Raw genomic sequence first — 501,035 nt, 5'->3', positions numbered from 1 at the left:
ATTTCCTTCCGCAGGGGGTCTTCCCAGCCCAGGGATCGAACCTGGGTCTTACACGTTGGCAGACAAATTCTTTCCCACTGAGCCTCCTGGGCAGCTCCGTGCAACAACCTTAGGGGCTCCCCGTTATCAGCCAGCGGTGTCTAGGTCTATCAGTGTAGTCTGAGTCCCAGCTCATCTCTTCGAACAATTCTTGCTCTTTCTTCTCCTGTCTTTGCCCCTTGGGTCTCCCCATGTCCTCCTGGGAAAGCCCTCTGAATCCTTTCCACCTGTGCTCAGGCCAGCCTGTGGGATCCCACTGACCCCCCACTACGGTTAGAGTCTGCTGACCTCCCCACTGGGCCTGACTCAGTGTTTGTTCCTGAGTTCTTAGTTGTGCAATTCATTTGGCAACTCCTCACGTAGTACCATTTGCAGTTGGCAAACCATTAGCTTTTACCCTTGATCTGCACATTTTCCAAAATTGAGGTGAATGCTTTGGCTCTCCAGCAACAACTTAAGATTGCTGATCTTACGTGATGCTCGATACAGTCTTAGTGTTTTAGCAAATTTCATGGATTGTCTTAGGGGCTATGTGTTATGAAGGAAAAGTAACTTGAAAATGTCAGAGCACTGAAGCAAAGAGAAAGACCAATTTACACACAGCCTTCCCCTTTTAGACTTCCCTGTTCTGCCATGTTCTTTTTTATTTATTATTAAAGTATAGTTGATTTACAATGTATTAATTTCTGCTGTACAGAAAAGTGATTCAGTTGTATGTTTTTTCATATTCTCCTCCATTACAGTTTATCACAGCATGTTGAATATAGTTTTCTGTGCTATACACAGTAAGACCTTGTGTATCTCCTCTGTGTATAACAGTTTGCATCCACTCATCCCAAACCCCCAATGCGTCCTCCCATCCCACTTCCCCTGGCAGCCACGAGTCTGTTGTCTTTGAGTCTGCTTCTGTCTCATACATAAGTTCTTTGGTGTTGTATTTAGATTCCACATATAAGTGATATCATAGGTACTTGTCTTTCTCTCTCTGACTTCTTCACTTCGTATGATAATCTCTAGGCCCATCCATGTTGCTGCAAATGGCTAAAATAATTCCTGCATTCTTTTATATGGCTGTATAGTATTCCATTGTAGATATCTACCACACCTTTATCCTTTCATCCATCAGTGGACATTTGGGCTGTTTCCATGTCTTGGCTGTTGTGAAAAGTACTGCTGTGAACGTAGGGTGCGTTGTTCTGCCATATCCTATAAACATCTAAAGTATTCTGAGTACATCAGAGCAGGATGTTTAATGATCATCCTTTGGTTACACAAGGGGGGTCCTTGCCAGTGCGATATTCCTCTCCTTTGCATTTTAACCACATGTTCTTTTCTCTGTGGCAAAGTTCGTCCAACAACAGAAACTTTTGGAGAAAATTACTCAGACTCATTTATCATAATGATCTTTAATATTCTCTTCTAATCCTTATGCGTGTATGTGTAGATTTGAGTAATTACAAGTCATTCTTTCGTATTGTGCTGTCAGAATTGCGCTCTGAGTCTTTGCAGTTACCATAATACTTTGTAATATTCCTTTGTTACATATAATTTGCTAAACCATTCCTGTTTGGGTGGATAATTAGGTAGTTTGCAGTTTTGCTTTTTAGATAATTCTACAGAGAATTTCTTTGTGCATGATTTCCTTAGAACAAGTTCCTAATAGATGACTTGGTTGGTAAAGATGACTTATTAAAGCAAAGGAAACTTTTTTTCTTCACTTTTTTTGTTTGTTGTTGTTATAGACATGGAAGAGAGCATAAAACACAAGATTTATCGAGTCATTATAGAGTGAGCAGCCGTGTAACCACTGTCCAAGTCAAGAGGGAGTGCTTCTGGCTCCCCAGAAACCTCTGCTGTCTCCCGGAAGTAGCACGTCTTTGCCTTTTGCTTCCCGTCTGTCACATGCTTTCCAAAGGGGTCAGAGGGTGTCGTCACCTCGCCGGCTCGAGTGGCCGTTTCAGCACGGCACCGTCGGTGTGGAGTAGTGAGTTTAAACTTGGGCCAATTCAGTAGGTACAGAGAAGGTATCTCAGGGTCGCTTTAATTTTGTCATTTCTTTAACACGTGGAGATATATATATATATTAAGTCTTTATTGAATTTTTTACAATACTGCTTCTGTTGTTTATGTTCTGTGTTTTTGACCGTGAGGCATGTGGGGTCTTAGCTCATCGACCAGGGATCGAACCCACACCTGCTGCATTGAGAGGCAAAGTTTTAACCACTGGACCGCCAGGAAGGTCCCTAGATGTTTTCACGTGTGCTTATTTGTATTTCTTCTGAATTCTGTTTTCCTGTTTTACCCATCTATTTCTTTTTACATTTTAAAAAACTTGGGAAACATTGAAATGAGTTACCGTCACAAATAAAATTTCACTGATCGAGGCATCACTAATTTAGAAGTAAGAATTCAACCCAAGGCATGCATTGAAATTTTCTTTCCATAAAAAGGATTGATGTCAAGTGAACCTTTCAACAATCACTGTTTATATCCCAGTAATTAACATTCAGTGAACCAGTGAAGTTGCTCAGTCGTGTCTGACTGTTTGCGATCCCATGGACTGTAGCCTACCAGGCTCCTCCATCCATGGAATTTTCCAGGCAAGAGTACTGGAGTGGGTCTTTTTTTTTTACATGCTTGGTCACAAACTCCGCACTGCCTGTCAATGTAGGTCTAGTCCCAGTACTTCAGAAGAGGGCCATCCATCAACCTGTCGTCAGTACAGGATACATAGAAATGTCTTTTTTTTCTGGACACGCCATATGGCATGTGGGAACTTAATTCCCCGACTAGGGATTGAACCTGGGCCCCCTGCACTGCAAGTGTGTGTCTTAACTTCTGGACCACCAGGGGCATCCTGGAGCTGTCTTTTCAATTTAAACTTTTCCCATTGAAGATCTATAACAGGTGACTAATAGTATTTATAGGAAAATGTGGGCAATCATGAATCAAAAAAATGTTTCCCAAAATTCACATGTTGAAATTTAAAATAAGGAGCTAATTCAGCAGGAAACTGACTGCAGATTCTAGGAACGTAGTTGTCCTGGTGTTTTACTCATTAATGCAGAGTCAGGGACAACTTTGTCGGCGCTTTTTTATTTCAGGCCTCTGTGAGTTCAGAGAGGAAATTTTCTGTCTGTGCGGTTTTGCAGGAGAGCAAACATTCCTGAGTTTTGCTAGTTCAGCAGATTTAGCCATGTGAGGTGACTCTTGAGCTGGTTGATCATTCAAGCTTTAAGGGCACAAAGCTTGAGCTCTCTCTTTTTTTCTGACTGTGCTGCTTAGCTTGTGGGATCTTAGTTCCCCAACCAGGGATTGAACATGGGCCACTGCAGTGACAGCTCCAAGTCCTAACCACTGGACTGCCAGGGAATTCCTGCTTGAACGCTGAGAGGGAATTAGAAAAACAAAGAACACTTATGAAGAATATTGGGCCAGCCTAAGCTGAAAAAACAAGGTGTTGTTTCCTCAGATTCTCTTTTTCTCTGCCATAAGACCGTGTCTGGCCAACAGGAATGGTGTCTTACTCTTCTCTGCGCCCATATGGCCTGGAACTGGCATAAACTCTGAAGGAGGGGCTGGATGGACGTGTGGGTGAGTGGGCCTGGGATTGGTCTACATTGATTCCTATAATCCCGTGTTCCCAACATGTGTGATATCCTTCCAGCACATTTGTATTACCTGGGAACTTGGTAAAAATGCAAACTATTGGGCCACACCGCAGACCTAATGAATCAGAAACTCTGAGGCCAGAGTTGGGCAGGTGGTCCCCATGCCTACAAAGATTGAGAACCATGGCTGTTATCTATTATCTGGCCTGTCCTACCACCTAGTGGGATTCTTGGGAATAGCATCTGGCGATGAGTAGAACAGAATTCTGCTGCTGTTGAATAAAATTGAAGTAGACTTAAGGGCTTCCTGGTGGCTCAGACGGTAAAGAATCCTCGTGCAATGCAGGAGACCGGGGTTCAGTCCCTGGGTTGGGAGGATCCCCTGCAGAAGGGAATGGCTACCCCCTCCAGTATTCTTGCCTGGAGAATTCCGTGGATAGAGGAGCCTGGTGGGTTATAGTCCATGGGGTTGCAGAGTTGGACACATCTGAGTGACTGACACAGGAAGGACTTTCTTGCAGTTAAAGTCATGGCCACTCTGGATGTGTTCTAAACCTGGAATTGCCTTCTACTTTACATTCAGTTATTATAAGGCATTTCATGTCAAGACATCAGCAGGCAGACTACGTAAGCTCTTCCCTATTGTTTTATAAATAAATACCTTTAATTTTGTACAAAATATTTCTTATCATACACTAGAATAATACACAGCTATCAAATAGTGCTATGAAGAGAAACTTGTGGGGAAATGAAAGAGCAAGGTAAAAAGAAATTTAAAAAGGTGCACACCATGATTCAATATCTTGTAAAAACCTATAAGGGAGGAGAATCTGAAAAAACACATTGTGTGTGTGTGTGTGTGTGTGTGTGTGTGTGTGTGTGTGTGTGTGTGAGCCACTCTGCTGTAGACCTGAAGAGCTAACACAACATTGTAAATTAACTACACTTCAATTAAAAGGAATGAAAATGTAATCCAAAAATAAAAAATACACATGGACCTTTCTCAGATCTGTTCCACATCATTGCAATAAACAAACCATGTCGGGTTTGCAAAGTTTCTGTGAGATATTTTAACCCCCAAATTGTGGCTGCCTACTGTTTAAAGTTGCTACTAAACAGCAGAGAACAACTTGCCCATTTAACCTGCCAGAAATGAAATAAAGGAATCTCGATTGAACAAGATTCTGTTTCTGCGTCCGATGTTATAAATAGGGTCAGGACCCTTCCCCCCAATTCTGAAGCTGTTTGACAAAACTGCTTTTCTCCTCCAAATTGATCAAAGGTCTGCCATGATATGGAGGGGAAAAAAACCTCTCCCAAGGGAAGTGAATCCAATGAGATAATATCTGACTCTTGCAAAACACTTTTTTTAGGAAGAGAATAAAAAGTAATAGAAAACTCTTGCGGCTTACCGGGCAGTCCAGCGGTTAAGACCCTCTGCTTCTGCTGTGAGGGTCATGGGTTCTGTCTCTGGTGGGGGAACTAGGATCCCACATGCCTCACTGTGAGGTGTAAAAAAAAAAAAACAAAAAAGCAATAGAAAACTCTTGAACTCTCTAAATGTCTTGGGGTCCTGGTATTTCCACCCCATTCCTTATTTTAAAAGAATTTTAAAAGTCTAGCCTGGAGGAAGTTAAATGATCTCCGATTTTGGCAAATGCCAAAGTTAGAAGCTTCTAAAAAGAAATAAGCATGTACACTCAGTCGCGTCTGACTCTTTGCAACCCCATGGACCGTAGCCACCAGGCTCCCCTGTCCGTGGAATTTTCCAGGCAATAGTACTGGAGTGGGTTGTCATTTCCTCCTCCAGGGGATCTTCCCCAACTAGGAATCAAACCCCAGGCTCCTGCATCTCCTGCACTGGCAGGCAGATTCTTGACTACTGTGCCACCTGAAAAGCCCAAAAAGAACTGCAGTAGGACTCAAATAGGGTTATTCATTTCTTAAAACTACAGATTTTAAATTCCAGTGGAATGCAAGTGATAATAAATCACTTACCAAAAATGCATATCTGAAAATCAGTTCCTTAAGAGAAGAAATTGTTTAGATCAGATAATACTAAAGGAATGTTCAGTTCCATTTTCGTTGTTCTTTTTTTTAAGATGAAGATAAACTTTTCATCTGTAAGTCAATTCAAAATTTTAGTTTTAACATTAACAAGATTAGAGAATAATTCACATGTACATATTCAGCAAAGGCAAAAGATATTTAACCACAGTTTCAGACGTAATAACCAAGAATCAACTACTGACCAAAAATGATGTAAATGGCTAATTTTTTTTCAGTAAGGTTTTGTTCCAAGAAACTCTCATGGGAGTTCTGCTTAAAATGATGGCAAGTTCATCTTGCTTTTATCTTCTCCCTTTCTATATACCCAGCAGATAGTAAAGGAATTAAAATTAAAAAAAAAAAAACAAGAAACAGTATAGAAACACAGAAGGGCAAAGGGAGCTGAGGGGGAGGCATTCATAAATGTGAGACTGGTGGGAATACTTTTGAAACTGAAAGCAGAAGTGAATGAAGGAATGATGACTAATTTAGCAGATGAGGATGCTCAAAGGACAATTCATTCAACTGTGCTAATTCCTCATGCAGGAGATAAACTCCTAAGAAAGAAATAGCAGTAGCAACACAGTATTTTTAAATATAGAGTTAAACGTGGAGGAGAGGGACCAACCAGCTCTGTGACTCTGTAGAGCAGGCCTCAGGGATGGAAAAGAATAGGGCAGAAACTACTGGTTTTATTCCAAATGTATTGTTTAATTCTAAGTGCATTTATTGTGAGTGTAGAACTATTTTTCCTCTTCAAGCTCTCTATAATTTTATTTTGACATTATTTAAATTTTTTAACATTAGGGAAGGTAGGTTTGGATTTAGCATAGGAAAAACTGCTTAGAGCTGTCCCACAGGGGAGCAAGAAAAAGGAGCCTGTGTCCCCAGACATTCCGCACTAGCGTGTCAAAAATGCGGTCAGCAGAATTAGTATTGAGTCCCACACCTCTATAGATGCCATGTAATGTTTTGTCCCGTTAATACCGAAAAACTGAGTCTCAGAGAGCTCGGTTTGCCTGAGACCAAGGGGATGCTGCTGCTGCTGCTGCTGCTAAGTCAATTCAGTCGTGTCCGATTCTGTGCGACCCCATGGACAGCAGCCCACTAGGCTCCTCTGTCCACGGGATTCTCAAGGCAAGAATACCGGAGTGGGTTGCCATGTCCTCCAAGGGGATGCTAGCGAGCACAAATCTGTTGATCTCCAAACCAGAGGTTTTTCGATCCATATCGTGGCTTCCAAATCACAGAAGTGATTTGTTATGCCTTCCTGGGCACTTGTGCACCACGACATTTCCCTCCAGCGCCTGGATGAGATCACGGGATGGTGTGGTCCAGGTAGGAGGTGAAGGTGCCCCTTGGGGAAGCAGGACTGTCCAAGGCAGGATGCTCCGGGGTGGAATGCTGTTGCAGGTCATGAGAACGGGTCTGGCCCAAGTTTCTGCCCCGGATGCTGAATCTCTGGCCAGGCTCCCTTCCCAGGGCTCAAATCAGCTTCTCTGCGGTGGCTGGGACAAGGGGGAGGTGTGAATGTCTCGTATGACTAAATACTGTCAGATTACACCGGAATGGCGCCCCCGTCTCCTCTCCCACCAGCAATGAGTGAGGCCTTCCATGTTCCCACAGTCTTCTCAACATCTGTCATTACCAACTTTTCTAATGTTTTTTGTTGTTGTTGTTGCCTGCTTAAGAGGTATAAAGGGCTTCCCTCCTGGCTCAGTGGTAAACAACCTGCCAAGCAGGAGACATGCGTTCAATCTCTCGATCAGGAAGATCCCCGGGAGAAGGAAATGGTAATCCACTCCAGTATTCTTGCCTGGGAAATCCCATGGACAGAGGAGCCTGGTGGGTTACAGTCCATGCGATCTCAAAAGAGTCAGACACGACTTACTATCTAAACGACTAAGACAACCACAACAGGTATAAAGTGACATCATTATTGCTTTATTTATTTTTCTGATGATCAGTGACATTAACATCTTTATAAACTACCTTCCATTGGGCTTTGAGGTTTCCTCTTCTGTAAATTGCCTGTTTCTATCCAGTTATATGTGATGGTTTTAAAATATGTCAATGAATTCTTTGATACTCCCCCTTTAAGAAGTGGGGTTTACCTCCCTAGGCCGTATGTGTGCACTGGACGTACTCAGTTACGTCGTTTGCCCCTATTCCTGGTTTGCAGAGAGCTTTTAGCATCATCAGTGTGGGCAGTTCTTTATCAGATCGTTGTTCTGATCAATTTTTACTTTTTGTACTGTTCTATCCATTTCATCTGTGTTTTCAAATTTAACAATGTGTACCTATTAGAACCTGGAGGAGGGCATGGCAACCCACTCCAGTATTCTTGTCTGGAGAATCCCCATGGACAGAGGAGCCTGGCGGGCTACAGTCCACGGGGTCACAAAGAGTCAGACACGGCTGAGCGACTCAGCACAGCACCTCTTCTAATCCTTTTATGATCTTTTAAATCTGTTGTGTCTACAATAATTTATCCATTTTGCTTCTTTTTTAGCTTTTGGGTGACTTCTCTCTCTCTCTCTTTTGGTCAGTGAGATAATGGTCTATCTATCTCAAGAAACTTTTCAATAAACCAGCTTTGGATTTTGTTAATATTCTCTAAGTTGTTCTCTATTGCATCTTAGTATTTCATTCTTTCTTGTTTGTGTTTGTTCTGTTGGTCTAAGTATTGCTTTAGCTGTGTCCAATTTCAACTTATTGTGTTTTACTCTATTTATATTTTTAAAACATTAATTTAATTAATTTTGGTCACCCTGGGTCCTGTTGCTGTGAGCGGGCTTTCTCTGGCTGCAGCGAAGTGGGGCTACCCTTCCTTGCGGTGTGTGGCTTCTCCTTGCAGTGACTCCTCTTGCTGCAGAGCCTGGGATCGAGGCCCGAGGGCATCAGCAGCTGTGGAGCCTGGGCCACGTGGGATCTTCCGGGGCCGGGGATCGAACCCTAGTCCCCGAGACTGGCAGGTGGACCCACCCACTGGACGGTCATGGAAACCCTGTTGTGTTTTAATTATCAGTCAGTTTTTAGTACCTCCTAATTTCCTTTTAAACTCAAGCATTACTTAATAATTTTTTAGTTTCCAAAAATATAGATTTTAATCTATATAGATTTTTTGTGTGTGGTCCAACATACCTAATTCAATAAATGCAATATATATAATGTTAATGGAATGAAGCGGGAAAAATCACATGATCATCTCAGTTGATACAGAAAAAAGCATTTGGTAAAATCAAACAACCTTTCATGATTAAAAATACAACAACCAAACACTCAATAAACTGGGAATAGAAAGGAACGTCTGCAACATGATAAAAGGCATTTATGAAAAACTCACAGCTAGGACATCCCTGGTGGTCCAGTGGATAAGAATCCGCCTGCCAATGCAGGGGACACGGGTTCAGTCCCTGGTCCGGGAAGATCCCACGTGCTGCAGGGCAGCTAAGCCCGAGAGCCGCATCTACGGGAAGCCCCCACACCCGAGGCCCATCCTTCGCAAGAGAAGCCTCCACAAGGAGAAGTCCAGGCAAAGCAACCAGAAAGTAGCACCCACTCGCTGCAACTAGAGAAAGCCGCAACAAACATCCAGCACAATCAAAGATATTAATTAATTAATTTAAAAAAACCTCAAGGCTAACCTCATACTCGATGGAGAAAGACTGGAAGCTTTTCCCATGAGATCAGGAGTAAGACAACGGCGTCATGACACTCAATGTAGTACTGGAAGTTCCAGCCAGAACAATCAGGGAAAAAATGAAATAAAAGCCATCTCAACTAAATATGAAGACTATATCTAGAAAACCCTAAGGAATTCACTCACCAAAAAAAAAACCTGTTAATGCTAATAAATGAGTTTAAAGTTTCAGGATACAAAATTCACACACGAAAATCAGTTGTATTTCTACACACTAGCAACGAGCAATCTTAAAAGGGAATGAAGACAACTCCATTTACAATAGAAACTCAACATTTACAACTCAACAACAAAAATTCAAACAACCAATTTAAAAATGGACAAAGCACTTGAATAGATACTCCCCCAAAAAACTGTTCAAATAGTCAATAGGCACACGAACAGAAGCTCAACATCACTAATCATTAGGGAAATATCAGTTAAAAGCAAAGGGAGACACTACCATATACTCATTAGGATGGCTACTATCGAGAAGATAAGAAATAACAAGTGTTGAGAAGTTGCTGGAGAAACTGGAACCTTCAGACATCGCTGGTAGGAATGTAAAATGGTGTAGCACCTATGAAAAACACTTTGGTGAGTCCTCAAAAATTTAAACATAGAACCACCATGTGACCCAGCAGTTCCACTCTTGTTCCTGAAAGGTGTGGGGTCCAGATGCTCGCTACCCAAAAGCCAATAATCAGGCCAGGGTGGGAGAGAGGACAGTTTGCTTTGTTTCCGATGCCGGCAACTGGGGAGGAAGGCGGAATCTGTCCAAAGGCCTACTCCCCGTCCCCTCGACAAGCAGCGGGTGAGAGCTTTTATACATGGAGTTGGCGGTGGAGGGGGTACTACATGCAGAAACCGCAGTCAGCTCTGACAGCCATCTTCAGATTGGCCAGCGGTGGTCTGACTGGCGTCATCTTGATTCTTCAGGTGCAGTTAATCGTCAGTTCCAGGGTCCATGTGTTCGCATTTTTTTGAGACCAAATCTTGGAATTGTGGCAGCTCATGTCTAGCGTATAAGACAGCTCACAGGACATGGCTCAGAATGTTATGTATAGCCCTTGAGGAGGAACTAAAGGTCCTTGACTATGCTTAATGAGTACTTGACGGTTTTCCTTTATTTCCACATGTTCTCATTTCTCTGATTAAACTTGGTCTTTGACTGAAGTTTCCCACAGACAAAAGGCAGGCAGAGGGCGTGGGGGAAGGACCACATGGTCCTGTCCTGTTTCACTCTTCTGTAAATACCAAAGAGACCTGAAAACAGACTCGCACGGATACTGTATGCCAGTAGTCATCGAAGTATTATTCACAGTGTGAGGCGAGCAGAAGTAACACAGCTTAGATTAGGAGTAGGCCTTCCTACTATCAGGTAGCTTTCGCTTAACAATGACCACTGTTTGCCAATTAGGACCAATTAGCTTTCACTGATGTTTGCCAACTAGGAAATTAGGAACGGGGCAGAAACCCCCAGGAAAGTCCCACGCGCGTGAAAGTATTGACCAATGAAATTGTTTTGCAAACGTGTAACCAATCCGCTTCTCACCCTATAAATTTGTGTAACAGCTTGGGCTCGGGGCTCTCTGACCCGCACCACTGTGTTGGTTGCGGCAGGGAGTCCTGACTCGAGTCAGTAATAAACTTCCCTTCCTGCGAGTTGCATTGTCTTGGAAGCCTTCTCTCTTCCCACTCGGGGATTCGGACATTGGGCATAACAACAGTTGCCAAAAGGCAGAAACAGCCTGAAAGGCCATCAACAGAGGAATATATGACAAAACATGGCATATACACACAGTGGAATAATATTCAACAATAAAAATGAAATTCTGATACCTACTACAGCATGCATGAACCTTAAACATAAGCTAGGTAAGATAACCCAGACCCCAAATGGCATATATTATTACACTGATATGGAATATCTAGAAGAAGCAAATTCATAGAGACAGAAAGTAGATAAGAGTTTACTGGAGGCTTGAGGGGTGGAGAAAATGAGAAGTTGTTACTTAATGGATACAGAGTTTCTGTTGGGGGTGATGAAAAATTTTGGAACTGGATATACTATTATCCAGTGGTTTCACAACACTGAAAATGTGATTAATGCCACCAAACTATACAATGTAAGATAGTTAAAATGGCAATTTATCTTATGTACATTTCACCATCATAAGAAAAAGGACCAAAAGAGTAAGTTAACATCACATATAATTGCAAATCTGATTTTAGAGCTCAGCAGTAAAGGCATTTAATTCTTTTATTAATTTTTTAAAAAAGAAATGCCGCATAAACAGTGCTCTCAATAACACAGAGAAAGATATTCTGTGAGAAGTCACAGACAGGGACAATCTTGATTTGATCTAGTGATTTAGAAGAAGTGGACTCAGTGCGCCAAAGCTTTAGGGTTATCTTCACCAACGTATTTAAATGGGCAAACAAACTGAGGTATATCCACATGGTGGGAAACTGCTCAGTCATAAAAAGGAGAAACTATCAACACATACAGTAACGTGGATGAGCTTCAAAATTATAATGCTGAGTGAAGTAAGCAAAACACAAGAAGAATGTAAACTATATGATTCTATTCACACAAAATTCTAAAACTAACCTGGAGAGACAGAAGGCTGATCAGCAGTTGTCTGGGGATGCAAGTAGAGGGAAGGATGGAGTAGAAAGGGCAGGAGGAAACTTGAGGGGAGGTAATGGAGATCTTTATGATCTTAAGTTTACAGTGATGGTTTCACAGATGTATATTTATGTCAGGCCTCATCAAATGGAACACTTTCAACATGTATATATGTTAATTATACATCATTAAAGTTGTAAAAAATCGTTTCCTATTCTTGCTTTATCCTTTCAAATGCCTTATTTTCCTAAGTATATTTACCAGGCTTATTCTTGGCCATTCTCTCCCAGCCACCTTGCTTCAGATGGTAGATGTTTGTCCTCCTTTTACCGAGGCTGCATTTCTCAGGTGGCTCATTAGTTTGCTCTGGAAGCTCCCGATCCCCTGGGGCAGCAGCTCCTTTGTGCATCTGTGGTTTTAGGGGGAAAGGCTGAAGAGCAGGCTCTAGCCTATGTCTGTCCCTTGGGTTTAAGGAGAGAGGAGGGACAAGCCTCAGGTCACAGCACCCCAGGACTGCCGAATCAGTCCCGCTCCCTCTGATTTAATCCCAGCTCTTAGGCGGGATTAATCCTCGGGTACGGGATTTGCCCTTAAATAGTCAGACTGGGAGGAGGCAGTCTCTCTGGGATATGTAATCTCTGGTTCCCGTTTTTTTCCTCACTGAGGCTTTTTGCTGTCCTGATAAGCTTGTGCTATAGGTTTCTAATGGGAAGGGGCAGGCAGTGTTTATCCCAAGACGACCCCCAAGGGAGGCAATATTCGACCTTAAAGGCTCTCCTCTGTCTTATCCTTTCTCTGCTCCCCCCATCAGCCTTTCCTCCAGGCTAGAGGTACCCACTCCGCATGCCCAGCTCCTCACACCAGGTCCAGACAGACTTCTGTCTCCCCACAGTCTTCTTATGAGTTCCTCAACTCCGTCTTTCTATTTTGTTTAAATAATTTCTCCAGAATGGATTTTGAGAGAGATGCAGAGAAAACCTAGTGTTAGTTTACGACCTTAATAGGGACCCCATCTTTATTTGATCTGATTTAAAACCAGAGGAGGAGAGAGGAGCCTGGCAAGCCATCGACCATGGGGTCGCAAAGAGTGGGACATGACTTACTGACAACATAAACAACAACAAATACCACTTAATATTCTTTGAACAGGTAGTCTAGATTTGAAAATCACGTTCTGAACATCATAAGAGAACTCTACAGGTAATAGGAACTACAGAAAAGTGGAAAGGAGTTTGCTGATGCGGAAGTCAGGAAAACAAATAACTTTTAGACATCTTTTGACAAATTCTTGGGAACTATATCCATTGGAGTTAATATTTTGTGAACTCGAGTGACTGACATCACCCTGTTCTGAGTGATGGGAAAACTTGAATACAAAGCATTCCACACAAGCTAACACCAACCAATCCCACAGGCCTCCAGGCTGTATTCTGAGGGTACCGGGGTTTTTTGTCCTTTGGAGTCTTTGTTTGATGGTCCCATGTACCTAAAACACACTTTCCAGATCTGTATTGTTTCTGCTTCTTCTCAGTACTTAGGACTATTCTCAAATTTCACTCTTCTAAACAGTTTTATGACCACTCTGTCCCCTAAACCCCCATGCATGCGTGCTAAGTCACTTCAGTCGTGTCCGACTCTTTTTGTGACCCCATGGACTATAGTCCGCCAGCTCGTGGGATTCTCCAGGCAAGAATACTGGAGTAGGTTGTCATTCCCTTCTCCAGGAAATCTTCCCAACCCAGGGATCAAACCCGAGCCTCTTCCATCTCCTGCATTGGCAGGTGCGTTCTTTACCACTAGTGCCTGGGAAGCCCCGGAGTCCCATGTCCAGTCCCAGTCACATTTGAACGCCTCATATACAATTTTTTTTCTTTTTGGCACTTGAAAGTGAAAGTGTTAGTGGTTCAGTTGTGTCCGACTGTTTTCGATCCCATGGACTGTATAACCTGCCAGGCTCCTCTGTCTGTGGAATTCTCCAGGCAAGAATACTGGAGTGGTTTACCATTCCCTTCTTTAGGGGATCTTCCTTACCCAGGGATTGAACCCAGGTCTTCTGTCTTACAGGCAGGCTCTTTACCATCTGAGCCACTAGGGCTTGGGGATAATTCCTTTCCTTGGAAGGTTGAAACATAGGTTTCCAGGCAGTGGTCCTAAACTTTGGCATAGATATGAAGTATATACAGACTTGCCAGGTGGTGCAGTGATAAAGAATCTGCCTGCAAATGCAGGAGGAGACGTGGGTTCGATTCCTGGATTGGAAAGATCCCCTGGAGGAGGAAATGGCAACCCACTCCAGTATTCTTGCCTGGAAAATTCCACAGATAGAGGAGGCTGGCGGGCTGTAGTAGTCCATGGGGTTGCAATGAGTTGGACATGACTGAGCACACATTCAGTTACGAGGCATATAAAGATCTTATTAAGAGCAGAGGATTCTGACAACTAATTTCAAGATAAACCAGACAACTGATTTAAAAAAAAAAAAAAGCAACAGAAGACCCCTGGGCCACATCCCAGTAAATTCAGTAAGTCTGGTTAGGTACAAACTTCTCGAGTCCTGGGCTTTTATTTAGGCTTTGGAGTGAGTGGGTGTTGGAGGGGGAAGCTCTGTGCAGGATACAGGACTCCAGGCTTCAGGGCAGAGAGACATGCATCAGAAAGCAGCTCTGCCACTTTGTGTATCTCGGGGCATTCACTGAATCTCTCTGAGGCTCCGTGTCCCGTCTATAACCTGGGGTCAGCCATAGCTGTCTCACAGTATTGCAGTGAGATTAGAAATAGTGCCTAGTTACCATGCAGAGCTGTTGGGACCTAACTCCATAAGTGGGGGTTAACCCTGTTGCTATAACATGGCAGACCTCTGGCTATGGAAACGTATCGTGTGTAACAGACTCTCGGCAATAATTACTGGTCTTTAAATGCTGTAAGACCAGAAGAGGAAGCACCCTATCTGTTCCCTACTGATTACTAGAAATCCCTACTGATTACTGTAGCCTGCCAGGCTCCAGTGATTGGTGTGTTGGAAATGTCATATAGCAGCTACTCACAAATAGCTCTTTGTTTTACTTTTAAATACTTATTGATTGATTTGGCTGTGCTGGGACTCCGATGGGGCACATGAGATCTCGAACCTTCGTTGTGGTGCCTTTCAGTTGCAGCATGTGGGATCCCATTCCCTGACCAGGAATCAAACCCAGGCCTCCTGCTCGGGGAGCGTGGATCTTAGCCCCTGGGCCACCTGGAAAGTCTTGACCAACAGTCTTTAACTGGACGAACGAAGCTCCCATCTCGCATCTCTGCCAATGTCAGTGTTTGTCTTCCCAGTGCATATTTCCCTGTCGGCGCTGGTTGTGTTGGAAGTTTGGGGTGAGTGTGCGTGTGTGTTTCATGTTATTTTGACTCCTCCAGACACATTTTGTTTTGTAGTCACCTAACATGGAATAACTTGTTAGAGATCAAATTGTTTTCAGAAAAGTGAGGGAGTTGTTGCTGAGGATCCCTCCTGCTCTAATGTGTTAGGATTCTCTATGTCTAAGAATTGATGCTTTCAAATTGTGGTGCTGGAGAAGATTCTTGAGAGTCCCTTGGACTGCAAGGGATCAAACCTGTCAATCCTAAAGGAAATTAATCCTGGATATTCATTGGAAGGACTGATTGCTGAAGTCAAAGCTCCTATACTTTCGCCACCTGATGCGAAGAGGCAACTCATTGGAAAAGACCCTGATGCTGGGAAAGATTGATGGCAAAAGGAGAAGAGAGTGGCAGAGGATGAGATGGTTAGATAGCATCATGGACTCCATGAACATGAATTTGAGCAAACTCCAGGAGATAGTAAAGGACAGGGAAGCCTGGAGTGTTGCAGTCCATGGCGTTGCAAAGAGTCAGGTATGGCTTAATGACTGAACAACAACATCTGATTCAATGTTTTAAGTAACACCTTACTTAGACATAGCATATGTGCATGTGTACTGAGTCACTTCAGTGGTGTCTGACTCTTTGCAACCCTATGGACCATAGCCCACCAGGCTCCTCTGTCCATGGGATTTTCCAGGCAAGAGTACTGGGGTGGATTGCCATTTCCTCTTCCAGGGGATTTTCCCCACCCAGGGATCGAACCCACATCTTTTATGTCTCTTACATTGGCAGTCAGGTACTTTACCACTAGCAACACCTGGGAAGCCCAACATAACATACATTCATTGCAAAATTTTGAAAAATACTAAAGAGAAGAAATAAGGATGTGTAAATCACAGCTTACACCACTCACCCACAAGAACCACTGTTAACATTTTGGTGAATATTCTTCAAGCCCTTTTTTATATCTCTAGATAATTTTAAGTGAAAAAAAAATTGGAATTAGATACTAAAAGAAATTTTCACATATTGCACTGTGGGGAAATAATTCTGGTTTACACATGAGTTAACTTGAATTTTATGCGAACTGAAAGAGCCTATAGGTGGCCTATCAAACATATATTATACATCTGCTTTACTTAATAAAGAAAAGGGCACACTGACCAGAGGAAAGAGTGTCGCTTTCAAAATAAAAGACTAAATGCCTCTTCCTGGGACACCGGTGCTGGCCCTTCTTTGACGATAAGACTTCCTTCCCAGGTGCCAAGACCGTGCGGAATCACTGTGTGTGTGTTGATCTGCTTTTTCTGAAACCTTGAGAGAAATACTTCCCTGATGTGTTTGATATTCTTTGGTTTTTTTTTTTTTTTTTTTTTTTTTTTAATTTATTTTTTTTTTTTTATTTTTTTTTTATATTTTTTTTTTTTATTTTTTTATTATTTTTTTTTTTATTCTTTGGTTTTGACAAGACATACAACTCTGCTGACACCCATGTTTCTCCAGCGCAGTTCCTCAGAGTAATCTGAAAGATGGTCTTCCAGGCTGTTATAGATTATTTATTCATTACTTTCATCAGCACAGACTGTATACACTCTTTTGCAATGTGTTTCTCTCAGTGTTGCTATATTATCCGAATTTTCATATTATTAATGTTCTACAAAAGCATGATTTTTTTTAGATATCTCAAAACTTTCTTAATTTTTTATCAAAGCATAGGTGATTTACAATGCAGTTAATTGCTGCTGTCCAGCATAGTGATTCAGTTATACACACATGTATTTTCTTTTTCATATTCTTTTCCCTTATAGGTTATCCCAAGATATTTGAGTATAGCTCCCTGTGCTATTCAGTAGGACTTTGTTGTTTACCCACATAAATCTATATCCACATCTCTGAATTTTCCTCCTTAAATGTGAATAGCCTTTGAGATGGATCACCAAACTGCCCTCCAGAAAAATTGCACACGTTTACGTTCCTACCAGTAACATTTGAGAGTGTGACTCTCCACTGTTTCCCTACTGTTGGCTACTGTGGTTTAAAAAAAAATCTTTGCCAATGTTTCAGATGAAAAATAGTATATCATTTATTTTAATTGTGTTGTTTTATTCCGATAGAGTGTAAAATTGTATAGACACTATTTTCACAACTTTGCAAAAAGATGTGTACATATCAAATGTGAAAGAAACCATGTTGAAATGCCAGCAGCTGTGTTATGGGATTATGATATAATTCCATTGTTATACATTTTTTTTTTTAATTTAAAAAAGCTCTCTAGCTGATCACTATTTCTTTCCCCAAATCCCTCCTCTCTCTCTCCCTGGGCAGAGCAGAGACTCCGTTTCTGAGCCTTGCGCCTGGATGTGGCCGTGATTCAGTTCAGACTAGCAGGATATAAAAGGAAGTGATGTGCAAGTTTTCTGAGTCAGCTCCGTCTTGAGCTCCTTGTTTTAGATGCTGGCTGCTTCCTCTTTCCCCAGAGTAGCAACCCAGTTTTGATTCGGCAAATGGTGACCCCCCAGGGGCCGGCGGAGGAACCGGGAGCCCTGTGCTACTCACGGCAGAGCCACCCCGTCAACCCAGCCTGCCTCCCCGTTTGTTTGGGTTTTTACAGTTTTGTTTACGTCTTTATATTCAGTTGTGCTGGGCCTCCGTTACTGTGCGGGCTTTTCTGTAGCTGAGGTGCGCGGCGGCCGCTCTCGCGGAGCCGGGGCTCGGGGCGCGCGGGCTGGCGTCGCTGCGGTCCGTGGGCTGGCGTCGCTGCGGTCCGCGGGCTGGCGTCTCTGCGGTCCGTGGGCGCGGCGCGTGCAGCGCCCGGGCTCCGCTGCGCAGGCGCGGTAGCGGCGGCGCGCAGGTTAGTTGCTCCGGGGCACGTGGGATCCTCCCAGACCAGGGGCTGAGCACGTGTCCCCTGCCTTGGCCGGTGGATTCCTTGCCGCAGAGCCACCAAGGAAGCCCTGTCTGATCTGTGTTTAAGAGAAATGAGTTTCATCATGTTTAGGCCCCTCTAGAGTCTCTGCTGTAGCAGCTTAGCTGTGACCCTAACAAATACAACTTCAATCCCCCCTCCCCCTACAAAAAGATTGGGGACAGTTTGAAGGTCGGTTCACAGTTCATGGAGCTGATTGGAAGCTACCGTGCATTTTACAGAATACCATAAAGTATTGGTCTTTTCTATTCCTTCATATAAACTTTGACTTCCCCCAAATTATATATTTAGTGTATTTTAAGCTTAGGATGTTTAGAAATAATACCTGTAATCTGTTGTTATTTATTATTACTGATAACCTAAGATATCATAGATAATCAATATAATCTAAGTGTGTTGATAGAACCCAAAACAAAAATAACAATTACAGGGAAGAAATGGAGATTTAGAAGTAGAGAACAGTCTTGTGAACACAGTGGGGGAAGGAGAGAGTGGAATGCATGGAGAAATTCGCAAAGACACATAGACACTACCATGTGTAAACTGGTGAGAAGTTGCTATGTAACACAGGGAGCCCAGCCAGGCACTCTGATGATCTAGAGGGGTGGGATGGAGGCTCAGAAGGGATGCTGTGTATGTACAATTCCGGCTGATTTCTGCTGGCGTACAGCAGAAACTATCACAACATTGTAAAGCAGTTTTCCTCCAATTAAAAAATAAATTTAAAAAGGTCACAACTACACACACGCAGCCAACATCCTCTATAGGGGCTAAATTTTTCCCACGAGTATTTTGAAGGCTGCAGAGTCATCACTGGTTTTGCAGCATTGTGTATTCTTTTTAAAAAGCTTCTATTTCACTGAAGTATAGTTGACTTACACTGTTGTGTTAATTTCTATGATTCAGTTATATTGGGCTGTATTGAGGTGTATTGGTTAGACGGGGTTTTTCCATAACATGTTGTGGAAAAACCCAGATGAACCTTTTGACCAATCCAATACACATGTATATATTCTTTTTCATATTCTTTTCCTTTATGGTTTATCACTGGGTATTGAATAGCGTTCCCTGTGCCATACAGTAGGACCTTGTTGCTTATCCATTCTATATATAGTAGTTTGTATCTGCTGATCCCAAGCTCCCAATCCATCCCTCCCCCACTGCTTCTCCCCCTTGGAGTCTGTTCTGTACCTCCATTGTGTATTCTTAATGGCGATGATTGTAGGATCCGTGATTATGACAGTGGAAAGCATACATTGAAAGAGTCACATGGTCGGCTGGGTTGAACGCACACACAGTCGCTGCAGTTGAATGTATGTGCAGCCACCACTCTGAACAGCGCGGCATCGGGCAGCACAAAGCCGGCTTTGTCCCGGATGCTGAAGGCAAGCAAGAGCCCCCAGCCTGGCACAGGAGGAGCTGGGGGTCACATGTCGCCATCACAGCACGTCGCCCACTACCTTCATGAATGACTGGTTCCAGAGCCTCGAGAAGGCCTGGATCCGTGATTCTCATCACAGGTTTATAGCCAGCTATGACCCACCCTCTGACATCCTGAGGAGTAGGGACCTCGTATCCAGGGAAGGCAGTGTGACTGCTGCCCCCTGGTCGCTTGGGAGGAAAGCCCTCCCTCCTCCCGTGAGTGGTCCTCTCGCGGCAGCTGCAGTGGTGTGAGATAGCAGTGTCCACAGCCTGCTTCTGACAAGCAGCCCAGGTCCTGTTTATCTCGGTGATGTGGCAGAAATGGGACACTTGAGGCCAGAGGGCTTGGGTGTGCTTCTCAGTCCCATGTCTCGCTGTTTTGAGAACCAGTGTGGGCAAGTGATGCCATTCTGCATTTGTTGTACTTGTTTTAACTGAAGGTCATCATTAGCAATTCACTTGGGGCCCCATTGCCTTCATAATTATCATTTTTGCTGACTGTATACTATTTCATCAGATAAAAGAATTTGTCAAAATAGCTCCTTATTATGGACTCTAAGAAGTTCCATTTTGTGTTACTGTAAAAGTTGCTTCAATCAATATCTTTGTCAATGTAACTTTTTGCTTCAGTTGAATAATTTCCTTAGGAAATGGGGTAAGTTTTGACTACCTCTTATGGAAGACCAGAAGGATGTTGTGATGACATTTTTTTGCATTACCATTTTGTACTAGCCAAAAATGGGAACGACCAGACCTATTATTTTTTTTTAATTTCTTTCTTATTTATTGCCATGCTGTGTAACATGCAGAATCTTAGTTCCCCAACCAGAGACTGAACCCATGCCCCCTGCATTGGAAGAGGGGAGTCTTAGCCTCTAGGCCACCAGAGAAGTTCCTAGACCAGAACTATTCTTAAGTAATGAGTGCTTAAATAAACTCTGTTACATCCAAACAGTAGAATACTATGCATTAAAAAGAATGGGGCTTATTCATAATAGCCAAAAAGTAGAAGCAATCCAAATGTCCATCAAATAATGAATAGATAAACAAAATGTAGTCTATGGGATTGCAAAGAGTTGGACACGACTCGGTGACTGAACAACAACAACAATTAAACAAAATGTGATATAACATCCATACCAGGGGATCTCATTCAACCACAAAAGGGAGTGACGCTCTGATTCATGCTACAACATAGATGAATCTTGAAAATAGTATGCTAATTTCTATACACTAACAATGAGAAAACAGAAAGAGAAATTAAGGAAACAATACCATTCACCATTGCAACAAAAAGAATAAAATACTTAGGAGTATATCTACCTAAAGAAACAAAAGACCTGTACATAGAAAACTATAAAACACTGATGAAAGAAATCAAAGAGGACACAAACAGATGGAGAAACATACCGTGTTCATGGATTGGAAGAATCAATATTGTCAAAATGGCTATTCTACCCAAAGCAATCTATAGATTCAATGCAATCCCTATCAAGCTACCAACTTTATTTTTCACAGAACTAGAACAAATAATTTCACAATTTGTATGGAAATACAGAAAACCACGAATAGCCAAAGTAATCTTGAGAAAGAAGAATGGAACCAGAGGAATCAACCTGCCTGACTTCAGACTCTACTACAAAGCCACAGTCATCAAGACAGTATGGTACTGGCACAAAGACAGAAATATAGATCAATGGAACAGAATAGAAAGCCCAGAGATAAACCCACGCACCTATGGACACCTTATCTTTGACAAAGGAGGCAAGGATATACAATGGAAAAAAGACAACCTCTTTAACAAGTGGTGCTGGGAAAACTGGTCAACCACTTGTAAAAGAATGAAACTAGAACACTTTCTAACACCATACACAAAAATAAACTCAAAATGGATTAAAGATCTAAATGTAAGACCAGAAACTATAAAACTCCTAGAGGAGAACATAGGCAAAACACTCTCCGACATAAATCTCAGCAAGATCTTCTATGACCCACCTCCCAGAATATTGGAAATAAAAGCAAAAATAAACAAATGGGACCTAATGAAACTTGAAAGCTTCTGCACTACAAAGGAAACTATAAGTAAGGTGAAAAGACAGCCCTCAGATTGGGAGAAAATAATAGCAAATGAAGAAACAGACAAAGGATTAATCTCAAAAATATACAAGCAACTCCTGAAGCTCAATTCCAGAAAAATAAATGACCCAACCAAAAAATGGGCCAAAGAACTGAACAGACATTTCTCCAAAGAAGACATACAGATGGCTAACAAACACATGAAAAGATGCTCAACATCATTCATTATCAGAGAAATGCAAATCAAAACCACAATGAGGTGCCATTACACGCCAGTCAGGATGGCTGCTATCCAAAAGTCTACAAGCAATAAATGCTGGAGAGGGTGTGGAGAAAAGGGAACCCTCTTACACTGTTGGTGGGAATGCAAACTAGTACAGCCACTATGGAAAACAGTGTGGAGATTTCTTAAAAAACTGGAAATAGAACTGCCATATGACCCAGCAATACCACTTCTGGGCATACACACCGAGGAAATCAGATCTGAAAGAGACACGTGCACCCCAATGTTCATCGCAGCACTGTTTATAATAGCCAGGACATGGAAGCAACCTAGATGCCCATCAGCAGATGAATGGATAAGGAAGCTGTGGTACATATACACCATGGAATATTACTCAGCCGTTAAAAAGAATTCATTTGAATCAGTTCTAATGAGATGGACGAAACTGGAGCCCATTATACAGAGTGAAGTAAGCCAGAAAGATAAAGAACATTACAGCATACTGACACATATATATGGAATTTAGAAAGATGGTAACGATAACCCTAATATGCAAAACAGAAAAAGAGACACAGAAGTACAGAACAGACTTTTGAACTCTGTGGGAGAAGGTGAGGGTGGGATGTTTCAGAAGAACAGCATGTATATTATCTATGGTGAAACAGATCACTAGCCCAGGTGAGATGCATGAGACGAGTGCTTGGGCCTGCTGCACTGGGAGGACCCAGAGGAGTCGGGTGGAGAGGGAGGTGGGAGGGGGGATCGGGATGGGGAATACGTGTAACTCTATGGCTGATTCGTGTCAATGTATGACAAAACCCACTGAAATGTTGTGAAGTAATTGGCCTCCAACTAATAAAATAAAATTAAAAAAAAAAAAAACTAAATTTGTAAAAAAACATACCTGTAAAAAAAAAAAAAAGAAAGAAAATAGTATGCTAAGTGAAAGAAGTCAGGCACAGAAGGCCTCAGATGATTCCATTTATATGAAATATCTAGAATAGGCAAATCCTTAGAGACAGAAAAAGGCCAAGTAGTTACTGGGGGTGGTAAGAGGGGAGAATGGGAATGATTGCAAATGAGCACGGGTTTCTTTGGGGGATGATAAAATTGTCTTGGAATTATATAGTAATAATGGTTGTACAATCTTGTGAATATACTAAAACCCATTGAATTGTACACTTTAAAAGAGTGAACTTGGGAATTCCCTGGCAGGCCAATGGTTAGGACTCTGGGCTTCCACGGCACAGAGTTCTATCTGTGCAGATCGAACCTGTGGTGCAGGTTCGATCCCTGGCCAGGGAACTCAGATCTCACATGTCATGTGGCAGGACCAAAAATAAAGCAACTTGCAGGGGAGGTTGGAGGGAAGCTTAAAAAGGAGGTGATATATGTAAACTTATGGCTGATTCATGTTGTTTTATGGCAGAAACCAACACAACATTGAATAGGAATTATCCTCCAATTAAAAAAAAAACAAATTTAAAAAAAGAGTGAACTTTATGGGATGTGAATTGTATTTGAACTAAAAAAAGAAGAGGACAATCTCTATTGACATGATGTATTATTCTTTGAAGAAAGTTGCAGAACAATATCTAAAATATACCATTTGGGGGCTTCCCGGTCAGTCCAGTGGTTAAGACTTCACCTTCCAATGCAGAAGGTGCAGATTCAATCCCTGGTCAGGAAGCTAAGATTTTACATGCCTCTTGGCCAAAAAACCAAAACATAAAACAGAAGCAATATTGTAACGAATTTAATAAAGACTTTTCTGATGGTCCATGTCAAAAAAAAAAAATCTTAAAAAAAATAAAATATACCATTTTGGTGAAAGTCTTTTTCTCTGTCTGTAATGGTGGAGATAGCAAGAATTCCCCAGGAGTATGTCCATCCTGCGTGATCCTGTAATAAGTTCTTGTCTTAGCGCAGCCCCTTTCTCTTGAAAGCAGGGTACCTGCTGTGTGTCCGGAGCTGAGATGGTGTGTAAGGGCTTCTACGTAGTGTATCATTATTCCCACTGAATAATAGGAAAAATAATATTTTTTTCAGATAACAAAACCGAGAGGGTAGAGAGACAAGTGGATTGCCAAGGTTATACAGTGAGGAAATTGGCTCCCAAGCCAGTGTAACTCCAGAAAAGGTGAACCAGAGGCTTGGATACCTGGAGGCAGTTCTCAGCTTCATTTATTCTCTGTATACTGGCCAGCTGGAGGCATGGAGGTTGCTTCACTTCAGATTGCACGCACTATTAGAATGCTGGTCTGTGAATTTACACAATGTCAATTGGGGTCCTTTATTTGAGGACAGTAGAAAGGGGATTTCAGAGTGTCATCTTGCCCCGGCCAGTTGGCTTGTCTCTGAATGGGAATGTTTCAGTGGCTCCTAACTGGTCGTCTCCTGCTGCCTGAACTTCCTATGCTCCTTCACAAAGCGGCCCTGACTGTTGTTTCTAACTAGAAAACCCTTCCTGCCCACCAGTCATTCAACAAACTCCTACTTACCTGTCAAAACCCAGCTTAAAAGTCCCTTCTGTTGTTTTCTGCTTTGCTTAAAAACACCACTCATAGTTGCCACTCTTAGAGTCTTTACAATAATATTCATAATATTAATGTTAGTCATTATCATGCAGTGAGCCCCCACGAAGTGCTAGGCAGTTTTAAGTATTGATGTACTCTGTCCTTTTCATCCTCCCAGGAATTACACAACACAAATACCATTGTTCACATTTCTTTCAGATGAAGAAACAACCTAGCAAGGTTAGGAAATTTGCCTGAAGTCACACAACCAGGATGTGAGGAAACAGTTCTTTCCAACTTCAGAGTTCACACTTTTCTCCTTTCTGCACACCTCCTCTCTTGACCAGTCACCTAAAATTGCAAACGCTGCTTGTCGCTGTCCCCATCATTGCATGTGAGCTCTAGAAGGAAGGTGGTGGCTTTGATTTCAGGACTGTGACCCCACTGCCAAGTATGGGGTCTGCTCCCATGTGCCCTATCCTAAAAATGTAGTTAGAAGTGAATTGTTCCATTTGGAGAAACCCAGACTGGAAAGTAAAAGCAGCGTGTTTGTCCAATCGCTGCAGATGGGCCCGGCCCACTATCTCCCCTGGAAAGGTGATAAAGTCACGGGTCTTGCCTCCTTGAGGATTTGCAGATGTTTCCTGAGGCCATGAGAGCAGTTTTGCTTCTTGCCAGCTCTTGTGGCTGCTGGGAATCTAGCTCCACGGTTCTGCTCTTGGGAATGTCAGCAGCCACCTCAGGCCCAATTTCTGGAAATTGCTTTGAAGTGGGAAGGCTGGTAGAGTCCATGGGGTCGCAAAGAGTTGGACAGGACTGAGCATCTTTCACTTTTCACTTCCCCTGGTGGCTCAGTGGTAGAGAATCCACCTGCCAATGCAGGAAGCACGGGTTTGATCCTGGTTCCTGGAAGATCCCATTTGGCACAGAGCAGCTAAGGCTGTGAGCCAGAGCTGGTGAGCCTGAGCTCTGGAGCCTGTATTCTGCAGCAAGAGAAGTCACTGTGATGAGAAGCCCCCATGCTGCAGCTAGAGAGAAGCCTGAACAGCCTCAAAGATCCAGCACAGCCAAAAGTAAATAAAATAGAGGAAAATTTTAAACCACAAAAAATAATACATGGGAAACCCTCACCACCAGACCTAGCACAGTGTCCTCAAGTAACAACTGTGACACCAGTGATGAAAATAACAATAGTTGTTATTATTAAATCATCTGCAGTAGAATTTTGTTGTTTGTGGCTAACTCTAACTGATACAGTTAAGGCTCTTACTTGGGGGTGCAGGGCGGTTTTCAGGAGGACAGGTCACTTGAGCCAGAGGGGCAGTTTTCACCAGTCCAGGACAAGCTTGCCTGAGAAAGTGCTCTCCCATCCTTTGCATGTGAGCACGTGCTCTTCCTTCTTTGCATCCCAACTCCCAGAGTAATCTGAGAAGGGAAAGACCAGGTCAAGATTCCATCCCCACTCTTCTGACTCCCAGGTAGCAAACACTCACTTTTCTGTCCCAACCACCTAATGCAGGATTGAGCAATTAGCAGTTATTAAAATGATGTTTTACTTTTTCAAGAAAGGGAATAAAAATTTTATATCAAAACATACTTAAAAGTTAGAAAACATTTTCACAGGGATATTGTTATCAATCCATTATCTAAGGACACAGTTCAGTTCAGTCTCTCAGTCATGTCCAGTTCTTTGCAACCCCATGGACTGCAGTACGCCAGGTTTCCCTGTCCGTCACCAACTCCTGGAGCTTGCTCAAACTCATGTCCATTGAGTCGGTGATGCCATCCAACCATCTCATCCTCTGTCATCCCCCTTTCCTCCTGTCTTCAATCTTTCCCAGCATCAGGGTCTTTTCTAAGGACATAAATACCCACAAAAAGAGGACAGGCTTTATTTCAATTTTTCAAAAATCTTTCTTCAGCTCCTGCAGTTTTCATCTACAGGCCTCCAGTCACCTTCATATCTGAGGATGGGGAACTTGGAGATTCAGAGAGTCAAGTGTACATTGAGATTGGAAGTGGCTGTTTTTTACTCATCCTGGAAGAAAACCCTTGCTGTGAGGCCCAGTTCATATGGGGAAACGTCTCTCTGAATCCAGTCATTAGCAGGAAGAAACTAGGGACTTCCCCAGTGGTCCAATGGCTGTGGCTCCAAGCTCCCAATGAAGGGGACCCGGGTTCGATCCCTGGTCAGGGAAGTAGATTCCCCCATGCCACAGCTAAGACTTTGCATGCTACAGTTAAAAGAGAAGAGTATTGCAGTGAAGACCTGGTGCAGCCAAATAAATTTTTTAAATAGATATTAAAAAAAAGAAGAAACTAGCGCATTGAGCAGTGTCAAATCCAGAGCCCAGGAGGGGGCCTTTCTAGAGCACAGTGAGGAGGTTTTTTAAAAAAAGAAAAAAACTTGATAGACTTATATAATTTGAATTTCAAGCATTTTCACTTGATGTTCCCCATGTATACTTTTCTATGTTTGGACAAGAGTTATACTTGTCATTTTTCAGTTTCTCATAGTACTCCTTCCAGGGGATGGGCCAGAGTTTCTTCATCTAGTTGTCATGTGATGCCTGTGTAGTTCTACCTGCTATTATATATACGATCAACCTTTATTAAAACAAGATTTTTAAACAATCTTTAGAAGTACTTCTTTGGGATAAATTCCTGGAAGCAGATTGAGAGCGCAAAGGCAGGAATAGAGTTTCTTGGTCTTTCTTGAAGGTTAGATTATTCTGATAAAGCCAGTGCGTGGAGATTGCTCGTGTGTCCTTCCTGGTCTGAAATGGAAAAGAAATACAGAAGCAGTGCCAATGAGGTAACAGGACAGTTTGCTGAGCCAGGCAGGATTTTCTGGAAGGGGCTGGACTTTTCCATGAGAATATCTTCCACTGATATCCCAGTCCTCAGTTTTTTGTTGTCGTTGTTTAGTCACTAAGTTGTATCCGACTCTCTGTGACCCCGTGGACTGCAGCACGCCAGGCTTCCTTGTCCTTCACTGTCTCCCGGAGCTTGTCCAAATTCATGTCCATAGGGTCGGTGATGGTCCTCAGACCATCAGCCTGTTCAGGATCGCCCCCCTTCACAACTACCTCTGCTAGAATCGTACCTCAGCAGTTAGCACTGAAACTGGGCGCTCTCTAGACTCTCCCGTGAATTTCCAAGAGTCAAAGGCCTGTGTTGAGCGGGAATCAGTATCTTCCCAGAACAAGGCAACATGGTGGAGGGGGCAAGACGCGCGCCCTGGAGTGAGGAGCCCACGCTCCAGGCAGGGCCTGCCATTCGCCTGCTGACTCAACAGGCACCCCACCGCCACGTGGAGAACCGCGGACTGCAATTACACAACTGCAAATGCATTCCTTTAGCTTGGGACTTTGACTCTTGATAAAACATAGGAGAGGGCAGAGTTCCATTTACACCCCAGGGTGGATGATTTCATCATCTGTGGATCTGAGAGCCGATCTGATGGAGAGAGGAGGTGAAGAGTCCCGGTAAAGACGCTGAAGCGAGGGAAGGCGCCCCAGGAAAAGGTGAAGCTCCGAGTCCAGCGTTTCACAAAAGCTCTTAAAACGAAGCTTCCTTGTCTGCTGCCTCTGACTTGCGGGGCTCCCGCAGGAACGAAGTGCTCCCAGGACAGCTGCAGACCAGGCCCCCTCTGGGTTGTTGGGCTCAGACCGAAATCGGGAAGTTTCCTGTTGGACTTGAAAACACAGTCGCAGGTCCGGGTGGAGTTGCCTGGGGACCCCATCCCAGCCGCATTGCACAGTTCTTCCCGCAACGGTGCTGTGATCCCTACTGTGTCGGGGCTCTGGTACTCTGTCAGTGGACTCAGCACCCTGATTTAATCTTCTTTGGAAACATTTTCTCTAGTTTTGTGGCTATGCTGGGTCTTCATTGCTGCTCGTGGGCTTGTCTAGCTGCAGAGCGGGGGCTGCTCTCTAGCTGCGGTGCCCAGGCTTCTCGTTGCCGTGGCTTTCCTTGTTACCAGCTGCAGGGTGCGGAGGCTTCAGTAGTTGAGGTGCACGGTCTTAATTGCCCTGCAGCATGTAGGATCTTCCCGACCCAGGGATCGAACCCGTGTCCTCTACATTGGCAGGCAGATTCTTAACCACTGGACCACTCGGGAAGTCCTCCATGATTTAATCTTTACTCCTGTGCAGTATGCTGTGGCTCAGATCACAGTCACCTCTCTGGTTTTATCTCCGCCCACTTCCCCCCTCATTCGTGACGTCCTGCCCATCCTGGCTTTTCTCTTCCTCAACCGCACTGAGCTTGTTCCTGCCCCAGAGACCTTGCGTGCACTGTTCCCTGTCCTCAGATCTCCCCACGGTGCCCCCGTGTCCTCATTCAGCCTTCAGTCCAATGGGCATCTTTTCCAAGTGGTCATGCTGCCCGGGGCCTTGCCTATCCCAACATCAGCCTCTATTTTCTTCTTAGCACTGTCATTTTGGAGAAGGGGATGGCAACCCACTCCAGTTATTCTTTTTCTTTTTTTTTTTTTCACTCCAGTTATTCTTGCCTGGGAAATCCCATGGACAGAGGAGCCTGGCAGGCTACGGTCCATGAGGTCACAGAATCAGACGTGACTGAGCGACTATCACTTTCTCAAACTATCTTCTTTGCTTATTTAGCCACAGACTGTCTTAACTCCCTAATCAGAACATCAGCTCCACAAGGGCAGGGTCAAAGGCCGTCCTGTTCTCCGCTCAGACCTAACAGCGACAGGGGGATCCGCCCAAGAGCCCTGGACGGAGCCGCCCTTGCTCTTCCTTACCCGGCTTTCTCCTTCTTCTCCTAAGTGGGGTAAGCCAGGGGAGAGGGCCCTTGGTGGGCAGCATGCAGGGCAGGCTTCCTGTCTCACTCAGCAGTTTCATTTACCGGGTGAGTTGGGCTTCCTCCTCTACCCAAGTCTGCAGAAGGAACAGACTGGACCCATTCAGCAGAAACTCACAGAGACAGACTTGAGATGGCTGTAAATAATACTTTTGAGCCCTTTTGAATATTCATTGGAAGGACTGATGCTGAAGCGGAAGCTCCCATACTTTGCCCACCTGATGCAAAGAGCCGACTCATTGGAAAAGACCCTGATGCTGGGGAAGATTGAAGGCAGAAGGAGAAGTGGGTAGCAGAGGATGAGATGGTTGGATGGCATCACCGACTCAATGGACATGAATCTGAGCAAACTCCGGGAGACGGTGAAGGACAGGGAAGCCTGGCGTGCTGCAGTCCGGGGTCGAGAGGGTCAGACACGGCCTAGTGACTGGACAGCAGCGCAGCATCAGTGCTTCTGAGCAGAGCGGTCAGCGGCCGAAAGCTGACGCTCTGCTTCCCTGGGCCAGCCTTACACTCGGGCCATCCTTTCTCAGCCCACTCAGCTCCCTCTGCCTCCGTGGGGCCTGACTGCCAACCTGCAAGCTCCCTGGGCTCACAGGTTCTTGGAACTGGCCCCAGGACAGATGCTGGGGAGTCTGCACGGCTGAGGGAACTAGATCAGACCATCTCTGTGAGCCATTTCATCTCCCGTTTCAGGGCCTTGGCGGATAGGAGTTTATTTCTAATCCTCAGCTGGTGGCCTGCAGGCCTTCAGGGAGTGACAGACTGGATTAAGACGCTAATTGTGTGCCAGGGTTAAAGCTCGGTGACCCACAGTGCCAGCGCACCGGTGACTAACCGCGTCCCTCCCACCTGCCGTCTGCTTTGGTCTGAAACCTGATCATCTGAGTCAGGAATGCAGAACCTGGGGAAACGTGAGTTCCAGGCCTGGTCCTGTTGCCAGCTTACTGTGTGAGCTTGACTAAGTTCTTTCCTCCTCTGAGCCTTGGTGTGTATTTCCGGAAAAACGAGACTATTTGGATTCGACTTAGATGCTTGTAAGGGCCTCTCTTGGCACCCTGACATTGCAGGAGTGAACCTCAGGCCTGTGGTCAGGGCTTGTGCCAGCCTCCAGTTCTTCGGCAGGACATCTTTCTTAGTGGACAGCCTGGAGGGAAATCAAGACCCCTGACCTTCATCGTCGGAAGCTCAAGTCTTCTTGGTGTATCTGGGTTTAGCCACAGCTCTGGCTGGGCAGAGGACATCGGTATGGGAGCTGTCACTGGGCAGAGCCCAGGATGTCCATCAGGAGAGAGACGACGAGGAGAATCTGGTCCAGAATCACCCTGGAGATTGTCCCACCATCCCCCCTGACCGGGCTGCTCATGCAGAGGGCAGGCAAGGGACTTTTTCTTTTTACTGAAGTATAATTGATTTGGGCTTCCCTGGTAGCTCAGCAGTAAAGAATCTGCCTACAATGCAGAAGACCCCAGCTTGATTCCTGGATCCAGCAGATCCCCTGGAGAAGGGATAGGCTACCCATCCCAGGATTATTAGGCTTCCCTGGTGGCTCGGACGATAAAGAATCTGCCTGCAATGCGAGAGACCTGGGTTCAATCCCTTGGTAGGGAAGATCCCCTGGAAGAGGGCATGGCAACCCACTCCAGTATTCTTGCCTGGAGAATCCCGTGGACAGAGGAGCCTGGTGGGCTGCAATCCATGGGGTCACAGAGAGTCAGACACAACCGAACAATTAAGCACAGCGGCATACTTGATTTACAATGTTGTGGTGATTTCTGCTCTACAGCCAAGTGACTCAGTTACACACACACATATATATACACTTTCTTTTAGATGTTCTTTCTATTACGGTTTATCCCAGGAGATTGGATGTAGTTCGCCGTGCTATACAATAGGACCCTGTCGTTTGTCCATTCTATGTGTAATGGTTTGCGTCTACTAACCCCAAACTCCCAACTCATCGCTCTTTCCACTCCCTCCACCTGGCACTCACCAGTGTGTTCTCTAGGTCTCTGAGTGTTTCTGTTTTTTAGGTAAGTTCATTTTTTCAGAGTCCCCGTTTAAGTGATGACATATGGTGTTTGTCTTTTTCTGACTCACTTCACTTAGTGTGATCATCTCTAGTTGCATCTGTGTTGCTGCAAATGGCGTTATTTTGTTCTTTTTTATGGCCGAGTAGTATTCCATTGTGTATATGTACCACATCTTCTTTATCCATTCATCTCTCCATGGACATTTATGCTGTCTTCCTGTCTTGGCTATTGTGGATACTACTGCTATGAACATAAGGGTGCAGTACGCATACCTCTACAATTGCAGAGCACAGATTCTCAGAGGAATAGACTTCTCATGATACAAAAATCTTTCAGATCACCACTGAAGGAACTGATACACTAGCTTTAAGAGAATACACCTCTCCTGTTTACAAAGTAAACAAATACTAAAATTTAACAAATGAAGAAGACATAGTTGGTGCTCTGAGAGTTTGGATCAATTCTTTCACGTCCTATAAGTCCCAGTCCTGCATAAAGGGGTTAATATTCCCTCTCCACCTTTTTTTGGTAAGCAGCCGAAGGTAGCCTCTAAAAAATGGTATGCTGTTCACTTGACCCAGAAAACCCACAAAATCATGCAAATCAGGAGGTTTCAAACTTAATGTCCACTTTAAGAACACTCATGAAATTGCCCAGGCCATTAAGGATATGCATACCTGAAAAGCCCCCAAGTACCTGAAGGAAGTCGTGATAAAGAAGCAAAGGTATACAGAGACCAAACAGTAGGGACTGGACGCCGGGTTGGCGGCCCAAAAAGAGTGCTGAAAGTTTACTGCCCGTGCTCCCAGATGCAGGGAGTAATGCTGAACTTAAGGGCTTAGACGTAGGCTCTCTGATCACTGAGCACATCCAGGTGAACAAAGCTCCCAAGATGCAGCCGCAGGACTTAGAACTCGCAGTTGGATCAACCTGTACCTGAACTCTCCTTGGCACACTGAGATGATCTTGTCTGAAAAAGAACAGATTATTCCTAAACCAGAAGAAGAGGTTGCATAAAAGCAAAAGATACCCCAGAAGAAACTGAAGAAGCCAAAACTTATGGCCCAGGAAGAAATGCCTCAAAAAAAAAAAAAAAAAAAAAAAGCAAATATAAGTAAAAAAAAAAAAAAATCCCTCTCCAGCATTGTTAGACTTAGCAACAATCTCAATTCAGATAAACAATTAATAATATTTTAGCATAGATATGTCCTATACAATATGTGTATAGGACATACTATAGGACTTACTATATATGTGTATATATGTGTATATGTGTATAGGATTTACTATAAAAAACTATTTATTATTCATTCTTTATCTGAAATTCAAAATTGACTAGCATCTTGTATTTTATCTTGCAATCTTACCCCTGTCCAAACTAGTTAAGAAATTTTATGAGGTGCAAAAAATAGTATGTGAATTAACAATGTATAAAAGTACTTTACAGTTTACAAAATTCTATGTCAGCAGGATGGCTTGGGGTTGTACTGCTTTGATGGAAAATCTTCTCTGGCAGGCCCGTGAATCTGTTCTCAGAAGACATGGGGAGAAAGATTCTGTCCGCATCCAGATGAACACTTTTTATTCCAGGGCGTGTGTGCATGCTAAGTCAGTTCAGCCGTGTCTGACTCTCTGCGACCCTCTGGACTGCAGCCTGCCAGGCTCCTCTGTCTGTGGGATTCTCCGGGCAAGAATCCTGGAGTAGGTTGTCGTTCCCTTCTCTGGGAGATCTTCCCAACCCAGGGATCAAACCTGAGTCTCCTGCATTGGCAGGCAGGTTCTTTACCACTGAGCCACCAGGGAAGCCCTTTCGAGGGTGAGTGAGGGTGAGTATTAGTTGGTCAGTCGTGTCCAACCCTTTGCGAGCCTGTGGACGGAGCTCATCAGGCTCCTCTCTCCATGGGATTCTCCAGGATGGAGGATTCTCCAGGATACTAGAGTGGATGGCCATGCCCTCCTCCATGGGATCTTCCCGACCCAGGAATTGAACCTGCATCTCTTATGCCTCCTGCATTGGCAGGAGGGCTCTTTACCACTAGTGCCGCCTGGGGAGCCCTTATTCCAGGGCAGTGGACCCGAACCAGTAGCACAGATGGAGCCCGGAGCAGCATATGCAAAAAGGCCCCAAGAACTTGCTTCACAGAAAACTGAAAGCAAGACCGGCTAGGATATAAAAGCATCTTCTGGCTGCGTCCTCAGAAGCGCACTGTCTAAGAGGCTGTCACTGCTTCTCAGCCCCCCCACCGGCAGATAAAAAGGGGTAGGAGTGGCTGGATTGGAGGAGGGCGAGGGTAGAAACCACTGTCCTGGCTGGGACGGGAGTGATGAGAAGGGTTTAACTCAGAGATCTGTGGACTCAGGAGATATAAGCCATGGGCTTCTCATCTAGCGTGGGTCCTGCTTTCTGGAAGTGCCACTCCCATCCGAGGTGGCATTTTTGCTTCAGTCAAGGGCTCCAAGCAGACATTCCTTCTTTGTCAAGAAGCGGGGCACCAACAGTGACAGCAGTTTTTCAAAATGGGAGGAAGGCTGGGCAAGCCCTTGGAGCCCCCCGCCGTTCCCTCCTTCCATCTTCCAGAGGGGGACACGGAAGGCGGGCTGAGAAGTGACTCACCTGAAACCACGGAGTAAGTCGGGGGCAGACCTGGGACACCAACCTCCTGCTTCCCGACTCAGGGTCAGATGGAGTGTCTACCCTGGAGAGGTCCCCTCTGTTGGGGCAGCCCCCTGCCCACAAGCACTGTTCCCCAAGACCAGTAATCCAGAGACACTGCTGAGAAACCTTGTCTCCCAAACCGCTTCACCATGGTGGTGATCTTCCGCTGCAGGATGGTCCTTAACAGTCTGCAAAATACTTTCATGTCATTTATCTCCCCTTCCACAGGCTTCTACCTTCCTGCGCCCTAGAGTCAAACTGCGTGACCCCGGAGCTTGGTGAGAGATGGTGTGGCCTTGGGCAGGTGATGGAACAGGTGTTCACTGTGCCTCCGTCTCCTCATTCATGACATGGAGGTGATTATAACAGTACCTACCCCACAGAGTTCTCATGTGAGGACTAAATAAGTTAACTGGTACTTTTTATTATTATTTTTTCATTTCGGTCATGCCACTAGGCTTGTGGGATTTTAGTTCCCTAACCAGGGATTGAACCTGGGACCTCAGCAGTGAAAAGCTTGGAGTCTTAACCATTGGACCGCCAGAGAATTCCCTTAACTTGCACTTACAACAGTTCCTGGCACATTGTTAAGGGAAGATCTGGTGGCTCAGCGATTAAAAAATCTGCCTACCAGTGCAGGAAACCTGGCTTCATTTCCTGGGCTGGGAAGATCCTCTGGAGGAGGACATGGCAACCCACTGCAGTATTCTTGCCTGAAAAATTCCTTGGACAAAAGAACCTTGCAGGCTACAATCCATGGGGTCGCAAAGAGTCGGATACGACCAAGTGACTAAACGACAACAGATCTTGCTATTAAGGCTTCACAAATATCACTTATTGTTACTGTTATTGCTGCTGTTGTGTTAACTTCAGAACTCTCTTCCATGACCCGAGTCCTCTGCCTCAGTCCTGGTCCTTCTCCAAGACTCAGCTCACATTCCCCTCTTCAAGGAAGACCTCTTCGATCCTTTTCCTTTAGCAGCGTTAGATGTTACCTAACATCTTCCAAACTCATTTAAAAGCCTACAGTTGCCTATTTTCTGGTCTACCTGCCTGCCTAAGCATGCTCTGCATCCCTATCTTTATCAACAACAACAAGGCAGATCCCGTAAGGCAGATCTATGTGCTTCATGGATGTTTGTTCAATGACTGATTCCATTGATCTCCCATCTAGGAACCATCTTTTTTTTTTTAACCTCGCTTGCTCACTTCTGGCTTTATTCTTTTTTAAAACATTTATTTTTATTTGGAGGGTAATTGCTTTACAATGTTTTGCTGGTTTCTGCCACACGGCATCATGAATCAGCCACAGGTATACATAGATCTCTTCTCTCTCGAATCTCACTCCCGACTCCTGGAATCATTCTTGTTTTCTTTCTTTCCCCCACCCCACACCCAATCTAATAGCAAGTCTTGACATCCCATATCTAAAATCGGTCGTGAATCGCCTGTAGGCCGGTGCAGGCTGCCGCCTTCTCACCTCTGGACCACTCAGTCTCCTCACTGTGCTCTTGCCCTTGTTGCTTCTGATTTCACCTCCGTCCCCTCCTTAAAAGGCTCCCGGGACGTCAAATTTCTCTTAGAAGAAAATCCCATCTACTTACACGGCTACGTGTGTGCATGCTAAGTCTCTTCGGTCGTGTCTGACTCTCTGCGACCCCGTGGACTGTAGCCCGCCAGGCTCCTCTGTCCATGAGATTCTCCAGGCTAGGATACTGGAGGGGGTTGCCATGCTCTCCTCCCGGGGATCTTCCCGACCCAGGGGTCGAACCCGCATCTCCTTCGGCTCCTGCACTGCAGCTGGATTCTTCACTGCTGAGCCATGGGGGAGGCCTACCTGGCTACAGAGTTCCGTGCTTCCGTCTCCCGCCTGATTCTGGACTGCTTAATATGTTCTCCCTCACTTAATACCCTCTGCCTATTCTGCCTCCTTTCAGACCCTTTCCCACCTCATGACTTTGCACTTGCTGCTCCATGCCGTTTTTTGCAGAACGAGCTTCTTCTTTTGGTTTCAGACTGAATGCCACAGCCTCAGAGAGGCTTTCCTTGACGTAAGGAAATGTTTCCAGTTTCTCTTTGTCACAGAACTCTTTCTTCTCCTTTGTACTATTTATCATAGGCTGTAAATATCTTGCTTATTTACATGTTCATTAACAAGTGTTAATTGGCTATCTCACTTGATATATTGTAAGCACCACAAGGGCAAAGTACTTGCCCTTTTTTTCAAATCTTATTCACTAGGGTATCTCTTAATTAGCATTTAATATATTTCTGCTGAATGAATGAATGATTTAATCCTCCTAGAAGCAGAATGTATAAACCAGGCATTATATACTCACTTTATGGATGTCAAAACTGAAGCTTAGAGGGGTGGATTCTTGCCCTAATGACATAGGCTGGAAGTAATGTAGACAGGCCTTATATCATGGACTTTTCCTACTAGACCCTTTCACCCTGAAGGGAGATAGACTCTGGGTGGAGAACCCAGCTTGGCTGATTCATAATCTAATTCCCCAACATGAGACCAGAGAGCCAAGATTCCAAAGTTCCTGTCTCTAAAGAGGTGTCTGTATGTGGCTAAGGATTGCAATCAATTCCAAATTCCAGGCTTCATTGACACATACACCCAATAAACACCCAATGATCGCAAGAGAAGTGCAGTGACCGAGGAAGAAAATCAGACCCACAGGCCTGAGAGCTGGCCTAATCTCCCAGGATCCTCTTCAGAGCTGTTCTAATTTAGGCCTGATGGAATGGGGAAAATGTTGTTTCTAGTTCCTTTAGTTTAAGGTGGTCTAATTTGGAAGATTTTGCCATTTTGAGGTCTCAATTTGTGCCTGAGAGCAGACCTTGACTATTGTTATCATTTAAAAGACTGCCTTGGCCATCAATAGAGAGCTAGCAGCATTTCTTTGATTCCAGGAGGAAAGTTCCTGGTGAGGGAGCCTGGTGACATAAAAGGCCCTGGACCGGACGCCAGAAGGGTGGTGCTGTGGGTGGGAAGGTCCTGGGCTCCCACCATCAGACTGTCGGTCCCTCGCCGGCTCCCAGCTTTGTCCTCTGTAAAGAATGATGCGGGTCTGATGGGGGCCTGAGGGCCAGGGGGTTTGGATCTGACCCTGGCTCTGTCACCAACGTGGAGCCTGGGGTCTGGTTAAGGCCCTTTCCTTCTCTGGGTTATTGGTGGATCGTTGTTAGGAGTTCAAGTTTGGAGTGGCGGATTCTTAAGTCCTGTTCCAGCTCTGATATTTACTCATTCTGTGACTTTTTCAGGGAAACATTTGCTCCCCTGAGAACTGGGTTTCCTTATTTTCCGGCACTTAGAAATCAGCATGAAATCCACATGGCCGCCTCAAAATAGTTCAACAAAGAGCATCTTACTCCCAAAGGCCTGGGTTTCTTAAAAGTACCTGAGGAATCAAGTGCCCACTCCTGCCACTCTCCCAGCCCTAAACACCATTCCAGTGACAGGTACCCACTCCAAGGAAGGAAGCTCTTCAAGAAGGCCAAGGTCATGGGAACAGGTTGGGGATTATAAATCCACTGAGAGCCTAGAAGCTCTGGGCATTAACCCCCAAGGTCATTGTATTCACTTGGCCTTGACCCAGTATGGGAAAAGACAAGGTTTAGGAAAGTCAGATATGTGTCTTTTGAGTGTTTACTGTGGCGCAGACCTCGGCTCAACACTCGTATACACTGCTTTGTTCAACCTTGACTTGGGAGATAAATATTATGATCCTCATTCTACAAGAGATGGTGTTGAAACATGGAGCTAAAGTGGGTTGTCCAACGTTATACAGCTAGAAAGACCAGGACTGAGCCTGGCACTCTTTACTGATGCCCTTGTTTCTCTCCTAACAGAAATAAAAAGTAAAGTTGAGAAACCTCAGTAAACAATTGCAGAAATCGCTCTGGACTTGAGGACTGAAAAATTGGTTATGAACCCTAGTTCTTCCGTTTATTAGTTCAGCAATCTTGGGTAAGTCATTTGACTTTTTTAAACTGCAGCATACTGGCTTCTCTGCTGGCTCAGATGGTAAAGAGTCCGCCTGAGATGAGAGAGACCCAGGTTCGATCCGTGGGTCAGGAAGAGTCCTCAGAGAAGGGAATGGCAATTCCCTCCAGTATTCTAGTACTCTTGCCTGGAGAATCTCATGGACAGAGGAGCCTGGCGGGCCACAGTCCATGGGTCGCAAAGAGTCAGACACGACTGAGCGACTAACACTTTCAGGTAAACTATATTGACCTAGAAAGTGGGGATAATCACTTCTATCTCACAGTATAAAGCTAAAAGGGAAAATGTGCATGAAGGGTTTCAGCATGATGTCTGGCATGTAATAAGTGTTCAGTAAATTTAGTCACTACTACAGTTAGTATACTACTATTATAACTATTAGCAGTGTATCACTAATATCACCACCACCTTCTCTCCAGAGTGGCCCCAAAGCTCAAACAAGACAATGACTGGGCGAGCTGTGTGTGTTCTGCACCTGTCAGTAACCCCTGTCTTATAATTATAGCAAGCCAAGGGAAAGAGTTATTTGTGAAGCTCTGACCCCGTTCCTCCCCCAAATGGTTCGGATTCCTTGCTCTGCAGCCAGCGCTGATGACGAGCGAGGGCTTGACTTGTTGCCCACTGTGAATGACGTCCTCCAGTGGATCGCCGAGAAGGACAGCAAATGCTTTTCTGAGCTTATTTTAGCATCAGAAGGACTTTAAGGCGGGATTTCAGCATTTAGTTTCATTGGGGAAGGCACTTTGCCATTAATGTGAATTTACAACTTAAAATTTTCTCCTCCTCATCAACTTAAGAAGAGATAATGTGGAAGCACATCTAGGATATGGTTGGCAGACATACCCCCAGATCCAAATGAGTTCTATTGTGGGTTATTCTTGATTATTTAAGTAATGTGTGCTTATTGTAAAAAAAGAAAAAGGAAAAATGTGTAAAAGTATGAAGGAGAAACAATCTAAGTACCCATAATACAATCATTCAGAGACTAAACTTGTTAATATTTTGTTGTATTCCCTTTTAGACTTTTATTTTGTGTCTATACTAAATGTTATATTCATATAGATAGCGTATAGAATTAGTAATATATTCATATATTATTTATACTATGTAAAACAAAATATGAATGTAATCATATATGAATATATTCATATATTTACATAATTGAGATCATAGTCTAAATAACCATGGAAGCTTTTTAAATAAAGCTATTTATTATTGGAGTTTTTGGTTCACAGCAAAACTGAGCAAAAGGTGTAGCGATTTCCCATATATCCCTTGTCCCACACATGCAGTGGTAAAGAACCCGCCTGCCAGGGCAGGGGACATGGGAGATGTGGGTTCAATCCCCAGGTTGGGAAGATCCCCTGGAGGAGGGAATGGGAACCCACTCCAGTATTCTTGTCTGAAAAATTTCTTGGACAGAAGAAGCCGGCAGGGTGCAGTCCATGGAGTCGCAGAGAGTCGGACATGACTGAGCGCACACGTAAAGCCTCCCTTACTATTAACTTCCCCCACCAGAGTGGTACCCTTGTTACACTTAATGAATCTGCTTTGACACGTCTTGTTCATTCAGCCTGTTGTGGTTTACTCTTGGTGTTGCACGTTCTGAGGGTTTGGACAAACGGGTAATGCCATGTATCTATCCATCACTGCAGTATCATCCCAGGTGTTTCTGTTTGCCCTAAAAATGCTCCGTGCTCCACCTCCTCATCCCTCATCCCCCTCCCACACCCTGTCTACCACTATCTTTTAACTATCTCCATAGTTGTGCCTTTTCCAGAATATCACACAGTGTATGAGCTTTTCAGATTGGCTTCTTCCACTCTGTAATATGCATTTGTTTCCTCCACGTCTTTCCATGATGACTTGACAGCTCATTTCTTTTTAGTGCTGAATAATATTCCATTGTCCGGATATGGACCTGGTTTATTCATTCACCTACAGAAGGGCATTGTGGCTGCTTCCAAGTTTTGGCAGTTATGAATAAAGCTGCTGTAAACATCCTTGTGCCGGTTTTGGTATAAACATAAGTGTTCAACTCCTTTGAGTAAATACCAAAGGACATGTGTGCTGGATCATATGGTAAGAGTATGTTTAGTTTCGTAAGAAACCACCAAACTGTCTTCCAAAATGGCTGTTACATTTTGCCTTCCCACCAGCAGCGAATAAGAGTTCTCTTGCTGCAAATCCTCTCCCACATTTAATATTGTCAGCATTTTGGATTTTTGGCTACTCTAGATGGTATGTAACCTATTTTTCCATAATTTTATATTGCAAGAATTTCCTTCATGAATATTGTTATTTAAAGATGTATAGGGTTGCAACATAGGGATGGCATAGAGCACCAAGTATTTAATCCCTCCCTATTGTTATCTGTTTGCTTATTTTTTCGGCCGAGCAGCCTGGTTTGTGGGATCTTGGTTCCCTGACCAGGGATTAAGCCAGGGCCTTTAGCAGTGAGAACTTGGAGTCCTAACTACTGGACCACCAGGGGATTCCCTGTTATCTGTTTAGACTTTTCTAATTTTCAGGATTATCCATAGCACTCTGATGAACATTTTTGTATATAAGGCTTTATTTACATCACTTTATTCTCTCTAGGACTGATTCTTCAAAGTGAAGGTAACAAGTTAGAGAGAAAACACTTCACATTCTCATCAATTCTGTGAGGCACTCCCTCACCAGCAACAAGTATTACCATTTAAAAAAACTCTTGCCAAATCAATAGGCTAAAAAAAAGTAAATTACTGTCTCAGTTCTCAAATCTTTGATTACCTAAGTTGAATACACAATATTTCATGTATCTTAGCCATTTGTATTTTCCTTTCCGTGAGTTGCTAGTGTCCTTTGCTGAGCAGACTTTGTTCATAGTGGCCCCAATAACTAAACTTGTCCCCGGATGATGCCAAACTTTGCCTCTGGCCACATCTGATAGGAGCCTAGGCTTCGGAGGATTAGAAACAGTCCATGTCAGCATTGCTGCTTCAATGAAACCAGAAAGGGGAAAGTTTCTGTTTTATTGGAATCTGAGAGATGAAGTTATTTTTGCTGATTGTATTATTATGCCTTCTTTTCTTACTCCCAAAGCTTCTCTTTTTAAAAATGCTGCTCTAGCAGGAAGGTTAGATTCAGTGTATACCTATTCTTTCTTTCAGTATGTGTTCGCTGACCGCCTACCATGTGCAAGGGCCAGTGGCCACAAGGATGGCCGTGGAGTCTAGAGAACAGCCTGGTTTTTGGAGCCGGGCAGGTGCTGGGCAGGGGCCTCCCAGTGGTAATGGTAAGGAACCTGCCTGCCAGTGCAGGAGACATGAGGATGTGGGTTCGATCCCTGGGTTGGGGAGATCCCCTGGAGGAGGGCATGGCAATCCACTCCAGTATTCTTGCCTGGAGAATCCCATGGACAGAGGAGCCTGGCAGGCTACAGTCCATGGGGTCACATAGAGTCACGACTAAAAGCAACTTAGTGCGTGCATGTTCACACACACACACACACACACAGGTGTTGGGCAAATCCTTTAACCTCTCTGAGGCTCTCTTTAGCCTTCTTTCAAGCACAGGTGATAACCCTACCTTTGGGGTAGGTTACAAATGCAAAACTCCTGGAATGGTGTCTGCCACATCACAAGGCCGCATTTAGCTCAACAGAACATTCTTGAGCCATTTCTTTTTATTTGCCACTGTGCTAGGTGCTGAGGATCCAGAGGGGTCAGCTCTCTCTGCTCTGTGCATCCCTTCCCACTGCAGCTCCCCCCCGCCATTGCCCCCCGGATGCCACGGATGGGTTAACAGCTCTCTGTAGAGCCCTGGACCTTAACTGCAGTTCTGGAGCCACAGGAAAAGTACCAAACAACATTGTGTTACACAGAGAGTCATAGCCATGATTTTTATCTTCTCTTTTCTTAACATATCATCAGCATTTTCCATTTAGAGCAGAGTTGTTAAGGGTGCCAGCTAGCGTCAGCCAGCCTTAGTTTGATTTCTGGCTCTATCACTAAGTAACCTTGGGCAAGCTGTTTAACATTTCTATGGTCTAGTTTTCTTATTTGTAAAGTGGGGATATTAATAGATGGTTAGATAGTATCACTAACTCAATGGACATGAATCTGAGCAAACTTCAGGAGATAGTGAAGGACAGGGCAGCCTGGCGTGCTGCACTCCATGGCAAGGCAAAGAGTCAGAGATGACTTAGTGACTGAACAACCAAACAACAATAGTATTAATACCTACTTCCTGGGGTCTTTCTTAGGATTAAACAAAAGAAGTCATATGTAGATTTTAGGATAACATGTAGCACACAGTAAGAGCTCAATGGCCGGTTATTAATATTTCTGTAATGTCTTCATAGCCACCATTACAATGACTTTTTATGATTAAAAGAGATACAACACCTGTCTCTGACATTGGATATTTGGAGCGTTCCTAATTTTTAAACACAAAAGTAAAATATTATTCCTAAGAAACAAACAAAAAGTCATCTTGCAGTTTAGAGATAAAGGCAGAACAAGAAATTTAAGTATTAAATAGGGAGTGAATCCACATTAAGACACTTAAATCACCTTTCCAGAAAATGCAACATTTACTATACATGTCAACAGGGTAATTAACTCATTTTAGAACCTGCAGTGGGGGTGATCCCTGTCTGAGGCAGGGAGCTGGCCTGGATTACTTTGGCAAAGCCTTCTAGTCTTTTCTCTGTGATTCTCCAGGCAAAGAAGCTATGTCAGCTTTTCTCTTGTAGTGCCAGAGAATCTCTGATATAGCACAGCTCAGGGCCAACCCAGAATTTTTCAGCTATCACTTGGGATATCTGGTAGGGTGGCTGTCAGGCCATGTCACCCGATGGAGAAGTTGTTTCTGGTTGTGGTCCTTCAGCCAGCCAACAAGGCTCAACGTTAGCACTGGCATAAATGAGGTTGAGCACCTTCTGCATGCCAGGCTCTGTAAAAACATTCCCTTCAGGCCTCAGCTTAACTGAGGCAGAATTCACTGGTCCCATTTTATAGATGAGGAAACTGAGGCTCAGAGAGGTCAAAGGTTTTTTCTCCAAGGTCACACAGCTGGCAGAGTCATGACCTGGCTCTGTCTGACTTTAAAGATACAAACTCTTCTCAGGGCACCATAGGGTCTCCTTGTGATGTAATTCAAACTAACCAGCATGGATTCCTGCTCACATGTGTCCCCCCTGCTGAGCACTGAGAACAGACAGAGCAGCCTAATGGAGGAGAGACAGAAATCCCAAGTTCTAGTATGCCCACTGATGCATGCCTGTGAGGAGTAATGAAGCCACAAGGGTGGTCCAATATATCCTGTTATATACATTTCTGAAAGCCATCCTTAATCCTTTCAGGAAGAGGCAGGGGGTAGAGAGATTGATGGATCAGGGCTATAATCAATGAACAAACAAAGGGCAGTGAGAAAATAGGGCGAGATTCATTCCCAGTCAGAGATCCAGAAAATTCTCTTAGAGGATATGGTATTTGGGCTGGGGTTGGAAGGCTAGAAAGATTCAGCAAAAGACTATGGGAGGGGCTTGACCTATCCCCTCCCTTCCCCAAGAGAAGTAAAAACAGAATCTTGATTTGCACTTCCTAAATATTGGTCTGAAACCAGAACCCATGCACACCCCTCCCATTTTGCCCCTCCCCTTACATACATAGAGGGATCTATTAAGATACACTCATGTTGCTGTTGTTTAATTGCTAAGTCCAGTTCAACCCTTTGTCATCCCATGGATGGTAGCCCACCAGGCTCCCCTGTCCATGGAATTCTCCAGGGAAGAATACTGGAGTTGGTTGCCATTTCCTCCTCCAGGGGATATTCCCAACCCAGTGATGGAACCAGGTCTCCTGCACTGCAGGCAGATTCTTTACCATCTGAATCACACATAGGTACAAATGTAAAAACACACAGAAAATACACATAAAACACACACCAGTCCACGTGCAGATATTTAAAAACATACAATATGCAAAAATAGCTACCAGCTCCCATACTCATAAGATCATACAAATATACAGGCATATACACAGACTCACAAACATGTTTATGTTTCATTACACAAGCACATACACGCCCTGTCCCCACCCACTCCTCATTCAGGTAAACAAGTGCATTTTTAATTAACAGATACACAAGTTCGCACGCAAATATGATCTCCCAGTTCTGGTTGGAGGCCGGTGACTAATGGGAAGCCATGCACAAAGGAAGCATCATGCAGGGGAGGCCAGGAATGGGTTGGCGGTGGGGCTGGGATTAAGCCCTGTCAGATGACAAACGCGCCCTGCCCGGCTGCAGCGCCTGAGCGAGCTCTGAATCCTGGGCGATGGAGCGAGGCTGCGCATCGGAATTCCAGCTTTACACAGGGTTTGGTGTCCCCCAGGGTCAAGCTCTGTGGTCAGACCCACCCCTAGCCCTGCAACAGGCATGCGGCTCTGAGGACACGCAGGTCTGCGGCGTGGGGCTTGTCCTAACACAGCACGCAGAGTGTAGTCAGCATTAAAGAGGGTTTACTGTGGGCCGGGCACTGTGTTAAGCCCTTTCAGGGCATTACTTAATTCTCACATCAGCTCTGTGAGAGAGGGGTGGGCGGTGGGGATGTGAGCTGCCATCAACCCCATTTTAGAGGTGAGAAAACTGCACTCAGGCCACAAAACCACTCAGCAGGAAGCTTGGAGCTGAGGTTCGGCCCGTTCCGACCTCACTCTCCCGGGGGTGTAAGGTGACGTGTGCGTGTGAGCCTGTCACCCTCACGCAGGAAGCTTGCACCTCCCACTCCTGACGGGTCTCTAGAACCCCCGTCCCGCCAGGTACAGCGCCTGGCCCAAAGCAGGTGCCTGGTGAGGGCGTGGGTCTGGGTTCAGTAAGGTCCTCGACAAGGGCCTCAGTTTCCCCATCTCTGAAATGGGAATGCAGCGAAGACCTCGCAGGGCCGAGGCCGGGCGCTCTCGGGCAGCAGAGGAGGTGCTGTGATCTACATCCTCGCAGCAGCCACCCTCACCCATTGCGGGGGTGCCAGCTCCGTCCCCACCCGAGCCCGGGCGAGGCGCTGGCGCCCCATTGTTTAAGAGAGCGGGGAAGCTCCCAAGAGCCAAGTCCCCGTCCCGGGGTCGCGCTCGCCGCCCAGTGGAGCAGACGACTTGGCCCGGCGTCTGCCGCGCCGGGTGCGTCCTTTGTCTGCTCCCCGGCGCCCGGGGCCCGGGGCCCGCGCCCCGCTTCTAGGGCAGACAAAGCCGGGGCTGCCGCTAGTCGGACCGGCTGGAGCGGCGCTCGCTCCACCCACCTCCCGCCTTAGCACCGCCCCCTCTCCTCAGCGCCCTCTGATTGGCTCGTGGGGCCACAAAGAGGCCGGGAAGCGGGCAGATCACGTGAGACGGCGTGGCCTCCCATAGGCCCGGCCAGGCTGCTAATCAGGGAGGGCGGGCCGTCCGCGCTCGGCCCGGTCGCTCCCTCCGCGCCGGGGCCCGCCCGCGGGGCCGGCCGCCTGTCAGAGGGAGGTGGCGATGGTGCGCCCGGTGGCGGCGGCGGCTGCGGCGGCTTCCCTGGTCCGAGTGCCGCGAGGAGAAGATGACTGACCGACCGGCTGACTGACTGAATGAATGAATGGCGAAGCCGAGCGCGCCATGAGGAGCCTGCCGAGCCTGGGCGGCCTCGCCCTGTTGTGCGCCGCCGCCGCCGCCGCCGCCTCAGCCACCTCGGCGGGGAATGTCACCGGCGGCGGCGGGGCCGCGGGGCAGGTGGACGCGTCGCCGGGCCCGTGGCTGGGGGGCGAGTCCAGCCACCCTTTCTCTAAGGCCACGGCTCCCACAGCCCAGGCCCCGAGGACCGGACCCCCGCGCGCCACCCTCCACCGACCCCAGGCTGCGTCTTCCTCAGCCCAGCCCCCGGAGACCACCCCTCCTCCGACCACCGCCGGGCCCGCTCCGACCACCTCTCAAGCATCGCTCGTTCCCTCGCGGGTCACACCTCCTGCGGTGGAACGTACTCCGACTGCCCCTCGGGTGACAACCAGACCCGCGCCGACCACCCTCTCGACGACCACTGGCCCAGCGCCGACCACCCCTGTAGCGACCACGGTGCGGGCGCCCACCGCTCCCCCGATCCCGACCTCGGCTCTCCCCGGCGGCGGCGGCGGCAGCAGCAGCAGCGTCCCGCCCACCCCACCTGCCACCGAAGCCCCCTCTCCGCCTCCCCCAGGTGAGTCCCAGCGCCTCCTCGGCCGCCGGACCCTCCCCGCGGCTGCCCGTCCTTCTAGCGTTGGGCTTCTTGGCTGGAATGGATCATTTCTTGCCCCCAAAGGTTCCCCAGATTTCGACTTCCAAGGGGAGGTCCAAGCTCTAGATAGTCTGCCCCACCTCCCTCCCCAGCCCCCAATCTGGAAAGTCTTTTGTCCCCCACTTGGGCTGTGCTTCCTTGGGAGGGGAGCGACTGCTGCGTGGAAGGCATCGCACCTCCTTCCAAACAGCGCTCTCTGGCCTTTGTCAGCCGCACTGGATGGGCGCAAACTTTTGGGTTCGGTTCGCTCACCCTGCCTCTCCGCCTGGGTGATCTGGGGAAGTTTGAAAACCAGCACAGGACCTCCTGCGACCAATAGGTCAGAAACTGAAGGGATTCCTCCTAAGGCTCCACTTTCCTTGTTCATGTAAATATCAGATGTGCATGTGACAGGTGGAAAAGATATTGAGAGGATTTTGTTTACAAACAGTAGTACAGACCACTTGAGGCCAAAAGAAAAAAGAAATTGTAATCCATGTTTTCCCTGCAAAAGAATGGATTCAGTAGTCATTTGGGACAGGTGTGTATCTAGGCTGAGCACATTTATAAATTAGGTTAAATCCCTTCCTTGCACCATTTTTTTTTTCCTTCCTCAATTACAAGGTCAATATGTTTGGGCAAATACACAATTTAAGCAGGGAGGCCCATTTTTCCTCCTTAAGGGGAATGTTCAGTTTTGCTGATGTTGATAAAAGCCAATTTCTGTCTGAGTCCTGGTAAAAAATAAAGCTCTTCTTCCTGCTGATTGAAAGTCTTCAAGCAGTTAGAGACAACTTCTGTTCTTTTCCTCTTGAGATCTAAAGTAGGCCTGGAACTAACCAAATAAAACCTGCCTTGTCAAGGTGTTAGACAAGGGTTTCTGAATTCCTTTGCTTTGAGTTGGGGTTTGATTTGTCCAAACCATTTTGCCTTTAGCTGGATTTATATTAATGGATCTCTGACCTAATTCTTAGGCTCAGTGATTTACTGTGGGGTCAGGTATGGACTTTGGACTATAATTGAATTTGTAGAGAGTTTTCCCACATGATTATGAGTCTTAATACAGTCCAATCTTGGATTGGAGCTTGGCATTGACATAAGTAGGAATGCAGATTATTCACCCATAAGAAGCCAAGTTGGTATTTCTTCCAGCTTCAAGGAGTGTGCTAACTAGCTGGATTTTGACTGTAACCTTTTTTGGCCTCCCTATAGAGAGACTGACGTGATACTGAGAGGCAGGAATCATAGTGGTTGAGAGTATGGACTCAAGTCCATTCTTAGTTTGAACCCTAGCTCTGCTGCCTTTTATTAACTGTGTAATTTGGGAAGGTCAGTTAACCTCTCTTCGTCTGAGAAATGAAGATAATAATAGTATTTAGCTCATAGGATTGCTGTGAATTCTTTGAAAATTTCTGTGAAGTCCTGGGAAAATTAACTAAGTTAGTGCATTTATAGTGCTTAGAACAATAGTTCTGGGTACAGAGTAAATTAGCTCTGTATGTATGTTAACTATCATTATGATAATTTTTTTTAATGGGGTAGAAAGCATTTGAGGAACCTAATAGGGACTTGTGGTGATTTTTATTTGTTTCAGTAAAATGTAATGGTAGTATGTGTGCTCAGTCATATCTGACTCCTTGCGATCTTATGGGCTATAGCTTGTCAGGCTCCTCTGTCCATGGGATTTTTCAGGCAAGAATACTGGAGTGAATCGCCATTTCCTCCTCCAGGTAAAATGTAATAGAAAAGGATAAATTAGATTTTCCAAAGTTTGAAGCACACAGTAGTGTTTATGTAGAAAGATTCCTTCTTTTGGAAGGTTAGTATGTCATAAGTCTGTGTAATTAATGTTATTTTACCTTAATTTTTGCATTGTTATTTTTAAATCACAAAGGTAACCTTTTTTCCTTTTATGTTGGTTTTTCTTTGTGATAAAATATACATAACATAAAATTTACCATTTTAACCATTTTTAAGTGTACAGTTTAGTGGCATTAAGCACATTCAAATTGTTTAACCATTACTACCATCCATCTTCAGGACTCTTTTTTTACCTTCCCCACCTGAAGCTCTGTATCCATTAAACAGTAACTCCTCAATGGCCAGCCATCCTCCTTATTCCTAGCAACCACCATTCTACTTCCTGTCTCTGTGAATTTGCCTATTCCAGGTTCCTCACATGGGGAACTCATAGCATTTGTCTACAAAGATAACCTTTACCTGCAAAAATTACAAAGCACCAGAAGTCCTCAAGTAAAGAGTGGAAGTTCCCCCCACCCACTTTACTTCTTCCCAGTTCCTGTCAGTCCTTAAATGTTACTGCTATTAGCAGTTTGATCTTTTCTCAGAAGCAAGTTGTGGCATGCAGGATTTCGTCCCCTCACCAGGGTTCGAACCTGTGGCCCCTGCATTGGGAGTGCAGAGTCTTAGCCACTGGACCACTAGAGAAGTCCATAAACACAGGATTATTTAAAAAATAGTTTTTAAAAGCTCAAGATGAAATAATATATAAATTATACACATTAAATATATTAATTATGTATACATACTGCAAGCCATAGAGTTTTGCAACTTGCTATATCCACTTAACTGTGTATCATGGCCTTTTTTTTCATGTCAGTACCTAAAGTGTACCTTATTCTTTTTCAGCAGTTGTATTTTTCATCGTAAGTATATATCGTATCTATTTAACTGATCTATTGTTTATGGATACTTGGATTGCTTCTTGGCTTCACTTTAAAAAGCTCAGAGAAGAATGTGTTCTTGTTTAGTCCATCATATTATATTATTAGTCCATCATATTATATTCTCTAATACCTTGTCTGGAGTTTTGTAGACTCCAAATCAATTGTAAGTAAAGCAAAGCTGGATTGAGTAATATTTGCCATCAGAACTGTTCAAGGCCTTTAGTAACTTCCACGGACTACCATATACCTATGTCTGTGATGGTCTTTGGGCAACAGAAATTTTAAGGTGCTCAATTTTGGTAGCTCTGCTGTGTTTTACATTTTCTGTAGCTTGTAGTTTTCTGTGAATTCATTATGGACTGCCTCTGTCTAGTTCTCAACAGCTGAACTGCCTTTGTGGGCTAACTGCTTTACTGGGCAGTATTAACTTTACAGTAATATAATTGAGTCTGGTCTTTCTATCTGAACATGGGTTCTAGTCTACTTCAAACAGTAAATGCATCTCCTTGACAGAGGAAAGAGATTTGAAAGACCTAGTTAGGTTGGCAAAATTGGATTCTCTGGTTTGGGAAGATGAGTACAGGGTGTTTTATTTTAATGTTTGTATAAAACTGAACAGCACCGGTAATACATTATGTGTCTAGATGGGTCTTCTGGCTGCTCTTTGAGTTAAGAATTTCTTCCATGAAGATCTAGTTGAGAGCTCTTGTCTACCCCTCAGTAAGGGCCCTCTTTTGTTTACAGGGACACTGATCTGCAAACTGAAACTAATTGCCCAGCAAGCAAGCATTTTCCTCCCACAGCCCTGGCAAAACATTTGACTGATTGGTTGGCTGGGTAGGACATTTTACGAAGGGTGAAAGGAGAGGCTGTGATACTAGAGTATAATAGTTATCGATAGTAAGAGACTGAAGTGATGATAAATGTTTGATTTTTAAAATTATGGACCTTCAGGGCTAGATAGGACTTTAGAAGCCACTGCCTCTTAACGTGGCTCTACATTGCAAGAAATTCTTCCATGGACTTAGCTGAAATATTTCTCCCTGTGGTTAACACCAGCCGGTTCTGACTCTGCCCTTTGGGGCCATGCAGAACAAGTCAGCTGTCTCTGTGCCCTGAGAGTTCGGGGATCTGCGGGCAGTCATCGTGTTCCCTCAGAGTCTGGACTAAATAACTTCAGCTCCCTCAACTGTTCTTTATGTGAAATGGTTTCAGATTCCCTTACACTCTGCTGGTTGCCCGTCTTAGGGAGTTTTTCAGTTTTTCTGTGTCTCTTCCGGAGTGTGGAGCGCAGAGCTGAGCGTGTCACCCCAGATGTGCTCTGACCAGCTCGTGGTGGAGAGGGCAGCTGCCTCCTTCTCTCTGGATGCTGTACTACTGGTGATGCAGTTAGCTCCTCACCACGGTAGCTTTTCTGGCAGCCGCGTTACGTTGTTGACTCATTGAGTCCATTAAGATACTTAAGTCTTTTTTTTTTTTAAAACACGTTCTAGACAAGTCTGTCTTCATTCTGGACTTAGAAACTCTTTGTTATCCTCTAAAGTATAAACTGAGATAGTTGCCAAGCATGTAAGATTTACTGTGTTATATTCAAGCCATCATTTTGGATTTGCAGTCTGTCAGCGTACCCCACCTAGTTTCTTCATGTTCACCTGCAGGGTGTTCCTACTGAGAGTCCAAGGACACGTTAGGGCAGGTTGTTCTTACCTCACAGGAGGGAGTACATTTAGGGATGATAAAAAAGTTTGGAAGGGAAGAGATTGTGGTTTAGATTAGTTCTCGAGGGTCTCTTCCAGCTCTGCAGTTCTGTGATGATATGGTACCCATGATTCAGGGCACATGACTGCCCTCCAAGGAGCCTTAATCATTTATTTGTGATCTAAGTTAAGAGACGAGACTTTTTTTTTTTTTCCCCAAGCAAATCCTAGAGTTTGAAAGCTCTGACTACTGTGGAGTGTAAATAAAATATTATGAATGGATTTTATTTGAAAGGAACATTCTGGAAATCAGGGCCCTCCTATCTGTACTGGGAAATGTTTTCTTCATCCTAAAATTCTGTACAGCTAAGTTCGGGGTGTTAATTTGCTTATGGTTATTCACGAAGATACCGTTCATTTTAAGGACACAGAAGTTGTTCAGACTTCAAAGATAATGTATGTTCATAACATTTTATTGAAAACCTGTGGAGCTGGGTGTGTTTCAGAATTTAGAATTTTTCCTATTTTAGGAAGTTAATAAGTATACCCAGTGGAGTCTAGGACAGCATCCTGTGTAATCAAACACGTGAAGGTATTTGCAGCAAAACATGTGCATATTCACACTGAATGGGTTTTTAAAAAGGCTATAAATAACCTTGCGGTTTGTTCAGGTCAGGTTTTGCTGCCAAATGAACAACAGAAAAACTTTCTGTTTTTTTGGATCTTCTGGTATTTACATCAGCTCTGAGTGACTGTGGACCACTGAAATAGTACTTACACACACATAGTACTTCCTATGCTGCAGATAACTGTTTTAAGTGCCTTGCATATATTACTTTCCTCAATCCTCACAACAGTTACGTATAATTGAGTTAGGTGTAATTATTATCTTCATTTTATAAATCAGGAAACTGAGGCTCAGAGAAGCCCAACTGTGAGGGAGCCTACATTCAAACCCAGCCTTTCTGGTTCCAGAATCCATACTATTGGCATTTAAAGAAATAGTTCCATAGAAGATGAGAGAAGGAAACTATTTTGCTAAAAACATTTGTCCTTGAATACTAGTCTGAGAAATTTTCAAGTGTTCCTTAGCATTTACTGTCTTCCTTCTCTTATGTGCTGTTTGTTCATCTCCTCAAATCTTCTGTTTTACCATGTTTACAATTAGAGCTCCAGTTCTTTGGTTAGGTTCTAATACAGTCTGAGATAGAAAGGATTGTCTGTAGTCTTTAGGGCTAGGCCCAGGAACTTCTCAAGTTTACTGTATCTTGTTCCTGACCTAAGTGCCTAGATTTCTCCAGAAACTCCTTAGTGTGATTAGTTGCTGGAACAGCGTAGTTAAGCTCCAGAGCATTCTTTTCAAATCTACTGAATTCTGTCGCCAGGAAGCCTTCTGGCTAGTTGAAAATTTACACACTGAAATAATCTAATTGTGTCTTTTATCTTGATTTTTTTAAGACCCATAAAATTAAAATGAGCATTACTTTTCATCTCAGAATTTCTAAACATGTATATATTAACTTCTAGACATCTTGGCACCCTTATAAACAGAATGGAAGAAAAGTATCATGGTACTGTTTTTACTGATGGGTAGATTATGGGTAGAGAAATGACTGCTCTAGGGCACTTAATAGATCAGAGGAGAATAGAAGGGTAAGATCTTGTTTGGGAGAAAGACAGATGATAGTTTTAGTTAAAAATAGCTTCAATTCATGCTTTTTGCCTTGATCTTTATTTTTGTTTATTTTCTTTAGATACAATATAAACATCATAATAATAATAATGTTGAGATTATGTTTCAGGTATCTCTGCTATGGTCACTTAGCTTTTTTCTCAATTATGTGTTTTGGTTTATCTGCTTTTCACTAGAAACAACTACCCTAACTGCATTGGTAACTTTGAGGGGAGATTTTTTTTAAATTGTCATGAAAAAGATAAAATTATGTCTGTATACATATGTGTTTGAATCACAGTAAAGATTTACTCACATCTTTTTAACTGTATCTATTTAAGTACATGTGATAAATGTGTGTCAAAATAATCCCTCTAGTAATGCCACTGTTCCACAATAAATATTATTGTCAGAAAAATCTTTTCCTGTTACTTTTTCTTCACTAAGATAAAATCTTCTATTCTCCTTGCTCATTTTTTTTTCACTTGAAACTCCTCTGTACGTCCCACTTTCTCTTGTCTCTTCTTCTTAGACCTATCCATTCTTTCATGTTCTTTAAGGAACCAAATTATCCTCTCTACTTAACAGATTCCCACTTTGTCCTCCTTCAGTGCCTCCCCAAAGCCTAATTCTTCTAAGAAGTCTTTGCCGAGAACAAAAGGTCCTTGAGGATGTCCTGGTAACAGGGCGCACAAGGGTGAGCACTTTGCACTCAGAACAAACCTGTCTTTCTCTGTGACTTTGACTTTTTTCCTGTGGATCTGCTTTTAAAGTCCGTTTAACTTAGATTATTAAGCCCACTTGTAAGAAAATGTCATAGTTTGTACAATATTCAGGATATGGTATTCTTCCTTTTTTAAAAAAATGAAGGAAGAGATTTTCTTTTTGTTCTGTATCTTCTTTATTGCCCAGCTTTCCCCCTGCTTCTCCTGCGGAACCATACAGAAAAAACAATTATCATAGCAGAAGTTATCTGCCTCCAAAAAAAAAACCCCAAAACTCCAGTACTTTAAATAAGTAGCAGATTTCTTTTTTGTTTATGAGTAATATGAGTTGTTTGTGTTAGGTAGATGGATTTGGGCTAAATAGCAATGTAAAAGGTTTAGTTCGGTTGAGAAACAAATGTTTGATTTTTTTGAATGACAGAATTAATCAGCTCCTCTCTCATCTGATTTATATATTGGATTTGTTTTTTCAGTAGAGATTTTTGAAATAGGAATTTTCCTACTCTAAAATTCTGTAATAAAAAAGTTATGGTACTCTCCAAACCATTATGCATCTATTAAAATGCTTCCATTATGTTAAAAGCAGTATACACACAAGGAGAGAAATATACCAAAATAATTAGGTGGCTGAAGCTAAGTAATGGGACTATGGGTCATTTTCATTTCTTTGTATTCTTCTGGATTTTCCAAGTTTTTTTTTTTTTTTTTTTTTTTTAAATCAGTGTACCCAATTTTATAGTAATAAAAATAAATGAATAAAATATAAAAAATGATAAAAAAAGTTATGATAAGCTTGATGAGCCTTCAGTTATATGTGATCAAGTCAAGCGATGTTACCCTGGGCCACTTAACTGTAATTTCTGTGATGGGTTCATCAGCTTTGATCTACCCCAGAGACGTTTACTTGGTCTCAGGGAGTTGTGGTTCTGAAGAAAGGAGGTTGCTGAAGACAGTACCCAAGAAAGGAAACTGTTCCTGACACCTGACAAATCAGGGTAGTGATGACACAGCTAAGATTTGGTACCTTCACGGAAAGTTTAGCTGAAATCTTAACAAAGTCTGAAAACAGCTGATTCTTTATCCATTTCACTCTGTCTAGGGAATTCAAAGCACAAACTTAAAATTAATTAAAGCAGCTTATGGAGATAGCTCTTGTGTAAATTGTGCAGAATTTGAATTCATGACATTGTCCGCAGCCTTTACCAATGGAAGATCTTCGGTTCTCTCTTCCTCTAGAGATACAAAGCTCCCAGAAGTTTGGTTTGAGTCTGTGCATATGTTTTTCAGTCAGATCAGATGGGATTGCTTTTATACTGGTATACAGCAGCTGTCCTATATGGTGTCCTTGCCAGGGAGACAGCACTGAGGAAAGGGGAAATTTATTCAGTTGGAAAAAGGAATGTATCCTGCCCAGTCACAGGGCAAATGATCAGGGGTAGCCATGTTTTCAGCCTGGCTGGAGAATGTTCAATAACCTTTCTTTAGTAAATTTTAGACTCTTTAGGTAACTGATTTTGGAAACTTTTGTTTCAGTCTTGGATGCTTAGAAACTGACTATTACCAGGGATCTTATTAGATTTTTATTTTTCAAAATCTATAGTTTTTATTTGATGTATGTGAGCAAAAAGAAGAGGTTAGGAGTTAATCATAAGGAGAACAGCATGTTCTCTAGTTCCTTTTTGGAAATAATCTTTTAAAGTGAAATTCCTTTAGAAATTCCTTTAAACATTGTAGGGAAAGTTGTCTTCTCTGAAGGAAATTGCATGAACTGAGTAGCTTTTCCATTCTCTCCAGTCCTCTCCATTGTGTATAGAGATAAAATGGCAGTTTGGGAAGGGTTATTAATGGTAACAGTGAGGGGAAAGATGGAATGCTTCATATTCCAACATACTTACTCAGTTTTGTATCTGTATTGAGGATTGATTAGAGGAAGGCATTGGGCACTTTTTTTTTTTTTTTGCTGTAGATTTCTCGTGTGACTTCATATCCCTTTTAAGTCTACCATGTATTTTGAGTTATCTGTTCTATATGAACTGCTTTAACAACATAGGCCCACCATCCCTGGATGTTGTGTGGGTTAATGAGTAGTTATAAAGTGTACCAAAACCACAAAGTGAAGTAGCTGTTGGGTATTATTATGCTGAATTGTTGGTGTATTGCCTGCAAACCCATCCTGTTCCACTGGTTTTAGTTTTTAAGTTAGTTTGTTGCTTCAACTTGTCGGCAAAGGCAGGGCTGAAAGGTCCAGCTAATCAGGGGAGCGGCAGTCAGGAGAGATCATTCCAGTCTTCCTTTCCATTCACTGTGTAAGTTCCCGAGCACGTTTTTGCTTTTGGTTTTTGTAAATGGGTCTGTGCCTTAGTTTCTCTAACTGTAAAATGAAGCCTGTTACATGCACAGATACAGTGCAAATCACATATCTATACCATTGGCTTCTAGACCATTGTCTGTAACATGAGTATGATAGTACCAACCTAATAGAGTTCTTGAGTATTAATCTAGAATTCAAACCCAGCTTTGTCTAACTTAAAAGTCTGTTTTTCTTTTTCTTTTTTTTTTTCCTTTCGACTAAACTGTGCTGCACTGCCAAAGCAGATGGGAGAAGCAGAAAATGAAATAAAGCGTTCCGTGGTTACAGAGCACATTTTGGGTTCCATTTTTGTCACCTCCCCTAGCCTCCCCCATTGTCCTCCTCAGTACTTGTTCTGAATTACACAGTTTGATTCAGGTTTGATTGCAGTAACTGCTGTGAAAATCAAAATTAGATCAAAGAGTGTTTCTCAGATGTAGATATGGGTGTGGAGTGGAGGCGGCAGAAGGGATGATGGTAGAAATCAGATGAAAGGAAGCGGGCAGACTCCGTGTAGATGTAGAGCAGAACTGAGCAGCAGCTATGAGACGGTCCCCTCAGTGCCAGAAGGATTGGGACAGAGACGATGTAATGCTTATTAGCATTTGGCAGGACATACCACACACTGCAAGATGATAGTATTGATTATTGTCAACTTGACAGTGAAACCTTTCATGTTCAACTTCATATGGACTCTACATCAAGATGCTGATGCCAGACAATGTGTTGTAGAAAGCAGCAGGTGATAATTTGATGATATGAAAGTCATGGAAGCATCTCAGACTCGGAACTGTGACTTCCGCAGTCACCCAAGGATGCATTTCCCCTCCCCATTTTATAAACTTCCCTCCTCACTGGAGGGCAGGTTGTCTCTCAGATGAGACAAGGAGTAGCTATTATTTCAAATTAGAACCAGCCTTTTCCGAACCACTTGCAAATATATTGATGGATGATATACAGAGTGTTGGAGGATTTGATTTAGAATCAAATAGCTTCTTAAGTCGGAAAGAGAAAAACCAATATGGCATACTAATGCATATATGTATATATACATGGAATTGAGAAAAATGGTACAGATGCACCCATTTGCAGAGCAGAATGAAGACACAGATGTAGAGAACGGACACATGGACACAGCGGGGGAAGGAAAGGGTGGGATGAACTGAGAGAGTAGCACTGACATATATACAGTACCGTGTATAAAATAGACAGCTAGTGGGAAGCTGCTCTGTGGCACACGGAACTCAATCTGGTGTTCTGTGATCACCCTGAGCGGTGGGATGGGGCGGTGGGAGGGAGGCTCAGGAGAGTGGAGATATATGTGTACTTAAAGCTGATTCATGTTGTTGTATGCCAGAAACCAACACAACACTGTAAAGTGGTTATCTTCCAATTAAAAAAATATGCATCTACCAAAAAAAAAGAAATAGCTCCAGTGTGTATGGCATCGGGACTCAACAGTACTTATGTATATTGCTGCATCCTGCGAGTGCTCAGGCGTTCCGCTGTGGTCAAGCCGAACTATGTGACTGTAGCTGTGGAGAATACATGGACAGTGCAAAACCTGGTCATGTCAGTCTTCTGGTTAGTAACTTAACATGATGTTTATACTTCAATATAATTCTGCTCTGTATTCACCATGAGTGACCCCAGCCCATTACTGCTTAGGTTTCCTAATATGTCTTAAAACCCCTCTGTAGTCAGTCTCTGTCCTCATTTCCTACCACCCTTCACCTTGTGCTTTAAGCTCCAACAGGTTCGAGTTGCTTCTCTTTCTCCCCGAATAGCATGCTTATTGTCGTCATCATTGTTACTAACAAGACAGTCATCTTTGGAGGTTTTCCTCTGTCAGATACTAAAGAGCTTTAAATGAATTATGATGACCTTGTCTAATTATCTCCATTTTACTAAGCAAGAGTGGTGGCTTTGAGAGTTGAAATACATTGAACAAGGCCTCACAGCTAGTAAATGTAGAACCTTGATTTAAATTTAGATCTGTGTAGCCTCAAAGCCTCCTCTCTTAATCGCTAAGCTAACTGGCCTCTTGTTACTTTGCTTCTGCTGTTCCCTCAGCCTGGAATGGCCCATCTCTTCAGTTTTAATACAGGCCTTAAAACAGAAGCGAATGCTTGTTGATTTAATCAGAAATGGACTTTACTCAAAGATTATTAAAGAGTTCACAGAATCTCCAGGGGAACCAAATTCAGGACATGGAGCTAGAGATAATGCCCCGGGAAAACAATTATCTGGCATTGAGAACCTTTGTGGTGGAATATCAAGCCTTAAAAATTGGAAATTGGAGAATTTCTCCCAAATAGGAAGGAATTAGTAGCAATTATACTATGATACTAGGCTGCCAAAAAGCAAGACAGAGGTCCACCATATCTCTTCTTTCACCTAATAAGCTTACTTGTCCTTGAGAAACATGCAACCTCCTATACTGTTTTACCTTATATATTCTAATATTACTGTACATTTTTTTTGATTACTTGCTTTTTAAGGATTCTTATTTTAAGTGTTACTTGTTCATGTAATTGACTCCTCTATACCTTATTCTTTAGTGCCTATGTCTTAGTGATGTTTGTACTCTCTAAGATATCCCTAAGATAGTGTTCAGCACTCAGTACACAGTAAGTACTCAATAAATAGTTGAGCGGAATTGAGGCATAAAGCCTCCTGTGCACCACCGCTAGAATGTAAGTTCCAGAAGGGCAGGGATTTTTGTGTTTGTCTCTCTCTCTCTTTTAAACCACTATCTCCCCAGCACTAGATTCATTCCTAACATATGTTGGGTCCTTAGAAAATACTTAAAGAATAAATGAATATTCCTAAATAAAGATTCTTTATTTCTGGAAATGACACTGTCATAAAACCCTTGAATGTGACCACTGGGAAGACCATAGCCTTGACTATATGCACCTTTATTGGCAGAATAATGTCTCTGCTCTGAAACAGACTATCTAGGTTTGTCACAGTTTTCCTGCCAAGAAGCAATCGTCTTCTGATTTCATGGCTGCAGTCACCATCCGCAGTGATCTTAGAGCCCAAGAAGAGGAAATCTGTCAGTACTGCCACCATTTTTTTTTTTTTTTGCCATGAAGTAATGGGGTCGACCTTCTAAATATTTGCTGTTCATTTCATTTTTGTATTTTGCATACCTATCTACTTATTGGAATACTACTTACAGTCATTTTAATTCTTCACTACTGCTAATCGTTTCAATTCCAATTTAGTAGTATTACCCAATTTTACAAAGAGCCTGAGTCTGAGATGAGGTTAAGTTGTTTGCTCAATAGTCACATAGCTTGGAAATACTAGTTAGCTGGAATTCAAACCCAGATCCCTCTTTTTTTGGAAGCACTTTCTGTTATGGCAAAACAGTATGCTAAAAGGTTGTGCTCTGTTTTATCCTCCCAACCCGTGTTAGTTTTAATGCATCTTTTTTCCCCTGCCACTTTCACTCTTTCCTGATTCATAGTCATTATTTTTCTGTGCATACCGTAGATCTGTTTACCATCCTCTTTGGTCTTCCTCTTGATTATTTTTTCTAGTAGGAAGTATGTATTTTATTTGAGAGATCAAAGCACATCCTCACATATTACCATGCCTGTTTATTTTAATTTCACTTTCATTTTTTTTGTTAGCTTTATTGATCTGTACAGTGGATCATTTCCAGACAAGAAGACACAGATACCTGTTATGAGTCAGATGAGTAATGTTATACATTAATCAGGATGGCATTTAAGGACAAACAGCATACAGCTAACCAAGGGCCATTTCAGCGGGTAGGACAGGTGAGACACAAGATTGTCAGAAGCAGAGACAGTAGCACATAATGATACTGAGTTACCACAAAAGCTTTGGAATCTGTGAAGTACTTTTCTGTGCCTTTATCATTGTTTCACTTGTGAATTAAACTTCTATTGAGAAATTAGAAATGGATGCCAGACATTTGTAGCCCCCCCCCAAAAAAAAGTTTTATTTAAAATTAGTTTCAGAAAATTATTTTTCATAGAATATGAAATTTCTTGTTAGCAATAGTCCTTTTTTAAACAATGGAAAAGAAAGTAAGCATTTCTCTTTGCTCTATTCCTTTTGGTTGGTAATAGAGCAGTCACTTAGAAATAAACAAAGTCAGGGATTGAGTGGTCTTCAGGAATGAAGTGCCACAGGCTGCTACTCTGTATTTCCTTGTTACTCAGTCAGCCTGACTGGTACCTTCCTCCCTCTTTTCTTTACTTCCTTTCGCTTTCCTCTCTCCCTTCTCTCTCTCTTTCTTTCTATTGTTAATCAGATAAGATTTCAGATCCTTTTCCACCTGTTTTGTTTTGTTTTTTTTCCTAGGTGGGGGATCTCATCATGCTAAAACTGGCCTTTCAACTATGTTTCATTAGATGGTTCAGCTTAAGACTTTACGTTCACTTTTATTTAAGTAATAGAGAAAAGGGTATGCTTTGTCAGTAAGTTTACACTGGGCTTTCTGTGTCAACAAAATAAAGTGCTTTTACTCATTCGTCAGATCATTGTTCGTCACCCGCCGGGCACCGAGCGCTGGGCTGGATGGGTGCTGGAGAGACAGCGAGGTGTGTTTGCTTCTGTCCTGGCCCAGATCGGACCACAGGCGGGGAAGTCCCGCCCCAGTGGTCTGCACGTGCATCAGGAGCGAAGGGGGACTCCTCACTCAACCTGAAGGGGGAGGCGTGAGAGAGTGTCCTTTCTGGAGGAGCTCTCCTCTGAGCTGAGTCTTGAGAACTCACAGGAGTTGGCCACGTGGAGGAGGGAAGAAGTCTGGTAGTGAGAGGACACGAGGCCTGCCGAGGGGCGTGAGGCGCTGGGTGGCTCGCGGGACCGCTGAGCTCTGAGGCTGGGCAGCTGGCACTTGCCAGATCACGCAGTGCTTTATCTGCCGTGCTCAGAAACTGATTCTGAGAGCAGCGAAGAGCGGTAAGCCCTGAAGTGACGTGGTGGGATTTGAGATTTCCGTCAGTCTGGAAACTGCAGGGTACTCCTCAAAGTGATCCCCGCGAAGATAATTAGAGGCCACTGACTGCCTCTCTAAATCTTTCCCAGCATTAATTTTGGATTAAAGGGTTTAAATGCTAAGATAATGTAATAATAGGAGGGGGACATGAATTGGCTTTCTATCCTGCCTTATGAAGCAAACATTTGAAACCTATTTTGCTTGTTGGTATAACACACAAACTTAGATGACTAAAATTAGAGACCTGACGAATGAAGCCTGCAATTGGTGCTCGACCTTTTAATGGACCTGGTGTTAGACTGAACAAACCCAAGTGTTTCCTGCGTGCCAGGCACTGTGGAGCTGAGAACAGAATGGTGAATGACTTAGGTGTTTACAATCTGCTGGAGGGATAGACTTGTACACACATGCTTTAGGAGGCTTAGGTATTAGGTTCCTTTACTTAAATTTTCATTTTCTATCCTTATCTCAAACCTTAAAAGTGTGCATGAGGAAATCAAGGATAAGAGAGAGATTTCCCCTCAGATTTATTAAGATATAATTAATGTATAACATCATATAAGTTTAAGGTACAGACTGTGATGGTTTGATGCACATTTATATTGTAAAACATTTATCACAATAAGGTGAGTTAACGTATTTCATACCATTTTGTTGTTGTTATAGTGAGAATATTAAAGTTCTACTAAGAGAGGTATTTGTGTAATAATGAATGATAAATAGCTACAATTCAGCATTCCGTTTACCTAGCTCCAGAGTTTTTCCTTTTTTCCCCATCATGATCAGTGAGTGACCTTGGTGTCACAAACACCTATGAAAATATGCCTGTGAAAGTAGCATAAAGACATTTTAAACTTTTTATTATGTAATATTTTGAAAATAAAAGATGACAGAACAGTGTAATGACCTCTTTCACTCTGTGTCACACACCTGGAGAACCATCCAGGCCAATCCTGCCTCATCCATACCCCCATCCATTTACCCCTCTCCTATTTTATTTTGAAACAAATCCTAAGCATCATATCATTTTGTCTATGAATATTTCAGATAGTATTTCTAAAATGTAAAACTTCTCCTATTTTTCTTAAGTATCTAAATGAAAATATGAATAATTTTTTAATATCATCAAAATGCTTTCTTTATGATTGGGGAGAGGAGTCTTTCCTTTTTTTTGGCCATACCATGTGGCTTGTGGGATCTTAGCTCCCTGTGCTGTGAAAGCATCCATCCTCACCAGCGGACTGCCAGGGAATTCCCCTTTAAACCTGAGACATGGTTGATCAGTTTGGGGGAGTAGTAATGAAAACTGGTTATTTTTTTGTTATGGTTTCTGACATTGCTAAATACCTCATATAGCCCAACTGTTAGTTGAAAACTAACAATATGAGGACTCCCTTAATTGGGTAGAATAAGGTACAGACATTTCATTTTGGGTTGTGCACACGGGCTTCCTCTAGCTGCGGTGGACGAGGATCCCTCCTCACTGCGGGGGCTTCTCGCCGCGGCCACAGGCTCCGGGCGCCCGGGCTCAGGGGCTGTGGTTTGCAGGCTCCAGAGCGCGGGCTCAGGAGTTGTGGCACGCAGGCTTAGTTGCTCCGAGGCCTGTGGTATCTTCCCAGACCAGGGCTGAACCCGTGTACCCTGCATTGGCCGGAGGGTTCTCATCCACTGTCCCACCAGGGAAGTTCATAGGTATTTGTTGGGTTCAAGGAGCTTTCCTATTTATATTCCTTTTTAAATGTCTATGGCCCACATTAGTTTTGTAACAAGGATATTCTTCCTTTCGATCACCTAATTTCTTTTATCTTTTGTTATCTTAGAATTTTAAAGTAACTTCCCCCTCCTCTCTCTCATCCTAACTTTTAGCTGGTGGAGTGACTTTAGGGCTAATACAGGGGGAAGTTTTGGTCTCCAGTAGAGGGTCAGTTGCAACTATGAAAACAACTCAAGCAAACGGTCTATTGATAGAAGAACATTTCATTATAAAAAGTTCTTTTCAAATTCCAGGATATGGGTTGCTTGGTCACTGCAGAGTTTGTGCTCCCATTCACTAGCACCCTGGGTGTCTCAGCAGACCTGGTTAGGAATGTACTGCTCATTTTGAATGAGAAAAAAGGATAGAGAAGCTGCCCAAACATTGCATCACTGGAGTCAAACATTTTACATCTGCTCATAGGTGATACAAAGCGTCAGTCTTTTAGAATTTACCCTAACATACAGATAACTTCCATTTTGAGTGGTGCCAATTTTGATTACAAAATGCCCCAATGTACCAACCTCTAAATTCCCATTCTTTAATTTTTAAGCCCTTGGACCTCATAATTTCCCCCAAATTTTATGTACTGCCAACTCAGCAATTGGCAGAAATGGTCGTGCTGATGAAACAGGTCTTTGATATTGGTTCAGTTATAGATCTGGAATGTTTATTCCCCTGGGCTTTCCAACTGAGGGATTCCCAGCATGAACTCCTACTTTGGAAAATATCTGAGTGGGCAGCCTTGTTTGCCACATTGCCCTCATTGTCTCTTTGTTTACTCAGCTGAAAAGCTGTGCTTGTCTCTTATACAGTCAGGCATGAATCTCTAGGTCTCAGAAGCTGTTAAAATGGGTGGAAAATGGGGGAGGGAAAGGATGCAAATTGTTATCAGATACTGAGAGGGTGTGCCGTGATCGTGCTCTCTTAGGGAAGAGCATTATGACTTTAAGGTTATTACCAAGCACAACTCTGACAACATTTTTATAGCCCTGTTCCATAGGGTCTAGGATTCAATGCAGTTTTCCTACCTTCTGGGTAAGGGACATCGATAATTCATTGGCACATGTGATTTGTTTCTGCCACAGTAGAGAAATAGGTTTTGAGAACATGAGCATACCATCTGGCCCAAGCAGTTATAAATTTTCTCTGATTATAATAGCGTGCACATGCTCTTGGCATTGACTTTTCTGGCTATCTGTCAACTGAATTATTTTATTTTAGCAGGTTACCAAAAGGTCTCTTTGCCTTCATTCTTCCCCAATCCATTCCCTACGTGCAGTCAGAGTTATATTTATAAAATGAAGGTATGATCATTACATGCATTTTTGTATAAAACTTTGCATGGCTACCCAGTTGCCCTTAAGAAAACCCTTAACCTATCACTATACCTGCTTCCTATTCTGTGTCAGAGCTGCAATGAGCTTTTATCGGTTCTCTGCCCTGTTTTACTCCCGGGTCACTACACATGCTACCCATTGTCATTTGGGATAGTCTTCCTCTCTTAGCCTGGCCATACCTTCTCATTCCTTGTGTCCCAGTCTAGATTTCTTCCTCTGGTAAGTCTTAAATGGGCGTATTTCCCTGTGAAAACACACACCATGTTTTCGCATTTCTGTTGTGGCGTAGTCCCACCTTAGTGCTTTTCATACTATATTGCTGCTTTGTTTTTCTCTCTGCTGTAAGACCTTAAGCTACATACGAGCAGGAACCATGTCTTTTTTCCACATCATTGTGTCTTTAGCATCTAGAAATTACACTACTCATTTCTGATTCAAAGCTACTTTGTTGATAATTGAATTAGTAAATTATGTGCTTTGCCAAGGATCTTTTCTCTAACGACATCAGAGCCTCTGTTTTCATGTTCTTGATATTTTTCTTTTCATCTTCTAATCATATACATTTACCCGCTTACTCACTCATTTAATTATTCAGCAGAATATTGCTTTGAACCTTTTCAACCTCCATGCCTTGCCCAGAGCGTGTGGAAAGAACAGACAAGAGGAAAGCTGCACACGCAGACCGCGTGCGCGTCTGTCGTCCAGCCTCTGGGACTTGGGTTCTTCAGGACTCACATGTACAGCCGTCCTCTCCTCCCGCACAGCCGCTGTGGTTTTCTTTCCTGCATTGCTTCTCCTTCTTACTGTTTAGCTACTTTCTAACGTACTAGGTATTTAAGTTGCTTACTCCCCATGCTAAGAGGCGAGGGCCACAAGGGCATGAATTTTGGTTTGTTTTGTTGACTGCTGCGTCCCCAGCGTTTAATACTATGTCTGGCACAGATTAAGTCAATATATATTATTATTTGCTGAATGAAATAATAAATTCTTACCCTTAGATGTGCTTCTCTTTCTTTTCTACTCTTTTAGTGCACCCGACTCAGTCCTGCTTCCAGCACCCTGCTGTTTGTTTTCTTTTCTTTTACTTTTAGGACTTTACATTTAGTCCTTATCTTGAGGCCATAGTCTTAGCCACCCCAGGCAAAGATTCTGTTTATCCATTTATTGCCTTGGGTGACCATGACTTAACTTAATCTGACGTCCGCATCTCCTAACCTGGTGTCTGAAACCCAGAGAGCCATGGATGTGTGTGCTGGGGAGGGTTGAGTATGCACTCAGAGATGGATCAGATGTGAAACCTGTTTTTCTAGAACCTAAATAGGACAGGTAGGCTAGTAACTATAGTACAAGGTCAAGTAAGACAGTGTTAATAATGAGGACTATTAATCATTGGGGAGTATGTCTTGTAAAAAATTATGAAACACATCAAGCTTCCCGAAAAGTATAGAAAGTAATGTAGTGAACATCCCCTCTGTACCTATCTTTTAGCTTTGTAATATCTGAACCGTCTCCCACATTTGCTTCAGGTTTTTTGTTTTGAAATGAAGTACTAGATATGACTAAAGTCTCCAGTGTTCCTCTTTTATCCAGTTTTCTTCTCTCCCTCAAGTGTAACCACTAATCTGAATTTGGTCCTGTGTGTGTGCATATGCATGCATGCACACGTGCACATACACACACACACACAGTATAGTGTGTGGTTTTGTTTTAAGCTTTGCGTAATGACGTCTTCCCATGCTTTTTTCACTCAGCATTTTTTTTCTGAGATTCATCTTGCTGGTTCATGTGACTCTAGGTCGTCTAAGTTGTTCTGTAGTTTCCTACTGTATGAATATACCACAGTGTATTGATTTTCTTATTGATAGCTGTTTCAAGTAATGTGTTTCTTTACTGTTTCAAATAAAGCTACAGTGAATTCTGCCCATGTCTCTTCACAAAGAGGAGACTTTCTCTGGGACAGTGCGTTGCAGTTAATGTGCATAGAAATCACCTGGGTATCTTGTTACAATGTAGGGTCTGGCTCAGTTGGTGTGAGGCGGGTCTGAGAACCTGCATTTCTCACAGGTTCCCTGGTGATGCAGATCCGTGGACCACACTTTGAATTGCAAGGCAGTAGTGGGTGGTTGTGCATCGTTATCTTTCTAGATATTGCCTTATGGTTCTCTGACGACATTGTACAAGTTTATGTTTCCATCAGGAGTGTATGAGAGGTTTGGTTGTTTCAGGAGTAGCCCCTTATTAATAGGTAACTATTGAAATGTAATCTGTAGCCATTCTCTCCCTAAAATTAGAAAGATTTTTGGGTGAGAAAACATAAATAAAACAATAATTTCAGTGAATAGTTAGCTTAACTACAATATTTCTTAGGAATTGACCTAAATTAGATATATAGATCCTAATTAAATAATTTTTAAAAATCCCCTTGTTTCTCTGCAAATTGTCACTCCATTTGCCATTGTCAACCCAGACAGGGCTCTGGCTGTTAGATGAACTATCCCGGATGCTCAGAGGGAAGGAGAACTGTGTGTCAGGCACTGTGCTACGCTGTTTCATTTAATCCCCACCTTTCTACAAGCTCCTAGCTACGTATTACAGCAAATGTTTCATCTAATCTGTTTGGTTCAAGGTTTATATGGGAATTTAGTTTACTCCTCTTAGCTTCAGTTATCTGTAGAAAGGGAAGTATACCAGATAATTAGATCCTTAAGTCCCAGCACTTAATGTTTCCTAGCTTCTCTGATAAATTAAGAAGTTCACACACATACTATATGATGATAGCTTCCACCCACCTATATTTTTAATTATTAAATAACACACTTAAAAGTCACCACTGTAGCCATTTTTAAGTGTACAGTTAAGCATTAAGTGTATTTACACTGTTGTGAAACACAGCTTCAGAACTTGTCATTTTGCAGATTTGAAACTCTCATTAAATAGAACTCTTCCTTTCCTCCTCCTTTCCCTAAACCCCTGGTAATTGTCATTTGACTGTTTCTCTGAGCTTGACTACTTTAGCTACTTCTTATAAATGGAATCATGTAGTATTCATCTTTTTGTGACTGATTTCATTTAATATAATGATTTCGTTCCATCCACTTACAGCATGTGACAGGATTTCCTTGCTTTTTAAGGCCAAATAATATTTTGTGGTATGTATATTCCACGTTTTGTTTATTCACACCTGTAGCTGGACATTTGGATTGCTTCCACATCTTAGCCATTATGAATAATGCTGATAATGAACAGGGGTGTGGCAATATCTTTTCAAGACCCTTCTTTCAATTTTTTTTGGATATATACTCAGAAATGGGATTACTGGATTATGTGATAATGCTACTTTTAATTTTTTGAGGAATGTCTATATTGTTTTCCATAGAGGTTGCACCAGTTTACAATTCTATCAACAGTTGCACCAGTTTACAATTCTATCAACAGTATGGTGACATCTAATGGCACAGAAAGTAGCGAATGGGATATGTGAAATCAGAAGTGAAGTAGGAAGAATAGGTCAAGTCCACTGGTGTGAAGGGAAATTTCACTTTGCTAGTATCTGCTTCCCTTAGATATTTTAGCTAATATCGTTTGCTTCTCTGAGACTATTACTTTAGGAGTGGAGGAGGAAGCCAAGTTATTTCTTTGTTGATTTATTATTGACCACTGGTCCCTGAGAGTTTCTGAGATGGTTAATTTCCAATAGTGCTCTAGCAGTGATTAGAGGAAGTTAGAAGGTTGTGTTTTGTATTGTTTGCAAAGTTGAGCAAGGTCCTTGACATCTTGGTGCTCCCAAATTCTCATTTAAGAAAAAAGAAAAATGAGCCTTCCAGTCCATGTTTTGCTGATAGAATTGTGACTGCTGACCATTTCAGTTTTCTTTTGAGGATTCTGTGAGTGTTTATGTGTGTGCTTTTGGGAGGAGAGAGAATTGGATTCACTTACCGTGTGCATAGGAAGAGCCGCAGGGAACAGTGGTGTTGCAGCAGGAATTTCTTCTCTCTTGTGCCCTTAGTTTTGAATCTGAAGTGTTACCCAAATGCTTAGTCATGATGATAAGGCAAAGAACTTCACAGCTTGCAGTGTGAAACAATGTTTATACTGTATAAGTGTTTGATAATAGTGAAGTGTGGCAGGAGAGTGGGAAGAATTTGTCAACATGTTTTGAAGAGTAAGAGGATTAGATAGGGAACACAAAGTAAGATAGCCCACATCCAGTTTCAGAAGAAAAAAGATTCTTTCAAATGTCTTTTGGAATAACTTGAGGCTCAGCTATTTTCACTTGACTCTTAACTCCAAACCATGTAAACTTTTAGCCCTGCAGACAGGTGTATTTTGCGCCCTGCCATGTTTGTTGATTCCAAAAGCAAGCAGACTTAATTTCACTGTATAACATACATACAGTTATCTGTATGTTTGCAGAAGCAATTTTTACTCGTGATACTGCCCGAATTCAGATTTTGCTGTTAGACTGTTACAGTATTTATCAGTAAATGTATCATCTCAACTCTCCAGTCTCAAACGCTTCCTTTACACTGCTGCTAAGGATAGTCTAGTCCCAGCTCGACTCCTTAAGGCCGTCTGACCTTGAGGACCTCCATTTCCTCATCTTATCCCTTGTATTACCTGTACTTACTTATTGATTCCTTGAAAGTTTTACATGCCAGTGTGTGTAAAGTACATAAAACAGGGTCTGGTATGTAACAAGGAAATAAATAAGAAAACAAATAATGAACAGTAGTAGAGATAGTTCCTGTTGTTCTTATTGTTGTTGCTATTTTGTTTTTGTTATTTTTACGTCTTTTATTTATTTACGTATTTTCGGTTGAGCTGACTTTGTCAGACTCCAGTTGTGGCGAGCAGGGGCTGCTCTTCCCTGCGGTGCTTGGGTTTCTCGCTGCAGCACCTTCTCTGTTGTGGAGCATGGGCTCGAGGTGCCTGGGCTTCAGTAGCTGTGACACAGGGGCTCAGCAGTTGTGGTTCGAGGGCTGCAGAGCGCAGGCTCAGCAGTTGTGGTCCACAACTTCAGATGCCCACAGCGTGTGGATCTTACCAGACCAGGGATGGAACCGTGTCCCCTGCACTGGCAGGCGGATTCCCATCCACTGTACCACCAGGCAGGCCTCTTGTTTCTACTTCTGAAGCCCGATTCTGGCCATGTCATACTCTGCTCAAGAATTTTCCATATTCTTTTTCGCCTGCAGCAAACTTTTTGAAGCCTGTAGACCATTTTTGAAGCCTGTAAAAAATGCATGTCTCTGAGTCCCTGCCTCCCCCAGATAGAAATAGAGATTTCTATTCAGGAGGCCTAGGGCTGGGACCCAGGGAATCAGAATATCAGTGTGCTCCCCAGGGGATTCTGAAGCAGGTGGTATGGGACCTTATTTGGAGAATCATACCATGTAGGATGAAGTGCAGACTCCTGAGTCTAGCGTTCAGAGCCTTTTGGTATGTATTTTCTCCTTCTATTGCTTCCTGTTAGTCTGTTGCAATTGTAGTTAGATTTTCTCTCTACTCTTGCTTCCCTCTGCACCCCAGGTGCTTTCCCAGGATGGTATGGCATAATATTGTGATCAGATATTTCTAATAATCCACAAACTGTCTATTTAATAATATGATTAAAACTTGGCTTGGAGTGAATATTAAACTGTAATATGTGAGACCAACCTTCCCTTTTTCAAAAATTAGGAAACAGTTCCTAAGTAACATCACTGGGTACCTTAGGATAATATTTTTAAATTGACCTTTCCTCTTGCTCTCTTTGCACTGCTCGTCTCTGAACTCATTTTACAGGTATTATACTGAGCAAATAGTTCTAGCCTTTAAGTTGCTCAGCTGTGCTCTGTAAATAGAGACACTAAGACAAATTTAGTCCCAACCTCAGAAGCCATCGGCAGTACTTGAATTTCTTTTATGTTTCTTACCTTTTGTGTTCTGTTGCTACAAAAGTAAGATATTAATGAAATTGTTTAGGGTAATCTGAGTGCTTTCTGAGATCACTGATGATCCCTTTTAGTTCTCAATACTTGTAATTTTTAGTAACATCTAAGAATGCTGCTTTGCTAAAAAGATTACTTATAATAAAATATTGTATGGAGAAGAGAAGGCCCTGTATAGGTATTTTCTTTGCCTTGTCTCCTCTTATTTTTATTTTTTAAAAATTAATTAATTAATTTTAATTGGAGGCTAATTACTTTACAATATTGTAGAGGTTTTTGCCATATAGTGACATGAATCAGCCATTGGTGTACATGTGTTCCCCATCCTGAACCCCCCTCCCACCTCCCTCCCATCCCATCCCTCAGGGTCTTCCCAGTGCACCAACCCCGAGCACCCTGTCTCATGCATCCAACCTGCACTGGCGATCTGTTTTAAAACACTCTTATAAGTTAGGTATCATTATCCCAGTTTTATGAAAAGTCTTTACAAAGAGGGTGTGAAATTTACTGTTGTATAGTTTATAAGCAATGGTTACAATATCTGAACCCAGATCCCCTTTATCTCATGGACTGATCTCTTCCTACTATAGTCTGGAGCAAGATTTCAAGTTGTTCAAGTTTGTTTACTGTATTTGCTCTCCTCCCCTCTCCTCATTTTCCCTTAAACTCAAGGAAGCTGTGAAAATGCTGTAAATAGTAAAGCTCACCAAAATTCAGAGTTTGATAGAATAGTCATTCTTTCAAGCCATATGGGCAGAATTTGATTAGTTCTTTCAATGCATTTTGAATTTGATGGTGGCCTGAGGAATAAAATGCACTTTTAAAAAGTAAAGAATTGACTCTTATTAAATGGCAAAATTAGGTGGGGGTTTTTTTGTTGTTTTTTTTTAAGCCTTGAAAAATGCAAACAATGGGAAAATAGTGGCACAAAGAGAAAATTTTTTGCCTAGGTCGCAATTTAGCATAGTCCATATCCATGACCTTTGACTTCTAAATCAGTACAATTCTTTTAGAGAGATACTGGAAATACTAATTAGGAGTATTCTCTTACCTATGAGAATGCACTTCAATAAACAGATCCCAAATACCAAATCATGAGCATGCATGTTTGACTTTGAGCAGTATATTGACTCACCAGCCCAAAGCAAATGCAGTGCTCTAAGTCACCAGTTGAGAATTATTTTTGTAGCTGGAGCAGTTGTTTCCCTGTACCCTATTGTTTGACAATCATTTGACTTGTTACTTTCTCACATGGAAAGCAGATTGAAAAAACCTCTAGACACACACCCAAAGCAAAAATCCATAAAAATTTATAAATTGGACTTAATAAGACTTTTGCTCTTTGGAATACTACTAAAGAGAATGAAAATTCAGCCATTAGCTGGAAGAATATCTGCCAAATCATGTTTCTGTCAAAGGATTTGTATCAAGAATATAAAAAAACTCTCAAAACTTGAAAAGCAAACAGTGTGATTTAAAAATAGACGAAAGGTTGGGGTAGACCCTTCACCAAAGAAGACGTTTGTGTGGCAAATGAGCACTTGAAAGGATGTTTGCTTTTGGTGTGTGTCTAAAAGTTTTTGCCTAACCCAAGGTGAATCAGATTTTCTCCTGTTTTCTTCTAGAGGTATTATAGTTTTACATTTTACTTGTAGAGCTATGCTGTATTTTGACTTTTTACAAGGTGTGAGGTTAACTCAAGGTTCAGTTTTTTGCATATGAATGTCCAACGGTTCCAACCCCATTTATTGAAAAAAACTATTTTTTTTCCTCTATTGAATTGACTTTGCACTTTGTCAAAAATTAGTTGATATTTGTGAAGGTCTGTTCTTGGACTCTGCTCTGTTCCATTGGTCCTTGTGTTTTTCTTTCACTGATAGCACATTGTCTTGATTACTGCAGCTTTAGATTGTCTTTAAGTCAGTTATTGAGACCCCTCAACTTTGTCTTTGGCTATTCATGTTTCTTTGCTTTATCATATTTAGAGTCAGCTTTTGAATATCAACCAAAAAATCCTGCTGAGATTTTGATCCGATTTCTTTGACTCTGTAGATCTAATTGTTACGGTATGTCTCTCCATTTATTTTGGTCTCTTTGGTTTCTTTCATCAGTGTCTTGTAGTACAAACACAAAGACCATACATTTATTATTTTACTTTGTACCTAAGTATTTCATATAGACAGATGGTGAGAATCATCCATACCTTACAGATTGAAGCACTGAAAAGCGGAGCAGTTAGACTTACTGAAGGTCACGGAGCTGGTTAAGTAGCAGCAAGTTCTGGTTTTCAGATGTCTTGCATCTGTCTAGTGCTTTTGCTACTCATTTTCATAGCAGAAGCTTTTCATAGTGCAAAGACGTGTACTTTGGAGTTATTTAGTTTGAGTGTTTTCTCCGGTACTGGTTAGTGGTAATGATTTGTTTCATCTGTCTCAGGCTCAATTTCCTCATTCAAAGCACCTTCCGCACCAGATTGTGAAGACTCAGGGAAGTCATGTGTATAAGTTCCTGATGTGATGTCTGATGTACATGCAGCACATGCTCAGTAACTGGCAGTATTAATATCACCTTTGTTACCATTCATAGTAGAAGGTATGAAGTACAGCCTTTCCCAGAACTTGCTGTCTTGTCTCATTAATTAGATGAATTGTCCCTGAATTGTGGAAAACTGGCAGTGAGCCATGGACAGGCACTAACAACATGGTCCTTAGAGCGTGAGACAGAAGGATTTCTACAAAACCTCCATCATGCTACCCTTTTATTTTTCGTATGTCTGCCATAAAGTGGAAGAAATGTTTTGCAATAGTGAATTGTGATTGGGAATTTTAATGGATATATTTTTAGTTTAGTTTAAAAGGTAAAGCTTTCTTTAAAAGTGGTGACTTTAAAACTTTCCACATTTCTACAAAGCCTGGTTTAACTCAAAAACTCATCAACTTTAATATTAAGTTTCCCAGCTTTGCAAAGATTTGTGACCCTACACTGGCATAACCTAAATGTGAAGTGTAATTTGAGTATCAGTGTTATGCTAGAGTAAGACCTTTTATAAAAATAAGAACTGTATGTTGATAATTCCTTTTCCTGAGAACGAGGCCTTTCTGAGATTTCTTTAAACCTACAAAGATGAAATATGGGCCTAATAAAAACTACATTTTGAAATAACATAATTATTGTATGCTTTCCTATACATTTAGGAAATCAGGTCTGTAGTCAATACACTATAGTTTGTTTTCATTATTGTTATTTTCTGTTCTTTCAGTGTGCAGGTGAGGTTTGAATTAAGTATTCTTATTCTTGTTTCTGATGATTATTTTTCGTTTTCTTTTGTTTAAAAATCAGAAAAGATGTTATTTTTGTAGATGCTTTCGTAGGTTTGTGAAAAAGGGTGAAGTTTTTTGTTGGATAGATTCAAAGTTGTTTTCCCAGTCTTTGTTTAGATAGAGTAGGGTTTAAAATGATGAATTTCAAAGCAGAATAAGCAATTGTGTATGAAAAGGGGATGGGAATCCTATATATCTTTATCTTTCCATTTTCTCTTCTTCTCCCTCATTCTACACAGAAGCAATTACAATCCAAGACTTAAGTTGAAGCCAAAAGAAAAAGAAAGAGGAAAAAGGAAAATCCTACCTTCTTTTAGTTAAACAGCATTTTAAATCAGAAAATGTTCCACAATCTGGTAATGTTCCTAATGTAGTAATCAGCTGAAGCTTTAATCAGTTCTTGCTGTTTTAATTACAACATTAGCTTTGAAAAAGACTGCATTATTAGTTGGGTCCCATGTTGACTTTAGTGCCACAGTTCAACTGAAATCGTTGCTTGTGGTACACCAAAGCTTCCCCCTAGCAACATGTAAGAATCTGGTCTAGAAAAGTCTCATTGCTCTTAAAAAAATTTTTTTTTTTTAAATTTACATCCAATAAAATTTACTCATTTGGTACTTAGTTCTATTAGTTTTGACAAATGCAAAACTCAAGATACAAAACAATTACACCCTCAAAATTCCCTTGAGCTGTTCCTTTGTAGTCAGTCCTTCCTCTTACCTCTAAATCCTGAAAAACCTCTGATCTTTTCTCTGCTGTTGCAGTTTTGCCTTTTCCAGAACATTCTTTAAATGGAATCATATAATAAGTAGCTTTTGAGTCTGACTTTCTTCATTTAGCATAATGCATTGAAGTCCATCATATCCTTGCATGTCAAGCCTTCCTTCTCTTAAATTGCCGAGTAGCATTCCTCACAAAGAAGTACCACAGTTTATCCAGTTCAGCAGTTGGACGTTGGGTTGTTTCCAGATCTGGGGGACTATGAGTATGTATGTGTGCTTAGTGTCTGTCCTGTCCGACTCTTTGTGACCCCGTGGACTGCAGCCCGCCAGGGTCCCCTGTCCCTGGGACTCTCCAGGCAAGAGCACTGGAGTGGGCTGCCAGTTCCTACTCCAGGGGATCTTCCTGACCCAGGGTCCAACCCTTGTCTCTTGCATCTCCTGCATTGGCAGGTGGATTCTTTACTACTGCACCACCTTAATCCATCATACAGATTTTAATACAAGTTTTTGTGTGAACATAGGTTTTCATTTTTGGGTAAATACCTAGGATTGGAATTGCTGAATCATATGATGAAGCTGTAATTAATTTGTAAGAAATCATCAAGCTGTTTTCCAAGGTCTCTGTACTATTTTTGTGTTCCCAGCAATAATTTTTGAATGTTTCAATTGGTCTGCATCCTTCACAGCAATTGATATTGTCACTTTAAAAATTTTTGTTTACTTGAGCCGTTCTGATAGGCTTGTTGCCTCTTATTGTGCAGTTTGCTCTTTGATTCCATTCAGTAAATGTTGTTATGATTGCATTGTGTGTGTAGAGAATAGAAATACTTCTAAACATTAGAATACACTTAATAGAAAAAAGAAGGAAAAGGAGAAGATGGAGGACTAGGAGATTATTCCCTGGGAAGTTGGGAAGATGTGTTTTTTCTTTGACTTTAGGTTACAAAGCAGGAAATGGTGACAATTGCTCCAGTATGATGAATGCTGACATGACTCTTGTCATATGACCTCAGTTCATAGAGCTCCCCAAGTAGTTTATATCCTGGAATCAGCTTACCCCCATCTAATAATAAGCCTGAGACAACTAAATTTCTTCATAATCATAAATGACCTACAGATAGTGCCTTACAAAATAATTATATTTTCCTGAAGGAGATACTAAAATGTATTTATTTTTTACTTAGGTGTAAATCTTCAGTTAATTTCAAACTTACTAAGCTTGAATTCTTAATGCTTTAAATTTTCATTGTAAGATTAAAGTGCTGAGTTTTAAATACTTTTTAAATAGTTTTAAATACTTCTAGTTTTTGCTGCTTTGAGATTGAGCTGAAGATGCTATCAATATTATAGTACATTTGGTATATCGTCTGAATTTGGGGAAGAATGAAAAGTTTTGAAATATCCCAAAGCAGTTTCCTTTCTTTCTCTCTTTGGTATTCTTAATAGATATATTTTTTATATTCTTTCAGTATCTGAAGATTTAAAAAGCAAGAGTGAAATCATTGTTGAAGGAATGGAGTTAGAGATTGAGTTTGGCAATATATCCACAGTTTTACAAGAGGCTATAGATAGAATTTCAGGTATATTCCTGAACTAGGTTCCTGTTGAGTGCGCCGTGTTAGTTGTATTTGCAAGTATTTTTTCAGTATCTATGCTTAAATGCAGTACTTGTTTTATAATCATTTTAGTTCAGCAACAGTGCTGCTATCAACATTTATTTATGAGATTTACACCATGAATTGACTGAGGACACAATATTTTCACTTTTTTGTTCAAATCTTTCACTTCTTTTACAGTTCTTTTTTAATTGCAAAAGGCTAACACACTATTATTAATGTATCAAACTGCCTTAATCTCCAGACATCTTAGTTAATAGCAGCACTCAAAAAAGGCTCCAAATACAGGCACAGAGAAGCAAAGGACACATTAATTAGGTCATATTATTACAATTAATATTTTTCTAAAACTCCCATTAAAGTAGTTGCAGATACCAAAGCATAATTAAAATTCTGTAGATGATATCATGGACTTTTTACTGAGCTGAGGACATGAGTTGGTTAAAAGTTGGATGCAAAGAGAAGCTTACCAGGTGTATGAAAAGCTTGGAAAGGTCTTTATTATGTTCAAGGAGGTAATCTTTTACCAGGACAGGTGTTTGTGCACAAAGAGGGGACTTCTAAACAAAATTACTCATTTTTAATTTTTTCTTTAGTGCTAACATTTTCATCTCTTGGTCTTGGTAAGGGAAGTTTGAAAAAGTGCACTGTTTAATTTAAATGTAATGACTGCTTTGGGTGCTTTTACATCAAAAGCATGCCATAAGTTTAAGATCTCAGAAAAGTACCCATTTATTGTCTCTTCTCTTCCTATTTCTGTTTTTAAACAGTTTGAAGTCCAGGTTTGAGTTTCTTATTCTTCTTTGGGGTTCAAGTCACCATATTACATTGTTCTTCCAAAACACAACAAAAAGAAACTGTGTCCCTGCTAATATATATGTACTCTTCTCTAATTATCTCTGTACAGTCTTCCTAAGAATTATAGGGCATTGAAAGGAAACCTGCTATTCAAATGATGTTGAGTTTATTCCTCCGTATATACTCTCAGGCAACCAAATGGGTCTTTTGGCATTTCACTCAGACTTGTCTGTGATTAGCTCTTAGAGTCCTCTTCATGTTTTTTCTTTCCCATTAACATACACACTAGTGACTTACCATCAGTCATGTCACAAACTCCTTTGTGCTGTTCTGGTGTCTAAGAGTCTACCTCATTAAAAAGTCAGCACTTCATCTCTTGTCTTTGACTATAGATCCTTCCCACTGCTTTTATCAATTGACATGTCTTTTTTTCTTTTTTCACAGTGCCAGTCCCCTGTAAATTGCATTGTTTCTGCATTAGCTCCTATCTGGTTCCACATGAATGTCTAGAACAGTTCAGGACTCTGAAAGTTTACGTACAAGCTGACAAGTTATCCTACACAATTTAGCGAATGGTTGTAGTCCTTTGTATTTGTTACTATTGCTCATACTGTTCATTTAATTTGGGTCATTTCATTTGAGGTTAAACATTGAGAAAGGGCCTCAGATTCTGAGCTCCAGACAGAAAAGGTGCATATGTTGTTCTGGCGCTTGGTATGCTTCACTTCGGCCTCCTTCCTGTTGGTAAATCTGGGGAGGAATGTTAATAGGATAGTGTATTTTTGTCTTGATGTGTTCTCTTCATGGCAACAGAACTTCATTCTGGCACTCGGATGATCTCTCTCGCTGACATATTTGCAGTTCACCCTACTGCTGCTGGGCTTCCCCGGTGGCTCAGCTGGTGGAGAATCCGCCTGCCGTGCGGGAGACCTGGGCTCAACCCTGGGCTGGGAGGATCGCCTGGAGGAGGGACAGGCTGCCCGCTCCAGTGTTCTGGCCTGGGGGATTCCGTGGACTGTATAGTCCATGGGCCGCAAAGAGTCGGAAATGACTGAACGACTTTTACTCACTCACTCACTTTACTACTGTTAGGATGATCAGTACCAAGGGCTTGTAATCAATAAATGCTGTCTTACTTCTTTCTGAGACCATGAGCTGTGCCCTTCTGTTTTCATCGTATTTGCAAATATCTTTACTGATACTGTGTGGAGCCCAGGATATGAAGGATACCATCTTCTTCCCCATCTTGGTGACTCACAGCTTGAACTCCTCAATGTCAGGACATTAATCCTGCTTCATGGACATTGTCCAAAACTGCCATGGTAATATACCCAAACCTGGCTTTCAGATCTCATCACAAAGTGTAGTCTGTGAATATGGACAGAGGGTGAGATGATTGGTTGACATCATCGACTCAATGGACATGAGTCTGAGCAAACTCCAGGAGGTAGTACAGGACAGGGAAGCCTGGCGTGGTACAGTTCATGAGGTCACAAAGAACTGGACACAACTGATCAAATGAACAGCAATAGTAATCCATTTCTTCCAGGTATTGTAGTTACTATTTCAGCACTCCAGACCACTTCCAGTTTATGTGTTGGGTATGAGTGTTATAAATACTTAATTATGCCTTGTTTACAGATGAGGAAAAAAAGGCACAAGGAGGTTAACTAAGTTCAGTTCAGTTGCTCAGTCGTGTCTGACTCTTTGTGACCCCATGGACTGCAGCATGCCAGGCTTCCCTGTCCATCACCAACTCCCGGAGCCTGCTCAAACTGATGGCCATCTAGTCAGTGATGCCATGCAACCATCTCATCCTCTGTCGTCCCCTTCTCCTCCCGCCTTCAATCTTTCCCAGCATCAGGGTCTTTTCCAATGAGTCAGCTCTTCATATCAGGTGGCTGAAGTATTGGAGCTTCAGCTTCAGCATCAGTTCTTCCAAAGAATATTCAGGACTGATTTCCTTTAGGACTGACTGGTTTAATCTCTTTGCAGTCCAAGGGACTCTCAAGAGTCTTCTCCAACACCACAGTTCAAAAGCATCAATTCTTTGGCTAATTTGCCTTGGTCATAACTAACTGGCTAACTAACTTGCTTAAGGTCATAAAGTTAGTAAGTGATAGAGCTGGATTTAAACCTCTAGCTGTCTGCTTCTATAGCCCATGCTCGTATCTGCTTCACTTACTTTCTCTTTAAATTACTGTCATATGAGAGTTATAGGTGGTAGATGTTATGGCTTCAAACTATGGGTGATAGAATTATAGTTTATGGAAGAGTAAGTTTCAGCTGGTTTTTAAAATAAAGGATAGATTTAAATGTGTGGACAGTAGAGGGAGTTCCATGGAGCACAGAATGAGTAAAGTTTTGAAGATGGGACTGAAAAGAGGTTTACAAAGAGATCAAATTCAGGGGATTACAAAGAGATCTAATCAGCTCTATAGAAATAATAAATAACCAGCGAACTGAAGGTTTCTCCATAAGACTTTATTGAAAAAATGCTTAGTTTTTATTTCAAAGTTCTTAGATTAATTGGGTTCTTCTAGAACACCTCTACTAAAAATTTTATCTCATTTGTTGGGAATACTGATTTAGGTTTCAGTTGGAAGTACGTTAGTAAGGAAATAATAGATAAAATTCTCAGTCTTTGTTATAGCGCTCTTTAGTCCATCATTTTTCTTGAGCTACTTCTGCCCATACCAGCATAATTTGGTTGGTTTAACTTGTGATGAAATTGGTCCAGCAGGAGGAATTAAATGTATGTTGGAAATCTGCCAGATTTTGGAAGAAACCGTTACTTTTAGCATTCTGGTCATTTTGGTAGAGTGAAGGTCTTGCCATGAAGTTACTATTGGAAGGTTTATAGAGCACTGAACATGGCTTCCTTATTTACAGAAACCACACACACACACACACACACACACACACACACACAGAAACTAGAAATAATGTGGAAACATGTAACTTTGTCAAAAAATGTCATAGGATTACATAGACTAGTGAGAATAAGAATCCCAATTGAGATGGAAAGCTTATTGCTGCCCTAAGTTTGGGGATGAAGAAATTTGAATTCTCCTCTGGGTTTTGTAACTAATTCCCCACTGATGCATAAAATATACATAAAATAAACCACTTTTATATTCATTCATTAGGTGTATTTACAAGTTAGAAGAGGTGTGAAGAGCAGGGAGATAAGCTGACACCAAAGGTTAGGAACTGAAGAAACATGGGCCAAGAGTTGACCAAATGAGAATATCTCTGTGGAATCCATTGTTTTGACTTAGGTGGATAAGCAGCTTGTGATGACATAAAGAATTTTGAAGGTTAATTTCCTTATATAGAACAGAGAAGTAACTTTTTTTATAACTTCTATATTTGCAATTTATCCAGTATCTTTTTAAAAATCATCAAACCTTACATTAAAGAGTTTTTTTCAAGATAAACTTTTGTCTATAATTATAATGTCATTTTATAATGACATGTTCCTTACCTATTCAGAAATACAATTTGTGCCATAGAGTTATCTGGCCTTTTTAAACCCAGGTCCAAAGCTACTTTGGAATGGGGGCTAGTCTTAAAATATGTACAAGGTTTTATTTTATCTGCAGTTGATTCTAACCACATGTTTTTGTACATGCTTAAAAAGTCCTATGTTGATATTTTGTCAAACTGTGTTGAAAATACTTTCTTTTTAATAAAATGAATATTTGTTGTTGCTCAGTCGCCAAGTTGTGTCCAGCTCTTTGCGACCCCATGGACTGTAGCACACCAGGCTTCCCTGTCCTTCTCCATCTCCTAGAGTTTGCTCAGACTCAGGTCAATTGAATTGATAGTGCCATCCATCCGTCTCATCCCCTGTTGTCCCCTTCTCCTCCTGCCCTCAATCTTTCCCAGCATCAGAGTCTTTTCCAGTGAGTCACCTCTTTGCATCAGGTGGCCAAAGTATTGGAGCTTCAGCTTCAGCATCAGTCCTTCCAATGAATATTCAGTGTTTATATCCTTTTGGATTGACTGGTTGGATCTCCTTGCAGCCCAAGGGACTCTCTAGAGTCTTCTCCAGTACCACAGTTTGAAAGCATCAGTTCTTCAGCACTCAACCTTCTTTATGGTCCAATTCTCCCATCCATACATGACTACTGGAAAAGCCATAGCTTTGACTATATGGACCTTTGTTGGCAAAGTGATGTCTCTGGTTTTTAATATGCTGTCTAGGTTTGTCATAGCTTTCCTTCCAAGGAGCAAGTGTCTTTAATTTCATGTCTGCAGTCACTGTCTGCAGTGATTTTTGAACCCAAGAAAATAGAATCTGTCACTGTTTCTGTGGATGGAGGTTCATAACATTGTGCAGGAAACAGTTACCAAAACCATCCCAACAACAATGGATATAAGTAAGAGCAGAAGTAAATCCTAACTGACCTTTAAATGAATCTGCATTAAAAAGCTAAAGCCAACTACTTCTAAATATTTTCATTCAAAAACTATTTGAAATATACCTAAAGACAATGTTTATTTTCTAAATCTTTTAATTTGGGAAAGATTTCAAATTGTGATTGATTTTTAACTCACTGATCAGGATACCCCTGTAGACATTCTCATCTGGGATTTATTGTTCATCATTTCCTCATATTAACGTTTAAATTCTCCATTAATTTCTTCCTGGGAAGAATATTTTGTTCATGGTTCCAGCTGTAGCATAATCTTGTCTGACCTGTTTAAGTTACTAGTCAACTGTCTGAGCCGTAGGCTTTTGTTGCTGTACAATGGAACTGTTTATTATTTAACATGTTGTCATTTCCAGTATGTGCTCTTAGTTCCATGTAGATAAGCATAGGCCCTGCCTTTGGAGAGGTCTAATCGAGTAAAACCAATAGTATATAGATTCATCCACATATTGGAGTATAGGGTAAGAGGGTTAGAAGATGAAGAGTATTGAAAAGGAAATTGAGAATGTTAGCTTTATAATTAGTTTATGTGCTTTACCGTGTATAATTCCCAATTTGTGCTGTGCTCAGTCGCAAGGTCTTGTCCATCTCTTTGCCGCCCCATGGACTGTACCCCATCAGGCTCTCTGTCCATGGGATTCTCCAGGCAAAAATACTGGAGTGGGCTGCCATTTCCTTCTCCAGGAGATCTTCCCGACCCAGGGATCAAACCTGTGTCTCCTGCATTGGCAGGCAGGTTCTTTACCACTGAGCCACCAAGGAAGCCCATAACTCCCGATTTAAACAAACTAAATAGGATAGAAAGTGAATTTGTACTAGAATTTATTCTACCCATCCTTACAAAGTTGTCATGAATGTTTACCAAGAAAAATAAAAGAGTCTATTTTATTAAGAACGCATTAACTCTTAATTGCTAATATCTTTATCTCTCTTCTGTTTGCAGAATATGTGTGTAACTGCTCTGCGGTCGGAAGCCTGGATGCAAATCGCTGCAACCAGACCACAGGGCAGTGTGAGTGTCAGCCAGGCTACCAAGGTCTTCACTGTGAAACCTGCACGGAGGGTTTTTACCTGAATGGTACTTCCGGACCCTGTCTGCCCTGTGACTGTAATCCAAGTGGAGCCCTCAGCATAGTCTGCAACAGGTAAGCAGCAGAGATTGAAGGTAAAATTAATTTTGTTTTATCACACACAGAAGACGGCCCCTGCTCTCAAGGACCAGACTGGTGTAAATAAAGGGGGAGAGGGGACATAGATTCATCAAACATTTCATATTCTTTTTATCATTTTGACTTGGAGTCCACGTTATATTTAATGTCTAGATTTAAAAGCTTCTACTAACACAACATTGTAAATTAACTATACTACAATAGAATTATTTTTTAAAAAGCTTCTAATTTACTGATTTAGTTCTTCAAAGTACTTGGGTAATCAATTTTGCTTTATAATGTGCAGTGCTTAACTAAGCTCAGCCGTGTCCGACTCTTTGCGGCCCCGTGGACTGCAGCCCACCAGGCTCCTCCGTCCATGGGGTTCTCCAGGCAAGAATACTGGAGTGGGTTGCCATGGCCTCCTCCAGGGGATCTTCCCAACCCAGGGATCCAACCCAGGTCTCCCGCATTGCAGGCAGATTCTTTGTCTGAGCCACAAATAGTTTCTCTAAATTTCATAGAGCAGAAGTATTGAGAATGTAGCCTGCTTTCTGGAAGCAATAACTTCTAGGCCCTTCCAGTGAAAATGAGTGTGGGTGCTGTCATGTCCAACTCTTTGTGACCCCATGGACTGTAGCTCGCCAGCTTCCTCTTGTCCATGGAATTCTCCAGGCAAGAATTCTGGATTGGGTTGCCATTTCCTTCTCCAGCCTGGGGCTTGAACCCATGTCTCTTGCACTGGCAGGCGAATTCTTTACCACTGAGCCACAGGGGAAGCCATATGGGTGCTTTTCTGTGTTTTAATTGCAATTTAGGAAGTTGGTTGGTAGTTTTGTGTTAACATGTAATGCATTGTAATTTTTTTCATTTAAAATACTGGAAAATCAGTTCCTTGTTAGCATTTATGCAGAATATCTGATTTTCAGTAATGGATGATGCTAGACAGGTAGAAGATATTATTCTTGTCTCTTCTACATGGACTGTTTTCTGTGTGTACTTGACAGGTTCTATCATCCTTACAGGTTTTTCAGAAATGACTAGCACGTGATTTTTTATTATCTGCATAATGGCAAAATATGTTGATTTTCCATACCCTTTACCTTAGTCTTTTCCTTAGTCTTCTCAGGAAAGACCTTGCTTCTCCTGCAGCCCTTACAAACAACGGCTGTTTTCACTGTCCTACTTCTCTTATCTCTAGACCTGGAGTTGGAGTGTCTTCCTTGTTTCTCACTGCTGCTCCTAGAATGCGTTCCCTTCTGGCTCACTGATACCTCCCTGACACTACACCAATCACAGTTCTGGATGATTTTTCAATAACTATAGATGATCCTAATGATGCATTGGTCAATTCATGACAATGTATGGCAAAAGCCATCACAATGTTGTAAAGTATTCATCCTCCAATTAAAATAAATTAATTTTAAAAATGCACTGGCCTCTCAGTTTCTTGACCTCTCTTCCTATAAGTTTTCTTCCATGCTCCTTCCAGTCTTTATTTCTTGTACTTGTCCTATTTCTTGATTGCTTTTGTTCCCAAGAATAAGCTTATTAAAGTTTTTAGATAAATCCATAATTCTTTTCTATGAGTTAGTACAGAATAACACTTAATTTAAAATTTTAAAACAGTATTATTTCAGAATGTCAGGTAATTTGTCAGAGCAAGCACTGCATCACAAAAGTCATTTAAAAATCTGTAAATCATTAGAAGGAAGGCATGGGAACTCTAAATTCAGCTCGAAGCGTCTCATGTCTTACCACCAGAAAGGAAGTTACATGGGCGTGAGACTAGAGGAACAGAAGTGGGAAGTTGCAGGACTGTGTGCTTCAGCAAGACCACGCGGGTGATCTCTGAGGGAGCATCTCTATGTTCTACTCTGCTGCTAGGTATATGTGGGTGACTTAAGGGGAAAAGGAATTGTAGGCAAGTAGTATAATATTTGGCAGAAAGGAGATGGAGTCTGAAATTAGTAGACTTTGATCCCATTCTTGATTTAGCCACTTAATAACTGTATAATCTTATATTTCACCTCACCTCAGTGTTTTCATCTGTAAAATAGGATTCATACATATAGCACGAAGAATTTTTGTGAGAATTAAGTTGTGTGTGTATACCCATTTACATTGTAACTGGCATGTAGATTCAGCTCAGTAACACTCCAGTAGTTGAATATGTTTTTTTTTTTTTTAAGTGAGGAATAGAATTATTGACTCACAAAAGAGGAGAATTAAATCACCAAGTTTGCATATGAGTAGGGATTGAAGTCATGAAATTAAAAGACGCTTACTCCTTGCAAGGAAGGTTATGACCAACCTAGATAGCATATTAAAAAGCAGAGACATTACTTTGCCAACAAAGGTCTGTCTGGTTAAGGCTATGGTTTTTCCAGTGGTCATGTATGGATGTGAGAGTTGGACTGTGAAGAAAGCTGAGCACCGAAAAATTGATGCTTGTGAACTGTGGTGTTGGAGAAGACTCTTGAGAGTCCCTTGGACTTCAAGGAGATCCAACCAGTCCATCCTAAAGGAGATCAGTCCTGGGTATTTATTGGAAACACTGATGCTGAAGCTGAAACTCCATTACTTTGGCCACCTCATGCGAAGAGTTGACTCACTGGAAAAGACCCTGATGCTGGGAGGGATTGAGTGCAAGAGGAGAAGGGGACGACAGAGGATGAGATGGCTGGATGGCGTCACCGACTCGATGGGCATGAGTTTGAGTAACCTCTGGGAGTTTGTGATGGACAGGGAGGCCTGGCATGCTGCGATTCATGGGGTCGCAAAGAGTTGGATACGACTGAGCGACTAAACTGAACTGAGCTGAACTGAGGGATTGAAGTATCTGTTTCTGTTGGTAGCCTAAAGAAGAAATTGTTCACTGTGAAAGAAAAAGAAGTTTAGCTTATTTTCTTCCATTTTCATGAAGAAACCTGTTATGCGTTTTAAAAATTTCAGTTTAGAATAATAATAGTGAAAATTAATTGCAGACACACTAGGCATGATCATGGGGCCTTTGCATGTAGTAATTCATGTAATCCTCACAGCAACCATATCAGTTAGGCACTATTATTATTATTCTCATTTGTACAGGAAAAGAGCTGCAATTTAGGTACTTTGCCTAACTTATGACATCAGTTCAGTTCAGTCGCTTAGTCATGTCAGACTCTTTGCGACCCCATGGACTGCAGCACGCCAGGTTTCCCTGTCCATCACCAACTCCCGGAGTTTGCTCAAACTCATGTCCATTGAGCCGGTGATGCTGTCTAACCATCTCATACTCTGTCATCCCCGTTTCCTCTTGCCTTCAATCTTTCCAAGCATCAGGGTCTTTTCCATAGTAGCCAGTAAATAAGAGTTGGAAATGAAATGTGTGCAATCTGAATCTAGAGTGTATATTCATAACTACTATGTTGGTACTGCCCTTTTCAAAATCTCAAATATTGAGCAAAGTGAGTGAGTATTATGAGAAACTTTGATGCAGTGGTGCCCACTACTTGATGCTTATAGGAATGTCTTTTTAAAACATATTTGTTCACTTGGCTGTGTTGGGTCTCAGCTGCAGTGTGCGGGCCCTTGTTGCATCGTGTGGGGCCTTTTGTTGTGGCACACAGACCCCCTAGGTTTCGCATGTGGGCTCTGGAGCGTGTGGGCTCAGTTGTGGCTCAGGCTTAGTTGCTCTGCGGTGTGTGGGATCTTAGTTCCCCAATCACAGATCAAACCCACATCCCCCACATTGCAGAGCGAATTCTTAACCCTTGGATGACCAGGGAAGTCCCTATAGAAATTTCTTCTGATTATATAATTCATGCTATATAAATAACTCTGTCGGGAAAGAGTAATCCCAGTTTTAGCTTAGGAGACGTTGAGAACATTAGGGGAAGTTTATAAATATATGCTAAATTTCTAAATAGAACAGGTTAGAGTAGGAAACAAGCAGAAACAATAAGGAGAAAGGATTCGCAGATGAGCTAGGAACTGAGTTGTGCCTTACACGTTATGGTTTGGGAAAGCGAGAGATAGGAGAATAACTTATCAGGAGAAAAGAAATATGTGAATTCAGGAGAATTTCCTAAGGTTATACAGGATGAGAAATCTGATCTCCTAGAAGTGAAGTGAAGTCGCTCAGTCGTGTCCTACTCTTTGTGACCCCGTGGACTGTAGCCTACCAGGATCCTCCATCCATGGGATTTTTCAGGGAAGAGTATTGGAGTGCGTTGCCATTTCCTCCTCTCCAGGGGATCTTCTCAACCTAGGGATCGAACTGGGGCTCCCGCATTATAGGCAGATGCTTTACTGTCTGAGCCACCAGGAAAAGTTTGCAATACCAATGCAAATACCAATGCAAATTCTGTCATGGCCTCCTTGTTCTCTTTTTAAAAAGAAATGAAAGTAGAAAAGCACACTCAATTCTATCCTGATTCCCTCATGTATCTAGTGTTCATGAATCAACAGCTGGCTTTTAAAAAATTCATTCGCCTGTTCTTTATGCCCATATATTTCAGTGGGAGTTGCCCCAGTGAGGGTAGAGTTTGGCTGCAGGAGCCAGATGTGGGTTGAGCAGTGTCTTTGTGTGCAAACACAAGGTCCTTTATGTACTGACAGATGGCCACCCCTCACATCACCACTGCTGTTCCAACCTGTTTAGTTGGGAAAGAGTTGGTCAACAATATCTTTTCACTTCTGCTTTTGGAATGCATTTCTAATATTTTCCTGACTTACATTTAGATATGTTGAACTTAAAATGCTATCTGATTTCTCCATTTATTATCTCAATAAAGGAGTGTGCCTAGTGAGAGCCTGACTGATAATTAGCCTTAGAACGTTGTCAGGGTGACTTACATGTAGGTGGTCATATACTGATTTGAGATTTTTTTAATGTATCCATAGTAGGTTAGTGTACAAGGTGCATCATTTTAAAACTGTCTCTGTGAGATAATGAAGTTCTGTTGTGGTGTAATATCTTTTCCCATAAAACCTGTGGTTGCTGCTGTATGGTGTATGTTGAAATATTTACTACTTTGCATTTTTAATTATGGGAATATGCCACAGGGCAGAAGATAAAATTTTACTCATGAAATATAAATGTCAAATAGAAAGATGACAAAATCTCCAAGACTCATATTCATATGGGGCTCTGAAGATCACCTGTTGTGTAAAAATCAGGAGTAACAGTTGAATGTGTAAACTCTTATTATTACTTTTCCTATAATTCTGGGACCTAGAAAAGTTATTTGATCACCAGAAATAATTTAAAATCGAGGAAACCTTTGTCATTTTATCCACACATTTTGTTCAACAGACATTGCATTTGCCAACTATATATCAAAAGATATTATTCCTATGCTCATGGAGCTTGAAATGGAAAGACAGAAACATAAACAAAATAGCATTTATAAAGTACACAGGAGATTCAGGAGGTCTTGAGAGAGGAGATTACATTTAAATTGAAATTTGAATGATGAGTAGAAGTTTATGTGAAAGAACAAGCCATCTTTAGTAGGCTGCAAGAGGTTCACTATTTCTTGAAGGCAGGAAATACTTGAGGCAGAGAGGAAAGTTTGAAAAGATGAGACTTTCGTCTATTTGTTTACTATTTCTATGTCTAATACCTAGAGTAGGGCCTGGTACAAAGTAGACGCAGTAAATACGTGATGAATGAACAGTTAAAGGAGAAACAGGGCCAGACCACGAAGGGCCTGGTACGCTGTGTAAATTAGTGTGTCCACTGAAGAAGACTGAGTGTGTAGTAACATTGCATTTGCTCTTTAGAATATTTACTCTTTCAGAAGTCTGCTGGATAGAGTGAGCTCAGGCAGAGAGATCTGGGAGAAGGCTATTGTGTAACTGTTCAGGCAAGAAAAGTAAAAGGCTGCCCTAAGCCACTGGCCTTGGCAGTGGTGCTGGAGAGGAAGGAGGCAGTGTAAGAGAGAAAAAGCTACAGAACTGGGTGGCGGGTTGTATTTACAGAGCAAGAAAGAGAGACGACCCCAACGTTTCTTTCTGGTCTTAGGCTTTAGCGTGTTCATCTTCTACGGGACGTTCAGATCGAGATGTCTGGTAGACAGTTGCGCACATATTGTGTGCCAAGCTCAAGAAACCTTATAAACTAGCATATTGTGAGGAAAACAAAGCTTCGTAGCTTTAATTTTATTTAAAAATAACTTTATTCTTTACCCCAATTATTTTTTCTTGAAATTATGCCAAGCTTTAGTTTACAGTCCCTTTTTTTGGTATAGCTCAGTGTGTTCTTCCTTGGAGGTGGGGTTTTAAAAGGGAGCCGTCCTGGTCGGAAGCAGGTAACTGTCAGCCTTCATCCTGCCATGCTTCACTTGCTTCAGTAAATGTTTCTACAGTGCCAAATGGTTTATGTCTTAGAAAATAAGTCATGTACAGTTCATGGGAAAACAGATTAGACTAAAATTTGAATGTTAATAAATGGCCAGACAGGGGCTTATTCAAAAAAGGCACTGAGTGCATTGGGGTTTTAGTGTAAATAATGCATGTCTGTTACAGTTTGCAAAGCTCTGTGTCATTCAGGGCGTTTTTGTCTTAAATCCTCCTTTCAATACAGAGCACGGTCTGCCCTCCTGGTCTTCTAATTATTAACTAGATATCATCTGTAGTCAAACAAATGGGGGGAAAAAAGTAAAAAAAGAAAAACCTTTTTCCTCCCAGCTATAGGTGACCCTGTGAACATTAACATAACATGTCACAGTGAATTGATGCAGTTGCGGTTGATCAAACGTGTAGTTTTCCCTAAACCGTATTGCAGACGCTACTACTTGTTTCATTTTATTAAGTCACTTTTAGGTCAGTTGGAAATTTTTTAAAGAAAAAAATATAAGTTTTATTATTTATAATACTCAAAGACTATTATTTTGCTTCTTCTGAGAAACTCCCCCAAATCTATAGTTATATATATATGCTAATAAAATTAATGCAAATAATCAAGTTCATATAAATGTATGAACCATTTGGTACCAAAGTATTTATTTGTTTAACAAATTTATTTGTATTTGGTACCAAAGTGTGTATTTGTTTAACAAATTATGTACAGGGTACTTTAATAGACCTCATGGGAAGTAAATAAGACAATGGGAAAACAAAAGGAGCTTCTGGCCTGGTAAGGTTATAAAGAAACACAGGCTTCCCTGGTGGCTCAGTGGTAAGACTCTGCCTGCCGAGGCAGGAGACTCAAGAGGCGCAGGTTCAATCCCTGGGTTGGGAAGATCCCCTGCAGAAGGAAATGGCAACCCATTCCAATACTCTTGCCTGGAGAATCCCATGGACAGAGGAACCTGGTAGGTTACAGTCCATGGGGTCTCAAAGAGTCGGTCATGACTTATCAACTAAACAACAACCACAAATATATAATTATAGTACAAAGTAAAAACTGGCCCACATCATAAAATAGAAAGATACAATGTTAAGGAGATTAAGAAACTGGGAGATGTCACTTATAGCTGGAAAAATCAGAGATGATTTCATTGAGGAGATAGTTTTTGACCTCAGTTTTGAAGGAAGGAAAGGATTTAGACACATGGAAGTGGAAAAGGTGCAAAAGAATGCTACAGAGCAGGAAGCAGCAAGATTAACATCTCAGAGATGTCCTTACACAGGATGTAAGGTGAGGGGGAGTGGGGGCAGAAGAGATGCATCTGGTAAGCCCTGCTGGGGTCAGGTCCCACATGGGACAGATGGGTTAAGGGCCAGACGCACGATTTGGAATTCATTCACAAAGCACTTTTTAAGCAAATGAAAGATCAGCCCTGCCTGCCAGCAGTGTAGAATGGGTGGATATAAGCAGGCGGAGAGCCAAGGCAGAGTGAAAGCTAGGGAGATTGGGGCGACTACCGAGAGGAAGGAGAGTAGTGAGAAGGGTGATCTGCCCAAGGAGAGCAATGTTTCTGTGCAGAGCTGTCTAGAAAGTTTATGGTTTTTTGCTCTAGTGCATGTACGCAAATCGAAAGGCAGTTTGTGTTTCTAGGTTGAATTTAGGGAATTGCTCAGTCGCAGGGTTCCTTCTTTGGCCCATACGCTCGCCGTGAGCTTGCCGGTCTTCCTTTGCTGCCAGCTGCAGGAGGTGAATCTGCTTTCCTCGGCTCCCGTAGCTGCCGCCACCCGCTGTATCCCAGGGGTTTTATTCCCCCAAGCCTCGCTGCTGAGTGCCAAGCAGTGTCCCCATACCCATGTTCTTTCTGTGTTGCTAAAAATAAATCCAAGGGCCCTTTACCTTTGAAGATTTTTAAAAACTATTCATCTTTATAGAGAGCCCTGTGGCAGTAGCAAATATAATAGATACGGGGAAGTTGGGCGCTTATGTAACTGACAAGCTTTCCACAAACAGGGTTCACATGTAGACATACCTCTTTTATTTTTCCAGTTAATTACTCTGACACTCATATGCCTCAGTAGCACAAACCCTCTTTTTGAGTCAGTCTGTTCCCCAGCAGTTAATGACTAACTTTCCAGTAACTCGAGGAGTTAGTCTTCCTCTAATGCTGAGTATCAGGGGGATGTGATTCTGATCAGTTCACTGACATTGTTTCTCACTCATATATTGAATTTTGGGGTTGAGGCCTAGCCCTGCACAACCTGACGTGATCAGTGATGCTTGGTCACTACTGGGGCTTGATTTTCCTGGTCCAGGAGAATTGGCAGCAACAGTTCTCTGAGGGAAGATGAACCCACTCCCTTGGTTCCAAGTTCCTTCAACGATGCTCTAAACTGGGGCTCTAAAGTTACAGAAATTTAACAGTTGACACCTTTAGTCAAAATGGGCCAAAGAACTAAACAGACATTTCTCCAAAGAAGACATACAGATGGCTAACAAACACATGAAAAGATGCTCAACATCACTCATTATCAGAGAAATGCAAATCAAAACCACAATGAGGTACCATTACACGCCAGTCAGGATGGCTGCTATCCAAAAGTCTATAAGCAATAAATGCTGGAGAGGGTGTGGAGAAAAGGGAACCCTCTTACACTGTTGGTGGGAATGCAAACTAGTACAGCCACTATGGAAAACAGTGTGGAGATTTCTTAAAAAACTGGAAATAGAACTGCCATATGACCCAGCAATACCACTTCTGGGCATACACACCGAGGAAACCAGATCTGAAAGAGATACGTGCACCCCAGTGTTCATCACAGCACTGTTTATAATAGCCAGGACATGGAAGCAACCTAGATGCCCATCAGCAGACGAATGGATAAGGAAGCTGTGGTACATATACACCATGGAATATTACTCAGCCGTTAGAAAGAATTCATTTGAATCAGTTCTAATGAGATGGATGAAACTGGAGCCCATTATATAGAGTGAAGTAAGCCAGAAAGATAAAGAACATTACAGCATACTGACACATATATATGGAATTTAGAAAGATGGTAACGATAACCCTATATGCAAAATAGAAAAAGAGACACAGAAGTACAGAACAGACTTTTGAACTCTGTGGGAGAAGGTGAGGGTGGGATGTTTCGAAAGAACAGCATGTATATTATCTATGGTGAAACAGATCACTAGCCCAGGTGAGATGCATGAGACGAGTGCTCGGGCCTGGTGCACTGGGAGGACCCAGAGGAGTCGGGTGGAGAGGGAGGTGGGAGGGGGGATCGGGATGGGGAATACGTGTAACTCTATGGCTGATTCGTGTCAATGTATGACAAAACCCACTGAAATGTTGTGAAGTAATTAGCCACCAACTAATAAAATAAAAATTTAAAAACAAAACAAAACAAAAAAAACACCACTTGTCTTAAAAAAATAAAAAATAAAGTTACAGAAATTTAACAGTTGACACCTTTAGTCTATATGTGCAGTTCCATCCAGTGTACAAGCCAGTTCTAAGAGTACTGGTTGAGGACATTTTGTAACATCTTTTCCCTGACAAATCCCAAACCTCCCTCCTTCCCCAGTACAAAAGGTCTTGTTAAACACCTCTCTCAGACAGTGGGACTTGTTCACTCTAAACTTACTAAGGGAACCGTACTTAAATGATTCTGCTCCCACCAGTAGGATCTGGTCAAAGGTTATTTTCAAGCAAATAACTTCTGCCCAAATGGCAAAGCAGTTGCAAACTTCTCTTGCAAAAAAGAAAAAAATCCACGTATTTAATCTCTAGTTCAACATCTCTGTGATAGGACATTTTACTACACTTAAAAAGTTTAAAAAATATTATAAACACGTCGCATTTTTCTGGGCCGTACTTTGACTTCTGAGATGAAACTAGCACACAACACAACTTGGAAAATACTACTGACATTATTGTTGCTCCGTTGGGTCTAACTCTTTGCGACCCCATGGACTGTATGTAGCCCACCAGGTTCCTCTGTCCATGGAATTTCCCAATTAAGAATATTGAAGTGGGTTGCCATTTCCTACTCCAGGGGATCTTCCCAACCCAGGGATCGAACCTGCATCTCCTACATTGGCAGGCAGATTCTTCTACCACCGAGTCACATTATTACTACCACCGTCAGCCCCAGAATGTACAGCATTAACATTTATTGACAGTTTACTCTGTGCCAAGCTAAGTGCTTTATATGTACTGTCTTGTAAGGATAAATAACAACTGACTGAAGTGGAGTTATTCTCGTTTTACAGATGAAGACACTGAGAGTTGAGTGATTTGCCCCCTAACAGGCGACCAGTGAGTGTCAGAAAAGGGCTCCAACCAGCACCTGTCTGCCTGTGCTGCCGTCAGTATGCCCGGGGCTGGCTAGCTGAATGGCTGAGCCTCTGCTTCTTTCCCAAATAAGCATGATAACTGTCCTGGGGTTAGCTACTGTAGACACAGACTCCTAGCATGAAAAGTTATCATTTGAATGGTAAAGATAACATTATTAGTAGTAAGTCATGTGAGTATCCTGTCCTTTCTGATATGATAAAATGAGGAGGACATGTTGCCTCTGTGATATCCTTACCCCAAATTCATAACCTCAGTCTAATGCTGACAAGACAACAGACAAATCCAAACTGAGGGACATTTTACAAAATACCTGACCAGTACTCTTCAAAAGCTTCAAGGTAGTAAAAGACAAGGAAAGACCAAGAAACTATCAGACTGGAAGAGGCCAGGGAGATGTGCAAATGTAAGGTGATATCCTGGATTGGACCCTGGAACAGAAAAAGAACCTTGGCATAAAAATTAGAAGAATCTGACAAAATCTATAGTTAGTAGTGATACAATGATGTTATTTTTCAGTTTTTATGAATATACCATATTCATAAACCATATAACCATATACTCATGGTTATATGAGAAATTCACATGAGGGTAAATACTACATGATAGCCCTCTGTACTACCTTTACAACTTTTCTTTACTATTATTTCAAAATAAAAAGTTAATAGAATAGTTATTTGGAACAGTCCCTCAAGGGAATATGGATAGTATTACTGTCTTATTATGAGGGAGGAATTGGTCCTGGTGACAATTCTTAACCTTTAGGTTCAAAAGAAGAATCAGGATAAGGAAATAAACTTATTGTGAAAATCTGCCATTTTAGATGTATGACCTTCTGGTTAGAATATACAATCAAATTCATAGCCTATTTTAATGTTTTAAATATCTTTTTTCTCTAAAGTTTTTAAAAGAAGAACTTCCTAGTAGACTTGGGCTGAAATAGAAGGACACTTTTTCCCAAAGAGGAGGCTTGTCTTCCTATGTCCCTTGAAGGAAAATTAAATCAGGGTGACTTTTTCCATCTCAGATCTTTTTTTTTTTTTTTTCCATAGCAGGAAATATGTTTCCTATAGGGTAGAGAGAAACATGGGACTACTCATCTTTTTTTCTCTTTGGATTTGATTTCCACTCAAAATATCTAAATTCCTCAATCTCAGACAGAGATGTGGACTTGAAGTCTCTGTAGATTTCCTTTAAAAAGGAGTGTGAGTGCTTCAGCCATGATTATTTTGACATTCAAAGTGTATGGGACTAGTTTAAAATTATTCCCATAAAAAAATTATTCCCATAAAAATTTCATTATTATTAAAGTCATTATCATGATTTTTTATTTATTAAGTTAATTCTCTGTTATGATATATTCCATGAATTTCAATAATTTGAGATTTTCGAGTTTCTTCCTGTGTTGTTAAACTTAGTAGGTTTCTGGGGAATAAAGTCATTTGCAAACAATAGTATTCTTTTCTCTTGTACATTTTCTCATTTCATTCTAACAACAACCCTGAGGGGTAGGTAACAATTATTATCCCCCAAATTATAGATGAAAAGTAGTATTTGAAAGTTCCAAGAGAAGCCCAAAGCTGGATATCTATTAATTGCCAGAGTGAGAAGGAGTCATTTCAGGGTCTTCCGACACCGTATCCCACGTTCTTTCTGTTGCATTAAACTTCCATGGTGTGCAGTTCTGGGTTTAGTCAGGAGTTCTTAACCTAAGAAGGGGAAGTACACAAAATACAGTGGTGATATGGGCGTTCTTCTGTGGAGAAGATCTGCAACGTTCAGTAGATTCTCAAAGAGACCTGAGATACCATCAAGTTTAAGACGTTTTCTGAACAGTCTACAGGAAGAACATAGGCGTTCTTCTCACACTGCCAAAAGCAGGGATGAAAATGTGGCTTATGTTATCCATAACAGAATCCCTTCATCTCTTCTGCCCATTCCTAACACATACACTACACTACAACGCTATCTCTTTAATTTTTATTTTTCTTGGTCTTGAGTTGATTTTTTTTTTAAGAGTTCTACAGTTAAATAGGATATCCAATAAAACAGATACTATAGATGTTTGAAAGGTTTTTGCAGGGAAATAGTTTTAGCTTTCTTGACTAAGCTCTTCACCTAAGGAAATTACATAATTCAGTAGGAGGATCAGAAGGAAATGAACACCTAATGAACACTGTTAAACCTCTATGCTTGATGTTTTACACATATAATGTCTCTGATTTCTCAGAACAGTTTAGCTATCTAGCTCTTAGAGGCTGTTTCTCAGCCATAGGGCATAACTAGTAAGTGGCAGAGCTTAGATTTGAGTCTAGGTCTATCTGTTTTCAAGGCTTTCCCCACTGTATAGAAATGTACCCTAAAGTAGAGTGAGCAGGATTAGACATGGCGGTGTCTCAGTAAGAGTGCAGATCTGGGCGGGGGTCAGCATGACTCGTCCACCTAGGAGCCGGCCCACAGAGACCTAAGTCTATTAATAGAAGTCACATCTGGGCACTCTGAAGATAAATATTTCATGTGTGCGTGTGTGCTCAGTCACGCCGCCCTGTCTGACTCTTTGAGACCCCATGGACTGTAGCCCACCAGGATCCTCTGTCCATGGAATTTCCCAGGCAAGAACACTAAAGCAGGCTGCCATTTCCTACTCCAGGGGATCTTTCTGACCCAGGGATCAAACTCACATCTCCTTTGTCTCCTGCATTGGCAGGCTGATTCTTTACCACTGAGCCGCCTGGGAAGCCCAGATATTGCAGAGAAGGAGACAATTTGAAATAATGAGAGTATCTGTAGAGAATCCATATCTATAGAGACTCATTTGAAAGGCAGAAATTAGCACATTAATGAGTATCAAAGCTTTGTCTACCTGACTTGCTGGCAGGCATTTGACATGTTGGAGATCTGAAAACAAGTGTCATGGACCTAGCTGTTGAGATGAAAAGTAGGCAGACAGAGCAACTAGGACCAGGAGCCAGGCTTTGAGAAATTAGTTGTAATTCATCTGTGATTCAGTAATTCATCTGTAATTCAGTCATTGAGAACATAGGGGACTGAGGTTCAGTGAACCAGTGAGCAAATGGAACTTAATGACAGACAAATCACGGAGATTGATTGCTTATGTCGGAAATGATACCAAATAAAGGGTTCAGCACTAAGCCTCGAAGTGGACATTAAGTAGCTTTACCAGTCAGGGCTAGGAGTATTAAAAGTATTAATAGGTAGTAAAATAAGAATAATCTTATTAATCTAGAACAGGGGTCCTCTAAGTCAGGTTTCCAGACCAGTATCTGCATAACCTAGGAATTAGAAATGAAAATTCCTGGGGCCAACCCTAGACCCATTGAATCCAAAATTCTGGGATAGGGCCGAGCAGTCTTCCAGATGCATGCTTCGATTTGAGCACTATTGATCTAGTGGACAATATTGCCCCCTAAAACCTAATACCAACTTATATGTGGGAGAAAACCAGAAGGCATTCTAGCCTCTGTTCTTTGTTTATATGAGAACTGTGTCCATTAAAGAGGCCCTTTTAGCAGAGTCAGAATATTGAGGTTAAGCAAAATAGCATTTTTGTTGAGAGCTAGTACTTACTTTTGGAAATCAGGTATTGCCTAGTAAAGATGATCATGCACAAACTCAATGACCTTGCAGTACCATTTCTTGTTAAGTACCCTAGAGAAATGCATGCTCATGTGTACCAGAAGGGGCATATAAGAAGTTGCACAGAAGCCTTTGGTATCCATAATAACATGAAAACAGCCCATGTGTTTAGAAGTATAAATAAATAAATAGGATTATATTTATGTGATGAAATACAGTACAGCAGAGAAAAATGAATGACTATAGCTATACCAATTTACTGTGATAAATTTCAAAACATAATATTCTATGGATCAAGAAAAAAGTGAATTGAAGAGTACTTAATTATTTTCATTAACAAAGTTTAAGAGCAGGCAAAACTATGTGATAAATGATTTATTAATACATACAGAGATGGCAGGGTTTCCCAGATGGCCCTAGTGGTGAAGAACCTGCCTGCCAATACAGGAGACATAAGAGATGTGGGTTCAGTCCCTGGGTCAGGAAGATCCCATGGAGGAGGACATGGCAGCCCACTCCAGTATTCTTGCCTGGAGAATCCCATGGACAAAGGAGCCTGGTGGGCTTCAGTCCAAAGGGTCACAAAGAGACAGACACAGTTGAAGTGACTTAGCACGCACACACTCACAGAGATGTTAAAACTCTTAAAAAGCTAAAGAATGATTAAAACTTCATTGCTTCTGGCGCAAGAGAAGGACATGCAGTTGAGGAGGGCTACATCAGGGGCTTCAGATGTCTCCCTAGTGGATATCAAAGTTTTGAATGTATTGTTCTTTAAGTTGTATTATCTTTAAATTTGTCTACTTTTGAATGAATAAAAAATTTAATAATTTTAAAATAAAAATTGAAGAGCTTCCCAAAGCTATATCAGTAAACTTGCTAGGGGGGTAAAAAGAAAGCTTTGCAAGGAAACTGGCTGAAATAAGGGCATTTTCAAATAGGGCTAGATACAAGTAGGAAACTAGAGCTCGCAAATCTTGGAATCATACTGAGACAGATTGGAAGCAATGTCTCATATCTTGGGCAATTATTTTAAAGTCTCATTCAATTTAGGAGATATTTAAATGACTGATAATTGAGCCAACAGAAGATCAACATAGAAAGCTTCTTCTAGGAGTTTTGCAAGTCTATGAAGATGAGCACATTAAATCTTTCTGAATTGCTTTCATATGTACATAGAAGTAACCTAGAATATAGGAGAAAAAGAGAAAAATATTGTATTTGTAGGCAGAAGACTTGGGCTCTAATTCTGATTACCTTCTGGCTGTGTGACCTTGAAAATTGAGTCATTCACATTACTATTTTCTAACAATTGGGAGTGTTGAGAATATTATTATTTTACTATATAAGGAGCTACTACAATTTGGAAGACACTTAAATATGTAAACTGAGACAATTTTTGAAACAAGGATTATTATTCTTATTTATCAGATGTGGAAATTTAACTTGCCCAATAATCAAACAGCAAGAAACTGACAAAACAGGCTAATGAGCGTCATATTGTGAGAACAAAATTAAGTGATGCATAGATAAATGTTGCTCTATGCACTTTATTAATAGCCCTACAGTAGGAATGAAGATTCATATTGTCCCCTGACCACTCCACTCCTTAGAGGGTTCAGAACTCAAAGGCTTAGTTATGTATAAAGGACTTGGTCCTCAGTACTGTTAATATCAACATTTTAAGTTAAACAGGTTTATGTTTGCTCATCTGGAAACTAAACCACCACTTCTGCTGTCATTTCTGTGAGAAAATGAGTTCTAAATTCTAAGAACTACAAGTTAATTTTTAGAACACAGCTGTACACAAACTAAGTATTAATAATTGTCATTTTACTAAGCAAACCTTTTACAATGGTTACAGAAGACTACAAATGTTAACATATGTGAGAAGCATAAGCTTTTCAAGAACATGACACTGGGACTTCATGCTTTTTCCCTTTTCAAAATGGCTTTTGAAATGCAGAAATCTCTATCAAATAATGGAGTGATTGTGTGGGTTTGAGAATTCCTATGGCTGTATTTCTTCCATTTTAAAAAAATGAAGGAAATAAGAAATAACTTTCTTAGATTAAGTTTGCTTTCCCAAGTTGTGGCTCTGGAAATATGATACTTTTATTTTTTTTGCCATTAAGTTTTACTTCTGACTTTTCAAATAAACTTTTAAATTTGATTTTGGTAAGATCAGCTATCAGAAATATTTTTACACTTAGGCAATGCCCTTTTTGAGTATTAAGAATTTCTGCCTGAATATGAATTTCCTCTAAACATATTTTAGACTATTTGCCCTCAAAAAAACAAGGAATGTTTAGCATAATAGCCCAATGTTTTCCACAATAAAGCTATCTTTTTTCTTTCTTCCAGAAAAGAAGCTTTGGTCATTGCATAATAGTCTTTTCCATGATTGTAGAAAGACAGAGGAACACTAAATGCAAATGCTCTTTTTCCAAATTATTGAATTTCTTTCATAAAAAGGAGAAACTGTTTTTGATTACCTTTACAAACCATGACTCGAACATGAAACTAAGGATTGTTAATAACTTTTTGTTTTATTTTCCCATGTGGAAGCTTCTTCTGGTTAGAAAAACTTTTACGAGCTGCCCTTTAATACTACTTTGAATATATTGGGAGAGCTTACAGTAAGAAATTTCCTCTTAATTTCAGATTCTATTTTGGCTAACAATTTAAGTCTCTTTCTAAACTAAGTGGCTTTTAGCTACTGAAAGAGGCAGAAGAAGAAAATTAATACATTTAATTATTTATCTGTCTCTGTTTCTTGTTCTTTCCGTGTCAGAGTGCCAACATGTAAGCTGTTTGAAAAAGGAGGAAGGAGAAAAAACAAGGCTTCTGAATAAATTAATTTCCCCTAATTAGAACTATATCTTTATAGTGACTCTATAACTGTTTATTGATAACGTGGTATCTAAAGGTATGCCATCATGTAAGTTATACCTTATAAATCTTAGGAAGAAAACAGATAATGTTTTTGATAATATAAAAAACATCAAGACATTTGGCAATTTAGAAAAAATTAGATCAATTTAGCTGGCTGGTAACAAAGCATATCAGGTCTCTCTGGCTTTGGTCCCACTTAATATAGGATTTTGCTGATTCTCAATTTTTAAATTTTCTTTCCAAAACCCGTTTCTACCATGTGTTCATAATGTTCTCTCTTTTCCGAGCCACATTTTGGCTCCAAACTAGTAGTTACCCCATAAAGTCTTGCCATTTTTCTAGGTTTGTTAACAGAATTTTAAAAGTAAATAAACTTGTCTGTCTTTGCCTACTTGAGATTCTCACTGATTCTCTTTACAATTCACAGAAAAAAGTTAAAGATTTAGGATCCATTATCTTCATCTTCGTCATTCTTTCAATTTTTTAAGTATTGATTATGTGCCAAACACTGGGCTAAGTACCCTGCACCTGTGATCTTTAACTCTCACAATGACTCTACAGAGGTTGGTCTAATTACCTTCATTTTACAAAAGAGAATACTGAATCCAAGACAGAAATAAGCACTCAGTCGTGGCTAGTTACTGGCAGAGCTGGAATTTGAACCAAGCTCTCTGTGTCTCCTCAGGCTATGAATTTTCCATAGACTCTGATACCTCCCTTCCTGTGTTCCACCCTTCCTACCCTAGTAAAATAATGGAAATTCTGAAGATTCTCCACCCACTCCTCTTAAACAAAACAGAACCCTTAAAATGATATTTTGGCTGGTACTTGTGTGACATAAATATGTACTATACCTTGAGATGATACATCTTTGAATTTTCTTTTGAAAAATGAATCACTTCATGTCAGAAAATGCATTCTTTGTTTACATTTTGAGAGAGATTTTTTTCAGTGTTTTTATAATAGTTGTTCACACCTGTGAATGTGAGAAAATCTATGCTAAGCACTGACACCATAAGAAAATCTGATCATCCTGACCAGGATAATTTAAGAATGCACAGTATATGCTTAATAATAGCTTAGTATAGCTTAGTTCCGCAGCATTTCTGCCTCCTTTGTAGATGATCCCATGTCCACCTTTCTGGTACAGCTGTCCATTCTTCATCAGTTCTTCGTGCTGTGGTGCTAACTTGCTTTAGTCGTGTCTGACTCTGTGTATCCCTGGGGACGGTAGCCTGCCAGGCGCCTCTGTCCATGGAATTCTCCAGACAGGAATACTGGATTGGGTTGCCATTTCCTCCTCCAGGGGATCTTCCTGACCCAAGATTCAAACCCATGTCTCTTACGTCTCCTACTTTGGTCCGCGGGTTCTTTACCACTAGCACCACTTGAGAAACCCCAATTAGTTCTTTACTAGCAAATAACTCATGTCTATAAAAGTGATGCCAGATGAGGAAATTCCATCTTAAATTCTTGGTTAGTTGATGTCAGTAGTGTAGATTTCTAACTTTTCAAAATCCAGTTCTGTGCCCTTATTCTCCAGATATGAAGATGTGAGTCTGTTTCCTTCATTTTAAATCTGTGGATAAGCATAAGTGATCTATTAACAGGCTTTTTTTTTTTTTTTGCTTTTGCTTTTTTCAAAATTTCATTGCATTTATATCATTGACCTTTGCTTCAAAAAGCATTCAACAGTCTCTAACAGAGGGAGACCATGAAAGGGGGTGTTGTAAAGACTTTATTCTATAAAAGAAGTCATACAGGGAAGCTTTATATTTGCTGAGTGATTCAATTCTTATACATGCAGAAGTTGGCCATGGGCCATGAGTAACATGATGGAAAGGCACTACTAGTTGCAGGCTTACAACCAAATTTCCCTACTTCATTTTTTAAAAAGAGAGAGAAAAAAGCACCTCCTCTCTTGTTTTAAAATCTACACAAGAAAAGTGAGGCATGATATCTAGACTAGTCAATTGCCTTATCAAGATTCATAAAGTCACTTTTTTAAAAAAAAGGTCAAGAACTGAGGAGCATATTCTCAAGGGAGAAAGATGCCTGCTTAAATCAGTCTTCTGAGTGCCTAGAGCAGAATTATGAAGGGAAAGTTCACTTATAGGAATAGCAACTACTTTGGGAACATTGGCTATATTATGCTTATGAGGTATTATTAGGTGATTGGGTATTCCAAGGTAATACCTTTTTCTTAGAGACAGTATATTGGGCAGACACTGTCATTAAGTAGCTGTTTATCCTTCTCTTTACCAAATAATCTAATATCTATAGAGAAATGGGGAGTAAACATATTTTGATTAACATTTTTAAAGGCTTGGAAACTGGCTAATGAAGTATTATTAGCCAGTCTCCAAAAGGTACATTATATCCTTTATAATTTTCTGACAGTATAGTGAGACTTAGCAGTTGACTGGTTCCTTCTTGTTGAGTCATAAGATAATCCTGAACTTCATATTTGATGAATACAGGTTTACTTTGCTAGATCTTTAAGTACCTCAGGGTATTCTTGTGTAAGACTGTATATATGTATGTAGGTAGGGTTTTTTCCCCAGTTGTTTTCTTTTTTGCAGAGTTACTTGAGAGACATTCTTGGAAATGTAAATTTCTGTGGCAGTTTTAAAAAGAATAATCATCTTCTCTAGTATGATTGATACAGACTTTAATTAAGATTAACTAAAATCACTGTGGACGCTGGTTGCAGCCATGAAATTAAAAGATACTTGCTCCTTGGAAGAAAAGCTATGACAAACCAAGATAGTGTGTTGCAAAGCAGAGACATTACTTTGCTGACAGAGGTCTGTGTAGTCAAAGCCATGGTTTTTCTGTTAGTCATGTATGGATGTCAGAGTTGGACCGTAAAGAAAGCTGAGCACCAAAGAATTGATGCTTTCGAACTGTGGTGCTGGAGAAGGCTCTTGAGAGTCCCTTGGACAGCAGGGAGATCCAGCCAGTCCATCCTAAAGGAAATCAACCATGAATATTCAATGGAAGGACTGATGCTGAAGCTGAAGTTCCAATACTTTGGCCACCTGATGGAAAGAGCTGACTCCTTAAAAAAGACCCTGATGCTGGGATAGATTGAGGGCAAGAGGAGAAGGGGGTGACAGGATGAGATGGTTGATGGCATCACTGACTCAATGGACATGGGTTTGAGCAAATTCCGGGAGATAGTGAAGAACGGGGAATGATGTGCCATAGTTCATGGGGTCACAAAGAGTTGGATGCGACTGAGCGACTGAATAACAACAAATACATCAAAATCTGGGCTGTGTGTCTGAGAACCTTGGTACTTTGCTAGGCAGAAAAAACTCTCAGATTTGTTAAGGGAGATCTGAAACTTACTGGCAATGAGAAGAGAGACTGGGTTTATTCTGGGCAAGGCAGAAACAGCTCACTGGGGTCAGAACCTAAATAAATGGTGAATTGTGATGCTTGGAATCTGCAGAATGAAGCTTGAAACCCAAGTGGGTATCAGAATATTTGGCAGGCAAATTTATTGTACAAATTTAGAGTTAAACTGAGGAGAGGGTAGGTAGCATAGTGGGAAAGTCTCAGTTTGTATAAATAAACCTGCCTTTATTAGGTGTGGACAGTAACTTTAACCCTTTGAATTCCCTCAGTAGTAAAATGAGAGTTATGACCACTACCTTGTAGAGTTACTTTGATGATTAGAAAGAATATGTATTTATTGACATAGGCCCTAAATAAATTATTAATTACTGTCTTTATCATCATCACCACTTCTTTCAGATGTTTCCATTTTACATTTTCTGTAAAATTGTTAGTCAAGAAATTGCATAACCCAATACATAGGCAGCTTTAAGATAGAAGCACAGAGTTTGATTGGTAGCCTCTCAGGCTGTAAGGCTTTAAGATATGCTAAGTATTTATTATTCACAGAAGCATGGCTTTCTCTCCTTTCTTGACTGGCTTTGAGTAGAGCCCTAAAAATGTACCGTGCAGAACTATTTTTCTACTCCTTTTTGGCGTACCCTGGGATATTGCAAAGAACCATGGGTTAAGTGGGAGAGAGAAGTGAATTTCAACTATAACTGCTCAAAATAGTTTTTTTAGGACAGAAAGCAAAAGCCTTGTTATTTAGCCCAGGGCATGCTGATAAACAGAGAGGCATGTCTCAATTAAAAAAAAAAATCTCAGGTTTGTATACTACAAGTAGAATCCACATAGCTGAAAGTTTAGTCCTATTCTGCAAATTTCGACCCAAAGTTCCAATAATGTTCAAATTTAGAACTTCTATTTTTATCACAGAAGCAGGAGTATGGGAAGCAGTAGGGGATTACTTTAACTGACATGTGTAAGAGCTGTGTAAGTGTTAGCAATTTTAGCTTGGGCTCCTGAAGTAGAATGAACCTCCCCATAGGGGCTCATTATTAGGAGCTGAGTCTCTAAAATAATTATATTGAGATGCAGTGCTACATTATATTGACTCCCATCCACTATGACTGATGCCAGAACTCTACTGATATGAATTCTAAAAATGTGATGTCCAGAATGAGCATGTAAAGAAGAGTCACACTGTTGGAAAAAAGGGAAAAGTACTTTAGCTGTTTTGAGAGTCCTAGTAATTAGTGCCAGCCTTTCATCTTTCTTTTTCCCTCCCAGTGCTTCACTCTAAAACTCAGTTTGTTTATTGAGCATTTATTTATCAAGCATATATTAATTGTCTACAACGAGCAAAGTACTATACTAGACTCTGAAGATAGCAAGATGGCTAGGATTGGGTTCCTGAACATTGCAAACTTACCGAGTAAGATGTGTGAAATGAAGACAGCTATAGCACACTATTCCTCTGCTTACGCTTGTCTTGACAGTGTTAGTTGCTCAGTTGGGTTCGACTCGACATCTTGAAGATAACTTAAAAAAAAGCTGCATGATACGGCCTTAGCTTTAGGCCTTTAACAATCTAACGAGAGTTACATATATGAAAGAATGTAGAAAAATCCATAATTAGGAATAAAATATACAGTATAGAGAATGTTCTGTCAGGAGGCCAAAAGATCTCTGTTGACCAGTCAGGGAAAAGTCACGGGAAAAGATGAACCTGAAAGTAGGAGAATTTTTAAGAGTTGAAGAAGAGGAAAGATATTCTAAGAGAGATGACTATACAATAAATAACAAGAGATAATTGGAAGAAAATCTGGCCAAAACTGGTGGGATGTTGAATTTGAATGAGTATTGGAAGAACATGGAGTTGAGAGAGAAGAGTTGAAAATTAAAACAAAAGTTTAAGTTTCACTGATTGGAGAGAGATGATATCATTGATGTAGTGGGCATCTAAGAAAAGAAAACAGGTTAATAAGAAGAAATGGGACACTAAATAAAATATTTTTCTTACTTTAGATTTTTAGTCATTTTTTTGGAGTTGACAATCAAGCATGTTTATTTGAGTTTAATTCAGAAACGAATAGAGGTCCTCATTACAGTCATATTCACTTAGTTGTGAATTCCGGTTAATTGCCAGAATTGTGTTAATACAGCATTGGCCTAAAGTAGAAAATCATATTGAGTTTCTAGCGCATTCATTAAAGTCCTTATTTTTATATTTTTCAGCCAAAAGCTAGACTGAGTGAGACCTGGGTGGTTTTTCTTCTCCAGACTGGGCAGTTTGGATGCTGGGGCAACTGTGGATGGCTTGGGAATGAGATGTAGCCACAGAGCCAGTCCTGTACCCCAGTGCTTTCAGTAACCAAAGATGTTGAAGGGCCAGGCACTTGAACTCTCCATGGTTCCTTTATCATTTATTCTAAACTACCCGAATGCAGAGGATTAAATTGTCAGAAATGATTAGTGTTATTACCATGCAATTGAATTAATATAGCCATGAAGCTGCTCAACTTATAATTCAAAATAAAAGTCACTCAGTATGTATAGTAACTAGAATCTAGCTGACACTATTTCTGCATTAAGATCATCTATGATGAGATGTTAGGCAACCTAACCTTCAAACTGATTTATTTTGCTCATTGTCTTTGCTTTTATTTGCAGCTCTGGGAAATGTCAGTGCAAAGTGGGTGTCACCGGTTCTTCATGTGATAGATGCCAAGATGGATATTACGACTTTAATGAGAATGGCTGCTTGCCCTGCCGGTGCAGCAATCGCTCTGCCACTTGCGACGCCCTCACAGGTACACGTTCCTTACTTCTTTATGTGCTTAGGCCATTGTTCTTTCCATTTTGAAGTCCTTCTCTGAGTTAATTCTTCCCAAAGAGTTTATAAGGATCTTTCTCTTCTAAGTAGGATGTAATAGGTCATAGCAAGCCAAACTCCTTCTACAACAACTATATATATATATATATATATATATATATATATATAAATTTCAAAAATCATATTGGTTGGTGATCCATAGATGCAATGAAAACTATACGAACTAAAATTCCAGAAAGGGTAGAACTCTTCCTAAGTAAGCTGATGTTCACCAGCCATTTTCCTTTCAAGGGACATTTGCTGATTCTGGGCATAGACTAAGGAGCGGGCTTGGTCCAAGTAAAAGGATTCTTCTTGAGGAAAGATACAAGAAGAACTTTTGGCAGTCATTTGGGGCTTCCATTATGAATTAGAACCTAGGGGAGCCCTAAATGCAAGGCCAGTTTTCCCACAGGACGTTAAATGACTGCAGGAGATGGAAGGCTGACTCAAGAGGTAGAAAGAAATTCCTCAGTCTTATGGTGCTTGGGAGACAAAATCTTTTTAGAAAGAAAGGGCCTGCTACAACATATGACCATCTCTCTGAAGACATTGCCAGATTCAAAAGGTGGATTGCATGGGATTTAGGTTCACATCCATTACTCACATTCTGGATCTATTGCAGTCTTTCAGGGCTGAGGAGACACATACCTGCTGGGTTCTCAATCCAAAGCCTTAGGAGGCTGTGACCAAGAAGCAGTGATGAGCCATAGGTGAACTGACTCATACTAAAATTGCCGTTCATCCTCAACCTGTCTCAATTTCTGATTGAATTAAGGTGGTCCTCTCATTACACCTGCCTAACAGAGGAAAAGAGGAGTCATCTGTGGTTCTTCTGTACACTGTGTCTGGCAACTAAAACAGGACAATTCTGAGGTAGGAAATTGTGGCCAATAATAAAGAGAAAAGCAATGGAAGCAGATCCACAGATGACCCAGGTATTAGAGTTATCCAGAAATGGATTTAGAATAACTTAAGTTAATATTTTAGGAAAATAGAGGAGAAAACAGACAAAATAGGTGAAGAGAGACAAAATTTCAAGAGATTTGGAGTAAAAAAAATAATCAAAAGAACAATCTAGAATTGAAAAATACAACATCTGAAATTAATACCTCATTGCATGGACCTAATAGCAGTCTACAGTATGTACTGTGAAGACAAGGTTATATACTATTATATACAGTGAAGACAAGGTTAGTAGGTTCAAATACAGTTCAGTTTGAAATATCCAAACTGCAGCATAGAGAGAAAAAATGCAAAGGAAAGAGCAGAGCGGAAAAGATGTGGGAGACTGCCACAAGGTCTCACTTAAGTGTACTTGAAGGCCCAGAAAGAAAGGAGAGAGATACTGGGACAGAAGCGAATGTCTGAAAAGATAATGGCCAAGAGTTTTCCAAATTAATGAAAGAGACCAACTCACAGATTCAAACAACTCAGCAAACCCTAGGCAGTATAGGAGCAAAGAAAACCGTGTCTAGGCAAACTTAAACTGTTAAAAGCTAGAGACAATTAACTTCTCTGGTCATCAGTTTTCCTAAATGTAAGGATTAGAGATGCTTCTTTGGAAATCTTTTTTCCCCCCAACAACAAAAATCAGAACATACTAGTCTGATGAGTAACAAATGTTTTTATGAGATTAAGGTAGCAGAATATTTGAACAGAAAGTACTCTGGGAAAAAAATCTGTGTTGAAATCTTATTCTTCATTCTAATCCTCTAGTCTATGGAGAAACAAATTGATTTAGAAGAAATGGTGTTATTTTTTTCGATTACACGATCTAGTCCCTGCCTACTTGCCAGTTCTAGCTTGTGCTATTCTTTTTCTTTCCTGTTCGTGATCCAGTCACACTGGCTTCTATTTCTAAAATATGTTATGTTCCCCTGTCCCAAGGTTCTTGCATATAATCTTTCCTCTGCCTGGAATGGTCTTTCTAATAAACCTGTACCCCCACTCCTGGCCTCTTTGCCTTATTAAACTGTATCCTTCCTTCAGGCCTTCAGTTAAATGTTACTTTCACTAGAAAGCAGTTTATGCTCCAAGCTTAATGACAATTTTCCCAGTTATACACTCTGATATACATTTGTGTTTTTTCACAGCACATATCACAGTTTGTGATAATGTATTTATTTGTGACTGAGTCGTATATGATTTGTTCACTACACTGTAAGTTTCATACCAGTTTTGTTCACCATTTTACACATTTAGCTTGGAAATTAGTCCATAGTAAGTATTTACTAACTTTTTGTTGGATGAATGAACAAATTAATGGGAAAACTTACAGAGGAAAGATGAGTCTCAGTCCTGGATGACAGAAGCGTCTTATCATGTTGAGTTGATTTAAATTGCTCCCTAGTTCATTTGTGGTACCAGGAAGCAGTCTACACTGCTGGTTCTCATTTCTGATTTTCCCTGTGGCAGTGAGGTAACTCTCTTAAATGTCACGTAAATCCCAACCTGGTTCTGCTCAGGAGATAATTTAAGGCAAAAGAAATCCTTTTCATGGTTATGATTTCTAAAGGCCAGTAATAAGAAATAAATGATTTCTCTGTTTGGAAGTATAATAAAAACTCGAACATGAAAGAGTATATAGATACTCCATACGACACTGCCAGTTTAATAGAAAATCAGTCTTTCCTTTTGTCTCAAATTTTGAAGACTTTTTCCCCCAGACAGTGTGGTGGTGCACATGATTGCCCTCTGGTGGCCACTTACTGCGTTTTCACAGTCCTTACTCCCACCACGCCCCTCGTCTCATCTATACATCTCTATAAGGTGTAGCCTTATATTTTAGATTGAATTAGATTTTTATTTTTTTTTTCAATTATTTTTATTAGTTGGAGGCTAATTACTTCGCGATATTGCAGTGGGTTTTGTCATACATTGACATGAATCAGCCATGGAGTTACATGTATTCCCCATCCTGATCCCCCCTCCCAATTCCCCCCTGAATTAGATTTTTAAAGTGACCTTTTTATGATAAAATATATTGAGAAAAATATTTTAGAAAGCAATATGTATCCGAAGTCTTAAAAATACTTCTGTGATCAAGTAGTTCTTTTTCCCAGAATCAATATTTAGGAAATAGTTAAAAATTCATAAAAAGCTTTATGTTCAAAGATGCTCACCACAGTGACAGTTATAATCCTAAGAAATTAGACAACTTTGCTTCTAATAACAGAAAGTGAAGCAAGTCAGGTTATCCAGGCAGTACGCTATGCGAGCACAGAAAGTGAAAGCTTGGCTTGCCTTGGGCTGATCGCTTAGTCCTTTCACTGAGGAGTTTGGAATATAGCAGCAACTGCCTAATGGTATGCTATGAAGATTCAGTGCAGTGTGTGTATACAGAGCCTGGCTCATTACAAGCAACGGTAAATGGGCTTCCCAGGTGGCTCAGTGGTAAAGAACCTGCTTGTCACGCAGGAGATCTGGGTTCAGTCCCTGGGTTGGAAAGATCCCCTGGAGAAGGAAATGGCAACACACTCAGTATTCTTGCCTGGAGAATGCCATGGACAGAGGAGCCTGGCGGGCCACAGTCCATGGGGCCCCAAAGAGTCAGACAGCAACGTGAGAGAGTGAAAGAAGCAGGATATACAGTTACATGTGCCATATATTTAGACTGTCTAAAAGCAAAACCCAACACTTCTCTATATGAAAGAGAGGTTCAAGGGAAAGTATTCAAAATCTTAATAACAGATTTCTTCGGGTGATATATTTTCTTGTTTATGTTCTCCTGTGTTTTTATAGATGTTCTTTCTTCAACACATACTTCCCTTAAAATGGAGGTGGGTAGACTGTTGTTTTTGAGCTAAAACTCTATGTTCACATGGGCTTCCCTTGTGGCTCAGCTGGTAGAGAATCCGCCTGCAATGCAGGAGACCTGGGTTTGATCCCTGGGTTGGGAAGATCCCCTGGAGAAGGGAAAGGTTCCCCACTCCAGTATTCTGGCCTGGAGAATTCAATGGACTGTGTAGTCCATGGGGTCGCAAAGAGTCAGACACAGCTGAGTGACGTTCACTTCCCTTACGCTAACATGGTATATGCTTCTTTTTGAGAACTAAAGGTGCCTTCATGTAACCACAGTGTCACATGGTGAAAACCTTGACCTCAGCAGCTTGACGGGCTTGACCACTCCTTCATTACTCAGCGACCTTCTTCACTTGAGGATATCACCCATTTTCCCCCCATTTTTTCATGATCAGTTCTGCTAGATCTTCTTTTCAGCTATAAGCACTGGAGTGCCTCAGAGGTTTGTCTTCTGCATTTATACTTTCCCTACATGATCTCATTCAGTCCTTTGAATTTAAATGCCATCTGCAAATGTTCTGGTTACCACATTTATATTTCTCCCTTGATCACTACTCTCAAAACTCTAACAGCGCACTTGACATCTTCACTTGAACGCTCTATGTGGCATCGTAGCCCTAACACATTCAAAACAACTCTTTATTTGACTCTGTAAGCTAAGCCTACTTTGCCTCTAGTGTTCTTCATTTGGTGACTGGCACCACACGAGTCACATTTGCTTTTTCTTTTTGTAAATATCCAGGGCTTCCCAGGTGGCACTAGTGGTAAAAAAAAAAACCTGTTTACCAGTGCTGGAGACAGAAGAGATGTGGGTTCAGTCTCTTGAGTCAGGAAGATCCTCTGGAGGAGGGCATGGCAACCCACTTCAGTATTCTTACCTGGAGAACGGACAGAGGCGCCTGGAGAGCTTCAGTCCATGGGGTCACAAAGCAGTGAACACCACTGAAGCGACTTAGCACGAACACAAACATTGTAAATATCCAGTCCATCAGCAAGGTCTGTTCAGCCTGCCATTCAGCGTGACCTTCATTGCTGTCCTCTTTGTCTAAGCAACTGTCATCTCTCTGAACTGTTTTCACTGTCTCTCATCATTCTGCCCCTTCTCTTGTCCTGATCCTCTGAGCGCCTCTCTACCAGTCCAGTCTCCACATAACAACCAGGATGATCTTTTAAAAATGTAAAACCGGATCACGTCGTTCCCATGCTCAAACCCTCCAAAGGCTTCCCATCCCTTTTCGAATAAAATTCAAACTGCCTTCCATAACTGGATTTTCTTGGCCTCTGGCTTTCTCTCGGACCTTATCGTGATCCTGTTACCCACTGCCTTGTTTGCCTAGGCTGTCTTTCTTTCTGTTTAACAGGTTAAAGTTTGCCTTCTGCTCAATAGAGAAGATTAGGCATTTTTTAAAAAAATAGCAAAGTAACTTGCTGCATTTCTGACAGGTTATGTGTGAACTAGAGATAGTGAAATAAAGAAAGAAAAGGCTTTTTACAGGTGGTGATTTATGTTTTCAAAGCTTTGTCACTGAATTTGGTTGGAAAGGAATCCTACATTCTTTTCTTTGACCAGTTATTTTCTTGGTTACCCCCACCAGACTTTTTTGATGCTTAGCCAAGGAGCATGAGATCATCTTCAGGAAACACTCATTCCTTTTATTTATTTATTTTTGCTCCTTTGGCCATCTTTCAGCAAAGAAAATGTGAATTTTAATATAGTATTGTTACATTTTGGAGGTTCCAGGCAAAGCATAATGAACAAAGTTACACTTCAGCTAATTCTCATAGTATATAATTTATCATAATTGAAAGATTCTCAAATTTCAGGTTTTAAAAGGAATTTAGATCTCATCCGGTTCAACTTTCCTAATTTATAGATGAAGAATTTGAAGCTTAAAGAGAAAACACTATATCCTATAGAGTAGTTTTTCATCCTCCAAAATATTTACATTATATTAAATCATTGGACAGGGAGTTATTATTCCATTTTACAGATTAAAAAAGTGAAACTCAGAGAAGCTGTTTGCTGAAGGTCACTCAGAGAAGCTTCCCTAGTAGCTGATCTGGTAAAGAATCCACCTGCAATGCAGGAGACCCTGGTTCAATACGTGGGTCGAGAAGATCCCCTGGAGAAGGGATAGGCTACCCATTCTAATATTCTTGGGTTTCCCTGGTTGCTCAGCTGGTAAAGAATCCGCCTGCAATGCAGGAGACCTGGGTTTGATCCCTGGTTGGGAAGATCCCCTGGAGAAGGAAACAGCTACCCGCTCCAGTGTTCTGGCCTGGGGAATTCCGTGGACTGTGTAGTCCATGGCGTCACAAAGAGTTGGACACAACTGAGAAACTTTCAGTTTCACTCAGAGAAGCTCTTCGTTGAAGAGGTTCAACTGAGAATAGAACTCATATCTGACATTAAATACATGATAATGATAAATACATATCATTTTTCTTATGCTATGTTATCTCCCAAAGAGGATTTGTAAGCTGGTAGAAAAGCAGATTCATATTATTAGTTCCTACTGTAAATGGATTTTAAAATTATCTTTATTTTTATTATAAAAATCAGTCTTTAATTTTGTACAAGAAATGTTTTTTAAGTTGCACGCTTAAGTCTTTGATTGTGTGGATCACAACAAACTTCTTCAAGAGATGGGAAAATTCTTCAAGAGATGGGAATACCAGACCACCTTACCTGTCTCCTGAGAAATCTGTATCCAGGTCAAGAAGCAAGTTAGAACTGGACATGGAACAATGGACTGGTTCCAAATTGGGAAAGGCTGTACGTCAAAGCTGTTTATTTATTTATTTATTTGTTTATTTATTTAAATTAATTAATTAATTTATTTTTATTAGTTGGAGGCTAATTACTTCACAACATTTCAGTGGGTTTTGTCATACATTGATATGCATCAGCTGAAGAGTACATCATGAAAAATGCCAGGCTGGATGAAGCACAAGCTGGAATCAAAATTGCCAGGAGAAATACCAGTAACCTCAGATATGCAGATGATACCACCCTTATGACAGAAAGCAAAGAGGAACTAAAGAGCCTCTTGATGAAAGTGAAAGAGGAGAGTAAAAAGGCTGGCATAAAACTCAGCATTCAAAAAACGAAGATCATGGCACCCAGTCCCATCACTTCATGACAAATAGATGGGGAAACAATGAAACAGTGACAGACTTTATTTTTCTCGGCTCCAAAATCACTGCAGATGGTGACTGCAGCCATGAAATTAAAAGACACTTGCTCCTTGGAAGAAAAGTTATGACCAACCTAGACAGTGTATTAAAAAGCAGAGACATTACTTTGCCAACAAAGGTCCGTCTAGCTATGGTTTTTCCAGTAGTCATGTATGGATGTGAGAGTTGGACCATAAAGAAAGTTGAGTGCTGAAGAATTGATGCTTTTGAACTGTGGTGTTGGAGAAGACTCTTGAGAGTCCCATGGACTGCAAGGAGATCCACCCAGTCCATCCTAAAGGTAGTCAGTCCTGAATATTCATTGGAAGGACTGATGGTGAATCTGAAGCTCCAGTACTTTGGGCACCTGATGTGAAGAACTGACTCACTGGAAAAGACCCTGATTTGGGGAAAGATTGAAGGCAGGAGGAGAAGGGGATGACAGAGGATGAGATGGTTGGATGGCATCACTGACTTGATGCACTTGAGTTTGAGCAAGCTCTGGGAGTTGGTGATGGACAGGGAGACCTAGTGTGCTGCAGTCCATGGGGGTCAAAGAGTTGGACATGACTGAGCCACTGAATTGAACTGAGTTCTTGAAATATTTTACAATATGCATGTGATATACTTTACAATGTATTAATTTTATTACCAGAAAAATTTAAGATAGTAAAAATAATAGTGATAAATGCATACTAGAAACCATTTGGAAGTTAAAGGAGAAAAAACACTTACATGACAATCGCCCCTCACATCTACAATGAGCATTCTGGTGTATTTATGTTTGATCTGTCCTTATTAATTTTGTTTTTCTATAGCTGTGTTCCAGGTGCTTGTTATTTTTAAACAATATAGAGTGATGAGTTTTCAAAAACCAATGAATTCTATTGTTATATTTGTTTTCATCCTTACTTTTGAGATAACATACTAACCATGTAGAGTTATTTTTTTCTTATTGACTTCTCATTGCAGCTTATGGTATAAAACAAATCAAAATAAAAATTTTCCTGGAGAAAATGTAAAATGCTCTAAAATAAATAGTTTAGGAGAGTGAAACTGTATTGTGATAAGCAGAAAGACAGATGCTTGGGGTCTTTTCTAGAATAGTAGAAAGTCCCAAAATAATAAGCATGTAGGTCCAATAACATAGGAGCAAAATATTATATATATATATTTTTTTTAAATTATTTCCACTGAACATTTTTAATATGGGGAGAGCAGGTAGACAGATTTTATATGTAAAGCAAGTTTTGTATTTTCCAACTGCAGAACAGTTTGAACTTTAATATTATTTTATTTTTGAAACAAGAATCTACAGTTTCCTAGTATGTATTTTTCAGCTATTTTTATTGTCACAAAGATACATAGCTAAAGAGGGATCAGGATATAATAGGATCTGGGAAGAAATCAGTACTTAAACTGTTCATCACTATATGCGGATATACTATTTTGTTGTATATATGAAATATATCATTAGCAGTATTAGACCTTAAAAATTATATGATTGGAAATGATATTTACATGCAAATGTGATTTAAGAGTTAAGTGTTCATATACAATTTTTTTTAAATGTCTTTCTAAATAAGTTCATGAAGTTTCAAAGAACTTTGCTGTAATCACTTAAGTATTGAGATTTGACATGTATGTTAATAATTGTATGTATATTAATTATTCTTGTAGTTTTTCAAATCTTATTCCAGTTGTCAGACCATTTTATTACACAATCTCATTCTGTTTCTTCTTTTTTGTAAATATTTCTCTACTAAGGAAGAGAAATCAAATAAAATTATTTATGATGGTTTTAACATTGAACTGTAGTTAGCTTAGCATGTAAACACTTTACTGCCTTCCTAGATTTCTATATAGAGTTTACTTATTTCTGTGATAGCAGTCTCTCTGAATGTAAATTATGCCACATGGCTTCGTTCCCTGTTTGCAGACATTATGCCCCTTCAATGCCCGTTGAATGTCCTTCCTAATAGGGGACCAAAGGGTATTTTAAGACACACAGAACTTTGCTTGCCTCCTTCCTTTTCATTTCATTATTGTTTGCATTTTTATTTTAAATTTTAAAATATAAAGCCTTATGGAGAATAATACAACAAATACTCGTGTACCCACACCTAGAGAATTATTAACATTTTGGTATTTTGCTGAATAGAAAATTTCAAATAGAGTTGGAGTCCTTCTCTTTGCTTTCTTCCCTACTCTTGTTTTCTTCCCTCCCTCCACAGAGATAAACAAAGCATAAAACTTGCCTATACCCTCTCAGTCTACAGTCAGTTTTTATTGCATTTGAATGTATCCCTCTGCCTAGGGTACTGTGTATCCATTTGTTTAGTACTGTTTAGTATGGCCTTTAAATTTTGATTCAGTCAGCCAGCCAAGGGTCTTCCCTGGCAGTGCAGTGGCTGAGTCTCCAGACTCGCTGCTTCCGGTTCAGGGAATGCAGGTCTGACCCCTGGTTGGGGAGCAAAGATCCCACATTCCTTTCAGTATGGCCAAAAAAATTTTTATTTTTGATTGTTTTTTTGCAGAGGAATAAAATGTTTATTGAGTTGAGAGGAAAAATCTCTGAACATAGAATTAATTACAAAGCATAAATCACTCTTTTAAATGAGGGTAATATGGATATTTTAGACAAACACAACTAAGAAAACTCGAGGCATAAGAAGGAATTATGAGGAATAAAGATAGAATTAATATATACTATTTTCGTATATTTAGGTCAAGGGAGGAATGATTATAGTTCATATGCTCTGAGGTTCTTCCTGTGAAGGGTAAAGTTATTGGTTTATTTTGGACTTAGGTTATTTTATACATTTTTATTTTATTATTTTTTTTAATTTATTTTAATTGGAGGCTAATTACTTTACAATATTGTGGTGGTTTTTGCCATACATTGACATGAATCGGCCACGGGCGCACATGTGGCCCCCATTCTGAGCCCCCCCTCCCACCTCCTTCCCCATCCCATCCCTCAGGGTCATCCCAGTGCACCAGCCCTGAGCACCCTGTCTCATGCATTGAACCTGGACTGATGATCTATTTCACATATGATAATTTTTTAAATCAATTAATTTGTACAAAATTTTCCCGCAAAATTTTTTAAATCAATTAATTTGTACAAAATAATTAAGCACTCTCCCTTTTTTATGTATTATTGCAGTTTGCTTTTTTTCAAGCAGTGTTTTTAGGATTTATGTGTATTCATACATACAGGCCTAGTTTACTTATTTAGCTACAGAATCCCAACCGAGAAAATAACAGTTTATCTGTTCTTCTTTTAATAGATCTTTAGGTTTTTTTTTTTCTTTGCACATTGTTGGCCTGCTTTCGATATGTAGTCAGTCAATCAACAAGGGCTTATTACAACTCTAGTCATGTACCCAGCCTTTCCCTGAAGAGTTTACAGTCTTTAGGGGACCAGAACTGTAGGCCTGTTCAGTGTGGAAGTAAGATGGGGTAGGAACTGAACTGTGCAACCTGTGTTGGGTGACTTTTCCTGGTTTCCTCTTAAGGTTTTTTGGTTGTAGGTACTTATAATTTATTTAAAGTTACCGTGCTTTTGGAGTAAATCTTTAACTTCTTAAAATGATTTGCTTCTTTTAGGTGCTTGTTTAAATTGCCAGGATAACAGCAAAGGGGATCACTGTGAAGAATGCATAGAAGGATTTTATCGGAGTCCTGATGCCTCTAAAGAATGTCTTCGCTGCCCTTGTTCAGCAGTGACATCTACAGGCAGTTGTATCATAAGTAAGGCCTTTCTCTAAATACTCATTTTTAGAGGAAAAATCAGCGAGTCAGTGATCAGTAGGTAGAAAGTTCTAGATGCTGTAGGTGAAATGGAGTTATAAAAACAGTAAAGGTTTGCAGTAAATGCATTTGTGGAATTAGACACAAAGGAGGGATGAGGAAGTTGTTGTTAAAACTGTGTTTTGTCCTGTCTTAACATGATTAAAGAGGAAGGAATAAAAGAATTATGAGTGCCTCTCCATCTCAATTACTCAGATTCTTTAGATAAGCATACTTCTTTTGTTATCTACCTAAATAGGTTTTCTGGACAATTAATAAATAAGGTGTAATTGTTAGTTTGAATTCCATGTGTTTCTTAAGTTTGAGAGGAGATAATAGTCAGGGGGTGTAAAATGTTTTGGGTTTTTTTTGTGGGGGGGATTAGTAGTAGTTTTGCATTTTGAATTGCAACTTGAAATTGTACTAAAGCATGTTGGTGTTCTCTCTCTTTTAGAGTTGGGTGAATCGGAACCCGAATGTGTCCAGTGTAAAGATGGCTACACAGGCCAGAACTGCAATGAATGTAACAGTGGTTACTACAATTCTGACAGCGTCTGTGTGGACTGCCAGTGCCATGGCCACGTGGACCCAGTTAAGACTCCAAAGATTTGTAAGCCCGAGAGCGGGGAGTGCATCGGCTGCCTCCACAACACCACTGGGTTTTGGTGTGAAAACTGCCTAGAGGGTTACGACCGCGACCTCGAGGGAAATTGCATCAAGAAAGGTAAAACTTCACCTAAGGGTGTAAATTTAATATCTTAACCTAGCAATGAAAATTTCAGGACAGCTACTTTTAGCTTTGTAAAGTCCCACCAGAGAAGTTTTTTTGGGAAATAGATTTTGATAGCGATTTGCCCAAAGAGATCCCATTCTATTCCTGCTGCTCTGCTGAGACTCCAGAATCAACTCCAGAAATTTGAGGACCGTGATGAAGTCATTGCAGTGTTCTCACATCTTCTCTTCATCTATTTTTATTTCAATAATTTAAAAGTCCTATCATTTCTTTTATCTTTTGCTTCCTCTATTCTCATCACTTCCAGTGATCATCAAAGATGTTTTTAAGTAGAAACCTATAACCTGGCTAGAAGTTAGCTGAGAAATAAGAATTTATTCCAGCTTCTGTCCTAACTTTGAGCCTAAGTTTTCCCATGTGATGGAGGAGATAGTAAAAATATTCCTTCATTTTTGAAAGAAAAAAGTTACTCATGTAGCAAAATGTTTCTTACAGGGAAGTTCAGTAAGGGTTCAGATAAAAATTAATGATTGGAAATTCAGGATGAGTTGGGGGTATTCAGACTTTCTTGGGTCATAGAGATCGGACCATGCTCTTCTATAAACTGTTCTTTGATATTCTGATAGATGCCGAATCCTGGGCTGATACAGTTGCCCTGTGGCAAGAGTTAGTCTTCTACCATTTTCTTGATATCTTTATTCTGCTGTGATCAAGGATCAAAAACTCAGATTGAACCCTATCCCTAGTCCAGAGAACCTGTCACTCAATTCTCTTTCCCACTGGAGGCATATACCTTGTCTGCATTTAGCTAACCGGGCTATGATGACTTTTCTTAGTAGCTATTAGGGAATGTAAAGCATGCTTCTTTTTAGGGTAGATTGATGTGCTTGACTGTGGTGATGAATTATAATGATAATAGGAATCTTTTATTGAGTGCCTAGTATGTGCCAAGCACTGTGAACATTAAATGTAATAATGTTATATACTTTAAGTTAATCTTAATTTAATCCTTCCCAAGGACTCCGTAAAATAGATATCATTATTCCCATTTTATAGGTGAGGAATCTCAGTTTTAAGAAGATTGACTTATTTATTGCTACACAGTTCTACTTGATCCCAAAGCCTTTGGTATCTCCACTGAGCTATGCTACATTAGTAAATACAAAGTATAGTACCTTAGCTGTAAAACAACTATAATCTATATAAAGGAAAAATCACTATGCTGGCAATGGCTGTTTTCTCTCTCAGCTGATGTGAACTATGGCCATTTAAATTGTGTTTTTCAGAAGCAACTAGAAATGCAATTTTTCCTATTTTGTTTTTGCCCCCATTAAAGAGAATTTTACCTTTATGAAGTGCCATCAGACATGCTGAACTTATTTTAATTCAAACGAGTATTAGCTATCCCTTTCATTTTTAACAAAGTGATTTAGAAGTCACTAGTGATATACTTACTACCTTTTCAGGGATTCGTATGGATCTATTCAAGAGTACAGGAGGATGGAAAACTCCAACGTTAGAATTTTCCCTAAGATTTTAGTATGGATATTTATATACATTTCGGATAACAGTCATGGATGTAATAATCTAGTTTTCTAGGCCCTGATTCTTTCCACTATATTTCTTTAAAAATTATTTTTTAACTTGCATTACTTTAAAGCAGAGTATCATGTCAACATCCCATGTCAATTTCCACTCCCATGTGTATTTCTTTTATTGTTTCTTAAAACAAGATATTTTGTCTTTTACATTTCATTCTCTGTTTTTATTTTCAGAAGTTATTGTTCCAACACCTGAAGGTCCTACCATTTTGGTTTCCAATGCCTCTTTGACCACATCAGTGCCCACCCCTGTTATAAATAGTACCATTACCCCTACAGCCCCGCAGACTGTCTTTTCAGTAAGCTCTGCTGAAAACAGCACTTCGGCCTTAGCTGACGTATCGTGGACCCAGTTTAACGTCATCATTCTGACAGCCATCATCGTCGTGGTGGTGCTGCTCATGGGGTTTGTGGGGGCTGTCTATATGTACCGGGAGTACCAAAACCGGAAGCTCAGCGCCCCCTTCTGGACCATTGAGCTGAAGGAAGACAACATCAGCTTCAGCAGCTACCACGACAGCATTCCCAACGCAGACGTGTCAGGGTTGCTGGAAGATGATGGCAACGAAGTGGCCCCCAACGGGCAGCTGACCCTGACGACACCCATGCATAACTATAAAGCCTGAGGGGCGCCGGAGCTGTCCTCTGGGTCTTAGGGCCACGGTGCTCCCTAAGGCAGCGGCGTTCCCTGGGCCACAGCCCGGGGAGAGCCGCTGAGACGAGAAAGCAAGGGCATGTATGCATCGCAAGTTTTCAGGTACAGATTTGTAATGTGCTCAGCCTGTTCCTCTTAGTTTTCCCATGAAGATCCGCAGCAGTCACTGACAATAAGGACTTGAAGTAAAGTATATTTTTGTACCAAATCACGTGGGAGGATAGAAGGCTGAGCCTCTCAGAGCAGCCCCAATCCACTTTCACCTCCGAATAGATTCCTGGGGGAATGTTCACCATCAGTGGAAACAGGATGATGGATGTGGAGGGGGAAAGGACTGCCGGAAGACTTTATCCCCATTCCTGATAAAGAAAGGCCAGGAAGGATATTCATTTTACTGGACTAAAAGACATCCTTGAGGAAAAGCTGATGTTTGGGCTGTGTCATAATACACGATCTTGATTGTTTCTGTAATAGGGGCAGTAAAGTCCCAAGATCTTTAGAAGGGTTTGATTTTTCTTTCAGAGTTTTGCTCAGTGATAAGATTAAAGCACAGGATAAGCTTCTAATGGGAGAGAGAGGAAGGCAGTGTCTGGGAAAGCAGAAAGCTAATGATTCTCCTTGGGGCCTCAGTGTAAATGATACATTGTTTAAAAATAAGGAATATTCCTGCCTCTAGAGAAATAAGGTGTATATAGTTAATCTAGAATATCTGGTCAGCATTGTATTTGTATCTATTTGTAAAAAAAAATCATGTCTTATTTTATCATCTAGAATTTATTTGTATAGCAGTTAATGGCATTGTAAAAAGAAAATATGGGGTTAAAATACTGTAAAATAGATGGCAATATTGCTAGAGCTGGGACTCTGGTGAGCATCAGTCATTTTTAGTCCCTCTTTGGACATTATTGAAATTTATAAGAGGTTGGATGTTTCTAATTTTTCCCTTTTTCAGTCTAAAAGTAGAGTTTTATGGTCTTTGACTTCCTATAGATTCAAGCAATAGATTTTGAAGACAATGATTGTTAAGCTGGGACACAAGGCTGGATTCTCCAAACTACTCACCTGTTTAGACATTAGCTTCTATATATTTGACATAGATTAAAGTAGAACACATGCTTGTTAAAATTTGTTTTTAAAGTAAAAATAGTCTTCCAAAGGAAGAAATATTTTAGCTCCAAAAGAAAAGCCATCACATCACTTGGGATCCCCTGTGAAATATTTATATTCTCTTCCCACCCCCAAATACTTCCTACATTTGAATGTAGCCTGTCACTCACATGCCATGGGGCATGTACCATCTCTCTGCAGTGCTGTAGTTCTTGTATCTTCTTGTCTGGTTAGAGGGTAGCTCTGTAGTTGAGTGGGTATAGTTAGTCATTGCATTTAGATGCAGTTTTTTCTTCGAGGCCATCTCTACCTTTGCTTTCCTCTAATTATGATATTGACAGATTGTAAATTAAACTAAGCCAGGAAAAACAGCCAGAAGTCAAATATAGATATTTATTAGGAGGAAGAACAAACTGTCAAGTGGTTAGGGAAAATAAAGCAAAAATTAGACCTAGGAAACTCTGCCAAGTTGATTACCCTGCCTAACTTCTCCAGAGAAAAACCTGGAATTTGGTCATCCCTCTGCAGTTGCAGATGATGCTCTGGAGGATGTATAGGCAGATAATCTACTTCTAGTAACTGGAGAGGCTCTGGATATCTGGCCATTGCTCATGAAAGTAGAGATTACATTAAAATCAGATAATGTTTCTGTAGCCCTTTACCGTTTGCAAGGCATCTTTTTATACGTGTGTCCTTGGTTCCTCACCACACGCCTCTGAGGAAGTCATTGTTGCTCCCAGTTTATGGGTGAGGTTAAATGTCTTGTTCAAGGCTACACCATACATCATTCAGTTTGGAATCAGGACTCCTAACTCAGAAGCACATGTTTTTTTCAGTTGTATGCTTGTGCAGAAATAACCCAGCCGCAGACATTGGAAGGCTGGGAGGAAGAATCCCATCTGTGAACGTTTCTGATTTTTGTGAATACAAGGTACGATCCAGGGCTATATAGCCACGAAGGACTTTGCACAAAGAGCACAGGAGGATTACTCTCTGAAGCCCGTGTTGGTGATGAGAAAATAAAAATACCAGTCTGTGCTTCCTAAAAGGAAACATCTTTCTAAGCAGGGAGAGAGAGCCCGACTCCCTGCAGCCGCCACGCGTGCGCAGAGACCGGTCCGCGGAGCTGTGTCACGTGACACACGCCTTTCCCCAGCTTGCCACGCCCTCAAAGCCAGGGGTTGGGGATAGTGGGAATTTTGTTCAACAGCCGTTAACACAATAAAGAAAGAAAGAGTTTGTTGGGGTCTTAGAGCCAAAGCTGAACAGTCCAGATTCTGGCTATGTAGACATTCCTTGAAACAGACGTTAAAAGGAACTGGAAAAATTGAATCACAAAGAACGTTTACCTTTAAATATTTATGAACAGGGCCTAGGTCATGTTCTCAATTTATCCTGGTGGAAAAAAATTAAGGTCTTAAAATCTATTTTAAATAATATTCTTTAGTGTTCTGTGCTTCTGCTGGTGGAGGTAATTTTGCTCTGAGGTAGAAGTCCATCATGAAGTGATCTACTACCAAAATCGGACTAGGAACCTGGCATGGAATGCGTTGCACATCAGTCATTCCTCTAAAAGCATGATCCCCACGTACTGTGGTGTTTAGCACCAGGATCCCATGCGTCCTTTAGAAAGACTAATAGGGTCTAAGAATTAGGAATGTGTTTATTTTCAAATGAGGTAAGACTAGTGTGAATCTAATTGATGAGTAACAGATACTGCTATTGGATGCTAGCTTAATCTTCACTAATTCATTGTAGTAAGCCCTCATGCATTTCTGACAGTCAGATGTCCTAGGTAGTGTTGTGAAGTGTGTCTGGCCTTCACCTTCCCCTCCCTACCTCTGTCCTCTAGCTCCCAGAGGTGTCTTAGTAATAGAATTTCTCTAGTTACAGAGAAAAATGATGATAAAAACTAAACCTCATTTATACTAAGGTCCTGTGGACTTAATGTGCTACTCTTAGGGATCCCTGGATTTTACGAGAGAACAGAGCCGACACGGAAGGGGAGGAGGGGCTTGGTGGGGAGAGGATTTGTGGCAGCATCACTGTGTCTGCGCTCTAGCCCCAGTATTCCCGGGAGACTGTGACCGTCAAAGCCACACCTGCTGACCCTCCAGCTCACTGTGGTCAGCTGAGTGCCTGGGGGACGTGCAGCCCTTCTTTTGCTCTTCTGGAGCCAGAGAGCGGAAGCGACAGTCCTTCCTGCTGACAGCCCTAGCTTGGACTGCGTTATTAAATCATTCACTTTGGTCCTGTATTTTTTTGTAGGACATATGGTCAACATAGCACCTCTGATTATGAACATTCCCTGGTTCTTATATTTTGAGGTATGTGGGAAGGGGCTGAATTTATAGATCACAAGGAAAGAAAGCTCCCACAAAAAGTTCCGAAAAGTAAAAAGCAACCCAAGGTAACCCGTTAGAGCAAGGGAAGCGTGTCTGGCCTCGTCGACGAAGAGCCTTTGGTCTGTTACGATCGTCTCGGTGGGAGTTTGGGCGCTGACATGGGTTTGGTGTGTGCAGGGCGGCGACAGGAGGTTAGCGTTAAGCTTTCCCTCCCACCTTGAGCCAGCGACGATGCCAGGGAAGCAGCAGGAGGAACACAGTGGTTCAGCTGAAGAGATCCAACGGTGCCACGGAGCTAAGGCTGTGGGTCACAGGGGGTCAGTGGTCAGAGGATGCTTTTTCAAAGGCCGTCGGGAACCTTTCTTATCCTGTATCTGCAGTAACTGCACCAGCAGCCCTACGACGTGAGGCCAGGCCTGAGGTCTGAGCCAGCCTGAGAGCCGACCGACGTAAAGCGGCGTCTTCATGCTAGGCACAAGCACTCTGCAATGCGTTAAATTCCCGCCCAAGCAACTGGGAGTGTTTCTGAAACGTTAAAATCATATTTATGTCACTAAAATTCTAACACACATCTTAAAAACATGTCTCATACATATACTGTACTAGGCTTCATGATGCATTTCTAAATTTGTGTATGATTTGAATATAAGAAAGAATTTATACAAGAGTGTTATTTAAAATTATTAAAAAATAAATGTATATAATTTGTACCTGTTGTAGATTTGCTGTTTTACTTTTTTATGTGGTTACAGTTGTTGGAAGTCTTTTAATATATGTCACAGATCACTTATTTTCAAACTGCTTCATGAAAATCTTTGTATCCTGCATTTATTGACTATGCTTTCTGTTTTAAGAAGTTCCTTTAAAGAATGTTTTCCACTTAGTGGAAAAAAATGCCACACGAAGAATATTCCCCCTCTCAAAACAAAACACCCTGAGTCAAAAAGTATATATTAACATATAATCTTGTTTAATAATTGTCGCCTTTGAGATCCATTGGGCATCCCTGATAACTCAGGTGGTAAAGAATCCGCCTGCAATGCAGGAGACCTCAGTTCATTTCTTGGGTCGGGAAGATCCACTGGAGAAGGGATAGGCTACCCACTCAACTACTCTTGGGTTGCCCTGTGGCTCAGCTGGTAAAGAATCTGCCTGCAATGCAGGAGACCTGGGTTCAATTCCTGGGTCGGGAAGATCCCCTGGAGAAGGGAAAGGCTATGCACTCTATTCTGACCTGGAGAATTTCCATGGACTGTATAGTCCATGGGATCACAAAGAGTCAGACACTACTGAGCGCCTTTCACTTCACTTCAGTCTCTGCTCCAGATAAGGAAGTCTTAACCCTTCTTTATGCTCACTACCAACCACATTAAAATGATGTATAATTTCCTGTATTTGCCAGGTTATATGATGTCTTTCTCCCTTTGCTGGTACTGTTTCTTCTATCTATAACATCCTGGAAAATGTTTGTTCATTCTTTGCAACTCCTTGACAAAAGAAGGTCGATAAGTCCTTAACATATACCCTCGTTTGCCTAATGAAGACATCTCCTATTGCACATGCTTTATTAAAAATACTTGTTATATTATGTCTTCCTTGGTAGCCTGCACCCTTGAAGCTAGGAGCATGTGCTCCTCCGTCTCTAGTATCTGGCACGGTGCTGGTATACTGTCGGTACTCAGCAAACGGTGGTTTAAAACAAAAAGTACTTGACAGGTGCAATAGTCGATCTGAACTTATTTGGTGAAGTATTGTAAGAAATTTTGTATTCAGTGGGTAAGACAGTATTTCTTATTTAATAGAGATGTCAGCATACACGATTCAGAGGGTCTGAGAAACTCTTGAAATTGTGAACACAACTGTGAAATGCTTATTTGTGAACATAAACAGTTTGTATGTGCTTTTTTTTTTTTTTCCTGGACAAAAGGTCCATACTCTTTTTTTTTTTTTCATACTCCTAATCATAGTCTCCAGAGTATCTATGATCCCAAAAGATTGATAGCTACTAATATGGGGATTCCTTTCTATATTTCAGCCATAATCCCCTCGCCCACTGAATGTAAATGAGTACAGCCTTGATTCAAGAAATCCACTTCCGGAAATCCCTTATAAGAAAATGACCTAAAAAGCAGAAGTTTTTGTGTGGGAAAAAAATCTTCCCTAGAGTTATATATAAAGTTAAAAAAGTGGAGACAAACTTTCGATGTTTAACTGCAGGCATGGCTTAGTGCATACACCGTTAAATTAACATTTGGTCATTAAGAATGAGGAAGAATGATTAAAAACAATTAAAACTGAAAAAAATAGAATATTTGAAAATGTGCATGCAGTTCTACTCCTGGTATATAGTTTAGAGAAACTTACTTATGTGTACCAGGACCCACGTTTCAAACTCTTAATTGCAGCATCATTTGTGATAGCAAAATAACTGGAAACATCCCAATTGCCTATCAGTAGAAGAATGGATTAATTGTGGCCTATCCATATACTTTGAATAGAATTTTATACAGTGATCAAAAATGAATGAATTACAGCTATCTACATCAATATGGATGAGTCTCAAGACATAATGTCAAGCAAAAAAAGCTAAGCATAGAATACATACAATATGATTTCTTGTATATAATGACCAAAAATGGAAAGTGTAATACGTTGTTTAAAAAGACATTATACAGGAAAACTATAAAGAAAAAGGAATGATGAATACATGATGATAATGATGATGGATATCATCAAATTACCTGTTCAGTTTGAGGGCTGGGACTGTCTTCATTTTTTAATGCCACTGCCAAGCACAGTCCTGGCACCAGAAAGTGCTCAAGAAATGTGAGTGAATGATGGACTCTGCTATACTGCAGTGTTTACACTGGTAAATATGGTAAAGGCACATAAGAACTGCAAGAAGTCTACGGCCATACCACCCTGAATGCGCCTGATCTTGTCTGATCTCAGAAGCTAAGCAGGGTCGGGCCTGGTTAGTACTTGGATGGGAGAACTGCAAAGAAGGCTTTAAAGTAAAGCAACTCTAAACCAGAAACCAGACAGACTGCAATCTGGGGCAGCGCCGAGTCACTTGTAAACAGGGGTGTTTCTGAGTGACGCTGGGAACAAACAGCACAGAATTCCCTCCAGTGGAACGGTGCCGATGAAGCTCACGGAGTGGTCTTGCGGTGCGGAGGTCTTGCCCACAGACAGGACTGTGTGCCCTCAAACACGTGCTGACGGGGCAGGAAGCAAACTTAGTCTGCTACATGGGTGCTTTTGGTGTCCTCCCCTTTCTGCCTTTATTTTCAGAAGCTTGCAGAACCGACAGGCTATATCTCAGCTTTTTAATTCCCCCCAAATATTTCCTAAATGAGCCATTGTTCTTTAATCACCATGGCCAGGGGATTATCCAGTTTCATCTGAAGAAGTTACTTCTGGCAAGAGACGAGAGTCTTCCAGACAAGGATAGGGACATTAATGACTGTCTGTTAAGATGATGTTTTAGTTGAGATAATAATTTGGGGGCAGTTAAGCAACTTGTGTAGACTCCAATGGGCCATGAATCCCTAAAGGAACTGTCTGAAATGGAGCGGCCTTTATATTCCAGAGCAAGGATCAGAGTTTGGTTAACAGTTATGTTTTGAATGTCCTCCAGTTAAAAATGGAAAGGAAGCAGTTATATTAACAGGTATTGGTCCTGGGTAAAGAATGAACTTCATTTACTTATAATTTGTACCTCATCTTTTGGTACTAGAAGACAGAGATCATTAAGCCACTGAATTAAGGATGAAAGGACCAGTTTACTATACCAAAGAGGAGGAGGAGGTACACTAGTGAAGTTAGGCTAAGACTGCACTAGCAACTGACCCCTAATTTAGCTTACTTTCCCAGCAACCAGCGACATAGGTTACTTGTGGTTCAGTGGCTCGGTCATGCCCTACTCTGCGACCCCTCGACTGCAGCACGCCGGGTTGCTAAGTCCTTCACTGTCTCCCAGTGCTTGCTCAAACTCAGGTCCATTGAGTCAGTGATGCTATCAACTGTCTCATTTTCTGCCACCCCTTCTCCTTTTGCCTTCAGTCTTTCCCAGCGTCAGGGTCCTTTCCAACGAGTTGGCTCTTCACATCAGGTGGCCAAAGTATTGGAGCTTCAGCTTCTGCAACAGTTGTTCCAGTGAATATTCAGGATTTCATTTCCTTCTCTATGTACCAACTCTCACATCTGTACATGACTACTGGGAAAACCATAGCTTTGACTACACAGACAGATTACTTAGCTATTACTAATGAATGGACACATCTTGGAACATCAACAGAAAAGTTCTTTAACAATACAAAGAGCATCAGCTTTGGAAGAAGAGAGGATTCCAGCTCAGGCTCCACACCGTGGTACCCTGGGCAAGTTAACCAAGGGCCGCTAGTCCTACTGTCCTTCCCTGTAGAAGAGCTAGTGATGCTGACCTCTTAGGGCCGCGCTGAGGACACATCCTATGGGGAGCACCCCAGCACACGCCACGTCTGTAACAAATGGGAGGTCCTGTCCTCTCTCCCTTTTATTTAGGAGGTCTTCAGTTAAGGCATTCCCCCCAGAAAAGGCAGTGTTCTTTCCCCGTTGAGGAGTACCAGGCGGCTTGTTCTCTGAACAGAAAACCAACCCATAGCCCGGTATTGGAAGAAGGCCACTCCTAGGTTTTAGGTATCTTTGGAATGAAAGGAGATGCTTCTCTGAGTTGGACTGCTGCTGTTTCTGTGCTGTGGTGGGTGACCTGGGACCAGGATGGCCTCCACAGGAGGCTGGAGCAGGCAGTGTGGCATCTTGCAGCATTCCTCTGCTTCTGTGGGGATTCACTGAGTCAGTATGTTTGCCTGTGGGAAAGGGATGGGAAGTGAGTGCTGGGGAGTGAGGAGAGTTCAGGCCTTGGAGTCTGCTCCGAACAGGCTATAATCCGTGCTCTGATTTTACGGAGTGAACCAGGGCAGGCCATGGAGCCCACCAGTTCTCAACATTTCCATTGATGCATCCAAGAGATTGAGTTAAATAAATGGTTTCTGTGAGAGCCTTTTTTCACTCCTGTATTCTGTTAGGCAGAGAAAAAAGTGTTTGGGACGAGGTCACTAATTCTGATTAAGATTTATAATTCATTCTTTCACCAACATTTATTAAACACCTATTATTTGCCATGCACTATAATAGAGCTTTATAATCCCCCTTCTCTGGGGGATCTTCCCAGCCCAGGGATTGAGCCCAGGTCTCCTGCATTGCAGAGTGGTTGGACAAAAAAAGAAGAATCTAAATTGGAAAGGAAGAAGTAAAATTGTCACCATCTGCAGATGACATGATGTTTTACATAGAAAATTCTAAAGACACCACCAAAAAACTACTGGGGCTCATCAATGAGTTCAGCAAAGTTGCAGGATACAAAATAAATATACAGAAACCCCTTGTACTTTCTATACAGTAACAGTGAACTGTCAGAGAAATTGAGAAAACAAGCCCATTTACAGTCACACCAAAAAGAGTAAAGTACCTTGGAATGAGTCTAAATATGGAGGAAAATACCTGTATTCAGAAAACTTTAAGACCTCCTGGAGTAGGAAATGACAACCCACCCCAGTATTCTTGCCTGGAGAATCCCAGGGACAGAGGAGCCTGGCGGGCTGCAGTCCACGGGGTCGCAAAGAGTCGGACACAACCGAGTGACTAAGGACACATAATAGACCTTAGGACAGAGAATTAAAAGTTCCCACTGTCAAAGGAAGCCAGGCACAAAAAGTGTACATCCTATAATTCCTGGTACATGAAACTCTAGAAAAGGCAAATCTTTAATGCTAGAAAGCAGACCATGGTTTCCTACATAAAAAAATAATCTGACGGTTTCCTTGGGTGGGGGGAGGGACAAATCAGGAGTATGGGATTAACACATTCAGACTAAAATGCAGAAAACAGCTAAGCCGCAAGGACCTACTGTATAGCACAGAGACTTCTGCCCGATATCTTGTAACAACCGATGAAGGGACATAATCGGAAAACGAAACAAAAAGGAATCACTACGTTGTGTACCTGAAACTAACCCAACACTGTAAATCGACTACACTTAAAAAAAAAAAAGATGAAAATTTTAAAGATTAAGTTCTTCATTTCCATAACCACATTTCCAGGGTTCAGTAGCCACACATGGCCAGCGGCTGCTCCATCGGACAGTGCTAATGCAGAATATTTCCGTCATCCTGGTTCTTTCGCAGAGCGCGGTTCTATACCTTGGTTGTGGTGGTGGTTACCTGGGTATGTTCATTTGCCAAAACATATCAGAATGTGTACTTAAATCAGGTGCATTGTACTGTATGTAAATTATATCTCAGTAAAATTGATTTAAAATAAAATCCTATTCTCAAGGAGTCGAATTGAGACAGGCAAGTTAGTGGATGATTATCGAGCTGTGTTAGTGCCATAAGTAAGACCAGCGTACTCTGGAAGTTCGAGATGGTGGCCCAGAACATTCTCTTAAACTCTGGGTGGGGAAACTCTGGGAATTAGGCCGAGAAGGGGAAGGAAAGGGATTCTAGATTCTTCAGAAGCACTGGCACATAGAGTTCCTTTGGGAGAGTGAGGAAAAGATACCCCTTCTTCGGAACGGACTCGGCGTGGGAAGAGGCGCCGACACCTCACAGAAGAGCACGGACTGCGCGTCCAGCCCCTGCCCGTCCTCGGCTGCCCGTCAATGGCTGGGCATCCTCGGCAGGGTGCCGCCTGCGCAGTGACCTGCAGACGGAGGGGAAGGCATGTGTGGAGACAGAGGTCCTTTCCGCTCACCCCTGTGAGGAGGCAGGTCCTACAGCCGCTTCCTTGGGGTCCGCCTTCATAGGCCCTGGCCCGTTCTCTTGCTAGGGATTCACCACATTTAAGGGAGAAGCAACATGTACCACCCCATCCTGCAAATCATGATCAAGACATCGAGATTCTTTTAATCTACAAAACGTCCAGAAGCCTGATTAGCTCAGTTATCCATCTTTGCCTACAGCTGTTGCTGTTTTACATATTCAAGTGTGCAGCTGGGAAGAATGCTTGGAAGCTCTCCCTGGTACCTTAGGACACTTTCCCCAGACTCTGGGTTTATACCCAGACTCTGGCTTCAGCTGCATGCGGATCTGGCCATGGTACTGAGCATGATCAATTTAGGCAGGGAGATCTTGATTTGAGATGCGTTCTGTAAGTTTCACACACACACACACACACACACACAATTCAGGAGCACCAGCTTCTGGCGACTAGAAAACTTCAGGTCCAAGTTTCTTCCTCTGTGACTAGCTTACCGTGTGACCTTGAAAAAATCAGTTCTTGTCTCTTGAGACTCAGTTTCCTTATTCATAGAGGACAGCAAGCTTGTTAGAAATGGGCATGAGCTTTGTAAATGGCGCTGCATCAAACCGCGGCCTTGCTTTATTCCTGGCGCGCACAGGTTTCTGCCTGCGCTGCAGGGCGTACATCTTGCTTATAAAACACCTCCACCCCTTCCTCTCAGTCGGAACGACTCGTCTATTCTCTCTGCGCCCCTAGAATCTTACTCTTATTATTCTTATACTAACGAAGTATTCAAGCTGTTTTACTCGGGTTTATAATACTTAGCTGCATTTTAACCAGCTTAGCGACTGCAGAGATCACAGCAATTCAGTGAGAGGCACAGTGGCATCGTTTTCAAAAGCCTGGGCTGTAGAATAAAACTTGGGTTCAGCTCCCAGCTCCACCACTCAGCTGCCGTGTGACCAGACAAATCCCTCTCCTTTCTAAGCCTCAGTTGTGTCAACTGTAAAACCGGACCATAATCGGTCCCTGTTTCACGGGTTACTGCGAGGACTGAATGTAAAGTTTTAATATAGCGCCTGGCACAGACAAAGAGCTCAGTGCATGGTCGTTAACACTCATCATTATGGAATGTTGGAGCTGAGGGGAGCCTCAACGTCTAAATCTAATGCGCTGAATTTACAGATAAGAAAAGAAGCCCAGAGAGGTGCACTGGCAGATCTGAGGCCATACAATGCTGACATGTGTTACCCTCTGGAGCCCAGTAATCTGCGTGCTATCCCCTTGGTACTGAGTGTTTCTCATTCCTCTTCCCATCTGGGGAAAAAAACCGACTTGCGTTAGTTTGACAGACTGGCCTCAGCACAGCGCACAGCGGGGCCAGGCGTCTGTCCCAGAGGACGGCAGTGGCGCAGGGAGCCAGCATCCTACGGGGACGATGCGGGGCGCCGATCGGGAACGGTGATTGGTGAGGACTGCCGCTGGTGAGGGCTGCTGGGAAGAGAGCCGTGGGCGAGGGGGCAGGTGACGGGCCAGGGATACTGCTGCGGGGACCAGAGAGACCTGGTTAGAATCTTGGCACACCTCTGTGTTCAGAGGGCGGCCTGGTCAAATCCAGGACAGTTTGTGTAACCAAAGAGATAGCGATGGTGATATATTCTAACCCACAAGGTAAAACAAATATCCGAGTCCATCCCGATTTAAATAAACAAACTGGATAAATGGGGGAGAAGAGAAAGCGCTTCCTCACAGTAGAACTCCAGTGAATAAAGAGAGAAGGGATGGTGAAAACAGGATAGCATCAATGGGCAAAGTATGCTGTGATATAATGGGTAAGAATTATCAATGGATACTAAAATAAGTTGGTAAACATTTGATGAAAAATGGGACAGTTACATAGCTTCAAAGATCACCATGATTTTTATTAATTATAAAAAATAGCAATTTTATCACGGAGAATCCTTGCAGATATCACCTTACCCGAGAAAACAGAGTTAACAGCAGCAACTGAAGAGACACATTAACATCGTCGACCTCCTGGGCTTCCCAGGTGGTATGGTAAAGAATCCGTCGTTACTGGTGCAGAAGATAAAGAATCCATCTGCCAATGCAGAAGACGCAGGAAATGCAAGCTCAACCCTGGGTCAGGAAGACCCCCTGGAGAAGGAAATGGCAGCCTGCTCCAGTATTTTTGCCGGGAAAATCCCATGGACAGAGGAGCCCGATGGGCTCCAGTCCACGGGGTCGTGAAGAGTCAGACACAAACGGAGCGACTGAGAATGCACACACGCCTCCTGGTACCTGAGGAAGGTCCAGCATCACCTCTTTTGCCAAAAGAGCACAACCTCAATTCTATCATGAGGAAGCACCACATGAACCCAGACCACTGGGAAGAACCTTCCTGAAGTGTCAGCATCATGAAAGACATGGACAGAGCAACACGGAATGCTGGATGGCTCCTGGGCCAAAAAACGGCATTAATGGGAAAATTGATAAAATTTAAATAAAGTCTGTAGTGAATCGTATCAATGTAATTTCTTATTTTTGACAATTGTATCATGCTTATGTAAAATATTAGTATTTTAGGAAGCTGGGTGAAGGTTATACAAGGAAATCTCTGTACTCTTTTTGCAACTTTTTCTAAGATTGAAATTATTTCTAAATGAAAATCGAAGAGAGAGAGAGAGAAAGGAAGAAAGTGTGGCTGTTGGCAAATCTCTTCCCTTCCCTGAGCCTTACTTTCCTAACCTGAAGAGCAAGACAGTCATCCTGATCTACTTACAGTGTTGTAAGGATAAAATGAAACAGTGCAAAGTAGCAGTGTGCATGTACTGATGCAATAAAAACTTAACTTTTGCTGTTAGTCATGGCAGCTCCTGGGTCTTGAGGGTTCTACCCTAATGAGAAACATCTGGCTGCAAGTGACTTCCTCCCAGCCATTCGATATGACCTTGCCCAAGGAAACAATAATGCCAGCTTTGTGGCTGGGTGGCTGTCGTCAAGGAGATGGCGCCAGATAGCCCAAACAGCTGGTGGTAGTGACGTCACCTCCAGGCTTGGCAGAAAGAAAGGCCATGGTGAGACAGAGACGGGGCAGAGGGCTTCGTCCCTGACCATGAAAACAGGAAAAACAACTTCCCAAATAGCCCATCTTTTGTGCAATTGATTCTATTTTCAGTTGCCAGGTTCACTAAAGGGTTTTTAGCACACAAGCCAGGAATATGGCCATTTGCTGAACAGGGAGTAGATTCATCGTAAGGAGAACCTCTCCCTGGCTCTTTCTTCTTTAGAGTTTCCAGAGTATCTAACGTAACCGTGTGAGCTCAGCATGGTCTTTCCCAATTTACACAAAGGAAAATCAAGGAGGAGCCAGGGAAAGAGACCCAGGTCCCAGGATGAGTTGGACGACCTCCCAGGGTCAGGATCCCGGCGCCTAGGCTTCTGGTCCCGAGTTGCTCACACCTAGATTCATCTTGGGGCCACGTGGAAGCAGATGTCTAAGCTGTAGAGTCTGGTGGACATACCCCTGAAATAGTACTGTCTAAATGTAGACCTCACCTCTTAATCCCAGATTCTAAAGTGGAGAGAAACAAATAGAGAGGACAGGCTTCCTGAAACAACTAGAGTTTTCAGGAAGGTTCAGAGGGACCTGGGCTCAAATCCCAGCTTTACCACTTACCAGCAGGGAGACCTCAAGAAAGTTATTTTTATCTCTTTCAGCCTCAATCTTCTCATCTGTAAGTGAAACGGGGATAACAGTAGCACCTATCCGGAGGGTGGTTGTGAGTGTTAGATGCAGTAGCGTTTGTGATGTACCGAGCACAAGTGTCGCATAAGAAATGTCAAAATGTACACAACCTCTTCCTTCTTTCCGTTCTCAAGAGCTTTCATCTGCTGGATGGAAAGTTAGTTCCTTCATTCGGGAAGTAATAATTTATAACTCAGCCCTCCACACTGGAACAGAGATGGTTGTGCATTAGAAGCTTTGAAATCGACACAAAGAAATCTTTAGATCTGTGAGGTCTTGAGACAGCCATCCAGTCCAATCCTCCCATTTTACAGCTGGAGGAACTGAGGCCCAGGAGAGGATCGTTCTGCCGAAGACCACAGGGAGTCAGTGGCGGAGTCACAGCAGGAATCCTGACACCCCAGTTTCTTGCTTTTGGAAACACTCATCTTACTGAACTGTTGGTTCCAGGGGATCGAGGACCACCCCTTCCCTGCGTGCCAGCTGGTTCCTGCCCACTCTCTTTCAGGCTGTTATTTTATTGCTGATTCTGGGGGTGGCTGAAGATCTGGGGATGGAAGAGGGATAGGGGCAGTGATTTGTCGCCTTCACTAAGGGGTGTGTGTGGAGAGAGAGAGAGAGAGAGAGAGCTGGGGTGGGGGGAGAGGGAGAGGGATGGGATTACCACTGACTAGGTAGTAAAGGAATCTGAGGTCACTTCCACATTGTCACAGAAACCTTGCAGGATAAGATGCAAACTATTATATATAGAATGGATAAAACAACAAGGTCCTACTGTATAGCACTGGGAGCTATTCAATATCCTGTGATAAACCATATGGAAAAGAATCTGAGAAAGAATATTACACACACACACACGCATGCTCAGTTGTGTCTGACTCTTCGTGACTCCATGGGCTGTACAGCCGGCTGGCTCCTCTGTACACAGATCTTCCCAGGCAAGAATACTGGAGTGGGCTGCCATGTCCTCCTCCAGGGGATCTTCCCGACCCAGGGATTGAGCTGTCTCTTGTGTCTCCTGCATTGCAGGTGGATTCTTGGCCACTGCACCACCAGGGACGCCCACATACATACATACATAGACACATATACATATATATGTAAATATATATCTGGGCTTCCCTGGTAGCTCAGATGCTAAAGAATCTGCCTGCAATGCAGGAGACCTGGGTTTGATCCCTGGGTTGGGGAGATCCCTTGTAGAAGGGGACATGTACACACGTACATACATATATTCAACTGAATCACTTTGCTGTACAACAGAAATTAACACAGCATTGTAAATAAATGATACTTCAATAAAATAACTTGAAGAAACCTTGCAGGATAATATTAGCCTCATTTTCCATATTGAGTGAACCATTTATCAACATATATATTTAAACCCCTGTTGGGTGGCAGGCACAGTGCTGGGTGTTGGAGATACAGCCTGAACAATTCCAAACAGTCTCTGCTTTTACAGAGCTTCCAGTCTAGTGCTGAAGACATTAAAAAAATTATACAGAAAAGTATGGAATTGCAAAATGTGGTAAGTGCCACAAAGGGGGAAAAATACAGATTGCTCAGAATACAAGAAAGGGTTTGATGTAGATCAGAGTATCAAAGAGGCCTCTTGGAAAGAATGAGGAAACTGAGGCTGAAGGAGGACGGTACATCTACCCAGTCACTCATCTTTTCAAGTTATTTTTACCCGGCTCTCTGAACTCTCCTGACAGTCTGCAGAGGAAGGTAGGAACACCGGGATGAGGAGAAGGTTGCTTTCACAGGTCCTTCTCCAGTGCATGAAAGTGAAAAGTGAAAGTGAAGTCGCTCAGTCGTGTCCGACTCTTCGCGACCCCGAGGACCGCAGCCCACCAGGCTCCGCCGTCCATGGGATTTCCCAGGCAGGAGTGCTGGAGTGGGGGGCCATTGCCTTCTCCGTTTCACAGGCCAAGCTCTGCCAAAATGACCTAGTGATTGCTGTGCGCTTTAAGAAAGGCGGCCAGGGTTAGCGGAGAGCGCGGATATACCGATAGCCCGCAGGAGCCGCGATCTGTCCAGGCCAGACTTCGGTGCATGGAGTTAGGCGAGTCTTTCCTCTGATTTGGCCTCAGTATACCGATCCCAGGTGCATTATTCGAGCCCTACAGGTAATAAGAGCTCACTAGCTGAGAGGCTGGAGAGGCAGCGTCCCTGACCACTAGGCTCATAGGGATGCGCTTATCTATTTCACACCAAGCGTGCAGATTACTCGAGTGGGGATTATCTAGGTAGGATTTTTCTAAAGCGAGTCCCGCAACCGATTAACGGAGTTTCAGCTCAAGGCAGAAGCCTTTGGGATGCCCAGACCCTAAGGTTCGGAGTACCCGTTTGGTTAGGAGTTATGAGGATCCCAAGCGGTAGGTGGTGAATTCCCATCTCCCGCTTAAATTAACGGCCCAAATCTGGTTCGGCCCTCAACAACGATGGCGTCTGCGCTAGCCTCGGCCCGCGTGCCCTCACGAAAAATGGCGGCCCACCTCTCTTTCTTTTGATCTTGCCGGTACAAGTGCAGACGCTCTGCCCTTAGTTAAGATGGCGTCCCGCCAGCGCTTCCCTGCCCGGTCTCCTGGCCAGGCCGGTCGGCTTCACCGCGCGCGCTTCGGTGACCCCGCCTCGTTTCCGTAGGAAGAAGCGCCGGGAAAGATGGCGGCCGCTGCGGTTTGAATTCCAGCGGCGCCGCCGGAGTCCGAACGAGAGCTGGGTTGGAGGGGGCGGGGACCTGGGGAGCCGGGCGGGTCGCGATCCCGTGGGGGAAGCAGTGGCGCCGTCGCTAGACACCAGCGCCAACTCCTCGGCGGCCACGATGGACTCGGTGTTGGAAGAAGACGTCCCCCTCCCCGGGACGCGTAGCGGCTGCAGGTGCGGCCCGGGCTCTGTGGGTTTGCGGTGACCGGGCCGGGCTTCCCACGGATGGGGATTCGCTCCACCCGAGACTCGAGGTTTGCTCCCGAGGGGGCTTGAGGGTTCCTGACGTGGGGAGTGCGTGAGATGGATTTCTTCGGGGGCGATCTCTGGGCACCCGCCCACTGATAGCTGAGTGTCGGTGGTTGAGGGTCCCGAGCTGCCTCGCCCCCACGTCCCCTATTTCGGGGCATACTTTGAAGAGGAGATGAGGGCCAGGTAAGGGGTTCTCTGAAAGAGAGGGAGATGGAACGTCTTGGGGTGTGCAGTTAGTGAGGGCTGGTTGAGGGGCGCGGACCTTGAGGGTACTTGATGGCTCATTGTAGTTTGGGGGTTTGCTTTCGTTGTTGGGAGTGTAGTTGGTCTGTCCAGACTTTGCTTATGGGTCCCTTAGTGGCCACCAAGACTCAGGCCATGGGGTGCAGTGGTTAAGAACCTTGGCTGGAGTTGAACGGAGCTGATTCAAGTCCAGTTCTTTAACTAACTAGCTGTGACTTTGATGAGATGACTTAATCTATTTCCCCATCTGTTAAATGGGGCTGGTGGTAATATCCACCCAGCAGAGCTGGGGTGAGGATTAGACGAGAAGATGCCCCTCCATCCACCCCCCAGCAATTTGCTTGGCAGGTGTAGAGCCTGGCGTGTCATCAGTGCTTTAAAAATGATTTGGTCCCGCCGTTACCACCACCACCATTGTCGTGGTCATCAACAACAGGAGTGCACATTGGGGGAGAATGGCTGAATGAACCTGTCCCAGGAGGCAGTTGGAGTCTACATTGCTGGTGGGTTGGGGGTCTCTCTTGGGAGGAAGGCCTGAAAAAGTCCTGCCTTGCTGTAGGCTTGGACCCCTTTGCTTGTCCCGGGCTCCTGGTTGGGGAGAGGGTAGAAGGACTCAGAGGCGATCCCAGAGAACCTGTGGCATTTATCCAGCTCTGCTAGGAACAGGCTGCCTCTCGTGGTCAACAGATCCTAACTGAAAGGGTGACATGTTATTTGCTGTGTGCATATCTGGATGCTTTTAAGAGTAAAATGGACACAATTAATATTTTTTCCTGAGCAGCAGACATAAATAGGTCCTATCTTGGGCAAACCTGGACAAATGGTTGCTCTGTTTATTGAGAGCCTAACAGAGAAACCATTTAAATGGATGACAGAGGATGAGATGGTTGGATGGCATCATCAACTCAATGAACATGCATTTGAGCAAACTCTTGAGAGATGGTGAAGGACAGGGAGGCCTGGTGTGCTGTAGTCCATGGGGTCGCAAAGAGTCGGACATGACTTAGCGACCGAACAGTTTTATCAGACACAGAGTAAGGCCCTTTGAACCTCCTGCTAGTTGGATCCTGAGGTAATTTGTCACGTTTCTTTCTCATCATCTTTCTGCCACTGCCTGGATATATTGTGGGCTTCCCTGATAGCTCAGTTGGTAAGTGGTATATAACCCCTCACCTGGATTGTCCTAGTTTCCTTCACACCTCTGATAGCCTTTTATACTACAGCTCAAAAGCTCGTTTTAAAAATACAGCTCTGGTCGTCACAGCCTGCTGCTTTATACGTCTAATGCTTTTCATTGCCATTGAGGCAAAGTCTGTTATTACTCAGGGCTTCCCAGGTGGCTCAGTGGCAAAGAATCTGCCAGCCAACACAGGAGACTCAAGAGAGATGGGTTTGATCCCTGGGTGGGGAAGATCTCCTGGAGCAGGAAATGGTTAACCCACTCCAGTATTCTTGCCTATGAAAATTCCGTGGACAGAGGAGCCTGGAGGCCTGCAGTCATTGGGGTTGCAAAGAGTCGGGCACACTACTCTCTCAGGCAGCTTTACACATCCCAGTACCAGTTTTGGAATCTTGTTCAGTCGCTCAGTTGTGTCCGACTCCTTGAGACCCCACGGAGGCAGCACACCAAGCTTCCTCACCACCTCCTGGAGCTTGCTCAAACCCATGTCCATTGAGTCAGTGATGCCATCTGGCCATCTCGTCCTCTGTCGTCCCCTTCTCCTGCCTTCAGCATCAGGGTCCTGTCTGATGAGTTGGCTCTTTGCATCAGGTGACCAGAGTACTGGCGCTGCAGCCTAGACCTAGCTGGGTTTCCGTCCCAGTTCTGACACTTAGCAACCGTGTGACCTTGGGCAAGTCACCCTCTGTGAGCCTCAGTTTTTGTCATCTGTAAAATGGATGAGTCTAAAAGAGTTTAGCCCAACGTCTGACCCAGAGTAGCAACTCAACAAAACATGAGATATTTTCCTTGCCCTCCGCTCCCCGCCTTTGCTGGTAACCCTGGTGCTGCATACATTCCTGAGCTAATCTCTTACCAATCAAGGCTCCCCCTGGCTCCTTTCTGGCCTCAGGATCAAGCTCTTTAATGCGGCTTCTGAGCTCCTTTGTCCTGTGGCCCCGTCTCCCTCACTGGGCTCCTGTCTCCCCTCTCCCTTCCCTGCCTCCTCTCCAAGCCTCTCACCCCGCTGGCTGCCGAACAGTCATGAATGATCTGCCTTGTTCCTTCTGCTGCTGGGCCTGGGTACTTGCTGTGCCTGCCGCCTGGATCGCCCTCCTCTGCTTTGCCTGAATATTTTTCAGGTCTCAATTTAGATGTCACTGCCAGGAATCCTTCGCTGACATCCCGTCTCCCCACCTGGGCCCTCTGTTCTCCTTTAGTCCTCCATCACTGAGGCATTCACAGCCCTTATTGACATCACTGAATTTTCTCTTATTTTTAACCACATCATGCGGGCCAAAGATACAAACCCAAATCCCCTGCAGTGGAAGCTTGGAGTCTTAACCACTGGAACTGCCAGGGAAGTCCCATGACTTCATTGAATTTTATCGACTAATGCAGTCCAATCAGTATATAATTTGAGCCACGTATGTAATTTAAAATTTTCTAATAGCCACATTAAAAATGTAAAAAGAAACTGCTGAAGTTAATGTTAATAATGTTTGATTTAACCTAGTATTTCCATCTATTATCATTCTAACTTGTAAACAAATAAGTATTAATGAGATATTTTGCTTTCTGTCTGATCTTACTAAGTCTTTGAGGTCCGGGATTTGCCTTACACTTAGCGCCCTCACTCTAGAGGAGCCATGTCTCAGATGCCCACCAGGTCCACACACTGGCCGCTGCAGGCGCAGCTGGTAACTGGTCTGGCTCCCAGGTTCGACGCTGACCTGCGTGAGAGCAGGGGCTGTGTTGTGACCATCTTTGTAATGCGACTTCCTAGCTGGTATCTGGCTCACGCTAGGGGCTCAGTGTCTGTCTGTGAATTCACCGAGTGACCAGTGGTCTGGTGAGGTGACGGTTTTATCCACGTTTTCCAGGTGAGGACCCTGAGGTTCAGAGAGGTGAAATGAACACTCCGAGGTCCCTCCAAAAAGCCCATGAGCAAGCCAGGATTTAAAGTCCAGGCCTACAGATTCCAGAGCCTGGCTCTCGGTGCCCCATCCTGCCTTCCAGCTAGTTCTCGGAACCATTTCTGAGAGGACTCTGGGAGGATTTTGCGGCACTGCTGTGGGCTGGAACTGGCTTTCAAGGAGTCAGTGTCTCCATCAGGCGGTCAGAGTGGAGGGGAAAAACCCCTGGAACACGAGGACTCTTTTTATGCTGATACGGATACTCTTCTGCTTGGTAATTTCCAGGCCCTGGTTTTGGAGACTGAACTGAAGTCCGACTTGCCCATGGCCTTCGGTTGAGTTAGGTCAGTGTGTTATTCTCTCCAAGCTTGTTCACCTGGGGGTACCCCGGGAGCTCCGACTCTGTGAGGTTTAGGCCCGGATCCCGGTTCCTGGGGCCCCGGCCCACCTGAGGCCCTCCATTAGCTCCCGCCCGATGGTGTCGAAAGGACCTGGGCTGTGTGCGCAGGACGCCTGCACCAGAATCCTGCTTCAGCGGGGTGCTAGCCGTGTTGCTGGAGGTTTTCACATAACTGTCCTAATCCTCAGTTTCTCTTCAGCGACAGTCTCTGGTTGGTGGGGTGACTTTGTGGACGAAGCAAAGTTGTATGTTTTAAGCACCTGGAGCTGATGGGGGTACATTCGGTGTTGGCTGGTTTTTGTTTAGCTGTTAACGTGCTGTCCCATTTTCTGGACGAAGTCCTCTGTGCCCGCTGCCCTGGGCTCACGCCTTTGTTTTCATGCCCAGGATTCTGCCTCTGCCTGTGAGTTTCCAGAGGCCTGGCCCAGGCCTGTTCATCTGTGGGTTCCTTAAGCACGTGGCCATTAAGTGCCTGCTGCCTGGCTGGGGGCAGACCAAAAAAAAGTCTCCTGTAAGTCTGTACAGTCTGTACTTTCTCAGGCAAAGAATGCCTTCATGGATTTTGTAGAAGGAGATTGAGAAAGAGGATGGCGGAATGCAATTTCTGGTGAAGGCTTGAAAGCCTGATCCACGGCCGACCTGGGGCTAGAGTTGCCGCCGGGCCGTGAGGATTGAGGAGACGCTCCCGGTCGCCCGGGTTAGCTCAGCAAGGGCAGGGAGCGTGCCTGGCTTCTTCCCGACTGGATCTCTAGAAAGAACGATGTCTGGTACATAGCAGAGGCTCAGCAGTTATTTGCTGAATGAATCAATTTTGTTCAATCTCTATTTGAAAAGATAAATACCGTGAGTATAGGCTCCGTATTTAGTAGTGAAATGCTGCTTTGTAATCACTGCGTGGAAAAGTGCACAGCAGTGTGAATGGTACAAGCTCGTTGGAACACAGTTTGGCTTTAAAAATGTGTCTTGTATTTTTTTAACAGCTTTACTGAAATCTGATTTATATGCCATAAACTTTACCCATTTGAAATCTACTATTCAGTGTTTTTTTTTTTTAGTATATCTACAGAGTTGTGCAGTCATCACCATAATCTTAATTGCAGAACATTTTCATCATCCAAAAAGCCCTGTGCCCATTAGCGTTTACTTCCAGTCTTAGCTGGGCTGCTGTAACAGAAAGGTAGACTGGGTAACTTACAACCTGCGAGCAGGCTCAGTGTCCGGCTCTGCACCCCGTGGCCTGTAGCCCGCCAGTCTCCTCTGTCCCTGGAGTTTTCCAGGCAGGAGTACTGGAGCAGCTTGCCACTTTCTCCGCCAGGGGATCTTCCTGGCCCAGGGGTTGAACCCACGTCTCTTGTGCCTCCTGCGTTGGCAGACGGACTCTTTACCCCTCGCACCACCTGGGAAGCCCGTGATTGACCACGGAACTTGGCTTCTCACAGTTCCCGCGTCTGGAAGTCTGAGATCAGGGTGCCAGTGTGGGCAGGTTCCGTGAGGACCTCCTTCTCACTGTATCCTCACGTGGTGGAGAGCAAAGAGAGGAGGTAGGAGCTCTGGAAACGCTTACAGGCCCCAGGCCCATTCCTGAGGGCTCCGCCGTCTCCACCTCATCTGCTCTTAATCACCTCCCCGAGGCTCACCTCCTAATACTATCTGTCAGATGCGGGCTGGGCTTTCTCACATGAATTCCAGGGGAATTCAGTCTACCACACCCCCGTTTCCACCCCCTGCCCCCTTGCTGCACCCTAGGCAACCACAGTCTGCTTTTTGTCTGTAGATTTGCGTGTTCTGGACATTTCATAAAAGTGAGATATTACAGTATGTGGACTTTCGTGAGGCCTCCGTGTTGTAGCCTGTATTAGCGCTTCATCCCTTTCTGTGACCGAGTGATCTGTGGTTAACACGCACCAGTTTTTGTTTATTCATTCATTGGTTGCTGATATTTAGGTTCTTTCTGCTTTTCTGGCTCTTTTGCTATAAATATATATTTGTGTACGAGTTTTTGTGTGGACATAAGTTTTCGTTTCTCTGGGAGTAGGGTTGCTGAGTCGTGTGGTAGCTCTGTATATTTAACGTGTTGAGGAACTGCTCAACTCTCTTCCAAAGTGGCTGCACCACCTCACGCTCCCAGCCTCCCACACTCTGGGAGGATCCTTATTTCTCCATTGCCTTGTCAGCGCTTACTGTTGTCTGTCTTTTATTGTGGCCATCGTGTGGGATGTGGCATGCTGTCTCACTGTGGTCCTGATTTTCATTTCCCCAACAGCTGACCGTGTGGGACATTTTTTTCATGTACTTATTAGCCACTTGTATATTTTCAAATCTTTCGCCCATTGAGAAAATGTAAATGTATTTAGATACAGCAGTTCCACTTCTGGTTATCTATCGAAAAATCATGCTGGTGTACAATGAGACCTGTGTAAGGAGATACAGCATTGTTTGTGAAAGGAACAACGTGGAAACAAGTTGAGTTTCCTACACGTTACCTGGTAAATAACACATCCTTTTCACAGGTCTCAACTATGACCCATTGTCAACTCCTGACATTCAGTTTAGTAGGTCAGAACCAGAATTAAGCAAAAAAGAATGGAACAGAGCAGAAGGCACTTGCAGAATGAAGGATAGCGTATTTCCTCCTGTTGGTTGGTGTCAGTGAAGCTTGAAAAGCATGGCTGTAGAATGCTTCACGGGAGTTAAAAACGCTGACGTAGATCTATCTGTACTGTCATGAAAACACCTTTAGGACACATTCAGTGAAGAAAAGACGCTGCAGACTAGTATGTACACTTGCACACATAGAGAAAGCTCGGGAATGTCTTACTGTCAAGCGTGGTTGCTTCTTCCAGGAGACCAAGAGCAGAGTGAGTAATAGTCAAGAAGAACTCGAGGCTCGTCCGGCTCTTTTGTGTTTATATGTAGTTTTCTCTCATTAAGAACAAACGGCCTAGAGTGAAAAGCAAGTTGTTGAAAGACAGTCCGGAGCCTGCTGGGTGTGTGTTTTCTGAACGGATGTGCAGTCTGACCCCCGGCGCTCACACCACTTCGTCGGTGAAGCCGTCGGGGCCCTCGCGCGGACGGCCAGCGTTGGGTGCGTGTGCAGACCCAGGGGAGTGCCCCTTTGGTGGTGGGTGGGCGAGGGGGTGCGGTGGTGAGGCGCAGGGGGTGTTGGTTCATTTGCCCGCGGGGCTGGCAGCCCTGCCTCGGGGCACTGGGCCCTCACCGCAGCCCTTGCGGAGGTGCGGGGGGCCTGGGGTGGCACAGAGGCGGAGTGCATGGGCTTTGCAGCCTGGCGGCCTGGGTCTTTCAGCGTATTCACTCTGCCAGGCCTCCCTTTTCCTCGTTGGAAAAAATGGCAGCGTTGGAAAAGGACCACGGAGCCCAGAAGGGCTGCGGAGCGGAGGAGGCGCCAGGCCGCCGTCCCTGAGCGCGGGGCCGGTGGGCGCGGGCCCCCTGCAGTGGCGGCTGTGGCCACGCTGTGTTCCGCAGGTGAGGACGCTCCCTGACCGGGTGCCCCTGAGTAGGAGCCAGGGGCGGCCCCGACACAGCTGCCTGCGTGGAATGGGCCCTGAGACGCCTGGGTTTTGGCCTCCACTTTGCTACCCAACCCCGTGTGATTTGGAGCAAATGAGTTCCTTCCCTTCTCGGAACTTCGTCTCCCCCCATCCACACCATGACAAAGTCCCATCCAAGCCTTCTTCCTTTGCCTGCTTTTGATATCGGTTGGGGACCCAGAAAGCCCCAACCTTAGGCCCAGAGTGAGTGACCAGCATGGGTACCTAAAGCTGAAGGCTTGAAGCTGGAGGTGTGGCTGGAACTGCCTGGGAGCGCTGATGCTCGGGGGTCACGACATTTCAGAGGGGGCAGGCAGAGCCCACGGGGAAGTTTGACGGGAACCAGGCTGGAATTTGTGCTTTAAAGAGCGGTTTCTTCTAAGAGCTGCAGTGTCAAACGTCATGTTTCATACTTTGCCTGTTGGAAACTAAATTCTTTGACTTTGCCTGCCACCTGGTTTTCTGCCGTGATTGATCTTGGCTTGAGTCACTGATGGGCCGTTTCCTCCAATGGTAGTGAATTAATGGCTGTGATGGAGAGAGGCCCAGACTTGGGGACGTAGAGACCAGAGTCGGCTGAGCTTCCCAGGAAGCTGTGTGTGTAGTTTTGGGGCCGCTGGACCACCAACTGCAAAGAGTGGTGTCTGACTTTAACAACTTGTTTAGAAAATGGAGTTTGTCCTAGTGTACTTATTGGAGGGAGTTGAGAATTATAAAAAATTAAAAAGGAGGAAAATGTTGAATATCTCTCCTTTTCCTACAAATTATGCTTTTTAATATTTCACTTGTTACATATATTTATAGCCCCCAAGTTTGCAGGAAGGATTTGAGGTGACTTTAGTGTACATGTATTTTTTTTGTCTTCCAATAATTGAAGGCATATCTTACTTATGTTTGCTTTTTTTCTTCTCCAGTTATCCTCACAGCATACACATTTTATGTAATCATTTTCCTGATGCTGGAATTTTATGATATCTAATTCTTTTGCTTGGTTCTGATGTTGAAGTTTCACTCCAACTCCAGAGTTTGATGATCAGACAGAATTGTCCTAGGAACAGGATGGATCTGTATTTAGAGGCCTGGAAAGAGCAAATGGCCAAGAAGTCAAGCTGAACTTCCCTCAGCTCCTAGCTTACAGCCTGGGACAGGCAGGCATTGTTGGGTTTTAGACATAAAAGATTTGGATTCTGGACTTGGTTCTCTGACTAACTGCCATGAGACTGGCTAGGCCACTGAAATTATCTGGGCCTTAGAGCCTTCCTTTGTAAAATGCACAGACCTTCAGGGAATCGGCCACTTCTCATGAAGGTAGATCATTTACAAGTTACAGAGCATTGTATGCTTCATGGTGACAAGGGTACTTTGCTCCCATTTATGGAATCCTCACGGTATGCTGGGCACTTGCCAGACACTAGGTGTCTTGTTCAATCACCAGTTACTTCACAAAGTAGCTGCTGTTGCTTACAGATGGAGAAGCGGGGCCGGGAGAGGTGTGTGGCAGAACAGAATTCAGGGACCTGCGTTTTGTGCTGAACCACACCTCCTGTCATGGTTTCATTTTCTGTCAGTGTCTCCACATCCTCACTGAACCTGCTTGTATAATTTAGCCAGTAAAACTTCTGGAATCAGTGAATTTTGCATTTTTGTCTGATATTCTTAAAGCATCCGAATGAGTACCTGATTCTTTTAAGCTTGATTTTTAGTTGTGATAGGCGTGTTGACAATGGTAATAGTAGCATTGACAAAAACACTAGTCGATGCCTCCTGCAGATCACTTCCTGTGTGCTGGGTGTTCATATGCACTGACTTATTTAATCTTTACAGGTTGAGGGGTGGTGTCCCCGTGTGATCAGTTAATGAGCAGTGTGACTCAGGAGCATCAGTAGCTTACATTTGGCCGGGTGCCTCTGCGCCCAGCCCCTCGGTGGCCCACAGAACACTCGCTGTGTGAATGAATCCATGACCGAACATGCTCACTCAGCTGGTGAGCATCGGAGCCACAGCTCAGCCCCGAAGCCTGGGTCTTCCCTTCCGCACGGCCCCCCTCGGGGTAGCTCCGCTGACTGTCGGGTGCAGGCCGGGGGCCCGGCCGCCTCTGCTGCTCAGACAGTGATTTCCCTTTGTTGCGCATGTTCTCTCCTAGTGGCCTTGCTCTGAGTGTGCCGGATGACGCGGACGGCATCAGCCCTGTTGCTGGTTTGGGAAACGGTGGTAAGTACACAGAGTAAGAACAGGGGCCATGGATGCTGGGCCGTGAGGGCCGTGAGCCTTGAGCCGGGAGCTGGGCCTGAGCTTTGATGGCTCCAAGGCCCAGCGCTCCCTGGCTTGGCTTGGTGCTCCCAGGAAGGGCGCAGTATTTAATGTATATATTGACCTGCTCCTCACCTCCTTTCATAAGCACTAGGCTAGAGAAACGGATGCCCTTTGGACCATACTTCATGAGTTTCATTTCTCACCACCACGCTTGCATAAGGGGTTCAGCCAGTGTTTGCTGAACTGAACGACCAGGGGAGGTTGGATGTTGAGTCGGTGACTGGGTCAGGTTCAGAGGCTCTGTTGGTTCCTGCTTCCGAGCAGCTGGAGGCCCTGGAGGGCGGCTGTCCAAACCTGAGCGTGCCAAGGGCTTCCTGGCAGGCTGCTGGATTCCATGTGCTGGCTGGGGCCCTGCATTCCTACATGGGCCTGCCCTTCGGAGACACATAGCTGGGTAGACCGCAGGAGACGGCGCTGAGCAAATAAGCAGTCTGCAGGGCTGAAGCTGGATTAGGAGGAAACTCTTCTGCAGTTTGGGTTTTGCTAAGCCTTCCTCATCATTTCTGTTTCTGAAAGAGAGTGGATGCTCTCATCAATATCTGTGGGAAGTGCTAATAATTCACCTTGTTGAAATACCTTAGAGATATTTTGACTGGTGTTTTTTTCCCCCCATCTCCAAAGTGATGAGATTACGTGCAAAAAGGAGGAGTTTTTAGAGCAGACGACCTAAGTTTTTTGTTAATTTGGGTAAGTTTTTTGTTAATTTGGGGACCACCCTCAGGTTTTCCTTTAGAACCTGGCAACTTTAACACTACAGTCCAGCAGTTCTGGTTTCTCTGTCGTCTGCCACCAGGCCGTTGGGACCAGAAAACTTGATCGGCCTGCTCCTTAATTCAGCCCGGAGTGGGCATCTGCTCCCTGCCAGGCTCTGGGCTCTGCAGGGGGTTCAGCCTGGAGCGTGGCTCCGATCATGCCTAGAAGGCCGACAGTTAAAGAATGGTCACAGCAGGCCAGCGTAGCCAGCGGGGGAGTGAGGAGCTGGGAGAGGGGCTGAGAAGGAGGTTTACCCTCAGGAAGGAGCGGGGCGGCCGGACTGTCCCCAGCAGATGAGCTGGCCTGAGGCCTGGAGGCCTGGAGAGTGGGGGGCCCTGGGCGGGGCCGCGGCCGCGGGGGACAGAGCCCGGCCGCTGAGCAGTGGGCAGGCGGCTGTGTGCCCTCCGCCTGGCGCCCTGCCGGCTCCCAGGCCTCTTCTCTGCTGAGCCCCGAGCGCCGTGCCCTCGCCTGCCTCTGGCCTTCGCCCCCCTCTGCCTGCCGCCCCCGGAAGACTCAGCTCTGGCCCACGCTTCCCCGGCTCTCCCCAGGCTGCCTTCCATGCGCTCTCCTCTCTGAACCTTGCGTTTTCGCTGCATTTCATTGCATTTCTTCATGTTGGCCACTTAACGAGTGGCCTGCTTAATTTAACGAATCGATCGCTCCTCACCCGCCTTCCTTGGCCTGGGCACCATGACCTCTGGCCTGGATCCTCCCTGCTTTCTCCTACCTGTTCTCCTTGTTTCTCTCTGAGTGCCTTTCACAAAGATCTGTTCTCAGCAGCCAGAGGGAGCCTGTGGGAACCGAAGTCCCCCACGCTCCCCCTGAGCTCAGAATCCTCGTGTCCTGAGAGGCCCTCCTCAGCCTGTCGCCCAGCACCCTGCTCCCCACCTTCTGCTGTCCACCCTTCATTGCTCTCCTGTCCGTTGGCCTCTTGGCTGGTCCTCAGATGCCCTCGGCACTTGCCACGCCAGGTCCCTCTCTGTGGCTTCTCCGAGTCTGCCCAGAGGTCAACCCTTCCTCAATTTAACCACCTTATTTGTTGGTTCGTTTTCTTCTCTTTGCCATGGTGTGCAGCTTGCAGAGTCTTAGTTCCCTGGCCGGGAACCGAACCTGTGCCCCCTGCATCTTGCCCCTGCATTGGGAGCGTGGATCTCAGCCACTGGACTGCCAGGGAAATCCTTCACCACCTTATTTGAAACTACAGTCCTCACCCCGCGCTTGCTATTGGCATTTCCTGTCCTTACCCACTGTATGCTCTCCACAGCATTTATCAACTTTGTATATACTCTGTAATCGCCTGTCGTTTATTGTCTGTCTCTTCTTTCTAGACTGTGGGCTCTTTGTTTTGTTTCTAGAATGGCCCCGAGCAGAGTAGGCCCCCAGCGCCCACTTGGGGGAAGAATGCATTCATTCATTCACTCAGCACACGTCTTCTCAGCCCCTGAGGCGTGCCCGGTACTTGTGCCCGCGGAGCCGCTGCTCACACGCCTCCGTCCTGCCCGCCGGATGCACGGCTTTCACCGTTGCTCCTCTTTCTCCACGGCTTCCCCAGCACCTCACCTGGTGCTTGGCGCTGAGGAGTGGTCTAATAAAAGTTTGTGGAATTAGAGAAGCTGTGGAAGGATTTGGGTTTTGCCTTAGTCTGGAATCACCCTGAAGCAGGGATCGGCAGTTTCCGACCCGCAGCCTGCTTTTGAAAGTGAACTTCCGTCGGAACGTGGCTTCTGGGCCTTTGAAGCGTCCGTGGCTGCTCTGTGTTGAGCGGTTGTCACAGATTGGAGGCTTTCTGGCATCTGGCCGACAGAGCCTGAGATGTTTATTGTCTGCATTTTAAGAAAAAATGTGCCAACCCCCGCTGTCGCGTCAGACAGGCTTTGTTTTAAGTGCGGACGTAGGAAGATGACGTCCCACCCAACAGAACAGATTAGGGGCCGGCAGGAGGAGTGGGTATCGTGGCAGTTCTGCTCTGCTTGCTGCATGCTTTCTTTGGGGCCATCTTCTGACTCTTACGGGGGATTCCCTGGTGGCTAGACAGTAGAGAATATGCCTGCAGTGTGGGAGACCCGGGTTCGATTCCTGGGTCGGGAAGATGCCCTGGAGATGGGAATGGCAACCCACTCCAGTATTCTTGCCTGGAAAACTCCGTGGACAGAGGAGCCTGGTGGGCTACAGTCCATGGGGTTGCAGAGTCAGACATGACTGAACAGCTCACACCTTTTTACATTCTTTGGACATTTACATGGTTACACTGGGGCCAGTTCAAGTAATTTTTAAATATTTGACATATAATGACTTAAAGCTTTCTGTAGGCTCAAATCACAAGACAGAATTTAATGTGGAAGGTGCACTTTTTTTTCCCTAGTAGGGGTGTGGGGCGGTTTGCATATTGTGACGTTTTCCTGTGTCTGTTTTGCTTTTCTATAGCGCTGCCAAACGTGTCAGAAGAGAAGGTGTCTCCCACCAGAGCGCGGAACATGAAGGACTTTGAAAACGTAAGTAGAGACCCTGAATTAGCATCCCTCACAGCTCATGTCTGCGGCGCTGTCCGGCAGACCCACAGGGAGCCTGGGTTCTCGAGACGCGTCCTAGCAGGTTGAGGCAGAGTTTGGAGGAGGGCCGGGGCTCGTGGGCACTCTCTGGGGCACTGTGACATTCCCACACGGCTGGCCCTCTGCACACAGGCCAGTTACGGGTTCTGATAGCAGCGGCGGTCTCCAGCCTCGGGGAGTTTGGTGTGTTTCTGGCGTCCTGAGGGTGAAGGTGTCACCATGGAGCACAGTTGGGAGGCGCTGAGGTGTGTCAAGGGCTTCCCTGTGGCTCATCTGGTAAAGAGTCCGCCTGCAATGCCGGAGACCCTGGTTCGATTGATTCCTGGGTCGGGAAGATCCCCTGGAGAAGGGATAGGCTACCTACTCCGGTATTCTTGGGCTTTGCTGGTGGCTCAGGTGGTAAAGAATCTGCCTGCAATGCGGGAGACATGGGTTTGATCCCTGGGTCGGGAGATCCCCTGGAGGAGGGCATGACAACCCACTCCAGTGTTCTTACCTGGAGAATCCCCGTGGACAGAGGGCCTGGTGGGCTGCAGTTCGTGGGATCGCAGAGTTGGACGCGACTGAGCAACTAACGGAGCACAGCCAGCACATGTGTCGGGAGCTTCCCTGCGATGGAAGGCACGTTGTCTGTGGCCTCCACTGAATCCGCGCTGTGACAGGCGTTCTGTAGTCGCCCGATTTCACAGGCGAGGAGTCTCGAGACCAGGAGAGACCCACCTCCGGTCACATAGTGCATGAGCGACAGCGCTGGAATCTGAGTTCAGGTTTTTAGTGACTCTGAAGCTGTTTATTCTCTCCACCGCGTGGGGCGGCCTCTCTGCATCTTGCAGGCTGCGTCTTTGTTGAATGAAACGTGAGCGATGTGTTCCCAGGTTGGCGTGGTAATTGTCTAAGAATGGATTGCTTGGTGATGGATTTGACTGCAATGCTTTCTGTCTGCCAGCATCGTGCGTTTCATTTGTTAGTGGATGGGGTCTGTTGTCAAGTAACAGGAAAATAAGGTTATTTTCCCAATTCCAATTCTCCTTAACAAGTTACCTGCTCAGCGTGCTCATTTATCATGGGAAGAATTAGACCCTTCTTCATTTGTAACCAAATGAAATCCATACTATGCAAGACACGGGAGATGTTTATCAGGGAGCAGATGCAGGACACAGAGGGAAGGACGCTCCACCATCACGCTTCTCTCTCCCCAATTGTCTTTCCCGAACAGAACGGGACTGTCTCTGGATTTAATTTAGAACACTCATTACTGCTAATAGTTATCTGCAAACCACCAGTGACCAATTGAAGAAATGACTTGTCAGATCTCTAATGGAAACAAGTAATTCTGGAGCGTTGAGTTGTTATAATTTCAGCTGTACAACCTGATATATGCTGTGGGGTCTGGGGCCTCAAACAAATGAGATTTGATTATTCCACATCGTGTATAATTAAAATGTGCTCCACTATTAAATGGTTGTTCGTGTTTTATCATAAGAGTAATAATAGCTACTGTTTATTGAGCTCTTGCTCTGAGCTGGGAACTGTAAGTGTTAAGCTCTTCATATATATTACTTTAATATCGAAGCAGCTCTGTGAGATACAGAGTTATTTAATTTTTGAAAGGCACAGTTTTGATTTTTGTTTCTAGATGGAAAAATCTAACAATCTTAGAATTTTAGCTTTACACGTTGCCATTGCCTTTGGAACCGGGAGAGATCTGAGAACTGAATCCAGCTCCCTTTTATGGACTGTAGCCCACCAGGCTCCTCCATCCATGGAATTTTCCAGGCAAGAGTACTGGGGTGGGTTGCCATTTCCTTCTCCAGAGGATCTTCCTGACTCAGGGACTGAACCCAGGTCTCCCGCATTGCGGACAGATGCTTTACTGCCTGAGACACCAGGGAAGCCCCTTATTATGGGAGAGAGGAGAAGCGGAGGCCGAGAGATGCGCAGTGGCAGGGCCGTTCTCAGGCGCAGTTTGCGCCAGGGGCCACGGCCTCTGAAGCCCGGCTGCCTGCTCATCGCTGTCTGCTGGGTGACCTTGGGCCAGTCGCTTAACCTGTCTGTGCTTTCTTTGTCTTTAAAACAGGCGTGTCATTAGTTTCTGCTTCACAGGACTATCGTGCAGATTCATGAGGGAATGTATGTGAAGCACATATGCCTAGCACAGAGTTCATCCTGTGTGATACGTCTTTCTCCTTAAGGTTGTGGTTATATTTATTGTCATTTTTTTTCTACTCTGTCACGGGATTCACATTTCCCTTTCTCAGCTGTGTTCTTGATGACCCAAATACTGATTTTCTGAAAGGCAAGGGAGAGCCTTCTATGCCGGTATGTTTTAGGATTTATGTTTTGTCTTTATGACTGTGATCCTTTGACTGCTGTTAGGGTTTTTTTTTTTATGACATTAATATTTTTTATTGTAGCACTTTCAAGAACAAATTTTGCAGTTGAAATTGAAATGACAACATGGTTCTCAGTGTTTCCCTTTCAGGTCTATAAGTCACTGAGAAATTTCATCTGGCCTGAGCTACTAAATGCAGGATCTCTGCGTTGGGGTGCTTATACGAAATGCTCTTGGCATCTAATGCTGATTTTAAAGTTTGCATACATATTAAAGAGAGGGCTACAATACTTTGGACTTAAAGGGGAAACTCATGATTTCTTTTATTGTAGTCTTGGCTTACGAATATCTGAACATCAGAGTCCGTTAACGAGGGTCTAGCAAAATACAGCCCTTTTGGTTTTGCTTAGAGTTTAGCCATTCATCAGTGGATATTTTCAAATCCATTCCTGTGCCAGGCTGTGTCAGGGGCTAGGGAATTTGCAGTAGATTAAGTGCCCACCAGGAGACTCAGTCTGTTTAGGGAGATGGATAGGAAAATCATGCAGTGATAGAGGTTAAGTCCAGGGCGCTGTGGGGCATAGAGCAGGGGCTTGATCCTGGCCCAGGGAACTCTGGGCAGTCTCCCTGGAGCAGGTGTTCTTGAGTTGGCTCATCAGGGCTAGTAGGGCTTAGCCCAGGTGGGAAGACTGGGAGGTGACCCTAGGCACAGGGGTGCACACGTGTCACAGACACGGAGAGAGCGTGACAGGGCGTGACGAGGCGGGAATCCAAGTGCCCTTTGGCTGGAAGGAGGCTTGGGGGGCGCTTGAGGGAAGTGGGACTGTTGCAGCAGGCGGGGGTCGGGGTCTGCAGGCTCTTGTATGTTACACTGCTTTGTTTGAGTTTTGTCCTGAAGCTGAAGGGGCCTCAATGGTGAGTTTTAATCTGGGGAGGGAAGTGACTAAAACCACTTCCCAGATCAGCCAGTCTGGGTGCTCTGAGGCCGGTGGTGCTGTGATCAGTAAGGAGGCTGCAGTGAGGGGTGGGGTCCAGAGGCGTGGAGAAGAAAGTCATAACTGCAGCGCTAAAGGAGCTCCCGGGATCGGTTCACCCAGGCCCTGCATCTGACACAGGGGCCTCGGGCGCAGAGGGGCAGGGACTCACTTGGTCTTTGAATCCAGGCCTCCGTCCTTCTGGTGCACTCGGGATTCTGCGTGAGTCCCCTTCTGACTTGTGAAAACCGCACATCTTCCTGTGAGTCTGTCAACCGGGGATCTGGTGTCTAATCCCTTCCCCAGCCGAGGTGTCGTCATCTGCAGGGCAGGGCTTGTGGTGGGAGGCTGGCAGGTCAGTGTGGGCTTCAGCGGGAGCTTGCCTTGTTGGTCCTTCTTGGAGGATAACGTCACGGGGAGCGCCCCGGCCCGAGGAGGCCCGGCTGAGCGGCGTTCTGTAAGGGACTCTGCTTCTCTGGCGTGACCGGTTCCAGAGCCTACAGTCTGTCTCTCCCTTTGTCTCGCTCAGAATGCTGTGAGTGAGTGGGGAGACCCAGAATCTGGTTCGGCGTGTCCATCTGGGTAGCTGTTCTTTATCCACAGACAGAAGAGTTTACTCCTGGCTTTTACTGTGACACGTGTAGCTTTCTGTCTCTGTTGATTCAGGTGGATAGCCTTATTTAATGACCGTCTTAAGTCCATAAAGACGTGTACTGAAAGGGATGGGTTGAACCGTAATTTACGTAACCTCTTCCTGTGTGGCGTTCAGACCGTTCCTAATTCCTCACTGTGGTAAACAAAGCGGTGATGAGTGTCCTGGTCCTGCGTCTGTGTTCAGTTCTGTGTTTTTTCCCCCCCTTAGGACAGGTTCTGCTGCTCTTGCGTCCAACCCAGCTGCGCTGAGGTTCTGGTGTTTGTATCGAGGCGCTTATTCAGGTTTGTTGAAAAGTCTTGGTCTCAGCGAGGCAGTTGGTCAACTTTAATGCCTCGTCCGTGCCGTGGCTAGAGTTTGCATCTTCCAGTTTGCCCTGCAGCCTCTGCGTGCTGGGTGTCTGACTCCCGGAGATGGTTCCCCTGCCCCTCAGCCCCCGCCTGCTTTGTATGGCCCTGAAGCTTCTGAAGTAGCGGGACACGTGGATATGACACGTACCTGGAAATGACCAGAATTGGGTGTTAGGTCTGGCCCTGTCACACTAGCAGACCTGTGACCCTGTTTGTTTAGGTTGCTTCTAGAACCTTCTCTGTAAAGCGGGGCTGATACGGTCTCTCATGCAGAACTGGTGTGAGAGTCCCATGAGCTCCGGCGTGGAGAACCCCTCGCTTGACGCCTGGCGCACGGCGGGGAGTCGGGGTGGCTGTCCGCTCCGTCCTGGGGATTCTGCTGCAGCCAGCTCCCCTGGTTCTCCTTGGCCGTTGTCAGTTGCCGCTGACCCGGCTGTGATGTTTCTTTGACCTTGGAACAAACTGCCTGACTCCCCGCCACAGCGCGTGTGACCCTGCCCCGCGTCACCGGCCCCCGCGTCTCCCGTGACACCGCTCTCCGGCATCTGGGAGCTCTGTGACCTTCCTCAGCCGCGTGCTCGGCCTCCAGCGTGCCCTCCCTCTGCCGAGACTGCCCTTCCTCGTCCTCCTGAGCGCCGGGATCAGACCTCCACGGCTGTCTTTACGTGACTTTACAGAGAGGCCGCCGTGACCCCCTTCCCGCGTTCGCTTGGGGCCCGGCACGCGCACGCAGTGTTTTCCGCCCGGAGTCTGATGACTGTTCGCAGTTACGTGTCTTATTGGTGTGACTGCTCACCCGTGTGTCCTCTGTGTGTCCCCCCTGCTCAACACCCAGCCGCACAAGGTGGTAGTCGATGAATTCTTACTGATAGAAACAAGTGTGTTACCTTGTAAGCTGTAGGTTTTGCTTGCCTTACCCGTGCAATGGGAGACGTAGTATTTAGCGCCTGGGCTCGTGGTGAGGACTAAGGAACACACGCCAGTTCACTGCCGGGGCCCAGGTCCTCAGCCGATGGGCGCAGCCGCTGCGTTCTGTGCATCCGGGGCTGGAGCAGTGTAGCAGGAGGGAGGGTGCGCAGGCACCCCAGAGTCCTAGGGAAGCAGGCTGAGAAGGAGGATGGGGGCGCCTTTAGAGCAGGCAGGAGAGCAGGAATCACGCGGGGCGCAGGTTGGCGGAGGTGGTGGACGGCACTCTGGGGCTGGCGGAGTGCCTGTCACCGCCCCTCTGTGGTCCTGGCTCTGCAGGGCGCGGGGCCTGTCGGGGCCAGCGGTCTTGGGAATCCAGTCTGGTGAGTGCTGAGTGCAGAGGCTCATCTGTGTAGCAGGCTGGTCTCCTGCACGCTGGATCCACCGCTCTGAGTCCTCAGACCTCTGAGTGTCCTGGCCACGCCCTCTGCAGACCTGGCCAGATGGCGGGCTGGGCAGTGTAAATTTTTACAATCTTTTTGAAGGCCATTTGGAAAGAGATTTTGATGGTCATAAAAATAATATTACTCTTGAGTCCGATAATCCATCTTGGGGAAATTCATCCTGAGGAAAGAACCCAGCAGAAGGGAAAACTGCGAACATGAAGGTGTTGTCACATTGTGTGTGATAGTGAAAAATTGGTAACAGGGGAGTTATATTTTACATTTGTCATCTCTTTGGCTTATTGCAACAAGCTTGTGTTGAAGGTGTTTCCCAGGTGAGGAAGCTGAGGTTGGAGAGATTCAATGATTTGCTCAGGAGTTTAGTGTGATCTAGAAACAGAAAGAAGGCCAAATGCACGGCTGGTCTTTCTGCTCAGAAAGCCTGCCAGGCGTTCTTCTGGAGCACATTGCATCCATGCGTGCTCAGCAGGGAAATGGTTAAGCAATTGACTGTGAATCAATTCAGCGGAATTCAATGCAGTCATTTTAAGTGATAATTATGGAATTCTGTAGCAACATGAAAATATTTAAGACATGTTAGGGGAAGCAATGGATTATACAAATTCACTTATGTTACAATTTTACAAAAAAAATGTGTATTCATGAGCAAAGACTGAAAATAATATATAGACAGTAGATTTCATAAGATAGTTGCATTCCAAGTGTTGTTTGGGTTCACATTTAAGATTCTGTTATTACTCCAGTATTGTTTGTGGATAAATAGGTGTTTGCCTAGCAACAGCTTTCTGGATGTTTTGAGGACACCGGGAGAGTACTGGAATCAGAAGCTAATTCTAGAGTGTCTTCTTCATTTTACTCACCCCGCTTAGCTCCTGCTGCAGAATTGCCTTACATGCCATGGTATTTACCAGAAATGAACTCTGGGCAGCAGGATTTCATGGTTTTTGTGATGTCTGGGTGAATGGTCTAACAGTTTTTGGACTTTCAAAGAGGATAAAAAAGATCAATGGTAGCGCAAAGATCTGCATGTTGAGGGCTTGAGTGAGAAGGGGATTCATTCTGAAAGTGATCCTGGGTCTTCTGCTTGCTCAGTGCCAGGCTCTGCCAGGTACTATAGCTCATGTAGTTGTTACAACACCTCCATGAGGTAACTGACTTTGATCCTCTTTTCATTGATGAGCGAACAGTGACTCAAAGACGTGCAGTCGTTTCCCCTAGGTTGCGTGGCTGAGTCCACTTCCGGCTCCACTGACCCAGGGCCCCTGCTCTTGGTCCTTGCTGCCTGCAGTCCAGAGGTGCTCTGGGGGGTGAGCTTCCGCTGTGGGGTCCCAGGCCCTCTCAAGCCGCTGAAACTGACGGCCACATCGCCAGAAGCTTGGCTCCTGGCTGAGAGTTCGGGTGGTTGGCGTTGCCCTGCTTCTTCTTTATGCTGTTGGCTTTTGTTGTACTTCCCTTTCTGATGGTGGCCTAGGCTCGGAAGGCCTTTGACAGGGAGTGGGAGGAAGTCCAGTGGTCGAGTAGAAGCGCCTTCAGAGGGTGTCCTGCTGTGGAGCTGGGACCGAGTTGGGGTGGTTCTTCCTCTTTCAGAGGCTCCAGCTCCATGGTCTCACTCGGGTTGCCAGGGCTGGAACGTGGCAAGTGGCGCCCTCGTGTTCACCCACTTTTGAGCACTGAGTTTCTGAGAAATATTTGGTGGATTTTCAGGTATTTATTCCTATTGTATGGTAAGCAATTTTCAGTGTTCCCACTCTTTTTTTTTTTCATTTCTTAAACCTACTTCAAGTGCAGATGAAAAGTACAAATGAAAAGAATATTAATGTTTTAAGTTCTTATGTTATGCCAGGCACAATACTAAACATCCCAATTAATTTCTTTTAAATCCTCATAATAGCTCTCTGAAAGAGGCATTATTATAATCCCATTTTTATAGATAAAGGAACTGAGGCACACAGAATCATGAGCTTGACTAAAGTCTTATGGCTAGTAAGGCAGCCTGGACCGGCTGTATTCGTTCATTCAACACATGTTGATGGAGTGTCCCCTGTGTCCCAGATACTGTGCTAAATCTCAGGGGGAACAGCCGTGAGCAGATAGATTGCAAAGGTCCCTGCCCTCCATAAGTGATGATATTCATATAGCAGGCGTGATAGCAAATAGTACATGTGTAAGGATCGAAGATGAAGGCAGGTTGTGACGACTTCTAATAAGAAAATAAGAGTTCTGCGTGTGAGAGTGACTTGGTGGAGGTAGTGGAGATGGCCCTCTTTGGAGCCAGTTTTTAGGAGGGGCCTTGTGGCGGCTGTGACATTTACGCTGAGATGGAAGGCCTGAGATTGAACCTCCCCGCAAGGGCTGCAGGAATAGCCGTGCACGCAGACGAGGCCCGGCCTGTGTGAGGACCGGGGACGGTGGAGCATGGCCAACAAGGGGTAGGGCGCTGGACGGTCGAGCGTAGAGCCAGGTCACACAAATGTGCGGCCGCGGCACCAAGCCTTTTTTATTTTAATTTTGCAACCCCGTGGACTGTAGCCTGCCAGGCTTCTCTGCCCATGGAACTTTCCAGGCAACAATACTGGAGTGGGTTGCCATTTTCTTCTCCAGAAGGTTTTTCTGACCCAGGGATCAAATCTGCATCTCCTGCATTGCAGGAGGATTCTTTACCACTGAGCCACAGGGGAAGCCCAGGAAGTCTTATCCTAAGAGTGATGGAGGAACTTCCTTGGTAGTCCAGTGGTGAAAACTTCGCTTTTCAATGCAGGGATTGCGGGTTTGATCCCTGTTCAGGGACTTAAGATCCCCCATGCCTTGGAGCCAAAACTTAAAAACAGAACAAAATCAATAAAAGACTTTAAAAATGGTTCACATTTTAAAAAATCTTAAAAAAGTGATAGAAAAAAGCAATGTTTGTCTGACTCTGCAGCCTGTGGGTCTCTCCTTGTATCACATATGGCCTTTAAGAAATTCGTAAATACGTCCAGCCTTCTGACCACTCCATTGTTATTGTGTATTAACGACTATCTCTTTATGTTGTAGACTAAAATACAAAAGAAGATATGGTTCCCCATCTCTTAGAGATGGATTGGGTAGAAAGGCAAATCACCCGGCTGGTAGGCTGCAGTGTGATAGATTGCTGTGACAGAGAAATTAAAGGGTGTATGGAAACATTTAGAAGGAGCCCAGTCCAGCTTGGTGGGGTCGTCAGAGAAAGCTTGATGAAGGACTGGCATTAAGCAGAGAACGAGACTGCCGTTGTTGCAGAAAAGTTGGTGCCTGTATTTCATTTTATTCATTGGGGCTTGGCTGGCGTTTGCAGTGACCTTCTGAAGGTTTATTTACCTTTTCTCATTAAAAAAAAAGTTCTTCACCTATAAATAGAACAAATATTCTTTCAAGTGTTGCTAAGAATTTTAGCAGCATGCACAATGTGGGCATTCTTAGCAACCTCCATAAATAATTTATTGGTAGCCGAGTAATGGAATAGGTTTCTCTTTATAGGAAGCATCTGGCGGGGTAGACTTTTTGTTTGAATGAATGTTTTATGTGCTGTTTCCTTAAAACATTTAAAAGGGAGGCTTTAATGAACCTATCAATTGCTTGTTGCTCTGTTTTTCTTAGCCACAAAATGGAAACTTTAAGTGTTAACAAGGGGCCAGGGGTGGAAAATTTGAAATGTACTTAATGTAGAGTATGCTTATCATTTTCTTTTATCAGTTGTAAAAGTATTCAAAAATTTATTAAAAGGAGTATTATGTGCTATTACCAATTATTTTTTAAAATGTTGAAGAAGAGCCCCAATGAATGTATATTTATGGTGATATAGTAACATTCAGGTACAGCTATTAATATTTTACTTTATTTTATTTTTGTTGTCGTTGTTCAGTCTCTAAGTTTTGTCCTACTCTTTGAAACCCCCGGGACTGCAGCACACCAGGCTTCCCTGGAGTTTGGTCAGATTCGTGTCCATTGAATTGGTGATGATATCTAACCATCTCATCCTTTGCCACCCCCTTCTCCTTTTGCATAAAATAAAACCCTGCAGTTTTAAGTGTTAAGTGAGTTTTGACATATGTATACTCCCTTGTAACTTTTGCCATAATCAAGAAATATATTTGATTTTTTTTTTTTTTTTTTGGTATATGTGTATATAGTTGTAGGCTCATGTGACTGTCAGTCACAATCAGAATGTTCCAAAATGCCAAAAATTCCCTAGTGTTCCCTCTTTGTGGTCAGACTTTTCACCCAGGCCTCTGGCAGCCATCCCTTTATTCCCAGTCCCTGTAATTTTGATTTTTTCCAGAGATCATATACATGGCCTCATACAGCTTGTAATCTTTTGATGGTAACTTCTTCCCCTCACCGTAATATCTTTGAAATTCATTCACGTCATCATGTACCATGGTAGTTGAGTATTTCCCACCATGTGGATGTGCACTTATTCATTCACCCTTTGAAGAGCATTTGAGTTCTCTCCATGTTTTAGTGATTATTCATAAAGCTGCAGCAAACATTCCTGTATAAGTTTTGTGTGTGCGTGTGTGTGTGTGTGCATGGGTTATCACTTCTCTAGGGTAAATACCTAGGACTGAAGTCACTGAGTATGGTAAATGTGGTGTTTTTTTGGTAAGAAACAGCCAAACTATTATTCAGAGTGATTGTACCATTTTGCATCCCCATCAGCAGAGTATGAGAGTTCCGTTTGTTCCACATCTTCATCAGCATTTGGTATTATCAATTAAAAATTTTTTTTGGCCATTCTAATAGATGTGTAGTGGTATCTCATTGTAGTTTTAGTTCACTTTTTCCTAATGGCTAAAGATGCTTACGGAGAAGGCAATGGCGCCCCACTCCAGTACTCTTGCCTGGAAACTCCCACGGACAGAGGAGCCTGGTAGGCTGCAGTCCATGTGGTCGCTAAGAGTCGGACACGACTGGGCGACTTCACTTTCGCTTTTCACTTTGATGTGTTGGAGAAGGAAATGGCAACCCACTCCAGTGTTCTTGCCTGGAGAATCCCAGGGACGGGGAGCCTGGTGGGCTGCCATCTATGGGGTTGCACAGAGTTGGACACAACTGAAGCGACTTAGCAGCAGCAGCAGCAAAGATGCTTAAAAATCTTTTCTTGTGCTTATTTGTCATCTGTGTATCTTCTCCTGTGAAGTGTTTTTTCAAAACTTTTGCCTGGTTTTGTTTTTTTTAAATTGAGTTGCTTCCTAGCCATGACATTTTGAGAGATACTTATGTATTCTAGATACCGTTTCTCTGTTGGATTTGTGATTTGCAAATGTTTTCTCTCAGTGTGTAGCTTGCCTTTTCATTCTCTCAGCACTGTTTTTCCAAAGCAAACTTTAAAATTTTGATGAAGCTCAATTTATTGATTTAAAAGAAGGGTTTCCAATTCATGAATTTGGTAAATCTCCTCCCTTATCTAGGTTCTTGATTTCATCAGACATACATAATGTCTTACTAGATTTGTACTTACAAATCTTCCTTTTTGGAGATATTGTAAATGGTATTTAAAAAATTTTTCAGTTTTCAATTATTTGTTGCTAGTATATTGAAATATGATTGATACCTGCATGCTGACTTTGCTAAACTCACTTAATGAATTCTGGGACCTTTTTTGGTAGATTCCTTGGAATTTTTTGTATATGTGGTCATGTTGTCTGCACGTGAGGGTGGTTTTACTTCTTCCTTTCCTATCTGGATGCCTTTTATTTTTTTCCCTTGTTTTATCACACTGTCTGGAACTTCAAATACATTTTGAATAGGAATCATAAGAGCCAATATCCTTTCTTTATTCTTGATGTTAGGGGAATAGCATTTCATTCTTCATCTTTAGTAAATATGTTTTTTGTAGATGTGTGATTTATTTTTGTATATGTCCTTTAGCAGATAAAAGATGTTTCCTTGAATTCCCAGTTTGTTGAATTTTTATCTTGAATGGTTGTTGAGTGTGTAATGCTTTTTATTATGCACGTCTTGTTATTATCACATGTGTTTTTTCTTCTTTGGTCTTTTAGTTCGGTGGATTACGTGGATTGACTTTGGAATATTGAAGTAGCCTTAGATTCTTGGGATAAATCCCACTCATGATGTGTTAATATGTTTCCAGTTTTCCAAAGAAAGGCAATAGCAAAAAATGTTCAAACTACTGCACAATTGCACTCATCTCACATGCTCAGGAAGTAATGCTCAAAATTCTCCAAGCCAGGCTTCAACAGTATGTGAACTTCCAGATGTTCAAGCTGGACTTAGAACAGGCAGAGGAACCAGAGATCAAATTGCCAACATCCATTGGATCATAGAAAAAGCAAGAGAATTCCAGAAAAATATCTACTTCTGCTTCATTGACTACACTAAAGCCTTTGACTGTGTGGATCATAACAAATTGTGGAAAATTCTTAAAGAGATGGGAATACCAGACCACCTGACCTGCCTCCAGAGAAATCTGTATGCAGATCAAGAAGCAACAGTTAGAACTGGACATGGAACAACAGACTGGTTCCGTTGGAATAGGAGTACGTCAAGGCTGTATACTGTCACCCTGCTTATTTAACTTATATGCAGAGTACATCATGAGAAACGCTGGGCTGGAAGAAGCACAAGCTGGAATCAAGATTTCCGGGAGAAATATCAATAACCTCAGATATGCAGATGACACCACCCTTATGGCAGAAAGTGAAGAGGAGCTAAAGAGCCTCGTGATGAAAGTTAAAGAGGAGAGTGAAAAGCTGACTTATAACTCAGCATTCAGAAAACAAAGATCTTGACATCTGGTCCCGTCACTTCATGGCAAATAGATGAGAAAACAATGGAAATGGTGACAGGCTTTACTTTTTTGGGCTCCAAAATCACTGCAGTTGGGGGCTGCAGCCATGAAATTAAAAGACGCTTGCTCCTTGGAAGAAAGGCTATGACAGACCTAGACAGCATGTTAAAAAGCAGGGACATCACTTTACTGACAAAAGTCTGTCTAGTCCAAGCTATGGTTTTTCCAGTGGTCTTGTTTGGATGTGAGAGTTGGACTATAAAAAAAACTGAACGCTGAAGAATTGATGCTTTTGAACTGTGGTGTTGGAGAAGACTCTTGAGTCCCTTGGACTGCAAGAAGCTCCAACCAGTCCATCCTAAAGGAGATCAGTCCTGGGTGTTCATTGGAAGGACTGATGCTGAGGCTGAAACTCCAATACTTTGGCCACCTGATGCAAATAAATGACTTCGTTTGAAAGGACTGATGCTGGGAAAGATTGAGGGCAGGAGGAGAAGGGGACGACAGAGGATGAGATGGTTGGATGGCATCGCCAACTCAATGGACATGAGTTTGAGCAAGCTCTGGGAATTGGTGATGGACAGGGAAGCCTGGCGTGCTGCAATTCATGGGGTCGCAAAGAGTCAGACATGACTGAACAACTGAACTGAACTGAATTTTTAAAAATTTAGTTGAGGATTTTGAGTCTTTCATTTAGAAGATTTAGTCTGTAGTTTTCTAATAATATTTTTTTCTGGTTTTATGAGGGTAATGCTGCCCTACTAAAATGAAATGGGAAAGTTCCCTCATTTTCTGTTTTCTGGAAGAGATTGTATAAAATTGGTAGAGATTTAAATATTTGGTAGAAATTGCTACTGAAATCATCCTGGAATTTTCTTTCTTGGAAGGTTTTAATTACAAATTTAAGTTTTTAAATAGCTATAGGAGTGTTCAGTTTCTCTTAATTTCTTCTTTGGTAAATTTTGATAATTTGAAGCTTTGAAGGAATTGTGTAATTTCATCTAAGCTCTCCAGTTTACATGTATAGATTTGTATCCATTATTCTCATATTATCTTTTTAATAGCTATGGGATCTGTAATAATTCCTCTTTCATTCTTGATATGGGTAAGTTATGTCTTCTCTCTCTCTATTTATTTTTTTACCAGTTTGGCTAGAGGTATATTAGTTTCATTAATCACTTCAAAGAGGCATCTTTTAAAAGTGATTTTTCTTTGTTGTTCTTCTCTTTTCCTTTTCACTGATTTCTGCTCTTATGGTTATTGTAGTCTTCATTCTATTTGCTTTGGGTTTATTTTGCTCTTTTCATGGTGTCTTAAAATTGAAGCTTAGATTATCGATTTGAAATACTCTTTTTTAAAAACCATTATTTTTGTTGGAGTATACTTGATTTGCAGTGTTGTGTTAGTTTCCGCTATACGGCAAAGTGAATCACATCCACATACATGTAGAGTCCACACGGTGATTCTGTAGAATCTGTAGAGTCGCTCAGATTCTTCCCCATGAAAGTCCTTACAGGGCGCCGAGTAGACTTCCCTGTTCTGCACAGTAGGTCCTTGTGAGCCAAAGTCGCTCAGTCATGTCTGACTCTTTGCGACCCCTTGGACTATACAGTCCATGGAATTCTCCAGGCCAGAATACTGGAGTGGGTAGCCTATCCCTTCTCCAGGGGATCTTCCCGACCCAGTTTTTGAACCAGGGTCTCCTGCAGTGCAGGTGGATTCTTTATCAACTGAGCTATCATATATAAAGTGTATAAATATTTTTTCTTTTCTAAAGCATTTAATAGTATAAATTTTCCTCTCTAAATATTACTCTAACTGCATCCAACACATTTTGATTTATTTTGATTTTCATTTATTCAAAATGTCTTTTGATTTCCTCTTGTATCTATAGATTGTTTAGAGATGTGCTATTTCATTTCTGAGTCCTTGAGAATTTCCCAGTTTTCCTTCTGTTACTGATTTCTAAGTTTATGTCCGTTATGGTCAGGGAAAATAGTTTGATTTCATTTCTTTTAAATTTGTTACATCTACTTTATCTCTTTTCCCCTCCCTCCCCCCTCACTAGGATGCTAGTTGCAGATATTATGACAGCACCCTTGAGAAGTTCAGCGTGAGTCTCTTGCTTAGGACATTCTCTTACACACGCGTAATACTATTGCCTGGTGGAAAGTTGTTATTCGGAGTCCCCCAGCTGTCTCCATATAGCGTAAAAAGATTCCAAGAGTCACTGTATCATTTTATTGTACTTCGTAGTCAGGCCTCTATTACTTGCATTCATTTAGAGGAGTCCCCCAGCCATTTTTGTCCTGAGCTTGTCATCAAGATTTCTGAAGAGTCTCAGTCTGTTGTTTGTAGAGCGCCCTTCAGTTTGGATTTGTTTGACGGCTCTTGATTAAACGTTGTAAGAACGGTTGTATCCGTTTGCGGTCATTTCTGGCCGCCCTGGGTCTCCCTTGCGGGCTTCTTTGTCTGGTTGGCGGCGGGCAGGGCTGCTCTTTGTGGAGGTGCGCGGGCTCCCCTGCTGCGGCTCCTCCCGCCGCGGAGCACGGGCCCTGGGCATGTGGGCTTCAGCTGCCGCCGCCCAGGCTCAGTAGGTGCGGGCTGAGTTGCTCCATGGCGGCTGGAGTCTTCCCGGCCCAGGGATTGAACCCATGTTCCCTGCAGGTTAAGGGTGTAGGTATTTGGGGAGTTCCTTGGCAGTCCATGGTTAGGACTTAGCGCTTTCACTGCCAGGGGCCAGGTTCAGTTCCCTGGCTGGGGAACTAAGATCTCACAAGCTGTTAAGTTGCCAAAAGACAAAAAGAAAAAGAGAAAGTTATAGGCATTTTGGCATTTTTAAATGAAGTTGCTTACCTCCAGCGGTTTAGTTCAGGAGGCACAGCATGTCACTTCTTCCGCCAGGGGCAGGGTAACATATCCTGTTGATTGGGGTGACGTCTGCCAGGCTTCTAAATGGTGACGATGCCTTTTCCTTCTGTAACTGCCGAGCTGCCTGAAGGCTCGAGACGGTGGGAATGCCGTGCCTCCAGTGGTGTTTCACCCAACGCGTTTGCGTGTTGATCTCTGCCCGCGTCGTTTATTACCGGGTATGTGTGTGTTAGTCGACTATGGCAGTTGTGTAATGGTGGTTTTCTCTTCCTGCGACTCTCTACATTTATTAATGTGATTTCTTTGTAAAGAAGAGCTTCCCTTCTTCCTTTCCTTTTCTTTCTTTGCTGACTTGCTTTCAGTGTGGAGTCATGAGTTCTCTCTCTCTACTCAGTTGTTATCCATCTCAGTGCTCAGACGGTCCTGAATGTGGCTCTCGATCCTGGGTTTGTGCAGTTGTAGCAGAGGTGAGCTCTTGTCCCGTTGTAGGCTGGGAAGCTTCGGGCATTCATGCAGGTCTTGTCCCTCAGACCTTACTTTCCATAACCCACCTGTGCTTCTTTTCTAGCAAATCACTGAACTGAAGAAAGAGAACTTTAACCTGAAGCTCCGAATCTATTTCCTCGAGGAAAGAATGCAGCAGGAGTTTGACGGCCCCACCGAGCGCGTCTGCAGAACCGTGAGTGCCCCGCCTGGCGCTGCTGCCCCTGCGTCTTTCCTCAGAGTCATTCGAAGCAGCGATTCGATTAATATCTGTTCTCAGAGTTGGCATGAGTAGATAGCGCTGCTTTCCTTTCATTTGAATTGATTACAGGGAGCGTAAAGATAATAGAATGACCTTAATACTAAGCAAAGTGATACAAGATTAATTTTAAGGGAAAATGGAATTCTGACTTACCATATCTCAATTGCCGTTTTCTCATTATTTATAATTGAAACAAAGAGTGAAATGGTGGTGCATGTCTTTGGAATTGAATCCTGTTGTTACTCACTAGCTTGTGTAACTGTAGGCAAGTCCCTTCAGCTGTCTGGGCTTGCTTCCAGAGTTAAGTGATAATCCCTCTGTCCTGGGGTTATTTGTGTGGATTGAAATGAGTTGATAGATGAAAAGCCTCAGCACACAGTCAGCCCTTGACAGTATCTTATTGTCTTATTGAGGCTTCCACTGGCAGCCCAAAGTCAAGGTTGTCATTTTTTTCTGTGATACGACTCTTCTGTATTCCTTGCGTGCGTGCTTATAACTGTCAGAAAAAAGTCTATTCCTATCTCAAGTCTTGACCTAGAGGCCTCTGCCCGAAAACAAACCGTGGTTCTGGGAGTTGAAAAAAGAGCTTGGCTCTCTTGAAAAGGCAGGAGGCCAACGATGTTTCAGTGCCCTTTCTTGACTTTCTCTCGGAGATTAGCCCTTGGCTTGAGACTCCATTTTTTCCTCCTCTTCTGACGTTTGCACCAGTGGAAATTTTTGAAGGAGGAAAACGAACCCTCCTTAACTTTTAGTGGGTGGACTTAAATGGACTTGTCTTGGAGGCGGATTGTATTATACGTCTGAGCTTTCTCAAGAATTAAAAAGCTCCCTTGTCCCTCAAGACCCAATTTTCCCCCCCTTTATTGTGGGAGAGAAAGACAATGAGGATCTCCCCCTTTTGGGAAAGAAGTGGTGACGCAATAAAATTTTAAAGAAAAGCCTGTCACCTAAAATATTTCCTACTTGTGTATGATTGTCATATATGTCAGGACAAATATGGGTGTTAGGAAATCAAAAACAAGTTAACTGCTTCCTCTTGGTCAGGCTCCTGTCCTGGGTGTTTGTGCCTTCATCATCTTCTTGTTTTAATTCTCAAGACAGTCTTGTCCCATGGGAATGATCCTCATCTTGCGGGAGAGGAAACTGAAGCTCAGGAAAGATCAGTAACGTGCTTGATATCGTGGAGCTGCTCCGTGAGATGGGTTTTGAACCTGGGTCTGCTGCCTCACTGTCCTATGCAGTTTCAGCTCTTCTTTTTCCATTGCTTGGCTAGATGGCTTGATTTGATTATACTTTTATTTAAATTTTAATTTTTTGGATAGGTGTACATGGCTCAGAATCAAAAAATGTGGAAAGTATACACTGGAAAGACTTCCTTCCACCCTTGTCTCCTGGTTCCCTAGATGTAACCAATAGGATTAATACTTTGGGCAGAGAAATGTTACGTGTATGCAAGCAGCCATTGTGTGTGTATATTATGTATCACCGCCCTTTTTACATAAATGTGAGCATGTTCTGCTTTGATATTAACAATATCTTGCATATCTTTCCTTAATAGTGGTTTAAGAGCTTCTTCATTTTTATAATGATATTCCATTTGATACTTATATGGTGTCTTGATTTTCAGTTTAGAAAATATGATCACCATGTATATAAGCTTATAGCTTGAAGTATTAGGCTTGCAAAAAATAATCTCATGGACATGTTAGCCATGTCGTGTTTTAAATTCGCTGGTCTGGGGCTGCCCATTGGTTCATTAGAAAGCAAACCACTTAGAACATGTGACATCACCTGTTATGTAGAAGCTCTCTGCTCTTCGGAGAGCTGGAAGAGGAATCTTCTGTTTGAGGGGGTTTCTGCAGTTTTTCCAAAACCACAGTTGAAGATGTGTGCTGTCACTCACCATCCTCTGTGGAGAGGTCGGTGTTTCTAGGAAAAGCTCTGCAGAGATGACCTCCGTAGTCTCCGTTGTTTGGCAGTGAAGAAAACGACGCGGCCTGAGCCCCGTCTCCCCACCTGTCTTGTTTGTCAGCTCATCCAGTCCTGGAATCCACCAGGGCAGCTGGGCCTCGTGTTTGCTGCGTGACCCCCTGAGGGATCCGAGAAGGGAGTAAGGGCTGTTTCTTCCTTTTCTTTTTTAAGACTTTTTTTTCCCCTTTGTGATGAGAACTCTTTTTTTTTTTTTTTATATTTATTTATTTGTCTGCGTCTTGTGGCACATGGGGTCTTTGTTGTTGCATGCGGGGTCTTTTTAGCTACATCGTCCAAGATCTTTCCCTGTAGCTTGCAGGCTCTAGTTCCCCGACTAGGGATCGAACCTGGGCCGCCTGCGTTGGGAGTGAGGACTCTTAGCCACTGGACCATCAGGGAAGTCCCTTGGGCTTGTGTTTCTAAGGTCGATTACAGGCTCGCACTTCCGCTTCCGAGTTGGAGCTGAGCAGGAAGGCAGGGGCTGCGTCTGCCTTGCCTACCGCGGTGGCCTCGACGCTCACCCGGGGCTCGGCCTGTCGCAGGGGTTGGTGTGTGTCCATCATGTGAAGGAACGAGTGGACGAGCATCTGCTGACTCAGTGCGGCTTCTGCCCAGTAAAGAGTGGAGACAGAATTTGAAGCCAGGTCTGGCATCGTTGACTCAATGGACGTGAGTTTGAGCAAACTCTGGGACATAGTGAAGGACAGGGAGGCCTGGCGTGCTGCAGTTCACGGGGTTGCCAAAAGTCAGACAGGACTGAGCGGCTGGAACCGTTGTCAAGTCCCATGGCCGTGGCCTTTCCATCCCGGCTGACTTCTCAGTCGGGGTGCTCTCTCCTTCGGGGCTGCTTGGCTGAAAGGAGGGAGGCATGTCCTCTGAGATTGTAAATCGTACTGGAAATTTTATTTTTATTTACAATGATACACATGTAATTAGGGAATAGAATGTCGGGTTGGTGTACATTATTAGAATAAAGCAGGTGCAGGATTAGAGAAATCTTGGATTTACAGCAGGCCTCCGTAGACGACACCCTTGGACCCGCCTCTGTGCTGGGTGACTTCATCTAATCCGTCTGAGGACTTTGGGGAACTGGTTCTCAAAGCCTGTCTCTGCCCCACAGCCTCATCTTGTGATCCATGTGCCAAAGATCCTGCCTGTGGGTTGTCGCAGGAGTTACAAGCCCACGGCCCTGTGTGTCTGCCTCTGTCCCCGTCAGTTAAGAGGAAGAGAGTCCGTGGTGTCCCCTCTAGGCAGCGGGCCCCGTGTAGTCATGGCTCTTTGGGAAGGGGGTACCCTGAAATCTCACACTGACATGAGACAGGCAGTGATGTGGCTTCCCATCCACATGTTGTTTGGAAGCTGCAACACGTTCCCACTGCTCCAACCACCACATGCATGACTGTAAACAGCTAGAAGTAATTGCCTTGGAATGGGAAAAACAAACTGCAGAATTGCTTGTAAATTTGCTTGGCGGAGGGCAAACAATTTTTAAATCAGCCTCACTTGTATGACATTTATGCCTCAATGTTTGAGTGCTCTGGCTGTTAGATGCTTGGAAAATTTACATAATTGTTCCAAGTCTTGAGAAATCCAGGGCTCTCTTTGGAGCCCACCAGTGTTTAATAATTCCCTTTTCCCTGCGCTCCGAGGCTAATGAGGGTTTCAGTCTAACATCTGCCAGTTACGGGCATCGCGGAGCCAGTTCATGCTGATGGCGTGTTCCCCACTAAAGGCATTTGGATGGCCTGTGTTTCACACGGTTTCTTTTCTCTCCTGATCTTGTCCCGAAGAACATCGAGCTCAAGGTGGAAGTAGAGAGTCTGAAGCGGGAGCTGCAGGAGAGAGAACGGCTGCTCATCAAAGCCTCGTGAGTACCTGTTCTCCCTTCTTGGGCCTGGTGGTGGTGGTGGCGGGCTGCGCTCAGAGAAGAGAACCTTGAGAACCTTCTAAGAGAAGAGAACCTTCTAAGCCAGTTGCTCTCAGTACCCCGAGGAGGTTTTCATTTTCGTTTAATTATTTTTCAACAAGCTTTTAAAATGCTGTTGTTTAGTCTGCCAAGTCGTGCCCGACTCTTTGTGACCCCGTGGACGGCAGCACAGCAGGCTTCCCTGTCCTTCACCATCTCCCGGGGTTTGCTCACATTCGTGTCCATTGTTGGTGATGCTCTCTGAGTATCTCATCTATCTAACCATTTCCTATAAGTATGTTACAAAAATAGGACATAGGAAATGCGCTGATGGTGAGTGTGCAGCGTGATGCTTTTCACGGAGCAGGCACCGTGAAGCAAGCACTGGCCGCCGTCCAGACCACAGACCAGGAGGTCATCAGCCCCCGGGCCGTTTCCTTTGTGCTCCCAGGACGTACACTCCTCCGCAGAGATCACCTCTGCGCTCGCCACTGGCGCCCGCGTCGCTCAGCTCTGCCTGTGTTTGAACTCAGAAGGAGCCGTCTGCCACGCACCCGCCCTTTTTTCTGACCTCTCCCCTGAGGGATGTGTCTGTGCGATCCATCTACACCGTCAGTTACCGCTGCAGCTCGTTCGTTCTCATCGCTGTGAAAGGCCGAGGGCCTGGGAGTCTTAGAGGGACCCCCGAGCTGGGTGAGGCACGGGGGCAGGGCATGGGGCTCCAGCCAGAGTAACTCATTTTTGTGTGTGTTTTCTGTACTAGGGTCCCTTGTAGTATTTCATTAAAGGAAGGGCTCTACTGCATTAAACAAATCAAAAACTAATATTTTAATCAATCAATCAGCTAATTAATTTAAATATTTATTGAACAGCAATCACAGTTCCGAGAAGAGTCTGTATCTCAGTTGGTTATTCATTCATTCATAAACATTTCTTAGGTAAATGTGCTGAGGATTTGAAAAGAGACTTCTCTTTTCTCAGGAGCGCGTGGGCAGTGGGTGAGCTTGCAAGTGGGGTGTGACGGGGGTGCAATGACAGAGGGCGTTTATGAGCAGGGGGGCGACACGAGAGTGCGCTGAGCTTCACTTGAGAGATGGTGGAGACTCCCTGGAGCTGACCCACCGAGGACCCGGCTGGAAGCTCGTGTGGTCGCGCTTTGGCGGCCCCGGCGGCAGAGCTCCTCAGCGGCCCGGGCACAGCGGCCCTGCAAGGGCTTCAGCAGGGGTCCAGCGGTGAAGAATCTGCCTGCGAGGCGGGAGGTGCAGGTTCGGTCCCCGCGTTGGGAAGATCCTCTGGAGAAGGAAATGGCAACCCACTCCAGTATTCTTGTCTGGGAAATCCCATGGACAGAGGGTCCTGCTGTCCGTGGGGTCACGAGCAGTTGGATGGCCGGGCGGCTGAAACACGCCCACAGCTGCGCTGCGCTGGGCCGGCCCCCACGGTCCCTGTTACTGCCTCCCAGCCGCAGCCAGCCTGCACAGCTGTGGGCTCGGAGGAGGCTGGAGGCCCCGGTCCAGGCTTCTCGGGGCTACGCCGACCTTGCACACGTGGTTTCTTCTCCTGAGGGAGTGATGAGTGAATGAGCAAGCCGGGCTAGCCCGTTGGTGTATTTGTCTGCTCTTTCCTCTTCTCTGTGCCGCGTGGCCTGCGGGATCTTGGTTTCTCCTGGAGCCCAGGCGCACAGCAGTGAGAGCCCCGAGTCCTAACCACTGGGCTGCCAGGGGATTCCCTTAATACACTCTTTTCGTTGGTTGCTTTTGTCCTTGTTTGGAAGCAACATCGTTCTCTGGGCAGGAAGTCAAATCGACGTTACCAAGCCTGGGAGCCAGTAGTAGAATTCGGTCTGTTACATACTCAGCGCCCTGCCTGCTGGGGATCTTGGCCAGGACGTGTTTCTTGCCAGTCGTGTGTACACGGAGACCCAGACTCACAAAGGCCACGCGCACGCCTCGATACCAGCACACCGGGCTGAGCATCCCATAGCTGGTGCCCGTGTCTCTACGCATAGATTCCCCAAGTGCCTAGACTGCAGTTTGGGGTCCTTTCTTGATCTAATCAGCTCAATTAATTATTAAAAAAATATTTATCAAGCAGTTGTTATGTGTGGTACTGGCCTAGGTTCCTGAGAATAGAGTGGTGATCCAGACAGACAGGTTGGGGCTCACATTCTGGAAGCAGTGATGGGGATCAAATACCTGGAAATGTAGATCTGTAAATACAAATTGGGAAAAGGGTTCAGAGGAGAAAGGGCGCCGTGAGAGTAAGCGCAGTGGCCGCAGGTCTGTAACTCGAGGTCTGTAGCAGGGAAGGTAGCATTTGCGATGAGACCTGGGGGTAAGGAGGCCTTAACCAGGGGAAAGAGGGGAGAGTCTTGAAGGAGAAGGGAGTGTGCAGGTCTCAGGTGACACCACACGCCTAGGGGCTCGGCCTCGTCTTGCAGGGTCTTGAGGGCATGCTGGAGATTTTGGTCTTTATCCTGAGATCCCACGGAAAACAGTCATGAGTTTTAAGCCACTGACACAATCAGGGCTTTGTTTTTGTTTTTTTTTTTAAAAGGTCACTCTGGAGGCCGAGTGGGGAACATTCTGTGGGGGAGCCGGGGTGGAGGCAGGGAGGCGAGTTAGGAGGCGAGTCCAGTAGTTGAGCTGAGAGGTAGGGGACGAGCTGCTGGCGGGAGTGGGCGGACGTTTGGGAAGCGGAGTCCCCTCGGCTGGGTGGGGTGGGCAGGGCGATGTCAGCAGGCCTCCCAGGGCGGAGTTTCTCCCTGGAGATTTTCACGGTGACTGCACTGCTTCCGCTTGCTCTCCACCAGCGCCTCACCCCAGATGGCGCACGGATGCTAAGCATGTCCTGCCCCTGTCGCTCGGGCTTGGCTGCTTCCCGTTCGCTCCTGGCCCCGGTGACTCTCCTGTCGCCTCCCCGCCATAGAGGCCCAGGCTGAGTGCTGTGGCTGCCGGTGGCCACGCCTCAGCCTCTTCGCAGACGCCTCTGGCTACAGTGACGACCCCACGTGTATGAGACAGCGCGTGTATGCGGCCCCGTGTGTATGCGGCCCCGTGTGTATGCGACACCACGTGTATGCGACCCCGCGTGTATGCGACCCCGGGTGTATGCGGCCCCGCGTGTATGCGGCCCCGCGTGTATGCGACCCCGGGTGTATGCGACACCGGGTGTATGCGACCCCGCGTGTATGCGGCCCCGCGTGTATGCGACACCGGGTTTATGCGACACCGTGTGTATGTGACACCGGGTGTATGCGACACTGTGTGTCTGCGACACCGCGTGTATGTGACACCACGTGTATGCGACACCGCGTGTATGTGACACCGCACAGTTGATAAGATGCTTTCAGGTTCACTTGCCTTCCATCATCGTCCTGGGAGCTAGGCAGCTTTCTTGGAAAAACCTCCCGTTTGTCGGGGGGCAGTTCAGGCCTGGAGAAGGGAAAGAGCGCAGCAAACCCGCTTGGAGAGACCCAAGCTGGAATCAGGACTCGAGGCCCTGACTTGTACCCCAGCACTGGGTTTCAGGCGCTTTATTTTCCTGCGTGTGACTCTTGCTTCTCCAGCATGACTACACCTGGTGAGGCCCTGAGTCTGGTCCCCCACCTGAGTGGAGGCGGGCCCGTGGAAAGGGCAGGGGCCCTGGGTTGGCCTGACCAGCGGCCGGGTCTTTAGCTTCTGAGTCTTGGCTTTTCCGCTGTTGCTGCTTCCTGGGGCCTTTGTGCAGATGACGCGCCACGGCTCTGCACCACGTCCACCAAGCATCTGCTGAGGGTGCCTGTCCTGACCCTGAACTGCCCAGCATCTGTTACAGGAAAAGCCCTTGCCCTTCCTAAAGAACCACAACTAGGATAGAAAGAATCAAGAGGAAATGTTGAGGGTTAAAAAGGATAGTGGGAGTGGTGTTCCCAGAAAGTTCTTTCTTGTATTGGGTGGAAAGCTGGGTTAGATCCGCTTCTTGAAACCCTTTCTCTCCTTTGGTCTTGCTGTCTGTCTCCTCTCTTGCCCCAGATTCTGTAAAGAGAGGTTTCTGTAAAGAAAGAAGGAGAGAACTAGCATTTTTTTAGAAGCGCATTTTTAATTGGAAGATAATTGCGTTACAGTGTTGGTTACTGATGTGCAGCAGCGCGAATCAGCTGTGAGTTCACATGTAACGCTCCCTCTTGAGCTTCCCTCCTACCTTCCGAGAACTAACATTTGTTGAGGTCCTACTTTGGCCCAGATCCTAGGCCTGGCGCTTGACACGCTTTATCGCATCTGATTTTATAACAGCTACTTGAGGCAACCAGTATTCCCATCTGAGTGAAGAGAAAGCCGAGGCTCAGCGGACGGGAGGACTTGCCCAGTTCTTCTGGCCACAGAACCGGAGCTGGTCTCGTCTGGAGCTCGCTCCGCCTTGCCGTGGAGTAGACATATATGTTTGCTGGCTTTCTATTATTATATTTCTCAGTTACAATAAGGGGGCATTAAGAACAAAAGCAGACATACTGTCGGAGTAAATTTTATCTCTGTGGCTTTAAAACACAAACAAAAATAATAATTCCATTAGTAGGGGAAAATCGCGCCATACTGCTGAGTATAAATTTTATTGCTGCAGTAACTGTGAAATACAAAGATGATAAATGAAAAGTTGGAACATTTATTATTGGGAATACATTTTAGTGGCATACTAAAATGCAACCGAATTGAATAATGCCAGTACTTGTTAAAAATTGTAGTCAGCCTCTTGACCATGTATATGATTCAGAGTGGGGCTGGTATTTGCACTCGCTGGCTGTGGGGGGGATGGCGCAGGTGGAGGGGAGGGTAGTGGAACAAGCAATTTTCTAGAGAAGTTCCTGTAAAACCGAAGGGGTAAAACATTTGTGGTAGTCAGTGGAAGTTCGGGATTGGAAAAATCCTGTGTTCAAGGCTCAGGAGGGGAAAGCTTTTAAAAGAGAAATCTTTCAGCCATGTATAATGCCTCTTGAGGAGTGATAGAAATGACTGGGAGTCATTGTGAATTCCAGACAGTCCTGATCAGGAAATGATGGAGGGGAATGGGGCGGCGGGGCTGAGGACATCTCATGGCATTAATCGGGAGGTGGCCGTGGTGGCCTTAGTCTCAGCCAAAGAGGATCTGTTCTCAGCTCAGACACCCGCCGAGGCGGGCAGCGAGGCCGCTCAGAGCCGCCCAGCAGGGGCCAGCACCGCCGTCCTCCGGGACTTGGCCCAGCAGGCAGCACTCAGCTCAGAGAGGAGCGACGGCGTGTTAGCACGTTAGTTCTAAGAGGTAATCATCTCAGTTTTCAAGTGAGGAAACCTAGGTGTAAGAGGTAATTTGCCCAGAGCCACACTGAGGGCGTAATAGAGTCAGAATTTGGAAGCAGATCTGTTCAGCCCCAGAGTCCCTGTTCTTTTTTTGCAGTTGTTCACATTGAATTCCATTAAAATGATATCATGACACGGGGGGGCCTTCTGAAGGCCTGTTGGTAAAAGGGAACAAGATATGAATAAAGGCTTTATTCGTAGGCGACTCGTGTCTGAGACTTGGACGGCACGTGTGGCCCTCTTGACTCCCCATTGTTCTCAGCCAGAAACGCACATGGCCTGTGCATGTGAGTGTCTGATCACGTGCCTCCCGGTTGGAGAAATGTTACATACCCTTAAAGTAGGGCACGGGAGGCTGGTGATGAATAGATTTATTCTTTTGCCGTTTTTCTGAAAAACGAGCTTTAGGTGGAGCCGTTTCCTTTATTATTCTGCCTTCCGGAAACCTGCAGTCACTTTGGAAATCCCATGAGAACTGCTTTGAGTCTGTCTCAGAAATTCCCATCTGACCCTGTTTTTCTCTTTTGAGAACCAAAAGGAAAGGCCATCAGTGGCGCTGGCCCCGTGTCCGGTTTTGGAGTGCCAGCCCCTCCACCGCTGGTCAGGCGGAGCGGGCGCCCCGTGATGCCCGGCGGCACGAGCTCTGGCTTTTGCCTCGGAGGTGGAGGGGGCGCGGGGAGCGGGTAACCGCCTCTGGTGCTCGCAGAGCGGCCTGCTGGCTTCGCGACGCTTCCCTGCAGGGGCCGCCCTTTCCCCTCAGGTCTGTTTTCCCTGCTTCCCGATCCCTTTCCTCCCGTCTCTTTCTTTGTGGCTGCACCACGCGGCGCGTTTGTTCTCTGAGCAGGGTTTGGATCTGTGCCCGGCAGTGGCAGCGCGGCGCCCTAACCACGGGCCACCGCGGGAGTGCCCTGCGACCTGCCCCTTGCTCACTGCTCACACCCGCTCTCTGCCCTTCCTGCCCGCGGTGCAGGTGCGCTTGATTGGAAGTCTTGTGCTAGGGATTTGGCCGTAGCTGTCAGATGCCTTGAAAGTGCGCTTATCCTTTTACTTAGTAATGCCGGTTTTAGGAAAATCACTGGAGAGTATACAAACCATGCATATATATATATATGTATGTATACACATACACAGATATCACATATACGTATTTTATATTTTTACATATACGTATTTAATTGAAATATAGTTGGCATATAACATTGTGTAGGTCAACGGTGTACTGCATGATTGATTTAATACATTTATATATTACATTATTTCTGCTTGTGAATTACAAATGTTTAAAAAAAAAAACAAAACTGCTCAGTACGGGTCTGTGGGAGAAGGGACCAGCGAGTATCCTTTGTCTCTCTGGAGCCACTGGAATCACCCTCTGACCGTCACTCTTGTGCATCTTACGCCTTTGCCTCTTTTCACAGCAAAGCAGTTGAGAGCCTCGCCGGAGGGGGCGGCTCTGAAGTTCAGCGGGTGAAGGAAGATGCTCAGAAGAAGGTCCGCCAGGTCGAAGACGTCCTGACCAAGAGGATACACCTCTTAGAAGAGGCGAGTCTGCAAGCCCTGAGGAGACTGTCCTCACAGTGGGTTCCCAACAGAGGGGGCAGAACTTTGTTCCTTTTTCCTGTAATCTGTCAGGGTGTCAACAGAAGCAAGGGCCCCCTTACCGAGCACCTCCTGGGCTCCAGCCCTGCTCTGGGCACTGAGCATATGGAATCCACACCCGTGTACCCTGCACGCTGCCCTTTACTGTCCACATCCTCTCGATGAGGGTGCAGACACGGAAGGACAGAGAAACAGTAACTAGTCCAAGCTTAATCCCCGGTTAAACATTGTTTAGTTGCAAAGTGGCGTCCGTCTCTTTGTGGCCCCATAGACTGTCGCCCGCCAGGCTCCTCTGTCCATGGGGTTTCCCAGGTAAGAATCCTGGAGTGGGTTGCCATTTTTTCCCATTCCATGGGATCTTCCTGACCCAGGAATCAAACTCGCGTCTTTTGTGTCTCCTGTAAAGCCGCCAGGGAAGCCCTCTTAAACTTAGAGCTGCTGCTTCCAAAGCCTGTGTTCCCGCTGTCACCCCGCCCTTCTTCTCGTCTAGTTCAGCCTCTTTACAGAAGGGGAAGCTGAGGCCCAGCGAGGGAAGGGCCCACCTAACGCAGCTCAGCCCGGAGCCAGGCTTCCCGACCGGCGCGGCCACGCGGCCCTGGCCCCCAGAGCCCAGCCTCCGGCCCCCACCCTGCCTGTGCTCACAGACCCCTCTTCTCGGGGAGCTGCTCGTGAGGCCCCCCCACTGACTTGGCCAGGTGCTCCCCGTGACTGTGGTGGGGGGCAGGAAGCTCTTTGGCCAAAATATATTGTCTCCTAGGTGTTAGAAAGTTTTCCTCCATGTTAAGCTAGTACTGAGGAATAATCGCAGTCCCTTCATTCTTGATCTTTGAAGTCTGTCGTTTCATCTCACTTTCTCCACCTGTAACCTTGATTCTTCTGAGCAGGTAAGAGGGGAGATGACACCTCAGAGCACTTCTGGATGCAAAAAGCAGATCCGCTTGCACTGCGCTTTGGTTGATAATGGTCTTTTCCGTTCTTCCTGTTCACAGCAGCCCCAGGGGGGTGTGTAGGTCCAAAATACAGATGAGGAGACTGGCTCAGAAAGGGCGGGGAACCTAGTCTGCATCATAAGCAGCTGAGCTGAAAGCAAAAGGAGAGTCTTTGGCGCTCAGATTCCGAACTTCGGTTAAAATGGAGTCCTGAGACATTAGGAATCTCAGCCTTGGTTTAGGCATCCTGGGTCTCCCGGGTTAGAGCTTCCCTGCGCTTCAGGGTAACGGCACGCCTGACGCACGAGGTCGGATTCCGGCCCTGTCACTAGTTTGTCACCTTGGGGAAGACATTTGCCCTTGAGCCTCAGCTGCCTCGTCTGCGAAATGAGGCCGCAGGTGCCTGCTCTGCAGTGATTGTGCTAACTGCAGTGAACCGGCGGTTAACGGGGGCTCACCACGCCTGAGACGCCGCATGTCTCAGCTACGAAGGTTTCTCAGCTTTCTCACACAGGATTTAGTTCCTCCCTGCAGTAACTATATGAGGCAAATGCTTTTACTGTCCTGCTTTAATACCAATCCTGGTGACGTGGGCGCAGAGTGAGTGCGGGGTGGTCTGCCCGCCGAGCTTCCGCACTGAGCTGCCTGTCTGTCTCTCAGGATATAATGTTCTAGAGTTGAGTGAGAATCACAGATAATATAAATAAAGCTCCTTGCTCAAAGCCCAGCATCAATAGGCACTCACCAAATAATAGATTTTGCTGTTTTTTGTCTCAGAATATTGGTAAGTTTCCCCAGCTGCCATCGAGATCACCAGGCTCTCACCCTTGGGAAGGCGGTGGTGGAGGACTCTGTGGATGCAGGGGGCAGGGGGGAGGCCAGTATTTTTGGAGCCTCCTGTGATGAGCAGGCATGTGCCAGGGTCTCCCAGCAGCTCCAGAGAGATGGTGGTTATCCGTTCTCTGTTTTTTAGTTAGTTACGTGGCTGCACCAGGTCCTCGGTGCGCAGGCGGGACCTTCAGTTGTGGATGTGGGCTCCACTTCCCTGACCAGGGATTGAACCCTGGCCCCCTGCATTGGGAGCTCCCAGTGTCAGCCTCTGGACCGCCAGGGAGGTCCCGCTCCCTGTCTTAGAGGTTGGGAAACGGGCTCAGGGAGCTTAAGGGGCCACGCGAGGTCACCCAGCGAGTAAGTGGGAGAGCTGGGTTTTGAGCCCAGTTCGATCTGACTTTCCTCTCTGTGGCGCAGTCAGAGGCTGCCGGCCTGAGGGCTCGGAGATTCAGACCCACTATCAGGTCACTTTCCTGAGTACCAGGACCTTTCCCCTCACACAGCGGTCTAGACAGTTTCCCTCTTGACTGCTCTGAGCTCTCAGGAAGAACATAGAGATTTTCACCACCTAAATCACCTTGGAGGTTCAGGAAGTGTACTTTCGAGTTGTGTAGTCATTATCTTAAAAAAGAAAAAATAGTGAGGGGGCAGTGGGGTGTGGGATGAATGTGTATGGAGATGCTGGCGACTCTTAGGAATTAGGTATGTTTAGGTATTGAGAAGCACATTCCTCTTCGTACTCATTGAAGCTGTAAATATTGATCCGATTTTTCAAAACCCCAAATACGGTTCTTGTAGAGTCTTTTCTGTTAGAAATGCCTATTACTCTTCAGGATATAAGAGGGGGAAAATGGCTGGTGAATGTATTTATTACTGATTCTCCCCATGTGTAGTACAATTCAGGGAGGGGAAATGTGCCGGAGAAAAAGTCATAAATATTTATATTTTAATCCAATTTCCTTTCAAAATGTTCCCAATTGTATTGAAAAATTGCATCAAATGCATTTAATTTAACTCTAGGATGTGAAAGCCGCCCAAGCAGAACTGGAAAAGGCCTTTGCTGGGACAGAATCAGAGAAGGCTCTTCGACTGAGCTTGGAAAGCAAGCTTTCAGAGATGAAGAAGATGCGCGAGGGGGACCTGGAGATGGCTGTGGTCCTGGGAGAGAAGGACAGGTGGGCCCGAACCCCTGTGAGGCTCTGACGTCCTTTTATCTGGCGGCATGATCCCCTACAGGGCCTCCCAGCTGGCCCTAGTGGTAAAGAACCCACCTGCCAGTGTAGGATACACGAGACATGGGTTCCATCCTTGGGTTGGGAAGACCCCCTGGAGAAGGAACTGGCAGCCCACTCCAGTACCCTTGCCTGGAGAATCCCATGGACAGAGGAGCCTGGTAGGCTGCAGTCCATGGGGTCACAAAGAGTTGGACACGGCTGCAGTGTCTTAGCATAGCACAGCATGATCCAAAGCAAGGGAAGGAGTCATCCCCTTCCTATCCTTGTTCCCTTTTTCTACTTGGTCCCTGTAGTGAGAAAACTAGAGATAAAGTCAGGATGAAAGGAATCGGGTAGTGATATGAGGATAGAGGGTTAGTAGGCAGAAATTCATTCTGAAAAGTTCTGCTCATGCTAAATTTAGCATTCAAGTTTTGGCCATAAGTTTCCTGGTAGCCAAAGGAAAAAGGGAAAAACAATCTTGGAAGGCATAGACATATTGCTCACAAGATGAAGCAAGCTGGTAACTCAGGGGACGCCTGCACATGCAGCTGTCTCTCGGGTGGAGAGGCCCCTGCCACCTCCCCGGAGCCAGCCCTGCATTTCTGCTGGCTCTGGTGTGCCCCTCCCTGTGGGGGAACGCTCCTGGGGCTAGAGTCAGTGTGTTCCTCCCTGAAGGCGGCCTGCCCAGGAAGCTAAGCTGAGGTCAGAGGTGAGTTCCAAAGCACAGACCTGGGTGAACAGGGGTCTGGGGTCATGCCCTGGCGAAGTGGAGCCAGATCTGTCACGTGACCGGCCGCCGCTGAGCAGAGCCCTCCCTGGGAGGACCTGGCTTGTGTCCTGGGCTCCCACCACCCTTCCCAAAGGTAGGTGACCTAGCTGCTTGCTTTCCTGCAATCTGACTTTACGTCTAGTCTGTGTCTCTAAGGCAGTGGGCCTGGAGGAGCCCTGAAGGTCCGATATGGCCCACAGACACTTATTTTTGGCCTACACAGTATTTGGAAAACTTTCAATTTGTTGCTAACATTAGGAAGAAAAATTTCTAATTTCATGTGAAAGTCTAGATTTCCAGTTTCTCTTAAAAACCTGCAAGGTGTGGCAGTGAAACCACGCACTTCTGAGCGGGACCTACACGTGGGGACTCGAACCCAGCTAAAACCTAGATCTTTCAATTAGACTCACTCACCTGGTGTCTGGACTTACTGAGGCTCAGGTTCTTTGTGTCTCAGCTCAGAAGGGATTCAGCGAGAGGCAGAGTGATAGGCAAGAAGTAGATTTATTAATGTAAGATGCTTGTGAGAGTTGCAAGTGGTCAGGCGAGAGGGCTCTGTCCCGAGGAGTAAGTGGGCTACAGCTTTATAATCAAAAGAAAGTTGAAGGGAGGGAGGGGAGAGATCGCTTTCTTCCTCATTCTTCTGGTAAACCTCAGGCTTGTATCGCTAGCTCCTCCTCTGTATTGGGGAGGAGAGTGTCTGACCCTGTGAGGTCAAACAAGGACTGTCAGCACTGATTATTCAAATCAGCAGAAGGGTGGTGACTTGTTTTTTTCTTTGATTTAATGACCTGGGGCATGTTTCTTGCTTTTATTTAGTTGAGCAGGCCTGCTTCATTCCTCAGTGTTTCGGTAGCTTTCCTGAGGTCTCCTGAAGTTCCCTGGGTTTGCTCGCCTCTGTATTCCCTGGGGGCTCAGTCAGTAAAGAGTTCGCCTGCAGTGTGGGAGGCCTGGGTTTCGTCCTTGGGTTGGGAAGGTCCCTCAGCAGAGGACATGGCAGCCCACTCCAGTATTCTTGCCTGGAGAATCCCTTGGACATGGGAGCCTGGCGGGCTGCCGTCCACGGGGCTGCAGAGAGTCGGACGCGACTGAGCGGCTAAGCACGGCGCAGCACGTGGTCCGCTCCGGGGCTTCTGCAGCTGCCTGCGTGGTCCTCCCACCTGTCCCTCGCGGCGGGGCTGAGCCAGGCTCGTGCTGGGCCGAGGCTGCTCCCTTAGCGGAGCTGGCGCTCCTGGTTGGCCACGGTCCGCTCCTTGGTGACTTCGTGGACTGTAGCCTACCGGCCTCCTCTGCCCAAGGGATTCTCCAGGCAAGAGTGCTGGAGTGGGCTGCCATTTCCTTCTCCAGGGGATCTTCCCGACCCAGGGATTGAACCCAGGTCTCCCGCATTATAGGCAGACGCTTTACCGTCTGAGCCACCGGGGAAGTCCGCTTAAGGTAACTAAAACACATCAGTTTTATTGAAGTATAAGTTAGACGCAGCACGACAAGTTCATGTTAAGTACAGTTGGATGACTTTTTAACCTCCCGTTGACTGTGCGATGCTTTCAGAGTGAAACCCCAGAGAGCAGTCTTAGTCCTCTTTCCAGGTTTTGGGGGGCATTGCCCCCACGCTGCCTGGTCCCCGCTATGCTCAATTGTTTTCGTCCTTTTGGAGTGCCATGACAAAACGCCACGGATGGGCAGCTTGTGAACAGTGGAAATGTGTTTCTTACAGTTCTGGAGGCTGGGAGTCCGAGAGCCAGGTGCCAGCGCGCTTGGACCAGGGTCCTGGTCTGGGCCTTGGGCTTCTTGCTGTGCCCCCCGGTCCCCGGCCCTTGGGGTCTTCCAGCAGCTCCAGTCACGCTGCCGCTCATGAGGGCTCCAACCTCACGACTCTATCTCTTCCCAAAGGGCCCCCCTCCGAATCCTAATCCCATCACCTTTGGGGGTCAGGGTTTCAGTATAGGACTTGTGTAGGTGGACAGGAATTTTCAGACACTAAATCCGCTTTGCTAGATGCTTCAGCTGCTGTCCGCTCACATCTCCCCTTCACCTCCTGCGCCCAGGAAGCTCTCACTCAGACTTCCGAGCCGCTGCTCTTTCTGTCCTCTGAGGCGCTTTCCAGGCCTAGCTGGAAAGACTCTTCTGAGGGTCCTCTAACAAAATGCTAATGCTGAATGTTTTTTTTTTTAAAGTAATCATAGCCACTGTTGTTCGTTGAGTGTGCCTGGAGCCAGGGAGCATTATAAACAGCTTATCTTCATTCCACATAAGCGAGTTGTCCCCACTTTATAGCTGAGGAAATGCAGACTCAGAGGTTAAATAGCTTGGCTGAGGTCAGGGAGCAGTTCCCACGGGGTAAGCGGTAATTCGGTGACCCAGAGAGGGACGTGCTCCGCTCTTCCTGAGGGGGCCTGGCTGACCGTGGCCGGTGAACGGGTGGGCGTCCATCAGGCGGGGGTGGGAGCAGAGCTGTGAGGGGGTTCCGGGTAGCCGGAGTGCGAGGGGCCTCGAGCCTCAGAGCGGAGGTCCGTGGAGAGGGTGGCCGTCAGCAGGGCCGCTGGCTGCCTTGGCCCTTAAGCCAAGGCCTCGAGTGCCTTGCCGAAGAGTTGGACCTTTACCTTGGCAGCCAGTCGGTTTTACACGCTGCCCTGAGCAGCCTGGGAGAGACGCTCTCTGTTCTCAGGCTCACTGCGGTGGTTCTGCTTCACTGGTCCCATTTCCCTGTTTCTTTAGTCTTACTGCCAGATTTCCTTGGGAGAGAAGATTTCATGGTCCACCCCCCCTGCCCCCACACACCTGGCCCAATTTCACAATCCGTGGCGGTTGCTAGTGGGGGCTGATGAAAGTCTGAGCAGGAGGGTGGCTCGATCTGGCCGTGGTCTGGCTGCTGAGCGGTGGGTTGACCGTGACCAGGCTGGAGGTGAGGGGCCTGCCGAGGCCCCGTGAATTCTGGCCCTTCATCTCCCACCTGCAAGATGCAACTCCTCAGTCCTTGGACGTGTCTCCTTTGAAGGTGTCTGGCCCCGTTTCCTACCTCCTCCTGCTCCACTGAGCTAAGGGAACAGCTTAGAATTAATATTTAAATTGTGTTCTCTTTCAGACTGATTGAGGAGTTGAAGCTGTCTTTGAAGAGCAAAGACGCTTTAATTCAGTGCCTTAAAGAGGAGAAATCTCAGATGGCATCTCCTGATGAAGCCGTGTCGTCTGGAGAACTCCAAGGACTTTCTGCTGCTCTGAGGGGAGACAGGGAGGGGGAGGCTGAGGTGAGGCGCCGTCACACAGCTGGGGGGGCTTTAGTTACCCGAGCAGACCCCCCAATGGGAATGAGTGCATATCCGGTCCCTGAAGCTCACACGCTGGCCTTCAAAGTACCAGGTCCCTGTTGTCAGCTGAGGAATCAGCGGAAATCCTCCTTTGCCGGGGCCCTGGCAGTTCTTTTCTTTGCAGCCTCGGGTTTTTGTAGCGTTGGTTAAACATACAGTCCATACCTGTACGCCTCTGTTTACCATGTGTTAACATGCTGTGGCCTGGGAACTTTACTTTCATCCACGGGGCTTTTTGTAGGGTGGTGTCGTGGTACAAGCCTGTTTTGTCACTGGGGATAGAGACAGGCTTGAGGCCAGCTCTGGTCTGAAGCTTCAGAGGCGGTGGGGAATGGGAGTAACTTGCATCGGGGCCTGGCAGCACTCGAAGCGGGTCAGCGCTGCACCTTAGTTAATCTTGGCGCCTTGCGAGGTGGAGGTCATGGCCCCCTCGTTGAGTGTGGAAACAGCTCAGAGAGTTCTGTTCTCCCCGACTCCAAGAGGTGGGTCCCTGGCTCAGACCCCGCAGCCCCCGGGCCCCCTGCCCTCGGCCCGGGGCTCCCACGGCCGGCTGTTTTGAAGCAGGTAGGCAGGCCTGGGTAGCAGGTAGCCCCGGCAGAAATCTTCTGGTTCTGGTTGGACCCAGGGTGACTGTGGGTCCGTTCGTGCCCGGGGACGCGTCGAAGTGCATGGAAGTGGAGCAGGCTTGTCTTTGTCCTAACCCGGCCGTGAACCCCCCGCCTCCTGGCTGCTTTCTGGCTGTGGCGGGCCTGTGTCTGCCCCTCCGCCTGGCGCCTCTCGCCCCCCGTGTGCTGTGCAGTCGTGGCTTTTGCCCCATCCGGCAACTCCTTGGTCCGTGCTCCATGGGGCTGGTGGTCAGCCAGCGGGGGTTACTTGTCTTTATGTTCTTCCCTCGGGCAGACTTCAGGTGAAACATACGGAGTGGATGCTTGGGTTCATGAGATCCTCAGCAGCGGGAGACAGAAAGTAAACGAAGTGCTCATTCTCGCTGTTCTGGGGGAGCTCCTGGTTCGTGGGTTCCTTCTGGGCACCAATGAATACCTTTTCTTAGGCTGCGCAGATGGAGCGGGAAAAGGAGAGAAATCGCTTTGAAGAGAGGATCCAGGTATGTTGATACAATTTTGAAAATGTCTTGAGGATGTATCCTTCGGCTTTTTTCTGAGTGCAGCAGGTCATTCTGTGTGACGGTAGGTGTCAGTCGTTGAGCGCCACTGCCTGCCAGTTAAACCTCGGGCACATGAGAGAGGGTTTGGTAACCTCGGCGATGCCTTGGTGGAGTGGGCATTCCCATTTTGCAGATGTAACACTTGAGGCTCAGAGAGGCGAGGTCCCATCCCCAGGGTCACAGACTTGAAGAGGTGTAGCAAGGATTTGGACCCGCCAGTCTGACTGAAGAACCCCTGCTCGGGGGCCCCCCAGTCACAGCAGCTGACGTCTGAGTCACACCTGCAGCAGAGAAAACGCTTTCATGTCCATCATCTCATTTGATCCTCACAACAGCCCGGGAGGGAGGCAGTGGTGATTAGAAATGAACTCAGACTCTAAATGTGTATATTCAGTCTCCATCAAACCAGATTCTCTGCTAGCTTTTGTAGCATTAAGGAGTGAAATTAATGATCTGGTATTTCCCCCAAATAACCCGGTACGGTTTCTGAGGCGCTGCTGTGACTGAATCCAGGCTCCAGAAGGCACTCGAGTCCTTCCCGTGGGAGTAGCTGTCATCATCCTAACTGATTTGATTCCCTTTCTCCACCCATCCCCATCGCCGTGAGCGGTAACACGGTAACTGGGAGCTGATGCCGCGATGCTCAGCGCTACTTGGAAACATTAATCACAGGTTGACAGGAAGAAGATGGAATAACTGCGTTTGAGTGTGCTCTTAAAGATATATTTACAGTGCATTTTGGTTAGAACGCATCAACTTAGTGAATCTCTTTCTAATCTAATTTAGGCACTTCGGGAAGACCTGAGAGAGAAGGAAAGAGAAATTGCTACGGAAAAGAAAAATAGTTTAAAGAGGGATAAAGCCATTCAGGGTCTAACCATGGCATTAAAGGCGAAGGAAAAAGAGGTATGTTGGATACACCCGAAGTGAGATTTTTCTTTGTTAGCTTCTGTGACTGGCCTGTCTTACCCTAAATTTTTAGCTGTAGATATAAAGTTTATAAGAGAGCTGAGATGAGTGCGGAAAGTAGGGGAAGGGTTGTATTGTCTGTTACAAGTTCTGTGGAGGCTAATCCAGGGATGTCCAGTATGAATGTAATGTGAGTTACAGATGCAATTTAGAATTCTCTAGTAGCCACATTGCAGTAAAAAGAAACAAGTGAGGTTCGAATATTGTCCTTTCACCATGTCAGCCAGAAAACAAAAATAATAATGAGGTAGTTACCATTTTTAAACTCAGACTTTTGTCTTTGAGGTCCGAATAGGCTTAGCACATCTCAAGTCAGACAGACCTCATGTCAAGTGCCCAAGAGCCCCAGTGGTTAGTGGCTACCGTGTTGAAGAGTAGGTCCAGCCCTTTGAAAGACAGTAGAAAATTGCGATAGCGGTGTTTTGGGAGACAAGGCCGTGACTGACATCTCACCTGGTGTTCACAGGCTCCTCCGCATTGGTCCATTCTAACCAGACCCAGCACCTCCGTCCCCGCCCTCATCCCGCCGTCAGGCTCCACTCTCTCTCGCTTTTGTCTGCGTTGGTGGTACCACCGTATCCCCGTCACCCCAGCCGGAATCCCCCTTGACTTTTGCTCCCGGCTTGCTGCCCTGGGGATCCAAGGTGGTGACCGATGGTTCTTTGTGTTCTTGGGGTTGTGAGGATCGTGATCTATTACGGATCAGTCACTGCTCGGCACAGATGCAGAGAAGAAAGCGAACCTCTGCCGGCAAATCTAGTGGAGACAAAAGGCGGCGTGAGGTGTTGTGACTGAGGGACGCGCAGGGGCCTTGGAGGTGGAGGGAAGCGGGCCTGGTCCAGCTCAGAGAGGGTGTGGGTGCGCCACCGCAGGCGCCCTCAGTGACTTCTGGAGCTCCTGAGCAGCGCGGTGGAGTGCCTCCTCTGGGAGCAGGTGCCTGGGCTGAACCTCAAAGGAGGACCACGCGTTAGCTGGGAAGGCAGGTGGAGACGCGGAAGGCATCTCGTGCAGAGGAGAGAACATGGGTCAGAGCATTGAGTTAGGAAAGAGCTCCTTGTATGTTTGCAGAAGCAAAACAGTTGAAGCTTGTCTGAGCGTCAGGTACAGAGCTTGAGTGAGGAGAGGAGGGGCCAGAGAGGTCGTGCGTGCGGGGCAGCGGTGCTGGCAGAAGTCGGTGGCGGAGCTGCTCGGGGAGCAGCTGGAGCAGGAGGGGCGTGATCGTGCGCCCCTCCCAGGGGGTGAGACTGCATCCAGACGGGGTGGCCGGAGGGAGAGGATGGGGCAGGGAGGCCAGGAGCTGAGGCCAGCCCCCCCAGTTCAGAAAGCCTGAGTCAGCAGTGATCACAGCAAGTGGGGGGGGTGGGGCTTATTTAAGAAGTAAAATTAGAAATAATGAAAAATGAGAAGTAGATCTGGGGAAATTTGGTGATTAGATGTAGGACTTGAGAGAAGGAGCAGCGCAGGGTGACTTCCGGCTGCGTGCCTGGGGTTGTGGTGGTGCCACCAGCTCCCTCACAAGCGTGGATCCTGGAGGGTCATGGGGAGACGGGGCGGCCCTGGCGGCGAGGAGCCTGTCTGTGGGGGTTCAGTCATGAGGTTGTGTCTGCCTCTTTGCAACCCCGTGGACTTTAGCCCCCCAGGCTCCTGTGTCCACGGGGTTTCCCAGGCAAGAATACTGTTTACAAAATGCCAACTCCAAGGAGCCCATGGACTGTTCAGGTGAGAAGTCCAGGAGGCAGGTCGACATGCCAGTCCCAAACTTGGAGAAGGCCCAGGCCTGAAGGTGTGGATCTGGGAGTCAGTCTTCTACACTTGTGAGGGAAATTCTGAGAGCTGGTCTCTTTACCCAAGGAGAGCGTAGGGTGGGAGAGAAGGCGGAGCCTTGGGCTGCAGGGGTTGACAGTTTTCACGAATAAGAAGAGGAAGGTGGCTGGAGGATCAGGATGCTGATAACCAGGAATCTGGGGTTGGGGAAGCCAAGGAGGCAGGAGCGTGAGCAGCCACTGGTGTCAGCCGCAGCGGAGGCTTGGTTCTTAATTGCAGTCAGGGTTTGTCTCGCGTGTTGGGAGCTCAGGACCCAGCTGAAGGCGGAGCTCGCCGTTGTGCAGGGCCCCAGGTGGTGGGGCAGCTCTGGCTTCTCGCAGAGGCCAGGGGGTGGCTGGGGAATTCCTGGCTGACTCTGGGCCATAGGAGAAGGTCACTGGAGGGGGCGGAGCTCTGGGAGGAGCCAGGCTGGGTGGCGTGGTGGGTCATCTCTGGAAACAGTAGTATCGGGTTGGCTAAAAAGTTTGTTTGGGTTTTCTGTAGGATGGTTAGAAAACCCCAAGGAACGTTTTGGGTAACCCAACAGTAACCCTCAGCGTGAGCAGGACATTAAGTTAGCACCTGTACACGTCACAGTGTTCAAGCGTAACAGTGAGTGTGGCATCCTCGTGTTGCTGTTGAGGGGGTGAAGTCTCGGGGAGGTGAAATGCCTCTCCTAACATCGTCCAGTTAGCAGACGAGAAGTCCCATACGAGAAGTCCCGCTGTTCTGATTGCAGAGCCCTCGGCGATAAGGGCTCCCAGTTCAGCAGGAATGGCATTGGGCAATGCAGAGAGAGGAGATCCCAGTTGCATGCCTGGCTATTCTTCCTTATTTTTACCCAGATTGAAGAACTTAACTCTGAAATCGAAGCACTCAGTGCTGCCTTTGCTAAAGCCAAAGAGGCCCCCCAGAAAGCACAGACCCAGAAATTCCAGGTAAGTGTTGGCTTTGTTTGAAGTGGTCCTCCCTGTGATCCTCACCCCTGCGAGGTCAGAACCGTGCCGCTAGAAGGAGCCCAGGGAGCTCTGAGGGGCCGTGAGAACAGACTTGGCTCAGCCTGATGGGAGGAGCTTCTCCCGCAGCTGTGGGCCACTCGCCGGCCCCGTCCTCAGCCTGATATGAAGACGGCGACAGCTGTGCCCAGTGCCGCGAGTGCTGGGCTGAGGGCCGAGGGCCCAGGCTCAGGAGTTGGAGTAGACTGTGAGATGTGTGGATCATCTTATCTAACCGTCACAAGCCTGTGGGGAAGCCAGTATTGGAGGGGTTTTAGAAGTTTCAGCAAGGGCACACAGCTGATTGACTGTCACACAGCTTTGCAAGGGCCAGGGCTTACATGCAGCAGTCGCTGATCCTAACAGCTGGCCTCTGTTGAACATACACTGTGTGCCCAGCCCTGTGCCGCACGGATCAGCCCAGCGAGTCTGCCCAGCAGCCCCCCGAGGTGGGCCCTGTTCATACCCTCGTTCACTGCAGAGGAAATCCAGGTCCAGAGTTATCAGGGAGCTTGCTCAGGGTCACCGTGGTGGAAGGAGCTGGGATGTGACCCGGAGTCGGTCTCACGCCTAGCCGGTGCTTCCCCTGTCCCCCCACCTCCCCTCTGAGCCCGGCTGGCCCGGGCTTCCTGCTCCTGGCCAGGTGTCTGTTCCAGGCCTTGGTTAGCTGACCTCCCTGTTCTCTTTTTTCCCTCCAACATGGGACTGCAAGGACTTGTGCTGGTCATCCTCCGATCTTCCCTCTCTCTTGTTAATTACACTTCTGTATTTGGAATTAGCATTTTCTTCCCATGTTATACAGTGTTTACCTGCTACTAATAACTGGTTAATCGGTAAAGCTCCATCATCTGATGAAGCCCATGCCACCTTGAAACTCTCTGCTCCCACTTCTCCCGCTCATGTTGTTTTTAGTTATAAAGTAGAAGTTAGGAGTTAAAACTAATTTAAGACTGGTTGGTTCCTCAGATTCATATCCCATGCCTTATCTTTTCAGAGCCTCAGTTCACAGTAAGAGTAACTGAAGTAATTTGGTTTCAATCCTGGTGTACTGCAAGGAGAGATACATTTCTCTTTTGGGGCTTTCAGCCTTGCCTTCCCAACTATTTTGGTGGTGGTTGATGAAATGGAGTGAAGATTATACTTTGCACTGAGTTTTTTTTTTTAACTTGCTTAGAAATTAGCAAGCCTTAAAAGCTGAATTCTCAGGAAAACCATGCGCATTACCCCTTCCTTAGGGAAAATATACACTGGCGGTTGGTAAGCAAAGAGCAGATATCCTTATAAGAGCCGTGATATTTTACTTGCTCTTGGCCCTTGAAGGAAAGAAAAGGCTTATACATTTAAATGTTACCCTGACTTGTTACGTGTTTTTATTAGTTTCATAACTCAGTCCTAAAGACTGTCAGGGTGATTTCTGAGGTCTTGTAGTTCAGTGTCGGCCAGGTTTCTCTTGAGAAGTGTGAAGAGCAGACACTGCCGAAACGCCTCAGGTTCTGCCGGGCTTGTCGGCTGCTCAGAGAGCACTCATCCATCCTTCGCCGTGGAGGTGGAGCGCCCACCTGTTTGACAGGCTGCCGGGACTTCAGCTCAAGTCTGACTCCCAGCTCCGTGCTCTTTCTGCTCTGATCATGTGTGTGAATAGACACGTACCAGACCCAGGCTCGTCCATTACAAGGTATATATAATTTGAATATTGCTCAGACCCTTGAAAATGCACTGTCCTTCACATTGGGGGACCCTTTTGGGACGTTACGTGATTAGAACTAATTGTGGCGTCACAGCCGGAGCCCACAAGGTTGGCGTTGAGCCTGACAGCGCAGCCGCGGTTAGTGGGATTCAGACTCGGATTCTGGCCGCAGCGCGGAGACGTGGATTCTGATCACAGGGTGACTGAGCATTGCAGTGCGGCCTGGCCGTGCTCCCTCTGAAGCCATTTGAACAATGTATTTTCAGATTGGAAGCAGTGTTATGCCTCCTCCACCCCCTGCTTGGCTTTATAAAACTAAAATTACACATTGCAAGAAATTCATAAAACATTTTAAAGGGTGGAAAGAGGTTGATAAAAGTCACCAGTAAAATCACATCTGAGGATATTCACTGTTAACACCTTAACTCTTTCAAAGCACATATATATATATGTATCACCTTTGAAAAATTAAGTAGCATTATTATGTATTTTGTTCTGTAGTCTTTTGTTTTCATGTAACATTCTTGTAATAGCAGCATTTATAGATCTAACCAGTCCTGATTTTTTTTGTTTTAGATCTAGCCAATTTTTAAAAAAACACTGTTTTGAGGTAATTGTAGATTCACATGTGAATTTCTGTCTGCTCTTTACCTGGTCCTCCCGCAGTGAGCGTCTTGTCTGACCGTAGGACAGTGTCATAACCAGGATGTTGGTGCAGTCTGTTGTCCTCATTCAGGTTTCAGCAGTTTGACATCACTCACTTGTGAGTGCGTGCGTGTGTGTGTCTGTCTGTGCTTTTTATACAGTCTTTTTAAACAGCTGCATATAGTCCGTTGTATGTATCATATTATTTTTACTGGGAAGAATGTGGGGTGGGAAATGAACTTGCCTCTGACTCTGCTTCACCAACTTGTCTCGTCTTGGGGAAGGTATTTGAACTCTCCAGTCTGCCTACACATCATAAAATCCAGATAGTCACAGTTAGGTCCCCTAGTCCTTACCAGGGTTAAATAGAATGTGTATCTGGGCACAGGTAGTAACTCAGTAAACGTCAACTCATCCTTAAGTTGGGTGATGTAGTTCTGGCATAAAAGTACGGTAGTGTTTGCTTTGGTCTGTTTTCAGATTCTGTTAATAACACACACGTAGCCTTTAGCTTGAGGAAACTCTCCATATTATCTGTTGATTGAAAGACAGTAGAGAAGGTGATGGAAGAGGGGGCCTAGATTTATTTATCCTGCACCAGCTGAAATGAGACCGTATGTTATCATCTTTTACCTTTACAGCAATCCTGTGAAATAGCGATCAGTCTCACAAGTAAGGTAACGAACTTTAGAGAAACTAACGTCTCCCTGGTCACACAGCCTGAACTGGCCTCGGAACTCTGGGCCTTCTGCTCTTTTTAGCGAACTCATCATTTTTACACTGTGGAGAACAATTTGTTTAATATTATTTGGGCTTTAGTTTCTGACCGTGTCTCACTGGGCCAAATATTTGCCACCTGTTCATTAGGCACTTGGGTGATGAAATGGACTCCAGAAGTCAGGGTATCATGCAGGAGAAGGTTAAAAAAAAAAAAAATCTCTCCAAAGAAGCTTTCCAAAGGGCCGTCTCAGAGAAACTTAACACGGCAAGTATTTTTATGAAATGAATCAGTTGTATGAATTTGAGTTCTTTGAACACAGTTTTTTTAAAGAGGCTTTGTGTTGTTATTTACATGGTTTTCCCACAGGACTTTGATCACTTTATTAATATCTATTATTTAAATAACAACCATTGCTGCCCTATATTTAACAAGCTCTGAACTGGTATTCTTATCTTTAGCCTTCCCCCATTGAATTCAGTCTTCTTTTAATTTTTTGTAGCTTATTGGTGTTAATTAGAGTCTTCCCTGGAATGGGCGAGGTGGAAAATGCCCTGGAAAGGGCATGGGCTCTAGAGTCGTTTGAATCCCAGGTTTAGTCCCTTATGGTCTGAAGACAGGCCAGTCATTTAACAGTCTGAACCTTAGTGACTTAAAGAGGGATGATAATGTGTATTTTGTAGGGTTGGTATGCTGCTGCTGCTAATGTGTCCGACTCTGTGTGACCCCATAGACGGCTGCCCACCAGGCTCCGCCGTCCCTGGGATTCTCCAGGCAAGAACACTGGAGTGGGTTGCCATTTCCCTCTCCAGTGCATAAAAGTGAAAAGTGAAAGTGAAGTCGCTCAGTTGTGTCTGACTCTTCGCGACCCCATGGACTTTAGCCTACCAGGCTCCTCTGTCCATGGGATTTTCCAGGCAAGAGTACTGGAGTCATTGCTTTCTCTAGGGTTGGTATGGGAGACAGAAATACAATACTTGTAAAAGTGCCTGGTTTAGACATTCATGTGTTATCAGTGCTTAATAAAAAGTAACTATGAAAATTGTTCAAGGTGAGCATTTTTCCAAATCAGTGTTTATCGTCTTTTTTGGGGCAAATAAGCATTGCCCCAGTTATTTTGTGGGGTGAGGTGGAACGTGACCTAGGCTTTCGCGTTGCTTCTGTTTATTTCAGCTTTAAAGGAAACTGAAAGCAAAGCCTCTGTAGAGCCCACTTTGGAGCTTGACTGGAGTTCTCCCTCCGTCTTACCGAGGTGCCGTGTCCTCGACAGTAGTTGGGGAAACGTGGGACCAGGTGGCCGGGCTGTCGGGGCCCGCGGACAGCAGAGCCTCTGCACCTCCAGAGCGACTGTGGTTGTAGCCCGCCTCTGTGAACACCTGGGGCTTTTCTGTCGATGGAGGCAGAAGTAGATCTCTTGGGACGGCCCAGAAGCTGGGGCCGGTCCCTTTGTGCTATAGTCAGCGTCGAGAGCTTGATAGCTCAAGTGTCCCTTGCTCTAAAATTTTTAATCTTGTTCTCAATCTAATTCAAAAGACACATTTTAAAAGAAGTTTATTTTCTTCTATTATGAGTAGTATATAATTTTCCCCCTGAAGATTACAAAGAAGGAAAGAAGGGAAATCAGGTAATCACCCAACCACTATTAATACTTTGATGATTCTCCTCCCTGGTTTTCTTCTGGCATAGCTTTTATTTTTTAGCTCGTTTGCAGTTTGATTTTCTGGTTTTCTTTTTTATATAGCATCATGACTTAGAAATATTCCTGTATTATCAGTTCAGTTCAGTTGCTTAGTTGTGTCTGACTCTTTGCGACCCCATCAGCTACGGCACGCCAGGCTTCCCTGTCCATCACCAGCTCCCGGAGCTTGCTCAAACTCATGTCCACTGAGTCTGTGATAGCATCCAACCGTCTCATTCTCGGTCGTCTGCTTCTCCTCCCGCCTTCAGTCTTTCCCAGCATCAGGGTCTTTTCCAGTGAGTCAGTTCTTGGCATCAGGTGGTCAAAGGATTGGTATTTCAGCTTCAGCATCAGTCCTTCCAGTGAATATTCAGGACTGATTTCCTTTAGGATGGACTGGTTGGGTCTCCTTTATAGTCCAACTCTCACATCCTTACACGACTACTGGAAAAACCATAGCTTTGACTAGATGGGCCATTGTCGGCTTTTTAATATGCTGTCTAGGTTGGTCATAGCTTTTCTTCCAAGGAGCAAGCGTCTTTTAGTTTCATGGCTGCAGTCACCATTTGCAGTGATTTTGGAACCCAAGAAAATAAAATCTGTCACTGTTTCCATTGTTTCCCCATCTATTTGCCGTGGATTGATGGGGTCGATGCCATGATCTTTGTTTTTTGAATGCTGAGTTTTAAGCCAGCTTTTCCACTCTCCTCTTTCACTTTAATCAAGAGACTCATTAGTTCCTCGTCACTTTCTGCCATAAGGGTGGTGTCATCTGCATATCTGAGGTTATTGATATTTCTCCCGGCAATCTTGATTCCAGCTTGTGCTTCCTCCAGCCCAGCGTTTCTCATGAGGTACTCTGCATATAAGTTAAATAAGCAGGGTGACAATATCCAGCCTTGACGTACTCCTTTTCCTGTTAGGAACCAGTCTGTCGTTCCATGTCCAGTTCTAACTGTTGCTTCACATATTATCAGCTCTTTGTAAATAATGGTTTTAAGATTTTATCGTGTGACTTTGTCATATTTTATTCTTTTTCATATTCTTGCACGCTTAGGTTATTTATTTTTTATTGTTCTATGTAATTCTGTGATGAATGACTGTATATAAAGTTTTCCCCCCTTATATTTTGAATTCTTCTCCTGAGATTGAATCCTAGGAATGGAATGACGGGGATGGCTGTGAACCTGTTTGCATGTTGTGCACGTACTTGATGTCTGCAATCTGTCCACAGGGGGTTCTGTCAGCGTACACTCCGGTCACTGTATTTCTTGGCTTCTGGATGCTTGGCCAGTTCTGGAGAGGTGATTGATAATTGTGTCATTTCCCAATGAGCTCGCCAGCACTGGGTATTCTCATTAAAACAGTCTCCCTTGTTATATGAAATCTCATTTTTAATTTGCTCTTTTGGATTATTGGTGCGTTATGACATTTTTTCATATGCTTGATAGTCACATACGTATTTTCTCTGCTGAACTGTATTAATGAAATAAACCTGTTTTTGATACGTTTAGACATCTAACTCTGCTGAAGTTAAAGCCTCTTGTGGTGGCGGTCAGTTACCCGACCGACCATTCCTTTTTCTCTGGATGACTCTGGGTTGGAGCCGTCCTAACAGAGATGAACATTGCTCGTGCTTGACTCCATCTCTGCCTTTTAAATAAAATCCTTTATCTTCTACCTTTTAAAAATAACAATTTTTTAAGCTATTATAGAAGTAACATGCTCACTAACCCTATATTTGAAAATACAGAGAAGTAAAGAAAAAAAATCATGTGTTCCCACCCCACCAAAGAGAGTTACTGACATTTGTGCTTTTCTTTATCATCTTAAAAAAAAGAAAGTCCTTTTACACGATAACTGTAGCCTTTCCCCCCTGATATCAACATCATAACATGAAGAATACCCTGTGTTATTTCAAAACCTTCATATAATTTTTCTTTGGGTTCTGAATGTTATTTATGTTAGTTTCCACGCCCCCACCCGCCGGCCCTGAGGGTGGCCAAGGAGCACCTGTGCCTTGGTTTGTTCACCGAGCTGTGACTATCAGCCCAGCTCCCCCCCACCCTCTGCTTCTAGGGGTCTGAAGATTACGAGGCTGCTCTGCTAGAAAAGGCAGCCCTTTTGGCTGAGCTGCACTCAGAAAACCTCAGCAAGAGCGCAGAGAACCACAGACTGCGTAGAAGCATTAAGAAGGTCACCCAGGAGCTGAGCAGCCTGCAGCAGGAACGGGAGAGGCTGGAGAAGGCGCTGGAGGCAGCCCACCAAGAGAGGAGCAAGGGAGACCACGCCATGCACGTGAGTACCGCCGCTGGCCCTCTGGAATCGGGGCGGCAAGCCTGGGGGCTGTGTGGCCGGCTTTGGTTTTAGGGAGATAGATAGTCATCGCTGAGAAGTTAGAAAAACCCCCAAAATAGAAAATGTTTCACTCATCTTCTCATCACCTAGAAATGACCGGTCTTACGTGTTTGATGTTCTGGTCCTTTTGTTCTCTCTCTCTCTCTCACACAGACACGGACACGCATGTGCACATTATTAGTATCGAGCGGAAAATGCATTTTTAAAGTTTTCTGGCCATGCGGCATGTGTGATTGTAGTTCTCTGGCCAGGGAGTGAACTCGAGCCCCCGACATTGGAAGCGCAGAGTGCTAACCGCGGGGTCACCAGGGACGTCCCTGAAAATGCATTTCTGTGTCTGTTTTGCTTTTTATTCCTCTGTTTTGGTGTGTGGCCATTATGAGTTTTCTTGAGAAACATTTTTTTTTAAAATATGTGAACACAGTGGTTCATCGCTTGAATGCGCTACAACTTATTTAACTTGTTCTTACTGTAGGGTGTGTAGTTCATCGCACTCTTTTTGTTTTATAACAAGTGCTGCGAGAAACATCATTGTACATAAACACTTAATCAACTGATTATTTCCTGATAGAGGCATAATTACTCGGTCAAAGACTATGCATATTTTTAATGCTGTTTTATAGATACATTAAAATTTTTCTCCAGGAAGATTATACCACACTCCTTAGAGGAGAGTGATCTTTTTAAAAGACTGCTCTATTTAGCATTGTGTGCTAGTATTTAAAAAAATTCTCTCTGAATTTGGTAGACAAAAATTCTCTCTTACAGTTTCTATTATATTTATTTTTTTTGAGAGCTTTACTCACCTGGTGTTATATCACCATGTTTTGTTTATTTTCACTGCTGTGTGCTGCTCTAGCGTGTGAGTTTATGGTTATTTATCCGTTTACTGTGCATGGAAATTGGGGCTGAACCTTGTCTTTGGCCATCGTAACTGACAGCCTGTTGAGGCAAACACATGTGTTTTCTGTTGTGATTTCTGTCATATCTAAATGTCAGTATTCAGCATCCTTGGAGCCGGACATGGTAACCCACTCCAGTATTCTTGCCTGGAAGATAGGAATACTTATCTTCCAGGGGACAGCCCATGGGGCTGCAGAGTCGGACACGACTGAGCACACGCACGTCATGTTTCACATTCAGTATCCCGAGAGTCACATCTAGGCGCCAGGCCTTGGTGCAGTCGGGCAGGTTGGGCTCTGAGGCTGAGTGGTCACTGACAGTCAGGTTGAGTGAGTGCCCTGCACGGGGGCCTGGGGCAGGTCGAGTCATGGGAGGGCTCCAGGGAGAGCCCGCAGGTTCCAGGGTCCTCTGGGGGCTGCCCTTAGCAGGGATGGGGTATCAGGATCCATAGTTTGAGGTCCAGATGCTGACACCAATAAGAGGAGTGAAACATCACTGTTTGTCTATTTTAACAGAAATTTCAGTAGGCAGCAAGAGAGCAATAATGGAAACTTAGGGGAAAAAAAATGTCGCCTGAAGTTCCACGACCCTCCTAGTATCACCCTTCAGCCCTCTGCACGGGGGGCCCCAGTCGGATCAGACTGCCTGTTGTCTGGTCACCTGCTTTACCACGAGCAGCCCCCCTGAGCCTTTCTCTCTCATGGCCATCTCCCCGTGTTGTGTAGGCTCGAGGGCAGTCCTGCTGAAGGCTGCCTACGCTTCATCGAGTAGATTTCACACGATTTACTTGATAATTTCCTGCTCTCTCGGACAGTTTGCCCGTTTCAGTAATAACCGCAGAACACATCTTTGGGCAGTAAGGCATTGTTTTCTTAAAATCCCAAGGATCTGAGGAGTGAGATCACTGGGCCAGATGATACAAATATTTTACACTAGTTAATCACGCTGCCAAGTTACTTGTTCAAAGGGCTGGATTAATTTATGCTGCCACCAGCAGTATTGAAGTCTACCAGTTTATTGCATGTTATTAAAAAACCTTTTTCTCGTATTTATGCAGTGTTGTTGAACAGCAAATGTATCTGGGCTAGATGCTGATGGAAATATGTGGCACGACCTCTGAATGTTTTAGTTTTTTCTTAAGGGAGATGAAATTGTTATACATGGCAAAATGCAAAGCAGTGGAAAACCCAGAGCTAATTCATGCAGCTTATGTATTCAGTGCAGAAGATCCTTGTGGCAGAGAGTAGTCAGGAAAACTTCCTAGGACAGCAGTCCCCAAACTTTTGGCACCAGGGACCAATTTCCCTGGAACACAGTTCTTCCATGGACAGGGGATAGGGGGGATGGTTTGGGGATGATTCAAGCTCACTACATTTATTGTGCACTTTTATTTATTGTGCACTTTATTTTTATTATTGTAACATCAGGTCCGCCTCGGTCATCAGACATTAGATTGTAGGGGCTGGGGACATTCCTTGCTCTTGGAGGAGATGACACTCAAGTTGAGTGATCAGTGTGAGATTTGAGTCATGTGGCTTTATAGATGAGTAAAGAAAAGACTGGCCAGAAGGGGTCCTTCTGTAGAGGTCAGTTTTCATAATCAATTCTTAGATCCTTCGCTGTAGGATAACTTTTTTTCTCCCTTAGTTTAGTTTATCCCCTCTGTTCCCCACTATCACTATAAAAATGTTTATTCAGTAGAAATTGGATTTGGGGGCTATATAGGCATGCGCGTGCACGCACACACACAAACCTGTAAAATATGTAATTGTTTCTTTACCTTATAACTTACTCTTGGTAAACATTTGAAATGGCTGTATAACTGTATATCAAGGGGGTACGCTGTAAGTTATTTACCTATCTTTGTATTGTTACACATTGTTGGCTCCATAATTCACTTATTCATGAAAGCCCTGATGCTTCCTAAAGGAATTTTGTACTGCAGTTGATAAGAAGATTTCTAAATAATATGCATACATCTTCATAAGGAGGCAAGGAATGCTTGGCAGGAAGTGGAAGGGGCATATGACGGGGAGAGGGAGGGATTGGATCAAAGTCTACTCTGGGTGGGAGGTTTTCTTTTTTTGCAGGGCCAGAAACTCAGTTCCTTAGGGAACTTAAGCAGAAAAAGAAGTGTATTACCTTGGATAACTAAACACCTGGAAGGACAGAGCTGACAGGAACTCTGCTAGGACCGAGTCTGTGTCTTGAGAGCTGGCTTCTGTTTCTAGCGTCCGCTTAACTCCAGCTCCGAGCACTTGGACCCACCACTGCCAGGCCTGGTGGGATGGCCACTCCTCAGTTTACTGCAAGAGAGGAAGGAGGACTCTCGCATCATCCCCTGGTCAGGAGGCCTGAGGAGCGAGCTACCGAGAGGTTCAGCTCGGGTCGCAGGCTCGCTCTTCGTCAGAAGTGCGTGCGTGCAGGCGTGAGCTCGCGCTCCGCATTGGCGGCCTCCCCCAGAGCCCCGTGTTGGGAGGGGATCAGCGCTTCCCCGAGAGAGCGCGGCTGTCTTTCAGGGCCCTGGTTGCCAGCGCCTCTGTGTTCGCCTCAGATGCGCAGCCTGTGACTCAGCATCCTTGCGTCTCATCCCGGCTGCTTTGCTACGTTAAGTCCTACTTGTTTCTTACAAGACAACCTGGCCGTGTTTTTTCTTTGTGGTGCAGGTATTGTATCACAGCGGCATCTCTACTTCCGGCTTCATCCCAAGAGTTCACCGTGTCCGTCTCATCAGTGTGTTCTGTGCCCGATCCTGGGGGCGCTGGCTTGTTCAGGGTCTGGGGAGATGTGCTGGGGTGACTTTACCTTATGGGGCAAGGATGCATGCAGAGGTAGAGCGTGGCCCACCAGCCTCGTGTGTCTTATCAGCTGCTTCTGTTGACTAAGCTCTTTATTAACTAGGGCCTCCCACGCAGCAGCTGCTGTTGCCGTTGCTTTTGGACTGAAACAAACAGAAACCCAGGCCTTTTGGTGGCCCCTGTGTCTGGCTTGGCAAGGGAAGGGACTCCATTCCTGCATTCAGCCACTCCGGACGCTTTGTGCAGGCCCGCTGCTCGGCCTGGGGATGGCTCCCGAGAGGAGATAGAGCTACCCGTGAGAGCATAGAGCAGGACCAGAGAAGGGTCCCGGGGAGAGTGACCTGTGAACTAGTGCTGAAGTGTGAGTTGAAGGTCATGATGTAGGCACGGGAGAGGGGGTTTTGTGCAGGAGACGAAGGTGCACAGGTGTGGTGTTTGGCGGAAGAAGAGTTTGGAGCGGTAGTGGATGGTGCTTTAACCTGGAGAGAGAGCGGATTGTGGAGGGCCTTGTCACAGTTTGGGGGTGTGGACGTGACCCCTAGGCAGTGCGGCCCCCTTGAGGTGGACTTAAGGAGAGGATTGTTAGGGTCAGGTGTGCAGTTTAGAGAGTCTTGTCTGATGGACGTCTGGAGAATGGCTTGGCTGCAGGGAGCCCGGAGACAGGAAGATGAGAACAGGCGCATGGCCTCAGAGACCGGCTCTGAGAAGCCAGGGCAGAGGGGAAAAGAGAAGGAGCCTGCTCCTCTGCCATGGGGCTGCTCAGGGGCGGCTTCTGGGCTGGCCGGGTGCGTATGCGAAGCCTTCCCCACCGGGACGCTTGAATAATCAGCATTTACTAGAACTCCCCTGCCTCCCACAGGGAGAGCTGAAAAACAGTGGTAAGAAAACATGTTCCCTAGTAGACAGCTGGGGGACCTGAGTCACAGCACAGGGGCCTCAGCCAGCGCCCTGTGATGGGAGGGAGGGAGGGAGGGGGTGGGGAGGCTCCGGAAGGAGGGGTGTGTGTATCATACGGGCCTCCCTGGTGCCTCAGCTGGTAAAGGATCCGCCTGCCGTGCGGGAGACCTGGCTTCGATCCTTGGGTTGGGAAGCTCCCTGGGAGGAGGGACTGCTACCCACTCCAGTATTCTGGGCTGGAGAATCCCATGGACTCCAGTTCACGGGGTCACAAAGAGTCGGACACGACTGAGCAGCTGTCACTTCACTTTCACAGCTGATTCACCTTGTTTTAGGGCAGAAACTAACAAAATAGTAAAGCAGTGATGTGTGCTTGGTCGCTCAGGAGTATTCCAATAAAAAAGAAAGAAAATCAGTGCCAAACATTGGTCTTTTTCTCAGTTCACATTCAGCTCAATCTTCAACATCCTTTTTGATAGTGAAAATTGGTATCAGAGTGGTAGAAATAAAGCAAATATGATTTCTTAGGTGTGGATTTCTTTGGAGTACTTTGCAGTTAATAAAAGGACTGCCTGTCTTCCCCTTGGTGCTCACAGCCCTGCAATTGGGCATAGAACAAGTTATTCCCATTTTACAGATTAACCAAAGGCTCAGAATTTAAATGACTTTTTAAAAAAAGAATTTAAATGGCTTGATCATGGTCACATAGAAGAGGATAAATAATGTGACATGGATCCAGGACTGTGGGCTCTTTTTAGTTTCAGGACTTTGCCTAAGATACTATGCTGAGGCTATGGCAGACCGTCAATATTTATGTTAAGCATACTGTGCTTTTGGCAAAAAGGAAGACTGATACAATTTCACCTTTTCAGTGGACCACAATAATTTGTTTTTAAGGCCACCCAACTTGTATCTGGGTTACTTGAAGCTTTCAAACTTGTCTTTTCTTTCTGTGTTTCAGAAACATTTTCAGAGGTTTATGGACAGTCATAAAATTAAATGCATTAGGTCACAAAAATGAGGGCGACGAGTGGAATGGAATCAGGTGAGGCAGGAGAAATACCTGCTGTGGTCGTAGTCGCAGTGCTCGAGGCGGGACTTAACGTCCAGCGGGTAGTTCCTGGCAGCGACAGTAAAAAGGGAAATTCAGTTACCAGGTCTACTGTCTGTAAAGATGAAGACGTTAAGATAAAGGGACAGCCTTTGCTGGCGCTGAGGCCCAAGGGAAGTATTGCCTCTGGTGGGTTTCTATAGAGTTCTCTGAGCAGTAAGTGGAGCCCTGACAATGCCCCATTCAATGAAAGCAATTTGCCCAGGGCCGGATCTGTGTCGTCCAAGTTGGGTAAGCTTATAAGTATTTAGGATTTCAGTCCCCGGGACTGTCTCGCTGTTTCCCATTATTCTCGTTTCTTGGACAAGAATTACAGAATCAGTGGGAAATAACACTGCCGCCCTGTCTCGAGACGATCTCTCACGCGAAGCCTTTGCGGCGGGCCCCTGTCGAGTGGGTCGGGTCGAGCCAGCCTCTCTTGGATGTGATCGAACCATCCGGCGCTCGTGCCAGAACCGCGCACTGCCGCCTCTCTGTGCCCCTCCGAAGCATTTTGGAGGGAGACGGTGCCTGTCTGAAAACGCAGCTTGGATCGAGGCGTCTGAATTCGCGGTGTCTGATGGTGCGTGAACACCGAGACGTTTGGCCGGGAGAGTCAGTTCATTGTTTGTTGCTTTGTTTTCATTGCCTGTGATTGCAGTGACCCGGTGCTGGGCACCTCAGCATGTGCTGTCGTTTGCAGTTTGCGCATTTGTTTATTCAAGGGACAGTTACCAAGTATTTGCACTGCTGCGGGCACTGTTGGTAGGCTCGAGTGAATCCAAGCTCAGCCTCTACCTCGGGAGTCCTGTTCATGAAAAAGATAAAACAAGGTCAAAAAGTGAGGGTCTCACAGATAGATCCCCTTCATTGTATTACACCTCCTCGCCAGCAGAGGGACCCATAACTCTTTAAAGAAATTCAGGAGGCCTTTGCAGAAAACAATCAGACCCCACCCCCGATATTCCCAAGTCGATGTTCTGACTGTGATGTTTAAAATGTCCTAGCTTCATGGAGAAGGCAATGGCAACCCACTCCAGTACTCTTGCCTAGATAATCCCATGGACGGAGGAGCCTGATAGGCTGCAGTCCATGGGGTCGCTAGGAGTCGGACATGACCTGAGCGACTTCACTTTCCCTTTTCACTTTCATGCATTGGAGAAGGAAATGGCAACCCGCTCCAGTGTTCTTGCCTGGAGAATCCTAGGGACGGCAGAGCCTGGTGGGCTGCCGTCTCTGGGGTCGCACAGAGTCGGACACGACTGAAGCGACTTGGCAGCAGCAGCATTTTATGAGGTTGTATTGGACAAGGGCATATGTATCTCAGGAGGGGAGCAGAAAGTCACCCATTTTGCAGGGATTTTATGAGACCTGAAGATTAAGGAACTTTCACTGCTATTCTTACCAGTTTCATGTCTGTTAATGTTTTGTGATCCTCAAAGGCCCAGTGTTAGTGAATGCAAAAACCAGGGTGAGGAGACATGTCCATGCCTTGGGGTAGGTTGTTCTTCACTTGCTTCTCACCGATCCTGTCCATCTTTCCCTCGTGAATTCCAGAACACTGAGCGCTGTTCTGGAGTTTCAGGAGGGGACTTCATGCTGTCAGAAAGCAGGACAGCATGGGCCCCCTGCAAGTGGACAGTCAGGGCATGATGGTTTAACTCCAGACACCCAGAAGGGCTCAGGTCCAGATTTGGATAACTATATATCCACACTGGAGACTCTTATTTTAACAAAACCAAATGAAATTAACTCAGGAGTTATGACCCAACCTTTCCATGAGGCAATCAAAGGAGATCCTACATCAATAAACACTGCCCCTGTCACCCGTGGGGAAAAAAATAAAAATAGAAATAAAATGTCCTAGCTTCTGTGGTCTGGGGCTTCCCTGGTGGCTCAGATGGTAAAGAATCTGACTGCTGTGTGGGAGACCAGGGTTTGATCCCTGGGTCAGGAAGATCCCCTGGAGAAGGGAGTGGTTACCCACTCAAGTGTTCTTGCCTGGAGAATCCCATGGACAGAGGAGCCTGGCGGGCTACAGTCCCTGGGGTCACAGGAGTCAGACACGAGTGAGTGACCAACACTTTGACCTTTTCTGTGTCCTGACAGGGTTCCTGCCTGGTCTCTCACATCCTTGCTCTCACGTCTCTGGCTTCGATAACCTCGTTTGGCTGTGGAGACTCAAGGTGCTTCTGTGTGTGTGTATGTGCGTGCACACGTGTGCATGTGTGTGCACACGTGTGCATGCGTGTGTATGCATATGTATGTGTGCACACACGTGCGTATATATGTGTGTATGTGTGTATGTGTGTGCGCACCTGTGTTTGCGTGTGTGCACGTGCATGTGTGTGTATGTGCGTGCATGCCTGTGCTTGTGTGTATATGTATGTGTGCACGCACATGTGTGCATATGTATGTGTGTGCGTGTGTGTCTGTATGTGTGTGCATACATCTGTATGCGTGTGTGCACGTGTGCATCTGTTTGTGTGTATGTTTGTGTGCATGTGTGTTTGTGCATGTGTGCGTGTGCGTGTATGTATGTGTGTGTGTATGTATGTGTGTGCGTGTATCTGTGTGTATGTATGTGTGTGCATGTGCTTATGTGCGTGCATGTGTGCACATGTGTGTATGTATGTGTGTGCGTGTGTGCACGTGTGCGTCTGTTTGTGTATGTGTTTGTGTGCGTCTGTATGTGTGTGCATGTGTTTGTGCATGTGTGTGTATGTGCATGTGTGCGTGCGTGTATGTGTGTGCATATGTGTGTATGTGTGCACACGTGTGCATCTGTGTGTGCATGTGTTTGTGTATGTGTGTGCGTGTATGTGTGCATGCATATGTATGTATGTGTGTGTGTATGTGTGTGTGTTCATGCGTCTGTGTGTATGTATGTGTGTGTGCATGTGTGTGTCTGTGTGTATGTGTGTGTGTGTGCATGTGTGTGTCTGTGTATGTAGTGGAGGACAACAGAGGTAAATCTTGGTTTCACACTTGCTGCCTCTGGTTCAGGCGTGCTGTGTGCTGCTCCGGGTGAGTCGGGGGAGGAGAGGAGCAAGTCACAGTCTTTTCCTTCTCCTCTGAAGACCCCGGTTATTAGACGTTGGTTTAGCCTGTTCCCCAGACTGTCTCGTAACGCTCTCGCCTGTTATGAGACCTGTCACCTGCTACTCTGACAAGTGTGTGCTTCAGAACCTGGGCCCTCAGCTCTGCAGGGATGCGTTTACTGGCTACAGCCCCAAAATCTAATTAAAGTTGTATCCGTCACCCAACTGGCTGATCCCGTGTGCTTTGACAGGCGGGTTTGATTCCAGGGAGGTTCAGCCTCAGCCTGTCTGGTCTCCTCGCAGGTTTGAGGATGGGTGACTCCAGGTGAGCTTGCAGCAGCGCTCAGGACGTCTCTTGGTGAGCTGTCATCCAGAGCTGGCGCGTGGAGACGGCGTCTGTAGGCTGTCGGCTGCTCGGTCAGGGCTGAGACCGCAGGCCTGAGGTGGTGTGATCTGTTGTTGTTCAGTTGCTAAGTCCTGCCTGACTGACTGCAGCGCGCCAGCCTTGTCTGTCCTCCCCTATTTCCTGGAGTTATTTTCACCAAGGGTCAAAACGCCTCTTCTGCCAATCCCCAGCCTTTGTTTTTTAAGGACAGGTGTGAAGATTTTGAATCGGTGTCCTTGTCGGATGTGCAGTTTTAATGACCTGTGTGAGAGAAGTTTAGTCTTTGCAAATCCCAGCTCCTCATAAGAGAGGCAGAATGCAGAGACTTGGGAGTCAGACCCCATTTGAACTCTGGCTCCACCGCTTGCAGCTGTGGGTCTGGGAACCAGCTACTTGGCCTCTGCAGACCATGATGTCCATTTCTTCTTAGAAAACCAGGCATTAGTTGTGAGGGTTCTTTGAGAAAAGATACAGCGCTTAGCCTAACACCTGGCACATCACCAGCGATTAGTAAGTAGTAACCGTTCTGTTGATGGTCTTGGGCGCCAGACATGTAGCAGTTTGGTGGGTGTCTCTGGGACACGGGGGAAATGGTGGCAAACTCAGGTTGGAATCTCAGCATCAGCAGGTGCTTAACTCTGAGCTTCTAAGTCAGTAACTTAATTCTTCTAAACTTACGTCTACTCCCCTAAAATGGGGTTGATGACGTCTAATCCGGAATTAAATAATGGATGATAAAATGCAGGGCAGGAGAAAATGCCTGCTGTGGTTCCCGGCACGCAGAGGGCGGTGCTCGGCACTTAGGTTCCTTCTCTTGCCTCCTCTTTTGCTGCCTTTTAAGTGAGAGGCAGGTGCTGGCTCAGGACTTGGGGTGACAAAGCGCGGTCCCCGAAACTCTGCCAGATCCTGCTGGCTAGTAAGTGTGGTCTGCCCTTTCACCAGTCAAGGCAACAAAGCCGTACATTCCTTCTTTGATCAACAGTCACCTCTCCTCTGGAGAGAGTGGTGGTGCGTTCCTTCCAACCCACTGATTCCTCTGGGGGGGCGTCAGAACCCTTTTCAGTGACAGACCCTGGGGTGTGTGTGGCCCGCGTGGGGCTGCTGGCTTTGAAGGCCGTCTCCATCACTTCTCATCGGGAATTGCTGTCGTCTTTCTGGGGCGCAAACAGAGAGACTTTCCTTTATCTCAGGCTTGCCCTGTATAATTTTTGTGCCAGGCCCTGTCCTGGGCACTGAGGAGACAGGACTGAATCAAGTCAGACGCAGTCTCTGAAGGAATCTAGTAGAGAAATACAGCGGAAACGCAGACAAGAGCTGATTAAAGGTGAGCGTGATGAGTGCTCGTGGAGGGCTGGCCCAAGAGATTTGGGAGCACGGAGGAGGGATCTGCTGAGAGAGGAGGGGAGGGGAGGCCTCACAGAGGACGTGGGTGTGAGCGGAGACCCGAAGGACAAGCCCCTGAGTGCCTGGAGGCCGGGGTGGGCATGGGTTTCCGGCAGAGGGAAGGCTGGGTCGAGGGTGGCGGTGTCGGGAATGAGCTGGCTCGGGGCGCGGGCGGGGCTGGGGGGAGGCCAGGTGTGCCCCGTTGCATCGCTGGGTGAGGTTTAGAGATGGTGGTGCCTGGCCTGGTGCCGACACCCCAAGGGGTGCGCCCCGACCCCTGCGCAGTCTGCGCGTCCCCGCCTTTGTCCGTGTGTCCGCCCCCGGCTCCCCGGTGAAGCCGCACGGAGCCCGCTGCTCAGAATCACGCTGCTCGCGTGGGGACTGATCTCCATGGCGTGGACTGTCTCATCTCAGTGGTCTCCGTTTATTTTTTGAGCGTATGAATTCTTAGTTCGTCTTCCTTGGCGGCTCAGACAGTAAAGCGTCTGCCTGCAATGCGGGAGACCCAGATTCGATTCCTCAGTCGGGAAGATTCCCTGGAGAAGGAAGTGGCAACCATTCCAGTATTCTTGCCTGGAAAAGTTCATGGATGGAGGAGCCTGGTGGGCTACAGTCCACGGGGGAGCAAAGAATCAGGCACGACTGAGCGACTTCACTTCACTCATTCTTTGTCCGAATAACTCTTCTGGAGAGAAAACACGTAAAGGCAGGGCTGCTCAGGGTGAGTCGCGCTAAGAAGCCGGCAGCCCCTCTCTCCCCCCACGCCCGCCTCCTGCCTCGGTCCCAGGAGCCACGAGGCTCCGCAGAGTGTGACGGGAGCACCAGTATCTTCTGCTCTTTCTGGAAGTTCTTACACCGCTGAGTTTCTCTACCTCATTAAGATTTTAGCGAAGTTTCTATTGTACGTTTAAAGGTAACCACTGACAAGCTTTCTCACAGTGAAGCCTCCTGATAAGATGGAAATTTGATGGATGAAAACCTTCTCATTCTCCATCTGGCTGGAGATAAAACAAACTAGCTGCCTGGCGAAGGAAGTGTGAGGGCCTGCCTTTTCATTTCTAATGTGACTCTAAGATTATAGGGATATTTTATTTTTCTTATAATCCACTTAAAAAAGGAAACACCTGCTCTAAGAGATCCTCTGATATGCAAAGGCAGTGCTCGGCTCGGTGCTGGGAATCTTCACGTCGAGGGGTGTGGCCCATGTGGGTGGAAATTGAGGCCGCTCTGCTGATGGCGGCGTGAAGGCTTGCTGGGGCCACTCATTGTGAAGGGTGGCGGTCTGGTGTAGGGTAGGGGGTCTTCAAACTTTGTCCCCTCGTCTCTTTGTTTAGAAGCAGATAGACAGATGTATCTGCAGATTCCTGCGTTAAAACCCATTATGAACTTCCGTGCTTTCCTCCAGCCAACTGACTCACTTTCTGGAGGAAGGCCCGGGAGCGTGCAGTTACTTGGTGCGGACAGCCGGTCAGGCTGGGGCATGGCTCATCCGAGGGCTTCGTTCGCAAGCTCAGTTTGAAGAACCACTTGTTTAGTGAAAAGGACACAGATAAACCTGGTTTTGAATCTGGATTCCGCCCCTTTTCTCCTTCGGTTAAAGTGCTGGAGCTCTCTGAACTGCAGTTTCCTGGTTGGTGGAGTGGGTGTTGTCAGAGCCTCTGCTTTGCAGTCTGGCTGCTGTGAGGATTGGAGGAGGTGCGATGGATGTCAAGGCCCAGGGCTGTCCAGAGGGCCATGGGGGTTCGTAGGAAAAAGTGGTGGGTAGGATTTTTGGAGGACGATTGCAGAGGGCCAGAGGAGTCGGAGGGCTTTGTGGAAGGGGTGGCCCTGGGATTGGCCCTTGTCAGAAAAGCGTGCTGTCTCCAGGCAGAACTGGGGAGGTTTTTATGATTTTGTTTCCTGGTGGGGGCGATGGATGGAGAGAGGCGGGGGCCTGGAGGGCTGATGGAGCAGTTGGGTGAGATAAAGCCAGGAGGGAGCCCCCTGAAGGGAGGCCAGAGTGACTGCTTGTTAGGGCAGCTTCGTCCTGCAGTTCACTCGGAGCTGCCGAAGGTTCAGGGCAGAGGGGTGAGGATCAAAGGAGGGCGTGTGTTTTGGTGGGTGAACCAGAGTCCGGAGGGCACTTAGACTGTGGCTGCAGTTGAGCAGACGGGGGCCGCGGCTGAAGGCAGTGTGCTGGGCTGGGGGACGAGGGGCTGAGCTGCGGGAGGAGTAGGGGGTCGTTCTCTCTCTGCCCTGACTGCTTCAGCTTCAGCCTGCCTCATTTTAATGCCTCCTCCAGGAAGGAGGAGGGGCCCTTCCGGTTAATCAGAGTCCAGGGTCTTCATGGGGCTGTGGTTTGCTCACTGCTGGGTTACTGTACCCTCGGTTAAAAGCCCAGGTTTCAGATCCTGTGGCTTTCCTGTTGCTGGCTTAGCTGGCCCTGGGCCTGGCTGGGTGGCCCGGCGTCCTCACTTGCTCAGTCATCTTGTTTTTCCACTTCTGCCACTACTTGAGTAAGACAACTCAGGCAGCTACCTTAACCCCCTGCGTATCCCCACTGCTCACCACCCCCCCTAAAAAAGAACAAACCGGCCCTCAGCTTTGTTAGAGAGACCTACTGTGGGTATGAGATTGTCCAGACTTGTACTTTGCATTTCACTCTGCGATTATTTCTTAGGTTCAGCTTCTTTGAGATCTCAGGGGTGGGAGGTGGGTAGGAGTGGGTGGCAGGGCTGGACTTGGGCGCTGGGTGGCCATGTAAAGGTACCCAGTCTGCCCTGCTCATCTCTCAGGGGCTCCGAGTGGAGGATGAGCTGGGCTTCAGGCCCAGGTTTCCTGTGGGGCGGGGAGGTATGCGTGGGGGGAGCGGGAAGAACTGCTCCTTGGGTGGGGATGCTGGGCCCACACGAGGAAGCCTGGGAGGAGAGGTCAGCCTGGAGGGGCCGGCGTGGAGAGAGGCGGAGGTGACACAGGATCACTTCCGGGGCATCTGCTTCTGTGCTGGGCACCTGCCTCTCCGTTAGGGATGCAGGAATCTACATGAGCATCTCCATTTACTGGAAAGACAACACTCACAAAGATTCCTGCTCTCTATCTCTGGCCGCACAGCTAGTTAGCAGTAGAGCCAGGATTCAAGGCTAGGTCTGCCTGTCTTCACAGCCCAGGAATATTGAAGGCGGTTTGGGGAAACCACCCAAGTTTATCAATTTTCAGTTCTGATTGTTTTGCTCGGGCGAGACATGCCGTCTCCATGCCTCCCCTAACATTGATTATAACTCCGCTGGGGCCGAGCCCACGAGCCTGTGGGCTGTCTCTCTGTTGCCATGGCAGCTGCTTCTCCTCAAGGCCACCTCCACACACGTTCTCCCACTTCCTGCAGTGGTCCTCTGACTTCGAGCCTTTTCCGACTGTGCTTCATATGAGGTCCAAGATCCTTGGTCCTGCCTCGTTCATTACTCGGGGGCAGGGGGCAGCCGTGTCTCGGGCTGGTTTATTCCATCCACCCCGAGTCCTCGAGAAGCTATAACGTGAGCCCCAGGGAGTGGATTACCGCCCAGGGGAAGCCTGGGTCACAGGGCACTTTTCTGCTTTCTTTGGCTTTAGCAGTAGTGCGGTTGAGTTGGAAGAGCACAGAGCTCGCAGTCAGACTGACTTGGGTTTGAATTTCGGCACCTGAATTACTTGTTATAAAGCTCTGCGAAGGTCTCTCAATCTCCACAAGCCCTAGTTTCCTCTTGGTAAACCCAGGACTAATAAAGCTTACTGTGTAGGCAGTCTTCAGGGTTAGAGATGTTTTACGAAGAAATAAATGCCCTGGCCTTGGTAAATAGTAGTTCTGTTGCCAACGCTTATGAGAGAAATAGTTTGTGCTCACTGATGCTCTGACTTTCCGTGAGCTCCTGATATAGGCTGAGGGTGCTGTACCCCCAAAAACAGATGCACACGTTTCTGTGGACTCGCAGGGGCCCCTCAATGGCAGTCAGTTAGGAACCCCTCAGTCTGGAGGTGTGACAGAGCTGTCCTTTGTGGGATCCCGAAACAGGTGGGTCATTTTCGTGTGGTCAGTTCTTTGAGGGAGAACAGCAACAGCATTAGTAGCTTTTATCACTTAAAACAGGTAAGAAGTTGTTAACCTAGGTAGCTGAATTTTAAAAAAAAGAATGAGAATGAAGTAAATGATCGCCGGACACATACACAGAAATGTGACCAGACATCCAAATGCGGGTCTGATAAGTGTTTTATAAGCAGGGAGCTGGATCTGGGAAATGGTGTAAGTGGACCTATGCACGTGAGCAGTGTGTTCTTTCTACCTAGCTGTAAAACATACATATTTTAAAATGAAAAAAACTAGACAGGGTCTTTCTAGGATGGTAGGTTAAGTTTATTGTGAATTTAAAGATGTACCTCAGTGACTTAACAGAAGATTTTATGGTCCCTTTCTCAGCAGTTTTCAGGGGGAGATTTCTTTAAAAGCAAATGTCAGATGACCATTTGAGTGGATTGGAATGATTGCATTAGTGCTGATACTGAAGAAATCCGAACCCTCGTCCTTGTGTGGAAGTGAACCGAGAGGCTTGGAGTCAGATAGGTGCTGTCCCATAGTGACTGTGGTCTGCAGTGAGTTGCTTTAATTACCTGGACCGGTTTGCTCATTAAATAAAATGGGAAGAATCCTATCTGCTTCATTCATTTATTTAGTCATCTAACAGATACTCATTGAGCACTGTTTTGGTTCTCTGTTGCTCCGTAACAAATTATCCCTAAACTTGGTGTCTTAAGACATTATCATTTGACTATATTTCGTGGTTTTGTGGGTTGAGGGTTTGGGCGGGGCTTAGCGGGGTGATTTTCTGCTCTCCATGGCCCAGGTCCCTCGTGGCATCTAGCTGGTGGACGGGCTGGCCTGGAGGGTCCCTAACGCTTCATTCACGCCTCTGCTGCCGTCTTGGAGGGTGGCCGGAAAGCTGAGCCGCTGGGATTGCCAACTGGAGCACTTGTGTGTGGCTCTGCAGTGTGGCAGCATGAAGGCAGTCACACATTTTGGATGGTGACTCATAATTCCGAGAGGCCAGAGGTGGAAGCTGCCAGTCTCTTAAAGCCTTAAAGCCTGGACCCGGAACCTGGCTTAGTGTGACTTCTGCCATGTTCCCCTGGTCGTGGTAGTCCCCCCATTAGGAGGCGACAGACTCCGCACCTTTCGGGCGAGGGTGTGGAGAGATGAACTGACAGCCCAGCGTCAGCCAGCCTCCCCTGCCCCCCTCTCAGGGCCTCTCGTGCTCTGTAAACAGCGGGATCGCTGACCTTGGCCGCGCTGCGCCTGCCCGCCCACTTGGCCACGGGCCGCCTTTGTCCCGTCTTAGTGTATCCGTAGTCTTTGAAGACTCCTGGCTGCTGCTGCCTGGAGAGAATAAACATGTCTGCAATTCCTGTGGCTCATTGAGTCTTCTTCCAGCTTTCCCAGGCGCGCCTTATCTGCCCTGGGTTCAGTGAACCGTGTGAGCAGTAAGACAAGAGGTCAAAGGATTTACGGCTATCTTAAATCTGCCATGGTGCCGTTCTAGGTGCTGGAGATACAACAGGAAACAAAATATACAGAAACTCCTGCCCTCATGGAGCTTACGTTCTGGTGCACGAGACTGTAACCAAAGCATAAGCATAATTAAACGCTGTGTTAGCAGATGCTATGAGGAAGAATCGAGAAAGGAAGGATTGGGGGAGTGAGGCTGTGGTGGGACTCGTGGGGCTTATTTTAGGCAGGATGGGCTGGGAAGAATGGATTAGAAGTGACATGTGAGCTCAGACTCGATGGACGTGGGGGAGCAGTCTCGGGGGATTCTCCAGACAGAGAGAGGTGCAAGCAGATGAGTCTTGGGCTGGGAATTTAGGTGGTGTGTAAGAGAGACAGCAAGAAAGCCGGGGCTGCTGGGACAGAACAGTAAGGGGGGAGCAGGAGGAGAGGAGGGCAGAGAGGCAACGGGGATGCAGGCGGATCAGAGCCATGGAGGCCGCCGTGGGCTGTGCGGGTCCCGTGGGTTCTGGGACACGACGCGCTGTAGCTTTTCTCCCCAGTGGAACCAGCCATGGCTGGTCCTGGACGTGGGCAGTTCCGGGGCCCCTCGCACTCCTGTTCACCAGTCAGGGCCGTCCCCCCGCCCCTGCTCCCGTGCACGTTCTCACCCTGATTGGGACAGCTCGCTGAGCACGCAGGACGGCAGGTGACCACGAAGCAGTCATCGTCCGCCTGTGCTCTGGTAGCAGCAGTAAGTCGTATGGACTCTGTCCTGGTGGCCTGTCTGCTGTCTGTGGGCGTGATAAGTGTGTGTGTGTGTGTGGCCAGTCTGCTGTCTGTGGGCATGTAAGTGTGTATGTGTGTGGCCAGTCTGCTGTCTGTGGGCGTGTAAGTGTGTGTGTGTGTGTGGCCAGTCTGCTGTCTGTGGGCATGTAAGTGTGTGTGTGTGTGTGGCCAGTCTGCTGTCTGTGGGCATGTAAGTGTGTATGTGTGTGGCCAGTCTGCTGTCTGTGGGCGTGTAAGTGCGTGTGTGTGTGGCCAGTCTGCTGTCTGTGGGCATGAAGTGCGTGTGTGTGTGGCCAGTCTGCTGTCTGTGGGCATGTAAGTGCGTGTGTATGTGGCCAGTCTGCTGTCTGTGAGCGTGTAAGTGTGTGTGTGTGGGGCCAGTCTGCTGTCTGTGGGCATGTAAGTGTGTATGTGTGTGGCCAGTCTGCTGTCTGTGGGCATGTAAGTGCGTGTGTATGTGGCCAGTCTGCTGTCTGTGAGCGTGTAAGTGTGTGTGTGTGGGGCCAGTCTGCTGTCTGTGGGCATGTAAGTGTGTATGTGTGTGGCCAGTCTGCTGTCTGTGGGCATGTAAGTGCGTGTGTATGTGGCCAGTCTGCTGTCTCTGGGCGTGTAAGTGTGTGTGTGTGTGGCCAGTCTGCTGTCTGTGGGCGTGTAAGTGTGTGTGTGTGTGTGGCCAGTCTGCTGTCTGTGGGCATGTAAGTGTGTGTGTGTGTGTGGCCAGTCTGCTGTCTGTGGGCATGTAAGTGTGTATGTGTGTGGCCAGTCTGCTGTCTGTGGGCGTGTAAGTGCATGTGTGTGTGGCCAGTCTGCTGTCTGTGGGCATGAAGTGCGTGTGTGTGTGGCCAGTCTGCTGTCTGTGGGCATGTAAGTGCGTGTGTATGTGGCCAGTCTGCTGTCTGTGAGCGTGTAAGTGTGTGTGTGTGGGGCCAGTCTGCTGTCTGTGGGCATGTAAGTGTGTATGTGTGTGGCCAGTCTGCTGTCTGTGGGCATGTAAGTGCGTGTGTATGTGGCCAGTCTGCTGTCTCTGGGCGTGTAAGTGTGTGTGTGTGTGGCCAGTCTGCTGTCTGTGAGCGTGTAAGTGTGTGTGTGGGGCCTGTCTGCTGTCTGTGGGCATGTAAGTGTGTGTGTGTGTGGCCAGTCTGCTGTCTGTGGGCATGTAAGTGTGTATGTGTGTGGCCAGTCTGCTGTCTGTGGGCATGAAGTGCGTGTGTGTGTGGCCAGTCTGCTGTCTGTGGGCATGTAAGTGCGTGTGTATGTGGCCAGTCTGCTGTCTGTGAGCGTGTAAGCGTGTGTGTGTGGGGCCAGTCTGCTGTCTGTGGGCATGTAAGTGTGTGTGTGTGGCCTGTATGATGTCTGTGGGCGTGTGTATGTGTGGCCTGTCAGATGTCTGTGGGCGTGTAAGTGTGTATGCGCGGCCTGTCTGATGCCTGTGAGTGTGTAAGTGTGCGTGTGTGCCCTGTCTGATGTCTGTGGGTGTGTGTGTGTGTGGCCTGTCTGATGTCTGTGGGCGTGTAAGTGTGTGTGCGTGCGCGCGTGTGTGTGCGCTCTGTGGGCGATTCGTTTTTAGATGTTTCGTTGGAGGACGCCTGCTTTGCAGTGCTGTGTTGATTTCCGCTGCGCAACGTGAACCAGCCACCAGTGCATATACATCCTCTCCCTCCTCAGCCGCCCTTCCACCCCCACTGACCTCATCTTGCTTTTCCCCTGGATTCAGAGCTCGAGAGCCGAGTTGTAAGCTCAGGTGCCACATGCTGTGGACCTTGCTCTTTTTTGTATTTTTAAAAAAAAATATTCGCTGGACATTATACTCTTAAACTTCAATTTTTGAGATTTTTTTTTTTCTTCATGTATCATCGTGTGCTCTTTGTAGCTTGTGATGTAGTGGAATAAAGTAAAATGGGAAAAAAAGCCAAACCAAAGTTAAATTGTCTAAAAATTGTGACTCCAGAAATGTCTGCAGTGGGAAGACGGTTTAATTTGTTGGCACAACTGTATTGTGGGAGAATGTTTTTCTTCTTTAACTTTAGAATTCTGTTACTGTTGCTTTAGTATTATTTGTGCAATAGAAATCTTCTTTCTCTAGAGTTTGAATTTCTGTTTACATCTATAATCCATGATAGGTTCTTGGCCTGCTTGTTTTGGATTAAAGGTTCAGGACAACCTTGTCATCTGCGTGCCTAAGGAAAAAAAAATTAACATTTAATTTTTAAAGTGGTTTCCTGTTTTTAAAAAATGTTACTTTAAAAATGTTTACTTTATCCCCCATTATGAATGTAGTCTATACTTAGTATAAAACATTTTAAAAATTGAGAAAAAATAATTTAAAAAATCATCTATAATCATGCATTTTGGTATGTCTTTCAGGTTTTTAGTCATTGCTTTAAAAAAGGTACTTATTAAAGAACAGCTCAAATACACAGAAGAGGAGAGAGAATGGTACACTGACCCTCCGGTGCTTCTCACTCAGCTCGGCGCTCATAAACTCCTAGCCAACCTTCCTTTATCTGTGCCTTCCTCCCATCTCCCTCTCTTTCAATACTCAAGTGTTTTAAGCAATTCCCAGGCATATCATTTCATCAGATTTTCAGTATGTTTTTTTTCAAAAACAAAACCAAAAGTATTCACTTCAAAAAGATTAATTCTTAATATCATCAAATAGCCAATTAATCTTCAGATTTCCCTAATTTAAAAATTGTTTTAAACAGTTTGTTCGAATCATGATCAAGACATTGCATTGATAAATCTCCCCTTAAAGGTTTTATTTGGGATAATTTTAGATGTAGAGGACAGATGTGAAATAGCATTAATCGCAGCGTTCCTGTATATCCTTTGTCTGCCTCCCCAGTGTTAATGTTCTCCATGACTGTAGGACCGTCATCAGAACCAGGACACCAACACTCATGCAGTCCCGTTACGTGCAGCTTGCATTTGAAAGTTGCCAGTTCTCACTAACGCCCCCTTTCTGGTCCAGGATCCACATTCCCCTTAATTATCTCATCTTCCTCATCTCATCTAATCTAGGACAGTTGCTCAGCCGTTGTCCTCTGTGACCTTGACTCCTCTGAAGAGTACTGATCAGGTATTTTGTTACTGTCCTTCAGTCTGGGCTTGTCTGACGTTTCTGGCATGAACAGGTTGAGGTTACACGTTTTTGGTCAGAATAGCACAGATGAGCCAGGTGCATGAAGTCAGTTTGTTCTGGTGAAGGTAGTGGTGGTCCCTTGGCTGCTGTGGGGGCCTCCTGGACTTCTCCACAGTCACGTTACTGTTCTCCATTTGTGATGGTATTTTGGGGGAATGTTTTGAGACTGTAAGGGTCTTGTTTTTCATCATACTTTTAAGAATCTTGCTGATGATTTGTACCCACAACAGTTACTACCCTGGTGTTTGCTTACTGGTGATTCTCCATCATTCCTTCTGCACTTATTAGCTGTAATTCTCCTGTAAGAAAGGGCTGTCCCTTCTGCAGTTTTTTATTATTCAGCTGTTTATACCCGTTTGAACTCATTCTATAGGTTGATAAGCCATTATTATCATGATTTCTTCTCTTGTTCAGATTGACTCAGGTTTGGCTTTGGGGAACTCTTTCAGATGGATACCTGTGTCTTTAACATTTCCTCAACACTTCCACACTTGTTAGGGTCACAAGATGTCCTGGACTCTTGAATTTTCCCTCATCAAGTTCTGGAATCAACCATTTCTTTAAGGATCCCTGGTTTCTTTTATTGGAGAATTGTATTTAGGAACCAAGGTCTGAATGACAGGTGTCATCATTACTACTAGGCCTTGGCAGTAGACAGTTTGAAATGTATGTTTACATATATTTATATATGCATACAAAATATATGCAGGCATATACTTATCTGTATTTACTTCTATTCATACAAAAGTCCATGGGGTCTCAGAGTCGGACATGACTGAAGTGACTTAGCGCTCACCCACACAAAATACATACCCACATATATACACCCGTCTTTACTTCTGTGGCCAGCGCTGCGTGTGAGCGAGTGTGTCTGTGAATAAAGGAAGGGAAGTTCGAATGAACTCAGAATCTGTAGAATCGGTATGAATTTGTGAATTCACACTGGCTTCTCCTAACTTTCCTAATTATTAGTTATTCTACAAGTTCTCTCCTTTTTCTTTGTAATTTATTTGTTGAGTAAGTTGGGTCATTTGTCCTTTGTTTCCACATTTTAGATTTTGTTGATTATATTCTTGTAATGTCATTCAGCTTGTTTCTCTGCTGACTTTATTTCGAGTAAATTGCTAGTTAGATAAGGTGCATGATCAAATTCAGGTTTAACCTTTTGGCAAGATTACCTCATAGGTGGTCTAACAGCAGGTACGTAGTGCTTGATAGCCCCTGTTTTTATGATTTACTAGCCATTGATAATTGCAAAGTGATGATAATTTAATTTCATCAATCCTTCTTTTATGTAATAGCTATATACTTCTATGAAGAAAAGCTTGTTTTTCATATCTATTCAGTTACTCTGGGGTGTAGTTCATCCAGAAAAGACAAAATAAGAATTCCCTGAAATCTTCCAAAGGTGACCGTGTTTGTTTCTCGCTGCTGCTGTAACAGATCACCAAAACTGGACTGCCTAGCAGCACAAGCTTATCCTGTGCTTCTGGAAGTTAGAAGTCTGAAGTCGGTCTTACCGAGGCAGGGCTGTACTCTTCCTAAAGGCTTTGAGAAAATCTACTTCCTCGTCTTCTCCAGCTTCTAGAGGCTGTCTGCATTTCCCGACCCGCGACTCCCATCCATCTTCAAAGCCAGAGATGACTGCTGGGATCTCTTTTGTGCTTCCCTTTCTCCCTCTGAAGGATCTTTGTGATTATATTGGGGCCACCTGAATAACCTCTCTGTTTTAAGGTCAGCTGATGAGCAACCTCAGTTCCATTGGCAACTTTTTGCCGTGTAATTCAGCATAGTCAGAGATTCTGGGGATTAGGATCAAAACATCTTTGGGGGGCCGTTATTCTGCCTGTCATAGTGACCAAAGGGTTTTTGTTTTTTTTTAATCATCATGAACTCGTGATTCTTTAAAAAAAAAATTTTTTGACATTTTAATTCATTGTCACTATCTTTGATACCCTAATTGTCCTATCTTTTGATGATGAAAAACTTACTCAAGTTGATTCTTGACTTCTTTGGACGTGAACGTGTAGTCTTTGATGGAGTCTTTCTTTCTGACATGATGAGATGTCTGAGCTCATGTTATGTACTCCTGCCCCAGGTCTGGAGTCATCCCTTTCTGTAAGGCACACTCTACTGTGACTTAGTCCCTGGAGGGCTTGTTAAGGGCTTCCCAGGTGGTCAGTGGCAAAGAATCCGCCTGCAAATGAGGGAGACACAGGAGATGTGGGTTCGATCCCTGGGTGAGGAAGATCCCCTGGAGAAGGAAGCGGCAACCCACGCCAGTATTCTTGCCTGGAGAATCCCATGGACGGAGGAGCCGGTGGGCTGCAGCCCGTGGGGTCGCAGAGGGTCAGATGCGACTTGGCGGCTGGGCACGGAGGGCTCACTGAGGCAGACGCTGGTCCTCCCTCGCCCCAGAGTCCCTGGTGTAACCGCTGTGGCTGGGGCCCAGGGGTTGGGGTGCTGATAACGCTCTTCTGGGGGCTACACTTTGAGGACCACTGTTTTAAACGGTGATGGAAGTTTTTTTGTTTTTGTTTTGGTGAGCGATGGTATTTAGCGACTATAGCCTGCATGCTAGGGAGGGTATTGATTCTTGGTTTTTTCAGTGAAAGGAAAGAAATAATTGAATGTAAGTCCCTATTCATATTTCCATTTCAAATTTAGAATTACAGGTTTTAACTTATTTTATATTTGTGTTTGTTTTCTGAGGCTTGGTTCTTATGATCACAGTAATTACTTATTTAATAAATATACATGTATTTATACACACACAGTTTCAGAATAGCAATACAATTATTATTTCCTGCAACATGATTACTAAAAACAGTTGAGGGTTTTTGCAGCAGTTCCTTTGTCATTGGAGAAAGTTCCCACTAGGGGTGTAGAGATTACTTGACTTTTTGTTATTGAAATCATTCCTCACCAGTCAGCTTGATGCACAGTTAAATTCTTTTCCTGTGTCTTGTGCTTTTAGTTTTAGAAGATTCTCATTTAATTTTAAAATACTTACCTAAACATTTATGTGGTTTCACCGTCACATCAGTAAAACGAATCTGCCCTTTCCTCTGTCTTGCTCTCTCCTTTTCCTTGTAGGCAGCCGTCACTTGTGATTAAATAAGTGGCAGGGTGCTGTGCATACTGTTTTTCTTGGGGTCCACACCACCCTCCACCTCGCACCCCCACCTGAGCAATATATTCAAAAGATTGCTTGAGGGCGGGACTTTGATAGAGTCCTCCTCATTTTCGTTTAGCTTCTGGGACTTTGATAGAGTCCTCATCCTTTCTCTTTAGATTCTGAGTGCCCCGCCGCGAGGAGGCCCCAGAGAGGATTCCTCTGCTGTAGACATTTGCTATTAGGAGTCAGTGCTTCAGTATTAGAGATAGTACGTATTTTGAGATGGTTAAAATTCACACTGTGCACTGTTTGATTTCTGTGTTTTTCCTTAGCATTATAACTTGGGCATTTCCCACGGATTGTAAATGTCATTAAGACAGTTTATTTTTCTGATTCTGAAAGTAGTACAGACTTAGAGGTTTTAAGAAGCTCAGGAAGATGAACATCCATACAACATTACATACCCGTAATCCTTCTGCTTAGGGATACTGTTATTATTTTGATGTGTTTCCTCAGAGCCTTAAAACTATTTTATGTGAGCACTTAGAAGACAATCACCATCATATTACATAGCACCCTGCTTTGTTTTTACTCTTAATTGTGATGTTTTCATACTACGTGCTTTTTAAAAAAAATTATCTTTAATTGGAGGATTGTTACCTTCCAATGTGGTGATGGTTTCTGTCAAACATTAGCATGAATCGACCCGAGGTACACGTGTATCCTGCCCTCCTGAACCACCCTCCCATCTGCCTCCCCACCCCACTAGGTGCTCACGCGGCACCAGCTCCGGGTTCCCTGCATCACAGAGCAGGTTCCCACTGGCTGTCTCTCTTACATGTGGTCGTGTTTATGTTTCCACACTGCCGTATGCTTTTTATAATTCTGTATTGTTAGACATTTAGTTTCTTTGCAGTTGTTTCAGTATTGTAAATAATTTTGTGATAAATGTGTGCACATGAAGCTTTCCCCAAATTTCAGATTATTTTTAAAGCTGGTTTTCCTAAGACTTTAAATAAGGAGGAAGCTCGTGTCTGTTAACTAGATCTGTTTGGTGTGCTTTCTTACAGCAATAAGGTTAACAGGTGAAAGGTTGTCACCTTGAAACTTGTCAAGCAACTTCCAGTTTTTCTTTTTCTTCTGGTAGGACCTTAGAAATGAAGTTGAGAAATTACGCAATGAAGTGAATGAAAGAGAGAAAGCAGTGGAGGATTGTTACAAGAGTCTGTTGAATGAAAGCAATAAAAAATTGCAGAGTCAAGAGCAAGTGATCAGAAGCCTCAGAGAAAGCGCCGCTCAGAGGGACTTGTTGCTTCAGGTACCACAGCGTTTTCCTTTTTGTATTTACGTATTTTTATTTCAGCACAGGTTTTCTTTGTTGTTGTTACTGTTTTCTAAAAACTCTTTTTCGAAGATGCTTATAAAAAGGTGAGTCTGGCAAAAAAAGAGGGTGGTCTTCACTGCTCTGTATCAGAGCACTTCGGAGCTTTCTTTGCGCCATTTGGACCCCAGCCACCACGGAGGTAAGTTTGGAAAGATGAAGAGCTCCAAGAAGAGAAGGACTTATCTTGGGTCACATGACTAGTATTAAAAATTCATTTGGGTTTTTCCACAAGTTCCTTTGGGAACACTTGGATGAACCTTGTGGCCAGTCCAGTACACGGCAAGGCCTGACCCAGGCCGGCCCGCTTTGCCCTGGCGCCCGCCCGCGTCTCCTGCGGTCCTGGCTTTCCGCTGTGCCGCGGCCTCTCTCCTCGGTGCTTCTCCTCTGTCTGTTCCTTTCCGTCTTGGAGTCTCCTTCTCGTTTGATGGTGCAGGGAATTTTTGATTCAGCTCCGAATTACGGGTAGCCGTGCTGGAGGGAACATGGGTGTTTCACACCGCTTCCTCCTGAAGCCTCACTGCCATCAGTGAAGGGTGAGAAGGTCTAAACGCCCAAGACCAGGAACATGGGAGTGGTGGAAAGCAACCCAGACGGGAAGGTTGCTGTCTGCGGAGGTGGATGGGCAAATGGTAACTGCTGGTTTGCCTAAAAGTTTCTGGGCGTTTTTCCCACAACTTCCTCCCCTCTGCTTCGTGTCTCGGGGATGGAAAGCCAAGCAGGAAGAAGCTGCTTAATCCACAGAACCCGGAAGGGCTCAGCGGGCGGTCAGGCTGCCTTTGTTGGCAGATGTGGCCGGGATGCTGGGCAGCTCGGGGACCTCATGGTCACCAGCAGGGTGTGGGAGGTTTGCTCTGCGGAGACCGTGACCAGAGAAGGTCTCCATCCATCTAGAAGAACGTGCACGTTTGGAGATAAATTAACACTAAATGTCAGTACATAGCTTAGTTTTGTGAACTAAGTAAACAGAACAAAGCCATGGTTGCTCATTCCGAGAAAAGCAAAAAGTTGAACACGAACGCAGACGTCACTGTGTAAGGCCAGGCTGTGGACAGTACACGTGTGGCTGTCTCCCGCGCCCTCTGGGAGGCGCCCCCTGCTGGCCGGAGGGGAGGTTTGCAGTGACTGCCGCCGTCCTTGTCTACACCGGGCTGGGTGCCGCTCCTTCGGTTGTAACAGTGCCTGAATGGATTTGTAATTGCCTAATGTTGGGGCTGATGGAAATTATTTAGATGATATCTGGGTATTGTGAAAAAAGTACATCTTCCCTTAAAGAGTTTGGGACCATCTCTTAGTATTTTTTTTCTTGATGAAAACTCGTATGATTTGTTTGTTTCCTTAGAAATTCAATGAAAGAGATTTGGAAGAAGCGCAGCAGAACTGTGGCTCAATGACGGCGGAGGATCTCGAGTTCAGGAGCGAGGACTTAGTAACAGAAAAGGGCTCTTCTCAATCACCAGGCAGCAGAAGCATCTTCTCAGAGGTGAGCTCATCTGAAACTGGACGTTCACATGCAAATTCGTATTCTTTCCTGGCACGTGTTTGTTGCCTCCTGATCTAAAGATCCTCCCAGGCCTCCTTGTTGATGATTGAGCTGACAGCAGGTAGGAGGAGGGCTTCAGTGTCTTTCCTCCTGACAGACTGGTATCCTTCAGCCAAGGGTTAGTATTTGCACCGCGCAGGAAACCTAGAAACCACAGCTTGTTAGAAGACAAGCCTCGTATCTGCCTCCTAGGGTCCACTTCTAAAGAGCTGTGTGATCTCGAGGTAAGAACATTTCCAGCTGACGTGCGCACAAACGGTGGCCCGGCAGGCCCTTCCCGATCCGGCCCCGGGCTCGCCTTCTCTCCTCCCCTCGCGCTCCGTCATCTCTGACAACAGCGCCCCTCTTGCAGACGTGCAGAGGCGCCGAGTTTGCCCCGCCCGCGCCCCGCGCCCTGTGGGTACCACCTCGTCGGCCTGGCTGCCTTGGCCTTCCCTGCTGACCTGATGGCTCCCCTGCACACGCTCGGGCTGCCGCTGAGTCCCACGGCTCGGGGGCTCCTCCCCGGCCTGCCGAGAGCTGCGTCTCTGCATCCTCCCGTCCACCGCACTTAGTCCTCGGTTGAGTGATGGGAGGCAGGCCCCCCGGGGGAAGGGAACGGCGTCCGTGTCAATCCCAGCGCCTGCCCCGTGCCTGGCCCCGTGGCTGTTTGTTGAGTGAATGACTGATGGTGGGTTTGTGGAGATGCATACAGAGTCCTGACCGGAAGCTTGCCTGCAATACGACAAGGGAGCCAGAGATGGGAAAGGAAAGGAGTTTGTTGTAGGCCAAGTGTTGTTTTTAAGCTTGCCTTTGATTAAGTTCAGACATTCAGAAAACAAGGAATTCATACACAAACTCGTTCTCTGATGAATGACTCTGATGGTGACTTGTGGTTTTTGTGAAGGATGATCATTAAAGTGACAGCTGGTGTGGCCTGGGCACGCAATCAGAAGGGGCTCGGGCACTTGGGCTGGAGTGGGCTGCTGCAGGCCTGCTGTGGCTGCTGGGTCTGGGGGAGGCTGGGGGGCCGGGTGCGCGCCAGGGGCTGCTTCATAAGCGGCGCAGAGGTGGGCTCAGTGTGCTGGCCCCACTTCTGGCCGCCGCACTGCGTGTCCACCCAGCGTTGGCCCCGGTCCTGGAGGGCGCCGTCGCCGGGCCCTGGGAGCTCTTTCTTCGCTCTGAGCACTCGTGAATGTAATTTGCCATTTCTTGAATGAGAGTGTCAGCGTGGACTTGGCCTAGTCCCGGGCCCGGCGTCTGGAGGCCTGGCTTCCTCTCTCGGCTCTGTCTTCCCTTGAGTGGCCGTGGGCAGGTACGGGAGCTGATCTCAGAGGGCTGATGTGTGATTCTGAGCGGCTCACTGTTCCTCGACATTGACCACATTTAGCAGGATGTTAAGATGCACAGTCACCCATAATCAGGCAGAGTCTGGGGATTTTTAAACTTGTAAGAACGTGGGAGTGTAGTTAATGTTCCCTTGTGCTGGTCTCAGGTGTCCGACAAAGTGACTCAGCGCCGCACGTGTACATGTCCGTTTACACTTTGGTTGATTTTTTGTCTGCACTGGGTCTCTGTTGCCATCTGCAGGCTTCCTCGAGCTGTGGCGAGTGGGGGCTCCTCCCCAGTGGGGGTGCAGGGGCTCCTCTCATCCTGGCTGGTGGGCTCCAGAGCGCAGGCTCAGCAGGAGGGGCACACAGGCCTAGTAGCTCTGATCTTCCTGGACCAGGAGTTGAACCCACGTCCCCTACATGGGCAGGCAGATTCCTAACCACTGAGCCACTGTGGAAATTCCTGTGTTATTCTTTCTGAGATTCTTGTTCAGTGTAAGTTATTACAAGATATGAAACCCAGTTCCCTGTGTATACAGCAGGTCCTTGTTTATCTGTTTTATATATAGTGGAGTGTGTCTGTTAATCCCAGATCCAGCTCATCTTCTCCCCACTGCCCCTTTGGTAGCCACAGCAGTTGTTTTTCTGTGTTTGTGAGTCTGTTTCTGTTTCTTAAATAAGTTCATTTGTATCATTTGTTTTTTAAGATTCCACACACGAGTGTTATCATGTGATATTTGTCTCTGACTTGCTTCACTTAGCATGATAATTTCTAGGTCCACCATGTTGCTGCAAATGGCATTATTTCATTCTTTTTATGGCTGAGCATTATTCTGTTACATATGTATATACAGCTACACACACACACACACACACACACACATATATACAGCTACACACACACATATATAGCTACACACACCTATATAGCTACATACATGCACACACACATACATATATAGCTACACACATATATACAGCTACATACATACACACATATAGCTACATACATGCACACACATATACAGCCACACACACACACATATACAGCTACATACATATACACATACACATATACAGCTACACACACATATACAGCCACACACACACACACACATACAGCTACACACACACACATATATACAGCTACATACATATACACACACATATACAGCTACACACACACAGCCACACACACACATAACTACATACATGCACACACACATACAGCGACATACATATAGACACACACATATATACAGCTACACACACACACACATATACAGACACACACACACACACACACACACACACACACACACACACACACACACACACACACACACACACACACACCTGGTTACCCCTCAGTTGCTGGACATCCGGCTCGTCTCCGCGTCCCGGCTGCCGTGGGTTGTGCTCCTGGGAACGCTGGGGTGCGTGCATCCTTTCAGATTAGACTTTTCTCTGGATATCTGTCCAGGAGTGGGACTGCTGGATCGCATGGCAGCTCTGTTTTTGGTTTTTTAAGGCATCTCCATACCTTTCTCCCCACTGCCTGCACCAATTTTATACCCCCACTAACAGCATAGGAGGCTTTTTTTTCTCCACACTCTCTCCAGCATTTATTATCTGTAGACTTTGTAATGGTGGCCATTCTGATTGGTTTGAGGTCATACCTTATTGTAGTTTTGACTTGCATTTTTCTAACAATTAGTGATATTGAGCATCCTTTCATGAGGCACAGTTTGTTTTGAGATAAGATAGCAGCCCATCAGGTTTTTTAGATGGACAGATCGTCACTAATTTGAATATATTTAGTTAAACTTTACTATTTTGAATCATATTTTAGACATGTAAAAAGTGGTGTAAATGTTGAACAAAATGTTTCTAAATTTATTGAACAGGTTGAGTGTTTTAAAATTTCATGTCTCTAGTTTGATCATCTATATCACATTGTTTTCAGTCTTTTGTGCTAATGTTTTCTGTACTTCTTAGAACCACAAGTATAAAGTCATCCCATGGGCATTTCAGTTATATTTTAGATTCTGGTGATGTTTAAATGACTGCAAAAATACGTATTTTAGCAAAGGTTTTAATTCTTTTCTGCAAGAGTAATTGCAAATTGAGGATAAAAGATTATAAATGATCATTTAGGAATTGGAAATTTCTAGGTGTCAGCTTAAGAAATCCCAGCTGTTGTAGCCTACAGTGTTTTTCCTCCTGAGAAAGGTGTTCTTTTCAGACTGTAGTTCTTTCTTTGTAGACAACATGGATTTTTTTCTTTTTTTCCTCCTCTGCCCTTGGCTGTTTTGTGTTGATTTTAGAGTTTATTCTCTACCCATTTCTATGAAGAACTTGAAGCTGTCACGATGTCTCCACTGACTCTGAGCAGTCTGTTTTCCTTCTAATCATGTGTGATCCTGAGAATTAATGCTGGATGGTCAGGGAATTGAAGGACAGAGAGTAAAACGCACTGACCATGTTTAACTTGCTGCAGCCAGAGATTTATAGGTTGGCTATTGACATGGTTGGGACATCACTGCTCAATTTCCCGAGTAGTAAAATAAATGTCTTTGTTGCAGAGCTGTGACATAGCTCCTGAAATCGACCAGCCTCTATCTACCAGGCTGCTGAATTGCCCTGATTACCAAGAAGTGAGCCATTAAGCTTACTCTTCACGTGTCTGCCGCCTCTCCAGACTGTGGTCTGGGCATTCCGTGTGTTTCCTCCAAGTCACTGAGGGGACTGGTGGAGCAGACAGTGCCTCAGCTTTGGGGTCGGCGTGTCAGTTCTGCTGCCTGTTAACTCTGTGACCTGGGGCTCCTCATCTCTGACCTCACCTTCCTAATCTGTAAAATGGGGCGTTACCTGCCTGCCTCCTGAGATGATTAGAAATAGTGTACGGGTGTCAGTTAAGCTTCTTTTGATGGCAGAGGCTCTAGGATCCAAGGCTGAAGAGTGAGCAGAACAACAATGAGAGGGAGTGTGTATTGGCAACATCCTGGAGATGCACATGTGCCAAGGGTCATGGACTCCAGGGCTCTGTCTGGTATGGAGGGGCAGGGGCTGGTTACTCCCGCCGAGCGGGGGCTCCTTGGGATCCCCCTCTGGCCCTCTCCTTCTGTGCCGAGGAGATCCAGTGGTATGTCAGCTCTGCCCAGGGAGCCAGATGACTTGACTCTAATCGGGCATGATTCAACGCAGGGGAATAGGTGATGGATGAAATGGGACCCAGACGGCTCCAAAGAGTTCATTTGTTTAGCATGGGTGAGTGATTTGCTCCTAGGAAGACGCTGACTCACTCTGACTTCCATTATGCAAATATCCACAGGGGTCTCTCCTTTTAAGACTCATCCTGGTCCCGTGTTCCCCTTGGACCTTTGTAACGAGCATTTCAGCGAAGCGCTGTGCCTGGCTCGGGATGACCCCTTGCCCTCGCAGGTCCGCAGGCCTGTGAACACGCGGTTGGTCCGCGGGCTCTGGGTGAAGGTGAAGGTGAGTCGGGGTGCCTCGGGGCTGGGGGAGGGCCTCTGTAAGGTGCCGAGGAGGGTGTACGTGGAGAGCGCTGGCTGCTGGAGCGTGGTCTCCAAGGAGGAGGGGCTCTTCCCCCTGGGGAGCTCAGGGGGAGGGGTTTCCTGATGCCGTGGAGATGGAAGGGCAGGAGAGGGAGCGCGAGTGTGGCCAGCTGGCAGGTGGAGGGTGGGGGCTGAGCCGAGCAGTGACCTGGGAACCTGGGGAAGGTTTGGGACGGCCGCTGGGAAGGAGCGGAAGGGACCCAGCCGGGCCCCCAGGCCCCGCACCGCAGTGGGTTCTTCCCCTGGGTGCATCCGTCCTACAGCTGGAATCTACCCCATCCACCCACCCAAGGTCCATATTTACTCATCTTTCTTCCTAATCCTTCTTGGTTAATTATGTACCTAAGCACACATTCTGGCTGTCACCTAATAGCTGAGTGGGCTCAAAGACGTTCGTTACCTGTCCTCTCGGAGAACCAGTTACTCATCTGCACAGTGGGAAGACTGATACACCTCCTGGGGTGGTTGTCGCCATTAGAGATGACCTGTGTGGTGGACCCGGCCTAGGACGTGGCAGTGGTGACTATGACTGACGCTCATCAAGTGTTTACTCCGCGCTGGGCATCAGCGTGAGAATCTTGTATAGATTAGCTCAGCTCATCTCTTTCACAACCCTGTGAAGTATGTAGAATTATTACCTCTGTTTATAGGTGAGGATATTGAAGTGCAGAGAAGCTGAGTGACTTGTTCAAGTTCACACAGCTAATAAAGGCACATGCTCTTAACCATCCCTGCCTCTCATGGAGGATGCTCAAGCTGTAGTAGGTTTTCTAATTTCCCTTGTCCGTGTTAGCTGACCTTTTATGCGGCTGACAGTGACCGTGTCTCCCTCACCAGGCTCCCAGGGCTTTGCATCCACTGTGGGTCATTCATGGGTGGATTGAAGGGCTCAGGCCCTGGATCCCGGCCGCCTGGGTCCACACTCTGCCTCCCTACCGTGACTCTGGGCCCCGGTTCCCGCATCACTAAAACGGGGAGAGTGGTAAGGCCTGAGCCCACTGGCTTGTGAGATTACATGGGAAGGTGCTGGAGAGCGCTGAGCACCGTGGCTGACAGCCTCTTGGCCTGGATACCCTGGCGAGTTCCTCCAGGCGCTCCCCGGGGCCTCTGCGCAGGGTGTGCGCCTGGGAGCTGGTGCTGGGACTGCGTGCGGAGGCAGTGGGCGCGCCTGAGTCCCTGGCCTGTGACATGGGTTACAAACGGGCCTGACTTTCTAGCGGTGTGGGTGGCTGACTTCACGACCTAACAAGCGGGTTAGCATTCGAAACCTTTCACTGGCAGGGTTGCCTTGACCTTGGTGGTGGTTTTTTTTTTTTTTTTTGTTCAGGTCTGGAAGCATAGCAGCATTCTCCTAGGTCACAGGCTCCTAACCTTTCTGCCCTCTGCATCCCTTTGGTGATCTGCTGGAGCCAAGGCCTTCTCCCTGGAAAAGTATTTATATGCAGAAAACATGTGCACAGGTTTATAAAGGAAACCAGTTTTGAAATTTGATTATCAAAATATAAAAAGTTGGCTGTAAATATAAAAAACTGGTGCTGCTTTAGAGTGGTGAGCAGTGACTGCGGTGGTTTTGAAGTGGGGATAAGAATAAATATTTTGAGATACCTGCGGCTTGTGCAAAGTGACTGTGCTGCTTTTGCTGACCAAATCTCCGGAGAACAGTGGTACTGTCCTGCCGGGCTTTGTAGCGGCAGCAGCGATCCTTCAGCTCCCAGGTGAGGAAAACGCTAAATCTCAGCAGAGCTTAGTGGCAGTAGAGATGTGACTCTCCCCCTCCGTCATGTCTGAGTTCAGCAGGGTCAGACGCGCTGTCTCAGGACGTTTCCTGAGCTTCAGGCGCCAGGCTGAGGCCGCGTGAGCACACGGACCGCCCGCCGCCCCCTCTCTGCACAGACCGGGAGCACCTAGTCTGCCAGGGGACTTGCACACTTTAACTTTCCTTCTTTGTTTTTACATTCTCCTCTAACTTTGAAATGGTTTCAGACTTACAAGCAAATTATGAGAATAAAGGGTCTCACCTGTCCTAAGCGGTCTGAGAGCAAGTTGCTCGTGTGGAGCCCGTCGCCCCGAGTGCGCGAGTGAGAGCCCTGTGAGAGGGACGCGGTCCGTGCGACGCGGCGCGCCCGTCACACCAGGGGCCGAGCGGGGGCCGAGCAGGGGGCCGAGCGGGGGGCCGAGCGGGGGCCGAGCAGGGGGCCGAGCGGGGGCCGAGCAGGGGGCCGAGCAGGGGGCCGAGCGGGGGGCCGAGCGGGGGGCCGAGCGGGGGCGAGCAGGGGGCCGAGCGGGGGCCGAGCAGGGGGCCGAGCAGGGGGCCGAGCGGGGGGCCGAGCGCCGAGCGGGGGCGGGGGGGGGGGGCTGGCAGGGGGCCGAGCGGGGGGGTGGGGGGGCTGGCAGGGGGCCGAGAGGGGCCGAGCGGGGGGACCCGCAGCACCGCCGGCCCTCTCGGGCTCGCCCGCGTCTCAGCCGCTGGCCCGCGAACGCCCTTCCGCGCCGCTGGAGCCCGTTCAGGATCACGTGTGACGTTTCACGGTCTTTAGCTTCGGTCTCTTGGCGTTCACGGCCCTGAGACTTGGGAAGTGTCCAGGCCAGGCCTCTGGTGGAGCATCCTTCCGGCGGGTCTGCCCGCCGCTTCCTGGTGACAGGAGTCCGCCGAGGCCTCTCTGGCGGGGTGTCCCGGAGCGAGGCCGTGTTCCCAGCGTGTGCTCTCCCACGGCCGTGGCTTAGACCTGTCCCGTTTGCGGCGCTGCTGCCTTGGTGACTGAGGGTCGCGTCTGCCCGGCGGCTCGACTGTGCATGCTCTTTCCTCCTTTGTAATTAGTGTTTGAGGGGAGGCATTCTGAGTTAGGTAAACGCTCCAATCTTCAGCCTTCTGCCCATCAGTTTTAGTCACCTTTTATGGAGGCTGAATTATTTACTGCCATGGTGATTCTTCTAACTGTATTATTCCTTCTGTGTTTATTAGTTGTTTTACTATAAAGAAAAGCCTGCTCTTCCTCCCGTGTATTAATTTACTCATGGCCTTGTGAACACAAATTTCTGTTTCACTCAGTGGGTTGTATGTATCACTATCATTGTTTTGATGCTCAAATTGTCCCGGATTTGGCCTTTTCAAACTGGCTCCTGTATCCTTTTGACAGTGCTCCATTATTTAAGCACTTCCTTGCTTTCTGATGTGGCAGAATGCTGTAGACATGGATTGTTTTTGACTTTTCTTGCATCAGTACTTGAATTGGCCTTTTCCCCTGGGATCCTTGGTTCCTCCAGCGCACAGTTGAACTTTTATCTGCTCTGTAACTCCATAAAGCGGTGACTTTCCCACCATTACAGGTGGCTCTAGTAAGGAGCTTCTTGAGGCCCCAGAACTGGTAAGTGCCAGAGCCAAGATCTGAACTGTAAAAAAAGCTTCACATGTGTGGAATTCATAAAATCACATTCCCCTTCATAAACGAGGAGCCTGAACCTCACAGAGGTTTGCTAAGCCCGTTGGCTGAGGTCACATGGCTGGGAAGTGGCAGAGACCCTCCCCGGATCTGTCACGGGTCTGCTCATGGTGCCTTGAAAGCGTGGCTCCCCTGACCGCTTCTATTTAGTCTAAGTCCCTTGTCCCTAATGCTTGTCAGGGTTGGTTGATGAATTTCTCTCCTCGGGAGCCTTCGTGGTGTTGTGGAAACGCCGGCTGCAGCGCGTAGGGGGCGTTTTCGCAGAGCGCCGGCCGCCGGGGCCGGGTGCTCCTTCCGCAGCCCCGAGCAGCGCGCCCACACGGCCGAGCCCGCGCTGCGCACGCCCCTGCCGGGCGTGCTGGGCGGCCGTTCCCCACTCCGCCTGCAGGTGGCGCTCTCGGACTGTGGCCTGATCCAGAGCCTGGCCCCGGGGCTCACCTTTGTTTGGATTTACACGCCAGAGCTGTCCACGTATGTTTGCATGGTGTAAGGATGCGCTCTCTCAGAATTCTTCTCTTAATGTCAGATGCCCCTTGTCATTTTCAGGAAAAGCAACAGTTAAGCTATGGAGAGCTGATTCAGGTGGTAAAGAGAGAACGCGACATCTATACGCATCTGGTAAAATCTCTGCGGGACTCAGACAGGTAAGGCTCTCCGTTTGGACTCGCATACAGAACACGCACTCATTTTAAATAAATGCTGGTAGTTTCTCAGGCAGCAGAGACTTCCCACTTTGCTTAGGAAGCTTAACATACTTGGACAGTGATTGCCTTTTTAAATCAGATATTCCTATTTCCTAGCAAGAGTGGTATGATTTTTGGGGTAACAAATATAGGATGAAAGGGCTTCCCAGGTGGTGCTCGTGGCATTGCAGAAGATGTGCGAGACACGGGTTTGATCCCTGGGTCGGGAAGATCCCCTGGAGAAGGAAATGGCAGCCCACTCCAGTACTCTTGCCTGGAGAATCCCATGGATGGAGGAGCCTGGTGGGCTGCAGTTCATAGGGTTGCATGGAGTTGGACATGACTGAAGCGACTTAGCATGCACATAGGATAAAAATATCATTAATACTGATTACTCAGGTTTTTACCAAACCTTACTATAGATATAGAAAGTGCCTCCACGTGTATTATCTCTTATAACCCTCACTGCCGCTCTGAGAGGTAAATGATGTTACTGGCCCTGTTTTCCGTAAATAAGGCCATGGGAACTTGGAGAGGTGAGGCGACCTGTCTGAAGTCGTGCAGGTGCTGGGTGACGGCAGCGTGTCCCTGCCTTGGCGTGGCCCGTGTCCGCACAGGACTGCCGCGGCTGGCGGCCTGGCTCTTCCCTGGGCCGGGTCCAGGCAGCTGACACCCCCGGGTCCTTCTGGGCCCAGCCCCGGGCTGGCCTCTGATTTCTCCTGTGCAGAGGTGACCTCTCTGCATGGTGGGATGGTGACTGGTGGAAGGGTATCGACATCTGGGCTTCGTTTCATGGCTGCACAGAAGTGGATGGGGCAGGTGGGTACACCAATGGAGGATGATCGGGGTCGGCCCCGGCCATCAGGCAGGCTGCAGGCGGGTGGGCGGGGGCTTCATCTGTTTATGTCTCAAGTTTTCCGTCATAAAAGGTTGAAGAAGCTCACCCTTCAGCGCACCTTGTCTTCTGCCGCCAGGGAAGCCCAAGAATACTGGAGTGGGCAGCCTGTGCCTTCTCTAGTGGATCTTCCCGACCCGGGAGTTGAACCAGGGTCCCCTGCAGTGCAGGCGGATCCCTGACCAGCTGAGCCATCGCGTGTAGGGTCCTCGTTGTCCCCGGGGCCGGGCTCCCTGCCTCTGCCTTCACTGGGCCTCTGCCCTCTGCTCTGCCCCCCACCCATCCTTGGGCATTCGAGGACCCCCCTTGTCGGGAGGCCTGCACGAGCCCCCAGGACAGGCGCCTCTCTGCTTTTCTGCGCTCACGACGGCCCTCCCCTCCCTCCGTCACGGCTCTGGTGAGGCCGGCCGCCTCTCCTGGCCATCAGCGCCTCCTGGGCCAGCGCCCTCTCTGCCGGCCGTGTGTCCCGGTGCTTGTCACAGGGGCTGGCGCGCAGGAGACCCTTGGGAGATATTCAGCGGATGAATCCCCTCCTTAAAGTCCGCCGCCACCCCAACTCTTCTGTTTTGAGATAATGTTCAGGATTTTTAATCTGAAGTGAATTTTAAGGAAAATGAAAACATGACTGATGAAATTCTGGAGTCGGCCTCACTCTGAAAGGAAGCTTCTTTAAGAAGCCTCTGCTGCTCGTCATTTTCACCAGGGGGCGGGGTTGAGTAGTCTGGGGACCTCAGATGGGGAATGGGCGAAGCGGGCTTAATCGTGGAGCCAGCCCGGACTCTGGTCGCCCAGAGGCTCTGTGGGTGGAAATGGCTGCTCTCACCCTCCTCAGCATCACGGGTGGAGGCTCCGAGTTCTGCAGGCTCTTCTTTAATGAATAAAAACGTGCATGGGACCAGGGCGGGCCAGGACCGCGTCTAACAGGGATGCTTAAAAGGTTTCCTGTCTGTCTTCAGAGTCGAAATGCATTCAGCAACTTTCAGCTCCTGGATAAGTCACTTTTCACCCTGAGCCTCAAGATATATATCAATATTTGTGCATTGAGATTGCCCTGCCTACAGACCTGCCTGTTTACCTACCTCCCTGCCTACCTTAGAGGGTTCTTTAAAACATGATGGTAATATATGAAGTCCTAATTCTGCCCAGCACAAAGGAAACACTCAATAAATGTTAACACTTATTAAGACTAACAGCAATGTGAAAAGCCTCCATATGCCTCAGTATTCCATTGTGCATACATTCAGCTTGTAGGGGGCTTTGAGCCCTCAGGCCTTGCTGTAGCCAGAGGGCAGAACTGTGGGCTTGGGTGGGCTCAGCCCCCCTCCAGGGCTGCCCACCCCCTGGAAACTGGCAGTGAAAGGTAGGTGACTGGAGCTGGGTGACGGACTTGTAACTAAAGTTGGTCAGCGCGGGCAGAGAGAGCAGCTGGCCACGGACAGCTCTGTGACTCATCCCTCACAGCGGCCCTGCAGCCCCACATCATGGAAATGGACGTGTGCTCTCGGAGATGTTGAGGGCATTTCCCAAGCTCCTGCGCTTCGGATTCTCAGAGCGCAGATCTCCAGCTCTTGAGCCGAGGCCCTTTCTGCAGAGCTCTCGTCTTGAGGACAGGGGGCAGTCTGTATTGCCCGTGACTCGGACGTTCTCATTCTCAGCATTGTTGGGATTTGGGGCTAGATAAACTTTTGTCAAGGGCTTCCCAGGTGACTCAGCGGTAAAAGAATCCACCTGCAATGCAGGAGACACGGGTTCGATCCCTGGGTTGGGGAGTCCTGTGGAGAAGGAAGTGGCAGCCCACTGCACTATTCTTGCCTGGGAAACCCCATGGACAGAGGAGCCTGGTGGGTTACAGTCCAGGGGGTCACAAAAGAATCAGATACAACTTAGTGACTAAACAGAACAGCAGCTTTTTGTCTTGAGAGGCGGTCTTGTGCGTCGTAGCACCGTTTAGCGACATCTCTGGCTTTTGCCACCGTGTGGCAATGACGCCCTTCCCCGCCCCAATCGTGACAACCAGCAGTGTCTCCAGATATGGCCACGTGTGCCCTGGGGGGTTTAAATCATCTCCAGATGAAATCATGGCTGGGACTCACGAGTCGCAGAAGGTTGGGCTCATGTGGACCTGCTGTTTGGGAGTCGTTAATTTACCTGGAAGAAAGGAAGTGATGTTTATCGAGCATCTTGTGTGTGTCAGGCACTGTGCTGAACTCTTTCCCTTGTAACACCTCATTGGATCCTTGAAACACTTGAAGGAAAGGCACTGTCCCCGCTTTACAGGGGAGGGCAGCAGGGCAGGCGGGTTAGCTGACCGCCGAGGTCCTGGAGCCAATGAGTGCTGGCGCCCTGGGAGCGGGCGTCCTCCGCTTCTCCCCGGCTCCTCCCCGGGAGGAGGGAAGCGCAGGGCTGTCCTTTCTCTCTGAGTGAAGCTCCTTTTGTTCCACCGACTCCTCACATCCTGGAGTTGGGGAAACAGGAATGACAGACGCAGGAGCAGCAGCTGTGTACTTTTAACCCTGTCAGAAAGTGGAGGAAGGAGTGAAGCAGTCAGCTCTTCCCAGCTCTCATCGCAGAAGCCTCGCTGAAACAGTCTTTCTTCTTTTTCCCCTGGTTAAACGTGTCTGCAGCCCGACCGCATCCAAGCGAGTGCTGTGCTGTGACGCCTCTGGGGTTTTCCATCAGCCTTACAGATTGGTCACCATGATTGTCTTGAAGTGGGACTGGGCACAAGTTTCTGGGAGGGCCCCTTCCCTGGCAAGGATGCTGCCTCACAATGAGCCGTCTTCAAAGCAGCGAGCTTAGAAGATGAGACATAATGGTTTATTTTCCTTCCTGTAGATGTTGATTTCTCTGTGCAGTTCTGTGGACGAGCTGGAGGGAATCGCTGGAGGAGAAGGGGGACTTGTCTGTGGCGCGCGTGTCTTAGAGCCACGTCTCCTTAGCATTTGGGGCTCTGGACCCCTCTAGAACAACCCAGTGAAAGCTGATGGGCCCTCTCCCTAAAAAAAAAATCTACACATCGATAAATTCTTTTCTACATTTTCTAGGAATGTTGCGCCCTCTCAGGGAACAAAACGTCACGTGTGAGACAGAGTGACGTATGTCTTGGTGTTTAAAACAAGCGTTCTGATTGGGTGAGGCATTTCGTTGTCTCAAAGCGCCTTCGTTGACTGTGACCCAGCAGTTGTGCTGCTGTCTTCAGAGGCTAACCCGGGTGAGAAGCAAGCCTCTCGGCACAGAGATTTTGAGGGAAGCAGTACGTGTGTTACTCAGGTGTCTGCTGGAGGCCGTGTCCCTCCACGAGCTTGTGGAGCCGGTTCGGATCCTGCCGCGTGCTCACCACGGGCCCCGCCTGGAAGCCCACTGTCCAGTCCAGTAGCCACTAGCCGTGTGACTGCACACGTTTAAGTTAACGCACTGGGCATTCGGTTCCTCGGGGCGTAGCCACCTTTCAGATGCTCAGCAGGCACGATCCTCTGGTGGGTACGCCGTGTTCATGTGCAGATACAAGGCGTCCCGTCACTGGAGAGAGCTCGGGGGGACGGGTCCCCCCCAGTCACCGTAGATCCTGGGAGCTGGGCTTTCCCAGGGCCTCTTCTGGGTGCGGGGTTGCTGGCTTTATGCAAAGCCTCTGTGCAGATCAGCACCCTGTTGTTATATTGTCCCACCCCTCAAACAGAAGTCCATCATACCCAAGCCTGCGCAAGACAGTATTCCAAACAGAGAGACATTCTGAGGAATTAAATGGTTTCCACCTAGCTACATCTGGAGCAGAAACTTCGGAAAGGACCCAAACATTCACTGATAGGGGAAGACTTAAAGTAAATGCTGCGTCATTTATCCAGGTTAATATTATAGAGTCACTTAAAGTAATCCTTTCAAATTAGTTCTGAAAATAGAGGGGAGATATTTAAATGAGTAATGCACAGTGTAGTTTTATATGTCCAGTATTACTTCAGCCTTATAACAATACCCACAGAGAAAGATTAGAGGGAATACAGTCCTCCATGTGTTCTTTGATGATGGGGTTATAGTAATTTTTGCTTTTTTCATACATTTATATTTAAAAACATTTTTTTTCACTTTTATATTTTAAATCTTCTCTGAACCTATATTTACTTTTAATAGCCAGGAAAAAAAAAAAAAAACACCTCACAAATGACATAAAAATCAAAGGAAGGCTGGCTGGGTTTTGCATCTTACAGCACAAGTAGATCTTCTATAAATTCTGGTCTCTTGTTTTCCCGAAGTGTCAGCACCCTGCAGGCTGAGCTGAGCCGCGTCTTCGCCCTGCGGAAGCGGCTGGAGTGGGACGTGCTCTCGTACCAGCACCTGCGGAAGGCTCTGGAGGAGCAGATCAGCGAGATCCGGCGGCGGGAAGGTACTCGCTCCCGTGTATGCGTTTCCCCGTGGCATTTGCGCTCGGAGGGCCGTGGCTGAGCCTGGCAGGAGTCCTCAGGCTTCAGTAGGAGGTGGAGCAGCCTGGGGCTTTCGTCTGGGGAGCCTTTTTTGCAGGGACAGCGTTGCTGCTACTCTTCTGGTCTGGACTCAGGTAGCTTTGGCCGGTGGCGTCCGGGGCCAGCACGTTGCATTAGTTCCCAAAGGGACTGCAGGACTGCTTTTGCGTTGCCGCCACTGTATTCCTCATCATTTGACTTCGAGCTCCAGATAACCTCGGGGCCTCGTCATCCCCTTTCTTGATCAACAGCCCTCATTGCCCCAAACATCTGGGCCCTGCCTCCCCGGGCACCCACTGCGTAGACGCGTGGGGGTGAGACTGCTGTTTTCTGCTGGAACACTGCTTTACAAACTCTTGTGACCACGAGGGGCTGTGATTAGGGAGGGTCCCAGGATACCTGCCTTTCGAATTGCACCGGGAGGCCCCGCGGTTCCTGCCCTCCGTGCTCGGGACAGCAGGATTTGGCCCCCTCCCCGGCTAGAACCAGGCTTCCCTGGTGACTCAGATGGTGGAGTCCGCTTGCGCTGTAGGAGACCCGGCTTTGATCCCTGGGTCGGGAAGATCCCCTGGAGAGAAGGGAATAATAGCCCACTCCAGTATTCTTTCTTGGAGAATCCTGTGGGCAGAGGGGCCTGGTGGGCTACCGTCCGTAGGGTGGCAAAGAGTCAGACACAACTGAAGCGTCCGGGCCTGCCTGCGCTGGCGAGACCCTGGGTCCTGCGGACTCTGAGTGGGCATCTTCACCCTTGCTGTCTCTAGCCTGGTGCTGGCGTGTGTGCTTAAAGTCGGTAACTGCGGGGGTGGGTTTGATGTGTCCTGAGCGCCTGCTGTGTACGAGGCACAGTGGCAGACCCTTAACCTCTAACCCCGGACCCTGACCGTCCACCCACTGGGCAGAGTGGGCGCTGACATCACGTCGCAGACAAAGAAACCCAGGTTTGAGCCAGGACGTCTTCCTTTAAGGCCAGCTCTACAGCACTCAAGGCGTATCGGCTCTTCCCTCGGCGCTGAGTGAGGCCTTGTCGTGGACGTGCTCTGCTCCGTGCATAGCCTGGCCCCTCTCTGCCCCCGCGCCCCCGGGGAGAGCGAGCTTTGCTGCAGAGAAAGCAGACCCTTCCAGGGTGACCCCCGTCATAGATCCCACAGGCAGTTTCTCCTCTCAGCGTGGACTTGCTGCCACGGTGGACCCTGGAGCTGATAAAAGAACACAGCGGGCGCTTTTCCCTTCCCTTGAGTTCTACCCTTGAGAATTGCGTCTGATTTTTCTGTACTTTCACCTAAAAAGAATCACTCCCTCATTTAAACTGAAAAGTCACCATTTACTTGTGCCACTCAGAATGGTCTGCAGACACAACTCTTGATACGCAAATTATAATTCAGAATTGGCCACAGGGAAAGCCTACAGCCCATGATGAAAGCGTGCATTGAGATATCAGCCTGTAGAGACCCAAGAAGATGACTCCTGCCCCAGAAGTGGGGGACTGAACTCCCTACGAGCGCTTACCCAACTCAGAGTGCCTCAGATGGGCTGCACCACGATGGGTCTGGGAAGGATCTCCTTCTGATGTTCTGTTTTCTCCTCCTTTCTTTCTTTTTTTTTTTTTTTTTTGGTGCAGAAGAAACATTTTCGTTTTATAGTGATCAAACCTCTTACCTGAGTATTTGCCTTGAAGAACACAGCCGGCTTCAAGTGGAACATTTTTCTCACGAAGAGCTTAAGAAAAAGGTACTGACTGCATTAGCTTTGGGTGCTCCGTTAGTTATTCGTTGCCTCTCGGACTCCTGATCAGAGGTGTCAGGTTCTGAAAGCCCCTCTCCCTGCCTCTGTGGGCTCTCGCCCCGCGTGTCTCTGTTCTCTCCGTGTCCATTCCCTGGAGATGCCCCCCCCAACCCCACATCTGATGCACTCTTTCTCAGGCTTGAGGACCCCCACCCAGGCCCCAGCTCCTCCAGGAAGCACCCTGTCCCCCCTAGAATTAGCCCTCTTTCCACCTGGTCATCTTCCTCTCTTCTTGTGCCTGATTTCATCGATTTCCTTGCTATACTGATTATAATTATCTGATTATTCTTCTATATCCCCAGTAGGCCATGCACACCTTAAAGTGAGTGTATCTTATTTATTTCTGATTTCCCAGTGCCTACCTGCCACCTATAGTGGGAGTTAATAGATGCTTTTTGAAAGAATAAAGGTTCAGGTTTGGTCAATAAATCTTTTCTAAAACTTGGAAAGGTTTTTCAATCTGTTGATCATTGGTGTGGTTAGGGTGGTTGAATATTTCAAGGCCTTCAAGAGCCATTGATAAGAAGAGGCAGTGTGAACTCAGAGGACACTGTGGTTTGTTATAAAACGATCATCCATGTATGACAGGTTTGGTTTCTGTCTTGGAATAAGCCACATCCTGGTAGAGCAGACGGAGCCGTGGCCGTGCGGAATGCACAGGTGGCTGTGACCGGCGGGGATGCGAGTTGTAGGAGCAGCAGAGGAAGAGAGGTCGTCTGTCTGGAGGAGGGCAGGGGGGTGTGGGAGGCACTTCCCTGGGTCAGAGGAAGCTTCTACAGAGATAAGACCTGAAGTGGGTTTTGGACAATGAGTAGCAGTTTATCTGATTAGTAAACTTTCTCTGCAGAGGGGGAGAGGAAAAAACAGCAGATATAAGGTAGAGAAAAAATAAAAAGGAGAAGTGTAGACATTTAGGCATGTTCGGAGGAATGCAGCAAGAAGCACTGAGGCCTCTGTTAGTGTTCTGGGGGTGAAGAAGCTAGAGATGCTAGTAGCCACGGCTGGTCCCCACTGTGGCTGTGTTGAGGGTGGGAGCCCGTTTCCTTGGCTGGCACTCCGTTAATGTTTGTAAGGTCAGACTGCTCTGTGCTTCCCTCTGTAGCCTCCCTTGGAGGGGGGTCTGAGTGGTGGTATGTTTGGGTGCAGGGGACCCCGGCTCTGTGTGGTGAGGTGGGATTTCCCGCTCATTTCAGGGGCACGTGATTACCCCTTGAAGGAGGGGTCACTGACCATTGGGATTTGAAGCTTGCAGGAAATAAAGGTGGCGTCTGATCAGCTGCTTATTTGCCTGGCCTTGCGAGACGTGTGCCTTAAGGGGGGGCCTTGGACCGGGAGCCCGGGCCTGACTCTGCTTTGGGCGGCAGCTGCCCCAGCCCACTTGACCTGGCACTCGGCTCTCCAGGAACCCCAGCTCTGCGACCTCGGGCGGCGAGCTGCTTTTATCTTGGAGTTTCTTGTCAGATGGGGACAATCACACCGGCCTGTGGACCTCCTGGGGATTTTTGTAAGGGATGATTGACTAAAACTCGTGGGAGTGTTTCAGTTGCCATGAACCACTTTGGAACTGAAGACTGTTGTTATTCTGGACAGTGCTAGATAGGCACAGAAAGAGGAAGGTGGAGGCTGTAGAATAAGCCTCCGACACAGCCTCAGAAGTGCCGATCTTGGGGATTTTCCTCCAGAGGCTCTCAGGTCCAAGACAGAGGTCCTATACCCTGTTACGGATGGAGCACTTAGGCTGCGCGGAGGGCTTCAGTGCGCTGTGACCGTGATCACCTTCGGTTCTCTGTAACCCATTCTGCAGACGCGGAAATGGGGGCTTAGACCAGGCAGCTTGCCCAGGACCTCTGGGGCTACACCAGAGAAATACGGGTGTTTTCCTCACTGCACCTGGGGGAGCCTGAAGCCTGGACTCAGGCCGCGTGGTTCCCCGTGACTGTGATGTGATGCTGGGAGGTCTGCTCAGTAAGCGTGGCCCCAAGAGGCAGAAGTGTGCCTGTGGGTAGCCGGGCCTCTCCTGCTCTGATCTCCCAGGTCGGCGACCTTATCCAGCTGGTGAAGGAACTGTACACGGACAACCAGCACCTGAAGAAAACCATTTTTGATCTCTCCTGCGTGGGTTTCCCCGGAGACGACAAGCCTGACTCAGTAGATCAAACAGAGGTAAGAAGGAACATTCTTATCATCATGAGCTCATCACCAAGAGTAACAGCCCTGCACATGTATCAAGGCTGAATCTGTTCTGGGGGGTCTCTGTGGAAATTCCCTTTGCTGTGGATGGGCTTTGGAGGCCTTCGTAGGTCAACAGGTCTGCCCGCAGGTTTCCGCAAGTTTACGTCATTGCTGGGAGGATGCACTGGATGTTTTGTGATGCCCATGTTTTGTGATGCCCGCACTCCAGCCCTGGCCCTGGGATCTGGGCTGCAGGTGGCACCTCTGGAGGACTGGTATGGAGTTGTACCATCTCCCAGTCACTTGGGTAGTGTAGACGGAGCCTTAACGAACCCATTTCCTTGGAAAAACAAATGAGTAGACACTCTTTCCATTTCCCTCCTGAGTTTACCCCCGAAACGCGCCTTCTTACCGCCACACATTAGCTCTCGTCTTTGGCTGGGTGCGTGTTCTTTCTTCCCGCGCTTACCCAGGACCCCCGCACCCTGCCTCCGTGGAGGACCTGATAAGGAGTAGACAGTCGGTGTCCCCTGAGCCCACGTGTCCAGCTTCCTGCCTCTGGAAGTTCTCTCCTGGTGGCATTTGAGAGTCTGAGAGGGCCAGGGAAGGTTGAATCCTGGCGTCTGCACTGCAGAGCTGTGGTTCCTGGGCATGAGTGCCCCCTGAGGGTGCGGCCCATCCTGGTGGCCCTCCCCGGGGAAGCAGAGGGAGAGCGTGTGGTTCCTGGGCGTGCGTGCCCCCTCAGGGTGCGGGCTATCCTGGCAGCTGCCCCGGGGAAGCAGAGGGAAAAGCCTCTTTGCCCCGTTGACTCTGACCCTCTCGTCTCTGACGTATCGTGTCTGCTCTCCTCAGTGCTTGGCCTGGCCACACGGGTGGGGAGGTGGGCCCTGCTGTGACTCCGGAGGAGCTTGCTGTTTCCTGAGCCCCGGCCTGGCCCTCTGCTCCCCCGGAGGTGCCTTGCCCAGGCCGGTGTTCGGCGAGTTAGTTTCAGAAGACTGGACCTGTCCTCCCCACGAAGCGCACCAGGCCTCTTGCGCTGGATGCCCCAGACTCTTCCTGGTTGGCCTTGTCTGGAACGCGGCCCGATGTGCCAGGCAGAGGGAGAGCTCGCTGCCACGGCGTTTCCAGGGAAAGATGTGTCAGCCTGAAGCGTGTCCTCCCGCCTTCACAGTGGGAGACACTCACAGGTGTATATGCTGCGCTCTGCCCATCTGCTCCCTTGGGGAGAGAGAATATTATTGATCTTACTCTCCAGGGCTCCAGATAATTTTGAGAAGCAAAAATATCTGCGGTCCATTTAGGGAGAAACAAGTCTCTTGGCTTGTTTTCTCTAAGGCGGCATTTTTAATAGACCATCCATTCTGCACCTGCCTCATTTGAGTTGCAAATGGCAAGAGTGTGTTTGTTCATTTGCTCTTTGAAAGAAACCTGCTAAATGTCCTCTCATGTCCTCTGGAGGACAGAGAGTTTTTCCTCCTCCCATCCTGAGATCTAAATAGCAGCCAGTTCAGACCTGAATCGTTTTTCAGGTGGCACGGCAATTTGATGTTCCCTATGAATGGCTGAGTCCTCTGCCGCACAAGCCCCCATCTTCCCCCGGAATGCGATGGGAAGATCCGCACAGGAAGGGCGGTGTTCCCACAGGCGTCCTGAGCTGAGGAAGGGGAGGCTGTGAGGGACGAGGGGAGGCTGCTGTTCCCTGGGAGGGCGCGTGGCTCCCCTTTGATGAGCGACACGGCAGACAAACGGGAAACGCCCACGTGGGCCACAGCCTCGTTGGGGCAGCGGGCTTGTGAAGCGGGGACCGCACCGCTCCAGCTCTCCGGGAGCCTACGAATCAGAAAAGGAAAAAAAAAGAGACAGCAAATATATCGTGTAATTTTAAATATACTCAGTGTTTTTTTCCTCCAGTGTTTAATTAACCCGCAGCATTGCCTAAATTTGGAAAATATACAAATGACCCCTAGCGCTGGCCCTTTGAAACACGTGCAGCCAGTTCTCATCCTGGAGCCTCTCCTTCTCCCCGTGGGTGCGTCACAGGAGCTCGGCGCTTGCATGGCCCTGTTCCCGCGTCTTTCCTGTAGCTGCTGTGTTACCACGTCCAACTCCATCTTGGGGGTGCCCTGAATCTAACTCACTGCCTCGCGATTGTCGGGCTTGGCGATTATTTCCAGGGATTCACTGTTCTAAATCACCTGATGAATGTCTTTGGACACAAATCATTTTCTGGGCTTGCGCTTCTTTTTTTCCCCTTAGACTGTGTTCCCGGATGAGTAATTACTAGGTCAGAAGTACACATACAGGTATGTGTGTGTGTGTATATATATAAATAAGCCTATAATTTATTTTCATATTACGCTCCCCCCCCCCCCCCCCACACACACACACACAACTTTTAACTTGACAAAGCCTCTAAAGAGCGGGAGGCTCTTGACTGAGTTTGCCAGGTGTGTCTTTAGCACGGAGGCCCTGGCTGGACCCCCCCGCGCTGGGCACGCAGTACCTGTTCCCTGCGTGTGGGCAGGTCACAGAAAAACCAGCCAAACTAACAGAAAGCCAAGAGCAGGCATCCTTGTGTTTTAAAGCATATTTAAAAAAAAAATCCTCTCATGGGCTTGCTCCGATTTCCCCGTATTTTTTACAGACTACGGTTTATGTATTATAGGAGGCGTGGTTGAGAATGGACATGCGGGAGGGATTTGAACGGACTGAGGTCGGGGTGGTGAGCATTCAGCCAGGGCCATGTGACACGCACCTGTCACCTCCGGGGGACAGATCACGCGTGCGGGCACCCAGGAAAGCCTGGTCGCTGTCGTCATTTACTTAGCGCTGTCATTTTTGAGGATGGTTAGAAAACTAAGGGGTTTTTTTGGCATGGAGAGGAAGCATGGATTAGGGGGCATAATTTAATTGAAGCCACAGGTGTAGGACTGTCATCTTGAATAAGAAGCAGACCTGGTGTGACTGCAGAGGACAGAGGCGGCGCTCAGAAGGAGAAGGTGCTTGTTAACATCTGTTATTAGCAACAGAGTAGAATTTGGTTTGTCAGAAGCAGATTGAATTTCATTGAAAGGAGGACGCGTCTTAACAATTTGACTTCCTAAGTTGTTACGAGTTGTAGCCGACTTAGGAAGCCCTTGGCACAGTGCCTGGCATGCGGTAGGCAGTCAGTATGTAAAACGCAGCTATTTCAGCGTTACTTTTTTAGGAAACTGGTGTGCCGAGTTGGAACTCCAGCCCTTTCCTGACTCTGTTCCGTGTTGTGTTAGCAACACCATAGGGCGAGTGCTTCTGAAGTTTCCCGTGCGTGTGAATTTCCTGGGGACCTTGTTAGCGTGAGGATTCTGGCCCACTGAGCCTGGCATGGGGCCCGAGAGCCTGCATTTCTCACGAGCTTCCGTTGCTCCAAAGAACACACTTGAGCAGCAAAACCAGAAGCAATCACCCAAACTTTTTGGTTCCAGCTCTTCATTTTGGGGGGAAAAAGTTTTTTTTTTTTTTTTTAATTCATTTGTTTGTCCTTTTAGCAGTGTTTCCTGAGCGCTGGGCACTGGGGTCAGAACTGAACGCAGACACGGCCCCTGCCCATGGCGAACGTGATGCCGGGACGCAGATCTGGGGGAGGGCCTGGGGGAGCCCGGGATGGGGCCCGCCTCCTCTTCTGAGGTCAAGAGAGCTTCTCTCTGGAAGGACCAGGGCCATCTGCAGAGGCCCAAGAAGGAATACCCCAAGAGGTGGGGGCAGATCCAGGTCATGCATTTGTTCAGGAGAGATTAGGCCTGCTGATTTGTGTCAGACACTCGAGCAGACAAGAAAAAACGACAGCTGGGAAGTCGTTGGGGACCTGGGCAGTTGAGCAGAGTGAGGGGAACAGAGGCCGCGTGGCAGTGGAGGGAGAAGCAGTGAGGGGGAAGAGATGAAGGGTGAGCGGGGGCCTTGGAGGTGAGTAGGGCACCTCTCCTGCCGGTGGTGAGGCCGGAAACACACCCGCCCGCCGTGACGCGCTGGTCTCGCTGGGCCCTTGCCTTTGAAAACTGATCACTCACATGTGGCGTGGGCGACGTTTCTCTGTGTCACGTGCTGGAGACTGAGATCTGACTTTTAATTTTAACCAAGTCAGCAGAGGTAAAAGGAAATGAAAGCAGTTTTTATTTCAGAGTACTTAGTAATGGTGTGGTTGTGGTTCTGGAAATGAAGAATAGCTTGCAAGCTTTTGTGATGTCATTTTGGAATGACACGAGTTAACGATACTCTTTGCTCAATAAACCTGAGGGAAGACCCTTCTGATCCTCGGGGTTGGGGAGCAGTGCCTCTCTGCCTCCTTCCTGTTCCCAGGAGGGTTCTGGCTCCTGCAATAGAAGACCTTTCCTGGGCAGTTTCTGGAGGGTGTTGGCAGCAAAAGCCACGTTGCAGAAGGTGAGGGTGGGGAGTCCTTTCAAGAAGCCTGGAGAGAGGCAGGCAGCCCTAGTTCCAGAGCTGTCTGTGGGCCAGAGAGGGAAACGTCATGACGTGGCTCTTTTTTTAAGATGAGAGAGGCTTCCCCCCAGCGTTTTATTGTGAAGGAACTCAAACAAAGCAAAGTGAAAAGAACTTCAGAGTGGACACCCATATACTCACCCCTAGAGTCTATTATTAATCTTTTCCACCAGTCATCATCCTTCCATCTTATCTTTTTGATCAATTTTAATGTAAATCACAACCAGTATGTTGTTGTTACGCTCAGTCATGTCTGACTCTGCGGCCCCATGGATTGTAGCCCACCAGGCTCCTGTCCATGGAATTCTCCAGGCAGGAATACTGGAGTGGGTTGCCATTCCCTTCTCCAGGGGGTCTTCCTGACCCAGGGGTCAAACCCAGGTCTGCTGCCTTGCAGGCAGATGCTTAACCATCTAGGCCACACATGTGAGATTCTGATCCTGGGAAGTTTTCTATAAAAGACTTTCTGAAGTCACTTTGCTTTATTTTTCTTCCTCCAAAACAAGGGTTTCCTTTAGAGAGAAGATCAGGAAAGTTTGAGTTGGGCTGGGAAAACTATGGGGTGATGGACTCAGTGTGAGGATTCCTGAAATCACAGGATGGAGACAGAACCTTCCGTGCGTCATATGTGCAGCACGGCCGCGGCTGGCTGAGGCTCAGCTCGTGGTTTTAACGCCACGGTGAAAGCTCACTCCTCCTTGGGCGAGATGAGCTTTAGTGCAGTTTTTGAAGTGGCGCTGGCCACCTCCCCTCTCACTTTTTCTCTGGATGCTCTGAGTGTCTCATGACTAGAGTTTTTGCTCCTCCAGAGAGCTGGACTCTGGCCCCATTGACAACTGCTGTCCTTTCTGTAGAATGCAGACTGCAGAAGCTTTGGGATTTACAGTGCTTTAGTGCAGGGGATTTAGGCCGTCTTTCTAAATAACTCTCCTTCATTTTCAAAAGCAGAAAGTTATTGTCAGGCAGGCTTGATACTCTACTCATTAGCCATGAGGACTTCTTTGTCAGCAAAATGACCGTGTGGCTGAAATTGTCCATCTCAGATGCATGACTGTCCTGAAAGAGGTTTAGCCCCTGTGCTAAACAGGGGAAGGTTTGCAGAAATCAAGGCCACCATAAATTTCATTTACTGCTTTTGTGCTGTTGGATGTTTTCAATTCCATCAATAGCTATTTTCCAAAATCTGGTTACTTTTCTATAATCTGAAAGCGAATTCAGCAACGGCAGAGATGGGAACAGCACATTGGACAGCACATTCGGTTTCCAGTCGGTCAGGAAGACTACGAGGGCAGAGGGAAGCGCTTTCCTTATTTCTCGGGGAATTTGTCCTTAAATCATGCCTGATTCCAGGCAGCTGTGTGTGATTTGCCAGAACTAGCAACTCTGACTTTGGCTAATTTTTATTTCTTGGCTTTGGCATTTGTCTCTGCCTCTTTTTTCAGTTTTTGGTTTTTTTTTTTTTTGTTCGTTCTGCATCTTTTAAAAAAAGACGTCACCGACTTCTTCATACATATTCATGCTGCACACATTTTTGGGTTGCGTTTTCACACCATTCCGTGCTCCATGTAGCTTCTGGCTAGCAAGGAGGACGAGGACTCAATCAGAATTGGAGAGGAGGACGAGAATAATTTGCTGAGTGACGAGTGTCTGGAGCAGAGTCACAAGGTAGGAACGCCTGCCCTCTCTGCCCAAGCGTCTCCCGTCTGGAGCGAGTCCGACGGGCCTGCTGTTCCTCCGCCTATGTGCAGTGCCTGCCGTGTGCCTGTGGGCAGCGCAGAGAGGAGCTCTCTCCCTTTTTAGAAGCTACAGGTGTGGTGGTAGAGCCACTCAGGAGACAGGAGAGCAAACATACAGTTGCAAATAAAAAATGGGGCTCTTATAGTAGAGTATTAAAATGGATCTTAGACACTGGGCCTGCACAGCTCTTTAGAACTCTAACCCAACCCATTCATTTTATGCATTGGAATCGGAGGCCTGGGAGAGGAGATGGTTCATCTGGGGCTCAGAGTAGGTCAGTGACACAGTCGGGACCCATGCCCTTGTCTCGGGGATGACCGTGAACCCCCAGATCATTTGCTTGCGGTGTAAGGAGCTGCCAGTAGAGCCAGACTTTCCTCCCCTGGGCCCGTCTGCAAGCTCCCGATCTGAAACCCAGCTTACTGCTGCCCGGGCGTCGGTAAAAGTTCCGCTCCAGGCACGTCGAGACCGAACGTCTGGAGCAAGTGTTCTCCCAGGTTGAAAGAACTGTAGACTGGCACGTGGTGGGGGTTAGGAGGCCGCAGATTTGACGTTTGTGGCTTTCAGGGTGTTCAGGTTCATGGAGTCATGAAGGCGAGATCATCCTTGTGAGCGTTTTGGAGAGCGAAGCAGTTAAAAGTCGGGGCTCTGGAATCAGATGTGATTTTAAGTCTTGGTCACTACCTCTGTGACTTTGGTTACTCCTTGCTTAACCCCTAAGCCTGTGTTTCCCCATCAATGAAGATAATAATACTCCGTTGTTAGAACTGTTGTGATGTTCAAATAGTAGGTATGTACTAATTGCTCAGTGAATGGCAGCAACTGCTCTTTTTATTATTCTAGACTTTTCCTTCTGTGGAGCTTGCTTATTTAGATGGATTTAATAACTAGATCAGTGGCAAACAAGACCCTATAAATAACAGCTCATTTGTGTGGGTCTTGTCTTCCGTTTAAAAACCTTAAGCATTTTACACGTGTGGAGAGAGGGGTGTGGTGGTCACTGTGTATATTACCAGCAGTAATGAAGCCAGGGGGAGTTATTTATAGACTGGTGAAAGAAATTTACAGCTCTGGAAATGGGGAGGAGGAACGCTAATTGCAGCACCTCCGGACATGCCCAGCACAGGCTTTAAGTAGATGTTTCCTTGGCACCCCTCCTCCGGGACCCTGTGGCCCAAGAAGGCGGGCCTGTAAACATCTCATCTCCACGGGAATTAGGAGCTCTCCGTGGTCCTGACGAGACAAACCAAAGTCACGATAATTAGGATGTGTCTGTAAAAGGCTGGCTTTCTGATATATAATGAGGAAGATACATTGCAAGAGGTGTATAATAAATGTCCACAGAATTGTGGTGGCAATTAACGACGTTCCGGATTCTTCTTAGAAGGGAAATGTAGAAAGTAGGCTGTCGGGTGGGGGAACACAGCTAGAGCGGGTGGGCCACCGCGGCACGAACTGAAGTGGGCCGGCCATCCCGTTTTGTTCTCGTCGCTGCCTTGGCAGGTGGCGTCACTGTGCCCATTTGTGGATGAGGAAGCTGAGGATGTGGAGGAGTAAACCTCTCTGTGCTGTGGGCAGGGGGGATGCGTGTGGACCGCAGGCCTGCGCCCCGGTCCCTCATTTTCTCCCGGGTGTTTGTACTCGCTCATCGCCGCCTGTCTCCATCCTTTCTCTGCCCACCCCCTGCCCCTCCACTGTGTCTATTATCTGACCAGATACTTTGATTTGCAGACTCTGGAGGACAGTTCCAAAGGCGGCTGCAGAAATGGATATTTAAGGCACACAGATTCCAGTATCTTAGACTACAACGGAGCGCACACATCCGGCGGCCCTGGAGACCAGGGTCTGGAGGAAGGCGAGCTCGTGAGCCTGCTCACCCCGCTCTTCGGCGAGAAGGCCGTGTGGTTCCTGGAATCCAGGTAGACATGGGCCCAGGCAGCGTGCTGTCTGCAGTTAGAGGGAAGGAAAGCTCATTGTGTTAAATGGCTTAGATGGTGGTTCTCTGCAATTTACCTGAGAGAGCTCCTGAAATGGCTCGGAAGGAACCTTGCCAGTCATGCAATTAAGTAATTAGGCTGCGTGCTCGTGGCTGCAAGGGCCTGCACTCAGCAGAGCCACATGCACGCCCAGCACGAAGAGCTGAGACAGGGCCCTTCAGAGTTGTTCCTGGGAGCTCAGGAGGGCCTGCCTGGCTGTCTGCGGAGGGCTCGGCCCTCCCGAAAGCCCTCCCAGTCTCTCCAGTAGCCTCGCCACGGCCACTGTAGCTGCGACTCTGCTGTTTTATGTGGAGCTCGAACCACAGTTCCCTTCTCATCATTTCTCCTGGGAATCGTTCCTATACGAGGAAACACTCCAGGGTGTTTTCCTGAAAACAAGAAGTCTTCAGTACACATGCATTATCAAAATTAGTCCTTTAGGAGCAGATTTCCCCTCCTGCCCATTCTCTTCACTCCACTGTAGCAGCTGCTCTGGGCTTTGGCGCCCAAGGGAGCTGGGCCTTCGTCTCTCGGTCCCTCCATGTCTCCGACCACTTCTTGGGGTTGCCACGAGGCGCGGGAAAATGCTGTTCCAGGAGGATGGCGGACGTGTGACGGGTGTTCAGTGGAAGCTTTGTCCTCCAGCACAGGCAGACAGACGGAGCTGGGGCCTCGCCCACACTGCTGGCCCGACCGGGAGCCTGGTGGTGCTCATGTCCGCGGTGGGCTCAGCCTGGTGGGCGCCTCTCCAGTTGGAAAGGTGGCAGTGTTCTGTGGGCTCCGAGAGGCGACCTCCCCAGCCCCTGACGTCTGCTGAACATTCTTCTAGTGTGAGTCCTCTAGGGCAGCGGTCCCCAACCTTTTTGACATCAAGGACCGGTCTCGTGGAAGACAGTTTTTCCACGGATCGGGGTAGGGGCCTGGTTTTGGGATGATTCAAGTGCATTCCATTTATTGTGCACTTTATTTCCGTTATTGTTACATCAGCTCCACCTCAGATCATCAGGCACTAGATTTTGGAGCTTGGGGTCCCCTGCTCTGGAGGGACATTCCCAGGGCTATTCTGGTATATTATCACAGGGAGTTAGGCAACCATAAATGAGGAATGGAGGGTTTCCCCAGCATCAGCTGCTCCTGTGTTAAGAATTAAAAGATGCAGCTTGCTCTCTCTGAGGATGACCTGGGAAGGTACTTGGGTGATATGAGCTGTGGGAGGTACGACAGATGGTGGGGGTGCGGGGAGTCAGGGCCTGCGCACTCCCTCCTGGGAGGTCGGAGCGTTTCAGCCCCACGTCCTTGTTGTCATGAAAGCATGTGGGCTCAGAGCTTCCATCAGTAAAAGCCCCAAATTTGTATTCCCAACCTCCTGATGTTTGAAAATTTAGACTTCAATTTTAAAGAATGCGCTTTGTGGACTGACTCTTTTAAAAACTTGGATGCGATTGTGTTTCTTCTGAGCGATTGTGTTTCTTCGGAGCTGAAACCCTCTCGTGGGTCCTGTCGCCTCTGGGGTGAGCCTGGCGCCTCGGCCCGGCCTTCTCAGTGCCCGCTCTTGCTCACACGGGTCTCTGTCCTCCGTCATCCTGGCCTGTCCTCCCCGCCAGGGCCTTTGCAGCGCTGCTCCCTCCTCCTGCAGTGCTCTTTTCCAGGACGCGGCGGGGTCTCAGCTCCGCAGAGAGGCCTCCCGCCCCCTCTGTCTAACGAGAATCCCTGCGTCTGGCTGGGTCTGGGGCTGGTGCCGTCCGCCTCCCCTGACCGGCCATTCTCCCGTGTACTTCTCCTTGCTGTGTGCTGTCCTGTTTGGTCAGCAGTGTCTGTGTGACTGTCTGTCTCTAGTGAAGCGTCAGCGTCATGGTTCTTCTTTTCATTAATCCATCGGTGGCTGCACCGGGTCTTCGCGGCTGTGCCTGGGCTTTCTCCAGCTGCAGGGAGCAGGGGCCCCTCCCTCGGTGCGGTGTGCAGGCTCCTCGCCGCGGGGCCCTCTGGCTGCAGAGCACGGGCTCGCGGGCGTGTGGGCTGCGCTGGTTGTGGCTCACGGGCTTAGTTGCCTGGCGGCATGTGGTATCTTCGTTCCTGGACCAGGGATTGAACCCATGTCCCCTGCATTGGCCAGCTGATTCTTTACCCCTGGACCACCAGGGAAGTCCCAGCGCCATGGTTCTTTTACACCGTGCGTTTCTCGGCGTTGCTTGACAGATGGGAGGGGCGCGATGAATGTTTGCATGAATGTTCTGACAACTAGAGGCTCAGCGTCAAAGCCGAAGGTTTACGTTTGGAGAAGGAGAAAGCGCAGTGCCTCTTTGGAGTCAGAGAGGCCTGTGTCCGTAGTCTCCAGTCTGCCGCTTTTGCTCGGAGATCTTGAATCTTCATCTGTAAAGTGGGGTCAGTAATCCATCATAGTCTTCCCGTGAGGACTCAGGGTACGGAGTGTATTTAAAGGATCTGGCACACCATAGACGCTTAGTGGATGTCAGTCCTTTGCCCTTATGCCTTCTGCGCGGCAGAGAGGCTCAGGGCAAATAAACAGCGATTGGGCCTCTGACAGGACCCTCGAGCTGAACCATCAGAAAGGTCCTGATTGTGGCGACAGCTTAATGAATCTGCTGTTCAGATTTCTAGCAGAGCAGCACTTGAAATGTTTTATTTAGCAGCACTGCCGCTTTAGTATATTATAATGGCCTCTTTCACCACCTCTTACTGCCCATTAGTAACTCTTTCTTTCCTGGATTTTATTGTGTGTTGTTTAGTTGTGAGTAATGGTCCTCCTCTGGCTAGCTCAGTAGCAATTGTCGTTATTTTTAATCTATATTAAGGGAAGGAGAGGAAAGGAAAATTTAGTTTAACATGCTTGAAATACCAGAAATATTTTTGAAGCCTGGGTTTACTGAATTTTAAGATGGTTGGTGTCGTCTAGATGACTCCATATTAGAAGTGAAAAATGTGCCACCCATTTTAATTCTGTTTTCCATACTTTTAGTTGTTGCCCTGTTTCAGTATGCTGTAACTGTTTAACTTGCATTGAATTGACTCTGCCCCAGAGCTGGGTGTTAGGAATCCAGATACGAGTCAGCCGTCGCTTCTGCCCTTAGAGGGCCCAGTGGGAAGGTGACGCAAGGGTACCTGTCACTTCCAGTGGTAGCGAAGATCCAGAGGAAGGCGAGGCTAAAGCACGTTAAAGGACTTGGTAGCTGCGGTCTGTCTGGCGGGTGTTTTGAAACGAGGAGACACCACAACACCGGGAAGGATCTGGTCCTGCTGGGACGGCTCCTGTGCCCTGAGCTCTCCTGACCGCACCCCCCTCCTGACCACGTCGTTCGTTTCCATCGGGCCCCCTCCCTCATTGCTTCCCCCACCTTCCTGTCCTTCTTTATTTTTTTTTCATAATTTTCTGCCTCCGTTTCTTAAGTTCCTTTCATTTTTGTGAATCTTGCTTCCTGCCTTTGTTTTTCAGATGATGGAGACGTGCTTCTTCTAAGTCTTCTTCAGGCCGCTCTAGCGTCTCTCTCTCCTCGCGCGTGAACGCTTCCCTGCAGCTCGCGGCGGCCTCTCCCGGCAGCGGGCCTCGCCTGCAGCAGCGGCCTGTCTGGTCCGCGGCCCGCTCTGCCCTCCTGCACACGCTGGCTCCTCCCCGTGCTGTGGTCTGGAAGTTGCCTTGACTTGTCTCTCTAGGTCTCGCTTTGGGGGCACGAAGCTTGCGTGACTCTTCTTCCAGCCGTGGGAGTTAAACGTCTTCTGTGGCTGCCTGTCCTCTGGGCCCCCTCCTCTGTTTCTGACCTGTGGACGTGGCCGTGTCTCACTGATTTGAGTCCTGTGCTGCGCCTGGAACGTGTTTTGTCTCGTCTGCTTTGCTGTCGTTTACATATGTTCAGTCGCGCAGTCATGTCTGACTCTCGGGCCCCCAGGGACTCTGACCCCCCAGACTCCTCTGTCCGTGGGGTTCCCCAGGCAAGGATACCGCAGTGGTTTGCCCTGGTCGCTCAGATGGTGAAGAATCTGCCTGTAATGCAGGAGACCCGGGTTCGATCCCTGGGTCGGGAAGATCGCCTGGAGAAGACATGGCAACCCACTCCAGTGTTCTCGCCTGGAGAACCCCATGGACAGAGGAGCCTGGCAGGCTACAGTCTACGCGGTCGCAGAGAGTCGGACCTGACTGAGCGGCTGACACTTTGCCCTCAGTTTCTCGTGTGTCAGAGCAGACGGGAGGGGCTCTGCGTGCAGTCACGCCACACTCACGGCTGATGGAGGCTCTCCGCTCGTCCTCTGCCCACAGCCCGTCCCCTCCCTGGGGTGTGTGGCTGGGCCCCCCGCCACAGGCCTCGCGCTGGCTCCCGCTCCCGTCACAGGGCTTAGCTCTCCCCCGCCTCACTTCCCAGCCTCACCTCCCTGTTCTTCACCGTGTGTCTTGACTCCGTTCATGTTTTCTCTGCTTAGAAGGTTCCACTGCCTTTCCCTCAGCTAACCTCTCCAGTCTGGAGGCCCCTTTCCTGGCGTTCTCCCGGCCACCCCCAGTATAGACACCCTGGGCTCCCAGCCTTCCACAGAGCCCGCGTTTCACCTTCCAGCCTGTGGACTGGTGACTGGCTTACGGATCTGCCCCCGACACCAGTCCTGCAGGCAGTTCTGCGGCCCCAGTGTCCAGTACAGCGTCTGGCTCCGGAAACAACTCACGAGCGATTCTTCTGGAACTGCTCCAGAAGTTTACACGCTGACTTGGTTTGGTTCCTGGGAGGGCAACATCTTGAGACACGGACCTGGGTACAAGGGACTGATTTAGGGTGTGACTGCAGGCAGCAGGAAGGAGGGATGCAGAGAGTAAGGCAGGGATGGAGGCAAAGGCGGGAAGGCTGCAGCATGCTCTGGGCAGCCGGGCCGCCGTCCTGCCGGCCACCCTCGCAGGGACGGGTGGACCTGTGTCGGGGCTCTCCCGCTGAAGCTCGGGGGACTGGGATATTCACCCGACAGCCCTTTTCCTCCGCTGGTTGAGAGTTTCCCCTGGGGGCGTGAATGAGCTCAGAGGGCCCTGGGAAAGGGCCCAGACCACAGGGAGACGCCGGGGGCACTGGAGGAGGGATGTTTGTCCACAGGAGCTATCCGCGCAGCTGCAGCTGAAACCCCAGGGAGGCCCAGGCTGTGTGGCAGGGGACGAGGGAGGCAGCTGCTGTCCACGCGTGCTTCGGTTGAATCCTTGCAGCGTACTATGGAGGAAGACTCGGTGTTTGTCATTGTGGCTGTTCAGCTGGACTCGTGTCCAACTCTTTGCGATTCCATGGACTGCAGCACGCCAGGCTTTCCTCTCCTTCACTGTCTCCTGGAGTTTGCTCAGATTCATGTCCATTGAGTCAGTGATGCTATCTAACCATCTCATCTTCTGTCACCCCTTTCTCCTCCCTCCTTCAATCTGTCCCAGCATCGAGGTCTTTTCCAATGAATTGATTCTCTGCATCAGGTGGCCAGACTTGCTGCACTTCCCTAGAATTGCAGTTAGGACTTGAAGCCGTCTTTTCTGACTTCAGAGCCACTGCTCTTTCTGTCCATGGCAGTTCCCGGCATCCCTTCATCCAGCGCCGTTGCTGAGCGCCGATCACGCACCTGGTGGGCCAGGTCAGTCATGGACCTGCTGGGTTGGCCGTAGTCACGCAAAGCCGTCCTTGTCCCCGGATGCAGGCGTGGGCGGGCCTTGCAGTTGCTGTGAACACTTGATGACCCCGTTTGTTGTCCTGAGCCCAGCCTGCATCCAGGTAGTCGTGTGGCCCCCTCACGTGCTGGGCACCTGTGTCCAAGCAGTTCTCTTCTTCTCATCCATGAAGCAGACGTGTGCTGCCTCCCTGGTGTGGTTGTTCGGAGGTGACCCAGGTAGCCTGCTTGGCGTGGGTCCTGGCACATGACTGGTGCCCACGGTGTTTAGATTCAGCAGAATCCGGGCCAGAATCAATGGGGGAAACTTTGGAAACTGGGTGGGGGCCAAGGCCATGGCAGAAAACTGAGTCCTTCCATTTACTTTCCCTTTTGGAAAAACAGGCCAGACCTTCTGAAAGTGCTCCATGAACTGCTGCTGAAACAGATGTGCTTGATGGAGCAGGAGGCTCCAGAACACCTTGATGGTAAAACGGAGAAGATGCTGAGGCAGGTGGCTGTTCAGCTGAGACATGAATTCGGACATTTCATCCAAGCCAGCTCATCTCCTATGCCAGCTGATGAGCTGCAGTGGCCTCGGGGAGTCCAGCTGGCACAGGGGGCTGAGGCGTCCACAGCGGAGCAGAAAGATGCCTCCGTGCAGACCTCGGCTGTGGAGGGCGACACGCTCGGATCCGAACAGGAGGGCCCGCGAGAGGCTTGGGAGGAGCAACCAGCAGACGCTGCGTTCAATGCTGGCCATCGGCCGGGAGAGCCGTGCAGGGTGCCGGGGCGGCAGGCCACGGCCCCCGCCGTCCCCAGGAGGACCGAGAGAGTAAGCTTCCCACCCGTTCCTTACTTGGTTACTTACTATGTACAGACCAAACACTTAAAAATCACCTCCCGTCCCACCAGTTTAAAAATATTTATACAGTCTGCGGTCTCCCTCTGTCTGTCCTTATCTTGACCTCCACCTTGCTCACCTTCCTCAAAGTGTTGCCGACATCTCCGCCCTGCCTCCCTCTCTGCCCCCCATCCCAGCCCTCTCTTATTTATCTGTATGCTGTGATATGTATAGGGCTTCCCTGGTGGCTCAGATGGTAAAGAATTCACCTGAATGCAGGAGACGCAGGTTCGATCCTTGGGTAGGGAATATCGCCTAGAGAAGGAAATTGGTTGTCCACTCCAGTATTCTTGTCTGGAGAATTCTATGGACAGAGAAGCCTGGCAGGCCGTCGTCAGTGGGGTCCCAAAGAGTCGGACACAGCTGAGTGGCTAACATACCTTCATGATATGCTTCTGTTTTCATCATGAAAAGCAGAGTCACGTTTGCACGTCTGCCTGTAGCTTTCTCTTTCATGTTACAGATCAGGAACTTCTTGTAATGGCTGCTAAGATCCCACTGTGGGACATACGCCAGAATTGACATGATTTTCCCCCGTTGACGGACTTACTTTGCGGGTTGCAGTAAAACTGTAATAACCTGACTTGAGCGACAGGGATGAGAACCTAGGTTTTCCTTTGTACAGATTTCGTGTCTGAGAGGCATCATTTTGTGGGCATCGTCTCCATGCTCTTATGCTTAGAATACCCATCAGAGCTGAGGAAGCCAGGTCCCGAGTGCCCATGGTCAAGATCAGCTGCTAGGGGGCTGAGCCGGGCCCTCACTGCCTGGCCGCGCAGCTGATCACTTTCCCTGGGTCACCCTCCTTCCCAGCTCACGCTGGCCTGAGTGGTAGGGTCCGGTTTTGGTGGCCGAATGTCTGCAATTTGCTTCACTTGAGATGCTTTCTCTAGGCATCTTCTCACCCACCGTCGAATATGCCAGGTTATTAAAAGCCAGACTCTCCTGCCAGTGTTTGAAATCCTTCTCAGGAGGAGGGGCTGAGGTTGGAGCCACACAGCAGGGAGACGGGAGTGGCCTGGAGGAGGGGCCAGGTCGTGCTTCTGACGGGGCCCCAGGGACGGCTGCTGGTCCCCTTGTTTCTGAGGGTGTTTTGTATCCGAGAAATAACTGTATACACTGCTTCATAGCATCAGAATAGAGAATTAAGTTTATTTTCTGACCACTAAATTACTGCTTTTGTGCCTACCAAAGAGAGTTAGATATATCATTAGCAAAATTGCTTTTGATTGTTTTAAATTATGCACCAAAACTGTAATTTCTGGAAAAGGGTTTTCTAAAGATATCAGTAGAGACCAAAAAAAGAGACGTTGCTGTTATATTAACAGTACTCGAGATGCAAATGTGTGCAATTTGGCCGGAATAGAAATGCTCTCATCTGCCCCAGCTAGTTTAGTTTGTACCTGCGCATTAGGAAAACGCGGTTTCGTGGGTGCGTGCGTGAGTTTTCCCCGCTATTTGTGTGGGAGATAGCATCTTATATTCAGGAAAATTGGATAATCAAATGAACTTAATTTCCCCAAATATATTGAAAAAATTTTTCCATTTGGAATTATCTTCTCGGTGCTGTCTTCGAAAGGAAGTCTGCTGTGTTTATGTTTTTTGTGTCCGCTGTATGTGCCTGCCGCGCGCGATTTCTGTCCCTGTGGCAGCACTTTTAACCTTCTCACCAAGCGCACGAGTGAGGTAGGCGTCACCTCCATCTTGCGTAGGAAGAAATGCAAGCTCTGGAAGGCTCAGAAAACTGTCCAGAGTGACTCAGCTGTTGAGAGGAGCAGCAGGCGTGCCCCGTGGAGTCTGGCTTTAGAGGCAGACAGGGATCTGGTAACCCCACCTTCCTCAGGAAGGGGGGAGTCTCACAGCAGCAGTGTGGCCTCCCATCTGTGCAAAATAGAAGAAAACTTAATGATTTTCTTTGTGGCTTTTGGTTAGTCAAGGAATCAGTCATCCTCAAACTTAAGCTAGAACTCTGGCATCCTGTTAAGAAGAGCATCTTTGCAGCCCAGGGGTGAAACAGGGAAACGAGACCTACTTCTGGTTCAGTTACAGAGGCGAGGTGCTGGGCTCTACAGATACACCCGTGATTCTGTCGGGCCTGGCCGCTCACCTGCTCTGACTCCTTGTGGCAGTCACCTGACCTTTAGGGGTCCCAAGGGATCCTGTGACCTGGCACCCGGGGCCGGCGTGCTGGCTCAGAGAGGCAGAATGTGGTCGGTGCCTCATGCCATGTCCGTGGTAGGAGCTCAGGGTATCGTGTCCCTGTCCCCGTTCCCTCCCCAAGTGAGAGATCCAGGGTGACATCTTTACTAAGGTGGTAGGTGGGACTCTGTTTGGTGTCCATAAGGTAACATTTTGGGTGGTGTTATTTTGGAAGCGGCGTTAGGGTGACTGACGGCTGCCTTCTAGCCTGAAATTGACTTTGGCATTTGTGCACTTGGAGCTGTCTTCTCTGCTGCCATATGACACACAGATTCAGATCCAGGAATAAAGATCGGTGGAGACGGAGGGCCAAACAAATGATTGTCATTTTCCAGTCCTCTTTGATGAGGCGTCCACCCCCTCCCAAGTGTCCCCATCACTACCGCAGACTGTTCTTGTCCTTGAACCCCTTCTCTCCTCTTGCCAGGAATTTCAGGGTAGAACGGGTCTCAGTTTCCTTAACCAGGCAGTGGTGTTTGAAGACCCTGTTTGAGGTCAGCTCTCCAACCTTCTTATTGTTCAGTACTAGACTGGTTGGTTGATGTCTCAGTTCTCTGTCCAGAAAATAGGCATAATAACTTCTCTTACCCAGTGAGCTCCGAAATGCAGAGTTTAGCTGAGGATTACAGGAGAAAATGCTGAAAGCCTTGGACATCCTAGAGCATGCAGGAAGAGCTCTGTCTTCTTTCCTTCCTGAGAGGCTTGGCTGATTTCCTCCTTCCCGACTTTCCCAACCTTTAGCAGCCACAGTCAGGTTTAGACCGCGTCTTTTTCCCAGGAGGAAGCCCTGAACCCCTTAGCAGCCACTTCCTGTTTTCTCTACCTGTGCACCCCTAGCTGTCGGCAACCACCAGGCTCTCCTCCGTCTCTGTAGATTTGCCTGTTCTGGATGTGTCATGTAAGTGGAATCACGTGGTCTATGATCTTTGGTGACGGGCTTCTTCCACTTAGCATAACTTTTTCAAGAGTTGTTAATGTTGTAGGAGGTATCAATGCTTCGTTTCTCTTTGTGGCCTAATGATAGTCCAGTGTGTGGATATACCACATCTTATTTATTCGATGATTAGTTGATGGACATTTGGGCATTATGAATAATGTTGCTATGGACATTCATGTATGTACGAGTTTTTGGGTGTACATGTGTTTTTATTTCTCCAGGGTATCTTATATAGGAGTGGAATTGCTCGGTCATGTAGTAACTCTGTTTAATGGTTTGAGGAACTGCCAGACTCTTTCTCTAAAGTGGCTGTAGCTAGTTTACGGAGTTTTCACCAGGATGTGAGGGCTCTAATTCCGCCACATTCTCACTAACAATCATTATCATCTTTTTGTTTAACCATCCTAAGGGGTAGGGGGTGGTGGTATTTCACGTGATTTGACTTGCAGTTTCCTGATGACAGAAGAGTCAAGTGTCTTTTCACCTTCCTATTGGCCCTTTATGCATCTCCTTTTGAGAAATGTCTTTCAGTTTGTTTGCCCATCTTTTAATTAAGTTACTTGTATTTTTATTATTGAGTTGTCGTAGTTCTTTCTGAATTCTGGATTCACGTCTTCTCATCTTTTGAGTTTGTTTAAGCTTCCTCCACTTGAAAGGCATCCCCAGTGGGCCTCTTAAGATAGCGTGTATAGGTTCTTTCCTCACTGAGGTGTTGAGCACCTTCCGTGCGTGAGTTCTTATGCTGGAAGCTGTGGATAGAGTACAGCTTCTGGTGCAGAAGACAGACGGAAATGCATAGGCATTTATCATAATGGTCCTAATATTTTCCGAGGAAAATTCTGAGGGAGCAGTGAGTATATAACAGAGGAACCAAGGCCCGTTCTCTTGAGGAAGGCACGTTTGCGCAGAATCCTAATGAATGTATCGGGATTAGTGGGCGAGGTGGGGGTGCGCAAGAAAGAGGATTCTAGGCAGAGGAGACAGCCCGTGCCAAGGCCCTGAGTGGAGGGAACCGAGCACTCTGAGGAAGGGGTAGAGGGCCCCTATGGCCGGGGCATGGGGGGCGTGGGGGGCATGGGGGAGCGCTGGTGGGTCACTCAGTCCGCGGTCTGAGTGGGCTGTGGGCTGTGTTGTAAAGGCGTTGACCGTTGTCACATGGGAACTGGGGAGTGATTAAGTTAGTCTTAAGCAGGAGGAGGGGTTGCCTGCTTCGGTGCAGTATGGCCCGTGGGTTAGAAGGGCAGGAATGAGTGTGCGAAGGCCCCTGGGGAGGCTGTCGCGGTGGCCTGGGTGAGTGCTCACAGCGTCTTGGAGTTGGGTGGTGGCCATGGAGGATGAGAAGAGGCAAAAGAATTCAGACAACCTGGGAGTTGGAATTAGTGGAAGCTGGTGCGTGATGAAGGTGGGTGATGCCCGTAGACCCCCAGGTTTGGGGCTGTGCAGCAAGTGGAGGCTGCCGTGAGTCCGCAGGCAGAGGCTGTCGGCACGGATCTGTGGGGCGGGGGCTTGGGGTGGTGGAATCAGAGAGCTGAGCTCCTGGTTGACTTGGGAGGGCACGTATAGGGTGGGCGGGTCAGGAGCCGCAGGCCTGAGAAATGGCCATGGGGCTAGGGCCATGTAGTCCCGAAAACCTCAGTAAGGGTGGTTCTCGTGGCCCGGCAGGGGAGGCACGTTGTCTTGGGTTAAAGTAAGGATGGGAAATGAGGACACAGATGAGGGCTTTCCCAGAAGCTCCTTCTGGGAAGGAGCTCCTTCGGGGAATGTTGCCCAGAAGATTGTGTTGGGAAAAGGTTGCCATACAGAAAGCGTCTGGAACGTGCAGAAGACGGCAGGCCAGCGCCAGAGGGTGTCGAGGGGGACGAGCTTGGCCCTTGTCAGTCAGAGGGGGGACCTCTGGAGGCTGAGGGGTTCAGAGGGGGCACCTGCTGAGACACAAGCTCTGTGGGCTGGGGGCAGGCACAGAGGCTGTGGCCCGACAGCCGCTTTGATCCTGTGGTCTGAGGTCGGCACGAGCGGGTCAATGTGCGGCCAGGGGAGGAGCAGTCATTGCTCACCCGGGTGTGCTTTCAGGATGCGAAGAAGTCGCGCCTGCCCGTCCTCATGAAACCATCGCAGTCGCTGGGGAGCGTGTGCCGGCCCCCTGCCTCCCAGGAGGTGGTGGCCCACCTGCAGGCCGAGGTCCTGAAGCTGCAGGGGGAGCTGAAGGAGCTGAAAATCCGCAACAAGCAGCTTCACCAGGAGTTAATTCTGGTGGAAGCAATGACGGAGGGGCGGCCGGCGCCAGAGGAAGCGCTCCCGAAAGGTAAGCACCAAGGAAAACGTGTCCTCTGCGAGAAGATGGACGGCCCGAAAGCATGGCTCAAAATGTCAGCCGTGTTGTTTGGGATTGCAATAGGTTGGAGGATAAATTTCCTGAGTTGCAGTGACTGATCTTGACTTGACAAATACACAGTCAAGGGGACACAGTCAGGAAGGCACATCCATCGTTTTCCTGTGTTCTGGAGGGGCGGAGGGGGACGGGTCGTGCTCCCAGGCCTTGCAAGGTCACGCTCCCTTCACTTGCGATTGTCTCGAGGGCTCTGGTTGCAGCGTGACTTGAATCTGGGTTGTTTTTCTCCAACCCACCCCCCCCGCCCCGCCCCCGGCATCATCTGTGGAGGCCTCAGTCGTCTTTGCAGCATTCTCTGAGAGGCCGGGTCACAATTGTTTGGGTTCTTCAGAGTTAATTGCAAACCCTGCTGACCTTGTGGCTTCTAGAATTGACCCGCCTCCCTACTCCCTTGGAACCTGCTGCCTCTGCCCTCCTGGGAGCTCCCCAGATAGTCCTCGGGGTACAGAGTCTCGGGCTGAGACCCCCAGACTCAGAGGGAGGCCTCAGGGCGGTCCCAGCCCGAGAAGTGGTGTGTGGACACGTTGCCCCTTTGAGAGTGAGGAGAGCTGGGGGCCCTCTCACAGAGCAAGCAGGGAGTGCGTGCAGCAGCGTCCGTCATCTTCAGGGTGTTCCTGAAGCCCAGGAGCACTTGTGCTGGCTCCTGATTTTGAGCTTCTGCTGTGAGCGGATGACACCGGACACAGTAGCAAGAACAGTGATCTTTTATGTAGTTATTCAGAAGGGACGTATCGGATCCTCCTGTGTGCCGAGCACCAGAGAGATGGTGAACACATGAGACCCAGTCTGGGCCCAGCTTATATATCACAGCGGGAGGAAGAAAATACACTGTGGGCAGCACTTGCTCCTTGGAAGGAAAGCTATGACCAACCTAGACAGCATATTAGAAAGCAGAGACACTACTTTGCCAACAAAGGTCCATCTAGTCAAAGCTATGGTTTTTCCATTGGTCATGTATGGATGTGAGAGTTGGGCCGTAAAGAAGGCTGAGTGCTGAAGAATTGATGCTTTCGAACTATGGTGTTGGAGAAGACTCTTGAGAGTCCCTTAGACTGCACAGAGATCAAACCAGTCCATCCTGAAGGAAATCAACCCTGAATATTCATTGGAAGGACTGATGCTGAATATGAAACTCCAATACTTTGGCCACCTGATGTGAACAGTGGACTCATTGGGAAAAGACCCTGATGCTGGGAAAGATTGAAGGCAGGAGGAGAAGGGGATGACAGAGGATGAGATGGTTGGATGGCATCAGTGACTCGATGGACATGAGTTTGAATGAACTCTGGGAGATGGTGAAGGAGAGGGAAGCCAGAGGTGCTGCAGTCCATGGGGTCACAGAGTCGGACATGACTGACTGAACAGCCGCAACGTCTGCAGGAAGGCGGGGTCAGCAGTGGGGTAATCTCATAGCATGAGCCGCAAAACCAGAGTTCTTAGAGAAGAGAGACGGTCTGGAAGTTTCAGAGGTGAGCAAAAGCACTCACGCGTTTCTAGGCTCACGGTACAAAGGCGGAAGGAAAGATGCACCCACTCCTGGAGAGCCTGCCAAGGGACGGCTGCAGGCCGACGTGGACGGTTGCACCCGCGCGGTTTGGGGCTGGGCGGGGGCTGGGGTCTCTGCCTGCCTGTGGCAGCAAATACAGTCAAATGAGCGCCCCTCACCTGAGCCGCGCTGTCCACGTTACACACGTGGTCTCACTGAGTCCTCCTCCCGGTCCTGTGAGCAGGCACACTCGTTGCTCCCACCTGATGGCTGAGGCAGCCGTTTCAGAGATAAAGGGACTTGGCTCCGGGCACACTGTGGGCTGGCATCTCAGCCCAGGTGGGAACCCGCTGCCTGGTTTCAGAGCCTCTACTTTACCCCAGTGTGTCCCAGAGTCTCGGGTACGGTACTGCGTGTGTGGATTTTATGATGATCTGTAGCCAACAGTATCTTCCGTTTGACTTTAGTTTCTCTTGGGTTTGAGGCTTCCCAGGTGGCTCAGTGGTAAAGAATCCACCTCCCAATGCAGGAGATTGGATTTGACCCCTGGGTTGGGAAGATCCCCTGGAGAAGGCAGTGGCAACCCACTCCAGTATTCTTGCCTGGAGAGTCCCATGGACAGAGGGGCCTGGAGGGCTACAGTCCACGGGGTCGCAAAAGATGTGACTTAGTGACAAAACAGCAGTGTCTTGGCTTTAGCACAGTTGAGGTTTTAAGATCGGCCTCCGTTGAAGTAGGCCTTTGGTAGGATGGCTCTTCCTTCCCCCCTTCCTTTCCCAGAGTCCTTCGTCCATCCATCCATCTGTCCATCCACTCACCTACCCATCCGCACAGGCATCTATTCACACAGTCAGGGAACGTTCTCCAGGCACCTGCTGTTTCTGGCTGCCTGCACACAGTGGAGGAGAGAAGGGAAGGAGAGGCAGTCCCTGCCTTCTGAGGGTAACCTGTCCAGGGGAGCAGGGACACATAATTAAGTGCATCAGGGGCGGCGGGAGTGGGGCCGCCCTGGGGAGGAAGGAGACGCGCTGAGTCACACGGGTCCTGGCACCTGGCTCGGGGCTTGCCATTTGACCTGAACAACGTTCTGATTTCTTGCTGAGGCCCGGGGGTGCCTCGGCCAGGTGCTACTTCGGCAGCTGCCCGGCGGGCCCTGGGGGCCTCTCTTCTTGGGAAGGGTGGGCATAAGTCTGTAGAATTCATTTTCTCACTCGTGGTTTTTCGAGAGCCTGGGCTTAAACCATTTCAGACAAGCTGCAGTATATTTATGCTTTTTATGTCCTGTTATGGCAGCTCGATAGATTAATTTTATCTTATAAATTGCATTTGGCCTCCCCAGTGTTTTTATTCTCCCTGTTGTATCTTTGTGTTCTTTGTAGTTGCTTGGCTAAGTTTCAAGCCCAGGGTTTTACTTACTTTGCTCTCTCTCTCTGCGGATGCCTGTAGCCCAGCGCCTCGTGGGGGCAGCCTACCAGGACCGCCCGGGAAAGCAGGAAGGACTGGAAGCCACGCCCCGCGTCTGGAGAGACAAGGAGCGGGACAGCGATCCGCAGGCCGCCCACGAGCCCGGTCAGCATTCATCCCCGGTGCCTGCTGCCGTGTGCCAGGCACCGTTTGGGGGTTTCATGTATAAATGAGGACTTAGCCCCGCAGCGGGCATCTTAGGGCACCTTCGCTGTCCCCGTTAACACAGGAGGAGGCAGGTTGGGGTTTTGAAAGAGAACTGGTCCTGGGCCACTTGACTGGTAGGTAGGTGGACGAGTCACGGCCGGCTGGGTGTCTGTCCGAGCGGACAGTCCGTTTGTCTGACACTTTTCTACCAGGCAGGAGGCTGGGCGCTGGCGGTTCAGCCTCCGCGGACACACCGCTGCCCAGGCTCTGGAGAGACCCTGTGCTGTGGGCCCCATTCCCAGTGGCGTATGCTTCCCGAGGCCTCCAGTCAGGGTGCTGACGACATGCTCACGGGCTTCCTCGGGCCCTGGGCTTTGAGGAGAAAGCCTCCCTCCTGGGTAATCGAGTGCCCCTTAGCTGAATTGTAGGGCGGTCCGGAACTTCGGTGTTCCCTAGAGTGTAAATCAGTGGCCTCTACTGGATGGCAGAGAGATTCAGTTATGCACAGAAACATCCTTTTTTGCATTCTTTCCCTTGTGGTTTGTCACAGAATACGGGGTGCGGTTCCCCGTGCTGCACTCAGGACCTTGTGTTTGTCCACTCTGAATGCCACAGTTTGCACCCTCAGCCCCGAGCTCCCCGTCCAGCCCGCTCCCTGCCGCTCCTCCCTGGCACCCACGGTCTGTTCTCTGTCTGCAAGTCTTTCTGTTTCACAGATCGGTTCGTTTCTGCTGCATTTTGGATTCCACGTGTGAGTGACATCACTGGGTGTCCGTCCGTTTCTTTCTGACTCTCTCACTCAGGGTGATAATCTCCAGGTGTGCCCATGTTGCCGCCAGCGGCGGCCTTTCGTTCTTTTCACGGCTGCGTCGTGTTCCCTCGTGTATATGCACCACGTCTTCTTTATCCCTCTGCCGACAGACATGTAGGTTTTCTTCTTGCTTTGGCTACGTGAATACTGCTCTGCAGTGATTTTTAAATGAAAAAAAAAAAAAATCCTGCTTTGGAACCTTATCAAGGGCTACTGAGCAGAGACTGCAGAGCCGCGTGGCCGTGCCGACGCTGGGCTGTGAGGCTCGCTATGTACTGGCCCAGGTGCTTAGAAGTCAGCCCTTGCCTCTGAAGTCACAAAGTGCTGTAGATGAGGGACATTTCTGAAGTCAGAATTTTGAGTATCAAGTGTCTAAAGGAGGTGCAAGGAGCCGAGTTTAAGCTGGTTGTGTAAGTGGGAATGTGAGGATGATACCTCCTAGCTATGAGAGTGTGTTTGTGTGTATATGTGCATGTCTCAGCAGCAGATGTGGCCACAGTCTGTATCACAAAGGACATTTTACGGGGCTTCCATTTGTCTTTGCCTCACGATTACTTACTGAAAGTCATCAGAACTGATCTTTATTCCCATGAGTGAACATCACTTCCTGTCATGAAATTCCATTATCAGGAGGTTGTTAGAGCAAAGCTATTTCCTTTCCTTGGAGTGTGACTCAGGAAAAAAGCCTTGTTAGGCTTTCTCCCTCTGTCTCTCTCATACACAGTCAGCCAGCAGGACTCCCCGAGTCCCTTCTCTGCCCCAGTCGCCGGGCCAGACGCTGGAGAAGCAGAGGTGAGTGACATGGTCTCCACCCTGAAGGCCCTCAGAGCTAGTGATTATAACACATTTTGTGCAGTAAAAATGCTCTGGTAGGAATGCTTCCTTGAGGTCACGCAGCAGTGGCTTTCTAAAGTTCCCAAGTCTATTTTATGGTGTTTGCATCGTGAGCAGAGACAAGAGTGGGCTTAAAGCCACGCGGAGCAGCTGCAGATCCCAGAAATTGGAGTAGCCGGCCTGGCAAGGGTGCCGTGTGCCTTTCCTTCTGCGTGGTCTCCTCGGCCGTCTTGGCCGACGTATCCTACTGCCTTGCCCATGTTTCCCCGAGTCCACCAGCCTTTGCTCACGTGTCTCCTGGAGTAGACGTCCTCTCCCATCTTTGAACGCCTTCAGGAAAGCAAAGCATGTTCATATTGGTTGGTCTCCTTCACCACTGTGTTCTGGGCATCGTTAGCCTTTTTGCAGATACTGTCCCATCGGACACTGAAGACAAAAGCAGAATGCGTGGTGCTCTCTCCATTTTGCAGAGGAAGCTTCTGAGGCTCAGAGAGGCTAAGGCGCTTGCCTAAGGTCACAAAGCCATTGAGCGGTTAGAGCCTTAGTGTGAAACCAGATCTGCTGAATTTCAGAGATGGATTTTCTCCTACATTCTGCTGCCTCTTACGTATTCAGACAGCTGCTTGTACTGAGCTGAGCTTTCCCTTGGACAGCAGGCAGTGTGGCATGTGGTTAAGGACAGATGCTCTAGACTCAGGCCTGAGCTTGAAGCCTTACAACAACAAATGAGATCCCTGTGGGGAGACCGAAGCTCTGGGCAGTGAGTTCTCACCTAAGTCCATGCAGCCAGCAAGGAGCCAAGCTGGGTGTGAGCCCTCTTCTCTGTCTTCAAAGCTGTGATTTCTTCCTGCAGCACCACTGTGCCTCCCACAGGAGTTTGGCCACAAAGATGGGGATTTAAACCAACTGTAAGGAGATGTTTACTGGCAGGATTATGAGTCAGCCAAATAACTCCTCGCTGTAGGAGACCTCATGGCGTTTCCCAGAAGCTGGTAGACATGGAAATGAGGTGATGACTCTCATCTGCCGTGGATTTTAGACCTGCTCGTCTCTGATGTGACGTCATTCTTTGTCCACTGTTTGTCAGCCCTTCACGTCTGGGCTGGGCTGGGTGCTGTACAAGGCACTGAGCGTGTGGAGATGAAAGGCCAGTTCCTGCTGGGAAGGAGCACGCCGTCCAGTAAGGGAGGGGCAGCCAGCAACTAACTGCTGTGTAAATAGGTGAAGAAGCCAGATGTCTGTCCTGTGCTGGGACCGGCGTGTGATGATGCCTGTTGTGAGGTTTACGTATCAGGTGGTGTGGAAGCGCGGTGGGGAGTGACTGTCCTGCATAGTTTGAACGTGGACTCACAGAGGAAGGACAATCAGATTTGGGTGTTGAAGGATGAATAGGAGCTTGTTGAGAGGGAGTAAAGTCGGCGGCCAAGGGGGAACAGCATGTGCAGAGCGGGGAGGCACGAGCAGCCTGCTGGGCAGGGAACGATGGTTGCTTTAGTAGGGAGTCTGCGTGGGCCGTGGCTGAGTGTGTCCCTGCAAGGGTTGCCTGGAGCCCGATCACGGAGGGCCTCAGATACCGTGAGAAGTTTGGATTTAATCCTCCAGATGGTGGGGGGTGGGTGAGTTGTAGGTGGGGGTGGGTGGTTATCATGGTGGAATTCACTCTTTAGCACAGTCGCTCTGAGGAGGATTGAGAGGGAAGAGGGAAGGATTGGAGCCAGAGGGGCTTGGAGGAGGCTCCCGCAGTGTCTCTGCTCGGCGGGGCTGTGAGCCGGGGCAGGGGGCTGGATTGCAGCAGTGGAGAGACTGACGTGAACGTGGTTTGATTTTCAGGCTCTGAAGTTTACCAGCCAGATGACCCTGCCGTCTCGCCCCCAGCTGACGAGAACCCCTCTGAAGACTTCCCAGGGCCCCCATCAGCAGCTACAGACTGCAGTGCCAACAGTCAGTTTTCCACGAAGGTCAGCGTGGCTGGGACCGACCCTCTGGAGAACACTGATAGCTCAGACGATAAAGAAAACTTGGAACGGAGACTCTGTGACCTGGAGACGGAGCTCGAGGGCTACCGGAGCTTCATCCTGCAGCTGCAGAAGCACTCCCGGGTCAGCGAGGCCGTCATCACGGTCTTGTGTGGGACGGAAGGGGCCCAGGACGGCTTGAGCAAGTCCAAGGGCAGTGCCGACGAGGAAGAAATGACCTTCTCGAGTTTGCACCAGGTCCGTTATGTGAAACACATGAAGATCCTCCACCCGCTGGCCCCAAAGATGGTGGACGGTGGGACGCTGGACAGCTTCGGACAGCAGCTGGTGGGCCAGGAGTATGAGCTGCAGAAGGAGCAGAATTTGAACATGGAACTTTTCGGTGGAATCCATAACCTGCAGAATAAGATCAGAGACCTCTCGCCCTCCAGGTATGTCCCACCCTGCCTTCTCCCATGGGTAAGCCTGCAGTTCCTCCACGTTCCCACCAGGCGGGCGCCCCTGAACTGGAAAGGGGTGCTGCCCTGCAGGGGTGCTGCCCTGTGCCAGGGAATCCTTCGTGGCTCGGCCGAGGCAGTTGCTCCTTGGAAAAGACCCTGGTGCTGGGAAGGATTGGAGGCAAAAGGAGCAGGGGGCGGCAGAGGACGAGATGGTGAGATCACATCACCAACTCAGTGGACCTGAATTTGAGCAGACTCCAGGAGATACTGGAGGACAGGGAAGCCTGGCGTGCTGCAGCCTGTGGGGTCCCAAACAGTCGGCCACGACTCAGCAACTGCACAATAGTAACAATAAGGCAGCTAGGCCTTTGGGGAAGCGACACGCGAGGCCACAGAAGCTGGCGGTGTACAGGCTCGGCCTGCGCCTGCTGAAATTGGCCGAGCAGGTCTCCTCCTCCTTGGGTCTGGGGTGAGGGTGAAGGTTTCAGACCAGTCACTTGGTGAGTTGCGGTACGTTTGCTAAACGGCAGTGTTCACTCCGGACCCTGTTAATTAACGGCCTTTACTGTCCTGCAGGGGAGGGTGGGGCGTGGTGACACTGAAACTGCTGTCCTAGGCAGGGTGGAAAGAAAATAAATATTTTCCATATCTCTACCCTTTAAGGTCATCTCAGAGAAATAAGCCTGTGTTGAAAGAGAAGAATTCTTGGGTCGTGAAGATATGTTTTATGGGCTTAGAGATACACAGTTTGCTTCATGAGATATGACAAACATGGGCTCATTTCTGCACCTGACCTTCATTCGTCACTAATTTGAGACGGACACGTTGTTTGGAACTGTCAAGAGACAGAGTGCATTTTTCCAGGCATCCCACGCGGTGTGATTGAAGGCAGCTGGTGTTTGTGGAAGGCGGTGGTGTCAGACCACAGATTGGGCACCGTTCTAGCTGAGTCCTCGCAGTCACCTCAGAGGGAGGTGATCTTAGACCGTGTGTTTGTAGGCGAGGAGGTGTGCTACCGAGACGGCGGCCTGGGAAGGTTGGCGGAGCGGACTGGTCCACCCGCAGTGCCCCGCGCTGATGCCCGGGTTTCCTCTCATTCGTTAAACTGGCCCCGTCTGCAGGTTGTGGTCACATGACCGCCCTGCGTTCACCTGGGCTCGAAGGTGGTCACTGGCCATGCTTTCAAGGATGTAGTGAAGCGGAGGGTCAGGGTCTCTGCCCGGCCACTCTGGGGCCAGCGTCCTGCGGCCACAGTCGGCAAGGAGAGAAGACAGAGCCAGGCTTTCCTCCGCTTCTGCTTTTCCCGGTATTGACGGATACTTGCAGGTTCGCATGGGAAAAGACAGATGGGGTGCCTGGAGGCCGTGATGCCGAGTTTAGTTAGGCTTTGAAGGCGGAACCCTATTTGAGCCACAAACCTTCACCATTTAACCAACTTTGCCACCTCTAAGAGGCAGTTTTCTCTCCTGTAAAGAGAGATATTCATGCATTTGTTAGGAGATTGCGAGGAATGGATAACATAAAAAACACCTACGTCCGTGGCTGACAGGTCATAGTTCCTCTGTGAACGTAGTCATGATTATAATCATCTGTGACCCTCCCCTCGAGAGCAGAGACCCTGTTTCTGTCCTCCCGCCTTACAGTTTCCTTTTTGTTCTTCCTGTGAATTTGTGCTGGCTCCCCTGCCCATTGGAGCGCTCGTTTCTATAAATTCCGAGAGGTGTTTTTAAAGAGTGAGTGGAGACTTAATTGTCCTCCCGAGCCCTTGCCAATCTGTACTTTAATTGGGGGCGTCATAAAGGTTAAAAGTATTGAGAAGAACCCCTGTTCCAGCGTTTGTTGGCTGTTTTGAAATTGAAAGAGTCGCGACCTTGCGTAGTTGCGGTTGTTCCGAAAGTATAGATACTTGTACGGCTGCGGGCTTTTCAGAATCCTGCTTTGCCAGTTTTCCAATTAGTGTGAAGGTCACAGAAATTCAGTTCTGAAACGGGTGCCAGCGTTTCCTTTTCCCTCCTGTATCAGGTACGATGCGTTAGTGCAGGCCCAAGCCAGGGAACTCTCCCTTCAGCGACAGCAGATAAAGGACAGCCGCAGCATCTGCGTCGTCTATCGTCAGCATGTGAACACCATGATCCAGGCGTTTGAGGAGCTGCTGCAGGCCAGCGACGTGGACCGCTGCGTGGCCGAGGGCTTCCAGGAGCAGCTGCACCAGTGCGCGGCGCTGCTGGGGCGGCTGGAGAGGCTGTTTCTCAAGGGTGAGTGAGGCGCGGGCCTGCGAGTCCTCGGGTGGGCCAGACACCGGTCCAGGGCCCCTCGGAGGGGCCTGGGGGGACCTGGCTCTTTGACCCCCCCTTCCGCCCCCTGCCCTGACGGGGTGACAGCAGAACCCCACTGGCCGCTTCCTGCCGGCGGCCACCACCCTGTGGTTGGCAGTCTGCCCTGTCCCAGACCCAGGGTCCCCTGGGGGGGCCTCGGGCCAGGCTGGGAAGGCATGGCCACGTGGTTGCCAGTTCCTCTGAATCTTCAAGAGAAGATAGAAACCCAGGTTTGACAGGTAAAGACTCACGGATCTTAAATGCTGGCAGCAGCAGACAAACAAAGCAAATAAGAAAACCCAAACTTTCACGGGTTAGAAACATATTTAAGCATCAGAGATGGTCTGAGGAGGGATGAAAGAAAACCTTTGCCAAACACTTGCTATGTGCTAGGTACTTTAATAGGTGTTCTTGCATTACAATTCAAAAATAATAATTTGCATTTTTTTGAGACTACAGCAGACATCATCCATATAGTTCAGTTCAGTCGCTCAGTCGTGTCTGACTCTTAGCAACCCCATGGACCACAGCACGCCAGGTTTCCCTGTCCATCACCAACCCCCAGAGTCTACCCAAACCCATGTCCATTGAGTCGGTGATGCCATCTAACCATCTCATCTTCTGTCGTCCCCTTCTCCTCCCTCCCTCTATCTTTCCCAGCATCAGGGTCTTTTCAAATGAGTCAGCTCTTCGCATCATGGCCAAAGTATTGGAGTTTCAGCTTCAACATCAGTCCTTCGAATGAATGTTCAGGACTGATTTCCTTTAGGATGGACTGGTTGGATCTCCTTGCAGTCCAAGGGACTCTCAAGAGTCTTCTCCAACACCACAGTTCAAAAGCATCAATTCTTCGGCGCTCAGCTTTCTTTATAGTCCAACTCTCACATCCATACATGACCACTGGAAAAACCATAACCTTGACTAGACAGACCTTTGTTGGCAAAGTAATGTCTCTGCTTTTTAATATACTGTCTAGGTTGGTCATAACTTTCCTTCCAAGGAGTAAGCGTCTTTCTATTTCATGGCTGCAGTCACCATCTGCAGTGATTTTGGAGCCCCCAAAAATAAAGTCAGCCACTGTTTCCACTGTTTTCCCATCTGTTTGCCATGAAGTTCTGCCGTGTGTAGTCTATCATTCTCTCTCTAGGTAGACACATACCTACATGTAAACACACACGCACACCCCACTGATTATCTTGAGAGGAGCGGGGATGTGGTTGGACCCTCCCTCTTGGGGAACTCCCCTCCCTGACTCCTCGGCGGACACCATTCTGAGTCAGTTCTCCCGCCCCCCGCCACCCCGGGTGCCCCTCTGAATCCTACCTTCAGTATGTGTTCCAGGTCAGCCGGCCCTACTGTCTCACGGCCGCTGAGGCTCCGGCTGACCGCCTGCTGCTCTTTGGGCTGGCTGCGGTCCCCTCTGCCCTGGCCTCTGTGCATCCACCCTGGGCCCGAAGGAGTCCGTTTCTGCTGTGGTCGGAGTGGTCTTCACACAGTCAGGTCATGACTGCTCTCTGCCCAAAATCGGAGGCTTTCCTTCGTGAGCCGTCGGGTCCAGTTAGATCCCGGATGGAGGCCTTGCACGGTGCTCTTGGCTCGCCCGGAGTCCCGAGTGCTGAGGCCTGTGCTTGTGAGCTGGGGGCTCACTCTCAGGACAGGTGGTTTCCATGAGGAGCTCGGCCTTACCAGGGAGGAACCTCGACCTGACCCAGTTGTTTTGCCTTCGTGCAGACACACAGGTGGTTCACAAGGGTCCACGTGTTCAGTGAGATGCCGATAGGACGTGGGGTAGTTTGCCTTCTGGGCCCAGGAGGTGTTGTTTTCTCCATTTCTAAAAAGGGCCCGACACCTTAGGCACGTCCCAGGCCCGTTGTCTAGTGCCAGCTCTCGGGACCCGCAGGGCCAGAGCGCAGGAACACTTGACTTTTCCCAGCTTACACGAAATCCCCTGTCTTCTGGCTAAGACTTTGCAAATAAGCTAGCTTCCATTTTGCTGTAGGAGGGATCAGTGGGTCCTCAAGATAGAGCTGTGTCTCCCTGGCCCGAGACCCTTTCTGTCTGTCTCCCTCCTTCCTCCCAGCCCTCTGCCTGGGAGCAGGAGGCCGAGAGAAACTGCCCCTGGCGCCAGACACCCGCCCTCCTGCAACTTTCACCTCCCCTTGATTTAGTTATTTACCTTGACAAGCCCAAGGAGATCTCACTTGTTTCCTATGGGTTTCTGCTTCCAGAGGAAGCAGAAGCGTTTCGGGCCTAACAGAGAACACAATGCTTAATTCTCCTCGACGAAAGGCAGAAAGGTCTCAGGAACCTCTCTGGAGCCCTTTCTCTTAGAGAATGATATGTAGCCGCAGTGGGTCTTTCTGGGCTGCCATCTGAAGAGTCTGGCTCCTGAATTATGAAATGAGCCCACCATAAAGTAATTTTATATTTGAGGTAGTTGCATAGCATGAGTTCTTAAAAAATTTAAATATAGTCTTTTTTTTTATTAATACAAAGCAGTACTCGTTTATTGTGGAATAACAGATAAGCGAATACTCCTGTAATTGCATCATTTATACAGCAAAACACGAACACCCTGGAGTGTGTGCTTTCCAGACCTCTTTTATCCATGTGTGTGTTTTGGGTGGAAGTAGGACAGTTTGCAGCCTCTCCCTTTGTTCAAGTATAGAGGATAAATGTTAAGCTACATTGTAAGTTTTAGGGGCTGCAGAGCATTCTTTCCTGTGAAGGCTCTGTAATTAATCATTCCCCATTCAGGGAACATTTAGGTTGTCTCCAGTTTAGGGCTGTGATAAAGGACCAGTGGATTCGAATCTTTGTGCATATCCTTGCTCTTTCTTTTATAATATTTAACTGGTAGCACCCAAGAAGCAGGGTGGTAGCGTGCATTCTTAAGAGCTCTGGGAGGATTCAAGATTATGAAAGCGGCTGGTGTCCCGCCCGGCCAGCAGGGGGAGCTCAGCAGGGGACGGCGGTGACTTCTGGGGGCGTATTTTGTTTCTTCAGAGCAGGAGCTCCTGGAAGTTGCGGGGCGGGGGCGTGGGGGGCGGTCTTGTCCTGGCCTGGCCTCCCGACCTAGGAAAGGGCCAGACGGGCAGTGCCCGGTCAGGACCTGCTGCTGCTGGGGGTCTTGCGCGGTATGGACCTGATCCCGGGGTACCTGTGGGTGGAAGGCCCCCCGCCTCTGTCTGGCACACGTCCTTGAGCTTGGAGGGGGCACCTGTGGACTCTGATGGGGAGGCTTCCAGGAGGAAAGGACGTGGGAGCTCAGTCCCGCATGTTGGGCGGATTCGTGGCTGGTGGGGAAGGTTATTTCCCGGATAGTGGGGGCGGGGGGCATGCAAGCTCTGGTTGGCTTCGTGAGCCAGGCTATCTGTTAGAGTATCCGTGGAGTGCTCCTGAGTAGTCCTGAAATCTGCCCTCTGCCTGGCCCTTGAGCCTCTCCTTATCTCCATAAACAGCTCTCTCCTGCCTCAGAGATCTAGGCCAGTCATCACCTCCCCTGAACTCTGAACCGGTCCAGGCCGGGTGCAGCTTGGCCCCCCCGCCCCCCCACAGCATCCCATGTGCTTCGTCACGGTGCTGTGGTGGGATCATCTTTTGGGTCCACGGTCCCCACTCAGCTGTGAACCTGTTGGGGCAGGCCCCTCGTTCACATCTATGTCCTCAGCATCCGGTGCAGGCGCCTGGGAGAGCTGTAAATATTTAATGTGAATTACCGGTGAGACGGAAGGAAAGAAGCGTTTGGGTCACGTAGGAGATGCCAGACTCTGATATTGGAGCTTAAACTTGGACGATCGATGGCTGTGGAGCTGGGGAGGACTGTTTTCCCAAGTGACTTCTCACGTGGTGGCCAGTGACCGCACACGGGTCAGTGCAAGGAGGAGGCTGCAGCGGGTCCGCCCGTTACAAGCCGCTCCTGCATCGTGCTTCCCATCTCTGTTCAGATGTGTTAGCGGATAGCTAGATGTCTCTCTATGTGGAAGGATGGGACCCTTCCACCGCCACATACAGCTTTTCAGGTGTAGCAGTGAGATTTGCCTGAGAGATGGGAGCAGTTTTCCATGACATGCTTCCTAAGCTTCTGGAAGAGCCGGAGAGGTGGTACCCTGTCACTGCGTGAAGGCAGATCGCACCAAGGATTCAGTGCATCATACTGGCCACCTCCCTGCGAGTCCCACCAAAACGGTCTGTGGTGGAAGGGAAGTGAGTGGATACAACTGTTGAGTTGTTACACGCTCCCCAGAGGCTCGCTGATCTGAAGAAGGGAACCCAGGGTTGCTGGCGGCATCCAGGTCATGGGCTCCTTCTGTGGTTGTGGGCTTTGTTAGGAATCAAGGAGAGTTTTCTGCTGGTTTTCAGATGAGTTTACCGTCGGGCAACCCAGAATGCTTAAGCCTGCCCTGGACCAGGCACACGCTGTCCTGTGAAGTCCCTGGACTTCTGAAGAACAGTGGGAGCTGTGACGCACACGTCGTGATGTTTGGCTGGCTGGGACCTGTAGAGCGGGCAGGCGGCTGTGAGGGCGTCTCCATCTCCCTGGCTTACCTGAACGTGCGGTGAAGTAAATGCAGTGTGAACTGGGAGGGTGGAAACATTCTACCCCCTGGATTTCTCATCGTTACCTTAAACAGAGAGCCTGACCCTGGCTCATGGGGTTGTCTTGGCGCCTGAGGGAGACGTGGGTGCCAAGGAACCGCCCTCAGGGCCCATTCTGGGAGCCTGAGCGCCCTGCCCCACATGGTGCAGGGTGCAGAGGGAGCCACAAGATGAGAAGCACGTGTGTGTCCCTCCTGTGATCTTCTCCTCCGCGCCGTGGTGTGCGGGAACGTTTCCTTTTAGGAGTAGTCTTGGAAATGGTACGTGTGGGTACTGTTTAATTATAGTCTCATTTTTCCAGTACAGCTACTGAAGGTTTGTTTTTTTCTTCAGCCGCCCATTTGTTTCTTCAAAGAGTTCCTCCCAGCCTGCAATTTCCAGAGTTCAGAAATACTTTAAACATACAGTTGTTCATTTCTGAAGTCTGGGCTCACGGGCTCCTCTCGAGCAGCGCGCGGGGGCAGCGGAACCCTGTCCCCAGCTGTGTCCCGAGCCTTGTTTTTTTGTTTGCCTTTGTCATTTCATCTGGTCACCCCCCTGCTGCAGACACCAGCTTTTTCAGCTGCACGCACAGCCTCCTTTTTCTGGGAATCCCACTTCTCAGAGCCTTTCTGGAGGAGATAATTTCAGTGCAGAAAGAGCTGTATGCACAAAGATGTTTCTTTTATAAAATGAAAAATAGGAGAGGACCTCAATGTCAGCTAGGGAACTGGCAGAAACTTGTCCACGTCCACCTGCAAGGGACGTGTTGAATATGTTCCTGTTTTCGTTGAACATGACGTTTCTAAAGCAAACTTGGTAAGAGAAGTGCTCACAATAAAGGCCAAACTGAAGGTCTTCCCTGGGGGCCCAGTGGCAAAGAATCCACTTGCCAGTGTAGGAGACATGGTTTTGATCCCTGACCGGGAGGATCCCACATGCCACGGAGCAGCTAAGCCTGTGCCCCAGAGCCCGGGAGCTGCAGCTCCTGAAGTCCGCGTCCCCCAAAGCCTGTGCTCCATGACGAGAGAAGCCAGCGCAGTGAGAATCCCACGTGCTGCATCTGGGGAGTAGCCCCCTGCTCACCGCAGCTGGAGAAAAGCTCGCACCACCCAAGACCCAGTGCAGCCCAAAATAGAAAAGGTTAAAAAAAAAAACTACCATTGGTGTGCTAAAAAAAATAAAGGCCAAAGTGAGAGGTTAAGTCACAGTAACTATCATCTGTGTTAGAATGCGTGGACGGAAGAACAGAAGGGAAGCCAGGAGCAAGTCTGTGGTGGGAAGACTCTGGAATTTCGGACCTGGAGGGCAGTGAGCTGCTTTCTCTGGGTTCTGTTAGCCGTCCCCTGTAACAAGCCTGTCTTCTGCTGGTATCAGAATTTTAGGGAAGGAAGAAGAGCCTGTACCCAGCCGCGCCTTTGTGATTGCTTTTTAGACTCAGTGCTGTCACCTTCCTCCTGGAACCAGCACTGGAGCTGGAGTCTATAGTCTGAGCGGTATTCTTGATAAGTCCAACTTTAAATACCCAGGACTGCTACAGAAGAGTGTTTAAACAAATGGAGTAGTGCCTCTGCAAATGGATGAGTGAGAAATTAGTAGGGAGCACTTTTTCTTTTCTTTTAATGTTTTCCTTCTTTATGTGGTTTCTGCTTCCAGGAAATTCAGCTGAAGTGGAAATGAAAATCCAGAGAGACATGAGAGAGAGGTGAGTGTGCAGCACGGGGTGAGAAGCCGCGGGGGTCAGCTTCGTCTGCCGGCGTTTGGTATTCCGGGCTCCCTCCTGTTCTGTTCGTTCCTGCATCTGGGGAGCAGAGCAGAAACGCCTGGGAAACGGACACTGGCCATACAAAACCAGGGGTTCGGGCTGTGCGTCCCGCAGCCTTCTTTCAGCCGTGTGAGGTTGCTCTTGGCGTTCCTCACAGGCAATTTGACTCGGATGACACGTTCCTTCTGTTGGCTCCTGAGTCCCTGGAGCGTGAGTTCCAGACTCGAGCCTGAACCATCTGTCCCTTCCCTCATGGACCCCGCGCTTCAGCCTTAAATCTGACAATTGATTGTTCGTTCTCCAGACCATGCAAGTGCACAAGCTGTAGACCCTGCCTTCTTCTTCTTCCTATGACTTAAAAATCCTTCTTCAGAGTCGGCTCGCAGGAAGCGGCCCGTGCGCTCCCCGACACCCTCACCCGTCCGCCCTCACCCCAGGGTCTCTGATCCTTCCTGTAGCGCTTGGCACATGGTTGCCCTGCAGCGCCTAGCCCGTGGTATTCAAGGATTCCCTGAAAGGGGCAGGGAGACAGCATCAACTAGGTGTTAGCGTGAGCCCGCTGCCTGCCGCCCTGGGCATTCGCATCGCTGTTTCTGACCCTACGGGGTGAGCATTCTTGTTCCCAGTTTAGGATGAGGCATCTGAGGGGTCAGAGTTGCATGCGTGTCAAGAAGAGGCTGGAGAAGGCCATGGCACCCCCTCCAGTACTCTTGCCCGGAAAAGCCCATGACGGAGGAGCCTGGTGGGCTGCAGTCCATGGGGTCGCAAAGAGTCAGACACGACTGAGCGACTTCACTCTCACTTTTCACTTTGATGCACTGGAGAAGGAAATGGCAACCCACTCCAGTGTTCTTGCCTGGAGAATCCCACGGATAGGGGAGCCTGGTGGGCTGCCGTCTATGGGGTCACACAGAGTCGATCACGACTGAAGCGACTTAGCAGCAGAAGTAGCAAGAAGAGGCAGCACTGGGTTGGAACTTCATTCTGTTGTTACTCCCACACCTGGATGCTTCTTGTTATTCCCTGTTGCCTTTTGAGGGCAAAGACTGTCTTAAATCTCTGTACACCTGCTCCAGCCCCAGCTTTCTGGCATGTGATTGGAATTTTTTAAAATGTTCGTGGTGTGAACGGATTGTTTACACCCTTAGTGTGGTGTGAACGGATTGTTTACACCCTTAGTGTGGTGTGAACGGATTGTTTACACCCTTAGCTTGCCTCTGTGGCCAACTGGAAACCTCAAGGCCGGGCCTTCCTCTGTTGACTTGTTCAAGGTTCTCACTGTTGTTAGCGCTATTGATGTTTCTCTCCTCTTGGGAGCTGCGACCCTTTGGATCTCTGGGGGCAAAATAAAGAAATAGAGACTGGTCTGGGATGTGGAGTTTTAGATTTTATTGGCATTGTGAAGGCCACCAGCGTCATTAGAGGGAGCAGGCAGGGAAGCGGCACAGCTCACTGGAGCACATTTTAATCAGGGCTGCTGTAAGTTGAGAAGAAATACTCCTCTCCCGTTGCAGTATCCTCAAGGAGCCCTCCCAGCCCGACCTTCCACTTCCGCTGGTAATAATGGGTCTTGTCCCATCTGCACGCTGTGGAGGGGGCAGTAAGGACCTCCCCGTGGGAGATGTCTTAGCTGAGATCTGAAGGATGAGGCTTGGGGTGGGGCTTTTGGGAGCGTGTCCACCCTCGAGGTGTAGGAGATGTGGCCCCTTGGAGCCACGTGGCTAGTGGGTGGAGCTCGGAACTGGGGAGGCCGGGGTGGGCGCGGCTTGGCCTGGTCCTCACCTCCTGTACTGAGAGCCCAGACCCTGTTCTACAGGGAGAGGGGCATCTCCAAAGGAGGGCAGGCCGGGACTTGATGGAGCAGACTTGCCGATCTGAAGACCAGCCGTGGTTGAGCGGAGAACGGGCTGGAAGAAGGCAGGGGGCCTCCCTGGCCCTCCTCAGCCACCCTTCTCCTCTCTGACAGGCTAGCTTCTGTCCCTCCTGTTCTCCGTCTCCAGCTGCAGGCTTCGCACGCGCGTGGGTCACTCCCGAGCTAATTAAACGGGTGCCCTCGGCCCCTTCCCCCTCTGCCAGGCGGCAGCGAGCCCGAGCATCCATCATGCTGTCTGAGGGGAGTTGCACCTGGTGTTTACCTGTTAATGAATGTCCTTTGCTCCTGTCTGAGCTCGTGAATAATGAGACACGAAGTCATAAGAAAAAGCGGGAGAAAAAAGAGCTGAAATTAAGGCGCTTATCTGTAGTGGGGATTCACGGGGGCTCCTCACGAAGTTCAGGGTGTTTTTCCTCCTGGCGGAGGTGGCCCTTGGGAAATACAGCTCAATGACTAGGTGATTGCCTGAATGGTGATATTGGAACCAGCTTGGGGATCACGAGGGTTCTGAAATTTGTGAACCCACAGTCCACCTGTGGGTTTGGGTTGCCCCCCACCCCCCCACATTCTCCTAGGGGCTTGGAACCAGTCAAACGAGGATTCAGATGGTTGCCCTGCCACGTACGGGCAGGCGAGGTTCTGATGTCCCACCACCTCCTGGCTCTGCCGGCAGATGGTCCTCCCAGTGAGGACAGTGTGTGAAGCGCCTGGGACAGAGCGGGCTCTCCCAGGGCCCCCCCGCCGGCCAGACGGTGGGTCCCCTCCTTCACTGACGCGGAGTCAAGCCCACTGAGCCCCTTTTGGTTTGTCTTTTGCTAAAAAATGCTCTGGGGTGCAGAAAGGCTCCAGACCAGCGTCGCAGATAGAGGTAAATGACAAAGGGCCAGTGTTCCTACCCTGGTGTGGGGTCTAGTGTGGAACCCGATTTCTCTTCCAATCCCGATGGTCAAGGACTGAGGAAGACAGCGCCGCATACCAGCACGTTCTCCCCGAGTCTCCCGCACCCTCGGCCTGTCGCGCGCTGTCCGACTGCGGCCTGTCCGAGAAGTCCTGCTCCTCACAAGATCAGAAGCAAGACAGCGAGGCCGAGAAGGCATCGGGCCTGGCCAACAACTTTTCTCAAGGTAAGCCGCGCTTTCCCACCGTCCTAAACCTAGCCAAGACTCACCGGTTCGAATGAGAGTTCACCCTCCTGCCTTTGTAGTGGAGGAGAGTGTATTGACGTCTGAGTGGTTACTGGATGAGAGGACGTCCCGGGGGGGCCCAAGCCGGTCGTTCAGACATCGTTTATCAATGGAGAAACCTATGGTTGTTGAAGGTGCTGGCGATTAGGGAAAAGTCGCCTTTATTTTTTGATGATGACTTGCCATTTCCTCACTTATCTGGCAGTGGCGGTCTGGAAAGCGCTGGGGTCCCAGATCACTTCCCAGTCTGGTCAGTTTCCTGCTGTTTCTTTCAAGCTCTTCCTAAGGCGGTGTCGCTCGAGGACCCTTGGTTTGAGTTGTACAGGTGCCCTGAAGTCCCCCACCCCCTGTTTGCAGGTCTGTGAATTTGATAAATCTGTGTTTCTCTTTAGTGTGACCTTTGACCTTTGGGGTCAGCCCTTTGTCCTGCCTCTGACCATGGAGCTGTGGGCTAAGCTGGCAGAATCGTCCTCCTGAGGTCGCCCACCCCGAGCTCCCCTTAGACCAGCCCTGACACCTCCTGCTGGGCCTTGGGTAGGGCTTACTGTTCATCGTAAGTTCCAGGGATTGTGCAGAGCAGAGCAGATAGGCCTTGCCTAGTGAAAGGCTGACAGTCTGTATTGCAGGCTTTGCAGAGCACGTGTTCTTTGTTGCAGTGATTCAGTTTTGCTCCTGCAGCAGAAGGCAGCTGTAGAAAATGCCTAGGTGAGTGAGTGTGGGTATGTCCCAGGATAGCTGTGTTTACCTCTAAGACAAGTGGGCCTGGCTTGCAGACCGGCGCCGCGTCTCCTGGCCCTTGCTCTAGACTCCGGACCCCAGCGGACGCCCTCTGGTCTCACGTTTCCAGCGGCTCTTTGTAAGGTGTGCAGGATGGACCCAGAGAACAAGTCAGACGCTTCCCTGCTAAACGCTCTCTGTTGACACCTGATCCTGTAGAACAAGGGTTTCAAAATTTTAAAACTTTTTTTTGGCAACGGAAATCCCCCCTCCCTTTTTTTTATTTTTCAGATGAAACTGATTATATAAGAGATATATGGAATATATAAAAGGTACATTTTCCAGAGGAGTAGAACCCTTATCCCAGCTGGTTGTCTCTGAGACTCCAACAGGAGGCTCAGGGCCTGGAGGAGCGCAGCTTGAAAACAGACCTGGAGCGTGACGCACACAGGTTCCGAACAGCGCGGGTGTCAGCCGGGCCCCTCCGGTGACCAGTCACCTGGGCGTGTCTCCTTTGGATTTCTGGCTGTCTCCCTCTGCAGTTTGCGAGTCTCTGCTCCTGGTGTTTCTGTGGTTTCTGGCCCCGCTGTCTGCCTTTCCACTTAGGTCCGATGTAAACTGTTTCCCTGTCCATAGTGCCCTCCTCGTCCTGCCCGAGATCCCTCCCGCAGAATCTCGTGGGGACGAGAGAGGGCGGGGTTTACAGGGCAGCAAGCCTGGTCCTTGCCACTGGGATGTCTGTGATCCCTGCCCTTTAACGTCCTCCCACTTAGGTGGAGCCAGGCACCTCCTCTTTCTCTCCCAGCCTGCCCCTCTTGTTTTCACTTGCCGCCCCACCCGCCACTCCAGCCTGGGTTTACTTCCAGTGTGGAGCCATTCGGGTATCTCTTTACCCCTTATTCCTCCTGAGGACCCGTGACCGTGGGCTTCTCGAGTGGATTATCAGGCACTTTCCTGAATGTGCCGTCCTAACTCACCCACTGCTAGCTTTTTGGGGTCTGTTTCTCTTCTGTCTCTGCATCCGTTTTTCTTTCTGTCGTGTTCCTGATCGAGCAGAGAGATAATTTAGTACTTGTGCTTTTTTCACTTGGCATTGTATCGTAAGGTTCCCACACGCTACATAACATCGTTTTCGGCGGCTTTGCCGTCGTCCGTTGAATGGCTCAACTGCAGTTTTCCTTTTGTTCCTCTGTTGCTGAACATTTAAGTCATTTTCTAAAATTTCACAATTGTGAAAAGTGCTGCGGGGAATGTCTTTGAACATGAGCTTTCCCCTTATTTCGGGACACTTTCTTGACCTAGATTCTCTAAATTGTAACTACTTGGCAGAAGATGTGTATACTGTTGTTTTTGATGCTTGCTTCTTGCAGGATGGGTTTTAAAGTGTCAGCATTTGTCAGAAGGGTATTATTGTAAGAGGGACAGATAATTTTCTCCTGTGTTGTTAAGACAAGTATAGTGTTTCCCTCTGCTCAGTTAAGGCTGCATAATTAACAAGTGGTGTCCAATTCGACTGGGAGTGTGTCCTTAAGCCCAAGCGATGATTCCAGCTTCCAGCCAGACTCAGACGATGTGTCCCACCGACCGCTGCTGAGCGTTTTTGCCCCAGAAGCTGGCAGAGTGTGGCGTGGATAAACCAGCAAGGAAGATAAGTTCCTGACTCACTCGGACCTGACTGGCTGCCGAGAGATTTGGGGGCAGCAAGGCAGGAGTGGAGGTGTGGGGCCGTGACACCCCAGGGTGCTGCAGGGGGGTCCTCAGTCCGCCAAATGACTTGCCACACTTCTGGCATTAATAGGAGATAGCTGAAGATCTGGGAATTAAGTCATCTCATAAACATTCAAATTCATGGCAAAATTACTATTTAATTAGGAAAAGATCTGTAACATTGTGCTACTTGTAAATGAAAGTCATTTTGGAGGAATTAAAACTGGGTCGTAACATTAGTATAATGTTTTAAAGCAAACATTACCGAGACATACTGAGTATACCTTAATTGATGAATTAAAGGCATTAGTTTTGCCTGTGGATACTTAATGTGATTATCCTATAAACACTAATTCTAGAGACCTGCCTTTGGACTGGAACTTTCCTTCCTTCGTTCTTTCTTAAAGTGAGACGTGGCAGAGGCAGAGAAAATAATGCAGCCTCGTTTCAGAAAATTCAGAAAATTTAAGTTTTTATATATTTTAAAATATTATGTTAAGATATAATATTAAAAGTTTTGAGAAGCCGAAGATCTACCACTTAAAGGCAACCTCTGTTAATATTTAGATGTATTTCCTTCTTTTGCATATATATATATATATCTTTCCTGTCTGCAAGTTTTTAAACAGGGTTGCGATTATGCCAAATAACCCATTTTGTATCTATATTTTCCCATCATATTTTATGGTCTTCATAACATAATTTTAATGGCTGTGTAGTACTGTATCATAAGGGATATAATGCAGTTAATTTAATAATTTGAGTTATTTTCAATTCTGACTATTATAAAAAGTGCTAAGATGAACATTTCTCTACATTCTGGTAAATGATTGTCAGCATCTCTTTTGATCTCTTTAAGTAGATTGCTGAAAATAGAATTATTTGGTAAAAGATATTGTAAAGAACCTCTCTAATGATTATTAATAAAATGGTCCCCAGAGTCATATACATTTATACCCACACTAACAGGATATACTTCCTTGAGAGAGTTCTTCCTAACCATTCTCACTAGTGTTGGGGTTATTGTTTTGCCTTGTTTTTAAGTCTTAAATTAATAAGTGATAAATGGTTAACATAGTCTTTTCAAAGAATTAGTCTAAAAAATATCTGAATTTGTTATGAAAGCGGCTTAATCAACTCTCTGGCAATCCAGGCAAACTTGAAAGCAATCTTTTAGTTTCCCTGAAAGGAAGATTTTAAATTAATATTTGATATTTAGAAGAATAAAAGGCTGTATTAGTGTTAGCATTAAAATTGTATGAAGTGTAATTTCTCCATGTGATGTAGAGTTTCTTGCTCATGGAGCGCTGCAGAGAATCGTCACAGACAGGCTGTGGGCTGTGGGCAGTAGCTCAGCACTCCCGTGCCCGGGGAGGGCTCTTAACACAGAGAGTGCTTCTTAGCATTTCAGGATCACTGCATAGCCCATAAATTATTCAGCTTGTTGGGGGCTTCAGACTTTAAACTAAAAATGCCCTCCTTCCTGTAGACTTACTAATGGAACATATACAAGAAATTCGAAGCTTGAGAAAACGTTTAGAGGAATCTATTAAAACAAACGAGAAGCTACGGAAACAGCTGGAACGACAAGGGGCCGAAGGTGACCAAGGTAAGGTGGACGTTCCCAAAGGGCGGGAGGGCTTCCGTTGTGACGCGTTTGCCTGGGTAAGCTCGCTGTGTGTCGGGAAGGGCCTCGAACTTGCGGCCAGAGAGATCTCGGTTCAGATCCTGACTTTGCTGCTTGCTTAGCATGCTGACTCTCAGGTAGCAGTGATTTGTCTGTTGAGTGGGGGCAGGCGTTCCCAGTTTATTCTGGTGGTGATGAGACTCGAGGGCCCAACACCAGTGGAGGCCCGTCCCTGATACACGTTTGTTCTCGGTCACTGGGGGTCTGCTGTCTTCCAGTGTCCTGAGTCGTGACTGGCTCCTCATTTGACCCTCGAAGCTGTAGTGAGGCAGATTTTGTTGTTGTTTAGTCAGTCGTGTCTCCCTTGTGACCCCCATGGACTGTAGCCCACCAGGCTCTTCTGTCCATGGGATTTCCCGGGCAAGAATATTGGAGTGAGTTGCCATTTCCTGCTCCAGGAGATCTTCCTGACTCAGAGATTCAACCCTTGTCTCCTGCATTGACAGGCAGATTCTTTCCCGCTGAGCCATTGGGGGAACTCCCCCCACCGTCCCCCGCAGTGAGATAAGATAGATATGTTAAAATAACACAGCAGAATTTTGTCTTTTGTCAATAACAGAATCTAAAAGTATGAGCACTTTAGCAATCTGATAACTCCCACGTGCCAATCATGAGGGCGTTCCTCCATAACCACAATTAGCCCTGCGTGGAATATTCTTCCATGAAAAACTTTAAAAATGCTTATTTCTCCCATAGGTAAGACATTCACATGCTTCAGAAATTAGAATCTCAGTCCTATACCATTAATCCTGTTCTCCCTTCTCTCCTCCCACCTTTGTTAGTTTTCTTCTCTGTCCTTATAGTGTTAATGCAAATATAAAATGTGTTCTCATTCTCTCCGTCACCTACCGGAAGAGCAGAATACTTTATATTGTTGTGTTCCTCTTATGACTGAATACTCTGTTTTGGGATCTCTCCTTTTTTGCTCTAAAGGGAGTGTCCACACCCTGGGAAGAATGTCTTGAGAGCAGCTTCGGGCACCAGGCAAAGCCTGACTTGGTCTGCGAGCTGGCCTGCCCTGGGCTGGGGCCCGCCTCTTCTGTCTTATTAGCTTTGTGACTTCGGGCGCTTCTCCCCTCCTTCCCCATCTTCATTATCTTATAAAACGGGGTCATTGTGAGATTAAATGAGATGTTATAAATAGGGCCTCGCTCCGCACCTCACTCAATAGATGGTGGTTTTCTTCATTATCATCAGTTTTATTTTACTGTTTTATTCTGTATAGCATTTTGGGTTTGACAGTACAAAGCCCTGCAGTGGGTGAGGACCCCTCATGTCATTGCCATTAATAGTGATGAGATAAGTGAGTTCTAGAGAGATGGAGTCGGTGGCCGCACTCGCATCTCTGGTCCCCAGGTCTGCTCTCCAGTCCATCATAGCCATCAGCTGGAGGGACATCTCTTCAGAGGGCTGTGTGTGTGGCAGTGTGCGAGGCAGAGACTGGTTCCCGCCCCCCGCCCCTCTCCCGACCACCCCTCTCCCCAGTCCTGCATCCTCCCCTCCTCCCCTTCTCACTCCCAGGGAAGTTGATTAATCTGAGTTATTAGTCACATCGAACACAGGAAAGAAATACACGCCTGGGCCCACCACAACCACGCGTGGTAATGCCTGAATTAGATTCGGTCTGTTTTACATTTTCCCAGGCAAACCCAATTATAGAATTATTTGGGGGGCTCGAATGGCCACCAGCTACAGTGGAGCGGGCAGTTGCTCTGGAGAGGACTTCGCTCCAATGGAAAGGTTTACAGAAAGACATTCATAAAGCGTTTACGCTGGCGGAAAGAGACGCCCTTCTCCCCACGTTGTCACAGCCCCTGAAAAGACAAAGAAATGACAGTGGTCCGGCCTCCCCTGCTGTGAGACGTTCGTCCTGGGAGCAGGTTTGAGACAGCACAGCTCCCTGTCATGTTGAGGTGGAATATTGCTAAAACCTGTCATCTTAGGTGTTCGGTCTTCCAGCTTGTCGCCAGTTACACAAGCTTCCAGTGGTGATGTTCAGAGGAAAGATGGGCCTCTTAGTGTCAGAAGTGGACCCCGCTAGCTCAGGCTTTGTCAGAAACTGTTCCTTGGCTCCATCATCTCTTTGAAAAGTGACCGCCTTAGCAGTGGTCATGGAAGACTTCTGGAGAAGCTTACCTGCTCATCCAGATTGTTCTTTGGTCCTCTTTTGGCTCCAGCCTGTCATCAGTCGTGTGTTACTATCGTAATAGCAAGTAATGTTAGCATCGATCATTTTTACTGAGTCCGTAGAGGGATAGGGAAGCTCTGTGACTTGCCTGAGATCGTGCAGCTGTTAAGAAGCCAGAGCCAAGGTTCAAACCCAAGTGTTTCTAAAAGGACACCAGGGCTTCTAGGGGAGCGTGGAGGAAGATGGTAGGGAGAGATGGATGTCAGTTAAGAGAGACGACACTAATCGGTGAATCATTCACATGAGGAGAAGGTAGCACTTGTGGAGAGAGAAGGACGGACTCTGGCGTCTGGGGGCACCGTGCCGTGCCTTTTATTCCTTCCAGGGGGCTGGGTGCTTGTCGTTGCTGTTTATTCGCTAAGCTGTGTCAGACTCTTGTGTGGCCCCCTGGACTGTAGCCCTCCAGGCTCCTCTGTCCATGGGGTTTCCCAGGCAGGAATACTGGAGTGGCTTACCACGCAGGTAATCAATTGTGTATCAGGATGTTTTCAGCTGCAAATAACAGAATATGAGGAAAAAACTGGTATAAACATTGGGGACTTTTGCTTTCTTACATGGCAGGCAATCCAGGGGCAGGCAGTTGTAAGCGCGTCCTACGGCTGGTTGATTGGGAGCAGGGCGTGGGGTTCGTACCTGTGGGGGCTGCCGCCTCCCCTCCTGTCAGGACGGAGTCCAGAGGAGGGAACGGAGCAGGAGGGGCGGGAAATCTTTCCCCGAAGTTCCCGGCAGGCCTCCTGTCAAGTTTCATCGACCGGAGGAGGCACACGCCCGCGCTCTAGCCGCCCCGGAGGCTGGGAGAGCAGCTGTCTGGTCCTCGGGCTCTGCGCTGTGGTCGACTCCATCAGTAAGGACGGCGCGGGGCGGCGTCTGTCTGCCGCGTGCAGAAGGCACGTTGCACGCAGCGGGCTCTGCAGTGGGGTGGCCACGGACGGGGACGTTACACACGGTGCAGACGGGAAGGTTCAGCGCGCGGGGGGCGCTGTCCGGCCAGAGGAAGGGCCAGGATTCCAGGAGGCAGACTGGAGCCCGGGCAGGTGTTTGGGGGTGAGGGAGCCGGTCAGAGCATGCAGGTGACCGCAGACGCAGTCTGTGAGGCTTTAGAGCCTGGTTTTCAGTCTGCGCGATGGGGCAGTGGGCTTGAGCTATGAACTGAAGGACGAGTGTGATTTCGACAGTCCAGCAAGGTGGCAGGCTTTCTCGACAAAGGGAATAAATGCCTCGTCCCGTGAAGCTGGGGGGGGGGGTGTGTGTGTGTGTGATCACGTGGTGTGCTCGGAGCACGGGGTGGCTCAGCTGGGCTGAGGGTCTAGTGTGAGCGGGAGTGGGGTGGGCTGTGAGATTCGAGCTAATAATAGAGATTTGACGTTTGGACCTTGCGTTTGCTTGTGTGATTGTCTTTTGCAGTGGTGCCATCAAACAGTTTTGAGCAGAAAAAAATAAAAAAGAAACCACAAACAGACTGTGTTTAGGACGATCATCTTGTTGGCTGAGGCAAATAGGGCAAAAATATGGCTGAACCACAGGGGCAGAAAAGAGTGGACCGGTGTGTGTGGCATTTTGGAGGAAGAGTCAGCCATCACTTTGGCTGACTGCGGAGTGGAAGAAGACGCTTTTGGGCCGGCTCCCAGGGTTTCAGCTCGGGCTGGGGTAGTTGTGAGATGGTCTACACAGGCAGGAAACGGGAGGGAGGGCAGGGAAAGGTGAGGCCCTCAGTGGAGAGGTCCCCGGGGGGCTTGGCCCTCAGAAGAGAGATGGCTCCTGCCCACCCGTGCCTGCCCGGCTCCTCCTCTCTGCTCCCCGAGGGCAGGTAGGATGCCTGGAGTCCCCTCGTCTCCTCTTTCAAGCTCACCCTCCTTTCCCCGTGGGCTCTGGTAATAGCTTACGTAGTTCACAGGAGTAATTTTCATGATAGGTTGTGTTTTCTCATTATTTAAAACTGTGTTCTAGAAAGTTCCATGCACTCGGGCCTGAAGACCATCCATAAATTGTGACTTCTGTGTGTTTTTATAGGTTCTTCAAATGTTTTGGCTTATGGTCCAGAGATCCATAATTCTCTGACATCAGAAGTACATTTCCTGAGGAAGCAGAACCAGGCCCTCAATACGATGCTCTCCAAAGGATCCAGAGGTAAAAATTAGAGGCGCTGCCTGCAGCCTGGGGTCCCACAGCCCAGCCGTGGGAAGAATGCAGACACTGGAGTTGGAGCAACCTGTGTCCAAATCCTATGGCTCTGTGACTTCGGGCCGCTCGCTCGGCCTCTCTGAACCTCAGTATCGTTAGCTGTAAAATGGGAGTTCTTCATCGGGCTGTTGACAGCTAACCGCAGGAAAAGCCTGCAGCGTGTTGCCTCCGGGGCCGAGTAAACGTTTCTACACGTCACCCTCCGCTCTGTGCAGCCGCCTCTCACTCGTCTTAGTTCCCAGCGGAAGAGAGAAGGGCTGGAAACTTCAGAGACTTTCTACGATCAGCAGAGCTTCTCCAGGATTTCTTTTGTGGTGGTTTAGTCACTAGGTCGTGTCCAACTCTTGTGATCCTGTGGACAGTTAGCCCGCCAGGCTCCTGTCCCTGGGATTTCCCAGGCAAGAATGCTGGAGTTGGTTGCCATTTCCTTCTCCGGGGATCTTCCGCACCCAGGGATCAAACCCAGGTCTCCTGCATTGCAGGTGGATTTTTTACTGAGCCACCAGGGAAAAGGACAGTGTTTTTTTTAAAGGACAGTGTTTCTCTTCTTTTAATTCCTTCTGTGTGGAGCTTAGCCCTCAAAAAGGTTTTATTTATATTTTCTGTCAATACATAAAATGCTCCCAGAATGACATTATTATTAGTCCTGCCTTACAGGCAAGAAACTGAGGCCTGGGGAAATGACTGGCTTGCGGTCACAGAGCTAGAGGTGGCGGAACCGGAGCTCAGGCCAGCTTATCCCATTTTCACTAGAGATACTGACGATTTTGGCTTAAGAGATGAAACTGGGGCTTCTGCAGACCATTCATTCATTCGGCAAACACTTCCTGGCACCTCTTCTGTATTGCAGCCTGTGTAGATTCTGATACAGAATTGAGCAGGGCCTGATCCCTTCCCTCAGGACTCCTCATGGTCTGACGGGAGAGAGAGCCAGGTGACCGTGGCAGACCAAGGTGAGGATCAGCCATGATAGCCTCCAGGAGCACGGGACCCTGGAGAAGGCATCCTGACCCAGGAGGAGCTGGCCTTCAAGAGCTGAGTCTGGGATGTTAGTAGGGATTAGCAGAGGTGCCTGAGGTTTAGAGGGCTTCCCAGGTGGCTCAGTGGTAAAGAATCCGTTTGCCAGTGCAGGAGATGCTGGTTCAATCCCTGGGTCGGGAAGCTTCCCTGGAGAAGGAAATGGCAACCCACTCCAGTAATTCTTGCCTGGGAAATCACAGGGACAGAGGAGCCTTGCAGGCTGCAGTCCATGGGGTTGCAAAGAGTCAGACAAGACCTAACAACTTAAACAACAGCTAAGGTTTTGAAGAGCCAGGGGATTTTAAACAGAAAGAAAAGGGTGGACAGAGGCCCAGGGGTTAGAGATGGGGGTGGAGTCTGGACTGGTCCGGAGTTGTCGGAAGCTCAGTGTGGTTGCAGCCTGCGGGGAGGGGAGAAAGCATGCTCAGAGATGATCGAGTCATGGTTAAGAGTGGAGTCAGAAAAGCTGGATCTGAATCCTGGCTCTGCCAGTTACTGGCTGTGTGACCTCGGCAAAGCCTTAGTCTCTCTGATCCTTAACATCCTGTCTGGAAAATAGAGAGTAAGCCAAGTGCCTCCATGGAGGTTTCCTCTGAAGTAAGCAGGATGACACACGGGGAGATCTTAAGGTAACACAGTGAGCTCTGCAGCGACGTCAGCCGTTAGCAGCGCCGGCACAGCTAGCAGCCACCGGAGCGCTGGCAGCCTGCAGTGTGCTTTGAGGCCCTCAGCGAAGTTTTTACATGTAGCAGCTCAGTCACTGCTCCTGGCCACGCACATGAGGAAACGGAGGCACAGAGAAGTGAAGAGATGCTGGAGGTGGTGGGGGTCAGTAAGCAGAAGAGCCACACTTGAGCATGCCCCTCTGTCTCCAGGCCTCGTGCTGGGCCGTGTATCCCCGAGCCCCAGCGCTGCTCGCCCCCCGGGAGTGCTGGCCTCCTGGCCGGCCTCTCAGACTTGCCCAGCACCCGTCGCCAGGGTTCTGAGCCCCGTTTCTTGCCTCTGTCTCTGATGTCTCCCCAGGTTTTGCTCTGTGAAGCCACAGTAATTAGGTTGGCACAGCCCATTATTTAATAGAAAATTAAACGGGCCCATCTCATCCCAGTGACGTTGAATCTGCAGCCTTGATGTTGACAGATTTATCTGCCCAAAACGCATGAGATAATTGGAATGCCACAATCACAAATGCCAGATGAAATCTCCTTCCCTCCTTTGTATTCTTGGCGCGCTCCGGCTGAAGTGCTGTATTTGCGTAATGAGGTTGGAAAAACAAATGGTGTCTCCTCTCAGCCGCGCTTTCCTCTGCGTGCAGATAAACAGAAGGAGAACGAGAAGCTGCGTGAGGCCCTCTCCAGGAAGGCCACGAGCCTGGAGCACCTGCAGCGGGAGCTGGCCTCTGTGAGGGCGGAGAAGGAGAGGCTGCAGAGAGAGGTGGACGAGAAGGAGAGTCAGAACCGGCGGCTGCTTCAGGAGGTCTGCCGTGGCCGCAGGGCGCTGAGCAGGTAGGGGTCAGGGTCCTCTGCCCGGGGCGGACACAGTGAGCACGCAGCACGTGACATGTCCGGTGGGAATGGAGTAAGAGGAGGAAAGTCCTCTGAGTCGGGGGACGGGGCCTGGGGGCCGGATGGCTCCGTTTCATCCCGGGAGCATCACGGCCGGCCTCCCTGAAAGATGCTGTTTGAGCAGCCGCCTAGAGGCAATGAGTGCGTCCGCCCCGCGGAGCCTCTGGTCCTTCTCTTTGGAAAGGATGAGGGCCCGGGCGGGGTGTCCTTGGCCCGTGCAGGGCAGAGCAGGGGGCCCTGCTGGATGAGGGGCTGGGATGGAGGAGGGCCCTGGGGCCGGGGAGGACCTGGGCTTTCCTGCTGAGTGACCGGGAAGCCACGGGCGGTTCTGCATGCAGGGTTGACGTGCGTCTGGCTCGGGCTCTGAGCCGGTCATGCTGACTGACCCTCTGCAGGCCCCCTCGGTCCCCGTGGCCTCCGTTTCGGCCCGTGTGTCTCAGCAGCCCCGTCAGCTCTCCTGATTCCCCCCGACCTTTAGTTCCTGAGGTCGCCCTGCTTCCCCAGCGCGGTGCAGTGACCTGTAAGCTCGCGGTCTGTGTCATCACAGCCCTGCTTCTCCCCTGAGCTGCGCACCCCTGGGTGAGACATAACCATTTTGCGTTTCACTTCCTCATGTTCCTGAGTTGCACATCCGTAGCACGTCCCTCTTGGGGTGTCTGTGAGGACGACCCAAGATCTCAGATGTCAAGGGCTGGGCCCGGAGGGGCCCTCAGGATGCTCCTCAGCACGCCAACAGTCTTGGCCACGCTCCCTGGGTCACAGTGGGACTGCCTGCCCCCCGCGTGAGACTAGCCTCTCCTCCCCGTGCCGGCGGGGCTTTTCCAGGCTGCAGGAGGAGACGACGCTGAGGCAGCAGCTGCTCTTGCAGAGCGACAGGCTCCTGCGGGCCCTGCGGGTGGAGCTGAAGGTGTGTGAGACGCTGGACCGAGAGCAGCGGAGCCCGCGAGGTACTGGGCCCCCTGGCCGGGAGCGCTCTCCTCTCCGCCCGCAGCAGGCTTCCCGCTGTCCTGAAACCCCAGGCCTGCCTCCCTGCTGCAGCAGGTCGACTCTGAGGCAGGCGCTCTGGCCCACCCTCCTTCTGAAGCAGCAGCAGGAAACCGGGAAGGACTGAGGCTCAGGGGCCCAGCCGGCTGAGGTCTGGCTTCTCACAGCCTCGCGTCCCCGGGGTGCGCCTTCTGCAGTCAGCTTGCTGCTTTGGGCCTGTTCCTTCTGCTGAAACACACGTCTGCTAATCTCGGTTCTATTAAGTCATGAAAATTAGATGTGATCATTTATTAAGTATCCTAGCACAGTACCTGGCACATAGTAGATGCTCCAGAAATAACAATTTTCCTGCTAGTGTATTTTTTGGTTTTTTTTGGTCCATTCATTCAACAGATAATCATGGAGCACCTACTGTGTGCTGAGTGTTGCTCTGGAGATGCTTGCTGGTCCGCGCTCTGTCCTAGAGAGGTGCTGGGTCAGAGTGACTTGACTGTAAACTCTAATGTTTTAGAATCAATATTGAGGTGGGTGGGGGTTTCTGTTGTTATTGTTTTTTTCTTTTCAACTAATTTTCCAGATGGTTTCTCCCTGTTGAAAGTTTTATCTAGAAAAGCGTCACCTCTCAGCTTTCATTTTCTCCTCAAGTTGCTCTTCTTATTCCTGCTGTTGTGCCTTTTTAATATACCGTGGCTCTGAAAATCAGCCCCTTTCATTCTATAATTCCAGCCCAAATAGATTTTATTACTACTAGACATAATTCCGGGGTTTGGTGTGCAATTTGCTGGGCCTTAATGGCCAGAAGCGAAGATTAATTTCCAGCTCTTACTTAGCCTGTGGAATAGCAGCAATTAAGGCTGCCGATATTTTTGTTTTTAAAGTCGAGTTGTTATTTTCAACCGTTCCTAGTCCTTGGGCAGGGGAGGAGGGTGGTGGGGGAGGAGGGTGGGGGTGGCGGCGGGTGGCCAGCACCGTCAGCTCACGGCTGACCCTTTGGCAGTGGACGGTGTCGAGGTTTCCCTTTGCTCCTATTCACAGAAGCCGGTGTGGAGGCGTCGAGAGAAGGCTGGACGGGCCAGGACCTCCTGGGCCACCTGCACAGCCTCCTGGCCGAGGTCCAGGCCCTGCAGGCGTTGCTGGAGAAAGGCATCAGGACCAGCATGGCGCTGCAGAGCTGGCTGGAGGAGCGGCTGGTGCAGGACGGGGAGGAGGCCCGGGAGGCCGCTCTCACTTCCGCCCTGCAGACCCTGTCCGCCCCTGAGCGGCCCCTGCCACTGGACGAGCCTGGTACTGCCCTGCCTCTCCCCACTGTCTGAGACAGCCCTGTGCGTCTGTGCAGGACACGCAAGCTTCTGAATCCCACCCTCGCCCCACAGAGGTGTCTGCCCACCGACAGCAGACTCGCCAGACCCCCGGAACCTGGGGCCTGACCATGAATTAGCTGTCACCTTTGGCAAAATGCCATCATCTCTGCCTGGGGCCTGTGGATTCTCAGGGCAGCTAAGCCATGGCTTCCAGCCACCCTTGTTGCCTCCAGTCTTGCTCCCTCCCCTCAGTCCTGTCCACATCACCTGCTGCTGGAAATCCAGTTTAGTCCCTTTTACCACCCTTAAAAGAGGTTCTGCACCTCTTCCTCCAGCTGTCGGTGTCTCAGGGTCTGAAGAGCTTCCTGGCAGTTTTGAACGCTAGTTCTGTTTGGCGTTTGCGTGCAGGTTTTTTGTCTGGCCTTGCAGAGGCTGTAGAGAGGGCAGAGAGAGGATAAACTGGGCTCCCGGACCCGCTCTGTCCCCCTCCCACATAGGTCCAGAAAACACCGGCAAACGCTCAGGCTCAAAGCAGTCAGCCAGGCCAGCCTCTCTGCTCTTCTTATGAAGAAACTAAAACTCAGAGAGGGCAAGAGGCTTTTCCAGAGTTACTGCCCCAAGTCGGTGGCAGAGCTGGAGCTAGAAATCATTCCCAGCTCCAAGTCCAGTCTGTTCCTGAAGCAACGCCTGGGAGGGCTTCAGGGGTCTGGGGGTCACCATCCTTACACCCCAGGGAGGGTGTGTGTGTTGGGGGCGGGGGAGTAAGGAGTTTATACTTAACACTTTACTTGTCCTTCACTTAGGTTGGGACTTTAACTTGTCGCCTTTAATTTAGAAAGTTACAATCTCTCAAAGAGCACCCAGTCACTGAGCCTTGGAACTTGTAGTGATTGACTCATGGGTTTCTCCTTGGGAAGGATTTTAAAATTTGAACCAGAAAGGTGCTGTGACAGTGTGGAAAAGTGAAAAGGAAGAGGCCCTTCCTGGTTACAGAATATTGATTTTTTGTACGTGGTGCTTTGTGTGGCTTCGTTGGGTAATCAGGTACAGGCGTGAATTCTTAGGGTTCAGATTGGTTTTTGTGCCTTTCTTTGTTTTTGCCCAATATTACATCGTCACTGGTACCCCTTCCCTCACAGGGGCTTCCTAATTAGTTGTTTTCAGATGATTGCCGGTCACCAAGCCATTGCAGTGGTGATGATTAGAGCGGTCCCTGATTCGGCGCTTTAGTGAACATCAGCATTAACATGATTGTTCTGTTGAGCAGTGTTCTTAGGATAAGACCCTGCAAGGGGAGCCAGAAAGGGCTGGGAGGGGCCCCTACTGCCGCCTTCTGCTTGGGGATACCTCAGCAGTGGGCCTGGCCAGAGAGACCCTTAAGTAGAGGTCTGCTCCCGGCCCTTCTAGGACTTTGCTCAGCGTGTGCTCAAAATTCACAGCGCTGTCTCCGTGGGGACATTCTCCTGCCTCCTCTGTTGGAGATGAGAATTATGCTGTAGGCAGCAGCATTTCCTCCTTTGCAAAAGACTTTCCAGGATGGTAGTGAAGAGCAGCTGTCTGAAAGTTCTGCTCTGAAGACTGCTGTTTTTGTAGACAGTGATCCCTCTTGGGCCAGCTCCCCAGAGCAGACCCCCGGGGCTCCTTGGCCCCCCAGTAGCAAAACGCACTCTCAGGAGATGCCTGGGTGGGAATGAGCTGAGCCGGACCCCGTGAGGCGTGGACACAGTGCTCGCTCTGTCCCCGCCGCTCCAGGTCATGCTGGGCAGATCCGTTCCCGTCTCAGTCTCTTGGCCGCCTCTCCCAGGAAATCTGAACTGGAGCGCCACACTGTCCCTGAGCTCCTGGGAGCTCAGAGGGGCCCCATAGAATGCGACTCGGCGTCTTGTCCTGCATCTGACTGGTTCTCCCTGCTTCCCTGTTCCCGTGCATCACCTCCCAGGTCCTCCTTTGGGGAACCCTTCCCTCCTGTGTGGGTAACCGCGGCCGCCTCCAGGCTCGGGCCGCCAGCCATTCCTCCTGAAGCCCCCCGCTTCACGCTCCCTGTGGTGTCTCAACCGGCCCCCCTCTGCCGGCATTTCTGCCTCCTCGGGTCTCCCCCCCAACCTGGGCTCCCACAGCCCCCGTGCCTCCGTCTCTGAGCCCCGACGCCTCGGGGGGAGTGGTCTGCTTACTTGTCTGGACAAAGAGGGGCCTTCCAGGGAGGCCTGCTCACTCTGTCCTGCAAGGCCTGGCGGGAGAGAGGCCCAGTGAGGATTTGAAAGAACACTTGTGTGTGTGTCCAGAACTTGACTGTATTTTCATGCAGTTCTCTCTCTCACGTCCTGATGAGAATGAAAGTAAAACTTTTGATGGTTTATTTCCCTTATTTTGCCTTGTGCAGATGGTGACAAGTGTCCCGTGGCAACTGACAATTCCTGTGACCTGTTTGGTCCCACCCCAGCAATGCCCCCAAGATCAGGTACAGAGCTAAAGTCTGGGTAACCATGGCACCATTGGGTTTCTCGGTGGGACTTGCTCAGTTGAGGGCAAGGGGGTCCCTGGTTCCAACTCAGAACTGAGTATTTGGTAGGATTTAGGGTTTCATGTTCTCAGCATCTCTAGCTGGCGATCTCATCCTCCAAGCTGGTTCCTGTGTTCCTAGGTGTTACCAACCTTAGGGACATCGATGGCTGGGGATCCCTGTTGCCCTGGATTAGAGTGACTACCTTAGCATGACTTTCGAGGGCCTGCAGCGTCCAACCCAGGCCGGCCTGCCCAGCCACACCCCTTTGCCCACCTGGAGCCACACAGATGGGTCCCCGTCCTGCAGATGGGCCTGCGCTTTCCTCTCACGGGGACTGTGCAGCGTGGCTCCTGCTTTTGCCAGACCAACCTTGCCCGCTTCTCTGCTAGTGAAAATCCTGCTGCTTCAAGACTCCTCCTGAATGCAAATGGCTCTGGGAAATGTCTTTCCTGATGGCCCCTGTCAGAATTGCCCACCTGTGCTTCTGTTGATGCAGAGGTGGAAAGCGGCAGGCTTTTTCCTCCGTGTAGCATCTTTCTCACTACCCTTTCACCCCAGCGCAGTTGTTGCTTCTTCCAGGAAGAAGACCAGAGTCTCTGGTCTCCCTTCCTACACAGGCCTGATTGTCCTGTCCCCTGAGCTCCAGGTCTCTGATGTCGGGCTCTTACCCCTTCTGCGTGGCGTCTGTGGTCCGATCAGGCCTCAGACCACTGAAGCGCAGGCCTGGCCTGGGTTTCTCTGTGTAGACCGGGCTCTTCTGCATTGCAGGACTCTGATGAGTGCTGGCTGGGTTGAAATGAGGTGACTGAGCCCGGGGCTTACTCAGTAGGTGGCGCACAGACTGGCATCCTGGGTCCCAGCCTCTCTCCCCTCTGGGCGGTGTCAGGTGGCATTTGGACATGCGGGCTCTCGCCTCCCGGCTGGCTTCGCATCCTTACACACACACACAGCTCACCGAAGGCAGGTGCCGCTCCAGGGAGATCTCACATCACCCCTCTTGTTCTGCAGCTTCAGAGATGCCTCCGCTCTCCGGAGATGATGTGGACACCCTCTCCTGCGACAGCGGCACCTCCATCATCAGCACCTCCTGCGTGTCCTCCCTGGTCCCCAGCCACCTCCCGTGGGCCAGCAACAGCGGCCGCCATGTGCTGGGCCCGGCCGAGGACTACGATGCCCTGTGTGAGCAGATTGCCCGGGGCCAGACGCTCCTCGCCGAGATGGACCTTCAGATCCGAGAGGCTCCTGGCCCCATGAGTCAGGAGCTGGTAACCAAGGTAGCCTTAGCGATGGCGCTGGAGGGAGAGGGATGCACGGGGAGCAGGAGGCGGAGGCAGGAGGCAAGGGGGCCATGGGGCCCCTTCCCCTGGGAAGAGGGGCCAGGAAAGGCAGCCCCCCAGACTTGCAGGGCGGGTCCGGTCTGCAGGTTGTTTGCTGTTCGGGGGGACGCCTACTGAGGCGTGTCTCTGTGCTACTGCGGTCGCCCTGCCGCACGGCAGCCTCCTTCAGTCCTGTCGCGTGTCCATCCGTTCTTCCCCCCGGTCACCGGTCCGTCCCCCTCCCGGCCTCTGCGCTCAGCGTGGCCGAGGTCCTGATCCTCACGTGGCGTGCAAGGATCGCACAGTCCCTTGGGGCGCGCTTGCCAACACAAGCTGCCCTGCGCCCCCTCTGAGGGTGGCGGCTGCCAGCCCAGCACATGGCCGGTTAGTGCCATGTCTTCTTTCACCCCAGAGCAGCCTTCACGGTGGGTGGCAGCGTGCCCACGGTGCAGATGCCAGATGCCGAGCGGGAGGAACTCGCCGCCGCCAGGACTGGAACCCCGCTGTGTCCTGCGGGGCGCTCCGGTGCCCTACGCCCGCAGCCGTGTGACGCCTGCCGCTCCCAGTCTCCCTGCTCCCCGGGCTGTGCAGACTCTCATGAGGGGCCTGCTCCCGTCTGTGCACCCGCCATCTCTCCCTGCTCCCCGAGCTGTGCAGACTCTCTCTTGCGGGGCCTGCTCGCGCCTCTCTCCGTCTCCCTCCGCTCCCCCGGCTGTGCAGACTCTCTCTGCCCCTGCCCGCGTGCCCGCCGTCTCTCCCCGCTCTCCGGGCTCTGCAGACTCTCTCTTGCGGGGCCTGCTCCCGCCCGCGCTCCCGCCGTCTCTCCCCTCTCCCCGGGCTCTGCAGACTCTCTCTTGCGGGGCCTGCTCGCCCCCGCGTGCCCGCCATCTCTCCGTCTCTCCCCGCTCCCCGGGGCTGGCCCAGCCGGCAATGTTTCTTTTCCTCCAGCCCTGGCCCCCGTGCCCTCTGGCTGGGAAGACCACCTACCCCTTCTTGCTGTGGCATCCTGCCAGAATCCTCATTTTAAAGTCAAGGACCCATGTGTGCTTGGCATAAAGTTTCTCATTCACTTCTTCCAAGACTTGGGGTCAACTTTCCTTCCTCCCCCAGACTGGACTCAACCTTCGTGCTTCTGAGGGGCACGTTTTCTGACCCTCCTTCTTTTTGAGTTCTCATTGAGGACACTTGAGCCCCATACTTCGTAACAGCTGTTTCGCCTTTTTGTTTTGTTTTACAATATTGTAAAAGCCAGTTTTGCCTTTTCTATTCCATTAATAATAAGCGTCAGAAGAGTAAAAGGTAGGGATCGTGTGTATTTTGTTCACTGTTGTATCCACTGTGTCGCCCAGGGCCTGGCGTGGAATAGGTGCATGATAAATACTCATTGAATAGATTTGTAAATATAAGTAAGAGTATTGTTCTTTTCTGATTATGATCTTTATTTTACAGAAACTAGAAATTATAGAGAAACATAAAAACATCTATAAAAATACCACACAGTGCTCAATGCTTAAAATTTCCGTATGTATACTTGTAGCTCATTCGTAAAGTTTAATAAAACTGACTCATTACATATGAGTTTTGTATTTGACTTTCAGTTAACATTATATTAACATTTTTCAATCTCATTCAGTATTTTTCTAAAGACTTGACTTTTAATGGCTGAGAAGTAGGCTAGCGTGGATATAGCCCCGTTTATTTACACTTTCACCTGTTTGCTGGACATTTAAGCTGTCACGAGCATCCTAACTGGATCTCTGGTGATATCTTGGAACCGTTCACTAGGGACGAGCTTCTAAAGCAAAGTCACCTGCTCAGAGGCTGCGTGGGCCTTCCTGGCTTTTGCTGGAAACCACTGCTGTGTTACTTTCCAAAAATTTGTATCAGCATCTCCATTTACGAGTGAGAGTGCCTCTGCACCTCTGTCGTCATTGAGTGTTTTTATTTATAAATTATTTTTTGCCAATTTTATAGCTTAACAGGGTGTGTCATATTGTTTTTATTTTATTTTATTACTTGTGGAGACAATAGTCTTCATTTCTTTTTTTTTTTTAAATCTATTTCATACTTTCCCTTCTGCGGTTCATGTTCTTTGCTTTCTTGTGCCCTGGAGAAAGTCCCCGGTTTGACTTGCTCCTGCCTGCCCGAGAGGGTGACAGAGACTTGACGGGCCAAGTCTCGCTGGCGGCAGGCGGAGCCGGGGAACCGGGGATGCGGGGGGCAGAAACGATCAGGCTGCATCGCTGGCCGTTGAGAGGCTCCGGGCTGCGGGGCAGGGCGGGGGCCGGCCACGGACCCTCTTCTGGCCGAAGTAAATATAGCGCACTCAGGTGGCCGCTGATCATGCTTATTGGTGGGCCTAATATCACCAGCGAAGTCCCTCATAATCTGCAGTTCGCCGGCTGTGACAGACGTCGGTGTCGTCTGCACCGGGCTCGGGCTCAGAGTGTGCAACACGGGCCTGCGGTCCGGCGGCTCCTGCTGCCCGTGAGCGCCAGCTTGCCCGTGGTCTCTCTCCAGCCTGCGCCTCACAGCCTTCTCATTCCCCGACGCAGGCACCCCCGAGCAGCGTCCTCACTGGCGTGAGCGCCGCCAGGCTGATCCTGGACGAGGCCGCGAGGTTGCTGGCATGCTTCTGGAAGGTCTTGCTGCCCACCGACGGCCAGGACACGCGCCTCTGCGAACAGGTGGGTGGTGGCCCGCGGAGGCAGAGGCTCCGGGGGGCCGCCAGGCGGGTCCCCGCTGCCTCCGCGTCCAGCCCAGGGCCGAGCCCGCAGCAGTTGTGTCCTCCGCTGGGGACACAGAGGGGCGCAGGGAAGCCTCCGTGCTTGCTGAGTGACGCGTCAGACACCGCGCTGGCTGCTGAGGCCTGTTCTTCCTCCGTCCCCTGGTGCCCGGCAAGGGGCCTACAGCCTGGACGCGACCCCGGCCCCATGCTGAGCACGTCTGTTTTGGGAGGAACCCTGTCCACATTCTACACACGAGGAAACTGCGGTTTGGGCAGGGAGGCACACACTCAGGATGCAGAGCCGGGTTGGAAGCTCCAGTGTTGAATCCCAAGGACAGACTTGTATTTGATAAGCTTTTAAGTCCCAAGTTGTCCTCATGGACTAGCTTATTCCTTTCTGTTCAGAATCTCTTTCATTTCTGATGCCTTTTCTCTGGACTGTCTTGATTCCTTTTGATAGCTTTCAGCATCATGTTTTAGTGGGCTTTGTAAATCTATTTTTACTACTTAGAAACTAGTTTTGGCTTTTTTTTTTTAAGCCAATGAAAATTGTTTATCATAAAGCCACTGAAATTTCCCTTAAAAGCTAGACTTGACACTAACTTGAACGTGACTGAATTAAGAACAGTTGCTCCCACCCCGTCCTCGTTTGCATCTGCCCTGGCACAGCTCAGGAGTCAGAGCAGATGCCGGCCCTGGGGCTTCTGTGGTGAGTTCAGTTCAGTTCATTCGCTCAGTCATGACCAACTCTTTGCAACCCCATGGACTGCAGCATGCCAGGCCTCCCTGTCCATCACCAACTCTTGGAGTCCACCCAAACCCACATCCATCGAGTCGGTGATGCCATCCAACCATCTCATCCTCTGTCATCCCCTTCTCCTCCTGCCCTCAGTCTTTCCCAGCATCAGGGTCTTTTCAGATGAGTCAGTTCTTCACATCAGGTGGCCAAAGTATTGGAATTTCAGCTTCAACATCAGTCCTTCCAATGACTATTCAGGACTGATTTCCTTTAGGATGGACTGGTTGGATCTCCTTGCAGTCCAAGGGACTCTCAAGAGTCTTCTCCAACACCACAGTTCAAAAGCATCAATTCTTCAACACTCAGCTTTCTTTATAGTCCAGCTCTCACATCCATACATGACTACTGGAAAAACCATAGCCTTGACTAGACGGACATTTGTTGGCAAAGTAAATTTTTTGCTTTTTAATATGCTGTCTACGTTGGTCATAACTGTCCTTCCAAGGAGTATCTTTTAATTTCATGGCTGCAGTCACCATCTGCAGTGATTTTGGAGCCCCACAAATAAAGTCAGCCACTGTTTCCACTATTTCCCCATCTATTTGCCATGAAGTGATGGAACTAGATGCCATCATCTTAGTTTTCTGAATGTTAAGCTTTAAGCCAACTTTTCCACTCTCCTCTTTCACTTTAATCAAGAGGCTTTTTAGTTCCTCTTCACTTTCTGCCATAAGGGTGGTGTCATCTGCATATCTGAGGTTATTGATATTTCTCCCGGCAGTCTTGATTCCAGCTTGTGCTTCTCATGATGTACTCTACATATGAGTTAAATAAGCAGGGTGACAATATACAACCTTAATGCACTCCTTTTCCTATTTGGAACTAGTCTGTTGTTCCATGTCCAGTTCTAACTGTTGCTTCCTGACCTGCATATAGGTTTCTCAAGAGGCAAGTCAGGTGGTCTGGTATTCCCATCTCTTTCAGAATTTTCCAGTTTATTGTGATCCACATAGTCAAAGGCTTTGGCATAGTCAATAAAGCAGAAATAGATGTTTTTCTGGAACTCCCTTGCTTTTTCGATGATCCGTAGGATGTTGGCAATTTGATCTCTGGTTCCTCTGCCTTTTCTAAAACCAGCTTGAACATCTAGAAATTCATGGTTCATGTATTGCTGAAGCCTGACTTGGAGAATTTTGAGCATTACTTTGCTAGTGTGAGATGAATGCAAATTTTGGCATTGCCTTTCTTTGGGATTGGAATGAAAACTGACCTTTTCCAGTCCTGTGACCACTGCTGAGTTTTCCAAATTTGCTGGCATATTGAGTGCAGCACTTTCACAGCATCGTCTTTTAGGATTTGAAATAGCTCAACTGGAATTCCATCACCTCCGCTAGCTTTGTTCGTAGTGATGCTTCCTAAGGCCCACTTGACTTCATATTCCAGGATGTCTGGCTCTAGGTAAGTGATCACACCATTGTGATTATCTGGGTTGTGAAGATCTTTTTTGTACAGTTCTGTGTATTCTTGCCACCTCTTCTTAATATCTTCTGCTTCTGTTAGATCTGTACCATTTCTGTCCTTTATTGAGCCCATCTTTGCATGAAATGTTCCCGTGGTAACTCTCATTTTCTTGAGATCTCTAGTCTTTCCCATCCTATCATTTTTCTCTCTTTCTTTGCACTGATCACTGAGGAAGGTTTTCTTATCTCTCCTTTCTATTCTTTGGAACTCGGTATTCAGATGGACTTATCTCTCCTTTTTCCTTTGCTTTTCGCCTCTCTTCTTTCCACAGCTATTGGTAAGGCCTCCTCAGAGAGCTGTTTTGCTTTTTCACATTTCTTTTTCTTGGGGATGATCTTACTCCCTGTCTCCTGTACAATGTGACAAACTTCTGTCCATAGTTCATCAGGCACTCCGTCTATCAGATCTGGGCCCTTAAATCTATTTGTCACTTCCACTATATAATCATAAGGGATTTGATTTAGGTCATACCTGAATGGTCTAGTGGTTTTCCCCACTTCAGTTAAATCTGAATTTGGCAATAAGGACTTCATGATCTGAGCCACAGTCAGCTCTTGGTCTTGTTTTTGCTGACTATATAGAGCTTCTCCATCTTTGGCTGCAAAGAATATAATCCATCTGATTTCAGTGTGTGTGAATACCATGTCATATTAGGTCAAGGCAAGCACCCACTCCAGTAATCAGAGAAGCCTTCCTGGAAGAAGCAGCTTGCCAGTTAAGGAAGAGTTCAAGCTCTTTCCTTGATAGTCTGATAGATATTCCCTTCTTTATCTAACCTATAAATTTTTGGCCAAGTCCAGCAGGAAGGCAGAAGGGAAATGTGCATTCCACGTTATCACCTATCTAGTTACCTTCTCACCGCCCTCGGAGCTCCCAGCCATGGCAGGGAAGTAGCAGTGAAGTGGCTCTTGGCTCGGAAGGTTCTGCTGGGCCTGTCCTAGGGCATCCCTCTTGGGATCCTGGGCAGGAACCCGGGTGCACCAAGATCGGGGAAGTGCATGTCCAGTCATCACACACGGAAATCTGTGCGTGGAGTGGAGATGGCCTGTGGGAGAGGAACCCCCCCCGCCCCGAGCTCCAGCTCCACACTGGCCTTGCCTTTCCTCCTAACCCTCCAAGCTCATTTCCATCTCAGGCCCAGAAAACAGAAGTGCTCCCTCCCTCTCAGATCTCAGCTTAAATGTTACTTCAAGGTCAGAGAGGACTTCCGATCAGTCAGTCCTAGCACTCTCTTCAGTTTCATCCTAACCTTCACCTTACGTTATAGTTACATATTTGTTTAATGTCTGTATCTCTCTGTTCTCCATGAGGGGCCATGTCTATTTTGTTCATGTTTTTGAATGAATGAATAATTTCCTCTCATCCTTCTAAACTAGTGTTTGCTCATCTGATTTTTAAAGCCTATGTCTAAGCTAAATATTTCACCCTTGATACAATGTTTTTGTCCTCAGTCAGAGTAATGTCTGTTAAATAGATGGAATGCACTTCTTATCTCTCGTCCCTGTGTGTGTGTATCTGTGTGTATAAATACAAGTTATTGGCACGTTCGTCTCCCCCACAAGCAAATTAGTCTACGTTCGTCTCTCCCACAAGCAAATTAGTCTAGGGGCTGGTCCGTGCTTCTGAGGGTCTGCACCTTATTTCCAGGGGCTTCTCAGTTGACTGCTTGTGCTCACTTTAGCATCACAGAATTTTAGAGCCAGAGAAAGGCCCTCAGAGATGCTCCGATATGGCTGCTGGTACACACAGACCCCCTGTGTGGCGTTAAATTGCCTCTGGCCACTTTTCTGTCCCTGCCTGTGTTTCACACAGTGCCTTTCTCTTGGTGTGAAATCTGTGTGAAGCAGATTTCCAAGTTTCCACCAGCAGCTCCAGTGGTTTTTTTTTGTTTTTTTTACTACCTGGTGTTTTTTCTGAGTGTCATTAAATTGCCTTTTGCATCTCCTGCAGCCCCTCGGACTCCTCTGCAAAGTGTGTATCACATGTATAAGTTTATCTGAGAAAGTTGTGGGGAGAGATACAAATATGTACACGTATTTGTTTATAAAAATATTTATAGGGTGGGAAGAACTGAGACATTTACATAACCATATGTAAAATAGATAGCTAATGAGAAGGTGCTGTGTATATAACATGTAACACAGGGAGCCCAGCCCGGTGCTCTGACGACCTCAAGGGTGGGGTGGGATGGGGGTGTGGAGAGGAGGGGACACGTGTGTACTTAGGGCTGATTCCCACTTTTGTATGGCAGAAGCCAACACAATTTTAGAAGGCAGTTATCCCCCAATTGAAAATATATTTTTTTTAAAAACGTGAAAAATAAAAGACTATTCACTTCGGTCAAATAAACTGTCCAGGGGAGTAGCCACCTGGACCCTCTAATTCTGGACTTACGTTATGCTTTCAATCCCAGCATAGCCCTCCTCCTGGCAGGAAAATCACTTTCATTTTTGAAGTTTTACAAGAGATGCTGAAAAATAAGACATGATTTGTGTGGACTAAAAAAATGTTTTTAAGAGAAAGGATAAACAGTAATAGAAGAGTTATAGGGGTGGGAAGGAAGAGGATGGAAGAACAAGGATAGAAGGTAGATTTCTCTGACTGATCCTGCTTCATAAATTTCACTTTGAAACTCTATAAATGCTTTATATAAGTAAAAATTAAAATGGGGGGAAAAGCAACTTTAAAATATTCAAGATAAAACAAACCAACTTTCCTTATATAATTGAAGGCATAACCACTCAGAAGAGGAAACATTTCAAAAATTCCCTGGTGGTCCAGTGGTTAGGACTTTGAACTTCCACTTCATGGGGCACAAATTGGATCCCTGGTCAGGGAACTAAGATCCTAGAGGCCACATGGCCAAACAACGGTAACATTTCAATGACAAACACAGTAATTTAATTATGTTTTCTTAGTGGAAATACTGAAAGAGCAGGAACGAACTGTCAAAAAATTTATAGTGTTTTTAATAAATATATTGTTAATAATATTTGTATTGATGTTTTGAAATTACTATTTTTAATCATAGTATTAAACAAATAACTTATGTTGAAATTTTTACTATCAGGGAAGAGAAATGCATATATATGAACTCCTTATGTATTTTCTATTTTTAAAATTTAGTAGTTCTCTTTACTTAAAAGACTGTGAAAATGTCCAAGCCAGGACCAGGGAGCACGCCTGGTGCCAAATCGTGGTTTCTAAGTACCTTTTTTTTTCCTAAAGGCAATTAGAACTCCTTGGTGAAATGGCTTGATTCCAGGTCTGGGGCAGGATTTGTACATCGTGAGCTCAGAACCGCTTTTCATCCTAAGAAAAAAGGGAGAGGAGAGAGAGCGAAACTTGCAGATGTGCAGGGTTCTCAGATCGCGGTCGCTGGACAGGCAGCACCAACCCTATCTGGACACTGGTTGGAAAGGCAGGTTTTCAGGCCTCACCCAAGACCTACTGAAAAGCCTGGGGCTGGCCCCAGTGATCTGATTTTACGAGGCTTCTTGGTAACTCTGAGACCCACTGGATTGAAAGGAGCTGGAGACATAACAGTCAGATACAAAACATGAAGTTCATTTGGATGCTGAATCTAGCCGGTTGTTTTAAAAAAATAATAAAAATAAAATTATGATGCAATCAGGAACATACCTACCGACATCTGTTTGGTGATCTGAAGCAGTCATGCTCATTGTTTTAGATGTGATAATGACCTTGTGGTTTTTTAAAAAAGAATCTTTTTCTTCTAGAGCTGTATACTGAAATATTTTGGGGTAAAACATGATTGGGTTCTAGGATTGATTTTTAAAAATAATTTCAGACGGAGGACAGGGAGGGGTATGGATGAAACGAGTCTGGCCATGAGTTGATCGCTGAAGCTGGATGGGTATCTAGTGGTTCGTTCTCCTGTTCTTTCTACTTCTGTAAATGTTTTGAGATTTTTCATTTTAAAGAAGAATAACAACCAACTGGGAAAAACAAAAAAACAGTTTGAGAAGTCGGGCAGCACAGTCGTTAAGTCAGCTCTGATCTCGGCGCTGTGGCCCCGAGGAGGAGTTGCTCTGTTGCACGCCTGCATGGTGTCAGGGACTCTGCTATCACTCGCATCTCTGCTTATCCCTTCCAGGAGCCTCCAGAGGGTTAAGTATTGTTAGTCCCATTTTTCAGAAGTAAGAACTGAAGGGGAATCCCTGGTGGTCAGTGGTAAAGAATCCGCATGCAGTGCAGGACATGCAGGTCTGATCCCTGGGTCGGGAAGATCCCTGGAGAAGGAAGTGGCAACCCACTCCAGTGTTCTTGCCTGGGAAATTCCATGGACAGAGGAGCCTGGTGGGGTACAGTCCATGAGGTAGCAAGAGTCGTCACGACCGAGTGACTAAATCACCCCCAAGAACTGAAGCTCACTTGCTCCATCATCTTAGCATCTGGAAGCAGTGGAGCTGGCCTCTGGAGCCCCGCTGTTTTCCCCCTGGCGCCTTCATCCTGTGACAATGAAGATTTTTAGCTCATAGAGACAGCAGACACTTATATATAATTCCTTGTCTTCAGTACTGGATAGAATTCAGGGTGTTCAGGGTGTTTTGAGAGCACAGATGAACCCACCACTTGGCAGATGGTCTCACACCTACTCTGAGCCAGTCACTGGGGAGCCAGAGGGGAGAACTGAGTTCTGCCCTCAGGGAGCTTGTAGAGTAGGTGGGGAAACAAACAAGTAATGACCTATTACAATCCACTGTGAAGTGGGAAATGTTAGGGAAAGCCCTGGACAGATGGGCACCCAGAGGTAAGCAACCGAGGCTGTGGTGGGGAAGGGTCTCAAGGAGGGCTTCCTGGAGGAGGTGCTATCTGAGCTGACTTTAGAAGGAGAGGTAAGGTTAGGCAAAAGGTGAGCAGTAACTGTTGTCCCTGTCTTCAGGGAGCCTCTCCTCTGAGCCTCTGTCCTCTGCAGTGTGACAGAAGGGTCCGGCATCGTCCCTGTTTACAGATGTGGACCCAGGGCTCTTGAGTGAAGAGTGACCTTGTCCCAGAATGTGTGGCCTGCAAAGCCGCGGTCAGAGCAGAAGTCTCTGGGCTCTCAGCTTGAGGAAGAATCAAAGAAAACCTCGTGTTTTAATTAGGATCTGCTTTGGAAGCACTGTCGAAGTCCGTGTAGCTGACACGATTGGTTAATCTTAAAAGTAGGTTAAAGCAGGGAATCAAAAAATGATACATACCTTAAACATCTCAGTTTAACTTAAAAACAGTTCAATGTACATTCATTTGCCATTCTTTTGATGTTGGGCCAGGGCCTTTTCTTTGAATATGGGTCTGCTGATTGAAGTTCCCCATCTCCTTTCTTTCATAAACTACATCCATAATGTATGTCTGTCACTTCCAATTTCTGTTTCTTGAAGATGAAGAAAAAACTTAGGCACTTGCGAAGCAATTTGAATGTAGAATTCTCCTAGACTGTGTTCCTCCCACACCTTTTAGAGTTGACTCACCCACACCTAATTTGGCAGAAATGTGGTTTTTTTTTTAGTGACTTGCCTTTATCAGGTCTTCCCTGAAACATATGCAGGTTTTCTTTCAACCATTTCTGTCTTTTCAGGCACATATTTCATAAGCTTACTTAAAAATTAAATCACACAGCTGATTACAGAGGCCGTAAACAAGTTTGGGGACAAACTAAAGTGATTCTCCGTAAGGGGGCAGCCTGCCGTCTTCTCTCCTGGGAGCAGAGGTGTTTCAGTGTCGCACGGGTGGCCCGCGCCGGGCACCTGACAACCCGGCTGTTTTGTGCGGGAGGGAGTGCGTGTAACCCCACGCACAGCTCAGCGGCGACTAGGCAGGAGAGCTGGTGCGTGCGTGCGTGCTGAGCCCCTTAAGTCCTGTCTGACTCGGTGGGACCCCATGGACTGCAGCCCGCCAGGCCCCTCTGTCCATGGGATTCTCCAGGCAAGAACACTGGAGTGGGTTGCCTTGCCCGCCTCCAGAGGATCTTCCCAACCCAGGGATCGAACGCGCACCTCATTATGTCTCCTGCACTGCAGGCGGGTTCTTTACCTCTCGTGCCATCAGGGAAGCCCGAGAGAGTCACCAGAGTGTGCATATTTCACCTTAGGGGCCTGGGAGCTGTGGGTTTGTCATCCATCCACTTTCTCCCCATATCTGAAAAAAATCAAAGCAGGATTTCCTAATAGATCGTACTCCCCCAAATAATATCTTTATATCCTCTTTGTAAGATGTAAGCATTAAAAATAAATCAGCATTATAGTTTTTTGGGGAAAAAAACTCAATTCTGAAAAATTAAAAAAAAGAAAAACAAAATATTCCAAATCCCATCTCTGAGAAATGGAACACTCTAACATTTTTGTGATGTCTCTGTCGTCAGATGGTTTAGACATCTTGATATACACGCCTATGGATAGAGATGTATGCGTTCAATTTTGTGAAACTGGCGTGCCCTGGTACAGAGGAGCTGTTCTGGGCTCTTGTGTCACTAATTAGGATCATCTCTCAATGTCAGTAAATCAAGTCCTACAACATCATTTTTAATAACTGCGAAATTACTCCGCTGTATATAAGTACCGTAATTAAGTTACCTAGATCCCTATCGAAACAAAGCAGGTTGTTTATTTCGTCCTGCCGTGAACAGTGCTGAGGTGAACGTCCTGGAGCCAAGGCCTCTTCTTGGGCCTGCACTGCCCTCCTTGGGGGCGACTGTCCGAGTGTAGACTCGCTAGGTTGGAGGCTTAAGCGCATCTTAATACCCGCTGCGTCTCTGTGGGCCTGGGTGCGCCCTGGGCTGCCCTGGTTCGGTTCGCAGCTCCGCCCGCGGCCCTGGGGGCACGGTGCCTGCACACTTGCCGCCATCTGAACGGCAGCATGTGGCTTCCAGCTTTTACTCAAATACCTTTGTTTGGAAGGTTGAGTGCTTTTTATATGGTTTTGCAGTTCTTCCTATATGATCTGACATTTATATTCTTTGTTCTTTTTTTTTCTAAATCCCCTTCTCTTTAGACAGGAGAACTGAAGGCAGAGATCAGCAAACTCCACAATAAACTGTTTGAACAAGACAAGAAGTTGCAAAACACCCTGAAGCTGCTGCAGCTGAGCAAGAACCAGGAGAAGGTCATCTTTGACCAGTGTGAGTGGCGGTGGGGTGGCCGCCGCGTCCGGGCCCTGGGCTGTCCTGACGCCTCCTGCGTTTGGGTTTCCTTCCGTCCTTCACCCGGGGTCCTCCAAGAGCCTCTTGACGGCACAGCCCCTGCCAGACCGTGGGCTGCTGGCCCATCAACATCCTTACCTTACAAGGGGCTTTGTGGGCCAGACCCAGGAAGGAGCATCGGTGATCACAGGGTCCCTCGTGTGTTAGGTCCCTGTGGCTGAGCAGAGCGACTGGGAGGTGGGGAGACCTCTCGGGGGGCTGTACAGGGCCGTGGAGGGGCGAGGATGGTGTTGAAAGCTAGTAGGGAGGTCGTCCTGGCAGAGTGGCGGATGTCTGTGGGGCTCTGGCCTAGGAGTTCAAGTCCCTGGTAGAGAAGAGGGGCGCTGGAAGGGGCGTCCGCGTGGGGGCAGTGCCCCCGAGGTCGTGGCTGCGGGCCGTGTGGCTGGGCCAGGTGCCTGGAGCAGCGAGGAGTCCAGGGAACACGGCTTCACGGCGTTAGCAGTGCCCTGCGGCTGTTGCCCAGACAGTCCCAGGCACGGGAGGTGAACCCTGCCTCCAGGAGAGCAGGTTCCGGAAGTGGGTTCAGATGGGTAAGTCACCGCAGCGGATCCAGGGACCAGAACCCAGCGCCGAGTCCTGGGTCGGGGAGCCGTGCCTCAGATCACCCCTTTCCTGCGAGACTGGGAGTAAGTGACTTTAGCTCTCCGAGCTCTGGAGTCCTTGCCTCTAACCAGAGACGGAAATTCCAGAGGACTCAGACTGGCTGATGGGCCTGGTTCTCATCACAACTTCATAAAGAAGCGCCCCTGTTTTCTCCTCTGTGAGACAGGGATGGGAGTGGTGTCTCAGCTCTCGTGTACTTCTTCCTGGGACAGAACGATGCTCCATAAGCATTAGTTCTCTGCCTCTTTTATTCCATGAGGTCAGACTGAGTTCTGTGCATGGAGGTGGTGGCAAACCGTTAACCTCCGATGAATTGTGGCATCTCCCCTGCTAAGACGGCGTCACCATCTCCGTATTTCTCCCCACGGCCTGACCTGGAGTCGGTCTCGCCCGCGGAGAGAGCTCACCCAAGGTCGCACAGCGAGTGGGCGGCTTGTCCAGGCTTGTGAGTGCCCCCAGGGCCCCGCGGCCTGCCTGCCTCTCCCAGGTCTGCTCCGGCTCTCAGGGACTAGGTGGAAGTTGGGGGAAGGTCCCCACCTCTCCCTTCCCCACCTGGGTCAAGGTGAGCACGCCATCTCTGCTCAGAGTCTGCCGGGAAAGGAGGGGACAGGGTGAGTGTGAGGCCCTCCCCGTGATGCCGGGGAGCGCCCCCTCCACTTGCCTCCCCAGTCGGCAGGAACCCCTGGGGTGCTCACTGAGGTCGCAGCTGAGAAACCTCCTGTCTCCGCTGGACGCCGCCGAGGCTGGGGTCTTCGGTGGAAGGGGTCGAGCGCTGTCAGGCAGGCCTGGGCTCTAGGCACGCCTCTGCCCGGGGCCAGCCCTTCCCCACTCTGCCCCTCGGGCTTCTCACCTCAGTGGGGCTTCTGGCTCGGAAGGTGGGCGGTGCTGCTCAGATGCGGGACCCCTTCAGACTTGGGCCACGTGAGACGTAACTCTTTTGATACTTTTACTGCCATGATACATAATCTTCTCGGGGTCCCAGGCCCCGTGGCGAGTCTCAGGAGAGGTGAGCTCTCTCCCCAGAAAGATGCATACATCCGTGTACACACAGATTTGCACATGGTTTCCAGGGATTTCGGATGCCCAGAAGCATGACCCTGGACCCAAGTTAAGACCTTCTGCCCTGTGGCACGGGGCTGGGGTGGGCAGCGTGGCGGTGGGCCCCTCTGAGATTCACTGCGCCCAGTTAAAAACCAGGCCCCCACCGTCCGTGCCCGCCCCCGGCGTCACAGGTGGCGGGCGGGCTCCCTCACCTCCAGAGGGAAGTTTTTGTGAGGCAAGAAGTGAATCTTTTCTCAAGGCCACCGCCCGGCACCTCTTCGGAATAGCCAGCAGGGAGTCGGTCTCAGCCTCACTGGCCAAGGACCCGGTCCAGAAGCCTGTGTGTTCTCCCCGGGCGTAGATGGAATCCCTGGGCATCACGGAGGCCTGTTGAGGGCGAGTCCTGATCCGGCCGTCTCCGTCAGTGGTGGCCTTCCCCCTGCTCCTGGCGTTTGGGGGACAGACTTCCTTTACAGCCGTGCCCCGAGGCGGGCCCTCCGCCGGCCTGTGGGTTCCCACGTGCTGGGCCTCCGCCCGCAGCCGTGGAGTCTAGGGAGCCACGAGGTGGTCCCGCCCCACCCGCTCCTGGAGCGTGCTGCCGGCGCGGGGAGCCGCCCCGTGTCCGTCCGTCAGTCCGTCCTCCCTGTGGTCAGGCACTGGCCCCCGGCCCTGGCCCGCACACCTGGGTTTGCTTGGAGCGGGCACTCCCCATTCCCAGAGCGGCGGCTCCGGGGGATGAGGGCTCCGAGACAGGCGCAGGCCTCTCCCCTCGTGGCAGCACGGCCCGGCCCGTGGAGGTGGGCTCGGGGGTCCCCCTGGGCCTGCCGGGCCTCGGTTTCCATCCGTAACGTGTCGCACGCCCTGCCTTCCAGCGTCGCATGGGGGGTGGCCGAGGCTTGAGGAGGGGCCTCTGGCCCGCCCGCTCCGACGGGTCACTTGGTCCCGGGCGTGTGATGAGGCGGACACCTCTGGGGCTGGAGTCCGCCGCCCCGCCCTTGGCTTCCCCTCCGTCTTGGGGGCGTCGTGTCTGATCACCCCGCTCTCTGCTCTCTCCGCAGTGGTTGTGACGCACAAGGTCCTTCGGAAGGCCAGAGGGAACCTGGAGGTAATGCCGCTTGGAGACCCTCGTGCGGAGGACGGGCCGCGGGGGTGGGCTGGCGTGCTGTCCTGCTGAAACACGAAGGGACACCCGTCCGCTGCGTTTTTCTGCCAGCAGTGCGTGGAAAGTTTCGCTTTCTCCTGCCCCGTTTTTGACGGTTCCTTTAGCTATTGGTGTGATGTCCTTTTAACCTGTGAGAAATGCAGCACGCGGTGCCTGACACATAGTGGGCATTTGATAAATATTTCATCATCGTCTGGTCCTATCAATATTTACTGATCAAACAGCATGTCTTTGAAAGCAGTTTCAGAGCTTCTCACCTTTAACGCTGTCAGGGACTGTACTCCAGACACCCTCCATGTGACCTGAAGTTCTCATTTTTCTCTCCCTCCCTTCTCCTAGCTCAGGCCCGGGAGTGCGCACCCTGGAACATCCAGTCCCAGCCGACCAGGCTCCTGAGGAGAACTTTGAGCCAATAAAGCTTGGGGTTCCCGCTGAGCTCGTCCTGCCTCTGTCATGGGTGGGGCTCCTGCTTTGGAGGGGCGAGGGGCTGTGTGACCTCTTCTGGATGCCCACCCACCATCGTGTTTTCTAGCCAGCCTCGAGCGGTCCTTCAGAAATCCGCCCCCACCCTGGGGCCTGCAGAGCGAAGCCGCTCCATCGCTCAGTCCAGTGCTCACCCCGAGGCCTCCCTGGAGGTGGGGACGCTGGGGTGGCCTGGACCACTCGTGTGTTCACAGGACAGCCGAGTGAGCAGTCCAAGGTCCTCAGCTCCCTCCTGTCGTTCCAGACCCCGAACTGTGCCCCCCGCTGCTACCCCGTCAGCTCCCGAGATGATGGTGGTGGAGGCGACGTGGTCGCATCCGCTGGAGGCCTGGGGTTCAGGGAGGCAAGCCTGGGCATACGGGTCGGCCTGGGCCCCCACCTCTGCTTCTCACCAAGTGATGGGCAGGTCGGTGGTCAGCAAGGACCGTCTCTGCTTGGCTTCCTGTCCCCTGAGCTTTCATCTTGAGAAATACTTGCGCACATGTGCCTCAGTACACTCCAGTGTGGGAAAACTCAGATTTAGTTATAATGTGGCGGCTCCTTTTTCTGGAAGTCTCACAGCTGAGTTCCTCAAAGGGGGCTCCGAACAGCCCACGAGGTGGCTCGGCAGGGTGCTCTGGAGGGAAGAGGAGGCCTGGTTCTAGACCCAGTGGTACGCTTCTGTCCTCAGCCGATACACCTGTAAAATGGGAATTGCCCTTCTTTAGCCCAGACCCGGTCACGCAGGTGTTCCTGTGCCGTTTGGAAGTCACCAAGCAGTGAGAGCCTTTCCAAGAATCAGTGTCTGTCAGTGGCGGGTCTCAAGCAAGCTAGGAAGCCCTGTTTAAGGTTCCATGGTGATGTGCACAAAAGCGGAGATGTTGGTGGGGATGGGGTGGGGGCTGGGATGCTGGCGGGGCGGGGGTGGGGATGGAGGCGGGGGCAGGGATGGGGGCGGGGATGGGGGTGGGGACAGGGATGGGGGTGTGGTCAGGACTAGCCTCTGGAGCCAGCCTCGGATTCAGATGGAAACAGGGCACCAGTCTGGCAGCTTCGTCGCTCGTTCTGAGCACGTGGCCTGGCACGTGGTTGGTGCTCAGCTTGTGGGAGCTTTCTGGAAAGGCCGTGAGTGGAGGTCATGGTCCATCCCTGACCCTTTGGGTGGTAAACCCTGGACGCCTGAGAGCAGGGGCCTCTGGGAGCCCAGCTAGCTGTTGGCCTCAGTCACCCACAGCTTCTCAGGAGCTCAGTAAGCCAAAGCACAGCACCTTTTTATCCCCCTTGAGAATCATGTAAAACATTTCCAACCTTGGGCTAGCGAAGGCCCTCCCTCTCTGGGGAGGTGGAGGAGCAGCCCCATGAGCTTGGACTGGATTTGGGCCAAGAACATCCTCGGCTAATAGGGATGATTTGAACCTTGGAAAAAGCTCCCTTTGTCCCCGGCGAGTTCCTTTTACCAGCAGCTGATTCAGGAGGCTGTGAAGCCTTCTTCAGGACAGGCATCCGTTTCCCGGCTCAGCGAAAGGAGTCACCAGGTGTGGCTGAGGAGCTGCACCCGAGAGGCACCCGCAGGGAACAGATATTCCGAGAGGCGGGGCCAAGACGCCGGCCCTGCCACGGGCCCTGCTCGCCCCCCAGGCTGGCGCCCACCTGATGCGCAGGAGCCACGCTGGGCATCATCTCTTTCATCTGCACCGCCTGCCCGTTTCACAGGCGAGAAAACGGGTGTAGTGTCACTGGAGCAAGTGCTGGAGCCAGAATTTGAGCCTGGGTCTGTCGAGACCCGTTCCCAAAACAGTCCTGGTCTCTGGACTATACCCTGTCTCCCCGAAATGCCAGCTCTTCCAAAAAAGTGCAGCCCTCCCCCGCGTCACGGCCCGAGGAGCCTCCTCTCATTCTGCCCTTTCCAAACAGACGGGCCCCAGAGACGCACAATTGAATTCCTTGACCCAGCAGCCCCGAGACCTGCTTGTGAACAGGCCGTGCAGGGGAGAAAGAGTGATCTTGTTAATAAGTCCTCCGAATGGTGGAGGCAGGGAAACCTGCCTGGGGGCTCCCGACCCTGCCAAATTGCCTCTTCAATCTTGGCCATATTTTAAGCCTTAACTCAAAAATTCAATTATCACAATGACTCATCCCGTGCCCAGAGAAGCCCAGGACGCTGCCCTGGGGCCGGTCGTGTTTACCCCTTGCTGCAGATGGCTTCCCAGCTCGCTCTGCTAGGCGCCAGGCGGGGTGGGCCTGGGCGCGGCCCTGGAGGCCCCAGGGTCTTGCTGTGGCCTTCGGGGCTCCTCATAGAACCTGCTTCCGTTCCCTCACCTGCCAGGTGATGGCGGGGAAGGGTAAAGATTGACAACGGCTAACTGAGGGCCGCCCGGACCTCGGCCAGGTGGCTGGGGTTTGCCCGTCCCTTCCTCCCTGAGGGTTCTGCCCCGGCTGGCAGCCTGTGCTGGAGGCGAGCTCGCCACCTTGCGCTCCCCGCCCTCTGTCCTGTCCCACCCACAACCCCAGCCTCTCTATCGGCGCCGCCTCCCGAGGCCGCTCCTCACTCACTTGCGGATGCTCCACCTTGGACCCTTCTCTGTCTCCTGGACCACATGCTGCAGGATCCTCCCAGCCGGCCTCCCCGCGCGCACCCACACCCTCTGCAAGCGTTCCCACACCGTAGCTAGAACAGTCTCTGAAATGTGGAGGTGATCCTGTTATCTCCCTGGTGTGAAATGCTGAAGGCTTCCCATCGTGGCTAGCGTCCCTCGCGGGCCTGGGTGTGCTGAATCCCGCCGGTTCCTCCTTCCCTGCCAGCTGCCCGACTCTCAGCTCCCATGCTTCAGCCTCACAGGACTCCCCCACCTCCAGCCACAGGACCTTTGCACATGCTGTCCCCTGCCTGGCAGGCTCCCATCCACCTCTCTGGCTTCTCTTGTTTCTCTTGCTGGTTTTGGCCTCAGAGCCTGTTCAGAGGGTACTTTCTGACCGGGAGCCCCTACTGTGCGCTGTCCCAGTTGATGAGTCCCATCACTGGCGCTTGGCCACGCCTGTGGCTTTTATTGTCTAAGTGTGATTTGGGGGGGAATTGTGTCTCCCCCATCCCTAGCTAGGAGGTCGAGAAGGCACAGAACGCATGTGGTACTTCCTCCAGCCCCCAGTGCCAGCCACAGGCCAGCAAATATATCCAGTCACCAGACACTCCCAAGGCTTCTCTCACCTCCTCCTGGAAGGACTCAGACCAGTGGGAAGAGCAGACAAGGGTGAATGACGAGGCCAATAGGGAAGGCTTGTTCAGCAGGTCCCGTGGCCGGACGGGCAGTGTAACACAGTCACGGGTGAGACCTCGTGGGGGAGATGCTGCTTCTCTCGGGGGAAGGACTGGCCGGGTCACAGAGCGGCCTGCCCAGGGTCACACGGCCAGTCGGCGGCGGGGCTGGGTTCAGACGGAGGCCCGCGGGCTGCAGGGCCAGGTCAGTACGGTACGTGCGAGGAGGCGTGGGGGGTGGGACGTGGTCCCCCCGGCAGGGTGCAGGAGTTTCCTCCACGTCAAGGCCCAGTCTCGTCCACGGCTTGGCCTCAGTCTCTGCATCCCGAACGGGAGACGGGGCCCTGGAGCCGCCTCCAGCGCCCGCTTCCATTCAGGGCTCCCAGGGCTCTTTAAGCTCGTTCATTTCGACCCAGTCTGGGGGAGCGGCTGCCCCCACCTGAGCTCGGAGGGCAGCGCTGGGCCTGGGGAGCCCCTCTCCTGCTGGATCGCGCCGTTAATAAATCCAGCCCGTGGTTGCGGCCACCCTCCACGGTCCTCTCTCAGATGCCAGCAGCGCCGTGGTTGTTAACAGGCATTCCCACGAGTGCTTAATTAAGGTTTTCAGCTTTTGAAAGAGCCCCTATTTGTGTTAGCGCTACTTTTCCTGTTAACAAACCAAACCGCGAGTGGCCCCGGCTCCTCCAAGGCGCGGGACGGCGTGATGGCCGGCGGCGGGGAAGGAGCGAGGGCCGTCCTGACTCTGACTCCAGCAGGGCCGGCGGTCACAGACGCGGGGAGCCGGGTCCTGGGGCTCCGTGGCTGCAGAAACCGATGGCCGGGAGCCCGAGTGTGTGTGTGTGTTTTCATTCTTGCCTTCTTCTCTTGAAGCTTCAGTTTTCTCTGCAAAATGGGCAAGCTATGATTTTGGCTTCCATTTCACCGTGGTTCTCTCCGCGAGGGTCACTTTACTTCGATGGCACTGGTGTTTCTGGGAATTCAGTTTCTCCTCTTCTCCCTCAGACGTCTTACAAGAACCAGCCCGCAGGCAAGACGGTTTCTCATGGTGGGCGGAGGGGATACTCGGCACAGGAAGGCCTTCAGAGACCCTCGTTTTTTATGAAATTCACCATCTTCCAGCCCCCACCTTCACCCCGGCGGTATGGCCCCGTTCGTGGAGGGGACACGGCATGGGAGGGTGTTCTCACCCTCCTTCAAGTTGGGCAGAGAGTTACGGGGCTGGGGGGGGGGGGGGAGTTGCCTACACTCCAGGAGGAGGGAACAGTCTGCAAAGGCACCAGGCCCTGGGGAGACCTGCAGTGGTGCCCTGAGGCCAGGATGTCGGGCATGAAGTTGTTAGCGACAACAACGACAGCGTCGTTGGGTGCTGGCCCCTCGCCCACCGGCTCGGGCAGCCCTGGGCACAGTTGAACGTGGACCCCTGAAGTTGGGGCCTTTTAATCTGTGGCCTTGGGCACCAGTGGTGATTATCCCGAGGAGAGGAGGAGAAAGCGTGGGGACGGAGGGAAGGGAACAGGGGGATGAAGGCTAGGGGTGGGCTGGGGGCGGGGCTCAGTTCATCTCCGGGTGAGCGAGCTGTGGCCGTGGGGATGCAGAATCCTGCCCTCTTGTTGCTGTGGCCGTGGGAGGCCCCCCCGCCCTGGGGACCTGCCGGGACTGTGGTTTCATCTGCCCGCTCTGGGTCTCGCCCTGGAGTGACCGGCTGACCCGGCTGTAGGCCACCGTCCCCCGGGAAGCAGGGCCACATGGCTGTGTCGGAAGGACGAGGAATCCAGCCCCGTGACCCTGGGGAGGGGTCTGACCTCTCCCTGTCTCCGTTTCTCATGTCCTTGTCCCCTGCAGGCTCCCTGTCTTTGAGATCGGCCCCTTCTACCCGCTGGAACCGCAGTCCCAGAGGATTCCTCCCTCTCACTGCCTCTCAGCAGCCCAGCCCGCCCTGCTTCCTTTCTTGACCCCTCCCCATTCTGTCCTCTCTGCACCCGCCTCCCCCTGCTGACCCCTCATGGGGTCCCCTGCCTCCTGCCATTGCCATTCCCCTCCGGCCTCTGCACCCAGCCAGGGTGAGCTTGGCCATCACAAGCCCCCTCGTCTCACTCCCTGCCGGCACACTTGCTCTGGAGACCACGTGCCCCTTCCTCCTTGGCATGCAAGCCCTCCCTGGTCTGACCCCAACCTTCCTCCTTCACCCTCCTATTTTTAAGAGATATTTATTTATGTGGCTGCGCTGTGGCCTGCAGGATCTTCCTTGCAGTGTGCAAACTCTTGGTTGCGGCATGTGGGGTCTAGTTGACCAGGGCCTATAGTCTTAGCCTCTGGACCACCAGGGAAGTCCTCATCCCCCGGGTCTTTGGGCGGTGCCCCTACCCCCAACCAGGCTTGCTGCGCTTCTCATAGGCCCTGGAGGTACCTCCTGTTCTCTGCAACCCTGGACTTTGCACATGCGTCTCCCTGATCCTCAGCCTGACTCACTCTACTCATCCTTAAAGACTCATCTCAGGGGTGATTTCTGGGCCTCCACGCTCTAAGCCTTAGTTTATCCCCCTATAAAATGGGCACGATCATATTTCCCCTTGGAACTGGAGACAGACAGGATTTTAACTGACTGCAAGCAGTTAAGTTAACAGAGATGAAAGAAGGGATCCCAAACGCTAACGGTACCTTGGCTGCATTTAACAGTAACTTGGCTGCATTAACAGAGGTATAGAGTCCAGACAAGGGAGGTGAATAGTCTCACTCTGCGTGTGGCCTGCCGTAATGCACTGAGAGCCTTGTGGTCATTTCCCGTGACTTGCTTTTGGAGGGATGTTGACAAAGTGGATTACATCATTGATACTTTGACCATCCGTTTTCCATTCATCAAGCATGTGTATGTCACGTGACCCACATACACTGTCACAGTCATAAGCCATTACGTCCTGTAACAGGAGCTCACAGTCTGTTTGGTATTGTAATAATAAAAGGAGGCCCCTGGTAGGCAGAGCCGTGTCCCTCAGAGATGTCTCATGTCTAATCCCTGAACCTGTGAGTATTAACACGCAAAGGGGAATTTACAGATGTGCTCAAGATAAAAACCTTGAGCTGGGCAAGTTATCCTGCATCGTCCAGGTGGGACACGCTAATCACACGAGTCCTGAAAAGAGAAGGACTTTAACCAGTCACAGTCAGAGAGATGCGGCAACAGAAAAAGGTTCAGAGAGGGAGGGGCTGGCTTCGGACGGACGGCGCCAGGGGTCAAGGAGTGCAGGTGACTTGGAGGAAAAGGCAAGGAAGTTGATGCCCTCCCAGAAACTCCAGAAAGGAGCACCGTTCTGCTGCTCCCTTGATTTTAGCTCAGTGGGATCCATGTCAGATTCCCAATCTCTGACAGCAGCAAAAGGAGTCTATTATATTAAAAATACATATATTTGCTTGGCTGCCTTGGGTCTTAGTTGGGACACGAGCGTTCTCTAGGTGCGGTGCTCGGTCTTGGGGTTGAATCTCAGGGGCTTGGTTGCTCTGCGGCACCTGGGAGCCTAGCTCCCTGACCTGCATCCCCGGCACTGTAAGGGGATTCTTAACCACTGGACCAGCAGCGGTGTCCCGACGCTGCTTTGAATAGTATGGATACAATCATGAATTTAGAAACCTCACACTCTGTGCATGCGGTGGAGTGATTTCTTAATGACAGGACCCACCCAGTAGGTAGCCTGGGGGTGAGTTCCTGGTCCCTGGAGGTGTGATTGTGATTGCAGAAGTGCCATTGGGGGTGTCGGAGAAGGGATTCCTGCCTCCCTGGGCAGGTGTGGGACAATGGGCCTCCTCGAAAGAGCCTCCGGAAAGTGGGGTCTGAGCTGAGTGGCCCTGGGCTGAGGAGATGGTGGTTGTGCCTGCCAGCTGGGAGACCTCTTCGTCACCCCATCACCACCCGCCGCGTCCTCCCCTTAGGCGAGTTATATATGGTTCCAGGACTTCATTACTTCAGAATGCTTCTATGTAATGCACTGAAGGAATTATTGAAATGTGTAATTACAGTGTGCATTGTAATATAAAACAAGTCTATTATATTCATTTGATGGAACTGTGCTCCATAACGTCTCTTCTAACATAAAAGATCCCGCCATTAGAGTGTTATATAGCGTGGTGATAATTGTCTTTCTGCAGCCGGTTCCCACGCTTCCCTCATGATGCCTCTGCCGGTGTGAAATCAGGGCGTCTGAGCTTCTGAGTTGGGAGGGCACTTTGAGATCCTTTGGTCCAACCTGACTTTAGACAGACGGAGAAGGTGAGTCCTTGAGGGGTTAGGCGGTTCATTCAAGGTCCAGACCTGCTGACTGCCCGTGGTCCCCCGCAGGCCCCTTCGGGAATTGGAACCCTTTTTTCTGAAAGAATCTTATATACAAGCAGAGGGAGGTGTCAGCTCTGCGGGAAGCTGGAGCAGGCTACCCAGGGTCCTGGCCACTTGGCGCCCACTACACTTCCTCCCTCACCTCGCTGAGGCCCCTCCGAAAAGTCCTGGAGCTCCAGGGGACCCCCTGTGAAAACCAGCGGCCCCGTGCCTCCTTTGGTCCAGACCGGGAAGCAGAGTTTGCTGGAGCTCACAGCTGGGGGCGCAGCTGGGCACGCGTGTGCCCTGGCCGGCGCTCAGCCCCTTCTCGTCCGTGGTGCTCAGAATCGTGGGCCTTTGCTAATCATCCCGATGGCGGGCCCGGCCACAGAGGCTGAGCTGCGGTGTGTCTGCGGGGAGATGCAGGAACCACTAGCGGCGGCCCCGGGCCCCTGCGGTTGTCACCCTTTCACAAGCACTCAGAGCTCCGTCTATCCAGCAAGCCCCCGTCTGGGCCCTTGGGAGGCATAGTGGACAAAACCAAGACCCCTTTTAGATTCCAGCAGTGAGAGAATGGCGCAAATGAGTGAGCAAAGCCGCCCCCGTGTCCGGGCTGACCACGCTCCATCTCAGAGGGAGGGGGGCTCACGGAGAGGGTCTGTGAGCAAGGCTGGAGCGGGAGGGAGCGCGTCTTGGGGCAACGGTGTCCCAGGCCGGCTGGGGTGGCAGCTCTGGGATCGAGGCCTGAAGGTGCCCGGGGAGCAGCGAGGGGGCCTCGGGTTATGGGGAAATGGCAGGAGATGAGCTCAGAGGCCGTGACTCTGGGAGGCAGGCACGGGGTGCCAGCTCTGGGGTGGAGGAGAGCGTGATCTGACTCAGGTTTTTAAAGCATCACTCTGGCCACCACGCCTGGAGGTCTGGGGCCCGCGTTTGGTCCCACTCTTTTCCCCAGGCGCCCAGGAGGTGGGGGGCAGGAAGCAGCCGCCTGGTGTCCTGCCTGCTGCGTGCTGGGTGGAGAGTCTGCCCGTCTTCCTTCAGCACGTCACCGCCGTGGTCACCGCCATTCCTGTCATCGTCAGCCTTGTTGCCCAAGCCTCCTCTCTGAGGTGTCTCAAGCATCTTCTGTCCCCTTTAGGGCCCCCAGCAACAGTCCTGTGAATTAAGCTTCATCTTTTATTTTGTGCTCTAAGCAGGCGTTCAGCGAGGGGAGGGGACAGCCCGAGGTCACACAGCAGGGTCAGTGGGAGCCAGAACTCCTCACTAAGGGAATCCCTGGGGGCCACCCCTGGGCCGCTTGGATTCTAGCAGTGAGAGAACGTCGGTCCCAGGCAGGCACATGTTGCAGTGACCCAGGCGGAGTCACACACAGTCACCCTCTCAGCTTGCCTTGTCTTTCCACTGCAGCTGCCGAGGGAATCGCTCCCCCTCCCAGGATTATGAGGGCAGAGAAGTGTGCAGGTCACGGCAGCAGGTGTTTGCTGAGCTCACCGTGGAGGTGCAGAAGTCGTCTCAGTTCCTGCCTCGCCCGGACCTGAGCAGTAGCGCCCTGGGGACAGAGGAAGGGAACGACGCAGCTTCCCACTTCCCTGCTCGTCGGCCTCCTCGCTGGGCTCTGAAGCCTCTTGTCTTAGGCTGGGGTCTCGGGCGTGGTCCCTCGACCTCTACCTGCAGCGTTGAGGTGCGCAGTGGTCAGACCCCTGGGGGGAGCTCTGCCTGCCTTTGCCCTGGGGGTCTCCCTTCGCCAAAGCCCTCCTGGCCATGTGGTTAACTCCTCGGATTCACTGGAAGAAACACATGCTGAAGCTCACTTTGCAAATCTCTACACATGCAACACTCGAGGCTTCCCAGGTGGCTCAGACAGGGGAGAACCCGCCTGCAAGGGGGGAGACCTGGATTAGAGCCCTGTGCAAAGAAGACCCCCTGGAGAAGGAAATGGCTACCCATTCCAGTGTCCTTGCCTGGGAATCCCGTGGACAGAGGAGCTTGGCAGGCTACAGTCCTTGGGCTTGCAAGAGTCAGACGTGACTGAGCGACTAACGCTTTCAGTTTCTACACAGACAATCTCCGTTCTTACATCTATATGTGGTTGGTTTTAATCCCCCCACTTTGTAGAGGAGGAAATAAACCCGAGAGATTAATTCACTTGTGCAGGGTCGCATAACCCAGGCGATCAAGGAGCTGGTCACCCTGCCATGCTTAGAATGTTGGCTGAACGGCGCATAGGAGGTGTGGCGTGTTGGGCTGGCTGAATCAGAACCCCCGACAGACAGGCGATCAGAGCCTGTTATTCAAATCCAGCCACTCCTGCTTTACACGGACCGTCATCAAAGGCTGCTGTTAAGAGGAACCTGCATCTTCCTTTGTGCATTTGAGAAAGTTCCATCTCAAAGCCATCACGTCTGGGCAGGACCATGGAGGAGTCAGTTGGAATTAAATCAGGAGCCAGGAGCAGGGAGAAGGAGACGAAGGTCGTCTTTTGAAATGACAAAGAGGTGCTGTTTCTCAGGCGGGTAGGCGCGGCTTTGGTAGCACAAACTGGGTTGAGAATTTTAATTCTAATCTCTGCAGCTGCTAATGTGCTTGTCGCTAGGAGAATAGACACTAATTGACAAGCAACTAAATAAATAACGTGTAGCATGAAAGCAAACACAGGCTTTAAAGGGGAAGGGAAAACAGCAAAAAGGATGAAATTAAAAGCACGAAGGAGGGGAGTTGGAGGGTGTTTTCCACACTCCATTAGGGTAACATCAAAAGGCTTTTCGTGACATTTGTTTTATGGTGAAGATACAATTTGGAGTCATCTAAGCTCCTGTCCCCATGCTGTCTTGCTCATGCTGGAGATCAGAGGTGGTGCAGTGAGGGGAGGGGGCTGGATCTTCAAAAGGACCTGGAGAAACACAGGCAGAGCCAGAGGGATGACACCCCAGCCCCTGCCTTCCAGGAGGACAGGCTGGGACCCAGAGAGGGAACTGGCACAACCAAGGTCAGACAGCGCGTCCCTAGGAGCCGTGGCCTCTGGGGTGGGTGGCACTGTGTCCCCTAGAAAGATAGATACCAGGAGGTCCCAACCCCCAGTATCTCAGGATGTGACCTTCTTGGAAACAGTCCCTGCAGATGTAACTAAGACAAGGTCCTCCTGGAGGAGGGGGTGCCTTAACCCAAGGGAACTGGTGTCCTGATAAGGAGAGACAAGAGGCACATTTGGAGAAGAACGGAGTAAAGACAGGGACACGTGGAGGAAGCCGGTGAGGCAGAGGCTGGAGCGAGGCCGCTGCGAGTGAGGAAGGCTGAGCCGTGCCGGCCACACCGGGAGCTGGGAGGGTTCTACCCAGAGTCTTGGACGGAGCCTGGCTCTCGTGACACCTTGAATTTGGACATCTAACCTCCAGAATTGTGAGAGAAGAATTTCTGCTGTTCTAAGACACCCAGTTGGGGGTGTCTTGTTACAGCGGCCCTAGGAATCACACCCACAGCCTTTGGGGGCTCTGGGCTCACTCTCCATGGGGCTGGCTGGAAGGAGACACGGCCCCCAGGCCTGGCTCAAGCGTGGCCTCCAAGACTCCCCGGCTCCTTCCGTCCGGCCGGCCCCTGGTCACCATGGAGCTGTGTCATTCATCCGCCTTGCCCCGGTTATAATTATTTACCTAGTTCTTACTACTAGACTGGAAGAACCATCTCAAATCCCACTCCAGTGTGTTCCAGCACTCCCCGAACTTTGTGACTAGACAGGGGATCTTCAGCCTCCCAGGTGACTGCTCTCTGCCCGCGTCGTCTTTCCATCTCTGCCTCCAGCCTCGCCTCCCTGCTCTCTTGCTTTTCTCCTAGACGTGCCCCGCGTGCTCCTGCCTCAAAGTTTGGGTGCTCCCTCTGCCTGGCAGGCCCTTCCCCAGACTGTGTGGATCACTTCCTCTCCTCCCGGGAGACTTTGCTCAGATGTCCCCCGTCAATACGGCCTACGTGGCCCCCTATTTAGAATCACAACCTGCTTGTGTTGAGCCGTGGGGTCACCCCGTGAGCAGTCCCTGCAGCTGAAGGGGAGGGTCCCGGAGGTCGCCAGCTCCTCTGTTGGGGCTGCTGGGCGGAGTGCAGGGTGAGAGGCACAGATCCTCACACAAAGGATCCAGTTCACCAGGAGACGGGTGGAGGGGTAAGGGGCAGACTGAAGCTGGAATCCTGTTGGAACTGTCCTGCCGGCCTCTGGGTCTCAGTCACAGGTCTGCAGGTGGAAACTTCTAACCAGCCCCACTGAGGTTCCAGGGTAAAGCAGAAGAGTCATCAGATTTGGAGTCCTTTTTTCCAACATGTCCTGGTTATGACATTTCTGTGAGCCTCAGTGGCCTCACCTGTAAAATGGGATGACAGGCTCTGCTTCAAAAGGGCTTTTGTAGGATCAGTGAGACAGGTAGGCAGAAGCATTTGATGCGTTTGCAAGGGCAGCACCTCAACCTCACTCCCTCCATCCATCCTAGGACAAGGAAGGGATGAGCTTGTGGAACCACGGACCGGGAGGCAGGCCAGGGCCCTTAGGATGGGTCCGTGGGGCGTGTTCATCTATCAGCGGGGGCCTGAGGCCCTGGTCTGCAGCCCCCAAAAGCGAGAGCCGAAGTGACAAATTGGTGCCGAGGCAAGCTCCCGGCATAGAATGAAATTGCTTATCAGAGAAATAATGCTAAAAGTCAAATAAATTAGACTTCGCAGTGACGTCGTAATTTTAAAAATTAATTAAGAATAAAAAGAAGATGCATCTCGAAGGAAGGGAGAAGTCTAACTTTGACAGGCGGTAATTAATTCCTCCGTTCAGGGATTCATGAATGGCCTGCAGTACAGATGGCTCCTTCATAGCACCTGGGACTCCCTGGGGGCCTATTCGAGGCACTGCTGGGCCACTTTGAGGCGCCAGTGTCTGGGACCCCAAGACTGACTCCTTAATGCACCGCTCTGACTCTTGGAGTGCTGGCTGGGGTGGGGGTGACTGTGGGGATCACGTCTGGGGCAGGAGCTGCAGGGCCCTGAGTGCTTTCTGGGCGCTGGGGCAGGGCCCCAGGCTCACAGAGAATCAACGGAGCCTCTGCTCTCGCTGAGCTCCCAGTCTGATGGAGGAGGTGAGGGCACAGTCAGAAGGAGGAGATGAGGGCACAGTCAGAGGGAGGAGGTGAGGGCACAGTCAGAAGGAGGAGGTGAGCTCAAAATCAGATGGAGGAGGTGAGCTCACAGTCAGATGGAGGAGGTGAGGGCACAGTCAGAGGAGGAGGTGAGGGCACAGTCAGAAGGAGGAGGTGAGTGCACAGTCAGATGGAGGAGGTGAGCTCACAGTCAGATGGAGGAAGTGAGGGCACAGTCAGAAGGAGGAGGTGAGCTCACAGTCATATGGAGGAGGTGAGGGCACAGTCAGAAGGAGGAGGTGAGCGCACAGTCAGATGGAGGAGGTGAGGGCACAGAGGAGGAGGTGAGCTCACAGTCAGATGGAGGAGGTGAGGGCACAGTCAGAAGGAGGAGGTGAGGGCACAGTCAGATGGAGGAGGTGAGCGCACAGTCAGAGGAGGAGGTGATCTCACAGTCAGATGGAGGAGGTGAGGGCACAGTCAGAAGGAGGAGGTGAGGGCACAGTCAGATGGAGGAGGTGAGCTCACAGTCAGATGGAGGAGGTGAGGGCACAGTCAGAGGAGGAGGTGAGCTCACAGTCAGATGGAGGAGGTGAGGGCACAGTCAGATGGAGGAGGTGAGGGCACAGCCAGATGGAGGAGGTGAGGGCACAGTCAGAAGGAGGAGGTGAGGGCACAGTCAGATGGAGGAGGTGAGGGCACAGTCAGAGGAGGAGGTGAGCTCACAGTCAGATGGAGGAGGTGAGGGCACAGTCAGAGGAGGAGGTGAGCACACAGTCAGATGGAGGAGGTGAGGGCACAGCCAGATGGAGGAGGTGAGGGCACAGTCAGAAGGAGGAGGTGAGGGCACAGTCAGAGGAGGAGGTGAGGGCACAGTCAGATGGAGGAGGTGAGTGCACAGTCAGATGGAGGAGGTGAGCTCACAGTCAGATGGAGGAGGTGAGGGCACAGTCAGAGGAGGAGGTGAGCTCACAGTCAGATGGAGGAGGTGAGGGCACAGTCAGAAGGAGGAGGTGAGCTCACAGTCAGAGGAGGAGGTGAGCGCACAGTCAGATGGAGGAGGTGAGCTCACAGTCAGATGGAGGAGGTGAGGGCACAGTCAGATGGAGGAGGTGAGCGCACAGTCAGAAGGATGAGGTGAGCTCATAGTCCAGTGGAGGAGACAGACCATCCTTGCAACAGGGGCTACATGCTGTGCTATGGTTGGGGAGGGAGGGGCCTGGGGTTCACGGAGGAGGGAGGAGGGGACTTCTGAAATGAGCCCTCGGTTTTTAGGACACGCTGTATAGGAAAGAAGGGGAATCATCCCAGTGCTCCAGCCCTGAGCACCCTGTCTCAGGCATCGAAGCTGGACTGGTGATCTGTTTCACATATGATAATATACATGTTTCAATGCTATTCTCTCAAATCATCCCACCCTTGCCTTCTCCCACAAAGTCCAAAAGTCTGTTCTTTACATCTGTGTCTCTTCTGCTGTCTTGTACATAGGGTCATCGTTAACATCTTTCTAAATTCCATATATGTGTGTTAGTATACTGTATTGGTGTTTTTCTTTCTGACTTACTTCACTCTGTATAATAGGCTCCAGTTTCATCCACCTCATTAGAACTGATTCAAATGCATTCTTTTTAATGGCTGACTAATATTCTGTTGTGTATATGTACCAGGTGGGAGGGGGGTTCAGGATGGGGAACACATGTAAATCCATGGCTGATTCATGTCAATATATGGCAAAAACCACTACAATATTATAAGTAATTAGCCTCCAATTAAAATAAATATATTAATTTTTAAAATTAAAACAAAAAAAGAAGGGGAGTGAGATGGTCCAGGGGGAGAAAGAACGTGGCCTCTGAGAGTAATTAGGTCGTGAGTGGAGGTCATGCGCTAACAAGCACGTTAGCAGCAGGGCTGAGGCTGGACCCCAGGCCTCCCCTTCCCAGCCAGACCCTGGAGTAGTGAGCTGCCAGGTGCAGAGAGAAGTCGTGGATGTGGAACAGTGCCACCCACTTCCTGGCTTGTAGGATATGGCACTGGCTCCAGGGTCTCTCCAGAGTGTCCTCTCCACCCCTCTGATCTCTTGAGCCCCCTCTCCTTGCAAAGGGGACAGATGGGGGAACTCAATTATGCAGATTCAGGGTTGGGAATCACCTTTTGCTTTGGAGTGAGGGTACAAAGCAGCCATTTGTTTTGGGAAGTTTTGAAAACTGCATATTCACCTTCTGGGGTTGGGGGCTGAGGTGGGAGACTTACTCACAAAAGGAGCCTAGAGTCTTCTAGAAGGACGTGGCTGAGAATCTCTGCTTCCAGAGACTCAAACATGGGAGATCAGTCAGGGAACGCTGCCACAGCCCTGGGGAGGATCAGGAGCAAGGGAGGGGAGGAGGCCCGAGAAATAGCACTCCGTTTGGGGAAGAGGGCCCGCTGGGTGTGTGGGTGGTGGAGGCAGCCCTCAGGATCCTGTACATAGCGTCCAGGACCCAGGAGAGCTGCAAGTCTAAACCATCAGTTATGACAGCACATACAAATGAAAAGATTATAGAAAATGTTAGGCTGAGTGATGAAAAGCTAGAAGATCTAAAATATCCAATAATAAACAGATTCTGGTACCCTGAAGTATTAAGCTGGTAAAAAAAATTTTTTTTAATAATTTTTAATGAAATGAGGATAGATTCATCATATAATATTGAATGGAAAAATCAGGGTACAATATAGGACATGATTTCAGGAGTGTTAGTAAAATAACATGGAAGAAAATCCCCTGAAATGTTAACAGGGTTTATATCTGGGTTGTGGGATTGTGGTTGACTTTTATTTCCTTCTTTATCTTTCAACGTTTTCTGCAATAAACTATATTACTTATATTACTCACAATAAAAAATTACAGTAAACAGTATTACTTTTAAAATAAGAAAAAAACACAGAAGTTGACAAAAGGAAACCAACATTACATGGTTTGTAAATGACACTATCTCAGGAAAAAGCCATTCCAGGCCCTCCTGCAGTGGTCTTCCTTACTGTCTCCAGAGGCACAGGTCACCCGAATTTATATCGTGCTATCCTAAAAAGGGCTCAGACAGTAAAGAACTTGCCTGAAAGGCAGGAGACCCAGGTTCGATCCCTGGGTTGGGAAGAACCCCTGGAGAAGGGAATGGCTACTTACTCCAGTATTCTTGCCCGGAGAATTCCCTGGACAGAGGACCCTGGCGGGCTGCAGTCTATGGGGTCGCAAAGAGTGAGAGCAACTAACTAACGCTTGCACTTTTTTCACACCCTAAATAGTCCCCTTTGTCACTTAATGAAGATGGCGTTTATAAAATTAAATAAATAATAATTTTAAATAAATAATTATTTTAAATAAAATACTTTTATTTAATAAAATTAAACAAAACAGTAGAATTAAGAGAAGAACCAGCCAGAAGGGTGCCATACCTTGTAGAAAGAGGAAGGAGAGGCAGGATTAGATAACGATGACATCTTCAGTTGAGTGACTAAATGATTGCTGGGGTTGTTTTTCTCCCCAGTAGTTGGAAGGGGCCATAGTGAATCCTTCATGGTTTCTCACCCTCACCACCTGGGAACACAACTTCACCTCTGTAGGGTGGTTGGGGTAGAATTAAGGTTTCAGACTGCAGTCAGAGAACAAAACCAGTTTACAGTTAAACCGACCAACCCAGGGACAAAGCCAGCCATCATAAAAAAGAAAACCAGCTGTGGTTTTTGAAGCAAGCAACTTTTCACCAGTTTTGCCATCTTGAGCGCCCCTGGGCACTCTTCTCTTTGTGGGTATCAGGGAAACTGAGGTCAGGGAGGCTGAGAGTTGCACCCACGTTGCATGGCTCCCGGACGGCAGGAGGTGGGCTGATCGTTGCTGCGCAGGGTGATGTTCTGGCCACTGAATCACTATCTGTGCCGCATGCTGAGAGCCTGTGTAGTCATCTGGGTGGTGGTTCTAACTCCGTGTCAATGCTGGTGAACACCATTTTCTCCTGGGAGATTCCCGGGGTCAGCACCACCCATCAGCACGCCACATGAGCCCAGTGGCTGCCCAGGGCACTTTAATTTTTTTTTTTTTTTAAGTGAAAGGAGAATTCGCTTTGTAGGATAGCAGAAATCTGAAGGCGCTATAAGCTTCAGCACGTCTAGGGACTCACTAACATTGTTTGCCCTGGTTCACTTCAGCCTTATTGGGGATGCATGTCAAGGAGCAAGAATGCAGACACAGACATGCCCAGATTCACATTCCCACAACCTGATAAGCCTGGCTGAGAGCCGGTATCTTCCCCAGGGAGGCTGGCCAGAACGTCCCAGGGGAGTGTCTGATTGGCCAGGCTGGAGTCAGGTGACCACCCCCATGGCCAATAAGAGATCAGCCCTGCCCCTGTCCACACGAGTGGGTCATCACCAAGTGAAGAACGTGTCTGAAACCGGGCAAAAACAGGCATCTACCAACAACTGAAGTTTAAAGCATTTTAATTCTGTTTCTTGACTTAGGTCCTTTGGTCGCCATCTATTTCCTCTCCACCCAGAAAAATGGGAAACTCAGCACAGTTCACCGTCTTCCGTTTCTCCTTTCCTTTAGGGAGTCTTGTGTTATAGTCATGGTATTGCTCTGAGTTCTTCTCCTGATTGCCTGTGTCTATTTCTTGATTGATTCCTTTTGAACTATGAGTATTGATCTCTGGTGTGAAAAATAGAGAAATCATTCGTTCCTTTTGTCGTGGTCTTATTCTTTCTTCTGTGACAGCTGTGCTCCTCTCAATTCTTGTTAAGTAATTTTTCTTACCTGGTCAAGCTTCATAACATTTCCATTCTCTCTGTTAAGATAATGGTCTTTCAAGATTTCTCTATAGGTTGTTTCTAAAACTTTAAACCCAATAAAAGACCACTTAAGTGCTTTGGATTATGGAACTGTTCACTGAAGAAATAAATGATGTGATTAGATCTGCAGGGAAGAGAATGGAATCCTATGTCTTGCAAACTTTGCTGCTCAAAGGGAATGTTCTAAACACTGGGGCCAGTGGAATCTCCTGTAATTTGGTTTGTACTTTTCTCAATTCTAGCTTAGCCTTAGCTACCGTTTTCCATATTTACTCTTTTTCTATTCCCTAAGTTTCACCAGCTGTAGCTCAAGTGGTAAAGAGCCTGCCTGTGATGCAGGAGACCAGGGTTTGATCCTTGGGTTGGGACGTTCCTCTGGAGAAGAAGTGAAGTCGCTCTGTCATGTCCAACTCTTTGCGACCCCATGGACTGTAGCCCTCCAGGCTCCTCCGTCCATGGAATTTTCCAGGCAAGACTGCTGGAGTGGGTTGCCATTTCCTTCTCCAGGGGACCGTCCTGACCCAGAGATCAAACCCGGGTCTCCCGCATTGCAGGCAGATGCTTTACCGTCTCAGCCACCAGGGAAGCCTGGACGCCCTCTGGAGAAGGGCATGGAGACCCACTCCAGTATTCTTGCCTGGAGAATCCCATGGACAGAGAAGCCTGGTGGGCTACAGTCCGTGGGGTCGCAAAGAGTGGGACACGACCGAGAGACTAACGCACACATACAAGTTTCTTTAACATAAAATTTACTATATCAATGATTTTTTTATGGAGGAGAAGGAAAGAATGGCTTTGTTTCTTTGCCAGGCAAAGGGGGAACACAGTAGGCTAGAGTCTCAAAAACTGTGCCCCCCACTCTTTTAATGCTTTTAAAGTATACAACTAAATACATTCACAAAACCCCTGGTGGCTCAGTGGTAAAGAACCTGTCTGCAGTACAGGAGACATGGGTTCGATCCCTGGGTTGAAAAGATCCCCTGGAGAAGGAGATGGCAACACATTCCAGTGTTCTTGCCTGGGGAATCCCATGGACAGAGGAGCCTGGTGGACTCCAGTCCATGGGTTTGTAAGAGCCAAACACAGCTGAGCGGCTAAACCACCCCCCACACACATCCAATACCACCACCTAGAACTCTTTCATTGCTTCAAAAAAAAAAAGAAATCCTGTACCCAGTAAGCAATTGCTCCTCATGTCTCCCTCCCACCAGCCCCTGGCAACTATTAATCTCTTTTCCTATGTGGATTGGTCTATTGTGTGTATTTAATGTAAATGGACTCATATGATATGTGGCTTTTTTACACCTGGCTTCTTTCATTTAATCTAATGTTTTTAAGGTTCATCCATTTTGTAGCGTGTTACACAGCTTCTTTCCTTGTTTGTGACTGATATTCTTTTAAAATTTTTTTTAATTTATCTTTTTACTGAAGGATAATTGCTTTACAGAATTTTGTTGTTTCCTGTCAAACCTCAACATGCATCAACCATAGGTCCCTTCTGAACCTCCCTCCCGTCTCCCTCCCCGCCCCACCCCCTAGGTTGATACAGAGCCCCCGTTTGAGTTTCCCGAGCCACACAGCAAATTCCCGTTGACTATCCATTTTACATATGGTCATGTAAGTTTCCATGTTACTCTTTCCATAATCTCACCCTCTCCTCCCCTCTCCTCATGTCCATAAGTCTATTCTCTATGTCTGTTTCTCCATTGCTGCCCTATGAGTAAATTCATCAGTACCATTTTTCTAGATTCGTATATGTGCTTTAGAATACAATATTTATCTTTCTCTTTCTGACTCACTTCACTCTGTATAATAGATTCGAGGTTCATCCACCTCATCAGAACTGACTCAAACGTGTCCCTTTTGGTGGCTGAGTAATATTCCATTGTGTATATGTACCACAACTGCTTTATCCATTCATCTGTCGATGGACATCTAGGTTGCTTCCATGTTCTAGCTATTGTAAATAGTGCTGCAATGAACAATGGGATACATGTTTCTTTTTAAATTTTGCTTTCCTCTGGGTATATGGCTAAGAGTGGGATTGCTGGGTCCTATGGTGGTTTTATTCCTAGTTATTTAAGGAATCTCCATGCTGTCTTCCATAGTGACTGTATCAATTTACATTCCCACCAACAGTGCAAGAGCATTCCCTTTTCTCCACACCCTCTCCAGCATTTATTGTTTGTAGACTTTTTGATGATGGCCATTCTGACCAGTGTGAGGTGATATCTCACTGTGGTTTTGATTTGCATTTCTCTAATAATGAGCGACGCTGAGCATCTTTTCATGTGTTTGTTAGACATCTGTATGTCTTCTTTGGAGCAACGTCTGTTTAAGTCTTTTCCCCATTTTTTGATTGGGTTGTTCATTTTTCTGGCACTGAGTTGTATGAGCTGCTTGTATATTTTGGAAATTAATCCTTTGTCAGTTGTTTCTTTTGCTATTATTTTCTCCCATTCTGAGGGTTGTCTTTTCACCTTGTTTAGAGTTTCCTTTGCTGTGCAAAAGCTTTTAAGCTTAATCAGGTCCCACTTATTTACTTTTGTTTTTATTTCCATTACTCTAGGAGGTGGGTCATAGAGGATCTTGCTTTTATTCATGTCATTGAGTGTTCTGCCTATGTTTTCCTCTAAGAGTTTCATGGTTTCTGGTCTTACATTTAGGTATTTGATCCATTTTGAGTTTATCTTTGTGTATGGTGTTAGGAAGTGTTCTAATTTCATTCTTTTGCACTTAACTGTCCATTTTCCCCAGCACCACTTATTGAAGAGGCTGTCTTTGCTCCATTGTATAGTCTTGCCTCTTTTGTCAAAAATAAGGTACCCATAGGTGCATGGACTTATTTCTGGGCTTTCTATCTTGTTCCATTGGTTTACATTTCTGTTTTCCTGCCAGTACTATACTGTCTTGATGACTGTGGCTTTGTAGTATAATCTGAAGTCAGGAAGGTTGATTCCTCCAGCTTCATTCTTTTTTCTCAAGATTGCTTTGGCTATTTGGGGTCTTCTGTGTTTCCATATGAATTTTGAAAAATGCCATTGGTAATTTGATAGGGATTGCATTGAATCTGTAGATTGTATTTGGTAGTATAGTCATTTTCACAATATTGATTCTTCCTACTCAGGAACATGGACTATCTCTCCATCTGTTTATATCATCTTTGATTTCCTTCATCAGTGTCTTATAATTTTCTGTGTACAGTTCTTTTGTCTCCTTAGGTAAATTTATTCCTAGATATTTAATTCTTTTAGTTGCAATGGTGACTGGGATTGATTCCTTAATTTCTTTTTCTGATTTTTCATTGTTAGTATATAGAAATGCAAGTGATTTTTGTGTATTGATTTTGTGTCCTGCAACTTTGCTAAATTCACTGATTAGCTCTAGTAATTTTCTGATACTGTCTTTAATGTTTTCTATGTACAGTATCATGTCATCTGCAAACAGTGAGAGCTTTACTTCTTCTTTTCCGATTTGGATTCCTTTTATTTCTTTTTCTTCTCTGGTTGCTGTAGCTAGGGCTTCCAGAATTATGTTGAATAATAGTGGTGAAAATGGACACCTTTGTCTTGTTCTTGATCCTAGGGGAATGCTTTCAGTTTTTCACCGTTGAGAATAATGTTTGCTGTAGGCTTATTGTATATGGCTTTTTCTATGTTGAGGTAGGTTCCTGTTATGCCCATTTATTTGAGGAGTTTTCATCATAAATGGGTGCTGCATTTTGTCAAGGGCTTTTTCGGCATCTCGTAGGCTACCGTCCATGGGGTCGCAAAGAGTCAGACACGACTGAGCGGCTTCACTTTTACTTTTCTGTATCTATTGAGATCATCATATGGTTTTTATCTTTCAATTTGTTAATATGGTGTATCACATTGATTTATTTGCATATATTAAAGAATCCTTGCATCCCTGGAATAAATCCAGTTCGATTATGGTGTATGAGCTTTTTGGTGTGTTGCTGAATTCTGTTTGCTAAAATTTTGTTGAGGATTTTTGCATCTATGTTCTTCAAACTATTGGCCTGTAGTTTTCTTTTCTTGTGTTGTCTTCGTCTGGTTTTGGTATCAGCATGATGGTGGCCTTGTAGAATGAGTTTGTAAGTGTTCCTTCCTCTGCTATTTTTTTGAAAGAGCTTTAGAAGGATAGGCATTAGCTCTACTCTAAATGTTTGATAGAACTCTCCTGTGAAGCCATCTGGTCCTGAGCTTTTGTTTTTTGGGAAATTTTTGATCACAGCTTCAATTTCAGTGGTTATAATTGGGTTGTTCATAATCTCTATTTCTAGTCTCATAGCATCATGGTCAGAGAAGACGCCTGATACAATTTCAGTTTTCTTAAATTTACTGAGGTTTGATTTGTGACCCAAGATGTGGTCTATCCTGGAGAATGTTCCATGTGCCCTTGAGAAGAAGGTGTATTCTTCTGCATTGGGATGGAATGTCCTGAAGATATCAATGAGATCCATCTCATCTAATGTATCATTTAAGGCTTGTGTTTCCTTATTAATTTACTCTTTTGATGATCTGTCCATTGGTGTGAGGGGGGTGTAAAAGTCTCCTACTATTACTGTGTTATTGTCAGTTTCTCCTTTTATGTCTGTTAGTGTTTGTTTTATGTATTGAGGTGCTCCTATGTTGGGTGTATAGAAATGTACAATTGTTATGTCTTCCTCTTGGATTGATCCCTTGATCATTATGTAGTGTCCTTCCTTATTTCTTGTAATCTTCTTTATTTTAAGGTCTATTTTGTCTGATATGAGGATTGCTGCTCTGGCTTTCTTTTGTTTCCCATTTGCATGGAATATATTTTTCTATCCTTTCACTTTCAGTCTATATGTGTCTTTAGGTCTGAAGTGAGTTTCTTGTAGACAGCATAAATATGGGTCTTCTTTTTGTATCCATTCAGCCAGTCTGTGTCCTTTGGTTAGAGCATTTAATCCATTTACATTTAAAGTAATTATTGATATATATATATTCCTATTGCCATTTTCTTACTTGTTTGGGGTTGATTTTTGTGGATCTTTCTTATTTTCATGTATTTCTTGACTATATAAGTCCCTTTAACATTTGTTGTAAAACTGGTTTGGTGGCACTGAATTCTCTTAACTTTTGCTTGTCTGAAAAGCTTTTTATTTCTCTATCAATTTTGAATGATATTCTTGCCAGGGAATGTAATCTTGGTTGTAGATTTTCCCCTTTCAGTTAAATATATCCTGCCATTCCTTTCTGGTCTGCAGAGTTTCTGCTGAAAGATCAGCTGTTAAGCGTATGAGGTTTCCCTGGTGTGATACTTGTTGCTTCTCCATTGCTGCTTTTAATATTCTTTGTGTTTAGTCTTTGTTAGTTTGATTAGCATATGTCTTGGTGTGTTTCTCCTTGGGTTTATCCTGTATGGGAATCTTTGTGCCTCTTGGATTTGATTGACTATTTCCTTTTCCATGTTGGGGAAATTTTCAATTCTAATCTCTTAAAAATTTTTCTCATACCCTTTCTTTTTCTCTTCTTCTGGGACCCCTATAATTCAAATGTTGGTGCATTTGATATTATCACAGAGGTCTCTGAGACTATCCTCAGTTCTTTTCATTCTTTTTACTTTATTCTGATCTTCAGAAGTTATTTCCACCACTTTATCTTCCAGCTCACTGATTCGTTGTTCTGCTTCAGATATTCTGCTACTAATTCCTTCTAGAGTATTTTTTTTCCCAGTAATTGTGTTGTTTGTCTCTGTATGTTTATTCTTTAATTCTTCTAGGTCTTTATTAATTGATTCTTGCATTTTCTCCATTTTCTTTTCAAGGTTTTTGATCATCTTTATTATCATTATTCTGAATTCTTGTTCAGGTAGTTTGCCTATTTCCTCTTCATTTATTTGGATTTCTGTGTTTCTAGCTTGTTCCTTCATTTGTGTAGTATTTCTTTGCCTTTTCATTATTTATTATTTTTTTAAACTTATTGTGCTTGAGGTCTCCTTCTCCCAGGCTTCAAGGCTGAATTTTTTCTTCCTTTTGGTTTCTGCTCTCCTAAGTTTGGCCCAGTGGTTTATGTAAGCTTCATATAGGGTAAGATTTGTGCTGAGTTTTTGTTTGTTTGTTTGTTTTTCCTCTGATGGGCAAGGCTGGGTGAGGTGGTAATCCTGTCTGCTGATGACTGGGCTTGTATGTTTGTTTTGTTTGTTGGCTGCTGTGGTCTCAAACTGGTTTTACATAGCTAGTTCTTCATCTTAGAGAATGATGGGGTTTCAAGTATTCCAGTTAAAAGTCTGCAGGTCTGAAGCAATGTTCTAGAGCGATACTCCAGGGTCAGCAGCAGGCAGGGCAGAATATCCTGATTGATATTCTAATGTATGGATAGACCACGTTTTGTTTACTCAGAAACTGATGGACATCTGGGTTGTATGAGATGGTTGGATGGCATCACCAACTCAATGGCCATGAGTTTGAGTAAGCTCTGGGAGTTGGTGATGGACAGGGAAGCCTGGCATGCTGCAGTCCATGGGGTCTCAAACAGTCAGACACGACTGAGCGACTGAACTGAACTGAACTGATTATGAATACTGCTGCCATGACTATTTGTGTACAGTATCTGTTCAAGTCTCTGCTTTCAGTTCTTTTGGGTATATATCTAAGAGTGGGATTAGTGGGTCAAATGCTAATTCTATCTTTAACTTGCTGATGAACTGCCAAACTGTTTTCCATAGTGGTGGCACTGGTTTACATTCCCACCAGCAATGTAGGAAGATTCTAACTTCTCCACATCTTCTATCCTTGCTAACACTTGTTCTTTTCTGGTTTTCGATGTTAGCTTTGTGTTGGGAAGATCCCCTGGAGGAGGGCAAGGCAACCCACTCCAGTATTCTTGCCTGGAGCATACCATGGACAGAGGAGCCTGGTGCGCTATGGTCCACAGGGTTATAGAGAGTCGGACACGACCTAAGTAACTTAACATGCAATGACTTGTGATGCTGAGCATCCCCATCTGTTTATTGGTCATCATGTATCTTCTTTGTGGTAGTGTCAAGTCTTTGGTGCACTTTTTAATTGGGTTGCTTGTCTTTCTGCTATGGAAATACTTTGAAAAATATTATTCTATGGTAGAAGCACGTTAATATACTTGTTTTTAATTTGGGGGCAGAGTGGTAAAATTCTGACTTCTTGGGAATCATAAAAATATCTTTATTTTGCCCTCCCTCTATTTGACAGTTTGTATAGAACCTTGGAGAAAAGCACTTTTCCTTAGAGCCTGAAAGGTGTGACAGACTGAATACCCTCCTCCCCCCAGTATCCAGATTACCATGGAACCCAAGATTATTACCTTGTATGACAAAAGGGACATTGCAGATGTGACCAGTGATATTGATATTGTCCTAGATTATCTAGTGGGGCCTTCAGTGTGACCGCAAGTGTGCTGATGAGAAGAAGGCAGAGGGAGATTTACTTCCAGAGGGAGAAGGCAACGTGGCCACTGAAGCAAGACGCTACCTGCTGGCTATGAAGATGCAGGATGGGGCCCTGAGCCAAGGCACGTGAGCAGTGCAACTCTCAAAGCTGGAATGGGTGTGGCGAGGAAAGAGGGAGGGAGCAAGCTCAGGCACCTTGATTTCCACCATGAGATGCTGATTTCAGACTTCTGACCTGCAGCCCGTAAGAGAGTGCACCTGTGCAGTTTTAAGCCACCATGGAGGTGGCACGTTGTCACCACAGCCACAGGAAGCTCACACAGAGGCCGGTTCTATGCCTGCGGCATCCGCTGGGCAGTGAATCTCAGTGGGTTCTGCTCGTTTGCTCTCTGAAGCCTTTGAAATGTTCTCTGTAGCCGAGCAGCACCGAAACCTCACCAGGAGGCAGCCCCTGTCTGTTTTGCTCATTCATCCTGCGTGGCCTCGGTGCTCTGTTCTTTGAGGCCGCAGCTACCCTCGGCATCCAAGTGCAGCCCTTAGACATGTCCCCTGGTGAGGCTTCAGTGCCTGGGGCTGGCGCAGCTATTTGCATTTGTGACGTGGCCCCCCGGAGCTTCTCTCCTGCAATGACCAGCTGTTTTCTCTGACCATGGTTTCCTTTGTCAATCCATCAATGTGCTGTTGTTGTCATTTTTAACGCCAAACATTTTCAAATAAATGCAAAGGTAGTGAACAATACGAGCTCTCATATAGCCACCTCTGGACCCAACCCTTATCCATAATTTTCTGTTTGCTTCACTTGCCCTTTTCTTTTTCCTACTCTTTTTAAAATCAGTGCTATTTTCCTTTTAAATCGGGGCTTTTCAATATTTAATGTGCTAAGAACTCACCTGGGGATCTTGTTAAATTCCAGATTCTGATTTAGTAGGTCTGTGATGGGGCCTGAGAATTTGCATTTTTGACAAGTTCCCAGGTTAAGTGGCCTGTCCCCCAGGGTTGTACTTGACTCAGACACCATGATTTCAGTGCTATATAGCTTACTCAGTAGATGCACAGAACTGGTGTATCTCTGAAATAATCAAACATGCACATGTGTATTTGCTTGATTCACATGTTCTAGCTTCCCTGATAGCTCAGTGGTTAAAGACTCTGCCTACAATGCAGGAGATGCAGCAGGAACCACAGGTTCCATCCCTGGGTCGGGAAGATCCCCTGGAGAAGGAAATGGCAACCCACTCCAGTATTCTTGACTGGGAAATCCCATGGACAGAGGAGTTTGTGGGCTACAGTCCATGGGGTCACGAAAGAGTTGGACAAGACTTAGTGACTAAGCAACACATTCTCCTGTCCTTTTTCCCCCTTTCTTTTCTCCTACTCAATTATATCTGTTCCTTAATAGCAAGGATAGCACCCACTCTTTCCTGTGAAGCTTGTAAGGAGCTTCTTCCCTTGTGATTTCTCCTGCAGGGCCTTCCCATTGACGTGGGAAGATTAACACTTTATCTGTTCATCTGCACCCCCATGTACCTTGCAGCATTATTCACAATAGCCAACATATGGAAATAACCCAAATGTCCACTGACAGATAAATAGGAAAAAAAAATGGCATATTCATAAAGTGAAATATTATCCAGCCTTAAAAATAGAAGGAAATCCTGCCATTTTCAATGTGGATGAAACTTGAGGCCATCGTGCTAGGTGACATAAGCCAGTCACAGAGGAATGAATACTGCATGATCCCATGTGTGTGAGGTATTTAAAATGGTGAAGCTCACAGAAGCAGAGAACAGAGGAGGGGTGGTTCCCAAGGGTCGGGTGGGGTGAGATGGGGGATATGTTACTCCACTGGTATAAAGTCTCAGCTATGCGGGGTGAGTAAATTCTGGAGAGCTCGCATATGACATAGTGCCTACCGGAAACAATACTATATTGCACACTTCAACACTGGAGAGGTTAGATGTCCTGTCAGGAGTTCTTACCACAAAAACAGAAACAGGCAAAGAAAGGAAGGGACACATGGAGGCTTATGGAGGTGATGGGTCTATGTACTGTCTTCCTTACGGTGATGTATCACGGGGGCGTGCAGACTTCCAAACTCATCAAACTGTGTGCCTCAAAGATGCGCAGTTTTTTAACCTGAATTCAGCTATTAAAAAAAAGAAAACAAAACCAAGCAGCAAACTACTTCTCTTGTGAACAACAAAACCTTTTCCTCTCCTCAAGGTTGCCTTACCCAAGCCACTGCTGTTGTTTTCTGAGATGGCAAGCACAGAGTCCCAGGGTGGTGGGAGGGCCTGTTTTAGGCGGGGTGGTGGAGGGGGCGTGGTTTAGGCGGGGTGATGGAGGGGGTGTGGTTTAGGTGGGGTGGTGGAGGGGGCGTGGTTTAGGTAGGGTTGTGGAGGGGGCGTGGTTTAGGTGGGGTGGCAGAGGGGCGTGGTTTAGGTGGGGTGGCAGAGGGGCGTGGTTTAGGTGGGGTGGTGGAGGGGGCGTGGTCTAGGCGGGGTGATGGAAGGGGTGTGGTTTAGGTGGGGTGGTGGAGGGGGCGTGGTTTAGGTAGGGTTGTGGAGGGGGCGTGGTTTAGGTGGGGTGGCAGAGGGGGCGTGGTTTAGGTAGGGTTGTGGAGGGGGTATGGTTTAGGTGGGGTGGCGGAGGGGCGTGGTTTAGGTGGGGTGATGGAGGGGCGTGGTTTAGGCGGGGTGATGGAGGGGCGTGGTTTAGGTGGGGTGGCGGAGTGGCGTGGTTTAGGTGGGGTGGAGCCTGGATTAGGCTGTTAGAGGTGGGAAGGTCTGTCGGGAGCCATGCCTTTTAGCCATTATTGCTTTGGTGTCTCCTGTACTCAGTTTGGACTATAAAGAAAGTTAAGCGCCGAAGAATTGATGCTTTTGAACTACGATGTTGGAGAAAACTCTTGAGAGTCCCTTGGACTGCAAGGCGATCCAACCTGTCCATCCTAAAGGAGATCAGTCCTGAATATTCATTGGAAGGACCGATGCTGAAGCTGAAACTCCAAGACTTTGGCCACCACATGCGAGGAACGGACTCCTTGGAAAAGACCCTGATGCTGGGAAAGACTGAGGGCAGGAGAAGAAGGGAATGACAGAGGATAAGATGGTTGGACGGCATCACTGACTCATGGTGATGGTCCATCATGGAGGGACATGAGTTTGAGCAAGCTCCGGGAGTTGGCGATGGACAGGGAAGCCTGGCGTGCTGCAGTCCGTGAAATCACAAAGAGTCGGACACGACTGAGCGACTGAACTGAACTGTGCTCAACTTTGGAGCCGGTTGCTCTCAGTTTCCCCTCTGCACTGCAGGATCTGGGCTCCCCACTCTGCTGTCGGTCTCTGTTTCAATAGGCAAAGAGAGCAAAGTCTCAGGAAGAAAGCTGGCCCCATCACAAGGAGGATGAAATGATCTCTTGGGAACTGGCTGTGCAAATCCAGACCTGAGAAAGGACAGTAAGGGCCACCATTTCCCTCTCCTGAATGATTAGCACCTGCAGATCCAGCGACCCTTCCACATTGCTCTGCTGGGCCTGTGGCGTTGGTGGAAGACCGCTCTGTCCTCAGCCCTTGCCGAGTTTCCCCCTGGGCTGGGGAGAAGCACAGTTGCTTTCCTCTGGACCGCCGGGTAGCAGAGAGCTTTCCGGCATTCTGTGTAGTGCTTGGAACATAAGCATGCATAGTAAATATTTAGTGAATAGATGAGTGTGCTTCTTATGTGTTCTTCTTCAAGAAATGGTCTGGGACCTCTGGAAAAAAATTGCTGAACAATTGAATGGTAACATTGTTTAAAATTCAGAGGATGACTGGGTCTCTGAAAAGTGTTTTCTTTTGATCCAGAAGAAAATTTTGGAATCTTGTGAGGACCCGCATGTGAATGCAAGTAGAGGATGGCTTTTATGAAAATAGAGCAGAAAGTCATAAGGAGAGGAAGCCGCGATGGACAGATACCTTGATGAAACATATGTATAGAGAGATGGATGTGATGAGGAAGATTTACAAGGGACCCCAAAGACGATAGAATCGTTACAATGTCCCAGGAAATATTGACAGCCGAATCAACCTGACGGAAAATCAAATCGGTGATGTGGAGGACAATCTTAAGAAGTTCCCTTAAGAAGTCAGAAGGAAAGTGTAAACACAGAAATGATTGGGCAATGGTGATATGAGGAAAGAGCAGGGCCCCTCCTTCCTGACTAAGCCAGTGGAAGGCCCACACTTGGGCGGAACCTGGATAATGTGTTGAATTACAAGGAAACAGATCAAAACCACTAACTCCCAAGAATCCAGGCAGGTAAAAGCGACACATCTAAGAGGTTTCCCAGCAAGGAATGAGTCAGAGTGGCTTCTATTCTTCCAAAGAATCTCGCGTATAGAAAGGCAAACTGTTTCCACATCTCTGAGACGGGGCTAGCAGCAGTCCTTTCTTACAGGACTATTACAGAGCTAAATGAAATATGCATGGATTTAGACACTCAGAAGGGTGCCTGACCCAGTGCTTCCCTTCATCCTGATGGGCCTTGGTGCTCCCGGTAGCTCTCAATAAATGAAGCTGCTGACTTCACTGGGGCCATGTGGAGCTGGAGACACCTTGGATGTCCCCAGATGTCCAGATAGTTACTCCATCCCTGGGTTTGGAGCTCAAGACAGAGGTTTGGGGGTGAGGGAGTAATGCAAGCTGAAGGGTCAGATCAAGCCACCAAGAAAGCGAGTCTGGGGCATGAAGAGGTTGCAGGAGGACCACCACTGAGAAGGGCAGAGGAGGACCTGGGGAAAGTCAGAGGCCCACCTGAGGTTTAATGTGGGTTCCGTTCTCGGCTGTGGAGCCCGTCAGGCTGTTAAGGTGGTTACTTGACCTGCAGTGATTATCTCCTGTGGAAGTGCCTCTGCCCCATGGCAAGGCCCAGGAACTGCCTCAAATCCTTGCCCGCTGCAGGTGGACTTCCCCACAGCCTACCTATCCTCTGCCTGGAAGGGAGCTTACCTGCTGGTACCCAGGCAGGCCCTGACTTTTATTTGGGATCAGTCACTGATAACTCCCCGTTTTGTCGATAAGGATGTCTCCCCGTGACTTCCAGATCAGGGCAGGCTAATTGGGACTGCAGCGTTCAGTGTTTGAAGATTGTATGATTAGGGAAATTGTACAAATTCAATTTTGCCTCGCCAGATTCAATTCTACTCTAATCAGAGAGAGAGAGAAAACTCCAGTATAATAATGATGGGAAAAAATGTTTCCAGCCATTTAAGTGACTTGCATGGTAAATACCTCCTGGGAACTGAGACCTCTGGCCTGGCCTTGCCGAGGCTGTGGCACAGGCGAGGGTTTGGTGGAGCTTCCTTATCTGATCTTGACATGTCACTACCTCCTGTTCCGGGACGACCCTTGAATGACGCCTCGGCAGAGCTTGGAACTTGATGGCTAATAGTGTTACAGGAAGAACTCATCCCTCCCCTGGCCCAGCTTTGCATCCTGCCGGCCCCTCTGGGTCTAAGTGTGAGGCTGAGTACCTGGGGGCAACAATGTGGGCTGAGGGGAGTCTGGGACCAGAAGCATCACACAAGCAGTGATGACCAAGTCCGGTGGACAGTGCCTTGACCTCCAGCCCATGTTCTATGCACCTTCCTCTCTTTGCTTCGCTGCTTTCTCCGTTAGCAATGCCCTTTCTCCCCTGCTCCACTCTTATGCATCCTTCAAAGCCCGCTCAAAATGTCCCTTCTAAAGATCAAGCCATCAGTTCCCCCGGGAAAGAAGGTCACTTTGCTCTGTCCCACTGACAACGTATCTCTTGCCATGAATCTGCTTTTCTCAAGGAAGCACTAGTTAGACTGAACTCAGGATGTTTCTGTCCCTTCTAGCTGGAGCCAGCTCAGTCTTAGGAAGAAACTGAGGCAGACACCATTCTACAATGTTGGCCATGCCAGGGACCAGGGAGACCCTCAGGCCAGCTTCTTTGTGTCACGTGATCATGGCCCCCTCCAGTTGCAGGCCTGACCAGCCAGGACACTGGGGTATCGATGAGAGTGGGATGATGGACATAGAGGCTTTGGCTTATGGAGAGGAGTGGGCTCCTGTTTTTGTGCTCAGGCCGCTAAGTAAGGACCGCCAGGTTGACCATGCATATGGCTGGGGTGGATGGCAGCTCTCATAGGGTGAAGGCTGGAGCCAGACCACTGGTGTGAGCCCTAATGCAACCACTCGGGGGACTGCCTTAAACTCTCTGGGTCTCAGTGTCCTCATCTGTAAGATGCGGGTGCCAATACACCATCCTTGCAGGAATTCTAGAGGATTAAATGAAATCTCCACTTGAAGTGCTTAGGATGGCTTACAGGTCAGCTCAGCAGCAGGGCATGTTTGGATTTCTTTCTGCAGAGGGATCAGTGCTGGAAGCTGTAGGAACCGTCTTCAGGAAGGAGCATGTGAGATTCTGGGTTCAAGTAGTGGGACTTTGGGCCCAGAGATGCAATGTGCTCTGGAGTTGGGGAGCAGACCGAGGCACATGACTTCTCTCTGTTTGGGAATATGGGGGAGCAACTCAGCATTCTGAGTCAACCCCTTGGGAGCACTTACTCTCTGCACAGTGCCTAACGTTCCTCCCGAGAACCTTAGGGTATCTCCATAGTGCTGGGGACCCATTTTACAGATTGGAATACTCAGGAGATCCGATCTCCAATAGGGGTGGGGATTCACACCAGGATTTCAACGCTGACTCCAAAGTGCCTCAGGCCTTAGCACTCCAAATCTTTCATCACATTTCGTATTCCCAGGGGTCCTGACTGCTGGTGAGATTCTGTGTACTTACTGTTGAGGAGGTGGAGGCTAGAGATGGCCCTGTGTCATTCAGGCCGTGAGCTGCAGCACCACGATTTGGTCCTAGGCTCCCTGATTTTTGGGGGGGGCCACCAGGCAGCTTAAGCGGAAGGGCCATGGTGCTCATGGGTACCCATCTTTCCCATCTTGCTTGGGCACCCAGGAGCCTGACTCAGGGGTGACTGAAGCACCTTGCCTGTGGTGAGACATGCATCCGGGTAAGCATTAGCCTCATTTAATGCTGGCCCTGGGATCACCACTCTGGTGCCTCTATTGATGTCTTTTGAAATTTAATGACCTATGAATGATACCGGATAATTCGCAAATTTGACATAATCAGCACTGGCCAATTCCATTCAATTATTTGTTAATAAACACCAGGACCCCCAGCTGGAATTGATGCTTCCCAATTTGAAATAAAAAAGCTGAGGAGTGTGAATAGAATGCAATACCTGCATGTTTATAATGAACTTCATTTTGGCAGGCTGGGTGACACCCAAGGTTTACTTGCCGTTCATTTGCATTGTGAAGTTTTTAAAAAATAGTAATTATTTGCAAAAGGTCAAATATTTGATTTATCTATCTAATTCAATTTCTCAAAGGCCTTTGGGATTCAAATTAACACCCTTGTAATATCTTCATTGAAAAAGAAGATTAATTATGCTTACATGGAACTTAATTTGGCTTATCAGACCTTTAATATGGCTGTGATCATGAATGCATTTAAATTTAGGATTACGCGGGTGATCCCGGTGCCTTATTTGGGAGAACTTTTAATATTTGTCATTATTTTTATGCATATCATTTTTCCCGCCTGCTCAGGAAAATTAAAATGTCGGTTCTGAAAGAAATAAACATTATGTATTGACATTGGTAATTATGTTTTGGTATTTAAGGATGCATAAAAAACTGCACACAGGGCCTCAAATATAAATTTGCAGTTAATACCCTCAGAAGAAAACTGGTGCACTTTGACTTGACTCACTAGATTGAAAACAGGCTCTCTCTGAGGTTGCTGGGATCTAGGCACATAGTTTTTACTGGCATTCAAAGATGCTCAAGGGTTCGACAGGCCCCAGGAACTCTGTTTTAGGGTCAGGAGGCCTGGGGTTTTTCTTTATCACTGAAGAGCTGTGTGACCGTGATCAATCCTAAGCACCTTCTAAGCCCCGTGTTCCTAACTGTGAATAGTAATCATTTGCTTAGGGGTTCTTGCTCACTGGACTGTCAGTTCCTCGGTGGCAGAGCGATATCTTATTTAGTCTTGAACCTCCAGACCCATCAGTACAGTGTCTATTACATATGGATGATATATAGGGCTTTGACCCCTAATGAAGGCAGTGGGGTCTTGGAGATACGATAGTGGGGTCTTGGGTACGAGAGTTCTGAGTTTGGCTCTGCATCTCTGTATCAGGTAGCTACTGCTGCATAACAAATCATACCAAAATGTAGGTGCTTAAAATAAAGAGCTCTTCATTGTTTTTCAAGGTTCTACAGGTCACCTATGCCATTCCGCTGGTTTGGGCTGGATTGCCTAATCTTGGCAGGGCTTGTCCATATATCTTGGGTCAACTGGCAGATGGGCTGAAGGCTGGCTGGTCTAGAATGACTTTGGATGTGATACTTCATGCATTTGCTTCTTCTCTGGTGGACTAGTCCAGGCTTGTTCTCATGGCAGAACAGGAGTTTGAGGGAGGAAGCAGACCATGCAGGATTCAGCTTGCATCTGGTTGCTCTTGTCTCTTTGGCTTAAGTAAATGATATGGCCACGCCTAGAGTCAGCCTGGGAGCAACCTACAAGAGGGGAGGGACCCAGGGAAGCAGCAAAGCTTGGGGCCAGCAATGCAGTCAACCTACTACAGGCTCCATCTCAGCCCTGCCGCCTGATAGCAGGCGGTGTGAGCAGCGGCAGGGACCTGGAAAAGACCTCAGTCTTTTCATCTGCTCCGTCTGGCAGAGATGCGATGAGGTTGAAATGAGACAAATGTATTTTAGGTCTTTGGCAACGTGTTTATGGTGATTGCCCAGCCTGGCTTACCTGATGCTTGAAGGATGAATACCCAAAGATAGGCATTGCAGGTTTGTTTGTAAGAGTGGAAAATCAGAAACTACCTAAATGCTCATAAAAAAGGCCTAGTAAAATAAATCACAGTATGCTTATGGAATGGAACACTTTTTAGCCTTTAATTCAATAAATCAATGTCCTGCCATGAAAGGGGAAGAAAGCACAATGTGCAGTGTATTATATGAAGCCGTTTCTGTGTGTGTGTGTGTGATGTCAGCTGTGTGTTTACCCTGGTTTATAGAGAGCTATCTGGAAAACTATGTTCCAAACCTTGAGTAGTGGGACTTAACACTTTTAGATGTCTTGAGTTTTTACACTGAACATGCATTACTGAGAAAGCCTGCATTTCTTGAATGAAAGAAGAAAAAAAATAGAAAAAAATTTTAGGCAAATAACATTAAAAAATTATGGCTTTTAGGAGCTTCCTGGTAAAGGATCTGCCTGCCAATGCAGGAGACACGGGTTCTACCCCTGGGTTCAGAAAGACCCCACGTGCTGTGAAGCACCTAAACCCACGTGCCACAGCTACCGAGCCCATGTATCGGAGAGCCCGTGCTCAACAAGCGAGAAACCCATGCAACTGCAGCTAGAGAGCAGCCCCCGCTCGCCACAACTAGAGAAAAGCCAGGGCAGCAGCAGAGACCCAGGACAGCCATAATAAATCAATAGATAAGTAAATAGAAAATGTAAAAAAAATGATGGCTTTTAGGTTCTAAGTTATCTGAATGGTTGATAATAGTGTTCAATAATAAATAATAAAATAGCAGGTGCCATTTACTGAGGACTCATTATATGCTGAGCACTTTACATCCCGACAGGTAGGTGGCTTTCCATTTTACAGGTGAGGAAACTGAGGCTCAGAGCAGGAGGGTACTGGCCTGGGTGAGAGCTGCCCCCTTAGGGCTGACCGTCGGACCCCCTCTCTGCACAGAGAGGCCATGCTGTGTTGGTTTGTCCGGCCTCCCCGCCCGTCAGGAGGGCCGCGTGACTCTCCCAGACACGGGTTCCCGGGCCCCATATCCCAAGAGCCCTTCCTCTTTGAGAGGGGACTCGGGACTCTGTGTTTCAGTATGTGCCCACGGGGATGCTGGGGCAGCCAGGCTGGCATTCAAGAGCTGAGGCCTCCGCTCCTTTTGTCTTGTCCGGTGACTCAGCTGATCTTCACAACACACGGACACGAGCGCACGGTGGATTGTGGCCCTCACTGTCCATGCTGCAGATGAGGAAGCTGAGGCTCAGAGGGAGGCATTCACTCAGGGCCCTGAAACAGAAATGGGACTTAAGCCCTGGCCTGACTCTAAGGGGCTTCCCTGGTGGCTCAGCTGGTGAAGAGTCTGCCTGCAATGTGGGAGACCTGGGTTCCACCCCTGAGTTGGGAAGATCCCCTGGAGAAGGGAACGGCTGCCCACTCCAGTGTTCTGGCCCGGAGAATTCCGTGGACTGTGTAACCCGTGGGGTCGCAGAGAGTCGGACACGACTGAGCGACTCCCACCCTCTCTCTCTGACTCCAAGGCTGTGCACACCCAGTGGACGGGCCGGCGGGTGGGGAAGGCCTTTCTGCAGGTAACGGGGAGGAGGGGCATCTGTGGGTGTTGGGGTCCTCCCGGTAGTTTGTGGTGCCCACCTGCCCTCCTCCCTAGGCTTGGCTGCTGGAGGAGAGATGGCAGAATCCCTGTGGCCCGTTTCTCTGCCAGGGATTCGGAGGCTGATACTGTTGTGGAGCTGTGGTGAGATTATTGGCTTTAGTTGCAGTCGACTGGCGGGACTTGCCCCCCAGATGATCCCGAAGATCCAGCCCAGTGAGGTGGGAATGAGAAGTGGGTGCTAACTGGTTCGGTGCCTCCTCCCGCCCTTCCCGGCTTTTGGAACCCTGATGGTTCTCTCTCTCTTCCTTTTTGCAGTTTCTTGCTTCTTGGCTTTTATTAGCACATTTCGGGGGAATAGGTTTGCTGGGGAAAAGTGGTTGTAATCAGAGAGCTTCGAGCCGTCTATCATTGATGATGTCGGCACCTGAGGCGTCTCCGCCTGCCTTCCTGGCCTTTGTAGCTGCTGGGAGCCAGCTGCTCGGGGACATGAGGTTGGAGACACAGGTAGGACTGGTGGGAGGCCCTGCAGGCCTGGGGATGTCTCCTGTGTCCCCCTAAACCTCAGAGGGAGTCTTCTGCCATCACTATTCTGTGTTGGCTTCCTTGGTGGCTCAGATGGTAAGGAATCTGCCTGACGAGCAAGAGACGCAGGCTTGATCCCTGGGTTGGGAAGATCCCCTGGAGGAGGAAATGGCAACCCGCTTCAGTGTACTTGCCGGGGTAATCCCATGGACTAGGAGCCTGGAGGGCTACCGGCCACGGGGTCGCAGAGTCAGACCCGACTGAGTGACTGCGTACACATGCATCTCTGTCTTGGGTCTGGGGGCCAGGACATGCCTCCTGGCTTCTTCCCCAGGACAAGGAGCCCCACGAGGGCATCTTTTTTGTCCCCTGTCCTCCAGCCGAATTTTTGCTTCCCCTCAGGCTCTAAAGGGTCTGTTCACAGTCATTGCGTGTATTTTGTTTTGGTTCTTGTAACAGCTTTATTGAGATATATACCACACAATCTACCCAATTAAAGTGTATATTTCAATGGTACAGTTGAATGGTATTCCCCAAGTTGTGCAGACATCACCCTGTTCACCTCTGAGTATTTTCATCTTCTCTAAAGAAACCCCATCCACCTTTTTAGCTGTCACTCTCCAACCCACCACCCCTCCCAGCCCAAGTCACCGCTGACCTATGTTGTCTTTATAGATTTTCCTACTGTGGGCCTTGGGTGTCAATGGAATCATACATGACGTGGTTTTTGGTGACAAGCATCTTTCACTTGGCGTAATGTTTGCAAGGTTCACTCGTGTTGTGGCTGTGTCAGTGCCTCATTCCTTTTTATGGCTGAATAATATTCCATTGTTTTTGATAAACGGATAAATATGCCATATTACGAGTATTTTTTTCTTTTTGTTCCCCCAAAGATTTACCAATAAATGCAAAAAATACTGTCAGATTAAAAACAAAAGTAAGAGATCATTTCTGAGAATTTTTCATCAGAAGAATATTGCAGAAATGGGAAAAATAATTGCACCAGGAATTCCGTGGCAGCTTGCCTTGTAATTGCCAAAATGAGAAATAACCTAAATGTACAGAAATAGGGATCCGGCTAAATAAATTATGATAATCCATATGTCATGTGGATTTATAGTCATCGACATGAAAAGCTATCCATGACATGTAGTTGAGTCAATTAGGCGGTCCCATTTTTATAAAATTACACTTTCATTTCATGCCCATCTGGAGGAATGTTCACCAAAATGTTCACATGAACATTATCTCTGAAGGTCAGAATGTCAAGTGCTATGTGTGTATTTTTATTTGGGGGAGAAAAAGAAAAAGGGAATTGGAACTAAGAGTAAATAAGTGTAGCAACATAAGATAAACCCAAGGGAATGTTTGTTCTCCTGAGTGTGTACCCATGAGTCATCTGCATTTGTGGAAGGGCCCTCCACACTCTCCCCTCTCAGTGAGCACTGGAAAACAGACAGGTCTGGATGATGAAATTTATCCATGGCTCCGAGCTTCCCGGCAGCCATAGCAAAGAGGGAAAGGAGCACCTACAACTTACCGGCCTTTGTCCAGAGGACCCTACTCCTGGGCGAGGCTGAGCGAGTCACTCCTTTTGGGTCTCAAGGAGAGGTGCCTTCCTGTCACGATGAACAGCATCCTCCATGTGTCTTCTCGGTTCACACAAAATCGAGACTGCCAAACACGAGCCTCGAGGGCAGTGAAGTGAGCCTACGAGGGAGCAACAGGGCAGGCAGGGGACTTGCTACCCACCGCCAGGGCCTGACGTTTGGGTTAGGGCCATGCAGCGGGGAGGGGGGGACCCTCATGGGTGCCCACCCCTTCTCTGGCTCATCCTCAAGGGTCGCATCACACCCACTTCGCAGCAGAGGAGGCCAAGAGGAGAGATCAGGTGTCTCAACTCACGGAGTTGAATGAGCAGAACAGAAAAGCCTTCCCAGGGCCGGCAGTTCTGAGTCAGGGCTCTTGGGACCCTACCCCTGGCCTCGAGCGGTGGAACCCTGGTTCCAAGCCGCCTGTCCCCAACGCCCTGGCGTGCTGTCTGTTTGTTCAGGCCAGCTGGTCTTCTCCCTGGACCCTGCCTCCTTACTGCTGTGTGACCTTGGGGAAGTTACTTAAACACCCTGGGCCTCAGAGGCTTTATCCGGAAAGTGGGGATAACAATAATTCCTCTTCCATTCCTTCTGGGGAGAAGGAAGTGTAATAATCAGGTAAGGTGCGGAGGACCGTGCCTGGCCCACAGGAAATACTCTCTGCCTGCCTGAGTCTCGTTTAGTCCCCGCCCATCCATCCTCCTCTGTGTATTGACTGGATTTTTCTGCCCCTCTGAGGGTGCCAGTCCCCATTTCCTTCGTGGGAATCCCCCAGCACCAGCAGGGTGTCTGTGCCCTGAGTCCAGCTGGCCTTCCCAGCGTCCTCTCTCCTCAGCCCTCCCCCCACCCCCACCCCGGGCCCATCTTCCATCAGTTTCCGCAACTAAGCTTCTCGCTTTATCACCTGTGCCCTCTGCTTGGCCCTTTCTCCTTCCTCCCTTCACCCAGCGGCTGCCTCCTTACCTTTTGGGTTATGGTTTAGGTACCACCTCCTACAGGAAGGCTTCCCTGATCCCCTGACTCCCCACAGCACCCCCACGCTTTCTGCCTACATGGCACAAGCATTCTCTGCCCCCTTTCGGCATCTCTCCACACCTGGAGTTCGGAGGGGAGTTACCCTCAGCTTGTTCATGACTCACAGAGTGTTGGCCTCACGGGATAATTGAATATTTGATGAATGGCTGGAGAAAGAGTAGGCTTTGGCAGGCAGAGGCCAAGCCAGGCTGATGGACTCCATGAATGAGTAAAATCCTGACATGTTCGGGCTTGGAATCAGAGCGGGCTATGCCGTGCACGTGGGCTGATAAACCGTGTCAGGGGCTTGACCATCAACCCATTCGACAGCTGAGTAAACTGAGTACAGAGTGGGCAACCCGCACATCTACGGTCACCAGCTGGTGAGAGGTGCGCGGGCTCCGGGTCCTGAGCACCCGCCGCGGGGCCCTGTCTGCTCCCAGGCTGCACGTGCAGGGACAGACGGGCCGTTCTAGAAACAAAGGTGAGCGGAGGAGGCTGGGGTCAGATTAGCATTTTAATAAACTGGCCTGGGTGCCTGCGGGAGAGATAATGAACCCACAGTGGACTGGCCTGCGCACCTCCTGCTGCAGGCGTGGATCCTGGCGGCCGCCCCGGGTGGGCCAGAGTGACCCCCACGTTTGAATGTCAAGTAGAGTGAACCCTGCAGAGACACACAGAAGAGCCCCAAACACTGAAAGACAGACACACACAGTATTCTCCAACAGACGTGTGCAGACTCATGGAGGCAGGCATAACGTGCGTGTGTGTGAGTGCGTGTGTGAGAATGTGTGTGTGTGAGCGCACGTGTGTGTGAGTATGTGTGAGGGTAAGTGCGTGTGTGTGTGAGTGCATGTGTGTGTGTGTGTATGTGTGTGAGAGAATGTGTGTGTGTGACTGTGTGCGTGTGTGTGTGAGTGCATGTGCATGTGTGAGTGCGTGTGTGTGCATGTGTGTGTGTGTGTGAGTGTGTGTGTGAATGTGTGTGTGTGAGAATGTGTGTGAGTGCATGTGAGTGAATGCATGTGTGTGTGTGAATGTGTGTGTGTGTGCATGTGTGAGTGCATGTGTGTGTGTGTGTGTGAGTGACTGTGTGTGAGTGCATGTGTGTGTGTGCGTGTGTGTGCATGTGTGTGTATGCGTGTGTGTGAGTGTGTGTCTGTGAGTGCATGTGTGTGTGTGTGAGTGCATGTGTGTGTGTGTGTGTGAGTGTGTGTGAGTGCATGTGTGTGTGTGTGTGTGTGAGTGCATGTGTGTGTGTGTGAATGTGTGTGTGTGTGAGAATGTGTGTGTGAATGTGTGTATGTGTGAGTGAGAGTGTGAGTACGTGTGTGTGTGAGTGTGCGTGTGTGAGTGCATGTGTGTGGGTGTGTGTGAGTGTGTGTGTGTGTGTGTGAGTGCATGTGTGTGTGAGTGTGAGTGTGTGTGGGTGTGTGTGAGTGTGTGAGTGCATGTGTGTGTGTGAGTGAGAGTGTGAGTACGTGTGTGTGCATGTGTGTGTGTGAGTGTGAGTACGTGTGTGTGTGTGAGTGCATGTGTGGGTGTGTGTGTGTGCATGTGTGTGTGTGAGTACATGTGTGTGTGAGTGCATGTGTGTGAGTGTGTCAGTGTGTGTCAGTGTGAGTGCGTGTGTGTGTGAGTGTGTGTGTGAGTGTGTGTGTGAGAGTGTGTGTCTGAGTGTGAGAGTGCGTGTGTGTGAGTGCGTGTGTGAGAATGTGTGTGAGTGTGTGTGCGCATGTGTGTGCGTGTGTGCGTGTGTGTGTGCACGCACGTGTGTGCGCGCATGTGTGTGCGTGTGTGTGAGTGTGTGTGTGTGTGTGAGTGTGAGTGCATGTGTGTGTGTGAGTGTGTGTGTGTGTGTGAGTGTGTGTGTGTGTGAGTGTGTGTGCTTAGTCACTCAGTTGTATCTGACTTTTACTGCCCCCCCACCAAGTTGCCTGTCACATCACGGGGTGCCCCCTAGTACCGTGGCCTTTGACCCCGAGGCAGAGGACTCTTTCTCAAAGAGTAATCCGACCACATGACTTTCTGTTTAAAACTTGCTTGCGGCTCTGACTGCTCTCACTTGTGGAGTCTTGCGTGTGATTTGGCGCCTCCTGCCTTCTTGCCTTTGGCCATCTCAGCCCAGCCACATGGACTCTTAAGGTCCCTCCCACCCTGAGGTCATTTCCTATATCAGTTGAACTTTCCTGCCAACTCTCATGGCCCTTCTGGCCTATTCACACTGGTCCTCCGTTTCTCCATTCAGATGTCACCTCTTCTAGGAAGCCTTCCCTGACTTCCCAAACTAGATCAAGGGCCACACTCTGTGGCCACTCCTCACCCATCTGAACTGTCATCGTCATGACTTTGTCTCCTTCACTAGCCAAAGGCTTTTTAGGGCATCTGGGTGTCTCTGGCGGCCAGCATGGAGTTGGGCATCAGGATTCCAGGCTCAACTCTGCTGCTGTGTCTGATGACCACTCTCCTCACGGGGCCAACGTGTGAGACAAAACCTCTGTGCGATGCAGGCCAGATCATGGCACAAACCACCGTAACTAAGGCAACCGGTACCTTCTGAACACTTCCCAAGGCTATCTCATTACATCTCAATGCCTACCATAGGTGGGCTTTCTAGGTGCCACGAGTGGTAAAGAACCCGCCTGCCAATGCAGGAGACATAAGGGACGTTAGTTTAGTCCCTGGGTCCGGAAGATCCCCTGGAGAAGGGCAAGGCAACCCACTCCAGTATCCTTGCCTGGAGAATCCCATGAACGGAGGAGCCTGGCAGACTACAGTCCAGAGGGTCGCAAAAGAGTCGGACACGACTGAAGTGACTGAGCACCCACACATGCCTATCCTAGGAGCTACAGGAGGCTGGAGTTAGTACCTCCAGATGGTAAAGAATCCACCTGCAATGCGGGAGACCTGAGTTCGATCCCTGGGTTGGGAAGATCCCCTGGAGGAGGGCATGGTAACCTATTCCAGTATTCTTGCCTGGAGAATCCCCATGGACAGAGGAGCCTGGCAGGCGACGGTCCACAAGGTCACAAAGGGTTGGACATGACTGAGCGACTAAGCAGACCACAGCTGAGAAAACCCAGGCCCAGGGAGGGAAGAGGCAGGAGCAGGTGCAAACCCAGGTCTCTGGCCTCCTCCTCCTGTAGGAGCTGGCGTGACCGGGGAAGCCTGGCGAGGAGGATGTGCTTCTGCTGGGTTCCATGTCTGGGGAGGCTGGGGAGGCCTTTGGGATGAGCGGCAGCCTGGAAGGTTTTGGCAGGGAAACTGTGGGATGTGGGCATGCTTCTATGCTCCTGACCTCGCTGAGCCTGGGTGAGAAGGCTGGAGAGGCAGGCCAGCACTGGGTCCCAGGAGGCCTTGCAAGCCAGGCTAAGGACTGAACTTCATCCTGGGGCGCTACAAGGCCCTGGTGAAGACTTCGGAGCAGGAAGGAGGCTTCACTCCGGAGCTGGGAGCCTACTGAGAGTCTGGAGCCACATCCCAGCTTGGGCGGCAGAGGCTGGAGCGGTCGCACGCCCCCTCCCTTCGTCCTCTGTGCGACCTTGGCGGGGTTCCCTGGGATACGGTGCGATTCGCCCCGTGGTCTCTGCTTCAGAGGGGGCCGCTGCGGAACGGCCCTCCCTGAGAGCATCCGGGTTGCAGAAGGAAGGCCTGGTTGGGAGCACGAGGCGGGGCCGGAGGTGGGGGTTCGGGGGCAGGGGGACCCGCGAGGTGGGAGGCGTGGCCGCCGCCTCTGACTTCCACAGGGGGTCAGTGTAGCATTAAAGTTCCTCCCGCCGGCTCTGCCCCCGCTGCCTGCACACACCCTGACGGAGGCGTTTAGGTTCAGAAATCTGGGTCAGCTAGTTATATTTGGAACCCCTGGTGGGCAGGCGGGAAGCCCGATGGGCTGGGGGAGGCTGAGCCACTTGAGAATCATGTGTTTGTTTGTTTTCTTTTTTGTGTGGATCTTAGAGTTGCAGGAGGAACTTGCTGAGAAAGCCACATTTCTGTAGCTGGGAGAGGACCCTGCCCTTCCCTCCTGGAGGTCCTGGGTGGGTTGGCGGAGACCCCTCCGTCTCTGCTTTCACTGGGAAGGTGGGGTCCACCCAGAGGGCTGTTCCAGGCAAATGATAGACTCCAGAGCCCTAGGGATTCTCAGAGATGACCCAGATCTCCAATAATCTCCAACATCATTCAACTTTCTGCTTGGTTGTTGAGAAAGTTGAGAAGCAGACCAGAGAGGTGCTCAGATTTGCTTAAAGTCTTGCAGTAGGTGGAGGTCAGGTTTCCCCATTTCAAGCTCGGATTCTTTTATGTGCCTGTGTTTCACAGAGTCTTGGGGGGCTTCTTTGAACTGTGGGTCCTTAAGCCTCACCTCCAAGGATTCTGTTTCACTTGGTTTGGGAGAGGGTCTGGGGATCCACTCTCTATAAACAGACTGCCCAAGGAGTTTTGAAACAGGTTGTGGGCAGATCACACTGGGGGCTCACCCAGCCAAGTTCAGACTTGAATGTACATATGAATCAACTGGGCCTGGTGTTCAAATGCCCGTTCAGATGCAGTATATCCAAGAGAGGGGGGTCTGAGAATCTGTATTACGTCTAACAGAGTCCTTGGTGATGCCGACCAACACCCTGAGAGCCGCGGTGGTAGAGAGCACACTCTCATCCCCCGGGCACGCTCGAGGGGCAGGCAAGCTGCAAAGCTAACAGACACCCACTCTGCCGTCCCCTCCCAGGGGAGCCAGATATTTTACGGAATCATGTCACTTTCTGAAATTTCCGCTGAACCTCAAGTCTAACCACTCACCCCCTCCTCTGAATTCCCTACATCAGAGACGAGGGAATTTCAAACACAGAAGAAGGAAAAGGCAGAACTCTCACCAGCCTCCACTGCTTAGAGGAATCCTGCAAAGCTGCATCTATTGGCAAAATCCCTACTCTGTCCCGGGGGGCTTCCCAAGTGGCGCTACTGGTAAGGAATCCGAGAGGGTTTGATCCCTGGGTCAGGAAGATCCCCTGGAGGAAGTAACAACTCACTGTACTGTTCTTGCCAGGATAATACTATGGACAGAAGAGCCTGGTGGGCCACCGGGTCGCAGAGAGTCAGACGTGAAAGAACACACGCACGCCTCTGTCCCCAGAGCCCCAGAGGGACAGGCAAGCTTGGGGACCCTTAGGTGACCCTAACTCCCCGATGACACTTGTCCTCGGTCTCTTTTCCACACCGTCCCATTATTATTTCTGACCCTTCCCTGAATCTTGTGTTATGTTAATAGTCCCTAAGTATTTTCAATTAGATTTCCCAAGCAAAAGAAAGTTTCCAAAGTTAATTAAAAGTTGCCTCGCTGTAATTGTATGAAAGCAGCTTTTGCTTCTGAAAATTAAATTCTCATAATTAAACTCCTCTACCCGTTTAAAGATTTCGGTGAAGTGTTTATTGTTCGTTTATTGTGAGGAAGCCTTTGGCGGGCTGCTGCTCCCACAGCCAGGCACTGGCCCATCGGATGCCGCGTCATGGTCTCAAGTTTCCGCTCCCTTTGAAGACTGCGTGCCCCTGGGAAAGAGGAGCGCATCCCGCGTGGGTCAGGCGGTCGTGGGACACGCAGGCTGGAGCTGGTCCCCAGGCCCCGCTGCACGTCGTTCGGCAGACCGCACGCATCCCCACCTGCCTGTGTGTGTGGCTCCTCCCCGTTCCCGCCTCATTTGCATCAGCACGGGCCACGTGACTTCCGCCGGCCAATAAGGGGAGGCTACGTGATGTGCGCGATCCGAAGCCGGAAGCTTCCGGAGCCGCACACAGATTGCCGGGATCATCTGCAGTGTGTCTGCGCTCGTGAGCGGCAACGTCGCAGACAGACAGACAGGGGCGGCCAGGCCGCTCTGGGACCTGGAGGAAGGTAGCGTGGAGCAGAGATGCGGTCACTGACCTCTGCTCTGGTATGACGCCTAGCTGCTTCTCACGACTTGGCGTAGAGGCCCCTTTTTTAAAAACATAAAACCAATAAGGCAGGATTAGTCGTCCTTCCTGTTAGCTCCCACAGCTTCGGAGCCTTTCTGATCTGCAGACACCTATGCTTCTAACTGAATAAATGGCAGGGTCCCCTTAAAATTGAATCCATTGAAAATAGACACAGTCTTTTTAAAAAAGAAATCATTTATTTTTTTGACTGTTAGGTCTTAGTTGTGGCTCACGGGATCTCCATTGCCTCATGCAAGATCTTTTGTTGTGAGGTACAGACCCTCTAGCTGTGGCACGCAGACTTGTTTGCTCCATGGCATGTGGGATCTTACTTCCCTGACCAGGGATCGAACCCATGTCCCTGCATTGCAAGGCAGACTCTTAACCCCTGGACCACCAGGGAAGTCCCAACAGTGGATCTTAGTATCTGGGAAGCTATAATCCAGTATAATGGCACATCCATGGCTTCCCAGGTGGCGTTAGTGGTAAAGAATCCACCTGCCAATGCAGGATAGTGAGAGACATGGGTTGATCCCTGGATCAGGAAGATCCCCTGAAGGAGGGCGTGGCAACCCACTCTAGTATTCTTGCTTGGGAAATCCCATGGACGGAGGAGCCTAGTGGGCTACAGTTCACCGGGTGGCAAAGGGTCAGACACGACTGAATGTCTGAACAAAGCCCAGCGTACTTATCAAGTGAACAGCTAAGTTTTGGGGAGTCAGACAGATGTGACCAGTTTCACTGCTTATTCTCCAAGTGATGATGGATTGATCATTTCACCTCTAGGCATTAGTTTTTTCATCTTTACGATGGGTCTGATAATGAAGCCCATTTTTGACTTTTGATCCACATCCCGCCTTTAGATGCCCACCCCCACCAGCCAGGGTGATGGTACGGACAAGGGAATAGGAATAACAGGAGCTCTGAGCTTCCCCACTTCCTCCCTCCATGGAGCCCCAGGACAGGGAGGATCTGCTTTTCTCCAGACTTGACAGAAGAAATCTGATCAGCGATGCTGATGAGTCAACCTGGCTAAGGCAACTTGGACACACAGCTCTGTGATTTATTACTCGACACAGAATCTGAGCAGAAGTAGGAGATGAAACAACAGGTTGACAAGACTTGGAAGGTAAATCTTCCCTCAGGCTGGAGGCTCAGCTTGGCCACAAGTGAGAGCCTTTCCTCATGCATCTTTCATGGTCGGTGGCATAGCCCCTCCCAGACTTCCTTTGGACTTTTCCCTAGGGTTGTGCTACTTACACCATGTGTGGTTTCCCCTGTGGGGATCAGAATAAAGACTTTCCCCAAAGGTCCATGTCCTCATTCCACAAGCTGAATATGCTGTGTTACATGGCAGGGAGGAATTAAGATGGCAGATGGAATTAACGCTGTTACTCAGATGACCTTCACAGAGGAGGATTCTTCAGGGGGCTCCAGTAGGCTCACCGGGTCCTAAAAAGTGGCAGGAGGCACACGGGAGTCAGAGTAGGAGAGAGGTGTAGAGGTGCTCTGAAGATGGAGGGAGGGGCCACGAGTCAAGGGATACAGGTGGCTTCTAGGAGCTGGAAAAGGCAAGGAAACAGATGCTCTCCCACAGCCTCCGGAAGGACACTGCACTGCAAACACTTTGGTTTTAGCCCAGTGAAAGCCATTTCAGACATTTGACCTCCAAAACTGCAGGATAGTAAACACCTTATGTGCTTCCCAGGTGACACAGTGATAAAGTGACAGTCGCTCAGTCGTGTCCGACTCTTTGTGACCCCAGGGACTATACAGTCCAAGGAATTCTCTAGGCCAGAATACTGGAGTAGGTAGTCGTTCCCTCCTCCAGGGGATCTTCCCAACCCAGGGATCAAACTCTGTTAATCTGTGTTGCAGGCAGATTCTGCACCAACTGAGCCACCAGGGAAGCCTGAGTGGTGAAGAATCCACCTGTCAATACAGGAAATTCAGGAGATGCAGTTTCGATCCCTGGGGTGGGAAGATTCCCCTGGAGAAGGAAATGGCAACCCACACCAGTGTGCTTACCTGGAAAATTCCATGGACAGAGAAGTCTGGTGGGCTACAGTCCATGGGGTCACACAGAGTTGGACTCAGCTGAGCACGCACACACACACAAATTCATGGTAATTTGTTAAAGAGGTGAAAGGAAATGAATGTACCCCACATTTACTGTTTCTTCATTTCTAAATGTTCTTCTCCTTATATAACATCATTAGTATTAAGTGGGTTTTCTATTTTCAGGGCACCAGGGAGTGAAATATTAGTGGGTGGCTTTGATGAAGACTTTTGTCTTTCCCAAGTGGCCTTCCCTCTCCCAATTAAAAAAAGAAAATGTAACTATTCCCCAGTTCTGCCTGTTTTTTCTCCTGGTTTCATCTCTCTACCTCAACAAGATCTGAGTAGTCTGCAGAGTTCCTTCTGAATTTACCAGCTGCTGTTTTGGCTTTTTCCTAGCTACCCTGATCCTTGTCCACCCTCCTGAACCATAGATTCCCTCTGATCAGTACTTTACATTTAATATTATTTCACTTTCCCCAAGTGTCCTTTTACATTTTTTATCTCCTTGTTGAAAGGAACTCATTTGTGATTTTCTTCATTTAGTTCCTTCCTCCCTCCCTCCTTCCATCTTCCCTTTCCCCCTTTTCAATGCTTTGCTACTATTATGGATGAATACAGATACTCTGCAATATTTTAATTCTGTGTACTAAGCAATGAAAAATACCAGCTATCCCAATACCCAACATGGCTTGCTGTTTGCCAGACCCAGAAGCAGCATCCTTCGGCCACTGCGAACAGCTCTGACCTACTTTACCTCATTGTTCCAAGTGTTGTTTCAGTGTATTTTTAACTATTGTGTCACGTCCTCTAAATTTAAACTTTCTCACCACTTGGCTACCCAGAGGCTGACAAACATTTCCTTGTTTCTTGTTTTATTTCATCGCACTCTGAAGGACCAAGAGGAAGGTTCTGATCGAAACAGTCCGAAAAGGTCTGTGTTCTGGGAGGAAAGAGAGACCACCCTCACTGGTTCCTTTTTTAATTTCAATTCTTCTTGTACTAAACACTCCCCAGACTGCATAGTCTCACAAAAGCCACATTCCAGGGGAGCAGAGAATGGGGACAGTTTGCCCTCAGGTTGAAGGTCAGATGTGGAATATACGCTGTCAGTATCACAGACTCTCTGAAGGCTTGATACAGATGACAGTCAAAGGCAGAGGGTAGACAAATACAGACATGAAGGCTTTGTTTAAAATCCTCTCCTAACTTTTCTTTACTGGAACTCCAAACATTATTTTATTTTATTTTGGAGAGTTGGAGAAGAAAGTCTTAATGCTTTAATGAGACAGAAATGGATACTCTCTAATCACTAATGTTACTTACATACCACGAACATATTGCAAATGCACAGGCAGTTGAACAATGAAATCAATCAAGAGCCCCCCAAACATTTCCCAGTCAGTTCAGCCTCACAGATGTCTATATGGGTCTCTTTCGTTTTCTTCCTCTCTGTTCTCTACTTTAGAAAAAATGGTGGTGCGGTATGTATACCATAAAAGTTGCCCTTTAAATCATTTTAAATCAATGCAATGGCGTTAATTACATGCACAATGTCATGCAGCCAGTATACTGTCAAGCAGTAACTCCCCATCCCCCATCTCTGGCCGACCTCTAACTCACCTTCTGCCTCCATAAATCTGCCTGTTCTAGAGATGTGATGTAAGTAGAATCACACAACATTCACACTTGTTACGACTGAATAGTATTCCCTTGTGTGTGCATACCACATGTTACTTATCCATTCATCTGTTGACAGACACTTGGGTTGTTGTTTCCACCTTTTGGTTATTGTCGTAATGCTGCCATCAACATTGTGTACAAGTGCCTGTTGGCATCTCCATTTTCAATTTTTTTTGGCGATATACCGAGGAGCGGAACTACTGGTTTAACTAGGAGCGGACATGGTAATTCTTCATTTAACTTTTTGAAGAACCACCAAATGGTTTATCCACAATGGCTGTACCACTTACATTCCTACCAGCCATGTACCAGGTGGAGGGAACCACAGCTGTCTGCTGATTTTCTTTCCCTCTATCTTTCTTTTTACTAGATCCATTGTTAACTCTATTCCCGCTCACCTCCTACTTTCTTAGAGGCCTTCAGGTACTTTTAAAATCAGGGTTCTATGCTCTCACTTTTATTCACTCACCAAATTATTCGCCAAGATTGGCCCGAAACATGGAAACTTACAAACTCCCCCCACCGTGGAAAGAGCAACGTCCCTGATGTCATGAAGCTCCCGCCCTGTGGACTGAGCTGGGCTCCGTGAACGATTACTTGTGGGGCACCTCCACCTCCCCAGAACCCAGGACAGTGTCGTGGGGGAGGAGCGTGACTCGGCAACGAGCTGCCTGTCTCATATCCTGCCCTCTACTAGCTGTGGGACCTCCGGCAAGTTAGCTTGTTGCTCATTATTGTGGGGTGGATCTGGTAGGATGTTTGCGTAGATTCAGTGAAAATGGGTGCAAAGGATTTAATATACATGAGTCATTCAGGAAATGCTCATTACTTCAAAACCCCAGCAGGAATCCTCATGTACATAGTAACGATTCACCTTATTGGCCATTCTTTATCGTGGCGCGCCTTGAGGAGTTGGAACTGAGATAGCATTTTATTATTTGTATTTATTTAAAAAAAATTTACTTTCTTAGCTGCACTGAGTCTTAGTTGCCGCATGTGGGACCTTCACTGTGGCAGGTGGAACCTTTAGTTGTGGCATGAGAACTCCTAGTTGTGGCCTGTGGGATCTAGTTCCCCGACCGGGAGTTGAACCTGGGCCCCGTGCATTGGGAGTGTGGAGTCTTAACTGCTGGACCACCAGAGAAGTCCCGGAGAGAGCATTCTCAAGGAGAGAATGGAGTGAGTGACGGTGTCGCGGAACAACGCCTGAGGAAGGGGTGCTTGGCTGGAATGAGGCGTGTGATCGAGTGACGCTGTCGTTTAGCCTCTAAGCTGTGTTTGACTCTTTGTGACCCCGGGGACTGTAGCCTGCTAGGGTCCTCTGTCATGCATGGGACTCCCCAGGCAAGAACACAGGAGTGGGCTGCCATTTCCTTCTCTAGGAGATCTTCCTGACCAGGGGATCAAACCCCTTCTCCTGCATTGGCAGGTGGATTCTTGACCACTGAGCCACCAGGAAAGCTCGTGATAGGGCGTAGCAAGAGTCAATTTTCAGAAGCGGGTGGGGCGGACAGACTTCAGAGGCTTGAGGACAACCTGCTCTCAGCGAGTCTTTGAATGTGATCCTTGGGCTGAGTCTTGGAAGTTCCAGAGCAGAGGTAAGCGCTCCTGCCTGAACCCACAGGAACCCCTCGGTGATTGCAGCTTTGCTCCCATATTTTGTGAAATGGAAGGTTGACAGTTATATTCCAGATTTTCAAAATTTGTGGAACAGAAGAGATTGGTTTAAGGTAGAGTTCTTTAGAACAGACCCAGAAAAACATGCCTTTAACATCATGATTATTTATGGAAAGGCCACTCCATGAGCATTTTGCCAAGTCTTGCAAAAATAATAAAACAGGAGAATGTGAACAAAAAAGGAAGAAAAGGAAGAAAAAAAAGACATCACATCGTGAACCAGGGCTGGCATGAAAAAAGGGGTATAGTTGTCATAAAGGAAAAAAATCTTTTTGACTCCTGAAGAAGGTAATTCAGAAGTAAATTTACCTGCTATACAGATATTTTTAAAAAATCAGTTTTTGACGAAGCCATTTTTATTCAACTACCTGATTACATTTTGTGTTGAAATTAAGACTCTCCAAGTGAATATGATATATATATTTAACAACATAGAATATATTATATATCAATATATATATTTAATGTATAATAAATATATAATCACTGATCTATGTTATTTATTAATGTTATTTTAATAATTGAATGTTTTAATAAACAAAACACATGCATGTGCTTTGAAAATGAAATGATGTGATTGAAAAAGAAAATAATTGAAAAAGAAAAGCAACGGGGCTTCCAGAATTTTACTCACCAGAGGCAATCCCTTTTCATCCTTACTGAGACGATTTTTAATATTGACAAATCTGGTTCATGTTGGGAGCATGCGTCTCTCAGAGTTTGTATTTACTGTATTTAAATGGTACGTCAAACATTTGCTATTTTTTTCTGCCAGTATCCTATTTTAGGTCCAGACAACACCAGTGCTTCCCAGGCAGGTAATGGTGGGGCTGGCAGGGGATTTCTGGGAGGAAGAAACGGCTTTAGGCCTAATTTTTCTTGGCAGCACACAGTGCCAATGTATACAGCTTTTTCTAAATTAAGAAAAGATGCCTCCAGACTAACAGTCATTGTCTGAAGTAAGCCCTGGTTGTTGCTACAACACTCGCTAGTGTTCACCTTCTCTCTGTCCCTGGAGTCGGGAGGAAAGAGCAGAGAAGCGGAGGAAGAAGGCCTGGGACACATGCAGTACTTTACAGGAAGACCCTCTGGGATTCTGCAGCTGAACTGCAGCCAATGTAAACATCTCTCCCAGCCCCCTTATCCAAACACGGTGAACCGAGAAGGCAAGGGACTCCGTCGAGAGACCCGAGCGGGTGATGAGTTCCAGTTGCTCAATATTGACACCTGGGCTCTCAACTTCCTTCTTTCTGGGGTCCAGCATGGACACTGGCTGATAGGGATGGGGTGGGGAAGTGGGGAGCGTGGCCTTTGGGCAGACAGGGAGGGCCTGAGAGGGTTTGGTCAAAAGTCACGTGTGGCTGCAAAATGCCTTTAGGAAGCTCTGATACTTTGGCCACCGGATGTGAAGAGCTGACTCCCTGGAGAAGACTGTGATGCTGGGAGAGACTGAAGGCAGTAGAAGGGGCGGCAGAGGATGCGATGGTTGGATGGCATCACCGACTCAATGGACATGAATGTGGGTGAGCTTGGGAGATGGTGAGGGATGGGGAGGCCTGGCATGTCTCAGTCCATGGGGTCGCAAAGAGTAGGACACGACTTGGCCAGTGAACAGCAAACACGTGAACAGGTGGACCTGAGATGCTAGCCAGAGGGTGTGAGGTGAGATGCTGGGTAGAGCTCTCTGGACTGGGGAATTGGAAATTCGAGAGGTGAGCATGGAGACTTGGCGTGTGCATTGTTAAGTCTTAGATTCTAAGGGTCTGAAGGGGCCTCAAGAGTCTCCTTATTCAAGCCCTTCTTGAAGGTTTGACCCTTCTCCACAACCCTACCTCTGCAGGGATGTTCAGACTTCACTCCCATGATGCGGAGCTCACCACTGTCACCCCCAGGTCATATCTGCGTGCGTGGCCCAGTGCACTGACCTGGGATCTGGGTTTTCTTTCTTCTCCAGGTTGAGCCCTCCAATTCTTTGCTTGTCCCTCATGAAACAGATTCTGATCTTTGCTAGTGAATATTCCACTGGTCCTTTTCCCTCTGAAAGGCCAGCATCTGGGGCGAAAATTTATGCCTCAGAAGACCAGCCATGTGGCCCTGAAGGCACAGCGGTTCCCACCTGCAAGGTTTCAGGGCAGGAGTAGGAGCCAGCGGCCTTGGCAGCCCGGCCCAGCCTCGCGAGCCCTTGATTACAGGCTGCCAGGCCGCAGGCGTGCCATTTCATTAGTGCCAGCAATCAGATGCCAGCCTAAGTGTCACCGGATGCCAGGAGATGGAGAATAATAAGCCTTTTCCATCGCTCCCTCTCCCTCTGGCTCTCTTCTCCAGAGCTGAGAGCATGAACTCTGCTCCTCCCCTTGCAAACAGAGCTTCCAGCTCTCGTGAAATCACCCGCTGTCAGGACTGGAAGGAACTAGGAAGCTTGTATCCCTGCAGCATTCGTCCTGGGCCCTTTTCGTCCATACCCTCAGCTTTAAGTGCCACCTCCAAGCTGGCCTCCCAGACTGTCACCTCCAACCTGGGTGCCTCCTGACTACAGACCATCTGGGGGACGGCAGGCATCTCCCACTCAATATGTCCCAAACCTGATCAGCTCGCTCCACCCACAAGCCTGTCCTGGGTGAACTCTGACGTCTGTGCACACGCCTGATTCGCCCAGTCACCACGACAGCACTCTGATTGCCCTCCCCTCCCCGGCCCTCCTTGGCCTCGTCCTTCACGATGGGCACCTGGTCCTGAAATCAGCTCTGCCCGCGTGACTCCTGCTCATAGTCAGTCCTGGCTCCCTGTTGCCTCCTTACCAGGACCTCACTTCCCCGCCGCCTGTCTTCCCTGCCTCATCCCCACTGTGATTCTCCCAACCCCCTTTCTCTTCTGTACCCTCTGGCTGTTCACGCCAGAGAATGCTGGCCCCTGCTGTCTGATGCAAACCCCCTTCTTAGGTGTGGCTGTCCCTCTGAAGCCGCTGTCAATGTGACAGGTACTTACCACTCCTCCTAGGCTACTTCTGTATCCTATACACAGCACTCATTCATTAATTCAACTGACATTTGCTTTTATTAACAAAACTTTATTGACCATCTGCTAGACATTTGATCCCTATCTTCATACAGCTTGTGATCAGGTAGGAGAGCTTGACATTTACACACACACACACACACACACACACACACACACACACACACATTGCGATGTGTGCAACAAGGCAAAAGAATAATGAAGAATAGAATGTACTGGTAAATGGTTGGCTTAGGGAGTCTTGAGATCTCTCACAGAATAAGTGACATTTGTGCTGAGACCTGCATAGGCATCCTCTCCTACCTCTGCAAGGAAAGAACAGAGAAAGAGCCTTGCAGACAGTGAACAGCTTGTGCAAAGGCCCTGAGGCAGGAGGGAATGTGGTGTGTTCAATAAAGTGAGGCTGTGAGAGTAGCTAGATCTCAGGGAGCAAGAGGGTAAGGAGGGTGAGACCAGCTGGAAAGAGAGGCAAGTCAGACCAGGCAGGGAAACAGGCTGGTGTCCGGGACCGGGGCCGTGCCTTGAATGGAAATGTGGGTGCTGGGAGTGCGGTATGTGAATTCTCCACTTGCCAAGATGCCTTCAGCAAAGCCTGCCTTGCATCAGTTGTGGGGCAGGGGCACTGGTAAGGGAGAGAGAGGAAGTCAGGATGTGGAAAAGCGACAGTGCTTACAGGGTGTAAGCTGAATCATAGTGGCAGAAACGCATGGTGGGAGCCAGAGCAGACCGGGAGAAATTGAAATTCCACGTCCAGGGAGCCCAGAGGGAGGCTGGACGCGACTCTGGGTCTTTGACTTGCAAGGTGAGGTGCGGGGTCAGACTTAATGTCATTTGACTCTGGAAGCTGCAGGGTGATCCTGGCATGACCTGTGTGACCTTGACCTCGAGGCAGATTCTCAGCAAATGTTTATGGATATGAATGGAATTTGAGCAGTCTCTTAGACCTGAGAGCCCTCAGAAATGCCTTAATCCCAGGCCAGAAAGGGCTTTGGCATTCTTCCACCATCTCCATTCTATTTGCCACTCCAGTTTCTACTCCCCTATCTACCAGACCCCTCTTCTCTTCCCTGGCCACCCCTCTCTCCATTTGTGGCTTTGCAAAAATTGTCTGGTGTTTTACCTTTAAAAAAAAATGCTTTTAAACCTGACCCCCTCTCCCGGTAAGCTCCTTAAATATGGGGGCTCTGAGCTGTATGGGGGGAGGGCAGCCAGCCCCTTTCCCCAGCTCTCAAGCATTTAGAGCAACCCTTGCAGAGTCAGCGATAACCGATCCCTCTGAGCAGGAAACACACAGTTCAGCATTTAGCTCAAGGCTGCTAATGTGCCTGGAAGTAATTGTTTAGAGTCCAGGACACGAGCTGGGGGTGGGGACGGCCCGGGGTGGGCTGCCAGCCTCGGATTCAGATGGATTTGTTTGCTTTTGATGACCTCAGCAGTGAGTGCCGTGTGTCTGCTCTGGGGTTCCTTCCCAGAGCCCAGAGGGGACAGAACACAGTAGGAGTCCAGGGGAAGGGATAAAGCTCCTATCAGTTCCTGGTCTCTGGGGAGGGCAGCAGGGCCATCATGGGTCATCAAGGAAGCTGACCAGGGAGGCGGGATGGAAGCAACTTTAATTGGCTCCCCTGGGAGGGACTGTCTCCCGTGCGCACCCTTTTACAGGCTACTTCCCCGTCTGTGCAAAGGAGACGATCACGCCTGCCTGTCCTGGTGTCGTAAAGATGAGAGAGAAGTGTGTACAGCGCCTGGCGCCATGGATGCTCCCTAAAGCCTCGCCAGTGCTCCCTTGAACGCCGTGTGAGCCGGCAGCCCCTCTGACCGCCTCCCTGTGCCTTTGGGTGAAGTCACAACTCCTTGGCCTGGCCTTCAAGGCCCTTCCTGTTCTGACCCAGTTTCCCTCTGACTGAATTTCCTACCCAGACGTCCTGAACCCACAATGCCCTTGACTGTCCCTGGATGCTGTCAAGGGCATGGAACACCCTTTCCTTCATCCTCCTCCTTGAGGCCCAGCTTGAACCTCAGACCCCTTCACCTGTCCTCACCAAGCCCTGTGGGCGCACAGGTCTGCTGCCGGGCAGCAAGACGTGGTGGCAAAGAGTGAGTGTGCTCTGGCCCTTGCTAGCTATGTGCCTTTGGGCAAGATACTTGGCTTCTCTGAGCTTCTGTTTCCTCATTCTTGTAGATTGAGGATAATTAACCCTTAATAGCTAGCAGATTGGGGAAATATATGCATTGGGAGCTGGAGAAAGAAATGGTAACCCACTCCAGTATTCTTGCCTGGGAAATTCCATGGACAGAGGAGGCTGGCAGGTTACAGTCCAGGGAGTTGCAAAGAGTCAGATATGATTTAGCTACTAAACAGGCATGCTTTGGAAAAGGGCGTGGCCTAGTGAGTGCGATGGAATAAAAGGCTTAATCAGTGCTGATCGCTGAAACTGTTGCTACCCTGCAGTGTGTGAGCCATTTCTGTATTGTCTTCACTGTTAGGCCATGGCTCCTTTGACCTCCTTAGGCCTCAGTTCGGTCCCGTATACAGGGGGAGCTTGGGAGCCACCCTTTAAGGAGAGGACTGTGCATAGCCTGATAAAGAGCAGACACTGATTTGCCCCTCTTTCTCAAGAGAAGGGGCTGTGGCCTCCTCTCCTCTGCGTCCTCTGCTCCTGGCTCAGTGTTGGATATCGGGCATGAAGGACCCACTCAGCTTGGGTCCTAAAACACACCGCTGGTTGCACCAGTGTTCCTTGGCTCCTGAGTTCCCCCTCCAGCTCCCCAGACCCTCAGATAAACCACCAGCTTCTTCACTGGCCCCACCAGGCCTTTGTTCGGCCCTCATACCTTACTCTTACTTCCCAGGCTCTGACTGCAGCACCGTTCAGTCCTACGAATGGTCCCACATGTCCTTCATCTGGGCTTTGGCTTGTGCTGTGTCATCGTCTCTAACCCCCTCCGTGTCCCCACTCTGCCTCCAGTGAGAGGGGGCAGCCCCGTGCCGACTGGCTAATGCCTGCCTGTCATCCTGCTTGTCATCCGCCTGCCCCCCACTGAGCCTGGATACCAGGGAGTCAGGCAGCTGGGATTTGAATCCCTGCCCTTCTGCCCAGCAGCTGACTAACACTGAGAAAGACTACATCGTCTCCCTGAGCCTCTGTATCCTTATCTACGAAACTGGATGCTAGGAGTGAGCTGCATGGGTTGTTATGCTCAGGGTTGCTTGCTTTTCAGGGTCTTTTGTGTTTCCATGCAAATTAAAAAAATGTTTATTTGTCCTAGTTCTGTGAAAAATGCCATTGCTAATTTGATAGGGATTGCACTGAATCTGTAGATTGCCGCAGGTAGTATAGTCATGTTGATGATATTGATTCTTCTAATCCAAGAACATGGTATATCTTTCCATCTGCGTCAACTTTGATTTCTCTCATTAGCATCTTGTACTTTTCAGGGTACAGGTCTTTTGCCTGTTTTGGTAGACTGACTTCTAGGTATTTTATTCTTTTTTTTTTGTGTTTAATTATATATATATACCCACACACACACACTTTATTGGAATTTAATTGCTTTACAGTGTTATGTTAATTTCTGCTGCACAATGAAGTGAATCAGCCACATGTATACATATATCCCCTCTCTCTTGAGCCTTCTTCTCACCCATCCCACCCAGTTCAGTTCAGTCCATGAGCTGGACTCCCTGTGCTACGCAAAAGCTTCCCACCAGCTGTCTATTTGCAGGACTGGAATAAATAAGTGAAAGTTGCTCAGTCGAGTCCGACTCTTTGTGACCTCGTGGACTGTACAGTCCATGGAATTCTCCAGGCCAGAATACTAGAGTGGGTAGCTTTTCCCTTGTCCAGGGGATCTTCCCAACCCAGGGCTCCCACACTGCAGGCAGATTCTTTAACAGATGAGCCACGAGGGAAGCACAAGGGCCGGAATAGAGACACAGATTTAGAGAATCTGCGGACACGGCCGAGGAAGGGCGAGAGGTTAGGACTGAAGTATATACCCTGCCATAGGTGTGTGACTCTTCTCAATGCGATGCTACGTGGCATTGTTTCCTTCATTTCTCTTTCTGATTCTTCATTCTTAGTGTATAGAAATGCAAGAGATTTCTGTGTATTAATTGTGCATCCCGCACCCTTACTGAACTCTAGTCATCCTGAGATCTAGTCATTTTCTGAGAGCATCGTTAGACATCATGCTCCCTGTGGTGCAGATCGTCCCATCGTTGCTGTAGTGCTTGTGTGCCTTTAAGACCAGAAACACTTCCTCGATGACGTGAAGGTAAATACTCCCTCCCTAAATATTTGATTTAAAGAGCTTGACTTGGAGGACAAAATAAAATAAAGCAGCAGCTTTTTGCCATGTATTATTAATGTCCACAAATGGCTGAACGCACGGGCTCTCTGTCCAATGCATTGTTTTGGGGAACAGCCGCCCTTTAAACAAGTTTCACTTATCAGAAATTGGGCTGTAAAAGGTGGGAAATGAAATCTCTTTCCAGGTAGAATGATTAAGATCTGGGACAGGCATCCTACAACCAGAAGGCCAGGAGGAGGACAGCTCGTAGGACCTGGAGACAGCAGGAGAACGAGAGTTCATTCATTCGTTCACTCATTTGCTAGTTCATATCTCGGCAGACGGGTCTTCACAGGTTCCCCTCTTTCTTCCTCTGCAGCCCCTTCCTCCTGCCTCCCATCTCTCTGCCCTCCCCTCCTCTCTCCCTCCCCTTTGTCCCCCATCTCCTTTCCTCCGTTCCTTCCTTGCTCCTGTCTATTTCCAAGTTTAGTACCACCGGTTCAGGTGGGAAATATTATCCAAGATGAGACAGCTGCACCCGGGAAAAAGTGAACTTGCTTGCTCCCTTCCCAGTGTGGAGAAGGGGTGGAGAAGGAGTTTGAGTTTTGCTGAGGACCATAACCCACGTGAAGGTAGGAGTCATGTCTGGGTCATCTCTGTCTCCACAGTTCCTGGCTGGATATATGACTCCGCAAAGGTGCCAGTTCCTTGTCAGATGATCCAAGAAGTCTTCAGGAAGGAGGGGAACTTGAGCTTTTCCTTCAAGGACTAGAAGAACTTAGAACTCAAAGCAGAAAGAAGGGTCTTGATCATCAGTGAGAACTGCGGTTGCCATTTAGCAATTATCTACCACGCGCACTGATACTAGTACGTATGCTACTAATGGTGCTAATTCTCACAATAGCCCAGAGAGGTAGGAGCACCTAACCATTTTGCTGATGGAAAAACTGAGACTCGGAGAGATGAAATGCCTTGCCCAAGAGCACACAATGAGTCAACAGCGGGAGTGGGATTTGACCCAAGTCTGTCTGACTCCAAAGCCTGTGTGTACTCCTAAGGTCTGGGCTAAGCTGGTCTTAACCTTGGCCAGGTGAGCATCTAGCTATGAGTTTTCCATATTAGAAAGGAAAGTGGCGATGACTTCTCTTTGGTCACTGATGACGTGGTTTCCCTGGTGGCTTAGATGGTAAAGCGTCTGCCTGCAATGCAGAAGACCCGGGTTTGATCCCTGGGTCAGAAAGGTCCCCTGGAGAAGGAAATGGCTACCCACTCCAGTATTCTTGCCTGGAGAATCCCATGGACAGAGGAGCCTGGCTACAGTCCACGGGGTCGCAGAGAGTCAGACACGACTGAGCGACTTCACTTCCTCCACGGGTGCTGCCAGTGAAATGATCCAAAGCGCATCCTCTCTTCCTCCGTTTGGTTCCTTCTCAGGTTACCCTTGGGGTTTCTGCACTTGAGGAAAGGAGCAATGCCTCAGCTTCTGTCTCTTGATGATTTACAGGAGACAAGGAGCGCATAACACTCCACAGAATCCTCTTGTGGCGTCTGCCTTGGAACCAAGGGAAGCTGCTGAAAGTCAAAAGGCACTAGTGCATACTAAGTCTATGGAGCTTGCTTTAGAAACACTGGGCTGGTTCTACCCTCTCTTCTGGAGACTGGAGGGGTCAGATGTGCTTGTTTATCCTTGCCAGTCCACCCTGTCACCCTCAGAGGGGAAAGTCACTTTCTGTCATGGGTGTGGACTCTGAAAAATGTCCCATCAGGACTCACTCTGCCCAGACAACAGTTTAACTCCTTGTTAGAATCCTCTCCCCAGGAATGTTAGGCCAGAGATGCCTGCTGGGCTTCTGGCTTGAGCGGTTGAGGCAGTGATGACATCACTGGCCAAGGCCAGGGTCCTGGGAAGAAGTGAGGAGCCCGCCGAGCTCCATACCAGGCAGATGGAGATGAGTTTGACCCGCAGATGGAGATGTTCTCAGGAAGGCTGGCTAATCAGGCATGGAACCCGGGAGAATGGTTTGGGCTGGAGCTAGCGATTTGGCATCTGTAACTTCAGTGGTTAGATGGGAAGCCCCAGAAGTGGGTAGACTCGCCTGATGACCGTGATTATCATGAGGAGAAATGAGTTCTGGGCATTGAAGATGTACTTGGTGGGTTATGGACCTCTCAAAAGAAAAAAAAAAAATAGAAAAGAAATCACATGAACTTGGAGCTGTCATGCCAGTGTCTCCACCGCCGCTGGCGGAGGTTAGATTTCAGACCTGGGTTTTTGTTCATCTTGATAAGCGGTGGTAGCCCGTGAGCTCAGGGTGGGAACACCGAGGCATTGAACACGAGCCTGCCCTCGAAGAGCTCATGCCCTAACGGTCAAGCCTTGCATGAAGGGAGGGACGGCTCTGCTCACCAGCCCGTCCAGAGACACGACGGGGCTGGAGAAAACAGCCCCTGCACAGGCCTCAGGGAAGGGAAGACCTGCGCAGCGTGCTGACAGGAGGCTCCCCCTCTTGCCCCAAGATCAAATTGATAACAACTGGTTCCTTCACGGCACCTGATTTATCTGCCGAGTGGCTATCTCCCTCACGCGGCCACGTTGCTATAGCTGTCACCCCCAATTCACAGACGAGACAAATGCCCTCTCTAGACTTCAGGTACTGGTAGGAGAATGAAATCATAACTCACTTCGGAAGCCAGTGATACATATTTATACCCTGACCGGCGTGGGCCTGAAAGAGCTCTTCACTGCTTGCGTTCTCCGGCCAGGGACGCACATCAATCTCCTCCTCAGTTTGTTAACATGGCTGCCATTCAAGCCAGATTTACCATTACATGACTGATCGCGTGGAGACAGTTCATCACGGGAACGTCTGCTTAATTTGCCCCTTTCGAATTCTTCCCTGCGACACTGATGCCTGATCCTGCTCTGCAGGTGACACTTCTTTTCTGCTGGAAAAATCTTTCTCTCCCCCCACCCCCATCCCCTCTGGTGTTCGCTCCATCTTCTTATTTAACGGAAGCAGTAAATGTCAAAACTATCTATAACTCTATAGAAGGGAAGTCAACATCCGAGGCCAAACAAAACCCTTGTAAATTGTCCTTGGTCCGTGGGGGATTGGCCAGATTTAATGAACTGGACTAGTTTCTTTTACTAGATGTGGCTTGGAAAGTTTAGTCATACTGGAAAAAAAGAAACTGGTTTCATACTTCATATTCTCTCTGGGGACCACATGTCCTATCTTCACAGTTTCTCCTGCAGAGCTTTCAGAGTTCTTTCTGCTATCTTCTCAAACTGGCTTAAAGTTTGGTGAAGCACTTACGCTGTGCCAGACATTGGCATAGGGGCTTTTTGTGTGTTAGACACTCTAACTAGGGTAGGCAAGCGCTGTTGTCCTCATCGAAGTTCAGTGGCGTCAGAACTTGCTAGATGGATTGAACTTCGTTGGATCTCTGTGATGCCAAGTCCGTGAGCTTTCCTTATACTTTCAAGATTAAGTTCCAGATTTCCCAAGGTCAAGGAAGGTTTTAAACTGCCTGTGTAGAGTGTGTGTGTGTGTGTGGAGGGGGTGGGGTATGTGCTGCAGTCTCTACCTTTAGGGATGTAAGGAATAACTAAAGTTTTGTTGTTGTTTATTGCTAAGTCATGTCTGACTCTTTTATGACCTCATGGACTGTAGCCCACCAGGCTCCTCTGTCCATGGGATTTCCCAGGCAAGAATACTGGAGTGGGTGGCCATTTCCTTCTCCAGGGGATCTTCCTGACCCAGGGATCAAAATCTCGTCTCCTGCATTGGCAAGCAAATTCTTTACCACTGAGCCACCTGGGAAGCCCAACTAAAGTTTACCCAGGGTTTATTGTATGCTGAGTGCTTTGGTTACCTCATTTCTTCCTAACCATCCTAAGTGGAATGTTCAACTTCTGGGCTGCCTCTCACTGAGCCCCTTGGGTTCAAATTCTACTGCAGCTACTACCAGCCCATCTCCACGTACAGTCACATTCTGACATACTGGGGCAGGGGTTAGGACTTCAGCATATGAATTTTGGGAGGACTCAGTTCAGTTCATAACAACTATCAACTAAAAGAGACTTTTAAATGGAAAGATAACTCTTTTTGAGAATTAAATTGGCAGTTCTCTTTAAATTTGTTTATAAATTCAATGTGATACTATTAAAAATAATAGCAGATCATGGCAGTATTAGTCTAGGGTGCACATAAAAATACAAACCTATGAGAAAAGACAGGAAAATTTTGAAAAAAGAGGAGGAGACTAACTCTATGAAATATTAGAACACATTGTAAAATGGTAATGATGAAAATACTGTGATACTGGATATAGACAAAGAAGGGATTCCCTGGTAGCTCAGATAGTAAAGAACCTGCCTGCAATGCAGGAGACCCGGATTCAATCCCTGGGTTGGGAAGATCCCCTGGAGAAGAGTATTGCAACCCACTCCAGTATTCTTGCCTGGAGAATTCCATGGCAGAGGAGTCTGGTGATCTACAGTCAATGGGGTTGCAAAGACTAGGACACAACTGAGGGACTAACACACACACACACACAGACACACACAGAGAGACACACAGACACAGACACACAGACACACACAGACACACACACACACAGACACACACAGACACACACACACAGACACACACAGACACAGACACACACACAGACACACACACACACAGACACACACATAGACACACACACACAGACACAGACACACACAGACACACACACACAGACACACACAGACACAGACACACACAGACACAGACACACACACAGACACACACACACAGACACAGACACAGACACACACAGAGACACACACAGGCACACACAGACACACACAGACAGACAGACACACAGACACACACAGACACACACACACAGACACACACAGACACACACAGAGACACACACAGAGACACACACAGACACACACAGAGACACACACAGACACACAGACACAGACACACACACACAGACACACACAGACACACACAGAGACACACAGACACAGACACACACACACACAGAGACACAGACACACACAGACACAGACACACACACAGACACACAGACACACAGACACACACACAGACACAGACACACACAGACACAGAGACACAGAGACACACACAGATACACACACAGAGACACAGACACACACAGACACACACAGACACACACACATAGACACACACACACAGACACACACAGAGACACAGACACACAGGCACACACACAGACACACACACAGACACAGACACACACACACACAGACACACACACAGACACACACACAGACACACACACACACAGACACACACACACAGACACACACAGACACACAGACACACAGACACACACAGACACACACACACAGACACACACAGACACACACAGAGACACACACACAGACACACACAGACACACACAGAGACACACACAGACACACAGACACAGACACACACACACAGACACACACAGACACACACACAGACACACAGACACAGACACACACACACACAGAGACACAGACACACACAGACACAGACACATACACAGACACACAGACACACAGACACACACACAGACACAGACACACACAGACACAGAGACACAGAGACACACACAGAGACACACACAGAGACACAGACACACACAGACACACACACATAGACACACACACACAGACACACACAGAGACACAGACACACAGGCACACACACAGACACACACACAGACACAGACACACACACACACAGACACACACACAGACACACACACAGACACACACAGACACACAGACACACACAGACACAGACACAGACACACAGGCACACACACAGGCACACACACACACACACAGACACAGACACACACAGACACACACACAGACAAGGGGTCCAGAAACAGATTGAAGCAGTGAGAAGATTCAGTGTTTAATAAGATGGCGTTTCAATGGGTTTGGAAAAATGGATAAATGATATTGGGTTTCTTAGCTGATCATTTCTGGTGGGGGCTGGGGCAAGTTATATTCCTACTTTACTCATTATACCAAAATAAATTGCAGTTCAATGAAGATTCAGATGTAAATTGTGAAACCATAGAGTATTAGAAGGAGACGTGGGTGAAATTAAAATTTTGGAGTAGCAATGTTCTAAACATCGCATAAAACCAAAAGAGATAGACAAATGCATTACATATAATTTAAAATATTTCTCTCTGGTAAGAATGCCATAAATAAGCTAAAAGGCAAATACTGAACTGGTGTAACTGTTTGTAGCAAATGACAGAAAGAACATTTCCTTATTAATGAAAGTTCTTAGAAATTCCAAAGGAAGAGAAATAGAGAAAAATGGGCAAAGGGTATAATCAGAAACTTTCCTGGAAAAAAAAAGGAATAAATGTCTAAAAAGCTGCTCAATCTCACTTATAACTAAAGTGATAAAATCTAAAGTAAAAATAAACTTGCTTTTTATAACAGATTGGTATATATTGAAGAGGGAAACTGGAAAGCTTAAACGTTGATCGTATAATGGTGCTTGATTTAGCTGGGGAATCTGGCTGTATCTAATACACGGCAGTTCTATTTCTAGGCGTATTCCAGAGATGCTCCTACTTCTGCATGTAACTCAGTGGTGACTGTGACGCAGTCAGTCATTTAGCTTGTGGCACGGTTTCTCCATCTGTAAAATGGGAACACACAGCCTGATGGGCGTGACGGCTGCATTCCTGCGAAAGCCTCACATTCTCAAAACTTGTATTTTAGACGTAGTTTTTTTTTGGACGAGGTGGGTGGGGAAGAAAAGTGAGTCACCTGTTTCAAACTCACAGCTGTTTTCTCATGAGAGTTTAAATCACAAAGGAGTTTTTCCAAATAGCTATTGAGATTATTTCGTCATGGCACCTCAAAATAGCAATTTGATTAATTAACCCCAATAAAACCAAATGGAAACAATATATTCGTGCTCATGCGCAGTTGCTAAGTTATGTCTGACTCTTTGCAATCCCGTGGACTGTAGCCTGCTAAGCTCCTCTGTCCATGAGATTTCCCAGGCAAGAACACTGGAGTGGGTTGCCATTTCCTTCTCAAAGCCATCTTCCCAACCCAGGGATCGAATTGTCTCCTGCATTGGCTGGTGGATTCTTTCCCACTGAGCCACCTGGGACATTTTATCACAGCAAAACCAATGCATTTCTAATAATCAAAATCAATGACAGCTACCCACTTAAGTGAACTGGGAAAAATGGTGCCTTGGGACTCCTTGCTCTAAGCTGGATTCCTTCTAGCTTGGTAGTTTGTCCTGGTTTTGGAATGAGCAAAGCGGGGCAGTGGTGTCCCCTAACTAATGCTGGGTTTCTAGCCCATCTGTGTCAGGGAGCTGTTGTGCAAGAGGAGATGTGTCTTCAATACGAAGCTTCAGAAATCCCCATCTTCGGGGCATACTTCCAAAGGTCAAGGACCCGACTCAGGGGCTTGAGGAAGGAGGCTCACACAAATTACTCTTGATATTCATTTTCTCCACCTCAGCTCCTCCAGCTGTTCCTCATGGGCCACTGTTCCCAAGCTCTATAGTTTGGGGAAAAAAACCTCCGAGGAACTTTGTAGAGTGGAGGAAGCTGGGGCTGTGCCTGACTTAGCATCGGACTGTGTGTTAAGTGCTGTGAAGAACTTGGAGGGGGGAGGAGGGAAGCAAGGGCTCATTCTGCTGACTCTGGGGTTTGTCACTTCTGACCGTCTCAGAAGACGACCTTCAGGGCAGAGAGGCGGGGAAGGGGCACACACAGCTGCAGGCGCTCCGGCAGCAGAAGCCTGCAGCTTCTCTTCTGACCTTTGGGGTTCCGAGGAGAGGGGCGGATAAAGGCCATCCACCCTGGTAGAGTAAGTAGGAGAACATCGGACGTAGGTCTGGCTCAGGGGCGGAACTCACGGCTGCCAGTTCCTGTGGTCAAAGGCCCACTCCTGGGGCCCGTTTCTCCCTGGTGCCAAGACTAAATGAAATTGAGTTCCCCAAGGCGGTGGCTGAGTTTTCCATGTCCTGTGAACCTGGCTTGGTGTTCAGCTTCACTGGATTTTAATCAAAGACCATTCTGAGAAGTGGCTGTGACCTGGTTGCCGGGGGACCATCTGACAAGTAAAATGACCAAAGGGAGAGGACAGATGAGCCCCCGGAGGACCCCGAAACCAGCCTGATATAACTGCACTGGCCGCTGCCCGCCGCTCAGAAATGCCGCCGCCCTGCAGCCTGGGGACTCGGCCCCGGGAGCCGGAGGACTGTCGCCTGTGGGGGAGGAGGGGTTGATCTGCTGATCCCGCCTCCCTGCCTGTTTCTTCTGAGAGTGAGGCTGAACTGGGAGAGGCTGAGGGGGCAGACCCGGCCCTGGCTTGGGGGGCTACCCTGAGGCTGGAACTCTGGTGAGACCCTCAGTTTGAACTCTCACGGGGCTTGCCTGGGAAATGTTGGTTCCTTCATCTTCTGAGACCCCCACCAGAGGGGCCGCCCCAGGGGCTGCGGGTCGATGAGAGAAGGCCTGCTGTGCAGTGAGGCAGGCGCTGGTTTCAATAACCCCTGCCTGTTACTGGAGCCTGTCGTGTGCCAGGCACTTTCCCACTGAACCTCATCATGCCCATTTTATTTTATTGTTATTTATTTTATTTTCTGCTTCTTTATCTTTCTTTTTTAATTTTTTTAGATTATGAAAATATGATAACACATTTACGGAGACTTGGAAAAATACAGAAGAAAGTTACATATAGTTCCACTCTATATTATAATTGTCTAAGTACATACATTAAGATTTTTAGTTGGAGTTTCAACATCGAACTCTCAGAAGCTAATAGCCTGAATGTACAAAGAAGTAGAAGAGTATATTAGACCTGAAAAACATTATGAACCAGTTCTCGTCACACCATTTTAAAGATGAGGAAACCTAGGTTCAGAGGGTTGAAGCGATTTGCCGGATGCCACAGAACAAGAAAACAGTGAAGCTAATATGTTAAAAAATTTTCATCTCTAAGGATTTCACTCTTATTTCTAAAAGATAAGGACTTTTAAGAAACAAGTAACAAGTTGTTACTTGTTGAACGAGTTAACAAGTTACTTGTTAACAAGCTCTTGTGTAAGAGACAAGTACCATTATTCCACCTAAATGAAGTTAACATCAGTTCTTTATGAAATCAAACATCGGTGGTGTCTGCATCTCCGCACCCATTTCTAGCTCGGGGTTTGAACTGGATTCTGATAGGTTGATTCATGGCTCAGCTTTATTTCAGTCTATAGGTCCTTTTCTCCATTTCTGATTTCTTTCTTTGCAATATTTTGTTGCTGAAGCCAGGTAATTAGTTCTGTCAACTGTCCTGCAGGATTTTGCTGATCTGAAGTAGATATTCCAACCCTGATGTGTTTCGAGAGTGTATGTGCTTTTTAGGACACTAGCTTTATCCTTTACAGTCTCTTTTCTCTGTAACAGCTAGCTGTCCTCAAAATATAATCAGATCATAACATCCATCTGCTTGAAATCCTCGATCTCAGAAAAATCCAAAGTCTCTACAGAACTGAAGCCACGAATGACCTGGAACCTGACCCCTGGCCGCTTCTCTGACCTTGAAAATCCCTCCTGACTTTGGTCTGGCTGCCCTGGCTTCCTCTCCGTGCACTCAAGTACACCCCGAACCCCCGCACCACCTCCCACCCCCCACCAACCACGCAGAGTGAGGGGCTCCCCGGCTCCCCGGGTTGTGGTTCCCGCGTGTATCTGCGCTCCCTCTCCACCGGATGCTGCAGCCTCCTGTTGATGTCTTGTCTTCCCTGCTGGGCGGGCTCCTCACCCTCCTCCGTGGCCCCCAGGTGCCTGCATGTGTGAACCCTGTCATCTCAGGGGGCCTAGAGGGAAGGCAGACTCTAGGAAACTTCCCCACCCGGGGGGCTCTGCCTTCCTCCCTCGATGTGGACCGCCCTGCCCTTCCCGCGTCCAGACAGTGGGCAGCCTGTCAGCCCTTCGGTGGAAGGACTCCAGGTTCATCTTCGCTTTGAACTGGCTCTCCAGGGAGTCTGCTTCCTGGGTGCTCACCAATTGCTACTTAGCTCAGAAAAATCACTCTCTCAGCTCAGTCAGTCCGTGGGGATTGGCCTTGGCTTTTATGCCAGGTCTGAAAGGGCATATCCATGCCGTTTCCGTGACCCCCGCCCCTCCCCTGCCCCTCCCCACCCACCTCCTCATACACATGCTTTGCCTGTATTTCAATCTGCACACTCCTTTTCCATCTCTTTTCTTTCATTGCAACATTTGGTTGATGAAACTAGGTAATGAATCCTGTCAAATTTCCCCCAGTCTGGATTTTGCAGATCTGAGGCTGAAATTTGAACTCCCATGGAGCCTCGCTTGCTTGGGGGGAATCCAATTTTTAGAAGTCCCTCCCTCCACGTTGGCTCCTGGCTGGACCTCCCAGCCTCCCCACCCCCAGCCTTGAAAACGACTTTGTGCTCTTTTTCCAAAGCACGGCCTGAACCAGGCTGAGGTCTGTCTGAGTGAATGTGGCTCCCACCCAACCTGTCCTGAGCTTTCAGAACTATTTCAGTCCAGTCCCAATCCCCTACACCTATGTGGGCTTGGAGTGTTTGAGTCTCTGGTCCTTAGTCCTGGCTGTTATTAGCCTCTATCATCATCCAGTCAATCCTAAAGGATATCAACCCTGAATATGATGCTGAAGCTTCAGTATTTTGGCCACCTGATGCAAAGAGTCAACTCATTGGCCACTCATTGGAAAAGACCCTGATGCTGGGAAAGATGGAAGAAGGAGAAGGGGGCAACAGAGGATGAGATGGTTGGTTGGCATCACCGACTCAGTGGATATAAATTTGAGCAAACTCCAGGAGATAGTGTAGGACAGAGGAGTCTGGTGTGCCGCAGTCCAAGGAATCGCAAAAAGTCGGACATGACTTAGCGACTGAACAGCAACAACAGATTATCATTCGTTCATCTAAAAAGCATATACTGGACCCTTTTCTGCCCTGGGCAGAATTCTGGGCTCTGGCAGATAGAAGTGGGCTAGGCTGATGGTGGCCTGCCCTTGAGGGTGACAGAGGTAGGCTCCCACGAGACCAGGCAGTGTGACACAGGCTGCAACAGAGGAAGAGCAGGATGCTTTGGGGGTGCAAAGTTTAGGCATTGAACCCCCCCAGAGGGGTCAGGGAGGACCCCCGGAGGAAGGACGTGGAAGATGCTCGCCGATGGGTGGTTAGGGTTTAATTGGCTGTGTCAGTTTGCCAGGGTTGCCTTAACAGAGTACCACCAGCTGAGTGGCTTATTCACAGAATTTACCGTCTGCAGTTTTGGAGGCTGGAAGTGCAAAATCAAGGCGTCAGCAGGGTCGGTTCTTTCTGGGGGCTGTGAGGCAGGATACAGTCCAGGCCCCTCTCCCCTTCTGGGGCTTTGCTGGCAGTCTCTGGTAATGGCTTATAGATGGATCACCCTGATCCATCTTCACATGGTGTTCTCCTGTTTTCACGTCTGTCTTCAAGTTTCTTCTTTTATAAGGACAGCAATCATTTTGGAGTAAGGCTTCCCAGGTGGTGCTAGTGGTGAAGAATCCACCTGCCAAAGCAGGAGATGTAAGAGCCATGGGTTCGATCCCTTGGTCGGGAAGGTACCCTGGAAGAGGGCGTGGCAACACTCCAGTATTCTTGCCTGGAGAATCCCATGGACAGCGGAGCCTGGAGGGCTACGGTCCGTAGGGTCGCAAAGAGTCAGACATGACTGAAGCGACTTAGCACACACGCACACATTTTGGATTAGCACCTACTTCCCTGCCTTATTTAAACTTGATCACCTCTATAAAGATGCTATATCCAAACCAGGTCACATTCACAGGTACTGAGAAACAGAACTTCATCATATGAATTTTGGGAGAGACACAAATCAGCACACAATGTTGGATCTGAAGGCAAACGCTCGGATGAAAGTTAGGAGAGAGGGAGAGGGATGCTGGGTTTGAAAGGCGGTGTGTCCAAAGTCTGGAGGCAGGAGAGGATGATGCAGTGGGTTTAAGGACCCAGAAGCTCTTCAGTCTGGCGGGTGGGACGGGTGAGGTTGGGAGTAGCAGCTGCGAAGTTGCAGAAGCTGGTGGGGCCACACTGGAGGATTTTGAAGGCCCTGGAGAGGAGCTTGCGGCTTGCTCTCGGACCATGGGAGCCAGTGAAGAATTTCACACAACAGCAGGACCCAGACAGAGGTTCTGACCGGGAGGATGGGGCGGGGCCAGCAGGGAGGCAGTGGCGGGGAGGAGACAGGGATTTCAGAGATGTTTGGGGAGGGGGTTCAGCAGGGCTTCCAGATGGATTGACTGGGGAGGGATGGGGAGAGGCAGACTCTGGGATGGCATTCTGGTTTCTGTATCTGAGCGCTGGGGTCAGGGGCACGCATCAGGCTCTGGGGCCCCAGGAAGAGCCAGACAGTGAGTGATGAGCGTTCTCGGCTTCATGCTCCTCTCCAGACTCACACCCCTTCTGTGGTGACCGATGGCTAGGAGCTGGGTACTCTCTTGGACATCCCGGAAACTTCCGCAGCTGACGAGGACAGTGGATGATGCTGTGGAGTCAAGGGAGGCAGATGCAGCGCCTCCTGCATCCCGGTCCCGTACCATCAGGGATGGTGTGGTCTGAAAGAGGCACTTGCCGGCAGATCCTAAGCAGCTCTCATCACCTGTCTGTCACATCATGGTTTACTCAGAGTACAGCCTGAATTCAAGGCCTGGCACCCAGGACCTCCAAGGCCTGGTTCAAAGACTCCCAGCTTCATGCTCAGTGGCACCTCATCAGTGGGTACCTCTGATAAACAGAACTGCCGCTGTCCACCTCTTCCCCACCTTCTCCATATTGTATGGCCCTGCACCCTTCTCCCTCCAGTGCCTTGTAGGAATTAACCTTTTTATGATACTTTTGAACTGTGGTGTTGGAGAAGACTCTTGAGAGTCCCTCAGACTGCAAGGAGATCCAACTAGTCCATCCTAAAGGAGATCAGTCCTGGGTGTTCATTGGAAGGACTGATGTTGAAGTTGAAACTCCAATAGTTTGGCCACCTCATGTGAAGAACTGACTCATTTGAAAAGACCCTGATGCTGGGAAAGATTGAGGGCAGGAGGAGAGGGGGCCGACAGAGGATGAGATGGTTGGATGGCATCACCGACTCGATGGACATGGGTTTCGGTGGACTCCGGGAGCTGGTGATGGACAGGGAGGCCTGGCATGCTGCGGTTCATGAGGTTGCAAAGAGTCAGACACGACAGAGTGACTGAACTGAGCTGAACTGAATTATGAGGTTCTTGATGTCAAGGAGAAACATCAGATTCAACTCAGTAACCCTAGCGCCTATACAAAAGGAAGGAAAGAAGCAAAGCTTTCTTGAACACCAGTTCGATGCCTGTCACTGCAGGATTGGTTTCATGACCATGCTCAAGTTAACCCTTACTATCCCTCAGGGTTGGTCCTTCCAGGTCAGCCCCAATCGCAGGGGAGAGCACAGGTTTACAGAGGGCTGTGACTTGCTCAAGTGACTTGAGAATAAGTGTCAGCACCCTGAAGAGTGTGTCCTCACCACTCCAACTACCTGGGTGAGTGCTCGTTGAATGAACGAATGAGTGGAAGGATGGATGGGTGGAAAGTCAGAGGGAGGGAGGAGGCCTAGAAGGGCACCTGTGGCCTCTTTCATTTCAGGATCAGATAGGAGGTAGGGAATATGGTTAGAAAGTCTGTCCAGTAAGTGGAGTTGATGGGGGACTGAATGAAGTTCTGCCTGAATCCTACACCACACAGCCACTTGGAGGTGGCTGGAGGGACAAGGACTCAGGCCATTTACCCCTGGGTGACCTTGAGCAAATCATTTCCATGGAAAAGAGAAGTCTGGACACTCGTCTTAAAAGCTCCCCCATCCGCCGACCTTGTCTCAGCTCCGGTGACAAGCTCTGTGAACGCCTCTGGTGACTGAGCTTATGATGGTCTTTCCAAGAGCTCAGAGCAGAGGGTGGGGAGTGGATCAGCTTGGGACGCTCACTTCACTCCCGCAGGGCCTTGATCAGCTGAGCAATTGACTCAACTCAGAGGCAGAGGAAATTATTTCCTTCCAATCAGGGGTGGCACACAAGTGTATCGTCAGTTCAAACGAAGTCTGCTGGGTTAAGAGACATTTTCCCTTGTTGAGTGGAGAGAACGAAGTGGGAGGGAGCTTGGGTGTTGGATTCAATTATACACCAGGGCTCTTAGAGTCCATTATCAGATATGGAAATGCTGAATGCTGAAGTCTCTTTCCTGACTCTCTTCCTGCTGACTCCACAAGCTTTTAAACCACAAGATGTCAAGGCTCCTGGAAACCTTGTTGGATGAGTTATACTCTGTCCTTCCCAGGTTGGTGTCCCCTTTCAGGCTGAATTAGACCAAAAGCAGTTGACGTTTAGAAGCAAATGCTTCCAAATTCCTCTTTCTCATAAAAATCATAATGTGTTTTCCACTTCCTTCCTTGCTTCCTTTCCTCCCTCCCTCCCTCCCTCCCTTCCTTGCTTTACTCAAAAAATATCAATGGCATCTCTGAGATCCTAGGGCTCCCACCTTCCTACTAGGAAAAGGGGACCTCGGTTGACTACTAAGTTTAGGATGCCATTGTCAACTTTACTATCCAAAGTTGCCTTCAACAAAGGAAAGGAATCAACTCACTATAGTAAATATATGGCTGATAATAATTGCTTGTTCATATATCACTGAGGAGTTCTGCTACTGGGTTCATGGGGGATACTAGTCTGTAATTTTCTTGTAATTTTTGTTTCGGCTTTGATACCGAGATGATGCTGGCCTTATAACATAAAATGAGTTGAGATGGATTTATATTCTCTACAAGTGTTTGTGTATACTGGCATCATCCCTTAAGTATTGAGTGGAACTCATTAGTGAAGCCACTTGGGTGGATCGAGTTTTCTTTGTGGGAAGGTTTCCATTATGAATTCAATTTCTTTGATGGATATGAGACAGTAGTAGGATTATTTGTCCTCTTCTGTCAGTTTTAGTGGGTTGCGCTTTGCTAGGGATCTGTCAGTTTCAATTTTTATTTCAGATTTATTGACATGAAGTTGTTCAATAATATATTCTATTGTGTTTTGAATTTCTATACAATCCTGCAGTGATATTCCCTTTGTCATTACTGACATTGGATGTTGGTTATTAGCACTCTCTTATTCTTTGATCAGATTTCCAGGGGCTAATCCGTATTCTTATTCTCCAAATAATCAAATTTAGCCTTTGTTCATCAACTCTATTGTACTCTCTGTTCTCTCCTACATCCTAGAGTATTATTTTTCTGTCTTTTTCTTTTCTTTCTTTCTTAACTGTGCTGAGTCTTAACTGTGGCTTGCAGACTCTTGCAGCATATAGGATCTTGTTCCCTGACCAAGAATGGAACTTGGGCCCCTGCATTGGGAGCTTGGAGTCTTAGCCTCTGGACCACAAGAAAAGTCCCTTTCTTCTGACTTTTTCTAACTTTTTAAGATGGACGCTTAGGTCTTTGTTTTCAACCCTTTTCTTTTCTTACATATGTGATTAAGGCTACAATTTTCCCTCTGCGCACAGCTGTAGCTGCATCCCACAAGTTTGGATATTTTCATTATCATTCAGTTAAGAGACTTTCTAATTTCCAGTGTTATTTCTTCTTTGATACAAGGGTCATTTAAAAATACATTCTTTAATTTCAAAATACAGAGATTTTTCTGGCAATCTCTTTGTTTTGGTACTTACTCTCACTGTCTTCAGAGCCTTTTCTCTACCCAATTTCAACTCTTGAAATTTGTTGAGATTTGTATTATAGCTCAGCATGTGGTTGATTTTGGTAAAGCAAAGAGTCAACTTTTGGCTTTGGTGAGGAACTCTCTTGCACTTGGTTTCATTTTTACTATCTTTCTCCCACTTTGCTGAATTCTCACAGCTGCTCTTCCAGGGTCGCTTTAAAGCCTCGTTTTCAAGTAAAGAAACTGAAGAATCATAGTGTGTCAGTTAAGGGCAGGGGTTGAATCATTTCTCCGCCACCTATTAGCTGCTTAATGCTCAGAAAGTTGCTAAACCTTCCTGTGTCTCAATTTCCTCATTTGTAAAGTGGGTGTAGGAACGGCATCCCACCTTGCAGGCGGGGCAGTGGACAAGTGACCTGAAATTTATCACGTGCTTAGAGGAGTGCCTAAAACATGGTAAGCCTACACAGAACTTTGTTAAAGAGGCAAACAGAGGTTCAGAGAGGTGACTAATCAGTGGAGCTAATACCACCCAGCAGGTTAGTGAAACAATCAGAAGTCACTCTCAGGCCTGCCTGACTTGAAATGCCGTGTTTCTGTCATCGTGCCATGCTGACTCCCGAGTCCTCCCCATCAGTGACTGGTTCCGGCTGGCAAGCAGGTGCCCTCTTGCCTGCCGTTGGATCTGCTGGCAGCAGCCCTGGCTTTGGGTGGGATCTTGAGCTCAGTGTGTGAGCCATACCTGAGTGGAGGAGGCAGGGATTGGGGGCACCCGGGGCATCTTTGTGGTCACAGGCTGGGACCACCTCTCCCAAGGGACGCCCTCAACTGCCTCTTCACACAGTGGGCGCGCCACTCCTTGAGGTTCTTTGAGTGCTGTCATCACCACTGAACCCGGAGGAAGGAGAATCTACGCCCCTATACCCAGAGCCGCGGAGGAGGAAATGGCAGATGCTGTATCTCCTCAGCCGGGAGGTCTAAGAGTCTGGATTCACGGGGCATGTGTCCTGGGGATTTCTGTGCAAGTGGGACCATTCTGCGCAAGACTGGACTCTTCTCTTAGAACCACATGTTCCCGCTGAAAGCTCATCGTCATCCCTCCTCTGACCTGGAGGACCACGGACGCACAGACTCCTTCACTGGCTCTACATGTGTGGTTTCTTTCTGCACAAAAACTTGAAGGCAGAGACCGTTCTTCTCTGTGTCCTTCCTAGCATCAACCTGGCCACCCCACTGAATTGACGTGACCTTTATTTGTTGGACATAATATATGGAGGTTTTGTCCCAGAATATCCAGATGAGTTAAGCACAAATGGACGTCTGAAGTCAACACACAATCAGCGTGTCTATTTTCAGGACTCAAGGGATGGCAGCCTCACCTCAGACTTGGCTTCCTGGGAGGGAGAAGAGAATGTAACATTTAATTGGCAATTACTGCAGTGGCAGGAATTCAGTGAAAAGTTTTATATCCTTTACATATTATCTTGTTTAACTCTTAGAGACTCTTTTGAGATGTTATCACCCCAATTTTACAGGGGAAATATTTGAGACTCAGAGAGTTTGAGTGACTTGCTTGAGTTAATACAGCCAATAAGTGGCGGTGCTGAGATTTGACTTCCAGGTCAGCACGACTCCATAATACATGGTCTTCTCACTTTATAATTCTGCTAAGATTGTCCATTCATTTGTTCATCCATTCAGCCTTTCATCTGTCTGTCCCTCCATCCATCTATCCATCCATTCAACAAATATTATTGAGCACCTACTGTGTATCAGGTGAGGGATATGAGGACATAGAACATTAACCCCCCAAACCAAAAATGGGCTGAATATCACCCAGCCTGTTGATGCCTCTGAGGCCATGGGGAAGGCATTACAGAGGGGCAGGGGGACCACAGCTGGGGTGCCGTCTCTGCTCTGACTCACTGGCTGACCTTAGGCAAAGACCTTACTTCTTGGGGCCTCTGTTTCTCTCAGTGAAACAAAGGTTTGGAGTAGAAACATCCTCTTGAAACCCTACCCACTCCCTCCTTACACAGTCTAGCCCCAAGATTCTATAATTCTAAGTCTTTAAGGAGTTCAGTTCTCTCATTTCTTTCTCCATAAATAACACTGTATGAAGTGCCACCGAAAGCCCAGAACAGGTGCCCAAGGAGCCACGGAGGCAGATTCCTGGTGTCTGAAACTCAAGGACTTTGTCACTTTTGAGTCTGAGGACAATTTACCTGGATTCTGACCTATTTCCCTTTGCTTTAGTGAATATCAGTTACTTAGTCCCCGAACAGTTTTCATGTCGAACCCAGAGCTACTACCTGGGAAGGAGGTGGGCTTTATTTATCAAATCAAGCCCCACTGTGGAAGCAGATTCTGGTTTACATCATTCATGCATTCAGCAAATATTATTTCTGTCACAGACAAGGACAAAAGTAAACTTCACCATGAAAGGTCTGTATTACCACAGATTTTCAACTCCAGGGACTGTTCAAAATCTCCCAACACCTCTTTTTTCCATTTTTCTGCTTCTCAACTTAAGCCTCAGATTGACCTTTGTTGACCATTTCTTTTCTGATTAAAAGAAAAAAATTAAATTGCAAAAGTAATGCATTCCCAATGTTGAAAATACTGCAAAGAATAAATAAGAAAAACAACCACCCATAACACCACCACCCACAGATAAACACTATTAACGTTTTATCGTATTTCCTTCCAGTCTTTTTATGCTTTTCAAAGTAGCTGGAATCATACTTTATAACCTTTTTCTATCTTGCTCTTTTACTTAATGTTATATCATTAAGCATTTTTCCGTATCGTTAAGAACACTTCACAAGCATCATTTGTAGTGGTGGCACACATCCTATCTTGTACAAGACAGTTCCATTTATTTAGCCATTCCCCTAAATCCAACATTTAAGTTTTTCTTCCCATAATATTTTACTATTATGAAATGATGCTGAGATGAACATATTTGGCACATCAATCTTTGTCCACGTGTCAGGTTATTTACTTTGGAGAATTACTCAGATCGAAAACTTGCTCGTCAGAACTTTCCAGAAATACCAGATGCAAGTTTTGCTCTTTTTAGCCATCTGTGAAGATGTCTGCTGTTCTCCTGCTCGCTTTACCAGGCATGACTGTTATCAGGAAAAAGAAACTTTGCTAATTTGATGGGCGAGAAGAGTACTTATTCTTATTTCAGGTTGCATTTCTTTCATTAGTAGCATGGCCCAACAAGTATTGTAATGTTTACTGGCTATTTGCATTTCCTCTTTTTGAATTGTCTTGTTTCCATTTGATCATCCCCTTTTTCTAGGTGCTGGTTTTTCCTCTGGATTTTTGTCTGCAAATGTGAGTTATCCGAATCAATTAAAAAAAAAACAAAAAACCTCCAACTAATAAAATAAAATTAAAAAAAAAAAAGAAAAAAACAAACAACAACAACAAAAAACAAGAACTCAAGAGCAAACAAACTTTAGGTTGAATCACCAGGTGCTCTATTGCCCCCTGTCAAAAAGAATTTTTGTAATCTATTCCTGTGTAACAGACCACTCCAAAATGTAGTGGCTTAAAGCAACCATTTTATTTTGCTCATAAGTTGGGGATCAGGAGTTTGGGGAAGGCTCAGTTGGGCAGTTAGTCACTGAACAACGTGGCATCTCCTGGGGCAGCTGGGTTGGAACATCCATTCCCGAGAGGCTCCTTCACTCACACGTCTGGGACCCCCATGGGGATGGCTTGAATGCCGGGCTCGATTGGGACTGCCAACGATAGTACCTACCCGGGTCGTCTCCAGTGTAATGACTTCAGGGGTGTTGGACTTCTTTCAAGAACGTTTGAAGCTCCCGGAGAGAGTAGCCCCAGATAGAAGCGGTAGAAACTGCTGGTTTCTCAAAGCGGGGGCCTGAAAACTGGCACAGCACCGACGAAGCTGTATTCTGTTGGTCAAGGCGGCCACAGCGCAGCCCAGATCCAAGCAGAGGGCACGCAGAGCTCACCTCTCGCTGGAGGAGGGTCAAAGCATTTGTAGCCATCTTTAATCTGCTGCGAAGAGCACTTCTATGTTCTGGTTTTCAGAGGGTGGAGGAAGGCAGGGAATACATGCATGAAGGAACAGGCATTGAGAAGTTACACAACTTGCAGAAAGTCACACAGCAGACCACTAGGAGGGCCAAGACTTAAACTTTAGGATATCATTGCTCTTATTTAACTCCAGAAATATTTCCTTCCCTTCAGGGAAGGGACTTATCTTAGCAATAAATGTAGAAACCAACTTTACATGGAATCAAATTTCCAGAAAGAAACCATACAGCAATCATCTCTTTCCATTTACATCTCCTGAAATAACTGTGTTGTCAGAGGGCAAGCAGGGGGAAAGTGAATTAAAATCTCTCGGTCTCAGAGTCAACAACATGGGGTGGTAGATTACACAGGCTAATATGCATAATTTTCAAATCCTTATCTTTCTTCCCCAGACAAGTGACCTGGAGTTATTAGCAGAGCTTATAATGTTAAGTATTAGAGGCTGAGATTATGTGACATAACAGACTACTCTTCTCCTGAGAATTTTTAGCCCTTTTCCTAACACAGAGAGCTTGGCCCAATAAATTTCTGGGTGAGGCTGGCCTTGGATTTACTGATACGACAGAAAAGATTCCTTTGCCCTATTTTATGTGACTTCTACATCAGCAAAGGCCATCATACAAGCTAACACCTCCCATCAATTCCCCAGCATAATTGAAATGGAAAACTTTTCATTCATTGACTCATTCATTCCTTCATCTCATCCATCCATCTACCCACCTATCCATCCATCCATCCATCCATTTGTTCATCCATCCACCCTTTTATCCATCCATCCATTCACCCATCCACTCATTTATCCATCTATCTACACAATCAACAAATATCTATTAAGCACCTCCCATACCTCCACCACCCTTATGGCAGAAAGTGAAGAAGAACTAAATAGCCTCTTGATGAAAGTGAAAGAGGAGAGTGAAAAAGTTGGCTTAAAGCTCAACATTCAGAAAACTAAGATCACGGCATATGGTCCCATCACTTCGTGGCAAATAGATGGGGAAACAGTGGAAACAGTGACCGACTTTATTTTTTGGGGCTCCAAAATCACTGCAGATGGTGATTGCAGCCATGAAATTAAAAGACGGTTACTCCTTAGAAGGAAAGTTATGACCAACCGTGACAGCATATTAAAAAGCAGAGACATTATTTTGCCAACAAATGTCCATCTAGTCAAGGCTATGGTTTTTCCAGCAGTCATGTATGGATATGAGAGTTAGACTATAAAGAAAGCTGAGCGCTGAAGAATTGATGCTTTTGAACTGTGGTGTTGGAGAAGACTCTTGAGAGTCCCTTGGACTGCAAGGAGATCCAACCAGTCCATCCCAAAGGAGATCGATCAGTCCTGGGTGTTCGGAAGGACTGATGCTGAAGTTGAAACTCCAATACTTTGGCCACCTGATGAAAAGAGCTGACTCATTGGAAAAGACCTTGATGCTGGGAAAGATTGAGGGCAGGAGGAGAGGGGGACGACAGAGAATGAAATGGTTGGATGGCATCACCAACTCAAAGGACATGGGTTTGGGTGGGCTTCGGGAATTGGTGATGGACAGGGAGGCCTGGCATGCTGCGGTTCATGGAGTCGCAAAGAGTCGGACACGACTTGAGCGACTGAACTGAACTGAACTGAGCATACCTCCATCACTGTATGGAGAGGCAAAGGTGAGCTGCAGTACCACGATCTCAGTGCCCATGGGATTGTTTACCAATGCTGAGTCACAGGAAGAAAGCTGGTAGGAAAGCAGATTTATCAAGTGCCTCCTGTGTGCTATGGATGGTGTCAAGTACTTTACATGCATGACTTGCGTTTGTCCTCACCGCTGGGATTCAGGCATTGATACCTGCCCTTTACAGGGGAGGAGATTGAGACTCAGAGAACTGTTAGTAATCGCGGAAGGTCACGCAGCCGGCCAGTGGCAGAACCGGGTTGGAAACCCTGGTCTAACCCTAGAGCCAGCACCACAGGAATGACAAGAAGAGGACCGTCATGCTTGTCTGACTTCATAAGGTTTGTGCTCCATCGCAGCCTCAAACCCAAAGCTATACAGTGACCTGCTTTGGAGAACTCGCACTCATGGGTGTCCTTTGGAGGCAACATGGAGCAGGGACAGGACATCCTGGTTTGGGAATCAGGACACCTGAGGCTCTCACCTTGGTGCCACGTGACCACGGCAAGTCCATTCCCTTCTCTGATTTAGGTTTACGAAATCCAAACTGGGACTGGGGGGAGTCAGAATGAGCATCCAGGCTGTGGGTAAGTGGTCGGCATGAGCAGATTCTGTGAACGGCACAGAGGATGGGAGAGGCTGGGTCTAGTCCTGCTAATGGGAGGGATTGGTCACAGCCAGGTGGGCTGTCAGAGTCCCAGCCCAGCAGGTTTGACCCCTGTGGAGGGAGATGGGCCCAAGGAATGGTCACTGGGCCATGAGACACTCAGACTGGAATATGAATGAGTCCATTCAACAAACAGCAGCTCAGTGGCAACTATGTGGGTTCAATATACCCTGGGGTGGGGCGGGGATTAAAGAGGTGGCATCTTTGCCCTCTTGGTCCTCAGTGGAAGGAGAGGTGAACTGAATAATCACAGGAAGAAACCAGCCTGACAAACTTGGACTTGAAGTTGGGCTTGAAGGAAAACCACAGGCTTCCATAAAGCAGAAGGCGGGGCTCCCTGGTTGGGGACTGGTGGGGGATCAGGTCGGACGTCGTAGCTTTGGAGCCGGCTTTCTGCTTCTCTTGCTCCAAGTCTTCTTGGCCTCATCATGTTCTCCTTTGCCTTGAATGTCTCTAAGAAGGTACCCAGGATATTTGCCTTTTCTCTTTGTTCCTCTCAGACCTTTCAACTTGGACAGTTTCCACCTTTTTAAAGGAAAGCTGCAGGACACTTATTTTCATTATTCTCTTAATTATTTTTTCATGGCCACGTTCGTGTATCTGTTTCTGAATCTCGTGTCTCCATGTCAGCACTCTAACTTCTGTTTTTCCTCTGGGTTAGTTTTCCTTTCAATTAGTTAATTCATTCTTTTTCCTTCAGGGAGCTTTTCTCAATATCTTTTTCCTGTTGACTTATTCATTCTTCAGCTGTTTATCCCAATTGCTTCGTTCATTGCAGAAACGATTCCATTTTCTCTTATGCAATATTTCTGCTCCATCCTTTTATTTTTGTTTTGTTCTTCTGGTTTCACACAGCGAGTAGCTTCCCTTCTTTTCTTTTATAGGTTGATTAGACTAGTTTTAAATTCTTATTCCTTCTGAACTAATATTTCTGCTCCTTGATGGAATTTGTAATCAAGAATGCTTTGCTTCTCAAATGTTTAGCTGTGTTTCCCTGTAAACTTATTTTTCCCCAGGGAAAGTGATTGGGGAGAGGGTGGCCAGTTCCGGGCTCAGGGAACTCAGGGGGCAGGCTGGGGAAGTGGACAGGCCATGGCATTAAAAAATCACAGCCAGTTACCCTCACCCCACCTGCCAGGTCATTAGCTTGAGGCCTCATCCTTTGCTGCAGAACAGAGCAGAACTTCGAGGAAATTTCTTTGGATTGCAGCTCCCCAGCCTTGGGTGTGGAGGGGGAAGGATGCCTGAAATGAACTAGCCCCCATCTGTTTTTCTCCACCTTTCCCAGGCGCAGGGCTTCTGTACTTCCCTGATGTCATTCCTGAGGCTTCCTGGGCCACAGGCGCGAGTCCCTGCAGGTGTAGGAGAGGCACTGTGTCCCAGAACAATGGTGACCAAGAAGGAAGAATGAACTTATCAGTTCCTTTCCTCTTTTATCCTCCTACAGCCTAGAGGGGCTGGTCTCTTGCTAGATCAAAATCACTCGTACACCTGTTTAAAAAGGATCCCTCCCCAAAGGGTCCACCCCTGATCTCTTCTTTCTGGGTGTCCTCTCTCCAGATTCTCTGGGATTTGCCTCGAGGAAGGGAATCAGTGTCATGTTAGCTGGGCTTTTCCATTTGCCATCCTGCCCAGGTCACCCCAAACTTCCTGTGATTTCCTAAACAGACCCGCCCTTCCCCACTTTCCTACCCCTGCTTACACTCTTCCGACCACCCTGAATGCCTTCTGCAATTCAGCGCAAGTACCCTCTTCCCATCTAACTGTCTTGAGATCTTGCTCTAGGATAAGTACTTGCTCTAGGATAAGCATTAAACGATTTTCATGCATTTCCCATTTAATTCCTACCATGATCCTGGCACAGAGAGGTTCAATGACTTGTGGAAGGTCACATAAGCAAGTCAGTGGTGGTGCAGATTTCATAAGGGCATCAAATACTAAAACTTGTATACCTAAGCAACTGGATCTGCTGCCTCCTTCTTTTTTATAGGACTTTTCCATCTCTGCATCCTAATAACAGGAACTAAAGAACCTCTTGATGAGGGTGGAAGAGGAGAGTGAAAAAACTGGCTTAAAATTCAACTTTCAAAAAACCAAGTTCATGGCATCTGGTCCCATCACTTTATGGAAATTAGAAAATGTCAAGGTGGAAACAATGACAGATTTTCTTTTCTCGGGCTCCAAAATCACTGCGGACTGTGACTGCAGCCATGAAATTAGAAGATGCTTGCTCCTTGGAAGGAAAGCTACAACAAACTTAGACAGTGTATTAAAAAGCAGAGACATCATTTTGCCAACAAAGATCCATCTAGTCAAAGCTATGGTTTTTCCATAATGTATGGATTAGAGAGTTGGACCGTAAAAGAAGGCTGAGCGCCGAAGAATTGATGCTTTTGAACTGTGGTGCTGGAGAAGACTCTTGAGAGTTCCTTGGACTGCAAGGAGATCAAACCAGTCAATCCTAAAGGAGATCAGTCCTGGGTGTTCATTGGAAGGCCTGATGCTGAAGCTGAAGCTCCACCTGATGCAAAGAGCTGACTCACTGGAAAAGACCCTGACGCTGCTAAAGATTGAGGGCAGAAAGAGAAGGAGGTGACAGAGGATGAGATGTTTGGATGGCATCACTGACTCAGTGGCATGAGTTTGAGCAAACTTCTGGAAGGACAGAAGAGCCTGGTGTGCTGCAGTCCATGGAGTCAGACAAAGAGTCGGACATCATTTGGCGACTAAATAACAGAATCCTAATAGTTGCTCAGCATGGGTCCTGCTCAGAGGAGGTGAAGGAATAGAAGGGTTAGTCTTCATAGCTCACTGTTGCTAGATGCCTTTGAGGAGCACAGCTGAGCAGAGTGCTGTGCATACAGGAAAGAAAGAAAGAAAGAAAGAAAAAGAAAGAAAGCGAAGTCACTTAGTCGTGTCTGACTCTTTGCGACCCCATTGACTGTAGCCCGCCAGGCTCCTCTGTCCATGGGATTTTCCAGGCAAGGGTACTGAAGTGGGCTGCCATTTCCTTCTCCAGGGGATCTTCCCAACCCAGGGATCAAACCTGGGTCTCCCACATTGCAGGCAGACGCTTTACCATCTGAGTCACCAGGGAAACTTTTTTTGCATATTAGTAAGAACCAACCAACCAATCAGCTACATAACCTGACCCAGGAGGGAACCGAGGAAGATGTTTTAGCCTTGTTGTAGCTGATTCACCGTGCTTGAGAATTAGTTGATTCAACAAATATTTATTGAGCACTTACTATGAGCAGTATCTTTTTGACTTTATCTTGTAGATTTCTGCCAGAGAGCTTCACCTGTATTTTGTGATACTCCTGTCCTGGGGCAAACAGGTATCAGATGTCCCCGGGGCAAAGGGATATTGGGTACTTGACAGCTGATGATCTAAGAGTCTGGCCCAGTATCTCTAAGAACGTAAATCTTTGATTTAGAAATGAGAGAAACAAGAACTCTGGATTCTCCAAGTTTATGAACAAAAGATAAACTATTCATGAGCAAATAGCAAAACTAAGTAAGCATAATACAAAATTAATAAGACATACCTTTTAGAGCAAAGTAAAGGAATTAATAATAAACTACTATTTACTACTGAGAATTCAACTCCCTCCTGGGAGTGGGGGAAAACCTATTTGATGATCTCATGATGTCAGTTTGGTATTGCTGTGGAGTTGGCTGTGGTTGCTAAAACCAAGTTCTCTTTAGTTCAGGCTGCCTGCATTTCAACTAATGTTTTTGGAAACTCATTCTGCTTAAGATGGAGGCATACCCCTTAAATTAAAAATGGCCCATTTTATCTAGAATATACTTTCCTTTTCACTTCGCCGCTACTCCTGTGGATTTTCATAGCCACCTAACACTGCCTTACGCTGACCTGCTGCTTACACGAAAGCAGCGGTGGACACTGATACTTGCCCAGCAAGTTACTCTCCTGCCTTTCACACTGATTGCATCTTGGATTTGGTTGGGAGAAATGTGCCCAGCATCAGGAGATAATCAGGATTGGGCCAAGACAATCACGGAGATATTGTGCTTGACAGAGGTCCTGTGACTGAGATGTGAGGGGAAATCTGTGGGGAGAGTTTGAGAAAGATTTTCCAATCTTAAGAAGAGAATTCAGGCCTAGAGAACAAATGTATGGATGCCGAGAAGCAAAGGGGGTGAATTGGAAGGTTGAGGTTGACATATACACACTCCTGATTCGTTGATGTTGTTTGGTTCCTAAGTCATGCCTGACTCTTTCGTGGCCCCATGGGCTGTAGCCCTCCAGGCTCCTCTGTCCATGGGGTTTCCCAGACAAGAACATTGGAGTGGGTTGCCATTTCGTTCTCCAGGGGATCTTCCCAACCCAGGGACTGAACCCGAGTCTCCTGCACTGTAGGCGGATTCCTTACCGCTGGGTCACCTGGGAAGCCCATACATACACTATTGATACCACGTATAAAATAGATAATTATTGAGAACCAACTGTATAGCACAAAGAACTCCACTCAGTGGTCTGTGGTGACCTAAGTGGGAAGGAAATCCAAGAAAGAGGGGACACATGTATGCGTCCAGCTGACCCAGCGTGCCATTCAGCAGGAACTCAGACAGCATTGAGAAGCGGCTGTGCATGCACGCGTGCTAAGTCGCCTCAGCCGTGTCCGACTCTTCTGACTCCACGGGCTGTAGCCCGCCAGGCTCCTCTGTCCATGGGATTCTCCAGGCAAGAATACTGGAGTGGGTTGCCATGCCCTCCTCCAGGGGATCTTCCTGACCCAGGGATCAAACTGCATCTCTTAAGTCTCCTGCATTAGCTGGCAGGTTCTTAACCACTAGCGCCGTTAACCACTAGCGCCACCCGGGAAGCCCAAAAGCAGCTATATTGTAACAAAATTATTTTTTAAGAAGAAGGGATACAAGGAGGAGAAAGACTTTTCCCCACTCCTTCCCTCCTTTCCATTTGGTCACTGTCCACCGAGGAATGTGAACTACTTCTGCCCTTTTGCGACCCTAACAAGAAAGCAGAGACCCACCTGACCCAGCGCTCTGATGCGACCAAGCTGCTGAAGAAGCCAGCTGTGGGCTTCTCGTCACATGAGATGATTACCTCTTTATTACTCAAGGCATTCCTCATCGGTCTCTTCTGTGACTTGCAGCCGAATGCATGTCCACCAGCACAACTGGTCCAGAAGCCTGCCCTGAATCCTCATGCACAGATGGTATCCCAGAGTGTGGTACTCACAGCCACACGCACACACACACACACACACACACACACACACGCAGCTCTTCCCTTTAACCTTCCGCAATATATTGATAGCGCCAAAGACATGGGTGTCTCCTTTTACCACGTGGGAAATAGGCTCAGAGGGTGACTTCTTTGATGACAAACGATGCTGGTGCCAAATCCCCTAGGTTTCTGTTGCTGAGATGCTCAGGGCGTCTTGGCAGATAGAAAGTAATCAGATGTGCTTGAATGTGAGATGAGACAACACTGTCCCCTTAGAGGATCCTGGCATCTGATTCAGGAGCTGTGCTGGTTAATGTTGTGTGTCAGTGTGATGGTGCCACGGGGTGTCCAGATATGGGAGCAGACCTTATTCTGGGTTTCTGTCAGGGTGTTCTGGGGGGAGGTTAAACATTTAGGTTGATAGGCTGGGGCTTCCCGGGTGGCACAGTGGTAAAGAATCTGCCCATTAATGCAGGAAACACAAGAGATGCAGATTTGATCTACGGGTCGGGAAGATCCCCTGGAGAAGGAAATGGCAACCCACTCCAGTATTCTTCCATGGAAAATTCCGTGGACAGAGAAGTCTGGCGAGCTACAGTCCATAGGTCACCAAGCTGGACACGACTGAGTGACTGAACTCACACACACACAAACTTGTTAATGGACTGAGGAAAGCAGATTGCTTTCTCTAACATGGGTGGGCCTTCTTTTATCAGTTGAAGGTTTGAATAGAACAAAAAATTAACCCTTTCAGGAGACAGACAGAATTGCTCCTGCATGACTGGCTATCTGCTGAGACACCGGTGGTTTTTTCCTTGCCTTCTGACTCAAAGGGAAACATCAGCTCTTCCTGGTTCTTGAGTTGACTGTCAGAAGACCAGCAGACTCATATATATCCTATGGGTTCTATTTCTCTGGAGAACCCTTCCTAATACAAGAATCATCTGGCTATAAAGCAAATAACATTTCCTTCGCAACCCAGTGAGCGGGAAAGGAATGAACACCTTCTGTGTGGCCACTCTGTGCCAAGCAGGTGCTTTTCACGCAATATCTCATTTAATCTTCCAACAGCCCTGAGAGGGGAGGGCGTTCTCTAGGGCCTCCCGACACTGGAGGGAGTGGAGACTCCCAGCAATGGAACAGCTTGCCCAAGGCTCCAGAGATGGTGAAGACAGAGCTGAGATTTGTGAATTCCCTATTGAAATAACTGTCTGGAAGACGCTGGAGGAATTTTAGAAAAAGTTAAGTTTCTTTGCTTTCTTTCCCATCCATCCTTAAGGAAATGTTGCTCCCTTGTTTGGGGCTAAGACCTAAATCACCATCTAGCTCACCATCCCCTATTGTTCTTTTCATTCACTTGAAAAGCTGAGTGATTTACAAGGACTGTTCCTTGCAGAATCAGATGGCATCTGCAGTGTTTCTAGCAAAACGCAGACAGTTCATTTTTAGGCTCGTGTGAGAAATCCTGCTTACTTCCTACAATATTTTTCCCCTTTTCTTTTCTTCTTTTTCTTCTGGTTTTAGCCTCAGTGTCCCCCATCTTCTTCCTTCTACCATGAAAGCAATTTTAACTTCATGGAACTAATTAAAGTTTTGTGTGCTTACATTCCTCTACTTGACTGCTCGTAGATTTTTTAGGTCGAAATGGAGCCAAGCCAAGAAGGAAAAGTCTTCTGGACTCTTGTACAATGTGGGGTTGTGGGGTCTGAGCCAAGCCTCAGTTTGGGGACCACAAGCCCAGCTGGTGGAATCCAAGTTCCTTTGGGCTAAGATAGTGTGATGGGGAGTCAGGCAGATGCCAATGGAGGCACAGGAAATGTTTGTTGAATAGACAAGTGAGAAAATTGACAAATTAGTAAACAGAAATTGTGATTACAAAACAAAATTATGATTAGTAAAAAGTAATTTTCACTTTTTCATAAATTAGGAGTTGGGATTAACAGATACACACAACCATATATAAAATAGTTAAACAACAAAGACCTGATATATAGCACAGGAAAATATATCCAATGTCTTATAATAACCTATAATGAAAAAGAATCTGAAGAAGAATATATATATGTGTGTGTGTATATATGTATAGAATAGCAGAATCATTTTATTGTATACCTAATACAACATTGTGAATTAAATATATTTCAATAAAAATGTGGGTTTCCCTGATAGCTCAGTTGGTAAATAATCTGCTTGCAATGGAGGAGACCCCAGTTCGATTCCTGGGTTGGGAAGATCTGCTGGAGAAGGGATAGGCTATCCACTCCAGTATTCTTGGACTTCTCTTGTGGCTCAGCTGCTAAAGAATCTGCCTGGAATGTAGGAGACCTGAGTTCAATCCCTGGGTTGGGGAGATCCCCTGGAGAAGGGAAAGGCTACCCACTCCAGTATTCTGGCCTGGAGAATTGCATCCATGGGGTCGCAAAGAGTCGGACGTGACTGAGTGACTTTCGCTTTCAATGAAGATGCATTATTCTGGGGACTTTCCTGGTGGTCCAGTGGCTAAGACTCGAAGCTCCCAATGCTGGGAACTCTGGTTCAACCCCTGGTCAGAGAAGTAAATCCCGCATCCTGCAACTAAGAGCTTGCATGCAGCAGCTGAATGATCCTGTGTGTCACAACCAAGACTCCTTGCAGCCAAATAAATAAATGTTAAAAGTGCATTATTCTTGGGGGAAAATGAATTTTTCAAAATGCTATTGATAAAAGTACCATTTTGAGTCCTTATCGTGTGCCAGGGACAGTGCAAAACACTTTATGGCCATCATCTCGCTCAATCTTTCATGGGAGTCTTTAAAACAGGCTTTATTATCCTGTTTTTACAGATAGCGAAACTGAGACATAGCTTTAAGAACTTGCCGGAGTACACTCAACCTGTCGTTGGGAGAACTGGGATTCAAAGCAGAAGTGTTTGACCTCAACGCGTGTGCTGTCTGCTGGCTGAGTACACTCTGTGGTCTGTTCACAGTCATTCCCTTCCCTGCTATGCGCCCCTGTGGCTGGAGTGTCCTTTTCCACCCTGAAAGAGTGCGCTTGGTTGTGTGACTTTCTTTGGCCAATGGAACATGAGGGGTGCCATGTCTGTGCAGCTCGTGTGGTTTGGCTCCGCCTCTGCCGTGAGAAAATGTGAAACAAACCATGTTGTGTGTCTCCAACAAACACCGCTCCCCCACCCTGGGTCCCCAATGAGAAAACTCATGTGGCAAAACCAACACATAGAATTGACCCACAGTCTCCAGGCAGCCCTCTGGTAATGTGAACAAGAAATGAATGTTTGCACTCTAAGATACAGAGATTTTTAGGATTGCTTGTTACTGCAGCAAAAGCTGACTAATACAGTTTCTAAATTATGGAGACTGTTCCGCATTGCCTCCTGGAATAGGTGGAATGTAAACTCAGGCTGGAGAAGTTTTTATTAGGCTGAGAAATGGGGTGATGAGTGAATGAAGGCATGGCGGTAGGTTGGAATGTATGAGCCTGATGAGAAAATAGCTTTCCTGAAGCACCATGATAGGGAACAAGGGACAACAGTTGTAAAATCAGACCATGGAGAACAGTGGACACCCTGCTGGGGATAATGAACTTTACCTCACAGTGCCCCAGGGGAGCCACTGAAGTTTCAGAGACAGGGGACGTGGTGCCTTTAGGAGCTCACCAATGGATTCCTGCCATGGGTAGGTAATCACTGCTGATCGCGGCTTCCCTGTTCTCATTCCAGGATTATCCTGTAAACCTCCTCCTCCAGTGACAGCATTTGCCAGCAGCCAGAAAGTTGATTTCTTTCCCCATTTATCTGATGCCTATCAGGGTGGGTGACTATTCTGCTCAGAGGAGGAAACATGAAGCTGCCTCAGGAATAATAATAGCGATTTTCTTCTAAAAAGAGTTTCCAAATCCTGCGCATATATGCTGAGGATGGCAAGGTCCAACCGAGGCAGAGGAAAGAAAAGGGTCCCGCAGATCTTAGGCAGCTTTTGTGTGTCAGCAAAGCTGGGTTCCTGGGCAGGACCCTGCTCCCAGAGCGTTCCCGCACTCCCTCTAATGCTCTGAGGTCACCCCTTAAAACTTAATAATTTGGGAACAAGGGTCCCTGTATTTTCATTTCACGCTGGGTCCTGAAAATTGCACGGCCAGTTTTATAGTACTTAGGCATTGTGATACTATGTCCTTTTCATACCTTCTTTTATTTAATTCTCCTGCAAACCTCGTGAGGTAGTAATGATCATTCTAGCCGTACTAATGTCGACACCAAAGCTCAGAGAGGCTAAGTTATTTGCCCAGAGTCACAGAGCTGGCTTGTGAGTCAGCTGGGATTTGAACCCTCACCACGTTGTCCACAAGGGCCACTCGCCTTCCCCTGACACGGGCACAGAGCATTTTGGTTTTAAGGCATGTTCCTCCCCACCCCCCACCCCCATCTCCCACCCCCCGCCCAATTGTTTCAGCTTGAACCTCCCAACCGCCCTGTGAGGTCACAGTCATTATTCCCATAGAAGAAGAGTGACTGTCTCCCAGTAAGTTAGCTCTAGAGCAGGACTGGAGGTGAGGTCTTTCAGGCCAGGGCTCTCTGAAACCTGAGTCAACAGATTCTTTATCCAAAAGAGTAACTTGGAAGCATGTGAGATCCAGGGCTGTCGGAAGTCTCCCAGCCTCTCCATCTACTGTTTCATCTTTAGTGACTCATAGCTTCTGCAGACCATGCCCAGAGATGATGGATGACCCAGACAACGGTAGTCCCAAGGCAAAAGCGTTTGGTCCAAACCCTCCCCTTTGTAGATGGTAGAACCAGAGGCTGAGACTTGCCCTTAGTCACACACAGGCATCCGCCTTCATACATTCATTCTTCCAACACTTACTTAGAGGTTCTGGGAACCATGATAGATACTGGGGTACAGAGGTGATTAGGACAGACATAACCCTGGTGACTCAGCTGGTAAAGAATCTGCGTGCAATGCGGGAGACGTGGGTTTGATCTCTGGGTTGGGAAGATCCCCTGGAGGAGGGAACGGCGACCCACTCCAGTATTCTGGCCTGGAGAATCCCGTGGACTGTGTAGTCCGCAAAGAGTTGGACATGATTGACTGACTTTCACTTTCTTTCAGCCCTGCCTTAAGGAGCTCACGTCTAGTAGAGGATGGACAAAGGACCTAAGTCTTACAACTTCAGGGACCTTCCCTTGGCAGAGCGACAAGCAGGCTGAGCGCCTTATGATAGAAAAGTCTGGGAACTTTTTACTTAAGAGAGATCTGAACCATTCTCTCAGAGCTGATGCTGGCTTTCAAATCAATTTGCATAAGATAGGTTCTATCCTGTTAGAACAGCAAATTAATAGCTCATTTTATGGATTGAGCAATCAACACCTACAGCCCATTAAATTTAACAACAAATGCAGCTGATGATCAAGCTTTCAGCCCCATCCCACCATCAACTCAGGCACTTCCTTTTGCTTCCTCCTGACCTTTTTATTTCCTTTCATCTCCCTTCTCGTGAACCTACCTCCTAGATCTTCACTTTCTCATTAGTAAACAGGATGTTAATTTAACTTCCCAGTATCCTTTCCAGGTGGGGTCTAGAAAGCCCCCCGAGTTAGTTCTGTCATCTGTGGCATGTCCCAAATTCCAGACATCAGCACACAAGCTCATTTTGGGGCCCTTGGCTGGGCCATGGGAATGAGGAATCAATATTTCATAAAGGCGTTAGGTGGTAATAAAAGATGCATGAAGTGGATGCAGGGAGGAGCTTGCTGACAAAGGAGTGGGTGACATCAGAGCTAACCTTGGTGGCTGTGACTTACGTGGACGGAATTCACTAAGGAGGTCTCCACTCTGGTTGTCTCAAGGAGATGGAAGATTTTTCATAAGGATGTTGTCACTTTTTTAGGCCCTCCAACTTAACCTTCCTTAAAAGACTTCTAATTGCTTTAGATGTGTGGATTGCATGAATAAGTGGATGAGGTCCAGATGTTATAGCTAACTAGACCTTTATTAGCTGTACTTTCCTATGAATTTTGCATGTCCCTCTAGGTGGGAGCATTTTACATGATGATTGTGCCATATTGTCAGGGTTTGAGGGAGCCTGGAGATTCTGGATAAGCAAGATAGGTGTGTGATAGGCTGGGTACAAGTCTTCCCTCCTTGTAATAGGATAATACATTCCCACCTTTTGCCATGCTTTGCACCCCGCGAAGTATATAGTGGGCTTATCCACCTGAGTTTCTTTGGCCAACCAAGTATTAGTAGATGAGACTTAATTAGAGATCGTACATGTGCTTGTACAGTTCAGTTTGGGCTCTTGTGCTACTGCCATGAGAAGAATGCATCATCAGGGCAAGGAACCTGAGAGGCAGCGAAGTAGCCCCAAGGAGACCCTGCAGCCTGAACCCGAGCCCAACCCAGCCCAGCCCACGTGCAGGCTGAGTGGAGCTGTCCGGCCCAGCCTGGCCTTGATCAGCCAACCTACAGGGACCTGCAGCTCTGCATGGCTCGATCATGAGAAGAAATGCCTCATGTTTCAGGCTGCTGGGTTCTAGGGAGGTATGTTAGGCAGCATCAGGCTCCTGATACGTGGCAGAAATGGACTGCTGCTTGGAATTCCTCCGCTGGTTGGTTCTTTGAGGCTCCTTTTAGCTTGTCTGTCTGATTTGCTGCCACAGAAAAGGAGATCTCAGAGACTCCTCCACCAACCTAACCTTGACTTGTCTGCCCTGCCCTGATCTACGGTCAGCATCCTGAATACTTCCGGTCTGCAGGGCTGCTCACCTGTGACCGACTTCCTGGCTGAGGTGGGGGGTCCAGGGGGCCTTACCTCTTCAGGGGAACCTTCCTCACACCTTGTCAGGATCTAGTGTAGCCTCTTCCACGAGCAGGATCTGGACACTGTCCTTGGTTCTAAAACCGATGCCGCATCTTGGGTGCCTATCCCAGGGAGGGCAACCTCTCAGTGCCAAGCCTCGGAGCTCGTAAATCAGTGTTCATTCATTCATTCAGGCATGCATGCACCGGTGAGAGGCTAGCTGTGCCAGATCCTCTGCTGGGACATGGAAAAGTCTGGGCCCACTGTCGAGGAGCTCCCGTCTTAGAGGGAAGACAGATAATTATCCCTCCTCCAAGCAGCTGCCAAGTGCTGGAGGGTCTCACTCCCTGCCCCTCAACCACATCACGTCACCATCATTTCCAGCCCAAATCACGGCAACAGCCTCCTGATCTTTTCCTGCTCCCACCAATGTTACCCTTTCCCATCAGTTTTTCCAACTTCTCCAGACTGGTGACCAACCTGTTCTTCCTCAACAAAATGGCTATGTTACCATTTTGCTCAAAAATCTGCTAATGGTTTCCTCTCACATTCTGGACAAATCCATCGGCTCACTGGCATTTGAGACCCTCCATGACTGGGATCCTGCCAACCTGCTCTGATCCACCGCCTCAGCCCCTCCCCGCTCTCTCCTGATCCTTGGACCCCTCACGAGCTGCCCTCCACATCACCACGAACTTTCCCATCTTAACACTGTGGTCTGTGCTCGTCCTTCTGCTGCTCACGTGCCTCCTCTACCCCCAGCCTGTCAAAACTGCCTCTTGCTTCAATCTTCAGCACCAACATCACCTCCTGGGAGAGGCCTCCTTACTGCCCCCTGGGGCAGAGTTCATCTCCCAAAGACTCCCATATACCTTGCCCATCTTTCTCTTTGTCACACTGTGTGGTAACACTTTTTTATGTGTACTCAATTTTTCTTTTCCTATTTATAACCCAAATTGCTTTTAAAGAGAGTGGATTAAGTTAATAGGGAAACTTTTGTTCAACCAAGAACCTAGTGTATTTGCATGGAAACAGCTTCTAGGCAGGAGCCAGCGTTGAATCACTTTGCATGGTGGAGAGAGAGAAACTTGAAGATTCAGGAGGAGGGTTGGGGGAATGGGAGAAGAACTTGGGGTGGGGGCCAGGGAGAGGGGAGCCCCTGCGGCTGGACGTTGTATGGGGCAGAGTCAATGATGGAAGGTCCATCCCCTCCCCTCCACCAGAGGCGCAGCTGAGTGGCACTTAGGGAGGATGGGAAGTGTGTGAGATGAGACTTTTAAGTTGAACAATGTAGCATGTGACTGTACCTCCCTCATCTTCCCTTCAAAACCTTTAGGTAAGTGAATCCTCACAGATGCTTTTATGCTTGTTGGGAAGTTGGCAAATCTCGGGTTCTGCCTTGGAGTGAATGTAGAGTAGACAGAGAGAGAGCGCAACTTCAGACCAAGACGCAGGCAGAGGGGCCCAGGAAAGCCACGCCTCTCCGAGAATGAGAGGAAGCCGTGAGAAGTGCTTTGTACCCCTGGGATGAGGATAACTGAGTCAGGTGCCTGCACCTCTGAGGGCCAGGGGAGTCCAGCTGGCGTCTTGGTTTTATTCCTTTTTATGCCTGTCTCCCACAGCAGATTAGCTCAAAGGTGGAACTCATGCCACATTTGTCAGAATTCTTTTCCTGGAAAGGAACAGACCCATTTGGAAATTAACTTAAGCAAATAGTAACAACAACAACAAAGCTATTGCTAATCATGTGGTTGAAAGGTTCCAGAGAAGCTGGATCAGATAGGGCTGGATCTAGGTGCTCAGAGGATGTTACCAGAACTGAGCACTTCATTTCCCATTTTCCTCCACATTAGTTTTGTTCCCGGGAGGCCGGGTAACACCGCAGTTCTGTTATAGCCACGGAGCAGGAAGAGAGCTGCTCATGTTTCGGGGGCTGAACTCACTGGAGTAATTCTGTGCTCACGCCAGAATGAATCACTGACTTGCAGACTTGGGTCATGTCCCATCTTTGGTTCAGGATGGGAGTGGAGGCTGGAATCAGTCCTACCTGGGTTACCTGGGCTATGAGGGGGAGGGTAGCTGATACCAGAAACAGCAAAAATGGATGCGGAAACAAAACAGAAACCTGCAAATAATCACATTCAGGGCCTCTAATCATCTCAGTAGCATTGTACTTGAAACAGAAGAAAGGCTGATACGATTTGCTACGCACGGTTTTGAAAAGCAATCAGAGAATTCAACTTTGTCATACTTTCAGAATCCTCCCATTTGTAAGGATCACTAACATCACCTGTTACTGGTGGGACTGGCGTCGTAGGGAACAAGCAAGAAACAGCTTTACTTTTCTCCCTCTGCTGCCTTCAGACATCTGGCTCTCACTCCCCCAGCCCTTCAAGGCATCTCGGGCAGATCCCACAGATTCTCAGTCACTTTTGAAAAAGTTTTTGACAATTTTATTTTTAGAACAGGTTTTGATTCACAGAAAAATTGAGAAGGTAGTACGGATAATAGTCCCCGTATTATCCTATAAATGTTTCCCATATTGTTAACATCTCACTTTAGTGTGGTATATTTGCTATCATTGCTTAGTTGCTCGGTCGTGTCCCACTCTGCGACCCCGTGGACTGTAGCCCACCAGGCTCCTCTGTCCATGGGGATTCTCCAGGCAAGAATACTGGAGGGGGTTGCCATGCCCTCCTCCAGGGGATCGTCCCATCCCAGGGATCAAATCCAGGTCTCTGACATTGCAGGCAGATTCTTTACCAGTTGAGCTATCAGGGATTCCCATTTGCCACCATTAGTGAATTTGCACTGATACATGATCACTATTTAATCACTTTTAGGTATTAAAAATCGTCCTCCTCTCAGGGGTAAAATATCCCAGTCTGGTCCAGATCAGAACTTCAGTCTCCCTTAATTCAGAGCCTCTCCGCTCCCCTAGCCGAGCCTGGGGACGTGCAGTGAGGAGGGAGCTTGGTCTTCCTTGCTCATCCACACTTTGTTTTGTCTTTTCCTGCTTCCCCTCCTGGGGATGGTCAGAGCCCAGCAGTGGGGGGATTGGGGGGCAGAGAGAAGTTAATAGCCCTGTAACTTGACCACTGGTGACCTCTGCTACAGTAGGCTATCTCTCATGGGATGCAATTTAATAAATCTGTTGACTCTAATCATGAACAAGTGTGGCTAGCATTTTCTATGTCTTTGTTTTTCTTTCGTTTTCCAGCTACTCATTTTTACTATGTTTTATAAAAGTACTGGCTCGGAGTAAGCAGCACAGAACATTGGTCTTTCACAAAACAAAATTTAAGAAGCACGGCTCTAAGAAGTGCCATTTGACATCTTGACCCAGTAGCAGCCACTGGGTAAGGAAGAAGCAAGGACCTGCTGATTAGATCTCAGGCATTGTCCAGGGTCTTTAATAATCATTATCTTATTTAGTTCTTAACCATGACTTTGCAAAGGAGGTGTTATTTTCATTTTGCAGGTGAGACAATGGACTCCGAGAGATTAAATAATTTCTTCAGAGCTGCCCAACTGCAAGGAGCTATAATCAATTTTATTTTTCTTACAGCTATTCATCAGTACTTCCTTCCCCACAAGATTATAGGTTCACATCCCTTACCATGTTACTTACCTGCCTCTGGTGGGTGGAGTGGACATCTGCCCTTATTGATTCTGGGCTTTGGCCAATGAAATCTGAGCGGACGTGTCAGTGTCTTAGTTCCGAACAGAAGCTTTAAGAAACACCGCACGTTTCCACCGTTCCTCTGGAGAACCTGCTCTTTGCTACTGCGGGAACTGCACGCACCCAGTGGAGGCTGTTCCTTCAACCTGAGTCACAGCATGAGAAGACACATGGAGAACATTCAAGTCCATTTGTGCCTGGGGATAGAGTTACAGGCCCAGGGAGCTACGGCCAAACTTGAGATGACACAGATGGGCTAGAGTGGCGCATCTTTGTTACTGAACCTCTGACGTGTTGGGATTGTTTGTTACGCGGCATTGCTTCAGACACCCAGCTAGAGCTGGGATTTCAAACCAGCCCAGGGGCTCTGAGACGACTATCTTCTCATCTTGTCACATCTTATTTTTATTAATACCATTACTTATTGTTTGGATTGTACTTTAACTGCTCTGTAACAAGTGCAAAGTGGAGTCAAATTTAGGGTCCATCAGCGAGGTCAGGTTTCTCCTGCTCTTTAAGCGAACGTCCTGAAATCTCGCTTTGCTTGACACAGTGAACTGCATCATACCTGTCGGGAGTCTTTCCTGTTTTTAAATGTCTCTATTAAAGCGCAATGACCTTTGGCAGATAAACAGCGTGGAACTTTTTACACATAACAAAGCGCTTGGAATCACTTGATGGTTTGTGGATTAGGGTCCAAGGATCAGGCGTTTACAAAGGAAAAGTCTTCACCAGTGTCGTCATTTTGCTTAAAACTGACCTTATGTTTTTATTTAGAGTCTTCCTAAATGGCTCAGTGGTAAAGAATCTGCCTGCCAATCCAGGAGACACAGGTTCAACCCCTGGGTCAGGAAGACCTCAGGAGAAGGAAATGGCAACCCACTCCAGAATTCTTGCCTGGAAAATCCCCTGGACAGAGGAGACTCACAGGGCTGTAGTCCATGGGGTCACAAAAGGGTTGGACACAACTGAGGGAATAAACAAAAACGGCAACAACACGGCATGTGGGGTGTGGGATCCTAGTCCCCTGACTAGGGCTTGAACCTCTGACCCCTGGGGTGGAAGCAGGGGATCATAACCGTGGTACCAGCAGGGAAATCCCTCCGCTTTGGTCTCTGCTTTGAGGTTTCATAGTTAGCTTAGGCAGAGCACTCATCCATCTATCCTTCCACCCATTCATTCATTCAGCAAGTGTTTTCTGAGATCTTGAGAATGAAACCTTAGGAACAGACCCATATCGGACCATCCATGCCGCTTCCTGCTTACCATCCTCTATCTTACCACTGCCTACACTGTTTCCCAGAACCCCCATAGTCTGTCCCAGGCTTACTCTCCAGCTTCATCACCCATTATCCCCCCAGGCCTGACTCATCCTCTATAAGGGTTAGGGGTTCAGGCTCTAGAGCCAGTGTATACATGTTCAAAGTCCGGTTCTGCCACAGACTGCCTGTGAGACCACAGGCAAGTTAGTTAAGTTCTCTGTGCCTCAGCTTCCTCACCTAAGAAAGAGTCCAAGCGATAACACGGATGATAGCACTTGGCCCCTACAGCCCCCTCCTCTGACTGTACTTGCACCGAAGCATTCACAATTCCAGGCATTATGCTGAGTCATCCTCTTGTGGTTTTACATTTGCCTCCGATTGTCTTTTTACTTATATTCCCTCCAGGACTGTTTATTCCTTAAGGAAAGCCAGGTATTTTTGTCTCCGTGTACCCACAAACTACCACAGATGAGTGCTTCATTAACATTTATTTGTTTGTTTTTTTAGCTCAGAAGATAAAATGTTACCTGAACAAAAGCAGATTTAATTTTGATTTTCAAGATTGGATTGTTCAGATGATGCATGGTTTTGCTAATAGAAGGCCGTTTCAGAAATCAGTGATTATAATTTATTTAAACTAGTTTTTAAAAATTGAATCATGTATATAAGCCCAGTAAACCAGGACGTAAAACTATAAAGTGAAAACCAAAATCTCTCTTCTTCATTCTATTCCCCACTTCATGGTGTTTCCTAAGTTGTTATGTGTGTGCAAGAATTTTTACATGACCCTGTGGAAACGCACACGCACATACATAGACACACAGAGGGTCGTGCTGTACATAATGTTATGACCTTGCTTTTTTTAACATTTCATCTTAGGGACTATTTGATATCAGCACACAGAAAGCTCTGTCATTCCTTTCAATGGCTGCATAGTATTCCATTTTATAGACGTTATTTAATTTGTGTAATCAGTCACCAATGAATAGGCATTTCACTTGTTTTCAGGTTTTTGCTGTTACAAACAATGTTAGAAGAAAAATATGTGTTCATGAATACACGCAAAAAATTATCTGTGGCTACATTCTTAAAACAGGAGTTGCTGGATCAGCAGTTTTAATGCTCTCATAATCATTATTTTCCCTTAGAGTTCTGAAACACTCCAAAATTTGTTAAAATTGTACGAAAAACCCCTGTTCCCTGCATCCATACTCATTCCTCAAATGCAGCATATACAGTTTGCCACATTGCCTTCATCTTTCTCCATTTTAAAGAAATCAAACGTCAGCTGCAAGCAAAGCTCACCGCCATCCTTTCCTCCGCTTTCTTGGCAGAGGTACCGCTCTCCTGTGTAGACCATTTCCATAAAATTTTCACATGTGTATTTGCACTTCCATTGCATACATACGTTTATACCAGCAATCAACAGTAGAGTATTACAGACTTAATTTTTTAATTAATCCCATTGTTTTGCAACTTGCTTTCCCCCCTGCATGACGGTTTGTTGTTAAGTTTTTTCCCTGTTGATCAGTTTTAGCTGTTTTAACTTCTACCTGTATTCCATTGTACAAACAGATTGCTATGTCTGTCCTCTGTGGCTGAAGAGTGGTGGGGGTGATTTTGTTACATAAACAGCACTACAGCCTGTGTCTTTGTAAATGTTTCTCTGTATAAATACATGAGAACATTTCCAGGATAGGGACCTAAAGCCGAGTTGCTGAGAACGTGCACATCTGTAGCTTACTAGATACTGCCAGTAGCTTCCCCAAGTGCTTGTACCAATTTGCATTCTCAACAGCAGTGAATGAGTACCTTTTTTCTTCTGTCCTTGCCAATTCTTGGTGTTACCAACTTTTTTTTTTTTAATTAGCAGTTAACTTGGTGTGAAATGATACTTCCTTGTTATAATTTTATTGTCTCTACATATGTTTATTGACTATTTATGCTTCCTCTTCCATGAATTGCCTGTTTGTATACTTTGCTCACTTTCCTGTTGGGATTTTATTTTCTTGTTGATTTTTTAATTGAAACTTTTATTGACCTAATTATTGATTCACAAGCAATCATAAGAAATAATACAGAAAGAAACTTTGTCTAGTTTCCCCCAGAAGTAACATTTTGCAAAACAGTAATGTGAGGTCTCAGGGAAGAGATCGATCACTATGATGCATCGATAGATCACTATGATGCATTGATAGATCACTATGATGCATCGATCGATCACTATGATCCATCAATAGATCACTATGATGCATTGATCTTACTTGCATCTCCCCAGCTTTTCTAGTACTTCTGTGTGCGCGTGCATGCCTGTGTGTCCTTTCGGCATGTAGATATTAAATTACTGATTACATTTCTGTAATGGTCATAGATCTCCTAAGGTTTGCATTTAAAGTCCATCTCAGGAAGTTACACGTCTCCGAAACATTGACAATTTTGGCTACTTTACTGTCATCACCATCCGAGCACTTCCCATGGCGTTCCTCTCAGCTGGAGGTCCTGTGACGCTTAGATGATAGTGTCCTCAGGACCCATATATCCCAGAGCAGCATCCATCATCCATGTGAGTGTGAGTCATCCTTTAGCTCAGAGTGATTTGAGTGGATCAAAGTCAGACAGACTTTATTCCGAGTTTCCTCGTGACTGTGCAACCTTGGGCAGGTGATGGAACCTCTCTGTGCCTCGGACCCCATATCTATGAAACGAGGATGCTAATGATTCATCCTAGAGAGAGATGGAGGTGGGGAGGAGCCTGACACCTCACGCAGTAGGTATGCGGTACACACAGCTCTTTTTTTTTTTTCCCTGCTTTGTACCTGAATACTCAAAGGTCTTTAAAATACCAGGCAGATCTGAAGTAGGGATGACGTCTGATCTTTTTATGTTTCCACCCGGTGCTGGCACGCCACAGTCATGCAGAAGCTATTTATGGAATGAAAGGCTGCATCTACCAGGTGGGACTGCCAGCTGAGATGGAGCGGAGGAGGAAGGACCCGAGGAGGAGACCACACAGCCCTCTTACCGGGGCAGCGCCGCCTGGCGGTGAGGAGCGTGGGCTTCGACTGGACAGAGACAGGTTCACACCCCGGCTCTGCGACTTGGTTACTATCTAGCCTCTCTGGTTCCTCCTTTGTTAAATGAAGTTAGTAATAGTAATAGCTAACGACTAATGTGCCTGGACTATTTTTTAAGCACTTCACACGTATATATGAATTCATTTCATTCTCATGACTCCATAAAATAGTCAATAGAATCATGTCCATTTCACAGATGAGAAGCACAGAGATGGTGACGTGATCTACCTTGCCCCCAAACAACGGCCACTTGTTGTTGTTCAGTCACTCAGTCGTGTCTGGCTCTTTGTGACCCATGGACTGCAGCACGCCAGGCTTCCCTGGCCTTCACTAACTCCTGGAGCCTGCTCAAACGCGTGTCCATTGAGTCGGTGTTGCCGTCCAACCATCTCGTCTTCTGTTAGCCCCTTCTCCTCCTGCCTTCTACCTTTCCCAGCATCAGAGTCTTTTCCAATGAGCTGGCTCTTTGCATCAGGTAGACAAAGTATTGGAGCTTCAGCATCAGTCCTTCCAATGAATATTCAGCATTGATTTCCTTTAGGAAAGACTGGTTTGATCTCCTTGCAGTCCAAGGGACTCTCAAGAGTCTTCTCCAGCACCACAGTTCAGAAGCGTCAATTCTTTGGTGCTCAACCTTCTTTATGGTCCAGTGCTCACACCCATACATGACCACTGGAAAAACCATAGCTTTGACTACACAGACCTTTGTTGGCAAAGTAACATCTCTGCTTTTGAATACGCTGTTTAGGTTTGTCATAGCTTTTCTTCCAAGGAGCCAAGTGTCTTTCAATTTCATGGCTGCGGTCATTGTCCTCAGTGATTTTGGAGACCATGAAAAATAAAGTTTCTCACTATTTCTATTGTTTCCCCGTCTATATGCCATGAAGTGATGGGGCAGGATGCCATGATCTTAGTTATTATGATGTTGAGTTTTAAGTCAACTTTTTCACTGTCCTCTTTCACCTTTGTCAAATGGTTCTTTAGTTCCTCTTGATTTTCTGCCATAAGGGTGGGGCCATCTGCATATCTGAGGTTTTTGATATTTCTCCTAGAAATCTTGATTCCAGCTTGTACTTCATCTAGACCAGCATTTCTCATGATGTACTCTGCATATAAGTTAAATAAGCAGGGTGACAATATATAGCCTTGATGTACTTCTTTTCCTATTTGGAATCAGTCTGTTGTTCCATGTCCAGTTCTAACTGTTGCTTCTTGACCTGCATACAGATTTCTCAGGAGGTGGGTAAGGTGGTCTAGTATTCCAATTTCTTGAAGAATTTTCCACAATTTGTGGTGATCCACACAGTCAAAGGCTTTGGCATAGTCAATAAAGCAGAAATAAATGTTTTTTCTGGAATTATCTTGCTTTTTTGACGATCCAGTGGATGTTGGCAATTTCATCTCTGGTTTCTCTGCCTTTTCTAAATCCAGCTTGCACATCTGGAAATTCTCAGTTCACGTACTGCTGAAGCCTGGCTTGGAGGGTCTTGAGCATGACCCTGCTAGCATGTGAAATGAGTGCAATTGTGCAGTAGTTTGAGCGTTACTTTGCTCGCGTGTGAGAGAAGTGCAATTATGTGATAGTTTGAGCATTCTTTGGCATTACCCTTCATTGGGATTGGAATGAAAACTGACCTTTTCCAGTCCTGTGGCCACTGCTGAGTTTTCCAAATTTGCTGGCGTTTTGAGTGCAGCACTTTCACAGCTTCATCTTTTAGGATTTGAAATAGCTCAACTGGAATTCCATCACCTCCACTAATTTGTTCATGGTGATGCTTCCTAAGGCCCACTTGACTTCACACTCCAGGATGTCTGGCTCTAGGTGAGTAATTATACCATCATGGTTATCTGGGTCATTAAGATCTTTTTTGTATAGTTCTGTGTATTTTTGCCACCTCTTCTTAATAACTTCTGCTTCTGTTAGGTCCCTACCATTTCTGTCCTTTATTGTGCCCATCTTTGCATGAAATGTTCCTTTGTATCTCTAATTTTCTTGAAGAGATCTCTGGTCTTTCCCATTCTATTGTTTTCCTCTATTTCTTTGCATTGATCACTGAGGAAGGCTTTCTTATCTCTCCTTGCTATTCTTTGGAACTCTACATTCAGACGGGTTTATCTTTCCTTTCCTCCTTTGCCTTTCACTTCTCTTCTTTTCTCGGCTATTTGTAAGGCCTCCTCAGACAACCATTTTGCCTTTTTCATTTGTTTTTCTTATAGCCACTAGCGGGTGCAGGTGGGACTTGAACCCAGTTGGCAAGGATCCAGAGTCCACTAATGGTGGTTCCTACCGTATAGATTTGGTGGGATTAAAGGAGATACTGTGCATACGGTTCTCAGTAGAGTGCCTAGCAGAGACATGGGGCACGCTCAGCCAGAACTGTAGCTAATATTACTGCTGTTACCATGGGCAACAGCTCCCCTTGAGTCCTCAGCTGGGTCCAGCCACAGAGTTATTGGATTGGACTTACAACCTTCTCTCTGCTTGGCGTCCCATGCTTGATGATGAAAGATGCTTAATAATAAAGCTATTCTTGGTCTTCCCCCTGGGTGTTGATGCCATTTCCCCAGCAGCCAAGGGAGCGTGAACAAGGCTACCACGCTTGTTCAAGCTATTTTTGACATCAAAGCTGCATCTTAGAAATGACTTTTTGGAAACACCTCTTCCTGTTCTTTTCAGAAGTGTTTCCTGGGAGCAGAAAAACCTCTTCAACAGCAAAATGGCTCCTCTTTTAAAAGGACAAAACCACGTAGGAATACAGTCATGACATCTTTCAATTTTGTGAACTTTTGGCATGTCTGTGGTGATATGGTGGGAGAGGAAGCCTGAGGGTTCAGCAGGGCCAAGATCCACCATCATTTATCCTCCTTCTAATCCATCCATCCGGCCAGGCACAGAGGCTGAGGTCAGGTGAGAGAGGGCCATGGCACCTGGGCTACGCCACCTGGTAGCTGCAGGACCCCCGATCGCAGAGGTTTACCGCGTTCACCGCAGCCGGGCCCTTAACGGGCAGCGGGCAGGGGCAGCCAGACTGGGTCACCGGGAACCTCGCAGCCACAAGGAAAGAGCACAACCTGCATAGGAGCCGGTAAATTACTAAAAACAGAAACCCATCCATCCATCCATCCATCCCTCATGAACAGATGTTCTTGGAGCATCTACTAGGTGCCAGGCATCATCACATATGATCTGTGCTCTTCACATATGTCTGGGGAGGGTGGTCAGTCTGGGGTACCAAGAGTAAAAGATACTTGAAAGCTTCACAGAAGGAGCAGAACTTGATCTGAGCTAGGAAGCCTGGGTACCCAGTGGGGCTACGAGAGTTTATGGCTGATGGTGAGCTAGACTGAAATCATATCCTGATACGTATGACTATAATTACCAATGAATTAAGTGCTCTTAAGGAGAAAAAGCCCAGGTCAGTGAGACCCTAAAATAGATGGGAGGTAGGGGAGGAGTGCTGGTCAGAGGAGGCCTGGGGTCTGATGGTCACGCCTATTTGGAATCCATCTGTGTAGGCCTGAGCCTACAGTCAGTCAGAGTCAAGGGGTTTACAACAGTGCTGAGCTCCTAAGCCCTCGGTCCTTGGCCAGGGCCCCAGGATGGGTTGCTCCCTGCAACAAAGGGCTCATTTGTTTTCTCCAACGTGCTGGGTAAATACTGCCACTTCCATTGTAAGGCACAGTGATGAATGCAGGAAACGCGTGGCAGGCAGGGTGACGTCATCAGAGACTGTGAAAGAGGGGTGTGTTCTAGAAAGTTCCGAGGCCACAAGCTGGACAAGTGCTGGGGGAGAGTGGGGGAAGGAGGGCAGTGGGGAGGCGGGGGCGTGGCCCATGGGGTGCAGGGGAAGCCCTGAGCTCAGGGAGGGGTGGGGGGAGGGGGGAGGGCTGAGGCGATGAAACGGACAGGGCAAGCGGGGGAGTCAGGGCTGGGGTCCTGGGGCTTCCGCTTACTGAGCTAGGGACACAGGAGGAGAAGTTGGACTGGGGGTGAATAGGTCAAGATTTCCATTTTGGATGAAATAGGGACTTTTTAAGAGTCCAGATTGTGTGCTTGTGATGGTCCTCTGATGACAGTCAGGGGCCCTCAAGCATGGGACTTTCAGATGGACATTATTCCTGAATCAAAACTTTTGCCATCTGCTCGTCCCTAAAATGCGAAAGCCGATAGAACTTATTTCCTGATGAGACTGGCAAAGAGGAAGAGAAACGCTCTTTAAGTGCAGGCAGGGCATATGTTCTTCATCCAACATCACATCTGTCTGGAGTGCTCGGCTCACTGCTGGGGGATGTGATGAGTGGTGTGGGGGTTACTGGAAGGGAAGAGGAGGGGGAAGGATTGCTGGGGGGAGGTTGTGGCTTCTGAGAAGGGCGCTGAGTCCAAGGTTAAGAGATGTCTTCATGGCCACCTCTCCAGATTTAGTCTGTCTTCACAGCCCAGATCAAGTGCTGCTTCTTCCAGGAAGCCTTCATGGATCTCTCCTGCACCCCAGGCATGGAGCGCAAGTAAGTCATCAAGTGGTGATTCAGCTTTTCATGGGTCTGTCCATTCGGGGTCTGCTCACCAAGAAATTAGTCTGGAGTAGTGGTTCTCAGACTTGGCTGCATATTGCAATCACCCAGGGAGATTTTACAAATGGCGATGCTAGGACTTCCTTGGTGGTCTAGTGGTTAAGACTTGGACCTCTGATGGAGCGGGTGTGGGTTCGACCCCTGGTGGGGGAGCTAAGATCCTACATGCCTCATAGCCAAAAAAAAAAACAAAAAAACCCATAAAAACAGAAGCGATATTGTAACACATTCAATTAAGACTTTAAAAATGGTCCACATCAAAAAAATCTTTTAAAAAATGGTGATGCTGGCCAACCCCAAAGACGCTGATGTAATTGGTCTGGGGGTGCTGCCTGACATCAGGTGTTCTAACAGCTCCCAGATATTTGTAATGTGTAGGCAGGTAACTTGATAATCCCCTCCTCCCCAGACAGTTGAGGGTGGAATCATTGCTTTTGATTTCTGAAAATGCCTAAGAAAAGAGCTCCTGCTTCTTCCAGGCTTAGGCCCTGGAGCCAGAATGCAGATTCCTGGCTTTAATGTGAAAAGTGCAATAGTCTGAGTCCTTTCAGTGATCACTTCCAGGGTCAAACGCTGGCAAGCCTGACTTCAGGCTGGCGTCTACTTGCAAGGCTACTTTATGAATTCAACTCCATTCATTTCCTCTTTGAGAGGACTTGGGTTTGGACACTGGGATTAGAAAGGATTGACCCATCCATCTCCACCTTCCCTTAATCTAGGAAGAAGCTAAGATGTCTTAGAGTAATTCATAAAATATACCAAAGGTTGGCATGGATAATGAAGAGAGTGAACAAAGACAGACAAGGTGGAACCAACCCCAGGGGTGAACAGGTCAGTGTCTTCGTTCATTTATTCTGTTATTCCTTTAGTTATTATTACCTGGTAACTTATTAAGCGATGAACTGCATCTCCTTCCTTCATTCAACCTTGCCTTCCATTCTGGGGCACTTTTTTTGCATCTCTGTGGGAGCTGGGCCAAGCCAGATATTTTCCCCACCACAATTCAGGAGATACGTACATCTCCTTTTTGATGCAAGGAAGAAAGATGGGCAAATTAGGGCCTGGAGAGGGAAGGGCATGGAAGGAGAAAGGGCAGGGAATTGCAGAACCTGCCTGTCCAGACAAGTTAAAAATACATTTTAAAAAGAGGAAAACTTTCTGGCATCTTCTATGAGAGGACGCAGAGCCACTTCCTCTGCAAGGGACATTTAAGTGCGTGAGCTTGATTTGTTAGAAAAGGATAAACAGACTCAGCTCTCCGGAGGCTCCTCATTAGTACACCCAGTGGCTGAGGTGTCCTTGAAACTCAGAGCAATCTCATGTCCAAAGCCCGAGCTTCATCCCGAGCTCTGCTGCTAATCAGAGCGGCAGGGGACTTACCCAGTGCCTGCTCTAGGATTCCTGCTCTCCCATCTCACAGACATGAAGACTGAGGCCCAGGGAGGTTAGGGACCCTCTGCCCGACCTCCACGGATGGCAGGCTGGAATGGGGTTGGCCACTCCACCGTAAACTACTGTGGCCTCGCCCTTCCTGAGGGCATTCTAGTAGCGTCCCGCCCAAGACTGTGACTTCCCAGCGTTGTGGTCACGTCCCCCATCAGGTCCTGATGCTTTCTGAGAAGTGACTCAGTGTGGTTCCCATCTGTGTTCCCGGCCGGCAGCCCGAGGCCTGGCGCATGGGTAAACATTCGATGAGCTTGGAATGCACACCGGATTCCGAGGACCAGGTGCCTCTTACACGCACCACAGGTATCACACCGCACATCGGACCATCGACACAGCCTTGCTTTGCGGCAGCCGAGTCTAAGCTACACACACACACACAGACACACACAGACACACACAGACACACACAGACACACAGACACAGACACACAGACACAAAGACACACAGACACACACACAGACACAGACACACGTACACACACAGACACACACACACACAGACACAGACACACAGACACAGACACACAGACACAAAGACACACAGACACACACACACAGACACAGACACACAGACACACACACAGACACAGACACACGTACACACACAGACACACACACACACAGACACACAGACACAAAGACACACAGACACACACACAGACACAGACACACGTACACACACAGACACACACACACACAGACACAGACACACAGACACAGACACACAGACACAAAGACACACAGACACACACACACAGACACAGACACACAGACACACACACAGACACAGACACACGTACACACACAGACACACACACACACAGACACACAGACACAAAGACACACAGACACACACACAGACACAGACACACGTACATACACAGACACAGACACAGACACACACACACGTACACACACACACACAGAGACACACACAGATACACACACACACAGACACAGACACACAGACACAGACACACAGACACAAAGACACACAGACACAGACACACAGACACACACACAGACACACACACACGTACACACACAGACACAGACACACACACACAGACACACAGACACAAAGACACACAGACACACACACAGACACAGACACACGTACATACACAGACACAGACACAGACACACACACACGTACACACACACACACAGAGACACACACAGACACACACACACACAGACACAGACACACAGACACAGACACACAGACACAAAGACACACAGACACAGACACACAGACACACACACAGACACACACACACGTACACACACAGACACAGACACAGACACACACACACGTACACACACACACACAGAGACACACACAGATACACACACAGACACACACATACACAGAGACACACACAGATACACACACACAGACACACACACACACAGACACAGACACACAGACACAGACACACAGACACAAAGACACACAGACACACACACACAGACACAGACACACAGACACACACACAGACACAGACACACGTACACACACAGACACAGACACAGACACACACACACACACACACACAGACACACGGAGCTGCTTCTTACAATGACCTGGTGACGGGGGTTCTTACACACACACACACACACACACACACACGGAGCTGCTTCTCACAATGACCCGGTGACGGGGGTCTTATTTCTGGGTGAGGACAGAGGCGCTGCAGACTCAGGACCGGGCCGGGGGCGGGGCGGTCCGCCTGACGCGCATGCGCACTAGTGCCCTGCCGGTGGCCGCTGCAGACTGAGTCTTCAAACAGTTGTCTAACTGCTGGTTGCATCTCTGCCAGCATCTTTTTCTCAAGGTAAGTCCCCAGACTTTCTTCACTTTAGGCTTCACAGGAGAGGCTTCTGGAAGATGAACTGAGAGATCCTTCTACATCCAGCCCTTGAAATACATGCTGACTGAAGCCTTGGACTCGGTGCTTCTGACCTGCTGGGGAACAGTTATTTCCAGAAAAGAGATCTGATCTGTGCATGAAGACTGCATGCGTGTGTGTGTGTGTGTGTGTGTGCACGCGCGCACGCATCAGTCACTAGTCCCTCAAACATCACGAGGACAAAGTCACAGGAAATAGCTTACCAGATATGCCCCTACCACATGAATTTCTCTCTCTAATTTACTAAAGTAATAGATTCTGATATCCAATCATGTGTTTTAGGGCTGTGGTGAAGCCAGTAATCAAAACTCAGAAGAAAATGTGTGTTTTTCTTGCTTTTGGAGCAGACTAACCCACCCCCTCCTCCCATCTCTATTAAAACCTTAAACATCCCCTCTTCTCGATAAAAACCACTCTGTAACCCCCAGGGGTCCAGTTATGTGCATCAAAAGACTCATCTGTCAATCTGTCCGTTGAAATGTCTTTACTTGAATGGGGAGTCTTCACGAAGGACATTCTAAAATCAAATAAAACTACGGAATGTGAAACCCAGCTGCCCCCAGTTGCCGGACTGGTGTCTCCACTTCCTCCCACCTCCTGCTTTGTGCCGGAGTTTATAAGTCTGTAATTTCCTGGAAGTTTATACAGCATGAAAGAAGGAGAAGTGATAAAATATGCAATTTAATTGCAAAAACCACGTACTAATCTCGCTAATGTGCTAGATGAAGACTGTAATGTGAGAAGCTGCAAGGTGGTTAAACTGATTTAGAGCAAATGGTACCCCCACATCTCTTTGTCTGTGCCCATATTTCATGCCACCCAGACCTAACAGTTTACTTTATTTTGGTTATTGATTTACAGTCTAAGAATAATAGTGTCACATTGGACTGTACGTTATTTAGAATAATCTCCTCTCATGCTGGGGCAGGATGAATACTTCTGAGACGAATCCTGTTTGCAGCAGGGTGCCCGCCAGGGGACTCAAATGTGCTCAAGACCACGAGCATCTCACTCCCGAGTCGCCGCTCAGCCGCCCCTGGCTGACTCCCGCAGGCACACACAGCCCCTGGGTAGCATCCAAAGAGAATGTCCGCTGGAAGTGGGAGCCTGTCTGTCGCCCACACTCTTACAGGTCCAGCGGGAGGCCTGGGCGCTGAGATCACGAGGACCGGCCTCAAGCTTTGGTCCACCGTTCACAGGTCACCCTGCACCTCTGAGCCGACACCCTGCCATGTAAAATGGGGTGACCGTGCCCATCTCATGGGGGTGGGGTGAGGATCCAGAGAGTTGATACATGGAGTTCAGGGTTCCCAATTGGCTTCCAATTATGGGTGGTTCTGTCTTCCTTTGTTTTGGATTATCAGAGAAGGTGCAAGACTTCGAAAGTGTCCTTGTAGCATCATTTAAAACCAGGTATGGGGAGAAAGATATTCTTGGGTCGGGAAGATCCCCTGGAGAAGGAAATGGCAACCCACTCCAGTACTCTAGCCTGGAAAATTACATGGACCGAGGAGCCTGGTAGGCTAAAGTCCATGGGGTCGCAAAGAGTCGGGCATGACTGAGCAACTTCACTTTCACTATGGGGAGAAAGAGCAATTCAAGTCATTTAAAAGTAATTGTTTATTGTCCATGGACCAAACTCTAGATCGTGTTTCTGAATTTCATAAAGAAAAGTACTGGAGAGGCGGAGGATGGAGAAAAGAGTGGGAGAAACGTATGCAAGTCATGAGTGTGTGTGTGTGTGTGTGTGTGTGTGTGTGTGTGTGTGTGTGAGATACTGCGTGCATGGGAATCTCACAGAACAGGTGGCGGCCCCACGTCTGTCTCTGGCTTGACAGAATTGTCTCGATGGCCTCCTTAGCCTGTCTGGACCTCCATTGTCTTTGATAGAACCAGGCAGTTGAACTATGTGATGTCTGAGCACTTTCTCTTTCTGGAATTCCAGGACCCACTTTTTTTTTTTTGACTCACTCTTTTTAATATGTGAATTTTGTTGTCCATGAGCCAAAAAATCCAACACAGAAAAACTCAGGTTGTTACAGAATTCTTCCGTTTTGTAAGGTAATTTCCTATTGGACCACTACAAGTTGTCATTTCTTTTTTTTTTAATTAAAAAAAATTTAAATTGGAGTATCATTGCTTTACCATGCTGCGCTGTTTTCTTCTGTACAAGAAATTGGATCAGCTACACGTGTACACACATCCCTGCCCTCGTCGGCCTCCCTCCCCACTCCCGGGACCCAGCCTGCGGGGTGGTCCTGTGCCAGGGGAAGGGGCCGCCTGCCACTGGGAGTGGGCGCCCACGGAGCCCAAGGACGGTCCAGGCAGCGGCTGAGGCCAGGCAGGACCCAAGTCAAGACGCGGCCCAGGACACTAGACCTGGAAACGTCAGGCCGCCACGCGAGCCCTTGGAGATGCACAGGCAACTGGAAGCTGCATATCTCTTCAGACCTTCTTCTCTGTTTCCCCCTTTCCTGTTTATTTCCTCTTTCTTTTAGACCCTTCAGATTATGTGATCATAGGGTCATTTCATGTCCCTCGAATATTTGACCCCTTCCTAGTACTGAGTTCACCATTTCCTTTTAATTTCCAGGTGAGTCAAAAGAAGTATGAAATGGAAACGTGTCTGATCTTTGAAACAGATTTAATATTATTTTTGCAGATATTTGCCTTGGGTCTATGATGGGCCCTTATCATATTTCATCATATCTTATATCTCTTCTTCAATGTGTCTTACCTGCCCCTGCTAGACTGTAAAATCTTTGACGGTAGAGATTGTCTTTTTTTATCGCTAAAACCATCTGCCACGCTCCGCACTGTGCCTTCCATCATGGGGGTTACATACCTGCAGGGAGCAACAGGAGGGGAGAGAGAGATTGACTGGAAAGAATAAACAATAAAATAGTGTCGCACAAGCTTGAGAACCGAGCACCCAATCCACAAACTACTGAAATCTTTTAGGGGACAGGCCCTGGTCTGGATTCTTTAGATGGTGGAGAGATTGTAGTGGATACTGCCGTGTGTCATTCAGGTCCCCGATCAGGACCCAGGCTCCCCCAAAGGCCGGCAGCGCTGACCGCCGTTGGCTCAATTGCTCTTGATTGCAGGGAGCCGCCGGCCCCAACGTTTGGAGTGACTCGCAGGGTTTGGGGTGAAAGGCCTTGCCCCCTCCAGGCTTCCCTGGTGGTTCAGATGGCAAAGAATCCACCTGCGATGCGGGAGACCTGGGCTCCATCCCTGGGCTGGGAAAAGCCGCTGGCAGAGCATATGGCAACCCACTCCAGTATTCTTACCTGGGGAATCCCCATGGACAGAGGAGCCTGGCGGTCTACAGTCCATGGGGTCGCAAAGGGTCAGACACCACTGAACGAGGAAGCACAGCCTTGCCTTCACTTAGGGTAACGCTATAGAGTCATTTCTTTGCAGTTCAGAGCTCCTTTTGGGTTTGCTGAGCCCTCTGTTAACAACTGCGCTAGGTTCAGTTTCTCTCTGCCCGATCTTGTGTCCTTTACACACTCACAAGGGTCTGTCCTGAGACCACCCTCACCGGCCAGTGAATCACTTGCATGCAGATCTCTTAGAGTCCATGCCCCAGAAATATGACCTATGACCAGGCAAACAAGATTAGACATTTATCCTGAGTACTGAGAAGGTGGCCTGGGAAAGACAAGATCAGCTCCATGACTTTAGCCAGGTCACTCCCCACTCTGAAACTTAGTTCCCATACGTACAATGAGGGGCTCATAAAGACTGGTGTCTGCTGCTGCTGTTTCAACGCTTCACTTGTGTCCAACTGTGGACTGCAGCCCGCCAGGCTCCTCCGTCCATGGGAGTCTCCAGGCAAGAACACTGGAGTGGGCTGCCACGCCCTCCTCCAGGGGATTTCCCCAACCCAGGGATCGAACCCGGGTCTCCTGTATCGCAGGCAGATTCTTCACTGCTGAGCCACCAGAGAAGCCCAGAGACCGGTGGGTGTCAGCCCGAATCCCTTCTCCCCTCTGTCCACTGTGATTGTGCTGGAGTTGGGCACGTGCTTCATTTCTCAGCCTCCCTTGTCATCAGGCCTGGGGGACTGCATCCTCACCATTGGCCGTGCTGTGTCCCGGTCTGGGCTTGAGACCTCAGCTGTGCCTCTTCTGTACTCTCTTCCTTCCCCAGAAGTTGGTACCTGAACTTGATGGTGAGACAGTGTCAACCAAAGGATGATGAAACTGTCCTAGCAGCTGGAGGAGCAAGGGTCCCTGATCTGTGCCAAGTCAGACGGAGCGGCTCACTGACCTGGGTTACTTTTGTGAATTCTACTACGAGCAAGAGAGAAATTTCTTGGTTCTTTAATTCAGCTTAATTTTCACCCTAACAAATGCAGGCCTTGTCAGCTGATTCTATACAAAATCAAATGTTTTGGAAATCATTCATCTTCTTTCCAGCTGTATCATTATGTGATTGTATAAAGGCAAATGTTTTGGGAACAATATAGCCATTCATCCCTCCCTCCCTCCCTCCGTTGATTTGGCTTGCATTGAGAGAAGTTTCAGGCCCCGGGGATATGCAGGTGAATAACAAACAGCCTCAGCCCTGCAGGGGCTCACAGCTCAGTTCGGAAGAAAAGACCCTCAAATATCTGACTATGATTCAGTGCAGGTAAAACCCACACCACAGGTTGGTACAAAGTACCCCAGGAAGGAATGTCAGCACGTAGGAAGGTGGGACAAGAAGTTCTCACAAAATTCCATTTTGAATACGGAATACCAAAACACAGGTTGATTGGGTCTTGAGGTCTGAGTAGGAGTTTGTCAGAGGCTAAGTAGGGTGGACATTTGAGGCCGAGAAAAGAGGATGCCAGTGAATATGTCTTGGGCTCTTCCGATGATTGTGACCGGAGTACAGGCTACAAAGAGTCACAGGATAAATGTCAGAGGCCTTGGAGGCTGAGAATCTTGACTCCATCCTCACTGGAACAGGGGCTCGGTGAGTGAAGGTTTAACCAGAAAGTGATGGGATCCCAGCGGCGGTTGTGTGGAGGTCAGCCTAGCCCAGGGGAGCAGGAGCTGGAAGGGAGACTGAGGAAAGGAGGCCATGTGGGGACGTGGCAGCCTCTGTTGCACCGGAGCGTGGTGGCCACGAGCAGGAAGGTCGCCTGGGTCACCTTTGCAGGGACACAGCTTCCCCCCATCGTCACCGGTTCGGTTCATTGGTGGGTCCACTGCCTAGAACAGTGCCTGAGCCCTAGGGGGCACTCCATCCATCAATGCTGGTCAAATTTTTGAATGAAGATGGGAATGGAGGAAACAGCGTGGTCTTTGGGTGCAGGAGGTGGGAGCTGAAATAATAAAATTGGAGGGGCCTCCTGGGGGTCACTGGTACGCAGCCTGCTTTCTGTGCGGCTCACACAAGGGAATACAGTGGCCGGTTACATCCTACTCTTCTGCCTTCTCCTTCCTGCCTTCGGATCCTGCGTTCTTCCCTCCGCTGTTCATTCTCTGTCACCAGGGTCCAGGAGTGGCTCCAGGAATAGACGAGTGCCTTTTTCTTTTCTTGCCAAGTCACTGTATTTTTTTCCTCTTCAAAATTTCACATACTGCCTCTCGACATTATGCAAATGAACCATCATGACTGGGGGTATTACCTGGGGTAAAGCATGCTCTCATTGCGTCCAGCTTTTTATTCATAGCAGTCCCAAACTGGACATACTCAGTGTTAATCAGTAGTGGAGTCGATAGACTGCGGCATCTTCATCAAATGAAATACTACACAGCAAAGAAGAACAAATAGGTGCCGTACACAACAAGGAAGATACTGTCATAAATGTAATATCAATGTCAGATGCAAAAGTGTATGGCTTAATCCCATTTATGTGAAGTGTTAGAAGAGGCAGAGTTACTCTGTGGAGTCAGTGCTCAGAATAGTAGTTCTCTTTGGGGAAAACTGATTTGGGGGGGGTGAGGTGTTATGTGGGGTTAGGAATGTTTCATATCTTGATTTGGATGGCAGTTTCACATATGTTCAAATGGAAACATTAATCAAACTTTATCTATAGTATTGTAGGTCATTGTATGGATGTTATTAAAAAGGTGAATAAAGCAATTATAAATTTAAACAAAAATCAGACAGTAGACCCCATGTGTGTTTGTGTGTGTGTGTGTGTTAACAACTGGGGTCCAAATAGAAATTGTCAGATACTTCCAGGGCTAGAGGCCCATAGGGAGGCACTCAGCCATACAGTCTAGCATGCATGAAAATCACCTAGAGAGCCTGTTAGTACACAGATTCCTGGATCCCACCCAAAGTTTCACACTTGGTGAGTCTGGGCCAGGACCTGAGACTCTTGCTTTATTTCCAAGTTCCGAGTGACGCTGAAGCAGCTCGTCCACAGACCCACTCTGAGTAGCTGCGCTGGCCTAAGCGGTCCTCAAAAGCAGATGGAAAACAATCCATTCAACATTCTGCACTCCAGGAAAGTGCATGGGCCCAGGTCCCACTCACAGGGACCTCCCTTCTGCTCGCTGAGGCCCACAGGGATGCCTCTCCTAGGTGGAGCCTGACTGGCCTCCAAACCCTTAGCTGTGAAGGCATCTGGGAAATGTGGCTTTTAGCCCCACAGTTCTGCCTCTGCAGTAGCTGTGACCTTCCATTGCTCAGGGCACCTATGTGAGCACAGGTGTTCTGCTGGGTGACTTAATTGCAGCTTTGCTGTTTTCTGGGGATTTTGGACACTTTTTTCGTTCAGTCTAGGAGAATCAAGTTTCAGGTTGGAAAAGTCTAGTAAGGATTGTCCACAGATACAGTAATTTCCTTATTTGGCTCAATGATGCAAAAGGGAAATCAAAATTTAATTCGTACTAGAGTTAGAAGAAGCAACCCATTTCTCAGGCTGGGAAACTGAGGCCCTCCCTCTAAAAGGACAAAGATCACCTGGGCAGAGCTGAGACATCAACTCCCGTGCCTTCCTTTGGGTTTAGAAGGCACTTTGCTTTCCATGAGTCTGTGTTTTTTCCTTCCATGTCCCCTTGACTAGAGCAGGACAGCATTGTTATTTTTACAGAAACTCGTCGGGCTGAGGACCGAGGGGGCCGAGGTTCTGACAAGGCAAGCAAGCGAGGCGGCCTCTCCTGGTCCAGCCTGGGGCCAGAAGCCTGCCTTCCGGTCTTGGCTCCTCTCCCAGCTAGCTGTGTGACCGTGGGTGAGTGACCTAACCTCTCTGTGCCTCAGTCTCCTCTTTTGTAAAATGGATTTGACGATGGTACCCACCTCGAAATGTTTTGGTAAAGAAGGCATGAGACAGTTGATGTAAGGGCCAGCACAGTGCCTGAAACATTGTATGCCTTCAATAAATGTCAGCTATTGTTATTTTTCTAAGCTTTTCCCAAGAAAGAGTCTAAGAGCTTACTCAGGAGCGATCGCATTGCCTCGGGAGAGGTTGGTTTCCATAAAGCAATAAGATCAAACAAAACAAAATAAAGCAAGGCAGCAGTCTGTGAGCGGGCAGGTTAGTTCGGCGAAGCCAGATGGCCTTCCCCGTGGCTGTTGTGTGGCTGCTCTCATGGGATGCTTTCGGGGGAGCCACCATGGACCCTTTCTCAGCATCTTGCCGACTCTGTTACAAGTGAAGCATTTCACCATTGGACGGTTACTTTGTTTGGTTTCAAATGCGTTTTCCCCCTCCCAGTTAATATGGAAACACTTCTTAAGAAACACACATGGGTGGCTCAACTCCCACCTCCACACCAGCCCCACTCTGGGCCTGGTCTCGGCCACGTGCTGTATACGTATCAACACTATGTCCGATTCTCACCGCGAGTCTCTTGGTGGAGACTGGCAGGCAGCCGACTGGGCTCCAGATTTCAGAGTGAGAGCAGCTGGCACCAGGGCGGACGCAGGGGACGGCAGGAGGGAGGGATGAGGTGCCATGCGCCACGGGCCTGGGAGCGGGGACTGTTCCCATTTTGCTGAGAAGGAGACTGAGGCTTCAAGAAATACCTTGTGTGGGTCCTAAAGCTCGGAGGTGCTGGCCCCAGGATTCGAGTGGGGAATCCAGAGTGACTGCTTGCTTCTTGTGCCTTGTCTGCTAGGAAAGGAAAATTATGGGCAAAATAGGAGAACAACAGTCCCAGAGGAGGGATTAATGCCCAACTTTGGCTTATTGAGAGGCTCGGACCTTGGCGACCCCAGGGTGGATTTGTTCCCTGGTTCACTCACCTGCTCACTGTGGGTTAGTGTCTACTGTCGGAAAGTTTGAGCTTCCATCCAAAACCCATCCTCTCTTTGTAACAGAAGCCCAGTCTTAATCGGGATGCCAGTGTGCCCAGCTGAGAGGTTATATTTCCCAGCCTTCTTTATAGATGTGTTACAGCAACCCAGGAGATCTAAGCAGAAGCCTGGGGGACGCCTCCAGGGAGACCACTTCAAGGGAGCCCGTTCCCTCCATGACCTTGTCCTGCGTTCTCCTCCTTCCTGCCCTCAGGGCGCAGTGGCGGGAGAATCAGCAGCCACCCTGGATGACCCTGAGGGGGCTTTGCAGAGGGCTGCCAGGTTGAGAAGAGGGAAGCAGAAAGAGAGAAGGTCTCTGGGTCCCTGATGCCTGCTTCTTTGACTTGGGAGAGGAATGCACGTCCTGCCTGTTGAAGCTACTGGTATTCTACGTTTTTGGTTATGCGTGCCAAACCCAAGCTTGGAGGATATGCCTCCTGTATGGAGGGTGGTGGCTGTAGGCTTTTGGGGGTCCAGGATAACTGTCACGGACTGTCTGTGCTGAGGACACTAAGTCCAGCAGGAAACTATGCAACAAGGATTCAGGGCCCGATAGTAGACTGAGTGTGACCGAGGCTGGATGGGACTAGAGAAGGATGTATCAGGTCTTAACAAGCAACAGGCCTGGGAGAAGTTTGAAGGAATCTGCAGGCGGAAGGAATAATATAGGCAGTGTGAGTGCAGAGCGCAGACCTGACTTTGGAATGGCACGTTTGCCTGTGTTCAGGAATGATTTGACTGGAAAGGCACTCGGGCATGGCTTGGGGCCCCAGGGGAGTCAGGAAGGTCACGGGGGCAGGATGACCTCATCCTCTGTGCTCTTCAGCATCTCCTTTCCACTCGGCTCCACCCACCAGGCTGCCCTCTGAGACCAACCACAGGCTTCCTCAACTCCTGATCCCTGGAGGAGAAAGGACTCATTTCACAGCACTTCCTGTGATCTTTGCACCGATTGGAGTCCCCTCTTTTGCCATCGGTCCTCCCCACTCTTTTGATACATTTAAACTTTTTAAATTGTAGCAGAACACGCTGGAACGTGAAACTTACCCATGTAACCACTCTGAAGCACACTGCTCTGTGGTGGTAAGTTATAACCATTGCCACGGTCCATCCCCACCCAGAGCTCTTTTCATCTTGCAGGACCGGAACTCTCTACCCTAGATAATCACTCCCCTCCTCCCACTCCGCCCCGGCCCCTCCCCGATAACCACCGTTTTAATTGTGTCCCTATGAACTTGGCTGTTCTAGGAATCTCACATGAGTGGAATCATACAGTATTTGTGTGTCTGGCTTATTTCACTTAACATAACGTCCTCAACCTGAAGAAGGAAATGGCAGCCCACTCCAGTGTTCTTGCCTGGAGAATCCCATGGACAGAGGAGCCTGGTGGGCTGCAGTCTGTGGGGTCACAAGAGTCGGACACGGCTTAGTGACTAAACCAACCATCAAAGTCCTCAAGATTCATCCATGCTATAGCATGTGTCAGAATCCCATTCTTCTTCAAGGCTAAGTACTATTCCACTTTATGTATATACCACCTTGTATTTACCTGTTCTTCAGCGGCCACTTCGGTTGCTTCCTCCTTTTGGCTTTTGTAAATAATGTTCCTATGCACATGGTGTACAGATATCTGTTTGAGCTCCTGCTTTCAAGTCCGTTGGGTGTGTACCCCAGGGGGAATCACTGGATCCTTTGGTAAGTCTATATTTAACTTTTTGATGAATTAGTGCATCGTGGCTGCACCATTTTGCATCTCCCACCAGCAGTGCCTAGGGTTCCAATTTTTCCACATCCTAGTCAATGCTTATTCTTTACTTTCCTAATAGTAGTCTTCTTAATGGGAATGAGGGTGGTAGCTGTTCATTTCCTTGCATTCCATTCTGTTGTTGGAAAATTGACGTAATCACTGAAAAATACAATAAACAAACAATCCAATACCTAGTGTGTGTGTGTGGGGGGGATCTGAGCATCCTTGCGAGCCCCAGAAGCTCATGAGAATCCACCATCAGAGGCGGCGCATTGTGGAGCAGCGGAAGGTCCATAAGAGGCAGCAGGTGAAACAAGGTCCCTCCTCTCCTCCCAAGCAAGCACTCCTGGGTCTCAAGGAAGCATTCCTGCACACACCAGACTACTGAAAGCCGTGTGTGGAGTTGCTGCTGTTACATTCTTAAGATCTTCTTGCATTCTTGGCTCTGGGAGTTTTATTTTGCCTTCACAGTGGCACAGGAATAAATATCGTCCAAACCTAGGTTCTCCTGTGTGTTTCCTTGCTGAATTTTGCACGTTGAAAATTTTATATTCGGGCATCTTTTTATGGTGCCTCAATGTTTTCCTTGAAATGTGTATTGATATTTTAAATTAGATGCTCTTCTGTAATAAAATACCATTTGTGTAAAAAAGAAAAAAAACTGTTGTTCCAGGAGGAGCAGAGAGGGGCCCGGAGGAGAGGGTGGAAGCGAGAGCGTCCCTGGAGCTGAGCGTGGCCTTCTGCCGAGGGAAGAGATGCGGCCTGGGCTAGCGTGATGGCAGTGCGGAGCCGCAGGCGGTCCGGGGGTGGGGTAGGCGAGAAGCATCTCGGAGGCAGTCTGCGGGGCGCGGGGAGAGTCTGCGGGGCGCGGGGACAGTCAGTGGGGCGCGGGGACAGTCAGTGGGGCCCGGGGACAGTCAGTGGTCATGAGGGCTGAAGAGGCGTCAAGAATGACTTCAGTGGAGGGGACGGGGCAGGGGAAGAACAGAGGGGCTGGCGGTGACTTGCAGGGGCACGGGATTGGGGGAGGCTTGGAGGGAAAGGGGAGGCTGGGGATGGATTATGTGGGGCCTTGAAGGTGGGTCTCAGCGTGTGACCTTGGTCCCCTGGGCTGGAGAGGCAGCAGGAGTTTGCTTCTGAGATGGTGCGCAGTCAGGCTCAGCTGAGAAAAGATGGCTCTGCCCTGGGCCGAGTCAGTGGGTGTGGATGCAACCAATGCATCTGAGAGTCTATTCATTCCAAGGTGCAGACGGGGCGGCCGCGGGATTGCCCGAGGTCTTAAGTTGGGCTGGCAGGACAGCAGAGACTAGATAAAACCCGGGTGTGCAGACGCCCGGGTTGGGGAAGGGTCCTGCGACCCCGGCCCCTTCAGCTTCCTCAGGCCACCACCCCTGGCGCCCTCGGCATCTCGCTCCACTTCAGCATCTCGCTCCATTTCAGCATCTCCCATCCTGAGGACCCGGCATCCGTAGCCGAGTCAGAACAACCCGAGTTCGCGTCCTGCCCTCGCTCAGAAGCTGGGAGGCCCTGGGCGGGGATTCTCTCCCTGAACCCCGCTGGTTTCCTCCTTGGTTACATGGATGCTTCCATCCCAAGGGCTGGGCAGGTTTAGTGAGACGTGAAAGGGCTGGAGGATTCCTCGGCGCACAGTGGACACTCACTAAACAGTGGTTGAATCTGAGTCGTTTCAGAACTTACCTGGCTGTCCCCTCCTCCAGGAAGCTGTCTCTGGCTCCCCCTCCCCTCCTCACACAGAGTCAGATAAGGTCCCCCTTCTCTGTACCCCTACAACATCACAGATGCCTGTCTCCTTGAGCCCAGGGGCTGGCATTATTCAGTGGGATAGCTTGATTTTGGCATCATAAAAATCCTATCTCTACTGCTTCCTCATAGTGGCATCTTGGGTGAGGCTGTTAGTCTGTCTGAGCCTCGGTTTCCTCATCTATAAAATGGGGATGATATCAATAGTATCTGCCTCTTAGGGTCTTTGTGAGAATTAAATGAAATGATACGCAAACAGCGCTGAGAACAATGGGTGACACATAGTGAATGCTCAGCAAACATTGGCCATTCATCCATTGGTACGTGTTTGCACTGCTCTTTTTCTCATAGGCCCGTTGGACTAGGAGTCACAAGACCTGGGTTCCAGTCTCAGCTTTATATTCTGTTGGCCTTCTGTGACTTTTTGATGTACCTGAAACTGCATTAGATAAGTGGTTAGGTCATCGATAAATGCAAGAAAAGGTGCAAGTGTGAGTCGCTCAGTCATGTCTGACTCTTTGCGACCCCACGGACTGTAGCCCGCCAGACTCCTCTGTCCATGGAACTCTGCAGGCAAGAATACTGGAGTGGGTATTGCCATGCCCTCCTCCAGGGGATCTTCCTGACCCAGGGATCAAACCCAGGTCTCCGGCATTGCAGGCAGATTCTTTACCATCTGAGATACCGGGGAAGTCCCAATGGATAAATGACATTGTCATAATAAAGAGAAACTCTAGGTACCATGCTGTCTGTTTTCACTGGGCCAGGCACAAACTAGGTGATGAGTCCACGTTTGTGGAGTTGCTTTGTGGAGTGGGGAGCAGACACCAAGGTGGTCTCCGTCTTCCCTTCTGTGACCCCGGGGGCTTCTGGGAGCTCACAGTCGTGGTGGAACCTGCTCTGAGCAGGTGGGTTTCCTTTCCCCCTGCTTCCCCAGAGCCCGCCCACCAAGGACACAGCGGATGCCCTTGACCTGGGGACACATCCAACCCATTGGGCCTTGCTCTGTGCGCGTGCGCGTGCACACACACACACATTTTAGAAATGCTTCCCTTAATCATATCTTGAATTAATGCAGACCTCGTTCATTCCCAGCTCTCATTACCCTCTTAATTAACTCGGCACAGATGGAAAAAGTCGGAATTGCTCTAGCCGAGTTGTTCTGCTAGTTTTCAAATGAGATGGCAGATGGGAGGACGAGGTGGAACGGGCCGGCTTGGAGGGAGGAGATGAGTTTTCAAGCTGTCACCGGAGCGTCAACAAACGCTCCATCTGTCAGTGGTGAGGCCGGCCGAGGCCTCGTGCGGGGGACCGGCATTTGGAGGGTCACGTGGGCCCAGGCTTGGTGGGCCGGCCGCCGTGGTCCTCGGTGGGAGGCAGCCCCCAGCTCCGGGATGGCTGCCGGGGGCTCTGGGGTCCTGAGGCAGAGGAGACCTCTGCCCCAGACTGTGATGGAGACATCCCTGCCCCGCACTGCTGTTTGGGAGCGAAGGAAGACTTTTATTTTCCTTCTGATGTGAAATAGTCTTAAGGGATGAGTCACATGGACTCCACGTGGCTGTCGGAGGGAACTTGATCAAAGGCCCACCCCTTCGCAGCTTTCCGTGGCCCTCCCGGCCTGCAGCCTGCTCTCTGACCAGCCCTCCACTTGCCGCATGCTGCCTTCAGCCATGCCCGCTTCTGTGGCCTTCCAGATGCACCTTCGTTCTCTCTCTTGCCTCTGGGACTTAGCTTTTTCTGTTTCTTCTGCTGAAACCCAATCCTTGGTCATCCTTTAAGTCCAGCTGTATTAGGTACCCTTTAGAATCCTTGGTCTCCTTCTGCGTTTCTCCCACCAAAGAGTTTTCCTAAATACTCTGCTGGTGAATGGATTAATAAAGGATTCCTCAGCAACAGCTCATTAAAGGGTGCTTGGGTTGTGTCGGGTTGTGTCTCAGCCTGCAAAGACCACAGAGCCTGAGAGTTCAAAGTCACCTTGAAAATCTCTCGGGGTGCAGGCATGCTTTCTAGAGCATCCAAGGCAGGTGGGTGCTCAGCCTTGGCTGGCATACTCAGAGGGACAGGGAACTCACTCTCATAAGGCGGACAAGTCAGATTGTTCCACTGTTCTCTGGGCTGGACAGTGACTGGACTCCCTGTGATGTGCATGGGAGTAAAATGTCCCCCAGCACCAGAGGACAGTCCTCGGGGGCTTGACCACACGGTCTCCCCTGAGCTTGCCGCTCTTAGTGCCCACAGCGTGGAAGGCAGCACCCACTGTCAGCTCCACGACCTGAGCTTGAGATGACTGGCTGTTCTGTCTTACATCCAGAGGTTCGCGGGGCAGTAGACAGCTCAGGCTTTAACGTCAGATAGACCTGGTGCCAAACCTCTGCTCTGCTGCTTACTAGCTGGGAGACCCTCGCACCAGTGCCTTAACTTCTCTGAGCCTTGACTTGCTCATCTGCAAAATGGGAGTTGAGGCAGATGGTAGCCCAGGTCCCTTGCAGTTGTGACTTGTGAAGTTCCCAGTTGGTTGTGTCCTGACTCCTGGGTCAGTGGGTTGTTCTGTTCTCATCTGACCTCCGAAATCCTGTCCCTCTGTCCTCACCCCTCTAACACTGCCATTGGTGTATCGCACGACTCCTTGGCTCCCTCACCAAGTTTTCCTAAAATTCAGTATGGTCACATCCCTCCTCTGCCCCCGTCTTTATCTTCCCATCCGTGACTGAATCATGTCCAAGCTCCCTGCAATAGCTTTGCCAGTGTTTCCAGTTCTATAAGCTGCAAACCTTCACTCTCCACTTTCTCCTTGGGGTTCTCTAAAGGTACTTTTATTCCAACCCTTCTCGCATGCTGTTACCTCCACCTGCAAATCCCGTCTGGCTACTGTCAGTCACAAACTCCTATTGATACTGCAAAACTCTATTCAGATATCACATTTTATCTGAAACTCTCCCAGTCTTTCCCTCAGACAAAGTTAATGACTCCTTCTTCCATGCTCCTTTGCATGTGTTTTCACTGCATCTATCACAGTATCTTTGAGTGGACCTTCTCCATGGCTGTGTTTTCTCTGTGAATGTCGAGGGCTGGGACGTTCTGGGGACCTTCCGATTTCTCTCTGTGTCTTCAGCAATGGGGACAGGGCCTGGCAGGCTAAGGTCCCCGCCTACATGACTCATGTCGCTGCACTTCTGACCTCGGTCTCTTTCCTCACTTTTTTTGGGTGAAAATGACAGCGGTTCTTAATCAGAACTTCTTAATCACACCACGTTATCCTTCCGAGATGCTTTTACCTTCAGGATCCCATTGATTCACCACTCTAAATTACTATAATTACCACAAATGATAAAATAGCAGCTTTCCCAGCTTTCTTTACTCTGGCCAATTTGCATATGCTAATGCAGGAACTTCTCCCATCCCCCACCTCTCCTGCCGGTTCTTCTGAGACAGTTTCTGTGATGTGTTCACTTCGTCCCACCCCATCTCAGGGCTGGAGGAAAGAGGTCTCCAGGAGTGCCTAGGAATGGAAAAAATATATTTCCCGTCATCTGAAGTGTGGTAAATACATCCAGGGAAATCTTTCCACTGCCTTAGCAGAAGGCACGATGGGGAGGAGCTGGAGAGACCTCGGTTCAAGTTCTAACCTCCAACAGCTCGGGCTTTGTCCTCTGACCCTCACGTTCCTCTTCTGGAAACGGAAAAGTTAGACCTTCTTGTCTGTTTGCAATGAGGAAGACTACAATCTTTAAAAAAAATGAGAGTAAAATAAACGTTGTATAAAATCAATCATCTGAACCATTTAAAGTGTACAGTTCAGTGTGATTAAGTACATTCTTATTGTTGCGCAACTATCGCCAGCAAGAACTCTTTTCATCTTGCAAAACTGAAGCCCTCTACCCATGAAACAACCACCCTTGGCTTCCCGCAGCCCCTGGCCAGCACTTTTCTATTTTCCCGTCTCTATGATTTTGACGACTCTAGATACCACGTATTTGTCTTTTTATCTCCGGTTTATCTCATGTGGCATCCTTGTCTCTCGGGCTCACCCATGTTGCACCGTGTGTCGAAATATTCCTCCTTCTTAAGGCTGATAATAATTCACTGCAGGGGCTTCCCTGGTGGCTCAGTTGGTAAAGAATCTGCCTGCAGTGCAAGACACCTGGGTTTGATCCCTGGGTCGGGAGGATCCTTTGGAGAAGGGAATGGCCACCCACTCCAGTGTTCCTGCCTGGAGAAGCCTATGGACAGAGGAGCCTGGCGGGCTACAGCCCATAGGGTCGCAAGAGTCGGACACGACTGAATGGCTAAACCACCACCGCCGCCAGTGTTCCATGGCATGTCTATACAGCATTTTGCTTATCCATTCATCCAGCATCGGACACTTGGGTTGCTAGCGTTGTGACCTTACAGGTGAAAATATCATCTAAAATACACAGAAAAGCACAATTTTAGGAGGTGGAGATGAGGAGCGCAGAGAGCTTTGGGGTCACACCTGACTCTGAGCCCTGGCCAGGGGCCTCTGGGCTCTTTGCCTCGGTGCTTATTCACAGGCTGTTGTGAGGGTAGCTTATTGCAGGGACTGACCTGCAGAACGAACATTCATTCTTTTGGCCCTGCTCTCATACAACACATCTTTCCGGAGTACCTACTATGTTCGAGGCATTGAGCTAAGTGCTGGGGGTACGATGATGTGTATCACGCACGCAGAAGGCAGACTGCAGGAAGGCAAGAAGTAATAACCAAACAGGTGAAAAAGGGCATGGCGTCTGCGGATGAGAAACTCTATGGATGGAAGTGGAGCAGAGGAAGCGGGAGGGGGTGAGCTTGGGTGGGCAGTGCTATTTCACACCAGAGGACAGGAAAGGTCTCCTGAGGACATGTGAATTGCCAGGTGAGTCTGATGAGGATGATGAGAATCTGGGGGGAAAAGAGAAAATGCAAAAGCCTGGAGCTAGGAGCATGCCTGGAGTGTTTTGGGAGCAGGAACACATCTGGCATGGCTGGAGAAGCTGGAGACAGAGAGTAGCTAGAGAGAAAAGCCGAGATGTGCCTGGAGGTGAGAGCTGAGGGCCGGCTGGGCGAGGGGAAGTGAGACAAACGGGCAGTGAATAATTCTAAACGGGGAACTAGCAGGGGCTGACTCAGGTTTAAAAAGTGACGCCCTGTCTGCTGGTTGAGAATCAACCATCTGTGGGCAAAGGTGGAGGGAGGGAGCCCCGTGACTGTAATAGTCCAGACCAGCGACTGGCAAACTTTTTGAATAAAGTGCCGTGTGTGCCGAGTTGCTTCAATTGTGTCCGGCGCTTTGCGACCCCATGGAGACCCTGATGGTCGCCTCCAGGCCCCTCTGTCCGTGGGATTCTCAGGGCAAGAGTGGGAGGCCGTGCCCTCCCCCAAGGGGTCTTCTGAACCCAGGGACCCAACCCGTGTCTCTTGTGTCTGCTGCGAGGGCAGCTGGGCGCTTTACCGCTGGCGCCACCTGGCACGCGCGTCGAATAAAGTACAGACAGGAACCGTGTTCAGCTCTGCAGGCCTTGTAGTCTTTGCTGCGATTAGTCCTTCCTGCCCTTGGAATGTAAAAGTAGCCACAGACGATGTGGAAGCAAATGGGTGTGACTGTTTTGTAAAACTTTATTCGAAAAACAGATAGGAGGATGGGTTTGGCTGATGGGCTGTGGTCTTCTGACCCCAAGGTGATGTTGAGTGGGACCAGGATGTGGTGAGGGCCTTGTGGGAAGTGACTGAATATAGGATATACCCTGAAGGTGATGGCGGCAGGATTTGTTGTTGCATTTGGAAGTGAGACGTGAGAAAGGGAAGACTCATGAATAACTTTGTTTTATGACCCGAGAAATGCCAATTAGTGAGAAGAGAGATTCTGTGGGTGTAACAGTTTTTTTTTTTTTTCCTTTTGGGATGGAAGAAGAGTTGGGATTTAAAAAATTTTAAGTGTATTAATTTTGAGATGGTCCTTAGACATCCAAGGTGGGTGTATGAGTCTAGAATTCATGAGAGAGGTGGAGACTGGTTGTAGGAAATTTGGAATTGTCAGTATCCAGGGATTTAAAGCCATGAAATTGGAGAAGATCACCTTGGGAAGGAGGCTTCCCCGATGGCTCAGCAGTAAAGAATCTGCCTGCAATGCCGGAGATGTGGGTTCAGTCCCGGGTTGGAGAGATCCCCTGGAGAAGGAATGGCACCCCACTCCAGTATTCTTGCCTGGGGAAGTCCATGGACAGGGGAACCTGGCGGGCTGGAGTCCATGGGGTCGCAAAAGAGTTGGACCTGACTTAGGGACTGAAGCACAACAGCGGCGCCTGGGGAGGGACTGTGGGGAGAGAAGGTCAGCCTCGGGGGACCAAGCTTGGGGCACCCAGGCAGACAAGGGGTGCCCAGCTAAGGAGACTGGGAAGGGGTGTTCACTTTGGTGGAAGGAAACCCCGGAGAATGGGATGCCCTGGAAGCCAAGAGAAAGAAAGACGTGTTTCCAAGAGGACGTGATCAGTGGTGATGTATGCTGCTGTTGTGGTGGTATAGTGTCCCTGGTGGCTCAGACGGTAAAGAATCTGCCCGCCAAACCAGGAGGCCCGGGTTCGATCCCTGGGTTGGGAAGATCCTCTGGAGAAGGAAATGGTAACCCACTCCAATATTTTCGAATCCCATGGACAGAGGATCCTGGCAGGCTAACGTCCATGGGATTCCAAAAAGTCAGACATGACTGAACGACTAACACAGCATCCCCTCAAATTCATGTCTACTTGAAACCTCGGTATGTGACCTTATTTGGAAATAGAGTTTTTGTAGATGGAATTAGCTAAGCTGAGATGAAGTCATACTGGATTAGGATCGGCCCTACATCCAATGACTGCTGTCCTTACAAGAAGAAGAAGGGACATCAGAGATGCACAGAGGGCAGAAGGCCAGGTTAGGATGAAGGCAGGTAGGGGGGTTGGGGTGATGCAGCTCCAAGCCCAGGGCTGCCAAGGAAGGCTGCTGGCTGCCAGAAGCTGGAAGAGGTAAGGAAAGACTCTTTCTGGAAACTTCAGAGGGGTCATGACACTGCCAACACCTTGACCCCAGTCTTCTAGCCTCCAGACTTCCTGGTGTAGCCACCTAGATTGTGGTAATCTGTGACAGAATCCCCAAGAAACCCATATTTATCAGGGGTAACAAAGGACCCAGGACTTGGCAACACTGGATAACCTTGGTAAGGGTTATTTTCAGTTCAATGTTGGGTGGTAAGCCTGATTGGATTCAAGAGAGAATGGGAGGAGAGGCATTAGAGACTGTGAGTATGAACCATTCTTTTATTTTAAAGGGGAGGAGGAAAGTAGGTCGCTAGAGAAAATGGGAGAAATAAAACATATCTAGCATTGATGGGAATTATACAGGGAGAGGCAGAAGTGATGATGCAGGAGATGGGGGAGGGTGAGTGGTGTCCTTGGGGACTGATTAGTGGGCCCCAGTCGAGCCTGGAGCATTGAGAGGTCATCCAAAGTAGCAGGAGGGCAATCAGTGAGTGTGGGTGGACGTGGTTGATGGATGTGATGGAGGAACTTGCGGGAGTTCTTTTCTGATCGCTTCTATTGTCTCAGTGAAATAGGAATCAAAGACATCAGCTGAGGCTAAGTCTGGGGAGGAAGCAGTGAAGTTTACGTTGAAAGAAGGGGTGAAATGGGGTTTGGGAGAATGATTCTTGTTAGGGAAATGTAGTCGGATGGCTGGGCACCCCCCTCCCCCAGGAGCCTATTTCGGCTTAGAGGCTGTGGATTCAGCGTGGGCAGAGTCAGCAGGGTTGTATGTTTCCCTGTTATCATATTCAGCTGCCAGGTACATGCTGAAAACAGGCGGAGAGTCAGATTAAACCAGCAAGCATAATGAAGCAAGAAACCAACAAGGTTGTTGAGGCTTGTAACAGTTATCTGTTGCTGCATAACAAACCACCCCAGCACTCAGAGGCTTAAAACAGCAACAATCATTCATTTCTAAGCGAATCTCCCATTTCTGGCAGGGCTTTCGTGGGGAACAGTCTCTCCTCAGCTGGGGTGGTTTGACTGGGGAATGGAGGATCCACTTTTAAGATGGTGTAGTAGACAGATGTACAGATGTGAGAGCTGGAGGCTGAGAGCTGAAGAATTAATGCTTTGAATTGTGGTGTTGGAGAAGACTCTTAAGGAGTCCCTCGGACTGCAAGGGGATCAAACCAGTTAATCCTAAAGGAGATCAACCCTGAATATTCATTGGAAGGACTAATGCCGAAGCTGTAGCTCCAGCACTTTGGCCACTTGATGTAAAGAGCTGACTCACTGGAAAAGACCAGATGCTGGGAAAGACTGAATGCAAATGGAGAGGGTGACAGCAAAGGATGAGATGGTTGGATGGCATCACCGACTCAGTGGGCATGAATTTGAGCAAACTCTGGGAGGTAGTAGAGGACAGAGGAGCCTGGCTTGCTGTAGTCCATGGGGTCGCAAAGAGTCAGACACAACTTAACCACTGAACAACAACTAGTAGACGGATAACAGATAAGGGCCCTTTAAAGATATCAGACCCTCATCCTGGGAAGCTGTAAATGCTACCTTATTTGAAAAAGAGGTCTTCGCAAATGTGATTAAGAGTCTTGAGACTGGGAGGTTATCTTGGATTATCTGCATGGTCCCTAAACACAATTGCAAGTGTTCCTGTAAGAGAGAAACAGGCAGTTTTGACATAAAGGAGTGACGGACACAGTGTGACCTCAGGGGAAGAGGCTGAAGTGATGCAGCGGCAAACCAGGGAAGGCCTCAAGCTTCCGGCGCTGGACAAGGGAACCACGGATTTTCCCCGAGAGCTTCCAAAGGAGCTCAGCCCTGTGGGCACCTTGGATTTCTAGCCTTCCGAGCTGTGAGCAAGTGAATTTCTGCTCTAAGCCACTCAGTTTGTGGTAACTTGTTACAGCAGCCCTAGGGACCTAATACAGATGGTGACTCGCGTGGCTGGGAAAATGGCGCTGTCTGTCACCCATGAGCTTGTCTGGGACTGGGCAGAGGGCCTGAGATCCTTTCCACGTGGACCTCTCATGGTCTGCTCGCTAGGCTGCAAGAGTGAGTGTCCCGGGAAAGCCAGGCAGACGCTCTCTCGTTTTTCATGACACAGTCTTGGCATCACTTCTGCCATAGTCACAGCCCCCTGTAGATTCAAGGGTAGGACACAGAAATCCATTTCTTAATTAGAGGCGTGTCAAAGTCACATTCAAAGTACATGTGAGGTGGGAGGTATTGTTGCAGTCAGTTTTTAGAATGTACCACCTGCCTCAAGGGTAATGGAATTAGATGATACTGATGATGAAGATGGTGGTGGTGATGGTGATAAACATGATGGTGATGGTGATAAAGATGATGGTGATGAAGATGGTGGTGGTATCATTATGATGATAACGTGGATGGTGAAGATGGTGGTGATGGTGTTGATGATGGTAATGGTGACAGTGATGAAGGTGGTGGTGTTGGTGATGATGATGACGATGACGATGATGCTGGTGGTGGCGATGATGATGGTGATGATTGATCACCTTCGTTGGGCAGAGAGGAAAATATGCATGTGTGGGGTAAAGGGCAGCGAAGAGGTGGCAGAATGAAGGGACCTTAGAACCTAGGTAGAAGAACCATTGATCTCAGGGTGACTGGAGCCTAGAGAATGGGATTCTTGAAACTGAGGTTACGGTGTAAGAATGATTATTGTCAATGACAAGGGACAGATATGAGGACAGCATGGAGTGACTGAGGCGTGGTTCTTGCGTGAGAGGGAGACAGAGAATGACAGAGCATGCTGTTGGGAGGAGCGCTTAGGTGGATACCGAAACTAAGTCTGGGTCGGAAAGCGTGCCAGTGAGCCAGGAGGTAAAGACTTTGGGGAGTCAGGGACAGTGGCCTTTGGGTCTGAGGATGGCACCAATGGGAGGGCTCTCTGCTACTGGCATGAAGGGATAAGCTTCAGAGCTGGAGGCCTTTCGGGAGGGAGCACTGTTCTGGAAGTGACAGTGAGGAGCAGAAAGGAGCACTGCGAGCGGCAGAAGGGATGTGGGCAAGGAATCAGGCCCAAAGGGAAGAGTGTCCCTAAGGAGATCAGATTTCAGTTGGAGCCAGAAGGTGAATGTTTGCAGTAGTTGAGTTGAGGATCGAGGTGACTGCAGAGGATATGGGGGTGTTTAGGTGGGGACGTAGAGCCCGGTGGGTTTAAGGGCCCTGAGCAGGCGGGGATGGTCTGGGTGCTTGATGTGAACCAGGACAGAGCAGGATGGTCTTAGATCTGAGGCTCCAGGGCGGACAGCAGTGTGTGCCTGTGCCCCAAGGGTAGGAGGGAGGAGGGAGCAAGGGAGCAAGGGAGGAGGGAGCAAGGGAGGAGGGAGGAGGGAGCAGGGAGGAGGGAGGAGGGAAGAGGGAGCAAGAGAAGAGGGAGGAGGGAGCAGTGGAGGAGGGAGCAGTGGAGGAGGGAGTGAGGGAGGAGGGGGCAGGGAGGAGGGAAGAGGAGGGAGGGAGGAGGGAGGAGGGGACGATGGAGGAGGGACTTTCACTTTCACTGTTGTTATTATTTTCCATCTATAAAAGCTGCTGGTTGTACCCGTGGGGAGACCCTTGTCACATGATGTCGCAGTTATCCTTTTTCCTGGCTGCCCCATGGAGCTGTGAGCTCCGGAGAGCCTGTGGTTGCCTTGGGATCCCCATCACCTGGCACAGTACTTAGCCCGAGGCGTTTATCAGCTGGTAGGTACTGAGTAGAAAAGGCTCAGAGAGAGACACTCACTTACCCAGGGTCCCACAGTGAAAACGGAGCCTGGACAGTCACTGGGGCTCCTGATGCTCAGGACTCTCTGCATTCCTGCCAGGTCTGAATTCCTCTAATTCTTGTAATGGTTACTTTTCCCCTTGATCTCTTTCCCTTTAGCCCATTTATTTTTTCCGTGAGATCTGCAGCGCTGGCTGGAGTTTGAAGCCCAGAATCTCCATCAGTGTTCAAAGGCTTTCTCTTTTTACTCATATGTAATCTTCAAAAAGCCCTTTTCTCCCACTGGTGATCTTCCCTGGGGGAACCCTGGTAGGCCCTAAAATAGGAACTGCAGCCTGGCTAAATAGGGCTTTTCAGCTAATAGAATCAATGACTGACGGGAGGGAACAGGAAAAAAGAGGTGGGTCGCTCTGGAGCCTCTTTGTCAATTGTCTGCTCTTGGCACTGGGGGCTTCTTAGGTCCATTAGCCTCTGTTAATTTCTCCAGTGTTTGATGGCAAAGGAGATGTAACTGGCTGGAAATAGTCTTTGGGTGGGTGATTCACACTGGAAACTGACAGACTGAAATAAACCCTTTTAGGGCAAGAAGAGCATCATCTCCACCCATCCAGAAAATCTGAGGAGTGGGAGGAGAGAAGCCCATGATCCAATGCCAAGCTCTTGATCACGGATTCCCTCCTGAGATGCTGTCATCCGGGGGCTTAGCATAACTGCTTTACAGCTGGGATTTGGAAAGTCGGGGGAGTCACTGCTCTGCGATCAGCTCAGAAACAATGGGTTTGAAACCTCGATTTTCCCTTCTGAAAACTTCAGTGGCTGGACAGGCACTAGGGGGCAGATAGAAATGAGGACGAAAAGAGAACAGCAACCTTCCCCTCGTGGAGATGTGTGTGTGTGTGGTGTGTGTGCGTGTTTAATGAATGGATGGGGGATGGGGATATGAGGGGGGAGAGGACGCTGAGACAAAAGATGTGAGAAGTGGGAAGATCAGGGAAGGCCAGCTTGTGGAAGTCCTTCCTCTGGCCCCCAAGAGGAAAGTTCATCTTTTTGGAGCAAGAAGAGGCAGGAGGAGGATGAAGTCTCGAAGCCTCTGGGGAGAGTTCTGAGGAAAAGGAGCTGGTTCTCCTTCTTGTGCCTTTGGAGGGGAGAATGAGAATGAACATGGGGTAGATGTCCCAGGAAGACAAAATGCCATACCATCTGGGAAGGCGTTCTCCATCATGTCCAGAATCTGCTGCTCTGGAGGGTGAGTTCCTGGTTCTGCGAAGTGTGGAACTGTGCGTGAAGACCATCAGACGCCACGTGGGCTTAGGAGACCACAGGGCCCATCTCAGGAGCAATCCCTCCCGCCGACCTCCCTGCACAGTCCATGGGCGTGTCCTGTTGCTGCCACACCCACTCCATTCCAACCAGCCTGTTGGTCCCATTGCTAGAATCCCAGCCCAGGCCTCCTGGGGATCCCTCAGCCTCCCAGCCTCTTTCTAACCTATGATCTACCCTCCCCAGAGCAGCCTGAGTGATATTTTAAGCATGTAAATCAGATCATCTTTTAAAAATTTAAAAAATCCTCTAGTGGCTTCTCATGGCTGTTAGAATAAAACCCAGACTCCATCATCATGGTCCACGAGCACCGGAACTAAGTGCCTTTTCTTCCCTCTGACCTCACCTCGTGCCACACCCCCCAGAGGCCCCCCTCTCTCTTCCCACCTCCAGGCCAGCGCTCACTGGGGTCCTTCTGTCTGGAGCCTTCTGCCCGCGGACCTTTGCACGATTAGTTTTTTTCTCCTTTTTCAGCTCTCAGCCTTCCTTAGCCCCCCTTTTGAGTTACCACCCCCCGCCCCCACGTCGCTAGTCTCTTCTGTTTTCTTACTGCTTCTCGCTGTTTGGAATCATCTCGTGAACGTGTGAATTGTTTCTGTAACTTCTGTCTTCCGCCGTGACTCTGCACGCTTCCAGCAGAGAGCTTATCTGCCTGTTCGCCCCTCGAGTGCTGGGCAGGCGGGACGCGCTCAGAACATGCTTGTGTCTGCTGCTGACACATACACACCACTGTGTAGAAAAGAGATAATAGCTAATGAGCGCCTAGCGTACGGCACAGGGGAAAAAAGTACAATCTGTAAGACTCTATTGCATTAACGTTAAAAATGCATCCCAACATGCAGTGGGTGTAGACAAAGCGCTGTTTGATCCCACTTACAGGAGGTGCTGAGGACAGTCACGTTCATAAAGTACGTTTTTACCCAGGGGCCAGGGGAGGGGGGGGTGGGGACAGGGAGTGAAGGGGGATTTAAGTTTAATGAGGACAGAGTTTCACTTTAGGAAGGCGAAAAACTCAGGAGAGAGGGGATGGCGAGAGTTACAAACAATATGAACATACTTAGTACCAGCGAACCACACAGTTAAATATGGTTAAAATAGGGTGTTTTATAGTATGAGGCCTTCACTACAATAAAAAAAGCATTTTAAAAAAAGGAGCTGGGAACTTTCTTGGCAATCCCCCCCAAACAAAAACATACTTGCTGAATGAATGAGTGAATGAATGAGTGAATGAGTCAAACAAGCCTGATGTTCAAGGCTCTTAACACCAGGTCTCATTTTATCTTTCCAGTGCTGGGCCTTTTCACTTTCAGCTGCCCATTCATTCCGCGGAGGCTCTTGCAGACCCTCTTTCTTGCCGTGTAGCTTAAACTTCTTTTCTAGTGCACCAATCACTGGTCATCGGTGCACAAGAAATCCATGTCCTGATTATAAAATGACCCATTTTATTCCTTACAGGGTACTGGCCACCGTTTTACTAGGGATGGGCTTCCAGGAGTCCCTTGAGCGTTTTCCTCCTGTGTTGATTCATCTTTCCTTGTAATAAAAACTTTCAGGGCAAAAACCGAGAATTTTGGCTCACTCTCATGACAGAGGGGACATAAAGCCCGAGAAGTCAAGCACGTCTCCCAGGTCACACGCGAGTCCGCAGCAGAACTGAGATCAGAAGCCACGTCTCCTGCCTCCGCGCCGTGGATGTGGCTTCAGGGAGCTGGCGGCTGAGTTCAGTTTGGATTCGGCCTGGGCAGGCAGCCCAGGGCCCGGGCTGGCTTGGCTGTGCCCCGGGCACAGTGTGGCTGGCAGCAGCTGGAGGCCATTAGGGGCGTGTAAGTCCTCTTGCTCACACCCTCATGTACAAACGTTATTCTTGGAGGCAGTGCATGGGGACGGTGTACCCAGCTGGCTGTGGCAGGGATCAGCTTACACACCTGCAGCCTCCTCTGAGGCTTCCCTTCTTAGGGGTCTGGACTGCGATTTCTACCGCGAGAGCAGGAACAAGGCTGAGCCCTGCAGGGTTCCACCCAGGCTGACGGGTATCCTGGGTTTGGTGCTGCCCCCTTCAGGGTGTTTTGGGTATTAATGAGGGTGTTTTTGGTTGGCCCAATGTCTGGGGAGACTGAAAGTAATTAGTGGATGGGGGATAGAATTGTCCAATATATTGCCTGTTCTATGAGTTTGAGCAGTTCTGGGAGTTGGTGATGGACAGGGAAGCCTGGAGTTCTGCAGTCCATGGGGTCGCAAAGAATCGGACACGCCTGAGCGATTGAACTGAACTGAACTGAGAAAGTTCCATATTACAAAGAATCCACTTGCATCTTTCTGAGCGACTCTTACATGTCTCACTGGAAATACATGTAAATGAAAAATCTGTTTATAGTTTTATGTATGTCTAGAACTCTATAACTCTTGTATCTATCTATCTATCAGTATATATAAAGAGAGCTATTTCGTGCATGGTTTTAAGATACACTGAAGTTTCTAGGAAAGCAACTACTGGGTAAATCAATGATAGACTATTTTTTTTTTTCTTGTTTAAAATTTGCCAAAAGTCGTTCAACATTCAGAAAATGTGGATGCCAAGGCCACTGTTGAATTTAAGGTGCCGATACCTTCCCCCAGGTCCCAGTCTGTCTCTGCAGTTATAAATATAGAAAGCTGCTTATTTAGCCCTTATTTCAAAATGTCAACGTTAGAGAAAAAATGTCAACAGTAGTCAGTTGAACACTGTCTTATGTCTCCTAAATCCCAACCTGCTTATTAGAAAGTGGTGCAGGCATTTTATCGATCCATGTGTCTTCCCCAAGTCATGTATGAGCAATTATTTATTGAAATATAATATTAAGATATCTCCTTTTATTTGTCTTTAAAATATTCTATATCATTATCTTTAAAATATATTTATTTAAAAAATTATGTGGATGAGTTATACTATAACCTATAGGTAGTGTACGTACCTATACTAGTATACATAATAGTATATATCCTACACTATACTGCTTCATCATAGTAAATGAGGTGTCTTAAAAAAATTGCTGTTAAAGGGGTATTTGGTCCTAAGAGAAAAATAAAGCCTGCTGCATAACCTTAGGGGCATACCTCTTGTTTATCAATACCACCTACATCCTGTCTACGTCTTCCTTCCTGGAGCTCTGACTCACGTGCAGCTGTATGATCTTTGCTGGGTTACTTCAGTTGTGTCCGATTCTTTGAGACCCCATGGACTGTAGCCCGCCAGGCTCCTCTGTCCAGGGGATTCTGCAGGCAAGAATACTGGAGTGGGTTGCCATTTCCTTCTCCAGGGGATCTTCCCACCCCAGGGACTGAACCCGTGGTTCTTACATCTCCTGCACTGGAAAGCAAGTTCTTTACCTCGGATCTTTATTCATTCATTTGCTGATTCAACATAGTTTAAGACCTGCTAGGTGCCAGGTGCATTGCTAGGCCCCCGTGAACATCATTTCATTTAATCCTCATGGCCACCCTGCAGAGTAGGAGTTATTATCCTTCTCTTGCAGACACAGGCCCAGGTCCCAATGAATTCCCAGGTCTTCAGAGGCAATAGGCAAGCAGATGGGCATTTGCAGTCCAGTGTGACCCCTGCTTTCACAGGGGAAGCACAGGACCCAGAGGGTGGGTGTCTAACCCTCTTTCAGAGGGAGGGGAGGCTGGTGTCAAGGTGGGTTTCTGACGGGTCCGTGTCTGAGCTCAGCCTTAGGAGGTGGGTAGGAGTCAGGTAGGCAGAAGAAGGAAGCAGTTGCAGGCTGGCGGATACAGCGGAAGGGTTCAGTGGCAGGAGTTAGCTTGGCAGGCCTGGACATTGCACTCTGCTCTTTCTGGTTGGGGTCCGCAGTGAGGGGGTGGGTGAGAGAGGAGGCCACGGGCGGGGGGAGGTAGCCTCTCTAGTGGGGCCTGCCTTCCCCGGGCGCAGCCCAGAAGGCCTCTCACTTGGTTTCACACGCAATAGGGAGCCATGGAAGACTGTATACAGTGGAGTGATGTGGTCTGTGCCGGGGCTTGGAGAGATCACTGACGCTGAAAACTGGTGAATGATTGGTGAGGACACAGCTGAAGACTAGGAGCCCAGGCCAGAAGCTCTTAGCCCAGCTAAGCAGTTCACTAATAATGCAAATATTTGCTGATTATCTCCCATATTGTAGCCACTGCCTGAAGTTAGAAGCCCCCAAAGACCCAAAGGTCAGAAGTCCGATCACTTAGTTCCGACAAACCGAGTATAAGCCAGAATCGTGACAGTGATTAGGTCCCCGGGCCAAACCCAGGGACCTGGGCCTTCTGGGAGACCTCGTTTATTCACTGTGCTAATCCAGCGAGCAGTTCCCTTCAAAAAGGCAGCGAAGAAAAGGCAGCAAAGGAGTCATTTGGCTCCTGGATGAACCTATATTTTGGATAATTTATTATTGTTCAGAAGTATTTTCTAATTGACTGAATATTAATTAGCTGAAGCTCTGTGTAGATAAAGATGCTAAGCTGTCGTTACAAAAATGCTTGCTTGCGTTCGTATCCATATGGTGCAGCCATCAGTTCCGACAGTCGAGAAACAGCCACTGTGCTGAATAAAGTTCTCCTTGGAAGGGAAGGTGTTTGAACTTAAAGGCCAGTTAGTCACAAGGGTGGTGCAGGGGCCTGCAGGTGAGCAGGTGTTTGGAGATGCTGGAGAGGGGAGATGGCTAGATACACAATCCTTAGGGAAGAAAAGGAAGATCATGCGTCTAGAGGAAGCTGAGTGAGCCCTTCCGGTTAAAGACTTCCTAGACCCACTTGCTCTCATTCACTTACTCAATAAATATTAAATAGCATTTGCCATGTAGAGCAGAGGTCAAAAGAGATACAGCCCCTGTCCTCATGGAATTTCTAATTTGTTGGGGAATACAGACATTAAACAGCTGATTAGACAAATGATTATTTAATTATAATTGTGATAAATGTCATTAATGGAAAGTTCAGGATGATACTTGAGAGGGAATCACCATTTGATGGAATGTGATTTTGGGGTGGGCTTTCCTAAGAAAGTGATCTTTGAAATGAGACTGGAGAACAAGCATAAATGGTAGCTTAGAAGGTAAAGAATCTGCCCACAATGCAGGAAATCTGGGTTTGACCCCTGGCTCAAGAAGGTCCCTTGGAGAAAGAAATGGCAACCCACTGCAGTGTTCTTGTCTGGAAAATCCCATGGACCGGGGCTTCATTCCATGGGATCCTAAAGAGCTGGACACAACAAGAGACTAACACTTTTTTTTCTTGAGAAAAGGGATGTTTGAGATGAGACTGGAGACCAAGTATTAACAGGCGATAGCAAGGTGGGATGGGGGGTGCAGTGGGGCGGAGGGGACAGTGGCCGCAAAGGCTCAGAGAGGGACCACACAAAGGAGCCGCCAAGATCAAGGTCAAGTGTATGCAACGGAGAAGGCGTGAAGCTGCGCCTCTCACTGCATCTCCAACCCTGCCCTTGGACGACTCAGGCAGGAGCAGAGGGCTTTGCATCAGGGCACCTCAAACACTTCGGCAAATAAAAGGGTTAAACTAGACTCTTTAAACATATTTATTTATACTTTAGATCTGTAACTAGGTTATATCTTGAGTATTAACTTACCTCTTAGCGTGGTTGCCTAGGAGTGCTCTGCTGAGGATTCTGAGGCTCTCTCCAGGTTTGTGACAAAGAAAGGCAAGATTGATCAGTGAGGATTTTTGTGGGTAAGGGGAAGAAATTGGTAGCTTCGTCGTTGTTCAGTAGCTCAGTTGTGTCCAACTTTTTGTGAGCACGTGGGCTGCAGCACGCCAGGCCTCCCTGTCCTTCACCATCTCTCAGAGCTTGCTCAAACCCATGTCCAGTGAGTCAGTGATGTCAGTCAACCATCTCATCCTCTGTCTTCCCCTTCTCCTCCTGCCCAGTCTTTCCCAGCTTCAGGGTCTTTTCTAATTAGTCAGTTCTTCCCATCAGGTGGCCAAATTACTGGAGCTTCAGCTTCAGCATCAGTTCTTTCAATGAATATTCGGAGTTGGTTTCCTTTAGGATTGACTGGTTTGATCTCTTTGCAGTCCAAGGGACTCTCAAGAGTCTTCTTCAACACCACAGTTCAAAAGCATCAATTCTTGGTAGCTTAAGAGGTCATTAATTGCTGTCTTATTTACTGGCTCTATTAACAAACCACCCTAAAATTTAGTAGTGTCAAACAATTATTTTTATTGTGCTACCAGATTTTGTGGGCCAGGAACTTGGATGGGGAAATCTGTGACTTGTCTTCTCATTCTCAAGACATTGTCCTTTGCAGAGCAAAAGGTTTTAAGTTTTTAATTCCAGTGAAGTCCAGCATATCAACTGCATCTTTCATAGATCGTGACTTTGGTATTGTATCTACAAAGTCACTGTCACATCCAAGGCATTTAGGGGACCAGTTAATTTTGTTTATTAAACTTATATCCTGTAATCTTCCTATAATCACTTATTAGGTCCTTTTCTGATGACAGACATAGTAACAGGTATGAGGTTATATGACCCCAACCACTCCATACATTTTGAAAGCAACCGTGTGGATTTGCTGTTTGTTATTTGGTGGTTGTTATTTGTGTGAGACCTAAAAGCAGGTAAACAAAAACTCTAATTCTTAAAATTTAAAGCATATTTTAAAGAAGACAAAAAAAAAAAAAATGAAAGGGTTTTTGAGGAAAGAATGTTTAATGTAGCCAATAACTTTAAAACAGTTCTTGAAAGAAGACTCTGCCCCGCTCTTGTTCTTGTTAGAGGCAACAATGATGTTGACATGTTCTTTAGCAAACTCATCCTGAACACATTATATCTGCCACAAAAGGTGCCCCACCCACATCCTTTGGCAATGGATCCAGCTGAGGGTGTGGTTGCCTCAGGTTAAGCTTCTTGAAGCAGACTCTGAGAAGGAGATTTGCAAGGAGATAGTATTGGTTCCGTTTAGCTCTTGGGACTGACACCTGGGAGAAAGAGAGAAGCAGGACCAGGCAGAGGGAGGAATTGAACTGCAGACCCTTCAGCTCATTCTGCAGAGAGCTCTGGAGCCGAGAACACCTTCAGAGGTGTTCTCAATTGAGGTGGAGGGTCCAGGTCTTTGTAGCCTCATGTGGAAATGATCTGCTTCTGGGAGAGGACATCACTTTGGGTGACTCAGTTCACTTCGGCTAAGGGCAGTTCCTGGAGAAGGATGCTTTGTGAGCCTCCAGCCATGACCATTCTCAGAGGAAGCTAGGGCGGTGGGTGCCTTGGTCCCAGAGGGACGTGTGGGAGGCACATCATCGTGTCCATGGTTGCTGTGAAGAGGGTCTTGCCGTGGGAAGGCAGTCTTGACAAATCTGCCATCCATTTGGGAAGAAACTAATGGGAGTGTGAGGCTCATAAAGACAAGAACCAGGTCTGATGTGTCTTTCAGTTGAATTTAGCCCCACAGTTCCGTGAATGTGAATGCCCAGAGGATTTCTTTTTAACATGAATGAATGAAGGAAGGGATCTGAAGATAGAATTAAGTCACGTTGAAGAATTTTTCTGCAGGTCACAGCTTCCTTGTGGAAGGAAAAGCAATCCAAGTGTTATAGTTCTGTTTCTAGTACCCGTCAGTTCTTGTTTATGTTTATTCATTTACCCATTCATCACTTAGCATTTATTGAGCAGCTACTGTATTCCAAGGTCTATGCCAGGCACTCTGGATGCCAGGCACTGAGGATCTCAGAGTCTAGTGGGGTGAAACCACATCACCAGTAAAAGTGATCTATCATGGAGTTTTAAAAGACAAATACACAGAAATCAGGGGAGCACTGAGGAGGAGAGAATGAGCCTTCCCGAGAAAGCGGTATCTTGAAGAAAGGATATTGGAATAGGGCTTTGAAGTTTGAATAGGAGTTTACCAGGCAGGATAAGAATTATTGTATTAATATTGCCGCACACGTTCTAATCCAGGCTATTTTACACTTTCACTGCAACCAGCAAAGGGTTAGGGGTAGAAAACTGAGTAACTTTGGAAATGAGAAGATTTAGTCTCTAGCAACCTCTGGGGCTTTGACGGCAGTAACACCGGGGGCCTATGGAGAGGAATGTGCTTTACACGGAATTGGTTTGTTTTAGCTCAGGTGTCCCCTGCTGCACCATATCGCTCTCCTTCAATATGATTCAAGCCCAAGTCACTGAGGACATAGATTAAAATTTCACGGTGATTAAAAAGCCTCTTTCTTCCATCCGTGCCTTTTCCCCAGGACTTAGCATTTAATTAGCCAAACATTCATTATCCAGGGAGTTCCAAAGTTCCCAGTGTACGCATCGACCCAAAAAAGAAACCAGAATCATATTTTAAAAGTCACGGTTGCAGTTGTTTTTGGTGAATTACCATTTATACATTTTCCATCTGTGAGTATTTTTCTGGAGTACCACCTGTTTTCTCCCCACTTTTGGTAGTAGAGAATCCAACAGATCGTATCTCAGAATAAATGCATTTTATCTATAGTAGTTTTCCACATTTTTTAAAGTCACAAAATAATCTTCCATAAATACAAATCAGCTTTAGAGCCTCAAATAGATATGGACACTTAAAAAAAATTTTCTTTTTCAAACCTCTCATGAGAAGCCTAGAAAATCAATTGAGAGAGAGAAACTCAAAGTGACGGTGAAGATGATGAGAAACCTGAGATGGGAGACACACCTTAGGGCACTTGGATAAACTCCAGAGGAGAAAAGGAGTGAAGGCTCCAAGTCGTGAGAAATCCTGCGTTTGAACCTGAGGGACCTGGGTTTCAGATTTCCTCTGTGCTCCTTGTTGAGACCCTAAATCTGTTACCTAACGCCTCTGACCCTGTTTTCACATCTGTAATAAAGGGATAACGATGCTTACTGCGAAGCTGAGCTTTGATGACGTGACGCCGGATGCACCGTGCCTGCCCGCCCAGCACTCATCCTCTTCCTGTCCAGGTCACTCTCTGTGCTGGGTTCCCACGCTGAAAACTTACCTCTTCCCTCGCAGCAGGCAGCTCTGGTTGGATAAGAGCAAAGGCTTCTGGGATTGCATTTCTTAGAAATGTGCAGGGGGTTTGAAAACTCCAGAATCAAGAGAGCATCTTCTGGATGGTTCAGTTTTATACTCTGGTGGCTCATTTAAGCATAATTTTCAAATTAAAATAAACATGCACAGGCTGTAATGTAGAGGGCAAATTCCATGTGCTTCATTTAAGGAAACCCAATTCAAAAGAACCTCTTGCAGGCTGCGGTGGGAGGTGCCTATTGGGGGCCCAAGTATGCTTGTCTGACTTTAGGGGTGTATGGTTCAGGGCAAGGATTTGGAAGCACTGCTCAGGAGTTGGCTGAAAGGCCCTGGGTCGTTTCGTTATCATCACACGCCTTCCAGGGGAGAATAAAGAAAGCTGTGTCATGGAGTTGCAGAGGACTTTTGAAATATGATCATCTGTTTTGACAGGTCTGCAGAAGAAAATGCGCCAACACTGTAGGACAGATGGTCCTTAAACAAAGCATCTGGATCATGCGCTGATGAAGCGTGTGGCTCCGGCAGGCAGGCTCTTCTTAGTGCTGGGTTGTTAGGGTGACCACGTAGCTTTCCATCCAAACTGGGACAGCTGAGAGGGAGGCTACGATCAGGCATTACACGCAGGCCATGGGCACACATGAGGACGGTCTGCAGGTCCAGACACAGAGAGAGTCTGTGCCTGATGCTCTATTTCTCTGATTCCAGGAGACCATAAATCACATGGCACGTCACTGAGTTAGTAACAGTCTTTTTGGAAACAAAAGGAAAAAATTATGCCTATCAACTGCACGATGATGCTTATTTCAGAAATGTCCAATATAGATGATTTAGAATTGAGAAAACTCATGTTTTTCTACCTTGGGAAATTGGCAGTTCTCCTTTGCATATTAAGGGTCTGAGAATGAAGGAAGGCGGAGGTGTCTTTACTTGGACCTAACCCTTACCTAACAGTCCGTGAACTTCCAGATGTTCAAGCTGGATTTAGAAAAGGCAGAGGAACCAGAGATCAAATTACCAACATCCATTGGATCACAGAGAAAGCAAGAGTGTTCCAGAAAAACATCTATTTCTGCTTCATTAACTATGCTAAGGCCTTTGACTGTGTGGATCACAACAAACTGTGGAAAATTCTTCAGGAGATGGGAATGCCAGACCACCTTACCTGCCTCTTGAGAAATCTGTATGCAGGTCAAGAAGCAACATTTAGAACTGGACATGGGACAATGGACTGGTTCCAAATTGGGAAAGAAGTGTGTCAAGGCTGTATACTGTCACACTGCTTATTTAACTCATATGCAGAGTACATCATGAGAAATGCTGGACTGGATGAAGCACAAGCTGTAATCAAGATTGCTGGGAGAAATATCAATAATCTCAGATATGCAGATGACACCACCCTCATGGCAGAAAGTGAACAGGAACTAAAAAGCCTCTTGATGAAAGTGAAAGAGGAGAGTGAAAAAGCTGGCTTAAAACTCAACATTCAAAAAACTAAGATCATGACATCCACTCCCATCACTTCAAGGCAAATAGGTGGGAAAACAATGGAAACTGACAAACTTTCTTTTCTTGGGCTCCAAAATCACTGCAGATGGTGACTGCAGCCATGAAATTAAAAAATGCTTACTCCTTGGAAGAAAAGCTATGACCAACCTAGGCAGCGTATTAAAAAGCAGAGACATTACTTTGTGACAAAAGTCCTCATAGTCAAATCTATGGTTTTTCCAGTAGTCATGTATGGATGTGAGAGTTGGACCATACAGAAAGTTGAGCTGAAGAATTGATGCTTTTGAACTGTGGTGTTGGAGAAGACTCTTGAGAGTTCCTTGGACTGCAAGGAGATCCAACCAGTCCATCCTAAGGAGATCAGTCCTGGGTGTTCATTGGAAGGACTGATGCTGAAGCTGAAGCTCCAATACTTTGGCCACCTGATGGGAAGAACTGACTAATTGGAAAAGACTCTGAAGCTGGGAAAGACTGTGGGCAGGAGGAGAAGGGGAGGACAGAGGATGAGATGGTTGGATGGCATCACTGACTCTATGGACATGAGTTTGAGTAAACTCCAGGAGCTGGTGAAGGACAGGGAGGCCTGTCGTGCTGCAGTCCATGGGGTCGCAAAGAGTCGAACTTGACTGACCGACTGAACTGAACGGAACCCATGCGTCATGGAGCATCTGCTCACATGCCTCTGAGACTCCTTGGCGGGTAGGCTGGGGTGCACTGCCTAGGTAACTGGGCTCCTCTCCCTCTCCAGCCTCATGTCCACAGGCTCTCCTCCTCCCTCTCCTCTTATCAGCCCTTCTCCTGGAGCTAATCATAGCCATCGACAGCTTTGAGAAGGTCAACTGAAGCTTCATGACACATTTAGTCAGTCATTCATTCATTCTGTTCCCTCACTTGGTACCTCATGCCAGGAACGTCACTGGTCGGGGGGGATATGGAGGGAAAGCCCCTCTGCCTACTTTCAAGGGGCTCAGAGTCTCGGTGGGGTGGGAGCGTAGCCACATGAAGAGGAAATCCACACCCAGGGTGAGGTAGAGAGGGAGGGTCTAGTCCAGGTGGTAGATTGGATGAGGGTCTCTGGAAGCGAAGGCACTAGAGATTGATGTCCACAGACAGATGGGATTGTCACGGGGAAGGAGGTGGGGGCCTTACCTGAAGGCAGCTGTGGTGTGAAAGGACGCATCCCGGCTTCACTATTTGGCTGGGATAGAGGTGAGTTGGGACGAGCGCGGGCCTGAGGCTGGATGGGCCGTGTGGGTGCAGGGTGTAGGAGAGGGCGAGACCAGGTCAGATTTACACTAAGACAAGCACTCTGGAGGCCCGAGGACCAGTCGGGAGGCTCCGGTTTAGACTAGTCTCACAAGACTCACAGGAGGGTCACCTAAACGAGAAACGATGACACAGTAAGGTAGTGGTGAGCAAACAGGAAAGAGTTCAAAAAAGTCACCCCGGCTGCTTAGAGGGGGGCGGGACTTTGGTCCTAGAGCTCTGAGTCCTTGGCCAGCACGCATCCCCTTTGTCTCACTGCCTCTTGTGTGTGTGTGTGTGTGTGTGTGTTAGTTGCTCAGTCCTGTCCAACTGTTTGTGACCCCATGAACTGTAGATCTCTCCTCTGTCCATGGAATTTTCCAGGCAAGAATATTAGACAAGGGTTGCCATTCTCTTCTCTAGGAGATCTTCCTGACCCAGGGATCGAACCCGGGTCTCCTGCATTGCAGGTGGATTCTTTACTGTCTGGAATCTTTCTGTAATGCAAGAGACCAGGGTTCAGTCCTTGGGTTGGGAAGATCCCCTGGATAAGAGAATGGCAACCCACTCCAGTATTCTTGCCTAGAGAATTCCATGGACAGAGGAGTCTGGCAGGCTACAGTCCATGGGGTTGCAGAGTCAGACACGATTAACAAAAATTCAGCCACACTGTGGGAAGCAGAGAGGACCTTTGTGCGAAGAAGGAAAAAATAGCCCTTTCTGTAGATGAGGGCAGCGCTAGCTCCTTTTCCTTCGAGTCTCAGCTGAGTGTCTATGACCTGGCTGGCCTTCCCTAACCAAGTCACCTAAAATAGATCGCCTGTTCACGGGCCGTTTCAGTTTTCTGGGATTCTTCTCATATATCTGAGCCCATCTGTCACCAGGTGACTTGCCTGCTTTCTCGTGCCTTCCTTTCTAGAAAGTGAGTACTACGAGGATACAAGCGACTTCTGCCCTGTTCGCTGCTGTATCCCCACCCTCAGATACAGCGGGTGAGATATATTAGGAGCTCAGCAAACATTTGCAGAATGAATAAATGGTGTCTGGATTGATAGGGGATTGGAAGGGCTCTCTGAACTCTCCCACCCCTTCTCTAAGAGCCTTTGACTTGACAAATGCTTTATCACTGGAGCAGTGAAGACCGCCCCCGGGGCCATGAAACACAAGGATGGAGACCCTTCCATCTGGATGCAGAGGCCTTCGGGATTCCGTGGTGTTTCAATGGTTAAGACTCCATGCTTCCCCTGCAGGCAGCCGAGTTCTATCTCTGATCAGGGAATTAAGATACCACATGTCACGTGGAGCTGCAGAGAAAAAAAACAAAAAAAGAATGAAGAGGACTTTCCCCGGACGCAGTGAGGCTGCCCTGGAAGACAGCGAGTCTGCCTGCCTCCCTCCTGGGTCCATCCAGGAAACTGGAGGCAGTGGCCTTCCTTCCTCCTGCTGCACACGCTCCCTCCCAGACACAGCATGGACCACACTAGCCAGCTGGAGTCTTGGGGGCGGCCTTAAATCACACAGCCTTCCCGAGGCGGGAGCATCGGTGGGGCCCTGGTCATAGATCACTGGGCTCGGGCCGCCGTCGTCCATCACCTAGCGCCATAAAGCCGCCGCGGGTACCCGGGGACGCGCACTGGAAGCGCTTGGCTGCGCAGCGTCTCTGGGAGTAATTGTCCTCATCTGTAACTTTCCCTGTGCTCAGGAGAGCTGCCTTCTCCCTTCTCTCGCTCTCTCTTTTCTTCTCTTGCTACTCTCCCCTACTCCTTCTTCCCTTCCTCTCACTTCTTTTATTTTCTAGGAGGGAGCGGTGCTCCTTGGGTAGAAAGATGCAGCGTGCTCAAGGTAGGTAAACAGAGATGATGGGTGGGGAATGCACCGGAATCCCGGAGCACATGGGGGGCAAACCCAGTAGAAAAAACTGCTGGAAGGTGACCCTGTGCAGGGACATGTAGCCAGGCTCCGGAATAGGTGAGGTTCTCTGGGAGAGGTTGGTGATGGGTCGGTGGATGCTAGTGGGAGCGAGTGTGTTCTTGGAGTATGGAGAGACCTCACTTTGAATCCGGGCTCTCTCTGTTACTTGATGAGATGATGGAAGGAACGTCATAGCATCTTGGGAAGAGGGTGGTCAGGTGTTGGTCTGAACGCCCGTCCTGCTTCTCCCCTGACCCGGTCCCCTCTCAAGCCTCCCTCTTCTCTTGGGCTGGCAGTGGGACAAGAATAGTGAGTCCTCCATGATGCCGTGGTGGAGCGTGAAGGCGAAGACGGACATAGAGGTGGTGGACACCCTGCCAAGGGCCCTGCAGACAAGCGACGGCGTCGGTCCTGGCCGTTAGCCTCTGTGAGTCACACCACAGGGCCCTGGGCACGCACAGTCCAGGCCCCTTCCCCAGAGTTGGGAAGGGGACACTGATGCCTCGTCCTCAAGGCGTCCCAGGCGACCGCTCTTTGAACAAATCAGATACCAAGTGGAGAGAGGAGGAAAGGAGAGGATAGGTCCTTGGCCACGTGCCGTCTGCATGAGGCACAGGGAGCTTGGGAAAGAGGCCCCGTGTGGCTCTGTGGGTGCAGAGAATAGAAGAGTCCTGTGTTTTCTTTGGTCAGTGTTTGGCTGACCCGGGAGCTGGCCATGTGCGTGGGCTGGTTACTCTCGTCTGCTCCCCACTCAGCAGGGCTGTCGGAGCAGCCTGACTGGCAGAGGGGCCAGCTCCCGTGCTGGGGGCGCCTGGGCTCCGGAATCCTGCAGATCTGGCTGTCTGCGTGCCCTGGGGCACACTGTTCAGATGTTCCCAGACACGGTTCTTGCACCCACGAAAGACAGCCTCTCATTCAGGCCCCATGGAAGTCTAAACCCCCTGAAGGCCTCTGAGAATTCCCTGGTTGGGGTTGGGGTTACGACGGAGTGAAAGTGAAAGCCGCTCAGTCGTGTCCGATTCTTTGCGACCCCGTGGGCTGTACAGTCCACGGGATTCTCCAGGCCAGAATCCTGGAGTGGGGAGCCTCTCCCTTCCCCAGGGAACCTGGGGTGGGGAATAATAATCCATGGTCCCCCAGGTCACCGGCTCCACTCTGTCTTGGTTCTGTACCTGTGATGATCCGGACAGGAAACTGCTGAACTTCCCCCAAATTCCCTTCACACTAACCGCCTGGATCCCAGTTTGTGAAGATCTGGAAAGGAGATGGAGGAGTATAATATCCACAGAGGGGCTGATGACTTTAAAATGGACTCCCGGCATGTTCTTTATCTGCTCCATCACTGCGATGGTGAGTGTCAGTGTTGATTTGACTGGGCAAAGGGCTGCCTAGAGGGCTGCTAAAGTATTAGGTCCAGGAGGATTTCTGGAAAAGATGAGCACCTGAATCAGTAGACAGTAAAGATGAGGGCCTTCAGTGTGAGCGCACGACGTCGAAGCCCCCGGGGGCACGGAGAGAACAAGAAGACAGAGGAAGGGGGAGTTCACCCTCTCTGCTGAAACTGGGATTCCATCTTCTCTTGTCCTCCAATGTGGGGGCTTCAGGCTTTCAGACTCAGACTTGGACTTCGACCATTGGCTCCTTGACTCTCAGGCCTTCAGACTCTGCTGAATCATACCACCAAGTTTCTTGGTTCTCTGGCTTGCAGGTGGCAGATGGTGGTACTTTGTGGCCTTCATAACAAGGTAAGCCATTTCCTGTAATAAATTTCCTGTTGCCTCTATCTCTGTATGTCCCACTGGTTTTGTTTCTCTGGAGAAGTGTGACTAACGCAACCACCCGCTGGCTTGTTCATCCACCATCCGCCATCTGACTGCCACCCCGTATCAGTTTTCTGGGATAGCCATCACAACGTACCATAAACTTGGTGGCTTCAACAATAGAAGTTTTATTTTCTTACAGTTCTCGAGGCTGTCATTTACTTAAAACCATCAAGATGACATAGCTGGGTCCACCCTTTCTAGAAGTTAGATCGCAGCGTCTTTCTTTTTCCTTCTCCTTACACTTCATATGCAAATGGGATCATGTTATACCTACTGTTCTATACCTTGCTTTCTTAAATATTGTTGTTGTTCAGCCATCTGGTGGAGTCCAACTCTTTGCGACCCCATGGCCTGCAGCATGCCAGGCCTCCCTGTTCCTCACCGTCTCCTAGAGTTTGCCCAAGTTCATGTCCATTGCATCCAGCCATCTTGTCCTCTGATGGCCCCTCTCCTTCTGCCCTCAATCTTAAATCATAAGCCTCTTTCTTTGTCAATTAATGTACTCCTACGACCTGCTTTTGGAGGGCTAAGTAGAACCTTGGCGCACGTGCCTCTTCATGGTTTAGTGAACCAGTCGCCAAATGTTGGGCCTGGACGCTGCTTCCACTTTTGCACAACTGATGGTATCACTGTGAGAAACGTCCTCAGAGCCACCCCCAAGAGCCTGAGGTTTGGAAGTCTGTGGGCTCCCTGATGAACAGCTGTATATGTCCGCTGGGTGAACAGGAGGTGCACACTCTGCCAAGACAGTGGACTCATCCCAGCCAGCGCTAAAGACAGGGGCAAGTTCCTGACGCAGCACCTTGGGCTGGCCTTCGATAGGGCCGGATGGCGCTTCAGTGCCTTTAATCTGCAGGCCTGTCTATTTCTGGAAGCAAACGGATGGCGCCCATCCTGGAGTCAGTGTTTGGAAACATACAGCAAAAGGGGAGCTTTATTAACCCTGGAAATGGACTCCCAGCTCGAGTTTCCTCTTCCACACCCGTCTTGTTCATCTCACAGCTCAGTGAACTGTTAACGTCACATAGATCTTTTGTTCCAGCCGCGAGTCCAGTTACTCCAGGCACCGGCAAACTGCAGACAGCTGATATTTAGTTTTCCCAGGGAGCAAGAGAAAGAGTGAGAGATTAAATCTGTCTAGATGGCTTTGGCAGGGCTGAGGTGAGGGAGGGGAAGGGCAGATTGTCTTTTGACCCATGTGGCATCAGAGACTTGCCTCTTCTCGTCCTGGTGTGACTGTAAACCTCACCTCTGTTTTCCTGTGTTGCTGAAGCCCTCTGTTCCATCCATCCTTTGGCAAAATGCACTGAGAAGACTATGACTGTTGCTTGTCCACTTGAAGAGAAGCTAAGAGTCCTTGTGAACCTAGAAAGGGGCATCAGAATCTGACCCATCATTTAATCCTGATTTCCCTTGTAGATGAGTCCACCCAAGAGGACAAAGAGAGATGAAAAATAGTGGTCATTTAAAGGTAAAAGTCAGTATGCCTTCTACTTGCCTGAAGGGGCCTGACACCCTCCTTGATTTGACCTTGAGATGGCCACAGAAATATGAAGGTGGGGTGGTCTAGAGAATGGCATTCCGAGCAGAAGGAACAGCCAGCCCAAAAGCCAGAAGCCTGAAATTCTTTGTTCACAGGTAGGATGGCCATCTCATCACCCTTTGGCAATTGACTCCTGAAATTCAGATGGGCTCTTGAAGGTCAGTTGACTCTGAAAGGTCATATAATTTGCTCAGGGCCATCAGAGACTTATGGGGTCACCCAGGAGGCTAAGAATTTAATATCTCATCCAACCTAGAGTATTCACATCTCAATTTAGTGTTTATTTGGGAGGGACAGGAGATCAGTTTTTGATTCATAAAAAAATATGTATCTCTTTATTTAGTTAAAAATCTAAAAGATTTATTACAAGATGTTGCAGCTTGTCTAGTTCCTGGGGAGCATTCCTAAATAATCAGCTGGCCGGTGCAGAGCTGGCGCTGGGATGTGCAGCTGTATTCTGCTATTTGTACAGATTTAGGTGGTGACTGCGGGGGCTTTGCTTTCTGTGACGAGAGGCAAGGCTGGTTGACTGTCTTCCGTTGTGTAAGGTGGAAATCTGAGTTGCCTGACACCACATTTCTGGTGGATGTCAGAGAGGCTTTATGTAGCACCTCTTACAGACCATGGGGTCACAAAGCGCTGGACACGGCTGGGTGACTGAATAGCAACACAGACAAGTGTGTGCTTCCCAGGCGGCTCAGTAGGTAAAGAGTCCACTTGCAGCTCAGGAGACTCCTGAGACCTGGGTTCAGTCCCTGGGCTGGGAAGATCCCCCGGAGGAGGGCATGGCAACCCACTTCAGTATTCTTGCCTGGAGAATCCCATGGACAGAGGAGCCTGACGGTCTACTGTCCATAGGGTCGCAGAGTCAGACACGACTGATGCAACTTAGGCAAGCAAGCACAGATAGACTGGTACAGACTGATGTAGGCTGGTATATAATATAGGCTGGGACTGGTACAGACTGATGTAGGCTGGTATAGACTGGGGTCCTGAGCAGCTGTCACGGGCTTGTTCTAGCTTCCCTACAGTTCCCAGAGTGAACCGGGGTCACTAAGAAAACTTTTCTGGTTGGTGGTGACATCTTTTTACTATTATATTACGCTTTTTGTTTTAGCCAATCCAAACTCATCAGTTTTACTCCTTTCCAGATATTGACTCCTTCAAATATCACCCAGCTCAGCTTGGACCAAGAGGAAGATAGAAGGAAAAAAAAGAGGAATATTTCTTTAAAGGTGGAGCTCCCCTCCAAAGGCTCTTGGGATCCCATACTCCACCCCTGAGACCAGAGGCCCCAGTGAAAGATTTGTCCTGAGTCTCTCATACCTCGGCCAAAGGCTCCCCCGAGCAGGCCAGGAAGAGAAAGTTGGAAGAGCAAATTGGTGTTGTAAACCAGCTCTCAAGGGCAGTGTTTTCTTGAGACAAGAAATTGTTTACAAGCTCCACGGGACTGCCATTTCCATAAAACAATCACGATGCTCATTACCAAGCATTTTCATTTATTCATTAAAACAGGTACCTGCAGGACTTGGCAAGCCTTTGTTTGCTGGGTACTGTAGATTTCTGTTTCTCCAAAGGGGAATTTTGGAGGAATATTTGCTCTTTTAACGTCTTCAACCTGATGATGGTAACAAGTACCATTCTCTGAGGGCTTCCTTGGGGCCAGTCCCTTTTGACACATTGCATTGTTTAATCTTCACAACAACCTGGCGATGTTGGTCATATCATCCCATTTGATAAATGAAGAAAATGAGATGCATAGATACGTGGAGACTTTTTAGCAGGCAAGCAGTGGGGCTGGACTGCTGCTTCTCTGGGAAAAGTTGGACGGGATGAAGTGGCATACGAACTGAAGGGCAGGTAGGAAGCCTGCACAATTGCTTTATGTATTTCCTCACGCTGCTCTGGCCTTAGCAGAAGGCTAAGGAGCTCCAGGGTATTTGTTGAAAGAGAAATCTGACAATGGGGGTGAGGGGGCTAAGAAGGGCATACAACTGAGATTAATTCTGGCTTCAATCTTAATATGATTGGGGAAATTTGGGTCCAGTCCTACCACAGGGGTCAAATCACATCCTTCCTCTGGACTTTTGCTCTCCGCTTATAAAGTGGGGGGAATTAACTAGTTTAAGAGGTTCATGGTTCTTGATTGGATCCAGGTAGGATTCTTGAAATTACAAGCGCATGTTTCAGATTCCCAAAATGTGTTTTGACCTAACAAAAGTGACAGTAATGACAACAAAGAGACCATTTATTAAGTGCTTATTATTGTCATGTGATTTAATTTTCACAAAACCCTACAAAGTAAGAATTATTATTTTCATTTTACAAGTGAGTGAAACAGGCTTGGGGAGGTTGAACAACTTAGTTAAGACAGAAGGTAAAGCTCTTGAGTGGCAGAGACCAGGGTGAGACCACAAGGAGTCCTTACTCTTAACCGTCCCTCTGTAATATTGTTATTCCAAGCTACTTCTTCAGGCCTCAAAGATGTAAACAATGACTGCATGGGATGAGTTTCTGGCAAATCATGGTGTGGAAGAGAGAGCTGATAAAGATTGTTGATCAGCAGGTGCCTTAAACCCTCCCAATCCCCAGAGAAGTTTGCGGTTTATTCAGCAGCTCAGCCATTCATTCAGGGAACATCAGAGTCCCCCGAGGGGCTGGCTTGTGCAGGTGCAGTGGGCCTGGAGCTCACGGCCTTCAGGTGAAAACTTACGGCAGGAAGAGGCTGGGGCCAAGCTCCGGCAGGGCTGTGGTGCCCAGATCCCAGGAGGGAGCCCTGATCCTGCCTTTGGTGGGCAGGAGGGCAGGAAAGCCCTTCACCAGGGCCTCACACGTCTGGGGTTTGCAGAGCTTCCATGTGTCAGGGTGCACCCTAAAGGCCCATGCCAGGAGAGCTTTACAGCCTGACGACACCCCCTACCATTTGTGAGCCTTCACTTCTCCCATGTGCTTGCAAACCTGATCTGGTTCAACCCTTCAATTGGTTCCGTGGGAGGCACAGTTGTCCGCATTTTGCAGTTTGGAAAATCAAGACTCAAAAAGGTAGAGCAATTGGGCAAAGTTTGTTGTTGTTGAGTCGCTCAGTCGAGTCTGACCCTTTGTGATCCCAGGGACCGCAGCACCCCAGGCCTCCCTGTCCTTCACCATCTCCCAGAGCTTGCTCAAACTCATGTCCATTGAGTTGGTGAGGCCATCCAACCACCTCATACTCTGTTATCCCCTTTTCTTCACACCTTCAGTCTTTCCCAGCATCAGGATCTTTTCTAATGAGTCAGCTCTGCATCAGGTGGCCAAAGTATTGGAGCTTCAGCTTCAGCATCAGTCCTTCCAATGAATATTAAGGATTTATTTCCTTTGGGATTGACTGGTTTGATCTCCTTGCAGTCCAAGGGACTCTTAAGAGACTCGAAGCTTATGCAACAAGAAGTGGCCAAGGCAGGATTGGCATGTGTGTCTGTCTGAGCTGGGCACATCGCCACCGAGGATCAGTCAGGGCCCAGGAGGGTAGCAGGTGGCTGTATCAGAGGAGGTGCCCGCAGGTGTGGCATACCTTCTTCATTTAGAGGATGAAGGCCTGAGAACCATAGAGGGAGCCGTTTTGCCCAAGGCTGGGTGAGTCACCAGCTTCAGAGCTGGAGTTCCTGCCTGGGCCCAGCTGATGCCAGAGGCCACACGTGCCCTTCTCGCCAAGCCCAGAGCCGGCCTTACTAGACCACGCCTGGTCTCTGGGCTAAAGACTCCCGGCCACAGTTGCACCCGTTCCTATGGACTCTGAGAGTTTAATATCATCACGCAACTCAGACTGACCGCCTGGGTCTGAGTGTTTTGCTCGTTATTAGCTGTGTGACCTAAGGCAGGTTTCTTGGCCTCTCTGAGCGTATCTTTTCTCAGCTGTTAATGGGAAGTAGGAGTATAATACCAACGTCAGAGAGAATATGTGTGCTCACTCACTCAGTTGTATCTGACTCTTTGCCATCCCATGGAACTGGAGCCTGCCAGGCTCTTCTGTCCATGGAATTTTCCAGGCAAGAATACTGGTGTGTGTGTGTGTTAAGTCGCTTCAGTTGCATCCACTCTTTGCGATCCTATGGACTGTTGCCCACCAGGCTCCTCTGTCCACGGGGATTCTTCAAGCGAGAAGACTGAAGAATCCTGGCGTGGGTTGCTATTTCCTTCTCCAGGGATCTTCCTGACCTTGGGATCGAACCTGCATCTCCTACACTGGCAGGCAGATTCTTCACCAGTGACCCACCTGGGAAACCCCTTCAGAGAAAGGCATGGTACCTGGCCAAGGCCAACCGCTCCTTCATTGGAGGCTTTTATTTTCATTGCAAACAGGAAGGCAATCCGTAGGTTATAAAGTTGCTGTATTGACAGAGGGGGTGTTGGGCTAATGGCCTTTCTGCCTCTTCTGCCCTGGTCCTGCTCAGATTCCGCTATTATTCTTGTATGTGACATTGCTTCTAAACCAGGCACATAATTAGCAAAGGCAGGTTAGCCCCAGAGGCCTGGGTTCTGCCGTCACTGGCTGATGGCCTGGTGGGGGCTCAGAGCTGTGGGAGGGGTGCCCAGGGCATCTTTGAGCTCCCACATCCCTACCTTCCCTCGTCCACAATGCTCCTCTCCCCTTTCCTGCCCACGTGGGCCCCAAAGCTGTAGCTGTTTGCTTCCAAGAGGGAAGAAACACAAGTCACAGGCCTGTCAGGCTCCCACCCACCCTGGTGAGTCTAAGAAAGCAGCAGTGTGGCCACATGCGAGTCATGAAGAAGCTGAGAACCAGGAATTCATGCCAGACCCCCTGTTGCAGGAGGCAGGGCTGGAATGCAAACTCTGATTTTTATCCCCAGAGTGAGCTCTCTTTCTCTTGCTCATCTGCCTCTTCTTTCTGTCTTTTTCTCTTGAGAGACTGAATAGAACATGGCCAACAGCCAGACCATATATGACAATAGAACTCTAACCCACATCCTCACCAGCAATTGGCTTCAGATGGTCAGAAGTTGACCAATGGCTGCTAGCTTCCATATTTTCTGCTCTGGTTTTCAACTTGGGACCAACCAGAAAAAGCCAGATATGTTCCCCAAGCCCACTGCATAAGATGACCCACTTCTTTAAAAAAAATTTTAAAAAAAATATTTAGTTTAAAAAATTTTAATTTATTTTAATTGGAGGCTAATTACTTTACAATACTGTGGTGTTTTTTGTCCTACACTGACATGGATCAGCCGTGGGTGTACATGTGTCTCCCTGTCCTGTCTCCCTCCCCCCTCCCTCCCCCTCCCATCCCTCTGGGTTGGCCCTGGGCACTGGCTTTGAGTGCCCTGTTTCATGCATCGAACTTGGACTGGTCAAGGTGACCCACCTCTAGTAGGCCTGCTTTCAGCCCCTCGGTGTCAGCATCCTCCCATCTGACCCATGTGAAGCCTTCACTTTGATTTACTGCAAGGCTTTCCCACTTCCCTGCCGGCTTCTTAGCATCTGCCAAACACGAGTGATGGTGGCTGACTCCCTTGCTAGAGCCTGCTCGGAATAAGTAGTCTCTGCGTGTTCTCCTTTGGGTGGTCTTCACTGATTTCCACAGTCCCGATCCCTGCAAATCTGCCTTCTAGCCCAGAACAGTGAAAGCAGCCACAGATCTGGACTGTCATATGAGGACTGTAGGGGTCCATCCACTGCTCACTCATCGATTTGTGTCTTTCCCAAATTCCATGATCCTGGCATTCAGTTCAGTTAAACTAAAACCCACCAGTGACAGCTCAGGGACCAAGTGCTAATTTGGGATTGGAGTAGGACATGGTCATATATGCTGGTTCTCAGGGTGGACAGCTGATTCAAATACAACAAAAGCATGTCCCCCTAAGAGCTCTGAGGGGGGTCGCAGAGGGTTGAATACCACTTAGAGACTTAAACCACCACCCCAATCAATATTCCAGACCCAATGAGCGACTAACGCATTACCATGTGACCCTAAGATCTCACTTCTCTCATTTGTCCAAGAGAAATGAAAGCATCTGTTCACACAAAAACGTGAATGCAAATGTTTATTTAAAATCCTCAGACACCACGTGTGCGCTAAGTCCCTTCAGTCATGTCCGACTCTGTACGACCCCACGGACTGCAGCCCGCCAGGCTCCTCCGTCCATGGGATGCTCCAGGCAAGAACACTGGAGTGGGTTGCCATGCCCTCCTCCAGGGGCATATCTCAACCTGGGGATTGAATTGGCATCTCTTCGTCTAACCTGCTTTGGCAGTTCTTTACCACTAGCGCCACCTGGGAAGCCCATCAAACACTGTCAACACACAAACGTTCTTTAATGGGTGAGTGGCTAAACAAACCTTGATAAAATGAAATACTGCTCAGCAGTATGAAGGAACGGACTAATGCTGGAGGTCTGCATAGGACAAAAGGCTGACCATCCCAGAAGAAAAGGGAATTCCTCCTACTTGACTGCTTTTGAGCTCAGCTGTTATTATTTCATCCTGCCGTTGGACTCCTCCTGAAATATCAGTTCTTCCTGGGTCTCAAGTCAGCCAGTCTTCTGACTGAAACTACCCCATTACTCTCCTGGGCCTCCAGCTTACAAACTGTAGCTCTTGGGACGTGTCTTCTTCCATAATCGAGTGAGCCAATTCTTTATAATAAATCTCTTTATAGCTTTGTCTACTATTGGTTCTGTTGCTCTGGAGAATCCTCACTAGTACAAATGGTTATGGGAGGAGCTTTATCTGAAAGTGCTTTGGTGTCCCTGCGGGGCTTCAGGCACAGAAAGGAGGAGTATTGTCATTCTTGTACCTGGACTTCCTCAGACTCAGTGTTCACCTCTGTGAAATGGGCTCAGGGGTGGCTGTGAGACATCTTCTGCCCACCCTAAATTATATCCCTCCCTGCTCCCTTTATCTTTCTCCTTGGCTCTGATCACTCCACATGTTGCTCATCTTGCCTATTGCTCTCTCTCTGCCTGGCATAGAAGCAGGGATTTTGCTAGCTGTTTTGGCACCAAACAGTACCTGCTCCAAAGTGCCTGGTCAAGGTGGACCGGCAGCCCAAGTTAACGGTGAATGAGGACCCAAGACATGGGAGCAACCTGAATGTCCATAGACAGAGGAATGAATAAAGAAGAGGTGGTGTATCTATATCTATACACACACCATGTATATATATATATGGTGGAGTATTACTCAGCCATAAAAAAGAATGAAATAATGCCATCTGTGGCAACTTGGATGCAACTAGAGATGATCATACTAAGTGGAGTCAGTCAGAGAAAGGCAAATACTGTATGATATGTGGAACCTAAATAAATGATACACACGAACTTATTTACAAAATGAAAACAGACACTCAGACTTAGAAAACAAACTTACGGTTATCAAAAGGGAACGGTGGGGCGGGGGATGATAAATTAGGGGGTTGGGATTAACACAGACACACTACTGTGTATAAACTAGACAATCTGTAAGGGCCTCCTGCATAGCCCAGGGAACTCCATCCAGGGCTGCGTACTAACCTGTCTGAGTAGAGAACATGAAAAGGATGGATGTGTGTGTGTGACTGCATTCCTTTGCCCGCACCTGAAAGTGACACAACGTTGTAAATCTACTGTTGCTGTTGCTAGGTCTCTTCAGTCGGGCCCAGCTCTTTGCAACCCTTCGAACTGTAGCCCTCCAGGCTCCTCTGTCCATGGGAGTCTCCAGGCAAGAATATTGGAGTGGGTTGCCATGCCCTCCTCTGGGGATCTTTCCCACCCAGGGATCGAACCAGCATCTCTTACATCTCCTGCATTGGCATTGACAGGCAGGTTCTTTACCACTAGAGTCACCTGGGAAGCCCCATCAACTCTACTCCAAGATAAAATAAAAAATTTAAAACCAAGTACCTGCTCAACACACATACCCATATGAATGGCTATGTCTTATGGATCACCTACCTGCCTGTCCAGCTACTAGCCCAGGGGTTGAGCAAGAGGAGGTGGGTGACGTGTTTGCTGGATGAAAGAACGAACACGCATGAGACCACAGACCGCCCCCCCCACCCCCCGCCACCCCAGAGGCCAAAAAGGAAAACAAAACCCTTGTTGGTGGTGGGAAGCTCTAGTTCTTGTCCAGTTTCTGATAATATTGTTCTTAAAATGTGCTTTGGGGGAACAGAATCGGGTCTCTTGCCCTTAACTCTATAGTCGCTCCTTAGGCAACTGAACTCACAGCCGTAAACGTCCTGCTCCCAGGAGGAGGGGTTGGTTTGGAGACTCGTCCGTTGTCTGCGGATCTCACAGGCCCAGTTCTGCGGGACCCTCGAGCACCTGCTCAGGGGCGCGGGCTCACCCTCTCCTGTGTGATAATCCCTTTTCGATGAGGACGGGCTGGCTGCAGCCTCGCTCTTCTCCAGTGTGTTTACTAGCTGCGTATCCAGCCTGTTTCATATGGATTAGGCTGAGGCTCGGTGCGTTTCAGAACCTTGTGAAATTACATTATAGATTCATTGTATAAACAGGGTACTGAGCACAGCTATTGTCAGGCAGCCCACAGCCCAGCGGCAGCCTTCCTGAGGCCGGCTGACGCCCAGGCTGGCTGCCTGCAGACCTTGTGCTGTCAACTGGTCACACATTTGTTTATTTAATCTCTAGCTTCTACAGGCCAATTTGATAATGAAAATAGCCTTTTTTGCACACTTCAGCTGGGAGATAATGGGAGGAGGGAGGTGACTGGCAGATGCAAGGCAGGAGGTGTTTGCTTTCAAGTCTGAAGGGGGTTTGGCAGTCAGAGGTGTTGGGGCAAAGAACATGACCTGCTGTTCATTGGCTGTGTGTCCTTGAACAAAGTACTAAACCCTTCTGAGCCTCATTTTCCTCATTACAGACAGGAATATCTATGCCATCCTGTTATAAGAGGTAGATTACACATAAATTACAAGTAAATTACATCTGTGTCACGTATGAGCCAGACCTGATGGTAGCTGGTACTGAGCACATATTAGGTTTTTTAATGCACTTCACTAGTTCACTCATTCATTCATTGCTATTAGTGTGTGAATAATTATTGGGAACATACCACATTCACACATGTAAAGGACTTGACTTTCTCAGAGTCGTGGGTTTGAACTGTTATCCTATAATTTACAGGAAGGAAACTCTCTCTGAGCCTGTTTCCAAATTTGTAAAATAAGAACTTCACCTCTATTGTGATTGCTCTTGGGATTAAATGAGATAGAGATTGTGAAGGTGGTGTAAAAATGACAAAGTATGATATTCACATCGGTTGCTATTTTAATGATAATAGCACACACTTAAAACCAGCTCTCGTAAGGATTTAATTATGTAGTAATCCATTTTCTCCTTATAACAATGCTAAAGGGTAAGTATTATTATTATTTTCATATTGCATAATGAGGAAATTTGGGCACAGCGTGTTTAAGTAACTTGCTCCAAGTCATCCAGCGGGTAAGAAATGGAGCCAGAAATGGACTCCAGGTTCTCTGAATCTAGAGTCCTGGCTTTTGACCACTTTTCCTTGCTGCCGCATCATAGCAGTCAAATAGCAGGGACCACTTAGGGCCTACTCTGGGCCTGATGCTGTTTGAGTATATATACTCATATTATCTTGAGTCCTCACAGGTCAGCATGTGCAGCTTCTAGCTGCTGCTTGATTGCAGTGATAGAAACCCATTCTGCTGAACTTAAGGAGGAAAAGGAATTTGTTGGAAGGATGTCAGAGAACTCACAAAGTTGACACGAAGGTTGGGGAACTGTGGGCAAGAGCCCAGGGAGGCAGATGCAGCCAAGATCCGCAATCAAGGCCACCTCTGAACGTCCGCCTCCGCTCGGGTCCCGTGCGCTGAGCCCTGTGTTTTGGACTTGGACAGAGAGAACGTTTCTCTCCCTCGGCTTCCAGAAGGGGAACACAGGCTTTGGCTCGTTCGGAACTTGGAAATCTCCAGCTTGGGTAGTCTGCAGCCCCAAATGACGAAAGATAAGAGTCGGTTAGCCAGCATGGAGGGTCGATGTCTTTCCCCAAGTTTTGAAGATCCTAAAGCATCTCAGTGCTGCCTGGCTGAGCATCCATGGTCCTCCCAGACCCCAGGTTGCCTTCCTGAGGACGGTGGCAAAGTTTCCTGAGGACATGGCAGAGTTCCTCCTGATGTGTCTCAATGTTATTCTCTAAAATCCAAGGATATCCCAAACACATTCATATCCTGTGGTCTGGGTGTTCTACTGCAAGTTCTTTGTGTTAGTCGCTCGGTCGTGTCCGACTCTTTGGGACCCCATAGACTGTAGCCCACCAGGCTCCTCTGTCCACGAGATTTCCCAGGCAAGAATACTTCTGTGCTGTGGTAATAATAAGTGAAGACTACTATCCACATTTACACAGAAGGCTGTGCCTGACAATCTTATTACAGGAGATACTGGTTCCAATTAAACAACTGACAGGAGGGGATTTTTAAGAAAGGTGTCCGTATAGGATGGAATATCATAAAAAACTTACAATGACTTAAGGAAATCAATAAAAGTAATGAAATAGAACTGATTATAAAATATTATCTATATTTTTTGGGAAAAGTCTTTCACATGTACAGAAAAAAGACTAGAAAGGAATATGCTTAACTTTCAGTAGGGATTATTTTTGGTTGGAGGGGGTTTGATGATTTTATTTTTTATCTTCGTTTTTATCTGCATGTTTTATAATGAACTTGTATGTCTGTTACAAACAGAAAAAGAGTCAAGGAAAATAAAGTTAGACCATCCAAGATGGCCAAACTTCGTGGTGAAAATGGCACCAGTACGCTCCACTGGGATAATGTGGACTGGGACAGTTCTTCTGGGGAAAAAAAATCACTCTGATAGGTAAGTGCTCTAATGAGCTTTATGACCTTCAATTCCAAATACCAAGTTATGGGAATTTCTCTTTTGCTCTGGGCGTACCATTCACTAGAAACCAAGAGCTCTGTGCAATGAGGATGTTCATTAGTAGCGTTATCTCTGCTAACGAATACTATATAAAAGCTCAATGTCCAACAATTGGTGAAGAGTTTTGGAGATTATGGTGCCTTGACACAAAGGGGTATTATGACGCTGTTAAAATGATAATTATGAAGATGGTAGCAACACGGAATGCATTTATGATAAGATGCTCTTACACAATGCAGAGCGTCAAGTCTGCAACCATTTCACATGTGTCAGTGTCCGGAGCCCAGGGCAGAAGTTCAAAACATGAAAAGGAAAATAATTACCGTGGTGGTGTGGATGGGATTCAGGGAGATTATGACCAGCTTGTGGTCTTTTTTTTTTTTTAATTTTTTTTTTATTTTTTTACAGCTTGTGTTCTTAAAACTTTATTTAAATGTTGTTGATACTTCATTTTCTTGCTGAAACTGGCATTTCTCTGAACAGAGCCCTTTGAGATATCGGCGTGAAGCAGGGAGGGTGCTGCGTGGGTGCTACAAAATCCAAAGAGCTGAGTAACGGGCTCTTGAGGAGGAGGAAATGCCAACCCACTCCAGTACTCTTGCCTGGGAAATCCCATGGACAGAGGAGCCTGGTGGGTTAGAGTCCATGTGGTCAGAACAGAGTCAGACACGACTTAATGACTAAACAACAAGGACAAAGGGGCAGTGGAGGAGCTGCAGGATGGTTTTCACGGTGCTCTGCAGCCTCTGGGACCCTGGGCTTGAGGTTTATTTCTGGGAAATGGGGGAAGGTCAGACTCCATCCCTGCGAATCCCTAGCTCTGCGGTTCCCGAGTCTGCGATGCTTATGGAACTCAGCTGCCAGGTGCTTGGTCATGGGCTTTGCTAACAACCACTCTCTGGGCTTGGTCTGATCGCTGGCATCATTTTAAAGACATGGAAAGTCAGATTCAGAACAGGGAAATGGTTTCCACAAGACAAAGAGCCCCTAGTGGTAAGGCAAAAGATGCATGTTTCTCATGTTTAATTTTCCTGGCCAGCTTCACTTTGGCCCGTGAGGTCCATCGTGCTCTGGTCTTATTCACTCTTGCCTCCTCTCCGACCCTCTGGAGATTCTGTACCCAGCCGGCTTGTCAAAGTTGACTTTGGACCTCACAGAGCCTACAAGTCCACCAACAGGAGAATATTCCTTGTCTGGGGATGGATATGGAGAAGGTATCAGAGATTCGCCTTTGAGTTGTGGGATTTAAAAAGATGGATTAGGAAATCATTGGTTCCTTATTTCTTTAGAAGGTGCATCTTTTCCTAAAAGTGGGCGGGTCATGGAAATCAACTCTGGGTAAACAAGGCCACATTCAGTTTACGGCTGATCTAATTTCCGGTCATTGATAATGCCATTTGTACTGATGGGTGAATTAAACAACCACATAGGTCCTAAGGGTCTACTGTGTGCTATGGGTGAGAGAGATGAGGTCTCTGCCCTCAAGGGTCTCAGTGATGAGTGTCCTAGCACATGTTCCTACTAGGGGAGAGGCCAGGAGGATCTGATACAGAGAAATCCATGCACACAATGTTAAGCCCTTAACAGTATGCCTAAACTTGTGAGGTTCATAGAAAGAAATCATCATTTTTTGTAAATAAAAAAGAAGAGGGAACGGCAGAATAGGAGTTTAGGGATTACTCGTTACCGAAATCCATTTGCCATGGTAATCAGAGTTCTACAGCTTTCCTGAGGAATCGCCCTCACGGAGAAGAGGTGCTCACTGCTGGCGGGAAGCGCCCTGGGTTTAAGGAACTGGCTCTGGGCCCAGTGCTGCCTCCTACTGATCCTGAGCACGGCACAGAAGCCCAGAGCTCTTGGCTGGGTGAGTCTTAAAGGGTAACCAATTTGGTTCAGTTCAGTCGCTCAGTCGTGTCCGACTCTTTGCGACCCCATGAACCCCAGCGCGCCAGGCCTCCCTGTCCATCACCAACTCCTGGAGTCCACCCAAATCCATGTCCATTGAGTCAGTGATGCCATCCAACCATCTCATCCTCTGTTGTCCCCTTCTCCTCCTGCCCCCAATCCCTCCCAGCATCAGTAACCAGTTCAACTCTATCCCATTATGAACCTGAAATCCCTTTACACCATTAGAGAAAGACAATGAAAGGATGGCTAATGTGGTGGTCACTCCCGTCTGAGGGCCCACCATGTGCCTCTCTACATAGAAAGCTGAGCACCGAAGAATTGTTGCTTTTCAGTTGTGGTGTTGGAGAAGACACTTGAGAGTCCCTTGGTCAGCAAGAAGATCAAACCAGTCAATCCTAAAGGAAATCAGTCCTAAATGTTCATTGGAAGGGCTGATGTTGAAGTTGAAGCTACAATACTTTGGCTACCTGATGCAAAGAACTGACTCCTTGGAAAACACCCTGATGCTGGGAAAGATTGAAGGCAGGAGGAGAAGGGGATGACAGAAGATGAGATGGTTGGATGGCATCACTGACTCATGTACATAAGTTTGAGCAAGTTCCGGGAGTTGGCGAAGGACAGGGAAGCCTGGCGTGCTGTAGTCCATGGGGTCACAAAGAGTCAGACATGACTGAACGACTGAACTGAACTATGTGCCTCTCCAGTCAGCCTGCATTCAAGCATCATGGCAGTACCGTGTGGTTATTAACCAGATTTTAGAATCTTATTGCAGCGCCCAAGAATCTGAGACCCAAAAGGAGAGAAGAGAGACAGAGACAGAGACACATACACACAAAGAGAGAGAAAGATTGAGAGAGAGAGTGTGTGCTGTTTATCTTAGGGTAGGTTTATCTTGGGGCAGGTTTATCTTGGGGTAGGTTCCGGGTCCACCTAAAAGTTCTGTGGCATAAATAAAAGAAGAGAAGGTCAGAGAGAGCAAGCTTTCTGGGCTTCCTGCCATGCAAGAAAAGAGCTCTGGGACAGAATGTCAGCAGACAAGGGTATGTGTCCCCATGGTGTGGCCTCTGGCACATAGCGGCCCTTCCCGTCTAGAAGCTTGGCCCCGCCGCAGTCCTGGCACTGGACCACACGCCACTTACAACCCTTTTGGAGGAGGGGGTTGGGGAGGACGGTGGTGGTGGTTGTGGTCAGTGTGTGGAAGGAAGCGTGTTGAGGCTTCTCATGGAAATCTGCTTCCCGGATCAAGCAGGGGTAAGAGCATCTCTCTAACTGTTGCAGCGAGGCCTCCGTGAGCTATTGCACAGGAAGAAATTCTTTAAGCTGGAGAGTGTCGCGTTCATGGACGGGGTGGCTAAGCGTCTCACGGCCAAGGCTACACCTTAGGCTGGGTGCCCCAAACGAGTTTCCCAGCCCGGGGCAGTTGCCGCTGGGTCTCATTTGCTCCTCTGCCCCTTGTCACAGAGAGCGGAGACGCACTGCCGAGTCCGCTGGTCCTCCAACCACTGGCCGCAGCCCAGCTATGGACCCTGCATCTGTTGGCCCCTCTGTGCCTTCTCCAGGCCTGTCCCCCCATCCTTCTCTTCCTCTCCCTATATGTGCCTGTCCAGGTCCCTCAGTTCTGGGAGTGTTGACTGAGGATGATCTCAGCTGTCTCTTTTCTCCAGAGAGATGCTGTTGGCCGAGGGAAGCCATCTCAGCCAGTAGACTATGCCCCCCACTTACCCCTAACTAGGTCAAAGCTGGACGTTAACTGAGTCCACATCCTTACTCCTTCCTCAGCCTCTGAGGCCCAGTCTCCGCTTGCAAGGAACTAAGACACAGCTCCAGGGAGAACCCACTGGCTGTCTCTCTGGGGTCCCTCACCTTGGGCCAGACTCTGACCCAGGTCTCGGAGACTGATGTCTGAGACGTGCTCTGTCCCGTCAGGAAGTTTCCAGACACCTGGCTTTTAATCTTGAGTTTGTCCCTAATTGGCTGCCTGACTTCAGAAGGGCCCTCCCTTCTCTGGAGCTCTGTCTTCCCATTCCTAAATCAAGGCGTCAGGCTGCTGGGTGATGGCTAAAGGTCTCCGCCCGCTTCCTGTCTCAAGGACTGAGTCTCCCTTTCAGACAGGCTGTCTGATTTTCACGGCATCAATATTTCTCTAATCATCACCTCCCTTCATTTTCTCTGGGTACTGAAATGAAAGTTAACTGGTTTTTCCAGATAATACTTTCAACACTGTCACAGTCGATACCTGTGGATCAAACCCTGGTGGGGAAGAGGGCTGGAGGCCCCCTGCCATGTATTCCCTGCGGGTGAGACCAGTGCGTGTCCCACAGAGTCCGGTTACCGTCCCCGCACCTCCAACTAACTCCTCTGAGCTGTGGATGCCCGTGACCAGCGCCCCAGTGCATCCTGCCTCCTGCTCCCGAGGCGTGCTAATGAACGCATCGATTTTCCTATTCTGGACCACAACAGTTATTTCAGAGATAAACGCCTCCTGTTTGTGGTTATTAAATCTGCCTCGTGGTGGACCGCTGGGGATGGGTGGGTGGATGGGCAGACTGCTCTGGGCCAGAGTCGGGTGAGGGGAAATCAGCGATGGATCTCAATGCAGTTTTCAACAGGCTGCAGGACCTGGGACCAACCAGTCCTCTCTGGGTTTCAGTTCCCCATCTGTGACATGCAAAGTGTTGTGTTGGGTCTGAGGTTCCAAAAAAAGTCTTTCGAAAGCGGCAGAATGTTTTGATCACAGGAAATGTTATGGATAAGACAATGTAAAACAGAGGAAAAGCAGGGGCTCTGTTTGCGATGGGGCTGGGGGTGGGGGGCTCCTGATCCGCCTCCTCCCTGCTCCCTGTGGAGACGTGGGTACCTCCAGGGAGCCCTAAGGCTCTGAGGAGCGTATTTTGAAGACTGCCAGCCTAGATGGATGCAACCAGAATGCTCAGTGACAGGTGAGGCGGAGGGGGGCAGGGAAGTGGCGAAAAGAAGGAGGGACATTCTTGGCTGGACTGGTAGCTCAGCTGCCCCTAAGGAAGCGGCCCAGTTGCCTGCCCTTCACGGAGCACTCCCTCCCCGAAGTCTGAATATTGCTGCCTTTTGCCCAAAGCCCTCCTCCCCTGTCCAATCCCAAGAGCGAAGCAACCTGGACCCCGTGGGTGGTGAGGGGCACCGACTCTCGGGCCAGGCAGATCTGGGTTTGAATCCCAGCCCAGGGAAGGAGTCTCTTTACCTCTCTGAGCCTCAGTCTCCTCATCTGTAAAATGGAGATAATGACACCGAGCTAATGAGAGTTTCCCAGAGGCACCCCTCGGTTCTCTGATTCAAGGCAACTGCATGCCTTTAACTCTTTAGAAACAGTAAGAACAGAACTCGGACACTTTATGGACCACTCACAAACGAAGCACAGTGCTTCTGTCTGGTCTCCACAGTTTCCCAGCAAGAGCGGGGCCAGTGCGTTTACTGTGCGGATGCACCAAGAGAAGAAGCTAAAAGCAGCTGAAGGACTGGAACCCGGGTTTGTACGAGCTTGCTTCCGCAGTGGGATGCGAAACTCTCCCCACCACGCTTTTCTGGTTGGGAAGTGCTGAATCACTTTTTTGTTCTTTGTGAAAACAGAGGTCTGGATCCCTGGCCTGGAAAAAGAGGTTTGAGGGTTGTCATTTGCATCTTTCTGCATATGCATCACATTGCTTTGAAATTCCTGCAAACACTGGAGGCCCATCTTGTTCTTGCCTTTGTGGGCTGTCTCTGGCCCCTGTGGCTGGTGAATTACTCCCACTCCCTCAACAACCGAACCCCTCATCTGTAGCAGTTCCTGGGCTGTGTGCTGAGGTTGAGGACGTCTACAGAACGCAATCCCTGGCCTCGAGGAACTCGTGGTCTAATAGAGGAGACACTGGAGGGTTAGACGAAGACGTGCAGATTGCTTCCGGTCCTGGCTCCTGGAAATGGTGCTGCCGTGGGCAGTGGGTGCGTGCGTCTTTTTGGATGATGGTGTTCTCGGGGTACATGCTCAGTGGTGGGATTGCCGGGTCACACGGTCTCTTAAGGAACCTTCATACTGTTCCCCACAGTGACTGATCAGTTTACATTTCTGCCAACAGTGCAAGAGGGTTCCCTTTTCTCCACAGCCTCTCCAGCATTTGTCGTTTGTAGATGTTTTTGATGATGGCCATATTGACTAGTGTCAGGTGACACCGCATTGTAATTGATTCACTTTGCTGGACAGTAGAAGCTAATACAACATTGTAAAGCAATTATATTAAAAAAATCACATAGAAACAGAAAATGACCTTGAGCAGTGGGAGTTGTCGTGACCAGGGGGCTCAGAGAGCCCAGAAAAGCCTGGAAGGCTTCCTGCAGGAGGTGGAGTCTCATCCTCATACTGAAGGACAGGCACTAGCCAACGGCAGCAGAGGAAAGGAGCAGGCAGGACTTTAGAGGCTGAGAGCAGCATGTAATAAGGTCTGTGGAGGATGGGGTAGAGGCATTTGGGGAACTGGCAACAGATCAGATGAGTAGAGGAGAAGCAAAGAGGGAGAGCGATGAGGAGTTGTCGGGGAGGCAGCGGCGTCCTGATCCTGGGGAGCCAGGGGGCTGCAGGGTGACCTAGAGGATGGCTTTAGCCACGGAAGCGTCTGTAACAGAATTCTGGAAAGGCCCTTCAGAGCGCTCTCTGTGGGCTGCATGGGAGCAGGGGCCCAGAGGAGAAGCTGGGGGTCAGGGATGGCCCCAGAGGGAGATAGTGGGGCTGGACCGGGGTGGTGGCCGAGGAGGTAGAGTAGGGGTGCATTTAGTACAGTCGGGGAGTTGGGTCTCCGGGATGTGGGGTTCACTGGCAGTGGGGTACAGCTTGAGTGCAGGTTTTTCTGGTCTGTGTGATGGGATGGGTAGTGACACTTTTGGCCAAGGTGTGAATCCTGGAGGAGCAGGGGGGTGAGGGGCAGGTAACGAGCTTGGCGTGGGATGTGGTGACTTTGAAGGGTCGGGGGCAGTCAGGTGGAGGTGTCCAGGAAGCTCTGGGACCTGGGGGTCTCGAGCTCTGGAGAGTGAGTCAGACATGGCAATTTGGAATCATCAGCTCACACACTGAGAGAGTTTAGAATCCCTGGAGGAAGAAGTAGAGAAAGAGAAGCAGGCACAAGGAAGCTAGAATGGGACTTCCCGAGTGATCCAGAGGTTAAGACTCTGAGCTTCCACTGCAAGGGGCATGGGTTTGATCCCTGGTCAGGGAAATTCTGCATGCAATGTAAGATGGGAGAAAAAAAAAGGAAGCCTCCATGCGCTTGATTGAATCAATTCATAAAAATGGTAAGAAGACTCTCAGGGAGACAGAACCCTTTTCCCGGAGTTTGTAATATACTTCCCTAACCTGCTGCATTTTTACAGAGCAGCATCTAAAGACACTTCCGTTTCAGAACGCAAGCATCGCCTTCCCAGATATTCTTTGAGGACTGTTACTAAATCCATATCGCATCCAATTTCTTCATTTTACAGAGGGTAAAAAAAAAATAAAGAAAATAACTGTTCATTTCGGTTACTATTTCTTTCTAACTATATTCCCTTAATGAGGCATTTGCCTGCAACACGGCCTGTTATGTATTCTGTGTTTTATAAAAGATCTCTTGGGGAAAATAACCCAGGAAACACAATTTTTCGGCACCATCTCCTTTTATTAAGAATAATGAAAAGGAAACAAGAATCATTCTCCCAGTCAAACACGCTACTGCTCCCTCTTATTGGGATTTTTATGATCACTGCCAGGTAGTAGGGGATCCATGCCGCTGCCCCCACCCAGATGTGCATTCACTTTACGGCTGTTCTAACGATCCAGTTGTGAGTACATTAAGGTGGTGTGTGTGTACATAAATATACTGGGTATGTATATTTTTATATCATCCCATATCTGGTTAAGGGTTTGGGATGGTGTGAGACCTTAAAATCACACAGACACAGACACACACACACACAATAGGCTCTTTGCTCAGAAAAACCAATCATCCTTCAAAATGGGCAGAAAAAGCAAATAAGGAAATTAACCCAGGGGTGGGGGAGAATATAAAAGAAAACGGCCGAGGCATGAGCTCCTTAATTGGGAACGCAGCTTGGGTTTGCAGACGGAGCTGTGGGTTCTCCACACTCTCGCTCTGGGTGACTTTGGAGACGTTCATGATGACTGCTGCCTGAGTGCATGCAGGATGCTCCTGCCCGTGGCTCCAGTCTAGACCTCCCAGCATCACTTCAGACGTGTTGATTCAGCCACCAGCTGGGTGCCCTCCCTGGGGCGTTCCACAGGCACCTAAGCTCAGCCAGTGTGAATCCGCACAATGCTTTTCCTGCCTCCTCTTTTCCAGTTATTATCTCCGGACATGGTTATCTGAGTTAGTAGTTAATGGTTCCAGGCGATGGCCAGCCCTGATTGCCTTCCCTTCCACTCCCCTTTAACCAGTGGGGCGGGAGGGCTCTGCTAGGCAGGCACCGTGTGTAACTGTATACGTACCATGTAGGTAAGGCAGGATCTGTGCCTCGAGGGGGCTCACTGTTCCATCAAGAGGTAGAATCACCCCGTGCTTAAGCCAGTGGGGTCCAAAGTCAGAATCAGCCACAGCTAGATCCCTGCTATTCCCTGGGTTTGTTGTCTGACTGTGGGCTCTTAAGCGTCAGTTTATTCATTTCTAAAATGGGGACAATTTTAACGGCACCTCCCTCACTGGGGTGGGAGTTATCATCAGGTTTCAGTGCAGTGATTTACGTAAACCCCAGTCACAAAGCTCGAACAGAGTAGGAGTTTAATAAGTGTGATTCTTTTTTAGCATCGGCTAGGCTGGATGACGGTGAAAAAGGAGAGTGAAAAAGCTGGCTTAAAACTCAACGTTCAAAAAACTAAGATCATGACTTCTGGTCCCATCAATTCAGGGCAAATGAAAAAAAATGGGGAAAAAATGGAAACAGAGGCAGATTTTATTTTCCTGGACTCCAAAATCACTGCGGATGGTGACTGCAGCCATGAAATTGAAAGATGCTTGCTCCTTGGAAGAAAAGCTATGACAAATCTAGATAACGTATTCAAAAGCAGAGACATCACTTTGCTGACAAAGGTCGGTATAGTCAAAGCTATGGTTTTTCTAGTAGTCATGTACAGCTGTGACCATAATGAAGGCTGAGTGCTGAAAAATTGATGCTTTCAAACTGTGGTGCTGAAGAAGGCTCTTGAGAGTCCCTGGGACAGCAAAGAGATCAAATCAGTCAATTCTAAAAGAAATCAACCCTGACTCTTCATTGGAAGGACTGATGCTGAGGCTGAAGCTCCAATACTTTGGCCACCTGATATGAAGAGCCAACTCCCTGGACGAGACACTGATTCTGGGAAAGATTCTGGGCAGGAGAAGGGAGTGACAGAAATGGTCGGATGGCATCATTGACTCAATGAACATAAGTTTGAGCAAAGTCTGGGAGATGGTGAAGGGAAATCTGGCGTGCTGTAGTCCATGGGGTTGCAAAAGTTGGACGCGACTTGGTGGCTGGACAACAAAGGCTGGATGACAGAGACGGCCCCATCTCCCCATCTAGTCTCCCCCTTTACCAGAGTAGCCTTTAGTGGTAGACGTGGCTTCCCAGAATAAAGGTATATTTTTCAGCCTCCTTAGTGGCTTGATATGGCCAAAGTGACTTCTGGAAAGCCCTCATAAGATGACAGCTTTTTCACCCACTTCTTTAACCTGCTGCCTGGATTGTGGATGTAATGGCTGAAGCTGGGGCAGCCATCTCAGGTAGAGCAGAAATGGAGATGGAGTTTAATGTGCAGCAGATGTACTGGGGAATGGCATTGGTGATAACACTCACGGAAGAGAGGCAAGAAGCAAGACTGGGCAGAGGTGGGGATCAGTTTTGATGCAGGCGGGCCTCTGTACCCTTCTATACCTTTGCTACAATCAGTCACTGGATGCGGGCCACCCAGATGGGGCAATGCCTTGAGCCGGCTGCTCTCTCAGCTGGCTCAGGGAGATTCTTAAAGGGCTGACCACTGAGAGCTCTGTGCTGACAGCATCCCCATGAACTGGGCAAAAAACCTTTCTTGGAGGAGGGGCTTGGAGCGGACAACTCTGTGTCCCTCTTAGTAAGTCACCACTAAAACAGCCCAACACAGTAAAGGCGTCCGCCTTGCTCATGTGACAGTCACAGGTATTCTCGGTCTAGCTGTGACTCAGCTCCTTCCATCCTGTGGGCTCCTTCCATCCTGTGACTCTATCTTCTTCCAGCTCTTCAGAATCCTTTCGTCAACAGGCAGGTGAGAAGAGAAGAGAGGGCTGTCCTGGATGGTCCTACGGCCAGATCTGGCAGGGACACGTCTGTCAATTTCCTCTGGCCAGAATTCATCCTTATGCCCTCATCAAAGGTCTGCACTTAATGGCAAGGGAGCCTGGGAAATGTAATTTAGCTGTACTTTTGGGAAGACAGAGGGTTTGGAGAAGGCCGAGGCAGTCTATGGGCTTCCCTGATAGCTCAGTTGGTAAAGAATCTGCCTGCAGTGCCGGAGTCCCGGATTCAATCCCTGGGTTAGGAAGATCCCCTGGAAAGGGAAAGGCTACCCACTCCAGTATTCTGGCCTGGAGAATTCCATGGTCTGTATAGTCCATGGGGTTGCAAAGAGTTTGACACAACAGTAGGTCAGAGATATGAAGAGGAGGGTCACATCCTGGGAAAAGCAGAGTGGTGGCCTAGAAGGAACCTGAGTCTGGGGGGACACCAATACACCCACCTTGAAAAACTTACTTCTAGGCTTGGTTTATGTGGATTAGACACAGATGTCTACCTTTGCTAAGCCTCTGTTTTGTTTACGGTCTAATCCTAACTAAACAGAGAGAAAGAAAAGTGAGCAATACAGGGTAATGGGTCCTGAGACAGAGCAAGCACAAAGAAAGAAGAGCTGCCTCAGCCCATGGGATCATGGAGGGCTTGTTGGAGCTGGTGATGTCAGACCCGAGAGTTGAAGAATGAACATGGTTGACCAGTTGGCAGAGCTGATGGTGCGACGCTGCAGTTCCAATCAGTGGTCCAGAATGAAGGCATAGGTGTTATCTTGCAAGAGTCTAAAGACTGAGAAAGAAATGCTTTCTTGATGGAACATCAGGAGAAAAGAATGTCCTAATGAGATGGGGAGGATGACCATTTTGCTCACCTGGCACAGAAAAGAAATGATTAAATGAAATGAAAGGAAGAACATGACAGTGTGGGAAAACTTCTCAAACAACCCCCCAAGCATTTTGGCAACCCACCCTTCCCCTCAGGGCCCGTAATCTTGCCTTCCATGCCTGTTTTAGCAATGTATGATGCTGCATTCTAATTGCCACTTGATGTATCTGACTCTTCCCTTGACTTCAAGGTCAAGGAGTTTGCACCATTCATCCTTATGCCCTCAGCATCTAGCTCAGCCTGGCATGTAGAGTCCTAAACATATGTTTGCCCAGTGAGTGAACAGACGTATTTAGTCCGTTGTGTCACAGAGGGCTAGAAAAGTCCTTCTGTGGCTGAACTGAAACCTTTCTCCTTCCATCTTCTGCTAGCCCAGCTCGGTTCCTCAGATATTTAGGGGGTGCCTGTGATAGTCCTGGCTCCTTGTTAATATGGAGGGGAGGCTATGGAAACAAGCCCCGCACTTCTCTGGCCTTTGAAGCTTCCCCAACCAGCTGTCTCCTTTCAAAACAGCCCTCAAGGGATGAAAGATGAGATCTAATTCAGTGGATTCCCACCGCTTCCAAGTATGAGCCTGAACTTGCCCGGCCCTCACACGTGGGATGCGGTGCCAGGGGTGGTCCAGCCCAGGCCGAGCGAAGCATCCTGTCCCCCCCAGGTGCCGCTGGGACAAGCGCTGCTCCTAAGCTTTTGAATTGGAAGTTTCAGATCCGCTTTTACCAGTGTACAACAGCTCTGATCCAGGTACCACTTCATTCATTCATTCCATTTTGTAAGCTCTAGACCAGGCATTGGCTGGTTGAGGGGCGGGGTTCAGGGCTTTAGAGACAAGCAGGGGAGAGTAAGGAGCACCAGATGCTCCGTCCATGGTGGCTCTCGCTCTTGCCATATGTGATGGTGTCCTACTAAAAGCACCTGTGATGCTCGGGCTGTGGGCTGGCTCTGGGTGCTGGAGCAGCTGCGTCCACGGGTGGCAGGGCTGGGCAGTCCCCAAGTGCAGATATGTAACTACCCCGACTTTCTCTCCCATCACATGGTACCCTTCTGGGGCAGATCCTTCACTGGCTTCCAGGATCCCCAGGGGAAATAAGCCTGAGTTGCCCACAGTGTCACCCTGCTTATCGGTGTAATTTCTTCTCACTCTTTCCCTGTGGCCTGTCCCCATTCCCCCATGGGTACCTCCTGGAAAAAATTGGCTTCTGAACCAACTCCTTGCACTCAAATCCTTGTCTCAAGGTTTGCTTCTGGGGGAACCCACCCCACCTAAGTTACGGAATATCTGTCTTGCTGAGTTGGTCCTCTAACGAGGGTGCAGGGGGTTAGTTACAGGACAGTGAAGCAGGTACTGGGAGAGGGGACGCCCAGGAACCAAGAGCACACGTAGCGTGGGGGCGACTTTGGTCCCAGGGAGGTCTGTCACAGGAAGGGGCTTTAAGCTGAATCCATAGATTTGCTCTTTTTTTTTTTTTTCCTTCTGATCTGGCTGCTGCACCTAGCTCTGCAGGAATAGAGGCAAATAGCTCCCCCTAGAGTTGTCCTGCACATTCTCTGGGATTCCTTCTGAATTATTTGGCTCAAAAAGGGGGTGAGGGGAGAACCAGAGCTTTTGGAGGGCCCTCTGGGTTGCAGGTGCTGGCTACAAAATTGATGGATGGAAGCTTGTCTCATCTGATCTTCAATTCAGTCCTTGGGGGTTGATGTCATGGTCCACATTTCAGATGTGAAGAAATGGGCTCAGATGGAACATTCTTGCCCATGAGCACACAGTCAGGCAGGGCCAGGGTTCTGCTCAGGCTGACCCTAAGCTTGGAGAAGACCTAGAGGGGGCAGAATTCTTCCAATTTTACTGTGATGACCACAGAGGCTCAGGGAGCAGGAGTGATGGGTGAACTGGGCTCTGAACACACCCCACCTGACTGCAGGTCCTTTGCCTTCTCCTCACATCAGGCTGTGAATCAGATGGAAGACCACAACACCACTCTGGGGAGCGCCCACCAAGGGCAGCCCCCCACACAGCTGGGACGTTCTCAGGGCGTGAGTGACTCGGCAGTGTAGATTCATGGCCAGAGCGCAGCCCTGGACTTGAACTTCCTACATTCAAATCTTCGCTCCTAAATTGACAATACGCTCTGAAGAAGACACTTACCTTCTCTGCACCTCCGTTTTCTCATCCATGAAATGGGGGACAATAATAGTAACTACCTCATGGGGTTGTTGTGAGGATTAAATAAGATAATATAAGAAATGCGACCAGTGGCAAGTCCAAAACCTTATGCAATCAGTAAGGCACTGTGGCTGCAATTTGCTTACTATTTGGGAGGAATGGACACTGGACTGAGAGAGTGACAAGATTCCACTCCACCCTCAGGAGCCGGTGAGGTTGGTATCATGCCCCTGTTTTGCAAAGGGAACGCACAGAGCACAGAGACGTTAAGTAACTTGGTTAGCGTTGCACAGCCAGTGTCAGGGCTGAGCAGCCTGACCTGTAAGCTGGAACTCCTGACCACCGTGCATCCTCCTTCTCAGTCCTGCACGGCCTGCAGCCGCCACTGAGAGCCTGATTCAGTGAACACCAGGCTGGTCTTCATCCTGTGCATCAGCGCCTGGCCCAGCATCCTCCAGGCATCTGAGGACAGCTAGGCGATTTTCCTAAGCAGCATCCCTGGCTCCCGCAGCAGACTGCTTCTCTCGTCTCATCCTGGGCTGCCGACAGGACCGGCCGGAGCCGGAATCGTGCTATATCCATCCCGAGTCCCAGACGGCACAATCTGCTCCTCATCTCCTCGGCTGCCTGTCTGCGGGGACCCCCACAAACCCTCCAAGGGTGCCCACCCACACCCCAGACCCATCTTCCCATCTCACCAGTGCTTCATAACACACCCGTCTTTTAAACTCTGGGTCCTGCTGTAATATTAAGGCAGTAATTTATACACTTGGCTCCCGAGCTCCTGCCTGTTTCAAAGGCATTGATCACCCCGGAGCACTCATACATGATTCAGGCTTACTCCTCCAACTCCTCTGCCAGCTATTGATTCCAATGACATTATTTATCAATTACGAAAGGTTTATTCCTCACTCGCTCCCGCACAAAAGAATCCGCGCATTTATTTTACAGCATGATTTATTGACACGTCACCATGCATTACATGGAAAATTGAATTTTTGGAGGTTGGAGAACCTTAGGAAATTTCACAGGTTCAATTAGACAGGAGAATATCAAAAAGTTTAATGATATAATTTTTCTTCCATTTGCTGCAGGGATGGGAGGGGAGAGAACTGGGGGCCAGGTCACGGAGCCCCAAACCGCACAGGAGTGACCCTAAAGATGAAGACCTCCCGGCTGGAGCCCTCCGCAGAGACTTGGCTCTGGCCTTCTATTTATGACTCTTGAGGTCAGAATGTTTCTTTAAGGTAGGTTAACCCTTTGTCCCCAGAACAATAAACCTTTCCTTGGGCAGATCTTTCCTTGGCTCTTCTTGGTAGAAGGAAGCAGTGCTGCCCGTGGCGGTGAGTCAGAATATAGGAAGAAATGTAATATTTAGGACCCATTTGCATCATCTTCCTGCCCATCAGACCCTAGCTAGTAGCAAATTCCCAGGGGAAGCCTCCCCATACCCCCCACCACAGGCCCTCATGACGCTTTTCACTGCTTGTGTGTTTACTGCCATGATTATTTGATTAACATCTCCTCTCAGGCCGGGGCTCCCCAAGGGCAGGCCGCAGCCCCGTTCCTTGTCATCTCAGCACCACCATTTCCTTCCACGCCGGGAACTTTGTTTTCCAGAATTCCTCTTACTGTAAGGTTGGGGCTAGTGTTTGCCAATAGGAGGAAGTTGTAGGCGCCCTGGACGGTGCAGTAAAACCAAAGCCACAGCTGTCGCGGCGGGGGGAGGTGGTGGTTTCCCGCACGCCCCCCCACTTGGTCCACTGACGTCGTGGCTAGTTAGACCTCCCACGAACTCTGGCTTCTCCACCTGTTCCAGTATTGGGGCTGAAATTTTCCGTGCCTACTCCTCTGCTCCTCCTTCTTCAGCCTTCTATACCTCCACTCCCCCAGCTCCTCCCACATGTGTGTGAATCCGAATACCCACACTAAACCCTTTATACCTCTCATACTGGCGGTAGTTCCATTTTCCTGATGGGGCTTCAGACTGACCCAGTGGCAGAAGGTGTCTGCTCTGCTTTCCTTGCATTCTTTAAGGTCAGGTGTATGATAGACGTCGTGTGCAATCATGTATGTTGCCTTTAGCTGATGAACAGACTCTCCCTCTTCTCTGAGTGGCTAACTCCTACTTGGCTCTTAAAGTTCACCTCCTCCAAGAAGGTTTCCTTGATTGCAAGTGTGGGTCAAGGGCACCCCCTCTGGGCTCCTACTATGGGAGAACACACATTGTGCTGGGTTAGAGGCATCTGTTTACTTGTTTATCGACTGCACTAGATGATGAGCTCTTAAGGCTACAGGTAAATCTTAACAGCCCCTGTTTCTCCTCTTCTAGAGTGTCTGGCGCATGAAGAATCCTCAATAGAGGTTCATGGATGGACTTCATCATTCATTTTTCTCTCCATCACTGTTGTGTGTAAGAATGGTATGTCTGGGTGACTAGAGCCGTTCACATCCGTCCTCTTCATTGACCCACACAATAAGTCCTTAGGCTGGGTAGGTGGTGACTGCCCTGGGGAGGAAGTGAAAGAAAGTGGAAGTGGCTCAGTCATGTCTGGCTCTTTGCAGCTCCATGGACATAGGATTTCCCAGGCAAGAATATGGGAGCGGGTTGCCATTCCCTTCTGCAGGGAATCTTCCTGACACAGGGATCGAACCCAGGTCTCCTGCATTGCAGGCAGATTCTTAACCATCTGAGCCATCAGCTGGCTTCGCTGGGAAGGAAGATGATACAGCATCAAGAGTGTGGCCCATCTGAAAGGCAAAGCACTCAGAGCCGGAGATGAGGAGTCCTTGTTCAAAAACCAGACAGACTGGAAAGAGCATTAGAAAAAAAATCAAAAGAGGAACTATCCTAAGTTATGTATTTGGAACTAATATAGTGATAATCAGGCAAATTGAGTATTAAATAGGCAAATGGAATCTCCAGTTTTAGAATGCTAGAATTCAGGATTAAAATCAGATATCTGAGATGCTTGAAAATGACAGATCATTTGCATCACTAGAGCCACCATTTATTTAATCAACTCTCTGTTTCCTAAAACGGTCTAGAGATTAATTTATATCCCTTTGTTACTGTGACAAAGACACACGTCGCTTGCTGCAGATACACTTTGAGGAACAGATTCATTCCCAGAAGGCTAGTCTGAAAGCACATTTCTCTAAAGTGAATTAGATTTTTCCCATTGATTTACATGATTAAATTAAAGATGTGTTCTCCTGGGAAAAGTTGACCAATAAATGAAATTAAAAATTTTTTTTTAACACAAGAAAAGATTAGGGGGAGTAACTGCAGGATATTGTGGATGTGGTGGTCCATTGCCAGCATCATGCTGGCTGGGGGCTACTGTCCTCACCATCTCAGTTACTTTCTTTGTGACATACTTCTTCATAGTGCAGAAAGCATTGCTTTCCAAAACATTATAATTTGGGCAAAGTCAGCCAGAAAGGGTAGCCAACATTTACTGAGTCCTTATTCTGGGCTGGCTACTAAATGAGGCACTTTTTAATGTTCACACCCACTTTCTGATGGCACTCTCAGGCTTATTTTAGAGACAGCAGCTCTGAAGTTCAGAGATATGAAGCCATGTGCCCAGGCTTCTACAGAGGAGTCTGTCTGACTCCAAAGCCCATGCTTTATGAGCTTCATAAGGATGGGAAGCAGAAGGAAACATAATCCAAAGCCACAGACAAAGAATCGATTGATTTTCTGTTCCTCTTTTGTGTGGGATCTTGCTCCCATATTTAAATTTGGGGATATCAGTTGCCTGTAAATTCTCTTGAAGTAAATGAAGTTATTGCTTTGTGGGTACCTGGTCCCACAGGCCTGACGGCTGTCTGCTGGGAATGCCCCTGTTTCCACCTCTAAGTGCTGTGGTCTTCCTGACACATTCCAAACGCTGTCAGTTCTCCTGAGATGCAAGGGAGCAGTGCACATGGGCTCAGAGAGGCAGCAGAAGTCCTGGGTTTCTATCTGGGGCCTGCCTCTCCCTAGCTCTGTAGTCTTGGGTAAAACTCTTTCCCTCTCTGGGCCTCAGTTTCCCTTCTGTAGAATAAAGGGCTGCACTGGAGATGTTCTTTAAGGCCGCCTCCATCCCTGATCTGATTCTCTTTACTCCTTTGAGTTCTTTCTGACTGCTCTCAGCATTCACACAAAACCAAGAATTGACCGTATGCATGGAGAAAAATTGATTGGCCATTTTGTGTATTTAACTGTTGGCATTTAAGCTGAGAGATATTTCAGGTTACAGAATGTTGTTTGCAAACATAAAAAAATGCCATAAAATCAAATATATGCAGCCCGTACACACAGCAGCACCAAATCCAGTGAACAAACTGTTGTCAGGTTGCATCGTTACACACTCTTGATTGAGAACAAAGCCTCAACAGTTTCAAAGGCAATTTTCATATAAAAATTGATTCCCTTCATGCTTTTCTCGTGGTTCAAATTAGAGAGGATGATGGCTTTTTTTTTTTTTTTTAGTGAAATAAGTTCTTTAGGAACATGAATTTTGATGTTTAAGCTCAGATTGAAATTTCTGAATTGAATGCACCAATGGCAAATGTGAATTGGTCTAGAAAACCCCAGAGATGGAGGCAGAGCCTTAAGTCTTTTATTGTACAAAGTTAGTTTATAAAATGCTTTCACATACTGTTTCAGTTGATCTTTCCCATGACCTTGGCAAGTAAAGTAATATAACCCCATTCTATAAAGGGGGAAACTGAGGTTCTCAGAGGAGAAGTGGCTTCTTTAAGGTTATAAAGAGCTGTTAATATTAATTGGCAAACTTGCAACGTGACTCAGAGACATCTGACTCCAAATGCAGTGTTTTTTCAAATGAAACAATATCTATTTAATAAAGTTTTATTGAGTGTCTACCATATGCTGGGTATTGTTTCAGGTTCTAAGCCATAGAGTTGCTGCTCTAATTAAATTTACACATGAATACTTTAAATAAGCAACTCCATCCTTGCCAACTGATGCCCTGATATCCTTAAATTTTTTGAAATCCCTTCTAGGAAACAGAATTCACATACTGCTTTTGTTCTTAGCTGTATTTCTATCCCAACAGTGGCCAAATCTTTCTAGTTTTCAATGGATTGAGTTAACTAACTTCTCTAAGTTAGTTTCAATTCCTTTGTCTAAGAGGCAGCATGGTGTATGCACTGTTGTGATAGAGTTAAGTGTGATGTGTGGTGAATGAGAGGAGCTTTGGGGTGGGGCTGCTTCATGCAGACTTGTGAGCCCCCCTGGGATTTGGGGTTCACCTTAGATAATGAACAGCTGTGGCCCTGGCTTCACTCTGGAAGGATCCTTCTGGGCAGTGTGGTGGGTAAAAGAGGGAAAAAGAGGGGTGAGACAGAGGCAGGGAGGCTGGAGGGATGCTGTTGAAATAATCAAGGTGAGGGATGAGGAGCCCAGAGCAGGCATTCATGATTGAGGTGGAGAGGAGCGGGAAGACTCAAAACTATTTCCAAGTTCAACTCCTTGGGACTCACTGACACATCTGATGGGAAGGGAAGGAGAATCTGGGGAGATAGCCAGCTATTGGGAATTTGAGGAGGCTCAAGAAATAGCATATTTCCTCCTGCTCTGGTTGTGAATCAGTTGGGAAGTAAAGCAAGAGGTAAGCCATGTGGAAATGAAAACCTGGCTTTCATTACTGCTAAAGCTGGAGCTGAAGACTGTGGCTTGCATCTCAGGCAGAGAGATGGGGCCTGCAACTTAGAATCAGGCAGTCCTTCCTTGTGCAGCGATGGCGTGCCTCATTTCTGGAGGCAGCTTGCTTCTGAGAGGAGGGAGAGAGGCGTCTGGGCTCCAGGTACCCCTGTGCCCCGGGAGCGGGGTCAGTGACGCGTGGAGAGCAGCCGGGAGATTGCACTGTGGGGCTTCTCCCTCATGGCAGCAAACATCAGGAGCGGGAAAAGCTTGGGTTTCCATCCACATCATTTACTCAGGTGGCAGACGCAGGGTGAGGGGGGCATTTGGGGGAACTCTGGGTTTGTGGGACTGTTTCACTCACCGGAGATGGCTGGTGGCCTGTGTAGAGTCCAAGGCTTGGGCTCGATTGGAGTAGAAGCTGTGGACAGACAATAGTGGCCGGAGTTGTGATATAAAGGAGGGCAGCTGGACCGAGAAATGACACTGATGAAGACGGAGAGAAGGCGGAGGGCAGAGTGGGAGGGAATGGAGGCCGAGCAGAGGAAAGGCGGCCCAAGAAGGAGGCTGAGGAAATGCAGAGAGGGGATAAGCGGAGCACAGGAGGACGCGGGGCCAGCAAAGCAAACGCAAAAGCAAAAGAGAGAGAGCTTGAAGGAGGAGCAAAAACAGATCAGAAGCTCTAGATCCTGACTGGTTTGAATCTGCAACCTGTTTTTATCATTTTCTAGCTATGCGCCCTACAGTTTGGCGCTTAATAAGCGGTAACCATAATGATGATGGTAGTGGTGGTGATTAGGATGATGTAGACTGATAGGCGTGGTTGCAAGTGTTGTTAAGAGGAATGTCAAGCTGGGCGAAGTCCAAAAACGTAGGAGAGAAGAGTTTACTCCTGCATGATCCATTTTGGGGAACAAGACTAACATTTAAACAATTAGATTTCTTTCCCACAGCCTCACATTTTACTTCCCTTACACTCTTGTTCTGATAAGAAAGTTGTTTTTTTTTTTAAAAAAATCCCCAAACTAATATTAGAGACATGGAGGCGGATGCCTATGTAAGGAAGTTATTAAAACTGCCTTGATTTTAATAAATTTACCACCAGGTAGCAATCTCTCAATGTCGCCTCTTTCCAATTTGCATGTGTAACTGGCGTCTCGTTAAAACATCATTAAGAAGTTGAAAACCAGGAAGACATAAACAGACACAGAGAAGACAGAGAGGGGGCCGGGGGATGAGGCTGCGGGTAGCGGAGGAGAGGGCTTCCATGCATAAAACACAGCAAGGTATTCAACCTGTTTATTCAAACCCAACCTGATTAGCAAGTGAAGGGAAGCAGAGTATACATAGATCCTGTTTACAAATTGGCAGTTACAAGGCTTGTGCGAAAGTTTCATTTTCCTGGAATGACTGGAAATTGCAATAAAAGCTACTGTCATTTCCCCTCAGCTGGTCCATTGTTTATGTCAGCAGGAGAGATTTTCTTCAAAGGATCATTGCAAGGGGACAAGTCCCCCGGTGCCTGGACTTATCACTAATCTGGTTTCTCTCCTGTGGCTGGATTAACTTTTGGTTTAAATTTTTCTGGTGTGTGTATGTACTTTTCATTATTATAAAAGTGATACATAGCCATTGTTGGGAAAAAAACTATTTGAAAATACATTGGGTCAAATGAATCTCTTTTTTAAATGATCAAAGATTATAATTGAAAAAAAAATTATAATTGCACAATATCGAGAAGCATAGAACAGAATACATTTCTTAGAGGACAATTGCTATACGATATCACTAGCCTCTGCCTCATGTCAACACGGATCAGTCACGGGTGCACCCCTGTCCCCTTCCTCCCGAATCCCCTCCCCACCTCCCCCCCCCCCCCAGCCCTCTCGGTTGTCTCGGGTTGAACTCTGTGTTTCATGGCAAATCCTCACGTGTTACCTATTTTGCACATGGTCATGTGTATGCGTCCATGCTATTCTCTCCGTTCGGCCCACTCTCTCCTTGCCCCACTGTGTCCACAAGTCTGCTCCTATGCCTGTGTCTCCATTGCTGCCCTGCAAAGAGATTCGTCAGCGCCATCTTTCTAACTGAGCTGTTTTAACGAAAAGGGCTCGAGCTTTGGAGCTAGGCTGGTGTGGATCTGCCTCTTGGTTGGCTGCATAACTGCGGTGCGACGTGGGAGCCACCAGTGTGGCTAAAAAAGACAGGAGACCCTCCCCGTGTGATCGTGGGTGAGAGGATCAGCTTAACGACTTGGGTTTCCTTCATTGTTAAAATGGGGGCTAATTCTACCTACATAGCTACAGCCTGGCTATGGGGCATAAGAGAAATATTACATGTGAGAAGGTCAAAAGAAATCTATTCAGTCATTGCCAGTATTCAACAAAGACTTCATGGAGGAAGCAGAATGTCTGGAGTTTGGAGGAATCGTGGGCACAGCGAGAGTGTGCAGAGTGGGAGAGCGCATCCCAAGCTACAGATGGGGTGGAGAGGGGCCTGCTGAGCTGGGCAAAGATTAGACATGAGGAAGACACTCCTTTCATGGGCTTCAGCCCACAGTGCTGGATCTTCCCATCTCTTTTGGTTGCCCTGTCCCTCTCAAGACAAGAATTTGGAATCCAGGTCAGGAGGTCCTGCCTGAATGCCATGACTCCATCTTTTCATGGGCAGTTGGCAGGGCCAGTTTCTGAGGGTCTGTAAACTAGGGAGTAGGACTGTTGCTTGCCTGGAGATCAGTGTAAATTTGACTTCTTAAGGAATCTCCCTCTTCACACACACACACACACACACACACACACACATGTCAGAAGCAGATGCTCAGCCTTTGTGGTCTAAGGAGTGGGAGGACTATTCCAATTATTTGGGGGAAGGGGCATAGACTTCCAGGAACTGGGCCACCACCCACTTTTTGGTCTTTGTGGCTGGCCTCAGAACTCTCATGGCGTTGGTGGGTGTGCTATTTAGATGCTAACATATTATAACGAGTGTATGATGGCTCTCAGGGTCCACTGGAAGACACATATTCCACTGTCTTGGACATAGTTGGTCCTAGCCAATTTTTGTCATGTCCTGTGGCTATGTCATTCTTTTAAAGGTTGTGCCCTGCCCGCTTCCCTCCTGTTTCACCCCTGACTGGTTTCAGCATCAGTTGCTGCAAATTCTTACCATCTATTGATTGACCAAAAACTGATAATTGCTTCCACCCAACCATCTCAATGAGAGAGTTGCAAAGGCTCCTGTGTTACAAAGACTAAAATTATATTCACCCAGGCTAAGGGTCCCGTGGAATCAGCTGGTGACAGATTTCTTTTAATCCTGGTATTTATTGAGCATATACTGTGTGCTAGGTACTGGCTTGAATACTCTCTGCGTTTTAGTCTGTACACAAAGCTTCAAAGGAGTTATCATCACTCCTCAGCTCAGAGAGGGTGGGTGACTTGCTTAGCGCTGCCCAGCTGGTGAAGGATCGTGCTATGATCAGCACCCAGGCCTCCTGTCACTAGGCCGAGACCTGCTTCCATAGCATCACTGCGCTTGGGGTTGCGGGGGGCGGTGGGGAGCTTGGAAAGAGAAAGAGGTGGGCACCAGGGTAAAAGCACATAGCTGTTGTGCAAGTTAGAAAAAAAAATCACAGGTAACTTTATTGACTCCAAATACTTCTTTCTTTTATTTGTCTTTAATGTATTTAGAATTAGAGACAAGCTTGAAAGATGCCAGCAGGGCCTGCTAAAAGCCAGCAAAAATGACAGGGGAAGATTACACAGCTGGAAAAAACCGTTTCAACTTTTTTTTTTGGTAACATAAAGGAGCAAAATCCAAAACAACAACAACAGAAAACCTCGAAGTGAGAAATGACAGCATCTGTGGAAGATCAGTGGGTGGAAGTTGTGAGAATCTGGGCTCTAAACCCAGATAAAGAGGACTCTCCAGCAGCTAGAGTTGTTCAACAATAAGCTAGTTTACTGGGGAGGAAGTGAGCTCCCCATTCCTAAAGATACACAAAGGCTGCTTATCAGGTGCCACAGAGGCAAGGGAAGAAGGGATGCAGACATCTACGAGTCTGACTGAATCAGCCCCTGAAACTGATGCCAGCTTCATCCTGTTGTTTAGACTTGTCGTTGTTCAGTCGCTAAGTCATGTCCAACTCTTTGTGACCTATGGGTTACAGCACACCAGGCTTCCCTGTCCTTCACTGTCTCCCAGAGTTTGCCCAAATTCATGTCCACTGAGTCGGTGATGCCATCCAGCCACCTCATCCTCTGTCTCCATGCCCTCTCCTCCTGCCCTCAGTCTTTCCCAGCATCAGGGTCTTTTCCAAGGCTTACAAGTGAGCACTTCCATGCAATGGGCAGATTTTATGTGCCAAGCTCCATGCTAAACATATTCCTCATTCAATTCAATTGTTGGCTGGCCTGTTCTTGGGCACGTGCCACTGGTCCTTCCACCTTACAGAGTGGAGTGTCTGTTCTCTGGCTCCTTGCTTCTCTTCTCTCCCCACCCGCCTTCCCGATCCAGCAAGTAGCCAAGTGACCACCCAGTCCATGTGCAAAACTGATCAGTCAGCCAGCCACCCCACCAGGTGACCAACTAACCAGCCGGTCAGTCAGCCCATCAAATGCCTATCATTTTCAAAATGATATGCCAGGTCAAACTCCAAAATTGGAACGGAAGAAGGAAGGGAGGACAAACATAGAGGAAAAGCAGTTTCTCCCTTACGATGGAGAGACATTCTATGCTCCTTCGGCCAAGAACTCCAGACCTGCCTTCAGGTTGCATCACACCTAAGTAGTTCATCAAGGTCTTTTTTGAAAATTCTCATTCACGCCTAGTGAGAACCCTCTGTCTAGGTGCCAGGCACTCTCGGACACTTTGTTTTTAAACCTGTGGCATTTTCTTTAACCCTTACCATGCCCCTTTATGTAAGTATGGCTAGGATCCTGATTTTTTTTTTTGTAAGTAAGAAAAATCAAGCTGGAAGAAGGGAAGTCACTTGTCCAAGTTTGCATGGCTGTTGAGGAGAACCATGAGGGGCCTGGGGTAGGTTGACCATATAGGTTGATCAGAAAGACCACAGCTCCCAGGGCCTCCAAAATCTGGTGACGATTTTTAAAATGGCATTTAAAAAACTCAAGCAAGCCTGCATTGTCTCTTTTTCTCCTGAGACAAACCCTTCACATAAGTATTTCCCATTTCACAGTCCCGCATTTCACAGTCCCACAAAACCAGGACTCAGGGAGGTGGCTTGCCCAGGGCCCCGGCTCCTAGGACGTGCTGTAACCTGGGACCTGAACCCAAGTCCCCTTGACTCTAAAATCCTGCTCTTCATCTCTCTGTGAGGTGTGCCTCTCTGTCTGCTGTGCCTGCCTTCTTGGAAACAGAGGTTAACGCACAGATCCAGAGGAGCTGGCGTCAGGTGGGGCAATTAGCCGTGGAAGTGGATATTCACAGTGATGGATTCTACCACCAGCCTCCTTGGCACGGAAGTATCATGAGGAGGTGTGGCTAGCTCGGAAGCCTCCCGGAAGAGGTAACCCTGGACCAAGGTTCGGAAGAGTGACTAGGGGTTCACCACACGGACACCTATAGGAAAGAAAGTCATTCCAGGCAGAGTGGATCCCCTGGGGATGCCACAGCCTCATGAAATAGTCATGTTTGGAAGGATGGCTGCCTAGTCGGAGAAGGGAGTGGTACAAAGGAGGCTGAAGAGGTCATCAGGGACCAACTGTGAAAGATTTTGGATGCTAGGACAAGGATTTAAACCAGACCCTGAGGGTAACGGGGAGTCACAGAGGCTTCTAAGCAGAGGAGTGACCCATGTGCTTTCAGCAGGGTGCCAGGATTGTCGTGGGCGCCACACACATAGGCAGGCATGCGCCTTGTCTCTCTGCCACATTCATCTTCTTTTCAGGACCAGGTACTGGAGGTTTAATGAACTCATTACTCATTCCACTGTCAGGTGAGTCCGATTGCACGGAGGTCGAGCAGAGGGCTCGGTCCTGCTGAGGCTGCGTGGCTGCTCTCTCATCAGCAGCCAGCAGAGCCCTGTCCCTGGCAGAAGCTCAGCCAACCTGTTCCACGGCCGCCCTGCCCACCTGCCTTCCCCCAGCCCCACGCTCTGCTGCCTCCTGAACTCGCCAGCGTCCATTTCAACGGGCGCGATCCGAATCCTGTCTTCCTGGAACTTGCTGCCATCTGTCTCTCCCCACGCCCTTGTCTTGGTTGGTGCCTCTGCGTCTCTATCTCACAGCTGGGCTGTGGGATGCTCCTGTTTGTGCCCCGGATGGGCAGCCTGTCTGTCTGTCTTTCCTCCTGGCATTCTTAGCCCCAGCTTGAACCTGCCGATGCAGCCTCACTTCCTTCCTGCCCCTCTCCACCTGGGACTTCTTACCTTACTCGCTTTTCCTTGTCTTGAAGTTGTTTGAACTTCTGTCGCTTTGCCCGTCTTTTCTCATTAAGTCCCTTTGATTGTTCACCTTTTCCTCCTCTCTTCCTCTCTGCCTTTTCTCAGGAATTCTCTGGAAACAGATCTTCTAAAATCTATTCAACACAAGGGCACAGGATCTTACAAATTCCTAACCATTCTGACTGTTGTTAGTCGCTAAGTCGTGTATGACTTCTTGCAACCCCATGGACTATAGCCCACCAGGCTCCTCTGTCCATGGGATTTCCCAGGCAAGAATACTGGAGTGGGTTGTCATTCCTTCTCCAGGGGATATTCCCGACCCAGGGATATAACCCATGTCTCCTTCATTGGCAGGTGAATTCTTTACCACTGAGCCACCAGGGAAGCCCAGCCACTCCGATTAGGCCCCATAAACTAGTGGAAGGGGCTTGGGGGAGGAAAGGGAGCCCTCCTGTGGAAACAAGGGTGAGGCTGTTGGAGGCACACGCATGGCACACCTAGGTACCCCCTTCTTCCTCCAGTCCTGAGCTGCGTGGCCTTTTCCGTAGGCAAGAGCTGCCAAGCCAGCCTCAAGCCTCAAGCCAGCTGGAGGGCAGGGAGCTGGAATCATGGGCTTATATCACGGAAGCTTGAACTTTTATGGGTGAAGAGACCCTCCGAGTTTCAACTGTTACCATCTTTTCCTCCCAAGATGCAGGGAACGTGGCCCAGAAAAGGCAAAGCTCTGGTGACTGGCTAAGGTCACTCAAGGAGAGTCAGATTAGACCTCCATGCCTGGAGACCTGTGGAAGAGGCCTCTTTTTTAAACCCAGGGAAGCAGAGAACATGGTAAGTTCCCCTCCAGGACCTCAGGCCACACGGTGTGTAGTTAGCGGTCTTCTGTGTCCTCGCGGAGGCCAACTTCATTCATGCACATCGCTATAACGACCATGTGAACCTCTCTTCCTTTGGTGTTGCTGGCAGAGATGCCCGGCTGCTGATCCGAACACGTGTTCCTCTTCTTGTGTAGGGCTGTTCCTTCAGAGATGGCTGCCCAGCTGTGGACTACATTTCCCAGATCTCCTTGCACATACATGGGAACATGTGACTAGTTCTTGCCCCCAGACTGTGGGTGGAAACCGTGTCTGCCCTTCTGGGTAAAGGTGTTTAAGAAGAGGACGTGCCTTCTCCACACACTTTGTTTCCCCTTCCATGAGCCAGAGGCAGAGGACTCTGAGGGTGTGGGGGATGGGAACGTCATAGGATGGAAGGACCCTGGGTCGGTGAATCAGGGAGACATCAGCTAACCAGAACACCAGGATTACACTGTTACACTGATGAGGAAGGGCTTATTTGCTACAGCAGCTGGTACCACCCTGAAAAACACAGGATTGATCATGGATTATTTGTATGAATTCATCAAATCTGCATGTAAAGGTACTGTCATTTTCATTATTCTCACTCCAGTTTCATTGGTGAAGAAGACCTGTCCTGGAATTTCTGGGGTTCCGAAGATCTGTGCTTTCTTGTTGTCTGTCTCACCTGTCTCTCCCTTGCTCATCATTTTCTCCCACCACTGGCCTTTTCAGTTGGTTCCCCAACATGGAGGCATAGTCCCACCTAAAGTCCTCCATAGCTTCTCTGCTCTCTTCTTGGATTGCTCCACCCCACGATCTTCTAAGTTTGTCTTTTTCTTGTTTATTGAATCTTACTACAAACAGCTGCTCCCTAGAGAAGTCTTCTGTGACCCAGTCATGTGCAGTTGACCCCAACTCTCTGGAACCTATCATTCTACCCTTATCACATCGCTGTGGTTTAGTTCTCCCATAGCTCTGGCCACTGTCTAAATACTGTCTCCACCACTTATAAACATTCATCTGTTTATCCTGTTGTTGTCACAGCCTACTTCCCCTTATTTTTTTTTTTTTCATTTATTTTTATTAGTTGGAGACTAATTACTTTACAATATTGTAGTGGTTTTTGTCATACATTGACATGAATCAGCCATGGATTTACATGTGTTCCTCATCCTGATAGCCTACTTCCCTTTAGTTTCTCCTCTATTTTAGGAAAAAGAAATTCATCAAGGGCACTATACTTTCTAAAACCACTAAACGGTGGACTAGGATTTGACCCCAGGTTCAACTGATTCTGCAGCCCATGTTCATTCCATAATACCACAGTCGTTCTCCTGACAAAGTAGAAATTGGTGGGTTATGCTTATTTTATCAGGATACAGCTTTAATCGTGGATCCCAAGGCAGGGTGGTGTAGGGAGAGAAGCAGAAGTTCTGGGGTTTGCAAGCCTAAGCTCAGATCCTGGCATTGATATTTTCCATTATTTAGCATCTCTGATCACAAAGTAGAATTCGCATACTTACCTCCAATAATTACCATGAGGATAGAGTAGATAATGGCTAAAGCCGGTGACACAGAGCTTGCCCACAGTGGAGGCTAAGGTACCCTCAGTTTGTTTTCTAGTAAAAATATCAACATTTATCCTTAGAGTTCCACCTTCATCTCAGACCAGGTAATTTATCAGTGGAAAGAGAAAAAAACAATGCAGATTGGAATGAAAGCACAAAAGATTCTGAAGAGAGTCTGATTCATCCCTAACCTCTCTCCCGGGCTTTGTTGGGAAACTAAGTTTAAATCCAAGTCAGACACTCAGACCTCATCACAGTTACTGTGCTGAAAGCAAACAGAATTTGGGATTTTACATTTTTTCTCATCCCCCTCTCCCCCACAAAGCCCAAATGTCATGGACAAGGGGCAAACTCATTACAGCTGGGTTTCTATCTGCCTAGTCCAGATGCAAGTGCTAAAACGGGAGACCAGCCCCAATGGACAATGTCCAGGACTGTGTGCGCCATGACTAATGTGTGTAAAACACACACAAGGCTCCTCTCTCCAGCATCTGAACCCCAAAGCAAAAGCTAACCGCGGAGAGATTCTAAGCGAACTCTCCAAAGTCTGCACTGCTTTTCAAGTTTTTGGAGGCAGTGAGTCTGGCTTAAAGCAAAAGAGCCCTTGATCGGGTCTAAGGATTATTCTATTTTTATGGCTGTTACTGTCTGGATGGTGCTTATAAATGCCTGACTAAAAATTTCACTTTTAATCAATCAGGAGAGACCAAGCTGTGCTCTGATAACAAATAACCCCAAATTCTCAGAGGTTTGAAGCTCAAAGGTTTATTTCTTGTTCATACAGCATGATTGCATGATTGTTCATACAGTCTGTGCAGATTGTTGGGGGCTATGGTCAATGTGAACACTCGGAGTCAGAGGTCAGTGGGAGAGTTGCCATCGGACACTTGGCTGATTGCTGGGCCAGAGAGAAAAGAGATCTCAGAAGGGTGTCAGACTCATCACTAACTGCTCAGCTCAGAGGTGATACATGACATTTCCAGTCCGACCAGAGCCAGTCACATGCTCCATCAACTGCAAGGCGGGCAGACCATACATTCCATCTCTGTGCTCAGAAAAGGGGAGCCAAAACTATTGGTTAGGCCAAAATTTTGTTGGAATTTTTTCATCTTATCCGAGTTAGCTTTTTGGCCAACCCAATATTTGCCCACAGCACCTTATTTCTGTTCCTCACACTTCCCGGATGGGTTATCAAGTCCATGTGAGTCATCACTTCCCTGACCAAACAAAGCCCTTTCCTTTGGCTCCCTGGTTCCAGTTCCCTCTTCAGCTCCAGTTTCAAAATCTCCCACTGCATTTTTACATCCACCTCCATTCTTGACTCTTTGCCAGCCTTGCTCCTTACATTTCATCCTCGGCATCTCGGTCACAGTGATTGTCCTGGTGTCCCAATCCACTTGGGTCATCCCCTTCCAGATATAAAGCTTGGGGCCACTGGTAACACCTTTCCTGCAATCCAGCCAAGATCTGTAGAGAGGAAGATAAAGGATATGTGCTTGTTTGTTTCCAGGAAAAGGCTATTCAGGCTTCTCCTGAAGCTGTGAGTCTAGGACTCAATTATTATTCTCATCCATGAAGCTGCAGACATACACCTCCTGTAGGGGGTCCAACCCAGGCGCTTAATTAGCAAAGACAATTAAACTCCAAGAAGCCAGGATCTGCAGTTAGCAGGAGACTTCCTGTGTGACCTCTGCCCAGGCAGTGGGAGGCATGAAGGCATCCGGGTCTCAGTGTTGGAGCACAAGGCTCCTTTTGCGCCTCACCGCCGATCAGCCTCAGCTTGCCATGGGGCTGTCTTGTCCCCAGGGACATCTCCCTGGCCCTCCTGTACATCCCACCCACTCTCCCTCTGGGGGCTGTTATTATTCTCTTCCAACAGTGAAACACCAGGAGACAAAATTGCTATCTCAGTCCACCCAAAATATTGTAACCCTCCCCCCCACCAATACTGGCCTGTCTGATTGACAGCGCACGCTTATCAACATTGGTTAATTGCATTATCTTAGCCACACTGAAGTGATAGTTATCACCTGCATTGGCTGATGTGGAAACTGAGGCTCTAGGGGGAGGTGAGGTCGCTGGTCAGTAAGTGACAAAGACAGGGCTGGAATCAGGCCTTGGAGCGCCGCACTCCGGGACCTTGAGCTCCACCCCCAGAGTTCAGAGATGCTGGCTTGCACGCTGCACAGGCAGGGTGTGGGGAAGTCCATGGCCAGACTCAGTTTCCCCATCTTGCTGGCGTGGCCTGGAGCTGTGGCCACACCGGGAACCACAGACCCAGAGACGGCCAGGCCTGTTCCTTGTCTTGTCGCATCAGCGATGATGGACCAATTAAAGCAATTACTGCTGGTTTATGTAACAGGACACAGGATCACAGCGCTAAACTCCGAAAATCGCCTATAAAAGCGCTAATAATACATTAATGTATTAATCCCCTTAATCCTGTCAAATTAGCACGGACTCATCCTCGGAGCTGACGGTGGATCTCCGCTCTCCTCGTGAGATGCCGGGCAGTTTCTTCCGGTCTCCCCGCCTACCGGAGCGCTTGTGGGAATGCAGGGACGGGAATGCAAGGATGGGGTCGCCGTAGGTGACCTTGGGCAGCGCACATTAAAGAGACAGGGAGTGACATGCTAACAAGAGATTCTTTCTGGAGTCTCTCTGAGCAAGGGGAGGCAGCCCAGCAAGTCAGCCATGCCCTGGGCTGCCCACTCTGCACCTGCTGTGTGACCTCAGGTGATTGTCCAACTTCTCGGAGTCTCTGAGTTGAAGGCGGGAGGAGAAGGGGACGACAGAGGATGAGGTGGCTGGATGGCATCACCGACTCAATGGACATGAGTTTGAGTAAACGCGGGGAGTTGGTGATGGACAGGGAGGCCTGGCGTGCTGCAGTCCATGGGGTCGCAGAGAGTTGGACACGACTGAGCGACTGAACTGAACTGAAGATGAGGATAATAATTCCCCACTGCAGAGTTGTTAGGAAGAGTCCATGAAAGTGAAGTGGACGTGTTAGTCACTCAGTTATGTCTGACTCTTTGTGACCCCACAGACTGTAGCCTGCCAGGCTCCTTCCTCTGTCCATAGAATTCTCCAGCAAGAACACTGGAGTGGGTAGCCATTCCCTTCTCCAGGGGAATCTTTCTGACCCAGGGATCAAAGCCGGGTGTCCTGCATTCCAGGCAGATTCTTTATCAGCTGAGCTACCAGGGAAGATCATAGCTGAAGGCAAATGCCTGACACAGAGAAAACATCTGATAAACCCTCAGTCCCTCTTCCATCTGCAAAATGGGAATAAGAATTCCCTTCTTGAGGATCAGATGAGATCACACACATCAATTTCCTGGCCACAGCAAGGCCAATATCAGTTCTTTTCTCTCCTCACTCCTGCCTTTTTTGTTTGTTTGTCTGTTTAATTAAAATGCTGATTGAATTTCAAGACAGCTTATGAACAAGGACCAGGGAGCTGAATGAGCTGTTCAGACATTTTATTTGTTCTGAAGGGAATTACACCTTTTCACTGAGCCCCACTTTCTGAGGTAGAAAGGATTTCTATTGCAGGTCAATGTGCAGAGGAGACTCCTATTCTCCCTTGTCTATTAGGATGGGCAGGGTGGGGGCTTACATGGGCCCTGGATGCCTAGAAGTGGGGAAGGGGCTTTAGACTCAGATGGCCTCAGAGGCCCTGGAGAAGCTTTGACATCAGGGTACCGTGGCTGGGCCTGGTCTGCTGTCTGGTGGGCCCTTGGGCTCCTAGGCGGGCTTCTCCAGGGCCTTTCGGGGGCCTCTCAGGGGCCTCTCAGTGGATGGTGGGCTGTGTTGCAGGAACTCCCACTGTTACCCCAACGCCTCAGGCAATTCTCAGCCCCCATGGTTTCCAAGTGGTGCTGGCG

The 501,035-nt window shown here is 47.7% G+C and overlaps 2 protein-coding genes across 8 annotated transcripts; both read left to right on the top strand.

The window, feature by feature from the left end:
- The first annotated feature begins 45,541 nt into the window (after positions 1-45,541).
- MEGF9 (multiple EGF like domains 9) lies at positions 45,542-122,830 on the top strand. Its single transcript, XM_065947056.1, has 6 exons — positions 45,542-46,257; positions 81,288-81,489; positions 104,697-104,836; positions 115,492-115,635; positions 116,129-116,398; positions 118,183-122,830. The coding sequence occupies exons 1-6, from the start codon at positions 45,660-45,662 to the stop codon at positions 118,632-118,634; spliced, it is 1,806 nt and encodes a 601-aa protein (XP_065803128.1). The 5' UTR covers positions 45,542-45,659; the 3' UTR covers positions 118,635-122,830.
- Positions 122,831-135,315: 12,485 nt separating this feature from the next.
- CDK5RAP2 (CDK5 regulatory subunit associated protein 2) lies at positions 135,316-310,535 on the top strand. Of its 7 annotated transcripts, none has more exons than XM_065946987.1 (38): positions 135,316-135,526; positions 145,014-145,081; positions 148,361-148,428; positions 164,372-164,482; positions 168,310-168,386; positions 175,156-175,279; positions 178,117-178,271; positions 182,168-182,330; positions 183,442-183,495; positions 184,342-184,461; positions 187,173-187,265; positions 194,130-194,348; positions 218,590-218,760; positions 220,166-220,306; positions 229,241-229,338; positions 234,520-234,650; positions 236,345-236,454; positions 238,543-238,671; positions 244,726-244,821; positions 246,625-246,812; positions 252,888-253,317; positions 258,593-258,824; positions 261,844-261,966; positions 265,484-266,060; positions 268,092-268,324; positions 274,619-274,667; positions 277,552-277,724; positions 281,698-281,817; positions 286,094-286,210; positions 288,597-288,786; positions 289,672-289,793; positions 290,866-291,114; positions 293,512-293,589; positions 294,643-294,908; positions 297,506-297,637; positions 306,932-307,058; positions 309,842-309,888; positions 310,285-310,535. In XM_065946987.1, exons 1-38 carry the CDS (start codon positions 135,471-135,473, stop codon positions 310,339-310,341), a joined length of 5,694 nt encoding a protein of 1,897 aa, XP_065803059.1. In that variant the 5' UTR covers positions 135,316-135,470; the 3' UTR covers positions 310,342-310,535. The 7 variants fall into 7 exon arrangements, with proteins under 7 accessions (XP_065803059.1, XP_065803058.1, XP_065803064.1 ...); XM_065946986.1 differs by having other exon boundaries at positions 310,290-310,376; XM_065946992.1 differs by lacking the exon at positions 244,726-244,821 and having other exon boundaries at positions 310,285-310,534.
- The last annotated feature ends 190,500 nt before the right edge of the window (positions 310,536-501,035 follow it).

Source organism: Muntiacus reevesi, chromosome 10 (genome assembly GCF_963930625.1).
Source record: "Muntiacus reevesi chromosome 10, mMunRee1.1, whole genome shotgun sequence".
Lineage (NCBI taxonomy): Eukaryota > Metazoa > Chordata > Mammalia > Artiodactyla > Cervidae > Muntiacus > Muntiacus reevesi.
The sequence above is the reverse complement of the archived record's forward strand: the minus strand, read 5'-3'. Positions and strand labels throughout refer to the sequence as shown.

Excerpts from the sequence above, each read along its gene's own strand:
- CDK5RAP2 (XM_065946986.1), top strand. The coding sequence starts at position 135,471 with ATGGACTCGGTGTTGGAAGAAGACGTCCCCCTCCCCGGGACGCGTAGC. Across the intron at positions 182,331-183,441 it reads ACAGGGAGGGGGAGGCTGAG|GCTGCGCAGATGGAGCGGGA; the intron begins GTGAGGCGCCGT and ends ACCTTTTCTTAG. Across the intron at positions 229,339-234,519 it reads TCTCTGCGGGACTCAGACAG|TGTCAGCACCCTGCAGGCTG; the intron begins GTAAGGCTCTCC and ends GTTTTCCCGAAG.
- MEGF9 (XM_065947056.1), top strand. The coding sequence starts at position 45,660 with ATGAATGGCGAAGCCGAGCGCGCCATGAGGAGCCTGCCGAGCCTGGGC. Across the intron at positions 46,258-81,287 it reads CCCCTCTCCGCCTCCCCCAG|AATATGTGTGTAACTGCTCT; the intron begins GTGAGTCCCAGC and ends TTCTGTTTGCAG. Across the intron at positions 115,636-116,128 it reads TACAGGCAGTTGTATCATAA|AGTTGGGTGAATCGGAACCC; the intron begins GTAAGGCCTTTC and ends TCTCTCTTTTAG.